The sequence below is a fragment of the Rousettus aegyptiacus genome, unplaced genomic scaffold (genome assembly GCF_014176215.1).
Source record: "Rousettus aegyptiacus isolate mRouAeg1 unplaced genomic scaffold, mRouAeg1.p scaffold_m13_p_17, whole genome shotgun sequence".
Lineage (NCBI taxonomy): Eukaryota > Metazoa > Chordata > Mammalia > Chiroptera > Pteropodidae > Rousettus > Rousettus aegyptiacus.
This window is the reverse complement of record NW_023416292.1, coordinates 30,283,125-30,745,619: the sequence shown is the minus strand read 5'-3', so window position 1 is coordinate 30,745,619 and position 462,495 is coordinate 30,283,125. Positions and strand designations below refer to the sequence as shown.

The following is a 462,495-nucleotide window of genomic DNA, read 5'->3' as shown; positions in this document are numbered from 1 at the left end:
CCGCGGCACTCTCTGTGCCTCAGTTTCCTCGTCTGATATATGGGGAAGTAGTCCGTACTTAATAGGGCTGTGTGAGATGTCCATGATACACTTGTAAAACATTTAGAATGGTGCCTGCCACATCTTCAGGACTCAGTTAAATGCAAGCTATAATTATTTTATGAGGAGCAATCGCATCCAGGCAAGTGCTTTCTTATTCAGTCAATGCTTATCCAGCACAAAGGTGCCGGATAGGCACAGTCACAAGGAGACCAAGGCAGAGTAGGGCAAACCCGCCCTCCCGACCTTGCAGTCAGGAGGGAGGACAGTATAACAGGCATGGCAAGAAAAGAACGGAGCGTTGAGGCAGCGCTGGCGAGGACCCTGGCCGGGTGTTGGGGACCCTGGCCTGGTGTTGGGGAGAAGCGGCATGAGGAAGAGGGGCTACATCAGCCAGGAAGGCTCCTCAGAGGAAGCAACAAGGAGGAAGAATCAAAGAATGAGGAGACAACAGAGGAAGAGGGAAGAGGGAGGGAGTCACCGGCCCTGGAATGAGCTCCCAGAGGGGAGAGAGAGTGGCCCATTAGAGGACCAGAAAGCTCTGTTAGGCCCAAACTAGGCTGTAAGAAAATGGCAAGAAACGAGCAGAGAGGAAATCGGGTGCCAGAACCTAGAAGGCTTTGTATGGTGAGTTAAGGAGTTTGGACTTAAGCCCAGACAGGGCCTCGGCGAAGCGCCTGCAGGTTTTGATAAAACAGTACTGCTATCAGAAGCCCATTTTGGGAAGACCGCTCTGGCCTAGGTGTGGAGGATGGATGGGAGGGGAGTTCTACAGGAGGCTGGGGGTGTTGCTGAAACTCCTGCCAACAGGAGCCGGTAACCGGGCCCACAGAAGAGGCTACGGGGAGGGAGAGGAGTGAGCAGGCATCCTCCACGTGGGGAGGGAGGCTCCGTGCAATGCGGATTGAGGGTGAGAAATGGGCCAGAAAAACCAGTTCGACCTCAACGGCTGAGATCACAATACCAAGCATAAGGTTGGGTGGACTGAGTTTGAGATGCCCAAGGGGCATGCAAGTGAAGATGTCCAAAAAGCCGTCTGGGTGGGGGCGGGGTGGAGTTCAGAACTCAGAAGGGGACTCTGGGTTTGTGAGACATTTTTGACCCTACTGGACAATATGACAGTGAAAGGAGTTAGTGAAAGAATAGACTGATAATTCACTTATACAAAAATGTGTGTGTGTGTGTGTGTGTGTGTGTGTGTGTGTGTGTGTACCACCAGAATGCAGGGCAATGAAGATACAAAAATAACTGAAGGGACTTATTTGCCCCCACGCCTCTCCCTTGGCTGTAAATTTCTTGCTAGCAGGATTTGCCCTTAAATCATCGTTTATTCCAAGTAACTCTTGGTATTGTGATATAGTAATTGCACTGTAAATACTTCAACTAAATCGAGTTGGATTAAGTATTTATCACGTATGCCAAGTATTACATCAAAATCTCCTCTTGTGTGTTAAATATTACCTCTTCCCCTCAAGACAACCCTGACTCTGACATCTCTCCCTCCTTTCTATTTGCTGGACTCATTCGTTTATTGACCATCTACTATGCCAAGAAAAGTCTCTGCTGTCATGGCACTCGCATTCTAGCGGGAAACAGACAACAAAATGGATAAACCTATAACATAACGTGGCATGTGGTCTGAGGAAATTGGGATGAGGGAATCGTGTGTGTATGTGCTTGGGGTGGGGAGGAGGATTCTGTTCTAGGCGTGGTGGTAACGGGAAGGCCTCTCCCAGGCAGTGACGTTGGAGCAGAGACCTGATTAGAGGGAGGGAAGGAGTCTTGGGGGGAGGGCGGGTTTCTAGAGGAAGGGCATTCCAAGTGCAAAACCCCTTAATATACTCAGCAAGTAAAAGGCACGGTAGTGTGCCCGAAAGAGCCTGAGAGAGAAGGAGAGGAAGGACTGTTTTCAAAGAGGTCACGGAAGCCAAATGCTATAGGACCTTACAGGCCACGGGCGCAGTGTGGATGGCTCTAGCTGCAGAGGAAGGGTGGAGCGCGGGTGGGTGGGAGCGGGCGAGGGGCACTAAGGAGGAGGCTCCTGTCGTCCCTGGTGAGAGGTGACCAGGGCTAGGACGAAGGCGGTGGAGATGCAGGTTATCAGAAAGGTGTGGGATCCAGAAGCATTCAGAGAGTACATTCCATGGAATTTTCTGGAGAATTGGATAAGGAGGGAGAGACACGTGACGCCTCGGCCCGCTGTGGAGCTCTCCGGCCCCGTGAGGCCGCCTACCCTCTCCTCCAAGACCAAACTTTCTAGGTGCTAACTGCACCCCGCCCCCACAACCCCTCCCCACCACCTGCCCTCCATGCTCGAACCCTGTGCTCAGTTATACCTTCTCGGTTCTTTCTCCTCAACTTCCCCGACCTTCTACCACCTTGGCTTCTTGCCTCCTTCTGGATGGTCTGTCAACCCTTGACTTCCATCACCACCCCGCATATGTAATGGTCCCCAGCGCGGCATCTTTCTAATTTCCACATTGATGGAACATCTAAGATATTCACAGGACTGTGCTAACCATAGGGCAGGGACAGTAAAGCTCAATTAAGATAATGCCTCTGCCCTCCACACGCGGAAACAATTAAACGAAGTAAGTGCTGAACAGCAGCATGACAGTGGCCCTTTCGGGAGGTCATCTGCAGGCAGAGAAAGAGCCTTCGGAGAAGGAGACACGTCAAAGGAGAGAGTCCCCAGTCAGCCGATGTCTGGTGAATTTCACAAATGCATCGTCCCATCCGCTCTGCTCAAGTTGACTTTTGATTTTGATTGATATGTGTGGTGCCCGGGTTGAATATCAGTAGCTTGCTTCACAATATTGTTGGAATGCCGAAGCCTCTCCTGGACTGGCCTGAAATCAGGCAGCTAGGCTATCTGGGATGTTTCAGAAGACTCCTTAATCTTCTCCCCCAGGGAGTTAAACTCAGAAGCCTACAGAAGCCAGGCTGATGCACAGCTTCAGCAAACGGTGGCCGTTGGGAATAAAGGTCCAGTATTGCCTGATCTTACTTTTCAAGAAAAACAGGAAATTCAGATGTTCATTGAATTCATCCTAATTCCCCCCGACCTCCCCCCCACCCTATTGGAAACTAGTGTTTAAAAACACATGAAACCCTATGGGGAATAACAACACAAAATTTATTTGTGGTCTACGGCCATGCCACCCTGAACACACCCTATCTCATCTGATCTCAGAAGCTAAGCGGGGTCAGGCCTGGTTAGTACTTGGATGGGAGACCACCTAGGAAGACCAGGTGCTGCAGGCGTTAAAAAAAAAAAATTGTTTGTGGATGAGGTATGTCCAGTGGTTCTATCAGTTTGAGATCTCCAGTCCTACTGTACCTGTATTTGAAGGCTAATTTAAAACCACGAATGACATGAAGTTACCAAAAAAAAGGCGGGGGGGGGGGTGGTCTTAGCCAAGTTCTCGGGAAGAAAGCCAGGGCAAGGCGTTTTGGGTGGAGCCAGCCTGACGCTTGGTGCTCAGCAGCACGGATGTTAATTGCTCTTACTGCACTTAGAAATGCCAAGTGGAAAGAGCAAAGCTCCCCACCTTGCAAAACAGCCGCTACACAATTCTCCTGACAGCAAGCTTCCTTCCCGATGACTACGCTCCTACACAGGCGAGGATCCCCAGAGCCGAAGCCTACGAATAGCTTACAAAGGATACCATCTGTCTTAAAAAAAAAAAAAAAAAAAAAAAATCTAATTGACTATTACATCTTGAGATCAGGGTGGAGATGGGGTAGGTGCCTAGGCTTTCCCCACAGGAGGGTGCTCAGAACCTGAGGGGCGCCCTCTAGCCTTGGATTTGCCTCCCACCCCCCACCGTGGACCTAGGAAGACTCTTAATCCAGAGAGAGAAATAAGATTCTATTTAGCTACCACTCTGCTTCCCACACAACCCCCCGGAGCTGTGCTGGCTTATTCTCTGGCTGACGGAAAACAGAAGGATGCCTGGGTTTGAGTCCCAGTGACACATAACTCTGGTCAAGGTACGTCACCTCTCTCATCCTTGGATCCTCATTTGTTAACAGTAGCACCTGCCTCGCAGTGAGGTGGTAAGGGTTAAATGAGCCGATCTAAAGAAAGAACTTAGCAAAACGCCTAAACGTACTAACATGAACCTCGTGCTATCTGAGGAGCAGGGAGGGAAATTCTGGCTTTCGGTCCAGGCTCTGCTGCTTCTGCTGACTTTTGACCTCTCTGGACCCAATTTTCTTCTGTAAAATGACTGCGGTTTGACTAGCCAGAAGGTCCCAAACTGGCCATATGCGAATTAATCCAGAAATGTTAAAAATGCAGATTCCCACGCCCTGTCTGGAAGTTCCCGTTTCCGCACATCGGTGTGGCACTGGACAAAGGGGGGCTCTTCCGGCTCAAAATTTTATGGTGGGTTTTCACAAATTCATGATCTCATCTGCTCTGTTCAAGCCGACTTTTGATTTTGATGGATAGGTCCCTCGACTATACGGCTTGTCACCTGGATCAAAAGATTTAGAAGAACGCCTCTTTTGCACCAATATTCCATTCTGAAGTTAGTCCCGACCGTGGTCAAGAGGCCCCGCCATCCTGCCCGCTCCAGCCCTGAGCCTTGGATTGCTCTCCGTTCCCCTTTTCCAAAACCTCAGCACATTTCTTTTTTTTTTTTTTGACCCAACAGCAGACTTAGAACCTCCTCCGACACCCAGCTCTGGCTCACCGCCTGTGCTCTTCCGTCCATGTGCCCCTCGTGTTTGCTAAAGAATGGGCATGACCCAGAGCCTGTGGGCAGGCAGGGATTTTGAGCTCGGGCCGAACGCCATGACGCCTGTCGTGTTGGACTGGCTTCTGTGAGTTAGCTTGGCCAACCCCCAAACTCTCTCTCTCTCTCTCTCTCTCTCGCTCTCTCCCCTCCTCTCTCTCAATGTCCCAGGGCAGCTTTCAACCTGTTGTCCAGGTGGAGGACTCTTAAGAATTTGGCTTGGCCTCTCTGGTGAAAAAGAAAAACAGGCTAGTTTGATCCTAGAGCCTCCGTCCTCACACAGGAAAAGGCGTGTTGCCATAGATCTGAGATTCTAAGAATTCAAACGACCACGAGCTTCTAGCAAAACAGAGCCTTCTGGATGAGAGCGTGCTCTTTCTGAGACATCTGCTCCCCCACTGATTGCCAGGGCTGTCTGGCCGGATCCGGCTGGCACGAGGCCTCTTTCCATGAAAGTGTGCAAAGACGTTGGCAACTGTCGCCCAAACGTACGTGAACCCGGCTGATGGTTTCCACAAGTTCACTTAGAAGTTAATTATTTGGAACTCAGAACATATTTTCCCATAACAGTAATATAATAAATGGGGATCATGTTTCCAGGCTGACACACAAGTCTGCTTAACCCTTAATGTGCTCAAAATGCTACATATTTTAAGAGGGAAACAGCAGTAAACCAACAATACAGTTGAAACACTAGTGATTAAATTATGCTGAAACATGACATTGGGGCAAGAATTTTTTTCTTAAAAAAAAAAAAAAGAAACTTAACAGATATTCAGTGAGCATAAAGCCTTGTTCTACATCCTGAGGTGCTAAAGAAAGCCAGCAAGCTTCCTCTCCTCACGGAGTTCACATTCTGCATCTCTTTTTCTGTCTATTGTCTGCCTTCCCCATGGGAACGTAAGCAGACTGTGGGCCGGAACCTGGTCTGCCTTGTTCTCTAGTGTCTACCCCACGCCTACAGAATGCCTAGCATTTGGGACGTGCTCAGTACACATTGGATGAGCAAATAAATTGGGCAGACAGACAATAAAACAAGTAAGCAAGCAATTACGCCGCCCAATTTCGGAGGGCGGTAAGTCTGATGAAGAGCGGAGCGCGGCTCACAGGGATGCTGTTTTCGACGGGGCGGTCGTGGAAGGAATGACACTTGCACCAAGATCCGCATGAGGAGTTGAGCCACGGAAGAAATGGAGGGAGAAGGACGGCTGCTTTCGGCCACCTCGGACCAGGAAATTTGGGCCCACGTCCCCATCGTCAACTGAAATACCAACGAGGGTAATGATGCTTACTGTGCTCGAAGAAATAAAATTCGAACTTGAAAATTTTGTCAGAGAAATTGAAACTGCGCAACGATCTTGGGGAAGAGCCATTCCGGGCTCAGAGGAAAAAGCGTGCGAAGGCCCCGAGGCACGTTTGAGAGGCAGAACGTCGGTGTGGCGGGAGCGGAGAGCGGGAGAGACACCGGTCGAGGGCGGGTTCAGAAAGCAAGGCGAAGGCCAGATCCTTTGGATCTTATGAGGATTCGAGTTTTATTCCGAAACGCATGGGAGTCGAAGGAAGCCACGGGATGGCTTAGAGCACCAAAGTGGCGGGACTTGAACTATATTCGTAAAAGGCCGATCTGACCGCCGTATAGGAAATAGGCTCCAGGGGAGCAAACACAGAAGCAAGGCCTAGGTGAGAGGTCGGGGAGACGTGGGCTCGGGTGGCGGTGATGGAGGCGGTGAGAAGTGAACTCAGGGCATCCTTTGGAGAGGGAGCTAGAGTGCTTCCTGTCGGACTAGCCATGGGGGGTAAGGGACAGGTCGGGATATCTCCCCGCCCCAGTGTACTCTGTGTGGCCCCCTTCTCCCCAGCCCGACGTGGTCCCTACTTCCCTCTCAGCAGACATTTCCTTAACCGGCCCTTTCGGCCCAGTTCTTTTTTTTGAGTTTGACACCTATGAAGCCAACCGCCTCTTGAAATGCCACCAGACCTCAGGTCGAACATGCCCAAAACTCAGCTCCATATCTTTCTCTCTAACCTCCTTTTTCCTCCTCAGTTTCCTGTCTTGGCTGACGGTATCACTTGGCCCTCCATCCTGGAAGCCGGAGCCTTCGGACTCATCCTGTACTCCTCACTCTCCACATCCGGCCGGTAACTGGGACTTGCCGATTCTGCCTCCGCAACGTCTTCGGGCGCTGTCGGTCCCTTTCTGTTTTCGTGGCCCTGCCGGAGCTCAGGCTCCGTTACCTCCTTCCAGGCTGCTGGCGTGGTTTCTCGCCGGCTCCCCCAGGAGGCGGGCTCCCTCCCTTTCCATCTGCCCTTCTGAAGTATACTCTCCAGAGCAAACGTGACCCCTGTGGGGCGCCAGTGGCTTACAGAAGACTCGAACTCCTTCCGGGGATCAAAAGCACCCCCCGCCGCGTTACTCTCGCTGTTTCTCCAGCGCTCGAGGCCCTTGATTCTTCTTCCCGCCCCGATCGGTCCCGTCCAGCTGCCCGCGGCGCCCTGAACACGCCTTCATACACGCCGCTCTCCCGCCAGGCCCGCCTTTCCGCCTTGACTCACCCGTGGACCTGGCGGACTCCCACCCTCCTCGTGGGAACGACCGGCCGAAGCATCAGCTTTCCGCTTCTCCCTCCCCCGCCCGCCGCCTCTGGCCATCAAGCTAATCACCTGTGAAAGCTCTGTACTTAGACCTCTAGGGTGGTGCTTCCTCACTGACTCGGGTAATTTGTTTACGTGGAGGTTTTACCTGGTGAGTTCCCCGAGGTCAGACTGCCTGATGCAGCCGCCTTCCGCTCCCTGCTCTGTGCCTGCTGCCGAGCGGGCACGCCGCTGAAGCGTGATGGAGCGAACGAAGGTGCGGTTAAGTGAACAGACACCTGGGCTGCACCCTCAGGCCCACAGACTGCACCCCAGGCCCTGGGCTCTGGAAGCTGCAGCAGCCAGGGGGCGTGGGCGTTTCATGAGCCCCCTGTGGGTGACTGAGTCCTCGGCATAGCAGACTCTGAACCGTCCTGGACAGATGCTCTATACAAACAAGCAGGAAGTCCATTTTTTTTTGTTTCTACTCGTATCCAAGAGCCGTCATTACTGACCACTCTCTTTCATTCCATCTGCAAAGGCCCCTGGTGAAGGACATCTTCTCTCTACCCCCATTACCCATCTCCTTAGGACCCCCAAATCCCACCCCTACCCAGACCTCCTGGCCCTTGGAACCTAATCAGGGGCGGCATCTCTGCTGAAGCTTTATAGTAAATTTGGCAGTTTTAAGGCGCTCACGCGTCTGCCTTAAGTTTACAACACAAATGATTACCCATGGACATTAACTAGCTTCTTTCTTAATCACTCGTCATTTCTATGACCCCTCCGCCTTCATCTTTCCCTTCTCTTCCTCACTTACAATTTTCCATTTATGAAAGAAGGAGTCAGGGAGAACAGAAAGGGAAAAAGAAGAAGTAGGAAAAGAGAGATCGAGCAGGAAAAGAAGAAAAAATTGGGAAGAGGAAGGAAAGAGAGAAAGGGAGAGAGAGAGAGAGAGAGAGAGAGAGAGAGAGAGAGAGAGAGGAGAGGGAAGAAAGAAAGAAAGAAAGAAAGAAAGAAAGAAAGAAAGAAAGAGAGAAAGAGAGAAAGAAAGAAAGAAAAAGAAGGAAAGAAAGAGGGAAGGGAGGGAGGAAGGAAGGAAAGAAGAAGGAGGGAAGGAAGGTAGGAAAAGAAGGAAGGAAGAGAGGGAGAGAGAAAGAAATCCTTACATTACGCAACCACACATGTGGCTGTGAAATATATCTGAAGTATTTCCACTTAAACCACAGGGACCTCGTGGCAGATATTAAATACTTAATTGACTGGAGAAGCCAATCATAGAACAAAGCCCCTGTTCTTTGTGAGCTATCATATGATAACGCGAACACAGTAGTTGCTATTTTCCTCCGGACCCTGTTAACCACAGCCATCTATCTTGGTCCTAGACTGTTGGAAAGAAAAAAAAAAAAAAACTTAAAAAAAAAACCCGTGCATGCGTGTATCAGTCACAGGACCGGAGTAGCCTACACCGCAGCAAGGGCCGGCCGGTGGGATCCGCCGGGGCCTCCCCCGGCCCAGGCCTGGCTGCCAGATGTCGGACAGTCGGCACTTCCCTTTCGTCCTCGCCCACCGCAGAGCCACGCCGCCCTGTGCAGCGGCGGGGATTCACCCCCGTTTCTGAACCCCACCCGAGATCTGAGTGAGGCCCGCTGCCGGAGCGGATGAGCAAAGCCGCCCGGGAACGGGTTCGGGGGGTTAGAATTGTTCTCCAATGTTTGCTGCTCATTTCCAGCCTGGGAAACCGGTCGTCACCATGAGGGGAAAAAAGAGGACAGACCTAACACCAGGGTTTGAAAGGAGCACCGCGACCGGCAGGGGGTCGGGGAGGGGGACACACGTGACCTCCCCCCACGGGGGCGTGAATCTGAAAACAAAAGCCGAAGTGAGAGGCAACAAGCATTTGCCGGAGATCCGAAAGAGCAGGGGTTCTGGAAGCGCTGATACAGGCCGAAACCTGGAGAACATCCCTATCAGGGGCCAAAGGCAAGGGGTGTTTGTGAGCAAGGGAAGGGGAGCGGTCCCGTCCGTCGAAGGAAGGCGTTTCCCTGGGTGGGTGCAGAGCAGCTACTGCGGCGAGTCTGAAGACAGCTTTGAACTTCCGGTCCAGTAGCCATCACACCTGCCATCCGGCTCCTCCCCGCAAAGAGCTGTTTGGACCACAGTGCCGCTGCAGGCTCGCCCGGCCCAAAGGCCATTTTGCCCAGTTTTAACAGTCCAAAGGTTTGAGGAGTGAGACCTCTGACTCATTTTAAAGTGCCCCTGTTAGTGTTTTGTTTTTTTTTTGTTTTTTTTTTTGGTCAGGTGCTTTCCCGGTGGTCCTGTATTCCTCCTGCCCTAGTCCCAGGAGGCAGCTGGCTGACCCCACCACCGCCACCACCTCCTCCGTCTCGCTCTTGCCCAACACATTCTTCTCTTCCTCCTCCTCCTCCTCCTTTTCTTTCATAACCGTGGATTTGGACCAGCAGTGGAACTCCACCAAGGCGGTCAAAAGTCTCGCCACACAAAGATCTTGGTCGCAGGGCCACCCAGCTGCCAGCCCCACCTCTGGGGACACGAGGGACCACAGGGAAGGCAAACGGGGTTTGGCCTGCGAGTTAACAGCTCGAACTCCATACTTCCGCCTTCTCTGGCTACGTGACCTTGGATGATTTAAGCAACCACCTTGGTTTGTTCCCCTACACAATGAAGATCACAGCACCTGCTTTTACTCAGAGAATATTGTAGCGCTTTTTTTTTTTTTTTTAAGGTGGGTTAGCATGAGGAATACAGGGTCAACAATACACTGGGTGAAATACTTAGCACATAGTAGGTGCTCAACAAATTCGGTCGTTTAACAAATATGATTAAACACCGACTCGACGCCGGGCTCTATTCCAGGTGCTGGGTGAACGAAACAGATAAACAGAAATCCTGCTCTCGAGGAGTTAACCAGACAGTAAACAGGTAAATAAGTAAGATCCAAGGTACGTCCAGTGATGAAAGGCGCTGCGAGGAAACTTAAACCGGAAGGGGAATGAAGCCGCACCGGAGCAGGAGGGGTCGCAATTTTAAACAGAACAATCGGAAACTCCCTGCGGAAGTGGCACTTGAGTAAAGACTGGACCGGGGTGAAGGAACCCAGCCTGCCGACGTCCAGGGAGGAACGAGGAACGCTCTGGGCGAGGGCAAAGACCCGCGGCCAGGAATGCGCCAGGTCCACCTGAGAAACACCCAGGAGGCCGGCGTGGCCGGAGCCAAGCCAGGGAGGGCAGGGGCTGGAAACGAGGTCAGAGAGGTCATGGCGTGGTGTGCGGGAGGGCGGGGGTGGCGCCGGGGAGCACGATCCTGTACGCACTCGCTGGCCATCGTGAAAGCTTTGGAGGGTTTTAGGGAGAGGAGTGACACGATCTGAGGAACGTTTTGACGTGACCGCTTAGGCTGATGTGCTGAGAACAGACTGGGGACCCGGGGCAGGAGCAGAGGAACCAGTCAGAGGCCCGAGCAGCAGCCCAGGTGGGAGACGGCGGATGCCGCGAGCGGGAGGCGGAAGACGAGGTGGTGAGAACTGGCTGGATGTGTTTTTTAAGAAAGAGCTGACAGAATTCGATGATGGATTTGATGAGGTGTGTGAAAGCTACAGAGGAATTCTAGAATGTCGCTGGGGTTTTTGGCCAGAGCAACTGAAAGGATGGAATGGCCGTTGACCGAGATGGGAAAGCCTGCAGGTGGAGCAGTGTGGGATGGGGGTAGTAGATACGACGAATCCTGTTTTGGACGTCATGAGAGATTACCTGAATCGCCCCCATGAGTCACGCACTGGGGCTTGCGTATTGGGGCTTGCCTTCTTAGAATGCTGCCTCAGCCTTGTAAGAAACCCCATTATCTTGCTGGGGAATATACAGAGGACAACGAAAGTGTCCTGGTCAGCAGCTCCAGCCAATGAATGGCCGGACCTGTAAGTGAGGGCACCTTAAACCATCCAGTCCCCGTAAAGCCCCCAGAGAGCTTCAGCTGCAGGAGTGACCTCGAGCGAGACTGGCAGGTGAGTCACCCAGCCGAGCCCAGATCGAATTGTCACGAAGCTTTAGGATTTGTCATGCAGCAATAGGTAACCAGTACGATCATGTTAAGTGGAAGATGCCTTCTGGATGGGAATGAGCTAGTGAAGAGAGCAAGGCCGAGTGATGCAGGAGATAGAGAGGAGGTTTGCTAGATGATGTCCTTGAATAGACAAGTGGGAATGGGGCCCGGGGGACCAGTGGAGGCATTGGCCTGAGCTGGGTGCAAGGACGGATCATATGCACTGCGGGAGGAAAGGCAGAATATGTGGGCGCTGATGTAAGTCGGTGGGTAGATGCAGGTAGAAGAACATGGAATTTCTTTGCTTATGTTTTCCCAGCGATGTCATTGGCTGAGCCCAAGGATGGGGGAGGTGGTGTTAGAAGGCGAAGATAAAAGTCAATGGTAGCCATTGTCATCTCCCTGCAGGAGGTGAGGGTTCTCATCCTACCTGTCACTATCCTAGGGCTCAGGGCGCCTGTTCTGGAAGGCCCAGGCTTGGTACAGCCTGTAATACAGAGTGACTTTGGCTGGCACTACTGCCATTTCCTCCTTGACAGGGGCCAGTTTTGTTCAGATATGTGGTAGCCATGCGCGTAGGGGAGTCTGAGAGTCTTGGCCAAGGCTGTGGATCCTGATTAGTCTGAGCCAATCAAGATAATTCTGTTCCCTTTGCCAGCAACTGCAATCTGCATGGACGCATGTTACAGTTCTGATCAATAATATGCGACAGGAGATTTGCGGACTATCTCTTATAAAAGATATTTATTTTTATGATAAATAAAGAATCATCTAAAGGGCGATCCCTTTGCTTTGCTGCCCAGTGTTGTGTCTGTGTGTAGAACGTGGGTCTGTAGCAGCCGTGTTGTGACCAGGTCTGAGGGTGGCCTGCGCGCTGGAGAAGCCCAGTTAATGACATCACAGAACCAGGGACTTCAGCCCCGGAGTCCCCCTACCTCCAAACGCCTTAGTGCACGAGATATTGTCGTACGTTTTCCTTATTGACCATGCATTTTGTGTTCGTCCATCTGAGATTGCAAACTGGAAGAATCCTGATATACAGAATATAAGTAAAATAGATGCAGAATTCAGCTTGGCCTTACTGGGGCCTTATTCAATTCAAAGAAATGAGAACAATGTGCCAGGCATGGTATTAGACGCAGATGAACCCAACTCCTTACCATGAATGCCTTCCCAACAAATCTGTGTGTGTCTGTATTGTGGACTGGGGATGATAAACTATAGAAAGCGGAATCTATTACGTGCCCTGAAAGAAACATAGGAGGTCAAAGAAGTCAGTGATCACGTCCATTTGGGGGAATTAAGGGTAGTCTCCAAGAAAGAAGTGGACTGTAAGCTAGGTCTTGAAAAGCAGAGAGAGTTTTTGGAGATAGAGATGGAGCGAAGGACTGCTCATATCTAGAGAACAGGGAACTAACTGAACCAGCGAAGGCAGAGGCCAGAAAGCATGCTGGTCTGGAAAGCCACGTGTGACGTTCTGCTGGCTTACGAGGTGTGCGTAGAGGAGAAATGAAACTAACATCGGAAAGTGACGTTGGGTCAGGGTTTGAGAAGCCTTAAATACCAAACCCAGGAATAAGGGTTTGCTGAGACTGGGAACGGTGGCCTCTGGAGATTTTCTCTACGAGCGACACCCTCAGACCTGACCGTGGGAGGATTCGTTTTTAGCAGAGGGACAGAAGATGTTTCTCCTTTGCCCAATAGTAACTAATCGTGTTAGTTATTTGCCGGGCCCTCGATATGCACAGATATTAACGGAGAACAAGAACGAACAAGACCCGAGCAATGGGAGAGAGGACAACGCACACCTCATTTGCCTCGGTCTCTTACGAACCTCTCCAACCCTTCTTCCTGGAACCCGCTCCTTTCTTTTGGGCTCCCTGCCACAGAAGAGAGCCCCCATTCCATTTCAAAGCTGCCCCCCGGAACCGAAATTACACTGGCATTGTGGTTCTCCGTGCTCGCATCTCTAACGTTCGTGTACAGTGGAGTTTCTACTCGTCGTGGGCCCCTTTGCCGAGCACCATGAAAAACGGATAAATTTAAGTTCGAAATTCAGCCTATGATTTAGCACAGAATTACATATTTAGTTACTGTATGTGTAAGTCGCTTAGAAATGTTAAACCTAATTAAATTTATAGACACCGCCATACAATATAAAACCACAACCATAAGCCCAAACACCTGTCCATAAGGGGGAAAAAAAAAAAAAAAAAAACCCAAGCTGTCAAGCTAAGCACTATGTCTGGGTCCATTAATATTCATTTGCTATTTGCTAATTCTTCCTGTCATCTGCTAGCACTGGCCAGTGCACAAGCAATAACAGGTGCCAGAGATTTAATAAACATGTAGAGAGAAAAAGACTGAAAGCTGGAGAAATTCAATCCATTAACTCAATTTTTCTGGGAATTAGTATATTTCTTCATTCATTCAACGAAGATTGATTGAGCAAGTCCCGTGTGCCAGGCACTGTGCCAAGTGGGGGAGACACAACTTCCTTCCAGAAGATGGCCAGCAGGGGGGACAAACGGGGGAACGCTCACAGGACAGGAGGGCGCGGGCTCTCCAGCACGGGGCCCTACGAGCCGAGGGCCTGGGGCCAGAGAGGGCTCCCTGAGGGATGAACTCTGAGAGCAAGTCGTGGAAATGGCCCCCAGTGATCCGGGCCCCTGCTCGTCAGAGTGTGGGGCGTCACACCGCAGCGCAGCGGTCACAGAGCTGGGGGAGGGGCAGGACCGACAGTCACCCACCAACTTTCACATGTGGTGAAACGATGGTCATTCCGAATATCACCTGCCATTACCACAATTTTACGGACAGAAGGGCATTTTAGTACCAAAAGGAAAGAAAAAGACATAAGAAGTACATAAATCCAGAAGGAAATAATAAAAAAAAAGAACTGTCCTTTAACTGGTGTAAATTTAGCTTCGTGAAACACTCAGCACTTGACTTGCCTGCGGGTTCGGGGAACCACGAGCCATAGAACTGTAGTGGGGAGAGACAGCGGGCAGGTGTCTTAGCAGAGGAAAGGCACAGGACAGGCTGCTGAGGCACCTGGGGCTGCTTCTCCCCGGGGAGCCCGGGGCCCGGGCCGGGGACGGGACCGAGTGGAGCCAGGCAGGCTGCAGGGCTGTGTCTCCGTCCTCCAAGGCCCAGGTTTTCCTTGGAGGGCAGGAGGCAGGGCTTCCTCTATAAAAAATATTACCAGTTACATTTTATGTCTGTGTCGGTATAAAAAAAGAATATAATCTTTGACCCTAAAAGTTCTTTTTTTTTTTTTTTTTTTCTGATGTTAAAAGAAATTAAAACAATTTCGTGGGTCCCTAAAAGTATCGCGAGCCTATGGGGACGCTTCATCCAACGCACCTGACGGGTAAGTCAGGGCCGACCATCCTGCAGTTTGGGCAACATCCATTGAGGTGGGCCCCCCGGGGCTCCCTGGTCATCCAAATCCGCTCACCGGCTCTGCCCGTGGAGAGGGCTGGCCCTGCTCGTGGGCTGTAGCACAGGAAAGCTGAGGACCGAAGTCACAAGCCAGACGCCACAGAGGTGTGTGGCTCTCGCAACTAGCACGGACAGGGCTGAATACTCAGAGGGCAAAGGGCCGCTCACCAATGGCCCACGACAGGACAGGATGGCCTCTTCTGACTTCAGGGACAAGCAGCAGCAGGGACCTGCCCTTTCTAAACACTCTGCCAGATGGCCTAGCGACCTGGGCTGGGCCTGACCGACAGACGCTTCAAGTGGCCGGGGCGAGACCAAGTCTTTCACAATTTATAACTCTCCCTTCACCAACACCCTGTCCACATACCGCCTCTGTTGTCGATCTGATAAACTGAAGCTAAATTTTAGTCCCTCTGCGCTTTTTTGTCAGCCTCTGGTGTGTGTTTATGGGAGGCGGGGATTGGGGGCTGTGACTGGCGCTTTGCTTCCTTGCTCCTTTGCAAAGGGAGCCTTATCTAGGATCCTGCCAGGCTGGAGGACAGGGAACAAGGTCATTCAAGCGCCTGGGGCACTTGGGAAGATGAGAGAGGGGAGAAAAGAAGAAAGAGAGAGAGGCGGGGAGGGAAGAGGCACAGAAGGAACGCACGGCGGGAGGGAGCTCAGTTCGCGCTTTTGGGAGAAGGACGCCTCTTTACAAACGCGGAGACTCTGCTAGGTTACCTTGATTTTTCTAACTTAGCCTAGGTGAAAGAAATCCGAAGACGAACGCGTAATAAAAACTGAGAGAAGCCACATGGACGAAATATTAAATTCTAACTGGAACAGTGTCTAAATGAGTAAATAGGGTTTTCATGCTCTCTGCTAATGTCTTTGCCCCCGATAGTTTATAGTGAAACAATTCAAAGCTACAGAAGACTCGAAAGAATAGTGCGACAGATACTTGAGCACCCCGCCCCTAGCTTCACTAGCTGGCATTTTGCTACGTGAGCTTTTTCTCTCCGTATATGTGTGTGGCGTGTGTTTACTTGGGTGCATTTCTATGTGTATATTTTACTCGTAAAACCATTTCAAAATAAGTTTCAGACGTAATGACACTTCGCTATGTAACTACTAAGAATAAAGACACTCTCCTAAAATATCATTATCCCACTGAAGAAGTTCAACATCAATGCAATAGCGTTATCCATTACGTAGTCCAAATTATCTTTCTTTGACATGCATTTTAAAAAAATCCAGTATCGTAATCCAGTATCCGGTTGTTTACTCATTGCCATTTGCTCGTTATTTATTCTCAGAATTCATTAATCCGGAAGAGTCTCCTGCCTTTCGACTCAATGACATTGACAGCAGGGAGCTCGCCTTGTCCTGTCGAATGCCCCACGGCCTGGGTTTTGCTAACTGCCTCCTCGTGACAGTAGTCGGGCTGCGCGTTTGGAGCGACACAACTGCGCAGGTGGTATTTTGGGGTCCCTGCTGCTCGTGTCGCGAGGCGTAAGCAGCCTCACTGCTCGTGGAGCCCAGTTATTTGGCTAGGGGGATCTCCATCAGATCTCTTCACAGTATAGACACATTTTGAACTTTGTAATTAATAATTACACTGTGAGTGTTTAAAAATGCTATTTGGGGGGGGGGACCGTAATCTACTTTTCTTGGAAAAACCACATCTCTCTCATGTTCTGATCAAAAACCCCACTGCTGTTACGGCGCGTCCAGAAGCTCACACCGGCCTCCGAGGGCCTCTCCGACAGCAAGAAGCCTCGAGTGCAATGGTTAATAATCACAACACTTCCTAATGTTCTTGTAGCATCTTACAGTTTACAGAACATTTTCACACACATTACGGTTTTACGTTCTCCCCAGATTTCCTTTTCCTTCTATAGGAAGTGAGACCGCTCAGTGTCATTCACTCATTCACTCGCCCATCCATTCGCCGGGACCACACGCCAGGCGCCGCGCTAGAGGCAGGGAGGGCATCAGATCTCCACGAGGCGACAAACACGAAGTATGATACAGTGTAACGAGCACTGCCTCAGAGGCCTCGCTCTAGTACGGAGAACTTGGGGACGAAAGGAGATCGCCCCGAGTGAGAGAACCATGGGCCCCACGCATCATCGTGGGGGGAAATAGATTCCCTCCTTTTAAAGCATTGTGGGCTGGGCTTTCCATCACCGCAGCCCGCAGCATGCCACCCCACCTCACGGTGTCCTCAACCTGCGATGAGGGAATTAAGTCCCCAGAAACAAAATAATTTCGCTAAGTAAGTGCCTGGGGCGATTCTCGACCCGAGTGCCTGATCCCAGTCCCGCACTGGCCGCTGCGGCCTCTGCTGGCCTCGGCGGGGCAGACGAGGCGAGCCGCTCTGGCCTGAGCCTGGGCGCACCCCCCGGCTTCGCTCTTCCCCACGGCACAGATGGCTGGACAGGAACGAGATGTACAGCGACCCTGACACAGGCGGCGGGAGGCAGCCGAGTGATCCGTAGTTCAGAATATGGAGCAGTTTCGCAATTTCCCTACGTCCAGCACTGTGCACAGGGACAGGTAGGGGGTGTTCGCAGTTAATCGGCTCTAACAGGTGGACATATTTCCGAAGGCCGCAGATGCCCGTGGATAATTCCCTGTAAATATGGATCCAATGCCCAATTTTCAGTGAGACTGATCGAGGGTGTGAAAGGCTGGACGACTCAGAGAACCGGAGTTAATGGGTGGGAGGGATCTTTGAGAGTCGAGGCCAGCGAGTAGGCTCAGCGTAGGGAAGAGCCAGGCTCACTGGCCTGCTGAGAATTTGAAGTATGGAGGCAATTAGGCATGAGCTATTTGCAGACAGAAGAAAAAAAGGTGAGCTAAGTGCTCAGTTCCACGTATGAGCTTGATGCTGAAGCTGTCACCTTCGATGGAGGCTATAAAATGACACAGAGGGTCATCCTTGCAGAGGGCAGGGCCCGGAGTCAGAAACACTTAAGCACACCTTCATTCAAAAAGACATCATGTATACAAACATGAAGGTCAAGAATTCTAAACCCTTAGCTGCTAATTGCTCCATTACACCTAAAGTAATTTTGCTAGAGAATGTGATGCAGTGTGTGTGTGTGTGTGCGCGCGCGCGTGTGTGTGTGTGTGTGCAGGGGAGGTAGTTGGGGGAGTGGAATGTGGCATTTTTGCCAGCATCTGCTTTTTTTTTTTCGGTCTTCCCCCCCCCCCCCCCCCCCCGCTGTTCCCCACCCCTACAATAAGCTGAGGCAGTGTAAGTTACAATTTATTAGCTGGTTGCTATGGGTTACACCAGTGCTCCACAGATATTCCCCTCAGAAATAGTAACATTTAATGTAATGTAAAACAGAACTACTGTATCACCACTCAGTTGGCTTCTGCTGGCTTGCAATATTATATCCTTCCCCTGCTGAGATTGAAGCCTGGGGAAATTAGCTGGTGCCGTTATTTTATTATGACGATGGGTGTCTGCCATACCCCTGGTTTCACGAAAAAAGAGAGCTTGCAAACCAAGGGTGTCTGCGGGATCTGGGGTGCCAACTTGCAGTGCCCCGCGGTGCCCAGAGACCAAATGTTGATTTCATCTTTCTGTGCGCTGTTTAAAGCAGTCCTCTCGAAGCTGTGTCCCGATGAGCCCGAGGCCAGTTATCATTTCAGAGAGGCTAGTTGTAACTACAGACGGGTTTTATTTATTTCACTGTCTGTTTGATATTAGTAGCAGGCTGGTTAACAAAAATCCGTGGGCTGATAAATTTTTAGGATCGTATTTGGCCGTAAGGATGACTTAAAAGGAAATGGTGAGATGACAGCCCTGAGTACAGTCATTCAGCTTAAAATAAGCGTAGTATGCGAGAGATTGGTATTTTCAGGTCACCTACATTCTCTGTTTTCTGCCCGCTGTCTCCGTCAACCACGCACCTCCCCACTGCCCCGCCTGGAGCACACCTGCTCCCCACTGTCTGCTCTCCCTCTTTTCTTCTGCTTAGAGAGCTGTGCCTTCTTCCACATGAAGGACATTGGGTCAGTTGACGAGTATGTACGTCCCGAACGGGGTCCACTTCTGTGGGAGGGGTGCCAGGGTGGCCGGAGAAACCCAGGCTCTGCAGCCAGATGGTCCGCGTTCAAAGCCTGGCTCTGCCGCTTTCCGGCTGTGTGACCTTGGGCGAGTCACGACTGTTTGGAGCTTGGCCGCCATATTGTAAAATGGGACGACAGTGTTCGCCTTGTACACATATCCCGAAGATGAGTGAAGCAAAATACATGTCACAGCACCTAGCACAGTGCCTGGCCGACTGCAGGTGCTGGAAAAGTGGTCCGGCTTACTTTCTTACCTCTCGGGAACGCGCGATGCCGTTCCCTCTGCCTCAGAGACTCTTGGCCGGGCCGTCCATCTGCGACGCTCGTGCTTGTTTACGGAGACTTGGGTCAGATCGGCCTCTTTCGCGAAACCTGCGCAGTTGCTCGCTGCTCGCCGCCTTCCGGCACGTTTTGCTCCCGCTGTCAGCTCCGCCCGGGCACCTTACGTGCCCGTCTGTTGTTCCGGATGCAGCCGGATGGTCCGTCTCTGTGCACGGTCGTCCTCCCACGGGCTCGGGCCCCGGGCGCCAGGGCAAGGGCCTTGCCTTGCCCATCTCTCTAGCGCAGGGCCTGCTGCACGGAGGTTCACTGAGGTTTGTTGGACGTGTGGACGAAGTAGAGAAGTAACTATAGTTCATCGATCCATGTTTACCTGGCGCTTTACCCAGGGAATAAAAGCCGAGGCCCCAGTCCACAGGCCCGTGGCAGCCAGGAGGACTAAGGGACAGTATATGCCATGATCTCTGTGGTTCGAATGCCTTCGGTGGCAAATAGCATAAGAGATGCAGCTCGCGATGGCTCGATGACGAGAGCCGTCGTGTTTACGACATCGTATTCAGATCAGACAGCAGTGCCCGCTTCTCCTTCTGTGACAGGGAGGAACTCAGAACCCCCACACCCAGTGGACCCGTGCTCACGGTTCTGCCGGAGTTACGTCACGAGCCCTTTCTGAAACCAGTTACTGGCACGGGAAGGGGAAACCGTGAACGCTCGGTGAAAACATGGTCCCGGGTCGGACGGGTTGCCGGACACAATCTGGGGTCCTGGTAGCGGGGAGGGGCGTGGGGGTGAGGTGATTTGGAAAGGCAACCACACGGCCTGCAGCAGCAGCATTCGTCCGCTCGTTCATTTACTCGACGGGTACTTGAGAAGAGCCTACTATGCACCACGCATTGGGCTAGGAGCTGGGGGCAGTGCTGAAGGAGAAGGAAAGCACCCCTCCCCGAAAGGAGCCAACTTTCCAGTGCGGAGCGAGGCAGCGGACATGTAAACGGATGAACAAGGTCACCGAAGAGCGCCGTAAACAAGAAAGGAGCAGGGCGGTGGAGCAGGAAGTACGCAGGGGCCGCAGTAGCCTGGTGGTCAGGGAAGGCTTCTCTGAGGAGGTGACATTTGCTGGAGGAAGGAGCACAAGTCAGGTGAGGATTGGAAGGAAGGGCTTTCCAGGTAGAGGGAGCAGCAAGTACAAAGGCCCTGCGGCAGGAGGGAGGCGACTGTGTGGCTGGAGCCAAGTCTGTACTTAGTGACTTGATCAACTGTTGCTCCTGGAACCCAGCCTGGCTCCTGCCCCAAGCTGGAAATGGATCACCAGCAAGCATTCTAGCTTCCCGGAGCCGCTCCTGCTCAGACTTGCAGCCCCGCCCAGGTCAGAGGCGCGGCTGCAGAGGCCGCAGGACGACGGGCTTGGCTATGAGCTCAGCCCTGTCAAGACAGGAGCGGCTGACAAAGAACTCAGGAGAGAGGTCACTGCCTAATTTCTGTAGCAGGATTTTGCTCAGTTGCTTCTACTGCAGGTACAAAAAGACAGGAGCGAGGTAACCAGCGGAACTGCTTTCTGCGTCCCCCATGGCTCAGGGTCCCCCCACTGCGGCGGGGCGGGGGGGCGGAGCAGCTGTTCCTGCTTCTTGCGGAATCCGGGCGATGCCACCGCTGTGTGTGGCAGCCGTGCCGAGGCCTGCGGAGGCCGGGACTGGCTGGTGTTCGGCCTGGCGGGGTACTGACGCCTCCCACCTTTCTGCAGCCGACGCTCTGGTGGGCACAAGGACTGACTGATGGATGGGGTCCCCGAATCTCATTCCATCTCTGTGCCTGGTCGCTCCCCTTCTGTCCTCCTTTGCCCACAGCGAAAGCCTCTCCCAGGACGTTCGCCTGCTCCTATTAAACGAGCCGAGCCCATCACAGCCTGGCCTGGGGGGAGAGCCCGAGGTCTCCCCCCACCGCCCCCCACCCCCCAGCTGTGACATCGGGCACAGCTGGGCTCGCTGGGCTCCCTCTGGGAACCGGTCACTTTTCCTCCCTCTTCCAAGCAGCCACTTCCCCAGGATATGGTCACCTGATCCATGTTAAGTCTTGGTTTCCTTTAAAGCTTTGGGGAAAACCAGCGTAGGCTCGTGGCCTGTCCAAACGAAGCCACATTAACATCGGAGCCTTGTCCCCTGCTCACCGCTCCAGGATGCCTACCTGCTCACACCCTCAGCTTCTCCGGAAGGCACTGAGGGAGAGCTCACCCATCCCCGCCTGGGCCTCTGGCTCTTGGCAGTCTGCTTGGGAGTAGAAGGAGGAGAACATTCCATCTCTCAGTGTGACAATACTACAGGGCCCAAGAGCAGGGTCGCCCAGCCTCTGGGGGGGCGGGGGTGCTGGGGAGGTTGGCGAGATGCCCCGGCTGTCTGCTCGCCTCCGGGGCGGACGGTTGTGGAAGGGACGACCACACCACACCTGGACCGCTGCTTCCCCTCACCTAATGCTGAGCTGCCGAGTCGACCAGGCTCTTTTCTCCGTGAGGTGGAACCATCTCTCAGGGCTGCACGTTTGACCCTTGTCACCAACCTCCCCACCTCCCCGGCGCAGGTCCTGCAGACGACCCTGTTGTGGGCACCGCGGGGTTCTTTCTCTGGAGCTCCGGAATGCCAGGGGCCTTCTGGGAAGAGGTCCCCCCACCATCCAGACGTATGGAAATCACGGCTGTAGCCCCGCCTGCCGCAGGGCACGGGCATGATGAGTTTGGAGGTCGCAGAGACTGATGGACTCATTTTGCAAATGAGAAAACAGAGCGACAGGAAGGTACACGGCTTGGACTCAGGCCACGGACCACGGAGCTCGCGGCAGAGCCGGCCTGACCTTCACCGGGGCCTCTGCTCTCTGGCCCTTCTGCCCCGCTCCCCTTCGGGGTTTTATAAGCGGCTCTTTAGATTTGAGGACCTCGGCCCTTGGTGCCACCCCCCCACCCCCCGCCCAAACACACACACCTTGTATAACATCGGATAAGGGGCCAAGGCCGTGAGTGGCCTCCTGGGTGGTCTTGAGGGTAAAGGCCACCTTCGGGCCTCTCTCTTCCAGCCCGTAAAGGGAACTCAACACACATCGAATCTGAGAGGGGCATCATTCTCCGTTTCTACCTCTTCGATAGCATACTAACGGGTGCCGTGAAAACAAAGAGCACATTTTCTGCTCAATTAAGTTAAACTTAGGTTGTCGTTTTTACAGGACAACGGGCTGCAGAGTGCAGTGGCCAGGCCAGCGGATAGGACCCTATGGTAACCTGCACATTGCTATCTGCACCACACAGAGACTCTGAGGCTTCCCGGCTTCCCCATCGGGGCCCCTGGTCCTGGGGACAGCGAAAACCCCATTCCCTGGGGAAGCTGCCTCTCCTGGTGGCCCCACGCAGCCTCAGGGCTGCTGTAGGGCAGGGCGGAGCCCGGAGCACCCCGTTAGTGCACAGGGGCTTCTGGAGAGGCTGAGATGCTTACAATCTCTACTCCCCAGGAGCAGAGTGTAGGAAGCTGGCCCAGGTTTGGCCCACGAGACCAGACATGAAGCAAATCCTGTCTTCTGATGGGCATTCTTCTGGCTTTTCCTTCAAGGGGGATTTCGTCGGCAGAATTGGGTTTAAACATTGAATTTCAAATTTGTGTACACACACACACACACACACACACACACACACACACACCCCCCAAGAGGCCCCCGGGGCGATCAGGCCGTTTGAAATGAACACCAGCCTAAGTCCTCTACCTGCCAAGTGTTCGATTAAGCTGCTTGGGTCTGTTTCCACCATCCTGTCCTTCAAATATTTATGTGGCAGATTATAGGCAAGCTTCAAAGGCAAGGAAATGCAAATCTGCTCTATAAATCATAGAATAACACAGCTGCCGTCTTCCTCGAGTGACAGCTTACGAATGACAGCGCGTCTGTCTGCGGGAGGGCGGGTGGGAGGTGGGCTTTTTGCTCTCAGCCAGGCCTGGGGTTGTGTGTGTGTGTGTGTGTGTGTGTGAGAGAGAGAGAGAGAGAGAGAGAGAGAGAGAGAGAGAGAGAGAGAGAGAGAGAGAGAGAGAGAGAGAGAGAGAGAGAAGTGGGGGAGGGAGTGGGAAGTTCTAACACTATTTGCCTTTTTTTTCCCCCCAAATGTTGCAGCAGTTAAGAAGTTAATGTTCCAGCAGTTAAGAAGTTAACTTATTCTGCTAATCCCAACAAACTGGAGAGCTAGGCCCTGTCCAGGGATCTGAGGCTTCCAGGGAGTGGCTTTCGGTTTGGCAGGAATGTCCCTAGAATGCGAAGCAGGGCAGGGTGGGAGACAGGGAGCAGAGCAGCAACTCTGAGAACTCCAAAATGAATTTAATTCAGTCTCACCGAGTGAAAAGGAAATCGTGCATTGCGAATAGTTAAGCTCTGCCCGGAGAGTCTTAAGATCTGCCCGCGGAGGCCCCAGCGCGCTGAAGATTAGACTCGTGTGGGGCCGTTGCCATGAGCACGTGGATTCGGTGCACTGGTGTTCAGGGACGTGAACATCCACCAAGACCAATGCCGGGCTTTATGGTCCTTGTCCGGCAGCTGTTTCCCGCCTGGTGTGTCACCCCACGGAAGTACCTGGGGAGGGCTACCGGGTGCAGAGGCCCAAGGGAAGTGGAGCATGAGAGGAGAGGAGGGGAAAGGTTTGCTGGGGATTAGGATTCTGCTGCAAGGGACTCAACCTCACCTAGGCAACAGGGGAATTTTCTGGGCCATAGAAGGGAGCGTTAAATAACCACATCACGGGACAGGAAGAGATGCAGTTGGACTAGGGCGCAGCCAGAACGCACGGGGACGCTGCCCGGGCTCAGCTCCATCACCTGTCTTTAACGCTTCTCTGTGCTGGCTTCTAAGCCGACTGGTAACAATCTGCAGATTTTGTACCTAACACCTTTGATGACCATTCCAGAGACTCTTCTGTACCGAACGACTTTTGCACTATCGAGTCCTATTTTGAATCATCCCAGGGACAAACTGAGATCGGCCCAGGTGGGACCAGGTGTCTATGCCTACGACCCAAAAACCATCTCCGACAGCCAAGAGGGGGCTGGAAAAGTTAGAGCAAATAAAGCAAAAGGGGCCAGAAAAGATGGCGCGATGAACGAGTTACCCGTTGGAATTCCACTGACCTCCTCCTTGACCCTCAGTATGCTATAAGAGTTCTTAGTGGCACTAAATTCTGGTTCTCCTTTTTTTTTTTTTTCTGACAGTTCTGATTCTTCCGCCTTGATTGCCCCAGATCCTCGACTTCTCTACACCAAGGATCTCAAGATGGCAGCCCCTTCGCTGGCTTGCCTCTAAAGAAGCCCAGTGGACTCCTTCCTTTCAGATGCACGAAAAGTGCCCCCCGGCAGGACCCTCCCCTGTCTTCCAGAAGAAGTCTACACCTGAACTTCCATTAGTCACTTTTCATACCTTGGTACTCAAAAGTGTAGTCCCTGAATGAGCCGCATCAGAATCACCTGGGAACATTTCGGAACTGCAGAAACTTGGGACTCGTCCCAAAATTACTGAATTCATCTACATTCTAACAAGATGACCAGGTAAGTTCATTAATTCGAAATGCCTTGCTCTGAGCAGTTACAAATTGAGCTCTTTCTGCTCTCTTAGCCTAAAGAAATATTTCTTCACAATTCATCAGGTAAAAAGCAACTACATCTAAAAACCCTTAAAATTACTTTTTCAATGCCTTCTTGTCTTCATTACCTATATCCAATCCATCACCAATTTGTGCCAATTAACTCCACGTCCACTGGTCTACTTCTCCTAGCCACACCTTTATCACCTATAGCAGGCTCTAATAGATTTGCTGGTCAGCTTCCTCATTTATAAAATAGGTCGAAGAAAAAATATGCATGATTTATAGATTTACATACTATGCAAATTGAATGTGTAATTATTTTCATACCAGTAGGAGGGGTTTTTAACCATGGCTTTTGTGAGCAATTGTAAAGGATATTGCAAACAATGTATTATTAATTATAAAGTGTCATAATTTATGAACAACTTATATATTTAAATATATTAGGAGGGATTACAAATTATTTCTAAAATTATGTCCACTTACCTGCATTCTAACATGCTATAATGAGTAGCCTTTCCACTCTGTATGTCAGTACCTGCCTTTTAACAGATGATTTCAGTTATAAAGTTGATAAAGTTAACTGTTTATTTGTCCATGTATTTTTTTCCTTCTATCTTTCCCTTCTTTTGGACTGAAAACTTTTTAGCATTTCTCTTTTTTTCCACTCTTGTCTTATTAGCTATTATTTGTTCCGGAGTTTGCTCCCAGGTTTATAGAATGTATCTTTCATTTATCATAGTTTACCGTTAAATAGCTTATCACTTTATGATGTCAAAATCTATTTCCTTCCCCTCCTGTGTGGCTTTTGTTGAGTTTATTCTGCTTGGGGTTTATTGAATTTCTTGGATCTGTAAGTTTAAAATTTTTATCAACTTTGGAAGATCGTGGTCTTTCTTTCTTAAAATATTTTTTTTCTGTACCACCCTTTTTCTCCTTGCCTCCTAGGAATTCTGTCTTACAGGTCACTGAGGTTCTGTTCATTTATTTTTTCAGGCTTTCCCTCCTATGTGCTTTAATCTAGATATTTTCTATTTCACTTTTTCCAAGCTCACTGATCTTTTCTTCTATAATGTATAATCAAGTTAATAAGCTTGCCGAGTAGACTTTTCATTTCAGATATTGGGGTTTTGTTTTTTTTTTAAGATTTAGAAGATCTATTTGTCTATTTTTCTAATTCCCATTTGCTTTTCATTTTCTTTGCATTTTGCCTTAATTGCTAGAACATATTTACCATAGTTGTTTTAAAGTCCTTGTTTGTTAATTTGATCTTTGTCATTTCTAAATCTGCCTTCTGTCAACTGACTTTCCCTTCATAATGGGTTGCATTTTGCTGTTTTTGGCACGTCTAGTAATTTTGATTAGAAGCTAGCTATTGTGACTATGACTGTTACATTCCCTCCTAATATATTTGTGTGTATGTGTTCCTTTAAAGAGTACTCAGTTTAGTTCTGGTGAGAAATTAATTTAATTTCCAATCAATTTTATCCTTTTGAAGCTTTTTTAGGTTGAGTCTAGAGTAGCCTTTGCTTGAAGACTAGTTTAACCCTACTAGTAAGACGGATTCTTTCTGGGGACTCACCTGACTGCGCAGGTATTCAACAAGGTCTTTGCATTCTGGCTGATTTAAAGTAAAATATCTCCCAACCCTTTGTGAGCTCCTGCGTTTCTTCAGCTTATACAGCTGTGTTTCCTTGATAGTTGTCGTTTGCCCGGCTTTGTGGAGTTTCCCTCCAAACACGGGAGTCTTATTATTCAGCCGAAGACTCACGGGGGTCCTCTGCAGACTTCTCCGTGTTGCCCTTCCACTCTGGCACTTTCTGCCCCACGCGGCCCAGCTGCCTCGGCCTTCCTGCCCCTGCAGCTCGGCGGGACTGCCATGCGCCCTGCGGCTTCCTCTTTCCTGCGCCCTGGCCCAGAAGACACGTGAAGGCAAAAGGCCGGGGTTAAGGTAAGGCTCACCCCACTTGCTTCTTCTCTTCTTTCAGAAATTACAGTCCTGAAGTGCCTGACATTCGAGATCTGAAAATACCTATTTCAGATGTTTTGTGTAGTTTTCTCCTTGTTTACACTTGGTGGGCTAGTTGTGTACCAGGTACTCCATTATGCCCAGAAACAGCCCTAGTTGAATTTAATTTTATGCTTTCCTACAAACACTATTCCAGCTAACTTTAAACGATTCCATCTATACAATTTGATGTTCTTCCAGGTCTTCAGACTTGACGTGCCCTTCTACAGTGTATCTCCCACCCCCCCTTTTTTTGGTCTTACCTCTCATGAAAGCTATCTCGAGACTTACCCTTTCCAGAAAACGTCCTGTGATTTATCCGTCCACATCCTTAGTTGCCAACCCTTTGTTGTGATTTGTAAGTGATTTCTACTACATTAAATGGCACTTATGGCCACGGAGTTTTGTAAAAACATTTTAATAGTTATTATATATGTGACTCCTTTTCCGATGATTATCAGCAGGACCTTATAAATGAGAAAAGCCCGTCTCCTGTTTATTTCTTTCGTTGCAAACCCACCTAAGCCAGTTTGGCTGTCCCCAGCTGGGCAAATCTGGGTGGCCTTCAATAGTCTGGTGCAGAGGCAACGAGCCATCAAACAAATGAAGCTAAACATGAGTGCTCTCGTTTGCAGGTCTCTCCCAAGGCCCTGGGAGGGTCCCTGGCAATCTGTCTACATAGTAGATGTTTTTATAAATTTTGCAAAGAACAGATATTTGAACCACATTCAATTAAGGAACTCTCTCTTTTCTTTCTGACTTCCTTTCAGAGAATTCCCCCTCTTCTCAGATGGTGTCTAGCGGTTATAGGCATTTGGGGGATCAAGCTAAGGAAAGTTGAGTTGGTAACAAATTTAGTTTGGGTTTGGTGGGATGTAGCGGTGTGGTTTGAAGACAGTTTCATGTATAGTTAACTTATTTCTGCCTACCCTATGCAGAAATATTTTTAGCGCCCACTAGGCAAACTTACACGTTGATGTGATGGAAAGATCCAAGACAAGAAAGCCTGCTGGATGGGAACATGTTCTGTGGCACCCAGCCCTGGATATCTGTAGGGAGAGGAAGAGAAACAAGGTTTTAATTGTGCAAAGTCAGAAGCTAATCTGTGGAATTTTTTTTTTTTTTAGTGTTAATTCTTTTTAATAAGATAATGGTTTAAAACAGTGGGTTTCCTAAGCACGACACAGAAACAAATAATAAAAATTTGTCACCTCATTCACCTTCAGCCCCTTTCTTCCCATTAGCTCTAGACCCTGTGTGGAAAATTCTTCCAATCAAGACACATAAAATTGTAACTGGAGGATTCAGTCCTCATTAATTCTTGGCAAAGGAAACTGTCAGGAATATACTGTATATACAGTGCATGCAATTATAAACACTCCATGCTTTTTTTTTTTTGGAAGAGACTATGTAAAATCAAAGCGATCAGAATTCCCCTATTTATAGGGTACAAATCCTGTGGAAGACGTACAGTGAATATGTCTGTCGAAGTTGCATATTTTATGAATTTAAAAAATTAATAACACAAAAAATTTTTGATCAACCAAGTTAGAAGATTGACTGAATTATGTTATTCACTCTATAGAAAATCATACAGATAGTTGTCACGTGAAGAGGTCATAGAAGAGTATGTGGCCCAAAATTGTAGGAATATATATTATAGAGCTGTATCAGCTGTTAAGTAATTAAATTATAATGCACTCTGAATTTCTGTGGGATTTACTTTTTAAAATTCAAAATGCGTTATAAGTTCTTTTCTTGTTCTGCATAAATATTTACTTTGGTACCTAATTTTGTATTTGTTGTTTCTAACGCTTTTTCCCAAAGAAGGCCCTCGAAATCTATACGCCTCAGGCCTCACAAAAGTTGGATCCAGCCTTAGATAGGTGAAGATGTTCGTTCTTCTCCTTCGTAATCTTGCTACTAGATTGCAACAGAGGCAAATGCCAGATTAAATTCTGCTTAAAATGACAAACATGTATGATCAAGCAGACAGAGGACCCATCACAAAACTCGTTCTGTAATCTCAGTGGAGATCGAGCTTGGTGTCCTTTGAGGTGCCCTGGCAGGTCCCATAATGGAAGGCTTATGTGAAGCCAACAATAATACTGCAAAGGTCAAGTTCTGCTAACCATTTAGCTGGGGTCAGGCAAACAGGAACCCTCTGAGTTAGCACCTTCGCCCAGGGTCGTTCAGGAATTGAGGCCAGGTGAAAGGTAAGCACCTTCTGGCTTCAGGAGTCCTGTTCTTACAAGGAGGGGCACATCTCCGTCTTATTTTACTTAACCTTCTTCTTTGACCACCACTCATGTCACCAACAAAATGCATTTCTATTATCCCTTATGCTAATTAGCAAGCCTCGATGATCGCTAGAGATGATGATGGCTGAAGAACTTAGAGTTCCTGCCTCCAGAATGTGGTTTTTTGGGTAAACATTAGCCAGCCACCCCAGGGGGTGCATTCGCAATCAGAGCAAGTGACCCCCATTGGGGGCAGATTAAATCTAAATCACACCCACAAGTCACCTTGTCAACGCTGCAGAATTTCAAAGGATATTGCAGAGAAGGCAACTCTCTCTGCTATTGCAGCTGCTGTTCATCGTTCATCGGCCCCGAGGAACCCAGCTTCCTGTGGAAGATGGCCCAAGGGAAGCCCCGAAGCCCTGTCGGGAGCCGCTCCGCCCTCGCCTGCTCTCCATGTTGGGCTTCTGCATGCGGTTTCCTTTCACTAAATAAAGGGGGATCCCCTGCGTTTGAAACTTTGAAAACCACTGCCTGGCACTAAACACCTCCTCTGTGCCCAGCGCCACTCGTTGGCGTGATGACGGTCAAAGTGGTGTTTGAGCCGGTTTACGCCAGTGAAAATGTTGCTGGAGACTTGGTCTCGGTCGGCCGAGCTGGGTATAAAAACGATGAAGTCATCTGATCGTCTTCCCTCTTCTCTACCCCCATCGCCCTTGTTTCCAATATGTGCTTCCACCACGTTTTACCCCCCACACGCTTTTTGTACTGGTGTCCCAAGTGCCAAGTGTGATGGTTAATTTTATGTGTCGGCTTGACTGGGCCTCACGGTACCCGGATATGTAGCTAAACATTATGTCTCAGTGTGTCCGTGAGGGTGTTTCTGGAAGAGATTAGCATTCGAATCAGTAAAGCAGATGGTTCCCCACAACGTGTGCGGGGCGTCATCTAATCCCCCGAGGTCCTGACTAGAAAAAGGTGGAGCCAGCAGTTCTCCTCCTCTCTGCTTGACTGCTGAGCTGGGCGTCGGTCCTCTGCCCTCGGATGCCGCTCTCCTGGTTCCCAGGCCTTCGGACTCGGATTCGGATGCCACCACTGACTCCTGAGTCTTCAGCTTATGGATGACACATCATGAGACTTATCGGCCTCCGTCATTCTGAGCCAGGTCCTTAGAGTAAATCTCTGTCTAAAAAGAAAAACCTATCTATCTGTCTGCCTGGCTATCTATCTGTCTGTCTATCTATCCATCCATCCATCCATCTCCTGTTCATTCTGTTTCTCTGGAGAACCCTGACTAATACACTGTGGCAAAAAGACTTCTGGACTAGAAGACTTCTCTCAACTTTGGGGAGAGGGCTCAGAGGGGAAACAAATGTGGGGTGAGCAGAGGCAAGATGTGTTTAAACTTGGTCAGTTTTGCCCTTGGCCTCAGGGCCGATGCAGTCACTCAAGACAACAACCTGGTGTTTCCAAGGGTTTTGAACCGAGAATCAAGTCTTTTCCTGCCCCGTGGCAAAACTTGGACTAGGTGCGCCTGGAGCTGCTGCAGCCCTTGCTTCCAGGGAAGCCAGTTGGCAGGCATAACTCTGTCCCTGGCGAGCTGGAAACAGGGCCAAGGTGCATCCTGGGAGCACCAGGATCCAGTTCTAGGCATCGCTGATGCCCGGCCCATCTCGGGTGAGGTCCATCACCTCTCTATCATCTGAGCTGGTGAGGGTCGAATTTCTGTCATTTTTTTTTTTAAACCAAAAATGTTTTAAACAAAGCACAAGGCAGCACAAGTATGGAGTTTGACGAAATAATAGACATGGACACAAGTAACCTGGAGGAAACGTCCGGAACTGAATGACGAAGGACAACAAGGTTTGTAGTCTCGGAAGTCTGCACTTCAAGGTACGGAGTGTAGGGTACTGAAAAAAAAAAGGGGGCCCTTGGGATTTCTAGCTCAGGGAGACAAATGTGAATGTGACAGTTTCCTTAGCCTTAGAGATGAGATAAGACGGCGGCCATGCGTTTCTTTCTCAACGCAGAGCTGGTAGGAAGCAGAGAAAAGCGAAGCCACGTGTTAAGATGAGAGCACCTGTGTGGGAATCCACCGGCCATGAGAGGGGGAGCAGGGGGAGGGGAGTGACCGGATGCCCTCTCGGTCGCACAGGCAGAGATAAGGAAAGGATGGCATGCTCCTGAGAACTGTCACAGCCTGCCCACTGGGCGGGGGCGGAGGGGCGCGTCCGGCCGCTGGGAGCAAGGATCGGGGACTCGAAAGCACAGCGAGCCAGGCCCGGAAGCGGCAGCCAGCACGGGCACGCTGGGAGCCCGCACTATGTGAGATGCAGACAAATGCAAGCTCAAGGTCAATCCAAGGGCAGAAGCCCGGAGGCACGAGGGAGTCAAATCTGTAGATTCCGGAAGAGCCAGACACGGGCAGAGGGAGGAACCCAGGAGCGGAGGCCAAAGACCAGACTCGGATCAGCTGCGGGGTGTGGACCGGACGAGGGGGTGGCGCCTGCAGGCACAAAGGCTCACGTGGAATTCCACCAGATGGCCGGCTGCTGCTGAGCTGTCGCTTTCACAACGGCTCGTCCACATGCAGGTGGCGCTGCCCTCAGGGCTCAAAGACATCAACGGACCTTCTGATGGCTCATGTGACAATGCTGGCATGGCAGCCAGAGTGAGTGGGCAGGGCCAGGAATCTCATTCTACTAGACACAGGGTGCCTGGTAAATTCTCCTGGCGCCTCCGACGGTTTCGTCCTTCGTAATTTAAGGAAAGAAACGAGAACTGCTCCCCTGAACCTCACTCTGAGCAACCTGCTCGGCAGAAGCGGAAATGGCAGGGACCCCACAAGGCGCCGGCCTTCGCAAAGCCGGCGACATCCAGGGCCCGGCAAGATGAGGGGCCATGAACCCGTTGAGAAAGCAGGTTTTAGAAATGTCCAGAGAAGGGAAAGGTAGGTCTCTGAGCGAGACTCGCCATGAGCGGACAGCTCGGGAGGGCAGGGAGGCTAAGTGGGGCTAACTGTACTCTGCGAACAGATGACGACGAGAAGCAGAGCTCCTCCGATCGTACCTTCCTGCCCAGCTCTCAGTCAAGAAGACTGATGTTCGGCCTGGAAAAGGCAGGATTAATGCTGGTTAGAGGGCGCGAAGCCGCATGTAATTGCCGCGAGCAGATGTCGCATCCCCATTAAGTACCTAATGGCCCCAGCGGGATTTCGCCCCATCCAAGTATTTCTCAGATATTTCTGAGATGCCCAGGGTGCCGGGCTCCAAATGTTTGTCCACCACCCCAAGTCTGCCCCAGCTGCTAACGACACTCAAGAGACCCTCCCTCGGCAGCCCTCAGCCGGGAGGGTCCACTGCCGCTACCCCAGGCCAGACTTGGGGTGAGCGATGCCGGCTCCCGTCTGCCTTCCATCCCAAGCACAGGGCACAGCATTCTCTAAACCCCCAGAGCACAGCTGAGACCAGCCAACCCTCCCTCTGAAAACGGAAGCTGCACCAGGGCAGGGGTTTTGTCTGTCCCCCTGGCCTGGGGCTCAGGACAGGGCCCGACGGTCTGCGAGAGCCCCGTTCATCTGTAACTCTCAGCAGGTCCTTACGAAACATTCCCAAATAAAAGACGAATGAGGCAGGGGATACCTAACAACGAAGGCTCATTTGGGGGTCCTCAGGCCTGGATGTAGGAATCCCTCTTTGCAGATTGCGAAAATTACCTCCCTGGAACTTTACGTGTAGGTGATGCGTTTGCGAGAAGTAAGGGGCTCCTTGCGCTGACAAAATAGAAAAAGTTCACCGCCACCCGCCACCCTGAGATATATGATGGGAGAAGACCCCACTGGGTGGGCAGGGGCCTTGGCGGGTAGGTGGCACCTTTGTAGGAAGACGAAGGTTCCCTTGCTCACGGCAGGGGCAGCCGCCAGGGTGGACGGGGTCCTGTTCTCGGCCGGGCGGCGTGGCGCTACTCCGGGGCCAGGCGCCTTCGTCCCGTGCACAGGCCACACTGTCTCTCTGTGGGACTTCCATCCTGCCGACGCCTGGCACGAGCCAGCACGACTGCACGTCCGCAGGGCCCTGGAGTCGGAGTCAGGCCGGCTCTGGCTGGAACTCCTGCCCCTCCCGTGCCCCACGGGGCTCCACAAGGGCGGGGGGCTCTGGGGCCCCCCTCCCGGCACTCGTTTCCTGTCCCGGCACCCGCTCTCCTCTGGCGACGGCCGATGGGCATCCGGTCCTCCGGGAAACCCAGGCCTGTGATCTTACGGTGGCCAGTAGCACAGTCCCATGAGAACGCGGTCGTTCCAAAGGGCTTTGAGCTCATCAGTCTTCAACGATGCCACGTGAGGACAGACGGCGTCCACCGGAGTGGCGCTGCTCCACGTGACCTTCATTGTCCTTCGCAGTCTGCCTGCTGGGGAGAGGTGGGTGCATACCCTGCCCGAACGGCCCCTGCAGTCCCCTGGGCTCTCAGCCGCTGCAAACGATGGCTCAGGCAAAAAATACTCTCAACTCTGCAAGAATAAGCAAACCCTGTCACTCACTACATTCTAACAGAGGTGAGAAATATTTCTCCCCTTCTCTGGAAGCAAGGAAATCGTAGAGACTTAGCTTGGGCTCGATCATATAGGAAAACATGCATTACCAACACAAAACATTTACCATCCAAGCCTATGATCACCGTGCAGATCAATGATGGCTTCCTAATAATTGCTCCCAGGAGCACACGCTGGGCACTTGCTTCCCAGGTGTGTATGTACAATGACCCACGATGGTGGGGTCCCCTCACCATCTTCTCGCTGGACAAAGATCTGGGCAGGTGTGAACGGCAGTTTTCTCACGGTCCACCCAGGTGGTTCGCAAAGCAGACGGGAGGCGCCCGCATCCCTCCGCCCAGGGCCCACCCGCCACAGGGAGGCGACTGAGCTGCTCTCCCTTGGTGGCCATGTCTGGTTTCTCAGCCTGAAACCACTTAACCCTTGCGTGTGAGGAGATCTTGCGGCTCACGGGAAGTTAGGGCAGAGGAACCATCTTTCTCTTTGCGAGGGCAGGTCTAAGCTCAGGGGATTCTGAGGCAGCGTCTGTGTGCAGAAGGACAGCAAGGCCGTTCTCGCCACCTCTGACCCCGTAAATTAGAGGTTATACATCGGCGGCCTGCGGTTCCCTGAGTTTTGTTCGGCTCTGCCCAGCATTTACGACGCTCTGGATCCCGTTGCCAACATTTAAAAAGAGGGTGCGTGGCAGAGCTCATTCTCGCCCTGGGGATCCTCTGCCCCCCGCCAGCAGCCACGTGGGCAGCATGTGTCCCCAGGGGAGGTGGGGGACGTTCACCCTCCCCCCGCCCGCTCTCAGCCTCAGCCAGGGGGCCAGGGCTGAGCTTTGGCTGATGGGGTGGGAGCAGAGGTGACCGCGCTGCCTGGGAGCAGACGCCTGACGAAGCATCGCGAGGTCAGCGTGTCCTCCCTTCTCTCTGCCACAAGAGGGCACATCAGAGTGGGGTCTGCGCTCAGCCTGGATCCACAAAGGGAAGACAACAGAGCAGAGCCCCTGCCCCCCACACGCAACAGGGACAGAAACGAGCCTTCGCGATGATAAGCCTCCGATGTTTGGGGCTGGTTACTACAGCCCAAGCTGAAAAAGGACGGATAGAGGAGACACCCCACGGCGTCTGGGGCTTCCACTGCCCTTAAAGGACCAGATCGATAACACTGGCCCCCAGGACTCTGACCGGTGGCCGGAGATGAAGGGATGCCCCCTTTGGACAGAGACCAGTCTCCGCCTGCCCACTTTATCCACCTGCATGGCTTGCTAGGCCTTCTGGGCCCCTAACTCAAACCCCCACGTGTAATGAGAGCTGCAAACAGCCAGCCGAAGCCCGTCGTGGGCAGTGTCCCCTCCGCTTCCGGCCTCACCCACTCGCCCGCCACTAGCACCCCTCAGTCCAGCCTTGAAACTCCCTAAGCTCCCTGAATGCAGGCGGTTCTCCCACAGCATAAACCAGTTGAGAACTAAGGGCTGTCCTAATGCTCTCCCAGCCATCGCGACTGATGACCGGAAGCCAGACCCCTACGGGTCGCCCGCAGTCCAGCTCCAAGTGCTGTCTGTAGCCCTGGGAGACCCCACTTCGCCCTCCTTTCACGAAAATCCTCAGCGGGGCTCCATTGCTGGGTGAGCCTGGGAGGTGACGGAAGTGAAAGTATCGAGAGTTCTGCTGTGTGGACGCTGTCACATGGAAGCCACCGTGTCTGGGAGCAAAGTAAGAGCCTCGGATCTACCACTCACGTTTGGGTGCCCACGGCGCCCCCTCGCTGACAACTCCACGTCTTCCTCAGCCCCTTCTAACCGGGGAACGCCAACCCCACTCATCGGAAATGCAGCCGCAGGGGCTACACACCCTAAATGTCCCCTCTCTTGGGACCCCTCAGGTGCCAAGACCCTAAACACTGAGGTCACAACACAACAGACCTGAGCACCTGGGCCTGCCCATATCGTCCCTTTAGCTGGACTCGAAGGCCCTTGGCATAGCCGAAGGCATCGGCGAGTGGCGGTGACCCGTCGGGGCACGCCACCCCTGGGGGCTGCTGCTGGACAGAGCGAAGGCGGAATGCAGAGCTTGGGGAGGATTCAGAGACGCCACTGCCTTCTCTCGGGGCCCACGGTTTCACGCAGCTAGACCCAGATGGCACCGGCCCCTCGCCTGGCTCAGGGAGGAAGACAGTGGAAAACGCTTCCCGGGCCCGCACTGGCCAGGCCGGGCCATGAGGAGCATGTGGTCAGCCAGCAGTCAGGCGCTGGGGCCCTGGACCAGCCCCGGGGCATCTCGGCCATTTGCCTCTCCTGGCCTCGAATCCCCTGCCCTGCCAACCCCGTTTCCAGGCTGCTGCCAGACAGGGCCTCACAAAATGATGACGCTGTCCTCCCACTCAGCCCCCGCTGGCCTGGTGCCCACCGCTTTCAGGATGCAGTGCAAGCTCCTTACATAACGAGCAGGTCTGTTCATGCGCTGGCCCCACGGGCCTTCCTGCCCTCCCCGCCCCGCGCCCCGCCCGGCCTGAGTTCATGCGCATCGAGCTGCTCAGGGCTCCTCACACCCCAGGCTGCGGCGTGTCCCCCGGACTGCCTCATGCCAGGAGCGCTGCTTCGGGCTGCTTCTAGGTGCTGCGTCCCCTGGCAGGCGCCCCTGAGCCCTCGGGCCAGTTTCGAGGCCCGTCCCCTGAGCTTCCGAGCGCCCCACGCTCCCTGCGACACAGTCGTTCTTACAGTGTACGGACCCAATGTTAAAAATCGCAAAAGGAATCATCCCACCGTTCCATTCTTTCCTCCCCTCCCCCACCGTCTACCCCAAACCTTATTATCCCCACCCCCCACATTAATCCTCGTGTAACGAATCAGGAAGACGCTCCTCCCGATGGTTCATCTGTTCATTCATCCGTTCGCCAAACTTGTACGGAGCCTCCGCTCCGAGGCAGGCACTGTGCTAAGCGGCGGGGTCGCGTGGGACCTTACATTCCGGTGGGGTGAGAAAGACGGCAGACGACTCCGGCCCTGTGCGGTAAGCGAGGAAGCAAAGACGGTGGCCGGTGGCGTGCGCGATGCGGGGAAACGCAGCGGTCCGGGGCACGCGGGGCACGCGAGGCGCTCTCCTACGCAGGGTCGTCGGGAAAGCCTGTCGGGCGAGGCGGCATCTGGGCAGACGCCGGGAGGGAGTGAAAAGGTGTGCGGGTAGGTGGGGGAGAGGAATCCAGGCAGCGGGAACAGCAGGTGCGAAGGCCCCGAGCCACTCGGGGCGACGCTACGTGTTGCGCAGACAAACCCCCAAACTTCGCAGTAAGTGTTCACTTCCTGCCCATGCTCTCGTCCAATGTTGCGTTGCCGGTCGACAGGCTGCATCCTGCGTTTGGGTCCGGAGACTCGCGCGCCGTCTGTCTTGTGGCGTTCCCATTTTCCCGGGCCTCGAAGACCTCCCCGGTGAGTGGGCCGACGGAGGCACCGACGGTCCTTAAGGCTCGCACTCCCGGCCGGAAGTGGCGAGCACTACTTCCTGTTATGTCCGGTTGGTGAGAGCCAGTCACAAGGCCACGCCTGAACGCCAGGGGTCGGATCGGGCGGCTGCCGCCCGGCGCCGAGGCTGCACTGTGGGCGAGCATTTTAGGGGGCCGGCCAGCCACCTCCGCCTGTGCGTGGAGACAGCGCCTGGAGGTTCAGAGAGCGCCAAGCGGGCCGAACAGTTCAGAGAGGTGACGAGGATTGGTGGGCAGATGATGTCAGGGCCACGGTCACTGTCGGACTCCGGATTTTCCTCTTTTTGAATTGGAAGCTCTTGGAGGGCTTTGAGCAAGGCGGTGCCATAAAATGGCTATGTGGCAAGGGGCACTGTGGCTGCAGTGTGGAGAACAGTCTGCTGGCGGACAAGGAGGGACACGGGTACAGGTAGGCAGGAAGAAGGCTAGAACAGCCGCGCGGGATGAGAAGGCAGCGTCCTGGACCCTCCCTGTGAGGTTCTGGGATGGGACAGGCCAGAGCAGGGGATGGCAGAGGGCCAGGTAGTGTTCCAGGCTTTACACGCCATATCATGTCTGTTGCAACTGCTCAACTCTGCCATTGCAGCTGGAAACAGCCACAAACAATGTGCTAACGAATGAGCATGGCCGAGTTCCAATAAAGCTTTATTTACAAAAATACGGTCAGCCTGCGAAGTTTGCCGACCCTGACAAACCAGGCCACAAACAGTCCCGGTCTTCTCTCGTCACACATTTCTAGTAGGGGCCTACGCGGTGGTCGCAGAACGTGGCTGAGAACTCTGTCGCCGCTCAAAGTTCATGTGGCGGCCACTCCCAAGGAACCGAATTTCTTGTAGCAACACTCGCTACTGAATCATGGCTCCCCACTGTCTGCGAGCAAGTTCTCTCTTGACAGGGGAAACGGCTTTTGGCAAGACCTTTTTATCACGGCGCAGGCTCATCAGCTATTCTTCTATAACTAAATACCTGTATTATGTGTAATTGAGGCGGCAGCTGAGAAAAGATGCAAATGTGTTCTCGAAAGTCTGACTTCGCAGCAGCTGGGAGCTTCTTTTAAAAGAGCAGGTTGAAACCGAAACACATTTGGCATGTGCCAAGGTGGGAAAAGGAGAGAATGTGAGCTAAAGAAAGGAATTAAGAGATAAAGCGCCTGCGGCGTAGTGTTCGGGAATTCGCCATAGTCTGGGGCTCACCCCGTGAGCGGAGCTGACTGCGCACCGCACCGCAGGGAGCGTCCTCCCCGCCAAAGCAGCTCCGCCCCCCGCAAGGGGTCCCCTGCCCCGAAGTGAAGTATGAGGCAGCGGAAACACCACGCCGCTTTTTCAACGTTCATGGGTTTTTTCTTTCTCAGAACGTCTTCCATCTCTTTGCACGGCTGGGCTGTGTGGTGTAACAAGACGGGGCCACTGAGAACCCAGACAAAAGGCTGGAAAGAGGAAGAGAAATATCTCACGAACTCATTTGCCATGAGAAACGATCCATTCCTCTAGCACAGTACTGTCCGATAGAACTTTCTGTGATGTCGGAAACACTCTGTATTGTCACCATCCGACATGGTAGCTGTCAGCCCCACGCGGCCACCGAGCACTTGGAATGAGGCTAGTGAGACTGAGAACTGCGTTTTTTAATGTAATTCCGTTTTAATTAATTTAAATCAAAATGCACACAGCTCCCCGGCGCCAGCGACCACAATATGGGACAGAGCAGCTGCCGCGAGTTGTTCAAGGACGGAGGCTCGCGAGCCAGACAGACCCAGTTTTCGATCCTGGCTTCCCGCTGACTAACCGTGATCAGGCAAGGTACCTACGGCCACTCAGCCTTGCTTACACCATTTGCAGGCCGGGTACAATTGTGCCTACCACAGGGAGTGGTTGGGAGAATGAGGGTGAGGTCGGCGAGGGGACTTACAGCACTTCGCACAGTGCCTGGCAGAAGGTCAACATGCGACAAATGTTCGCTGTTTCGTTATTCTCCAGGAAGGCCCTGGAAGGACCCGCAACCCCCTTCCAGATGTTTCGGAAAGGTGGCTCCTCGGGCACTGGTCTCTCCCACCGAGGCTTCCGTGGTCTTACATGATACCACGTAAAGTCAACTGCGGGAAGAGAAATGACGGCCACTTAACCAGACCTCTGACTTCCTCTGGTCGCCTCTGAGACCTCCCCGGGGAGACAAAGACTGCTAGCTGCCCACTCGACATTTGGGTGACTATGCGCCCAGCTAAAAGCCCGTATTTCCCAGGCTGCACTTGCAGGTGGTCAGTAGGATGTAAGCAGACACTGTTAACTGCAACGTCCAGGGAGTCGTAGGAGCGATCGGACGGTATGTAAGTGCCCCTGTGCCCTTCGCCCTCTCACCGTTCCTCCTGCTTCTTATCTGGAATGCAGACAAGACGGCTGGAACTCCAGCAGCCTTGAGGAAGTGTCGTTGCGGGGGAAAGTCCTGAACCACCACGGAAGGCAGAGCGAAAAGAAGAGAGGCCTGGGTTCCTGAACGCTGTGAGACCACCAGACCAGCCCGGGGCTGCCCGCCTCCAGATTTTGCCTGTGGAAAAGAACACTTCATACTAACTATGCGTATGTCATTATTACTTTTGTTTTATGTGCAGCAGGACATAACATAACCCGTGGATAGTTATTCCCGAGCGGTGATTAATTCGATCGGCGCAGGTTTTTATGGCATGAATCTGATGAAAGAAAGATCTTAAGGAAATCAGTCCAGCGCTTGTTCTCCAACCCTGCCAGGGGGCACCTGAGCCTGGCAGTGACATTAGAAATCATCTCTGGTCAGTTTTTTTTTTTTTTAATCATTAAGCCTTGTTCATTTTTTTTTTCTTCCATGGATCTTATATTTCAAAATAAGTTTCGCCACCATCAATTAACCATAGCGGGCAACTGTCATTTGGTGGCTGTCTAGCATCTGATCCTCTTTCTATATTTGGGGAATTCTCCTGACAGAATAGAGTCTCCGAAGACATGATACTAACAACTGCCCAGCGAGCGTCCCTGTCTTCCGGCAGCCGGATGAGAGCACAGAAAGCGTAGGATTAGCCGACTGGATGATCTCGCCTGGGACTTTGTGTCTGGAGTGAGCCGCGCGAGGCAGCAGCCACGATTTGGGGCTCATTCCGCTGGGCAGCAGCACCCTGTATCCCAGAGCGGTGGTTCCCATGGGTCAGCGTCTGCTGTCCAGTGGCACCCCAACCAGGCTGCTCTGGTGGCCAAGCACCGCACCGCTCGGCGAGCTTATTTTTTGCTGAAGTCCTTCAGACTTGGTTTCTACTCCTTGCAGCCAAGAGTCCTGCCGGATACATGTGCCAATCAACACGGTTTAACCTGTGATACCGCACAGAACTGTCGTCGTGCAACCAGACGAGCAAACAGCGTTCATATTGGGTGGTGAAGCCTTAGTTGGGTAAATGCACACTTTCTTTTGACCTTTTAAAAACATTCAGAATATTTTTCTCCATTTCTCCACTTCTCCCACTGCGGATCCCTAAGGACAAGGAACTCCAGCCTGAAAAACTCCGATGTCATTGTATTTCCTCATTTTACAGGTAACAAACGAAATCCCAGAGAGCTGAAGTGACTCGTTCCCCAGGTCAGGCTGCAGAAGGAACTCGCCAGTGAAGGTTGCTAGCCATTCAATCATGCGCCGTGCTTGGCCCGTGGACATGGCCTCTCAAGGGATTCAAAGTCAGGAGAGATGAGTGATTTGAGAGGATGCAAAATCCCACTCGTCTGGAGAAGAGCTTTGGGGAAACGAAAATGACCCAAATAACATGAAGAGAGGCAGGTAAAGATACTCGGAGGGAGTAAATGATAGTGAGAACAGAAAGAACGCGACTTCGGCCTCGAGGACGCGGGCATTGTGGGTAAAAGCAGGGACTTGACAAAACGGCCAGGAGCGGTGCAGATACTGACCTCCGTTATGGACCAGATGAGATGGTTGGTCCAGTTCAGGGTGTGGTTCCGGAGGGCAGAACCCAAGAAGAGGTTTAGCAGAAAACTTCCAAAGTCAGAGAGCAAACTCAAACATGCTGTGTCCTGCTTTAAGAATGTGCGATTAGAAGTATCTAAATTTGCAAAATAGAGTTTTGAGATTACTTGCTTATAAAAATCATTCTTTAAAGAGAGGAAGATAGAGCTATTTCGTAGGTTGCAGAAACCGGCTTTGCCTATGTATTTTCTACAATATTTTGAGGCGATATTATTATCCCCACTGCATGGATTAAAAACAAGGGCTCGTGGAGATTAAATAACCCCTCGAGGTCACACAACTTGTAAGAAGCAGACCCCGATGTGGGATGTGGGTGGCATCGCATTCGGGCTGCAAAGGCCCAGTGTCTCCCACTCTACCGGGGTCGCCTCCCACAGAGCACCTTTAAATGAAGACACTCAAAACGCATTCCGAAGGCACTTCTAATTGAAGAGACTCAATAATTCGCAAAGATGAGATCCGCACACCGTTTTTGAGAACGCGTCCATCACACAAAGCATTATGCAACAACGTAAGAACAAATCAGGATCCCATACAAAAAAGAAGAGGGGGATGATAGAGGAAGCGTGGTTAATTAATGCAGCAGGAAGTGAAACGCTACAGGAGCGGAACACGGGCTCCCGGAATATGATACGAGAAGCGGCTTCATCAGGAAGACAATGCGTGTGCTTGGAGAGAGAATGGCGAGGGAGAGGCAAACGCGAAAACAAATTAGCCGACGAGAAAACACTGATTCGAAAGTATTATATAATGATCGACTCACAAGAAATCTCTCTGCAGTGAACATCCGTGGAGCCCTGGCTTTTAAGATTAAAAAAAAAAAAAGAAAAAAAGTAGGTGCGCTTCTCTGGGTTGGACGGGTTTAGGTGTCATTTTCCTCTTTGGAGAAAGAAACCAGTTGGGTATTTTCAAAAGTTCCCTTTTGGTTTATGATCCTAAGGTTCCGCTCGCGGGCACTTTCTATGACCGTCATTTTTTAAAGCTGGTTAACTCAGTGGCTTTATTTTTTTCCCCTGCCTCTAAATTCCCCCACAGGGCTTTGACTTAATGAGACCACATCTGGAGTCGGTGCCACTTGCTGGGCTCCACACTTGAAAAGGGACGTTGACCTGCTCTGCCGCCAGAGAATGGAACCGAGACACATGGGTGGAAGCTGCCCCGCGATGAATTCTGACTCAATCCGAGAAAACCTTACTATCGCCTGCTATCAGAGCCTGCGGACAATGGAGCCGGCTGCTTTTTGAGACAGTTTGCTGCCAGGGATTGGAAACGCCGAAGCAGGGGGTGTTTTAACAGCTGCCAAAGTTGCTCTGGAGGATGTGTGTGTGTGTGTGTGTGTGTGTGTGTGTGTGTGTGTGTGTGTTTGGAAGTTCCCTTTCAATTCCAACACCGTATGATTGATTGATCACATAACCCTTTGTTTTCCAGGCAATAGCTCCTTGCAAGTTCTTTCGTCTTCATCGTCATGAGCCTCTTCCCTTCCCGCAAAAAGAAAGTTGGCAAAAACAACATAGAATGGCAACAGTGACCACCACCTAGGTCTCACCGCTGTCCGATCGTGTCACGCTCCCGCCACTGGATTATCTGTCGATCATCCAGATTGGGGTATGGAGGCCAATCAGGGTGATGGGGACAGTGCCGGCACCTCCGGATGGCCCCCGGGCAGGTCCGTGAGCAAGAACAGAGGGAGCGGAGGCTGAGCGAGGCCATGCGCGCTCTTCCTGGGTCCCTGCCTTGGCGAACGGCACCTCTGCCCATCCAGATGTGTGGCCCCTCCCTCTCCACACCCTCGCCCACACCACCGTTTTCTTAGCCCCACGACTCCCAAATCGCTATAACCACCAGGTCGGAAAGTCTATTTCTTGCTTAAACGCCGTCTTCACATTTTAGTCTTCCCGATAGTGCAATTAAGGTAGGCGAGGGTGTCTCTAACACTTGAGTTTAGCCAGCAGCTCAATCTACTCCTTAATCTTTTTGTCTAGCAAGACATACTTGAGTTCCGAGGGAACATCAGGCAGCCGGAGGATGGAAAGATTTAGAAAGGGAAGAGAACGACTTGTGTGCTGGATGCCACGCGCTGTCAGGGCCTCACACACGGGGTCCCTGCTGTCTGAAAAATACTCCTTTGCCACTTGTCAAAATCCTAGAGGCACTCATCGGAAGCCAGGCACACGAGCCCTTTAGAAGCCTTCGCTGGTCTCCCTGAGCAGAGCTGCTTCCTCCTCCTCTGAGCCGTTGGGGTGCCTTGTCCACGTGTCCGCCATTATTGCTTTGATCACACGACATGGCAAAGATTCGCTTCTGTGATGTCTCCCTCACCGCGCCATGAGCTCTCCGAGAATAACACCTTTGTATCCCCAGTGCCCGTCGTGATACCTGGCTGTGTTAGTCAGGACTTTTGGTTGCACATTATAGAAATCAACTGGATCTCTTCACTCAAGCCAAAAAGGACAAACCACGTGTTCACTCATGGTACTTCCTCCCAGTTCTCAAAAACAGGGCAATCTTGTGCGTGGACTCTGCAGGGAATAAGCCAAGAGCTGTGCACTAAACCTTGGGGAGTAAGCGTGGAGGAGGGGAGGGGAGAGGAAGGGAGGGCCGGAAGAATGGGGGGGGGGTGGCGATGCCGAAGCCCAGCTGACCTTCCTCACAGCTTGGTTTGGGGCCACTCTAATGGTTACAAACTCATCACCGGCACCGATCAGAATGCCGGGCCTGGGGTCTCCTCTCCCATTTCCCCCTCCTCACGCTCCTCGTCTTTCCTCAGCTCTGTCAATCCATTAACCTCGGGAAACTGAGTCCACGCCAGGCTCGCCGGCCCAAGGGGGCCGTGGGGCTGGGCTGCCACGGGCACCCTGCTGCGTCGCATCCTGGAAAGTGCCTGCGGAGCTGAGGACCAGGGCAGCAGACGCCTCCTCCCCGCCAGCGTCGGCTTCGCTCTTCTCTCACGTTTTAATCGTTCAATCTCTCTTCTTTGTTTTCCTAGTTGAAAGCGAACAGAGAGCGAGTCGGGTATTCCAGCCGATTGTGGTCAGCATTAATTTCACGGTCCTCTGCATTTATTACGTCTTATTTCCTCTCCATAATCTCCTTTTCCCTGATATTTGTAAAAGCGCATCTTATTTTCCTTGATTGCTTTGGCTGGTGTGATCTCATTCTGATTTTTTTGCCACTCTTATCTTTTCTCGAGAAGCTTTAACTGATGCAGCATACTCTTCGTTAATTCCCTCCCTTTTCTCTGCAGACAGGTGTGTCTTTTTCTCTCTGAAGCTCTCTTATCATTCTGGGGGGGTGGGGCAGTTTCCCCAGCTACATTTTGCTTCTCCTTTAGAAGGAGTGCCAGCTGGGCTTTAATCATGGGGGGGCCCCCCTCCTCCACATGCTACTGCCCTGAAAACCATCCGGGTTTTCTGGTCTTCCGTCTGCTGCCGAACAACATGCTCGTTGCCCCTCGACTGCAGGTGATTCTTCCCCTGGCTGCTGCGTGGCTTGAGCAGAAGGCTGCGCCTGGGGCAAGAAGGAAGAGGGAAACTGCGCAGGCAGACGGGCTACCTATTAGCAGCTCGGGGACACACGCTGGTGGCGAAGCTGACAGCGACAAAGACGCTCCACACCTAGCGGGGTCAGCGGCAGGGTAATTAAGCGCTCGTCATCAATGACAGTGGAACTCAGCTCCCGGTCCATTGAGAGCCAGAGCTGAACATCCACCTGACGGCTGTCTGTCACTCCATCTCGGACCTGCAGGCACCACAGCGGTCGCTCCCCCTGTGTATTTTGCTTACGTTTCTCTTTTAACATCCATTTCGTTTCACTTCGACTTGTGGTTAGTCATTTATGGGTCTCTCTCTCTCTCTCACGGGCCCAAAACCTAAGGCATTGTCTCACCTCTTTGCAACCTCAACATGCTTTAGATCTCAAGGTCCTCATTCCTATTAACATCATATTGCCTAAATTATTCTAGAAATGTCTCTGGCTCTCCCTTCTCCCTCAGCCTGCACACACCGTAGTTCACCGATTTGCATCTCCGACATGTACCCCTTTTCATTCACACCGGGTGCTCTATTAGACTTTCCCCGGTCGCAGAACACATTACCACGGCCAACTCACATCCACCCCTTTCGCTCGGTAACCACTCTCGCTTTCCTTTCCATTACCTACATCCTCCCACCTGCTGAAAGAGAGCCAGCTCTACCCATCACTCCAGGAACGGAGCACGTGGCTTAGGTCTAACCCGGTCAATGGGACGCATCCCGCGGCTGTTCTCATTGGGTCACGGCGAGCACATGACCCTGTTTAAGCCAATGAGATCAGAGCGGACACTTCTCGAAGGCTTTTGGCAGAAAAGCTTCCTTGCTCTTCTGAGAGAGCTTCCCGACGCGGGTCGCGAGGTGGCGACGGCCCTCTTTACCAGCCTGTGGGAGAGCCACCTGAAAAGGAAGCCGACCCAGAAGACAGCGGAGCCAAGCGGCGTAGGAAGACAGAGTTCTGACTTTAGTGTTTGAGCTCATGGATCCAGCTGCGCCCGGACCGCTCCCAGACCTTCGCCGCCCGCCTGCCCCTCACAGCCGCCCCATCAGCAAAGCCCAGCAGCCCTGCCTTTGAGATGCATCCGAAACACGACCCCTTCCTGTGTGTCTGCTGCCCGCTGCCCGGCCCGCTGGCTCAAACCGCTACACGGGCTGCCTCCGCTCTCGTCACTGACGGACCGCTCTCCACGGGAAAGCCAGGGGGTCCTTTTAAAACCACAGGTCAGATAATACCACCGCTCTGCTCAGGGCCTCTAAAAGCTCTCCGTTGGACCCCAAAACCCTTACCTTGACTCTTAGGCCCTGCGTGTCCTGCCTGCCCACCCCCCACCCCCACCTCATCTCTTGCCCCTCCCACCCCAGTTCAGCCCACTCCATCCCCACTGGCCTTGTAGCTCCTGTGTCGAGGCCTCCGTTCTCGCCGCGCCCCGCCCTGGACCGCGCACCGCCAGCGTGTACCCCTTCGCAGTCACGCGGGATGCCCTTTGCTTCCTCCTTCCTTCCGGGCTCTGTTCAAGTGCCACCTCTTCAGTAAAGCCAGCCCTGGCCGTTCCTCCCTAAAGCGGCGCTTCCTTGTCACCCTGTATCCCCTTACCTTGCCTAAGTTTTTGAGAGCATTTATCACCACCTGAACGGTTACATATTTATGTGGCTATTATTACCTGTATCTCCCTGTTATTATGAGAAACTCGGGCTGTGTTTTTGCAGCTTGTATTTAATCCTTAGAACAGTAACCGGCACGTAGCAGGTATTCAATAAAGTTGCCGATTGAATGAATGAATGAATGAACGAATCCCTTCCCTAGTTTGAGTAAGGTATTTTCAGTTGGCTTTATGCCACTTGCAGACAAAGTACCCTAATACGACGTTCAACTAATATTTCCTTAAAAAATAGATAAATACCTTCACTATGGTCAGATTGTAAGTGACATCCTCATATATAATAACCACACCTGGCCTGCGACCACCCCGTTTGAGTCCCAAGGCAACAACATACAGCGTCCCCCTAGACACTCACATTGTTTTTGACAGGTAAATGGGGCAGGTCGCGCCCTCCCCCAATGACAGGAGGAAAGCGCGGTTCGGAGGAGGACGGGGGGGGGGGGGGGGCACAGCCCGCGCTTCCTGGTCACCGGCTCACAGCTCCCCCACTTCTCAGTTTCGAGGGTCTGTCCCCAGATCTGCAGCCTCGCAGCTGCAGCCCCGGAGGAGCGCTCTGAAATTCTGGCCCATGTGGTTTCTATTTAGCTAACGTTTCCAATTCCCTCTTCTCCGAAAGCCAATGAAACCCTGAATTTTTCCCACATGAGACTGCGAGCTTTCCGAGGAAAAGAAAAGCAAGCATATGGCTCAGGAAACCAAATCTGCCTCGTGAGATAACATTGTTTCCCCGTGTTAAGTCAGCACCGAATAACATTCTTTGCAGCTGCGTTTTTCATGCGGGGGCCGTGGACAGGAGACTTGTGTTTCTGCCTCGAGTGGCCGCGAGACATGGCAAACGCGATCCTCCCGCAGCCCTTCTACGCCGGGGAGGTTTCTCCTTCCCCGGCCGTTCCCCGCGGATGGCATTAGCTCCCTTTTTCATTCCTTTCCCCTCGCCGCACACTCTGGGGTTGCTCACCAACCCTCAGTGGACGCGTGGAGACTTACTCGGTTTCACATGTCATAGATAGAACAGCAGGGTCTTCTCAACGGAAAATGTTTTCCAGGCGGCAAGAGGCAGCAGAAAACCGCAAGCTGCCAACGTGGCTCAGAGTTTGTTAAGACACATTTGGCACGAGTTTGGCACCGGGTGCTGCCCCCGTCTCCCACAGGGAGGGAGGGGGCATTAGTTCTATGTGTACAGACAAAACCACCGTGGAAAGGAGGGAGGGTCCAGGGAGGAGGCCACCAGAGGACCAGAGAACCCCCTTTCTAGGCTCCTTCTGGGAGCCCGTTTGTCTTTTTAGTATTATTATTTTTTGTTTTTTAGAGTATTGATATATATACAAAGAACTGCCCATACTTAGTATATACAATTTGATCAGTTTGAAAACACATGCATGTCCATCACCATAATCAAGGCAATAGATGTCCCCAACCCTTTCTAAAGTTTCCTTGTGTCCCTTTGCTTGCTTTCTGTCACAGGAACACTCGGCATGATGGTACAGCTGTTATGGAAACAGTATGGAGGCTCCTCAAAAAATTAAAAATAGAACTACCACGTGATGCAGCAATTCTGCTTTGGGGAGCATCTCCAAAAGAAATAAAATCTCTGTCTCGAGGAGAGATCTGCACCCCATGTTCACTGCAGCATTATTTACAAGAGTCAAGACATGGAAACAACTGACCTAAGTGTCCATGAATGAATGGATGAAGAAGACGTGATGTGTGTGTGTGTGTGTGTGTGTGTGTGTGTGTGTGTGTGTGTACACAACGGAACACAGTTCAGCTTTCCTTCGTTCACTTCGTTCTCTCCTGAGTCCCTGAGACACACAGGCAGGAGACCTCATGGGAGCTGGCGGTAAAAGTGGCTCGGGGCTCCTGCTAATTAAACGTCCATGTCCACAGTAACTGGACTTGCCCCGAGGCACATCAGGGTGATGTTTTAAAAGGCTGCTGATTCTCTGACACTCTGCTCAACAAGAGGTGGGGTCCAGACCCCTCCTCTGCGATCTGGGCACTGAGACTCCTTCGGCCAGGTGAGCCGGTGGGCGCGGCACTGCAGGGCTCCCAGACCAGCTCCTAGGAGACAAGGCGGCTGTGCCTGTGCCTCTCAGGATGCAGGTTGTCTGGTGGCCTCCTCCCTGGACCCGCCCTCTCGGAAGGAGGCCCCACACTGCAGGAGCCCAGTGCCACAGAGAGGCCTCGTGGGGGGTCCAGCTGGCAGTCCCCCGGCCATCCCACTGCAGGCATCGGGCCTCGAGAGAAGGCCTCGTCTCGGACTGGCACCTTCCAGGCCCGGCTCTCCCGCAGCCAGCATGTCCCCAGACGCTGCGCCTTCTCGGGGTTGGGGGCTGGGGAGGGGGCTGCAGACAAGGCAGGGCAGGGCAGGGCCACGCCCACAGCGTCTGAGAGCATAATAACGTGGTGGTCGTTTTTTGCTGCTAAGTTGGGGCCTTCCAAGAGCTGGGCCTCCCAGGAGGCCTCCGGCCTAACCTCCCCACACCTCAGTCAAATGCGTAGTCAGACTACAGAAAAAACTCTACACTTTGCAGGAGAACAAAAAACAAAACACACCAGACTCCACAGCAGTCAGCACTGAGCTGTCGGTCCTCCCGCTGAACAGCGCCTCGGATGACGTCCTCCCTGACCCACCTGTCCCTCCTGCCCACGGCCCAACCTGTTCTCCTCTGCCACTGACTCCTCTGTCCCCAGACACAGCACACAGGGTCCCGCCTCGGGGCCTTGACTCATGCCGCGCCCCTGCCTGGAGTGCCCTCCCCGCCCCCCCGTAATTGCCTGACTCCCCCTCAGTCCCTTCGGGCCTTTCCCTAGGGCCATGTCCTCGCTGGGACCCCAGCACCCATCCTCCCCCACAGCACCACCCGCCCACCTTGCACTTCCCCTTCCCACCTTGTTTTTCTTCCGAATGTTCCCAATCTGTCATTTACTTAGGTCGCCTCTGATCCGTGTCCCCACGACGGTGTAAGCCCAGTGCGGGCGGGGACCCGTCCCAGGTCCCAGGAGAGCTGCTGGGAAACCAGTCGCTGAAGAAGCGAGTGAATACTGTGCAGGAGAAGTTTAGGTGCTGCTAGCGTCCTGGGAAGCAAACAGAACATGTGCCTGCGACGGTACATGTTTGCTAAATGAGTGAGCGGAAGGCAGGGAGCGGGGACGGCCCTTAAGAACCGGGACGAATCTCACCCTCCTCACCCCCCGGTGCAGCTCCGCTGCCGGCCTCTGTCCCCCGCTGGGCAGGAGGGCGCCTGCGGCCGAGCACCCCTCCTGCCAGGCGCTCCCCCAGGGGTGTCCTTCATCTCCTTCCTGATAAACTCGCATCCTCTCGGTCTTTTCAGGTCCGGCATCACCTGCCTCTCCTAGCTGGAGCCGTTCCCTACCTCCCGTGAATTCCACCTGAACCTGGTGCGGTGCTTCTCATGGGTGGGGCAGTCTCAGTGCCAGGCCCACCTTCCCCGTTGCTCTGAGACCCCTGGGGTCTTGCTCATCCTCCACCCTTGCCCTCGGGGTATAGGGTATGGGGAGGCAGCGGTAGATCGTGAGCAGTACCCTAGAAGCTGTAGAACTAACCGACACAGCCCTGCGCTCACAGAAAGAAACACCGATCTCGGAATCAGAGGGTCTGGGTCGATCTCCTGACTAAGTCTCCACAGAAATCCATTTACATTCTCCAAGCTTCAGCTACAAAAATGCTTATACTGCATGGATCGTGTGTGGAAGAAAGAATATCATAATTTGGGGGGATGGAGTGCAAACGGAGAATGCTACGTAAATACGATTTGTATACAAAGGTTCTAACCACCTGCAAGTGAACTTAGCAAGAGTGTAGGTCAGGTCGTGGCCAGAGGGTGGCAGCAGCAGGCAGGGGCTCGCCCCCAAGGTTCCTTGAAATAAAGCAGCCCTTAGAAGATGCCAGAAGGCGATAGATTTGCTGGGTTGACAACAGGGATCCTTGTGATCATTCTTTTTGCCCAGCTCACCGGACCCTGAAGGGACCGCCCTCTCTCTCGGTGTGGGCTCTGCACGGGGCTGAGCCAAATCCCAGACGCCTGCCCTCGACGGTTTCGACATTCTCCACAGCCACTCTCACCATCGCGGCACTGTCCCGAAATTTCCAGTGCACAGTTTAGGGTTTTCATGGGTGCCCGTATCTAGCCCTCACCACAACTTTTTTGAGCGAAACCGAGAGCGCCGAACTACTGCCCCTCCCCCGCCGCACCGCTTCAGACATGAAGGAAATGAGGTTCAAGGAGACACTTGCAGATCACACAGCTAACGAGTGGGACAAACTAGAATTCACACCTTGGGCCTGGGCCTTCTCGCCTCTGTTCTGTCCCAGCGCCGCTTCCGCCGCCCGCTCGGTGCTGCTGTGCATGCAGCCAGCGTTTAACGGGCCCTTGCTGTGTGTCGGAGAGCTGCGCGGACTACTGGCCACGGGAGCCCCTGTGGGCCCCTCCGCGGGCCAGGCCAGCTGGCTGCTCCGTCCTGCTCTCCGCCCCCGCCCTGCCGGGGACCCCAGTCTATTTTCCTCTACTCTGGGCAGCGGGCACCATCCCTTCCTGTCCCGGCTGGTCCCCAAGCCCAGCAGCTGAGAAGCGTTCTGCTTCCCTGCGTCCCGGCATCACACCTTAGATCACAAACGCACAGGTCCTGCGGGCATCCTAGCTAAGGAATCCTGAGGAAGCTGCCAAAAAAAAAAAAAAAAAAAAAAAAAAGCAGAGGAAAGTAATACACGCCTAAGAAATCGTATTCGGTGCCCTGGTTCTCGTCGAGCTCAAGTCCCCGACTTTCCTGCTGAAAAGTGTTCTGTTCAGAGGCCCTGAGAGCCTCCAGCTTCACTGGCTTTCCGATTATGTCCCCCCTGCCCCATTCTCTTGTGTACTCTTCTACTTATAAAATAAACGTTTGCTGTGAAACAGCATGTCGTGTTACGCGGGCAGCAGCCTCGCGCATCCACGTTGACCGAGTCTCTCGATCGCATCGCCTTCTCTGGTGTTTGACTTGATCGCGTGTTGTTTGGTAAGTTTAGTGTAGCCCAAGTGTACAGTGTTTCCAAAGTCTTCACGCCCCGGGCCTTCGCGGTCACTCCCCACTCACTCACAGACTCCCCCGGGGCAACTTCCAGCCCTGCAAGCTCCCTGCGTGGCAAACGCCCTGTGCGGATGCACCATTTTTATCTTTTATGCGGTATTTTTCTATGTCCGTTTTCTCTATGTTTGGATGTGTTTAGACGCACAAATACTCACTATCGTGTCACAGTTGCCTGCGGTATTCAGTAAGGTAGTGCACTGTACAGCCTCTCAGCCTAGGAGCGGGAGGCTGTGCCACGCGGCCTAGGTGTGCAGCACGCTGTAGCACCCGGGTCTGTGCAAGTGCACTCGACGACGTTCGCACAATGACACAATCGCCCAGCGACACGTTTCTTAGAACGTGTCCCCGTCGTTAGGTGACGCGTGACTATAGTGGCCAAAGGGAAGATAGCTGATGTTTATCGAGGGCCTCCTAGGGCTCAGCCACTGCCCTAGACGCTGGACACACGTCACCTCTTGTGACTCTCACAGTAAGCTTGAGCATGAAGCTTTTGTCCTCTTTGATGAGTGTGGAAACTGAGTCGCAAAGACCGCATACTGCCATCCACATGGCCAGTACGTGGCGTGGCGGGGCCAGCTGTTTGGCTCAAAGCTCTCTTCTCGACAATCATGTGACTACACAGCTCGTGGCAGACAGTCCCTACCCCTTCTTACTGCAGATGTACTCGCCCCCAGGGGACTTCCAGGCTGGGTGACTCTCATCTCAGGAACCCAGACTTCACATAGGAGCCACTTCCGTGGGTTAATTCTGTCTGCTGTGTGGGTGGGAAAACCGACAGGAAAAGAAAACCCAACCTTTGCCCTAGAGGAGATAACATCTGGAAGAGGAAGGGGCTCTCGGACGCGAGGGTCTCCCGCCGCGGAATGTGCAGCCGGTGGCTGATGGAGGCCTCCTCCGTGAGAACACTTCTCCCGTTGCCGGGCAGTGAAAATGGCTGCAGGTCCTGCTGACGTCGACACCGATGCGCCCGTCCAGACGCGACCAAGCGGAACGCCAAGGGGACCGGGCGGCAGGCAGCCGCGCGGCGCGGCCTTCCCCGGAGCCATGGCGCACTCGGCCTTTAGTGTGAGTGCTTCACGCTTGCCTCCTGTTTCACGTCTCTCACTGGGGCTCGCGGGAGGAGACGGTTGTCGTGCAGGAAGACGAGGCTGGACTTGGTGATTCCTGAGCTGAGCGGGGCGTTCCAGGTGTGGGAGGCAGGACGACCGGGAGGTCTCAGGAGGAAGCACACCGTGCCCGAGTTGGCAGCACAGGCCCCAGAGGCTGGAGAGGAATCGGGCCGCTGACTCGGATGAGCGGAACAGACACACCCCAGAAGCTCCCCGGGCTCGGGACTCTCAACTGAGAAGTGGAGAGGAGACCAAATTCCTTCCTGGCTTTTTTTTTCCTGCTCTAAAATCCAACACTTCAAGACATTCGATTGGGCGCGAATTGCCGCAGTGTTCACAGACCTGATTCTTGCTAGTACGTTACTTTGACACAGAGAGAGGAAGGTGGGAGTCAGCACTGAAGGCATTTCACTAGGCAGGGATTAGAACTGGTCCCCGGGCACGGCATCTGAGAATGTCCTCCGTCTCCTCCTCTGCTTCTTACCTTTAGTCTACTTCCCCAGGAATGTGAGTTTGGGTAAGAAAAAGAGTCCATGAGGCAACCCCTGGGCCTGCAGGAAGGCTGGTGAGGGACAAAATGCAATGAGTCATCGACCAGATTCTCCCGGAATCTCACGCGCACCCACCCTCGGCGCAGGGAGCTTCCCGCTAAGCAGGAGGCCCACTTAGAATTAAAGAGAAATCAATTGACAAGCAACATATGTTCAATTTAGAAATATTAGAATAGCAACCACAACCAAGGACGACAGAACAATAGCCATTGTCCTGACACACAGGGCCAACGCCCTGGTGGGCACCCTTCCGAAAGACATACACCCAACAAACACTTTTGGAGAAACAAAATAATGGGATTACATTGTTCGTTGTAATCCTTTTTCCCATGTTCAGTTTGGCATATCGTGATTTACTTAACCAGTTTCCTCCTCTTGGACGTTTAAGCTGTTTCGCATTTTGACTTGTAAGACTGGAAGTTTGTAAACGTAGAGCCGAGGCTTACACGTCCTTCATTACTTCTTCTGGGTGAATTCATTGTTTTTAAGTTGTTAGGTCAAATGATAAATATTTTTGATGCTTCCGAGTCACACTGACAAATTGTCCACCAGACACTCTAGACCTGTTTGCATTTCGACTGGCCAGCGGGTTGGCCGCTCACAAGCAGGGATGCTCGATGCTGATGGGTTCTTAGGGCCTACATTTACTTTTGAAAAAACAGGTGTGTCCTCAGTGCCCTATATCAAAAAATTACATGCGCTCATTACCAAAATTTCCAACTTCACGTAAGTTGATAAAGTAAAAAGTGAAAGTTTTCTTTCAGCCTCCTCAAAATGTAAGGCCTGAAGGGGAAATCCTGTTGAAAGTTCAGCATGAATCCTTCCAGACTTTTTTTCATGCATACACGAATTATAATATAATATAATATGGTATAATATAATAGATATACGATACAGTATATTCTTACAGTTATACAACATTTCATAATAATGGATATACCATAATTGCAGTCGTTTGCAATTTTTTATTCCAACAAACATTCAAATAGAATTTTCGCACATTTACACAGATATCTGTGTAGGATAGATTTCTCGAATTAAAATTATTATGTCAAAAAATATATTTTAAAGTTTGGTGGAAATTGTCAAATTTCGCCCCTCAGGACTTATGGATTTACAATCTCTCTAGTATTGCATGAAGGGCCTTATTTCTCCCTACATTCTTGTCAATAATGTAAATTATTATTTTTCATAATTCTGACAATCTAATGGTAAAAATGGTATTTTGTGGCTATTATATATATATATGTATGTATTTTTGGTGACTTTAGATGTCTTCTCATATATTTGTTTCTCTTATACAGTATTTCTTCTACAAACTGCTCATGTGTATCTTTCGCCCATTTTAAAAACTGAATTTTCTTTTTCTTATTGATTAATAGCAATAATTTACGTCTCAGATATTAATAATTTTTCATATATTATAACTATTTCCTGTCATGTCTTTCATTTTGCTCATTATCTCTCTGCCTATACATAAATGTTATATTTTTATATAGTCAACTGTGTCCATATTTTCTGTATTACTTTTGGATTACACAGTAAATGCAGATGGGCCTTCCATACTCAAAGATATGAAAATGTCTGTCTATGTTTTTTTAACACTAATATAGGTTTTTTTACTCTTAAAATTTTAATCCAATTGTAGTTTCTTCTTGCGGATGATGTGAGTTAGGAATTTTTCACACAATCCTGAGATAAATATTCTATTCGGGCTTCTTTTTTGCCCAGTGGTCGAGATCCATTGCGTGACTCATTAATTTCATTTCCTGGGCAACTTTTTGAGCGATAATATGTATATCTGTACCTAAAGTGGAAACAGACAAAAAGCACAATCTTTTAAGATTTTTATTCACTTTATCCTAAAGAATCACAAAATCGGAAATTTCCTTCGGAACTCTGCCTCGGGGCGACCCTTTTTTCTGGGACGGCATCTCTCTGCGCACCTTCTCCTGCGCGCATTCATTAACGCATCACTGTTTCTCTTCCTGCATCGCAAATTTACTTTTTCTTCCTGTTTCTCGTCCTCTCTTCCCTATGTCTCCTTATCGGTTCCTGAACCATCTAGAGCGGTAAACACCTTAAATGTTTTTTGAATTATTTGTTCTGGTTGTTTAACAGCGTTTCACAGTCTCTATGCATTTTTGTTTGTTTCAGAACAAGTTTTTATTTACTTAACCGAATTTCAATAGAGTTGTAAGAATGTGTGCTAACCATAGGATTTGGGTATTTCAACCATTTACAGCTGCGAGTCAATTTACATTTGTTTCTTTTTATCACAAAAACAATTTTAGAACCTTAAATACACCTTTTGAGAAAGAGAAGAAATTCACTTTTATAATGATTTCATATGCATTCATTTTCCAATGTTTATAATCATAGGTTCAATAGTCGTATTCCGCTGCTCACTTATGAATATTTACCTATATTTCTGTGTGGTCTTCTTAGAGGCATTACAGCAGAATGGATAGAAGACAGGCTCTATGGCTGAACTGGGCTCCTTTGTTAACTAACGGGTGCTCACCAGCAATTTACCCAGCCTCTCAGCTTTTGTCTCTTCAATGGGGATAATAAAACTCACCCAGCATTGTTGTGAGAATTAAAATGTGATCAGAAAACACACTCATACGTACACCTGCTTTGGCAAAGGAGTGCATCTGCAGGTTGGTGTGCTGAGTATGTGTGTGTGCGCGAGCGTGTGCGCCTGCACACTTTCTGTCACTTTAAAAAAAGCAAAAAGGGAGAGGCACGTGGGTAAGCCCTCGGGGGTGGATTCTACCGTCTTACTTTAGTTCCTTCTGCCAGAGCTCAGAATCACAATAAGGAAACTAACCTCAAAGATGAGCTTTACGTGGAAGGTCTTAGCCGGCTTCCTTCTGATTTTCATCTTTTCTACCAAAGGTAAGTTGATGTGTGTGGGTCTCCCCCAGGCCCATGAGAAGCTTTTTTTGGAGACCATGAAGTAAGTGAGCGTAGAGTCAAAAAGGTCACAGCCCAGCTTTTCCTGGCGGTGAATCTCAAGGCCTCAAGAACTGTCTTCCTTTTTCATAGGTGCAGCTCCAAAGCACATCCCTGTCCAGGGCGCCCTGGATCACGACTTTGACCTGAGCGTCCCTGGTTATCAAATGAACAAATCCATAAACCACATACAATGGAACAAAAATGGAACGAGGATTATACAGTACCAAAACAGCAAGGTACGTGACAAGAAAAAGGAGTCATACGAACTATTCCCGAATGGGACTCTGAAAATCAAACATCTGGACAGAAGTGACGAAGGTACCTACAAGGTCATTATGTATAACGAGGATGGGAAAAATGTGTTGGAGAAAACATTTGTTTTGAGGATTCTAGGTAAGTCTTTGTTCCCTAATTCCTGCTTCCAATATGGGTACTATTTAGCAAGTTGGGAAATAGCATTTATGGCATGTCTCCGGCCCTGACCTTGGCCTTGGGGGAGTCGGAAAGGAAATCTAATGCATCCCTCTTGCCTCGAGAGAGGCTCCCGTCCTGTGGGAAAGACGGAAGCCTGCCTGGACACACAGCTGACAGACCCTCAAGCTAATATACCTGAAGCTGTCTCTTCAGTGGGAAACTGTCTCTTTATGGGAAAGTGGGGTTGAGCGAAGAACCTGGATTAAGGCGGCATTAATCAGGAGGAGGGGAACAGGTGGGCAAAAGAAAAAGGTGGGCGTTCCAGGTGGATGATGAAGGTGCGAACTAGGTGTGGAGCAGGGCAGGCAAGGCTGACGCGAGAGCAGCAGGTCTCCCACCTGGAGGCATGATTTCAAGCCCGGGTGCCCCAAAGGAGCGGGAAAAAACTGAAAGTAATGAATTTAAGTATGAACAGCCCTTGTTTCTTCCGACCTGCTCCGTAACAGAGCGCTCTCAGGTAGAAGATGATTTTTGCTCATCTCTGTCGAGAATACACAAGGTGTGCCTTTGTACATCTGTGTGCGCTCGTGCCAGGAGGGGCAGGAGTGTATACTGAAGACAGAGGCAAGAAGACCAGCCAGGAAGCTGCTACTACAAACCCAGCGAAGTAGACCGGGGCTGGCTTGTGGTTCTTAACCCCGGTTGCACGTTAGAATCAACCGAGGTGCTATTAAAAGTGAGCAGTGCCTGGGTTCCGACCCAGACCCATTAAGTTGGGATTTTTTTAGGATGGGACCTGGGCTTCAGGAGGGTCTCAGGTTCCCCAAGTGGCTCTAATGAGCAGTCAAGGCTGATAAGCACTGGCCTTGACTAAAGTGTGCCTGTAAAATGAGGAAACGTGACTATACGGAGCATCATATGGGGAGCGAGGATAGGCAGGATGGCATGGGTTGGGGAGAGAGGGAAGAGAAAGTAGAATTGAAATGACACTAAAGTTGAAAGTTCAGGGGCTGCTTGGCACGGACGGAGTGATAGGAAGCGAGAAGAGGAAGCCGCACTTGGCCTGGGGAGGGAGATGGGAGGCCCAGCGTGAGCATGACCCAGCGATCCAGGGAGCAAATAAACATTTCTGTGTTTCGCACAGTAAATGTCACCGGCAGCAGGGCTGCTGCCTTCTACCTGGGCTCTCCCCCTCCAGCCCTGTTCTCAACATGCGGACCAGGCAGCTGCCTCTCTCCAACAATCCCAGACATTGCCAGCTCCCTGCAAATGACAACCCTTCACACCTTAGTCCTCAGCCTTGAATGGAGAGCACATTCCAGAAACGGGGTGGGCCTGTGAATGGAGCCAGAGCACCTTCTACATATGTGCTCTGGGAGCCTGGCTCTCGACTCCTGCCAGCATGTGCTCGAGTGCCCTGCCTGGACAGGAGCCTCACATTCACGTCTTCTTCAATACCGCAGCGATAATCGTGGCCGCCAGCCGGGCGGGTGTCAGGTGCTTTGCTCGCATGGTCTTATTCCAAGTCCCCTTCTTTTCTCTAAGGAAACCACAGAAGTGACCTGTCCAAAGTCTCACGATTTGAGGGGTGCAAAGTCGGGATCCAAACCCAGGGCTTTTGTAAGCAATGATAGTGACATTCCCCACCCCCCCCCCCAAAAAAAAGCTTTATTGAGATACAATTCACATACCATAAAATTTACCCATTTAAAGTGAACAATTCAATGGCTTCTGTTGTATTCACAGAGTTGTGCAAAAATCACCACGATCAATTTTAGAACATTCTGACTACCCCCCAAATAAGCCCCGCACTCCTTTGCCAAAAGACAAAGATCTCCCCAGGACACAATGGGCACCTTGCTCTGTGTGGGTGCGTGCGTGCATGTGTGCATGTGTGTGACACAGCATCTTGACTCAGTTCGTGGTCCGGTCACCATTGTTCGATTGCTTGCCGCATGGCCTTGGACATGTCCTCTACCTGCGCCGAGCCCGATTCTGATCATGATAATTGCACGAGGCAGGCCATGCGACGCGGCTTCCACGAGACGACTACACGACGGTGCCCGGGGACTCAGAGCTTGCTTGCTCAATGCCATGCCCCTTGCCATTGCTTCTCCGTGCTTCTTGGAGCTGCGGCCTTGGCGTCCACGCCACCTCGACGAGCGGGCTGCCGCCGCTGGCCGGAAAGGCAGCGGGAAGCCCCGTAAAAGCAGGTGTTAGTGGAGACGCGGTTAATCCTTGCAAGCTAGAATTGAGGAGGTCCCATCTATGAGACATGCCCCGGCTTGATCTGGCCACTCATCTTCCAGAAAGTTGTCTCGCAGAGAGGGCATGTACTAACACACGACTTCGAAAGACTGCTCGTCATGGTGTGGTTTATATTATTGAAATATTGGAAAGGATGGATTTAAAAGACCCCAGCATTAGAAACTTATCCATTAAAGGAAGAACACATCTTTAAAAAGATAGTGGAGATGTATGTTTATTGATTTTTTTAAGGGAAAGAATTTCTTAATAGATCAGTAAAGGAAAGAAGGCACACTACAAAGTCATATGACATAGTTTTAGTTCTTAAAGAATTATAGATGTGTATGTGTGGATGCGTAAAAAAAAACAGCTGCTAAAGACATACGTCGAATTATTAATAATTACTGATTCTGGGTAGTGAAATTACAAGTGATTTTTAATCTTCTCGAAACATTTTAAATCAATTTTTATAACCGGATATTGCTCTTATAAATAGAAAAAAGAATATTTCCATTTTGAAGTGACAAGTAAACGCCTCGAGTCACCCCCCAGACGGGGCACCGCCCTGTCGTGTTGTACGATAATGTTGCTCTGTCCTCCTCCGTCTTGGTCACATGGAAACCCGGGATGGGGAGAAAACGTAATGTCTGCATGCCTGTGCGCCGGGACAGAGATGAGATCGGGTGGGAGCGTTCAGGGGCACGATATCGCTGCCTGGGAGTCAGGGCGGGGGCGTCGTTGAAAAAGCAGCCCTCTGTCTGCGTAACGAAGGCAGAGAAACCGAGGGGGAGAAAGGTGGCGCCTCTGGGGCAAGGCAGGAGAGAGAGAACGGGAACAGGAGCAGAAGAACGGGAGGTGCTCCGGCAGCTAGACGCAGGGGCACCGGATGGGGACCTGTGACGCCAAGGCCAGGCCCTGTGCCTTTACGATGCGGCCCTCACATCTGATGGTGTCAGGAGAGGACGGGCAAGGAGTTCATGACTCCAAATGCGGCATCTACCACCAGCGAGGGCAGCACCTGACACTCGGCCCAGGGCTGTGTCGCAGGTTGTCCCTGTCGCCGCAGGGTGGGGTGTGTCTTTCTCAACCTGCTCTCAGAGATGAGGTCCCGTGAGGCACAGTGCGTGGCCTCGCAGGGTCGGGCAAGAACCTGCCCCCTTAACCTCTCAGAGCCTGGGGCATTTTCTCTGTAAATGGGAAGGACAATATCAGCCTCTCTGTTAGGATTCGGTGATGTCATGTATGTGAAAACATTTTAAGGTATAAAACAGCGCCTAAACCTTGGCTGTATTTTTACTGACATAAGGTATCTGTGAACTTTATCAGAAATAAGTTTGTTTTGAATGTGCTGTATAAACACAACAACATGAAAATGATTTTCAAAAACAGCCGGGGGTTCCTAAAATTGTCCCCTGGTCCCGAACTGACTCTGTCCCCCCCCCCAATAAATAGGTATATCTATTAATCATATCATGATCACAAAGTCCCATATGAATTCGATATTTCTCTTCTTTTCAGAGAAGGTCTCGAAACCCGTGATTTTCTGGAGTTGTATCAACAGAACCCTGACCTGTGAGGTAACGAAAGGAACCGACTTTAAATTAAGACTGTATCACAATGGACGCAATGTCAGAGAAGGACAAACGGTCGTCACATACAGGTGGGACGCCAAGCCGAACGGACCATTCACGTGCGTGGCAAACAACAGCGTCAGCGAGGAAACCAGCAAGGCAGTCGTCGAGTGTCCAGGTGCGTGGCGGGCCCCAGTCCGACCGACATCCCCAGCTCACCTCACAAACACAGCGCGCCAGGCCCACGGCAGGGGCCGGCTCCACGGCCGGGGGCCCTGGGCCGGGAGGCAGCCTCGACTCTAAATGAGAACGGAACATGCCTCTTGCCCTCGAAACCTTCCAGGGGAGCCTAGGGGCACGAGGAGGTGGTGTTTTGTCGTTACCTATCTCAGTCATCCTCTCGCAGAGCATGACACGACCTCAGGCAGTTAAAGAGACCTTCTGGGAGAAAGAATTGCCAAGTCGAAGATACAGAAGGAGCTATGGAGCCTATCTCGTGCAACCCTCCACTTCCCAGAAAGACACACCTACCTGCCCAAGGTCCCTCAGCTAGTCAGTGACTACAAAGGTGACTCCCCTGGTAATGATGGAGAGGGAGATGGCCCGCACTGCCTATCAGAGACCAGGGTAGAAGGGCCGTAGGGAAACCACAGGTAATCACCCGGGTTGAAGGGCTGGAGGCCAGGGAGGACCAGGAACCCAGAGAGGCCACACCCCTCCCTGCGTTGCTGCCAGCGCCCGGAAGTCCTGAAGCTCTAAGACTCTAAGCTATTTCCTGTCACCCCAGCATGACATCACTCCCAGAACTGAGTCCCGAGAGGCAGCCTACTGTAGTGCTCAGTTCCGGGGACCAGTGGGCTAGACTCTAGGCTGTGTCTGTCCAGATGTAGCGGGATGACCTCAGCCTCCTGGTCCGCAAAGAAAATGACCCCCTGATCCCCAAGAGTCTACTCATCTGACGCCCTTTGATTATCTTTCCAGTGCTGTCTGGTCCATCTGCCTGAGGGCAACTGAGCACAAAAATAGTTACTTGGCCAGATGTCCTGAGTTTCAACAGTAACTATGGTGGGTCAGTGACCCTAAGATGCAGTCCTGGGTTGAAGTGAAGTCAGAAGTAAGGAGTTTTTTTGTTTTCAGTTTTATTTTTAAATATATATATTATGTAATATTAATAATATATGTAACTTTTGAATTAGTTATCTGCTGCTGCATAACAAATTACCTTCCATTTAGTGGTTTAAAACAACGAGCAGTTTATTCTCGCGCAGATTCTGTGAGTCATGAATCTGGGGGAACTTAGTGGTTCTGGCTCAGAGTCTTTCACGGAGCTGTGATCGGGATGGTGGCAGGGACTGCCCTCGTGTCAATCACGCCCAGGCTCTACAGGGGACCCGCCTCCAGGCCCATTCATGCGGGCCTTTGGGCTGCTTCACAATATGGCAGCCAGCTCCTTCCCCCTCTACCCGCCCCCCCACTCAACCCCAGCAATCCAAGCAAGAGCAAGAACACATTCTCGAGACAAAAGCTAGGATCTTTCTGCAACTTTATGTCAGGGGTGACAGATATCCCATTACTTCTGCGGTATTCCAGTGATTCGAAGCCACCAACGAGTCCAGCCCACATTCAGTTAGAGGGGGTTACACAGAGGTGGGCACACCGGGAGGCAGGGAGCTTTGGGGTCACCTTAGCCTCAGCCAGCCGCACACTTAGACCAGTATCGCCACAGCCCCCACCCCGGGCCCTGGCGAATGGAGCACCCCGTCCCCGACGTCACGGCCTCTTTTCCCCTCTCAAGGGCCCTCGATTAGAGCTGCCAGAATTAGCACACCAAAAGACAGTAGTATAAATATGTTCCAAATGTGGCATGGGACACACACTAAAAATTATTCATTGTTTAACTCAGCTTCAACCGGGCACCCTGGGCTTTATCGGACGATCGACCTTGTGTTTATTTTAACTAGATCTCACCATTGTAACGGGGTGTGTGTGTGTGTGTGTGTGTGTGTGTGTGTGTGTGTTAGGGAGGGAGGAGGAGGGACTTGGGAGAGGCCGAGGTTCAAAGACTGGAACTTCTGTGTCCCAAACACCATGGCGGAGAACAGGGGCCAGTCTGGGAAGGCCACTAAGGAGATGAGAGGAACCCCCAGGGGAGGCCGGGGAGGAGGAGGCTGTTCTGGAAGAGGCTAAAATGGTCTGGACATTTCACCCTGAAAGGCTTAGGCAGGGAAGAGTGACGATAGGACTAATCATTTGGCTCAGAAGGGGCGGGTGTGTACTTCAAACAGAAACGCTGGAGCAGCGAGCAGGTTTAGATATGCAAGAAAGATTGTGCCACGTAAATTTGGGGACGTGTTAGAGGGTGTGCAGGAAAGACTCTGGTTGGCTGTAGAGACTGTGAGGACATAGTTTTGAATGATAAAGCCACAGCTGCCTCTGAGACAAGCTGGAATGTCCCCCAGGGAGAGCACCCCCAGGCGCCCAGAGGGCCGTGCTGGACAAACCCACGAGCAGACTCTGCAACTCATTCCTACGTTCTTCAGTGTGCCCAAGATAAGGATGTGGCCACCCGTGTGAGGACTCTGAGGGAAAGGACTCTGAGCTGGTGGCTGCACAGCTGAGCCCCATGCGCCCCAACTGGTGCCGGTCCTGCCCTGGTCCACCCAGCTCAGACTGAGGGACACCCCAGGAGGCCCAGCCCTGCCTTCCTGCTAGCGAAACCTGAGGAAGCCCGATACCCCTGTCGGCCCTGTTTCTCAGTAATGCAGGATTACACCTGCTCTTCTAGTAGAAGCCCCTTCATGCGCAGAGCAAGAGGTTGTGCAAAGGAGGGTCAGGGAGACGGAGAGAGAGCACGGATCCACAGACCGCTGCGGTCTGTCGGTTCGGTTTCTGGGCCCGCGGCCGGCTCGTGGGCCCGTCCTGGGCTCCCTGTCTGAGCATCCTCCCGGGAATGTTTGGCCGGAGGTTTTCTTTGTGATACTGGGCTGAGCTCCAGTTTGTTCTCCAGATGTTCCAGTCCCCTGACCCTTGGCCCCAGCTGCTGCCTCTCGAGCTGCCTTTGACTCACAAAGGGCAGATGGCCCAGCAGCTCTCCCAGGAAACGGCCCCCAGAAACACCGGCGCTCAGAGCTCCACTAAGAGCGACCTCGCCTCTGTGTGTTGTTTTACAGGTTATAAAGCGCTTTCATAGCTATTATCTGATTGACTTTTAACAGCCGCTCTGTGATGTCAGTTTCATTATTTCCATTTTACAAAGAAAGGAACAGGCTCAGCGAGGTGGAGCAACCTGCCCAAAGTCACACAGCTCTTGCCTAGAAGAGCTTAGAACTCAAAACGCTTCTCTCTTAACACCGAGTCATTGTCATCCTCATTGCATTACAGCAGCCGAAGGTCTGGGAGCTGAAGATCAAGTCCAACTCACCGCGTGTCTGAGTTTCTCTCACAGGCCAAAGAGGTCGGGGGGGCTGGGCTGGACAAGTGACCCTTAGTCTTTGGAAACTGTCTGGTCAACAGGATGAGGGAAGGAAAAAAAAAAAAAAAAAAACCATGGTAAAGGGCGGCCAGAGGTGAAATTGGGTAAACAGTGCAGGAACTTTGAGACAAGGGGCTGCTCGAAGGAACCACGCAGGGGCAGAGACCGTGTGGCCTCGGGCGACTCATCCTCCCTCTCTGGGCCTTGTCCGTGAAACTAGAGGGAACCTTAGATGGTCTATAAACTCCTTGTCAGTTATGAACTTCCGGGACGTCCCCCTTGGTGGGAGGCAGCGGACAGCGCCCTGGCACACAGAGAATTGGGCACGCCAGTCCAGGGGCACCGTTCCTCAGGGAGCCTTCTGAGGGGCTGGGCCTGGGCCCTGTGCTCTTTCGGGGATCGACACACTCCCCTGCCCTCCATGAGCTTGGCCTTCGTGGAGCTGGGAAGTCCCATCAGGCTCTATCGTCTGCTTAACGCGGCAGGCAGGGGTCCTCGGCCAGCGCGATGCTGGCCCCTCCGCCCGGACCCCTGCCCTCTGTCCAACCCCTGTTCCTCTTGCAGGGGAAGGTCTGGATAACATCCTCATCCTTAGCATCTGTGGAGGAGGCCTCACGTTCCTCATCTTTGTGGCACTGCTCATTGTCTACATCAGCAAGAGGAACAAGCAGCACCGAGGGAGAAGTGGTAAGCTCCCTCCTCCACGCCGCCGCGGGGCCGGGCCAAGTCCCCGTGGAAACAACTCGCGGGGATGACGTTTTGAGTCTGGCAAGAAGATAATGGAGACAGGTAGTTTCAGAATGTCAGGGTTGTAACCGGCGGTTACAGTTTGTTCCATTTTGTGGTTAGCTTGATTTCTGAAAAACAAATTCTCAGCGGTGACAACGAGGGAGGTTTAAGAAGCAGAATCCAGGTTGGCCCCACTGGAATCCACCGCCTGAGGCTGACTCGGGGTAAGGCCGTGTGGACGTATTTTGGATAAGCCACACATTTCTAAGTGGGTAGAAAGATTCACTTCGAAACGCCATTTCCTTGAACAAACATCTTGCCCTCTCCCGAGCGGCTGCCCACGGCATGGTCAGGACCAAGCTTCTAGCACCATGGGTAAGATTCCGGGGCATCGGGCACTCACGGGCTTGTTCCAAAGCTGGGCGTTGATGCTCTTTCCCAGTTCACTGCTCAGAGGGGTTGTGTTGGGACTGGGAGCGTTTCTTCCTCAAATCAGGCCTGTCCGACGACCCACCAAGAATAAAAGGGTCATGCTCCTAAGTGGGGAGTTGGCTCAAGGAGCATCCAGGCCACCCCAGGCAGTGTGTACAGACACAGCAGTCCCCCCTTATCTGCACGGGAGACATGCCAGGACCCCCGGCAGATGTCTGAGACCAGAGATAGTACCAAACCTTATATACGCTACACTTTCGCTATATATACACGCCTTCGATAAAGTTTAGTCTATAAATCGAGCACAGTAAGAGATTCATAACAGTAACTAATAATAAAACTGAGCAATTATAGCACTATACTCAAATAGGAGTTGTGTGGATGGCTTCAGGGTCATTATTAAGTGGAATAAGGGTGACTTGACACAGCAGCCTGGGACCCGACGATCTGATAACCTGGACGGCTCCTAAGCGACCAGCAGGCAGGGAGCACCTGCAGCGCGGACGCACCGGACACAGGGGTGAGCGGGATGGAGCGGGGGGATGCGAGAGCTCATCCCGCTACCCGGAATGACATGCCATGGAACACTTACGCATCTGGAATCTCCCACTTACTACTTTCGGACTTTGGTTGACCGCGGGTAACGGAAACTGTGGAAAGCGAAATCGTGGATGGGGGCGGGGGGCCACCACGATGGCACCCCGGGCGTCTCCGTGGGTGCCCGGAAGGGACGGCTAGGCCCCCATGCCGCAGGCGTGTCCAGCGGGGGGTGTCCAGCCATCGGCAGGCCCCTCGGGTGCCGCGCGAGCTCACACTCCCAGCGGGACGGGGCCCCTCACCCTGGGTCTCTCCCGAGAGGGTGCAATGCACCCCCGTGGAAGGGCCTGGTCCGAACCTCCCTAGGAAGTGGTGGCCTTCGGATTTGGCTTCCTTACTTCAGACTTCTCCCCTCAGTCCTCCTCCAGGCCACCGGCCCTTGGTCCTTGGTCCTGCCACAGAGCTGCGCCCGGCACGTCCCCATGCCTCCACCGCCAGCCTCCACCGCCAGCCTCCACCGCCAGCCTCCACACCCCCTCAGGCCCCGCAGAGCCCGCTCAGGCGGCTCTCCGCTCCCCCTCCCTGCTGCGAAGGCCCTTTCTCCATCACCTGGGGGTCAAAGGTCACGTGTTTTCCCAAGTGGACCCCACAGGCGACCCGATGACGAGGCCATCTCTGCTTTCACCAGGCTGAAAGGGCCAGCGTGGTGGTCACCTCATGGTGATGAAGCAGTTGCCTGTGCAGGCACCTGCTCTGTGATCCGCTTTATACTCATTTTCTTCCCCGACGTACCGAGGGATCTTATCAAATACAGACGAGGAGACTTAAGCTCAGTGAGGTTAAACGATTTGCCCCACATCCTGTGGCCAGCAGGCTGAGTCAGGTCAAGGGCAAGGCAAGCGAGGAGCTCAGGGGACACAATTTAAAGAGACCCTCACCCTCAGGGTCGACCCTGCTCTACACAACCCCGAGAGCGAGGGCCCAGGTGACTTGCGTATCCTGACCTTGGGGGATGAAAGGGGGTGCAGGACACTGAGCCTGGGAGAATTCCTGGGGGCAGGTTTGGGGCAAGGCCGCCCCGCTCTGAGGCGGGCTGCAGAAAGCCTCGGGCGCCCCCGCCCCCCAGCCTCAGCCGCAAGCCACGCCCCACTCCTCCTCCGGGAACTCACGGGGCTCTGGGTCTCCACCCCTCTGGGGGCCCCGGGCTCCTGCCGGAGACCGACCCAGAGAGGACAGTGTTTGTGTCGGAGCCGTCACTGCCCCTTCGCGATGGCGTCTAACGCCTGGCAGAGGGGGAGTCAGTGCTCGAATGGCCACGCCAAGCCTGACACGCCGGGGAGGAGGATAGACCCCCCGCTGTCCCGTGCTGGGAGTGGGGTCAGTCAAGGGTCAGAGTCGCTGGCCCGGCCTCCGGGGCATGGCCGTGGGCGCCCAGGTTGTCACTGAGGATGTGTTTTTCCTCTTCCGCACCCTTGTCTTTACGTGCTTGGAGCACAGCGGCCTCTCACATGTCCAAACCATGTCACCCGCTTGGAGTCCACACTGGACGCCACCCGAGACCTGGATTCCCAGCAGCGGGAGGAAGGTGTCTGGATGGGCGTGATCACTCCAAGTCATAGAGTGACGCTCGGAGAGGGCCTGTGCTTGCCGAGCCCCGCCCCCCTGTGACAGCGGGAGAGGCCCTTCGCCCACCCCAGGCAGACGTCCCCTTGCCTGCCTCGGGACAGCTGCGAGGGTGGCCTTGGCCGCGGGGACGGGGCACCTGCTCACAGCCCGGAGGAGGCCGGCAGGGCCCACGGGGTCCTCCAGCTCTGTAGCAGCTGAGCCTCCTCTCAGACCTTCAGAGTAAGTTTAAAACAGTAAAGGAAAATCTACATTACTGAATTGTGCGCCTGTCTTCATGGATGACAGTCCCACAAAGCAGAAGGTTTCAGAGGAGGAATTCTTTTTCCTCTAAGCCCAAGAGGATGGAGCGTGGCTAAGCATTTCTGAGGAACTATTTTCTGAGGACTGCAACGGCCCTCACGTACCCTCCAACCTTTGCCGGGATGCGGGCTGCAGAACTGGGTGACAGGCTGATCAGGGAAGGCCGTTTCTAATGTCCCCTCTGCTCTAACTGTGAGGCACCCTCGGGGGCCGTCTCCGGGGCGACAGACGTCGGCTGTGGGGTTTGAGCGTCCTCCGTGCTTCTGGGGGACCCAGGTACAAAGCCCACCACCTACCTCCTTGCCTCTGGCTCCCCGAGTTCTCAGAAGCCCTGGGCTCTCCCTCTCCCTTGCTGGTGGGCGTTTCTGTCCCCCCTACCAGACTAGAAATGCTTAGAGGGTAGCGGCGGCTCCTGCGTCCTCATCACATCCCCAGAGCAGCCAGCATGACACCTTGTGCACAGGACGTACACTCAATACATTGTCGCGTTGACCATATCTTGCCAAGTTGAACCTGTCAGAGGTTTTGTTGTTGCAGATGAGGAACTGGAGGTCAGAGCACACAGAAAAACCTCCGAAGAAGGGGGCCGGAAGTTCCACCAAGTCCCAGGCTCAGCTCCTCAAAATCCAGCTGCGTCCCAACCTCCTCCACCTCCTGGTCATCGTCCCCAGGTGTCTGGTCATCGTCCCCCACCTTCTGGCCACCGTGTCCAACAGCAGCACAAGAACCAGAAGCAGAGGAGGCCTCTTCCGTCCCCGGGCACACAAGTCCACCAGCAGAAAGGCCCTCCCCTCCCCAGGCCTCGAGTTCAACCAAAATTTCCCCGTGGGGTCACAGAAAACTCCTAACTGTCTCCTGGCACAGTCGTCCCCTGTCCCAGAAAGTCACCGTGGGATTCCTGCACTCCGGTGTGCGTGCCCGCGCTTGCGTCGAGTGCGTCCTACAGGTAGAGCGTGTGGAACATTATCGTGTCCCGAGCGCGTGGGCCACGGCCACACCTGCACACCTATCTCAGCCGCGTGGTCTCACACCTGGAGTCCCTGGCCTCCTCCTCGAGCCCCGCCACCCCGGGAAGGGGGAGACAGTACACGTGCAATTGTTAGGGTGACGGGAGACCTAGGTGTCTTCGTCCCCCGTGCGACATCCGGCCGTTGCTGTGCCCGTGCTCGCCGCAAGCCGCCTGCCTGCTCAAGACATTCTTGGGTGTCTTGCGTGCCTGGTGGACGCTGCCCCCCACCGTGGGAGGAGATCTTAAATAAAAGCTTGACCTGACCCCAGTGTCTACTCATTGTAGAAAGCAGCCCAGTATCACGCGGCCACAAGGGAGTCTAGTTGGTGTGGCAGCAGGGTCAGATCTGGTCCCTGTGATTCACCTGGGCCACCTGTATTCCCACCAGGACCACCAAAACGCACCGCACGGGTCTCAGCTGCATGGCTGGCCCGCCAACCTACTTGTAGAATTGTCTAGCGAATTGAAACCTCTGTGCACGAACTTTGGCGGGAGGCACCCGAAAGCGTAACTGTCCGGGTCTCCCTTCCTTGACTGTTCAGACAGGGTCACAAGGATCTGTAGAGCCATCCCGGAAAAGAGAGGGACCGTGAACACCGGAGGTGCCGTGGGCTTGTCCGACGACATAGAAAAGGGCTGGCTGAGAGACAACTGGGCAGAATCAAATCCCGAGTGTGTTCAATGATTGCTGTTGAAAAGTCAGACCCCGTCCCCAGCTAGATTCATGCCAGCTGTACTTTGGGGGAAGTGGGAGGAAAAAAACCAGTTTTCAGTTAAGGTTCTAAAGCAATAGGCGGTGAGAAGGTGCCTGCTTTGAAATACTGGTGCCACATTTGTGGTCCCTTCTGCCACCTTCTCCCGGCTTCTTAGACCTGCTAAACTTTATCGGGCTCTGGCAGGAAGTTCTGAGGTCTCGACCACAATGTCTGTGTATATTCAAAACTTCCTGTGAGAGCTCGCCGAGGGTTGAACTGCTTATGCCTCCCAATCTATTGCTTTAGCATCAGTATTAAAGATAACAATGAATGAAACCCCACAGCCTCCTGGAATTCGAACACGAGATCCACCCAAGTAACGCTCGTCACAGGATCTACCCGGCAGGAGAGGCGGATACGGGTCTGAGCACTGGTCCTTCCTCATTCCTCATTTCAGTCCTGAGCCATTCATCCCATTGGCCATCCAACCAGAATGGCCCCCATCCTCTTCCCTTCATGAAGCTGTCCCTGCCGTTCCCAGCCCCGTGCTCTGCCTTTCTTTTGAAATCCTGTGGTATTGCCTATGGTACCGAACATACATTGCCTGGAACTGACCAATCCTTCATCACTCATTCATTCAACGTATTGAACTTCTACTACATCCCAGGCTCTGTGTTACAGAGGTGCGCAATCGCATCTTTGCTTTCAAGGAGCTCACGATCTAGCTGGGGAACGGGAGGACTAATTACAGGACAAATATAACATAGCGTGGTAAGTGTTGGCCAGAGGCAAATACAGAAGGCCAGAAGGAGGACATGGAATCCAGGCTGGGTAGTAGGATCGGGGTGACACCTGAAGGATGTGGCATGGAGACTGCCACGGTGTAAATGACTCACTCACTCCATTCAATCTGCGAAAGACAAGGTGTCTCCAGGAGGAGGAGTGGCGAAGAGGCTAACGCAGGAAGACCGCTTAGAGGTCTGCGTAAGCAGCAGTTAGATCCCAGATTCTGTCTCGATGCCATGCGGGTCAGTCACTGCCCGGCACAGGCCTGCAGATGACTGCCCAGAGGCTGGTAAAACAGAGGGTGTCTCGATTGGGGAATGCCACACACGGCTGATACAAGGCGACTACATCAAAAACAGAGAAAGTAAATAAAATTTTTCCACTGAATGTCAGGACTGAGCTTCTACCCCACCCAGCGTATGGAAATCAGGCAGAATACTTGTGATTTTTTTAAGGCATTAGAAAGGACTTATCAGCTTGAAAAAAAAAAAAAAGATTGTATCAGCTCAAGGGGAAAAAAATCTACTCACACTGACATTCAGGGTTTCCCAAAGAAACCGCCAAGCTAGATGACCTTAGAGCGAAAGCTATAAGCCCCTCCTACCTGTGTGAGGGTTTCAGTCTTTTTCTTTTTCTTGTTTTATGGTAACTAGTTAATGAAATCCAGTAAGTTTCCGGTGTTCGATTCAACAGTAAGGCATGTATATATTGCATATGTGTTCACCTCCCACGGTTAGATTTCTTTCTGTTACCACACATTGGACCCCTTTTATCCCGCCTACCTCCCCCTTTCCCCCCAAACCTCTGGTAACCAATAGTCCATTGTCCATGTCCATGAGTCTCTGTTTGTTTGTCCTTTTCGTTTGTTGCTTTTAGGTTTATATCCCACATATAAGTGATATCATGTGGTTTTCAACTTTTCCTGTCTGGCTTATTTCACTTAGCATGATTATCTCAAGGTCCATGCGTGTTATCACAAATGGCAGTATTTCATCTCTTCTTATGGCTGAGTAATATTCCATTGTATATATGTACCACAGCTTCTTTATCTAATCATCTATCATAGGATACTTCAGTTGCTTACATGTCCTGGTCACTGTGAATAATGCTGCTATGAACATCAGTGTGCAAATATCTTCTTGGATATATTTTTTCAAGTCTCTGGAGTAAATACCCAGTAGAGGGATTGCTGAATCATATGATAGATCAATTCTCAGTGTTTGATGAACCTCCAAACTGTTTTCCATAGTGCCTGTACCAATCTGCAGTCCCACCAGCAGTGTATGAGGGCTCCTTTTTTTTCCTGCATCCTCTCCAATACTTGTTATTACCTATTCTGTTGATAACAGCTATTCTAACAGGTTGAGATGGTATCTCATTGTGGTTTTGACTTGCATTTCCCTAATAGCTAACGATGTGGAGTACCTTCTCATATGTTTGTTGGCTATTTGTATGTCTTCTTGGGAGAAGTGTCTGTTCAGGTCCTCTGCCCATTTTTTAAGTGGATCATTTATTTATTTTTTTGTCATTGAGCTGTGTGAGCTCTTTGTATATCTTGGATAATAGGCCCTTGTTGGAGGCATTGCTTGCAAATATCTTCTCACATTCAGATGGTTGTCTCTTTACCTTGTTGAAGGTTTCTTTTGTTATGCAAAAGATTTTTAGTTTGATGTAGTCCCATTCATTGATTCTTGCTTTTACTTCCCTTGCCTTTGAGGTCAAATTCATAAAATCCTCTTTAAGTCCCAGGTCCATGAGTTCAGTTCCTATGTTTTTTCTATGCAGTTTATTGTTTCTATGCAGTTTATTGTCTTATATTCATGTCCTTTATCCATTTTGAGTTAATTTTGGTGTGTAGTAACAGACAAAAGTCTAGTTTCATTCTTTTGCAGGTGGCTTTCCAGTTTTCCCAGCATCATTTATTGAGGAAGCTTTCCTTTCTCCACCGTATGTTTTTGGCTTTTTTGTAAAAAATTATTTGCCCATCTAAACATGGGTTTACTTCTGGATTCTTGATTCTGTTCCACTGATCTGTGTGTCTGTTTTGCTGCCAATAGCATGCTGTTTTGATTATTGTCACTTTGTAGTATAATTTCAAGTCGGGCAGAGAGATGCCTCCAACCTCTTTCTTTTTTTCTCAGGATGCCTTTGGCAATTCAGGGTCTTTTGTGCTTCCGCACAGATCTGATGAATTTTGTTCGATTTCTTTAAAAAATGTCGATGGGATTTTGATGGGGATTGCATCAAATCTGTGTAATGCTTTAGGTAATAAGAAAATTTTAACTATGTTGATTCTTCCAATCCAAGAACATGGAATATCTTTCCATTTCTTTGTATCTTTTTTGATTTCTTTTAATAGAGTAGGGTCTTATTGTTTTCATCATATAGGTCTTTCACATGCTTCATTAGGTTTATTCTTAGGTATTTTATTCTTTCGTTGCAATTACAAAAGGAATTATTTTTTTCTGCTTCTTTTTCTGACACTTCATTATTAGAATATAGGAATGTGACAGATTTTTGAACATTGATAGTGTCCAGAAACTTTACTATATTTGCTTACTGCTTCTAGTAGTGTTCTTGTGGAGTCTTTAGGGCTTTCTATACAGAGAATCGTGTCCTCCGCAAATAGTGACAGTTTGACTTTTCCATTTCCTATTCGGATGCCTTTTGTATCGGGGTTTCAGTCTTTGCTGCTCCTCTTTTCAACATGAGCAGTCGAGGGTCTCCACGGAAGTGAGGAAAGCCTCTCATACGAAAGAAAGGGACTCAAACAAACAGACATAAGCATCAGCAGCAAACATGAAAGCACGCTCCCCTTAATGGGCTCAACGGGGTGAGAAAATATTGCATCCACGAACGAAGAGCAGAATGCTATGAAAAGGAACATTGGAGAACAAAGAGTGTTCTTGAAAAATACAACTATAATAGCAGAAATGGAAAACTCAACTAAAGGGCTTGAAGGATAATGCTGAGGAAATTTCTCAGACAGGACAAGAAGGAGGAGGAGAAGGGTAATAAGAAGAGTTTAAAATTAGAGAACAGGTCCACTAAGTCCAAAATCTAAGTAATGGGAATTCCAGAAAGAGAACAGTGGAAGCAGAAGGCAGTTTACCATGCATGAAATAATTCCGGAATGTTTCCAAAATGGAAGAACACAGTTTTCATATTTAAAATGTTCATTAAGGACACACACACACACACACACACACACTATATATATATATATATATATATATATATATATATATAATTTTAGATCATTGGGACAAAAAGGGGGAAGCTGGTAGGAAAAGGATGAGGGAGGGGGCAGAGAGAACATCAAAGACCAAGAATGAGAACGAATTGGAATGACGCTGGACTTCTCAACAACGGCAGCAGAAGCTAGAGACAACAGAGCACTGCCTTCAAATTCTGAGGAATTTCCAGCCTCCTATTCCAAGGCAAACTACCAACTAGGTGTGAGGGTGGCATAAGGGCATTATCGGACATGTGTACTGCTCTAAAGAGATGTACCTCTAAGTTACTCCGCTCTACGGGAAGCTACTACAGGAATGTGCTTGGCCAAAATGAAGGTCGAGGCCAAGAGGTAAGGTCTAGAACACCGCACGGCAAGCTTAGAGGGGTCAACCAGTCCTGACTGGAACGGGAAAAGGGACTAGGAGAGAACTATTCAAGAAGATAAAATTGATAAAAGATCTGATGTGTTTAAGCATATTAAGAAAAGATTTACATATCTGAGGGAGAGTTTGGTAATAAATTAGGGATAAGTACAGAGAACATTATTCAACAAACAATTAACTGTAGCAAAAATAATAATCTGTTCAAGAAAGCAAATTGTTGTATACCATGTCACTTAGCAGTGTATATAATTTACATGACCATTATTTCTATAAACACTGAGTACCGAGCATCCAAAGTTTTAAGATTACTTATTGGGAGGATTTCAGGTGGGAAGTCTATGCGTAATGCCTGAAATGGAAAAAATTAAGAAGTGACTATATAATCATGTTATCTAGAGGCAAGGATATAAATACCAAAAGAATCAGTTTAAAACTTAGAGGGTGGGATAAAATAGTCAACGTGGAGAATCACCTGCCGTGCAGCCGATCATAACACATCACGTCTAATAATATAAAGAAGGAGCCTCATGGAAGCTGGCAGGAGGGGCAAATCACAAATGGGGCTGGACCCGCACCCACGGGTGGTGGAGGAACGCTGGGAGGGAGAGCGAGGCTGCAGAGGCTCTCCTGAGGGAGGAGGAGTCCTCCCCAGCCTAAGGTCCCAGCCCAGGGAAGAAGATCTTCCAATAACTCTGAGAGTAAACACCGGAGGGGATTCTGGCCATCTGGGTGAGACGAAGGAGGCCAAAACCGTAGACGACCCACACACAGGACCTCTGACCTGCAGACACTCACCCGGGACACCAGCGGTGGGTCAGAGGCTCGCACAAGATTCACACAGGGGAAGACCTGGCTCCAGAACAAGAGCTGGACGGGCAGCCACCATCGTGCCTTGGTCGGGCCCCTTACAGGGCAATCACCAGACAGTGTCTGCTGGACTGTGCAGACCCCTCCCACAGGGCCACTAGGAAGCGCTGGCCTGCGGAGATCGGCCTGAGCCACCCAACCTGCAGGTTGCCCGGGGCTTTTGTTGCTGGGTACCTGCCATGCCCAGCACCAGCGCAGGGCCTAACGTTCATAGCTGGCAGGTAACGCTGTGAGCGCGCGTTTAGGAGACAGTTTCAGGCAGATCACTGCTGCCAACGTGAACTTGGGCGCATCTCGGGGATCCGTGGCCCAGTCCCAGACAGAAGCTGGTCTTGCTGTGATCTGGGATTTTCATGGGAACGCTTGAACATTTACCAAAGTTGAGACTATATTGACCTGAACTGAAGGCCATTGTCTCCCTGAGACCCCACCCCACCCAACCCACAAATTGTCCCAGGTGGCTCACTGACAACAGCCACCACCCCACCCTGTCCCCCTAACCCCAGTCTCCCAACCCACACAGACAAATAAACTTTGGCTAGCACAGGGCAGGCACTGCAGGGAAGTCAGTCACAGGCGACCTCTGCTTCCTGCGAGAGCCGCAATATCATGTCAGGGGATCCAGAGGTCTGTGGGACCGCCCCAGATGGCAGCTGGTCTCACTGTGATCTGTGACTACAGCAGGAAGCCCCAGGCACAGAAGTTGCAGCAACACTGAGGTTGTGTTGCCCTGACGGCCCTTGCCTGCATGGGCTCTTGCTTCATTCAAGCCACAGAGTGCCTGAGCACATTGCCGGGCAGCCCCCCGTGCCCTCCTTTTCTCTGGGGCTGTGCAGCCTGCGCAGGCAACAGACTTTGGCTAATGCAGTGAGCGCTTTTCGGGGAAAACGGTTGTGGGCAGACCGTTCCGGCCTGTACAGGCTGCAATATCTCTTGAGGGGATCACAGGGGTTTGTGGGACCATGCTAGCATGAGATACAGTATTGTTTGGGAGAATCTCAGGGGATTTGTGGGCCCATCACAGACAACGGCAGGTCACACAATGGTATCTGACTTTGGTGAGAGCCTACAGTCCCAGAGCGGGTAGCAAATCCGGTACTGCGTAGGCCTGATGCTCCATGCCTCACTGAGACGATGTCTCACCTAACCCACAAATTACCTGTGGCAAGCCCGCTACTAGGCAACCCAGTCCCATCCTGTGCTTTCCTTGGGTCACAAATTAAACAGCAAACCACAGCACTCAGTACATGCAGCCCACGCAAAGCCATTCATCCAGGAGAAATATTTGGTGGCAGGTCAGAAACACACTCATGAGCTTCAGTAAGTCTTAAACAGAGCTTGGGTGTTTACAGGCCTGAGGTGGGCAGCAGCTGACCTTGTTACGACTGAAAACTTGTACAGGGAGCTACAGAGACAGTGCTGGCATGTAAACAGTGCGGTGGCAAGGTGAAATGGACTCCACAGATCCAGGATACGCCTGGGGTCCCCATAGCGCCCAACATGTATATCACCTAGAGGCTCTTCAAATTTCTGAGACTTATGGGCAACTGACAGGCAGTGTCAGGCCTTGAGGAGCAATGGTTCCTCTGCGAAACTGCCCTAGGGACAGGGGTAACTACCTACAGTGTTGTCTCTTCTACTTACCTATAGATTCAGCAGAAGCAACAACCACCTGTGGATTGCTTTGGAGCTTTTACCAGGTAGCCGTGAGCGATCAAAGGCAGTGGCTGACCTTGGCCTACTGGGCAACCCTAAACATGTCACGAATGAAATGACAGGAGAAAACTCCAGAAAATAAGCTAAATGAAATGGAGGCAAGCAACCTGCCAAAGACAGAGTTCAAAATAATGGTTATAAAGATGCTCAATAAACTTAGGGGGAGGATGGATGAGCACAGTGAGAACCTGAACAGGGAGACAGGAAGCATAAAAAAAAAAAGAAGAAGAAGAAATAGAAACTGTAAAAAAGAACCAGATAGGAACGAAGAACTCAATAACTGAAATGAAGAATACACTAGAAGGATTCAACAGTGGATTGGAAGAATCGGTGAATTGGAAGACAAGGTAGCAAAATATACCCAATCAGAACAACAAATAGAAAAAAAGAATTAAAAAAAAATGAAGGTAGTTTAAGAGACCTCTGGGACAACAATATCCAGATCATAGGAGTACCCCAAATGTAACAATATCCAGATCATAGGAGTACCCCAAAGAGAAGAGAGAAAGCAAGAGACTGTGAATCTATTTAAAGAAGTAACTACAGAAAACTTCCCTAACCTGGCAAAGGAATTAGACATACAAATTCAGAAAACACGAAGAGCCCTAAACAAGAGGAATTCAAAAAGACTCACACCAAGATACATCATAATTAAAATGCCAAAGATTAAAGACAAAGAGAGAATCCTAAAAGCAGCAAGAGAAAGCCAGCTAGTTACTCACAAGGGTACCCCCATAAGAATGTCTGCTGATTTTTCAAAGGAACTTTGCAGGCCAGAAGGGACTGGCAAGAAATATTCAACATTATGAAAGACAAGAATCTACAATCACAAATAATATTCAGAAGTCAGTGGCATTTTCATACACCAATGACGAACTTTCAGAAAGAGAAATTTTTTTAAAAAATCCCATTTACAATTGCATTGAAAACAATAAAATACCTGGGGATCAAATTAACCAAGGAGGTAAAAGACCTGTTCTCAGAAAATTGTAAGTCATTGAAAAAAGAAATCGAAGAAGATATAAATAAATGGAAGCGTATACCGTGCTCACAGGTAGGAGAATCATTAAAATGGCCATACTACCCAAAGCAATCTATAAATTCAGTGTAATCCCTATCAAAATACCAATGTCATTTTTCAGGGAGCTAGAACAAATAATCCTAAAATTTATATGGAACCATAAAAGACCCCAAATAGCCAAGGCAATCTTGAGAAAGAAGAACAAAGTTGGAGGTATCACACTACCTGATATCAAACTATACTATAAGGCCACAATAATCAAAACAGCATGGTACTGGCATAAACGGATACATTGACCAATGGAACAGAATAGAGAGCCCAGAAAAAGACCACATCTACATGCTCATTTAATATATGACAGAGGAGGTAAGAATATACAATAGGGTAAAGACAGTCTCTTCAATAAAGGGTGCTGAGAAAATTAGACAGATACATGCAAAAAAAGAAACTGGACCACCTTCTTACACCGTATACAAAAATACACTCAAAATGGATTAAAGACTTAAGTGTAAGACCCAGAACCATAAAACTTCTAGAAGAAAACATAGGCAGTAAACTCTCTGATATTGCTAACAGGAATTTCTTTTCAGATATATCTCCTTGAAACAAAAGAAAAAATAAACAAATGGGACTATATCAAACTAAGAAGTTTTGTTCAGCAAAAGAAACTATCAACAAAACAAAAAAACAACTGAATTTGCTTATGATACATCTGATATGAGGTTACTATTGCAAAATCTATAAAGAACTCACACAATCGAACAACTAAAATCAAACAATCCAATTAAAAAATGGGCAGAAGACACAAACATATTTCTCCAAAGAGGAAACACAGATGGCCAATAGACATATGAAAGATGCTCAAGGTCACTAATCATCAGAGAAACGTAAATTTAAAACCATAACGAGATATTACCTGACACCTGTCAGAATTGCTATCATCAATAAAATCAAAGAACAACAAGTGTTGGCAAGGATGTAGAGAAAAGGGAACCCTCATACACTGTTGGTAGGATTGCACACTAGTACAGCCACTATGGAAAACAGTCTGGAGGTTTCTCAAGACATTAAAAATGGATATAACTTTGACCCAGCAATTGTACTTCTGGGTATTTGGCCAAAGAAAACCAAAACAATAATCCATAAAGATCTATGCACCCCTATATTCATGGCAGCACAATTTACAATAGCTAAGATATAGACACAACCTAAATGCCTATCAACGGAGGATTGGATAAAGAAGTTATGGTTCATATATACAATGGAATATTACTCAGCCATTGAAAAAATGAAATCCAGCCATTTGCAATGACATGGATGGACCTAGAGGTTATTATGCTCAGTGAAATAAGTCAGACAGAAAGATAAATACCATATGATTTCATTTACATGAGGAATCTAAGGAACAAAAAGAACAAACTAATCAAAAACAGACTCACAAATACAGAGGAAAATCTGGTGACGGCTAGAGGGGAGGGAGGTTGGGGGGGGGCTGGAGAATGCAGTGAAGGGTTAAAGAAGTACAAACTAGTAGCTGATAGATGGTTACGGGGATGGGGCATTAATGTAACAGGCGGAGAGCCAAAGGAGAGGAAGAGAAATTAGGGGGCTCGTTTAATAAACTATATAAATGTCTAACCAATGTACTGTATATTCGAAACTTATACAATTTTTTAAAAATTAAAAATAAAATAAAAATTTGAGGGTGGTTCTCTGGAGAATGAGAAATGTGGGGTGAAGGGGGGGAGATCAGGAATAATATTATTACTCTTTTTGGTAACAAGCCTTGTGGAACGTCTTGATTCTTTAAACTATACGCATATTAAACCTTGATACAAATTAATCTACCAAAGAAAAGATGAAAAAAAAAAGATTAAGGCCAATTTTTTAAAAAGCATAGAAAGCTGATGGAATATATCGACTTGAACCGAAGAGGACCTCAAGCTGGGGAAAGTGGAGTCTATCAGAATAGAGGCAAGACGGAGTGGAAATTTAACGGGGCTTCGGGAAGTAGCACGGGCTTTCAGAGGTCGACCCCGGAACGCTCCCCCCCCCCGGAACCAGCGCCGTGGCGAGAGCAAGGTGCTGCAAGGGTTCACGGCGAGAAGGCTGTGGCTGGCACAGGGGTGCAGAGTTTCAAACGAGCCGGGCCAGGGCGGTGGAACCCGTCTCCGTTTCCTCTCTGCGGTTCCTCTTTTGTGCTTTTCGTGGGTGATTTCATAGCTTAAAATGGCCCCCAAGCCTAGCGTCAGTATTATTTGTCAGCTCGAGCCGTCCTGCCACGACGAGGAGGCTTACACCACAGAAATGATTTTCTCACAGACTCTGGAGGCTGGAAATCCAAGGTCCGGGCACGAGCAAGGCCGACTCCTGGTGAGGTCTCTTCCTGGCTTGCGGACGGCCGCCTTCCCCATGCGACCGCACAAAGCCTTTTCTCTGGGCATTAGTCCTCCTGGGATCGCTTCCTCTTCTTATAGGGACATCAGCACCACTGGATCAGGGCCCCACTCTCGTGACCTCATGTGATCTCTGTCAAGGCCCTGTCTTCGATACATGCACATTAGCGATTAGAGCTTCGGCGCACAAATTTTTGGTGGGCACAACTGAGTTCTGAGTGCTGCCGAAGTGCTGTTTAGTGTTTCTAAGGGGCAAGAAGGCTCTGATGTGCCTTGTGGAGGAAATTCACGTGGGAGACAAACCTAACTGAGGCGCGAGTTACAGCGCTGTTGGCCACGAGTTCAACGTTAACACATCAGCGATGTGTCTCAAATACAGTATCTTTAAACAGAAACACACATAAAGCAAGGTTATGTATTGATCAGTTGATGAAAATAGTGTGGCCAGAGGCTCCCAGGAACCTAACCCTGAATTTCCCCTAGAATCAGTATTTGCTAATTCGATGTTCGTGGCGACTTTATAGAACATAATTGCTATGAATAATGAAAATGGAATAGCTGTATACTTGTTTCTTCTTTATTTTTGCTCTGTCTTCGGATTAGGTCCCCTTGCCCTCTCTCTGCCACCAGCCAGCTGACCAGACAGTTGCCAATGATTGCTGTGGTGATGAGACAAACAACAGACTGAGGCAGGGAGGGAAGGGCAAGGCCAGAGTTTACAAGGTCGCCCCTGACCGCCCCTTCTCTGCCCAAGGGTGTGGACATCCATCCCCTGGTGTCGCCTGGCTCACACTCCAGCTCAAAAGAGCCTTCTCAGCCTTCTCGGGGGTTCTCAGTTTCACGTTAGTTGGTTGCTTTTTTTTCTCTTCTGGAGTTCTGCAGTTTGCCAAGCGTTAATTTTGGAGGACAGGACCAAAATGAACCTGCATAAGCTGGTTCACTGGTTTGTCAGAAACTTGATCGGTAAGACTATTAGTAATATCGTGTAAGAACAATCAAGTGGAAATATCAAACATGAAAAGTGTAACGGTTGAAACAAAAGACGTAACAGCTAGGACAAGCAGCAGGATAGACTCAACAGAAGAATAAATTAAAGAACTGCAAGATCATCCCGGAGACTTATTCCAGAAAGCAGTGGAACGTAAAAAGAGATTTTTTAAAAATAAAAGAAATGGTCAGAGATACGAGGGATAGAAGTATCAACATGTAGTTAAGAGGGATTTCACAAGAGAAAAAGAAAGCATAGAGCAAAAAATGGAGCCTAAGACACAGAGCCAAACAGAAGAGATAGAAAATCCCACAGACATATTACTATGAATTAATATCATTGAAGACTAAGAGAAAATTCCAAAATGTTTCGGAGAAAAAAATCAGCTTACCTACAAAAAAACAAGCATCAGATTTACATCACACTTCTCAGTAGCAAGAAGATAAAGTATTTTTAAAGTGTACGTAGAATTTTATATCCAGCCCAAATGACATTGAACTGTAGGGATATAATACAAAATGTTCTGGCTATAACAATTATATTTTCTGATGTTAAAAAAGAAAACCTCAGAAACTGTGCTATACAAAGACTTATTTTGAAAACCTTGAAAGAAATTTTTTAAGAAGTGGAAAATAAATCTAACAGATGCTACAGAGAAATATGAAGTCAAGGTAATCAAATAGCCTATCGAAAATGATTGTTTTTTAAAAATGCAAAAGTTAAAAAAATCAGGAAAAACTACATTCATACAAATCCAAAATTAAATTTGAGTTAGACTGTATCAATGGTGGGTGTGTGTGTGTGTGTGTGTGTGTGTGTGTGTGGTGGCGGCAGCGTAGGCATTGTTGTGTGTATTGGGGTAGTAGAGGGGAAGCAGAGTCCAAAGAGGTGAGAGAACATGCTAAACTATTTGTTGGAGGGAGGAAATAGTTATTGATAAGTTTAATAAGGCAGGATAAATAAATAAAAGAATATGCGTCTTAAAATAAGAGCAACTACCATAAGAACAAAAAGAAAATATGTCCTTTTAAACTAGCAGAAGAAAATCACATCTACTCAGTGAAGAGTAAGGTTAAAACAGAAGAAAAAAACATCGGTAATGAACAATACGAAATACGATGGCAGAAATATGTCCTAATGTAAAGTGATTATAATAAATGTAAATGAGTCAAGTAACCAACCAAAAGACAGAGCATTTCAAATTGGACATTCGAAAAGATCTAACAATATATTATTCATAGAGGATATATTTACAACAAAAGAAAAAGCCCGAAAATTAAAAAATATCAAGCAAATATGATCCAAAAGAAAGCTAAGGCAGCAATCTTGATGTTTTAAAAAATACATCATGATCAAGTAGAGCTTACCTAAGAAATGTAGACAATGTCAACATAAAAATAATCTATCAATAAAAGTGCAACAATAACCAAAAGGAGATAAAATTATGGTAATATTAACACATATTTAAAAAGCACAGTTAGCATGATAGCAATAAACGATCTGGCTGTGATTCCTAACTGGTCCCTTCGCATGATAAAAGTCCATCTGGACACACGCCTGCCAAACTAAAGACTGTATTTCCCATTCACTCTTGCTACTAGATTTGGCCAAGTGTTTAGGCTGTGGTCAAAGTGCTATGTTCTGAGCCATCTGGCAATGCTGAGTCAAGTCAAAAAGTAGCAACACTACTTGACTTGACAAATCCACCTCTGGGTGTATATCCCATAGAGACATGCTGCACAGGACCATTATGGCTGCTCTTGCAAAGCATTATGGGTAATCTGCATGGTAACCAGGAGAGTGGATAAGAAAAATATGGTACTTATGTAGAACGGTTCAGTACCTTCATTGTGGCAGTTATGTACATCTACACATGGACCCAAATTGCATAGGCTTACCCCCCCCAACACACACACACACACACACACACACACACACACACACACACGCTTCATGTGAAAGCCAAAAAAAGTCTGCAATTTAGTTAACAGCATTATACCAATATCTATTGCCTGGTTTAGATATTACTATACTGTTACATAAGACATCACCATTGGAGGACTCTAGGTACTATTTTTGAAACTTCTCAAGAATCTGCAATTTAAAAGAACTAGAAGAAAAACTGAGTGGCTAAATCTATTGACTATTGCAGAACAATGAGACGTTTTTGCAGACAATTAGAAGTCGAAAGGAAAACCACAAGTCGAGCCAGCAAAACCATCCATGTAAATACTGCACAATCAGAGTCTGGAAATTGCAGAACTAGGGGCAGAGATGTGAAGGGTGTCATGAGAAACAACACTTAGACCTTCGTCCTCCTGCTGCAACCTTATTTCCTAAAGGCATTCGAAAGTGACTGCTGGTTACACCATGGAAGCGCGTTTCCGTAAGAATGCGCAGCGGCACAAGCGGCCGCAGAAAGTCCTGCTGCTCAGGGAGCAGTTCTGTCACCGGGGTGTCAGACCACCCACCTCTCTGCAATGGGGGTCTTCTGTGGAGCCTTAGGAAGATGGAGGAAAGTCTGCTGTGCTTCACAGAGATGGTGCCTCAGGGCCAGGACCAAGCAGAACCCACAGGTGCGATTTCTGAGAGGCCCAGAAGCCCCTCTGCTCCCCAGATGGCTCTCGTCCCACTGGCTGATCACTCGGATTCCACGAGTAAAGCTTCGTGTTTTTCAGCACGGAGCAGCGACAGCTAAGCGAGGACTGAGAGCTACGCGCAAGCTCCAGCAGACCGGCTGGAGATCTCAGGATGAACGTTCAGACACCAGCTTCCTAGTGATCTCAGAGCTGTGCCAGCTTCCTCGCTGACACTCTGTTAATCGGTAAAGGAGATATTCTGGGTACCGAGGCTATCTATTGTTTTTTGTTTGCATTCTCATTTCGATGGGAAGCAAACAGGGCCTGGACGCACTTTACCTTTCCTGAGTACGAAGAAGGCTACTAACCTCTGGCTCGAGGGTTTGAGCCTTGTTTGAAGGCAAGGCCTCCCAGAAGATAGCAGCCTTTCTTGTGTGCAAAGAAGAGCATTTGGACACTTGGGTGCTGAAGGTAGAAAAATGGTAGAATGAGAACAGGGGACGGAGTGTGTAGTTTTAGGGGTAGGTGAGTAATGTGGGGAGGGGGTTGGGGCAACATTTCTCCCCTCGGAAATGTCCCGAGGCCAGCCCTGCTCAGGGCCCAGAGCAGAAGGACTGAGGCTGCGGCAAGCAGGGCCGCTGGTCCGGGGCTCTCCCGGGCGAGGGCCGTGCGGCCCTACCTGCTCTCTGCCTGGAAGATGAAAGAGAAACCGTCCTCCTCTAGGTCAGAAAGTCCCCTGTTCTAGGGGAGAGAATCTCCCCTAGAATCTCCCCTACCTCAAGCAGGAGCCCAGGGGAGAATCTGTGGGAAAGAGATCAAAGCAGCCTTGCTCAGTGGAAGCCACCTTGGAGGGGAGCTCTTCTCAGGGGGAACTCCCCTCAGTGGGAGCACTTCCCCCAGGAGCAGTCCTCTGGGGACACGTCTTGGAGGGGGAAGTCCTCGTGGGGAGCAGTCCTCAGGGGACAGCATATTCACACGAGGTGGGGAGAGGTTGGTCCCCAGGGAGAAGTTTCTTTGCCCTCTAGCCTTCCCCCTCAGTGTGGACCCTGGCAGTCTCTCAGAGCCAGACTCTGATCCTGCTTCCTACCAGTTCAGGATCAGACAACACGGTTCTCACCCTCTCTGAAGATGCTGTCACTCATAGCAATGCTTCCCCTCACCAGCCCATGGGCGACTTATGGAGAGACCCGGTGTCCTCGAGGAACTTCAGCAAGTGTGTAAGGAGCATGGCAAGACCACCCGAGAGCCCTTCTCCTTGTACCTCAAGCCACACGATGCTTGCGGCCGGTCCTGGAGTGTAAGGTCTGATTAGGGCTCCTGATCAGGAGCGGGGGGCGTAACGAGCCCTCTCCTGCCTGCTGCCGTGGGGCGGGGAGCGCCTGGCTGGGAGCCCTGCGCATGGAACCGTTACAACCCCAGCCCGGGGACCTGAGACCCGAGCTGGCAGGAGCTCTCGGGGACACCCGCCGTGTGTTACATGCTGTCGCCACGGGTGCTATGAAGTGAGCTCATGGAAACAGGCCGGGCGGGAAGGTGCTGAAAAGTCAGAAAACTCAGCTGAATGATAAAAAACAAGTACAATGTAAGAGCTTGTTTTTAGTGGAAAATAACTCTTCACATGCCTCCTGTATGCTCTCCTCTGTACCAGCCGGGGTGCTGGCAGGAAGCAGAATTCCCCTCAGATGGCTCAACTACAGACGCTCCAGGGAAGGGACCCCTTAAAATGCGTGGGCAAGGCCAAGGGAGCCTACGGGGCGCTGAGGTTCCCAGAGGCCAGGACCTGGAGGAAGCTGTTACTCCCTGGCCCAGAAGGGACAAGCGGCCCAGTGAGAGCTGGAGCTGTGGAGGAGAGGTCGGCAGGAGGGAGCAGTAGTCATGGAAGGTCACGGCTGCAGCCAGGGACACAGCGCCAGAGCAGGGAAGGACCGGGGAAGAAGCCCAGCCCTGTCTCCCTGTCTTGCTGCTGCCGTCCAGCGGCCAGCCCCCTCCCCCCAGCAGCCAAGTGCTAGGAGCGCCCAGGTGACGCAGCCCACAGGGGTCGACTTCCTGATACACAGAAAGGCAGAGGAGGGCGGCGAGTCGATTCTGGAGTCGGGGGGGGGGGGGGCCAGGTGGAGAACAGCCAGTACATTCGTTGTTGTGTTGGGTGTATATAATCTTTAGGCAAGGCTCGATTAAAAAACATGTTCCAGAGGAGAATTCCCTGCATTTTCACCCTTTATGGCCCCACCTCCCCCACCTCACAAATACTTCCTTAGAACCATACTTATCTTCACGAATCATGAAGGCTACCTTGACCCTGACACACGTACGGGAGACAGACTTGCCTTCATCCTGTCCACAGAGGTTGGCCAGGAAGCGGATGAGGAAGGGAGGGCTGCAAGGGGATTGGAGAGAGTCCGTGTCTCTCTCCCCCTCAGACCCGCACCCGGCCCCCTTCTACCGGAGAATGCCTCCTTGCAGGCCTCAAAGGCAGCAGGGAGACCTAGGACCACGGGACCATGACCAGCCCTTGACCTACGGGGCAGGGGAGCAACACGGGGCCATGCTGAAGTTTCGTTGGCATCAACGAGCTTGTACAGCATCTCTTAGAAAGTTTAGGAAATGGCTTGGGCCCCTTCGAGAGCTCCCCTGCCTCCTTTTACTTCAACTTTATTGTCGTTTGCTTTTCAGTTCAGAGGACCAGGAAAATGTAGGCCGGCTATTCATTCAGTCATTCATCCATCCATCCACTCCTTCGGTCATTTTTTTATGGTAAATGTCTATCATGCCAGGCACTGTATTAGGTAGGCACTGGGATTAGAAGGATGAAAAATATTATCTTTTCATCCAGTTGAGGTGGACACGCATCTGTTTGCCCTGTCTCATCAGCCTTAGGGGTAAGCGAGGGTGTGAGTGGCAAGCACAGTGGTATTTGACTCGGAGTTCCCGGAGCTAGGGTCAAACTCCAAGCCCGGCTCTGAGTCCCATACACAAATACTCCCTGGAGCGACGGTCCCCACCCACCCCCACATCATTACCTCCACATCCCCTGCCCTGCCCCTGCTGCCAGCGCCACCGCCGCCGCCGTGGGCGGGGCTTTGCGTGGGCTCCACCGAACCTCGTGTCCATCGAGATTTTCAGGCTCACAGATAAAGCCCTGTTGCCCTGGAATCTCCCTCCGTCTGGGCTGTTGCTCTTACATGACAGCTCGAAGGCACCATCTACAATTTTCTGAATCATCTAGCCGTCATCTCACCTGAAGCAATTTTAGTCAAAATACATGTAACATCAGACCCGTTCCTGTTCTGCGAGCAAATCGAGAGTAGGAAAGAGCTAACTGGGGTAGAAGGCGAGGGAAGATTCCTGGGGGGCGAGGGGGGTGGATCCAAAAGGGGAACAGGGAAGCCAAAGCTAAACTTCCTCACACCACACCCTGGCCAGGGCCGGGCTTGCTGGGCTGCGGAAGACAAAGGCTGTGGGCACTTCGCATCTTATTAGGCAATAGAGCGCACCTCGGGGGGTATAAAGGTCTTTCTTGGTGATCTGAGTCATGCCAGAATCTACCTGTCCTTAAAAAAAAAAAAAGGCCCAGTCATTCTAAGACAAGATGGACAATCAAACATCATTAACATGAAATTTTCTCTGCTAGATTAGCTCCATAGTCTATCCATCCATCAAACAGAATTCGCTGATGGACTCGGTGCAAGGACTGAGAAATGTGTAAGACACAGCCCATTCTCTCAAATGCTTATTTTCTAGCCCGAGAGGCGATGTAGGGGAGAACGGTGTTTCCCTTTTCCTCACTAACCCTCCCCTTCCCAGAGAGTAAACCTCCAAGGTTACAATAACAGAGGAGCTTGTTTTTGTGGCTGTCGTGAGACCCAGGTCTTGGAAAGAGACAGGTTTTCATATACTAAGATACAGGAGATATTCAAATAGAAGGTTAAGATTTGCCTTCTGAGAGATCTTATATTAATTTTAAATATTCCACCTGATAGCCAGCTTCTAAAATTCTCCTTCTCCCTCATCCAAGAGCCGACAGGGATGAAGCAGAGAGCAACCGACAAGACATCCAGAAGTTTCGACGCAAGAAGAGGCTTGAGGGTGGTGCTAACGGGTGGACGGAAAGGGTTAAAATAACTCTCTGGGAAGGAAGAGAGGGCAGCATCAGGGACATGCAGGAATGCACCCTGCCGCAGGTGGCAGTCACTCTGTTTTGGACCCTAAGTTTGAACAAAGAGTCCTGTGCCCGTGAACTGAAGTGGGAGCAAATTAAGAGACAGGTAAACTAAGCGCTGGGACCGTGAATGCTTTGCATTACAAGCCCTGAGATGGCAATGAAGAGCCGGGTTTCCATTCTATGTGGTTCCATTTGTGTGTCTGACTGTGTGAGACCCGTATCAATGCCCCCCTTCCATCCCCACCCTTCCTTCCCCAGCACCTTCTTGGATGACAGAAGACGGGAACGTGAAGATAACCACTCCTGGAAACGACTGGCCAACAACTAAAAGGCCATTCTTGTTTAGTTCTGCCACATTCCACAATAAGATATCGGTGCTCGGGTCACAGACGTATACACAAATATTAAGCGGAACTCACAAAGCGCTTTAGGAATTTAGAGAAGAGATGCTAATTCCTTCCGCTGAGATAAAAGGAAGGTCTGATGGAGGAAGCAGCGTTAACAGGGAGCTTTAAAGGACAATTGTAATCGTGGAGAGGAAGGGGAGGAAACCCCGAGCCAGAGAGTGGGGGTGAAATGGGAACGGAGATGAGATGCCGGCCGCGTCTTTACTTACCAGGGGTGTCGTGAGGCATCATGTGGAAAATGATTGCGATTATTTATCTCCATGACGCTGACCTCTCTGCGTCTTTGTCGTAATAACCTTGGCAGGAACTTACATAAAACCCCAACTGGAACCAAATATTCCTTTCTTATTTTTAACTAAACCACAGATCAAACCAAACTTGAAACATGTATGCACGCGTGCGTGAGCACGCACGCACACACACACACACGCACGCACGCACGCAACCCACATTTACCCTTAAGTTTTAACCAGACTAGAATTCTGCATACTTTAAAAGGCCATTGAACTAAAACTGTTGATAAGAAAGGTATATTTTTAAATTCTAAGTTATTTTTCTTTTCTAAATATAATATCAAATTTATTCTGGTAACCTGAGTTTGCAAACCTCTTTATTAGCACACAGAATTCAGCAAGGCAGCACTATACAGAATCATATTGATTTCTGCATGTAGCTTGCCGAATAAGTCTTAGTAATTAAACCTCTGTACGTTGCTAGATCCACAGGCTATCTGTTGGGGTCCTTAATTGAAAACGCCATCACCCGCTTAGCTAGTTTAAGCAGGAAGGGAATTTATTAAAGGCTCTTAGGTATCATGCAGACTGTCTGAGAGGGCCAGAGGGTTGGGCTTGGAAGCTACGTGACCGAGTATGTGACTCCTCACAGGACTGTGTCAGAAAAACCACTCAGGGCAGCACTTCAGGGCCCACTGGTGATGCCAGGCCCTGAACGGCAGAAGCTCTGCTACTACCCGCCCCCCCCCCCCCAAAAGCAGATACTCTGTTGTTCTTCTGCCCGGAATACCCCCATGCGCTCTTGCTCCTCATATTGCTTTCCTAGATCTAATTCTTATGCTGGGGCATCGGATAGGCAGAGTCGAGATAGCCTGGCTGCCCCCCGTGTCTGCACGGGGAGAGGGAGAAATAAGCTCTGACTTTCACCTTAGGAAGTGCAAGTCTACCATACGGGGAGTTCCCCAAACGTAGGAAGATGTCAAAATAACATGGGGCGGTCACAGAGCATGGAAGAAGGCCACTAAACGTGGTGTTGCTTCACGTGCCACAGTACCATGTCCGTCAATCTTATTCAATTTGCTTAGCATCCTGGAGATTTCTGTTTCTGCCGATGCTGTGAACAAAATAGACTGAGAAGACATCTCGCTAGGAGACAGCTAGAAATTCCAGATAAAATATACATATCAAATCTCTTCTAAAAGGCATTGCTGATCTTGACCAAAAAAAAAAAAAAAGTAGTGAAATATGTACCAAAATGAAGCCGAAACTGGAAAACCTGGCGATGAGCTGACTCTGAAGCTATAGCTACCCCTTGGAGAACTGCTGGTTTCTATAACCCAGAGTTCCGAGTTTAATAGTGGTGTAAGGACTGAGGTTAAGGCTTTGGGGTCATCCCTAGGTGCGATTTTGAACAGAGACTCCCGTCTAATGTTGACCTCGTCAGAGAGCCTCGCTGAAAAGGTGGGCGCGGGAAAGCCACTCAAAACCAAAGGGTGTCGCTGAGAGTTTTTCAGCCCGCGCAGAAGCTGCCTAGGGAAAAGGTTTCTTCTAAGACTTTGAGTTTGGGCCTTGACTGTGCGTTACCTGTGCAGCCCAAGAAGACACATGCTAAGAAACCTAGTGAAACGCCTCCAGGTTTGTAGCACACCTGGCGACAAGTGGAAGTGAACACTAATTGCCTCTGGAAGACACAGCCTTAGTTCAGGCCTCTCGGGATCACCCCAAATACAGTCCAGTCAAGCACAAGACTGCATCGAGGAGCTATAGACGATACAAGGGAACAAGCCACTGCGAGCAAGAGCCACTACGAATGACAGTTAAATTACATCATCTAGGATTTCAGACACTAGAATTAGGGTATGGTCTAAAATGCTAAAAGAAAGGGAGAAAAAGAGATTGGCGACAGAAGCGAGGGAAACGGTGTCATCAGAAGATGACGGGTCACACAACAGATTACGCGCAGCCGAGGAGAGAATTCGTGAACTGAAAGAAATCACCCAGAATGGAAAAAGAGTACGACGGCAAGATGGGAAACACGAAAGGAAAGTTAAGAGACATGGGAAACAGAATGAGGTCTAACATACGGTTACCTAGAACGCCAGAATAATAAAAGGACTCGAAGACATTGGGGTTTAGGAGGAAGGCCCGTGAATGACACCCCACTCTCCACTGTGTTTGGAACCGATTCAAAAATGGGCATTGGATTCAGGCTAATGGAGATAAAAAGACCAGATTTATATTACTAATGGAGCGGACGGATAAATACGTGTTAATGACAGTCTTTCTGCTGCTGCATTTCGGAATTAAGCAAACCCACCTCGCCACGGGCAGCGCTGGACAGTCGAAGCCCACCGTCCACATTTTCTGCCCTCTGCACTAAGCAACAGAAAGGAATGTTTACTCTCCGCAGCCAGCTCTCAAACGGAAAGAGCGAAACGAGCTCTCAGCCCGGCCTCACCAGTTGGCTAAGTCATCTTCCCACTTAGGGGAAGAGAAAGAGAGAAGACGGTGAGAGCTCAAGAGAGCTGCTTTCAAAGACCCTCCTCCTGCCACAGGACGGGCTTTATTCGAAGAGCTGCTTCGTAAGGATCTTTCAGAACGGATGCCTCCTTGGATCAGGAAAACCCAATAAATGCTGAGTAAGATACATGAAAACCAACCTACACTTAGACACACCGTGGTGAAAATGCAGAACACCAAAGACAAAGGAAATGTTAAAGCAATTAGAAGACAAAGACAGATTGCCTACTAAGGCCTATCGGAAGATTTATCGGCAGCAAGAAGTAAACCAGAAGATCTTCAAATGGCTAAGAGAAAATAACCGTCGAATTAGTAATGCACCCAGCAAAACCACTTACCAAGAACAAGGGTAAAATAAAGATATTTCCAGCCCCCAACTGCCCCCCAAAAGAAGAAAACCCACGCAGTGAGCTCCTTACTAGAGAAACACCCCCACTGTGTTCATTCCAGGAAGAAGCGGAAAATGCACGAGACGAGAAGTCAGACATGCAGGACGAACTCGGAGCCTCTTCAACGTTTCACGTTTCACCTCGTGAAGGGTCCATGGTCTGATTTTGTGAATTCGTTGTCTAGACTGTGGAGCGAAGTCTGCGGCTCCTCATCAGCCCAGATTCCCTGTCGAGCCTACGCAAGGGCCCACGTGCTTGGGAAGGTGCAAGCCCGCATTGTGAGGGTGAAGAGAAGGGGCAGGAGGGGAGGGACAGGTGCAGACACCTGACGCAACGCGTTCCCGAGGCGGCCGTGTCTTCCCGGGGAGCTGGGAAGGCAACACTGCGCAGGCGGCATTTCCTCCGGAAACGCTGCAAAACTCCACGCCTGTGCGGAAGGGAGAGCTTTAACGCCTTCGCTCCTGCCGTCTCCTGCTCCCCACTGGTCAGGGTTTTACCCCGGGGCAGAATTCACCTCCTTGCACTTTTGGGTAACATCACTTGACTGCTCAGGAAGCCAGAGCCCACGCTTTATAGTGTCTCATCTCGCTCATGTGCCAGATGCAGAAGTGACATAATGCAAATATGGTTTGGCGTATGAGACGGGAGAACGCTGCCGCCCTTAACGGAGTCTCCAGACAGCTCGGAAACGCCGGCAGGATGCCAGCAGGTAGGCGACCGTGAGGGTACGGTTGGGGACGCGAGCAGTGCCTTTGGAAGCAAGGAGCCAATTGAGAGACTTCGAGAAGGTAGACGGTTTGAATCTCATAGACTCCTAAAGCAGTTTTTCTCTCCAAGAATTTACCTGACCTGCATGGAGGTTAAATCTGCGTCTTTGTCCTTATTAGACGTCTTCTCTAACCAATGAGCTAACTAAGCCAGATTCAACATTTTTTAAACTGAAAATTAAAGGGAAAATCAAACACTGTTCTAATCAGAATAGGATAAACTATGCTGGGACAACAAAACCTTAAAATCTCATGAGGTAACAGCAAAGGTTTATTTCTCATTCCTGCAGCATCCCTTGAGATGCCAAGTGACTCTTCAGGACAGCCGTCTTCCATGAGATGTCTCGGGGATCCAGGCTGATTAGAGGCTCCGCCATACTCCGCTACTCCATCTGAGTTTGTGACCTCCTTGGTGAGTGTGGCAGGGGAAAAAAAGCATGGAGAATCGCACACCTGCTCTTCAAAGCTTCCTCCAAAGAGTGATACACGTCACGTTGGTTGACAGCACTGTTCAAAGCTAATCCCGTGGCTCTGCCTAACTTCAAAGGAATGGGTAGCTGTAATCTTCCATGTGTCCGGAAGGAGAGGTGGCCCCTTAGACAACACAAGTAATATCTGCCACAAGCACTTTTTAAAAAACAGGATTTATGTTGAGAAGATCATTTTAATCAGTAAAGTATCATCTCCCTCATTCTTATGTTCCCTCGTAATCCTATTCTATTCATTTAACTGTACTTAGTTTATGTATAAATTTTAAGAAGATTTACATTTATTTTCCGTGATAATTCCATCGTCTCCAGAACTATCCTAACAAGAAGTTCTGTATTCGATCTTTCTTAGAGAAAGTTGATGGTCGGTAGAACTGACATTGGCCTAGAACAGGTAGATTTAGAACTGAAAAGGACTTTAGAATCTCACGAAGATATTTTTTTGGAGGATTGGCAGAAGTCTCTATCAAAATAAGAATTTGATTCTCATGTCAGTCAATACCCGCGCTGGCACTTCTGCATTATCATCCGTCAGTCCTCGTCTCCTGTCTCAATCTTAATGGAGACTCATCTTCACTGCAGTACCAGTGAATTGCATCCTGATGGTCTGTCTGACTTCCCAGGCCCCAGGCAACCCATATCTCATGCTGAGGCCACAGGACTGATCCTGACACTCATCTAGAATCAGTATATGGTATTAAATGTCAGACACCATCTCCAGGATTTTCTCATTATTTCCTAAGTTTGTTTCGTTTCTCTGGCGAAACTGAAAGCTCTCAAGGAATAGAACCATTTCAAACACTGTGGCACGTTTTCTTCCATCCTTATTTCCTGCCTTTTCCAGCATCTGGCCCCGAACACTGTGTGTTCACAGTGCACTCAATAAATACCAGTTGAATCGGATTCTCTAAACCGTACTAATTATTCATTCAGCTCCAGTCTTGGCGTCTACGTAGAATGATGGATATCCAAACACCAGGACTGAGGGTCAATTCAAACCTCTCGAGGGCCTATTGGGTTCGGAGTCGCACAGCACCTTCCCCTCTCCCCGCTGGTAAATAGAGGGCGCAGCATGACACCGCCCAGGATTTCCAGGCAGCTGCTGCGCATTTCATGCCCTAGAATTAGTCCTAGTGGCGGCCATGAAAATAAAACTACTTTTCCCCCCTCTAAATTCTGTACACAAAAGAGCCAATGAATGTCAAATTCATGACTCATTGAAAGTCTACTGCATCCTGTTTCTCTGACTTCTTGGAGGAAGTAAACCCCAAGATTTCCGAGAACACTCTTAGCAATTTCTCCACTAAACACTCCTTTCAGATGTTAACAAGAGTGACAGTGTGTCCATTACTATAAGCCTAAGTCTCTCAAAGACATTCTGGTGTGTGATATTTAAACGTTGTCATGGTTGGTTTCTAGTTGAGTGGACGGGTTTAACTCTGCATGTCTCACGTTTTTGCTCAGGCAGGCGCAAACAGGAAAGATTTCTTACAAGACAGGAGAAGACACACCTAATTGTGGGGATCAGTTTTACTACTCTATCAAATAAACTTGCAAAAACGGTGGTGCTATATGTCCTGAGAGCAGAAAAGTAAGAGGAACACTTCACAAGTCACAGCGAACAACAAATGCCACCCCCGGAATGTGCTCAATGAACCACGACGTATCACAGAGACATGCAGGAACCTCTAAAAAGATGCCAGAATCTTCCCGGTGTTGGCTAATTCCACACAAAAGGTCTGACCCGATTAAGGTACGTTCTTCAAACTGTGGATTTTCAAAATAGCCTTGTTGCTTGCAAGCTGTGGACAGAGAGCACTAAATTTTAGTTTTCAATAATGAAGTTTGAGACAGGATGTTTGTATGAATAATTAAAATGAGACAAGACATTACTTTGGGGGAAACTGATAAAGAGATTCCATTAGCAATTTATCTGCAATATAACATGTTTGTACAAGCTTGCCGTCTTACCAACATTTTTACTAAATTCAGTAAAAGCATTGTGGCAGTACACAGTAACAATGTCACTGGGCTTACAAGTACAAAAAGTGTCAGAGATGAAACTTAAACACGTGTGACATCAATATGAGAAAAATTAGATTTACTGTCTTGAAGCAGAATGCACTAAGTTACAGAAAACGTTGTAAAAGGTCATGGATCAAAATATCATAATATCAAACGTTACCATAAAATTAAAATGTATTTTTTCCAAATAGTGGAGACGTATCATCTGAGTAGCCCATCTTTTCATGCTCTACACAAAGAATAATGGCCAATTAAAGAATGACGGCACTTACGAGATATTGTTAAAGATTTGACTCTGAAACAGTCACAGGATACTCTATTCCCTTCTCGATCACTTCTAGAACAGTTAATTAAAGAGCATTATTAGACTTATGACAAGCTACTGTTCAATAACTTGTGGTTTGTGATTTCTGTTCTGTGTAACTGGGATTTTCTCAAAGTTAAGCCTTCAAAAGAAGCCATGGAATCAACTGGCTAACATGAGATTCAAACCATTGTCCACAACTTCTGATTCGAAGTTATTACATTCGAAGTTAAAATAGCCTCGTTTTTTTTTTTACTAATTTAATAATAAGCAAATAGTATACATTTAAAGGGAATACCATTTAAATCAAGAAAATATAAGGGATTCTGACCAAAAATTTAAATTTGATAAAAAGTATTTATCGCTAATAAAAATATTTTTTAAATGGTATAAACTTTAGCTATGAAGTCTTCGGGGTTGTAGGACCCTAACTATATTATATTATATTATATTATATTATATTATATTATATTATATTATATTATATTATATTATATTATATTGGAGCACTTTATGTGTAAATAATCGTCATTTAATGGGTAGCTCTACAGAATTCTGAAAATGCACGATAAAATGACATTCGTGATTCGTGTAACATTTTACATTTGCCAGGACACTTTCATGTTTGTTATCCCATGTGTTCTTCAGAACGATCCTATGATATAGAAAATAGCCTTCTAGGGCTAGGTGGACAGTGGGCAGTGTGTAACGGGACCAAGGATTTGTGTCACGGTTCTTCAGGGCCAGGGATCAGAATATCCGAACAGTTGGGGAGGCAAATGGAGAGTGGACCGTGCTCACGGAGTCAGCAGACCCCCTGACTTTTGTACACGATCATTCCTTGAGGGCCGCAACGTGGGCACAGTAAGGAAAGGTGAAACTAAGGGACCTACTCTTCATCTTTCAGCCCTGGAGGGAGTCGCTGCGAATGAAAGCAAACTAGAGATAACGGAGGAAAGCCACCGGGAGTCACCCATCGGGGAACCCACTCAAAGCTGGTCACACTGATGTGGTTTCTCTCGGTACAGGGACCCACCAAAGGGCTTTACCTAGAGCTGGGGAGGCTGCATGGCCTCGTGCCAATAAGCACATATGAAGAGCATACCAGGAATTTCTATGTAATTAAGACAAACTGTGTGAAGGAAATGCTGAAGAATTCCTTGATGTTGAGCACATTTATTTTAATGTAAAGCAGTACAAAGGAGTCTGAGTGAGAAGAAAAGTTTAAAGTCTAAAAGGGAGAAAACTCGGTAGGCAAAATCACAGAATTTTAAACAATCAGCATTTCCTGACCACACGTTTTTGAGTGTAATATCCTTCAAACTTTCCATTAGCCCTATGGAAAAAGCAAGCAGTTTCTCAAGTCTCAGTTTCTCTCTCAGCATCGCATGTCCACCAGAATGCCCCGCATGAGATTTGAACTCGGATTTTATGACTAACTGCACGTCCTGGCAGGGGTCTTTCCAGTTCTCTCAGCACTTTTCTGATACATTCTAAGAACATTTGCAGAGAATGTCAATGCCCGTGCAGAAACGAATTGCCATATAGCAGCCTGAGACTAGTATCCTTGGAAAAACCTGCTTTGTGACATTGGCCGTTGGAATTTGAAAGATAAACAGTTCCCTAGACTGATATAAAACTTTCCCTAAATGGTAAGAATGGCTCCCGTGCCTGAACTGTTTGTGTCAACAATGTGGATTGTGCCGAACACCTGCTTTCCTTCTGGGAATCTGGAATGTTGCTATATGCTAGGCAGAGGGTTGTCGACATGAGCAGCTCCCAGGGACAACATCTCGAACAGAGTCTCCCGTGAGCTCTCCTGGCAGATAACATCTCTGAAGCATCGTCAAAGCCCCTGCCGGAAGAATTAAATGTGTTTTTCGTGTGATTCAACTGGGAGGGCACCCCAAGAAGTTTGCGCCTTGTTTCCTCTGGACTTTGCCTTGCGTTCCTTTTCCCCTTTGTTCAGGTTACTTTGCATCCTTTAGCTGTAACGAAGCCCAGCCATGAGTATGGCTGTATGCTGCCCACCGTGAGACATCCTAGCAAACCACCAAATGTAGGGGTGCTCTGGCGACCACCGACATGATGCCTCAAAAATAGCAAAAATGACAGTGATGGGTTTCAAATCCCTGAAGTTTTGTTTTTCGTATATAATTACTGACCTAATGTTAATAATTACAGAGTATTAAATTTCAACAAGTACTAAAGTACTAAAGAAGATTAGTCTCCTGCTCACCTCTTCCTGATATCCTCAAAATTTTATTCCCTAAGGGAACCATTTCCAATTCCTTCAGACATTTCTCCTGGTATTTATATCCATTTCGATATATATGTTTATGTTTAATATTTTTTGATATTTTTCAGTTTAGGTATTATCTATTGCCTTCCTACTATGGAGAATGAGAACTTAACTATCTGATAACCACCACCACCCCCAACACACCCACACAACCTTTTAGTATGTTATTTTTTTAGCATGACTTTTGATAAAAAAAAAAACTAATCGGTATTTGTATTATTATTGACTACCTATTATTCATAGCTAAACCATAAACTGGGCTGTGATTAATTTCCTTTTTTAAATACCTTTTAAAAATGTCCTGGAGACAATTACTTTATATTTTAAGTTGCTCTATCAATATCTCTTCCTCTAAATTCTCTGTCGAAATTTCAAAACTCCTCTCAGAAAGGAAATATATACGATAATCAATTTTCTTTTCCTTCCTTCCTTCCTTCTGCCCTTCCTTCCTTCCTTCCTTCCTTCCTTCTGCCCTTCCTTCCTTCCTTCCTTCCTTCCTTCTGCCCTTCCTTCCTTCCTTCCTTCCTTCCTTTTTTGATTGAGATATCCCTTTATGGTTCTCTGCTCTCTTCTGCTGTAAGTGTATCATCTGAGAATTCTTTTTGCTTCTCTCCTATGTTGGATGCCCTGTTTCACGGTCTAATATTTGCCTGTTTCTAGGTTTGATAAGACACATACTCCAGTAGCCTCCTGGAAATGGCATAATGGAGTAAAATGTTTGAGACTTTCATGTCTGGAATGTGTTTTTTTCTACCCGCATACCTGATTGATAGTTTCGCTGGGTATAGAATTCCAAGTTGGTAACCATTTTTCCTCAGAATTGTGAAGGTGTTCCTCTGCTGTATTCTGGTTTCTAGTGTTGCTGATGAGAAATCTACTGGCTTTCTGATTTTAGGACCTTATCTTTGACCCAGTTGTCTAAACTTTCACAATTATGTGTCTCCACGTTATTGTTCTGGGAGCTCAGAGGGCCCTTTTCAGTAGGAAAACTTGTCCCTTTCAGGCCCAAGAGATTTTCTTGTATTACTTTCTTAAAATTTTTTTAATTTCATTTTCTCTGGTGTTTCTTTCTAGCATGCCTACTAGTATAATTATATTTCTTGGATTGATGTTCTAATTTTTGTATTTTTCCATATCTTTGTTTTTGGGATTAATTTCTAGGGGGTATCCTCCATTTTGTCTTTCAATCTTCTGTTGAACTTTTAATTTGATTATCCTATTTTTAATTTCTAAGAGCTCTTTTCTGTTTTCCAAAATGCTCATTTTATAATTCTTTTTTCTTTTATGGATGCAATATCTCATGCCTCAGGTGATATTAAATCCAGAATATTTCCTTTACTTTCCTGCTTCTTTATTACTAAACTTTTGCTACTAAAACTATCTTTCATGGTGAAAATTTTCCTCAGAATCCTGCTGATTCTTAGCTATTTATTCATATTTCTGAGCAAGGAACAAAAAGCCTGTTACATCCATAGGTGGAACTTGCTGACCAAGGGGCTTCACTGCAGGACTGTCAGGTGGGGGTCTGACCAGCGTGTTGTAGTGTCAATGTTGTAGCTCCTTCCTTTGTGTCAGTCAGTTTCTCCGTGGTGCGACCTTCCTGCCTGAGGGACATAGCCCTGCATGCTAGTATTCTGAGAATCAAAGGAAGGAAGGAAACTAGATCTCACCTTCAGATATGAGGAGCCTCGCTTAATCTCCATTTTCAATTGCTTGCGTTGTATCAAAAGCTAGAAACCACACTAGTAGTTTGAACAGAGGGAAATTTAATAGAAGTGTTAACTAGTAAAAAGTAGTCAACAACTAAAGACAAGGCCTCTAACATCTAGACAAGAAACAAAGAAGTAGGAGGAGGAGGAGAAAGAGAAAGTAAAAAGGAGAAGGAGAAGAAGAAATTGCCTACAGACTGTTTAGACGGGAGAGCAGGCAATAAAGGAAACGGGACGAGGAACCGGGAGAAGCGCGCCATGCCCCGTGCCCCTTCCTCCCTCCGCCAAGGCTGACATTAGAGCTCCTCAAAACCAGCACAGCTACGACAGAAGCACATAGCCCACCTGCGGCAGAGAGCTGCCGGAGGACACCTGCCAGAGAGGACCTGTAGAAGTGACAAACCACTACAGAGCGTGTGATGGGCCGAATGGCCTTCGGGTGGGGAGAGTCACCTGTGGGCTTAGCGGGAGCTGCCATGGACAGCAGAGAAGACGAAGCCCGGGCTGAGTGTGGCTTGAGCTGGTCTAGGAGGTCACGGCAGTGAGCACGGCAGGCCTTCCTCATCGATGGATGGGCTGCCTCACCGAATAAAATGGCAAGAGGAACAGAACCGGGGGAGGAAGCACTTTCCTGCTGCTATCGCCTTGTGGCATCACTCTAGAACCATCTATTGACAAAGCCTAATATCCAGCCTGTCATCAAAGAAGAAATGCTCACGGGGTCCAGTCCCAGTTTACAATCGGGGCAAAGAAGGGTGGGTTTAGAAGTGGGAGGCGATACACTGATCATCGGCACACTCGCCCTTCAGTGCCTGGCTCCTCTCAGACCCTCCTTGTCCATTACTAGAGTGTAAATCTTCCATCTGCTGGTAGCGCAGCAAGGGGACCCGCGGTCTGACTGCCACTTACAGAGACCGCCAGGCGATGCTCCCCTTGCCAGCCCCGCGCCTCACCCCCGACTCCAGAGGTCTCTGGTACCTCTGCCCTCCAAGCCTCTGTGAGGTCCACGTGAGCAGACTGGCTTCTCATTCTCCCGTCCCCACTGCACACGGAGATCTCTGCTTCCTCCACGCTGTCATGTCATTTACCACGTGTCTATCCACTCGCGACTCCCAAGATTTTGTTGACATCTCTCTTCCAGCGCCATCTTTCTTCTTGTTCTTCTTGGTTGCTGTGGATTTATGACTTTCACAGACATTTACTTACTGTCCTTTGTAGTAGAATTTCAGGAGGGGATGAAGAGAGTTATGTTTTCCAACAACCTACGTTTAACCTATCAATCTTTTTTGTGAACGTTTAAATATTTATTAATAAATTAAAGAAAACGAGTTAGATGAAGCGGCGATTAATAACAAATCATTTTTAGTTTGGACAGTATTTAACTAACACCCATGGGTGCGCACAGGCAGACCTCGCCTTACTGCTCTTCGCTTTCTCGTCCTTCACGGACGTCGCGTTTTTCACGAATTAAAGGCCAGACCCCAAGACAGTAATCACGACTCGCCTCGCTGTGCTACGTGCTTTACTGCGGGGCTCTGGAGCCAAGCCTGCAGTATCTCTGAGGTCTGTCTGAACTTCTTCGAACTTTACGGCTGTCAAAATTGGTCCCAGAAACACAAGCATGAAAATTAATTTATTTGTTGGAAAAAAAAAAAAAAGCACGTTCTTGAGCCCACCCTGGAGTTTATGGATCAGACCCTGGCGCTGAGCCAACTCGTCTGCATTTTAAACATGTTTCTCAGATGATTAACAACTCTAAAAATTGAGGAGACCTGTTCTATTTTATATTATTAATCAGCGACAGAATACTTTGATTTGGCATTTTGGCAAAAAGCTACATTTTATTAGGTAAAAGATCACAAAAAATGACTCACATGAGTAATGTCTTTGCTTGCTTTCTAGCCACACGTGGTACAGCCTCGCTGCTTGGCCTAAACAGCCATGAACACAAGCATCCTCATTCACTTGTCTGTTTGCTGCCTGACGTCGAAGAAGAGCCTAAGAATCCATAGATCCCCATGGACCAGTCCAGATTCAGACACACAGAGGTGACAGCAAATGTCACGGCCTCCATTAGACTATGAATGCATGTTCCAAGGCCTTAACGAGCTACATCAATTATACAAAGTGAAACTCTACATTCGTTTTTTGTTCCATTCCTGATCTCTAGCTGACTGTGAAGTGGGAAATCAACCTAGAGCAGTTCCAGGAAGGCCCAGAACAGGTCGCCAAGCAACCTCCACCCCACCTTCTCTAGGCCTGAGACACACAGGGGCAGGTTTTTACCCTGTAGCAAGGTGTTTTCTACTAAAGATGATTTCCTCTTCTTTCAAAACAATAATAGCGATGTTCTCTCTGCTTATGAAAATAATATATGCCAAATGAAGGAAAATTAGAGCACTGAGAAAAATCGAGAAGAAAATAAAATTTACCATAACCCCAGAGATAACAAGTATTAACATGTGTGTATATTTCTGCCTAGTCTTTTCTCTGCGCATTTGCATTTTACATGGTTGAGATAAGGCCTTTTAGCTGGTCATAAACTTTGCTCATTTTCACTTAACATTGTAAGCATAGCTCCGCATAATTAAAATCCTTCATAAACACTTTAAAAGTTTGTGTAACACTAATTGTATAGCTACATATTCATTTAGCTGCTCCCCAATTGCTGGATCTTTATATTGTTTCCAACTTTTTGCTGTTACAAATACCATGATATGAGACCTTGTATATAAATTTTGGCCCACTACCTTCTTCCTAAGGACACCTTGCTATAGGTTATAAATATTTTAAGGCTTTTGATAGTTGTCACCCTATTTTCCCAAGAAGTTGTCTCAAAACATACTTCTACTTGCAAGGAATGAGAGTGTACCTCTTACTAAAGTTTTAACAGGTCTGGATATTGTATTTTTTTAATCAAAATAACATGTGCATATTGTTTTAAAAATAAATATCATCAAAGGACATGATACAAACACTAGTTCCCTGACCCACTGTGCTCTGTCTGCCCCTCAGTTCACAGCCCAGGGGCGACTCACCTTAACTTTTTTAGCTATCGTTTTAGACGCTTACTGCTAACAATATGTTTATCCTATAATCTTAAAAATTCAGACATTATCTATTCACTTACTGCTGCGACTGATTAGATTTGGCTCATTTACACCGACTTCCCCCTCCCCACTTTTTATTCTCACATCTTCCCAATAAACTTCTGTAGCTGTGTTTAGTTTAGCCTACGATAAATCCACAATTAATTATTAAGCAATATAATAATATCTCATTGCGATCATTATTAATATATTTATTAATAATTATGTTATGATTACTATAATAAATTATTATAACTACATAAATACTATTCAGCACAGACTCACGCTGTGGATTAATATTGCATTTGCTTTCCTGTCCCTTTTTGCTTGGGCTGGCATGTCTAGTTGTCCCTTTCCTCGTGCGTTGCTTTCTTTTGCCATTGTTCGCATTTTTTAAGAGTGCACCATTGTATCGGGTGTTGTGTCGAGTCCCCCTTTTTCCTGAAATCTCTTTGCCAAAGTTCATCATATCCCCGAGTCAGGATGGATGAGGAATCAAATTGTTCTCTAAAGGGACTTCTAATTTATCCTCTCGTGTTTAATTCTCCAAGTCTCTTCTGCCCTTTTCGGTGCTGGGAGTTTCTAAGCTGAGCGGTGCGGCAGGGCTAGCCAAGCGCTCCCCTGCTCGGCATCCTGTGGTGGCTCTGTGGGCACCGTAAGCCACGGCTCCCTCCAGTCGGCCCCATCAAACACCACTCTTCAAGAATTTTGTTGAGATTCCTCGCCCTCAAATGCTCTGCCCCAGCCCTTATTCCGGTCGTCCTCGGTGATCCCCACAGGGAACATTTGTCAATATCTGCAGACGGTTTGGGTTGTCCCAACTAGGGAGGGGGTTGCTATGGCATCTAGTGGGTAGAGACCAAGAATATGCTGCTAACACCCTACGATGCACAGGACAGCTCCCACAGCAAAGGATGATTTATCATTTTAGTAGCACCTCGGGAAAGAGTGAAAGACATCAATACATATTGGCATCTTTATGTCACACGGTCTTGTGGACACTTGGGTTCTACACTCATAAAATGGAACTGATATTTGGGACTATTTTTGAAATATTAGGACTAAATGAGAATTTGTACAAATAGGGTTCGAAGCACGAAAATTCTTCAAAACTAGTTAGAAGTTATAATTTTTTAAAATTGCTGATAGTTTGACAGGTTTTAAAATGCTATCTTGTTTAAATTTACATTTCTTTGTACTGATGAGTCCGAAATATTTTCATAAGGTAATTTTGCCATTTGCCTTCATTCTGCTGTGATTGGTCCATTTAAATCCTTTACTAAAATTTATTGGCATTCTAGGTTTACTGTACCACGAGTGCTTTGGCCCCTACCAGCTCGTGACTGTAAAACAAAGTCCCATTTACTTTAATACTCAAATTGTCACTCTGAGTCAGTACATCCCAAATTAATAAGAAATTTCAACTATTTTCCAGGGTTGCTCTTCCCAGGTATTACCAAAGCCCCGAGTGATTTGTATGCCTGTCCTCATCACTTGCTGCCCCCTGCTGGTGGAGCAGGAAACCTGCGTTCGCGCAACCGCAGAGGGGGCGGGCGTTGTGGTTCGGAGTCGCTGTTGTCTCCGCACACTCTCCCCGAGGCCCCGCCTGCTGATCTCACACGCCTCCCCCGCCCCCATTCCGCCCCTGGTGGTGGTCTGTGACGAGCCGGACAACGTGAAGAAGCCGGACTGGCCTGCAAGGGTGGAGCCCAGCTGGGCACCTCCCTGCCTCACCTATCCTAGGATCTTCTTGTTTCCATCGCCTCTGGAGCAGGATTTCGCCCGCCCTCCCAGGTGGAGATGAGCCTCAGGGTCTGAGTCCGTGTACCACCGGGAAAGTCTGAGAGGCCAAGCAAGCCAGCTCTCTAGTGATGTATCTCTGCTTAGTGATCTGATATATAACATGACTGAATCCTCAACAGGCAGCAGATACGGTGCTCAGTACTTCACATGGACTATTTCATACCGATGCCTCACAATAATTTAGGAGTTGGGCACATTATTATTATAATTCCCATTAATAGACGAGGCTTAGACAAAGAAAGGTCTAAGCCAATCTGTCAAAAGACACAGAACCACAAATCAAACTTAGAACTGTTAGTCCTCTCTGCCTACATTCTGCATAGCTAATTAAGTTACTGCAGGCCGAGGCAGAGGAGGGGGCATCTGGGTGCAGACCCTCTCGTCCCTGAAGGTATATTTACCCTCAGAAGCCACCATAGTTCATCCCTTCACTGTGGCCTCAACCAGAGCCTCTCAAGTCCATCCACGCATGTGTCTATTTTTGAACTTCGGAGTGGGGTGGGGAGGAGGGAGGGATCACCGTCGTAACCATCTCCTCCCGGAAGAAGGCTCTCCCACACGCAACGGACCCCGTGCCAAAGTGACGAGGACTCGCCACCTCATCCCCACTGCCTCTGCCTTTCCCAGGTCCTCACAGCCGGGTGCACCCATGTGGGCGCCCACGTCGCCACCTGCCAACCCTTTCTGCCCTGAGCCAGTTCCCGACTGCGGTCCCGTGTGTCCGAGACCGCAGCACCGTCTGCCGCCTGAGCAGGTCCTCAGGGAACGACCTTCTCAGACCTCGTCTCAGGAGCGGGCCCTGGCTCCAGTGCTCTTCCCCACCTCCGCCCAGCGTCCCCCCCAAATCTTCTTGAGTGCATGCCAGCAGCCAGGAGCCCCCCAAAGCCGTCGCCGCACTGAGACCAGGCCTGAGCTCTCACTGCCGCTGAGGAGGGCGTCTCGCCCCACACGGGTCCACCTCCCCACGTCCCCACCGCGTGGAAACTCAGGGAAGAGGACTGGTCTGCATTCTTGGGAGCCGGTTCTCAGATCTGGCCGGTTCCGCCTCCTGCTGTCCTGATCCTGGTCCAGAAGGAAAACTTACTGTTGTCATCTGGGCCTGGACCCTGGGCCTCCTGTCCGTGAAAGCTCAGACCTCTGGCTGTCACCCGCCCATCTTACTGACCCTGACGGTTGACCACTGCGGCATCTCTGGTCTAGCTGCCCCATCCTCCTGGTGGAAATTCTATTTCCTGGTCATGCCTGAACTCACCCCACCCTTCGGGCACTTTCTTGTTTACTTACTTGCCCTGTGGCCAGGCCACTTCCTCTGCCCTGGTACCAGGTTCCGGCCTCTCCCCTGCTCTGTCCCATGCCCCTCCAGTTGCCCTTCTCGAAGGAGCCTCAAGTGCTGAACAAACAGTTCAATAAAGATGACCGCAAGGGGCTGGAGTGACCAGGCCCAGAGAGGATGCCATACCAGACTGACGTGAGAGTTTTGGGTCTTCTTCATCTTTGTAACCTGGGTCTTTTGTGCATTCACGGGATAAATTAATATTTATTTGATGAGTGGGCATAAAAACAATGAACAAGCAAACCTGAGGGAGCTCCCCACAGAAGTTCGCTGGGCTCCCTCTCCTTGCCCCTGTCCAGGTCAATGTTTTTGTCAGTGTCTGCGTGTTGCAGATACCCAATAAATGGTGCTATAAAGGATATCATTATGAAATTGCGAATGACAGAATGTGGGAGTTTATTAGTATCATATTTCACTAATTCTAAAATGTACGTTTTGACACGTCTAGAAAAGCAGATGCATCACACAATCAATTGCACGTCATAATTTCAACGGCAGTATTTCTTTCCCCTCGTGGTAATTTTGTTTTTAATGGTGCATCTCACAATGCAAAGAGTCTTGTATTGGATGAAATACGGTGTATTGGTTGATGTAATCCAAATCAGACTATCAACGGGATGGAAAAAATGAGAGTGACTCTAACAAGATGGAATTTTGTAGTGATAAACAGTGTAGTCCTGCACTTAAGTTCCAAAAATCAATTGCACGAGTAAAAGATGAAGACGACTTGGCTTCAATTCAGTTCCTGTCACAATGGCAGCAATAGGTTTTGAGTAGACTTCTAACAAAGTCAATAGCAAAGTCTCTGCCCAAAAAGCTAATGCAATTATAGGCCGCGTTAATAGAAATATAGTGTCCCAAAACAGGCGGAAATGTCTCGTCGTAATTTTCTCTGCTCAGGTTGAGTCTGAAATATTTTATTGCTGCATTTTAAGAGGCGCGTTAACAAATTGGAGTGCATGCTTTTATTGAAATTGCGCTTTGCTGTTAAGACCTAGCTCTGCACAGAGAGATGACCTCACAAGAGGCAGCTTGAGTAAGTGTGTTATTGGATTCATCGTAAGAGCATTGTTGGGTACACTCTTTTTTTAGGAGGACTCGGAAAGTTGCCTTTCATTTCCAGATCCAGGAATAGCCGTTTCCTGTTTGCTTTCACGGACACTGAAGTTTAGAGCTGCCCGTATCTTGCTTTTTGCCTTGGTTGCCAGTAAGTTCGGAAGGCAAACTTAGGGCCCGAGTCTAGGCAAGGCCAGAGAAATGTATGCATATGCCTGTGTCCTACCTTTACCTCGGGCTAATAGTTTCTGCATTTATTTCCCCTTTGCTAACATTTCTCCCAATGCTTTTATAAACCGGCCGTAGTGTTTGTGCTTTGCAAGCTCCTTCAAGTCTCTTTTGGAATGAATTGAAACTATGAATGAATAAACACCAAAATAACTACGTGAAACATGGACGCATATTCAGAGGAGAGCAACTGAGAAGGCGCGTGATGAGGAGAATTGTTCCCCAGTGATAGGAGAGAAGGAACCGAAACTATTTGGAAAGCAGAAGACTTATTAGAAAATAAGAGCAGTCCTAAAAGTGTTTACAGGCCTATCATGTTGGGAAGTGATCTAATTTATTCTGGGTGACTCGAAAAGAGTAAAATCAGTGGAAGTTAGAGAGAGATAGATTTCTTTTTCTCAACATAAGAAAAAAACTCACTGAAAACTCAAGCTTCCCCAAATGCTAATGGCTGCCTTGTGAGGTAACGTGCTCCCTGTGTTTGGAAATGCTCAAGTCAAGGCTGAACGGCCACCTGTCAAGGGCGCGAGAGACAGGATTCCCAAAGGATCTCGGAAGTCCCATCTGCCGGTGAGTCAGCGTTTTGTGAAATGGAAGCCGAGGTGAGGAGGTGGCAGCCAGCTGTCCAGGGGCAAGGCTCACCCAGGAACCTCGTGCTCGTGCTGGGGTGGGGGGGGCGGGGCTGGGGTTCGGGAAGGCACTGGCCATAGGGAGAGAGGCCACTTCCCAGGGAGGGCCGTCTGGGGCCGCAGCGGGACACCCTTCCCGGCACACTGAAAACTGCACAAAGGGAAATTCAGAACACAAATGGTAGCGCTGAGCCGCACAGGCCTCCAGCTGGCCTTGCTCTCCCTCTCCGGCGGGTACAAGGATGTGGCACTCGCAATTCCCCAGGGGTCTTTTCTGCCCCCTTTCCTCCGTTCAAGTTCCATCCTTCACTCTGGTTGGCCGACAATGACCTCACTGTTCCCCCACTTGTTAGGAAACGCATCTGCCCTCTCCGCCCCTCCCTCCTTCCCCAATTGCTCTGGCTCCAGAATGACAGAGAGTATTTTCCTGGCTGGGTCTTCCTCCCCTCAAGCTCACAGCTCGCCATTGTGCGCGACCTGCCGTCCCAGGGCTCCCAGCGGGCTCAGCGCTGACTTCGTTGGTCATGCAGATTTATGCGCTGCTCTCTCGGCCCCTCCGGGCTCCCTCCCGCGCCAGGCTGACACTCAGTGTTTCCCTTCCCTCCGCTCTGTTTCTCGCGGATCCGATTCCAAACTGCCTCAGACCTTCTCTCCCAGCTTGGCGGGGTTCACCGAATGGGGTCAGTCCTGTGGACTGAGGGAGCTGGCCAAGGAGACAGGAGAGTCCACCCCCCTGGGCCAGCTGCTGAGATTCTGAGCTTAGAGTAGGAGGGGGAAGGATGAGACAGCCCCACCGGCAGAGACTGAAACAGACCTGGCCACCCCGGAGGTTCCAGAGAGTACGACTCTCTTCCTCCCTCCTCCGTCCCGGATCGGCCATCGCTCCCAACAGCTGAACCGTGGTCACAGCGCCCTGTGCGGCTTCTGTTCCCATCAAGGCCACTCAGGATGTTCATCTTAATTTGATTTTGACAGACATGAAAGAGAGGGGGAGGAGGGAGCCCACGGCGCGATGTATCCTCCCCCTGCCCACCTCCGAGGGCGGCCTGGGCCTGGCCAGCATGAGCTACAGCCCTGGGATAATTTATAGCCTGAGACTTCAGAAGACTGGAACCAAGCCAAGGCCATAAACTTTGTTCCAAGTGCCACTGGATGGTTTACGGTGAAGGGCAGACGCTGCCTCCTGGCCCTGGGCCTGCCCGTCATCACAGGGCAGCCCCGTCTGACACAACGTCCGCAGGCGTGTGGTGCTGAGCACCAAAGGGCAAGCAGACGTGGCTCCTGTGCCCTCACACACCCAGGTCCTCATTTACCCAGGCGCTCACACTCCCGGATCCCTGCTCGCCTGGGTCCTTACATGCCAGGCTGTTGGGCACAAACACAGAAGATAGGTCACAGAGTGGGCACCTAGAGCTGGGCTATCAGGAAGAAGCAAGGGGCCTCCCCTGAACCCCATTTTATCTACTGGGGAAATGGTAAGCAAATGAATTTCAAGAACAGCTTTTGGGGGAAAAGACCACAAAATAACGAAGGGTGGGATGGGGAGGGGGAGACAGGCATTTGTGGTGGATGGATCATTGTACGCTAGGGTAAGAAGAGAATAAGTCCTCTGCCAGCATTCATCTCAACAAAAATGGCACATTTCTATTTTAAAACAAGTTATGAACCTATTTCAACCCCTTTGACTACAAGAAACTTGCCCCTATCCCCACCTGCCCTCCTTGAATTACTGGGAGCCCCTCAGGAATTCTCCCCTGGTCGGCCCAGCTGCCTTGGCCAGCTCCCTGCCTCCAGCCGTGGTTGTCCCGGGATCATGGACTCCACAGGGATCCTTACTGGATGCCACCCCGCCCAACTTCCAGCCTGACTCACTCAGGAAGAAGCCAGCCCTTCTTCTCCCCTACATCTGAGCCTCAAAGTCACTTACAGCCTACCTCCAGCCTGTCACCCCATCACCCTTCACAAAGCTTTGGGGGTGATCCTAAATATATAGCATTCTGGAAAAGGCGAGACTGTAGACATTCAAAAGGCAGGGGGTTGTCAGGGATTGGAGGGGAGAGGAGGATGAGCACAGAGGACTCTGAAGGCAGCGAAACTATTCCGTGGGATGCCACAGCGGTGGATGCCCGTCACTGCACACTGTTCGGACTCACAGAACGGAGGCCACCAAGAGCGAGCCCTGATGCAAACTGTGGACTTCGGGGGACAGTTCGGCGTTGCTGTAGCTTCGCCATTTGTAACGAATGCACCCCTCTGGTGGGGGCTGTCGGTAATGGGGGAGGCTGCCCTTTGGGGGTTGAGCAGAGGGAATACGGGAAATCTCCGTCCTCTCTCCTATTTGCAGTGATAAAACATCAAGCACGTGTTTTTCAATCCTAACTAAGTTCCCGTCCTTCCGTTCCACCTGCTCAGTGCCCTCTCGGCTGCGACTCTTTGATGACGCAGGGACCGGCACGTCTCAGTCTTCGCCACCCTCCAGCGTGCGCCCCGCGGCCCAAACCCATTAACGCCCCGTCCCCGGCCTCCTCCTTCCTTTCTCTCCCGGCAAAGCTCTCGCTCTGACTGATCTCCACAGCGGCTTTCTCTCCGCCTCTGCCCAAGTCGCTAAATATTTCTGGAGAAAATCTCGCCCGTGCGCAGTGTCAGCGCACGAGCACGAGCCTGACTCGGGGCGCCGATGGCCGCCCCCCTACGGGCGCGCGCGCACGTCCCCCTGCCCAGGGCCACGACCTCGTCTCCGCGTCCTCCCTCCCACCTCGCCCGCTTCCTGCCCCTGCGTCCTCCTCGCGGGATCGGCTCACCTCACACTGCGTTTCCATCCGAAGCTTCCAGACTGAACCGTGCGCGTCCTCCCAGCACCGCCCTGGAGCCCCACCCACCTCCCCCCCTTGTCTTTGGGCCAGTGAAGGGGGTCGAGTGTCCTTCTCCAATGGAAGCCAATCCCTGGGCTTGAGGCGTAGACCTCATGCCCCCTCTTCTCTTCACGTGTTTGGCTCTTGCGGCATCCTGGGGTACTTCCCACATCACCAAGTTGTCTCCTTGCTAGGCCATTGGTGTCGCTCTAAGAACATACTCTTGTTTGGCCCATACTTAAAAGGAAACGACACATAAGATGCTCAATATCAGTAGCCATCAGGGAAACCACACTGAGACACCACCCCACACCTGCTGGGATGGCTACAATCAAAACGGCAGGTAATGACCAGTGTTGGTGAGGCCGGGGAGGAACTGGAGCCCTCTCATGCTGCAGGTGGCGACGTGAAATGCGGCAGCCACTCTGGAAAACGGTCTGGCATTCCTCAAAAAAAGCTAAAAAGAGAGTTATCATATGACCCAGAAATTTTCTTCTAGGTATATCCCCAAGAGAAATGAAAAGGGATGTCCACACAAAAACTGGTACATGACTTTCTTAGCAGCTCTATGCACAGTCGCCAAAATGGAGAAACAACCCAAATGTCTATCAAGTGAGGGGCGGACAGCCACGATGCGGTCTATCAGTGCAGCGAATACTACCCGGCGGAAGAAATGGACCGCGGTCGCATGCGGCAGCATGGGCGCACCTTGAACACTCCGCTGGGCGACGGGGGCCGACTCGGAGGGCCGGGGATCATACGGCTCCATCTACACGAAATGTGCAAATGGGCAAATCCACAGAGAAAGGAAGTAGATGCATGGCCACCCAGGGATGAGGGAGCTGGGGAAACGGGCAGTGGATGCTAACGAGAACGGGATCTCCTTTCGGGGTCGTGAGAATGCTCTAAAACCGACTGGGGACTGATGTTGCACAAGTCTGTGAAGATCCTAAAAAACACCGAATCGTACGTAAATAAACGAACGGTGTGGTAGGTATGAATTATATCTCAATAAGGCTATTATTTAAAAAGAAAATCCTTGAACCCTCATTCCCTCCACCTACTACCCCATTTTTTGTTCCCCTCCATAGCGAAGCGTTTAAGTAGAGTTGTTTTTATCCACTATCTCTGCTTTCTCACTTCCGTTCATCATTTATCATCATCATCATCATCATCATCATCATCATCATCATCGCCATCATTGTTACTATGTATCGTTCTTATTGTTATAAAATTTCTATTTGCTTATTTCGGGGCCACAGAGGCAAGGAGCTGCATTACTCCCGCGCCTCGACTGCGACTGTCATTGTTAGTGTGAATCCACCATGCGCACACACACTCAACCGCGTTTTGCCTAAGTCCCTGAACATGCATTATCTTTCAAAAACAATGGCTTTCTTGTGCGTGTGTGTGTGGCATGTACGCAAGCGGTAGGGTACCGTAGCAGCCTCACTCTGGGACGGCGAGTGCACTGCCAAGCACCTCGCCACTAACCAGGCGACTTTACACGAGTTACCGGATCCTTGGTGCTCCTGCCCCGTGACCGTGAAGCGAGGTCTCACTCATTAAACATCCACTGAGGGCATTCCGGGTGCCAGGCACTGTTTCCAGCACAAAAACCCCTGCCTTCGTGATGTTTCTATCTAGACCTGCCGGAGGAGGAAGTAAACCGGAACGTGGAAAATCTTATTTGTACTATGTTTTCCTTTTGGTTTTTTACTCCACATCACATTTTAAAGTATCCCTATGTTGTTGTATGTATCTCCGTCTTTCTGATAATGACTAGTAAGGCTCCAAGGTTTACATCCACCACATCTGTCAGAGAATTGGTGGTGCTGGAAAACATACACACACACACACACACACACACACACACACACACACACAATGAATTGGGTGTAGAATTCTTAACAGTGGGAAGAGGTATCTGAAACACAAATGATTGGCAAAGGGCACAAATTCAGAGTATTTAAATGCCTACAAGTCAACAAGAAAAAAAAGTAATAGATAAAAGTACAAAACACTTGATTAAGTGCCTCCTCCCCCTCCCCGCCCCAATAAAAGAAAATCAAATAGCTCAAACCATATGAAAAAGATGTTTGTATCTGACTGGATGTCCTTTGTTCGCTCCAGATTCCTGGCATATCCTCTCCCTGTGAAGAGTCCCCTCAGGAGTCCAGAGAAAGGAGGAGCGGGAGGGCAGGGTCCTCATCTCCTGGATTCTGCCCTTAGACCCCTTGCCTTGGACTAGCTAGTCTTCACAGGTCAGTGCACCTCTGAAGCTGGCCTACTCGATGGGACTCTAGCTCCATCTTTTTGGCCTAAGACTAGTAACAGTTTCTCCAAGCTAGCCCTGAATCTCTCTGTATTACCTCCAGTATTGCCCACACCTCTACTACCTCCTGTACACACACACACACACACACACACACACACACACATATTTAAGTTGAGTATGCTGAGTGTGCCATCTTTTCCTCTTGGGGCTCTGTCTTCTACACAGCTCAATCTCATCATTGAAAAGTAAAATGCATAGAACTATTATTGGGTCCAGCATTTCCACAATTCTACTTCTGGGTATTTACCCCCCCAAAATAAAACATTACTTTGAAAAGATATACGAACTCCTATGTTCATTGCAGCATTATTTACAATAATCAAAATATGAAAGCAACACAAGTGTCCATCTTTAGATGAATGGATAAAAAAAGTGTGATATATATATATATATAATGAAATATTACTCGGTCATGAAAAAGCATGAAATCCAACCATTTGTAACAACATAGATGGACTTAGAAGGTATTATGCAAAGTGATATAAGTCAGACAGAGAAAGACAAATATCATATGATTTCACTTATATGTGGAATCTAAAAAACAAAACAAACTAAACAAAAGAGAAACAGACTTATAGAGAAACAAACTGGTGAGTTTGAGGGATGGGTGAAATAGGTGAAAAGAATTAAGAGGCACAAACTTTTAGTTACAAAATTAACAGGTCACAGGGATGTAATGTGGAGCACAGGGAATATAGTCAGTAATATTGTAATAACTGTATACGCTGACAGACGGCAACTAGACTTATTGTGATGATCATTTTGTAACGTACGCAAATATCAAATCACTATGTTCTGTACCTGAAACTCATAGGATATTACGTGCGAATCATACGTCGTTAAAACTTTTTTAATTAAAAAGAAAAAAGAAAAGTGAAATGCAAATTAAAGCTATAACAAAGTACTGTACTTTGAGAACCACCACCCTCGAAAAAAAGCGTGCACATGTGCATCAGGAAACATGTACAAGAAAGCCCATAACGCTAGTGTCTTAATCACAACAACAAATATAGAAACGACCCAAATGCCCACCAACTGTAAATTGGGTGAATAAACTGGTGTACGGAACAGTAATCAGCTCCACGAAAGACACCAACATGGATGACTCACGAGTGAAAACAGCCAATCAAAGAAGGATACATAGGATATGATTCAATTTAATTCAAGTTCACAAACAAGCAGAACTAAAAAAAGGGTCTTTAGGGACACAGATGTTAAAACTATAGAGACAAACAATGGAACGATAATCACAAAATCATCATGGTGTTTCTGTAAGGGAAGAGCTGTTACTGGAAAACAGACAGGGTGCTTGACCTTGAAATCAGTGTTCTCTTCCGATGGGTGATTGATTACATAGAGGTGTGTTTTATAATTACTCTTTAAACTGAATATATCTATCTTTGGATCAGGCTCTGAGCTTCTACTACCCTAGAGCTTCCAAATGGATCTGTCGAAAGCAAAACATTCGACACCAGTACTTTCCCCATGTCTGATTTCCTCATTCCTGGAAAGTGAGCGGGATATAAATAGTCTCAGCTGGGTCTCCAGCCCAAGGTAGAAGCAGGCTGGCCGGGCCCCATGGCAACTGCTGAGCGAGAACACACATTCAGGCCTCTGCAAGGACAAGTCATAATATTTAAACAGTGCGTGAAGTCCAGACCTGCATTTAGGAAGGAAACATTTTTCTCCCAGAAACGCAATTAGTAGAGATGAAACTTTTCCTACAAAAAATGAAAAATATTTTTCATTATTATGCAAAGCAGTTCGGCCCCTGAGAGCCAGGCTCTCAAATCTGTCGTTCTAGAAAAGGGTCATTGCTCTATATTTGCATAACCAAACGTTCTTTAGAGATTATTTTTCCCCAAGAACAATGAAGCAGTCTGCTTCAAAATTAACCCGAGGCAGAAAACTACCTCCAACCCTCACACGACACCAGAATATGTTGCTGCTTCTGTTTTTTTGTTTTTTCTTCTGTGCCTCCCCTTTCTTCCTTTGAATCGGCTATAACTCCCTTCTTCACACCAGAGTCACTTCCATTCGTGGATGCCCTTGCTCTGCTAGAACGTTCTTTCTTGACTGAAATATTTCTCACCCGGAGCATTTAGCCAGCTGGTTCTGTTTCTGCCTCTTGGGGCCAGAGTATAAATCTATTACCTCTTCAACATGACAGCCTTTCAAATAGATTAGGACAGTTACCACGTCACCCCTGAATTTTTTCCGCTCTCAGTCCCCAGGCCATCTCTCATAGAGCAGTTTTGAACCCTTTCTTTATCTTGGCTGATGTGTTATGAGGCTCTCCGTGGTCTCTTCTCCAACATAAAGAGGGGAGCCCAGACCCAAAGGCAATTTCCAGTTGCAGTGGGGGAGAAACTGTCCTCTCCCTATATTATCGACATTGGTAGGGGCCCTGCAAAGTAGACTGAGAAAAGACAGATTACCAAGAAAAAAACAAACAGGAGTTTATTAATATGTGCATCATGCATGCATATGGTGGGGCGGGGTGCTCAGAGGAGTGGTTAGAACTCAGGCTTACAAGGCTTCTTAATGAAGGAGCAACATATTTTTAGAGAAATGACAAGACAAAGGAAAACAACTTTGGGTTTCTAGGGTAGCAAATTGCAGAAAGGCAAATATACGGTAGATAAGGGCTAGTTTTAGCCAAGTTTGTTATGTAGGGTCCTTTGGTGTTGGTCCCTGAACTGATAAGGGTCTGGGGTTGTCTCCTACGATTAACTTCTACCTTTTCTGGTGAAGAGGGGAGAAAGGACACTTTCATAGATTTACATCCCGGTTTTAGGGAGAAGGCCAGAGCTTTTCTTCTATCTGCTTCCTCCCAATTGCTTCAGCTCAAAGTAACCAGAACGTGCCTTCGCGGCTGACATACGCCCCGTCTAGACTGCAGCAGGCTCAGCCCCCTCGTGCCAGATATTACACGCCGGTGACGCCGCAGTTTTAAGGGTGATAACGTGCACGGTATCGGAAGCCATTTGTAACTGATGCCGAGTGTAGGTACTTGAGGAGAAAAAGGGTAGAAAGCAAGGTTTTCTTCTGAAAAGCAAAAGCTATTACGACCATTTTTGTGAAATGTTTATTACCACTGATGCCTACTTGTCATGCGGCACAATAACAGCTGAAGTCAAACCTGAAGAGTCGCCAGGCAAATAAGAGATTTGTCAGATTAGATTTGCCATGCATTGAATTCAACAACAGCAGTTGACTCTAGATAAGGGCCTCAGTCTCCTCGCTGTAGAGCTCATTGTATTAGTAACAGATAAACCCTGAAGGCTCAGTGACTTAACACAATAGAAGTTTATTTCTTGTCTGTTTACATTCAAGGTGGGGCTCCTGGGAGGGTGGCTCTCTCCTGGCAGGACTTCAGGGATCCGGCCTCCTTCTCCGCGCTGTCAACAGGCTGTTCCCAAGACTGTCCCCCAGCAGGGAAGCCTGTTTCATTCCAGCCAGCCAGAGGAGGAAAGAACATGGGTGGCCACCCATGGTCACCCTTTGGGCCAAGCGTGGGAACGGAGGGCATCGCTTCCGCCTGTAACCTACAGGCTAGAACTTGGTCAAGGGCCAACCCAACCACAGGGAGGCTGGGAAATATAGTCTAGGTATGCACCTAGGAAGAACCTATTTCTTGTCTCTTAACAATCCAAAGTAGGAGTTCTTCAAGTATTAAGACAAATAACATCTTATTATCATATGTTAAAGTTCTACCGAACTCGTGGCCCCTGAAATGGTCTCAGGGTCCTCCGGCGGTCCCCAGCCCACACTTTGAGATGACTGCCCTGGATGACCCTTGGGTGAGCTGATTTCACAGCTCCACAGTAATCTTTTGCCTTCCTGAACATTTCATATCCAGAGTTAAAATGTCCTTCACTTTTCTGCCTTCCCAGGGTCAACTGCAAGAGACTGAGCTAACGGCCTCTCCCCGCCCCCTTCCCCATCACCCCCAATAGGGGCCCCTGCCACTGGTTGTGACTTCCAGTCCTGGATTATCTTAATGTAGGGAGGAGGCGAGAAAATAAAAAATGTTAATCAAGCTTCTTTGAGAGACTGCAGTATGCTGATCAGCCCTGCAGCCAGGCCAGGAGGACATCTGCAGAACAAAGGAAGGTTTCTGCAGGGATCCGGAGCAACCCATTCCCCCGCACCTGCGAAGGGGAAACAGGAACCAACAACAGCCGTTCCCTACGGCTAACTCCACGGGGAAGCTGTGGATTAAGGGCTGGGCAGGGCCAGCCGGCCTCTCACTCTACAGATTCTCACCTTTTCCCACTATACACTGGTCTCCTTCCTCGCTGTGTGTCCCTATCAAAGGAAATAGAAACTAAAGAATGATATATAAACTGAATTCCCTGAGCACTCCCTGACCCTCTCAGTGCCTTTCCTCTCTCTCTATTGTCACCGTCCTCTCCGTGTGCCCCTCGCTCTCTGCCTCTGAGAGGAGACCACACTGTCTGTGGAGTGTTATCCCTTTCCTAGCAAACTTTCCTTTTGACTCTGACTTGGGTGTGTGCGTCGAATGCTTTCTGCACTTCCCGCCAGAGGCCCCTCTTCTCTCGGTGCAGGTTTTGGGCTCCCCGGCCCCTACCTGGGGAAATCTGCTCTGTCCTGCACCAAGCTCAGTGCTGTGCTCCGTGGCTGTGGCTTATGACCTCTTCCCATCTGTTTCCTTCAGTTCAGACGACATATGGCCCTTCCTAGGGCAGATCTTGGCAGCCTGTCCCTGCTGACTTGGTTCCCGCTTCTCTCCCTTGAAAATGCCTGACAGAGGGGCAGCCATGCGCCACCTCTGACACTCAACAGGAAGTCCACCCCACGCCCCGTAGACCAGCATCCGTTCCCCTGGGCCTGGCAAGCCTGCCCCCCCCCCCTCAGCCCAGACAACCTGGGCTGGTCCCCTCCCTCCCACTCAGCAGCCTGGGCTGCCTCATGCCCCAGCAGCCCACGGAAGCTTCTCTCCCCCGTCCTTGCACCCACCTGGCCCAGGCACACCCGTGCACCCCCCAGTACTCCAGACAGGAGGCTCCGCAGGCTGCAAGGCCTTTCTGCTTTAGACTCTCTCCCTCCAGCTCCTTCTGGTGGGGCATGAAGACGGGGCAGACCTTATAGCTCCTGCACTGCTGTTGGAACTTCCAGAATTCTCTCTCCCCTCCTCTCCTGCCAGGGATCTTCCTGAGGGGGTGCGTCCGGGGTGGGTAGGGCACTCTGGACAAAATCCCGTTTTGCCTATTTGTGCTTCATTTCAAGTCTCTCAGTCCCCCTGGAGATGGTGTATGTCGCAGACCCCAGCAGGTGGGGCCCTTCTCAGAGGGGCCCTTCCCTCCTCCCCTCCCCCAGGCAAATGGTGGCCTCATTCCTCAATGAGCAAAGGCCAGCGGGGGTGGAGAAGGGACACCAAACACCGCAGTGAAAGTCTCCAGTCATTAGTCTGCTGCGGACCAACTCAGTATAGGTGGGTAAATGGTTCCCGGGCAATGGTTGGACTTGCAGGCACTTCTGATAGAGAACGAAGCCTTACCCCGCAGGCACGACTTTAGAGTGAGCACTCTGGGTTGTGTCGTACCAGCCTGCTGGCTGCCCGTGGGGCCCGGGGCGGGGTGTTTGGAGAAGCCGAGGGAAGGAGTAAGCGGTCACTCTGAAAATGCTCTGTGTGGGGAGGTGAGAAGAGCTAAGCGCCCTCCGGGCCATTTTTCTCCCAGTCTGAGCTCCTCCCTCAGCTCCCCGTTCAGCCAAAGCCCCAGCGGGCCGGAGCTGGGGCCTGCTCTCCTCAGCCCTTGCTCCTATGTTCCCCCTGAGCCTTGACGGGGGCACGTCATGGGGCGGAGGAAACCCAGGGAGCAGGAAATGCTGAGACGACTCGACCAGCACTGCTCCGTCCTCGTATCCGGCTGGGGCTGAGGCCCGAGGCCCGTGGCCCTGGTCCACACGCTGCCACAACACCCGGATTCCTGGACGCCGGGCGGCTCCCGCTCTCTGACAAAGACTCTCTCCCTGACCTACTCTGGTTAGGCTCCTCTCAACTCTTTTCTCAACGAGGCCCTGACTTTCAGACTTCTGTGGTTGTCTCCACATTGTCCAATTTTAGCAAGAATCCTGCAAAATAGATCTAGCAAGAATCCCCGCCCTCAATATCTGATCAGGTTTGTCACCCTTCACCATCCCCAAGGGATCTCTGGTTAACCTGACCTGCCCTCAGCAAGAATCCTGACACATTTCCCTTGGCACAATGTCCTCTAGGCCCATCCTTGTTGTCACGAGGGGCAAGATTTCATCCTTTTTTATGGCTGAGTAATAGTCCGTTGTGTATATGTACCACAATTTCTTTACACAATTGTCAATCGAAGGACATTTAGCTTGCTTCCTTATCTTGGCTACTAAAAATAATGCTGAAATGAACATAGGGATGCATACATCTTTTCAAATAAGTGTTTTAGATTTCTTCAAATAAATACCCAGAAGTGGAATTGCTGGGTCAATACCCAGAAGTGGAATTGCTGGGTCATACGGTAGTTTTATTTTTAATTATGCTAAGTGAAATAAATCAGACAGAGAAAGACAAATACCATATGATTTCACTTATTTGTGGAATCTAAAAACAAAATAAATGAACAAACAAAACAGAAACAGACTCATAGATTCAGGGAACAAACTAAGAGTTGCCAGGTGGGAAAGGGGGTTGGAAACCTGGGTGAAGAAGGTGAAGGGATCAAGAAGAACAAACGGGGACGTAAAGCACAGCACGGGGAAGGTGGTCGATAATATCGTAATTGCTGCGTATGATGTCAGATGGGGCGTTAGACTTACCAAGGCGATCACTAAGCAACTTATAGAAATGTCTAATCATTGTGTCGTACACCTGAAACTAATGTAACATTGAATGTCAACTGTGATTAAATAATTCTTAAACATAGTAACAAAGAATCCTGGTGTGTCGGTTTAGTCAGAATCCTCCCTTCCTTCTGACGTTTCCTCGCAGCCGCTTCTCCCCCTGCTCCCACCTGCTCCTTGGCTATGAAGTCCCTCTTTCCCTTGCACTCAGCGTCAAGCCCAATCCCCTCCCCCACCGAGACACCCCACTGTAACAGTCCCTGTAGCCAGCGATATGGCCCCCTGAATAAGGTGTGTCTTACTGTGCTTCGACGAGTGTCCTGGTCAGCTCTTCCTTTGAGAGTTAGGATCATGTTTTTCTTTAACATCTCATACCCAAGAGCTTACATGCAAGCACACCAAAGCCCAGAGGCTCCCGCGACTCCCAGGGAACATGCAGATAGATGAGCTCAGAATAAGTCCACCCTGAGGAGCCAGCCACTGATGCTTGTTTTCCCAAGTCTTAGATAGCTTCGTCGTGCCCAGCAGGAGAAACCTCAACCCTGTCCACTGGGAAGACGCCAGCACCGCCTTCCCAGCTCATGGACCCGTGAGGAGCAGAGCCCCAGGAGAGAGCCTGACCCCACGGGGAGGGGGAGGCTGGAGGGACGATCGAGGCAAAGCAGGGACAGAGTCAACCCTGTGGACATGACTGCCGTGTGGCCTACTAAAAACAGTAGACCTGGGATTTCGACGCGGACGCCACAAACACCGGGGTACCACATGCCTTCCACAGCTGCGCCACCAAATACAGAGGTATGTGCACAGTTTGGTTCTGATACAACCGACCACGAGGTCTGTAACAACGACGCTACACTGGAAGGCAGGTCGGGCTGAGGAGGAAGTGGGACGTGGAGTAGAGTCTCATGAGTACAGTTTGCCGCAAAAAGAGGCAGAGGGCGAGGCCGCGGTGGAGACGGTCCCCCTGTTCACCGGGGCAGCAGAGCAGGTTGCCTCCCAAGGCGAGGAGCGTCCAGCCAGGGCAGGAGACAGCTGTACTCAAACAGTGACCCAAGGTTAAAGGACGTCAAAGGACCAGGGGGGACCATGTGCACAGTACACACACCCTAGTGTTTAAAAGTGTGCCGGGGCGCCGACTCGCGCTTCACAGAAACGACGGGACGGCAGAGGCTGCCGCGACCCTCGCCGGGCAACCTGCACCTTCATGGAGCGCTCCATATTCCGGGGCACTTTTCTGAATGACTGAAGAATTTTTAATAAATACATAATAGTTCTATTTTTCCCAAACAACCAAGTAGTTAAAAAAAAAAGACTAAAAGTAAGCAAATCAAGATGTTAATGATGATGATTCCCAATTGCAAGAACATGAATGGTTGTTCTTTGCTTGTACTTTCTATATTTATAAATTTTCTATAAGTGCAATAAAAAGGCATAAAAATAGTCAAAGTACATGAATGAATCTGGACTTGAAACCAAGTCTTTTGACCCTAGATTCCATGCTCCCTTCTTCGACTTGTCACTTCCTTTCGAGGACAGTGAACTCCTCAAATGGTTAAAACAATAGGACCCATCAGAAGGAAAACCACTGGCCGTCACCAGCCATTCCCCAGAATGAGTGACAGCTGCCAGCTCCTGTGAGTGACCAGGAAAGCGTGCTGTTCCTACCCGACGGGGAGACAGGCGATTCAGGAGACACGATGGCCACTGCGGAAGGATCAGGTCTTACCCCTGGCCTCAAGGAAACCTGACGTCACAGCTTACAAGGAGACCCCTACCTCTTAAATCTCCTCTGCAGAATACCTATAATTCATAGGCCAGCACACAATCTAGATTTGTCACCTGTGCAGAAAAGGCCTTCAAGGCCTTTATTTCAGTTACCACCTTTGAGTCACACACTACTCCAAAACTTGGCCCCGTAAAACAACCGTATTATTTAACTTATGATTTTGGGGGCTCAAAAATTCAGGAAAGGCATGGCTGGGCAGTTCTCACTTGGGGTCTCTCTTCTGGCTCCCGTTAGCTGGAGCTGTGGTGTCTGAAGGCTCAACTGGGCCAAACGATCAAAATAACTTATTCACATGACGGGCGTTGATGTTGGCTGAACAGGCCGTTACGTAGACAGCCCACACATGGCGTCCCCAGTACAGCCAACTCAGTGTAGTTGGATCTCACACCTGGTGTCTACAGTCCCCCAGAACAAGCATCCCAAAGGACCAGGCAGTAGCCGCACGGCCTTTTCTGATCTAGCCTCAGAAGCGCTGCTGGACCACTGCCGAGCACCTACCGGCAACACGTGAATCATTAGACAGACTGGAATCGGGTGGGGAATTAGGGTCCACCTCTCGATGGACGCACGGCAAGATCACATTGTAAAGGAGCACGTACGGTGAGAGGTTGTTTCAGCCCCCTCTGGAACATACAATCTGCCTCAGTCATTGAATCCAATGTTTCTCAACCTTTGTCACCTCACGGCGCACAGAGAAAGAATTAATATGTGTGCAGCTCGTGACGTACCAGTTGGGAAGTTCACGGGCTAACCACTTGTAATGAACAAAGCTTCCTTTCCTTACCGGACGGCTGGTGTGCATTCGAAGGCGAGACTTCCCACGGGCTTCACGGTGATTTCAAGCCCACAGGAAAGAGACTCCCCAGCTCCGATTCCCCTGTGCTATAGGCACCTCTGCTACGAGGATTTCTGTGCCCAAAAGCTTTGAGATCGTTTTTCATCTTATCCCCCATCAACATTAAACGTGTACGTAGCGCGTCGGTTTGAAATACGTGCCGCCGGTCAACAGGAATAACGGCGGCAGCGGGTCGAGCGCTTCACGCGCGTTAAAATTCATGACTTCGGAACGATTTCAAAGCAACAGCGACAACAGTGGAAATCATGATGGCGCTCTTGAGAGGTTTCCAGGACACTAACTCATTCAGAAAACTGGACGATACAGAGAAAAGAGCCAGCGTTTATCCCGCCTCACCTACGTGAACTGTATTTTCACGGCACGTGAGATGTCAGCACACGTCAGCTCCCGTCCTTCTTGGCCCTGCATTGTGCTGCTGGTGCTGGACCCTGTAAGTGCCTCTCCCATGGCCCGTGGCGTGGGTTAAGCTTTTGTCGGCAGAGGATGCCGGAAGGACATTGCAGGAGGAAAGGAGCCTCGCTTTCTGGGCCCAGTGTGCGTTCCCGCCTGCTCCTGCGGTACACGGCGGCGGAGAGGGCGGATGGAGGCCTCCCCGGGGGGTTTTAGCAGCATGACCAACCGTATGCAGCTTTCTAGTGATCTCTGTCAACCCTCCAGTGGACGGTTTCCCGCTCCCCATCCCGAGCCTACAGCACTTCGGGAAACCTCCCCACTCTCCACTGCCATACTCTCTCCAGCCTTGGGCATGGGAAGACCCTCTTCCAGCCTGTCACTCTCTTGGGTGCTCTGAGTCAGCTCCAGAGGTATAGAGGTATAGCTAATTCTTTGTATCTGCAATTCCCATATTCTTTAGAGTTTCTAACTTCCTATCGGTTAACCCTATGTTACTATTAAATAATTTCTTATATTAAAATTTTTCTGTTCAAATCATTGTATGGTTCCATCGCTTGTCTGGACCCTGACTGAGATTCAAACAGCTGAGAAGAGAAGGTCCTTCTATATACGAGAAAACCAGTTCATAAAAGTGCAAGGAATGATAGAATTGTAATATTTTACAGTGAAAAAACTAGATCTAAGTGATGATCATCAATGGATGCTACAGTCATTCTGCGAAAGGCTGATGGACAGCCCAGTAACGAATGGATCAGGCAGATTTTACTGAAATCTAGAGGCAGATTTATGGTGAGCTGAAACAGTGTAAGCTTCAGCACCCCTCACTCACACGGTCCCCTTCTAAGTCCTAGAACCTAATTTTATATTTGTAATTTTGATTTCTTTCTCTTAAAGAAAACTCCTCAGATTTGAAACTTCATCCTCTACATACCTGGATCACTGAGTGAACTCACCGATCAACCTTAAGTTCACGAAAAGAGAAACAACCAAACACAAGACACCTCCTGGTGTGGTGCAGTAAGAAACGGCACCATCCATGAAACACTTTTGAAAAAAGTCGAATCTAGAATGGATCGAGTCTCCAGATCGAATCATTAATTTATACATACATAAAAGAACATGTTAAAGACACCAAATCCTAAATTTGGAAGATTTTATAGGACAAATTACCCATTTTTTTAAAAAACAAATAAATAGCAATTCAAAAAAAAGTTGGGGCAGGAAGGGAGATTCCTGTAGATTTTAAAAGACTTTTGGAGAAATGTCACCCAAAGCAGTGTGTGTACCTTGTTTGCATCCTGATTTGGATCAAATAACCAGTTATGAGATCATCAAAATTTCTATGCCAGCTGGATCTTAGATGGTATTAAGGAATCATTTTTAACATCTTTTAGATGTGGTAATGGTATTGCGGATATATTTTTAAAAGAGTCCTTATGTCTTAGAGATATTTATTTCCATGTTTTTGAATGAAGTGATATAAAGTGCGGGATTGTTTTAAAAAATAATCTAACAAAGAGATGGATAGCAGAAGTTATAGATAAAGAGCAATTGATCTTATATTGATAAATGATGAAGCGGGGTGATGAGCGCGTGGAGGTTCATTATAAATATATTCACGATATTCAAACATACTTTGGTGCATCTTTCAAAATGCCATCATAGGAAGTTTAATGAAATAAAATATATGCTACCGCGGGGGGCGTATTATTTGTGTATTAATAATAACCAAATTAATATTATCTATTACAGTTCACAGAGCACTTTTCATACATAATGCAATGTAATCTTAACCTCAGGCCTACAAAACAGGTTCTACTGTCTTCATTTCACAAGGAACAATTTCAGAGTGGTTAAGTCAAGGGCTCAGAGGCCTGGGGTGAGGAGGAGGCAGAAATGAGATTCAAAACCAGGTCCTTGATGTCCAGATTTCATCCTCCGCCTGGCGAGGCAGAGGAAGAGCTGGATGCCCCTGGTTACGTCACTTCTCAGCCTTAGGAGAACGAGAACAATGAGACTTAGCCTGTCTTCCTCTTAGCTGGTGGGATTTCCAGAAACATGCTCTGTAAATTGTAATGTACCTTATAAATTTAGAACGTTGTGTGCAGACTAGTTTTCTTGCAGAGGCCTCTACGAAAATGGAAGACAGGAGAGAACTCTCAGGGCTGGTCTCGAGCAAGGAAAGCGTGCTCCTGGCGACCTCCCGTGTCCCCTCTCTGTGGGGCCCCTCACATTCCCAGTCCATCCCTTCCATCAGTGCTAACTGGTAACGGCTAAGATGATTTTCCTCGTGGCGCATCTGAGTGCTTGTCATTTTCCCCGGTGTGCTGCGTTGTTATGTAGCTTGTGGGAACAGAGGCTCCACAACAGCTGTTTGTAACTGAACGGTTTTATGGCTTGTTTTTAGGCTAATAAAATAAGTATGGGACGGCATGGCATTTTCTGCTGTTGTCCAGAATTCTCTGTTAGATTATTTACACTAAGTCACTGTTACCCATGAATTTTCATCCAGCAACCCTGGAAAACAAGTGAGACCCTTTCAACTGACCAGGGCTGGGGGGGAGAGGGAAATTGGGTTAAAATGGTTGATATTAAACAATGGCAACAACTACAGAAACAAACAAACAAAAAAACCTCTTTGGGGACTCAGTTTAGACATCTTTCTAAACAGCCATGTCGAAATGGAAGACAGCATCCAAACAACCACTTCAAAACATCTTGTTCTAAAGCACACATTCAATGATGGCAATGTAATTCTGCCAGCGAATTGTTTATATAGCAACAAGAGTACTTAAGTATAACTATTTTAAAAAATATATTAGATAAGCTATTTCGTTGGTAATTATTCCTTTTACAGTAATAGTTTTAGCTATAAATAACTTTGGAAGTCCCGTCACCTCTCTGGGTCTCAATTTACTTGGACATAAGGTAGGAACAATTGTACTATTTATCTCACGGGTTAAAGTTAAATGAGATGATATGTGTGAAAGTACCTTGTTCCTTGCTCAGGGCCTGGCACAAAGCAGGTGCTAAATGTTAGCGTCTCTTTGAATATAATTACTTCTACACTGTGCGCGTCAGCCTCTAACTGCCTTAGTTGCTCAGGGAAGGAGAAGTTTGTGGATACCGTGGTACCGCCGTGTGGTTGCCCTTTCCTGTCCCTTTGTCGGCTTCTTGTTCTTTTCCCACCTCTGGAATGTTACCTTTCTCCAAGCTTCCGGCTTCCTCCTGCTTCCTTTCCACCGTACACACACTCCCCCTGTGAATTCATCTCCTCGTCGGAGACCAGTTACCTTTGAATGACCGCTCACTATGTTCTAGACACTCTGCTAGGCATTCCAAATGGTTGTTATAACCCTGTGAGGTCAAGGTTGTTATCCCCAAGTTTACAACTGAGGTCACAGATGGTCTTGCTTAATGTCTTACCACCAGTAAGTGATGGAGTTGGGATGTGATGCCGGAGCTAGTCCTCTCCAGTGTTCCAGCTGTTTCTGCTGCTTACCTTGCCTTGTCCTCCTTGCCAGGGAGAGAATCCCGAGTCTGTCTCACCACCCCAGGCCTCTGCCCTTGCCTCTAAACCCACATACCTGATTCTGCAATAGAAATGTCTACCTGGACATCTGCGGGAACCTCAAATGCAACAGGCCCCCCGAAGAACCTGCCCTTCCAGTGGTCCCTTTGATGGTGAATGGGGTCTTTCAGCCTCCCAGCCTCAGCCAATCAGTCACCGAGTCCCAGAGAAACAGCTTAGACCTCTGAACTCTTCTCTCCTTCCCCCTGCTGACCCTTAGCTCAGGACCGTGTAATTTCTTGCCCAGAATGTCACACGCTTCCTATGCTATTTTCCCTGCCGTCAGGCTCTGTGCATTCTAATTTATCCCCGACTCTGCTGCCAGAGGTAGCTCCTCCAATGAGCATGATAATCCGTAAATAATGCTAATGCTCTTTATTTTATAAGGCTCTTATGAAAACTAAGTGAAATAATCTATGTAAAATGTATAGCTCACACTAATTCCTCAATAAATATTAGGTCTCCTACCTTCCTCTTAAAGAGTAAAGCCGGGAATATGAATCCCTTTGGCCCACGTGAGAAAGTTTAAAGGCCCAGCGGCTTCCAGGAGACTGGCCCACCGCCCCGACTCCGGCCCCGCGCCCTCTGCTCGGCAACCAAACTCTTCACTTCCCTTGTCCCTTAACCTCCGCATAGACTGTCTGCCTTGCTCGGAACTCCCTTCCCCACACTTACTCCAGGAGCGAGCTTTGATCCTCAAGCATCTAGCCCAGTCGGCCCTTCCCCTGAGCTCTTCCGGTCAGGCTCCCGGGCCCCTCCCCTGTGCTATGACTTGTCTACCTGCCTGTCTCGGCAACAAGGCTGAGAACAAGGGCTGGTTCTCATCCGTCTTTATGTCCTCTGTGGGTGGTACCCAGGAGGGGCTTTAATAATGTGTGCTGAATTAACATTCCCGTGTGTTAAGAAGTACCCATCGTCCCCTCCCCTCTCCTGGAGCTAGAGTTATGGAGAGAAGGAATGAAAGTAAGGCAGCATCAGGGGAGTTCGCTGCAGGCGGAGGCCCAGGCTCCGCTTCTAAGTGCCTGCCCCGAGGCATGGAGCAGGCCGGTGGAGTCACGTAAACCCTTTGAACCCACACTTTAGAGCTGCGTAGCCAGCTTTGGCAGTCTCCCCGACAGCTAAGAAGGTCAAAGACCGTAACAGAGAGAAGGCTGAACACGGTCAAGACACAAGCCGATTAGAATCGATGGCCAAAGCTAGCGAGGGAAATGACATGACGCCTGGAAGGAACGCAGCCAGGTAACCGTCAATCGACTGTGTTGACTTGTGGTCACAAATTAACCCAGAAACACCATCAGCTTATCACAGTAAAGGGCCTGTGTCACTTACAGTCCACGTCTCCCGCCAGGACGGGCGCCTTTTCTTCTCAGTCCTGGGGACCCACAGTGACGGTGCGCGGCAGGTTAGGGCCCCCACAAGGCAGACTCTGAAAGGAAATTAACAGAGGGAGCTGTTAGGGAGTGAACCTGGGAAGGAGCCAAGAAGAAGAGCAGAAGGGACGGGGATGGAGCAGACGGGAGAGGGGAGCCACGGGGCAGGGCCGACGGCGCCGGGCCCAACCTGCGGGGCTCCGCGGCCGGGTAGCCCTTCCGGCTGGCCCGGGTTCGCCCAGGCACCTGCCTCCTCAGGCCTCAGCGCCGGTCAGTGGTGGACCACGGCGAGGCGGCTCTGTGCGGCCGAGGCAGTCCCCACAGGGCAGCGTCTGCAAACGGCACGGCCACCCCCCAGGAGAACAAGTCTTACAGGAAAGGGGCCGTGAGCAACGCGGGACAGGGTCCTCCGTGCAGAGGGTTAGCACGTGCCGAGGTGTCTCTGCCGGGATGCTCTCCCAGAGGCCGCCCCTCGCGCTGGGACGTGAGTGCAAGCGGCTTCTCAGGGACCGTGGAAGTGACACAGGGAAGGAAAGGAAATCGATACAGATGGCTCTAACGAACAGGATGCCGCTGGGGACCGTGAGGTGGGACAGAACGTGCCGGCAGTCGTCCCTCCCAGGGACTTTGCCCACCACTTCCCGCGTGCCATTACTCAAGGCCACTCCTGGAGGCAGGCACCCCCTGGCAGTTCCAACCTGCCTGGCCCGCCTGAGCAGAGTCACGGGGTGACTGTAGGGAGAAGCCACTGTGAACAAGGACAGTGAGCACCGGGGGGTGTGGGTCGAGCACCGGCAGCGTCCGCCACACAAGGGGCGAGTCTCACACGTCGGTGGACAGAGCTAGCCGTGCACCCCAGGAGACGGGGCTGGGGCCAGGAGCCGGCCTTGCTCCCAGGGAGGCGAGGAGGAGTGGATATTGCGGAGCCTTGGTGACGTCTACCACGCCGCCCCGCCCACCTACCAGAGCTGTGTTACTGAGACTCTGCTGTACCTTTCTGAGCGCAATCTACGAATCTGTAAAGTGGGGAGAATGATAACTATGTCGTAGACGTGTGAGAAATGAAACTAACGCACGCAGAGAATCTACCACAATGCAACAGTTCCGGAGACATTCTGGTTCTCATCTTGAGTCACATGATAGGTTCGTTTTATTCATTTTGTTATAGTTTATAACACAAATACATTACCTGTGTTCTTTTTATGTAACAAATATACCATTAAAATGACACTTACTTGACACTCCGTATTGTTGAAATCCTGAGACTAATTTCAAAAATATAAACATTTTTATACATGTATACATTTATAGTCTGTCACAGTTTCTGGTACCTAGCTGGTAATTAGTAAATGGAAACTACTATTACTTGAGAAGTATTGACGATCAGTCTTATTAGATCACAGGCAAATAATGGCTTTGGAGTGTGAGTTACCCAGATAAATAATCAGCTCAAGGGTCTACTTGGAGAGGAGAGGTGACCTATGCCTGTTGACTCACCATGTAAACACAAGTCATGGTCGTTTACTAATGGCCAGACCTATTTCCTGCTGAGCATTCCGGCCCCGGCTCCAGGGCTAGACACAGAGGGAGAGGTCAGATGTACTCGCATGGAACCTTCCCATAAACTTCTGAGCGATTAGGCAGTTGCTTGTTGCAATGTCATCAAAATGAGACACGGAAATTCCTCACCGGCCATAAGCCAGACAGGGCTTTTGAGATGCAAACCATATACATGCTCAGAGGAGAGGAATCAAACTGAAGAGAAAGTCACTTTCAAAGAAACACCTCCTCCTGCCTTCCCCCTCCACAGACGTGCGGAGCACACAGAGCTTTAGCAATCTGCTGTGAAGACGGAATTTTAAAATAAACCCTCGTCTGCGCTCTCAAATCAGAATTTAGAGGCGATGGATTTCTGTAAGGTGAATTTGTTCTCCCGAATGAGTTTCATTCACTCACACCCACACCCACACATCCACACATGCAGGCACGTCCACGAAATCCAGCCTTCATTAATAGGCCAAATATAGAATGAGCAAGTTCACCCTCAGCAGGAAAGAATCATTTGATAATTTTGAGGACAGGCTTGAAGCCGCACAAAAAGAAAAACTCGTAGGAGCCAGCAGATGGCACTTAATCATAATTTTTCCTATGATTTCTTTTGATTGATAAATATTTTTCATTCTGTCTTCCCAAAAGGATGAATGACATGCTATCGTGGCACAGTAAGCAATGTTTACCCTCGGCTATATTAAATGGGCTTGTTACATAAAATTTCCCCACCCACATAACTGGCCCAAGACCCACGTTTCTCTTGCGTGTGTCTGTCGCGCCTCAGCACACACATGCACGCCCCGTGGATCTGCATGCTTCCGAGCGTGCGGCACATGTGATAAATGCACGGGGTGACAGCTAACACCTTCCGTTATCTCCAAAAGCAAATCTGAATCAAGGAACTGTTGTTCCTGAAACAGTCGCATAAAACCATTTCCGCCACGTTGTCTGCCAGAAATAGAAATGTAGGAATACTTCGGGGAGGCCACTTGGGCAACCTCCTTCCAGGCTTCTGTGACAGGCATTAACAGGGCCAGCGACCCCTCCTGGGTTGCTCCGCTCACCTGCCTCATCCTCAACTTCCTCCCCGCCCCCCTGACCCCCCCCCCCCACACTGCGACTCCCCGTCCTTCTCCCCACACTTCCGCAATGCTTCGCCTCGTCTGCTGCTGGATCCCTCCCTTTGTTCTGCTTCTCCGGCTTTCTTTCCTCTCTCCTTGTCCCCCTGAAGCCCTGGAGTGGGTCTGGAGGGACAGATGCAGCACCAGTCAGGGTTCTGGGTTTCTGACACCAGAAGTTGACTCTGTTAAGTCAAACAACAAAAAATGTTGGAAAGCAATCAAGCAGTTCACAGACTCGATGGGAAGCCTGGAGAATCTGGCTTGGCCAACAGGCGAGAACCAGAGGAGATTGGCAGCCGAGAAGACAGCCAAGGTCACAACACTGAAAACTACTCAATTGGGACAGTGCCACGGCACCACGGCCACCAGCCGCTCATGGCCACCGCTCCCACTTTATTCTACTGAGAAGGCGTGCCCTGGCTCCGAGGGTTCGCTTCGTTCCCTCCAGATCCCCAGTCCAGGGCGGAGGGCCCAGTGCCAAAGCCAGAGGGGCAGGCTCACGGGTCACTCTGCAAGAGCAGAGCCATGCTCCTGGCTCAGACCGAAGGAGCGGGAGGGGGCAAAGCTGGGGAACTGAGCAGCCCACGGAGAAAGCGGGTCCCAAGAAACACTCGAGATGAGGAAATATGACGTGTCTCAGACACCACTCGCTTTAAACCCACCTTATCCCTGGTGCACAGATGGGGAGGTCTGTACTTCCAAGCCGAGTGGGAGTCACTTTAGAGAGAGAAGAGCTGTTGGGGAGCATACGGATCAATTATGCCAGCTCTGGACAGGCAAACTGCAAAGGGACGTTTAGCCGATGCGGTAGCTCCGTACTTGCTCTAGGTACTTTGTCCTAGGCGAATCTAGGAGCTGCGCCTGCTCCTCGTGTGAACACCCTTTGCTTTCAGGTTCTGTTTAGTGAATTTGAATTCCAGCTCCTCCACAGTATTTCTTTGACCTCCCACATCTTAACCCTTCACGGGACAAGACGAGCTCCTTTCTAGGGATGAAATTTGTAACACGATTCCTGGCTCGGTGCAGGGGCCTCTGGCCTCATCCTGCCAGCTGGTCCCAATTACGAGCCGGGCTGGGTAACTTGAGCGAGTGGAGGGCGTTTGTGCGGTGGGGGATTTTTTCTAAGCCCTTCACTTCCCTTAGGATCCCAAGCCCAACGAGAACTAATGGATCCTTGGATATTCTGAATTATGAGGTGATTTTCACTGGTTTTCCCAAAAAAGGAAATAAAGTACATAAATAACATGGCTTTGGTGGCGTGCCTGATCACCCCTGCCGAAGCCGAGTGAGAAACGAAGGCAGCTGTCCGTGTCATTCGGGCACAGCTCCCACTCGGCCTCTGGACCTCGGGCACTCGCCTTGATCCTCCTGGGTTTTAGCAGAGTGGGCCTGAGGTGCTGCGGGCTTTCCTTGCGACGGGGGACCCCTAACCGCGTCTCGTGGGGGGAGCCGACGTTCAGCTTTAAAGGGCCACGTGCCTAACCTGAGTTCAAGGTTATGGTTTTTCAATTTCATGTTTTTTGAGCAGCTATTCCACCAAGGCTCTGCAAATTCTCGGAACTGAAAGCTGGGTAAAGCTCACTACCTAGGAAGATGGATCTCATCTGGCTAGGGGCATTCTCCAGCGGCAGAGAACAGGAGCCGGCCCTTGGTCACTGACATCATTCAGAGTCACCGATGTGCATGGAGGTAATACAAACCAGATGGCTTTTAGTTATTATTATTATTTTTTAACTCTCTCTATTGCCTACACCTAGGCCGACTTCTCCAACTGGTATCCTCAACCCTACTCCTCTGTTCCCAATGGCTCCCCATGCTCAGGCCATCGTAGGCACTGAGTAGGCGCAGAGAAAAGAATTACACTTGAAGATGTAAACGTCCCAGAAGACAAGTGCCCGTAGCTGAGTGGGTTTGAGGTCCGCAGACAGGTTAATGCCAACCTTAGACGGTTAGACCTGACCTCGTGGGGCCTGCCTGAGGCCCTCTCTTCACTCTCGCCCCCATTATCGGCTTTTACAAGCCAGATCCTTTTCCTCGCTGTCATTCTTTCCTGTCCTTGAGCTCAATCGTCCTCATGCATAGAGTGTGGATGCGCATAGTCCTTCCTAGAAGAATCACTTTAAAGAGTAAGTGGGAAAACACATGTAAAGCACCTGGCACATGGCAAGCACTCAATAAATGGTTGCCGTTATTTTATCATTTTTCTATTAAAAGATATTATACCGTGGTGCTTGTAGAACCTTTCCACAAAATTTCGTTCAAGCTCATACACTAGAAAGATCAGAAGTGATAAAGAAAGAGACGGAGCCCAGGAAGTGGACAGAGGTGTGCACCCGGGTCGGCCAGATCAACGCAGGTGTAGATCTGAGGACCCCTTACCTAAGCACCGCTACCCGCATTGATCCGCGAACGCCCAGGAGTCGAGGAGGAGCGGGAGTGCTTTACCCATATTCACCATCACCCATTGATGTTTCTTGCCTAAATTATTACACTGTTGATTGCCAAACAGTGACTTTCTAATACCATTCTTTTTTTCTGCATCTATTAGTTAATTTTCTACCACAAGAAATAATTTTCTTCGCATTTTTTTTGTTTAGATGACTATATCCGTATGGACTCATAGGTTTCCATTTTATTCAGTGGGTTGCCATGATTTATTTTTATCCTCAAAGTGTCCCAGATTTAGTCACAGAAACCCCTCCAAGACAGTTTCTTATCCTTTAGATACATCCTTATCATTCTGGGAGAAATTCTTTACATTTTGGTACAATAAAATGTTTCAGGCTCATCTTGTTCTTCCCATCTCGGTCATATAACTGGCCATTTGTTCAAGCAAGCCAAGGTTCCTTGCAGGCGACAGTGGTGCTGGGAACCGAGATCTGAGCACTGAGTGTACTTGCTGCTGCTTAGGCTGGCAGTTCCCCTAGCTCGTTTCACTGGGCAGAGCTCGAAAATACATGTGCACGTGTATACACACACATCTCTTTTCACTTCTCTATCTGTATGTATATCCATCCACCCATCCATCTATCTATCAATCTATCCATCCATCCATCCATCCATCCATCCATCCACCCACCCACCCATCCATCCATCCATCCACCTACCTACCTATCTACCTACCTACCTACCTCTCTGTCCCTCCATCCATTCATCTATCCATCCCCCTATCCATCTCTATCTAAACAATAGCTTACACTGATAGCTCCAGTTTCAAGTCAACAGAATGAAGTTTATTTTCACTTCTCCCTTGGCATATTTGTGCCTCCTACCATCAACACTGGTAAACCGGGCTCCCGTGATCTCAGTCTACCTGTATATAGCCGATCTCCTGACACCACTGGGTCACGCCCACTGGCTCACTCCTCCTTGGGCTCGCATCCTCTTACTGGGCCGCCTACCCCGTCCAGATGTATTGATGAAGGAAGAAAGCAGGACAACAACCAATGTATTTCAAAGACAAAAAGGGAAAAGAAGGGAATGGAAAAGAAGGGGAGGAAAGGAGAAGAGAGTTGGGTTACCTTTGATTTGTAAACTCTGGCGAATTTACAAATTCTATGGAGCAGAATTGAATGGGGAAAAGAGTAGATTCTCCTCTCACTCATCTTGGCATTCCTAGCCCTTGGTAGGATGCTTTAAGAAAGGTTCTATATCAATGTTTAGAGAAGGAAGGAAGGGTGAGGGTTCGAGGGAGAAGACACGAAGGAAGGAAAGAGGGGGACCAGAGGGTTCCCCAGAGGCGTACGCCATAGATTAAACGTGCCTCTCTCTATAGTCAAGGACAGACAAAATCCCCCTGACGTGTGTCTTCCTCGTTCTGCGAAGAACCTCTTAAGTGGCTCCCTGCAGTCGCTCACATAAACGTAGTGGTGTTGGACCCGTCGTCCTATAACAGAGTAAGTCATCATGCTAGTCCTTACTCAGCAACAAGTCCCTCACAATCTCTTTCAGTTACATAAACGCAGGGCAAGTCGGCGTTTTGTCCTGAGACAGCTTGTAACAGGATTTTTCCCCTGCCCCCCCCCTCCCTAGTGACAACCTTTCCCATCTTCCGTAAGCAGCCCTGGTGTTCTGGAAGTGGGCGACCTGTTTGCCTGAGAGCCCAGTGCCTCCTGGGAGGGAAAGGATTAAAGTGCAAGTCCCTGGTCTCCCTGGTTCAAAGTCAGGAGCAGATAGCGCGGCGGCATGATTCCCAGGCTGGACGATAAAGCTCCCAGGAGGCTAGGGAGCGGCTGGCATTCCTCACCCTCAGTCTCGAGATTGACCAGATGGCTGGATCTTCCTTAAAACAGAGGGGTCCACCATGTGTCAAAGGCCAGCACCAGAGAAGTGGCTGTGTGCACGTGGACAAAAGAGGTGTAAACCAGTGGCGTTGTGGCTTGCAAGAACTGATTGTAAAGTTTTCAGGAGTTTTATGAGCCAGTTGTTACATACAGCCATTAAATATTATATTATGTAAACGTTCAATTAAAAAAATGTTTTAAAAACACAGGCAATACATGCTTAAAACTCACCATGTACTAATTATTTTACAGTAGTTTACTATCGTCTATGCTTTTGGGCTTATGTACGCCCGTTAGAGCTACATGGTGGAGACTCGCGCGTAATGGTGAGCTGCCCTGTGTTCCTGGCTCTGTCGCAGTGATGATGGGAGCCTGAAATCAGTCACGGAGAGAGTGTCTATACCACAGGAGTTGGCCAACTCTAGTAACCAGAGTTTAACCCTTCCAGCCCCCCGCCCCACTTGCTAAACATTCAACAGCACGCCCCTGACTGTAACCACAGAGACTCATTCCCCCGTTCGGCCTTCACTGGCGGAGACCAGCCAGGCTGTGAGGTCTTTGCCACTGAGCACACACCAGAGGAACCAGAGCCCTGGACTAAGGTTCTGCCTCTATGCTCCCGGCTCGAAGGATTCTGGAATTGCCTCAACTTACCAACATGCTTACCTTACACCATAAAGACTCAACCACTGGATTTCGGACCCAACTTTTTCTTCTACCAAAGTTCTAAGTCACCTTGAGACAAAATTGCCCCTCAGCCCAAATCTTTGCGGCTGTGCCCAGAAGGTGTCTAACACCCCTTGGGGAAGCAACAGAACTAAGGGACCCCAGGACCCTTCTTCTGGGCAGTTCTGGCCATTGGGTTTAGAGCATTCAACATTAAGCATAACTCTGATGAGTGGGCCAAACTTCAGAAAGATGCTGTCATAAGACAGGAAGGTCACCCTAGCGCTTGTGGCTGTTACAAGAAGAGGAAACTTTGCACAATGTCCACATTTCGAACATGACCCATATTGGCTCAACAAGCATCTCTCTGCCCAGTAAGCAGAGTCATAGAGTGCCAAATAGGGCTGGACCGTCGTTTGCACTCTGGGATACCTGGACATAAAATGCTGGTTACGGATTTGTAGGGTGAAAACCTGGCTTCTCCCTTTGGACTTCCTGCTATTACCAACATACGGGGTCCTGAATGATGTCCACTGAAAACCAAATGGCACCTTATTTGCATTTTCCACTGGGTAGAGAGACGTCCCACTTCAATAGGCAGGCAGGCAGGCAGGCAGGCAGGCAAGGGAGGAAGGGAGGAAGGAAGAAGTTAAGGAAGAAAAAAGAAAGAAATTTAAAAAAAAAAAGACATTAGGAAATTAGAAAGGAATACCCAATATTTTGCCTCAGAGTGCTCTTCCACAGTGCCCTTCATCTCCTCTTCATTTTCCAGTGGCTCAGATCTTGACATCTTTCTAGACTCGTCTCTCTCCCAACCCAAATTCAGTCCATCATCCCCTCCACTGTCCAAATAAACCCAGACTTCAACCTCTTCCTCACCGTTCTCCACGCCACCTCCCAGATCCCAGCCACCATTATCTCTGGCCAGCAGGGTCACAAGAGCTCGTTTGTGCCTTTACCTTCTCTGTTTTTGACACAGCAGCTGACGGATCTTGTTGAGACTCAGGCCAAAAGACATCGCTCCTCATCTCAAGGCCTCCCAGTGGCTCCCATCCCATCCAGAAAGAAGGCCGGAGTCTGACCTGCAGGGCCTTGTCGACGGGCACCCCCGCCCTCTCTGACCCCCTCGCCAGCTGCTTCCTGCTCGGGCTCTCTGTCCGGCTGTGCTTGCCTCTGCGTTCTTGGCTCCCCTGGACGTGCTCCCACTTCCCCGCTCCCCCAGGACGCCCCTCCCCAGGGGGCCGCTGGCTAACTCCCCACTGCTTTTAGTTCTGGATTCGAAACTGGTCTTCTCGGTGAGCCTCCCCTGGCAAGCCTGGCCGAAGCTTCCCCCTCCTCCCTCACTCCCCGTTCCTACTTTATTTTCTCTCCTTGGCTTCAGTTCCATTTGTGGTTTTGTTGTTGCTGCTGCTGTTTTATTGACAGTCTCTTCCACTAGCCTGTGAGTTCATGAGGGCACCGATTTTTTTTTTTTTTTTGCGTCGGGCACTCTCCAGAGACCAGAACTATGTTTTGTGGGTGGGAGGAAGTCAGGACGGGAGAGGAGGTGGTGGGAGGAAAGGAATTGGAAACTTTAGAAAGAAGAAAATGAGACAGGGAAGGAGGGAGGAGAAAAGGAGGAAGAGAGGGAGAAACGGAACAGGGTGATGGTAACATGAGGACCCTGGACTAAAACCCACGCTTCTCCTGCCTGACTCTGCTCCCCAGCTCCCTTGGGGTGCGCTGGGACCTGGCTTGGAAGGAGAAATTCATCGAACACTGCGTATCAGAACTGGAGGACTCTTGGCAGACTCTTTTACAATTTATACCCCAAGTTCCAATTTGAGCCAAGGCATATTTCCAAGAGAAAAACAACACAGCACTTTATCTTGATGTAGCTCTTTCCCCTTGGTAATTTCAAAGCAGTTTTATAAACAAGCACTATCATTGTACACGAGAGGAAACAGGAGAAAACTCGTGATATTTAGGTGGCCAACAGCAAACTCATTGAATCGATGCGACAGTGAGGTGGAACAGGTGATTGAGAAATGGCGTAAATCAGAAGCAGGCTTCGGCTGCATCAGGTTAATAAGATATAATTTGGAAGAAATAGAATATAAAAATTTCCACATAAAAACTGAAGTCAAGGGAGATACAAGGAGTTAAGAAGTAAAAATAGATTTCTACTGAACTAGATGAAACACAATTTAAACAGTTGTTGGGATATTAAGAATAGATTTATTTTTTAAAGAGTTTGGAAGAGTTTAGTCATTTTCCAGAACCACGGCTATTCTGCGCCAGGTAGGCGATTTTTCCTAAACCAGCCTGGCAGACAGTTGTCTAACATGGGGGCTTTGGAGACGAGCTCCCCAGCTAAAACCCAGAGAAGTAAAGGAATTTGGGTTTCCGATGCTCCAGTGTCTCCATACAAAGGCATAGGGACCGGCGTTTCCTAGAGACACAGATGATGATATAAATTGTGGTAAAAACAGAGTGTGAATTCCCTGAGCACAGGATTGTCTTCTAATTTATGTATCATGGGACAGAGTAGCATCACATTTACCTCGATTCATGGCCTCTCTGAATGGCTTTTGGTCTTCAGCCTCCAAAATATGCCAATTTCAGGGAAATTGGGAAAACTCAAGAAGGTAATTTTTCACGTATCAGTTAGAACTAGGTTTGGTAGCAAGAGGTTGAGCTCTCATGACCCTCGCCAAAAAACGAACCAAAACAAAGCACGATGGCTTAAATAACATAGAAGTTCATTTCTCTTTCATATGAACCTGGTTGTAAACAGAGAGCAAAGTGCTCCACAGTACCAGGGGGTCAGTCTCCTCTGCCTTAATGTTCTGCATCCAGTTCCCAAATCATCTCACGATCCAGAATGGCTCCTTCAGCTCCAGCCCTCACATTACCATTCCAGCTAGAAGTTTCTCACACTGCTACTTCCATCCGCGTGACCAGACCATAGTCACATGACCGTTCCTGACTGAAAGGGAGTCAGAAACACTGGGAACGGTGGGGTCTTTCCAGCAGCATGTGCCTGGCTAGACAGGAAGGGTACGCACGCTATGGAATAGAGAGAACACTAATATTCTGGAACAATTAAGTGGTCTCTGCCACAGCTTGCCCCTCTGACCTCCCAAAGATATATGTGCACCCACCCTTCTACCTCCATGGAGAACACACTCGCTCCACACAGGAAGACACCCCAAAATCTTATCAAGCGACTGCCTCCAGCTCAAATCGAGGTCCCAGCTCAAATCAAGATCCCTAGGGGATGTGGAATCCCCCTTTTTGAGTCTACATTGAGTCCACGATCTTGCAAATCACAAACTAAAAGACTAGTTATCTGCCCCCAAGTTACACACACAGCGATGGAGTAAGAATAGGAAAACCACAATGAAAACTGCCATTCGGAAAATGGGAAGCCCCCGGAAGTCACACAGTTCACAGCAGTTATCAAATGCTGCTGAGTGAGAATAGAGGAGGCCTTCTTCTTAGGCAGAAGCAGTCAGCCAGCTGTCCTCTGGGAGGTTCTTCTGCATCCATTGTCCTGCGAGGCGGCCGCTGAGGCAGGAAGTGGCAAGTATGCCCAGCGTTCACAGCCCATTTCCTGCGGATGCAGGTTTGGAGGCACGAGAGTTGCTTTAGACGGTGAAGGGCCATGGGCTTGTGCGGGTTCGGCTCATGGTTTCCTCAGCGACGCCGTGGGCACCTCTTCCCTTCTGTCCGTCCCGTGCACAAGCAGCAACGGCCAAGGATCTTGTCTAAGAAGAGTTTTTAAACGTGAAGACTCAGGTCTTCCACTTGTAGATTTTTGCCTGGTGCCCACCCCTCCCCTTAATTTAATGGCAGCTTGTTGAGGCTATCTGAAACAATAAATTCTGGAAGGAAAGCATCTTTAATTGGATAATAGCTAAGCTGTCACCCATCGTCCAGCAGAGAGCTTTTAATGGCACTCAGCTGAATGAAACTCACTGCAGCTCTGGAGCCGCTGCCTAGGAATATATCATCTGGGGGTCGGGACATTTATCTTTTTCACTTTTAAGTTCCCAAACCACTGGACTGCTAGTCGATTTCGATGACAGGCTGAAGACAGACAGCATATCCCTTACTGCTTTTCCTAACGTCTTAAAAATTGAGTAGGTTCAGCTTTAGTTTCCTACTCCTCCTGTCGCTCAAGGACTATAGGATTTTAAAACGACACTCGCCTACCCCCACCCCCAATCCTGGTACCAATTTACGTTGTAGCTAAGGTAGCAGAATTGCAACCAAAAATAGACCCGAGAATTTAATTATGCAAATACAAAAGCAATGTATTTTCCTTTCACACAACTGCCCACACTGGGTGCTCCTCACACTCAAGGACCCAGACCACCTGAGGCGGTGTCTTCCTAAAGAAAGCCGCCCTACGAGCGAAGGGGCTGAGGCCCCTATCCTAAGGTAGGTGTTGATGGAGCCCACCTGCAATCGACGCAGCAGGAAAGTACACTTGGCTAGACTGTCAAAACTCAGAGTTTTCAACTCATAGAGTTTTGTGCGTGTGGCAATAAGGCAGGCACATCTAATATGGATGCCCATTCGCTAATTGAGACCTAGGCTTCCCTCCATCCCCCAATCAATCTGAACCCGCAGGTCCGGGGAGCTACTATGAGCTTTGCACAAACGTGAATTCAAATATCCCCTCTCCCATTATTTACTACCTATGTGACTTTGGGCAAATTACTTAACTGTAGAATACAGACTGAGAAATAAAACTATCTATGATTTTAAGTATAGGACATGGTTTTATTTATACATACTTGTTAGATATTTATTTTTATTTGTATATCTTTACCAATATTTGAAAATTTATATATGTGTACATATATAATGTTTGGCATTTAGTAAGTGTTTAATAAATGGTAGCTCTACTTATCTGAGGTGTATGCAGTTAGGATGTTAGAAATTAGATTTGCATTTGGACAGGTCTGTGTTTGATCCTCCTTCTACCCCCTGCTAGTTTCGTGACCAGGGGCAAACTCGCTCCTTGTCCGGTTCCTCACTAGTTCTATGGGCATCAAAATCCATATCTCAGAGTGTGGTTGCGGGGCCTATATACAAAGGAGGGATTAGCACTTAGCATGGTAATTAGTTCATAATAGTCAGTCCACACGAGGTTAGCATCTCTTTGCTTTCTGACTGCGCCGAAGATCCCAGGCTGGCCGCGCCACAGCTTTTCTTTCATCTCCGTTTGACAGGCATTAAAAGCCTCAACTAAGTTTGGAAAGTACAGAAAGTGAGGAAGGAGAATTCAAAACCCGACGGGACGCCCGTTACCCAGAATCGCACTGTCGGCCTCGGCTCCAGACGGTTTCATCACCGTCTTCCGTTTCTATCGGGGCGTTATGTTCAAGGCCGTGGCCCACGGGGTGCCCTTTGATGCCACACAAAGGAAATGCCCCCACTCTGCTGTAAACGGAAAGCCAGAAGTCTCTACCAGTCTGAAAATAGAAACAAAAGGGCCCACTCAGGATACACGGAGTTTCAGGGGAGGAGAGGGCAGCTCTTCCTAAATTAGTCTAGATTTGCTGCCACGTTGGACCAAACTGAACCCCTGGGAACAAGAGGCTCTGGGACGATCCAGGGGCGTGGGCGAGTCCAGGGCTACTGGAGATGTTGGGCCAGTTCACAGTCTCGCCTCAGGCGAGTCCCTGCTGGGGACCGTCCAAGTGCTCGCTCCAGTCACGAGGGGTGTTCTGGTCACAGCAGGGCTGTGAGATTTGGCACAGAGCACAAAGCAAGAAATGAAGACAGAAACACTCGAAACCTGCAACCCGGCACACGGCAGAATTGAAACCGAAAACTCTGGATCCACACATTCTGACGTACCCGGGAAAACTGGAACAAAGATCAAAGACTTAAATTGGACGGCTACTGTCAGGATTTATTGCTTCCCAATGAGCTGTGTAGAATCGGCACTCAAGGCCTTTTTTTTTTTAATAATAATCATTGATAATCTGATAACAGAATAACAGACCAGTTTGTCATTTTTAATTTCTATGCCCCACCCCTTAACATCATCACTGCCTAGACATTTGGCGTTAGTCTTTAAAATGTAAATTTACCCAAAGCTATTCATTCTGCCTATTCTAATGCCTGTCAAACAGAGATGAAAGAAAGCTGTACCAACCAAGGCAAGTCTGAGATCTTCGTCTCAATCAGTAAAATCTTCGGTGGAACCTTGCACTACTCAAGGAAGACAGATCTGAGCTCTTGATACAGTCAGAAAATGTGACCTACTTTAAAACCCAGCAGTGTGTGTGATGAAATGAAAGTGAATTGTTTTGCTGAAATCTGACACTAAAAATAGGGCACCGGATCCTTCTCCTGCCGGAAAAAAAAAAAAAAAAAAAAGCATTAAAATGAGTGTGTGTCTGTATGTCTGGGAATACGTCTCCATAGCAACCATTGTCCCACCTCCCCTATCAACAGCATTACCCCTCTCTACAGAAAGAGGTCATATGAACGCCTTTCCCAGCACCCCTCCCAATCCTTTACTCCATGAAATCTAATTAAAGAGTGAAATGAATTTTAGCGATGGTTCTAGAGGCTGGGAGAAGTCCAAGGTGGGGGGGAGTGCTGGGAGGATGGCCCGTTGGGGGCTGAGGGGAGGGACAGGGAGACCTGCCCTTCCACATTGGAACAGCAGAACACAACTCTGTTCTCATTTTTTCGAAAGAGCCACAGCTCCCACGCTGAGGAGCTGCAAGGGAGTGATAAACCTGCCATGCTACGATGTTATTACTTTAATGGATACAGGACTGGTTGAACACTTTATTTCCACCAGGGCTTTTTACGTTGTATCTTCTTCCCTTTACAAAACATTCAGTTTTCCTCAGACATCCCCCCGCCCCCTTTATTAAGGAATGTGTCCCCATTTCTAATCCCACTGGGGTGACGGGGAAATAAAGCATTACTTGAGGTAATCGGTCTGTCTCTGGAATGAGGTGTGTGAGACAATCACACGTGTGAACCACCACCACTCCCAACCTTAAACACTCCTTTTTCGTATAAATTAAAAGCTAGGGAAGAATGGGGGGGATGGGGTGGTAGGGGTTGAGGAAGACACTCTGGGGAGGTTGAAGTGATTTGTGCAAAAGAGCTTCAGGAATTTTTTCTTTTCTTTTCTTTTCTTTTAGCATCTGCTGGGAGCCTCCCTTCTTCCTCTCCAGCAGCTGCGGCCCCTCCTCCCGCCTTCGTGTCCGGCCAGCAGCGGCCTCAGGCGCCCCCTCTGCCTCCGCTCCGGCCATGCCTGCCCTCGGCCGCCTGGGCATCTGTGCTTTAGTCCTGCATCCCAATGCTTCCTCCAGCTTGGCCGTCAGTCTGGCTTTGTGCCGCATGGGGTCCCAGCTGGAGCAGCGCTGTCTCCACGTGAGGATGTAGTTAGGCCTGGGCTTGTCCTCCTGCAAGCAGGAGGTGGGTGGCAGGAAGGCCTGCGAGGCCTCCTGGGGAGGAGGGGAGAGTCTGTCACACAGTTGTCAACCCATGCACTGGCTCAGTGGCAGAGAGGAGGGGCCGTGTGTCATTCAGGCTCGTCTCTGTCCTAATGGACTGGCCGTGAGGGGGCTGCACACACTTGAAGGTGACAGCCACACTTCACCAGGACAGGGTGGCAGGGCACAGAGTAGACTGGCAGGAGGCGCCCGGCATGTGACTCTGGGCACCCGCAGGAGACAGCACCAGCTGTGGCATCTGCAGTTGCTGCCGCGTCGACCACCAGCCCTGCAGCACCCGCGGCAGGTGTCTCCCTGCGCAGGGGGAGAGAACCGGCCTCCCCGTGGGGGCCGCGGGCCTCCACCCAGCGTGGCGAGGGCTTCCCTCTTGCCAGCCCCTGAGGCGGCGAGGCCCCCAGGCTTGCCAAATACTCCCGAAGCCTCTTGGAAAAAATCAGGGAAGACCTACAAGAATGGGTCTCGGCCAGGCCCGAGAAATTCCTGACTTAAGTTTTTTCCCAGGCTGATGTGGCTTAGGGCAGCGGTCCCCAACCTTTTTGGCACCGGGGACCAGTGCTCATATGAGAATCTAATGCCTGATGATCTGAGGTGGAGCTGAGGCGGTGATGCTGGCGCTGGGGAGCGGCTGCAAATGTAGATGAAGCCCACCTGCTGCTCACCTCCTGCTGTGCAGCCCAGTTCCTAACAGGCCATGGATCGGTACCGGTCCATGACCCGGGGGTTGGGGACCACTGGCTTAGGGCAGATGGCGTATCCACAATATCTTCATGAAAACTAATATTTACTGAGTGCTCACTCTAGGCCAGGAATTTTTCTAAACACGACACATACACTAACTCTCCTGGACTTACAATCGCTTATGAAGTAGACACCATTCTTGTGTCCACCTGACAGGTGAGAGAAGGATATGCTCGAGGTGCTACGGCTAGAAGTGGGGGCCTCGGCCCGGACAGGCAGAGGCCAGAAGCCACACTCCAGCCTCTCAGAGTGGGACCTGCGCATTCGCTGCATGGCACGCATCTCTAGTCTTTGTCGCATCATCTTCCTTTGTTCAAGGTGCTTAGAACTTTTTTGAACACCAATATTATTATAAAAATAATATCACTGAGAGCATTTTTAAGTGAGAAGAAAAAAAAAGTCACTGCTAAACCCACCATCCCGACGCAACCAACTTCCCATAGGCCTGTTTCATGCAGTGAACACACGGTTCTGTATTCTGGGTGCTTTTTAGTGTAACATTACATTATAAGAGTTAGTTTCTGACCTAGCATGCCTTTAAGTTGATGTACCATAACTGACTTGGCCAGTCCCCTATTTTGGACACTTGGATTATTTCCAGCTAGTTTCCATTTCAAAAAGGAAAAAAAAAAAATTTTGTGCCCATTTTTTCCTTTAACTGACTACTTTGACTGTGTCTAGAGGACCACCATTAACCTGTGCACCTGGAGTCGTTTTGATAACCTCTGGCCTGCACTCCAGGTTTGCTCCAAGCTTAGAGCGGGTGAGCTGGAAGGATTTCATTAGGTGCCATTCATTATTGAAAGACTTGGCAGGAATGAAAAGGCGAACAGAATTCCCCGGAAGCAACGGCTGCCCATGTGCAAGGAATGGTGTGTGTGACAGACACAAACCCGGCAGGCCGAGGGGCAGACTTGCAGAAGCAGCATTTTGAGCTTGGTAACAGATGGCCCAATGGTCAGAGCTCCAAAGGCCAGGGCTCCTTAAACCAAGAGAACACGAACCTACGATCCGAATGCCCTCAACAGGCGGAGAAGCCTCCGCTGACCACTTGCCAAGAGCCATGATGACACGTGTGAATATGCGAGACACGTGGATTACTTCTCCTGCCCTGACCTCTACCATCTCATTTTCCTAGTCTCAGAGACCATTACCTCTGACTCATCACCGACTGCACTCCCTACTCCATCCTGGGCTCGGGCCCTCTGGACGAACAGGAGAAAAAAAAAACACCCTCAGAATCTGGCGTATGCTTAGACCAGATGGGATTCTGCTTAAACCCTGGTAAAAATGATCCATCTCCCTATATAAGCTCAACGGTGGGTGGGCGCTAAGTCAGGCGGGAGAGGAAAAGGGGCCCCTGTAGCCGGGCGGGTTTTCCGGAGCCATCGCTCTCAGGTACTGACTCGGAGACAGAGGCCTCCTTAAGCCTGGTGCCCTGGGCACCCCGCTTGCCTCGTCCTAGTCCCGACCTTGCCCTCGAGTCACAGCAAGGCTCTAGCTCGGGTATTGCTGCTCTTCTTAAGCTCACCTTCCCACTAGTTAAACCCAGGCTCCCAACATTGGCAGGTAAAAAACAAACAAACAAACAAAGCCGCATCCGCTAACAGGTGGCAGTGATAGAAGGGGATAAACTGACAGCCTTTCCGTGACCAGTTTGGAAGTGTGAGCTCTTGTAGGCCAGTCAACTGCCTCCCGGGCTTTTTGACAAACGAGAAGGCCAGACAACCCGAACCATGGCTTCAGCATGGACTGGCACTTGGGTTTTTAAGCCTGCTGGGAGGATTAACATTCGACAGCTGTGCGTATTCACACTGCCGGGTGCGTATTACACAATATTACCAGGCGTTCTCCTACGCGGAGCAGGCGTCTTGGCCCACTGGGTGATTCGCGAGGATCCAACACATGAGCAGGGGAGCTAGCAAGACTCTGGCGACGAGAGAAATCGTGTGTAGCACATGGTAACAGAGGAAGACAGACCGGATGTTTTTCCAGGCTGGATCAAGAAAAAGCTTTGACAGAATGAGACACGGGATTTGGGGGGAGGATTTTGTTTTTGTTTTTGTTTTTGTTTTGAGGTGTTGCAGGTCTACAGAGCTTGGTGCAATTTGTTCAGTATATGGAACAAATATTCCAACTCTGAAAAGTTGGGGAAGAAGAGCGATGTGAGAAATGAGCAGGGAGCCGGGTGAGTTCACATTTGAATAATAGCTTCTCTTGGTCACAGAACCGCAGAGAGGGCTGGGGCGGGTCCAGGTCTAGAGATAACAAGCACCTCCTCCTTGGGTCTCCGCCAGCTGAGACTTTCTCACACGCCACCTTGACCGTCCCTCTCCCGGGAGTAAAACCCTTCAAAGCTTTCCCATAGTCTGACCCCGTGGCCTCCAGCACAGGGGGTGTGTGCACCGACCTACTGGGGCACAGAAAAAACATTAGAATCGTCTTTGGTAATTACTTGGCCTCTGCCTTAATTCTATTCTTGAAAAGGTATTACAAAGTACATCAGATATTTGTACAGCAGTGATGAGTGTTCATTTCAACCAAGAATGCTCAGAAAATGTACTAATGTGTTGCCCGATCAAAAATGTCTGGAAGTCGCCGGTTTAAGTAAGAAGATGAAATCCCTTAGCCTGGTGTTCAAGGTCCTCTGCGTTTACCTGTTCAACCTCCTCTCTCACAATTTCACTTCTCAGAGTGCGTTGAATCTGGTCATCCAGAAATTCCTAGGTGTTTTTTATTTTTTCTTCCACTCTCTTGCTTCTGGATCTCAGTTCATTGAATACCAGCAAATGAAATTGCGTTTACCCAGATCCACTGAGCCTCCAACCACAGGAGGAGCAGAAATTCCAGTCCTTTCCAGGACACCCCTTCCTAATTAAGCTCCCCAAGGGGTCAGTACCATGTTCACACTTCTCAATGATACACAGCCTGCTGCAGTCTGCCGGGGAGACAGGTGACTCGGACGTAATCAGCCCTCCTGGACAAACACTACGGTCACTGGCTCCCTCTTCACAGCTATCACTGCTCAGTGGACCCGAGTCCCTCAGCATCATGGGAATGAATCACTACTACTGGTGTACCCGACACGTCGGCCTTGGTCGTGAGACCTTGGCCTCGCAAAGTAAAAATGACCCCAGGAGGTACAGTCTGGCGACCCAGAAAACACTTCCTCCCTCTGTATATCACGCAGGCAGGGATTTCCCGGAGGGAAACCGCTGGGGCACGTGCTTCTGCCCCACCTGCACTGAGCGGTGGTGCCCACCCGGGCGATGGATTCAGCCTTCGACCTACTGCCTTTCCCAGGGTACTGGCCGGCAGCCTGCATCTTCCAAACACGGCGGCCAGAGCATCTCGCATCCATCGTGCTCTCCGACAACATGACACTGATGCTCCTTCCACACAGTGGTAAGGTCGAAGTCGCCTCCCTTTGAACGTGGGTAGATGTTGGTAACTGCTTCGGCCCACAGAGTATGGCAGAAATGATGGTGTGCAGCTTCTGAGGCTAGGTCATAAAAATGCCACGCATGTCTGCAGAAATCCTCCCCAACACATCTTTGTTACCTGTGGCACCTACCACAGCAGGTGCCGGATGAGCCGTGTGACTGGGCAAACTGCCTAAGTTCTTGGAAACTCAATATCCTCATCCATAGAATAGGGACGATATTAACGCCGACTTTGTAAGGATTAGATAAGGTAACCCGTGCGAGCGCCAGTGTGATGCCTGGCGTATAGCAAGCACGTGTGGTTGGCAGTCACCACCACCACCTGGCATAGTGTGGGTGGCCAAAACACATTCGTCCATTGATTAATCAAAGTGCACTGCACAGAGACTAAAAGAAGACAAAGACCCAGTTCTTACCCAAGACACGGGAGGCTCTCGGTGTCCTGGCTCTGTCCTGTGCACACCGGCCTGTGACACCCCTCCCCACACCACGCGCCCCAAGCCCCACGCTCCTCTGCATTTTCCCTCAAACTCCACATTGCCTCTCGGTATTTACTCTTGCGGTTCCCTCTTCCCAAAGCATCACCTTCGACTCCCCAAGCTCCTTCAACAGATTGTTTTTACTGATGCTCCAGCTCTCAGGAAGCCTTTCCTGACCCCAGATTAGGTAAAGTCCCCTCTCTGCTCACCCTATCAGAGCAGTAGCTCACCACGTGGCTAATTCTTCAGTCTCCCCCATCACCCAGGAGCTATGGGAAGGCAATATTGATGCTCTGTTCACCGCTGTATTCCCAGTGGTTAAGCCTGTCTAACCAACAATAGTTACTTAAAAAAAAAAAAAAAAACCCACTGTTGAACAAATGGCTACAAATGAACAGTAACTCTAAACATTAAAGAACGGCTACATAATATTCAGCCTCATCGCTTTAAGAAAGCAGAGTGCTGTGTTGCACACTTTGAAAAGATTTCCACCAAAACAGTTTCAAATAAAATCTTGGCACTTAATGGACGAAGCTTCAGTTATCTGGAAAAACAATTTGCCTGCAATGCTTTAACAGAAGACAGTAACGGAATGAGAATGCTATCCTCCCGTTTTTTTCACTGGCTTCTCAAACTGATACGCTCTTGGGAGCACGAGGAGTGAGTGGGAAGAAGAGACCACGTAACTTCCACAGTGCTGGCGATGGAGCCTTGAACACTGAGCTGTGCGATGCATATTCGATGACAGACTTGTAGAAATTTTGAGCTGAAAGGGACCTTGATTGTGTGATTGAAAACCGAACTGTTTGCATCCCTGGGGAGTGGTCCACGAAGCAGCTGTCGCTGGCCGGGAGAAGGGAATACCTCTGCTGGCCCCCGGGTCTGGCCCCGGCATCCACACCCAGTGGCTCTCCAGGAAACCCCGCAGTCCCCGCCAAGGCTGCATTTTCTGGTTTAACCACTGAGGCTTTCTGTGTAAAACGAGGAGATCCCAGCAATATCTTCTAGTGCAAACGTGATTAGCACGGTGTTCTCTGTCGTTCCTTCCCGAGGAAAACGCCCCTCCTAAACCCGGGAAAACGCTCAAAATGTCCGTTGTGATGGGATTCACCAGGGTGTGGCTAACTGATTTCTAGCATGACTGAGGCCACTTTGATTTCCCACAGAAGAGTTTCTACCACTCGAGCCTCCACCTTGGCCTGTGTGGCCGGAACCTGCTGGAGTGCGTGCCACAACCTGTGCTTCTCCGTGCAGCGTGTCTATCATCGAACCAAGGCCATGACGTAATGGCAGTGCCCTTCGGAATGCCAAGTGGGTCTCCTCCCTGCCTGGGAAAGCCTTCTTCTCGACAGGACATGACATGCTGGTCTGGGAAGTCTCAGGTGAAATTCTTTTCTGCTGCTACCCAGGGTAACACAGAGATAGGTATGTACCACTCGCAGACTACACCCATTGTCTCTAAACCTCCCTTAGGTTCTTTCCCCCGAGAAAAGGCCCCTCCGCCCCAACGGTCCTGACCGATGAGGTCTAGAACAGGTGATTCTAACGCATCATCAAGTTTTAGTGCAACACGAAGAAATGCGGGGCTCCGGAGACGCTGAGCTGCTGTGCTGCACAGGGAACGCTGTTCACACACAGCTTTTCTGCCAACAGCCTCCAGCCGGCTCTCACACTGGTGCTGAGCTCTTGGCACAAATGCAAAACCTCCAACATTGGGTTCCTAGGTGCCCCTCGGCTTAGTCTACAGCCCCTTCTCCTAGGCCGTGACCCTGGAGGTTGACATTTCTTTTGGTTGATAACGATACCTACTTTCATCGATCGCTAACGCAACACTTTTGAGTACTTACTAACACGTGAAACTTGATGCTTTTGTGAAGGAGGTAGGTACGTCTTACCCTGTTTTTACAAATGAGGCCAGCGAAATGCCAACGGTCACCCAGACTAGCTTCACCTCCTTCCTAGACCCGGTAAGAAAATCCATAGACGGAAACCCATCTATTTCTGTGGGACGTGTCCCTCCCTTCCTCACTCTTTCTCTTCTTTCTTTCCTTTCTCTTCATTCCCTCCACGTAGTCTCTTTCTGCCCTGTGCTTAACCACGTCTCTATGTACCTCCATTAACACTATAACACATTATGATGCAGTTGCTGGCCCATATGTCCATCTCCTCTTCGAGACTCTGGTTTACCCGGCTCACCCCACCCTTGACCCTGATGCCAGGAAGGCAGGGCTGTGTTAGTGGGTCAGGTGGAGAATGTGAGATAGAGCCTTGCTACGCCAAGTGCGGTCTGAGGACCTGCAGCATCAGCATCATCTGAAAGCTTATTCGCAATGCAGACGCTCAGACCCCATCCCAAATCTATTTAAGCAGAATCTGCATTTTGATAAGATTCCCAGGTGATCTGACTGCACATTCCAATTTAAGAAGGCTACTACAGGTGGATGGTGAGTGTTTGTGTATGTGCGTGCGTGTGTTCACATGCTTTTTATGGGGTCTGGTCACCCCCGAAGGAGGCTGTAATTGGTAGCCTCTGGAAGCCTCCCCACCAATCACTCAATCTGGCTCTCATCTCACCCACAACTTTCAAACAGTGGCCGGACTGGGCTTGTGTGAGAAGCAGAGGAAAATGAGCTGCAGCAGAGGGACACCAGCCTGCCTGGGCTGGGGCTCCACTTGGCACAAGGGAACAGTTGCTACTTCTTTGGATCAGATCTAATCACCACAGCAATACTGGCGTGGCCAACTCCCTCACATAGTAAAGGCTTCTGCATTCCAGGAAGACATATCGGCCAGTCCGTATGCTTGTTGGTGAAGACCAGGTTTGGCATTGGATGGAAACTGCTGATTGGGAAAACCCCGAAAGGTCTCTAGAAATAAATACAGCAGGAAGACCAATCCACTGCCATACCGTATGATCAGACTCTGGCCGTGGTTAAGCGACCTAATTCGGCAATTCCTGAGGCTTTCCCAAAGCCTGCTGATTGGAGCGAAATTCTAGTTTACACAAGTCTGATGAACCTGTTCACCACTATTATGATCAACTTCAGATTGTTTTCAAAGAAAATTCTGGTTTTCCTGCAGATGTTAATTCCACTTGAGTAGCTTTCAACTCTGCGTTTATTATCAGGCTGAACTGAGACCTCACTCTTTTAGCTAAAACGGACCAGGATGGAATGAGAGACTGCGTCCACTTTTCATCAGTCAGCTTGCTCACACCCTAGATGAGCCATCTGAAAGAAAAAGCACTAAAAGTCTTAATTCTCAACTCTGGCAAATGAAGGCCCCTCTCCAAAACCCAAACCTCCTGGTTCCTGCCGTCATCATCCTTCGGCCTCCCGAGGAGCCCTTCTGATGTCCTCCTAATGCCCAATGAGTGGGCTCCAAGGAGCTGCAGGGGCTCTTCCCAATCCCCCCCTCTTAATCTGCGCTGAGAAACCACTCTCCAGACTGGGAACGAAGCTCCCTATGTCCTTATGGACGCGAGTGCCTTCCCAGAATCAACCAATACCCCATGAGTAAAGCCCATGATGGAAGGTTACGTGACTTAGGGCCTCGGTATCTCCTGCTCTAGTCCCTATTTTACCCGTGAGGAAGCCCAAAGGCCAATGGTAAAGGTTTGTCCAGGACCTCTGAGCCACAGACAACATCGTTACCCAGTGACCCCCTGTTGTTCCTAACCCTTACTCACTACCCACATCCATCCCAGCTGAAAGTAAATTCTTCACCGTAGCTGATTTATGCAGCGCGATCTGTAGCATCCCAGTTGACGAAGCTAGTCAATACCTTTTTGCCTTCTACGATATGTGGAACGACTCGCTCTTGGCTCTCCCTTTCAAGTCTCCTCACGGGAAGACAGCATCCACTTGCTAAAGCGTTTAGCCTTTAAGGGAAATAAGGCAGCCAAGGATAATTTGCAGTTTGCCCAAACCCAAGTTCATTATTTAGGGCAACTGATATCAGAACAAGGGCTGTATATAGATCCAGATAGGGTTTATAGTGTCCTAAGTTTCCCCAAGCCCAAAACAAAGCATTGACTGAGAGGTTTTCTTGGGCTAGTTAGTTATTGACGACGAAATTAGATCTCGAAGTTCTCCATTACGGCCAATTTCTTTATGCTTTACTAAATAACAACAACCCTGAACCAACTTTATGGGAAGAATAGCACAGAGCCCTTTACAGCTGTAAAGGAGCAGTCAGGAAACCCACCTGCCCTTGGGCATTCCAAACACCAGATTCTCTTATTCTTTTTTGTCTATGAATGGGAATGCCCTTGGGATACTCACTCTAAAAACACTGGACCAAGACCCATAGGGTGTCACAGCCAGCAACTGGACCCTGTGGCACAGGAATGTCCCCTCTTGCCTTAGAGCCATTAAGTGCCACTGCCCTTTTGGTCATGGCCACTAAGGAAATTGTGGGATTCTCTTCAACCATCTCTGTATGCCATGCAACAGAAGTCCTCCTGAATTCTCACCGCAGTCCACATTTTTCAGTCAGCCGCCTCACCTCCTAAGACATCCTTTTGTCAACTGCTCCTCACATAACTCTTTCACACTATAACTACCGTACCCCTGCCACTCTCCTCTCCATGACTGACGAAGGCCTGATGACAGCTGACCACTGACGGATCACGTCCTGACCCCTCCCGATGGTCTGCAGGAAACGGGGACTTCTCATGGTTCCCCGAATGTTCTTATTTAAAAGGTGACAATGGCAAATATCGGCTGAATGTGCAATAACAACGTGCTTTGATGTAGTCGAAATGGCGCATTTGCCTCGGGGCCTGAACCCTAGCCAGGGGCAAAGCTGCTGACGTTTGTACTGAGAGTAGATATGCTTTTGTAGTAGCCCATGATTTCAGAATGTGGAAGCCATGTGCCTTCTCTTACTTGCAGCAGAAATAAAATTTAAAACGGCCAGTATGTTCAGGAATTATTGGATGCTCTCTTTTTACCTGAAGCTTCAGCTATGATTAAGATCCCTGGGCGCCTCAACTTGACTCGCTGGCAGCTGAGGAAAATCACCGAGCTGACACTTCACGAGGAATGCTACCCTAAGTGGAGCCGAGAGCAGCCCGAGCTTTGCCATGGTCTAAAGGGATATTTCCCAAGTGATGACTTTGAAAAACTGTCCAGCGCAGCCCAACAGCTGGCCTCAGAGAAAGAAAAACAGTGCAAATTCAACAATTGTTGGTTTGATTTTTTAAAAAAAGAAAAAAGAAAAAAGAAAGCTCTGGTTTGGGCCAAATAACAACGCAGTCCTACTGGAGGCAAAAACCTTACTCCTAATGACTGCACGCCCATCAAACCATTGACTCACAGACAAAACGATGACATTCATCAATCAGTGTTGGTGGGGAAATATTAATCAGGATGCCGAAGGTGCCTGCCTCGCCTGCGCCACTCGACTGAAGCACAACCCAGGAAGCCCGTGCTCCCTGCCCCCTGACACTTCACGTTGCTTAAGGGACCATTCGAATTTCGGCGGATGGATTCCATGCAGGTTCCCCCATCTCGTGGATGTAAACGTGTTTTAGTCACGGTCTGTATGTGTCCTTGCTGGACTGAAGCTTTCTCTTGTAGACAGGCGACTGCCTCTTCTGCATCCTTTTGGGAAAGATTATCCTCACGCAGGGAACCCCCCCTCTCAAAGCCCGTAGGGACTGGGGAACTCATTTTACCAGTCGGGTTCTTCAACAAGTCTGTGCTATTTGGCCAGTTTTACAACACTTTCATTGTGTTTACCACTCAACCGATAAAGATTCAAAGAGACTCTCCAAATACCTTGGCCCAAAGCACTGCCACTGGTCCTTCTAAATCTCAGATCCGCCCTTTTGGAACTCATGAACTCTCACCTTTGAGACAGTCACAGGGGACCCAATGCACCCAGCCCCTGCCTCTTTTGATCTGCAGCTGGTATATTTCAATTGATATACTTCAGTGTCTCCTTGGAAAGATGTCTGTCAAGATTAACCATGTACCTACACAGCGATCTTGTACAGCACTCCAGGGACGGAAGACTTTACGCAACACCCTTGCTGCCCGGACACTTCATCTCTCGGAAGAGACCCCTCCGGAAAGACTCTTCGACCTCACCCGGAAAGGCCCCAATCAGGTCCTGCTAACCAGCCCTCATGCCACCACACCCCAGGGAACAGACTCCTGGATTCTCACAACATGTGTACAGAAAGCACCTCATCCTGACTGGACTTGCACACCATCTGGTGACTCGAAGGTGACGATTTCCCAAAATTGAAGCAGATGACACCTGGTGAGACAGCTTTCCCCAAACGTTCAGACCAGGACAGTGAGGAGGTGGAAACCCCACGGACGTCTACCAGCCAGATTATTAACTCTCTCCGGGTTTTCATCCAAATTCATAGTCTATATTATTGATAAGACACTTTGTTCCAAACAGCTTCTTCTGAGATAACAATACTGTTTAATTGCTTCACGTTTTATCCCTGCTTTGTGTCTTCCCAAAGCACTTAATTCTTTCAGTTCGGAGTGTACCTTTGCTATACTCACTGTTCTAAGGTACGCACCTTAGATGAGAAATGCCTGAGAGAGCTCCCCCGTACCCCTTCTGGTTTACTCAAATGGGATCACAATAGGTTTTCAATCTGTTCACTTTCCCTCCGATGGGGGACACGACCCTCGAGAAAGGTCCTTCCCGGCATCGAGGGACGAAAGGCCACTGACTCTGGAAACCTGACTCTCGATCAGAATGCTTCTGGGAAACGATCTCGATCAAAAGGGGGGAAATGTGACAAATAATCAACAAAACCTCATTTAAAACGGAGTTGGGAGGCTAGAAGAGAGAACTCTGACGCACCTGTCACTTCATGCACACTCCTGATCCTGACAGGAAGAGGCGCGCCTTGCATCTTGACAGAAGGGGAGACTACACTGCAGTCTCTGCAGGAGGAAAGGGTTCCTCCTTGACCAATAACAGCTCAGCCAACGGGAGACGGCCATGACTCGGCCAGTGAAAACTCAGTAGACTTTGAACTTTCAGTTTCCGCCAATGGACTCCTTGTTTACATCAGGCCCTCCTAAGTTCATAAAACAGCATTTCTCTTCTTCGTTGCTCCGGACTTTCCATTAGACTGCATGTTCCGAATTGCAATTCTTTGTCGTTCCCAAATGAGCCCATTTTGCTGGAGAAATATCTGGTGGTCAACACATTGCATTTAATTTAAATTAAAAAAATAATGATGTCGTATAGGAGATAAGTTTCAGCGTCCACGTTCCCCTTGCTGGGAGAAAGGGGGAGTGACCTTTAAATCTGGTGATTCATAAAATCAGTTAGGCTTGCTGAACCTCCCGTAAGATGTCGTGAAGGTGAAGCCAGAAGGTGGGCTACGAATCACATCATTTCATGTACGGGGGATGGACCACGTGGCAAGGGGACTGTCGAGCCTTTGCATTTCTTGACTGATCAGCCTCGGCCTTTGAGGAAGTGTCTCTGCCCACCTCCCAGCTGCAGAGAAGAGAGGGGGTCCCAAGGCGGTGCTGTGAGACTTTCTCTCACGGGAGAGCCCAGGGAAAGCGAAGCCAGCAAAGCTCCTCACGCCAAAGGCAGGATGGTTTCTACACCTGGTGACCCTGACAGTAACATTTTCCAGGCAGCGGATTTAACCTAGAGATGGCCAAATCCTGGGGAGCACAGGCTGCCCCAACGCAGAGTGCTCTGAGGGTGTGGCCAAGGCGAACTCCAGGGAGGGGCTGGCCCAGCAGCTGGTGGTCATTAAAATGTGGCACAGGCTTCCTTCTTTGTCCTCAGGATCAGTTTAAAGTCCTACCGGCCCCGCGGGAAGGGAGTTGAATTCCAGGATCAGGGACCTGGGACTCTCCAGACGAGTCCTGACTCTCAAACACAGGATGTCATTTTTAAAAAGCTGTTTATTGAAATAACAGACTTTTGAAAAATCATCCACAATTCCACCCTCCTCCCGAAGCAAATTCACGGTTTTCATTTTTCCGTGTTCTCCTCCATAGCTAATGCAATTTTTATTGCTCCTTTTACTCAATCAGTCATGCCTAGATTTCTCTTGTCTCTTCCCCACTTCTGATGGCAGTTTTATCCAAATTATTGTCATTTTCAGTTTTCTGGGATTGGTGGAGGAGAGGAGCGAGCCTCCTTGATTCTCTGTGTCTCTTTGGTCACCCCCAACACACTCTCGCACACTTTCCCTCCAAGGGCCCTCCTTTCTGTGGGTTATGTGTGTTCCCTGACTCACCGAGTCACCCCAGGTTATTGCCCAACTTCAATGGGAAAGACACCAGTGGGAACAGTAATGTGCTCTTTCAGCTCATGCCTGTTCTTGTCTTGAGTCTGCCTGGAGTCCATCACTGCGGAAGGACGTGTGAGTGCAGCTGATCTCCTGGAGCCCGGCTCTGGGCTGGCTGCCCTGCGTGGGCGCGGCCCCTCTCCTGCGATCTCGATCTCGTTCTCGTTCGTTCTCTCATTCTCTCTCTCTCTCTCTCTCTCTCTCTCTCTCTCTCTCTCTCTCTCTCCCCCCCTCCCTCCCCACTGGTAATAGCTCTTAGAAATGTCACTTACACTAAGTGAAAAAGGGAAGGGTTTCCTAAAGGATTTGTCTTGCTTGCACACCACCACAATGCACTCTATTTTTTATTTTTTATTTTATTTTTTTACAATTCTCAAAGTCTTAAAACTATGACTTTGGCATTCCTGTCAGGGACGGGGTAAGATTTAGGGACTGTGGCTCTTTCCAGCATCTGACAGTAAGTGAGACGGTACACATGAAACTCTTAGCGTATTGCCTAGGTTGCTCACAGCACTCTATATTTTAAAAATAACTTAATAACGATTACTGAGCATTTACTATTTTATTAGTAGACTAATTTGTACTAAGTAGCATTAATTAGAATACTTTTAATGTTAAATAACAAAACTCCAACCCAACTGGGTTAAAAATTAAGAAAAAAAAAAAACCTTTTTTTACATAGCCATTGGTCTCAAAGTGGTGGGGGAGGGGCTCCAGAGTTGATGAGCTCAGTGGATCAACAATGTCAAGGAGGATCCAGGTAATTTTCATCCTTGTTCCCTGCCATTTTTGTCATATCGGCTTTGTCTGCAGACTGTCTCTCCTCGTGTCTATGACTTGGCTCACACACAATTATCATTACAACCAAGTACAACAGCATCAAATGAAGAAGATGCCATGTGTGTATGTGGGTTGCTTATTTTTAAGATAAAAGAGACTTTTCCATTTCTGGCCATGAAACTGTAACTTATATTGGGGTTGTCTTCCTGCCATAAAGAACTATAGAACTGGACAAAATACATTAAAAACAAAACAAACACCTGTTTCCCACCATGAACACAAGCAGTACAGGGTTATCTGTGAGAGAAGCAGAAAAAAAATACAAAATAGATGAGCCCTACCATTTCCCTGGCTTCCTTCCTGGGCACCCTTCTAGATCACAGAGCAGGAGAGGGATGCGAGCAGAACAGGGCAGCCTCTCTGAGTTAGGAAGACACAGATCAGATTTTGAGGATGTGGAATTTGAAATGGGGGGCTGGGGCGAGTACTGGAGAGACAAAAGCTACACAGAGGGAAAAAAAAAACACCCAGCAGTCTGCTTAAGGGGAAACTCGGAGTCTTTTGTTAAATATTAAGCTGCGTAAACTCAGAGTAAAACTGCACAAGGCTGGGCAAGAAAACGAACTCTTGAAACTGCGCAATTCCCAGTGTTCACCCAGGAATGGCAGCTGTTCGTATGTGAGTCGGCCAGAGCGGTGAGTGTTCGCTCCATCCCTGGGCATTTAGCAGAGACTCCAGAGGGTCACACCTTAGTAGTCAGGCTAAACTCACCCTAGAGTAAAGGCTAACCCCCTTAACGAAGGTTTAAAAAAATCCTCGAAAGAATCAAGTTGTTTTTATTTTTAATATAAGTATGTGTCGTGTAATATTTATACATACTCGTACTAAAAAATGGCTCATTGTTTGAGGTTCAAGATTAACTGCGTGTTCTGTGTTTTTATTTGCTAAATCTGGCAACTGTAGATAAATGTACCATGGTTACAGAAGATGATAATATTCAAGAAAAGCTGGGTGGAGGATACACAGGAACTCTGCTACCTTTGCAACTGTTGTAAGTCTAAAATCGCTTCAAAATAGGCTAAAAATTTTGTCTATAAAAGATTTTTAATGGCCTAAGAAAATGTTGTTATATGAAAAAAAAAGCAAGAAACAGAACTGTGTATTCGTTATGATATCTCTATGTATTTTTTAAATAAAATTATCCTTAAGGGTAAAAAACAATAAAAGGATATATATAAATATCGACAGTAGTTATTGGAGGATGACTATATTCTATTTTATTTTATTTTTTATACTTTTCAAATTTCCAATTTTTGTACACTAAGCATAAACTGCTTTTAATAATAAACAATTGTTAAATAGTTTTTTAAAAAGAATCAAGTTGATGTGTAGGTTTATTAATTGCCTGCCTATATAAAGCCTATCACTCTTTAAAGGAAGACAACAGAATCCAGATACTCAACAGTATAATCCCCCAATGCCTCGTGCCTAACAGCTACTGAATAAGCAAAGAAGAAGAGAAATGTGATTCTTAACCAGGAGAAAAATCAGTGCACAGAAACAGACTTAAAAGTGACTGATAATCATGGTGAAATGTTCCAAAAAGGAATTTAAACAGCTATTATAAATAAATGCAAGCATTCAAGGTAAAACATGAAGATGATGAAGACATGAACGACAACTACAGAAATAATAAAATGGAACTTCCAGAGCTGAAAATACGATATATGAAATAACAAAAATTAACCAGATCGGTTTACCAGCATAATCAACACTACAGAAGAAAAGATCAATAAACCTGAAGACATAGCAATAAAAGCTATCTAAATTGAAGCACAGACAGAAAAAAGTTGTTCAAACAATGGGAAGATCCACGGTGACCTATGGATCATATCGAGTGACTAACATACATATATAATTGGAGGTCGGAAAGACAAAAAAAGGGTAGTTGGACAAAAATATGCTTGCGGCAATAGTGGCCGAAATTTTTTGAAATTCAATGAAAACCGAAAACTACAGATCTGAAAATTTTAATAAATCCCCAAGAGAATAAACACAAAGAAAATCACAGTAAAACACATCATAATAAAATCACTGAAACCCATGATAAAGATGAAACCTTAAAAGTAGCCAGAAAGAGAGATACAGAGTATACAGAACAAAGGAAAGAGTAACGGCAGGCTTCTTGTCAAAAACACTGTAAGCCAGAAGATAAAATGATATCTTTAAAGTGCCAAAAGAAAAAGAAAACTTACAACCTAGAATTCTATATCCAGGGGAAATAGGATCCTTCAAAAATATAGACAAAATAAAAACATTTTAGGCAAACAAAAGCTGGGAAATTTATCACCAGCAGAAGCACACTACAAGAAATGTTAAGGAGGTTTTTCAAGTGGAAGGAAAACACTACCCAAGGGAAATGAGACCACACAAGGAGATGAAGAACTCTGGGAGTGTAAGCATGTGGGTTACTGCGAGACATCTTTTTTCTTCTTTTAAAATTTCTTTGAAAGATATTTGACTGTTTAAAGCAAAAATAACAATACTGCAGGCTGAGATTCAGAGCACATGCAGAGGAGGATTAATGAAAACAACAGCCCGAAGGAGGAGAAGGGGAAATAGGAAGGGTTGTCGAGCTGTTATGTTTGCACGAGGCAGACCACGGCAAGTGAAAGATGCCGGCTGTAAACACAGAAACCACTTTTAAAAGGAATAGCAAAGTGGTATTGCTAAAAGCCACAGACAGAGAGAAAATGGAATGCCAATAAATAAATAAATCTATATCCAAATAAAGGCAGAAAAAGAACCGATGAGACAAATAGAAGACAATGGAATCACAGACTGAAACATAACCATACCAAAACTGCATTAAACGTTAATGTTTCAGGCATCCCAATTACGAGGCAGAGATTGTCAGAATGGATTAGAAAGTAAAACCCAAGTATATATTGTCTACTAAAATTGCGCTTAAAATGTAAGGTCACAGATAGGTAAAGCCAAAAGGATGGAAAAAGATACACCATGCAAACATGAATCTGATAAAGGACTTATATTCAAAATATATAATGAACTCTTGTAACTCATTAAAAAGCAGAAAAACAACTCAGTTAAAAATGGGGAAAATATTCGAATTGACATTTCACCAAAGAAGACATACAGACAGCAAATGAGCACGTAAAAAGATATTCCACATGCCTGGTCACCAGCGAAATGCGGAGTGAAACAGTGGGATTCTATTATCGATCCACGGAAATAGCTTAACTTAAAAATGTCTGACAATACCAAGTACTGACAAATAAGTACGGGAACTAGAACTTCTGTGTTTTGAGTAATAATGACAAATAAGACTTTTCAAAATGTTACTCTAGAAAACAGTTTGGCAGCGTCTTGTATATGTAAATGTAAACCTGCCACATGATCCAGTAACACTCCTTCTATGTATTTTCCCAAGAGAAATGAAAATATACATCCACACAAATGTGAGCCTTCTTGCAAACGCTCGTCGTGCTTTTATTCATGGTGAACCCGAATGACGAACGGATAAACAAATTGTATCGTACTTGTATAATGAAATACTGACCAGCAATAAAGAGGAACAAACTGCAGGTACAACAGTATGGATGAGTCTCAAAAGCATTACGCTACGTGAAATAAGCCAGACACGTGAGGCTATATCTGTATGGTTCATTTTATGTAAAATCTTAGAAAAGGCAAAACTAGAGGGGTAGAAAGGACAGGTGTTGCTTCGGACTGGATGTGGAGGGAGGCAAGGGATTGCAGAGGGGCATGAGGAACTTTTTTTGAGGAGACAAATATTCTTCATGACGATTGCAGTATTGGTTATGTAACTGTCCAGATTTGCAAAAACTCATCCGACTGTATACTTAAATTGGTGAATTTTATTATGTGTAAGTGACACTCTAATGAAGCTTGAAAGTAATAATAAATAGAAAACAAAAACAAGATGAAAAGGGTAATCACAAGAAAACTGTATTAACACAAGACAAAGATGACTTTTCCAAGGAGCCTTCCGAGACTTCCCCTCCCCTCCCATTGGCCAGGGTTTCTTCGTGTGTTCATTTGTACTTAAACCAGTCACTCACAAGGGGAGGAAACTTATGTGTCATTTGAGTTTTGAGCTTTGACGAGCTCACACCGCAGAAGTCAGGTGTTACTCGCTGGAAGTGGGCATGGAGCCAGCCACCTGCGAGGCATAGGGCTCAACAGAGGTGTGCGGTCTCCTTGGCCACAGTGAGTTTCTACTGTGAGGTAACTGTAGCAGCTGTAACAAGTAAGCCCGCACATTTCAGTACCTTAACACCATTAAATTTTATTTCTCCCTAGCATGACAGACCAGTGCAGGCATTCCTGGGTCGGGGCAGCTTCCTCCATGTAGAGACACCATGCCAGGGTCTCCTGCTTATTCCCCATCTTTGGCCTCCACTTCCTCCAGCAAACAAGGGAAGAGACGCTGAAGAAGCCACATAACTTTTTCTTCACCTGCTCCCCTCAAATACATGCAATTTCTGCTCACACCCACTGGCAAGACCTAGTCACGTAGCCACATGGAGGGAGCTAGAAATGCAGTCCCCACAGCAGGGCTGATTCCTGGTGATAATTCCATGCTGGGAAATGGGACACACATTTTGATGGGCAGCTTATTGTCTGCCACGGTGGAGGCAGACGTAGGGACACACTGGTGAGTGACAAACCAACAGCTTCTACCACAGAGGTGCATGATTCACTCTTTCCCAATGATCCCCCAAACAGTGCTTTGCCATAGATATTATTATTGTCCCCATGTTACAGATGTGGAAACTGAGACCCAGAGAGATTAAACAACATGTACTAGGTCAGAAAGCTTTTGAAAGTGGCAGACCCTGAATGTTTTCACTTGGGCCGTGGGCGTCCTCACCAGGCCCGCTTAACCTTTATTCTAAATCGCCTGAAAGAAAACATCACCACTTCCTTCTTCACCATTTGACTTTTGGAGCCTCTGGCTCAGGTGAGTGCCAGAAAGAGAATTTCTGAGAATGGGCCACACAGGTGGCGAGCAGCTGTCTGTCCGCCTTACATTCACCAAGTTGTTTTGTCACAGTATCACGGACTGTGGAAACACTACACCGGCCCTTTTTTCTAGGGTAATGTTGACCCATGTCTGGGCAAATAAGAAAAGTTTAGTATAAGTGTGTCTGTTCAAGTAAATCCTAACTCCCTCATTCTACAGGAATGACTAGTTCCCATGACTCATGTGACACCCTCCCCCTAAAATAAAGTGTCTCACTGGTTTTTTTATACTAGCACGCAGTAAGGGGTGGTAAACTGTTATTTCTCTAGGTTTTCACCATCATCTTGGACCATTCTTGGTATTCTGTATATCATGCATGTGCCCAAGACCAGCAGAGGGATGGTCTAGAGGTCAGAAGGGTGAGAGGAAAAGGGGAGGACTGCAGAGGGCTGTTCCAATGTATTAAGATAATAGTACCACCCACACCTCAGTTTTCATTAAAACAACGCTAGCCTCCCTATAACTACCACTGCTTGATGAACAGTTCAGAGAAAGAGAATGCTACGTAAATTTATTCTGATTCGGAGTCCTCGGTATATTACCTGAAAATGTATGTACAGAGGGTGAATTTCTTCTGGAAGAGAGAGCCTCATTCAAGGCACTCACCTCTTTAATCAGAGCTCAGGAACTTTCCATCTATTTTAAGCAATTTTCTGCTGGAAACGCAGCACAGAGGTGGTCATACCCTCCATTTCAAGTGCTAATAACTCACATTATAACTCCAGTTGGCTCCCTGGTCTGTACTTTGCATGCTTTGTGGAATCATTTTAATATTCAATAATCACTTTAATATACTGTGTAATCTTGGACAAGTTACTTAGGCTCTCTGGACACCTCATCTGTAAAATGAGGGGGTTGGACAAGGTAAATGATTTTAAATTGCCTTTTTCCAAATAAAATTCAATACAGAAGAGAGATAAAACTACACTAGTTAGATCTGAAGCATCTATTGAGCAGACCTGTTTGTCTAGTGTTATGCCAGGATTCAAAGTTGAGCAGACCACTGCCTCCGATCTCATTCTAGCGGGGGATACGGACACATAACTACAGGACGGTTATGTAACTGCAAGACAAACTAGAGATACGCACAGGGCACTGGGGGGCACCAGCCCAGGGAAATAGAGAGGGCTCTCGACAGAGTGATGAGCAGATGCTCCGTATCATGTCACATCCCTTGGCTCCTCTTGGAGTCTCCACCGAGCTGTGGAGGGCAGTTCCATGCAGGCTGCCAGTGGGCCACCTGAAGCACCTGCATCAGGACGCTAGGCTAGGACAGGTGCACGCCAGAGGCACGGGGGAGTTAACGCCCCTGCTGGCTGACCTCAGCTGAGAGAGAATCAGGGAGCAAATGCTGGAGACTCCTGTTCCCGGGGGACCGTTCTGACGCACGTTCTACACAGCTGGCCCACGTGGCACCACTACCTCCACCCTGGTAGCACACGCTTTATTGACTTTCTCTCAATCCCTGACTTATCCCCACTGCTCCTTTGCTGATGCTTTCTGAGATCTCTTCCCAAATAAACGACTCACTCCCAAGTCGATGTGTCAGGTTTGCTCCCAAGGGAACCTCACCTAAAGGAACAGACACATGAACAACGGCGAAAGGCGTCTCAGAGGGAGGCGTGGCGGCAGCGAATGCTCCAAAGTGAGAACCAGCAGATTGAGGGGAACGCGAAGCAGTTCAGTGTTGGCTGGACCGTCACGTCCGAGCTGTCGCCTACGTAGCATCAAGGTAAATTACCATCCTCTGCCCAGGATGCTCTCAGACCCCTGCAAACCACCACCCTTCGTGTGTGCAGAGAGAACAGGCTGCTTCTAACGTTTGCTGACCAGCGCAGACTCATCGACAGCACGCTTTCCGAGGGTTTGGGGAGGAGAGGCAGGGCTGCTGCTATTGGAAACCATGTCCTTCTCCGGCTCTCCTGTGACTCTGATGGGTCACAGTGCCCTCTCTCATTACGCGGGGCCTCGAGTTCAAGGGCAGCTGACACAGACTAATCACATTCCAGCCTTTCCCTGGAAGCGGAATTCACTGTGATTATTACCTCATAGTACTTAATTTGCAAATGAGGAGTTAGAATTTAAAATGTCTCTTGAAGGGCAGGAGGTGTGGAAGAGAATTTTACAGTGGGGAGGACAGAAAACCCGTTCCTACACCCTGCAACTGTGTGAACATAATAAAAGAAAGGAAAATGAAAAGAGTAAAATGAGAAGGAGGGAAATTAATAGGGGCAAGGTAAAGAGGGGCTGGAAGGCAGGTTATTCAAAATACATGCCTCGAATCCTATTCATTTGCCTGAGGGGGGACGCAGATTTGACCTAAGCTCTCTAATCACTGCCACGAAAAGAAAAACACCGCCAGTTTCAACATTTACAGAGTCCATCAGGTAAAAAGAAACCAGTCGCTAAGGAAAAGCACAACGATTAGCAGTACTGAGACCAGAGTAAAATCTCTCCACGGGTCCCGAGTCGAGTGGCTATAAACCTGTCCTTCCAGGAAACACAGTGACGAAAGGCAGAGGACTGTTTCCTAGGACACTCCTCAGTATAGGCTGATGGCATCGTGACAAAATGCAATTCAGTAAAAGCAACTTTATTGGGTGCCAATATGACATAGCCCGATATCAAGCTTACTGATGGTCTACTTAATTCATAATTCAGGGAGGGATCTTAGGAATGCTCAGAGAGTGTACCGACTGCATTTACGTCCGGTAATCTCCCATAAATATTGTTTCTCTCGGCTGAGTTTTAAAAAATATTGAGGAGCAGTAGGTTTGCAGCATCATCAGGATGCTCCAAGTGGCCGGTTAAGCGCAAAACCACCTGCTCTGCTCATCACCCAGCCCAATTGGGGCAGGTCCGACATCCTCTTGGGAAGATGCTGGGGCCACACCTGTCGTCCCATGTGTCTCCAAAGCGGGTCTCCAATGTTTGCACGGGCGGAGTGCCCAAGATTTTCCTCAGAAAGTAACTCTGCATTTCTCCTAACTCAGAGGCAAATGGGTGACCAAGATCCCATTAGCTTTATCACAGCAACTTTAATCCAGAAAAGAAATATTAAAGCAGGGGCTACAAACCTGCTTTCACCAGGAGGGAAGCAAAGCCATTTGGTAAAGTACAGCATTTCCCTCTCATCCGCGGGGCAGACAGTCCAAGACCCCCAGAGGATGCCCGAAACCGCGGATAGTACCAAACCCTGTACGTACTATGTTTTTCTCCTATGCGTACACACCTATGATAGTATAATTTATACATTAGGCACAGTAAGAGATTAACAACAGTAACTAATAATAAAATAGAACGATGATAACAACATACTATCATAAAAGTTACGTGAAGGTGGTCTCTCAAAATATCTTATCGTACTGTACTCACCATTCTTTCTGATGATACAGTGTCCCCATGAAGAGTTGAAGCCAGGTGAATGTCGCAGGCACTGTGACCTAGCAGCAGGCTACTAAGAGGGTCACTTGAACACAGCACCCGGATACCGCTGCAGCCCAGGCCATAACCAAGATGGTTGCTAAGTGACTAACCTCGGCAGCATCACGCGCGTCTACAGCGCGCAAACGCCACATCTCGCGGGATGTGGCAAGCATCGTGAGATTTCATCAGGCTTCTCGGAAACGCAGCAATTTAAAACTTATGAATTATTTCTGAAATTTTCCATTTAGACCCTGATTGATCACGTGTAACTGTGACCTTGGAAAGCAAAACCACAGATAAAAGGACTACTGCACCCCTAAAGGGGGTAGTTGGCAAAATGCCACTTCCCAAGTACCTTTCAAAATAGACAAAGTTGCAAACTGTACCCTTCTGCTAAATAATTTGCTGAAGGGAATAATGAGCTACAAAGTAAATAAAAATGGAGAGATGTCTACCAAAAAGGTCTACTGAAAAGGATGACGTGGTTTTAGAATAATTAATTGATCTATGTGTCCTCTCCAGTAGAGAGTAGGTAGGTAGCAGGGGTGGTAATCCTAATTTTCCAGAATAAAGCTGTGGCTTGTGCAGATGCGCTTGCTCTGTTCTCTAACTCTGCAGGTCACACATCCAGCTTGGCCCACAGGGGTAGAAGTTGGAGAAAAGGGAGGAGCAGCAGAGAGACAAAGACTTCACTTTGGAAGAGGTTGGGAAGGACTTCCTTGGAGGTCAGCTTGTCTGAGACCCCACCTAATGCAGGAATTCCCTTATAGCTGCCCTGACAAGTAGATATTGAACCGGTATAGTTGCTCTTTAGAGAGGAGAGACTACCACCGTCCTCGTTGAGCTGACTCTGGTTATGACACACCAGGCCAGTTCTGTCTCCTGGCAATTTTTACCCAGTGACTCAATACAACACCTCAAGCAAGTCTAATTCTTCCTCTGAAATGAAAAACTTCAAAATAATCTGAAGATAACTACTCAGAGCTTCCTGTTATCTTCTCCAAATCTTCCAGAAGACCCTAATTCCATATATAAAAATAACGCCTCTCTGGAAGATCAGATAGATTTAGCAAATAAAAAACAAATATAGGCTGCCCAGCTGAATTTGAGTTTCAGATGAACAAAGATTGATCTTAGTATAAGTATGCTTGCTCCCTGTAATATTTGGGACATACTTATACTAAAAAAGTATTCCTCATTTATCTGAAATTCAAATTTAACCAGGCATCCTATATTTTAGCTAGCAACCCTACTCTGGATGCATTTTGTTCCTTAAATGTAGTGCCTAGTTGAACCCAGAAGCAGAGCTCATCAGGTGGGTGAGAAAGGCTTTGAAAAAGGAAAGAAAGAGGACATGGCCCACCCATGCTTCTGTGCCAAGGGTAGGGTGAGATGTCTTCCTGGAGGGCATAAGGCCCCCTCCCCCAGCTCAGTGTAGAGCAGCTCTGGATACCACCTATGCTGGTAGCTCTGGTCTTACATAAAGAATCTCTTCCAACATCTCCAAGCCCCCCTCCGGCTATTTCTAACTTCCTGGGATGTGCCAGCACTGCTTTCTCATAATCAATTTTACTGTCCCTATTCATTGTAGGAGGCTATTTTCATCCTAGTTGACAGCATATTTGCAGAATGCCACACACAATGGCTTGAGCCTCTCCTATCTGCTTAACTCCCTTTAAATTTTGTTTGCTCTTCTGGCATTCGTCCTTTGAATCTCCTTGCAGCATTACAGATCTTTCGATACGTTAAACTAGAGAACGTACGTTCCTGTAGGGCAAAGGCCACCACTACGTCGTTCGCGCAGTAATGATGCCTCGCTTTTGTAGAGGGCTCGTATTGCAAGAGTCTTGTCTCGCTCCATTTTCTTACTTTCTCTGCACTCCCTTCCCCACTCATGTCTCTGAAGGAGTGAGTACATGCCCCAGGGTGGGTGCTGGGGGAACTGGACGCTCTGGCCTGGCAGAAGTGAATTCGAGGCGGATGGGAGGGGGCAGTTCTAGTCATTTAAGAACACTTTCTCCACTGTCTCCTATTTTAGACTTTTAAGGCCTGCGGTCACAGAGCACAGCCCAAGCTTAACCCATTCGAACAGAGGAGACCCCTTGGGGTTTTTGAAGCTCTGACAGTGGGCATTCTACGACTCCCCCCCAGGCCTCATCAGTATTGAATAACTCTCACTCATCAGGAAGTGAAGGCTTCCTCTCCCCACCCTGCCCTTTTTAACTCTTAATTCCATCCCCTCCTTCTATGATTAAATCTTACATTTCTTTCTGATTAGTAATCCTCTGTTTGAGTTTGATAGGTAGAACAAGGCACTTAACAAAACAAGGACCATTTGAATGAGAAGGAGTAGCAGAACGAAATGTCGCCACAGAAAATGCTCCTTCTCCTGCCCCTCTGCTGAGTGAAGCAGGGTCAGGGGTATCTGGAAACTGTGTGGATTGGCCAGTGGAGGTGGCAAAGCTACCTCGCCAAGTCTGGGCGAATCAGGGCAAATCGGTGAATTCAGTCATTGGGAACTTTGACATTTCCATCCTCAACTTTAAATAATGAGGTGATTTTATTGATTTCAGTAGGAAAGCCAGTGAGGGGTGTGGTAGTGAGGACCCTTACCAGGTTTCGGGGCGGGCGGGAATGCCTACAATAAGACACCTGTACCGAAGAGGAAGTAATGGCTGTCTGTTATGACCTCAGCCTCTGAGGGTCACTGCAATCTGGCCTAGGGAACCTGTGGTGGGACTCACCTCATTGGGGATGGGATGGGAGCAGATGGGAGTTTTTGGAGAGCGAGTCTTCCGCTCCAGGCAGACCCACAGACTAACCGAACTGAGAACAACCAATTGGGGCCAAAGCCTCACCTGTGTAGGAGGTCACTCACCTACTCTGGCATATAAATATCTTTTACAATAAAAGCATCGTGAATTAACAGAGTGTGCGGGGCTGCTGCAGGTGCTGTTTCTTTAGTCAGAGACGTATTTTATCTTTTGGTGGTCAGGGCATCCAGCAGGCGGAGTGGTTATGACCAACTGTCTGGAGTTATTAACTTACGCTCATTTTCTGCTACGAAAAAGGCTGTCTCGGGCTGACTCTCATGACACAGGTGACTGCCCACCACCAGCAGGCTATCCACTTTGGCCCTCATTCCACTCGCCCTGCCTGAACAGTCTCATTTATTCTCTCTATTTCAACTACCAACCACTGGGGTTTCCCCCCCCCCCCATGATTGTAAGATGCACCATTAATTTAATAACACCTGGGGCAGGGAGGGGGATAAGAATCCCCATCATATTAAATATACAACATCTACTGCCGGCTCATCCCTACACCTCATAGCTAAAGACCTGCTGATCCTTCAAGACCTGCTTTGCAGTCATCCTCTCGGAGACGTCTTTACAGCCTTCCCCAGGACGGACCTCTCCCTCGTGTCACACCTGTAGTCACGATGCACAGGCTGCGAGCCCTCTATCGTACTCGTCTCCGCATCCCAGGGTCTATCCCCGTGCCTGGCATTAGTTTGCTCTACAAATACTTATTGAGGACCTATCATGTGCCAGGCACACACCCAGGCTTGCGCCTGTTTGTTAAACAGAGGAGTTTTTAACAAACATCCACTCTGCAGTAACATGGGAGATATCTTATAAGATGAGACAGTCTTTTTGTCTGGCTCTTCCATCCTTAAACCGAAATGGGAACAGTAGGTGTGTCGCGCTGTCCTAGTCTGTTCCGGCTGCTATGACACATGCTACAGACTGGGCGGCTCAAACAAAATTTATTTCTCACAGTTCTGGAGGCTGGGAAGTCCAAGATCAAGGCATTGGCCAATGTCTTTCCCAGTAAGACACTTCCTGGTTTGCAGACGGCACGTCCTTGCTGTAGCCTTACATGGCGGAGAGATCATCTCTCTCATGTGTCTTATAAGGGCATTGATTCCATTCACGAGGGCTCCAACCTCAGGATCTAATCCTCCCCCCGGCCCACACACCCCAAGGCCCCATCTCCAAATAGCACTGGGGATTAGGAATTCGGTACGTGAATCTGGGGACATACAAACATGCAGTCCATAGCACGTGCTAAAATGAATGCAATCAAGGGCCTACATGTGTGTTTCCACTATGGAAAGGATCGATCTGAGCTTCTGGAGGGGCCAGGCCTTACTCTTCTCTGCAGCTCCGGAATCTTTCAAGGCCTCACATGAGGCTTGCACTGAGAGATGACTCAATAAAACTGAAAAGCTTCCCAGGGAGATTCTAGAGGATTCTATGGGGTGGAAAGCAACATGGAATTGCAGGAAGGGTAAATAGCATGAAAAGAGGCTCGGTGGCCGGGGTGAATTAAAAAAAATTTTTTTTGTATCGTTTTAAGATATAGATAACATAGAATTTACCCTTTTAGCCATTTTTAATTGTACAGTTCAGTGGCATTAAGTACGTTCACATTGTTGGGCCGCCAGGGATGAATTTTTACGAGTGTGTTTCAGAAAGGTTCATACCTGCTGTAGCGGAAGTAAGATACACTTGTTAGGAAATAAGGACACAGCAGAGTTAAAAGCAGAGTCCGGGGCCCCAGCTCGGGCAGTTTCCCTGCTCACCTCTGCTTTGTTGCATGTATTAATGAGAGGCTGCCGTTTTGGGGGGCGGGGGCCTCCAGTGGGGTTTCCTGTAAGTTTGAATCATCCTTGTGAAGTTTTAAACAATGAACACTGGAAGTTTCCCCAATACTGGGCCTTTTGTATTCAAAGCAAAAGCATAAAACCCTATTGTGGGGTGGGGGTGGTGGTGGGGGGAAGGATATTGGCAACCCGTCGTGTCCTCATGAAGGGATAAATGTAAAGTCTTATGAGCATATTCCATCTGAAGTCCTGTCCCTATTAATACACTTGAGAGGTTTTTTTTTAAGGGTTTGTTCGTGGGAAGCGTTCTAACCAGTGCCATAGGCACCCTGGAGAGGAGAGGAGGTGGGCGGGGGGAAGGTGAGGCCCACCCAGCCACCGGGCGCTGAGCAGAGCCTGTGAGATCTGGGTTCTGGTTTTGCCCCTTCGCCGTGAATCCTTGGGCAGGACAAGTCGCCTAAACCCATAAGGCCTCTGTACCGTGAAGAGGCCACGGCTTTTCAAGTCCTTCCACCTCTTCCAGTCCGATCTGAATAATATCTGGCAAGGGCCAAGCCGCTGGCCGGTGGGTGCTCGGCCTGGGACCGGTGGGTGCGCGTGCGGGCGTCCAGCCCAAGGAGCAGAGGACAAGCGTGGGTGCCTCCAGAGCGGTGGAACGCGGGGTGTCGGGGGAAGGAGCTAAGCGATGGGATTTCCAGACCAGCCCTTCCACAGCCAACTTTTAAAGGTCGGAGGAAAGTTTGTCGTGGGGCTGGGGCCCGAGGGGAGAGCCGGGTGGGCTGCGCCGCCGCCTCCCCTTTAAGCGGGCGGTCCCGGCGCTCGCTCCGTTACCTGGAGCGGGGAGGGGCTTGGGAAAGTTTGTGTTTGTTGCTGGCAGCGCGCCCGATGGGAGGCGCGGGCGGGCGCGCGCCGCGGTCCTTCCCTCCGGCTTTCGGGAAGCGGCCGGGGCTGCACGTTGGCGCGGCGGGGCGGCTCCGGCGCCCGCTCCCGGCTCGCGGGGCCCGGCCGGCGCGAGGAGGGCGGGGAGGAGGCGGGCGGGCGCGCGGGAGCGGGGGGCGCACGTCCGCCCAGGCGGGGACCGCGCGGCTGGCGAGGGAGCGGAGCGGGCGCGCGGCCCGGGCGGAGGAGCGCGGAGTCCGGAGCAGCCGGCGCTGGCGGCGGCGGCGGCGGCGCGGAGGCGGCGGGGAAGGAGGCGGAGGCGGGGGGCCGCTCCCGCGCGGCGAGCATGGGGCGCCCGGCGCCCAGGCCGCTGCTGCTGCTGCTGCTGCTGTTGCTGGGTGAGTGCGCGCGGGGCTCGGCAGGGCGCGGGGGGCGGGCGGGCCCCGGGGGGTGGGGGGCGGCGCGGCGGGGCGCGGCCTGGGGCGCCGAGGGTGCCGGGGCCGCTCCCCGGGGGGGTCTGGCTGCGCTGCGCGGGCCCCCGGCGCGGCGGGGAACCCCCGCGGGGCCTCCCGGAGCAGGGCGAGAACCCGGCCGGGCCGCGCGCCCGGAGCCGGTCGCCGCTCCGCCAGGCCGAGCCTCGCCCCGGCACGTGCGGGGGGGAGTGGCCCGTGCCCCGCCGCCCCCAGCCCGCCCTACCTGTTGGCCGCCGGGAGCCCGGCTCACCTTGAACTCCCGGCCCGGAAGGTGCCTGCGGCCCCCCGACCAGGGTCCCCAGCTCGCGATCGGAAATGTGCGCCTTTGATCTGCCCGGCCATGGGCGAGACCCGCGGACTCGCCGCGCGCACGAACCCAGGCTGAGCTGCCTTTCTAGGGAACGCAGGGGATCCACCAACTTCCTCCTCCGAAGGTCACGGGGTGGCCCGAAGCGCTGCCATAAAAATCGGTGTGCCAGACCTGCCCGTCGTGCTCGCCGTGACGAGAGCTTCTGCCCCAGCCTCTTGCTTTTTTTCCTCCTTGAAGCTGCCAAGATCCACATTCACACACAAAGCCCTGGAGTCTTAGCTCCTCCAACTTTTCCTACCTGTTACTTGCCCCCCTTTCGCTGTCCCCTGGCTTCCACGCTCCCCAAACCTTGGTGCCTCCTGATAATTTGGCCCAGCGCCCTCCCCCCCAACCCAAGGAATCTTTGGTAGGTTTTTTTCTCTCTCCATTTTCCTTTTACTTGAAATACACAGACACCATCTTCATGTAGGTACATGCGGTTATCTTAATGTGGCTATATGAACATAGCTGTGTCCTTATCAGATGCAGAAATACATCTGTTTATTAAGCACCCCCCGTAGTTCCCCAGGGCAGACCCTTAAATGCTTAGATGTTTTTGAATCCTTTTGGCCCTTGTCAACCAGAGCAGAATGAATCCTGCCACCCGACCACGGGCTTCCGTCCCAGCCCCTGGGGGAGGCAGATCAGGATCTTTTGTGGAGGGCCCCAGCTGCACGCGGGGTAAATGACTGCTCTGCACTTATGGTCAGAGGGTCCCAGTGGAGCCTTCCACAGCCACTGCCGTCCTGCCCGCTCCGGGGCTCACACTGCCCCCGCCCCCATGACTCCTGGCTCTGGTGGGCCAGCCTTTCTATCTGCTGCTGCTGCTGCTGCTGTTGCTGTGTCCTCTTCACCTCCAAGGGGGTTTCTGGAACTCGCTCCCCAACAGACCTCTCCAGCCACATTGCTTTAGCTACAGCCACGAGCAGAAAGCTTTCACTTAGTTTTGTAGCATTCTTCCAGGGTCTTGGACCCCAGTGCATTTCCTCTCTCCCTTTCCCTCTGGAACCCTCGCGCTCCTGGTGATTATCCATAACCGTTAATTGGCTAACAGGTTTGGGGTAAACAGGGCCATGGCCGGTCATCATGGCCAGTTGTTGCAGAGGTGTGCCCTGCACAAGGCTAGGAGCTGCTGTTCACTTCATAGCCTGAGAATGACCCCCCACCTCGAGCTGTGCAGGTCACAACCTGTGTGCCAGCAGAGGCAGTGGGGTCAGACGTTTGGAAAAAAGGGTCTATGACTTGACAAGGGAGAGAAGGAGAGGTGGGGGGCAAAGGGAAACTAGCAAAAGTACAAGTGGGGACAGCGCAGCTTCCGGACGCCTTGGTCGTCACGCGGAGTAACCTGCGCTGACCGGGCCCCTCATGTTAACTACACACAGGAAGGTCTGTGTCTCCAGCCAGTGCCCTTCGCCCCAACAGTTCCCCGAACTTGAACCTGCTCACTGCCCCGCGGAATCTCGCTCTGTGTGGCTTCAGCCTGACCTCTGAGAAGCCCTCGCTGTTGGCTCCCTCCAGCCCTGTACCGAGTCCTGAAACTCAATACGTTGACCAGCAAGGTCACCCTTCCTCTTGTGTTGCGACCTGGGCACGACTTCACCGGCACTTTCTTTGACCTCCGCGTGCGTGCATGCCGCCCCTCCGCTCTAGGCCTTTCCCGTAACTCGGGCTGCGGCTTCTTCCTGTCCCTCCTGTGTCTGCGGCTGCCCAGGCGGTGATCGTTCCCTACAGTTAACTTGCAACATGGTTGACTTTCCCCTCCCTTCTAAGTTCATCATTTTCCTAAAGCATCCGTTTTGGGGGTCCTGCCTTGGAGCATTGCTTCTTCACGACTTTCCTCCAAAGAGGTGTTCCCCCTCTGTTCTCTCCCTCCTAGTCTTCTCTCTGATTCAGACACTTCGTTCTAAGTAACCTGTTTGCTGTCTTTTTCGTGGGCCGTATGTAAACCCTCTGGCATTTCCATTTCTCCTGGCCTTGGAATGCCTCTGCTGCTCCTCTCTTGCCTGTGTAGTCTCTTTTCCCATAAAACTCACTTCCTCCATGGAGCTTTCTTCAGTAATCCTCCCATCGCCATCACATCAGAAGCCGCTCAGCTTCAGAGAGCACTTTTTCACGTCTATTGCCTGCATCTGACTTATCTTGTTTATCCGTTCAGCACAGCCCATTTCAAGTGTCCGTAGGAGTCCATAGAATGTCCCAGACAAACGCCTCACTGGGGGTGGTTGGAGGTGGGACGGGTGGACAGATAATAAAACAGCTAACTGCAAGACAGAATGAAATACCTGACTTAGCAACCAAGTAGGAAGCAAGGAAGAGGATGATTTTGGTTTGACTTCAGGTTGGGGTTGATTTTGCTAAAGAGGTGACGTTGAGCTGAGCCTTGAGGATAATTAGAATTTTGAAAGAAAGGCTGGAAGAGCATTCCAGGCTCTGGGGAACGGCGCCGAGCGTGGATGAGTGAAGGTACATGACTCCTTCAGGAATGACGTGGAAGTTCGCTCCAAGTGTAGGTGGGAGGAGGAGCAGACTGGAAAGGTGGGTTTGGGGGGGATTCCGGAGGCTTCTCGTGCTGGGCTGAGAGGTCTGAACTGTGAGGGGTGGGCTCGTTGGCCTGTGGGTGCTGCCAAGCAGCCTGTGCTGCTTCGATCATCGTGCTTATACCCCTCGGGGGCAGGGCCGTGTTGGTCTTGTTCACTATAGGATGCCTGTCACTAATAGGGTGCCTGCACATAGCAGGTGTGCAGTAAATATTGTCTGGGAATACTTGTCTGTATCCTTTGATCGGTGGCTGATGGGTAGCCATTGAAAGTTCACAGGGTGAGGTTAACACAGCACACTGATCTCTTTGAGGAGGGTAAGTCCTTGCTAGTGTGCCCCATGAATTGGAGAGAGGCAGGTGTGAAGATTGTGGAGTGATTACTACCTTTTCTCTAAATTTGTGCTTTTTAAAAATTTGCATATCCATCGAGGTAGTTTTTAAATGACAAAAGCATTATGTGTCTATTTCAGCATTCACTGTAGCATAGAAGGGTATCATGTTAATTAGGCAGGACGAACTGCTTTAACAGACTCGAAGCGTGGTGGTGGTTCGGACCATAGCCCTGCCCTTCCTCACAGTCCCTTAGAGGATGCTTCGATGGAGAGGTTGGTGGGGTCCATGCTCCACGCAGTCGTCTGGCTCCCAGACTGATGGCACTTCCGCCGTCTTCAACCTGTGGTTTCTGAGGTCACTTTGGTTGTCACCATTGCCCTTCCTGCCCCCGTAAAGGGTGAAGGAGTATGGAGGAGATGTGTGGAGGCTTTGCGGCCAGACCTGGAAGTGGCACACATCATTTCTGTGCACGTTCTGTTCGAGAGAAGTCGGTCCACGCCACACTAGCTGCAAGGGAAGCTGAGGACTGCGGAGTAGCCTGGCAGCCACGCGCCACCTGCTATGGGAGATGAGAAGACCAAATCTGGGGACAGGTGACAGCCTCTCTGTCAGCTATAAGGGACATGAGGTTTTTACAAAAAAACAAACATGGCCCCCCTTCCTAGGCACAGCGCTCAGATCTGATGGACGTGCATCTGTATCCGAATAATTTATTTATTCTTTTCTGTACAAGGCTCTGCACCTAACAGGTGCCGAGTAAAAATAACAGCTCTACAGAGGGCATGCAGATCACGCATCAGGCTCTTTATGGGTATTATTTAATGCTCACAACAGCACTTTGAGGAAGGTGCCGCTGTTTCCTTCATATTTCAGGCGAGGAAACCAACACCCAGAAAAGTTAAGCGACTTGTCCAGAGTCATTTAGCTGCTCTGTGGCAGAGCCGTGTTTGCTCCCAGGACTCCGTTCTGCTTCTATTGAGGAAAAGTTGGCGCATGGTCGCCATAACCTAACTGCTTGAGGTTAAGTTTAGGTGAAAAGGGGTGATTCAAGTGGTTTGAAAGCAAAAGTGCGGTTAATTAAGAGGGGCTGTGCCAGGACGCACCTCACAGATGTGGCAGCCGCGTCCCCTAGCAGGGCACGAAGCCTCCGAGGACAGGGACTGACATTCACCTTCCTCCAGAAAACAGTGAAGCAGGAAGGGAAGCCTGGCAGCAGGAACCCTCGTGAGTTCACCCAGCCCAGCGGGCTTCGAAGTGCTGCGGCCTCAGGGATTCCTTGGCACTCATTTTAGCCTTGTTAACAATTCCTGTATCTGCCAGGCTGATTAATGCCTGCCCTGGCTATAATTATTCTTATTAGCCTGCTGAATAGGAACCTCGTTGTCGGTGCCCATTCCTTACAAGGCAGTCGGGCCAGTCGGCATTTATATGGCTGTTTGGTTTGAATGACGAGTCCTGAGCGGATTTTTACCCCATAGATCGAATGTCTGTTTTCATACTGGCGCTGCGTCTGGCAGTTAAATAAGGTGTGTGCTCGTCTGTCGGTGTGCGACTGCGTCTCACCTTATCGAATGGAGTTGGGGGGAAGCTGTCAGGGCAGTTCGTAGCTATTCAGTTTGATCGTATTGGTTTCTTAAAGGCAGGCTAGCGAGCAAGGCCATTCAACTCTCTGCTTTGGGAAAATAACTTGAACTGGCAAAAATTCTTCATGATTTATCTGCTGCAAGGGCCTAGTGCTGCAGTTGGCACAGTTAGTGGTTTTTTAGATCTTGGAACATTTCCCCCCCGACACCAACTGTAGTCTTTGTGAAGCAACAGACTGAGACCCAGTAGTTAAAACGCTGTCCCGGCCAGCAGCGCGGTGTTCTGTAGACCAGGGGTGGTGGCGCTGTGTGCCCATTTGTGTTCTCCGGATACTGGGTTCTCCACAACGCCCGCTAAGTGTGTGTGTGTGTGAGATTATGGAGTCGCTAGGCAGCATGGTTCAAGTTTAAGTGTGACGTTCTGGGACCTTAATTGCATCCTGCTTCGCACCTTTACAAGCAGCTGAAACACGGAAGTGTTTGCATCACTCAACGACATTTCAGGGGAATGGAGAAACACTGGCGAGTGTTGCTCTGTCTAGGATGACTGCGGCTTAGAACCGTGCACAAAGGTTCACGGCGCATTTCGGAACGGGTGCTACCTTTGAATCCTAATAAGGTAGAGGAGAATGTGCCGACAGAGGGGTTACTCCTCGGACCTTCGAAGTGACAACAAGCCAAGAACATCCCCGAAATGGCTCTTCCTTGTTCTTATTTAAAGCCGGACTGGGCCAGAACGTCCAAGCTTGCTGGCCGTGGTAAGGGACCCACGTGGGTTTGAAGTGGGCTGTAGGCTTGTCACGATATTGATGCTCTCAGCCCCGGAGCCCACAGGTCACAGATGTCTCCAAACCAGAAGCCATGTTTGCCCTGAGATCCTTACAGATGCGATCGCTTCCCATGTGTCCTGTGATTTGAGGGAGGTTGGCAGTTACCTCTTTTACCTGGTGAACCTGAGTCTTTAGCCCCACCCTGGCCTTCGGATGAACTGATTGAGGATGGAAGTTGAGAAGCTGGGGACATGATGAGAAGCTCATTTGTTCATTCAGCAAATATTAAGGGAGTGCTTACTGCCCCAGGCTGGGCATTGTTCTGAGTGCTGGGAATTCTGCAGTGATTAGAGCTGACTTAGATCTGCTCTCCAAGGGTGGGGCTGGATGCAGCAGCCCGATGATTGGTGGTGTCACCAGAAGGTGCTGCACCACCTGGATGATTGAGGTGAAGGTCAAGGGCAGGTTCTGGGAATGCCTGCAGTTAGGGGACAGGAAACGGAAGAGAGAGTTCTGGAGGGAGCGGACAGAGGGGTGGCCATGGAACCAGGACAGCACCCTGCCGGAAGCCAAGCCGAGATGGGTGCGAATGGAGTCGTTAAAGAGGGATTGGTCCAATGCTGCCGGAAAGCCAGGAAGGTAGCGATTAGCCGTGGCGTTGGAGACCGAACAGGAGGGTGGCGAGCGGCGGAGGCGGAGCGTGCGGGGAGCAGTGTGGTCTGGGGGGCGCGCCGCCTGCCTTGCTCGCCACCGCAGCCCCGAGCGCGGCCACAGAGTCTCCAGACGTGCCAGTTACAGGAGGTGTGTGTGCGCCCTTTTTCCTCTGCGCAAATGGGGCGGTTTGCCCGTGTTCCAAGGGACGTCCACTTCCGTGTTGATTGGTGGCATGAACCTGCTCCCTGCAAGCTGCACTCAGGCCTGGAGCTGTTGGCATCTCTGGCACAGGGACTTTGTGGCGGTTCTGTGACCCATCTTTCTCCCGTCTCCCTCCGCTAAGGTTACAGCAGTTTCGTGTTGTAAGTAAACCATGACGTGTGTGTATCCAAACCATTTCTGCTCTCGTGAGTGACTCGTGCAGAGAAGGAATAGGGCACAGGCGCTGGATCCATCCTCCGTTTGAGCCCTGCCCTCTAGCGCTGTGAAACTCGGACAGGCTTCTTAGCCTCTCTGAGCCTCAGTCTCTACACCCGTAAAATGGAGCAAAGACCTCTCGTGCAAGTTTGTCGCGAAGACTGAAAACAGTCTAGAAAAATGGACACATTAAACTTCATGTATGTAAATCCCTAGAGCTTTGCTACTTGGGGTGGGGTCTGGGGACCAGCTGCATTGGCAGCGCCTGGGAGAACCACGTGGCCCTGTCCCGCACAGCAGCTGGATCCCCAGGGGATGTGAAGGCATGCCGAAGTTCGAGACGCCCTGGTTTGCAAGAGCACTTGACACACTGATTCTTTAGTAGCCCAGGCTTCCTGGGTGGACTGAGGCAAGGGCCACGGTCAGAGTCAGAGTGAGAGGCGCGCGGGTCCGTGGGAATGGGGCAGGCGTCCAGTTAGCCATGAAGGCCTGTGGTGGAGACAGTCTGCCTCTGTTTCCTGACTTTGTGCCACCAGGTGTGGCAGCCTGGGAGCACCGATAGGACTCTGTGTGACCTCTGCTTGTGGTGAGAGCGGAAGGATGAGGGATGCGGGAGTCTGTGAGGAGCTGAGACAGCGTCACAGCCACTGGCCAAGAAGTCCGGGTGGGAGGGACAGGTGAGTGAGGCTGGAAGGCCTGATGAGTCGCAGAAGGTTCGAGGGACCGGAGGATGTGATGAGGGCTAAAAAGCAGATTCAGAGGCCCAAGGGAGGGTGTGGGCGGGGAAGGTAAGAGGTCAGGATCGTGAGAGGTAACTTCTGTGTGCAGGGTCTTGGAAGTGGAAACGTGAAGGGTAGCGGGCTGGGTGGGCCGTGGCCAATATAAACACAGTTTTTACCTCTCGTGTCATTTTGGCCAGTTTACCTCTGGATTGGGCCCGAACGGATTAGGACAGTGGTCTGCAACCTTTTTTGGCTTCAGGGACCGGTGCTCCTATGAGAACCTAATGCCTGATGATCTGAGGTGGAGCCGGGGTGGTGATGCTGGTGCTGGGGAGCGGCTGCAGATGCAGGTGAAGCTTCGGTTCGCTTGCCAGCTGCTCACTGCTTGCGGTGCAGCCTGGTTCCTAGCAGGCCATGGACCGGTACCAGTCTGCGGCCCAGGGGTTGGGGACCCCTGGATCAGGAGACAGCAGAGTGATCGTTTAGAAGCATTAGTCCCAGGTAGGGAAAAGGCAGTAAGTTCCCTGTGACTAAGATGAATTGCGGGTTGGAGGAGCAGGTGTGCTGGGGAGGAAGCAACATGAGGATTATTTCCTCCCTAAGGAATTGCTTCCTACCTCTTAAATAGCAGTGATTTTGTGCCAACCACTGCACTTTCCACATATTAACTCATTTAGTAGGCTTCACATAACTCCACGACGCGAGTAATAGTTTACCCCCGTTTGATAGATGAGGAAACTGAGTCACGGAGAGGTACAGTAACCTGCTCAAGGTCAGGTAGTCACCGGCCGAGCTGCTGGAATTCACACCCAGGTGGCCGGGCTCCAGAGTCTGGCCTCGTAACCGCAGTACTCTGTCCTGCCTCTCTGTGTTAGTCTGATAGCCAAACATGTTTGAAAACATAGAAAGGAATTGATACAATTAGCTAAAATGTGATACCGTTTGTTTCCTCGTCTTCTGAAACACCAGGCTGGTATTCTGGCCTTTGATCTTCCACTCAGTAGTTTTCTGACCTTGGACAAGTTGCTGACTATCTTTAGCCTCCTTAATGTGAGGGGGCTGGTTAGCTGATCCCAAAGGCCCCCTTCCGTCTCTAGAACTCTTTGAGTCCACGCTGCCCCCTGCTGTGGGCCATATGGGCTGCTTGGTCCAGCCCTGGCTCCCCGCCCGTCTTCCCAGCATTCCTCCTGTCCGCAGCCTGTGTCTCTTACCTCTCACCTGCCTGGCACCTTTCCATGACAGGGCAGTAGGGGCCTCGGAGGGCTCTGGGAATTGTTTGTCTTTCTGTCACTGTATCAGCAGCGACTTCCTCCTCCCGGCCCATTTCCTGTGCTGTGCAGCTGGCATCTTTCCCCTTGGTTCACTAGGTGGTGGAGGTGCCCCCACCGCCAGGCTAGCTGCGCTCTCAGACGGACTTCTAGGAAAAGTCACAGAAACGATAGAACCGTTGAGGTGTTTCTAGGTGACAGGCTGCTGCTCATTACTGATTTGGTGCCAGTTTTGTCGAGGACGTCAGCCGCGAGCAAGCGGGGTCGAGTAGTCAAGGCTCCGCCCTCAAGTCTAGGGGAGAGCCTGGCAGACGGCGATGCCACACGGGTTCTCCTTTTCTGAACACCCCAGGCCACAGCAGGAAGAGACACAGGCATCTTCAGCTGTGTCTGGACGTTGCCGGCACTTTGGATTTTGCACCTTCCCAAAGGGTAAGGGAGTCGAAATTCAGACGTCTCCCCTCAGTCGCCTTCATTGGCTGAGAAATGGTGTTCTCAGCGTTTGGGGACTTCGTTCCTTTTAATTCTGTCAGTCTGGAAGGGGAAGGTTCAGAATGAAGCCGGACGCAATGCCAGCTTATAGGCCGAGGCTTGGAAAACCGCCATGGGACTAAGAACCTGTGTTTATGGCCTTGGCCTTCACTGCATCCTGGCTGCTTCTGAGGTGCAACCCCGGCTGCTGACCCAGCGATGTTCTCTCGCTCGTCTTGGATGCGGGCGTTGTTGAGTCTCATCAAGAACCGGCTAAGGGAATTCTTGACTGTGTGACGTGGCCTGCTGTCCTTTGCCGTTCTGGAAGTAAAGGGATGGGCAGTGCTTTCTCCACGCGCTGCCCCCTTAGGATGTCCTAAGGACGGAATATTGGCCGATTTGGTGTCTGTCCAGTGTGCCCCCACTTTGCTTACGCTGCAGGGAGGAGTTAAACAAACAAACAAAAAAACAAGCAGCAGACAAAACCGCTTTGGCATAGCTCTTCATTTTTCCATTTTCTCAAGGCTGGCACATTCTAGTGCCTTCTTCTTAGAAGGCATTCTAGTCCATCTTTCCTGAGCAATCCACATGATAAATTCCAAGTGAAGACCACGTCTAGTGCCTAGTGCCGAGCCTGGCACATGGTGGGCGCCCAGTCATGTTGGTCCGAGTCCCAAATGGGTGCCCAACTTTGAACCCACACTGCAGTACAAGGCATTTCCGCTTTTCCTTGTGGTCTTATCTTTTTAGTACTTCTGCAGCATCTAGGTAGTATTCGCCACGTTTCTGACTCTGTGGGTGGTTACGAAGGAATTAGGGAATGGGGTCCGACATGAACACGGAACCAGCTGTAACCGAACAGTAGAATGGATCGCTGGTGCTTTTTAAACACCTGGCGGATGAATGGTTTGATAGCCATGATTATGGAGATCAAACGGGGGGGCCCGGAGCTGTTGCTGTGGAAGGTCCTTCACGGAGCAGGTGGGACTGGAAGGTGGGGTGAGCCGGGAGCAGGAGAAGCATTTCAGGTGTGAGTATGGCCAGTGCGGTTTCTTTTCTCCGAGGTGGGGGCGGATCAGCGTGTGGGGGTCGGTGTCCCGTTTGGGGATTCGCTGACTTAAGCTGGACGAGGAAGAGAGACCTCAGGGGATGTGGATATTAAACTCCGCGGAGGGGAGGTTGGCAGAGAGGGAGAAGGCGAGCAAAGTCACCCCAAGAGGTGTGGGCAGCGCTGTGAGAGCCGCCGAGAGCCCACGTGCACGATGAGGCTGGCGAGCTCTGCGGGGCTTACAGGAAGCTAGTCCGCTAAATGAAGGTGATACGTCAGGCCATAATCCTATTTTTGGTGGTTTCTTACAAGGAAAATGGCTCATAAAACAATTACCAATGTTCCCCTTAGGTGGTTTATCGGAGCATTTCTTCAAAGGACTATCACCTGATAAGAGACTCAGATAGGTTTTAGCGGAAGGATGGGGAATCGTAGATGGTTTTTCTATGGAAACAAGCTTCGTGCAGTCGTGTGGTCTATTCATCAGAGTCCCACTTTCTTAACAGTTCACCCCACCGGCAGGTTTCATCTGAAACATCAGGAGGAGCCCCAGAAAGCTTCCTGCCGTTCCTGGCCCGTAAGTGCCTGGGAAGGAACCGCTGTTCCCACACCTCTGGAGGGTCACCGTCCAGCTGCCCCCTGGGGGACCCGCAGGCCTCATGGACGTAACCACACGCTGCCGCGGTGACGAGGCCGGGTCTCTGTTCTGCCTGTGCTCAGTGTTGAAGGCTCAGTGTTGAAGGCACTTGGCCTCCAACAGAGAAGTGTGACCGCTGAACACACAGCCACATTTCGGGGGCTCCCCTGGAAGTTTTCCCAGGTACCCCTCACTCTGCACCCCTGCACACGCTGTCTGGTCTCTGCCCACGTGGCCTCGCTCCTGTTCTTACATTGTCTGGGAATGATTTCCATCTGGGGCTGAAGGTCAGGCCTCACTTTCCCAGGATTTGGGAATGGGGGACACGCATTCTGGCCTGGGGAGCTGCGGCCTGTGGCACGGGCCTGCCCGTGGCAGCTCCCATGGCGTGGGTTTGTCATCGAGCCTCATGCCTTCAGAGCGCAGCCGTCTGTCTCACGGTCCGATCGTTGGGGTGAGTGTGGGTCTTTCTCACCCCCGATGGTAAGCACCATGAAAGCAGGATTATGTCTATTTTTGCTTGTCCCAGTGCCCCAAAATTCTCGTCTTTGAATGAATTAACTTCTGTGTCTTGACAACGCCATTACCTCGTACATAGACAGACATCTGTGGTATAGACACTGTATGACACAGGAAACACACATATAAAATGGGTTTTGTGGCCCGCGGGTCCTAAAGGGGGCAGAGGTTAGCCGTGTGTCCTTACTCTCTTTGGTATGTGTCTTTAGTTTCTTTTTTTTTTTTTTGGTTATCACTATAGTATTTCCACAAGAATTGCTTGTGATTTTGTTTCTAAGACAGAGGTTTCTGGGATAGGATAGGAGAAAATGGGAGTCTGCCCGTGAGAAAGAAGGGGTGAGATAGTCTCCAGCCTTCCTCGTGTGATTTTTCTCAGTTTTTTCCTCGGCGGCTTCCGTGGAAGACAAGTGACGCGTGTGTGGGTCCTTCCTCGTCTCTCCCCCCCACCCCGACCCCTTCCTCCCTTTGTGGGGTCGATACATCCTTCCCCGTCCCGACGGGCATCTGCCCCCGCCCTGGGCCTCCACTGGGCTGTGCACAGCGTGGAGAAGCAGAACTGCAGTTCCAGGGCCGCGCGTCCAGCGCCTCGTGGCCGGGTCAGTCCCAGCCGCACGCCGCCTGCTCATCACCACTGTCGTGACACGCCGCCGGCCCCGGCCCCGGCCCCGGCCCCGGCGTGGGAAGGGGCGGCGGAGCCGCTGCCTGCAGCACGCGCCCCGTCTCACCGTCTGCCTGGTTTGTAACTTCTGCTGATCATCTTGTGCCCTGAGCTGGGCATCATTCCAGAGCTGTAGAACAGACAGCGTCCCTCAGCTCCTGAAGCGGCCCGTCCAGGTGTGGAGGCGTGACGTGGACACGGGAAGAGAGGTGGCAAGGCAGAAGTACCCAGGGGTTGTGAGAAAAAAACGCCGCAAGTTTAGAGAAAAGCAGGAACATTCCGGGCCAGTTTAGACGGGTGGGCGCTCTTGCAGGAAAGATGAGAGAGCTGACAGAGCCCTCCGTACCTGTTTGTATCACTACCTGTATCTCCTCTCTACCTGCATATACATTTTTAGGCTTTAGCAACGTGATTGGATTGGGCACCTTTTGTAAGGACCCGAAGCATCTGGGTCATTGGCTTCTCTGAAAGCCCTAAACAAGAGTAATGATAAAACCGATGTGGCAAAATTTCAGGTTTGGAATTGTAGCACTTTCTGGGGCGCTGAAGACTGGTCTCTAGACTGATGAGTGTGATGGCCGCTCACCACATGCTCTTTACTTTCTGTGTTGAGCTTTGGAAAGAGCTTTTTGAAAATTCATTGATGAGGGGCCGTTTCTGATACAAGTGAGATTAAGTTACTCCTGCGCACCCACACAGGTGATGCTCCCAAGATCAGTTCTGGCTCCAAAACTCCAGTTTGCAGGAACTCATCGAGTAGGAGTGATTGCGGGTACGGGATCCCCAGGTACGTTGCCGGGCTGGGACTGCGATGGTGAGCCCTGCCCCTTCAGGGGGCTCGCAGTCCAGCGAGGGTGGCAGGCAAGCTCGGGGCGATCGTGGTAGGCCTGCTCAGTGGACCCTCAGCAGGCATGTTCTGAGCTCTGCCTGGGGCTGGGGACCGAGCCTGGGGGAGGACCGGGAAAAACTTCTGCAAGGTGGCTGCGTCAGAGCTCATTAAATCATGACGATCAGTAGGTCTTGGTCTAGCGGGTTGTTTCATGCAGAGGGAAGAACATAGGTAAAGAAATACACCTGTTGGTCTTGCATGAAGAAGACTTTTTTGTGTGGCTGGAGTCGGGGGTTGAGTTCTAGGTTGTTCAGAGGGAAAGTTGTAAGATTGTGAAGAGCCTCAAATGTCACCTGAGAGAATTTGAGTATGATGTTGCGGGTGAGTTTGTCTGTCATTTTGTCATCCCTAGGATGCTCTTAAATCCCTCGTGTCCATTATTTACTTGATGTTTTAGAAGATTCCCATTGTCGGAGGACTCATTCTTCCCACCTTTTCTGCAGAGCTGCCAAAATGTTCCGTCTTCTGTGACTCTGACACGTGGCTGGGTGGTGGCCCATCAACTTGCCTGATGATGTAGTTCCACACACAGTAGGTGTGCAGTAAAGAACTGCCAAATGAAGGAATGAGCTATCAGATCGATAAGAGTTAGTCTTTTCCTTAAAGGACATGTGAACCCAGAGCCTTTTACTGATCAAGCTAGACTACCACCCTGCTCTCCTTCCCAGAAGTGGGGTGTAGACCCCCGTACCACCCATGGCATCTGTAAACGTCAAGGGCAGGCTTAAGGCCTTGTTGGGAGGAGGGGTGAACAAGCCGAAAGAAGGGAAAGAAATGGGCATAAGAAACAGTAAAACAGGAGAGAGGACAGAGCTGCCTAAGGTAAGGAGCTGGGCAGGGGCTTCACCACCAGTTAACTCGGGTGCTTTTCATGTCCAGATGCAAGTTTAAATCCTCTGCGAATCCCCCTTTCTCTTGAAACTGGAGGCTAAAGGGAGGGCCAGGTGTTCACACAGAACTTGGCAGACAGGCTGGCCGGTTCGAACGTGGAGGGGATTGAAAATGGCTGAGTGCTGAGGGATGCCGGGCGGTACTTGGGCCTCTAGCAGCTGTTAATTTTATAATTTTATAGAATGCTCAAAATCATCCTTGCGGGTAGATTATGCCGCAGTCTTTTCTGTCTCTGGTCCCTAGGCAGAGAATTCTTTAAATCATTTCATGTTTATTGACTTGTTTGGGTTACCGATTAGTTCAGATTGCCTCAAAATGTTTTTGCATTTCTTTTCTTTGTTCTTTGGTCACCTGACATCTCAGCACCTCAGTTTCCGTATTTAAACCCTTCAAGGTCGAATATTAAATGCTGAGAACAGGATTTGCAAACTGTAAAGCAGTGCTGTAAATGTGAGGTGGTTTTTGTCAGTTACCACGTCCTTGAGGGTAAAGCTATCTTTTCAGTACTGGGCTTACGCTGTCAGTTAGAGTTCATCAGAGAAGCGGAGCCTCTATAAATGTTACGGAATGAGGCACTTATTAGGGGAATTGGGCATTACAGAATGGTGGGAGGAGCAGAGGGAAGTGCATGCAGGAGACGGGGAGTTGGAGGGTCAGGGCGAAGCCACGCATCAGGCTCCCCAAAGCACTGGTGCAGGTGGACGTCGCCGCTGTTAACCACGGCGGCCACCAGAGCATCGTGGCCGCTGCTTCCCTTCCCCCTCCAGATCTCAGGTGCACGGCTCTCCTGTCCAACTCAGGCCCAGAACTGCACAGCGAAGAGGATCCTGGGAAATGTAGTTCCCACTTAGCCACGTCGACCCAGAGCAAAACCCCACAGTTTCATAATGTGGAATGAAAAGATTTTGCATTGCTCTGGCTTCCCAGTGTCTCTCGAAGGCCACGGAACTGGAACCAGTCGTGGCTGTGCGATCTAGTGATGCGCTGGTAAGAAGTCCCGTTTGTTCATGATCCAGTCTTTGAGAAGTGACTTGCCCTTGTCCTCGGTGGCTGGTGGAGCCGGATGTCCTCCTGTCTCCCTTGCCTTTCCTGTTCGTAGTGCCAGGAGCGATGGTCGTCTCGGCAGCAGAAGCTAAGTAAAGTCGCGTTGACCTTGAAGAGCCGGTCAGTTCTGCTGGAGCGCAAAATCTTTCTTTCACCCAGTTCTTGTCTGGCCTGGGAGACCAGGTGCTCACTCCTTCTCCTCACGCTGCGTGAAGGCTAAAAGCTTCCTGGATGTGAATGGCTACAGGCTAGAGCCAGAAACTGTCGTGTAAATTTAAGTGGGAACAAGGTTTAGACCTCTGTTCCCATGATCCGTTGGTTCCCACTGCCCTTAACTCATGCTTCCGCAGCCAGCTGGGGCCAGTGAGGCCTCGGGGAGTGCCTTCTCCGGTAATCTTGGCCCCCGGGGAAATAGCACACTTCCTGAGATTTAGCGGCCACACCTGGACTTTGTCGTCATTCTGAATTCCGACACCTTTTTGCTTGTCCACTCTTGTATTTCCCTGTGTGACCATAACCTATTCCCTTTACCCTTTTAGTATTCCCTCGTGTCTGTTGTACCTACTCCCCATCCTCACTGTGACCGTGACCCCCCCCTCGCCCCAGTCTCGAGCATTCCTTCCTTCCGGTCCCCGAGGCCGCTCTCACTCTTCCCGGGCTTCCCGGGCTTCCCGGTGGTCAGCATTTCAGCAGTGTGCTTGTGAACACCCTAGGAAACCCCCGCCGTATTTCTTTGCCAGTCCTCATGTCGTGTTTGAGCGATCCACTCCAACCACAGTCTCTCAGCCTACTAAGCCTTATCTTGCTGTGGGAAATCTCAAAACCTGCTCACCTGAGTTTCCTGCAAAGTCAGGGATCTTTACTCTGCCTCGGCCCCTCCTTTCTGCTCCTTTTGTGATGGTTTCCTGTAATATTCCTTCTGAGGCGTGTCCTGAACCGTTCTCGCCATCTCCAGGATCTAAACCCCTCTCTTACTACTGAGACGAGGGAGACCAATCTTTCTCAAGCTTTTTACCTCAAATTTTTTCTGTATCTTTACCCATTCTTTTCTCCTAAATTCTGAAAAAAAAAGTAAGGGCTCTATCTTTGGCTCTTTGTTCTTCTTTATGTATATACTGTCCCTACGTGACCCCTGCGATCTGTGGCTTTAAATACCTCCCATGTGCCGATGACTCTTCAGCGACTGCCTGTGCTTGGACCTCGCCTCTGGGCTCTGGACATGGGGGCCTGCTGCCTGCTCCTCTGCACCCCCACTCGCGTGTCTCACAGGCATGGCAAACATCGATGGCCAGAGAAGAACCCCAGCTTCGCCTGGTGCAGACCACTTCCCCATCTCAGTAAATGGCTTCCCCGTGCACCCGGATGCCCAAGCCAGAGCCTAGGTCGTCCCGATCCTTCTCTTCCTCGCTCTCCCCGTTCAGCGTGTCCTGAATCTGACTACTCCCGAGGGTCCCTGTCACTCTGACCCGAGGCCACGTGCCCATCCTCTTTCAGCTGGTCTCCTGTGACTTCTCCCGCCCTGGCGTCCTCGCTTCCACCGTGGGCTCCCCCTCCAGTCCGGCCTTCACACAGCAGCCAGGGTGAGCCTTCTGCAAATAAAGCAGCTCCATCGTTCATGAGTTCGCGAGCTTTCCGTTTCCACCCGAGTCCAAGGCCCCCACCTCATTTATTATTATTATTATTTTTATTTTTAATTTATCTTTTTTCTGTCCTTTGAACTCACCAGGCTTGTGCTGTCTTAGTGCTTTTATGTTTTGCATTCTCTCTGCCCCGAGCATTCTTGCCCCAGAGTTCATCCCCTGCCTCCTCCTCAGTCTGGTCTGAACTCAAAGTGATCTTGTCTGAGTGTGGTTCCTGACCACACTGGCTAAAAGCAGCCCTGCGCCTGCCCACCAGTCACTATCATATACTCATATTTTATCTTGATAGCATATATCAGCACCCCGGACTCCTTTCCTCGCTCTGTCCTTTCTAGAACACAAGCCTCTTGTAAGCAGGGACTCTTGGCTGCCCGTCTCCACTGCTTAGGGGACTGACCGGCTAACTTTCCAGGATAAACTTCCTGCTCGTGCCCTTCGGTATACCTGTGTTGGGAAGGAACAAACCAAATTCCTTTGGCTGGTCTAATAATCATAGACATGAGACATTTTTCAAAGGCTCAATTTAAATGTTAACAGTCAGGAAGCTTCTCACTAACCTTTTTGGATAGACACACTCACTTTTGAACTCCATGGTACTTATCAGTACCTCTCTGGTCACTTAGATTCTTATAATCTTTATGTTCACCTTTTGACCTTTAGCATATCATACATTAAGTCCCTTAAAAAAAGATCCAGAGGCTGATTTACCTTTCTCTCTCCTATATGGTCCGGCCCTAGAGCTTCTACCATAGTAGTTGTTAAATGAGTAACATTATATTTGTCTGGTGTATCTCAATGAGGCATTAGCTGAATATCTATCTATCTATCTATCCATTCATTCATTCATTCATTCATTCGTTATGATTAAGGCTCTAGTAGAGCCTTCTTTGCGTTCAGATGGGATTTTGAAGTACTGCCACGTGTGACTTCATTACGCATCCTCTGCTTGCTGTAACTCGTTTCATGCGTGCATTGCTGCATTTTCGTTGCTTAGGGACTGTCTTCATGAAAGCTGGCACAGCCTTTTCCTGCTAGGTCTCTCGGTGGCAGACATGAAGAGACAAAGGTTTTTCATTTGTTGAGTCAGATACTCCAATAAAGGCGCTCTTAAGAGTTTACAAGTTTGACCTTCTCTGTGGTCATTTCTGGCTCATGTGTGGGCTGGGAACTCCATGAGAAGCTTCACAGGTCCCCAGTCCTTCTTTAAGGGGACTTAGGTGTCCTTTTATAAAGCAAACTAAAATACCAAAAGCTCTTTAGTTTCAGTATTTCAGCTCCACTTGTACCACTGGATCCCAAACAGCCAATCCTTATCTTCCAAATGGCCCTGACTGGAAATTCAGGCTGTTTGCTTCTAGGCAGCTCAATGAGATGATAAAAGAAGCAATAATAGAAACAATTGCAAGAATCCTTTGCTGTACTCTGTAGGTCTTGATTTAGAATAATACTGATGATACCCAAGAAATAAAATCTCTTTCCCATGGATATCATGAGGGGGCGGAAGAAGGTAGATAAATACAGTTTAGTCTTCGTTTGCTTTTCTCTCTTAATGATTCCTCACGGTTGCAGTAGTGCTTGTTGAAATAAGCATTGAAGGAATAGCTGACCTTGAAAAACTTGCCTGATGTCTTATGTATGTTTCATCCACTCTGTATGACAGACGAATGTTGAAGGCATTTAATTTTTTGCTTGAGTGCTTCAAAGGTAGGCAAATTGTAGTCAGGAAACAGTTACCTCTTGCTTGTTAATTATCTGTATTGCTGACAAGCCAGAGTAATGGGTTTCAAAAGTCCTTCCTATCTGATTTTAGAATAAAGTTCTCTTTACCTTTTTTTGAATACGAAAGTGGGAGATGTTGCAGTTAGTATCATTTAAAATAATGAAAGTAGCAAGTCAAAAAAAAGTGTTGAAGAAACGGGAAGGTTATTTTCAGCAAACTCATTTTTCTATTTCGTCTACTTCATATTGAGAATATATATGTTTCCTTTTAGTAACTCACTACTGTTACTTTATTCTGCCTATCTGGTTCACATTGCCCCTGGAGAATATGAAGTGTTTTATAGAGAATTTCAAGCTTGCTTCTTCCTACTCAGAGCAAAGACAAAATCAACAGAAGGTGGTAATATCAACACCACAGTTGAAGGCAAACCAACCCAGCCCCTCTCTGTGTTGACTGGGCAGTGTATAGGGCAGATAGATACCTGAGTTTGCGGCCCTCACTTAATAGCTGTTCTGACCTTTTGCAAGTTATTTACTTCTAGGATTCTCAGTCCTGATTCCTCAGTTCTATGATGGAGGTGGGAGTATCTACTTTCTGGTTCTGTTCTGCAAGTTAATTAAGAAGAAATTTGAGTAGTGCCCTCAGTGCATGACATATAAGGGAGACGCAGTATATTATTATTTCCTCCTCTTTCTGTAACTGATTCTCGTTGTTGACAGACACACATGATGATGAATCGAAGTGAACACAGAACAACAGAAATGCTTATATTATTTTAGCTGAAATTATAGATTTTTTTGATTGATCAAGTCTTATTTATTCCCTTCTCCCCCCGCCCCCATTAGTTTATTTGTTATCCATTCTTTCATTTTCGTGGGTATTCTAGAGATTAGAACATACATTGTTGATTTGGTGTCCGCTGGTGGTCCTTATATCAATTCTGGGACAATGTAAGACCTTAGAACATTCAAGCTCCATTGATTCCACTTTTTCCCTCACTTTTTGTACTGTCGATGTCACATACTTTAATTTCGCATATGTTCTAAGTTCTAGAAGACATTACTAATGTCGTAGGATACCTATCATCAGTACTCAGTGGACTGACTTTCCCACAGTTACTCTTTCTTTTACTCTTTATGCCTTTCTACCTTTCCAGAACTCCCTCTAGCATTTCTTTTTATTAATTCTCTGTCCTTTGTCGAGAGTCGGCTGAAAGCATATTCATTTAGCCTTTTTTTTTTTTTAAAGGATTTCTCTCTGTGTAGAATTGCAGGTTGGCGTTTGTTTTCTTTCGTCGCTTTAAAGATGGCATTCCATCGTCCTGTGGCAGACAATGGAATGTTTTCTGTTCAAAGTCGGCTGTCGGTTGTTTCATTGTTCCCTTCTCTGTCTGTTAGCAGTTTCGCCATGATGTACCGAGGTGTGGTTTTCTTTGTATTCATACCGACTGTGATACGTAGTACTTCTTGAATCCTTCTTGAATCCGTGGCAAGACGTCTTTTGTTGGTGTAAGAAACATCTTAGCTCTTATCTCGTCAAAAATTAATCCTGCCTAATTTGACCACATTCTTCCTGCTCCTGGGACTCTTACACATTTTAAGCTTTTAATGCTTCTCACGTGTCATTTGAATTCTTTTCTGTATCTTTCATCTTTTTTTTTTACACCTTGGGCTTCAGTTCGGATACGTTACACCTACTTTATTTCTGCTGCCTCGAATCTGCTATCAAATCCATTTATTAAACTCTTAATTTTGGATATTGTATATGTCTTTTAGTTCTAGAATTTCAATTTCTTTATTTTAGTAGATTTCAATTAAGAGGCAAAACCCCGTTGTCTATTTCCTAAAGTCCATCTCTGATAACACCAATATCTGGATCCCTGTAGGTGTGTTTCTGTTGTCTGTTTCTTTCTCTTTTGTTTTCAGTCATTTGGTCCTGTCCTATGGAACGCCCGGTGACTTGATAGAATACTGAAAAAATTACAGCTGTTCTAAAGTCCATCTCTGATAACACCAATATCTGGATCCCTGTAGGTGTGTTTCTGTTGTCTGTTTCTTTCTCTTTTGTTTTCAGTCATTTGGTCCTGTCCTATGGAATGCCCGGTGACTTGATAGAATACTGAAAAAATTACGGAGGCTCTGTGTGATGTTATCTTCTTCCCAAGAAGATTTACTTTTTTTTCTCTTTGAGGAGGCTTTTAGAAGTAAGGGAAGCTCATTATAATCCAATGAAGAATTGAGATGCTTTGAGACTGGGTTTCACTATTGAGAGCTCCCTGTTTTTTCAGCTTTACACTTCCTCCGAGGAGGCGCAGCCCCTTCCAGGGTTGCAACTGAAAGTCTGGGGTGTTTACTGCAGTCTGCCTTCCTTTGTGAACTCTGAATTCTAGCTGTTGTTTCCCTAGTACTGTGAGATAGTAGAACACTTTGCTTAACTGTCTAGCCTCTTAGTATTTACTTTGTGCCTAGCTTCTCAGCCCTCCCCTCTCCCCCCGCCCATCCCCCCTCACTACTGCCCAACCCAAAGCAGCTTTCATTATGTCATTTACTTTGAGGGAAAAGCAGTGTACCTACTTCTCTGTTGTTGCCTTTTTTCCCTAGGATCTTGGCTTTTCCAACTATAACGTTCTTGGTGAGCCTAAACTTCAGTCATTGTCTTCCTGGCGGTGCTGAGTTACTAACTTTACTTAGTCTGTGGCCTGTACCTCTTGGAAATGGCAAATAGCTCAAGAGAAAGAGCAGAGGACATTGCCAGGTCCACCTCGGGGCATTTCTGTGATCTTGGCCCCTTGATCCTGGATCACCTGGATTGCTCCGAATGCACTCAATGATCTGTTTCTTATATTTTACTCATCTTTTATAGTTGTTCTCAGGGAAGGAATTGATAGAAGTTACTCTATTATGGCAAAAAGCGAACATCTCCTGGAAGTGGAAATCTCAATTATTGGTCTTTTAGAATTCATACTGTACTCACCTCCCCTCCTCCCCAAAAAGCGTTTGAGGCAATTTGCAATGAGATACACATATATATGCAGTAAAAACCTTAAAATAAGGGTAAAAAAGGTCAAAAGCTCAAGGTCAGAATGGAAGGCAGAGGAAGGTGTAGAGACAGAGGGAGGAGCTAATTATTAGGAATTTAAACTATGGGTGGTTCAAAGCTGAAGTACAAAAGGACACGTTACATACACTGGGAAAAACAGGACAGAAGTCGGAAGGGAGAAGCAAGATGAAATTAGCAGTAACAACTGTAGGTTTTTTGGTGGGTTTGGTTTGGTTTGTTTAGGTTTTTGTAGGCCGAGGCACATTTTCTGAAAACAGAAGTTAGGAGGCAATGGAGGCTCTGAAACTTTCCCGAGAGGGCCTGACGTAATCAGGGCGTTTCACGGGCTGGTCCACTTAATAATTGGGTTTGCTGACGGTTTGGCCCAGAAGCCCTCACACCACTGCACATACCGCGTGAGAGTAAAGTGCCCTTGTCTTGAGCATCGAAGTTTCTCTGGGACTGATAACTGGTTTGAGTGGTGAGGGATACCCACGTTGTTCTTGTTTTCTAGAGAAAGAATGTACAGTGGTCTAACAATAGTTGTTGTTGTTGTTTTTTCCTGGTACTAAATTCTAGAGGAATTTTATCATATGGATTCTCGTGTCATTGAACACACAATATTGTCCTCGGTAGTACTTATAAAGATGATAAAGAAATGCTTTTCATATGGAGGCTTCTTATGATGACTCCTAAAAACAATTGAAACCATACTTAATTAAATTGTTACCGAGTAAAGACATTTTTATGGAGAACTAGACTAATAACAGTGTTTGAGACTCTTAAATTTGAAATACTGCTAGAATTGAGAAAACCGGAGGAAGATTTTATTTTTTTTCTCCTTAGTTATCAACTGTTACAAAAGATTTTGACAGAAATTGGCTATGTGTGGCTATGCAGATATTCTTTTTGATTTGAAAAGAGCCATATGCTTTATTTGTTGCAAATTGTATTTATTTAAAAATATTATTAGCTGTTATTTAACAGTATTAAAGGAAATCTGTGCTAAATACCAGATTGCTTGCAACAAGTTGGAATTCTGTTACCAAAATTTAGAATCTGATGCGCGTGGATGAGGTGACAGCTCAGTTCTGCATGCAAGACACAGCTTGGGTTTATGTCTTTTTAGATTAGAATTTGATCTTTCAAGCATCTGTTCCTATCTGCTTTACTTTTCCCAGCGGCACGATAACATAGCCAGCGTTCGAAGGTACTTTCTCAGGTCGAGTTGGAAACATGGAGGCCAGAGTGCCTGAGTGATCCCGGGGGAGATGAGGAAGGCTTCACAGAGGAGGTGGTACTGGAGCTGCTGCTTGCAAGAGGATGAGGAGACCGCCGGGAGGGTGTCCCGCGTGAAGGAGGCACAGAAACAGAGCCTGTGGGGCCCCAGCGAATCCGGCATTTCCAGAAAATGAGGGGCCGTTGTTTTGTTGGAGCGTAACCATTATGGGATGGGAGGATGGGAGGAGAAGCAGCTGGAGTGTAGGGATCCTTTATGTCTTTTATTCAGTCACTCATTTAGCAAACGTCTATTGAGCAGCTACTATGTACCGAGCCTCGTGCTGGACACCGGCACTCAGTAGTAAATGAGACAGACAGACAAGCCACCGCGCATGTGGAATGTGGATGCTAGTGGGAAGAGACAGACAATAAATAATAGTTACAAAATTACATAAACACACATAAAGTATATTAGTGATACATGACAAGAAAATTTGGCAGAAGCCAGGAGGGGGGGGGGTGGTGATAGAGTTGGTCAGGAAAGCCGGGTGGGGAAGGCCTCACGGCGAAGGCGAGGCGACCTTGGAATAAAGATCTGAAGCTGGTGAAGGAGCTGGGGGTGGGGGGTGCGAGGCGGGGGTGCCGGGCAAGTCCCAGAATGCTCTGGACTGAGGAAGCCTGCGAAGCCCTGAGACTGCTGCAGGTCTGGTTCCTTCAGGAAACTTTAGGAGGAAAGCGTGGCCGACGTTCAGGGGACGGAGCCAGTGGGAGAGCAGCAGGAAGTTCCAGAAACGGCCAGAGCCTGTGAGGTCTTCATGGCCTCTGTGAGGAGTTCTTATTGGCTTTTCTCTGAGTGAGATGGGGTGTGATGGGAGTGAGTTGGAGAGTTTGACCTAATGCAGCTTAGGTTTTTCAAAGGTCATTTTTCTCTGTTGAGAGCAGGGGTCAAGTGTGGAAGTCAGGAGGCCAGCTGGGAGGTGGTCGTGCAGTAATTCAGGTGAGAGAGATGGGGGTGTGAACCAGGGCGCTGGCCGTGGGGCCGTCCGCAGGAGAGATTGTATCCTGCAGGTGGAAAGGAGCGGTTAAGGCTTTGGACTAGAGAAAGTGAGATAGGATTTGTGTGTTTAAAAGATGATTTTTTGGCAACCAGGACTGGAGAGCTAAGATGAGGAGCCGGATCAGTTTCCCAAAGCTCCAATCACTAAGAATAAAAGACAGAGACCTGCGAAGGACGTACTCTTGTGCCGAGGGCCCTGCTGGGCACTTGTCAACCTGGTCAACTTCTTGACAAGGGTTAACAATTAAAAACATTTACACGTTAGCAAACTCCTTTGCCGAACCTTGCCAAGGAAGTAAAGTCAATGGCTGTGAGCAGAGGCGGCCTGCAAAGCAGATATCCACATACCCTTCTATGAAGTAGGGCCCTGTCTTCAGTGATAGGGCGTAATCCTAAGGGAGTGGTAACTACTGTCTCCATTTCAGAGATGAGGAAATGGGCACGAGGTTAAGCATGAGGCCCCGTTGCTTCTTCAGGGCCCTTCACCTTGACACTTCCTTCTGAAAGATTTCTTAGGGAGATTCAGAGTTGCCTAAATCTTCAAACTTCAATGTAAGAAGGAGATCACGGTCTATTTCCCTTGTGAACTGTGGTGGTGGGGGCTTCGCTGCTGGGCGGGTTATGTATTATTTCAACACCCTGAGTTGCCAGTGACAGAAATTAGCTTAAGGAACATAACTGGGGTGAGTGGAGAAACTGCCAAGTGGTGTGTGTGTGTGTGTGTGTGTGTGTGTGTGTGTGTCCGTGTCCATGTCCATGTGTCTGTGTGTCTGTGAGTGTATACTTGTGCATGTGTAGATCTGGGTGAGTGTGGAACGATTTAGAAGGTGTGGCTGGGTCCAGTGGCCCAGACGATGCCATCAGGTGACGAGGGCGCATTCTCTCTAGCTCTCTGGTCCCGGTGTTTGTTGGCCTGGGTCTCTTCTGCTGGAGACAGCCCCCTCACCAGCTCAGGGGGGCTGTCCACGTGCTGCTTCCGAGCAAATCGTCTTTATGGTACCCTGTTCCCAAAGGAAGTGAAAATATCTTCCTGAAAAGCTTCAGCAGAAGGGAGCCAGGAGGCTTCCGTTTTACCTGGTTTCAGCTCCAGTGGCCATGTCAGGGGCTTGAGGGGGCACAGGGTCAGCCCACCTGAGGGGCAGTTGAATGCTGGACCAAACCCCCGGATAAGCGCTGGTCAGAAATGCTAGGGTGAGGCCGTGGACATCCTCCTCCAGGCACCGAGTTGCCTTGGGAAGAAAGTAACCGCATGTCCTTACCTAGCACTCCTCGAGAATATTTGGGATCGGAAGTCCTGTTCTCCGTGGGAAGAAATGTGACCCATGGCTCTGAGTTACCAGTACCTGTTTTCAGGGAGAGTGATTTAGGGTGCAGAGGCCTTGCTTAGAACTGGAGACCAGTCTGGACCTGCACTGGCCGGGCTGGGAGGGGAAGGGAGGCAGGCGGCCCCGGCTCAGGGTGCCTACCGACTCCATCACTACTTGTCTTCTGTGGATGTTTCCTTTTTTCCTTCTCAAAGCAAATGACAATAGGTGGAGAGACTGAGAGATGACTTCTAAAAAGCTTTCCTCAAAAGGATACAATGTAATTTGTATCTTTACCATGATACAAATTAAGATAAAAGGTTTTCATCATAATCTGGTTACACATACCTTTGTTTACCTAACAAAACAATGAAACCCAGTTTATGAAATGCAATGGACTCTAATATTTTCTATTCTGCTTCATATCCTTAAAAAAACATACACACATGCTAATCACAGCCACTGTAAAGTCACTTTACAACTGGCTAAATGGTGGCAGCTCAGAGTTTGAAAAACAGAAATTAAACCATTGAAAAACAAGCAACAACTGTGTGTTAGTTTGCTGGGCTCCGGTAATGAAGTCCCACGAACTGGGTGGCTTAAAACAACAGGAATTTAGCGTCTTAGTTCTGGAGACCAGGATCCTGGTGTCTGCAGGGGCCGTTCCTTCTGAGGTGGTGAGGAGACTCTGGCGCAGGCCTGTCCCCAGCTGCGGTGAGGGAGACTGGCGCAGGCCTGTCCCCTGGCTGCGGTGAGGGACACTCTGGCGTAGGCCTGTCCCCTGGCTGCGGTGAGGGACACTCTGTCGCAGGCCTGTGCCCTCGCTTCCGGCGGTTTGCTGGCGCTCTTCGGTGTTCCCTGGCATTCGTTGGCTCGTGGGCGTAGCACCCCCTCTTTTGCCTTTATCTTCACGGGGAGTGCTCCCTGTGTACATAGCGGTGCCCAGACCTCCCCCCTCTTAAAGATACCAGTCACTGATCAGGGCCCCCTTCACTCCCTTCCACCTCACCACAGCTTAAATAATGACATCTGCAATGACCCCGTGTCCAAGTGAGGTCCCGTTCTGAGGTCCCGGGGGCTAGGACATCAACATAGGAATTTGGGGGGTGGGGGAAGAGGGAGGGACACAGTTCAACTCATAAGAAAAACACGGAATTGAAAATAAATCAGAAGTTCTGATTTTATTGAGCTCTTACTGCGTAGCAGCCTGTCCGCTAGGCATTTTGTTTCAATGACTCAGCGACTCCTCCTTGCCTTGTTTCACAGTTGAGGAAGCCAAAGCTGAGAGGTGCGTCCAGTTTAAGCGGGGTGCTCCTTGATTTCAGAGCCCATGCTTTCTCCTGCGCCCCTCACTGCTCTATTTATAGACACCAAAGAGGAGCCACGCAAGTCCATTCGGTCTGTCTGAGTGGCAGTGCCCAACACAGATAGTAAATGCACTGCAGAATGGGGTTGAATTTCATGGCAGTGAACACGTCTCGAAGGCTGCACAGGGGAGGGTCCCTAGGGGCCCTACCAGAGGCACGAAAGGCATGCGCTCTAGGGGCGGGGATGTCAGCGAACTCTTGGCTTTGTCCACGGGGCTTGTCCCCAGAGAGGTGCTACATTCCTAGCAACACCCAGCCCAGCAACCAGCCAGACTAGACGCTTTCTCCCGCTGTGCATTCCGATGATCCTCGTTCTGAATTTAGAACCAGGGTGAAGAGTAGAGAGAAGGAAATGAGCCAGAAAATAGAAAATTAATACTCGGTAGAGTCGTCGTATTTTAAAATTAATTTATAGGCAATGTCAGATAATCGCAATTAAATTATTTTATCAGCAGGCTGCCTTAGGATTTAAAAATTGGCATCCATCAATGTAAATCAGGTCTCAGGAGCCCCAGGGAATGGTCTCGAGGGATGAGGGCCCATCCAAGGTGGGCAGAAGTGTAAATACTTGATTAGCTGTGTCCTTTCCTTTCACACCAAACCTAAAGCATTTCGACATCACACTGAGCGGTAATGGTGTGTTAAATAGTAACAGGAGGGAAGAAGCTATTCGGGTTTACGGCCAGCCGGATTTTAGTGCTTCTCGTCTTCCCTGTCAATCCTAGGAAACTGTTGAGTGAGAGGTACTCATTTCAGGGTTGTACTTCCGGCTCATGGGGCTGGGGGTGGGCTACACGGCCTCCCGCACAGACACAGGCAAGACCCTGCTTTCCCCAGATGTCACATTGCCACCACGTGTCTGCCAACAAGAGCACCCACAGGTTTGCTACCTGGCCTGATTGCACACTTGCCTTTCATCTCGTCTTTGCAGCTCTTTGCCGAGGGCGCGTGGTGAGAGTCCCCGCCGGGAGCCTAGTGCGGGTGGCGGGCACCGAGCTGGTCATCCCCTGCAACGTCAGTGACTACGATGGCCCCAGCGAGCAGAACTTCGACTGGAGCTTCTCGTCTTCGGGGAGCAGCTTCGTGGAGCTCGCCAGCACCTGGGAGGTGGGCTTTCCAGCCCAGCTGTACCAGGAGCGCCTGCAGAGGGGCGAGATCCTGCTGAGGAGGACGGCCAATGACGCCGTGGAGCTCCACATCAAGAACGTCCAGCCCTCGGACCAGGGCCACTACAAGTGTTCGACCCCTAGCACAGACGCCACCGTCCAGGGCAACTATGAGGATACGGTGCAAGTGAAAGGTACATCTTCACGGGATGGTCGCTGTGCCAAGGGCCAGACTTTCCTCTGCCGCTTGGCTGTGGGTGACTTTGTCGAGAAACTTACCGCCTCTGGGGCCCTGCTCCCTCCTCCGTCCAGTGAAGTCATAGTATGTCACCTGATCAAAGGCAGACGATGGGCCAGGTGGTCGGTGAGGACCCTTTCTCTCTCCTCCACTGTGATTCTGAACTGTCCCTTGGCTGATGAGAGCAGGGTGTGCCGGTCGAGAGCCCAGCTCTGAGCCACGCCGCCTGTCCCCAGGAAGCCCAGTTGCTGGTTCTGCCACTTGGCAGCTGCCACGGGCATGTTCCATCAGCGTCCTCTGCAACAGTGCGCCTCTTACAGGTGGTGAGGACAGGCGAGTTAGTGTGTCCAAATCCTCAGAACAATGCCATAGCACGCTACGTAGAGAAAGAAGGTTGTGGTCATTGCTAGCTTATGACGGGTCACTGCAAACTTTGGCCTGGCTGTGCAGGTAATCACACCTTAGATATCTGCAGTGTGTTTGGTCTGTTTTTTGTTTTTTGTTTGTTTTTCCCCATTTTCCAAGGACTGTTAGATTTACTCACACATTCCGTCTTCTGAATCCAATGAAGAAGGTAGGGAGGGATATTCCCTTAATTTGCTCACGAGGAAATGGAAGAGCATACGCTAACTACTTGCCCAAAATCACACAGCTAATTAGTAAATGAGCAAGAACAAACATTTTAATTTGGGGATAGCAAAATAGAAACATTATTATCATTTTTTATTGCTTAATTATGCATTTATTTGTGCCCTGCCGTGTTCCAAAAAGAATTTACGTCAGGGTAGGAATATATTTAAGGATCGGGGAAGTAGAAGATGTACATGATGATATAAAAAGACGGTATTGATCCAGGCATTCCTTCCCACTGTAATGATTTATTAGAATCCTTCCATAACTCGGATACTGTTCCCCTGTTTGACTCACGAGGGAATAAAGCAGCCGTGTCCATTATGTAGGTATTAAACCACCAAATCTCCCTCTTCCATGACCTCTTCCTATTCCTATAGAAAAAGCCCAAATATGTTTTTTTTAGGAAAAAGTCCCGTAAGACATTCTTGCATTACAGTGAAGTAATGTGCTGCTGTCATAGTCAGCAGACACGTTACCCCTCCGCCAGGTCAGATGCACCCTAGTTTCCCCTCGTCATTCTCATCTTGTAGTTGGAGGCAGCAGGAGGTCCCCGCCCAGCACCCAGCATCTTTCTGTTTCTCCTCTAGTCTTTGGAAGGCCGGAGCTAGGGCAGGCTATCCTCGGGTCAGGAAAGCAGATGGATGGCCCACGTAAGAGACTCTTTGGCTGCCCAGGTGGAGTATCTGGTGGCTGCCACGCATGGTCCAGAGTCCGTTTGGCCTTCAGCTTCGTGGGTCTCGAAGCAGTTCATCTGTGCCCTGAGAGATAACTGGCCTTGGGGACTGAGTCATTATTTATTCCACTTAGCTGGAATTACAGATTGGTGGAAATACTAGAAGGTCATCGATTCCTTCTGCAGTAGACTCCATAGATGAGCACACACAGCCTTTTCCGGACGGCCCTGGTAGCGTGAGGAGCCGAGGCTTCAGTCTTCTTTGACGGGCCCTTAACCTGCAGTTACTGCTGCTCACTGGTCATTGGCGGGCGGTCCCAGGCCCAGGGCACAGGCAGTGCTGGCCGTGCTCCCTCACGGCTGCTGCGGCTCTCGGAGACCCTTCGCGCCCTGTCCTCTAGCCCTGTGTCCTAACAAACGACTGTTTGTCGGGAGCAGCGAATTTTGTCGTGATCGCCAAGTACAAGCACTGTCCTTAGAACTCGGGAAACTCTCAAGTCAGCTCCCTGGAACAGATCCAGTTGTCGCCCCTTTTCAGAGAGGTGGAAACTGAGGCACCAAGGGGTAAAGTGACTTGCTTAAAGGAGGCAGAAGCACATCCCCAAGGCCCAGGTCCCAAAAGGGATTTTTCACACAGTTCTCTGAAGGAGTCTTATTAGGGCCACTTCTTTTTCTTACCTTCAAGTCAGTAAGTCAGTTGAGATCATAGATGAATCAATGGGAAAATGTGCCCATCTGGAGTTGGAACAGTGAGGAGGAGGGGGAGGAGGAGGAAGGGGAGGAGGAGGGGGAGGTGGTTGTCCCTGGTCACAGCCCTGCTCACATCAGAAGGGCTTGGGGTGGGGCTGAGGCTTGGGGTGGGGCTGGGGTGGGGGCTGGGGTACAGGGCTGGGGTGGGGGTGGGGTGGGGCCGGGACGGGGCTGGGTGGGGGCTGGGGCCGCCCGCTGACCCTCCGCCTTCCTCCCCCAGTGCTGGCCGACGCCCTGCGCGTGGCCGCCAGCCCGCCCTCCGCGGGCCTGAGCCTGCGCCAGGGCGAGCCCCTGGAGCTGCGCTGCGTCGCCTCCACCGCGTCGCCGCTGCACACGCACCTGGCGCTGCTGTGGGAGGTGCGGCACCGCTCCAGCCGGCAGAGCGTGGTCGCCCTGACGCACGAGGGCCGGCTGCGGCCGGGCGCCGCCTACGAGCAGCGCTACCACAGCGGCGACGTGCGCCTGGACACCGTGGGCAGCGACGGCTACCGCCTCTCCGTGTCCCGGGTGCTGGCCGAGGACCAGGGCACCTACCGGTGCGTCGTCAGTGAGTGGATCGAAGAGCAGGGCAGCTGGCAGGAAATTCAAGAAAAAGCCGTGGATGTGGCCACCGTGGTGATCCAGCCAACAGGTGAGCTTCTGCAAATTGGATATTTTACACGATGCAGCTTATGATTTGACCGATGACAAGTATGAAGAACTAGGCAGGAGCCTCTTCCTTTTCTGATAAACTTAGTGCTTCTCATGTGAGGCCAGGTGTTGAGTGGGGGGTGGGGGCTGTCATGGGTTTCTGCTTTCGGTAGAGGGTGGGGGTGGGGGGTCATGGATTTCTGCTTTCCGTAGAGGGTGGGGGGTGGGTCATGGATTTCTGCTTTCTGCCTCTAGTTTTGCTTTGCAGGGGCGTGACATTCGAATTCAAACCCCTGGGAAGCTGCAGGTTACATATGATGCTAAAACAATATTTCGACTGAAAGATTAAATCCCTGTAAAGTGCTAGAATGAGGTCCAGCTTGGCGTCCCAAGGCGCTTTGGGGTTTTGCTGCCCCCACCAGGCTCCCTCGCCTTTTTATCTTATTCGGATCCGCCATTCCCCACAGCTGTTGGGGGATGTGTCTCGCTCACCCCAGAACCTCTCCTGTGACATGGGTCTCTGAGCCTGCCTTTCGGGTCCCCTCAGACGCACTGTCCCCTCTAGCTGAGGACTTCTCCAGGGCTGGGCCACTTCTCCATTTCTATGTGACACATACCCAAGGAGCATCCAGCCTTGGGGGTCTACGTGCAAGAAGTTCTTTGTCCTGCCATCTGTGAATCAGTCTTTAAAAAAACAAAACAAAACAACCCGCAACTTAATTCTACTAGAGAAGCAATGAGGAAAGCACAAAACATTTTAGAAAACCCATAAAAATAAAAGAAAAACAAGAAAGAAGATGAACCGTTATTGGCTCAGTATCCAAAAAGCATCAGCGAAGAATCTGCCAGGTGATGAGCTGGGTCCTGGGTCTTGGGGTCAGAGGGACTTTGAGGATGGTGCCCAGGCCCCGTGGACCTTCTTGTGTTTGCAGAGACAGAGTGTAAGGAGAGCATCTCAGGATGCTGGCGTGGTGGGTGGATGAATGCACTTGGTTTTCTGGAAGTCTCACATCTTCAGCCCTCACGGTACTTTGCTGCCATTGCGGCTGCCTCCTGTTTTGTAAACTGGGAAGATCTTGGCTGGACCACATCCTGAGAGTAAACGTGAGAGTGTGGCTGCCCTGTTGCTCAGATGGGAAGGGAAGCGGAAACACGGGCCGTGTTTTTCCTCTGCCAGCTGCATTGTGTCCGAGGCATTTTACTCTGCGTCTAGACCACCATGCGGGAGCTATTTGCGGTAAAAGCAGGACTGAGGTCCCCAGTGGCCGTGGCGGTGGATGAGGTGGGAGGTGCTCTTGCTGAGGAGATGGACTGCCCGTCACGGTCAGTCCTGGTTCCACTGGCTGCAGAAATCACTTTCCAGATGGACTTGGGTCGTCTTCCTTTTCAGAAGTGGTCTGCCTGCAATCTGTGCTAAGAAACCTCGCCTACCCAGCTTGCATCAAACAACTGTTTTAACAGGCAGAAGGCTGAAGGGTTTCAGATTCGCAGCTATAGTTATCTTTTTATGCAGGAATTTCAGTCATAAAGGTACTTATTTTTTATTTCAAACAAGCCACAGAACCCATAACATCTGCTTACAAGACTTGAGCACCCTAAATCCCTGAGCCCGGGGATTTGTAACTTTTGTGAGCCGTGAGCTTCTTTGACAGTCTTTGGAAGCCCAAAGACCTTCCTCGGTTAACATGTTTCAGTTCATAAAGTACATACATAGGATGACAGAGGAAAACACTTATATTGAAATTGTTATCAGAATAGTTTTAAGACAGCTTTGTTAATGTAGCGACATTGTTCTACATCAGCATCGCTAATCAGCGCATTAAGCAATGAGGTGTCGGGGCAGGCCTAACACCTAGAGGGATTTCTAAGTAGTGATGAGTGTAAACGATATTTAAGATAATCTGCAGTGACTGTAATGGGATGTGATGATGTCCGTGACTTCTGCTGGGGCCCAGTCCCAGGGACAGTTAACACTACACTGGTTTGTTGCTCGATTTCATGATGAGAGGCGATGCTCTATTTCAGGTAGAGATCAGTAACAACAGAGACAACATTTTTTTTTCTCACCTGTGTCACAGGCTCTCTCAATCCTCTTTGTGGACCCCAGTTTAAGAACCACCACCCTAGAGTGCTGGTCTTTCTCGTAACACCCATACTAGCCATAGCTAGCTACTTAAATATCCTTATTGCATTCTTAGGATAAACAGCACAGAGCTCCTTAAACGATGGGACTCTCTTACGTATGTGGCCGTATTCTTCCCGCCCTCCCCCAAGTTCAGAGTGGTCTGGTGGATGCCGAGCTTGGTGCCTGTCAGTAGGAGAGAGCTTATATCAGTAGGGCAGAACCTGTGCGATTCGCTTATATCAGGAGGAGAAAGCCTGAACCACCACAGGCTTTGTCCGAGGCCCCGTCTTGCATTGGGCGTCCTTTGAACTGGTTCTTTTTTCCCTTCAGCCTGCTCCTTCCTGTTTCCCATGAGTGACCCCCTCCCCCCAACCCCCAATCCAGAACATGTGGCAACAGTGGTTAGTGATGTGATGAGATGTTTAGCCGCTTGCAGAAAGAAAATTACAAAGTGAACTGTATAGTTAGAGAGACATTTCCACCACCATTCCTCAACTTAAGACTCTGTTTTCTCTGTACACATGGTCCACAGCTGCATGCTGACCATTTCAACTCACCTCCTGAGCCTTCTTTTACCTCCAGTAGCTGGTGGCCGGCACAGAGGGCCTACAGCAGGATTCCAGGGGCTCTGAGCACGGGCATTGTATGTGGTGGGTTCAAACCACAGTCCTAGCTCAACCATTTCCATACTGACTTCTCCCAAAAGATACCCTCAGATTACTTCTGGCCCCTTTAAAAGGGTCAGAGACGTCTACGGCCATGCCACCCTGAACCCGCCCGATCCCATCTGATCTCAGAAGCTAAGCAGGGTCGGGCCTAGTTAGTACTTGGATGGGAGACCACCTAGGAAGACCAGGTGCTGTAGGCATAAAAAATAAAAAATAAGGGATTGTAAGCTGACAAGGTCCTTGCGATCTGTGAGGTCAACCAAGGGTTGCCTCGCCCGAAAAAATAAAAATAACTAACAATAAAAAAGGGTCAAAGAGAAGGAAGAACTTGGGGTGCAGGTGGAGGTGAGAAATTAGACTTTAAATTCCTTTTTCTAATTACCGCGCCCACCTCCTTTTCCTGTCTTCATCAAGGAGGGTCTTGAACTTGGCCTGAAACACCTGTTTGAAATGTTGTCAGGCTTCGACTCCAGAGGGCGTGGCTTTAGGGCTGGATCTTTTCCTGAACCGGGCACCAGCCTTCGCCACTGAGCCTGTTCAGGATGTCAGGGGAAGCCAGCGATGCTTGCTGGACGTCCAGGACTGCCTGCCGCCCCTCGAATCCGTGGGCGGCGCTGGCCACGTGTCATCGAAGCAGCTGTTCCCAGCGCGCTACCACGAGTTGAATGTTTTTCTGCTCTGATTACAGATGTTCGACTTCTTTTTAAAAACCCCCTAAATACAGTAAAACGTTTCCGTGTAAAAAGCTGTGACAGGGGAACGCCGAAACCAGACCTCGGCTCGAGACTGTGGCACCAAACAGGGCAGGGCTTCGTCTCGGTATGGTCTGCTTTTAATCGTCCACCACAAGGAGGGAGCGCAGTGGCTCTATGATCCAAAAGTCACTGTTTCAGTTTAAGAATCTACGCTTTATATTTAACTTCAAGGGGGAATCCCTAGTGGAATCAATGATGCCCTAAGTACATTGCATTTTGAAGACTTGACTCATAAGGCATGTTGTCTGGTTTCACTTTCCTGGTCCTTCTAGTTAGGACTTCCTCCTCTTTTACCTAAAAGATGGTTTCACCCTCGCCTCCTACCCTCCAGCCTCCGGACCCCACCCCTCGTCCCCAGCTAATGATACATACCAGTCAGAACTGAACTGTCCTTTCTCTGTAAAATCACCCAAGTCTTACCATGCACAAGGAGATGGCATCATTTTAGTTTGTGATGTTCAGACTTCTTTTCAAATGATACCGTATCAGTTAAGAGTGGAGTCTCTGGAGGCAGACAGCTTGGATTTAAATCCCAGCTCTGCCACGTGTTAGCTGTGTGGCTTTGGGCAAGTTACATAACTTTGTGCTTCAGTTTCCTTATCAGTAGTACAATGGAGATAATATTAGCAGGGTATTTTTGCAGACTAATATTTACAAAGCACTCAGAACAGTGCCTGGGATATAGTAAATGTATGTTAAGGGTTTGCTGCTATTATCATTTTTTTTGAAATGAGAAACGTGGCGTATTTCATTCATTTATTTCATTAATAAATACTTCTCGAACACACACAGCCGTACAGAGCCTTCTCACTTTACTGTCCTAAGAAAGGACGTAAAAGGTGATCTAAAGGGGGCTGCATGACAGGGAAAACATCACGCCGATGACCTAGGTGTGTTTGTTTTTAATTTTCAAGTCCTGCGAGCGGCGGTGAGCAGGAACGTGTCCGTGACCGAAGGGAAGGAGCTGGACCTGGCCTGCAACATCACGACAGACCGAGCGGACGACGTCCGGCCCGAGGTGACGTGGTACTTCAGCAGGACGCCTGACAGCACTTGGCCCGGCCCCCACGTGCTGGCCCGGCTGGACCGCGAGTCCCTGGCGCACAGCTCTCCTCGCGTCGCTCTGAGTCACGTGGGTGCCCGCTCCTACCACTTACTCGTTCGCGATGTCAGCAGAGAGAACTCCGGCCACTATTTCTGCCACGTGGCGCTCTGGGCACCAGGGCACAACAGGAGCTGGCACAAGGTGGCAGAGGCCATGTCTGTCCCAGCCAGTGTGGATGTGACCTGGCTAGGTGAGTGGCTTGGAGGGCGGCTCTTTAGCCTCTCTGGCTTAGTCCCTCCTCCGGGACGTCCGGAGACGTCAGAGCGGTGTGCATGTTGCATTATTTTGGCGTTCTTGGTATCAGGACAGGCGTATTTGAGCTTGGATGGGTCCCAAGCTGTGGGTGAAAGCAAAACTGGCTGAAATGGAATCTGGCAGGCCAGGGAAATGTTTAGATAATGTGGCCTCAGTCGCTTCAATACTCTGATTTGAGAGGATAGAGTTTCCTTTTGTTGTGTGAGATTTGCAGGGCCAGCCCTGCTGAATGGCTCTTTGAAATGGATCTCTGTTTGGGGGAGGCGGGGGGGGGGGCGGGGGACAACCATTCTGCCTGTGCATTTCCTAGATTATGGGTGCTCCAGCCCAGTGCAGGAAGAGAATTCCTGCACTCAGTGGAACGTGGGTGTTTCACTGAACGCCCCAGAATCCCAAAATGATTTTATTTGCAGATGCCAGTTAAATGCAAGGGCCTCCCTGCTTTCCCAGCGTTCGAGGGTGGCTCTCCACCGTTGGCACCTTGCCATCCATTTATAACAATCTGTCATATACGTGAAGATCACTGTTGTGCCCTTTCTTTTTTTTTCCAGTGTCATCTTCCCCATTTCTTATTGTCCTAAATGCTTGTCCTGCCGGGCTGACTTCCTAACTTTTGTTACCGTCTTGTAGTTAATTGTCAGTAAACTTAGGCAGGATGGGGTCGAGGAGTGTGGAGCGCCTCACTTCCCCTGGTCCCCAGCTAATGATATATATACCATTATCACCAAGCTGGAGACAGGCCTGCCGATAAAACTTCTTTTCTGAGCTTGAGCTCTCTGCTGTCCCACGACCGTGCTGAGCCCTGTCGGAGGCATTTGGCTCTGATTATCGGGCACTAACACATCTTCAAAGTCCAGGAAATCACTTCCTCCTTCATCTGATGCTGGACATCCTCCCCACTCACACTTAGTTCTTCCTTGCCTCTGCATCGAAATCTTCTCGTCGGTTAGTGGATCTGTTTTTTTCCGAGTAAGCCTTTATCTGGCAAAGATGGGGAGCCAGCACGTGGGGACAGAGGGGGCAGGAAGAAGAGGAGTAATCAGGGAGTAAGTGGGAGGCACGCCCAGTTCTGAGCGAGAGTAGGCAGGGTGTTCGTCACCCCTGGTAGCAAAGGGATTCTTTGATACCTTTGAAAGGAGCAGGGTTTATCTGGCAAGCTTTTATTCCTGCTGTCTGAACCCCACGCAGGATGCTCGCTATGAAGTACTGAACTGGAACAATGCCGGCCCAGCTAGGCTTGTCCCTAGCAACCTTCAAAATAAAACAGATGTTGTCAGCACCCAAAGATTTTTCATCTCTGGAACTGCATTTGTCTCACGGCGCTGATCCCACTGCATTGTGTGTTACTGTCAGATCTCGGCGCTGACTCTCGGCGCCCCCTCCCCCTCCAACTTAGAATCACAGCTCAAGTGGGTTTTTTTAGACACTGCCGCCTGCACTCCAATTTGAGGGCCTCTTTGAAGTACTGGTGCATTGATCCCGGCATACCCAGGGGGCCTGCAGGGCCTGGCAGAGAACAGGCGGCCGCGAGCTCTGGGAGGGAAGGGGCTCTTTTAACTGGAAGGGATGTGTTGGTGCCTGTGCTCTCCAAAGTGAGGCGCAATGGAGAGACGGAATTGTGGGGAAAGTTCCAGTTATTATCCTGAGGATCCAGCTGTTTGTTTTCCTGCAGAGCGCCAGCACCGTTGTCGTGACAGTCGTCGGCGTGCTTTTCCCTGACTGGCGCCGAGGCTCACTGAGACCCACACCTTGCTCGGCGCTTTGCACGCCCTGGGATGTCAGGGGTCCTTGGTGGGATGGATGACGAGCCAGCGGTGGAGACTTGGGTAGTGTTATTAACACATGTGTATCGGAAAACTAGGATTGCAAAGCACGCGACGACGTTCAGCCCGTGGTGTGTTCGGAGATGTTTACGCGCCCAGTAAACCTACTAACGAGCCTACTGAACACCGACTACCTTCTTCTCTTTTTTTTTCTTCCTTTTGAATCTCCTGCTTCCTTCTGCCTCTGGCTCGCACCAGTACAGAGGCTTAGACGCGAGTCAGGAAGCAGGCGGGCATGAGAATGGCAGCAGGCCTTTTTCCAGGACCTCCCCATTGGGTTCTCTGCCCAGGCCAGCATGATATGATGGGATTCTCTCTAGGTGCACGACATGTTTGTGAGTCCTGCACCACACGCAACCTGGGGCCTGTTGGAGGTGGCCAGAAAAGGCAGGGTGCAAACGATCTGCCGGGTTCTCCGTTTACATGGGTCATCTGAAGTCGCGGACTGTGGAATGTTGTCACAGAGTTCTCGAGAAATTTAGTTCCCTAAGCAGGTGTTACACAAAACTCGCTTTTGCTACTTGGCAGATTAAAAATAGTAATTACCGTTTATTGAACACTGTAACCATGTGCCAGGCACTGGGCTAAGTAAGGGTGAGGTGCTGTCTCTAGCCCCATCTGAAAACCACTGTTTTTTTTTTTTTTTTTTTTTTTAATTGCTTATGATTTTAAGGGTCAGGAATTAGGAAGGACCCGCGGGGGGTTGGTCTCTGATGTGCATGGTGACAGCTGGGCCAGCCAGGCCTGGGGATTCCCTTCCAGATGGCTTTCCCAGGCACTGTCACCGTGCTCCTGGGCCTCTCTCTCGCTCTCTCTCTCTGTGCCCACATGGCATCTCATCCTCCGGCCCTTTCCACATGGCTTGGGCTTCCCACAGCACAGGCTTCTCCTTACACGGTGGCTGGCTTCCAAGAGGCAGGAAGCGGAAGTGCCCAGCCAGTTAAAAGCTATCCCTGGGGCTGGCACAATGTCACTTGTGCTGTTTCCTGCTGGTCAAAGCCATCGCAGAATCTGCTCACATTGAAGGGGTGGAGAAAGAGACCCCCATCTCCCGACGGTAGAGTAGCACGGTCACATTGGCAAGGGACGTGTGGCCGGGAAATATCTGCAGTCATCTTTGGAAAACAGACTTGATCACCGTGGTGAACGCTCGTTTCTTTTCTTTGAAAAGGAGTGTTTAGGTTGGCGTAGAGAGCGTTACGGCCCGGGGTCAAGTCTGTCCCCAGCATTGTCATCTTAGGTGAAGTCCGTCTCAAGTGCTGTTACGGGGAGACATGTTGGGCTTTGTGAACCTAGGGCATAGAGTCCTAAAGGCTGGGTCATTCTTGTCCTTAGTGTCTTGGGGCTGGTACACTGAGTGGATTAGGGGCCGAAGCCGTTGGGAGTCTCCTGTTCCACTGTGTTAGCCAGACCGAGATCAGGACAGCGACTCAGGTACGCCTGGCCAGTCCAAGAGCACTTGTAACAGCTGGGAGCAACATGACGATTGCTTAAAGGCTAAGAAAAAGCCTCTTTTACTGAGGATTTATGTCCTACATTTGAAGGGGGGAAAAAAAAGGTTTAAGTTGACCTGAGAAATGAATCACAATTTAAAGGAGGAGACATAAAAATAAAGTAAGATCAAAAGAAGTATAAAAAAAAGCAAAGAATAGATATCGCAAGGTGGTTGGGGTGGTTTAGTTACTGCATTTGAGCACCGAATTTGGCTCTGAAGTTTCGAAAAGTCGAGGCGAAAAGAAACGTCATCATCCGGTTCTCCTCTGATGAAGGAAGGAAAACGAGTCCATCCAGGGAGACAAACTTTTTCTTGGCACCGAATTTAATCATGTGCTTTTTTTTTTTTTTTTTTTAAGGGCCATTGGATAACATAATGGACAGTGCTTTTAACTGTTTTTTACAAAAGGCCCTAAGCAATTGTTTAAATGGACGTTTCTTATATTCAGTCTCTGTAAAAGCCAAGGGAATAAATCTTAAGTGTGTGAAGGAGTTTCTGTAAAAAAAGCGGAGTTCCGGTGGAGGACAAATGTTGCTTTGTGTTGATCCAGTTTGGGATATGGCTGACGATATAGAGAACCGGGAGGAATGGCAAGTGGCCGCGTGTTAAGCCATCTCTCCTCGTCATCTGATGTCTTAAATCAGCCTTTGGCAAGCGTTGGATACTCCGTAGTTCACGGTTGAGCTCCCTGCGCGGGAGCCGCGGACTTCTGTGGCGTTAATTGGGGAGGCTTCCTCGGGCTTCAGACACCAGTGCGGGAGGAAGCAGAACCCAGTGCCGTTCAGGCTTAAGAACCTGATTTGCATGTTTCCCCACCAGAGAGAGCACTGGGCCCCTCTTGCAGCAGCCTGCCAGCCAGGAAGGTAATTATTTTTCTTGAAAAGGAGCTGTTAATCTGCTAAGTACTTGGTGGAGACTTCAGAGTTCTGGGCCATCTACAGGAGGTAAGATTTAGATCTTCAGACTTTTACAGGCGGTTCTTACTAGCTGTGTCGGTCTAGGCGTGTGTCTGGAGGCGGGAGAGCTTGTGTAAGCTATGGAATCCTGCCTCGCCGCCTCCTGGGCTGTCACCTTGGGTGTGGCTCTGAAGGTTTCTAAGGTTTGGTTGTCTTGGTTTCCTGCAATAATCCCTGTGATTATGCACATAACAGTGTTTCACAAGGTGCTTGTGCTTAAGTGCTCAGTACACTTTCATGGTGGCGATGATGATTTATTGGTGTTTGGGGGGCTCATTGTGTAACATACTGTTCCCCACCAAGGTCTTAACCAAGGAAGACATAGGAGTCTGTCTTAGGGCACAGAGGGACCCGAAAAGACCAGAAATTTGTATCCTGGAAGCACCGCTCCCAAGGAGGGGACGCTGAGCTGACCACACTCAGCCCTTTCCCGCCTCCACCCCCAATCTGGTAATTCTCTCTTCCTTCTCTGGGAGGAGTTGAGTGAGGACCAGAAAGAAAGCCGCCTCCAAAGTGTCACTCTGTGTGTGGGACTTAGTTGTCCCATTCAGACGATACTATCTTGCTCGGACGGGGCTAATGCTAAATGCAGCCTCATAATAATGATTCTACTAAGGTGGGGGTCAGGTGTCCTCCCAAAACAAGAGGTCCTCGTTTGTAGCTGTCTCGGTTTAATGTTAGAGACTATTTAATTGTTCTGTACAAATGTGATAGCAATTAATCAACTCGCTCAACTGCCTCTAAAATACCTGCCCAATTCAAAAGAATCACAGTGCATCAGCAGAGATGGTAATCTTTCTCCTGTTTCCTCAGATTCGCATATGTAGCCCATTCATCTAATTAGTTCTCCCACATTCCCTAAGCTGCAACGGGGCTATTAGAACATGGCCCTGCAATACTACCGGGTTCAGGGTTAGTGCCTCGGCCGACATCCTCACTCTGGTCCTCTGTCGGGGGTGCAGCAGGCGTTGAGGGAGCGTTAGTAACTGAGTATGTGAGGAGATCCTACAGTTTGGTCCTCCCGGAGCCAGAGCCTCACCTTGCCCTCCGCACGCGCACACACACACACAGCACAAGGCCGTAGTCTTAGTCTTGGAACTTAAGTCCTCTGAGCTTTGGTTTTTGTTTTTGTCTTCCTTTGGGCATGTACAGGAAAATAGCATCTGTCTCCTAAGGTTGTTGTGCAGATTAAGCCAGAATGCAAGGAAAGTGAGTGGAGGGCGTGGACCCAGCCCCCTGAATGCCAGTGGGTGTCACTGTCTTCAAAAGGGGACAATAATCCCTTCCTTACAGGATCCTGGACATGAAAGGAGGTAATCTGTGTGAAAAATCTACAGTTAGGTCCCTGCACACTGGAGGCACAAAATACCCGCTTTTACCAATTACCCGGTGATTCTGAGAGCTATTCGCAGTTTTGAAGTGGTAACCAAGGAGTTTCATGGTCCGTGTACGTAAAACCGGAGTCTTGCGTTTGAAGGGGGCTTCGCGCTGCTGGAGGCCGTGGCCTCAGGAGGTGGTGTGGATGTGAGCAGACGCCTCCCAGGGAGCCAGGCCCGGGGCAGACCCCTGCTTCTCAGGATCTTAGCCTGGCCTCGGCGTTCTGTGAGAGCACTCACCGTGTGGGTGCGGTTGGTGGGTTGGTTTTAACTTTTTGGAATAGGATTTACAAAGAAATTTACACAGAAGTAGAAAGACCCACCAGCTTGGACAATGATTCATATTTTCATTTCTCTCCCCCAGACAGACACACAAACACACACATGTGTGCACACACACATACACCACACACCACACACACACACACTTTTTCTCTTCTGGAAGAATTTAAAGCACATCCCAGACATCATGTCATTTACTATTAAGTACTTCAATATGCAACTTTAACTGATAAGCATTTTTTAAACATAACCACCATTACAGCCTTAGCTGATTTCTTGATGAGATCAAGCAGAATATAGCGGTAATCAGTAGTGGAATGCTTATGCCATAAATGAACATTTTTATGCAAAATACTAAATTTTGTCCAATTCAGCACATATGGTAATATCCTTTATGTACAAGGCACTGCATGCCTAGCACGTATGGGCGAATAAGGTAGGTGGTCCCTGACTCTGAAGAGTCCTATAGGAGATCAGTAAGACACACTTACGTATGATTAAAGTTCAAGGCTGTGTTCAGATAACAGTCTCAGAGAGCAGGGAGCCTGGCGGGTGGTAGGGTCTCTGTGCACCCTATGTTGAATGAGAAGCAGAGGGCCCAGGCTAGGTGAGTTCAAAGGAAGCATTCTCTGGTCAAGTCGGAGAGGCCGCACAGAGGAGGTGTGTGCTTCGCGGGCCTTGAGGACTGGGCACAGCCTCTGCAAACAGGTTTCAAAATTGTCGGACGACAATAAAGGAAAATCTCCACCTGTGCACCAAAGCAAGAAAGAAATAAGAACCCACCTGTCTCCTACCATTCCGACGTAGCGGAATCATCTTCCTAAGTCTGACTTGAGTCACAGGGCTGGTGGCTAGTTCAGATGACCTTGGAACACCCTTTAAGTCACGAGAACCCGCCCTTTGTGAGGTCACAAGCCGAGAATCCACTCGTTTTTGTTCGTCTTTGCATGACGGTCCTCCAAAGATTAGTATCAGTGGAGGTCGAGGAGACCAGCTTCTCTCTCGCTGGGCAGGGGTTCCTGTCCCTGGGTGTGTGGGTGCCGCAGCTCCCCTTTCTCTGCGTCCGGGGGCCTAGGGTGTAACAGACCCCTTAGGGGCTGGAGGATGGCGTGGGATGGGAGACTTTCTCCAGTCACTTCTTCAACACCTTGCTGAGCAGGCGTCCCAGGGGCTGAGGCGGAGGGCTCAGCAGGAAGGAAGGCAGACAGCGTGGCAGCACAGGAGGCGCCGAGGGAAGGGTGGGCCGTGTCCCGGCATGGAGTCTAGAACATACGCGAGAAGGCGGTGGGCGGTGGGGCCGGACAGAGGGGCTTGGCTCGCACTGTGGAGGGCCTTGCATACCAGGTTGGGGCACGTGCGTTTCTACCTCAGGAGGCGAGAGGAAAAGCCATAGGAGGTCCCCTGAACAGATGACCCGGTAGCAATGTCGGCCTGGAGGTGGGTGGGGCGGTTCCTATGATAGTTTTGGCTGGAGGCAAAGAGGGCCAGGCTGAGGGAGGTTTTCACTTTTATTCACAAGTATTTATAGAGGCCTACTATGTGCGAGGCCTGGGATGGAAGAAGCGGACTTCGAGGAGGTAGATCGCGTGAGACCTCGGACCCTCAGCGTGGAGAGCCAAAGATGGCTCCTCTCAGAGGTGGCCCAGAGGCTGAATGGTGGGGGCGCACCTGGAGAGTTAGGAGGGGCTGGCTGCTCGGAGTGGGGTTTTAGCTCGGCACATGTGTCTGTGTACAGATGTGTGTCTGTGCGTGTTGAACGTGTGTATATGAGTATAGTATGTGTGTGAATGTGTGCGTATGGGCATGCCTGTGTGTGTGTGAATGTGTGTGTGTTGACAGAGACACAGGTGGGGGTGAGGTGACCTAGGTTGCGAATGTGCTGTGCCGGAATGACGTGGAGAGACCGAGTCGAGAGGCCCGGGACGCAGCTCTGGGCCTGGGGCTGGGTCTGCAGCCCCGGGAGGAGTCGGGGCCAGAGCAGGGGAGCAGCTGTGTTCCAGTGTCCGGGGAGTGAGCTCTGGGGCGCGGCCGGGTCGGGGCAGAGCAGGTGGGGGAGAGAGCTGCCCGGCGGTTGGTGTCGGGACCAGTTTTGACGGCCGGCTCGTGTGTCCCAAGGTCTGACCACTGATGGGTCGGTCAGCTCACTGCTTTTCTACCGTCTTTCGTGGCAGCTTTATCGGCCTTTGTGCCCAAAGCGCCGCTCGGGGAGAGTCTGCTCCGAGGTGGAAGGAAACACAAAGGGTCGAACGGTCTCGCGTGAAGGAGCTGGCCGTCCACAAGGAGACAGAAGCGAAGTCCCCGCGGGTCGCCCCGTGGCGTTTGGCCTTGCACTGGCCAGTCGGGCCTAGGGGGTGGCCCCCGGGCCGCTGTCTTCCTGGGGCAGGGTCCCTGGGGCAGGGACTTGGCGGTGTCCTGCCAGGCGTGGCATTCCACGTGCCTGATGTGACGTCATGACTCCAGTCCGTGGTGCTCAGGAAGCCCGGAGTTGAGAAGACGGCAGTGTGGGGTCCGCACGGTGAGGGAGGACATGCCGGACGGGGGGAGGGGAGGAGGCGTTCCGGTTCCGCTCTGCCACTTTGGGGCTGTGCTACTCGTCGTTAACCTCTTAAAAGCTCTTCTTCCTCAGACGTGAGCTGGGAATTGTGACTAGCGCTTCACAGATGTACCCGTGTGCGTATAGGTATATATGTACGTGTAGATGTGTGTGTGTGTGTGTGTGTACACACGCATACACACACCAGGTACCAGTTGAAGTACTTGCAGGTCCATTTTAACTCAATCCTCAGCAGTACTGGTATGAGATCGTTGTTATTATAATCCCCATTTTTACAACCGAGGCACCAGAGAGGTCCAGTAGTCTGCCCAGGGTCACGCAGCAAGTAAGCGGCAGAGGCAGGTTTTGCGCACGGTCCGGCCCCAGGCCCCTGGCTCTTCACCACGGCTCTCTACTGCCTCACAGCTTGCTGTCCAGGCTATGGCGGTAACTCAGGGCAAGGGTCCCGACATCGTGCCGAAACGACGTGGGGGCCCCGTAAGGGACAGCCGCTCCTGCCGCTTCGTGAGGCGGCGTTTCGGGTTGGTCCTGGGGCACGAGGAGGAGTGCCCATCCTGCTGTGTGCCCAGCCCGCCCAAGTCGGCCCCTTCCGCATGCATTCAGCACACCTCGCCGTCTCTGTCCGCACTCCAGCCGCTGTGCCAACATCTGACAGGAGAAAGGGGTCCGAGCCCGCAGATGTGGGATGATTCGGGAGTAGCCCGGCTCGCGCGCGTGACGGTGTGACTGCAGTCCGTTGGCGTTTGTCCCTCGGTCAGCCGTCGCCAGAGAGGCCTTGTGGAGTGTTCGCATCCTGCCCGGGAGGCAGGAACCCCCCAGCTGTGTGACTGCGGCACACCCTCCTGGAAGATGAGCAGGCGGGGTGACGTTCCAGAAGCCCGTGGTGTTTCTCCACAGGATCTGCGTCCTGGCAGGGCCTGCTCCCCTGGGCGGGCAGGGCCGCGTTGGCTCCCCGATACGGCGCAGGGGCCAGCCCCACTGGCAATCAAATGCTTGTGAAGATGACATTTGTGGGGATTAGGAATTTGAGTTCTCTCCATTTCCTGCCCCGGTGAATCATTCTGGGAGAAGTCATGATGTTACATATTTCATTAGAAGCGTAAATCACAAAAGAACAGTTCTTTGACCTCAGCAGTTTATAACCTGAATGAGTCACAAATAAAAAACAGCATTAAATAAAACCAAACTGTTTGAGGTGATGTGAATAAAGATAGTGCTGGCAAATAGAAAGTTCTGTTTAGGTCGAGTGATTTTTCTCCCAGAAGGCCAAGTGCTACGGAAGAAAAATGTTGCTTTTTCTAAAGCCTGACCGCGAAGGCAGCAAACATTGAGTGCCTACTGCATATGAGGCTGTGGATTTGGAGCTTGGGGATGGGATCTTCAGGCAAAGGGTATAACGGTAGGATTACTGCTATACAAGAGCATGTGCACGGCTTATGGGAGCACAGAGAGGGCGTGTCACACTCTGGGGACCACAGGGAGGGGGCCCAGAGGAGGTGACATTGAAGAAAGAGTAGAAGTTTGCAGGGAACTCAAGAAGAGAGGGCCACCGCAAACGGGTCACCACAGTGGGGTGAGACTGTGGCGACCGGAGAACTCCAGGTAACTAAGCGTGACGTGCAGGGCGGTGGGGGTAGAGGGGAGGAGGTGGCGCGGGTTCCGATACGCTTCCTCGGCAAGTGTGGGCGAGGGCCTTGGGGTCAGCGAGGGCAGAAGTGCGGAACTGCAGAGAGAGATTAAACGGGTGCCGCGCACCTCCGAAGAAAGAGGGGTTCGCACACACGTGGAAAGGAACAGCGCCGTGCCAGCGGCCGCGGGGGTCCCGGGAGTGTGCCGGCCTTTCCCCGACCCCCGTCAGAGGTCATGCCTGGCAAGGAGGTCCTAAGCGCGTAGGCTTTGCCGGAGCCGGGCTCCTCGAGGTGGCAGAACCACGGGAGGGAGTTCCACGTGGGGTGAAGAGGGTGCTGCTTGGCGAGACACAGGGTGGGGTGTTTATTAGCCACCGTTTTCCGTGGGAGAAGTCAGAGGGCCAGTGGAGTGAGGGTGAGCCTCTGGGGGCACGACGACCCTAGGGCCTTGCGTTTGGGACGCTCCAAGAATGGCGGGCACCTGAGCCGGGGTAGCGTTGCTTGGCCTCACGTTTTCAGTGTCCTCCGGGATACGGGTTTCCAGGGCTGCTCCAGGGGGCGTCTCTGGGCACTGCTTGGCAGTCCAGAGAAAATCTTGGTAGAGCCGGGACCCTGAGCTTCTCAGCGACAGCAGACCCCAACCCGAAGGAAAGATCAAGACTCCGATCAGGGACATTGGGCTTCTGGCCTTGGGAGGTGTTCTCGGGGCTGCAGTGGGGGGCAGCGTTGTACAGGTTCTGCAGTCACAAGCTCTTGGGGGACCCTTCCCCTCCAACGCAGTGACTTCCGTCTCTGTCCCTGGAGGCGGTAGGGCGGGCATTTCATCATCAGGACGAGAGGACGACTTGTCTTTTCTTGTTCCTTTTGCTAATTCTCGGTTCGCTGCTGTCTGATTTTTATTTATTTATTTTTTTAATCCTGGCTCCCTTCCTTTCTCTTTCGTTCAGAACCGGACTATCAGGTGTACCTGAATGCTTCCAAGGTCCCCGAGTGTTCCGACGACCTCACGGAGCTGGAGTGCCGGATTGTGGGCGCGAAGAACGTGGAGGCGAGCGTGCGGTTCGCGGTCTCCTGGTTCTACAGGCGGAGCCAGCGCAGTGACGACGTCGCGACCAGCGAGCTCCTCGCGGCCATGGACGGGGACTGGACGCTCGGGTACGGAGAGAGGAGCAAGCAGCGGGCCCAGGATGGGGACTTCATCTTTTCTAAAGAGCACACGGACACGTTCAGTTTCCGGATCCAAAGGACTACGGAGGAAGACAGAGGTGATTACTACTGTGTCGTGTCCGCCTGGGCCAGACAGCGTAACGACAGCTGGGCGAAGAGCAAGGACGTCGTCTCGAAACCCGTGCACATATTCTGGGCCTCAGAAGGTAGGAGCTCTAGTTTATTCCTGTCCGTGAACGGTTTTGTGCCGCTGGTTTTATCCGAAGTCCTCCCGCTGTGTTTTCAGATGCACAGCCACCTGCGGGCTTTCCTTGTGTACTAGGATGAGCAGCACATGCTCAAATGACTGCTGTTAGGACCCCTGTTAGGCGGTGATGCTGGTGAAAGCTGCATCCTGGAGGGAAGGCCTGGGCTGGGCGTCGAAGGGCATCGTCTCGTAGGTGCTCACAGTGTGCATGGGGTCAGCCTTTGACACTAGTGTTGGGCTGGGTGGTCGCAAGCCAGGCCTCCCGCAGATCTCTGGGGCTGTGTCCGTGCCCCCCCCCCCAACCCCAGACAGAGCCCTCCAGAACTCAGCGACATCTGCTTCCTGAATCTCATTTCCGGATGCCCTTTCTCTTCCTGTCATTAAACATGGCCAACCTCGCTCTCCCCTGGGGAGCACTGTCCCCCCTGAGTCCTGAGGGGTTGTGCGTCTTCTTCCAGCCCTGCTCCTACAGGTGGGCCCGGGTGGGACAGCACCCTCCCTGTCTCTCACTGCGGCCTCCGAACCGTCTCTCCTCTCCCTGAAGACGTCCAGCTCCATCCAAGCTCACGTCATCAGGTCGCACCACCTCCTCGCCTTGCCCTCGCCTGGCCCCCCTAGGCCCTCCTCCCTGAACACGCTAACTCCTGTCTCCCAGCCGCTCTCCCCCTACTCCTGCCGGCTTCACCGTCGTGTCGAATGCTGGGACCCACCTGGGCTGCACAGCGAAGTCACCCGAGGATTTAAAAAAAAATACGGAACTTTGAATCCCATGGGGACTCTGCCGTCATTGGCCTGAGGGGGGGTGTGGTCCAGGCATTGGAATTTTAAAGGCCCCGGAACCGGGTCTCCCGTGCAGCCCAGGCTGAGTGTAGGTAAGCCTTTCCTCCCCGGCCCCTAGTCATCATGCCCCCGGCCCCCATCTCTTTTTGGTTATTCGCACCCCGCGCTAGACTCTCTCTCTTCTGAGGATGGAAAGATCGCCATCCTCTCAACGCCAAGCGCCCCGTGCTCTGGACACCTGTCCTGGCTTTCTGGATTGCTCTCTCTAGTCTTCGCACGGCCCGCCTTCACCCCACCAGGGCGCACAGCCCGCTGACCCTCGCCTTGCCCTTCACTCCCACCGGGTGTTCACGTCTGTGTCATGTAGAGTGACCATTTGCCCCGGGGTCGTCCAGTCTACGGACTTCCGTGGGACATAGTCCTTGGACTTCTTCAATTTAGCTTCATTCCCTCGGTGATCGCTCACCTTGCAAATACCACCTATACACGAGTGGCTCCCAAATTCGTATTTCTACCCTGGACCTCTTTCCGGAGCTCTGAGCTCTAATCACCGCGTTGACTTCCCGGCCCCTCCGCTTGTCTGAAGGGCATCTCGCACTGCTCAGTGGAGCTTCTGGTCTTCTCCCAGCCTTCTCTGGCCCCGTCGTTCCAGTTCTTCAGACGGAAACCTTCCTCCTGATGTCCTTACGCTTCCGCGTTGCTGTAGAATCCAACCCATCCAGCCCCGTCTGGCTGTGGCCGGGCCACCGTCGTCTCCGTCCTGGGCAAGGCCGCTCGCCTCCCCACCCGCCTCCCGGCTTCTGCCCCGGCACGCGGTGGCTGGAGCAATCCTGTTAACATGTGAGCCACATCACAAACTCCTCTGCGCTCGACCCTTGAGGGCTCCCCATCTCACTCAGAGCAAGACCCAGAGACCTTTCACTGGGCACCCCATACCCACTGACCCCCACTAGTGTCTAACCTCACCCCACTCTCCCCGACACCCACTCTGCTTCAGGCTCTCTGCCCCTTCCCACAGCTCCTCACCCCGCCCCGCCCCCCGTGTGCCTCTGCCCGTGGCTCTCCACTGCCTAGAATGCTGTTTCCCAGACGGGTACAGGGCTCGACCCCTCACCTCCTCAGGTCCTTACTCAGATGATGCCTTTTCGACGAGGCCATCTCTGGCCACTAAACTTGAGACCCACTCCCCGAGTCCATGCTTTTTTTCTTCTTTCCCTGCTTCGCTTTCTCTCAAACATTTATTACCGTCTGACCATACCAGACATTTTGCTTCTTTCTTTGGTTCATCTTCCTCCACTAGCATATAAAGGGAAGGATCTCTGTATGTTTTACTGGGACGTTCCCAGTGCCTAGAATAGTAATGAGTAGATGGCCAAACTCATAGGAGAACCGAGAAAGAATGTGAGGGGCTCAGTGGAACCTCGGGACGCAGTTACTCGGGAGAGACGCTGTAGCACACATGTCCCGCTAATCGAATAGGTTTGGTGGGACAACTCTTCCCAAAAAGCCCAGCGTAAAAATGTCGTTGTATAACTAGATAGATTATAGACTTCATCATCTCATGCAAGGATAAAAAGAATGTGTTTGTGTTTGATTCGTTTATTCATTCATTCAACAAACATTTACGTACTGCCTGAGTGCCTGTCCATTGAGCTAGTGTACAAGAGGCGACTTCTAATGTGTACGTGCTTAGGGGTTATTCTTAGGGACTGAGAAGCGGGGAGTAACGGACTGAGACGTAGTTAGTGTAGCCATGAGACGCTGGCTCAAAATGTCAAAGCAGCATCTCCGCGGACATGACTAGCTCTGCAAGCAGGTGCTCCCGTCGCTGTAGTGAAAATCTGTTGCATGGTGCACTATCATGTGATTAAACAGAGAGCCCGTTTCTCTCTCGTTCTGCTCCTCCAAGCGGGCTGCTTAAGCTAAGGGTACTTTTCCTACACCCAGCAGAACCTCAGGGGAAGAGAGGCAGATGTCATCACCTGGAGCCTGTCTTGTCCGGTCCACTAAGAGCGAGCTCCCCCTCACATCCTCGGGCACCAGTAGCACTCTGGGTGAAACTTCCCCAGGACTTGAAAATCCTCGAAACCAAATTTTCACCCATCATCGATTCCCTCTTCCCTCGCGCCATGAAATCACTTCAGACGGCTCCGCGTCATGCAGTGTGGTTTTCTTGCTGAGTTTCTGGATTGTCTTAAGTGCTGTCGTGTGGCAATTTGCAAATAAATCCCTATTTCCTTGACGTTGTCCTTGCAGACGCATGCTCGTTTTAACTAATCCCGTTGGAAATTGCCTGTTTCTGGTGCTTCATTGCAGATTCCGTGCTCGTGGTGAAGGCGAGGCAGCCGAAGCCTTTCTTTGCTGCAGGAAATACATTCGAGATGACTTGCAAAGTGTCTTCCAAGAATATCAAGTCACCGCGCTACTCCGTCCTCATCACTGCCGAGAAGCCTGTCGGGGACCTCTCAAGTCCCAACGAAACCAAGTACATCATCTCGCTGGACCAGGATTCCGTGGTGAAGCTGGAGAACTGGACAGACGCCTCACGGGTGGATGGCGTCGTGTTGGAGAAAGTACAGGAGGACGAATTTCGCTACCGAATGTACCAGACTCAGGTGTCGGATGCGGGGCTGTACCGCTGCTTGGTGACAGCCTGGTCTCCGGTCAGGGGCAGCCTGTGGCGAGAAGCGGCAACCAGTCTCTCCAATCCCATTGAGATAGACTTCCAGACCTCAGGTGAGCAGGGAGCCCCGCCTGTGGGAGCGGGTCGAGCCAGACGAGGCCCCGGGGTTTCGATCCGATGGTTTCATTTATTTTCACAGCTTGACCGAGATGTGATTCGTAGGCCGTACAGTGTACCCATTTGAAGCGTGTAAGCCAGTGGCTTTCAGGGTATTCACAAAGTCGTGCGACCATCACCACAGTCAATTGTAGAACGTTTTCATTCCATTCCCGAGAAACCCCACCGCACCCCTTAGCTGACACCCTTCGCTGCCACCCCCACCACCCCTGCAACCTCCTGTTGCCCAGCGACCACAGAGCTGCTTTCTCTTTCTGTAAACTTGGCTCTTCTGGACATTGCACACTAACAGGGCATACTGTGTGGTCTTCGTGCGTGGCTTCTTCCACTTCAGTGTAATGTTCTCATGGGTCATCCGTGTTACTGCGTGTGTCAGTCCGTCATCCCTTTTTATGACTGAGTAATATTCCATTGTGTGGACACACCACGTTGTGTTTATCCATTCATCAGCCGGCGGCCATCTGGGTGTTTCTAATTCTTGACTATTTTGAGTAATGACGCTATGAACATTTCCGTACAACTTTTTTGGGTGAACGAACATACTACCTCATCATTATTATTTTGCCCCTCATTTTTTTTTTAAAGGTAAATATCTATTTCAAGATCTTTAGGGAACATGGCGGAATATGATGAAAGAGAGCAGGAACTGAGCCTCCAGAGAGGTTAAATGACTTTGAGGAAGTGGAAGTTTCAGAGCTAGGACCCAATCATATCCAGCCCTGTGGCTTTCACTCTTAGAGGTCCCTAGGACTGAGGATGATGGGCAGTATCCTCGGCTCAACTTACCAGGGCGGTATTCCCATGTAAAGACTCAGTATCCTGACCTTAAGCCTGACCTTGCTTTTGGACTGGAAAAAGATGTCCTATCAGTCAAGTCACCTCCAGTAGTGTGGATGACTCCATCTGTCAGCCTGATTTGTTAGGAATAGTGGTTAGTGGTGTTCATCTATGAGAAAATTAATTAAAACAAGGGCATTTTTGTGCTGATTCGGAATTGATTTTATCTTTGATAAGTAAAATGTTTTTATACTATAAGGCAGACGGGTCCACTTTTTTTTAAATGACACAGATGCATATTCTCAAATAGAAATATTTCTTATTCATCGGTGTAATTCGTTCATCTTCTCTGACAAATCTCTGTGTACGTGTGTGTGTTTCGACAGGTAAATGATTTAAGAGTCTTTGATCCCCAATCTTATTTAGAAGATCAAGGTAAAGGATCATCATTCATGAGTGTAATACTCAGTGTTTTCCCTAAATCCGCCCTGGGTTCCAGTTAGATATTTCTGAATGCATAAATTCATACTCACCTGTAAAACTTCAGGTATTAAATGAATTAGTAAAATGAATGTAAGATATTTGTTGATTCAAATTATTACCATTTATATGAAAGGTAAACTAGACCTTAATAAAGTTTGTTTTCTAATTAATATTATTTTATGTTGTTATAACTTTTAATAGTGAAATAGTCTTCAGGCATCTTTTAATCTCAGCCTTTAGATAAATAAAGAGTGAACATCAACTCGAACCCTTGGATTTGGAAAAAGCAGCAAAGGCACAGGTCTCTCTTATCATGTCTCTGCTAGTTTTGTATTTTAATAACAGCTTTATTGAGATGTGGTTTACATACCATAAAATTCACCTATTTTAAGCATAATATTCAGTGGATTTTAGCATGTTAATAGAGTCTTACAACCATCACCACTGTATAATTCCAGAATTTATTAATCGCTCTAAAAAGGAACTCTGCATCTGTTAGGAGTAACTCCCGTCTTCCCACCCCAGCCCCTGGCAACCACTAATCTTCTTTCCATCTCTACAGATTTGCCTCTTCTGGACATTTTATATGAATTGAATCATGTTACTTTTTTTTTTTTTTTTTTATCATTGACTAGTAGAGTTTTCCATAGAATCTAGATACAAGTTTCTTAACAGAGATATAATTTAAAAATATCTTCTCCTACTTTGTGGGTAGTCTTTTCACTTTCTTAACATCCCTTGAAGTTCCTAAGTTTTTAATTTTGATGAAGTCCAATTTATTTTTGCTTTTCGTGGCTTATGGTTTCGGTGTCATAGCTAAGAAACCATTGCTTAACCCAGTATTGTGAAGCGTTATGCCCCTGTTCTCTTACAAGAGCTTTGTAAAGTTTTAGCTCTTCTTACATTAGGGCTATGATCCATTTTGAGTTCATTTTTGTGTGTAGCATGAGGAAGGGATTCGCTTCATTCTTTTGCATGGGAATACCCAGCTGTCCTAGCACTATTTGGTAAAAGTCTGCTCTTTCCCCCGTTCACTTGCACACTTGTTAAAAGTTCTTTAACCATAAACTAAAAGTTTTTTTTCTGGACTCTCGGTTCTATCTCATTGGTCTATATTTCTGTTCCTATACCAGGACCACATTGTTTGATTACTGTAGGCTTTGTGGTAAGTTTTGAATTTAGGAAGTGCGAGCCTTCTAACTTTATTCTTTTTCAAGATTGTTTTGGCTGTTCTGGGTCCCTTGCATTTCCATGTGAATTTTAAGGATTTGCCCATTGATTTCTGGAAAAAAGACAGATTTTGATAGAGATAGTGTTGAATCCGTTGGAAAGTAGAGCCATTCGATAGTATTGTATTCCAATCCATGAACATGGGATGTCTTTCTATGTATTTGGATCTTTAATTTTTGTCAATGGTGTTTTGTAGTTTTTAGTGTACAAGTCTCTGAACTTCTTTCATTAACTTTATCCTAAGTATTTTATTCTTTTTGATGCTATTGTAAATGGAATTGCTTCTTAATTTCCTTTTCAGTTTCTTCATTAAAAGTGTATAGAAACACAACTGATTTTTATATATTGTTCTTGTATCCTTCCACCTAGCTGTACTTGTTTATTAGTTCTAATAGTTTTTTTGGTTGATCCCCTGGGATTTTTAAAATATGAGATTATGTTATTTACAAATAAAGATAGTTTTACCTCTTCCTTTTCAAACTGAATACCTTCTATTTCTTCTTTTTGCCTAATTTTCCTGGCTGGAACCTCTGGCTCAGTGTGGAATAGTCGTCGCACAAGCAGACATCCTTGTCTTGTTCCTGATCTTTGGGGAAAGGTATTCAGTCTTTCACCATTGAGTGTCGTGGTAGCTGTGGGTTTTGCATAGAGGCCGTTATTGAGTTGAGGAAGTGACCTTGCATTTCTAGTTTGTTGAGTGTTTTCATCACGGAGAGGTGTTAGGGTATTTTTAAATGCTTTTTCTATGTCTGTTAAGATTTAGGTGATTATGTGTTTTTTTTCTCTTTTATGTATCTGTTCACTATCTATAGGAATTTACTCCATCCTGTTTTACATTTCTTATTTGATGATTCTTTAAAACTGTTATGAGGAAGAGGGGAAGTGCAAAATCTTTTGTATTTCTGTGTGAGGAATGGATTTTGAATTTATTTCTCAATTCTTTAAGTCTCAGCATAACAGGAAAACAAAATTACCTTCGCTTCCAGGTTGAGTAGTCTGCCGAAGGTTTTATTTTATTCAGTCCCTGAAGTTGTCACGGCCAGGTCACAGTTGAAGAGAAGCTGCCATCAAATCCAACACCCAGCACGATGCCATAGCCCTGAATAGTCCTCTGCAAGTATTGACTTAACACCAAAGAGCCATCACTTGCCACAAAGCGGCAGTGCACCGTCAGAGACATCTAGCCAAGAGGGCCTTCCTGGTGCCCAGCTTTCTGATCCCTGGTCCCTGGTCCCTGATCCTAGGACACTTGTCTCTTGTTATGAGGGCTGCGTTTCCCAAGGGAATCTACAGAGTCATGACTTTTACCATTGGGGGGAAAACTATGGTTTAAATGGGATGACGTTAAAGGTTTTGGTCTTTTAAAAAAAATAATAGTTGTTCTCTTTAATAGAGAAATTTTTGAAAATAGAGCAGAATAGAAAGAAGGAAAAGAGAGTCAACTATAAACTGGATTTGTGGTGTTTGTCTTCCTAGAATTTTTTCTCTTGTATGTTGTTTTCATGACTTCAGACCAGGCTGTGCATGCAATTTTATGACCTACTCCCTACCCGCCCCCCCCCCCGTCCCGCACACACCCCCTTTAACACTGTAAGATAAGTATTTTCCAGGTGATAGCGAATTCTGGGTAAAGACCAGGTTAAATGACCGCCTACTAGAATTCAGTTAACCAGTACTCTGTTGATAGAGATGCAGATGGTCTGCAATGTTCACTTTCACGAAAATGCTGCTGTTAGCGGCCTCTGTTTAGGGGCTGGAATTAGAATGTGGTTCGTGTCAGTGTTTGTATTTAAAAGCTAAGGGGTCCATGTACTTACTATCTGCAGACTAGGAATCGGGGGACATCTAGTAACTAGGTGTTCACTTCTCGGCGCTGTAGTCTTGTCCTTTCTGAAGTTAACCAGACAAATCCCCTTACAAAAACAGCATTACCCCAGACATTGAGCATAAAAAAAAACAAAACAAAAACAACAAAAAAACAACATTTCTAAGCCTGGGGTAATGGCCTACATTTACAGTGAATTGTGCATTTCATTAGCAGGAACCCCCTGCTGTGTCAAGTTCACGGTGAAGGTCTTTTCCCTGGTCCTTGGCTGCACGGGGAGCCAAAGCAGAAACACACTGTTGTTCCCACAGCTTCGGCCACTAGGGGAAATGAGAACTGTGCCTCGGGACCTAGAAGGCATTTGGGGGTTTTGTTTGGAAATGTAAAGAAAGAAAAGTGAAATTTGTCCAAATCAGATAAGTCTTTCTTTGCTGGTTCAAATTAAGTAAATAAAAATAAAAATCTAAATCCGTTGTGCTGTAGCAGAGCAAACCCGGAGTGGTAAGCACCTGAGGGCACCGTGGCCGAGCGCCCAGTTAATTGAAGGACGGGACATCCAGCAGGGGGTACAGTTTCTCTGTCCTCTGTGCTTTCACCCCTTTCCCCACTTCCTGCTGCTGTTGTTTTACATTTTCTATCCCCTAGAGCAGCGGCCCCCAACCTTTTTGGCACCAGGGACCGGTGCTCCTATGAGAATCTAACGCCTGATGATCCGAGGCGCAGCTGAGGTGATGCTGGCCCTGGGGAGCGGCTGCAGATGCAGGTGGAGCTTCGCTCACTCCTCCGCTGCCCACCTCCTGCTGCGCGGCCCGGTTCCTAACAGGCCACTGACCCGAACTGGTCTGCGGCCTACGGGCGGGGGCCTCTGCCTTAGAGTTAAGTCCTTTCCTGCTGCTTTCTGGCTAGTCTGAATTCTCAGCAGAACCCACCCAGGGCTACCTGACCTCCCTCGGGTTTCCATATTCTATAACTGCCCTTCACCATTATCCCAGCAAAACACAGATCACTCGCGGACTTGGTGTTAGGAGAGCGGTCTGATGAATTCACCTCACCACTGATGCTGAAATGAAAACTGCCATTTCAATTCTCTGCCTCGTTGGGTTGCATGACCTTTTTACTCTCTCATGATCATTTCTTTTAGGTGTTTAAAAAAAAGCACTTTTTTTTTTCCTGGTCATCTGATTTGAAAGGTGGTAACACCTGTATTTTTAGCTTCTAATGGGTTTCAGAATCGGTGTCCAGGGTCATCTATCTTTGCTTCACAGGAACTCCAAGGGGAATCCCATAATATTGGTATTCTGGAAACTTCTTTAGGTTTGCTTGTTCCTAGATATTAGGCATTGGGATAAGCTAAATGTTGGGTTCTTTAGGATTAGGTCGGTTTGAGGTTAGGGTGTGCCGCCGCCTAAAAGTGAGCTGCAAAGGGGTCAAAAAACACACACAGTGTCTGGCCCGCCTCCCTGGCTCTGAAGGGCATTGGAGCCACAGATAATTCTCTTCATGTGTTCAATATTTATACTTTATGTTTTGTTACTCACATGTGTGCTCATTACCTCACGACTGAACAACGTGGAGGGAGCCCCTCTGCCTTGCAGCGACAGGATGCTGTGAGGTGTCAGCATGGTTGGGGTAGAAATACCTTCTGGCTTTTGCAAGAAGGGGAGCAGCCCTTTGGAAAATGACCTGGATAGCAAAGGAGCACCCCCAGGAAGGTGTGCGAGACCAACCCCGTCTGGGTAGATTTTTAAAGGCATGTCCATGCCACCTTGATTCCCCTGGCAGGTGGCACTGTGCCTTCAGTGCTCCCGCGATTCCTGAGGGAATCGTTGTCATCGTTGGCCCTCCAGTCTCCTTACTGGGTTTCAGCCTCATTACAGCAGGGCCTCTGTCCCCAGCACCCAAAACGACGAGGCTGCTCATTCCTCTGGGACCCAGAGCGTCCCTGATCCAGGCCTGATCCTTCTGATCTTCAAGCCACCTGGCCTGGAGATGAACCACAGGGAAGCGACCCAGACCGTACCCGGGTGGGAGGTGGTGGTGGCCTTTAAATGAGACACTGCGGTTGTCATCAGAAAAGAGGTAAAGCAAAAGGCACTATAGGAATGGTAATTCTTTCACTACAGTCGTGTTTTGGTTGTAATCGTAAAATGAAGCTCATTTGAGTGTGCCCAGGGACGTGTCTCTCTCAGGAGAAGAAAAGCGACCTTCGCACACCTGTTTTCTGAGTTTCCAGCCCAGTTCCAAGGAAAGGGATCGTCGTTTAGAGCATCAAGAATGGAATGTAAGCAAAAGCGTGGGAGAGAATTAACGGGGTGACATCACTTTCTCGCAGGTCCTATATTTAATGCCTCCGTGTATTCGGACACGCCGTCAGTCATCCGGGGAGAGCTGATCAAATTGCTGTGCATCATCACCGTCGAAGGAACAGCTCTGGACCCAGGTACCCTTCTCCATCCTTTCTCCTTCCCCGCGTGGCTTTTATAACCGCTTCTTGCATCATCCCCACTGTGTGATACCAACGTGGAAGTCAGGGACCGGATTGTCCCTTCATCCCCAAAGTGCTCAGCTCAGGACTTTGTTCTCAGTACGTGTTTAATAAATACTGGTTGAACAGATGCATCTGTCGATTAGATGATTTGGTAACACGGTCAGACATTTAATCTTGAGTTGTCAAGGAGGTCAGTGGGCCACTTCCTGGGCCGATTCAAGCTGATGTGAGACCCACCGACAGAGTCCAGTTCCTTCATTTTTATCTTTCATTCTCTTCTTTGTCATTCAGATATGGATTGAGCTCCTTCTGAAGACAGGGGCTGTTCTGAATGCTGGGAGTAGAAGAGTGGAGTAAGCATTCAGAGTCTGCCCTCATGGGGCAGTTAAGGAAGCAGACAGGAAAGAAACCGCCGTATAACATCAGATGGTGATTAACGCTGTGAAGAAATACAGAGTAGAGCAAACAAGTAGCAAGTGACCAGAGGGTGATATAGTATAGTTTCAATTCTTAGGAAAGCTTTGTAAACTTTTTCTCTGCAGAAAACGTGAGCATCGTGGGCCGTGGGTCTTATGCCTTTTCTCCTTGGCCCTCTCAGGAGCCAGTCGGTGACACTCTGACTTTTTAAAAGAACGTTAAGTGTACTTTTGTGTCTTTGTTGCTGAGCAGAACTGTGCCCACCTCTGCCTCCTCCCAAAGAGCTCACGGAGAACCCGACTCACGGTCTGGGGGCCGCACGCCTCGTCTCCACTGTAGGCCTTGACCTTGGGCGTCTTCGCATCGCCCGACGCGTCGCAAGCAGAGCCGTGGCCTCTCACGGGCCATTTTCACGCCTTGAAAAGGCCAGTGGCCCAGGGTCTGTGCCAAGACCGCCAGGTGTGTGGCCCCGGCCGGGGTGGAGGCAGGAAGCAGGTTTTCGTTCCACACTAAAGGGCGGGCTGTGCGCAAAGCGAGGGCGGCCTGTAGTGAAGCCCGTGTGAACACCGTGCGCGGGACACGGAGCAGCGTGGGTGTGGAGGAGTGGCGGCCCACGTGGCCACCGCCCAAGGTCAGGCTCCTGCTGGAACACCCGTTGAAGGTTCGGGTGGCCGCTCGTTCAGAGTTGGCAAGTAAAGGACCCAGGTGGGAAGCATATTTGGCTCTGTGGGCCACATGGTCTCCGTGACAACTATTTGCCTTTGTTGTGTGGGACAGATAAATGTAAACCAGTGGGCATGGCTGTGTCCCAGTAAAACTGTTTACAAAAACAAGAGGTGGGCTGGGTGTGGCCTGCAAGCTATGGCTTATGACCCCCCCGGACTAGGTGATTGACCAAAAGCGGCTTTCTTAGGGAACGCAAACATGGTGGAGCTTTAGTGGCAGGAAGAAGAAGAATCGACGGAAGAGACAAGAGGAGGAGGAGAAGGAAACACATCCAAACCCACAGAGTCCGGTAGCTCTGTTCTGGGGGGCAGAGAGGGAGGAGCCTGGCCCGCGATGAGCCGCCGTGACAGTCACGTGCCGCTTCGTGACGGGCTCTGTGGCGTTAGGCAGTTTCGTCGCCGTGAGAACATCGCAGAGTGTGCCGACTCGCCCCTCGGGGGTGCAGCCCACGACTGTTTGCTCCAGCGTCCCCAGACGCGAGGAATGTGGCTCCCCGACCACGACGTCACTGGGCGACAGGAAGTTTTCAGCTCTCGGTCTGTGGTTGACCATGACGTCCTACGTGGCGGACATCTGTGCTGTGCCTGTGTGTGGCGGGCACAGAGGAGGCTTCAGAGGTGCAGATGAAGGCGGAAGGGGGAGGAGGCGGCCAGGGCACGGACGGGGAACTCTTTTTAAAAGCTAAAATCACATAATGCCATTTTTACCCTTAACGCTCATTCGAGATATATACAAAAATAAATCATGTAAATGCTCTTTCTCAGTTAATTAATGGGTCACCAACTGTGCCCTTAATATAAAAAGCGTTTTCCTGCACAGTAATTGCAAAAGCTATAGGTAGCTGTTATCTTGCAGATCACAATTTTCCAGAACTTTGCACTGTTGGACTGTGTGGGTGGAAGATTCTGAATAATTAAACACATGTTGTAATTTAGTTTTTCCTCACGCATCCTCTGGGCTCCGAAGGAGTTCTCTTTGGGAAAGGGCATGTCGTGTAAGTGGGCCAGGTGCCAAGGCGCTCGTGTGCCAAGGGTTGGGGGGAAGGGCGGGGCAGGGGGCCACTTCGAGGCAGTGGCTTGAGTCAGTTTCTCCAGAAGCAGAGCCTGAGACAGGTGCACCATGATTCACGGATGCTGTGCTCTCAAGAGGAAACCGTGAGGGAACGAGGGACTCCAGGGGGAGCAGGCAAAGATGTGACTTCAAAAGGAGTCCCCCATCACTCAGCCCTCGTGCACAGGCTGAACGGCTGGGGAGCGAGGGTGCTTCGTCACTGGCCAGCGGGTGTCTTCCGTCAGCTGAGGCCAGTCCTCTGGAGCACAGTCCAGGTGTGAGGAGTCAGCAGCCAGCAGCTGCGGCCGCTGGGGTCGCCGCTGCAGGCGGTGACGTCCTTCCGGTCCGCAGCACCCGTTGGTAGAGAGCAGTGTGTTCCGTGGTGGAGGTGAGCGGGTTCACGGCGACTGCCTTTTGTCGAGCACTCGCTGCGATCTGGGGACTGTTCTGAGGATTCTGTAAGACAAGTGACTTAACCATGGCGACATTGATATTTTCATCTCACAGAGGAGGAAACTAAGTCACAGTGAATTTAAGCGATTCACCCAGGTCACGTAGCCAGGCTAACGAGGGCTGGTGCTGGAGGTCTAGCTCGGGGATCCTGGCACCGCAGGACTGGGGTTAGAGTCCAGGGACGAGTAACAGAGACACAGCATGACTTCAGTAACCACGCCCCAGCACCTGTAGGTGACCGCAGCACCGAACTAGAGTTTCTGTACACGACAGGGTCATGGGTGCCTGCTCTGCTCCGGCACCATGAGGGTGTGAGGACGTTGGCGGTGTAGACAGCACTCCCTCTGCCCCAGAGAGGCGGTCTTCTTGGCAAGAGGTGGCCTAGACACAGGGGACAATCAAATTTACAGCTCACGCGCCATGGTGGGTCGATCGCAAGAAAGGAAAGGTGTTTTGGGCATCGGAGTAGAGAGCCGTCATCCCCGAGGTAGAGCTGAGATTTGGCGTGGACCTGAATATTGTTTTAGAGTGAATCGAAAAGGAATTATCATCTGGATAATTTTGTAGACATTCTCGCAAGCCTCTGAGTATAATTTCTTTGCCTCGTGATGTGCTTTTTGAGGTTGTTAGGAGTGTGTTTTTAGTGAATGAGTAAATATTGCTTTGTTTAACAAAAATGGTGTAATTCCACATTTATGTAGAAAGCCTCGTCCAGTGGATTTGAGACGCAACAGTGTTTGTGGCCTTGCAGTCCCTTCTCGTCTGCTGAGAGAGTCTCAGACCTGCCGTAGCTGGTGTCGGTTGGCAACAGTGAAAACAAGGGGGCACGGGCTCACGACGTGCGCTCCGTCCCCCCATTCTGTGAGAATCGCCACCGGTGCCGAAGCCTCCTTCCTCTCATGCCCGTGTTAACTGATTTGAGGCCGTTGGAACCTTAATTTTGCAGGGTGCTCGACGATTCAGCAGCCTTGCTCTCTGGGACTGTGACACTGCGTTCAGTTTTCTCAGCCTGACGGTTTTTTTCCTCTCGTTCTGAACTTCAGCACTTCTGCAGGGGGAAAAACACAGCGAACGATAAACCCTGAACTGTCTACAGCTCTTGAGTTTCGGGCGACTCACTTGACGCGCCTTTCCTTCCTTGTGACTCTCGTGCCCTTGCGGTCCTGGGTTCTTCTGCCCGAAACGGCAGAGGACTGCTTTCTTTGGGAGACAGAGCGTGTGATGTCACCGCGTACCAGCTTTACGTCCCGTGCTCTCTGTAGGACACAGCTTGGGGTCCGATCCTTCTTCCCGCGCACCTTAGGCCGGGCGGTATCAGTGGCGTGGTTTAGAACGTGGACTCTCGAGCCAGACTTCCTGGGTTGAGCCGCACGCGCTGCTACCCACTGGCCGTGTGACCTCGAACAAGGTATTCAGTCCCGCCGTATGGAGTGTGGAGTGTGGTAAGACCTTCACCACAGGCTTGTTGTGAGGGTTCGGCGAGACCTAAGGCAGGTAGAGCAAGCAGTCCTGGCTCATAGGTGTGCGCATTAGCCGTACGTGGTATCTCTCTCTGCCCGCGGCACTGACCCCAGGGTTTTGGTTTGCTCATCCGTAGATGACATGGCCTTCGACGTGTCCTGGTTTGCGGTGCACTCCTTCGGCCTGGACAAGGCCCCCGTCCTCCTGTCTTCCCTGGACCGGAAGGGGATTGTGCACACAGCCCCGAGGGACCGGAAGAGCGACCTCAGCCTGGAGCGGGTGGGCGAGCTGGAGTTCTTGCTGCAAGTGCACAGCTCCGAGGACCAGGACTTCGGCAACTACTACTGCTCCGTGACTCCCTGGGTGAAGTCACCGATAGGCTCCTGGCAGAAGGAGGCAGAGATCTTCTCCAAGCCCGTCTTCATCACTGTGAAGATGGATGGTAAGAACGGCGGGCAGACACTTCTCTCGGGGCTCAGGGGCTGTCTTCTCTCCGTGCAGTGTGCCGCAGCTGACAGCTCCCCGGTTCCCCCGTGGGAGGCGTGTGCCTGCTGCATGGCCTGCTGTGTCTCCAGCCCTGGTCGGGACAGGGCCCGAGCAGCCCTCGTTTGTGTATCGTGTGCTGGAGGCACCGTTGAGAAATGATGTTGAAGACCGATTGGAAAGATTTTCGATGCTTTCCGTACATTATGTGCAAACGCACTTTACCTTGTCCCAGGGCTGGCACAGGTTCTGCCGGGCAGAGGCCGAGAACCATTGAGAGAGCGTGTCCGGGTCTCCAGGCAAGACTGCGATGGGTTTCTGCCACTCTTGCCCAAATGGCGATTTCACTTCTTGGAAAGGGAGGCTCCTCCTGGTGTTCCCAGCAGGGGTGGGGTTCTTCCTGGAACCCCAAGATGGAAGGTCGAGCTCCCCGCCTTGTTGGCCCACACTGGCCACCAGGGTCAGCCTGCCTAGGTGGTCGAGGGCCCCCGTCCTACCCATTTGGTTCCTGAGCATCCCACGTGGGGGACAGTCGTTCCTTAGTTAATGAGAACTGTCTTCCCTGCAAAGATCTTTAGAGTAAACATTCCCTGAAGAAACTCCATGGAGAAAATTCAAGGCCAGGGGTCCCCAGGGGTCCATGGGAGCCTTCGAGTATGTGTGCCCTGCTGATGTGTCCGTCCGGGAGACACTGGGATTGGGGGGAGGCTCTTCCACAGGCGACAGCCTTTCCGATCCTTTGCTGCTTCTCTGGTAAAATGGGATGATAACCTTTCATAGGGCGCTCGTGGAAATTCAGTCGTATTAAATGTCAGGCACTTCCCACAGTGCCAGCATCTACACGGGGGGCTGGGGAAGGCAACACGGGGTTTGGGGTGTGGGATCTAAGCAGTGCTCATACGTTCCCGACGCACAGTCACGCGTACCCTGTTTGCATCTTAGAAATTCGTTGCTCGAAGTGACTCCATATGATAAACCCAGATCCACCCAACAAGTGAGGGAGCGATTATTCACTTCGCTAGATAATTTACTATAGTGTTACTTAAAATAGCTCCCCAGCACACATCAGTTATTCGATGCATAGAATTGATTTACGCACATTTTTTTTTTTTTTAAGGAGGCATCTGCTGACGAATATGTACTGCCCTTATCCTGACTTTTAAAAATCAGTCTCCTGCCAAAACCCTAAAAAGCAAATTGACATTCAGAGACGGCGGATGAAGCCTTTGTTCTGTTTTCCTTTTCTTCTCCCCCACGGAGCTGGGTGGGGAGAGATTTGGGGAGAGGAGGCGGTGACAGAGGGCTGAGCTGCTCCTTCCTGTCTCGGTGCTGGGTGCGGGATGAATGAGACCTGGCCCTCCGGGGAGACCTCGCTCGGGGCGGGGAGCGCGGGGCCCGGCGCTTCCCGGTGTCACTAACCCCGCCCCCCTTTGCCGTCCCCCTTCCCAGTGCTGAACGCCTTCAAGTACCCGCTGCTGATTGGCGCCGGGCTGTCCGCGGTCATCGGGCTCCTCTCCTGCCTCATCGGCTACTGCAGCTCCCGCTGGTGCTGTAAGAAGGAGATCCAGGAGACGAGGCGCGAGCGCCGGCGGCTCATGTCCATGGAGATGGACTAGGCCGGCGCCCGGGGCGGCGGCGGCGGCCAGCGGGACGATCCAGGGGCACTTTGGGCGCGAAGAGGACGGTGACCTTGTAACGAGACGCGTGTGCCGCGCAAACCTAGTCCTCTCTAATCTCAGGTGGGACCTGGCGCTCTCCTCTGCATGTCAAGCTCCGAGCGTGGACACGTTGACCAGCACACGGCTTCCCTCCCCACGGCACTGGCCGGCGACGGCCGGGCGCGTGCGTCCCCGGCTGCGGCTTTTTAATGGTTACCCTCCGCCTAATTTTTTCTCCCACTGGTCTGTAGATGTCTGACCTGTGTGTGTGTGTGTGCGTATGTGTGTGTGTGTGTGTGTGTGTGTCTTTCGTTTCGAGGGGTCGAGGTGTGAGGAAGGGGTGACGGCATTCGGAGTTCTCTGTCTCGGGTCCGCAGGTGACTGCCTGCCTGCGGGAGAGCCGGCTTCGGGCTGAGGCCGGGGTCGCCAGAGCGGCCGGCTGCCACCCTGGCTGCCACCCTGTACTCCGGCCGGAAGCGGCCACGCAGGGTGGCACCGGAGGCTCCCGTGTGGCTTCCACCACCCTGCGCCACCCCCCTATTTTCAGGGGTTTGGGACGACATTTGAAATCTAAACTTGCAGTATGTAACTTCGTAATCGAGCCCAAACGCGCATTGTTTTTTGCCCCTCTGCCCTCTGTCCGTTTCTTTGCGATTTGCTTTGAGTGAGAATGCGGAAAAGGCGGCCCTGGAATCTAGAATTTGGCTCTCCACCGAGCACCTTATCTTGCCACCTTAGCCTTAAGAATGAATATGAAGAAAAATACACAGCCACCTCTGTCCAGGGCAGTAGTGACGAAGGTCTGCAAGGGAGGGGCGGGAAGGGTCCGACACTCCGATTGTGCCGAGGCCGCAGGGCGGATCCTGAGAGCTGGGTTTCTGCAGTTCGTGCCGGGATGCTCAGGGGTGTGCCAGGCGTGGAAGACGCCACCTCCACGGCCCTCTCCTGCGTTCTGCAGGAGGCGGCGGCCTTGTGCACCAAGGGGCTGCGGGGGGCACCCACACATACCCCACGTTCTTCACGAGCTAGCTGCTTGGCCTCCTTCAGGAGAAGGAGAATCGCTGCTCGCGAGACTTTCTGACTTCACAGACTCAGAAACTGTCTGGAAGAAGCAACCGTGCGTTTTCTGGGACCTCCGTCGTCGCTCGGGCCTCTGTCAGGCCCCCTGCAGGGGGCTCGCGAGAAAGGATCGACCCTGCGGCACGTTCGCCTTCCTCTCGGGAGCAGGAGGGAGACCCGCCGTGTGTGGCCGTGAGGACAGCCGGCAGTCAGGCCCGAGAGCGCGCCACCGCGCCCGGCTGCCCGTGCCGGCAGGGGGACAGCGGACGGAGCGGAGGCCACCCCGACGTGTGTCGCCCCCGGTGCCCCCGCGGGGCTGTCTGAGGCTCACGGTGACTCATGTCACCCCGTCGCGGTCCTCTGTGCTGCCTTCCTGGCTCCGAAGACTCTAACACGGCTCTGTCTTCCAAAGGGGGAAAAAAGATACGTTTGTTTTGAGCAATAAAGTCATACGAAGTGATGGCCATTCACGTGTGGCTCTTTGTCACAAGGGGCCGGACAAGCTGTACCCCACCCCCCCACCCCGGCTCACCACCTTCCCCGCCGCCTCCTCGCTCTGCCGCCCCGTGATTCATTCTGCACTTACCAGTGAGTCACCCCCAGGTGATTCCCACCTCGGTTTTGCTTTTTGTTCTGCCCACCGAGGGGGCCGCTCGTGGAGTCAGTAGATTTCCGCGCGAACGGTGGCAGTACGGATGACTCGCGGGCCCAGCGTCTGTGGCAGGAAGACGGGCGGCCGGCCGGCGTGACTCAGCAGGGCGTAAGTGATGGAGGAGGAGGAGGAGGAGGCCTCGACGGCTGCAGAGCTGGGCCTTTTCTGCGTGTCGTTTCCTAACTGCTGTTTCGGAGGAGGCGGGTCGCAGGCGATGGTCCAAACGGGGATTCGAGAGAGGACACACCTACACGGGTGCCGCCTTGGTAGCGCCGCTGCCTTTAAGCCCTGGCAGTTGTCACACTAAAAGCAGATGCAGGATGGCGGTAGCCCAGGCCCTGCGTGGTAGACGGGACCCGTACTTAGCTTTGGACGTGACCAGGTGGCCCCAGCTGTGTGCGAGACCAGACACTCGGTAGTAGTGAAGGTGACGTGTGCTCACACGCTGTACCTTTTCCTTTCAAACCGCTGTTGCAGTTCAAGGCTGCGGTTGCTAAAGCATTGACCCCCAACCCCACCCTCTGTCCATTGGGCTGGCCAAGCTGCCGGTCGCTGGGGTGGGGGTGGGGGTGGGGAGGGAGACTGCCCAGGGCGTTGTACCAAGGATCTCACTCCTTCTGGGGACATAAGCTTTCCTGGAATGTGTGCCCTTTTAAAAGTGTAGGACACACACTTGTTGTACCAAATAGAGCCGCCACCAAGTGCTCTTCTGGAAAGAGGCTCCTCCCAGAAGCACTGAGGTGAATGCAAGGACCTGGCCGCGATTCCCATGGACGAAATTGCACTTCTTAACAAAAAGAAATGTTACGAAATGTTTGGGTCCCCCCCCAAAAAATCATAAAAGTAACCCCAGAAAGAGCTTAAGCTCTTTCAGCTAAGGAGTTTCAAAATTACTTAAAATTGTTTACTTTAGAATGTTTACACACACTTTACACTTTAAAAAAAAAAAAGTGCAAACTGACTTTGTAACCACTTTTCGGCTTTTTCACAGCGGAGCTCCGACTTCCCAACTGGGTTTAATTGCATCGTAATTTGGGGATTGGTTTATTCGTGTCTCTTCTCCCCTCCCGTCCGCACGGCCTCCCCCGAGATCCCGGCGAGGCGGGCCTCTCCCGCCTGGACCCCGCGTTGTCCTCGGCGGCTCTGGCTTCTTGCTCTGCAGGCTGCCTGCAGCCATGATTTTGTCCCTGACATCCGTGAGCCAAAGACTGAGCCTTTTCGGCAGGAATAATAAGCAATACTACACAACTTGCTACTTTCAGAAAAAAAAAAAATTTTTTTTTTTTTTTTGGCTTTGCTAACGACAGAAGAAGAAGGGAACTGGGATTGGGGTAAGTTCTCCAGTGTTTGAGCAAATCCTCAGTGGTAAATATCGTATGCAGATCCCTAGGAGAAAAAAAGTCGACTTTCTTTCTTAGCGTGGCACAGGAGGATCTGCCGAATTTTACACAGACAAAGAAAGGGTCTTGTGTATTTTTGTCCACATCCAATGTTACATGAACTAATTGTATTGTTTTATACTGTGACCACAAATATTATGCAATGCACCATTTGTTTTTTATTTCATTAAAGGACGTTTAATTTAAATCGAAGCCGTGTGAGGAGCTTGACATTGGCCTCTGTTCCCTTCTGCACGAGGGGTTCTGGCTGAATCGCACTTGTAACTTTAGCAGCCTCTGATCTCACTGAATCCTATGGAAGCATCTTAGCTTTTCACCAAAGATAAAAGAAATGGATTCAACGGGGTCGATTTTGACATTCCCACCAAGCGGAAAGGTGAGGGCCAGATGGTACGGAAGGTCCCCTGGTGTTTAGGTGAATTCTCATGACCCCGAGGTCTCCTACCAGGAAAGAGAAGTTACATGTTGTTCCTCTCTGCAGACGAGGAAACAAAACACACCAAAGGTCTGTGGCCGTATCGTGCCTGAGGCAGAGTGGCTTTTCTGACTCACGACCCAGGCCGGAGCCAAACTGAGGCAGAAGGTGCTCGCTCTGGTAACACCAAACCAGTGCTGTCCGCAGGCCGCCGGCTTCGGGGCCCCAGACCGGTGGGGGCATGGGGAGCCCCGACTTTGCAGCCGCTGGGCCTTCGCTGGCCTCCCCTAAGGACTCTGCCGTCGGCCTCATTCGTGTCCTGGGCCGGGGCCACCTCACATTGCAAGGTCTCCAGGGGCCGCGACTGTGTCCTGGTTACTATGCCCACTCAGGGACTGACCTTGTCCCAGGGCCTTCCGCGCCGTGAGAAAGAGCCCGTCACCCCATGCTGTCAATGAAGGCAGGGGCGGGGGGGAGGGGTTGGCGCTCTGCTGGCCTCCGAGCACTGACGCAGTCACAGCTGGTCTTCGGCAGTCCCCTACCTACTACTGAATCTGTTCCTGCCTCGTTCAAATTAAAGACACAACAAAAACTTGCTTGCACACCCACTGTGTGCCTAGGCATCGTGTAAGCTCAGGGAACCTGCCACTTACTCGCCCTTGGGCACACACTCTGCTTGCCTGCACCTCTTTCCACCTGTCTAACTCATGCTTCTGCTCCAGGTTCCAGGGAGCCTCTTCTGCCCCTCTGTGCGAGGTCAGGATCCTCTGAGAGAGGCTCCGATAGCCTGAAAGTGGCTTGAGGACAAGGACCATTTGCCACTGTGTCCCGGCATCTAATTGCGACAATAACTAACAGATTCTTACAATGTGCCATGCACTGGGACGAGTGCTTTGAGTCACCCCGAGGTGGCTACAACAGAGGCTGTCTTACCTGCTCCGTGGAACGGGATCTTCCAAATACCAGCCACACCCTTTCCTCTCACCCACAGATCGATGGGCGCAGCACTGTTTTAAAAATCAGGTTTCATTATCACTTAGGTATGGCAGGGCTGACAGACGGAACAGGAGGTGACTGCCACTGCAGAGATAGTTTGTTACGCTCAGACCGCAAGAGGAGGGCGCACCTCACGCCACACCATGGAGGGCCCCCCGGGGCTTCTCGTGAGGCGGAGGGAGCCAGAGAGCAGGGTGGCAACCACAGCCTTCGTTGCGGTCTCTACAGGAAAGAGCTGGTGAGGGCTCGCAGACCTACGATTGACTTCAGCTGGCTACAGGGCGTAGGGATTGTCTGGTCAACCTGTCCCTGGGGTGATGAGAGCAGAGGACAGTGGTTCTGAATGTGCAAGCCCAATGGAGGAGGAGGAGGAGGGAGGGTGGGCTCTGGATTGGTTGGTTTGCACATGAAAGGCATGCTCACAGGCGAATCATTTTTTTTTTTCTCTAAGAACTGGCTAGCCCTGGGAGGGGCAGCGTCTCCAGGATCAGCAAGACCTTAGCTGTCAGAGTATCAAAAAACAGAAAATAAAATGACATGATTAATACACTCTCTGCTGGGGGCTTGTATACTGCTCAGGTAGGCCTGGGGGGCTCAGCTCCACCCAGGGGGGTGACATTCACCTGAGTCTTCTCATTCTGTTTATTTTCCAACCTATTTGTGCCACAGTCCTGGTTACTAGAATTACATACATTCACTGAGAAATATGAATGACAAAGAAAGAGGTGTCGATAAAAGTGAGATGAATTCTCCAGAGAGACTCCGTAGAGGCAAATTGCTTTTTAAAAAATGCTATCGGTTTAGGCCCAGGCAAAACAGCTGTGAAAGATTGAGGGGGAACAAATTACAAAAACGGGGAAGGATTCTGTGGTCCATTGGGGTTTCACAAGTGGTTTTTAAGTTCTTACTCCATTTTAAAGAAATCAAACCTGCAAGTTGCAGAAAAGACGTCATAGGTTTGGGTGATGGAAGACTCCAGACGCAGACTCGCACTCAGACGGAGATCGGTGAGTGACTTACGTGTGTGTGTGGTCGAGGTGAAAATCAACAGCTCAAGATACGTAGGAGTCTTCGTGATTCCCAACTTTACCTGACGTGTCCTGTTAACCGATCGACTAACAACTCTTAATGGCGTTTCTACTGTTATGGTCCCCATTCTTATTTACAGGTAAGAAGATGGAGACTTGAAGAAATTAAGTAATCGGCTCAAGATTTGAACCCGGATCTGATTCCAAAGTCTGTAAATGTTCTAAATCACCACACCGGCCTCACAGCCCGAATGTTTTAGGTGTTCAGTATTTCTCGGTCTTGGAGGCGTGCAATTAACTCATCTTATTATATGTAATAAATAAAATTAGAGACATTCGCTGTCATAGCACAGAGGAGAGCGTGGCGAACTCTGCGTAAAGTGTCAAGAAAGGTTTCACATGGGCGACACAAACCTAGAGTTTAAATTTTTGAATGAATGGGCACTTACTGAGTAGCAATGGAGCAAGATTCTAAGCAAAGGGTGCAGCATTTTTGCAACGTTAAAGAGGAAAATGGTGATAAGACACTTTGGGAGAAATAACAGTGGTCCCTTCCTGTCACGTTACTGCTCGGTGTTCCGTACGTGTAGATGCGCGACTCGGCCCATGCGTCGTGGCAAGTCCCACGCCTGGTGGGCAGCCGTCATGCTCAGCTTCCTGCTGACCCCTTGGGGCTTTCCTTTTCCGTCCCCCAGGGATGCACCATCCCACACGCGATCCGCCTTCTGAACATTATGAGTGACAAGCCGGAAGGTAAGACAGCAAGAGCATGGAACCAAAAGTCAGCAGGCAGCCTGAGAATGCAGCCGTTTGGGAGGGGGGAGGTCGACGGGTCAAAGGGGTCAAATACTTGGTGACGGAAGGAAGTTTAACTTTGGGGTGGTGAACACACAATGCTATATATGTATGTAAGGTACGTGTGTGTGTATACATATATATATTTATATATATATGACATTGTTAAATTATACACCTGAAACTTATTTGATTTTATTAATCAATGTCGCCCCAATAATTTTAATTAGAAAAAAAGAATGCCACTATTTCCTAGCCATACAGTCGTCTTGTTAGTTAATTCCTCTGTGCCTCAATTTTCTCATCTGTAAAATGGGATTGGTAATAGTTATCGCTTGGTGCTGTGATTTATTCTATTAAACTGTCTACGTGAACATGCCTCACACAGAGCCTGGCATGTAAAAAGTCCCTGTTTAAATATTTCTTGGGCCCGAATGCTTAGGATAGGAGGTCACAATAGCTGTAATTTCTACGATTCTGTGGAATTAATATTTGGGCATGTTAAATTAGGAAGAAAAAAAAAACCCTTATTTTTTCATTTATCTTCCAGGACCTGAAACAAGATTTTTTTTTTTTTATTTAGTACATTCCTGTGTTACTTTGTCCAGGGCTAGCCCATCAAGGCTACATTTTTACATTCCTTTCAACTGATAAAATTGCAATGCAGTGATTCCCAAGGTAATAGAGTAACTGTCTCTCACTGACTCTAGTTTTTTCTTCTTTTTTTTTTTTGACAACAGAAAGCTTCTTTTTTTCCCCCTGCAGAAAAGAGGTGACATCATCCTGGGAATGTTAAATTCTGGCAGAAATGGAGCCACTAAAATGGAAACAGAGAAAAATTTTTTGGCGACAGCCAGGAACGAGAAGTCACATGGCGTGTACTTGGTTATGTGTATTTCAGGAATACGGGATCCTCTGTGTTGTTGGCAATGACCGCCTCTGTGATCAACGATGATTTCTAAAGTAATTTCCTTTTCAGTGTACTTAGTGCGATTGCACCTGCGGCCCCAGTTCTTGACCTCCCCTTTCGCCCTGTCACCTTGCAGTTCCCGTCACCAAAGAGATGGGGTCTGTTAACCCATCTCCTGCTTTGGGACTTGGCCACGCGACTTGCTTTGATCCGAGAAACGTTAGACGTCATCGTGCAAGGAGAAGCTTTTAAAAAGTACTGAAGTGTTTTCCCTAATTCTTTTGAACCCCTGGCATCACCATGAAAATATGCCCAGACTACCCTACTAGATGGATGTGAGAAGGACTCAAGCCGAGGTCATCCTAGACCATCCAGCTCCTGCCAGCACAGGCTGTGAGCAAAAGTAAATGTTTGCTGTTGCATTCCACCAAAATTTGGTGATGGCTTGTTACACAGCAATAACCAACTGATAACAGTGCATTTGCTTAAAATTTTGGTGGCTTCAACCGAAATGGTAAACAAATTCTTACACTTCAAGCCACACTTATATTGTAGTTAACAGCCTAGAGAGGTAGTTCGAAAGCTCCATTCTAGGTAAACTGCTCTTTAATCGTTTCCCAAATATAACCTGCTCATCCCCACCTCCCTGTCTCTGTAATTCATTTCTCCCTACAGGAGGGATGTCCTTCCGTCTCTTCGCTGTCTGTCTGAATCACACCGGATCTCTAAGGACCTACTTAAAACCAGCCTTTTCTGAATGACTTATGGTGCCTCTGCCTGCAGTGGTCTCTTCAGCCTGTTAACTCATAGGCTATTTCTTGCCTAAACCATAAATTGGTTACCCAACACACACAGCTTTATGTGGCTGCTATTTCTCAAGTACAGTCACTTATTAAGCTAGAGTCCACGTTCCTGGAGTGCAGGGCCCAACTTAGCCTTCTTTTACCTCCTAAGCCTCATGCTCTCTCTCTCTCTCCTTCAAATGTCCATATCTCTTTACCTGTATCCCTCCTGGGGGACTTCACCTAATTCACCTTGTGTGATAGCCAGTCCTGCTCTTAGTCCTTTCTCACTCACCTCCACTGTGCTCCACCATCTCCAACAGAAGTTCCCATGATCAGAGGCTACGCCTTAATTGTGTGTGCATCCTATACAGCGTGTGCCCCATTAAATATTTAATTACGTCTTCATCTGCCTCTGCTCTGTCTTTACGTTACATGCCCTAAGGGAGGCCCTCCTCATGGCTCATACAGAAAACTGGAGAAAAAGCTCGTAACTCACCTTGTCTCCCTGCCTCATCTCTCAACCAATTGGCAAATTCCAAACATGGAACTCAGTGTAAAGGGAAACTCTGACCAGAGCATTCTCTTGCTTTAGAGAAACAAACAAACAAACAAACAAAAACAACTCTCGATAGTTCCTTTTTTTTTTTTTTTTTTTGTATGGGGTAAAAGCCAAGCTTTTCAGCCTGGCTCACGTGGCCCAGCAAGATCTTCCGCCTCGCTAGGCCCTTATCTCTTCACTCCAACCTCAAACTTGACTCTAGCAGGAAGACACAGCTGGCTTGGCGTTCATTATTCATGCTAAACCATTTCTCCCCAGCTGTACCTATCCCTCTGCCTCCCTGGTGCTTTCCTCTGGCCTGGCCCAGCCCGTCCTGACCAGCCCTCCCACCCACCAACCTCCCCTGCTTGTTTTGGGCGCCTCGTTGGTCTTTGCGCTTTTGGCATTGCGTGGTGATGGTCTGATTCAGTGTACGTTTCTTGAGAACAAAAGCTGGGTTGTTAATATTTTCATATGTGCACAACCTACCACAGCACCCAGGTCCTAGAAGGACTAAAATATCGTGGGATGGATGGTTAGAACTGGAGATCCGCTTGTTAATGTGGCCTGAAGCCGACCTGTTGGTCACCGACCCGTCGAAACATAGGCTTGACCTAGGGAACTCGTCCTCGGCGAGCTCATCCCTTGGCTGGTTTGGTCTTCTGGGACTACAGTGGGATTAAGTTGGCCAGAGTTCAGTGCCAGCTAAGCCATTTAGTCCCCTGCCGTCTCTGGTGCCCAGGCCCACACCGGGCAGATAAAGGTGCACTTAAAATGTCGTGTGACAGCCGGTGACATTCACTGAGCACTCACCATGTCCCAGGTATTGTTCTAAGCGTTTTAAGCAAATTAGTTGATTCAATTCTCAACAGCAATCTTATGAGGTACACACTATTAGTATCTCTGTTTTATAGACGAGGGTTAGAAAAGGTTAATTAACTTTCCTAAGATCGCACAGCCATTGAAAATAAAATCTACGTGCAAACGCAGGCAGCCTGGCTCGAGAGCCTGCCGTCCTCACCATCACCTCAGGCCTCCCTGGGTTCGCCTTTTGCAGAGGTGGTTCTCTCATTTCTCAGGACCTTCCTCTCCCAAGATGGAAGGAGGCCTAAGGGCTAAGAAGAGAACCTTTTTATTTTCACTTACTCAGTTTCCTTACATTCCCTTGTGATTCCCTACTGATGCATATTTAGCCAGGACGAGGCCTGCATTTTCTTATTTTTATCGGCATAAATATATACTCACCCACGAAGACAGCTTTTTCACACACAAAGTTGAGCGATTAGCAAAGGTCCATAATGCAACCAGTGTTGTTTGTTGCAAAGCCATTTCTGGTTCTCAGTGGGCTGAAAACCACACCGTTGCTTCCTCTTTACTTTTGTAGTGAGAGCACAGCATTTGTCACTGGGCCTCTGAATAGCGTCAGTGACACCACCAGGAAAGGTCTGGGCTGGTCCAAATGGCACGCATCCCACGTGTGGCATCTTTCTTTCTCTTTCTGAGTAAGTATCAGAATTCTGCGTGTTTCTCTTGTCACAGGGACTAGGCACCTGGAGGCTGCTGGGTGGTCGAACAGGTCAATTTGGTCTCTACAAGGAAAACAATGCCACACATCTCTGGTGTTGGCAATGAGCAATGATTTTTGACTTTTGTCTGTGTTACTAGATCTGCCAGTTTGGCTGGTTCTGGCTGTACCTTTTCTTTCTGAGCTAGCTTGTCCCTGGAGGTAACACGAAGTTTGGCTCCCCAGGTGAGAGGTTTGCCTAATGTCAGAGCTTGACTAGCTCATGTGCCTTGGGGATGTGGCTGGATAGAAAGAAAGGTTATTAGAGTACTTTGTAGTTTTAGGCCAGGTGTAAAGAAGGTTCTAAATTTCACCCGTGAGCTGAAGTGGGAGTTGACTACTAAGGGACTGAGAAGGGGACAGGAAGATCCACTTGGCTCTGCTGAAGGGCACGCAGCGGGGCCTGAGCGGCATGTAAACATGCTGAAACCAGGTGGAGGAAAGGGAAATTGGAGGCGAATGAGAGAACAGATGAACTGGGCAGGGACAAAGTAGTTCCAGGTAGACAGAGTAGGTAGCAGGTACTTTTGTGCACAGTGGGTTCCTTTAGCATCTGGTAAAGCCTCTGGACTCCTTTTCCGAATAACTTCTTAAATGCATAAAATAGAATGTATAGGATTATAGGGGACTCAGTCTCATTGAAATGCAGTTATCAAAATACGTTTCAATGGATTGTGATGTAGTCATTTATTTGCTTCTTTACGCATTATGTAGTAAGATTTCAAGGCGGTCTGTTAGCTACCAAACTTCCAAGTAGTGATGCGTCTGAGCAGTATTTCAGGATACCTGCGACAACCATAATGTGATATGCAAATATCTACGGCTCGTTGTCTACATTCATTCCTGAAGGAAATATAAAATTTCCATTAAGATTAGTGAAAATAAAGGTGTAGGGTTTTTCTTTTTCACCCAAGTTCATGAACCCTTTAATCTCGTATGTGGACCCCGATTGAGAACTCCTGCTTCGGGACTGGATTGAGTTAGTGCAGGGACTTGAATGACTGGAACGACAGGGGAACTGGAAGAATTTGTAGTCAGCGTGGTCAGGGCTATGGCTAAAGCATTGAAAGGGTGCAGCATCAGCCAGGGGGTGCTTACTAAACAGTGGCTTGAGCTGAACTGGGCTCATGCCTCAAGGGACGTTAGATAGTGCAAGGCAAGGGTCCGATCTGGGGCCGGACAGGGCGAGAGGTGGCCTGCGGGGAAATATCTAGGACCAGCACTGGGTGATCAGTGCCCACTAGGCTGGCCTGGCAGGCGCTGATGACTAGGTGGACTCGTGGGAGCCTTTGCGGAATGTTGGCTGGTGTGTTCCTGTCCGTCCTGTTTAGTTATCTGAGTGTGATTCTCAAGTACAAACTCTCTCGGTGTGTCTGTCTGTCTGTCTGTTTCCCTCTCTCTGGGGAGCAGGCAGGAAGGCCTTGTGGGGTGCAGAAAGTGGTAACCAGGTTCAAAAAGGAGAAGCTAGAAGTTTTTCCTTGACTCTTTGAAACAATTACCTTAAACTGGGTTAACTACTTCTTTCTTCTACATTCTGACTCATCCTTGACACTGATTTTGTATAGAACCACAGTTTTTATGTAACAAACACATAAATCAGGAAGTAACTCGAAAAACTTTGCTATTTATCATCATAAATATGAAGGGGAAAAACAAAAGTAATGAATTAAATGATGATCAATCAATCAATTGCATTATTTAGCAAATATATACTTTATTGTACTTTATTTTTTAAATAGATAGAAAGACTGGTTAACCCTGTTAGAATATGGTGCTAGATGTGGTTAAGGCCGTGGGTAAATAAGCTCTTGGATTTAGCTCTAGGACCTCTGTGATCCGTCACCCCTCACCCTGACTAGCTGTCTTACAAATAAGAGCCATTACCAGAGGAGCCTGCAGAGGAAGGGCTATCGTTTGTCTTGCTAAGACTGTATTCATGAAAAAAAAAAAAATTACACTAATTTATGGACAGAAACCTGAGAATGTAGGTTTCTTGCATGTGCAAAGAAAGAAGTTACTTGTGTTTGATGTTCTCTGGTAGCTTTTGCATAAGGCGGACTGGTCGAAGTGGCTGTTTTTGTGTAGCAAAAAGGTCCGAATCTGGGCCATTTTATACGGTTCAACCTAATAGCTTCCATTCAAATAATACTGAAATGGCAAACTTGGCAGCCCCAGTTATAGTTTTGAAAAAAGCCAATACAGTCAAGGAATTCTTCATTTTTCCAAAGTGTGACTGCAGTGCAGTATGTTCATGCTGAGCTGTGTGCCCAGCAGTCACCGGAAATTTGAGCTGCCGTGCGAAGGTAGCTAAGCCACCGTCCATTAAAGGGGAACGTGACAGGACAGTCCTTCAAGGTGTTTTCGCTCCTCAGGAGGAGGAGAGATGTGTACGACATATCCCACAGAGGATATCTTTATAGTAAGACGCTTCGGCGTGTGATCCGAATGCATAGCCATTTGAATTAACCTCTGTCCGTCATTCTTGCTCACCTCAAGAATACATGTAAAACATCTACACAATCTCTGGTTTTTCTGAGAAAGCAGGACCATCCCAGACATGTTCTTGACCTCATGCCTCTACTAGGACCTTACCCCATTTGTCACCCTCTCTCTGGCTTTGTCCTTCTCTGCCCTCTACTGCTTCTCTGCCTGCAAACATGCAGAGGGACCTGTGGCCGCCCCGGCCCTCCCTGGTTCTCTCTACCCAGAAACTCTTTCTAGCTACCGTCTTATTCTTCCCTTTCCCTTCTACATGAAACTTCTTGAAGTCATTCACACTTCCTGCCGTGGCTTCCGACCCTTGAAACCCGCTGCTTGGGCTTGATTGAAATCTCTTCTACAGAGATCTCCGCCGACATCCTCGTCATCAAACTCAGAGGACTTGCCTCTGCCTTTAGAATCCTCAGCCTCTCAGCATTTCTCAGGCTGGCGAGCTCTTTCTTTTTTACCTCCTTTGGTTTCCAAGCCACTGTGACCTGGCTGTCCTCTTGCCTCCCCAAATCTTCCTTCTATAGGTTTTGTCCCTCATCCAATCCCCTAAATGGAGAGATTTTTCTAGTAATCTGGAGCATTTACAGGAAGCCATGAGAAGCAATGGACAAGGAGAGTCAGAGGTTGGCATTCGCAGATCTGAGTTCAAGTCTGGCTCAACCATTTACAAGTTTTGACATTGCTGAAGATGAAAATATCACAGAGTTCCTGAAGGAATTAGATTAGGATGAAGACTTGAAAGCACAAATATATATACTTAAATATTATGTCCAATTAATTTGTTGGGTATCCTTCCTGTTTATTCCGTGATACTCAGATTTAGTATTTCCAAAATGAAATGCATTCTTTTCTTCCTCATAGCGCTAACTCTTCCTGATATCTTTATTTCTGTTAACAGTACTGTTATTCTCCCAGTCACCCTCATAAAACCTGGGTGTCGTCTCTGATTTCTTCATGCCTTTCATCTCTCCATCCACCTCCACTACCTCCAAGCATCCAACACACTGAAAAACTCTATATTTTATCACCACAGGAGCTCTTAACTTGTCGTTCCTTTCTTTCCATTCCTGATGCCTTCATCACTTCTCTCCTGGGCTACTATGATTACCTGATGTCTATTTCTAATTTTCATCAGTCTACACACAATCGTCAGGTTAATTTTCCTACGTCTTTTCAGACATTCTTAGTGGATTCCTCATTGCCTAATCAATCAAGTCCAAACATTTAATCATGATAGTCAAGTCCTTCATGCTCTGGACCCACATTTCCTATTCAGTCTTACCTTCCCCTATTAATCTTCGTGCAACTCTCCCTTTAATCTAACTGATTACTCCCTATTTTCTGAACAAGTCTTTAGATTCCTATTCATGCAGTCTTGTCACGAAGTCCCCTCACCACAGAGGTCCTGTCTCCCCACTTAAATTGTCATAATCTTCCCAGTTCTCCCAAGTTCATTTCTAATACTCTCTCTCATAAACGTGACCTGTTTCCGTCCCCTCACGAATGGAATCCTCCTTCCTTCAAATTCCTCAGAGCATTTTTATCATCTCTCTCTATGAAGACTATCATTCTACTTGACTGACTTATAAAATCCAGAAGTCAGAGATTATCCCAAACCTATCTTTGTATCTTGGTTCCTGATGCATCAGAAATACCATAAGTGGTTGAATTAATATTTATCAAATTGGCCAAAAAAAAAAAAAAAAAAGAAGTGCTAGTTTCCACAGTAAAACATTTCAAAGGTGGTACCTATCTCTCTGAAAAGTTATGGAAAACGTTGAAGAAGTGTTGCCTTGCTACCAAAAATAACATGGAAACATGTCCTGATATAAACAGGTTGGTAGTACCTCAGAAACCACACTTTTATCATGAAATATAGCACCTAAGGAAAGCTAATAAAAATTAATGCACAATTTGACCAATAAGTAAAAGGTAAAAGCCATGTGATCACCACCCAGGTCAAGGAGAACATGGCCAGGACCCTACAGCACCCGTCTACCTGCCATGTGTCCCGCAGACCACAACCCTCTCTCCTGTGCGGTCATTTTCCTGATGGGCATGATCACCACTCCTAGCTTCTCTCTTTTTTAAATGTTTTTACCCCTATGTTTGCATCACTAAACAACACACTACAGTTTAGTCCATTTTAAAACTATGAAGAGTAGAATTGTTCCGTGAATAGTCAAAAAGATTAAAAAATATTTTGCACGTTCTGTTACACACAGCCATCCGTAGAATTGCAACTCACATTTCACCCACGTTCATTTCTGGATAATATTCCATTTTATGAGTGTACCAGAGTTTGTCCTCCTGTTGATGGACATATGGGTGCTCTCTAGTTTGGGGCCATGATGAACAGCGTGCTGTGGAGAGCCCCTCATGCATAGCCTGGCACAGTACATGCTTTTCTCCAAGGTCTGTGTATAAGCCTGGCCGGCGTTGCTGAACATGTTTTGAATTTCCTCTAGAGTATAATTATTTGGTAAGTAATAATTAAAATTTTTCTTGGATGGTCTAACTTCTATTCTTAGGCATAATTCAAATATATTAATTTGAATGTTTTAAATCATTACCGGAAATGCGTGTGGTTGGTCGTTCGGTTGGTTGGTTGATTTTCAGTCTGGCGTTGAACACGCACGTGCCGTTTTCATTGGCTGCATCAGGTGGCTACTCGCCCTTTCTGCCATTTTTCTTTGTCGGCCCCCTTCGATGAGAATTGTCGGTATTCCAGAATTCCTCGACTCGGACTTCGCATGGCCCCTATGATGTCATTTCCCTTTTCTCTCACTTCGTTTTTTTTTACTCCTGCTTTTTTTTTTTTTTTTTTTTTTTTTTACTCTTTGTCCCGGAGAGTCACGAAATTCAGCAGACATGCCGCTTCTTCATGCCTTCTGAACATGACTCTGCGAACCTCTCACGCTGGTGCTCACTCCCTGGCGGATTCTGCAGGTGCCTTTTTGCCTCGTTTCTGCCTCGTCTTCCCCTTCCGCGGGCCCTCGGTCCCCAGGGCGAGGTCGAGCTCACCCTGTGGCATCTCTGTCATTTTTTCATTGCTCTTTCCGTAAACACAAAATAAACTAGCCTTTAACATTAACATAATAAAGCAACGCATACATTTTCATTTCTGGAAAATGCTCCATTTTGAAAATGTGTACGGCAGAGGAAATGTTACCATTTAATAATATATTTCTTTTCCCCTTTAAATCTAATACCTGAGATTTGTCCCAACAGGAAACATTCCATAGCGTCTCAACTGAAATCTTGGGGTAAGAGAAGAACTAAAATTAATTCTGATCCCAGATCCTACTGGGCTTGACAGCCATCTTTACGATGCTTTTCCATAAAGCTGTACTGGCTCTTTAAAAAACAATTACAAAACAGAAAAACCTCTGCGGTATAGGAATGAAGACCTGGTGTCTCTCCCGGTGCTGATTTTAGCTAGCCTCGCATCAGACCTGGCCAGGCGGTTCAGATGGTTTCAACCAACCAGCAAGAAAAAGCATGGGACCGTGGGCAGCGCTGTTAACTTTGCTTCTCCGGCAGTCACTTCTATGAGAACAGGTGCCCAGGAATTTGAGGCTTGGGAAGCATGTGCTGAATTTCCCCATAAAATAATGTAAAGCGAATTATCATACAATGTATTTACTTTAAATCGGTTCCCTTAGATAAGCAGTTACGCTTCATGGCAGGGACCATGATACACTGATGAAACTAAACTTGTTTTTAAGAGACTAGAGACCACGATGGAAGTTAAAGTTATAAAAGAATAATTAACTCATCAAGCCATTCCGCTGCTCCTCAGCCTGAAGGTGTTGAACGTTTGAGTTGATTATAGCTAATAACCTGAGATCTCATTTACTCGAATTGTAATACAGGGAGCTCCATAAGGTGGCACTTTGGGAAATGGAGCACTAATCTATTTTTATTCCCTTTCTTTCTCCTACTTGCAAGCTAAGCTCAGCATTGGCCAGAGAGAAGTCACAGTTCAGAAAGGACCACTGTTTAGAGCTGAAGGTTACCCTGTCAGCATCGGCTGCAATGTAACTGGCCACAAGGGACCTTCCGAGCAGCATTTCGAGTGGTCTGTTTTCCTGCCGACAGCTCCGACCCGAGAAGTCCACATCATCAGCACTAAAGATGCCGGCTTCTCTTACATGGTGTATGCGCCGCGGGTGCAAAGCAGAGAAATCTACGTGGAGAGGGTCAAGGGCAGCGCGGTCTTTTTGCACATCTCAAAGCTCCAGATGAAAGATGCTGGCGAGTATGAGTGTTACACACCGAGCACTGATGAAAAATACTACGGGAATTACAGTGCAAAGACTACTCTGATTGGTAAGCTGATCACCCGTCTCTGCTAGCCAGCCAGAGAAGCCTGAGCCTCCATCGTGACAGCGCCCTGTATTGTGACACGGCTTTACATTGTGCTGTTTGCTTTGATGAAAGAGCCCAGGCACCCCTCTGGATATTTTGGAGATGTGTCACAAATAGGTATCTCATATTCTCCAAAACTCTCAATTCATTTTTCCAGTCAGCTTTGCCCCAGAGACTGAGATCATGTGTGGTCTTCCCAAGGCCTTGTCCACAGCTAAGCTTAGCTTGGTAATAGCAGCAGCATCAGGCAAAGCTCTGGGTTATCTCCCCATGTTAGGTCTCTTTGTGGAGGCAGAACATTAACTCGATAAGAGAGCTGGTGTTATAAGTCATTAACTTATTTTCAAACTACTGTTCTCCAGCGTATTTACCGAAAGGGGGACAGTGATCGTTCTTGCAACTCCCATTTTGTCCCTTTGCCTGGGATATCTCATCACCCCTTTTTCAGCCAAGCAAATGTACACTTCAGGACCCAGTTTAGACATTACCTCTCTGGCGAGCCCTGGCCTGACTGTTTCCGGCAGTAATCCCATCTTGGTTTTCCCTTGATGCTCGATTCATACCAGCTTATGTGGTAATTGGCTCCTTCCTCACCCTGAGTTCCAGGAGAAGAGAATGTTGATCTCAGCCCCTCACACAGCGGCCAGCACTGAGTAGCTGCTAAATAAATATTCATCCATTAAGTGTTGCTTTCACATAAGCTGAAGCTGTGTGATTTCCTTTGAGTAAAGAGAGAGTGGTAGGGTAGTCGAGTGGTTATCAAAACTTTGGTCAGGGTTGCATTTTGGCTCTGAATGATAGATCATAATGGGTGATTTCAGAACTCTGTTTTATACAGGAGCAGGTTAAGGAAGTGAAGTGACTCACTCCAGTTCATATAGTCAAATAGGGACAGATTTAGGATCAGAAACTAGGTCTTCCAGCTCCCAGCACGTTTCCCCTTTAAATAGTCTGTGTCTGAGCAGCTATCTTGGTTAAAGTCTACACTAAAAATGTAAAGTCAGGGTCAGTACATCGGTGAGCCATCGGCTTTGCTAAGTTCCAAAGACTGTATGTACATAGATGCCAGTGTCCCCGTGGGCAGTGGGGAAAGCATATAGCTGGTGGAAAAGTAACTCAAAGTAGGTGCTTTGCAGATGGTGGGTCCGGGCGCCATCTTCATCTAAGGAGACTAGTCCGACAGGTACTGGGCCAGCCAATGATCTCCATTCCTTTGCTTCCAGTTATTCCAGATACCCTCTCTGCCACCATGAGTTCCCAGACTCTCAATAAGGAGGAAGGCGAGCCATTAGAACTTACCTGTGAGGCTGCCAAAGCCACAGCTCAACATACCCACCTGTCTGTCGCCTGGTACCTAATGCGGGATGGAGAAAGAAGTCAAGGCATCGAGATTATTTCCCTCTCCAAAGATTTTGTGTTGATCCCTGGGCCCTCGTACACTGAGAGGTTTGTAGCCGGTGACGTGAGGCTTGACAAGCTCGGGGCCTCTACCTTCAGGCTGACCGTAGGGAGCCTGCGGCCCTCAGATCAAGGCCAGCTGTTCTGTGAGGCAACTGAATGGATTCAGGATCCAGATGGAACCTGGACTTTCATCACGAAAAAGCAGACAGATCAAACGACTCTGTGGATCCAGCCAGCAGGTAATTACCTTCTCAAGAAATTCATTAATATACTGGTCGTGCGTATTTATGGGATAAATTTTTGTTGTTTCCTAATCTTTCGTTGGATTCCCCCAAAAGAAGTCATTTAGAAAGCTTGAGTAAATTTTGTTTTTGTCATCTGGGAAGCATAAATTAAAGAAAGACATTAGTTTTGGCCCTGTCCACGGGAAGCTTTCTATGGGATAAGAGCTGTTGAACAGTTAGATAGCCGTGTGTGGAAATAGCTTCGTTACTGTTCTCGCCAGACTCTGCAGGGAGCCTGAGCCTCAGACATGTGAAACGCTCTGCCTAAGGTCGCCCAGCTGCTGAGAGGTGGAGCTGACATTTGAAGTCAAGTGTGTCACCACAGACACCTGGGCCTCAGAGTCACTGTCACTTCCAATGTAAAGTCTCGTCTTAGTGGAGAAATTTTCTTCCACCTGGAATGGTGTTACTCCCCTCGATCCACTGGCATTTCCATCAAAGTGAACAGAAAGCCTCTCAGCTATGATTCCCGGCCTCTCTGCATAGGCTTTGGTCCAGTAAGAGGAGGTCGCTAAAACTGTATATGTCCACCCTAACGGCAACGATCCAAGGCAGATTCCTGTAGTTCTCTCTCTCTCTCTCTCTGAGAAATTTTATTCTATTGCATTAAAAATTGTCCAGATGGCATTAAGTGTTCACGTTATACTCGGCGAGTTCAATGGGGACGTATCACGGGCGCTTTTTTCCCTTCTCTTTTAGCTCTCAATTTTTTTAATGTAAAACGATCTTTGTTTTTACTTATTTTGATGGATAAAAATTGTACATGTTTCAGGTGTACAACATGGCTTTTTTACAGCATGTTTTGATATACACATGTATTGTGAAATAATTACCACCGTCAAGCTAATTAACATATCCATCACCTTATACGGCGTGCGTGTGTGTGTGTGTGCGTGTGTGTGTGTGGTGAGAACACTTAAGATCTACTCTTTTGGCAAGTGTCAAGTGTACAACCCAGTGTTATCAGCTGTAGTCACCATGCTGTGCATTAGATCTGCATAACTACGTTTGTACCCTTTGACCAACATCTCCCCATTTCCCCACTCCCTCCAGCCCTGGCAACCACCATTCTACTCTCTGCTCCTATGAGGTCTGCATTTTTAGATTCCACATATAGGTGAGACCCTGCAGAATTTGTCTTTCATGTTTAGCTTCTTTCACTTAGCATAATGTCCTCCAGGTCGATTCATTTTGTTGAAAATGGCAGGATTCCCTTTTGTCTCCTGGCCGAATATTCCGTTGTGAACACATACACATACTACAGTTTCTTCATCTATTGACAGACACTTAGGTTGTTTCCATATCCTGCCTTTTATGGATAATGGACATGGGAGTGCAGACATCTCTTCAAGGTACTGATTTCATTTCCTTTGGCTATGTACCCAGAAGTGAGATTGCTAGATTATATGGTAGTTCTATTTTTAATTTTTGAAGAACTTCCCTGCTATACCAATTTACATTCCATAATAGCTATACCAATTTACATTTCCACTAACAGTGTGCAAGAGTTCCCTTTTCTCCACATTCTCACCAACATTTATCTTTGTTTAGTAATAGCAATTCTAATAAATGTAAGGTGATACCTCAGAGTTTTAATTTGCATTTCCCTGATGATTAGTGACATTGAGCATCTTTTCGTATACTCGTTGGCCATCTATATATGTCTTTTTCGAAGGAATGTCAATTCGGGTCTGTTGCCCAGTTTTTTTTGAATCGGGTAATTTGTTTTTTTGCTATTAAGTTGTATGAGTTCCTTGTATATTTTGGATATTAATCCCTTATCAGACATACAGTTTGCAAATATTCTCTCCCAGTTTGTAGATTGTCTCTACTCTGTTGATTGTTTTGCTGTGCAGAAGCTTTTTAGTTTGATACAATCTCACTTGTCTATTTTCGCTTTTGTTGTCTGTGATTTTAAGGGGTCAGAAAACCATTGCCTGAACTAATTTCAAGAAGCTTTTCTCTTCTCTTCTAGTAGTTTTACAGTTTCAAGTCTTATGGTTAAATCTTTACTACATTATGAGTTGATTTTTTCTATATGGCGTGAAATAAGAACCCAACTTCATTCTTCTGAACGTGACTGTGCAGTTTTCTCGGTACCATTTATTGAAGAGACTGTTTTTTCCCCATCGTGTGTTCTTGGCACTCTTAACAAAGATCCATTGACATAGATGTATGAATTTATTTCTGGACTCTCTCTGTAAGTCTATTTTTATGTCGGTATCATACTGATTTTTATTACTGTAACTTCGTAATATATTTTGAAATCAGTAAGTGTGATACCTCTAGCTTTGTTCTTGCTCAAAGTTGCTTTGGCTGTTTGTGATTTCATATGAATTTTAGGGTTGTTTTTCTATTTTGGTTAAAATGCCATTAGAATTTTGATAGAGATTGCATTGAATCTGTAGATTGCTTTGGGTGGTATGCACATTTTAACACTATTAATTCTATTTCTTAAATTAATGTTTTATAATTTTCATTATATAGATCATTCTCCACCTTGGTTAAATTTATTCCCAAATATTTTCTTCTTTTTGGTGCTATTGTAAATACCAATTTTTCTTAATTTTTTTTTTCCGAGAGCTCATTGTTAATGTATAGAAATGCAACTGATTTTTTTTTTTGTATGTTCATTTTGCATCCTGCAGTTTTACAGAAATCGTTTATTAGTTTTAATAGTTGTTTTGGTGAAGTCCGTTGGAAGTTCTACGTATAAGATCATGTTATCTGTAAACAGAGATGATTTTACTTCTTTTTTTTCTGACTTAGATGCCTTTTATTTCTTTTTTGAATAATTGCTCTGGCCACAACCTCCAGTACTCTGTTGATTAGAGGTGGTGAGCATGAGCATTCTTGTCTCATTCCTGATCTTAGAGGAAAAGCATTCAGCTTTTCACTGTGAAGAATGATGTCAGCTGTAGAATTATATATCACATGTGCTTTTAACGCAGGAAAATCCCAGTGGATAGTTTCAGCCAAAAAACAAACAAACAAACAAACAAACAGAGAAAGAAATCACAATTTCTAGTAACTCAGCATAGTATAAAATATTTTATGTTTTTCACTAAAAAAGATACTGTGCTGTATACTTTATACATCTATGTATACATCCTGCTGAATGGGATTACATTCAGAAAACATGTATGCTCTTCTTCCTGAGTGATTTAAGAAATAGTCATGGGCATTTTTGATTCTAGACGTTTGTTTTTTTTTTTTTTGGCTTACCTACTCCTCGGAACTGAAACCCACATGAAATTCAATGCCCGTACTCTCCTTACAGGGAATATCGTCTCCCTCTGTTACTGAAAGGGCAGATGCAGTGGCCTGTCTAAATACCTGCCTTGCTTTTGTTTCCTAGGGAGAGATTTTCAAGTCAACGTTACAACCGAGAGCACATTTGCTGCGGGAAAGCCCTTAGAACTGCTTTGCTTGGTAGTGGGCAGTGGCCGGGACCCTCAGCTTCAGGGCACTTGGCTCTTCAATGGGGTGGAAATGGCCAGTATTGATGCTGGTGGAGTCCTGGGCCTGAAAGAAGACTACAAAGAGAGAGCAAGGGAAGGACAACTCCAGGTTTCAAAGTTAAGCCCCAAGGCTTTCTCTCTCAAGATCTTTGCTGCAGGCCCAAAGGATGAAGGCGCCTACAGATGTGCTGTGGCAGAGGTGACAAGAGCTCAGGTGGGCTCCTGGCAGGTGCTTCAGAGAAAGCAGTCACCAGACAGCCACGTGCACCTGAGGAAGCCAGCAGGTATGTGAAGCCGGGACCAGACACCATCCGGCTGCTTTTGGATCCTCTCTTTTATGAGGACAGGGTACCATCAGGGATGCAACCGAGGTCTCTCGAAGAGTCAGGTTCCAATCACATCACTTTGAGGGGAAAGTAAAGGAAAGCACCCAAACTAGCTGAAGACCTGAGTCCCATTCTTGAGCCATTAAATGAGTCACGACCAGGGATATACCACTCTACACCTCTAAATCTCGGCTTCCTCAAATGTAAAATAATGACATATGATTAGATTTCCCTTACATCCCTTCTTCGATTCCATTTGTTGTTAGTCTTAATTTTTATACATTGGGTTTTTCTCTAAGCAGAGAACGCCTTTAGTAATGAAGCCCTCTCTCTGTCTTTTTTTCGTTGTGTGTGTGTGTGTGTGTGTGATGTGGGTCGGTTAGGAGGAAAGCGCTTCACTTTGCCTCCTTCCTGGGGAATGAACACCCACATTACACACCCACACCCTTATGACAGTCTTCAGATGCCTTGTGTCTATCCTCTGTCATCTTAACTTGATACAGGCGATGACCCTAGGTCTTAATGCTGCATCAAAGCGTGACTCAGAGCAAGGAATGAAGAAGGAAATTATATTGGGCAGACTCTTTTCTCTACATTTCTCTGTGACGTGGTGAGACTCCCGTCCACATGGGTCTGAATATCTGTAGGCATGAAACTGGAGAAGCCATTGAGCTCTCATTTAGTTTATCAAGGCTGGATGACCGGAAATATGTTGGAATAATCAGTGCTTCATGTGGGGCTAGAAAACAGACAAATCCACAACTAATACAGTCGTCTCTAGGTCTCTGCAGGGTACAGGTTTCAGGACCCAGTGTGGATGCCACAATCTGTGGATTCAAGTTCCTTATATAAAATGACACAATGTTTGCATATAACCTATGCATATCCTATATACTTTCAATCAGCTCTAGATTGCTTATAATACCTAATACAATGTAAGTGCTGCGTAAATTGTATCATTTTATTATTGTTATACTGTATCATTTCGGGAGTGATGATAAGAAAAAGAAGGCTGTGCATGTTCAGCACAAATGCGACCTTCTTAGGCCTAACTACATAGTACATCTCAGCAACCATGCAACTTCTCTCTTTTGGGGTATTTTCAGTAGGTTGGCGAATCAGTAGATGTGGAATCATGCATACGGAGGGCTGACTGTATTAGGATTTTCTGGGCTGAGTATTAAATTCAGTCTAGAAAGATCGATTTACCCAAAAGGAAAAAACAAAACAAAACAAATAAAAAATAAAGATATCCTTGTGTTACTTTCTAACTGGAAGAAGCATCTCTGAAGAGAGAGAACTTTTCCTTCCCTGCTCTTCTTCATCACCCCGTTTACTTGGAATGAAGACACGGAAGCTCTGGCCTAGAGTGGCAAGCCAGGAAGTGCGTTGGTGTTACTTTTCACACTAAATATTTGGCCTAACTTTCTAGGAATCAGGAAAAGCTATGTAGGTGGTTTACTATTCACACAGAGCTAAATCTTTGCTTTGTGCATCTTAAATCTCTCCGGGAACGTATCTATGACCTTTCTTAAACTCAGTATGTGGGAATTCGTACCAAAGGGACCTACTGATGTGTTTCATGACACGTAAGGGTTGGGGGATCATCCAGAGCTAAAAATAGCCCTTCTCGTAGGCTGGAGTCCAAACTGGGTCTAATATGTAGGAACAGAAAAGGTTATTAGCAAATTTATTAAGGATTCTCTGTGCATTCAGTTTCGAAAGTCAAATCATTACTTGAGATATGAGCAGAGTTTTATCATTCTATGAATATTTTAAACAAAAGGGGGTACATTCACTGTGAATGTGTAACTTATCCACACTTTGTAAGCTTTTTACTTCTTACCAAGAGGCAGTAATGACCACGACGAACTAAGAAAAGCTCTTTTTTTTTTTTTGAAAAAAAACTGATGTTAGTTAAAACTGATCATAATGGTTATATTAGAGTAGTAAGATTCTGAGTAACAATTTCTCTCTAATTTCTAGGCTTTAGTTATGAATCTATTTTTAACTTGAAAAAATTTAAGTATAATCATGCCTGTAATACCCAAAATTTGGAAGCAGATTTGCATATATATTATTTGTGGACATTAACCTTCATTCAGCCTTTGCAACTTACATACATAGATACATAAAACAGTAGACGACTGACCTCCTTCCTCACTCAGCAGGGAAGAACAATTTGCGTATTCATTTAGATCCTATTTAGATTGCTAATGCCAGTTCTATTTTGTTTTTCTCTTTTGTCTTTGAACTACCTCTGCATTCACTAAGTGCCTATTATTACATACTAATGCTAATAGCTGACCTTTACTGGGTGCTTACTCTGCCAGCCAGGCCAAGCCCTTTGCATGTATGTGCCTGCCATTCGTTTAGTTCTCTCAACAGTGAGATAAGGTGGGTGCTCTTACTACCTCTGTATTTACAGGAAAGAAAATTGAGGCTCAGAGAGGTCAACTATGTTGCCCGAGATAATTCTGGCCCCAAGGACCTTGGCCTTAAGCATGAAGCTGGGCTACCTCAGGTGCATAAGCACCTGAAGTATCTTTGCATTGCCCACAAAGCACTCAGGACAAAGCCTTGCACAGGAAGTGCTTGTTGAATGAATGTCTCCATTTCTACACGTCTTGAATTTCCCATCTGGGAACCAGATTTACATTTATTGTTTTACACTGTAGTTCAGATGAAAGAAGGATCTTCACTCAGCATGTATACATACATACATGCATACATACATCATACATGCATATATACATCATACACACATACATACAATTTAAAAAAAAAGAAATACGCATGCATGGCATATTTTGCCCCAAGTAATTGTTTTTAATGGTAATATTGTGAGCCGAAATCTAGTTAACGACACTCCTTATACCTGTTCGAAACACATACTAATTACGGGAGGAGAAGCGGGGAGAGGAAGGTCATTTTGAACTGTGAAAATCTGAACTCCAAAAAACTAAAAGTTTAGTAAACACACTCCATTACTTTGAGAATCATACACTCACCCTAACTCATCTAACAAAACATTGCCAGATGTTTTCCCGATTGGGTGTTCTTAAGGAAGGGCTGATTTAACAAATCACTAAAAATAAGAGCAAACTGTAAATTGTTTAAGTGTAAATAGGTTCTTTCTGCTGTCTTGTTTCTACTGTTTAAGTGTTTAGAAAGTCTTTTTTCCCCCCCTGGGGGTGGTGCAGGAGTAAACAGCCTAATTTGTCACAAATTAGTCAATTTCTAATTAATGAGCTCTTACTGTGTTTTAGAAAATTTTTCATTTACCTGAAATGCTTTTTTTCCTTCTAAATCTATAATCCACAGCAAGAAGCCTGGTCATGTCTACCGGGAACAAGCGGCCAGTGGTGTGGGAAGGGGAAGCACTAACCCTTCTCTGCAAGGCGGACGGGGCCGAAAGCCTCCTGTCTGTGACCTGGTGGCACGTCCCACAGGGCCGGACGCAGCCGCAGTTAGTGGCCGGCATGAAGCAGGATGGCACTGTGCAGCTGAGTGACTCCTACGGGGAACTCGAGAGTCACGGCAACGTGAGGCTGGAGAAGACGGACTGGGGATCTTTCCAGCTGGAGGTCCCCTCCACCAGCGTGACAGACAGCGGGACATACGAGTGCAGAGTGTCTGAGAGGACCCGGAACCAGGCCGGAGAGCAGAGCTGGACTCAGAAGATAGCGGTCACTGTGAAGTCTCTGCGTAAGTGTCAGTGAAATCCTTTTCTTAACTCGCACATCACCGGCACTGTTCTTTTGCTGTGGAATCCTTGGCATTAGATGGCGTGTCATCCCGAATCCCCTAGTTATGGTATGTGTACCCCAGGACACAGAGCATAGTCTCTGGTTACCATGTCTGTCAACGAATCTCTAAAGTCCACTCATCTTTAGGGTGTGACATGTAAGTTGTCATTCAAGGCCAAAAACAAAATCCTATGAATTGGAGTGGTCTCGTAGAAGAGATATGCTGAGTGAGGCTGAGCCTCGTACACTCAGGCTTCTGACAGCTGCAGGCCTGGGACTGCAGAGCCTCTCTAGCATGCGCGAGAGTGTATGGAAGCTGAGTGGGGGTAAGGGGAGGAGGCCGGCCGCTGGGGCTGGGGAGCGCTCCCCCGACGCGACAGCAGCTGTCCAAGTAGCAGGCCGGAGAAACACTGCCTGTTTGTTGTCACTGCTGAGCACACTCTGAGAGGAGGGTCAGCTTTGGAAAATCAAGGTCACAATTCAGGACAGACTGTACTGTGAATCGGCTGCTTTCCCCACCCCCCGATCCTTGAGACTCCCGATGTATGAATGCAGGTCCCATGAGCAGAGGTGGAGACGAGGAAAAGTCGGCAGGACTGTACTTTGGTTTGATAAACATATTAGAAATCGTGTTTCACATTTCTGCCCACAGAATCAAGTTTACAAGTCAGTCTGATGAGCCGTCAACCACAAGTGACATTAACCCACACCTTAGACCTGTCCTGCATAGTGGCGGCTGACTACGCTGACCTCAAGGTGCCACTCACCGTGACCTGGCACTTCCAGCCGGCTGGGTCTCAAGCCTTTCACCAGCTTATTCGAATCACTCACAACGGCACAATCGAATGGGGCCACTTCCCGTCCCAGTTCCAAAGGAAATCGAAGGTTTCACAGTCTTCGTTTCGTTCTCAACTTCTAATCCACGATGCCACCGAGGAGCAGGCGGGCGTGTATCAGTGTAAAGCGGAAGTTTATGACAGAAATTCCCTACACACAGGTGGCCCCATGAGGGCTTCCGCCATCTCTCACCCGCTGCAGATAGCCGTCACTTTCCCAGGTAAATCGCCGCTTGAAATTAATCCCTGCTTTAAAAAAAAAAAAAAAAAAGAATTCCTCCGACTTTAGATAAGTTATAGAATGAAGGCATAAAGTACCTTCTTCCTGTGTTTGTACCGTATAAATAAACCACATAGAAGTGACATCCAGAATCACATTAAGTTAGCATGCACAGCATGGCCATCTTTGCTGCTAAAACATTGAAATACTTACACTAAGAGTAACCACTATCCATGTTCCTCCCCCATCTTCCCAGAAGTCCCCACCAGCCAGCTACTAAAGGGACCGCGTGGCCCGGCAGGGGCCCTCTGGGGCCAGCTCCAGTGGAGGGACAGTCTTTCGGACTGATCCCTGCTCATGCCTCACCAGTCATTAGATGTTTGGGCTGTCTCCCCAGTGTGTGGATAATATAAATTCCACCAGAGTACACTTATGCACTTACTTTAATGTGTCCATGTATAAGGGAGAACTTATGATTATAGCCAAATATAATTTACCTTGTCAGTTGGTAATAGAGCATAGAGGTTAAAAGTAAGACGCAACCCGGGCAGAGTGCCACTGTGTGAAGTATCTTTTTTCGTGACTTTCACTCTCTTAGGGCAGAGTGTTCGGTAGCCTTTGAAGTCATTTGGATCTGAGAAGCACTGATAGCAGCATAGCTTGAAACAAGGCATTTAACCTGTCCAAGCCGAGTTACCTCGTCTATAAATTGCTGATGTGCAGTTTAGAGGTGGTGGCATAGATATACTGGGCCCAGTACAGTGCCTGACCCACAAAGCGGAGGCTCAGACATGCTCTGAGCTGTCATTTTTCTCTCTGCTGCTGAGCCATATTTTTGGTGATGGTCATGGCCCTTGCTGATGAACTCATGACTTAATTTATGTATCCTTTTTGTGGATTTCGAAGTTGTTGGCCCAATCCTTTCTCCTCGAAACTTCTGTTTTCCTGGGCCTCGTGATACGAGGTTTCCTTGGTTTCTGACCTAACACTCTGAGTGCTCCTTCTCATCCTCCTGCAGAATTCCCCTCCTCCACTGAGTCATCCCTTGGGGTTCCGCCCTCAGCTTGCTCCCTTCTCATTCTGTAGTCTCCTGAAGTGGCTTTATTTCTACCCATGGATTCAACCCATGTACTGGCAACTCCCAAATCCATTATCCCGAAAGCCTCCTCTTCTGATCACCAGACTCACCTGTGCAACTGCCTCCGAGACATGTCTACGCTCAATGTGTCAAACATAAATGCACCATTCTTATCCCTCCAGAGCCGCTACTCATGCATTGTTCTCTATGTCCCCATCACCCACCAGGGACCTATGTGGGACGCCCGAGTCATCCACGACTCGTGTCCAAACTCACACAGCGTGGTATGCAAGGTCCTTATTCATTCAGGACATTATGACTTTCCAGCATTATCTCCTTCTGCTTCCATCTTGAATTTGAGCTCCAGACACATTGAACTTCTTGCAGTTCCTCAAACACTCTTTGTTCTCTCTTACTTTCGAAGTCTTTGTTCAAGTCGCCTCTTTTGCGTGGAATGCCTTAACCCCTTCTCCATCAGACTAAATCCTACTAACCTGAAGACTTAGCTTAGAGACGTCTCCTCCAGGAAGCCTCCCCTGACTCCCTTGCTTTGGTTTAGTGGTCGTGGTGTGTGCTTGGATAGCCTCTTGTGCATACCTTCATCCTACTTGGGTAACACAATCCTGTAATCTCTAAGCTTCTGTCCTTGTACCGGTCTCTTCCTCTGGACTGTGAACCCACTGAGGGGAGGTATCCGCAGAGTCTGGAATAGTCTGGCATATAACATAGTATGTGCTTAATTGATGCTCATTGAAGGAAGAGCAACATCAATAAGCAGTTACAAAAGTAGACTTAGTAATGTCAGCAAGAAGTTACAATAAGATTTAGAAGCCTGGTTTTATCATTTGTCTTTCTGATGAAACAGAAAAGCTGTTGGGGTTAAAGGATAGTTGATATTCCACAGTCGAGTGGCTACAAAGAAGCTTACCATTTTAATAGTCCACGTACAACTTCCTTTTGTTTATCCATGTTTGACTGCTCACACAATGAGACTTTGGCAAATTGTGAACCGGGAGTTCTCTGGATAGTGAACACGCGGACAAAGCATTAACAGGGCCGCTTCCTCTCCATTCGATTTATAAAATGCTACAAAAGAGAAGATGTCTGTGCTGAAATACTTCTCCCCTCCCCCATCCCACTCTCCCAGGCAAGGGCAGAACGAGGACCAGTGGATGGAAGTTACGGAGAGGTAAAATTCAACTCTATATCAGAACGAATTTGCTAGTGGCCGAGCTGTCCAAAGGTAGAATGGGCCGCTTTGTCATAGAGCGAGCTGTTCAGAGGCTGAGTGAGCGGTTAGAAGGCCCGCTGGGGAGGGCCTTCCCACATCCAGCGGTGCTAGGAGGTATTGCTGTAGTTGCTCTAGTTGATTCTGGTGTCCCTACTACCTTGAAATTCTGTTTTGTAACGAAGTAACAAAAGTAATCATTTCCATTGTGTTTTTTTTTTTTTTTTTTTGTAATTTAGAGAGCAAGCTGAAAGTGAATTCAAGCAGTCAAGTCCAAGAGATCCCCATCAACTCCAACATGGACATAGAATGTAACATCTTGTCCCAGTCTGCCGGACACCTTCAGCTTGCTGTTACTTGGTACTTCTCTTCCATTTCCACTAATGCACCCTGGCGGAAGATCCTGGAAATGGACCAAACCAACGTTGTAAAGTATGGGGATGAATTTCACACTCCATGGAGAAAACAAAAATTCCACGCGGAGAAAGTTTCCCAAGATGCGTTTCAGCTACACATTCTGAACGTAGGAGACAGCGACCAGGGCAGATACCGCTGCTCCGTGAAGGAATGGCTCTTGGCTACCAATGGCGCTTGGTACCAGCTCGGAGAAGAGACGTCGGGTCTAACGGAATTGAGACTCAGGCCCACAGGTGAACCTCATGAGTGTATCCTCACGTCTTTCTGTAGGGTTGCCATCTTTTCTTGGGCAGCTGTTCTATGGAGTGATTATTTGAAGGTAAAAAGATGACCTCGAGTCCCAGGGAAAGTGTCCACCTACGCAATGACCGTAGGACCTGGTAGCCCACCAGGGGATGGGGGATCACTTAAGGTGAATCGGTCTGAGGTTTCAAGGAGATTGGACGGGGACAAGAGCCCATTGATTGGTTTGCTGATGAGCCCGGCAGCTCGGTCTCTGCAGCTACCCAGGGTATTGTATCTCCAGCTCTCTGTAATAACAAGCTGTGTCACTCCAGTGAGGCCGTATTGTAATTTGGCAGAGAAAGAGTAATACGAAGCATATTTCTCCTACTGTGAACAGAAACTGTACAACTCTACAGGGATGTGTGGAGAAATTGCTTTTCAACATTTGGCTGCCTAAACAGAAGGTGAAGAAGAGTAGTTAACCATTGGAATGGCTTACAGAGAGGGTCTCCCTTCCCTCACGAGATCTTTAAAAATGTAGTAGAGGTTCCATCCACTTGCGTTGGTCGAAGCCTGCTGAGATCTAAATGCGGCAGGGCTGAGAGGATCTCTCGGCTTTCGTTAGGTCACCTCTAATGTTGATTAAAATTAAATGAATGTCATGGCTAAGGTTTGGGAGCTGGATGAGATCCAATAGCACAATGCAGATGAGTTAGTTTGGCACTTAAAATTCTCTGTTCGATGTGACATCAAAAACATGATTGTAATGAGCCTTCCTGTGTGTCAGGCAGTTAGGAACACAAAGACAGCTCTTGCCTTAAGGAGCTCACGGTCCGCTGGGGCAGCAGGGAGCCCTCTGGTCCTCCTTTGCCACATGCTTCAGGCCCTTCTTCCTTCTGTGCTAAAGGCAGGTGTTCTCAGGGGAACCAGATCCTGGGCCCATTTTTCTTCTTAGTCTCTGTTTCCTTCAGAATGTCTCTAACATGGCCTCGGTTTCCGCCATAACCTTTGATGAAATAGCTCTAGGTCTTTATTCTTAGCCCCGATCTCCTGAGCTCAGGTCTTTCTACCCAACTGCCAGTTGGACATTCCTACCTGGAGGCCTCGGAGTCCCCATCGCTGAGGATGTCCCCGGCCGCGTTTATGCTCCCTGCCCTCCTGCGAGTCTCCTGCACACTTGCACACGCTCCATCTGTGTGGCGGGCTCCCCTTCCTCCCAGTCGTCCTCACCAGATCCCGCCAGTGCCGCGGGCACTCCGGAGCCCAAGCCAGCGCTTCTCGCTCAGAAACGGGGGCTCGGCGTTGGCCGGTCTTTTCGTGTATCAAGAAAGCGCTTGAAAATTTTCTTGGCGACATCGTTCAGTTTGAGAATGTTCACAACTAATTCAAGTTCTTTTACTGTCCCGAGGGTGTCAGATGAAACATATCCGGGTGTGGCTGGCCGCAGGTAACCTGCCAAGTGCACCAGCCAAGAGTTAAGGAATCGGCCCCAGGGAAAGACCCTGAGAAGGACCGGAGGAAGGGGCATCTGAAATTCAAAGAGGAGAAGCTTTGTAGAAGAAAATGGACTTCAGTGACAAAAACCAGAGAGAGGACAAAAAAAAAAAAAAAAAAAGACCGGAGGGTCTCTCGAGCAGGGAAATCTGGCTCTTAATGCAAACACAGGCCAAAGTGTAGTGTGGAGATTGGAAGGCTGATTGCTCTCAAGTAGGGAGTAATTTAAAGTGAGGAAGTAGATCAATATTAGTTTATCACGTAAGTTAATATTTTACATGTTCTGCTATAAAGGGAAAGGGAAAGTAAAGACGATAACTAAAAAAAAATGTAGGCTCAGACAAAGTCGTTCTTTTAAGATAAAAAAATTAATACATGTGTCTGTAGTGGAGCTGAAAATTCAGTGCATACTATAAATTCTTTATTTTGTTTGTAACTACTCTTGGCCTTCATTCTAGTCCGCACCTGCGGGTTAGCAGGGAAATTTTTTTTTTTTAAGTAAATGTCAAAATCTGTTTAGAACAAGTCAAACCCAATCGTTTAAATAGTCTCCTTGAGTGGTGGTGTTCTAACACTTGCGTAAAAACGTTCAGTCTCTTGGATAGCCTCCTCCTTCCGGGGTGCAGAGGAGGGTAATTTGCTAAAACGGAGGGGCAGTGGTGGAACACAGGACTTGAGCAGAAGGCCGGAAGTATGGAATGATCCCCCTGGGAAACCGAAGTGCGAGGGGTGCGGGGAGGGGAGCCGTAGGGCAGAGCGCCCACCAAAGCTGGGTGGTTTCCAGTGTCAGGTTCAGCAGACAAGACGTAGGGCTAAAAGAGAGAAGTGGCTGGTTTGCTTCAGAGCAGAGAATGTTCTAGCAAATATAGAAGGACAGGGGTCAAAGAAAAGTGTTAAAGATGAAGCACCTGATATAATCTAAAGATTATAAGGTTTCTCCTCGAAAAGCCCATGTTCTTCTCTAACTTTCTGCCATTTTGTTTCCTAGGAAGTAAGATACGTGTCTCCAGAGTGTCCTGGACTGAAAATGCTACCGAGCACAGAGAGGTGACCATCCACTGCGGCCTAGAGAGCCCAGGTGGCTCGGCCTCCCTGTTCTCCGTGACGTGGTACCGGAACGGAGCAAACTCTGGAAGCAAAATGCTGGTGCACCTGCAGCAGGATGGCTTGCTGGAGTACGGCGACGAGGGGCTCAGGAGTCACCTGCACTGTTACCGTTCGTCCCCGACGGACTTCGTCCTGAAGCTTCATCGGGTAGAGATGGAGGACGCCGGAACGTACTGGTGCAAGGTGGCGGAGTGGCAGCTCCACGGCACCCCCAGCCAGTGGGTCAGCCAAGCCTCAGACGCGTCTCAGCGCGTGGCGCTCACGGTGCTGCCGTCAGGTAAGCCGGGGTGAGGGAAGCGGCCGGGGCTCGCGCTCCGAACGTTTGTCTCCCCTCGCGGGCTCTTCCTCCCAGCTATGCTTTGCTCCTTCCTCAGGCCGAAAACAGTTTCAGACGCTCTAAGAAAACCTTGCCATTCCTCTCCATAGTAACGCCTTTGGGCAGACGAGATCTGCGTGAGGCGACGGCACAGACGTTGCCATGTCCGGGGCGTCTGCTCCCCGCTTCTTCTCCCAAAGAAGAAAAGCCGTCGACGTTATACCCCTGTACCCAGCCAAATAACGTTTGAAGCAGGCACCCTGACCTCTCGGCTGATTCTTGGACCTTAGGATGTTGCTCTGCGGTGGGAGAGGGAAGGAAGGAGAGGGACATGGTAACTTTACATTTGATCTGATTGAATCATTCGTGGGGGAAAAAAAAAAAGCAGCTACATCTAAATGCTCCCTGAGCCAAAAAAAAAAATGATAAAAAAGCAAACAAATGCGCAAACAAACCCTTTCTCAAAGAATGAATGCCAAGTCGCTTATCTCTCTGTGTGCTCAGCGAACCACCAGGACTTTGATACGGAGAGTCATTCGGGGTGCCTCTCCTAACTGCACCTTGAGAGGCATCAAAGGGGTACATGCGTCCTATGAACTTGTTTTCAGGCTCCAGCAAGGAGGGCGGCTCCTCGAAGCCAACGCCAAAAGGTGACCCTTCTCTGTGCCGGAAGGTCATCCTCTTCAGCTGAGTGCACGGCTTCGGGAAGGATATGGAGCAAGAGGCCGTGGAGGGGGACAGGGCGCCCTGCCAGCCAGCACGGTGCCAAGCACATCGCAGGCATTTATTAAGCATTGGTAAATGAAAGCAGAACCTTCTCCAGCCAGACCAGTAAATCTCCGCCGGCCATCAGTAAGCTGGCAGACGTTGCGGCCAGCTCATTCTCCGAGCCACTTCCTCCTGGTAGGGTTTAAGGACAAGGTGAGGGGTGAGCTCTGCACTAAACTTACAATGGAAAAGGGCCAATGGAGAGGCAGAGGTGTGGTCTTCGTTCCATACAGCAGGATGGGTAAAAGGAATCAATAAAGATAAGATTTCGAGGACTCCAGCCAGCTCTGTTGACACTCCGTAGGAGGAAGAGGAAGGAAGTCCTGCTGAGAACGTGTGGGAGCTTCTCAAATGTGGGCGTAGGTGCATCCCCGCAAAGCTTCCGGAGCGAAGGTCCTCTGACTGGTTCCCTGGGGGTCCAGCATCCTCTTCTGTCCATTCGGTACCAGAACTTTCCTTTCTGGCAGCTTTTCTTCCATTCCAACAGTTATAGGAAATCCCACACTCCAGCACATGCCGTTCACCTTTTCCCCCTGGAATTCCCAGACTCTGTAGAATTAGCAGGTTTTACAGTAGAATAAATAGATGATAACTGTAAAAAGGATATATTCCGTCACTAAAAAGCACATCTCTGAGACAGACGGGATCCTTCACGGCATGTATATACTGTTAATCTTTGTAGAATCCTTATAAAACAGGTGTAAGATTTTTAAACAGAGGAACCCTGGAAAGGAAATGTTAAAAACGGAATGGCGTTTGTGTTCTGCTCAACTGAAGAAGCCCGAAAGCCTGTGCCGTGGCGACCTGAGGGTTTTCATTGTGCTTACACTTTAGGGCTCCCAACTGAACCCTTGGAATATGGCATCTCGCTTTCTCTGCCTGGGCGTCCCTTTCCGGTAGCTGGGGAGGCAGTGTGGGGGGAATGAGACAAGCCTAGGCTCAAACTGCAGCTCTTCCGCCTACCTACTAGCTATGAAGTCAAAGCAGATAGCACAGCCGGGCACATTGTGAGTGCTCCCAATGTTAATAACCCCTTTTCCCCTTCTGCCTCCAAACGTGCTGCGCACACGCGCACACACACACACGTACAAACATACGCGCAAACGTACCTGTATGTGCATTTATGTCACAAAATATTTTAATTTGTTCAGTAAGTAACGTGTGAGCTTCTGAGGGTACACAAACACGTATTACAGAGCCTGTCCCCACAGAGCTCAGAGTCTGGTGGAGCAAGTGAGGTCCAACTTGATAAGCGTCATCAAAGAAGTAGTCTCAGGATGCTATGGCAGTAGCAGGGGCAGGGCCGGGGTGAAGGGCCGGATGGGGAGGGGATCTGGGAAGGTCCCGCAGAATATGGGGCCTAAAAAAAGGAAGAAACGCATCTTAGGAAAAGGAAAAGGTGTGCGAGATGATCGTAGAAACTGTGGTGTAATGGCAGGAAACGAGGCCGGTGAGATGAGGGAGTCCAGATCTCGAATGCGTCATGTGCATAAAGCTGAGGAAGGTGAACTTGATCATGAAAGTCATGGAGTGCCATTGAACAAGTCCAAGCAGGGGAGTGACATCATCGGATTTGCATTTCAGAAAGCTCCCCGTAAATTGAGAGGGAGGCAGACTGTGTGAAATCGATCATAGAGCCCAAGTGACACAAGAGGAAGGCCAGAATTCAGGCCGTGCCCGTGAGGGCAGAGAGGAGGACGGGAATTCAGTATTAGGGGCTGAACTCTTAAGGATTTAGAGATGATTAGACGTACGTGGGGGTGAATGAGCAGAAGGGTGAGCATCAGGTTTCTGGCGAAGGTGGATCGTGGGGACATTCACTAGACGAAGTGATACAGGACAGAGGTCGGAAGGGGAGATTAGTTCAATTCTGAATAAGTTATCAGGGAGATCTATACAATAGATCTATACAAAATACATCTATACAATAGATCTATACAAAAGAGATCTATACAATAGATCTATACAAAAGATCCAGACGAGAGCTTTGCCAGAACTGCAGGTTAGAAGTCATCGACGTGTAGCCAGTGATGACGCCCAGGGATGGCCCCCCGAGGTGCCCTACCGTTTGTTTATTTATCAGGAGAGTACAGAACAGCATCCTGTGAAGGAGAATGATGGAGACACCGAGGAGAACCAGGGTTCGTTGGTAGCACAGAAACCAGAAGTAGAGAGGGGACCAAGAGATGGGCAGGGGGGTGGAAGCCGACAGACTCAACTGGTGGTTGCAAGAGGTCAATTGAAATAAGAGTAGAAACACATCCGTTGGATGTAACAATATAGGGAGATTACAGAAAAGTAATGGGAGAAGTCAGGCTGCACGAGAAAGCGGACTCATCAAATGCAGATTCCACTTTAAGAGCTTTGGTGTAAAGGGAATGAGCTGGCCGTGATGAGTGGCAAGAGGTGGCAGTGAAACTTGCTTTGTTCAGTGTTGGTTTGAAGATGGTAGGGACCTGAGTACGTTCACATTCTGGAAGGCAAAAGGCCGGCTACCTGAGTGGCCTCGCCTTCAGACCCCAGACACAATGTCTTATTCTAGAGAATCCTCTGTGATTCATTAACAGGCGAGGTTATAGAGCTTTCTGGGGGACTGGGTTCTTTGGAGGAGTATGGTGTTTGTTACGAGTCCCCAGCTTTCATCTGGGTAAGGGTATCTTTGGGAAGTGGATTCTCAAAGGCGCTATGTGTCGCTACCACACTGAAGTTTCTGAGAGACCTTGCCATTTGTCTCTGCTACGCCGGTGCCTCCAGTGAGCCTGGCACGTGGCGCTCAGCAAATGCTCGATGAAAGATGAGAAGGCGAGTCTTCACTTGGGCAGAAACAGGGTGCTGCAGGGGTTCACTTATTCCGGCATGCATTTGTGTCAGGTTGGGTGAACCCACTTTTATTCCTTGGCCGGAGCCGGCTCTCCCACAGGGCCACACATGGCATAGTCAGTCAGTTGCCTGAGTTTGGGTTGGGATGGGGGAGGAGCTGTAGCCTCCTGATTATCTGGTCCTTTCGATCTTCTAAAGTCAGTATTTCTGAGGTGACATCATGCAGGAATGTTCCTCGTGATGTGTTTGGCTGTGGGTGGAAACGAGTTATAAACTAAACCTCGTGATGAAGTGTTCTCATTACAGTTTTGGCTCTGTCTTGCAGGTCTTGTACTCTGGGCTTTGGGCACTTGCTCGGATTAATTCAAAATGTCAAACCTTACTGGATTTGAATGTCACTAATTCTAATCCAGACACGGGTGAGAGGCAGATGGCGGGAAATGGTGACCATGGGACTCAGAGCAAATGTGTCCTTCCAGCAAGGCAATTTAGAAGTGCTGGAGCCGGCAGTTGCTAACTGTTGGCCAATTCAGCACTGCGAAGGGCACATTTTGCCATGCTTAGCTGGCACATTGCTCTGAGCAGAGCCTCCTCCTTCCCATTAAGATAGTGAAGCCCTCTGGCAGAGCCTTCATGCTGAAGGTTAGAGTCTCAGTGGCAGAGAAGCCAAGTACCAGAGTTCTTTCCACCTTCTACATGCAGCTCATGTCCCCATCATCATTCCACCCTCCTAGCAACGAAGATATGTGGGTGCTATGGACTCTCACCTCCCACGAGTGGATTAGGAAGCAGAGTCTTCTAAGTTAGCATTTGACTCTCAGCAGAATGTCACCCAGCCCTGCGACCAGAGGGCTCAGAGATTTAAGGGGGAGACTCGGCCCGTGGAAGAACATGGCCAAGCCTGCGGCTCCTGCGGGACGGACGAGCAGGTCTGGCTGTTTTCTGCCCAGTCTCTCACGAGAGAGTTGCCTGTGACCTTCCTAACTTTCTCAGAAGCATTCTAGCCAATATTTATTCTTTGCTGACTCAACAAATGCGCTAGGCACCATGTTAAATGCTTTTTTGTGCATTATCTCATCATGACTCTAGAAATTATTGCCCCCATTTAATTGATGAGGAAACTAATGATTAGCAAGAATAAGTAACTTGTCCAATGTCCACATGGCAAAGAAAAGAACCAGGATTTGAACCTGGCTCTTGTGGAGCTGCAGTAGGGGCTCGGTCACTCCTCCGGGCATGAGTCGTGAGCAGTATCAAGGTCAGTTCTCTTAGCCCCTGGTCTCTTCAGCCCCATCCTCACAGCATTGCTGTCTCTACACCTCCCTAACCTCATGCCTTCAAGTGTATTCAGATCAGACCTGGGAGAATTACTGTAGTTGAACAGCCTTAGAGGAAAGGGTCAAGTTAAGATGTGGAGAGAGGGTGGGAAAGGACCCCAAAACTGGCTTTATCATCAAAAACAAAAACCAAATTTAAGTTGGAGAATATAAATGAGACCGGAGAAAATCCAGGCGACAGACTGCTGCAGCTCCTGGCCACCAGCCCCGTTCAGAGCTGCCGGCCCTCGCGTGCAGGGATCATCGTTACCCCACGTCACGAGCTGGCAGCCGCCCGTCGGTTCCCGCGTGTGGAATTCACTCGTGCAACTGAATCGTGCATCACTCTCCATCGATGACCTGTGGACAAATTGCTGCATACAATTTTAAAAATGCATAAGGCATAGGACCTGTCCCGCAGGAGTTCACAGCGCAGGATCTGCACCGATGTTCAGAGTCTTTCTCAACTTCCAGCAGAGAGATGTTCTCCATGGCGATGCCGGAAGTGGAACCCTTGCAGCATGAGGTTGATCGAAATGACCTTGAAACCTGTTGTTTTCACCTCCAAGGGTCTATAAATGAATCCCATGGATCCTATAGCCTAACCTCTGAAGAAGAAATTGCTTATGTTATTACAATTTTATTACAGCGAAAGCACAGCTACTGTTAGCATCGGAATGTGTGGAACAGCTCTGATTTCGAATATCCTGTCGTAAGTAAGTGTAGTTGGGAGACTACATTTGGCAGTCGGTGTCTCCTTAAGCACGTGCCTTTCTGCACCCAGGGACTATAAACCCTGTTCTTGGACTGGTAACTTAGGGTGCTGTTTCCTGGAGCCTGTGGCCTTTGCAGTCCCTCACCTTTGCTTTCCTGGCTGTGTGGCCGGGACCCTGTGTGTCCGCTCCCCTGTGGACTGCACCTGCTGGGGGCGTGTCTTCAGCAAGCTTTCATATAGTATCTTCTGCCCAAGTCGACCTGATTTAATGCAGATCAGCAAAAGTTATCAAGCGCATGTGCTAGGCACTGGAGGGGATAGAGAGACAAATTGCACCATCAGACACACTCAAGTACCTGTGACGGAACAAAGGAGATGGTTAGAAGGGAACCAAAGAGGTGTGTGAGAGGAGGCTAGAAGAGAAGACCTGTGCCTGAGGTGAGGTTGGACTACCTGGCGGTGGAAGCGCGACCTGAGCGGGGCCAGAAAGACCTAGAAGATGAGGGTGCAGAGAGCGTGCCAGGGGGAGGCAGGCGTAAGGACACGGGGAAGGAGCCTAAGGGTGGGTGGCTGGGGCTGAGAGAGTCAGGAGGGGTGCTGTTTTATCAGGACGGTGCAGAGTGTGCGTGTGTGTGCGTGTGTGTGTGTGTGTGCGCACGCATGTGCGTGTTTAAGAAGCAGCAGTGGGAATAACTCAGTTAAAAATGCAGGACCGGCAGCAGAGTTGAGAACAAGGGTTGAATTATAGATATCTTTTCTGAGGAAAGAAGATTAAAGGAGAGGTTTTCTTTTTTGTTTTTCTCTCTGGCTGTTAGTTTTAAGTAGGTCATCGGAACCTCCGGTGGCTGGGAATTGCTGGGCGAGGGGGCGTCGGGCTGCAAGGGCAGCATTTCTGGGGGTTTCGTCTCCAGCGCTCTTCCCTGTGCTCCTCACGCCGGGTGTAAGGGGCCGGCTGCTATTTGGCCCCATTATTTTTACATAGGTTCGCCCGGAACAATAAATTTCAGCGGTGTCTGTAATTGATTCGTACAAATCAGTCAGAGATTAATTGTTCCGTGTTTTCTCCTTTCCATTGTAGAGCCCACGTTTCCTTCCAGGATCTGCTCGTCGGCACCTTTGGTCTATTTCATCTTCGTCTGCCCCTTCGTTATGCTCATTCTCCTGCTCATCGCCCTCCTCTGCTTATACTGCAAGGCCAGGGAGCTGTCGACGCTGAGTCTAAACGCCCGGAAAGAAAAGACTCTCTGGGTGGATTTGAAAGGGGCTGGAGACAGGTACACAAACAGGAGAGATGAAGAAGAGGAAGGTGAAGGCATCTGAATCCCCAGAGGCACCTGCGGCCCTGTGGGGAAGGTGCAGACATTGGAATTGGACTGGCGGGACGTAAATGAACCCTGGTTTTGCCCTTCTCTGTGTCTGTGGCCTCGGGTAAGTTACCAAGAGTCAGGGGACATTTCTCGAGTGTGCGTGTGATGCCAGGCACGGTTTAGTGTTTCTTTGTGTGTGACCTCGCCTCCCCCTGGCATCCCTCCCGGGAGCTAGGTGGCATCATTGCCCTGTTTTACGGATCAGCACACACACCTCCCTGAGGCTCAGGTTCCCCGTCTGTGAGGCGAGAAGTCCTGTCCCCACACAGCCTCTGGGGGTCAAACGAGAGCCTGTGGCCGAGCCTTGGGGAAGCCTCCCCTCCGCCCGCCTCCTCTCCATGTCACAGTCCCTGGAAACACCCAGCATTCCGTCACGTGAGCTCTAGGGAACCTTTTGCCTCCAGATGAGAGGCCAGGAAAGGGCCCGATGTCTGCAAAACGAAAGAAATTGAGACTCGGCCCTTCTTTCCCACCAAATCTGCCTCCAGAGAGAATGTGACTTCCTTCAGGGCCGAAATCCATTTTCCTTCCTCCATCGCCTCTGTAAATGACATTCAGGAGCACTCCGTAGTTGAGGCTTAATCGATATTGGTTCTTTGATGAAAGGATAAAGCATTTGATAGCCTGTATTTCTTTCTTTTCTCTATAAGGCTTATTAAGTCGTTGCTAAGGAAAAGCTTCTTTTTTTCTCAATTTTGCAACAGCGTGCCAGTCAGCCCCCCAAGTCCTCATATTCTCGTTCCTCCCCACACCAGAAGGTCCACCTGGCTCCTGGTTCTTAGCTAGAGCCTTGTTCTCTTTGCCCTGACAGTACTGAGTGGCAGGAAAGGGTGTCGTGGCAATTATTTGGGGGAGAAGGGGTCACCAGTGCAACCATGCCTTCCTATTCCAGCAGGAGCTGGAAGTTAAAGAGGGAGCAGTCTGGTCTCTCAGGATCCCCTATTCTCAGCCAGGGGACCAGGGATGGGAAGCATCATGGCTAAGGCTTTTAACAACTGTCCCGCAGGTTATAATGACTGTCCCCACTGGGCCTGAGGTCCCCTCACCTCTGTTTCGGGAGCTGCTGAGGCCCTGTCGTAGGCAGAAATGGAAATCAATCCGTGTCACCTAACAGCCTTGAATAACCACATCTGTTTATTCTCTATGTGACCAAAAGCATTGCTTTAACACTTGGTAATTTGCATTTCCGAGGAGAGCAATTTATTTTTAATTATTTTATCAGGCACTTGCATCCTCTCCAAACATAATTAGTTCCTCTGCAAGGGGATTATTGGTGGCTATGAGAACTCCCGGTGTAGACCTACTGGTTCCTTAAATCCATCTCCCTTTATGGCCTCGTTTGAACTATTCTAAATGTTCGCTCGAACAAGGCCACACATTTGTTTCTTCTCTCTCAGGTAAAGGAGTACATTTTTTTTCAGAGAACAGAGCTAAAGTAAGACTTCTTAGAAAGTATGATTAGCCCACTCCTCTGCCCTCACCCCCATTTTTTCCAGAAACTTGCATTTTAATTGGGATTTTGAAGGGAAAGAGCAGAACTGAGTCCAGTCAGAGGGAATCAGAGTAGATTCTGACACCGCCCCTCCCTGTCTTCGCCTCGATACCCTTTCAGCTCTTAGCTCAACCCCCACTTTTCACGTTTGAATCCACCACGGAGATGCACGGAACAGACATTCAAATATCCAACTGCTCCACGAAAGCAGGGCCTGGGAACGAGCATTTTCCAGTGAGCATCCCACGTAGGCACTGGGAGGGGTGCGAGGGATCCAGACAGGGCCCCGCCCCCTGGGGTTATCACCTTGTTTGCTCTGTTGTCATCAATAGGATCTCGATCAGATTTTCTAAGAAGCCACACTGCGTTCTTTTGGCCCACATTGAGTTTCCAGGTGACTAAAAGCCCACGGTCTTCCTTTTTTCCTTTTTGCACTTCTAGGATAAAATTTGTTTTCCCCCAATTCAGTAGACAATTCACACGAAACCTCTTCTCGCTCCAGTTATGTACGTGTTCATCTTCGTTTTTTGAAACTTAATGGAGAACTTCACTTTTACTCGTTGATTTCAGCTTTTCCTTTTTGTGTGACCACCTGGTCTTGCTCTGAGCTTCTTCTGTTTTAAGTCATCCTTGGCAACAGGACAAACCTGTCTCAGGAGCTGGCTACCTACGATGTGGTCCACCATCTGTCTTTTGAAATACCGTCGTTGGGATACGGCCACTCCCATTTGCCTACGTATTCTCTGTGGCTGCTGTCATGACAATATGAGTGGTTGGGTAGTTGCCACAGAGACTGGATGACCCCCGAAGGCCGAAATGTTTACTATCTGGCTCTTTATGGGAAAGTTTGCCAAGGCCTCCTCTCTTTTCGCGACTAATGTTCTATTATGTTCCCAGGAAACTTGATTTGACCCGTTATATCTGTATCGGTTATATATACGATTAATTTAATAAATAATCTTAGACTCTCCGTATCGGTGTCTAGTCTGAGCAGATTTGAAATTTGCACCCTCTCTTCCACGCTGCCGCTAGAGTTGGGGGATGCCACCCCATCCTCCTGAGTACTTACTCTGTGCAGGGACAAGACGACACAGAGAAGAACAAGGCATGAATAGGCTCTTTTCATTATTTTTAGTCTAGTGAGACATCTGTTGGAACAACTGATTTATGGCAGCAGATGAATGTGATGGCAGGAAGTCACGTGCCATAATAATTTCTTATGATAGTACAGGAGTTGTTCATCATCTCGGAGATTCACGCCATCCCCATGCAAAGGGATTGTTATTCCCATCCCGCAGGTAAGAAATCGAAGTTCAGAGCAGTTGGGACTTACCCAGGATCACCGAGCCATACGTAGGAGAGTGAAAACTCAAATTGAGGTCTGCCAACAATAAGTCCTGGACTCTCCATGATAAACACTGCTGAAATCCATTGTGATTGGGAAAATCTGGTGATGATAATATTGACCTCATCTGGCTATTATGAAGCCAAAATCAGATACTTACATGGTGATAAGTTTTAAACCATTTCAAGTAATAAATGAACGTCATTAGAAGCCAAGTGTTTCCTGGCCTTACCTGTCTGTGCACATATATGAAATTAAATCAGCAATAATTATCCAAATTTTACAGACTTTTGCCCCCAGTCTGCTTATACAGAGTCTTGGCCATCTAGAAAGTGTTCTTCACAGATTACAGGGGATCCCCTAGGGTTCTGGGAAGTCATATGAGCTCACAAACAAGTCCACATGCACACAGTTCTCTGCAGTTCTATTCAGCTCTATGGGCTCCCCCTGCAGTTTGGCTGCTGGAGCATATGAGATGCTGGGCAGTGCCCAGTGATAAGGCAAGGAAAAGCACCTGCCTCCCATTCAGCCCTTGCATTTCAGTCAGTTTGGATCACAAATTAATCCAAGTTTGCTTGTAAAGATCTCTTGTGAAAACAGATCCTTCAGCTTTTGCCCAATATCTCCTTTCTCTGTAGGGTCCAGACACCAACCTGTCTGGGACCAGTCTGGTGAGAGACAGACTTCATGCTGTGCTCTCCATTTCCCATTCTCAGCTCCCAGGAACCTCTGTATTAACCTCTTCATTACAGGACCCCTTACCCTCCCACAGGTGGGTCATGCACATGGGGAGGCTCCCCACTCATCAGACAGGACCAGAGAAGGTTGCATTTCCTGTAGGTTCAGCTGGGACTTCTGCTAGGCTGGCTATTAGTTTTTACTCTTAATGCAGCAAAGTGCATGGGCTTTGAGAAATCAGAGACAGCTTCACAAAGGAGGTGTCAATTCAACTGGGCTTTAAAAGTCAGGAAACATTTTGATAGAAGTGGGGTAAACAGTAGTTTGGGGGCAGAGGTAGCTCCCTGAAAGTTAATACATAGAATAGCTTTGGTTTGACTTAACTGTGAGATTTATGGAGGGGATCAATAAAGATAAACATGGAAAGGTAGTTGGAGCAAATTTCTGGGGGTGGGGAGCGGCAGGAGAACAGATCTCAAACGTGTGTAAGAACTTGGACTTCACATGGTGCACAATGGTGATTTCGTAGGGAAGAAGCAGCCGTGCATTAGGAGAATTCAAGCAGCAGCAGTGTAGATGATGGATGGGGGTTGGGTGAGGGTCGGCATAGTACCAAGGCAAACCAGGGCCGCCAACCCTGTCGACGCAGAACATACGTGACAATATTCATGAGAACGTGCGTGACGAACAGCATTTGTTCAGTGAAAGAAGCCAGAACCAAAGGCTGTGCACTACGTGATTCCATTTCTATGAAGTCCAAGAACCAGCAAAAAAAGAAGTCAGAATGCCGATTTCCTCTTTATTCTGAGTATTGCATAGGAAATAGCATGAGGGAACCTTCTGTGGCAACTGAAATGTTTCGTATCTCTGTCTAGCCGGTGGTTTCATGGGTGCATTTACATGTGAAAATTCACTGAGCTGTCTTCTCAAGATCTGAGTACTTTACTATATGTAAATAGTTTAATAGTATAGAATATTATGTAATCTATAATGCATATATATTATTGAATTATATATAATATGTAATATATAACTTAATAATGTGTAATTATATATTATATAATATGTAATTATTCTATAGTATATAATATATATTCTATATATAATATATATTCTAATATATAATATATTCTATAGTATATATTATGTATAAAATGATATATAATATTATATATAAAATAATATGTAATATATTATATGCAATACATATAATATATGATACACATTATATATGATGTAAAAAGGTGATGTATAACCTATAAATGTATAATAATATAACAAATAACTCACTATATGTAAATAAACTTGAATTTTTTACAAAAGCATTTTTCTTTCAAAGAGTACTTGAGGACCAACTAGATGACCAACACAGAGTGAGGGAGTTTAATGTGCAAGAGAAATTACAAGATTAACTTATTCCACACACGTCTTCTGATATTTAGCACGTGCCAAGGCATCCGCTAGGAGCTAAGGATGCAGAAACAACTGATGTCGTCCGTTCTCCCAGAGAGGGCAGAGTTGATGTTTACTTTATCGAGCAGCCATCAGGTGCTATGAAGGTTGAATCCTTATGACAGTCTTGAGAAGAAGCCAAGATTAAACCACAAGCCAGGATAAAGCAGTTAAGTATCGTGCCAAGGTCACCGATCATGAAGTCGCGGAGCCCGCGTGGAAGCCCAAGCACGCCGGCTCCAAAAGCAGCACTTTTTCTGTGCTGATCCCAGTTGCAAAGAGTCCGCCATCTCACCGTGAGCAGAGACCTCTGCACGCAAGGTAATGAGAGGACCGCTGCTTGTTTTGTCACTTGCTAAGTGCTGATTTACGCTAAGAAAGGGAGATGGGTTTGGACCGGAGGAGCAGGGGACCCCTTCGCACCCCTTGCCCTGGCGACCCGATTTTCCTTCAGTCCAAAGCGTGTTGACTAGATGGCTACACGGTGCCGCCTTATGCTGCTGTTCAAACAGACACACGAGAGCGTGTTTTCGCGACAGTCTCCCATGACTGAAGGCAGATGCTGTAAGTTCTTGCGTCTGTCTTGAGGGAATCTTTGTATTGTTTAATAGCCTCTCTGACGGCAGCTCTTGGTACCACCCTGCTGGCAGCAGGAAATTGTTTGAGGAATCCTCTGTTCTCAGTAGCCAAGATATAACCACATCGTCTTTATTCTCTATGTGTGGGCCAAATACCTTCCAGCCATGAATGTGACAAATGGCAGAAAGTACCACTATTGAAGCAAAACATGGAACAGTGTCATAGGGGTGTGACGTGGCCGGCCTTAGCTTCGACGTTGGATAAGGGTCCCTGGCTCAGCCCCACGTCAGCTCCTAACACACTCCTACTCATGTCTAAATTCCTCACCTGAAACTTTTTTTTCCAGATGGCGGAGAAGTAGTCAGTGTAGTATTAAGTGTGGGTCATTCAATGCAGCAAACCAGGAGACTCCCCACCTGGCAATGGAAAGCTACCTGGCCACTATGATATTCAGTCATCTCTCCACGCGAAAGAAGTAGCTAGCATTTGAGCTGAGCCCTCGTAAGAAGTCAGCTGCGGGAGAGAAAATCAGGGCTGCTCGCGACTGCCTGTCAGGCCCTTCCTCTTTGGCTTTTTGCTTCTCTTAGATGGCGTGCCCAATGAATACATCAGCAACTCGACAGTCAGGGGATGTGAGTTCTGGATTTAGACTGCTCAGGTTCAAATCCTGACATCGCTCCCTGGCCGTGTTGTCTGTGGAAGTTCATCTAGCTTTGCTCCAACTCCTTCATCCACAAAATGAGGCTAATACCCATTACTTCATAGGATTTGTGGTAAGGATTCTATGATATATATGCGTAAAGGAGTGAGAACTCAAAAGTTATGTGTCATCATTATCACCGTGGACATCAATGAAGAGCTGGCCCTTTCCATCCTTTCAACTCCTGAGAAGGAAACCAGATACCTGCATTTAACTACCTAATTTTTAATATTTTAGCAGGGAGAACAGGGCATGAGGATAAAATACAAGGACGGACTTGGCCTCAAAAGAGGATCATTGCTGGGGTCTTCAGCTCAAAAAGCTAATTTAGGGAAAAATGAGTGTAAATTTTAAGGAAAAAATTTGGATATCAAGGCCGTGTGGACAGAGGAACGTTTGGATAAAATTGTCTAAGTACTTTACAGTTAAGTGAGGAGCCAGGATAGTTTAATCTAGGAGTTCCAGGTGAAGATATATAAATATATGGGAATTAACAGGGAACGAAGCCACCAGAGACTCCTATCCTGAGGTACTTTATACCTGTATTAATTAGCTAATTCAATTTACATGTAGATCTGAGTGCAAATGGCACATTTGGAAAACAAACATTATGGAAGATAACGAACAATTAGCTTGGGAATTCGTATTCGTCTGCTCCGGCTGCCATAATAAAATACCACAGACTGGGTGGCTTAAACAAGAGAAGTGTCTTTTCTCACATTTCCAGAGGCTGGGAAGTCCTAGATCGAGGTGCCAGCTGACCGGCAAGGGCCCTACTCCCGGCTTATACGCTGCCACCTTCTCTGCGTCCTCACGTGAGGGTGGGATGGGGGTGCTGAGAGACTGTCTCCCCAGCGTCTCTCCTTCTAAGGCACTAATCCCATCATGAGGGCCCCACCCTCATGATCTTATCTGAACCTCATCACCTCCCGGAGATTCCCATCTCCAAATACCGTGACGTTGGGAAGTAGAGGTTCAACATATGAATTTGGGGTGGGGGACAGAATCGGTCCATAGCACTTGGGGAGGGGATACGACTTAAAAGCAAATCTAAGGGAGAATTTCCCACACCTAACACTTAACTGTGCCCCAGCTCTGCATCGGAAACAGGCAATTACTAAAGTGGCAGGAATGGTGTCATCAGGAAAAAAGTGAGCGGATGCCAAGGTTGCTCAAACCCGCGTGCAGAGCTCTGGACGGGAGTCCCCAGCACCCGGATGATTCCTGCTCTACGGCCGCCCTTAGTGCTGCGTTTGTCTCCTCTGGAGCAAAGGGGACTTGTTGAGGGTCGAAGGGCGGGGTTGTGGGGAAAGTGGGAAAAAAATGAGATATGGGCGACAAGAAATGGGCAGTTAGTACATGAGAGTGAGAAAGCGGAAATACAAGCCAACAAACCACAGAAAGAAAAACCTCGCACCCCGTCCCTCCCCTCCCGCCCCCTCCCCCCGCAGGCCTTCTCCTGGGTGCAGGTGGGTCTCTGATCCCCCACCCCGGGCACCTGCAGGGTCAGCAGCTTCTGAAGGAGCCCGCGGACAGGGAAGGAAGAAGACTGCGTGCTTGCGGGAAGAAACCCTTCAGACCCCGGGAGAGCCAGCAAGCTCCACAGCATGGGGCGAGGGGTCACCGACTCTGGTACGGAAGAAAGTGAGTTTCTGCCCCTGTGTGTGGAAACAGGTCTGTCAGGTTCTGCTCAGAGGAAGGTGGAAGTTCGCTCCTGGGAATGGAGGGTGAGAAAGTACAAAAGAGGAACGGAAGGGCAGAAAGAGCTAGAATGTTTAAAGGGGATGCCATGGGCCACCCAGGACGGCTGCCTCAGATCTTCATTAAAAGATTTGTTACCTCTTCTTACTGTTGCACGGGAGCAAATCCCTCACTTGGAACTTCCTAGCCTTCCTCCAAATGCGGGTAAACCTTGAGAGAGGGCCGAGAGAGGGAGATGGGGGTGGCAGATGAGAGAGGTGAGAATCGACATGTTGTGAGGCGACTCGACAAGACAGGAGATGGTGTGACTGAATGAATCAGTCGCGAAGAGCAAGACGACAGCCTTTGTCCCCAAGAACCACATCCCCGCTGCGGTTTCGAGGCTGCTTCCTGTGCCGTTCACCAAGAAAAAAAAAAAATCACCCAGGTTAATTGCATTTTCTTTTCTGCTGTGCTCTGCAGGCTGATAAATCAAGGGACAGCTATAGATAGAGCATGCAAGGGCATTTGTGTGGCCCCATGCCTGACTAAATGACCACACCCAAAGCCCAAAGCTTGATGACTAAGGTGCCATGATTACCTGGAGGAGATCTTTCCAGGCCGAGCCAACGTGCTCCGCCGTGTTCACATTTTTACTGGCAACTTGGATAAAGTCAAAGAGAGTGGGCTTGTCATGTATTCGGTTGACACGTAGTCAAGGGATAGCACTAAGCTGACAGGAACAAGATTCAAAGAGATCGAGACAGGAGAGCATGACGGATCAAAACTACCAAGTTGAAATAGAGAATCCAGAGTTAAGTTCAAGCAATTGGATGTACCCGGTGAGGGAGACTTGAGTTCCCGAGTGGAAAATGAAAGCAGTGGTTTTGATTGATCGCACACTTGATATAAATCACCCGCATGACACGTTTGTTAGAAAGAAGAGAAAAAGTTTTGCAGATTCACATCGCTCGTACAGCGTGGTCATATCTAAAATAAAGACGGTAATTATCTGCAGTATTCTTTATATTGAATTCTATTTCAGATGCATCAAATTAAGCACACATTCATCGAAAAATGCCCGTGGCGGGGTCTGCAGGGGAGAGAAGTAATTGAAGCAGTTGGAACAGTTTCTCTGAGGAATGAGAACACGTGTGGTGTGTGGGGAGGATGAGGTAGCCATATTCGAATATTCGAAAGTGACGTTGAAAAGAATTAAATGTATTATGTGTAGCTCCAGATGCGAGTAGGTGTAAGTTCCAGAAAGAAAGGTTTCCACTCAATATACATTAGAATTAACTGACAGTTCGAGAGGCCCAAGTAGAGAATTTGCTGTGACCAGAAGTTTCTATGCTGAATCCATTAGGCGTGATTTGGAAGGGATTGAGGAGGATACACTAGGTGACTTTAGGTTCCCTTCCACTCGATGGTTTAATTCATTTCACCTAGAAGATATGTGTTTAATTTCCGTGCGCCATGTATATAGTGAGTGGTGAGAAAGGCAGAAATAAGTCCCTGCTCTCTTGGGACGTATATGTTTACTCTATGGAGGAGACAAACGAGCAACAAGTAAACAGACAATGACAATCTAAATGTTATGCAGAAGGCACACAGGGTGCTGAGAGAGAGAATGACAAAGAAGAACCTCTGTAGATAAAGAAGTCAGGGGGAAGTCTCACCATGGTGACATTTAAGCTGAGATCTAAAAGATGAGATGCTCGCTTTTAAATAACTAGAAAAAGCAATCCAGGCAGAAAGAACCCCGTGCACAAAGGTCTTAAGGCCAGACAAACCTGGGCACACTGAGGATCGGAAAGCAGATCTGGGGGGTTGGAACGTCGGAGGATGGGAGCAGGATGGCAGAAGGTGAGAGAGAGGTGAGCAGGGCCAGACCATATGGGGCTCCTCATGGATCGAAGTGAGAATTTAAACATTTTTCTAAGCTTAATAGAAAGCCACTGAAGAATTATAAGCAACGAGCAAAAGGTTCCGATTTATGTTATTAAGAAGTTGAGTTCTTTAAGATCATTTTAGTAGTGAGAAATAGCAGCAGAAAGCACAGGCTGTTCTGGTTCAGCTCCTGGGTGAACTCAGAAAGAAATTATAGGGAGACCTAGCCACAACTCTGCTAGACTTTCCTCAGCCTGTAAGGTCCCAGCGTCTACGGAGGCTCGTGTCATGGCAGAAGTCTTCGGAGCCCTGGGCGGTGTATTCATTCTCAACTGGAGAACCTGGAATTTTCCCCAGTGCCATTGGTGATTGCCAGAAAACAAGTACTTAGCCACAGGAGGTCTTGAGACTAGGTTACCAGTAATTTCTAAAGAGGCAAGGATTTTAGGGAACACGTGAGAAGCGACCTTGCTCTCTAGTAATATTTGGAACTAGGATTGAGGATAAGGTTAGAATTGAGTGAAATAAGTTGCATAGAATTAAGGGAAAAGAGGAAAAGATATCTTGCTGTAAAATTTGAAATTAGATACCAAAAGAGGTGGGTGGGATGAAGAAAATAAAAAAGAAAGTGTTAATTACAGGAAGGTCAGAATTAATAGTTCAACTGAGAACTAAGTGAGTTTAAGAGGTGCCATAGGAGGTGTGGGCCCTACAACGGCTTAACTACAGGTGCTATAATAACACTGCATGTTGTATAGAAAAATGGGAAGAAAAAAAAAGCCACCAATAATCCTACCATTTTAAATAAGCATTATTATTATTTGGGTGCATTCTCTCTCATTTTTTCCTAAGCATCTGAGTTAAGGTCTTTGTCGGATTTTTTAAAACCTCGTAAAAGCAATACACTCAAATGCCCACATAGAGATGTGCACATTAATATCCATAACAAAATAATTCCTAATAACCCCAAAGGGGAAACAGTCCAAACAGCCATCAACTGGTGAATGAATACAATGGAATACTATGCAGCAGTGAAAAGGGGTGAAGTACCAATATAGACTATGACATGGAAGCATTATGCTAAGTGAAGGAAGACAGAGGCGGTCGACTGCAAATTGTTTGACTCCATTTAATGAAATGTCCAGAAAAGGCCAATTTATAAAGACAGAAGCAGATCAGTGGTTGCTTTGTGCTGAGGCTGTTAGTGGGGATTGACTACACTCAGGCTTGAGGGAAGATTTTGGGGTGACGGAAATGATCTGATGCTGGATTGTGGGTAATAGTTGCACAATTTTATAAATGTACTAAAAAAGCATTGAATTTTACACTTACCAATTTTACTTTACACTTACACTTACAAAAAAGCAATGAAGGAGGGCTGGCTTTGAATCATTTTGGGGATAATATTTTAAGTCCAGTGAAATTCGGGACCTAATACTACAAAATATTGCTACAACAAAAGAGTTGGTAAAGTCTCTCCGAGTTTTCGAATTATAACCAGATTTGTTCTTACTATAACATCATCCTGACTGTGACTATGCGGAAAGACAAGAATGACATGGTCATATATTTGAAAGGCACGAAATGAAATGAAGTTGAATCACCATTACATACCGTTAAGCAAAAAGAATGAAACCACAGCAGAGGCGGGCCTTCTGTTTGGGTTTTATGTTAATGTGCTGCTGCTACCTAGTGATCATTTATGAAATGGCAGGACTTGGTTTGTGTTCTCATCTTGGGTTCGTTGAGCCATGTCTGCATTCCGCCAATATCTGAATGCTTCGCTATGGGTAGTTAAATATATGAATGAATCAGTGACTAATTTATGTTTCATAAAAATACTGTAGAGGCAAGAACTGGATTGGGAATCTTGAAAAATGGCTTCCAGTCCCTCACCTGCTGGTGTCAGCTTTGTGACTTTGAGCCAGGAAAAGATTCGTTTATCTTGTTTCAATGTCGAAGGAGAGGCTCTGTAAGGAAGTGGTTAGGAGCAGGGCCTTGAGGCAAGCTTGTATTTACTCTAAACTTTGGTATCTTACCCTTTAAAATGAGGATCAAAGAATACCCATGTCCAGCATAGTTATGAGAACTAAGAATGAATGGTAAAGCACTTATCTCAGCACACGCCTCAGAAAAAAGTTAACAGGCCCCAGGCCAAGCAATTTCTATAATACTTAACAGGGTGCCATGTGACTTCTTTCTTGTGGCTGTTAGTCTAAACCAGTTTATTTTACCAACCTATTTTTTTTTAATTAAAGATATTTTCGAAGGGGTCTTTAATTTACCTGTATATAAATATAGGTAAATTAACCTATTTAATATATAGGTAAATTTACCTATTTAATATATATATATATGATTCCCTATAGTAATAATGTGCCTAAGAGGGAAAAATTCCCTATAGTAATAATGTGCCTAAGAGGGAAAAATTCCTTTATTAATGTTTAAAATTAGTCCCCCCCCCCCTCATTCCACTAAAAGCAGGGGTATAAGTTTGGAAAACTAAATATACTTAGATAACCGGCTATTTTGAACAACTTAATTTTTAAAATAATGAGTAAAGGTAAAGGTTGCATAGAAGTTGGAATTCTACAAATAACTTGAAACTTGGCATTGCTGATTATTTTTAATAAAGATAGTGACAGGGCCGTCATGGGGTGACTGTTCTAGCTGAGCCTCTCACCGCTGGTACCTTCTAGATGTCTGACCTGTCTACATGACGGTCAGCACAATGCTGACCAGAGAAAACAGAATTCTTTCCCAAGATAAATGAGTGTTTGAACCACTCTAGAATTCATTCTAAAGGTCAGAGGACCAGTTGAGCTACATCATTTAGTACTACTGTTTTATATCTTCACCCGTTTTAATTCCTTAGGATACCAAAATATCTTAGATGATTAATCTTAGCTCTTATTTTCCATGCAAATGTTTGGTTTATACATTGTTTTTTTTTTTTTTAATTTGTTTTGAACAGCTCGAGGGATAATTGAGACACATAGATTTTACCTATTTAATGTATAGAGTATATTTATACAGTTGTGCAGCCATTACCACAATTCAATTTTACGATAATTTCAGCACATACTTTGCATTTGACCAGCGCCATATGGAAAAAATTTATTGGATCATTTGCCTGTGAATTTAAACCACCTAGCTCTAGGACCTAGGGTAGGTAATCATTTTGAATAAATCACAAATATAGAAAAACCAACTCAAACTCCTAACTCAACTCAAAATAGAGGTCCATAAGCACATTTTCCAAAGGTCTGCATTCTGATTAAGGATATAAATTAAACATATAAATATAAATTAAAAATAAATGTTAATACATATACCCTAATTTATGGGTATATTTTGAAAAGTGTATATTGTTTAATTCGCTATAGTTTATACTGATGTTATGGTCACCTTTCACCCGATGACAAACTTAATTGTTTTTGCACTCTTATAAATATGGTTAAGTAGGATAAGCTGTCCTGAGCCTGAGCATTTTGATACAGCATACCCCAAATTTATGGAAGAAATAGTTCCCTTTTCTGCGATTCGGCTGTATACACTTTCATGGGGCTGGACCTGAGATATTGGCGGGAAACTTGCAGAGAGTTTCCTTCTGAATGGGATGTTTAAAGGCCCTGATTTTGTCTTGTTTCCAAAAGATATTATTTAAGAATTAAATTATCATGCCACTGTTCCTGCAAAACCGGCTTCATGGTCTGTTTCTCCCAATACAGCATCTATTAAATATGTACCTGAAAATCTCCCAATGCAAGAATTATAATCTGGGAATAATGCCTCTGTTTGTTTATTTGTGCCTGTCTTATCTCCAAGTTTACCTATAGGTGTTGCAGAAGGGTAGTTATGTATAAACTTAACTCCACTTTGGTTCCAGACACACCTTTATCTAGCCCTACAGTTTACTGCTAACTCCACTCATCTCGACATTGAAATATTATTTTACATTGTTATGTTGATGTTCAATATGTGCTAGTTCAGTCTCTTCCAAATACTGAGTAAGCTTCTTGTCTTTAAGTTATTATAAACTGTGTGTGTGCATAAATTTAAATTTCTCAAGCACTTAGTCCACATCAGACACAGTTAAAAAGCTACTTAATATGTACTTGTTTGACTTATAAATGATCTCGGGTTTGTATCCTCTCTTCTAGACCCCCATGACATTTACATTTATCATATAGCTCAGATTTCCTAGACATTAGATTTTGTGCTACCGCCCCCATCAAGTACAGCAGCACATGCTACACTGTGTCTGCATACGAGGTCCTCAAAAGCTGTAATATGAAGCCACCTCTATTGCAATAAGTCCGATTTCTTTTTCCCCTTTTTGTTAATGAATTTGATTATGATTTCCAAGTTTTTTAAATTAAATTTCATCCTTGATTTTTAATATTACTGAGCGTTCTAGTAGAAAGAGTTCAACCAAATGTACAAAGTAAAATTCCCTTTCACCAAATTTAATTTCTCTCTCTCCTGTTGTTTAAACTTGGACACATAATTCAGGGTTCCAACACTGATTGCCAAGAGAACATTCCGTACATACAGGAAGCAGCTGCGCTGTACCCTGGACACCTGTCCGTAGATCGCCCACTCACTAATTCAGTGACCTTGGGTGAGTCACTCCAACTTCTGTGATGCTTGGGGCCCTCTATAAAATGCTGCCTATCTCCGTAGGGTGTTGAGCCAAGAGAGACGTGTATGTGTAAATAAGCACTCTTTGGTCTGAAGCGCTATTGCAAATTTAAAGGACTGTTGTGGGGTCCTTGGAGTCTTTATGTCTGCCTAATGACAGACTTGTAGGACACCCCCATCACCCGTTTCCCACACTCCATCTCGCCCCTGCCGCTCCAGCACCACAAATTCAGCGGCTCCTCCCAGCGCGGCTGCTGCTTCAGGACCCAGCACAGCGGCAGAGCTCCCACGAGCGCCAGGCCCCGGCTCGGAGATGACTGGGAAGCTCAAGGCGCTCTCGGTCACCGAGAAAAGAAAGTTTTCTCAGCGGAGCTCTTTTACAATTTGCAACGCATGCTTCCTCTAGAGCTGCCCCCAGGTCTCAAATGGAAGCAGGAGTCCTCCCTCCCTCCCTGCTCCGCCCCTCGCCGGTCTCTGTCTCGCTCTTTCCTCTTCTAGGACCTGCAAATCGCAGCTTTCCTCGCCCCGGAAGCCCAGCCAGTTGTTAAACCAGCCTCCGGCTTCAGCCACGCCCCACAGGTCCCCACGCCTCCTAGCCTTTTTGATTTCGGCGCGCGCCAAGCCTGAGGGCGGCTTTGATTGACTGGAGGTGAGCAAACGTCCGGGGTGATTGGCTGATAATAGCTAAGGGGGTGGGGTTAAGGACACCGCGGTGAATTGTGGGGGCTGTAACTAGAGGAGGCGGGTGATGATTGGTCGCTGAGTGAGGGGGCCGGCATAAAAGGCGGAAGTAGGAGTTGGGCGGAACTCTGTGGAAGAGGCGAGAAGGAGCGCCATGGAATTAGTTAGGTGCCCAGAGCACGGTGAGGGGTCAGGGTCCTGCGGTCCCCTGGGGTCTGTCAATCTAGCGTGGCGTAATTGTTGTCGACCTTCTCTCCCCAGGGATCTTATGCTTTCTGAAGACTGGCGTCCGCGATGGCCCGAATAAAGGAAAGAGCTTCTACGTGTGCCCGGCGGACACCTGCAACTTCGTGCGGGCCACCGAGTAGGTCTCGAGCTGGGCACGGTTCCCAGCGACCACGTGGGGCCTCCCGGTTGGAGCCGCTGGCTCTCCGCTACCCGGCGTCACAGGGCCTAGGACCCGTGAGGCCCCTGGTTTGGGGAGTCAGGGCCCTTCAAGTAGTCGGTAATCCCAGCACAAAGTGGCGTGTTAGGGACACTCTCCGCTCCTGCTTGCTGTGTGACGCTAGGCTGGTTATTTACCTTCTCTGGGCCTCCGAGACCTGTATAATGGCGGTTCGGCTACATCTGGAACCTCTGGTCCTTTCCAGTTCTGGGTTTCTATTTGTCAGGCCTTGACAACTTCCTTCTCCCTCTCAGACATTACCACCCACCCCCACCATATTTAAATAAGGACGGTCAGGCACCAAAGAAAATCGGTGGTCCTCGATTTGCATGAGTTTTAGGTTTAATGGGTTTTTAAATGTTTGAGGTTAAAACACTTCGATGGTCAAAGTGTCCGTTCCTTTTTAAAACAGGATTCTCTGCATTTAAGTGCTGAGATTGATAATCCAAAGAAACAAGTTACTTCATAGATTAACGCTGAAAGAAAATCAGGTACCTGATTCAGCGCTCTGGTTTTACAGAATTGAAAGCTGAGACCCAGGAATATTAAGCATCTTTTTTAAAGTGAGAAAAGTTATTCCATAAATAATGTTAATGTTTTTACAGTATCAGGTGTCCAGTTTATAGTGAATTTCAAAACTCACATCATTAAACATGTTTCCTGCTTTTCTGAAGTTTGTAGAGAAAAATAACTTCTCCATATCATGTAACTTTTCTCCACATAATGGATATCAGTATACTTGAAATTACTAGAATTCACTTTAATTAAATACAAAATGATTTTGAGTAAAATGGTGTCACATCTTAAGATAGAAGAGACCAACCCAAAATAAGCTGTCAACAACATTATTAGGGTTTACTATTTCTAATTTTTATACAGTTTCTTAGGTTTTGTACCTAGCTTAAGTTGCATGAAACATGAAACGGTTCAGATTCATAGGAATTAAGTATTAATGGTAGCATAAGACTCAGTTTTACATGAAAAAAAACCACACCCTTATATATAGTACTATTTATATAAATGTTCTACTGTACAAACTAGTACAATAATATTTAACTTCACAATAATTTGATAAACCTGATCTATTTGGAATATGTTGTAACAAGAATATAAGTAGGGTATACAAGAGAATACTCTAGATCTTACTCAAATCTATTTACTCTCAAATATATACAAATTCTCATAATAAGAAGTTGGAAGAGAGGAGTTAAACTGATGCCAAGCACAAATTAGTGGAGTGCACTGCTAGAATAGGCATGTGAGCAACACCAAGTGACCGCGGACAGATTATCGTAAGAAAAATGATGATGGAGTAAATGGGAAAATCCCCAGCCAGCCTTAGATACCTCAGTCATTCCTGGTGGTTTCACAATGCAGAAGGTGCATAGCACAGAATAGTGTTAAATGAGTCATCAGGCAAAAGATTTGTTTTTTGTCATGCTTTGTTTGGAGGAGTGGGGAAAGGTGAAAGCCACGGACCCTTTGCCGGGGGAAGGCACACAGACATAAAAATGTGTGGGAGTTACAAACCCAGTGAAGGTCATTTCTGGACTTTTAAGTTTGAAACCCGTAAGTTGGATTTAATTTTAGGATATTGACTTCTATTTTTCGCCTCCTACAACAAAATTTTATTTATTTTTTACTCTAGCATTCCTGTTTCTCATTGTTTATTGCATGAGAACTTCGTGGTAGAGCTTCAGGGTTTACTTCCACCACAGGACACGAAAGAATATAGGTAAGTGTCCAAAAAGGAACATTTTAAGTGTATTTGCTTTTTTTTTTTTTTTTTTTCCAATTTACCTGAAAGAGTTAAAGCCAGGTACATTTTTCTAGGATTGAGTTTTTAAAAAATCAACGTGAAAAAGTAAACAGTATTTCTATATGAATTAAGCATCGTCTGAGCGATCACTTCTTCACTGCTGACCAGCTGGTTAATCCAAGAAACCTGACCTCTGGCTAATCTCAGGACAAAATGCTCTACCTTAGTTTTTCTCTCGAGTAGCCAGTAACACTGACTCAACCAAGAGTCATTAACTTGCACTAACTTGTCAGCTTTGTGATTCTTTAGTAGAGCAAAGTTATGTGTAAAAATGTCTTACATATGTTGGGTACTCAATAAATGTTAGTTTCCCTTTTTATGGGAACTCAGAAGAAGGGCAGGAAAGTCTATATATATGGCAGATGATACTTGTCACAAGTATTGAAAGATAGGTAGGAATTCACTAGAGGCAAGAATGAGGTCATATTTAACCAGTTGATACACTGTGTTAGGGTATGGGAGACATGAAGGAACGGAATTGCAAGCATTTGGTTCAGTAATAGGTCTGCATATGTTTGAGTAGTGACTTCAGAAGATAAGTCTGGCCAGGAAGGCAGGGGCCAGACGTGATGGTCTTTATATGATATTCAGTGCAGTTTGGAATTTTTTTCCAGATTTTTTTCCTTCTGAAATAGAGGTATTCAAGTACCATGTTCACAATTTTTACATACCTGATTCCTTCCTGTATTGCTGTTTTTCTTAATTGAGCTATACATGCAAAAAGATGCAAAGATCTTAAGTGTTCAATTGGTCGAGTTTTGAGAGGTGTATGCACCCATCCTTATAACCAGGACCCCAGTCAAAATATATAATATTCCGTTACCCCACTAAGGGTCACTGGATTCCCCTTCTAGTTAATTCCTCTACCCACCGTAGGCAACCACTCTTTTGATTCATACTGTATGTTTTCTTTTGTGTCTGGCTTCTTTTATGTAGCAGTATTTGAAATTCATCCATTTGATTGTCTGTTTTGGGATTGTTACCTTTGCTTAAACGTCCAGGTAAAGTAATGGCCTCGAGAGATTCATTTTCAACTTGGACTCAGACTGTTATGAGTCATGTTGTATATCACAGGACTAATTTAAGAAGAAAAAGAATAGGAAATTAAACTTGAAAGAAGGCAGAAGGAGGAATTAATATAGGTAAAAATGGAATTTAATGAGTTAGGAAACAGCAAAAAGAGAACAAATAAGGTTCAGAAGCTAAATGATCAAGAAAATGAGAGAAAGCACTAATACACAGTATGAGAAATAAGGAATTACCCTACAGATATATTCAAACACATGTGAAATGCTATATGCCTTAGGTATTCATTGTGGCATTGGTTTTAAGAGTGAAGGTTTGAAAACACGCACACTGTTCATCAAGAGGGGTCTGGTTAAGTAAATGATGGGACGTCCATGTAGTGGAAAACTGTAGCTGTGTAAAAAATTATGCAGCTGTAAAATATGTAAAGTGTAGATAGAGTATGGTGAGAGGAGTGCTTTTCACTGCCAGTTTATAATTTTTGATTAAATATACTATCTACTTAAACAAATAAATATGTATCTAAAACACATATTTAACCGATTACAAGTTTTTGAGGAGTTATTTTAGGTAAAGAAAAAATCAATTGGTTCTATTTAATTCAGCAATAATTAACTATAATGTACAAAAGGCAAGGCATAGTTAGGACTGAAGAGATCATATATAATTATTGCCTTCCACTTGCTGAAAATGTAGTCAGGCAGACAGGGAGGTACAAATGTAATACAACTAAATACAGCAGAGATACAGCAGCAGTAGTACAGTGGATGAATGGGGAAGGGGATGTGGGAAAACCTTCCAAAAGACGTATGACTTTTGAATTGGACATCGAGGGGCCTGTAGGACTTGAACAGCTGGAGGTGGCGAAGAAGGTGGGCAAACGGGGATCAAGAAGACGTCTTTTGGATGGAGAGTGCATGGCTCAGCTTGGGGATGGGACAGTGTAGCGGGAGTGTAAGCTGCGTGGATGGGGACTGTCTTGTACTGGGATGTAAGTTTGTATTCAGTCTTTTTTTTAAAACAGAAGATTGCAAATATATACAAAAGTAGATAGGATGGAATAATGGGACACGTGAGCTTCAAACATTACCAGCGTATGGCTATTCTTGTTTCATACCTACCTTCCCTCTTCACCCCCAGCTGCCGTATTTTGAGACAGATCCCAGATAACGTAATATCTTCTGTAGATATTTTAGTACGCATCTCTAAAAGATGTGAACTGTTCTTTTATTTCTCAGCTCTTATAAATATCTTTGTAGTAGAGAATTTTTAAAGGTACATGTAAGAGTATTTGATTTCAAGTGACCTTTCAAAACTGATGTCAAATAGTTGTAAAATAGTTTCTGGGATTAAAAGCAAGCGTATTTCTTGTTTTAATGGGAGCTTCGAGGCTCTGATTATTTGCATTTCTACTTCACTAGGTTGTTCTTCCGATGCATCAGAAGTAAGGCCAAGGGGAAGCAATGGTGTGGAACTGTCCCGTGGCAGGTAGGAATTATTCACTGGTGTTTAAACCTGCTAAGACTGTTACATTCGTGGCATCACATGAAAAGTCCTTGAAGTCCAGTGCAAACTGGTTGTTCTTCATCGTATTATCTCTGACAGGTGGTCGGTTGACCCTGTTGAGACTTGCAATTCGAAGCACTGGTTATAGTCTAGATTTAATTATTTGCTTCCTATGTCACTGACTTTAAATATTTTTGAAGGTCTTAATTATAGTTGACATTCTCCTATTTAGGGGAAAATTTAGATGTACTTCAGCATCTTTCTGTAATCTGATACTACCTTGGTATCGGTATAAGTGGAGCGTAATTCATAAACTTCTAGCATGTGAGAACTAGGTTGACCCTGCAGATATCCAGTATGTGAGGAACTGGACCCAGAGAGGTGACAGCACTTGTTTTGGTTGTGGGATAGCTGTCGATGCTGACTGCCACCGTGGAACCTTCCAACAGCCAAAATCAAAGCAAGCACAGGACTTTGTTTAGGTTTGGGGGAAAGTTCATCTTGAGAGAATATTTTTTCTTGAAAGTGTATTGTTGAGGCTTTTGCTATTGTTAAAGCACTTTCATTTGGTTACTTCCTTTCCTTGGGTCCTAGAAACGTAGTGATCCTGGACAGAGGAGGAACCAAGCATTTCAAGTACTGTAGAGAAACTAATACTTTATGAGTTTGGCACACTGTTTCCTAGAGGCAGAAATGATCCCAGGCGTGTTCGGAAATATTGGACTGTTTTTACTGTTTCCTCTAAAGAAAGTCATTGAAAATACGGAGGTTGCATTAACATTTATATTAAAATTATTTTCTTTATCTTTTAGGATTCTAACTGCAAAGACCAGTCTGTAACCAGTAAGTCTCAGCATGCATCTGAGCCACTTCATTATCCTTCTAGTCAGAGAAACCCGTTCAAGGTACTTGACAAGAATCAAGAACCATCTCTCTGGAAACAACAGTTCATCAAAGGTGAAGAGAAGGAAAAGATGGCAGATAAGAAGCAAAGGGAAAAGGGAGATTCACTCTTGGATCAAAAGAAGGAAAGGAAGCTCGGATCTAAGTGCTGGGTGGAGACAAGCCTCTCATCTGGCCCGGTGGAAAAGGGCAAAGAACTCGCAGTTCTCCAGAAGCAGCGAGGGGAGAACACAGAGCTTCAGCGCGAAGCAAAGGAGACTGAAGGGACACACGGCAGAGGCGATTGTGAGATTCAGTCCGAACAGCGCCAGGAGAATGAGCTGAGAAAACCTGCGTCTCTGCAGGCGACATCAGGTGGCAAGAGTCATGTCCGAAATGCATCAGAACCTCTGAGGGAAAAGGAAGTCAAGCCTTTGCCTCAAACTGTTCACAGTCAGAACCCAAAAAGCCAGCCCCGAGAAGGGGAACGCCTCGGCAAGGACAGCTCAGGCACGCGGGCCACCGAGAAGAGGCTGCTCCAGGGTTGCCAGGTGCAGCCGGAGGCCCGTGATGTGCCTGCTCTGACAGGATCGGCCACACAGGCCGCACCACCGCCCACAGGGCGTCCCCTGGGAGAGAGGCGAGAAGCCAACACAAGCAGTAGTGACAGTGAGGAAGACGAGGCTGTGTTTGTTTCCCGTCAGCCAGGAAGCCCCTTACTCTTTGACGTGAGTCCGGACTTAGAAAAGGAGAACCGTAAATTGCCTAGTCAGAGTGTGCAGAGAACAGTGCCTCCTGCCCCGGGTGTTTCTGGGAGGGAAGAACCGTCAGACCCAGCAGCCCAGCGTGTGTACCTCACAACACAGTTGAAGCAGAAGAAGGTAACTCTTGGCTTCTGTTTCGTTTTTAAGGTCAGGGCATCGCTTGCTACGGGCAGATATGGGACCCGCAAGTGAGTTAAAGATGTTAATATGCGAAAGGTTTTATAGGTGGATGTTTAGTTTCTACGTTTTCCTATGCCTATGTTATGATTTCAGGATTGGTAAGTCAGCTGGGTTTAAACAAATGTTTGGGTTTTCACACCTAGAGTTAAAAGATCGTCATTTCAGAGTTTTAGCATTTTAGGTATTTTAATCTGAAGCTATCTTTCTAACAACCTGAGAGAAGAGATCTATTTTAGTGGACCTGTTTTTCAGAGCACACTGGCATCGGTGAACATCCAGGTTCTTCCAGACAAGGGTCAGAAGTTGCTCAAGCAAATTCAGGAGTTGGAGGAAGCCCTCGGCACCCTCGCTCTCTGCCCAGCGCAAGGTAAAATGGGTTCTGCCCCAGAACTTGGGGTTTGCATCAACTTTCAAGAGACGTTTGGGAAGCCATCTTGATAAAGAATATGTTGATTCATTCACCTTTCCATTTTATTATCTGCTTCTGAGCTTCCTTTAAATTGTACCTATGATTTGTAAAAACTTTCCTCTTTCCTATGGACTCAACTCTTTTTCCCATTCTTTTATGCAGCTTTTTAAATTCGACACTCTAGGATGCCTTCTCCAGCTCGTCGGAATGGTGGTCATGCCACCCTCCCTCGCCCTCACCTCACACATATAATTCCTTCACTCTTCTGAACTTTCATCTCTCTTCCCCTTGGTTTTTCAGCAGGTACTAACAAGGAGAATAACACTCAAGTACCACAACAGAGGAACTTCGCCAAACCTACCACCGACCCTCCCCACTTGATACCGCCCCTGCCCCTGGGTTCTCTAGGACCAAAGGTCACTGCTGGACAGTCCAATCAGTGCAGCGGAGGTAAGATCCAAGGGCCCAGTCCTGTCATGAATAGCTCCACCGGTAAGGTAAATGGTGCCTTTGTGCCCATGTGAAGGGAGACGCCATTCCTGAGTTCCAAGTTCCCCATATAAGAAAGATCATTCCATGATCATGATGGTGACGGAGTCACCTTGAGGAAGATTAAACTATGTTGGATTATTAAGGTCAGAAAGTATGTAACATGTTTGGGAAAGAATTCCATTAAAATAGTCTTTCAGTTAAAAACAGTTTAACATTTAAATAGTTAATATTTATTGGTTTAGAAACCTTATTTGACTATTTCATCTCTATAATTGCAACCAGCTGAGATGCTTGCATTTGTCAACTAACTTCAGTAGAAGTTCTCTGTGTAGACCGAGCGGGCTACCAGCACTGAAGCACTGAGCTTCCGAGGTGCCCTCAGGGGCAGGTCGCGCCCTCAGGGGCTGGTCTCGCCCTGCCTGCCTGCACTTTGCCCAGCTTGGCCTTTTCTGTTGCTGACTTCTTGGCCACCAGCAACCTGGGGACCTTTTCCTCCTAAAACACTGGTGGCATTACTTTTTTCTCTGCCACCTTGTCAAAGCTGGAAAAACCCTACAAAAATATGATAGGTTATCTTATTTTTTTTATTTGACTTTCTTCGATTTTGCTCATTATAATAATTTTTATGTGATTAAAAAAAACACAAACAGAATGGGCATAGAAGAGCCTGTGAGACTAGGAGAATCTGGAGGCAAGAAATTTTAGTCCAATATTGTATGTCGACTACAATTAAAAATACATTTTTTAAAAAAGTAATTTTTAGTTCATACAGAGCCATCATTTGGCAAATAACAAATTGCCGTTTTGAAGCTATACTAGGCCATAATACTTGTGACACGCTGAGGTAACACCTGTCTGCGTGCAGGCCCCACGAACCAAGATCGCCTTCACGCCGTGTGGAAAGTCACCAGTGAAGCCATTGATGAGCTGCATCGATCGCTCGAGTCGTGTCCTGGCGAGACAGCGGTGGCAGAGGATCCGGCTGGGTTGAAGGTGAGCCAGGAGGACTCACGGAGCAGTGTCCTGTAACAGTGTCCCAGCACCACGGAGAGGGCGACCTCCGTGAGATTGCCCGGCACGGTGCCGTTCTGACGTGTCTTTCCCGTTGGTAACGCTGTAGTGGCTTCCTTTGCAGTGTTTTCTCCTTTTCTGTTCAGCAGTGAAAAAAAAAACCCAACACATTATACAGTTGACCCTGAACAGTGTGGGTGTGAACTGCGTGAGTCCTCTTGTACTTAAAACCTGCGCGTAAGTGGGTCCGCGCAGTTCAGGAGTCAGCTGTGTTTTTGATCTGTGTTGGGAATCGGTATGTGGAGGGCCGAGTAGTTGCAGGTGGAGGTTTGACTGCGGGCATCAGTGCTCCTCGTCCCGCCCCCCGCCCCACCCTCCGCATTGTTTAAGTGTCACCGTCTCCGTCTGCAGCAGTAGTGGAGTCATTCACTGACCTTCGGTAGGAGCCACAGGGGCACAGGGATCGCTGCTCTGAATGCATTGGCCGGGGTAAATGTAAACATGCAACATACATAGGACTGTTAGAAAGTGACTGGAAGACAAAGATGAAATGTGCGTTGTCATGTACCAAAGACTGTACAGAGTGCAAAATGGAATCAAAAGAAAGGAAAAGTCACGCTAAGTCAGTGATTTTTTGTCGCCTGCCTGCTTTGTGCTTGAAGCAGTAGGCCTAAAGGTGGCAGGGAGGGTAGACCCTAAACCCTCCACTTAGAGGGAGTGGTGGTTAGAGGGGAGATAAGTTATGACAGGGTGACATTAGTACCTGAGCTGGGAGCAGCAGGTGACGTTACTGAGCAGGAGGACTCACTTGCTGTGGGGCCTGGTGTTGGCGAAGGAACATGCATTGGATTAACTCAAGAGATATGGAATTTTGAGCAGAGGTGTTCTGTGAAGATTGTTTTTGTCATGGAGTACAAGATAAACCAGAGTAAGAAAAGACTAGAAGGATGCCAGTTAAAGGGCTGTTGAAAATTATGGGTAACAATGCAGATGGGATGTTGGCTACAGAGAGGAGAGTGAAATTTAAGAAATAAATAAGGAAGAGCCAACAGAATGGCTGGGGAAAGTTGGGTAACCAGTCAGAGGTCTTGGCTGCCAGCAGTAGAAACTAACTTTAGCTGATGAAGCAGAGAAACCAGGACTCACGTGAGGGTGAGAGAAGGGGCTCTTGCTAGGCAAGGCTGGACAACAGGTGTAAGTCACTACTGTCCTGGGCAGATCAGGACATGTGGTTACCCCAGGTGAGGATGGAGTCATGGACTTCAAGGCGAAGCAGGTGGCTTATGCGACTGGAATACTGGGAGGACCACTTAGAAAAAATAGCAGGGTGTGGAGTCTGCAGCCAGGGTCCAGCAGAGCCTCTCATGAAGATTTTAGACTTAACTCTCGGTCATTACTTTCGTTAGGTCCCTTTACTGCTGCACCAGAAGCAAGCATTAGCCTGGTTACTATGGCGAGAAAGTCAAAAGCCACAAGGAGGAATTCTGGGTAAGTCTGGTATAATGGTAAGAGCCAACAAATGCATTGTTTTATTTGATCTCAACAACTATGAGGCAACTCTCTTGTTGCCCCCTTTGACAGATGAGGAAACTGAGGTATAGAATGATTAAACAACACGCTCAAGAGTACACAGCTGTAGGATCAGTCACAGGCTGAGTCTGGCCGAGTAAGCAGAGGCAATTTATTCCGTGGTAGCCCACAGGTGTCTGGGAGATGTGGAGAGCCAGGCTGGAGGCCAGACTTGTCCGAGCAGTGGCCAAAGACAAGTGATAAACTGAGTGTCCATGGGAGACTGCCATGGTGGCTTTGCTCCATCGGGCACTAGGGGAAAGCACTGCCACCCCAAAGTTGGACGCGCTGTCTTCACCCCTTCTTGCAGAAGGCTTTCTCAGGGAGCCTCTTTTCCCGTGTCGCTTGCATCTGGACCGTAGTCATTTGTGAGGACATGTGGCCTGTGGAGCCAGGTCATGCTGCCGCAGGGGAGCCTGCAAAGCCAGTTTTTCTGGTGTGCTCTGGGACTCATCAAACTAAAATTTCCTAAGGTGTTCAACTTCTAGAAAACATGACAGTGTCCAGTAAGTGGCTTCCTCAAGACCACCCCCAGGATTGATGATTTGCAAGGGGGGCACACAGTATATAGTCATATTCATGGCTATAATTTATTACCAAGTTAAGAAATAATAAAATTATTTTGATTTAATGCGAATCGATTTCAGCAAAGGGAAAAAGCAGATGGGGCAAAGGCCAAAAGAAGCAGGCTCAAGCTCCCAGGGGCTTTCCCCATGGCCTCACACAGGGCATACGTGTTTCTCCCAGCAGCGAGATGTGACAACACATGTAAAGTGTTGCCCACCAGGGACGTTTGTTAGAGATTCAGTGTCTGAGGTTTTTCTGGGAGGCTGGTCACATAGGCAGCTTCAGCCTTTTACATACGTAACCTCTGTACTTCTGGAAGGTGTTTAGCTTAAATCATATTGTTTGTATAAACAGGTTAGGTAGAGCGAACCACTCTTAGCAGTTTGGAGAACGGCGGGAACCTTCCTTAACCCTTTTCTCATTTGCCACAAGAATGCTTGCCCGCAGTGCTTGCGGCTACAGCGTTTACCCTGAGATAACTCACAGGTTGCAGTCCTAACCTTACCCCCCAAATTTGCCATGAAATGTCTTGCTTTTATCATTATTTTTGTATTGCTCTAGTTTATCAGTAGTCTTTGGAAACAAATGACGTCATTCTTTTTATAGCATTCTGTTTTTAGTAGTTCGATCGCTAAAGATGTCCATCCTAGAAAACGTAGCATTCCTATTCGTGACGTTTAGTGAATGCTTGCAGCAAGCTGCACTTTTTTTTGCTAAACGAGAAAAGGGTTAAATCCGAGTTCCCAGACATCAGGCAGGGCTTTCAAAGGGTAGTAGTCAGGCCTGTCGTGTCTACTCTTTTTCTGCATAGTGGCAGAGCCAGAATTCGAACTAGAATTTGAACTCATGCTGGGGCATTTTTCTTCTGCTTATGCCAGAATGATTACCTGTTAAAATGAGGATGATGCCGTATAGAGTATAACTTGTAAATTAGATAAGTTTGGTAACTGGCACAATGAGCGTGCCCAAGACATGTTAATTTATGCCCCTCTCTGATGAATGCGTTAAGGGAGTCGAGGGCTGTTCGAGTTCATTTTAACTCCAGAAATGTGGAAGCACCAGTGAAGGGTAGTGGGATATATCTACTGGCCTGGCTGCTTTTGGCGGGTAACGTCTTCAAACCGAGATAGATATCAGTGAGCATATTAGAAAAGTAACTGTAGAACCAGAATAAAGTCTAAATAAGTTTTCAGTTTTACAAAAGTCACAATAAATTCTTTTGATCTAGATCTCAATAAATATTAAGAGCTAGAGCTCGTTTAAATAAGAAAAATGAAGGCTTCCTTAGGGTAGGCAAAGAATAGTGCCAGCAATGGCACTGACAGCAAAGGGGGCCTGGGGTAAGTGTCTGCCGGTGGTTTCTTCTCTTGAATCTGAGTTGATTCTTTGCCCTGTGTAATTAACTCTTGTTTTTGTTTTTATTTTCAGCGGATGATATGGGCCTAGGAAAAACCCTGACAATGATTGCACTCATCCTGACCCAAAAGAATCAAGAGAAAAACCAAGAAAAGGACAAAAACACGGCCTTGACTTGGCTTTCCAAAGATGGTATTTAAGTGCCTTTGTAGCCTGCCATTTGCTAAATCATTTGAGACAGGAGAGAGTGGAAACTTAAGCTATGAAAGGCCATTTTTGGTCCTATTTAATCTATTTAATTAGAAATCACATATTGAACTGCTTTTTATGGTATTTCTGATGCTGAATATGCCAATTATAAGTGATCATTTATCCCTTTTAATATAAACTTAGCTTAATCTTTGATTAGAATTTTTTTATGGAAAAAGCTGAGGCTCTAGAAGACTTAAACATGAGTAATGATTATTTTTGTTATTGTTGAGGATAATACTACCGGGTGGATCCAAATTAATTAATATATTATTTTTTTAAGGAAGATCTGTTTTGAATTCAGATTTCAACCACCATAGCAGAAGCTGTTTTCCATGTTTCTGAAATTCCAGAAGTTTCTAGATTCTAGACAACTGCTATCGTATTTCAGCCTGTTTTAAAAATGTAATAACTGTATAGGTACTTGAAGGTCCAATGTATTGTGTATAGACAACACCACATGTAAGTTGCCATGTACACAACTACATTTCTCAGTTGGCTACATAGTTAAAAAAAATCTGTGACTGTGCTGTCAGGACCCCTGATGACCACTGTGGCAGCTGGATCCCATGTCCCTATGTGGAGTGGCAGCATGTGCGTGCACACACACATGCACACACACACACACACACCCAAGGGTGAGGGGCAGTGTACAAATCCTCCATCACTAACTGGTTCCAAAGTAAAGTTTATTTATCTTAGAGGTTTTAACTTCTTTTTAATGCAGGTGTAATTAAGTTAAGCTTTTCTGGGAAAAAAAAAAAAATTCCCTATAATGAATCAGCTCAGGACGAGTTGGGAAATGTTCCAGCTCTTAACTTCTGGCCACTGCGAAAGTGCACTGCTTTGTTTTTTAGATTGAGGTCATGTACCAACCACTTTTCCCTCTTTAGTCAGTCTGACATTTTTCTAGGGGAAAATCAAGAAGTAATTAGGTGTTTTGAGCTAAAAGACCATCTCTCTCATTTCCTGTTCTACTGTAAGAGCAGCAGTTGTTAAAAATACTGATTGAAGGACTACAGAACAGAGAAGTATTGCTTTTAAAAAGTTAAAAGCTCTTTAATGAGTTTAACTAGATGTTGATTTTTTTCCCCCTTTGAAGACACCACTGAATTTATTTCCCACGGAACACTTATCATCTGTCCTGCTTCCCTGATCCATCATTGGAAAAAGGAGGTGGAGAAACGTGTGAGCTCCAACAAACTAAGAGTCTGTCTCTATCATGGGCCAAGCCGGGATCAGCGTGCAGGAGTGTAAGTGCACAGATAACCGCGGCCAGTAGGAGGCACCCGCTCTCTAGGCTTCAGAGGCCGTAGTGGCCATACCTGCATCCCAGAGATGTAATTTAGTCAGGACTAACGATACTGTGAAGACCAAAGGCACCGTCACACCGTCATCACCAAACGGCCGTCACCTGTAGAAGACATACTCCAAGAGAATAAAGTATTCGTTCGCTATACCTTTGTCCCTATCCCCACCAAAAGCTGCTGGGTGAGGAGGCCTGAGATGTCAGCTGGTGGCAGCAGCATTCCCCTGGTGAAAGGGGATATGCCACAATCATTCCATGAGTGCTGACGCCAGATTCACATTCTTTTTCTGTTAGTGTAAAGGAACCAGCTCAGTCCTACAGAGTATCTTGATATGAGACTAATGATTAGTTGATCTAGGCTAGTCATATTTTTATGACTATTTTTCATATATGAACAATCTAAGAAGTTTTAAATTCAAGAGTTTAGGATTAGACCTAACCAAAGAGGGATGGTTAAGAAGGAGAAAAGAAAATGTTTCCCCAGATGGTAACTTTAGTCCTAGTCTTTTGTCTTTTGGATTTAAAGGAATTATTTTTTCCTAATTGTGATGTGATGGTTTGGGTTGACTATTTGCTGATCTAGTGAAAAACAGAATTGTTTCTGCTTCTAAGAAATCTCTCTCCCCAATTTCTGATACTAGAAATTTTATCTCCTAGAGAACAGGGCAATAGTCTTTCAGGGGTAAATTGCTAGATTAGTGACCCTTCAGGCATAGAGTACTGTAAGTGGCCTGCCTTTGTTCTGGATTCTTATTTAGAAATAAATTATACCTCATTTGATTTGCACTTTGATCATACCTGGTTTGGTATTCAGTGGGCTGGACTAGGTGACAGTCACACTTCTTTATACGATGCTAAGATGGCCACACAGGGACATGGCTGCCCGACTGAATTAGGCCCATTATTTTTATCAAAAGTATTTTTTGGAGTTCTCTCAGGTGCACAATATTAAGCTTCATTGGAAAAAGATTTGTGCCTTTTGGTGAGAATCTTTGCATGTAAAGATTGTAGGCAAGGTAAACTGAAAGTTGACAGCATGTTTGTACCCAAGTGTCAAAGCTAGATGAATGGGTTTTTACAAATCCATTATAGAATAAAGAGGAGCAAGCATCATTGAGGAAAGGCCAACAGTTCTTTGAGTTTCTTACTTCCCTGGGACTTATATCATTGTCTATGTCACATCATTACTAAATGTTAATTCCCATCCCTTCCCTGCATTCCGTTCTGGCCTGATCATATCAAAGTTAATAGGACCCCAGCTGATTTTCCTATCCGACTCATTGGATGGGAAGAGGGAGGCCATTCTAGCTGTGGTGAGTAGACTGTGAAAATTATCAGAGTTAGATAAGGAAGCCAAGTTTGCCTTTCCAAAATCATGTGTGTGGACCCAGGACATAGGTTAATGAATTCTGTCCTTCCGGCCATAAGCATTTTTGTAAAGCGAGCAACCCTGCTTCTCCCTGTCAGTCACAAAGAGATCCTTTACCATTTGCATTGTGTTGCATCTACACAGCCTCTCTACATACGACATCGTCATCACCACCTACAGCCTTCTGGCCAAGGAGATCCCCACGAAGAAGCACGAGGGAGAGGTCCCAGCCTCAAACCTCAGTGAGGAGGTGAGGCAGACGGCTGCCGGGGACGGAGAGGGAGAGCCACATGTCTTTTAACAGGAGTCCTGTCACAGCATCAGAGAAAGCGATGCTACCCTCCTATGGGGGCGGGAATGTCCTAAACGTGTGAAAATGAAGTGTTCCCTCCTCTGTTCCTTCTCTTAGTTTTAGATCACCTCCTTGGTGACAAAGGTCAAGGTTTGGCACAGTATTTAGCTGTTCTTTAGAGCTAATAACTACATTGAAATTTTGTTGGTAATCACATGATTGTTGCAGTTTTTATTTTAGTCTTGGTGGTATAATCTCAGGATGTGTTTTATATTTAGTGTGAAGACTAGTATTTTAGTATTAGTATTTTGGTGTTAAGCCATCATTCCCTGCCTCCCTTTACCTCCCAGGAAAAGGGGTTGAAATAATAAGGCAACAGATGAGCCAGAGGCTAAATGATAACCAGGGAAAACCCCGAATGTTTGCCGTGCACCCAGAGAAGGCTAATTTGTCTGGGGTAGAGGCTGTATTGCACAGTGGCTGGGGGGCTTTGCTTTCCCGCAACTGCTGCGTTGTTCCAGGAACTCATCCTTTGCATATGTTTTTATTTTGGGTACAGTAAGATATTCACAGGTTATATGGAGAGATCTCCAACTCTGACTTCTTGCAGGTGGTTAACTTTGCAGATCCGTTAGTGGATCCTTTCAGGATAAAACCTTAATTTTTTTTTACATGATCTATTAGGCTTTTTATGACCTTGCCCTACTTGCTCATCCCTCCTCACCTACACCCCAGTCCCTCAGGCTCAGCTGTACCACGGGGTATGTACTGCTCCACCACGCTGTGCCGTGCTGTCGTGCCTTTGTTCTTCCTCTAAAGGGGATGCCTGCCTCCCCGTTTGGTTAAATACGTCTCCTAGCACCTTGTGCTGACTCATGTCACAGCAGTGCATTTATTGAACTAATATTGAGCATCTACCACGTGCCAGATCCCTTTCCGATATTAAGGAGACAGCACTGGACCTGACTGACGGGATTCCTACTGTCATGTACTGAGCTATCCCGTGGCACTTACTATATATATACTGTTTGAAGTTATCTTGTTTTTCTCCCCTGTTAGACTGCGAGCTTCTTGGGGGTAGAAACTGTCCCTGGTGTCTGGCATAGTATCTTACATATAAAAGTAGACTCTTAGTGAATCCTTGTAAATTTCGTTAACATTTAGTAAATATTTTATTGAACAAGTGAATTTGCAGGCTCGACACCTACTGTAGTCTTGACCCATGGCCATTGCTTGAAAGTGGGTTGAGAGAATAAATTGAAAACTCAAATTAGAAAACATTTTATTCTTAAGCATCTTAAGCTTAAATGTTGGGACTCTCAGTGACTTGTTGATTGAGAGTTTCCAGTCTTGGTTTCTTAAGCTTAACGCTTGTTTCAGTGTACTCTCTCAAGCTTGAAGCTAAGAGTGTCCTCAATGCTTGTTATTTCTCCTATCTCCTCGAAGATGTGTACATTTTCTCCTGCCGCTGTTGGATTTTACTGGCGTTTCTTCCAGGGTATCTCGACACCTTTGCTTCAAATAGTCTGGGCTAGGATCATACTGGACGAAGCCCACAACATTAAGAACCCCCGAGTGCAGACGTCCATGGCCGTGTGTAAGCTGCAGGCCCGTGCCCGTTGGGCTGTGACTGGAACCCCCATTCAGAACAACCTGTTGGACATGTACTCGCTGCTGAAGTGAGTAAACTCTGTGCGATTATGTAAATGTGATTCCTGTCAGTAACTTTTCGTAATTATTTCATATCTCATGATGAAGCTCCAGTGTGTGCCAGATTATCTCATGTAGCAGATGGCAAGCCCGTCACCCTTTAAAGGGCAAAAGAATTAATATTGATGAGAAAAAAGCCTTTGATTGATGGGCTGATAATAGGACTTTGATTACATTCAGTCACTATATATGGAAAAATACAGGACAGATTAACTTGATGAAAACAAAGTTATCTTTCTTCAGCCCAGAGAATATTTTGGGCTACTTCTGCTTTAAAACATGTGGCCTGGAGTCAGAACTACAATTTATTTGCAGCGAACAGAAAAGAATGCTGATTTTTAAAACACTTGCTTTTATTAAAGTCAACCCATGAGAAGACACATTTCTTTGCAAGCCTTTTGAAGCTTTAGGAATAAATGCTAGCTATTAGTTAATGTCCTATTGTGATGGTGCAGACATTGTGAACAGGAAACATTCATATTTTTATATGTGTTTTTTTGTTATTGACTTAGATCCTTTTGATCTGTCCAGCAGAGCTTTGCTATGAAATTCACTTTTAAAAATGATTGGATGACAGTGTAACAGATAATCTGATTTGTTTTATCATCTTCTGTCTTTCTTTGAACCGTACTCCGTCCCCCCATACCTCTCCTTTCCTACTCTCTGTCCTTCCCCAACCAAAAAGATTTCTCCGTTGTTCTCCATTTGATGATTTCAATCTGTGGAAGAGCCAGGTTGACAATGGTTCAAAGAAAGGAGGAGAACGATTAAGTATTTTAACCAAGAGCCTTTTGCTGAGGAGAACGAAGGAGCAGCTGGACTCCTCTGGCAAGCCCCTGGTAACGTCGTTCATGTGTGTCTGAGGGGAGGCTGGGGAGGCGGCGGCCATGCTCTGTCTTGGGTTGGATGGCTTTCCACTTTGCTTCAGGAGCCTCCGAGTCTCCCGTCTTCTTATGAGGAGGTGCTAGGCTCGCTGTCCATCGCCTTATGGCACAGCGGTCCTGTTGGGCTGTGGTAGAGTTGTCCTGTCTTTAGGGAAGAGTGGAAGCTGCCATCCAGGTGTGACTAGGTTTCCAGCGTCAACTCTCGAGAATTTGCTCTGTAATATCCAGTTAATTTTATAACTTAATCCCAGCTGCTTTTTCCTTTTCCTCTTCCAGGTGATACTGCCCCAGCGTAAATATCAGTTGCATCATTTAAAGCTTTCTGAAGATGAAGAGACTGTGTACAGTGTCCTTTTTGCAAGGTCAAGGTGTGTGCAGTGAAGAAGCACCTTCTCACATGTGTTGTATTCCCGTCCTTGCTTGGGAGTGAGTCGAGGGCCGAGTTTTCTCAAACCACATTTACGGTGGCATTGATAAGTTGGATATCAGTGTTCCATTTTTATAATCTCTCTTTCTCGTTCCTTCCCCCCTCCCTGCTCACCTTTGTCCGCTAGACACATTGCAGGCTTTCGAGCCTGTTCTTCACTGGCTTCCTTATATGGAAGTTCTAGGGTGTAGTCCCTGAGCACCGGTCTGTCTGGTCCTCACAAGGCCATGTGGGAAATTATATCTCTGACCTTTGAACTTTATCCAGCATCTCCTTGGAACTTAAAAAAAACCGCTCTGGAATCTTTTTTTGTCATCCGTTCTTTCCGCTTTCTCTCAAACTCTTCTCCTTCCCTGAGCTCCAGATTCCTTCTCTCCCACATGGTACCTCTCACTTCTAACGCGAATGTTTTTCCTCTTCGTATACCTCATGTTTATTATTTATCAAATAATAAAAATATACTTACCATAAATCAACATGCTAGTATGTTGTATATTAATATTAAGTATATTTTATGTTAGTATGTTAATTTGTTATTTAATAATGATTTTTTTTTAAATAATTACTTTGCATTACTTTTGGCCAGTGCTTGCTAAGAGCTTGATGTCATTTAACAAGGCCACTTTTATAATTTTTGAAGGTCCTACTACAAGCACAGTTAAGCAATGACTGTTGTAAACTTATTTGGTCATAGCAAACATTATATGTACGTTTTCTTTTTTGATCTGAGGCAGGTCAGCTCTGCAGTCCTATCTAAACAGACAGGAAAGTGGGGGTAACAAATCTGGACGAAACTCCGATGATCCTTTCAGCAGAGGTGAGCAGTGGGATGCGCATAAATACTGGTGAAAATGTGCGTTCAGATTTATGGAATCACAGCAATGGGATGCCGTGCATTCTTGGTATTGGAGACCCGACCTTACAGCTAGGAACCTTAGACCAAAGTAAAATATACTGATCTGCAAGCTCCAGACTTGGTGACCTAAATTTCTTTTCAATGATTTTGGAAATCTCTATTAAATGCAATAGGTCTATAAAGAAAACCAGTATTTCATTTGGCTTAATTGACGTAGAAGTGAGCTATTATAACTTTGTTATTGAATCTCAAATTATAGGAGTGTAAAATAGCACCATTTAGTTCCTGACTCATCCTCATATTCTCAGTTTTAAACCCTGTACTGTTTCTTGTGGTTTGTTTTCCTTCTTGGAAGTGGCGCTGGAGTTTGGGGCAAGCGGGCCCGTGGCAGCCGACTCCCCGAGATCCAGCACCGTCCACATATTGTCACAGTTGCTGAGACTCCGCCAGTGTTGCTGTCATCTCTCTTTGCTGAAGTCGGTAAGAAAAGCCTTTGGCTTGGTCCCCTAGAGCAGTGGTCCCCAACCTTTTTGGCACCAGGGATGGGTGCTCCTATGAGAATGTAATGCCTGATGATCTCGGGTGGAGCTGAGGCGGTGATGCTGGTGCTGGGGAGCGGCTGCAGATACAGATGAAGCTTTGCTCACTCTCCCACCGCTCACCTCCTGCTGTGTGGCCTGGTTCCTAACAGGCCACAGTGTGATACCGGTCCATAGCCTGGGGGTTGGGGACCCCTGCCCTAGAGGGGTTGCCGGGGAAGTCCATTTCATTCTCCTGCAACTGGGCTCCAGTTTGATCAGAGAAGATGGGATTTGGGTTGTTTGGGGTTTTGGTGGGTCAGGAAAGGGAGGGCTTTTTAATTTTACTTTATTTTATATTAATCTTTATTGATCTTGATAATTTCCTTGGTGTTGAGAATAGTTTTTGTTGTTTTGCTTTAAATAAGATTTTTTTTTTTTGAATGGAAATGGCATTTTGTTAAAAAGGAAACCATTTATAAGCAATTTCGTATTTTAAAATATCATAAAGCTAATTTAGTTACTTTTTTTTCTGCCTTTAGGCAGTGTTGGGGCTTTTAAATCTAGTTAGAAAATCTCCAGTATTTATGCAACTGGAAAAGTCGCCTTCACATGGGAGGGAGGCACATCCATTAAGGGGAGCATGTTTGTCTCTTACGGGGTCATAGTGATGTGTCTTGATTATCAGTAGCTTACTTACCTGTGCTCCTCCAGTGGGGAAAAGGAACAGTCATCTGTCTGGCAAGTCCCTAAAAATGTTCCATCATTTGATTCATCTTTAATCTGGTGAAAAAACTTGCAAGATTCTATTTCAATCAGGGCTTCTGTGAGGAGATACCGATGACAAATTAGAAGACGTTTTGCTGTGTGGCGTGTTAAACAGTCAGCACTTCACGAGCAGGTGATGCGGCTGGCTGCCTGCTCTGGGGCCCCAGCTCCCGACCCCTCTCTGTCTCCTGCTCAGGCCCTGGATCCGACAGAACTGAGGAGCCAAGGTCTGCTGCTGTCCCTGGAGGAGCAGCTCGGGGCCTTGACCTTGTCCGAACTCCAGAACTCAGAGCCGTCGTCCACTGTTTGCCTCAATGGCGAATGCTTCAAGGCGGAGCTTTTTGAAGACACGAGAGAGAGCACCAAGGTACTTTTGTCACCTCTATTCTAGCAGAATGACTCGGACTCCTCACACATTTCTCAGCGCGAGGGCGCCATGTTTGTACAAGTGGGCACGGCCATTTGGTGGCAGAGCTGGAACCATTTGATATTAGCTGGTCAGGTTCTCTCTCCAGTCTTAAGTTCTTATTTTATCTCATGATGAAAAGTAAAGGTCTTCCATTAAAACTCCGTGAGGCTGACAAGTCCCGTTGCAGGGTGGCCGAGATGCACTATAACTGGAGTCCTGCCTTCTATCTTAAGCCTGTTCCCAGCCTCAGGCGCTCCCTTCAAAGGCTTTTAAAAAAAGTGTAACTGGAAAGGGGTCACTGCCAAGGAGATGGTGCTACCTAAGAGTTACTTTTAGTTAATTTTTGAAGCATTTACCTAGGTCTTTACCGCCTCCCGAGAGAAACACAAGAAGAGCTCCTCACGTGGCCGGAGGCCTGTCCTGCGCCTCCCGTCAGCAGCTGGGTTAAAACTTAGACTCCGAGGAATTCGTAGTTTTGTCTAGCACTTGGGAAATATTTATTCACAAGGCTTCTTAATGCAAGTCCATTCATAGCAGCTCACACCACTTAGAGTTTCATGTAGGGAGGGGAGTTTTCTTTCTCTTCATTTTTTAAAAATGTCTCTTTTTCTACTAGAGTCGACGGTCAATATTATTTTATATTAGTTTCAGGTGTACATCGTAGAAGTTACACATTTACATAACTTACGAAGTGATCCCCATGGTTAGTCTCATACCCACCTGGCACTGTAGTTATTACCAAGTTATTGACTATATTCTCTATGCTGCACATCACATTTGTAATTACCAATTTGTACTTAATCCCTTCACCCTTCGCACCCAGCCCCCAAACCCCCTCCCATCTAGCAACCAACAGTTTGTTCTCTGTATCTATGAATCTGTTTCATTTTGTTTGTTCATTTATTTTGTTCTTTAGATTCCATGTATAAGTGAGATCATGTGCTATTTGTCTTTGTCTGACTTATTTCACTTAGTATGATACTCTCTAGACCCATTCATGTTATCGCAAGTGGCAGGATTTCATCCTTTTTTATGGCTGAGTACTATTCCATCATGTATCTCTACCACCTCTTCTGTATCCATTCATCTATAGATGGGGGGAGTTTTCTTTGCTAATGTAAACCTGAGCTTGTGGGGCATGTTACTGGAATTTGACCCCAGCTTAGGGACTGTGGATCCTGTTGTCCCACTACAGTTTTTTCAAAATACCTATTACCAGCTTTTTCTTTTTCTTCCTTTTCTTTTTTGGATTTCTTCATCACCAGCTCTTTCATGTGGCAGCCAGAGCCCTTTCCACACTCCAGTGGCCAAGACACCACATACCTCATGTACCCGCTTTTTTTCTTTCTACTAACTTAAAATGGTACAGGCCTGTGACTCACTTCCTGTCCAGGCATCAGCATGTTTGTTAGGATTGGAAAGCAGCCTTGTGTGTGGGGGCCTCGCAGCGTAGAATGTGGGTGCCGAGGCTGCCTCAGAGTTCATCTATGCAGCCCTTTTTCACTGACGAGGAATCCGAGCTCGTAACTGGAACTGGAGTGATCCAGTCCTGTGGTGGCAGAGTGAGAACTGTCATCATCCGCTGATTCCTGGTCTAGTTTCCTGCCTCCTGACCAGTCTGGGGATGAACTCTGAGGCGGCCTGGGGCTGGACACCTAGAGCAGCCTGGAGCATTGTAAGGAGCTAGGGCTCTGCCCTCAGTGGGAGGCCACTTGAGGGCTTCTGCAGTGGAGGAGTGACAAACTGACGTTCTAGAGTTCTCTGGCTGCCATGGAGCGGAGAAGGGTAAGACCAGGAGCAGAGACCGCTGTAGTAATTCAGGTGAGGGATAATGCAGAAAAGGGCTTAAACCTACTGATGTCAGTACAACCTTTTTTCAGATTTCATCCCTGTTAGCAGAATTGGAGGCAATCCGAAGAAATTCAGGGTCCCAAAAGAGGTAAATGTGTTATTTCATTATCCAAGTATTGCTTGTAATTAATTAAGAAAATGTGATATTGGTGATAGTTACAAATCAAGCTCAAGGACCTTGAGTCATGCTCAGCAGAAAGCACTGGGTTATAGCACAAATTCCCTAGGATTTCTAGCTAAAATATTTGCGGCACTGATTGAAGAAATATTTAAAAGTAGAGAAGTATCTAAAGAAAAGCAAGGGAGTAACAGATGCAAAACAGAGAGAGGAGAGTGAGCAGACAGGGAGCCCCACAGTTCTAGGGGTGCACGGATATAAGGAGGTCTGTTTGTTGTTTATTACAACTTACATGTGTGGTATAAATATGCCTTTGCAAATATGAAATCTTTTGCTCTACAAACTTAAAGCTCTAATTAAAACATAGCTTGTGGAGGTGTTTGTGGGGAAGAAGTAGAGAAGTCCTAGCAGCTCGCTGTTCTGACTGGCAAGGGGAGGGTGGACTGTGTCCCCTTTCTGCAGGATCACAGCGTCCCCTGAATGAACCCGAGGCCCCCAAACAGTAGGCCTCATTCCTTGCTGTAGTCGGCCACCACTCTGTCCTGACTTCATTTAGCACAAGGTGAATTATAGACTGGATCTGGAAATGACTGGAACTGCCATAATCTTTTTTTAAAATGTCAATTTAGTCACATTATAATCTTAAAACATGGCCTAAGTGCGTGCCTTTCCCCCTCAGGTGACAGTAGGCCTTTCCTCGTCCACGTTTGCTAACGGAAGCTTAAAAATAGCAGTGGCATTAGAGCCCCGGGGATGAGTTTCTTTAACCTGCCTGGGGGGGTTGGTTGGTTGTTTTCTCCTTCCTTCCAGCGTCATTGTCTCTCAGTGGACCAGCATGCTGAAAGTTGTAGCGCTGCACTTGAGGAGGCACAGACTGACTTATGCCACCATCGATGGCTCTGTCAACCCCAAACAGAGAATGGACTTGGTAGAGGCATTTAACAACGCCGGGGGCCCTCAGGTACGAGCTGGTCACGTCAGCGTTCTATAATTAAGAGCAAATTGTTCTTAGTTATACAGAGAGAATTCTAATAAGGCAGCTCGGTTTAAATATATTCATAGCTTTGATCCCTCCAGGTGTTTTTAATTTATTGGACATTTATGGGGGTACGTATCAAAGTATGCACATACTCTAAAGAGAATAAAATATGAGGGCTAAAAGAGTAAGAGTAGAGCTGGTTAGGACCAAGAAAATCTTTGTGGAGGCGGCAGGCCTGCAGGATAGGTGGGGTTTTGATATGAGGAGGCGTAGAGGGAAGTGGAAGGACAAAGGCAGCTAATCACGGGTAATGCGTATTTGGAAAGCGTTGATTGAGTGATAGGAGACTCGCAGCAGTGGTGGGCGGGGCGCAGGTCCAGGGACTGATGGCATAGACGGAATCCGGTTGCAGGGAGGTTATTGTGCTAACCACCGGCGGTGCCCTAAATTGTAGTGCTCATATATTTTGGCAGGCACACAATTAACGTTTTGAGGTTGACTCACCAAAAAACGTGAAGTGAGGATTTTCTCAGAGGGGAGGCACGGGAGATAGTATCTCAGAGTTTCAAAACAGTGCATTTGTGACAGCAGAAGGAAATTTGATAGGAACACGTTGCTTATCTGTATTGATCTTGGGCTTGAACCTGAGACAAGAGGAGAAACTTATCATGTATGGGACCAAATCTGTATCAAATTAATGGTTTTCTTTCTTCTGAAGGTGATGCTGATTTCTCTCTTGGCCGGAGGTGTTGGTCTAAACCTGACTGGAGGAAACCATCTTTTTCTTCTGGATATGCACTGGTAAAGACTCTGGATTTCCCTTGAGTTGTCCCAGTGCAGCAGGAGCACCAGCAGGCTCTGCTCTGTCTGTGCTGTGGGCGTGCTGCTGTGCACACATGCATCTAGAGACAGATCTGCACGCTCGCTGACAGCCCTGCATTCCTGAGCAGGCTGGGCTTCAAACGACTACTTAAAATAGTCCATTCACTTTGTTGTTAATCTCACATCTGTTTCCATGGAAACTGAGAGCAGGGCTTTTCCTCATGGCTAAGAGCTACATTGCTCAATTCTATCTACCTCTTCAGAATACCATATTTCAGGTATATTCGTTGATATCCAAGGAACTCTCAACCCTGGAAAAGAGGAGGAAGCGTTACTCCAAAAGGAAAGAGAAAGGAATGTTCCGATTGTGTTAGGAATACACTTAACACGCAGCCCCGGCCTCACGTGCGGTGTCAACACCGGAAGTGTAGTAGCATCTTTCCTGGAAATGAGATAAATGAGTTAGTGTGCTGTTAGGAGAAAGGGTCAGAGTTTGTCCCAGTTTGGGGTTTTCCAGTTTTGCCAGTCAGGGAGTGCTGCACGTTGGTCTGATTCTCCAGGCAGCCCAGATGGGTCCAGACTGGCCAACCCGTCATCTTCCTGGTGGATGTGTTTAGGTCTTACTTGGGACTCCTCTATATGTGCTGTTTTCTGAAGTGGAGAAATGTTACATAAGATTTTAATGAGGTAAGAAGAGAAACTAGTTTGGAATTGATAATGAGAACCTGTAAAGAAGGAAACAAATTGTCTCCTTAGTTGAATCACAGAATATGTAATTTGAAAAGGTATTTGTTTCCAGGTAGCACTTTGAAGCATAGATACATTGTCCAAGGTCATCCAGCTAGTTAGTGACCAAATTTGAGTGTTGGTTCTGACGGCAGGTTGGGGAAGATTCCCTCCCTGAGTTGGGGGTGAATTCAAGCCCTGAACTGAGAGGGAGGGAGGGAGCGTTCTGTGCTGAGCATGAGAAAGAATTTTTCACACCAGAGTTAGAGTCTAAAAGAAGGTTTATTAGAGAATGGTTACGCTCCATAGACAGAGTGTGGTCTCCTTTCAGAGGCAGAGATTGAGAGAGCCTGAGAGAGACTCAGAGAGGGACATAGAGACACAGCGACAGTGAGGGGACCCTGAGTGTTCGGCAATTCAGTTTATATATTATCCTTAGTTTCTATGAATTACAGTTTTAAGACTATTCACTTATTTCCATTGATGGTGCGGGCATACAGTGAGAAGGATAAGAATGTAGCGTGAAAGGCCTGCCGGCGGGTCCCAGCCTTCCATCTGTAGGTTTCTCGCGGTTTTAGCCATGGGGAATGAGTGATTTTGTCTTGCATAGAGTGTGGCCTGAAGATTCTGTTTCCCTCTCTTCCTTTCACAGATGGGGAAGGGGCCGTGAGCGACCCCGTCAGACCGCTCCCTTTGTTCTGCAGATTCCCTCGTGGGCTGGCTGCAGGGCCGATCAGCACACTGCAGTCTCTGAATATAGCTGGATTTAGTATTAGTTCCCTTGCCTCCTCCGTATATTAGTTTCACCTTTGCTACTTATAGTTATCAAGTGGTAATAGTGCTGAGTTATTATTAGCAATCTCACCGTCTTTGCCTTGACACTAGCCTTTCCGAGGCCAGTATAGCCTAGGACAGGGATCGACAAACTTTTTCTGTAAAAATTTTAGTTCAGATAGTAAATATTTTAGGCTTCGCAGGCTACAAAGTTTTCTGTCACATATTTTTCGTTTGGTTGTTTTTATAATGCTTTAAAAATGTAACAGTCCTTTTTAGCTCAAGAGCCATATAAAAACAGGCCGTGGGCTGGGTTTGCCTATTCGATTTGGCCCCCCCTCGCCTGGGATGTCAGTGCCTTTGAGCTTTCCCCGTCTCCCACCAGGAATCCGTCGCTGGAAGATCAAGCTTGTGACCGAATTTACCGAGTAGGGCAGCAGAAAGATGTTGTCATCCACAGGTAAGTAGCGGCGTCCCGGGACTAGGACCTCTCCCAGCTTCTGCTCTTGTGCACGTCTTTCTTGGGTAGCATTTTAACAGGGTGCAGAGTATTTGATGATCATTTTACTGCCGATGCTTCTGAGGCACGTCCTCCCCGGTGCTCACAGTCTGGAAGGGAACTCAGGCATTTTGGGGGTCGCCTTGGAGATGAGCCAGCCTGTGTATGGTGGTGAGCGACATTCTCTTACATAACTACAATAAAATTATCAAAATCAGGACGTTAACGGTGACATAATACTGTTATCTGAGCTGTGGGCCTTATTCTGTTTGCTCAGTTGTCTGAATAGTGTCCTTCACGGCAAAAGAAAATCCTAGATCCTGTGTAGCATTCAGTTGTCATGACTTTTTGTCTCCTTTTATCTGGACCAATACCTCCACTGACATTTTCGAGAGCGCAAGCTATTAATTTTGTAGAATGTTCCCTCTTTTGGGGACCCACCTCTCTTTAAAAAACAACCAAACCTGCCTTAATGGTACCCTCCACTCTAGCTGTGGACCTCTTTTTCTCCTCCCTTTTCAGGGTCGAGGTTCCTGAAGAATTGGAAACACCGACAGTCTCTCCTTGCCTACCTCCCATTTATCCCTCAGCCTTTACACACTGGCTTCCCCGCTGTGGCTCCATGGAAATTGCTCTCCTTAAGGGCACCGGTGAATCCCCAGACTCGCCAAGTGCAGCAGTTGTGTTAGTTTTCCTGTCTTTACCTCACTTCATATGCCCCTCCTTAAAAATCCTTCCCACTCCCATCTTCCAACACCTGCATCTTCAGTTCCGCGGGCCCCTAAACTTCACACCTATCCAAAACCCTGCTTAGTATTTGAACGGACTGTCCACGCACTCACCAGTAGTCGTTCATTCATCTCATTCAACTCATAAACTAATACCTACTGAGCACTCACTGTATAGCAGGGACTCAGAGTGTCACAGGCTGAAATCATTTTCCTGCCACCTCTGATCTGCTTATTCTTCCGTATTCCTTGTCTCTGTGTAAATGGTATCACTGTTCATCTAGTCACAGAGCCAGAAAGAAGGCTCCTCCGTCTTTCTCGCTTTTTTACCTACCAACTCTATTCATTTTCTTTTCTAAATGTTTCCTGTAACTCCTTTCTCAGCCCTGCTGCCACTTCCCTCTTTCAAAGCTAGACTTCTTAGCATGACCTGCAGAGCCGCTCGTGATCCATCCCGCCAGCGTCCTGAGCCTCTGCCCGTGTAGTACAGCACGGTCGTCCTTTTGATTTTTGCCCTGGGGAGGCCGGATGAATTGATCTTCAGCGTACCATGTTCTAAAACTCAGCCCAGGTTTCCCACACATTCTCGTTCCGCCCACTCTGCCGTCCGCCAACCCTTGCTCGTCCTCCAGTTCACACATTAAGCGTGAACGCCGCAGTGGAGTTCTCCCTGAGTACCCCAGACAGAATTCCTCCTGCTCCATTTCTATACTGGGCGTATATCCATTGTAGCCCTTTCTAGGTCGTGTTATTGTTGCCGTTTATTTTCATGTCTCTGGTGTTCTTTTGGAGAGCAGAACTGTATTCATCTCTCCATACCTATACCTAGCACAGCCCGTGGCGGGCGGTGAATGTTTGGTCAGTACTTAGTGAACGAGTGGGTGAAAGAAAACAACGATATCTTCTCGGTTGGTAAAACTTGTTCTTACTGTGAGTTAGCCAAGTTAGCCAAGAAGTAAAACACTCTGTCCTTAACACCAGCTCGCATATACCTAGCAGGAGCTGATAAGCTTCAAGGCCTTATCTGGATAAAGCATTTGGTGTGAAAGACTGATCTCTACACTTCTCTGGATAGGGTTATCTTCTGCTGATTTTGGCATTCAGAAATAAAGAGAAAGTCAATTTGCGTCACATCATTTTAATTGGACATATATTTACTTGGATCGCCTAAACTTAAGAGTTCTTAACCAAACCTAAGGAAGCTTAGATAAAGGAAGAAATCTCATTTAAAAACTAAAGCATAAATATAGACGTTTTAACCTGTGATTAGATATACTGCTTTCGGTTTCTGATTGTTTGCTTGTCTGTTTTGTAGATTTGTTTGTGAAGGAACAGTGGAAGAGAAGATCTTGCAGCTCCAAGAAAAAAAGAAAGATTTGGCCAAACAAGTTCTGTCAGGATCTGGAGAATCTGTCACCAAGCTCACCTTGGCTGACCTTAAAGTCCTTTTTGGCATCTAGCTCCCTGTTTACAGTGCCACCTTCAGTCTTTCTGAGGGTCTAGGGAGAACCGGGCTGTCCTTGGCATTCCATCTCACCGTCAGGCCCTCTGCCGCTCTTATCCCCTGAATTGAAGATCAATCATCATGTTAAACAGTCGGTTAATCCATCACGTTAATCAGTCAACTTGTTTAGTGAATGACATACAAGCCAATAAATGGTCTCAGATAAAAGCAGCAGCTTTCATGTTAGATAATTTTGGGAAACAGTTCTGGGAGAGTTATACACACGCCTCCGTAAAAGCTCAGAAAGCCTTCTGGTGCCTTTCTCTTCTCAGCTCATGGGGACCCAGCGTCGTTTCGTTTTCCAGCACAGGCTCCCTCCCAACTCTTCACCTCCCCTGCCAATGAGGCTGCTCCTATGACCATCTCTTTCCGGGCGGAGCGGAGCGGGGGACCCCTATGGCCACTTCTCTGCAGGTGTCTCAGGCCAGAGAGTTCTTCCTCTCAGGTGTCAGAGCAGGAGGTGCTTTGTACATAAACGGATGTTTCGGATGTGTATCCTTGTATCATTTAGTAGTTGGTACCGTATCATTTAGTGTTACCATAAAATTTCATATTGCTATTTTGTGTAGTATTTGTATCATAGTTTAATATTTGTATCACTTTTACAGTATTCTTACAAATTTACAGTATTTATGTCACATAGTATTGTTTCATTTAGTATTGCATCACTTAGTATTTGTACCATTGTGTCACTTAGCATGGATATATCATTGGTAAAACCCAATAAATACGTGTTTGACGGTGTAACACTGGTAATGCTATGTATCCACTAGACACCATTTCCTTTTCCTCCTGGGCACCCAGAGAGACGACGTTTCTGTCTTCACTGCAGGTACGTGGGTCATATTCCCGAGTTATCAGTGGGATGAGGAGAGAAGGGATGTAAGTCATTTTTTAAATCTCTCCTCCAAAACTTTGCAGATGGTCCTTTATGCTGTTTCTTCCCTCACTGGCCACTGGATACAGAGGTCCTGGGAGAGGACTGGAGGGCCCTAGAGAATCGTCCAGCCTCTAGATCAGGGATTCTTAACCTGTGTTTTTGGCAGTAGACCCTTTTGGTAGACTAGTAAGCCGCAGTTCCTGAATGACTGGAACGAAGCCTTCCCCATATGTGTCTCCCTTCTCACCCCTCACCCACATTGGGCTGTGTAACATGATGAAGAAATAATTTTTTTAAGCCACTGAGATTTGGGGGTTATTTATATGATAGTACCCTGACTAATACAAACTCCTGAGACTTTTGTACTTTAGAAAACCATTCAGATTTCCTTCTTCCCATTAGCAGTCATTTCTAGAGGGCACTTTCTCTGCCAATTTCTGCTAGAAAGAATTGTCGTTCTTGCTAGGTAGAAGGTGCTGCCCTCCTTTGAGTTAGGAGTAGGAGACAAAACCCTATGTTAACCCAGTCACAGTACAGCTGGGGTGCTGGAGCCTGTTTAAGCAAAGATGCCCTCCAAGGCCAAGGTCTAAGGCCTGCAAAGGGAAGACGGTTTGGCCTGGTGGCAGGAGCTCTGGTGTAGAACTAAGACTTAGCTCTAATTCCAGGTTCACCTTATCTGGGGATGTAACCTTGAAAAAACGAACTTCTGTGCATTTTGGTTTCCGCATTTGTAAGGTGGGCATTGTTTTCAGAACTCAGCAGCTACAGTGAGATCCCTGATGAAATCAGGAAATGAAAGAAGGAAGATTACCCTTTGGGGGTTATGTTATAAGATCAACATACCAGGGCAAAGATAAGTGTCACTTGAGAAGTGGTGGCTCCCAGGCCAGCAGGAATGTACAAACTCTGCCTCTGCTGATGATCTGATACTAGGCTAGTTACAGGTACCCTGATCCTCTCCGTTCTTTTATCTGTAAGACGTGTGGGTTAGCAGATACCTCACTGTGCTCCACTGGGAATTCGGTAACAAGTATACATGCTACAGGCCATTTGACTGGGAATAGAGATGGGCCCTGTCAGAAGGCGTATTCGGGCTAGAGAGTTCCGTTGCAAGCTCTGTTCGGGAGGGGCAACGTTAACTTTGTATTCTTGCTTTTAGTGTGGATGCGGATGCGAGGATTATAACCTAGTCTTCAGATATCCAGAGCGCATTGACCGCTGTAATCTGCTGTGAGATTCCTTCTGGTTTCTGAAACAGCTTCTCCAGTGTGCCTTGTTCCGATTACGTCTTGAGTAGGCGTTCCTGTCGTACTGAGAGGCTGCAGATGTGAGGTGGGTGCAGCAAAAGTTGGAATCACTGTACCAAACATGCATCCTTAAATCCTAGCCTTGGGGTGGAAATTTCTCCTGGATTAATCTAAGGGGCATTCTGGTGGCCGCCTCAGGCTCACGTTCATTTTAGTTACTGTGAGTTTCTGAAGGTCTGGGCGTGACAAGTGGGTCTTTGCACCCTCCAGCGATGAGCACCATCCCAAAATGTTGTGCTCGAATTGAGGAGCTGGCCTGTGAGTTCTGCCAGTGTCAACCAGCCTTCTTCTATGTGACAGCACAACTGCCAGATTTTCCTTTTCGGTCTGCTGCCTACCTCAGCAGACTTAGGCCAGGACGACATGAGGTGATACAAGCCACGGAGTGCCGTTCAAGTACTGGTGGTACTGCTGTGGGACCAGGCCTGGGAACGTGAGAATGGAACAGTTGCGTGGGTACAGCTGAGAGCGCCAGATGGTGCACATCTGTCACCAGAGTGCGGCGTTGCCAAGCACCCAGTTTACTAGGTCTTTCTGATATGAGAGAATTGCCTGCACGGAAGGTTTATAGCTTGACTTCTCTTTAGCAGTGTTGATCAAAAAAGAGCATTCGCTGTGCACGCCATGGCTGGCCGAGGTCCTGGGCCCTTCTAAGAACCCTGTCAAGGACTCCTGCTGTCACATGGTCGTCATGAACTGTGATAGGCAGGATGGTGTCTTTGTGGGACGTCACCCTTTCCTGTAGCAGTTACAATTAGAATGGCTCTAGAATATCGGGTTGTTTTCTCCGATTGTCTCTTTGCCCAAGGAAGGGGCTTTCAGCAGCACTCACGGAGGAAGCCAGATTGTCCTGTACTAATAGGATGACCATGGGGACGCCAGTGCTCAGTGTGGCCTCTTCTGGTTGTCTGCAATCCTGCTGTCTAGCAGAATGCCTTGAGAGAATCAGGTTTACAAAGTGGGGTACTGTACTATTTGCTATGAAGCATCTAGCCCTAGGAAAAGGCAGAAAGAATGAAAACGCATACCTGCGGGCACAAAAAGAATTATAATAGGAATTTAGAATTCCTGGTCCTATAACCTAAATTAAAATGTTTTCATAAACAAAAATGAATTTAGGGCTGGTACAAAGTTCCACAGAGGTCAGTAGCTAGGATGGAAATGGAAATGAAAGAACAGCCTAACTCCTAGGGGGGAAACGGGGCAGACAGACCCGCAGCCATACCATGTCTTTGCTAGCTTGAGTCCTTACCCAGAATCCTTGGCTGAATCTTAGTGTAGGAAGAGATTATATATGAAAGGGAAGATGGGGAGAATACTTTTACTGCCCGATTATTTATACATTAGTTCAAAAATATGTACTACCTGTGCCAGGCATTGCTGGGCACTGAAAATATGAGGGGTAAGCAAAACCGAACACCATTCCCATCCTCCTGAGGCTTACAGTCCAGGAGGGGAGACAGGCGTTAATCGAGTCACGTGTATGACCATGACGTGGCGGTGGTGATGGCTACTGCAATGGAGAGGCACGTGTAGCTTGGAGGGCTAAGACGAGGGATTTGACCTAGTTAGAGAAGACTTTGAAGAAGTGACGAAGGAATCGAAATCAATATGTAGAGGCTAACAAGGCCAAGAGTGAAATTCATCTCCCTATATTCTTTTAATTAGCATTCAACTTCGCATAACCACCTCTTAACTGAGACAAACCTAACACACAGGTGTATGGCCTCTGGAGTAAAGCCGAGTGACTGGTATGTGCTAGAGATTAGAGAATGGGTGGGCCGACAGGTGTATGTGTATGTTTGTTATCCAAGACAGCCAAGGTGTTTATCCTGTTACAACATCCCAGAGGACAGAGGCTGTAATTGTGGTTCTTTTTTCTTACCTGTTAGCACCAGAGATAGAACTTACATCATAATAATGCATTGTGTTGATGCTTCGGTGCTCACAACTCAGGTGGTTTCTCAAGCACTTCGTTACCCTGGGGACAGTTTCTACATCCTCAAACTTTTCCTCTCACTTTGGTGTCTCGGGCTCTGCAGATTACTCTTACTTTGCCGGGTCCTTCAGCTGGCAAAGCAATTGCGTTAAACTGAACTTAGACTCCACTGTAGTGCAGGCCAAGGGACAGGGCTGACCCCCTACCGCCTGCACAAACTTTCTTAGTATTCGTAAGGGAATCGTTACCATTAATATTGCTTAAAGGCTAAGGCATTTGCCAAAAGCTACACGTCTTACAGAAGTTTTCTGTTGTAATGTAGTAATGTTATCCAACTTCCAAAAACCTTTTTCCAACTGAAACAAATGATAAGCTTTTTATCCTCAGTTCTGAAATCTGAGTCATTAAAAGACACGTGGGGAAAATGATGTAATACAACAAGCTTCTTCATGGCAAGCAATTCCCCAGATAGCTGAGGTAATTGGAAAGTTCAAGGCTGGTCCCAAAGGTGCATTTAATTTATCCAGCAGGTTTGAGAGAAGGCCAAGATTTTTTCCAAGTGGTATTTGGGGAAAGGGAAGTCTGGCTTGTAGAAACAGATACCAAGGAGATCCAAACTAAAAATTCTGCCAATTAGATCTTTATTCATTTAACAAAATACATGCTAGGAACACAGGGGCCATATAGTAGTTAATAAATGTCAAATCTGCGCCTTCCTGGAGCTTAGTCTGTATGAGAGGACAGACAACAAGTGGAATGTGTTTGGTGGTCGGTGATGAAGCTGAGTGAGGGTGATGTGGAGTCCTGGGGAGGTTTGCTACTTTATACGGGGTACTTAGGGACCTCTCCAGTAAGATATCTAACCTGGGAGCAGAAACCTGAGGAAAATGAGGGAGTGAATCATGTAGGTACCTATGAGAAGACCACAGTAGATGGAGGCCGTAAGACAAGAGTATGTGGGGAGTTTGAGGAGCCCCAGGCAGGCCAGTTTGGCTAGGGTAGAGTGCTAGAGGGGGGAAGGGTGGGAAATGAGAGGAGAGCAGGGATCCATGTCGCGCAGGGTCTGACATGCTGCTGTAAAGACTAGCTTTGTTCTGCGTAAGATGGGAGGCCATCGGAAGGGCGACGTCATCTGAGCTGTTTCATAGGACCTGACTGAGAACAGACCACGGGATGGAGAGTAAGGGTGGATGGAAGCAGAGACGAGTCGGAAGGCCAGCTCCAGGTGAGACCTCGGCATCCTTGGATGGTAGCCATGGAGGTGGAGGGTGGTGCTCAGCAGAGGTATTTTGAGGGACAGCTGATCGGACTTGCCAGCGGACTAGATATAGTGCATGAGGGCAGAGTCAGGCCCTCAACCCCACCACCTGTAAGAAGGGGTTTGAACTTCGCTTTTAGGGAAATGGAGAAGGCTGTGGGAGACGCTGTTCAGTGGAACTGGCAGGTGGAAAGTGAGAACTGGAAGCTGGGAGATCTGTTGGGACATTTTAAATTGGAGGTGCCTGTGCCACAGGCAAGTGGAGATGTTAAGTAAGGTACTGGATATAATCCTTTGGCGTTTGGAGCTGGGCTAAATTTGGGAGTCGTAAGTGTATACATGGTACTTAGAGTCAAAAGGAGGAGCTCATCTAGGGAGTGGGAGGACAAATGCAAGAACCGATCCCTGGGGCTCTCCGATGTACGGACGCTGGAGACAGAAGGCGGAACTAGCAAAGAAGACTGAGAAGGAAAAGGCAGTGAGACAGGAAGGAGAATTAGGAAGAGTGACGCCACAGAAACCAAAACAAGGAAACGTTTCGTGGAGGGGAACGTGATCAGCTATGTACTTTCTCCCCCGAGAATTCCCTTTAGACGCTGAGAGCCAAGCAGGCTCCGGGGGTCAGGGCCTCTAGCTGACTTCCTAGGTGTACAGACAGACGTGACGACTGCTCTGGAAACCGGAGAGCGTGACAGGTGTGAGGATGGCGGCATCTCGATCACCTGGCGTGAGCAGAACTGCTGTAAATTTCTGAGGTTCTACTTCAACACCATTCCCCTTTATTTACTTATGGCTTGTGTGCACTTAGCAAATAGTAATCTCCATGGCAGAGGGGGGGACCTCCACCTAAACAGCAAGATCATATCCTAATCCATTTAAAGTATGTTAGTGAAAAGTGGAGACGATAAAAGGAGGTTTTTATTTCTGAGGGAAATAGATAAATATGCAGCCTAGGTTAAAATAAAAAAGGTTAATTATCAAAAAGGAAGGAACCACACTCCCCCCATGAATAAGTTCCAGTGACACAGATACCTCAAAACCTGCACAAAACCGAAGGCAGCCTCCCTCGGTGGAGAAAACGCCACCAGCCCATCATTAGGAGACACAGTGCCGGTCTCCTGTGCTCAACCGCCTGCACGTGCAATCAGTGAGTAACTCGCAGAAAGGACTTGAACTCAAGAGCTCAGCTAAGGCACTTTGTTTTTAATTCTATCAGTTTCTTCATATTAATCAAGGATTGGGCTGCTCTGGTGGGGGGTCTGAAGCCGGCCGGCTGCAGCTTTAACCGGCCGACCCGGGAAACCGTCAGAGGGCCACGGTCCTCAGGACGCTCCTTGCTGTGCTTTGCCCACCTGTCCACGTACATTCTGCCTTCTCGGTAAACTTCCCGCAGCATGACCAGTGGGGACGACCTGGGTGGCCTCTGTGTCCATGGCCACAGCCTAAGTACCCACCTGCACGGTACAAAAGGAAGGGTAAACACCGTTAGAGTGAAGTCCAGCAGTTGTCCTGGCAGCATTCTGACTCACGGATGTGAAAACCTCGACTAAAATCCTCGCGAGAGGAACAAGCGGTGGGACGCCTCTGCAGCGAGGACTCGCAGGCCGATGACAGCCAATCAATTAAGGTTAGCCGAAGTTCTAAGAGGAGTGTGACTTCAACACTCTGCTAGCCCAAGGAGATCAAACTGGTTTGGATTTTAACTGAAATAACTTGAAAGGAAAGGGTGGAGTGGTGGGAATGAAAAAGTAGATCCTGAAGTGTTCATAGCAAAGGGTGGCAAGCCTATCTTGGCACCACTAGAGTAAGGACACGACAGAGCACTTTAAAAAAATCATTCCATCTCTTCCCTGAAAAGAGCTAGAATGGATTCCGCTGGTTTAACCATCCACAACCCCGTCCCTGCCTTGGTTGGAATTTCTTTAACGTTTTGTTTGTTTGTGTATTTGTTTATTTATTTATTATTTATGCCTACAGCACCTGGTCTTTCTAGGTGGCCTCCCATCCAAGTACTAATCAGGCCCGACCCTCCTTAGCTTCCGAGATCAGACATTGGGCTTGTTCAGGGTAGCATGGCCGTAGACCATGGACTGTGGCTCTGCTGGGGTGTGAACCCAGGACCTTCTGCGTGTAAAGCAGACATGTAATGTTTTAAAAGGAACTGGATGCGTTAACATTTTTATACTGCCAGGATGCTGGAAAACGCAGAGATGGGAACCAAGCACAGGAATGGTGGCTTTTAAGGTTGCTATTGCGATTTTCAGAACAAGAAGCTTTAAACGAAACGTTCAGAACTGTGGTCTTTGTATGCACAGACCTTATTCCTAGAAACAAAGCCGAAGTTTGAATTTCCCAAACCCGGTGGCCACGTGGTAGCCGATCCCCACTGCTGGAGACAGGCCCAGAGGGGCAGGACCCTCGAGCGCGCCTGGTCCTACCTGGCATGGTGCCTCCGCAGGCGCAGCGAGCAGTTTTCTGGCCACCACTGGAGCAGAATGTGCAGCAGTGAAACACGCCTGGGTGCGAGCGGTGCCTCTTCCTCACAGTTACAGTGAACGGCGAGCCCTTCGGCGTTCAGACCAAGAGCAAAGAACAGCACCTCATGAGCCAACAGGCATGTGCTGAGCATCACACGTGCTAAACAGAGTGTAAGTCACAGGGCCTGCCCTTAGATAAGGACAGCAGGAGAGAAGAGAGTGACGAGCCGGGTGCCCAGCTGGACCGGGCCAGACATGCAGCGACAGAGTCGAGCAGCCTGTGCTGCCCTTCTGGCATGTGGGCCACGTGACCCACTAGTAAACCCAGCCCGCGCTTTCGTGTCACTGACTCAGCTCCATCTTCTCCATTCTTGAGGAATTGAGGGGGTAATTAGCAGCCTCGTGCCTCAGCCACAAGGCTAGGACTTCCTGTGGTCCTCACTCCAGTTTCTCAGCCACACACCTCCTTCCCTTCCACGCCCCCATCCGGGGCGTATCTGTTTACCTATCCACTTGCTCTGGGACAGTGAAGAGGTACGCAAGGGAGAGAGGTTAAGAGTGTGGTTAATAATTATCAAATTAGAAACGCTCCTACTTGTCCCCTTCAAGGATAACTTCCATTCTCCAATTCCTAGCCTATGCTGAACAATCAACGTTAAGGGTTGCTATGTGCCTATCCCTATGTGAGAACCACAGTGTGCAAAAGTGGAGTCTGGCACCTTAGAAACCTTTCAAATGTTAAATCTCTCTTCCTTTGAAGAGTTTATAGGCTATTTTAAAAACAACTTGGGAGTTCAAAGAAATGGAGTCTAAGTCTGATTTTGCTATGCAGGGGCAGTGTGTTTTGGAAAGTTTGGTTTCTCTAACTGGGTGATGATCCTTATGTCTGAATGGTCTGGAAGGATGAATAACGTGTGCGAAAGCACCTGGCCCCCTCCAGTACAGCGTAATCAGGCCAATGGTAAGTGGCTATTGACTGAGTCTTCCCAGTGCACATGCCGTAAACCTGACCGATCATGACACTGTATAGCATTTTGTTGTCCCCATTGGTGTTGATTTCCAGTTGCAGGAGACCTCTGACTACTGAGAAGGAGTAGTCAGCATGGTGACAGATAAGCACATATCTCAACAGCAGAGAATTATGTGGGCAGACGGTTGGGCGGACCGGGCCGTGGAGAGGGGTGGAAGTCCCCCAGTCATGTTCTAGTAAGTCCACAACTGGTCATAGGAAAATCCTGAGCTAGACCGTATTTTTTGAATGTGGATTCTTGTCTGCTGGTAGGTTGCCCCTGTAATTAACGCATCTCTCTCAAATCAAGAATTCCAACAAGCCAAATGGGGGAATGATACAATACACGCAGAACCACCAGGAGGGGTATAAGGCTAGAGAATTCTCATGGTCACCAGCCTCCTCTAGTAAGAATAACAGTCGCAAAATCTAGGCCATTTCTATAGTGAAGAGAAATGAGAAAGAAGAGAATCCTAGTCAGTTCCTCTGGACAGCTGATCCTATGAGGAATGCCTCCGCATTCTCAGGGGACGGAGCCCAGGGACAGGGTGAAGCGGCTCGGGGAAGCGCACAGGTCTTACCTGCACGTGCTGCTCTTTGACACAGACCAACACAGTATAGATGCCAGGCTCCCTGGGGGTATAGGACACGTAGTACGTCCCGTCCTTGTTATCCTGCACCGTTGTTCTGACTGGACTGCATGGAGATCTGGGTTCAGAAAAGCCACTCTCACAAACCTGCTGCAGTTAGTTGTCCACTATTTTAGGATGTAAATTCTACACCATGAAATTCAATCTTAATTTTAAATGTCCCTCAGGCAGGATGATTTTCCTTGTCTCAAAAATTAATTTTACACCAAAAGAGAAGCAGCAAGTGCTAATTTAGTGTGACGTACAGATGAATTCCTTGAAAATGGGACTGTGCTCTCTTCGACCCTCCTCCTCTGTGTCCTCCCTTCCCCCTCCTCCAATTCCAGAGTCATAACTCTGCTCCCAGCACAGCGTAGCAGCCAAGTGGGACTGAATTTTGAGAAGAGCACCATTCAGTCTAATGGAGAATAGTTTTCGTCTATTCGAAGCTCGGGATGAAGACGATCTGAGGGGCAGATCACATCTTCGGGAGAGAATTGACTATAAGCATAAAACCCACACAAGAAAACACATCTGGTCCACTTGGTCCTATCACGCTTTTAATAGCATCACGGGGAGGCGGGAGGTAACTCCTGCAGTTACAGCTCCACTATTGCAGAGGACCTCAAGTTCCCAGTTTCATCACCGCTCTTTACCCATGTCACCCGACTGTGCAGTACAAACCTGTCTTTCTTATCTCTGGGGACAACTACGACTTGAACGTTGTCTCCTCCCCTGTCCATGCTCTCTCCCGCTGCATCCTTACATAACACGGTGAAGGAGACTGTCTGTTTCTCCCGGGCTCTGTGGAGATCTGCAGAAGGTAAACACTCAGTCCTCACCTCGAAGGCCAGCCACAGTGACTGCACCCCCAGATCAGACGCCATCTTGCTTTTTCTCTTTAGAGCAAAAGGTCGTGCTTCCTCCTGTCCATCTCTCAGACTGAGCACACCTCTTGGGGGTCAGTCCCTCCTCGTGAGCCTGGTTCTCTCTCAGCCAGCAGCTGCTGCTGGTCACACAGGATCCTGACCTTACTTCTGCCCTAAGGAAGCTTTGAAAATACTCAGGATTGACTTGAGTATTTAGAGAAGAAAATGCTCTAGCTAGCCCCTGTGAGAGAGGCCCCAAATTACCCTCCGCGGGCGGCAGGTCCAGCTGGACCTGGCAGGGAGTACAGGTGACCAGCTGGGACTCGGTGCAGTGAGATCCTTCACAATGGGGTGGCCCTGCGAAGATGCCTGAGGGACATTCAGTAGCTACAGCCCCTGGTCCAGTAGATGAACAGGCTTCTTAAACAGCTCAGGGGCATCCCAACTACTATGAGGTCTACAGAGAAGCACAGGAAGGGTCTAAGAATCTGAAATTTTATGGCTAAGACAGTGGTTTTCCCTGGGGAATCTGTGACCTCCAGACAGTTACCAGTTCCTGTGCCAGAGTCGGGATGACTGCAGGATACAATCCTGGCAGGGCTGGTCTATGGAATCTATGTTTGAATAACACGTTTCCTGTAGGAACAGAACACTGTGGTCAAGAGGAACTGGATCCCCTCTACTGAATGAAATGCCTGCCACATGCTTTTAAATGCCAGTGGAGTGTGGCTTCCATGAGCCAAACAGCATAGGAGAAAGTAGGCCGTTCTCTCCCCTTCCTGAGCCCTCTGAAACTCTTCAGAACGCATCCGAGCCACTCCTCTGGGAGCTCGGGGTTTCACACTGGCTTCGAGTCCACACCAATACCGCCTCTGGGTGCTGTCTGCCCCGACAGTGACAGCGTGGTCCTTGAGTTCCCTGGTAGCTACTAATTTCTCAACTGGAAAAGGACCTGGCCTCCCCCCTGTAAGGGATATTAGCTGTACCCTGACCAGAGCAAATCAGAAAAGGGCAAGGGCGGGGTCACTCTCGTGGAGGTCGATGTCTCTGTCCTTTGGTAAATGGGTCAGTAGGGAGCTCTTCCTGGCCAAGAAGCCACACACCTGTAAACACCATACCCCTGTCCGCTGCGCCCCCACTGCCACGGGCAGGGCCTTCCTACCTTCTCCTTGCAGCACGCATTTGGCTGGATCGACCTCTTTGGTTTTGATGACCCCGTACACCTCGTAGCCACGGCACCGGCCTGCTTTCTCCTGAGGGGAGAAGCATATCCTCTCGCTGACTCCGGGCCGGGCGTTGTACGCGACGCGGTTCAGCGTGGTGAGCCGCTCCACAACCACCCCCTTGGTGATGAGGATCTCCAGGTCCGAGCCGCTGGTCAGCAAGTGCTCGGTGAAGTCCACGCCGGTCCGCATGTCGGCCAGCAGCTGCTCCAGCTGCGCCTTCTGCAGCTGCAGGGAGTTCTCCTTCTGGACCCGTATGTCTTCCAGCTGCTTCAGCAGCTTGTCCCGATGCTCCTCGATGGCCTTGATGTAGCCCTCCGAGAATGTTCGGACGTCGGCTGCCACAGCCTCCACTTGCTCCTGGAGGGCACTGTTCATCTCTCTGACCTGGGCCAGGGCGTCCTCCAGGGCACCCACGTGGGGCTGCGTGCCCCTGAGGAGCTCCCGCACCGAGTCCCCGTGCTTGTGGATAACGTTGCTGGCGAAGTCATAGGGGTGCTCCCGGTGCTCCCCCACCACGCAGTCCCGGCACACGGGCCGGTCACACAGCTCACAGAACAGCCTCAGCTCCTCCGCGGGGTGAGCAGGACACAGGATGGCTTTCGCAATCCGGCTGTAGCCCTTCAAGTCCTTTAGGTCCACCATGGTATGGTGAGTGGTCTTCTTCTGCCGCCTAGGGCAAGCAGAACAGGAAATCAGGGAACCACTGCAGTGCGGAAACGGCCAGTTGCTGGAGCAGGGGCTCTGCAGTCAGACAAACCTGGGTCCGGTTCCTGGCTCGAACCCCTTACTAACTACATGATCCTCTGACTCCAGTCCCTCACTTGTATACTGGGGACGCCACCCACCTGGAAGGGCTGTTGGACAGAATAAGTGACAGTGGACTATGGCTCCCTGGCTTAGCACATGACTTTGCAAAAGGTTGCAACACTGAGGCTACATCCTAGAACTTTCCCCTAAGAGTTAACTTGGCAAGTTTGGACAAGGGCCACAGCCTACTCCTCCAGCAAGCTAGAGCTCAGAGCAAGGTGAACACCCGGCACCAAGAGACAAACTGACAGGTGGCCCAGCAGTTAAGAGCAGCAGCTAGCTGGCCCTGACAAAAAGTCTCCCACAGCAAAGATTTGGGTGGGGCGTTCCCTGTGACAAGTGCCTACATCACCCAAAGCAGCAAGCTAGACTCTTCCTCATTAAGTCATCAACATTATTAGAGTGAAATCAGTGGTCAGTACAATCAAAGCTCTTTTAATTCCTCTTTACTGTAGTCCTCTAGAGCTTTGGAGAAATCCCTAGGGAACAGTGTGACTCACAGCAACCTGAAGCTTACGTGCCTGTTCTGGCACCAGAAGAGTGGCTGCAGGGAACACAGGGCCAGCCGTTTAGCTGGCAGCAAGGCAGTCACAATTACAACTTAAAAACAGACCATAAAGACTCCTAGGTCGTTCTGTTGGGGAGGCTGGAGAATATACGGAAGGCAGAACTTAAAAACTACTTCAGGCTAAAACCTTGGCCATTTTATATTCTGATGTCCTGGAATGGGGGCGGGGGGTTGAGAAGGGACAAAGATTCCTATGACGAACCTTTCACCAAATGCCATAAAAGACAATCTGCACCTCAGTAAGCACCTATCAGCCCACCTTATCAAGCTCCCGAGTAACTACGGTACAAAGCAAAGGCTGAGGTGGGGCCCTGCCAATCAGGACCTCACTCTGGGAAGGCAGCGTGGATAAGCAGAACGCAGAATACAGTTAGATCTGGATATAAAATTCAATTATACACTACTTACCAGTTGTGGGACTTCAGAAAATCATATCATCGATCTTATATCAAATAATTAGAGGCGAAAAGTGCCTGCGTTTTTATAAAAGGTACAAGGATCAAATGAGATCGAGGCAAGGGCTATGCTATTCTATTCGTTCTGTTTCTCCAGCACCCAGTCCAATTACTAACTATACAGGTGACTGACCAACCAAGAACACTGAATGTGCTTTGTAAACTGAAAAGGACTACGCAAACCTTTGGTGCAGTTATTACTGTGGGCATTATATAAGGCTCCAGGAGTTTACTGTTCTAGAGCATTTGCTATCATATCGTAGACTGCTCTTGGGCATTGCATGGCTTTTGAGAAAGCTTTCCTTTCCATCTGCTCGACGAGGGATTTATCTATCTCAACACCTCTTTGTACTCTGCTCATAATCCACACCGGGTGGGGTATCCCATTTTTACCTATGAGCCTGGCAGCAGAAGTGGCAGAGATTGGCTTTGCAGGTCTGACACCTCTTCTCCACTTCCCTGTCGCTGCACAGGTCACACACCAGGCCCTGGCCTTCCCCACGCAGACTCTCCAGCATCACATCATTCATGGCCAGGTGGTCTATGGTTAAAGCCTTCACTCCACCCATGGGTAGGTCCACCTGAGCATCACATACTGGACAGAGGATGCCGATCTGCGGCTGCAGGCTGCGTGGCTTGAGTTCCTGAAATACCGCCCCCTCAGAACTCGTGTCAGAGTCTCCCCCTCGGATGTCCACTACTGAGAAGGGTTCCAGCTGCTCCAGACACGTGGTGCAAACCGTGTGCAAGCAAGGCAAGAGCCTGGGGGCTTTGAAAAGCCCCATGCACAAAGGGCAGTGAGTCTTGCCTGGGTTCCCAAGAGCAGTCCCACTGGGGAGTTTGCCCACGAAGCCCAGCAGCGGCGTCCTCTTTTCTGACATATTCCCCACGTTTGTGCCTAGTAGCAGACCAGGCCCTCGGCAGCACTATAATGAAGCAGTAGGTGATTATGCCCAACCAAAGGGAAAGTTTCCAGAACTTGGACAGAGACCATGGGGTGTCTGTCTTCGGCAAATCAAAGGGCAAAAGGGAAGAAGACTCCTCAAAGGAACCACCGGCAGGTCTGCTCAGGAGGGCCGGCTCCTTCCCAGGGCATCCCATACCAGACTCGTCAACACCCTCCTCTGCCCCCCGAGTCCTCCTCCCCGGAAGCGCTTCCAGGTCCAGGTGTCTAGCTAGTCTGCGGCCACCTCCTGGACCCCCGCACTTCCCACGCTCTCCCCGACCACCCCCCTCCCCACCCCCCACCGCCCGCCACACTGGTCCGGCTCCCGCACGCGACAAGCGCCGCCCTCGCCCCCGCGTGATGAGGTAGGGGGCGCCTTCTCTCGATCCGACCCTTCGGGGAGCGTGCGCGACAGGTTAGGACGCCGCGGGTCCCCGCCGGATCCTCTGCTGCCACCGCCTCCCCACGTCTCGGCCCTGTCCTCTCGTCGCACCAACCCGAGCCCGGGTCTACAGACCAGTCCAATCACTGTCCAAGAAGGGCGGCCCTTGCCGCAGGGGCCCCGCCACCCTCCAGAGTGACACCACCGACATCCAATAAGCGTTGAAAGTCTCACATCTTCGCCGTCCACTCAGGCGGGAGGGGACGGACCAAACCAAGGGCTGGAGGCGGGGTGGTGGGAGTTCTCTGACTTCGGTGGGAGGAAAGGAGCAGGGCGGGGAGTGAGCGGCATAGTTTAGCCAGCGTCACCATTTCACGGGGACGGGCCCTCTCCTTATCTCTGTGGCGGCCAGAGAGGCCAGAGGACCACTTCTAGAGCCTCGTTGATCTGCCTCGGGGGACGACCTCCTTCCCGCCCTGGGATTGGCTCCAGGAGCCCAGACGGGGTCCTCCCATTGGTGGGCGGCGCTGTCAGTTGGCACCGAGCTCAGCCCGCGGCATGCTGGGAGTGTCTCCCAGTTCATTTAAGTTCTGGAGCGCCGCGGACCCCGCGGCCTCGTCATGAGAGCGTGTGTGTGAGTGCCAGGCTTCGGGCGTTTTCCCGGGCGAAGGCCCCACTGGACCTCGGGCCAACGTGGAGGCCCTCGTTCGGCCAGAGCCGGGGAGGTCCCCTTTCCCTGGGGCTGGAGAAGCCGCTGTTTCACCCAGCGGGGCAGGGGTGCAGATGACCTAGTGGTTACCTGTCACCCAGCATTCTACAGTTGTGCGTGACAGAAACGGAGCAGGTTTGTCCCGCTGTTTTTATCAGTCAATCAAGGAGGGCCCGTGACTGGTCACAATGGGATGGTGCAGGGTGTTAAGGGAGGGATAAGCCCTTTGTGGGCTCACAAAACAATCGGGAAGATGAACACATCGGGCACTTTACAAATTTTCTTTGTCTCCTTTTTAAGTGACCTTACCGGGAGTCGCCCGGTTCGGCCTGAGGGGGCTTTGCCATACCTGGGATCTGGGACCCGTATCCGCAATTAGAGAACTGGTAACGCTAGCTCCTTACCCGCCACTATTCTCGTTATTTCCAGCCGCTTAAGCCTGTCCAGTATGCTTGCTTTCCTCCCTGCTTTGAACCCTGCTTGATTTGGATCCAATGGACAGCTGTTTCATTGATGCCTTTGTTATCTATTTCGTACTGTAGGCAGAGTGCCTAAGCTTTACAAAATTAGGAAATCTGGAAAAAAAAAAAAAAACTTGTCAACTCCGAAGTGTGAAAATAAAACTCTTTAAAAAATTGAAACGTTTAGCCATTTCCAAAATACATATAACACGTCAATGAGTCAAATGCCACTTTTCTAGGAAAATTACATGTGATTTACAAAAGTAAGCATGCCTACAAAGGTCTTAAAATAGTCCTTACCGAGATTTCTTCAGCTTCTCGCCCTCTCTGCCACACCTACCCTGACTCAGGATCTGCCCTCTCCACTCCAGTGTGCTGGAGTAAGTCACAGAAACTGCAGACTTGGGTTTGCTATATATTCTTGCTCTGGACTTCGCCTCAACCCTCCCCGGTGCTTGGTGACGCGCCCTTCATCTCTTGTTCATGCGCTATCATGTTTCCCATGGTAGGTGTTTCAAACTTCTCTTGTTTAAAAAGCGCTTTATCATTTACATGTGCGTTTTCTCATTTAACCTTTTAACAACTCTGTGAGGAAAGCCTCAAAGACCAGCCCAAGGTAATACATGTGAGACTCGAACTCAGTCTTATGATGCCATGTTTAAGATTCTACCCCTAGCCCCCTCCACCTTTCCCTTTTCTAGCCTCTTAAGCATCTCAGCAGGTTATTTTTGTGAGGGAAAAAAAAAAAGTTTTGTTTGTTTGTTTCGAGATAAAGCATCTCAGCCTTTGAGTAAGAAAAGCAAGGCTATCTGGAGAACTCTCTACTTAAAAGTCTGATTCATCACGTCTCCTCTCATACCCCTCCTGACTCCCTTTCTTCTATTCCAAGGTTAACCCCTCAAGACCTTTGCTCTCCTGCCTCCACAAAACTTTGCTGCTTCTGCGTTTTCATCCAGTCCTTTACTAGCATGTTCTGCCAAGCATTAGGATCAAGTCCTCAAGAGAGAAACAAATCCTCCATCAACCCGCCACCCGTCAACTTCCCTTTGTGACTCTCAGCACTACAAGAGTAGTCTTGCTCTGGGCTTTCATCATCGTCTTCCCATTATCTCCATCACCACCCATTCCTCCCCTCCTCCCACCCATATGCACTAACTGGACTCCTCTTTAATATTGAACCTTCTTTCGTAGATTGCAAGCCACATGGTCTCTTCAGTAGTCACCATTGTTAAGTACTTCCTCAGTCTTAAAACTTGTTTCTTTCTTGACTTCTGAAATACTGTATGTACCCTCCTGGTTGTCTTTAGGGCTGCTTCTCACACTCTCCCCCCTCACTGGTTCCTCTTCCTCCACTTGATCCCCTACCTTTTCTCTCTCCATTCCCTTTTATGCAGATGGTTCTCAGGTCCACACTTTTTCTTGTATTGACCTCCGCCCTGAGCTTTGGTCACAACCATCTACTATAAATCTGTACCCAAATGTGTCCCCATCACCTTAAGCCCCACAAGTCTTAAACTTCATTGAACTTTTCTGCTCACTACACCGTGCTGTCCGAGCTTTATTCCCTTAAGGACGTCCTCATTCTCCCTTCCCTCCAACTCGAAACCTTATAGTGCTCCTGGCCTCCTTTCTCTTTTTCCATATCCAAGCCACGTTCCGATTTCTTTCCGTCCCCACTGCCAACGGCTTACTGTATAGAGTTTTAGGATTGTACGGACTTTATCAACCTCACTCAAGTATTACAATAGTCTCTGAGTTATCTCTGCCCTTCGTTTTTTCCCAATTGATCCTACAAAGTTTTTCCAAATTAATTGTAAAAATATGGTACAAGTCAGCTTTCATTTTAAAAGCTTCTGTGGCTACCTATCTTTATAGGACAAAATCTGAATTCCTTAATGTGTCCACAAAACTGGTCTTTAGTTATTCCTTAAATATTGCCATGCACACTTCTTGTTCTTTGCCAGTATTGTCTGCACAATTCATTCACCTTTGTTATTTAAACCTAGCCTTCCTTTTATGTCAGGCTTGTTTCAAGGTACCTCCTTGACACTTTCTCTGTTTCTTCAAGCCTCCAGATTTGAGCTCCAAATGCTCCTGCCTAAACTTTTCAGTTTTCAGTTTGTGTTCCATTGTAGTATTGTTTTTATTGTATATATGTGTGCGTGTGCATGTATATATGTATACATATGTTTGCACATACACATGTATACACACACACATATTCTCTATTTCTTTATTAAGATGAAACACCGTTGGCAACCAACCTAGCGTCTACACAGTAGACATCTAATAAAGACTTATCGATGAGTCAGGGAATGATGATCGCAAATAAAGGAGAACAATCATAACTACATGCAGCCAAAGGTTTATTGAGTTGTGCAAACCATAAGTGATATTGCGGTGAGATCATGGGAGAGGATTAAGGATTCTCCCTTCCCGAAATTAGTTCCTTGTTTTATTCCATGTTCACCTACAGCTTCATCCTTCTGGGGTCCCCAGGCAGCAGATGGTTACAGGGAAGTACAAAAGTCATGAGGTCAGAGGCACAGGACTGATGAAAATGATCTGGGCCATCAATGTGTCTAAAGGATTTCAGCCCACTCCTGCAGCCCAAGACAGAGAAAGCACCTATGGGAGGAAGGCCAGGAAGGGAGGATAACCCACCAGGAAATCAGGTCTGGATTGATCAGCATCTCCAGAGACCGAGTGAATATAGAGATGGTCAACCAGAGAGCTATGTCAGATTTATATTTCACCATTACTCCATCACTCACTGCCCCTCCTCCTTCCTTTTTTCAAAGGCAGGAGGATCCTCTCTCCTACGATCCGTGCTCCGAAGCCCATCCTCATCTGTCTCCTCTGTCTTCACGGTCTCTGTTCTTTAAGCTCATACCCACGCACAGGTCTCCTACCCAATGCCCCTTTCTAGCTCCTGACTTCTCTCTACCTCTTAAAAAGAAGAGTCTACACTTGCTTCTCCGATTCCCTTCTCATTTTACTCCCAAACACAGTACACTTTGGCTTTTGCTCACCATTCCTCTGAAATTGCTTTTTGCCGAAGTCCCTGATTACTTCCTACTTTTCGGTTATTATCTGACAGAATTTGCTATAGCTTTATCATAGACAAGTTTCTTGAATCTTCATCCTCCCTTGGTTGCCTATTCTTAATTTTCCTTCCACTGCTTGCCTCTGTAACCACTCTTTTTTCTTCTGCCCTGCATTGCACTGCTTCTTAAAATCAAAGGCCTCTTCGTTCTCCCTTGACTGTTGTAGGGTTTGGAGGTGAAGTCTACACGGCATCAGCCCGCGTTTTATGCAAAGGCTCATTTTATTATTATTGTTATTTCCCACATCAAATCTCTGATTTAGTCCCCCGCTTCCATCCACACTATTCCTGCTTCGGTTCAAGTTCCTACACTTTGTTGGGATTACTAATTAGTGTCCCTATTTCCATTCCAGTCTCTATAATCCTGTTAGAGAGCTTTCTGAAATTCCAATTCGATGATGAGCTTCTGTGTGCCTACTCAGTACCTTCACTGACTCATCAAATAACCTTTTAACACCCAGACATGTTTTCCAAAATGTCTTCATGACTCTCTCCCTGCTAGAATCGTAAGTTCCATGAAGGCAAGGACTTTCGACTGTGTGCCAGGATCTATATTGTGTAGAACAAGCAAAACTACCTGCTCTCATGGAAATTACCTTCTGGTAGAGACCGCCCTTGACCCTCTCTCTGCCAGCCCAGCCGACCCCATTTCTTGCACTGCCCTACCCAGACGCCGGCATGCCCCCTGAGCTTCAGCCTCCTTTATGACTGTACAAGCCACTTGCTCTGCGTAGGACACCCTGCCCACTCTCCTTTGCCGAAGTAATCTCTACCTGTTCTTCAAAGCTCCTTTTTCAGACACCACCCTTTCTGTGAATCTTCCGTCTGTTCATCACCACATAGTCCTCATTAGGCGCCCATCGGATGGTACCAGGTGGTACTCTGTGCGGCCTCTGTTAAGTCTTTACAATTCCGCACTTAATTTTACACTCACTTGTCTGAGTCTGCCCTCTGCTCTCACTGTGCCTCCCCATCCACACTGAGAACTCCTAAGGATAAGAAACCATGTTTTATTCCCACACCCCTAACGTTGCACTCAGGATCCGAAACAGTATGGTTTAATATAATAAACATTTGATGAGTAAATAAACTGAGATTTGTGTCTGATTTCCAAGAAACTGATTATAATGATGACAGGTGGCTGGAGAAATTTATCGTTTATTTCAGATAGATTATATTTTCCTTCTGATTTTTGAGTCTTGATTCCTAAATCACAGTCTCTAGCGCCATCTGGTGGAAGTAGCTACAATGAAAAGCTATGTTACTAATAAAGCTTGGACAATGCACATCTCTGTTCTGCTCTGTTTCTTTTGAACTGAGAGAAGGGAGATTTTGGTTGTATTGCATTATGGGTGCTTTGATTTTTATCTAGAAATTCACTGTACTCTGAGATGATTCTGATCGTGAGATCTAACAAGTAGAACTAGTCCCTTATAACTGATATTTTGTGATAAGGGGGCAATTCTTCAGCTTTGAGAAGGTGTGGGGTGAAATGGCTAGAAGGGTCTAAACTTGGCTAGACCCTTGGCTAGAAGGGTCGGACCGTCGTATAACTGCTTTTAGGTCAGACTGGAGCTGAATGAGACATAAATTCTATTACTACCTGCCCTTTCAGAAAGGATTCTTTGCTGTCTTCTCCAGGATCTTCTAGCTCTTCTCACTTGACTCCTGGTCGTCTGACCAAATGCCCTGCCATGACCCCAGACATTCTCTAGCCGAGGTGGTCAGGAAGCTGCACCCAGTCTCAATCGACTTGATAAATATGAGCTATTCTTAGACTGTTTACTGTTATTGTACTTAGACTGTTATTGTACACTGTTCTCATCTCTGGAAATTCCCTTTTTTATGTTTATCTAGTAACAAAGCTCATTACAATTTTTTTTGAAATAAATATTTTAAGAAGCACCTGAGACATTATATTAATGTATTTATTTTTACAAGTTAACATGGACAAATGCATTGCGATTACTTTGTCTTTTCTAGAAATTTAACTTCCATATAAAATATACATAGTTAAGTAAAATGGGTAATAAAATAAAGAAAATGGCACATTGGGAGATTGGATTTTGTGCTGCACATGGTGATAATTCTCGTGATTGAAAGCGGAATGGCGGTTTGGAGGGCTCACGCTGTTGCATTGGAGAAAGGATCATTAAAGGCGTGCTTTGCACTTCATAACACCGCATTATCATTTAGCATGTGCTATTTTTTTCCCCCTCTTAGGATTCTTCCTTTATTTATATTTAATGAACATGTCAACTTGCAAGATTAATCGTGAAAATTCCGATTTGGAAGAGACCGTCTGTCTGGAATACTTTCGCCTCGGTATCTTCATGCCTTGCTCCTTGTCAGCATGGTGAGTCTTTGAGGCAAGAGCTATTGTCTGTTGAATTCGCTGTGTATCTACAGTATCTGGATGCATGCCTGGCCCTTAATTGGAGCCCAGTAAATATTTGTTAGCTGGATATGTGAGGGAATAGAGGCACAGCTAAGTTAAGACATTGGCTTAAGGTCACACATGACATTATTGGCAGAATTGGGGCAAGAACTGAGTCCCACGCTGTTGAGTGGTTTAATATGATGCCTCGTCTCTGATCCGTACTGTTTTTAGTCCAGGTACCTGGGTCCCCTGCCCTCAGCCCTTTGCTTTAAAAGGACTTACCCTGGCCCTTTTCTGGTCACGTTCCTCCCCAGGGGCTAAGGAATTCTAAGAACATCTCCCCAGTCCATCCCCTCCATCCCACATCCAACACACATTTCAGACTAGGTTCTTGCTGCCAGGGACCCTTGAAATTCCCTGACATATATCCGGAAGCCTACCCTCAGGGCCTGTGCAGGCTTTCTTCGGGTGTGGACAGGTAAGTATGTGCACACCTAGGCCTCAGGAGTGGTCAGAGGGCTGGTGGAGCTTGATCAAGCTTGTTGGGGTAGCCACACACGTGGGTGAGGCCCCTCTGTTTGGAAGGAGAGCAGGCAATGGACTAGATGCCTGTTTCTCCTCTCGCCCATGACCCCTGAAATGTTAGGGGCGGCTTACCTGCATCATAAATCTGGTTCTCCCCACTGTTAAATGTCATTTAATGCAACACTAAATGGATACTTGTATTGTGCCAGGTATATTCAAATGTATTTTCTCTTTTAAATGTTATCCTTGCTTAAGGAGGCTCAGAAGTAATTTTTTTAAGGAGCCACAACAAATAAGGTGCAGATATAAATGCAATAACCAGTATCTCAGGAAGAGTTAAGTCTCTACATTTACCAAAACACTAATATGTATGTAATATATGTGTGTGTGTGTGTGTACATACATATATACATACATATGTGTGTATACTTTTTATTAAGAAAATAATGTTTGGTAAAACGTGAACAATTTTAAAGAGCGTAACTAAATAGTATTAAATTTCTCATGCCAGCCTCTGAGTCAGAAACAGCCAGTTAATTTTTTTTGTTAAAGATACCTCTATATTTTACAACTTATCACCAATAATTTTGGAACGTTCTCATTTGAAAACCTTTAGAATAAGCTATATACATGTGGAGAGAAAAATCTAATGAAACCCCAAGTAGCCGTCACTCACCTTCACCAGTTAACAGCATTCCATCATTCTTGTTTCGTGTATTTGCCTAACTTTTATTATACTTTTCCTCTGTTGGGGTATTTAAAATCAAATCCCAGATATCATATTTTATCAAATTATACTGAGATTATATAAGTTACTTATTTGAAAGGTTTAAATGTAATGATGGGAAATATTTTAACTTTTCATGTAGACATCTCAGTTTAGGAATGCCACATATAGCTAATACAGATTTTATTTATTTTATTTTTTAATTTCCTCCTTGATTTCAGAGATGACTCAGATGGGAGGCAGGCATTTAATAATGATTTTTGTGACTATAAATAAAACTTACATACATGCATTCTGCTTTACGTCATGCTGTTTTCTTTGTAGAATTCTGTGGGACTGCATCTTTCTATTCTTTTTTGCTATAGTCAGTCCACTTTCTATTTTTTCCCTTTCTTTTCTTTTGGAAGAGCTGTTAGAAATGGTGAGTAAATTAATGCCTTTTTTCCCCTCTCTTCTCTGAGTGATAGAACCTGAAAATGATGACTATAACAAGGCAGACTATGATTAAACATAGTGCCTTTTCTTTCAAATGACAGCAGCTTTTCTGAGCCAAAGTGCACTCACATCTTCGTAATAGTGTTTAGAGCATGAGTAGATTATCATATATCATGGCATGCAGTCATTCCAGAATCGTTGCTGGGAAATATAAATAATGTTCCTCGTTGCAAGGAAATATAAATAATTCCTACGAACTGAGGCAAGCCTAATTATTTCTGTATTGACAGCAACTATTTTTTCCTAAGTATCTATTTTCTGGGTAGTGTTTAAATCTGCACTGCATTTTAATAAATTCTTCTTCTTTCTTTTTTTTTTTGCACAATGTGCAGGACCTAAAAGCTTTTTCTCCTATTATTAATGAGGAAGATACGTGGCATTTTCAGGAAACTCTGGTGTGATAAATCCCTTCTGTTCCTTGGCGTTCCATGTCTCTCTTAGACAGATAATCTGAGGAGTGATACTGGGTGAGGGCTGGCCTGGGCAGGGGGCTCACAGGGAGGATGCTCCTGAATGAGACGGGCCGAGAGGCAGCGATCTGGGAGGAAGGAAGGTCCAGAGACTTGTTTGGAAGCTGCGCTTGCATAGAAAAAACCACTTTTGCCTCAAGCAGGTGTCCACTGTGGCTCAGGGCCGCCCCTGCTCTGTGGCTTACGCTGTCCTGTATGGGCGCCACCAGCCACCTGTGGCTTTCGAACACTTGAAATGTGGTTAATACGAATTAGAAATGATGTAAGTGTGAAGGACATGCTGGTTTTTCAAAGATTTATTATGAGAAATGAATATAAAATATCTTGATAATGTTTTATATTGATTGCATATGGAGATTATAGATATTATAAATTTTTTTTTTTTTAAATATAGACTCTATTTTTTGGAGAAGTTTTAAATTCAAAGCAAAACTGAGCAGCAAGTGCAGAGTTCTCACACACCCCCTCTCCCCAGCAGGCGCAGCCTCTTCCATCATCAACACCCTGCACCAGGCACTGCATTTTAATCAGTCAACCACCCTCAACACGTCGCTGTCACCCACAGTCCGTAGTTGACATTAGGGTTCACTCTTGATGTTGCACATTCTATGGGTTTTGACAAATGTATAACGACTTTATTGTATCATACGGAATGCGTTCACTGCTCTAAAACTCCCCTGTACTTCACGTGTGTGTGTGTGTGTGCGCGTGTGTGTGTGTGTGTGTGTGTGTGTGTACACACAGTATATGTACAAAACCGGATATATGTGTATCTGTATATTAAAGTTTCCTGAGGGAGACAAATAAAAAAATATATATCTGAAATGCTACTAGGGGGTTGGTCATGAGAAAAGAGGTTGAGAAACGCTGTTTTATCTGGACTGGATATTCCCAGGGTGTGCACATAACACAGAATATTTTTATGACTAATTAATCTCCAAGTTTCTAAGGAGGGAGAGGAGGGAAAAATAGAGGAGAGATAAAGATTTTCTACGGGTATGGGGAGAGGGAGCATCTAAAGGGTGTTAGGATCTCTACTGCCATTTGATCACCAGTTGTTAACATTTTGTCTCATTCATTCATTCATTCATTCATATTTTCCCTCTGTCTATCCCCCCTAATTATCTAGGTGAAGAGTATATAGATATTTATTTCAACACTTTTTTTCAAGTGTTTTCTGGGTGTGAATATTCACAAAATAAAAGTTAGGGTAAGATGCTGTTCTTCTGCATACCATATTTCTCTATGCTCCTGTACCCCAAAACTACATTGGGGTGTTATTGAGCCAGTTTCTTGGTAGCGTGTTTTCTATCACTGCTGATATTTTGCATATATTGATCCCTCTGCTTGGACATATGTCTGGCTTCCACTTCTTCCTTCTTGATTACCCTTTGCCTGGATAACTCCCAGAAGTCTTTTAAAGTTTCACTTCCTCCAGGAAGCCTTCCATGATCACCCAGCCCCACTTAAGTCTAGCTTAAGAGTTCTGCATATGTTTCCTTTATTGTGATTGTCCTTATTATTGCCCTTGTCATATAATATTATTCTTGCACATTAAACTTGTCTGTCTTCACTGGACTATGAGCTCCTATGAGCTCCAAGAGTTATGACTTATTTTATTCAATTTTTTTCTGCCCTTTGCTGTTACCACAGAGCCTCACACAATATTTATTAAATAAAGCAACAGTAAATTTTTCCGAGATGCATATTTGTTTTATATACTTCTATTGAAAAGGAAAAAAAAACAAACAAGAAAACCTTGATATTTTATTTAGCTTGTAAAGCTTTACTGCTAATAACAGTATAATTTCAGGTTAGACTTTGATAAATATTAAAAATAACTCCCAGATCCCTGTGATTACGCCTGTAAAACTCTCAATGAGATATTCCTGACAATCCCAGGAGAAATCAGTTGGTCGTTTCTCCAGCTCCAACACAGCCGTCTCCGCCGCTGTCAGAACAGCCTGCGGAGCCGAGTGCTCGCACCGTGATGGGAAGCAGGAGCACGGAGTTCAGTAGGAAACACAGACTCGCGAGCCACGCTAACCGTTTTCCTTACCTTCCTATCATTTCTTAATAGTTTACAGTGCAATTTCATGTAATTTATTCCCCACAAAAGCCCTGGGAAGTAGACATTACTGATCCCATTTAAAGGATGCAGCTAATAAGAGTCAGAATGTGCTATGCTGGTCAGAGGGTCTCTTATTTTCTTTCTAGACATTAGGCATTTTCTCCATATCTGGGTTCCACCAATTTAAGATGTGCGGCACCGTACCCAATGTGACACCTTTCCCTTTATGTAAAATCGTGTAGGTACGACCTGGCTGCAACGTCACCCTTCACCTACGGGAGCTGCTCCTGATGAATGTGCTCCCCACGGAAAATTCCTCACAGAAAAAGCGTGAGATAAGGTAAGGCCAGTTATTTTTCCAACCTAGCAAAACTTTAGGTATATCATTCTGTGTGTTTACCTGAGCAAAGGCTATGGCTGCAGCCCTGTGAAATGGGGGTGCAGGGGCCTAAGCCTGGAAGGGTGCGCGTGGACACGGTGAGCGTTATTAGGGTCGTGGACTTAGGAGCAGTTGTTTTCCCCTTGAATTAAAAATTGTCATTTTTAGAGTGCGTACACACCCAGGTTCTGTTGCACATTAATTAAGGAAAGCTAAGGGTCACCTATCTTGTGTCCTAGTAGTTTCTTGGTTAATTTATCCTACTAGTTGAGTAGCCATTTTCTTTCTGTCTTTCCATCAAGAAACTCTCCTTTTCATTTTCCTTTTAAATTCATGCATGAAACTCTGCCAGAATCATTTGATCTAAATATAGCATCATGCCTCATTGACCGGGAGGGACTTGTTCCTCTATATCTCAACTTTGTCACTTTTCTGTTGTGAATCAGGCCTAATGAGTTCTAGCTTTTCCCCTACTGAAGCAAATTACTTTGTTCGGAAGAGGTCAAAGTTATACTCCCACTGTGCCTCAAGGGGCTCATGGTTCTTGGATCAAAAATTTAAAAATCAAAATGAAACTGGAGGCAGGAAGGTGAGTATAGAGGCCGGGTAATTGTTCATTTCGGAGAACATGCTGAATTAGGGCAGGAACCATAAAGGTGAAGAGGAGTGGACAGATTATAGAGTCACTTAGGCAGTGCAATGGATAAGAATTGATGACCAGTTAATTAGGACTCATGAGGGGTCAGAGATGACCCTGAGAGCTCCAGCTTGGACGACTTAAGTAGATGCTACAACTCATAAAAATGAGTTTGTTTCGGGTGTGTTTGGAATGAGGTAACTTCAGATGGAGGGCCCTGGTCAGTATTTGGGAGCATGTCTGAATCAGGAGAGTGATGAAAACTGGAGATAAAAATTTGAGAATCATCAGATTTTTTTTTTTTTTATAACTACTAAAAATGTATGTGATCTTTCTCCCCTAGTGTAATAAACAGCTAGACACAATCAGGATAGAGATACGTGTGTCAGGAAAATGCTTGACTCTGTTTAATCCCGTCCCCCCCCCCCCATCATGCATTTATGAGCCGGGTGTTCTCTCCTTAACCTCCTTTAGCATCAGGTCTGAAACGACCCCTGCTGTGGGCAAAAATTGTATCAGAAGTACCTGTCTCCATAACACCCGCCTCATTTGGTAACCATGACCATTAAGGAGCTCGTTCATAAAAAGTAGTGATGACATTGCCTGACCTCAGTAGTGTGCTAGGACGAGACACCATTGATTGGGGGGCTCAAACAACAGAAATTTGTCTTCTCACTCTTCTGGGGCTGGAAATCCAAGATGAAAGTGTCAGCGTGTTTGGTTTCTCCCGAGGCCTCTCTCCTTGGCTTCCAGATGGCCACCTTCTTGCCATGTCCTCACATGGCCTTTTCTCTGTGCACATGCACCCCTGTACCCCTCTTCTTAGAAGGAGGCCAGTCGTATTGGATGAGGGCCCACCCCTATTACTTCATTTACCCTTAATAACCTCTTTAAAGGCCGTATCTCCAAATACAGTAGCATTCTGAGACATACCGGGGGTGGGGGTGGGGTTGGGACTTCATCATTTGAATTTCAGGGGATACATTTCAGTCCATAACACTGACATATATGAAGGAACTAATACAAATTAGCTATAAATTATTAAGTACATATGTTGAGCAGGGCAAATGAACATCAAGGCCACCGTACAGAAAAGACGAAATGACTTTGCTTCCTCCCCACCCCCATTTTACCAAGAATGTTTAATGTTGCAGCAGTTGGGACACAGCTGAAAGCCTTGTCCTAATAGCTACTGATTCAAACCAGGTCAGAGGACACTTGAAAACGAGACGCAGTGGCTCAGTAGGTGGACGTCATTTAGGGAGCCGAATTGGCTAATGGCCTCCGCAAACTGCAGGTTACTATTTTAAAAGTTATAAAAGACCATGGGGCATGAAAGATGGAAACTAAAGCCAGCGTGGGTCCAATCTTCAAAGGAGGAGAACTGAGCGAGAGGGGCAGTTTGGCTCTCTGTGACTACACTAAATTGCCAAGTACTAAGGGTTTTGAGGCCAGAGGTAGATCACTGCCTTTTCTGTCCTGGAGCTCTCAGGATAAAAAAATAGCTCCCCCCCACCCTTTTCGTTTCTTCCCACTAAAATCCCTTCTGTTGTCCTTGAAGACTGAAAACATTGACCTGTTGGCCAAAGTCATGCAAAAGGGTCACGAACACAGCCCTGGCGCTAAATAACGTAAACATAAGAGAGCTTATCTGGGGGCGGACCCCCAGCAGAGCTGAAGGAGCAGAGCAACCCCCGAGCTCCTGTGACCGCAGCGTGCTGCGGACAGGCCGAGCTGCGCTGCATGCATTAGGGCCAGGCGATCAGGTGGGGAGCAGTCACCTGTCCCTGTCACAGCAGAGTGACCCTTCCCCACACTAATGCTCTGAGTATGTGTAGAGAAGAGTAGAAAACTATGAGGCTATGGGAGCCCCCCAATGAGAAACTGGCAAACTTCCAAAGGCTGCCTGAGCCCCATCCTTATTTCGTCGTCATCTTTAAGGGAGACCAAGTATACGGCAATGGAGAACAGCAGAGAAAACTGTGATTTTGTGCTAACTTGCGTGACTAGACGAAAGAAGAGAGTGAAATCATGGTGCATAGGACCAATCAGAGAGCATTATGAGGAGAGAAGAATTTTTGCTTGAGGGTAGGTAGAAAAGAGATCATAGCTCAGGTTCTGTTTTTGTGACTTAGTTTTCATTCATGGCCGCCATCCAGAAACTCCTGGAGGCGATCGATGTGAAAGAAGACATAAGACAAGGTTAAAAGGTGCGAGGGGCTCAGGCACATAGTGAGATGGTGCGAATTAGACCGCCAGTTGGGTGTGTGGAGACTTCGCGAGCTGTAAGGGGACTGGGAATTACAAGTTTCGTCAGTGGAACCCGAGCACACCACAGAGGCCCTGGGGCAGCAGCACCCCGCACACCCCGACCCGCAATTCACAGCGCCCGGATCACGGTCACTGTGCATTCCAACAATTTACACAGCCTGCATGTAGCTGGCGGGCGATGCCTCAGCTTGAGGTTTGACTTAGTTGTTCCCTCAAGCGTGTTGATACTTCTGAAGTGTTTTAGTGCTTGGCATCTAGAGCCGAGCCTCCCCAGGTGTTCGCGGTGTCGCCACGTCCTGGCCCCTGCGCTCCGGCCCACACGGCGCGTCTGTTGCTGGACGCATCCGCTGCGCGCTCTCGGCCAGGCCCCGAGGGGCGAGCTGGGGTGCGAGCGTCTGCGCTGTCACCGACCGCTTTCTTGGTTTGGTTCCACGTTGCTCTCCTTGCGAAAGGCGTGTGGGGAACAAGCTGGGGAAGCAGCAGGGAAGAGTTGATCCAAAAGCCCCCTGGGGATTCGGAAATCAAATTTTCTGTGCATTTTGTCCTTCCATCGACTACCAGTGTGATTTTTGGCAAGTTGCATAATCTGAAGATAGCCAGTTACCCACACTTCCCCTCTGGGTCTTTGTCTGAAAAGCGGAAGGACTAGGAAAGATGATTTGGAGGTTCTTCTACCTCTAAGATTTGAGCATTTGATAATTCCTGAGTAGCAAGAGTCAGATCTTTTGACACTAGAGCGATGGGTCTGGCCACCTCGATGTGTTCAAGTCCACTGTCACCACTTATCCTCCCAGATGGAGATGGGCCAGCTTGGTAAAGCCTAGTGGAGTTTCCTTAAGAAGCCAGACCCAGCTCCCTGGCCACGCTCACGGGCTCCTCGCTTTCCCTCCCACTCATTTCCCCATTCATTCAACAAACACTCGCTGAAGGCCCGTTATGTGCTGGGTACTAATCTTCAGATCCCGGCCTGTGGCTTTTTAATCCATCTTTCCTGACAGTCACTTTCTTTGGCAAACCAGGCAGACGACAGTACAGGAAATGTGTATTTAATCATTCTCTTAAATGGTCAGAACTCCAGAACAAAGTTCTCTCTACCAAAATGTAGTACAGTCGTGGCGGAATGTAATACGGAGGGCCAGGGGTACAGTGGTCAGCACGTGACCGGCGTGGCCAGGGCGCCGGAAGCAAGACACACTTTCCTCAGGGTCTCGTTTCAAAGGTTCATCGTCCCTGCTTTCAGAAGCCTCTGTGTCTCGAGGCAGGTACGTGTTTCTGTCGCGGTCACCTGCGCTTTGACTAGGCTCGGTCCTGAGATCTGAATTTAGAATGAGGGAACTTGACATGGAAGCCAAGCTGCTCTCTCACGCAACTGGAGTTTCAGGGGAAAACGAAGGGAAAGGGACTTTTAGATCGGTCATCGGCAGACACTGCCATCGGGAGGGCTCAGTTGCTCCAAGCTGAGTTCTGGCTCTCTGGGCCGAGGCAGCAGCCGGAGAGACAGAGGCTGGAGCCCAGTTTAAGGAGCAAACGGACTTGTTGGCTCCCTTTTTCTAGATCCCTTTCTGCTCTACTTCGGGGGTGCCTAACCTCAGCAAGATAGACGTTGGGCTGGGTAATTCTTCGTTGTGGGCGGATGTGCTGTCCTCTCTGGGATGTTGAGCAGCATCCCGGGGTTCTCTTCACTAGATGCCAGTAGCAGCCCTGCCCCCTAAATCGTGATGACTAAAATTGTCTCCAAACATTTCTCAATGTCCCCGGGGGGGCAGGTTGCAAAATCACCCCGGTTGAGTGAGTCCCACCGCCATAGATGCTGTTGAAAGCTGAGGTCATCGCTGTTCATGCAGGATAGGAAGTAGCAGCCTCAAACCTGAGATGACATGATGTCACCTACGGTCAGGATGAAAGGCCTTTCCCAGACCACTCAAGGATGTACATCATCTGAGTAATAAAATGGCATTTGTGTGTTTCAAAAAAAGAAGGTGCTTGGAAAATTTAGAAAATCAGTGTCACCCAACTATGTTTTTTTTTTTATGTTACAATTATGATCATTTTCCACATTTCCTTGGCATCGGTCGGGTGGGAGGAGATGCCAAGGCGCTTTTGAAAGCAACGTGGTGAAAAGTGGATCATTCGCTCCATCACCGAGATGCAGCCACCGCTGGACTGTGAAGCAGCAGCTGATTAGCGGCTTCTTGCCGTGTCCACCGCGGCTTCATTTGTGGACGAAAACACGGGTGTATTGCAACCCGAACTTTCTAGGAACTGCCTAGAGCAACATTACAGCAATAGAACTACAGATTCAAAGACGAGGGAGATGGAACACCCATTCTGCCACTCCCCAAGTAAGGATGGGTAGGGCGAGGTCCCCAAGATACTGGGATACACTCGTCTCCACATGCATTTTACTTAGCAGTCTTAACACACTTCTTTAGTTCAGGTGGATTGTTTTTCCAACTTTTAATACATGATTTTGAAGATAGATTCATCTCGTTCATCTTGGAGTCCTCTGTGGGTTGCTTTTGGCTGCTTTCTGCTTCTTGATCTTATATGTTCACTCCAGACTTCTAGATGTGAATTCATTTCCCCCAAGAAATATAAAACTAGGTCATATCTTGTAGCAAGATAGTTCTGCAGATTCCTGGGATTCTGAAAATAACAGCAATAAGATACAATTACAACCATTCAGCAAATATTTATTGAGAACTGGAAGTCTCCCTGCCACCATATGAGTGTATCTCTTATTCAGAAATGGGCTTGTTTTTCGGGATTTTTATGATGTTCTCTCGAGGCCACATGGTACCGTGGGCTGCTGGGGGAAAGGAGATGGCTTGAGTCTCTCCCTACGGAGGGGTCTGTCCTTGGAGCAGATGCTAGCGGGCTGTTCGACTCTCGTTAGGAACACAGGCACATACAGAACTGACCCCCACACCATTCATGATTCACCTCACCTGTCACAGCAATGACTTTGCATGCTTCCGTGTGGCCAAGGCTCATCATTTTAGCATCAGGTAAGAGGAGAGAGACAGGAGTACCCAGCCGACGGCAAAGAAAGAAGAGACACGCAGGGAAGCCTTTGAGTCCAGCAGCTCTAGGTGACTCTGCCTTTTAATCTCAGAGTCTGTGAGGGAAGAGAACAAGTTCAGGGTCATAGACAAAAAGCTGGATGTCTTCTTCTTCACATGGCTCGTTAGCAAAGAACAGTACCCGAAAAACAGGACAAGCTATTCCTACCTAAGACAACTTGTTCGCCAATTTAAGGGCAATTTTGTACCCCATTTTTCTATAACTGGCTTAAAAGCAGAGCTTTTCTTTACTTCAAAGGAAGTCTGGTTCTGTGGTCCACCTCAGTCGCACTCAGCCAAACGGAAAACTACACCAACAGAGAGATCGTTACTGGTTACCAAATAAAGAATGGGCCGAACAAACAGCTGCAGCCAGCCCTTGGTCCAGACACATTTTTTCCCTCCAGGCAGCAAACCTTACAGGTTCTGTGTTATTCATTTTCTTCACACCACTACAAAGCGCTGAGAAAGTGTTGTTCTCATTTTGAAGTAGAGAAAGGTAGAAATGAAGAAATTAAATTGCTCTTTACTCTGTTTTCTCCCTAGACAGTCCAATCTCATTTAGTTCACTTCAGCTCTGACACTTAACTGGCCGTGTGACTTTAGGCAAGTTACTCAATCCGTATGTGTTTCAGTTTCTTCATCTATACAACAGGACTTAAATAATAATAATCTGCTTCCTAGGGTGCTTTTGGAGGTTGACGAGTTAACACGTGTGAAGCACTTAGAACAGCGCCTGGCAAAGTGTGAGCACTCAGTGTTAGCCGTAAAGACAACAGCACTGGGAACCCCACTTTAGCTTCATTAGCTGATCATTTCCAATTCCACCTCTTCACCTGAACGCTGCTCTGAGTTCCACACCTGGATCCATAGTTGCTACAGTTTCTGCTCTATGTGTCAGTTATAACCATAATTATTCAGTGAATGTTTTTGAGCACCTGTTTTGGGGCTTCAAAGGAGTCCAATAAGTAAAATCCTCTTTCCAGCTGAGTTATAAATCAATCGAAGAATAGGACAAAAAGAGGAAGATGGAAAAAAGCACCTTTATTTCTGAGAAACCTGATAAGGGCTGAAGCTTTGGCTGCAGGGAGGTGAGCTGCAGCCCAGAGTCCTCCAGTGACAGATAGCACCAGACTGGGGCGGGCTTCCTCCTGGGAGGGCGGGTTCTACCGCTGAACAGCTGATGGCTTGGGGGAGCAGAGAAGAAATTACGGTTCCTGAGGGTTAGCTAGAGAGTTAAAATGCGAAAGGAGCTGAGCTTCTAACAAACTCACCGCTCAGATAAATTGGTAAGTCCCCTTCTCTGGTGAGGTGTGAAAGAGGGGAGCAGAGAGAGGCTAGAAGGGTTACGTTGATGGGGTCCCTTCTCATGGCAGGAAGTGTGTGCAGCAGGGATGAAGCGTTCTCCCCCAGACCCATCTTATGCGGGACAAAGTGCTCGGCATCGGATGTCTCTGCCTGGGTCGCCAGCGGGGACTTTCGACTCAACGTCTCTAAAACCCTCATCTTTCTTCCAAACGTGTTGCTTCTCCTGTGCATTAATTTTCTGCTGATGGCATTTCTAACCTCCTAAGCAACCTGGGTAGAAACGTGAGAACGCTGTCACTTGCTCACCCCTTCGTCCTTCGCCTTCGCGTCGCTAAGGCCTGTAGGTTGTTTTCTTCATTAACTTTCGGTTCTTTCCCGTTTCCTTCCCTCTGCCACTGCCCCAGTTAGGGCCCTCATCCTTCCTCCCCGGGACACTGACATCGGCTCCTGACTCCGTGCCTTCCTCGTCTATCAAAGCCATTCTTTTTCTTTAAACCCGGCTTCAACTCTGCCTCATCCGCTGAGCTGCGACAGTCATAATTAGCAGTGCTCTCCCGTAGGCATCATAGCTACGCTCTGATTAATTGCTCGTAGGACAGTTGTGTCATTCAGCTCAGTATTTATTAGCACTTAAATATTGCTTGGTATGTATTTCACACATAATAGACGCTTGTTGGATGAATGACGTGACTTAGCAGAATAGTCAGAGAGCACAGGATGTCAACCCCGCGGCCTCATTCGGTTGTTTAAAAGCGGGTGTGGGTTTGGAGACTTCTGACTGTGTGCATGGCAAGCAGGAGTGATGTCATTTTTTTACCTTTGCGTTTCGCTATGCTACCGAAAGTGGTGCTTAGTCTCAGCACTGATACGTGGCGCCCCCGTTCTGATGTAGCCAGTGAACATGTGCGGAACGAGAGGCTGCTCGCTGAATGAAAGCTGCTCGGTTCCGGTGGTTTGTTTGGTTAGTGCCCTTCCCGCGAGAAAGCCCGAGTTAGACCGTCTGGAGCTCTTTATTGGGATGTCGTGACACCGCTGTTAATTCCCCGCTGTTTCAAACGCTCCCCGCTTCATTCCCCCATTCTCTTTTGGGAAGGCCTCCCTCAGCTTCTGCCCACCAATCCGAGTGGGGGTGGCTAACCCCAAGCCTTCCTGAGAATGTAGACTAGGATGGAGGGATTGAGGTTCAGTCTGGTCACTCTCCTGAGTGAAAGAGACTTGTAAGTCTAGAAGCTCTTGGCAATCACGTCTGCTCTATAGACTAAAACAAGAGAGTAAATTAGAGAGTAAAGAGAGAATAAAGTAGAAATGAGAGATGAAGAATCCCGAAGGAATTTAAGTTCCTGCTTCCAGTTGTTCCTGAAGCCATATTGCAGTACTGTCCCTAGTTCTATGAGACATCCTAATACCTTTTTTGCTTAGACTTACTTGGGTCGGTTTTCTGTCATAGGTGCCTAAGAGCGTTCTAACCAGTAGAGTCACCAGTTTGTTCCATGGAATAGTGGAAGAGCTCTCTCATATATAATTTTTTTATTAGATACTTTTTTATTGTGGTAAAAAACACGTAACATAAAATTTGCTATCTTAATCATTTTTAAGTGTGCTGTTCAGTAGTGTCAAGTAGATTCACATTGCTACGAAACAGATTTCCTAAACTTTTTTTTGTCTTGCAAACTGAAACTCTACATCCATTAAATAACAACTCCTGGTAACCTTCATTCTACTTTCTGTTTCTATGACTCTGACTCCTTTAGATACCTTATGTAAGCGGAATCATATAGTGTTTATTTTCCTGTGATGGGCGTATTTCACTTAGCATAATGTCCTGAAAATGCATACATGTTGTAGCATATGAAAGGATTTCCTTCCTTTTTAAGGCTGCATCGTATTCAGTTGTAGTTAGACACCACATTTTGTTTATCCCTTCGTCTGCCGATGGACATTTGGGGTTGCTTCCCCGCTTGGCTACTGTGAATAATGCTGCTGTGATGGGTGTGCAAATATCTCTTCAAGACCCTTCTTTCAATTCTTTTGGATATACACAGAGAAATGGGATTGTTGGATCACACGGTAGTTCTATTTTTAATTGTTTAGGAACCTTTATACTGTTTAGTGTTTGCACCATTTTGCAATCTTGCCAACATGCACAAGTGTTCCAGATTTTCCTCATTCTCACCAACCTTGTCATTTTCTGTTTTGTTTTGTTTCATTTTTTTAATAGTTGCCATCCTAATGGCTATGAAGTGCATTGTGGTTTCCATTGGCATTTCTCTGATGGTTAGTGATGTTGAGCATCTTTTTGTATGCTGTTAGCCATTTGTGTATCTTCTTTGGAGAAATGTCTATACAAGCCCCTTGCCCATTTTTTAATCTGAATATTCGATTTTTCATTGTTGGGTTGTAGGTGTTATTTTTGTATTCTGAATATGAACCATTTGTTAGAGACAAGACTTACAAATATCTTCTCCCATTCCGTAGATTTCCTTTTCATATATGTAATTTTATAAATACGCTGATGAAAATGATTTGTCCAGGTAAATTCAGCAAACATTTATAAGGAGCTTACAATGCGCCAGGTATTCTGTGCGGCACTCTGCTAAATCGAAGAAAGCAGTTCTGCTGATATGTTCTTTCCATTGCAGCTTACATTGAGTTTTGCCCCCCCAGGAGGGGTGGTCTTCAAAGTCATAGTTTAGTCTCTGCATTTCCTTGGTACCAACTCAACTCTAGGTGTGTATGCACTAGAACACGCAGGGGGCCTGGAGAGCTGGGCCTCCCAGGGTCCTGGTCTTCCCAGCCTGGGAGGCCAGTTCAAATGAGAGCTTTCTGATTCATCCTGGGCCAGTATTCGTAGGGTCAGAGTCAGTCCCAGAAGGGCTGAATAAGAAGACTAAGGTAGACTCCAAGACCTTTCTTCTTCCGACCAAAAGCCTTCTTCCCAAAGGCAGGCTAGAACTAAACCGGTGTTGGGGACTCGCGATACAGATCGCTAGCTGAAGATAGCAAAGGTGTCAAGTAATAGTCACTTCCCCTCAGCTTCACCAGAGCAGTCCCACTGGGTTAGACAGGGCCTCTCAAGCCTGAACACTGTTCTCCAGGCAGTAAGAAGGCTTACAATGTGGAGCCTAATCGCCGTCTTTGACCTACATGCCATAATATTGGTTTTGTGTTAGTTTTCTTCTAATGTAATGCAATCCTAACTGGAATTGGGATCCAGGTCTCAGGGAAGAGAACGCTAGAGCTTTCTGTGCCCTAGTACATAACATATCTGCTCTAGAAATTAGATTTTAATCAAGATTTGATCCTCACCCCAATAAACCCATACAAAAAGAATGAAGGAACCTACCTGTCACTTTGATATCCCCTGTAGCTTTGGCAAGGTTGTTCTCAATCATACAGGAGTATGTGTTGTTGATCGTGACATTGTAGAGTATGGATATCACCTTCATGGTCACATTCTCAGAGTTCAGCTCAAAGCTGGTGTCGGAGACTTGTGAGAAGTTGGCTCTCTGGTCAGCTTGGGATGTCCAGACCACTGTAGGCTGGGGGAACCATCGGGGAGCCTCACATCGAAAGCTCTCTGAGCTGGCATTATAGTCCACATCCATCTCTGGGATGCTGAAGGCTGCAGGTTTGAAGGTCATAAAGGGCAGATGTCAAGGTCAGACAGGTAAGACAATATAGCCTTTGAAGTGCTAGTAAAAACACAGTCATTTCCACCACTGACATGACTCAGTGCTTCTCCAGTAGGCTGTGTACAGCCCACCGTAAGCTGCAAACAATGATTTGCTCATAGTATTGCTATATATCACAACTCTTTGGCCAATCTCACAAACTCCAAGGACCTAAGTTCTAGGTATGATCGTTACAATAGCTAAGTTTCTCCACGAGGCATTTTAATGATCGCAAAAAAGTTTATTTATTAGGGAAATTGGATAGTTTACTAGGCACCTTTGAAGCCTCCTGAACTTTATGTATTTTTCTGCCTGGAGAAAATAGTTTGGGTGGGGAGGGAGAGGAAGAGGAAGGGAAAAAAACAGCATTCACTTGTCACCCAAAGAGATGCCGTGCACAGGCCTCGTGCTCATGGGGATTTGGAGTTTTCTTGAGGTGAGACTGTCCTTCCTGCTGTGGTATCCGGGGATAGAGAGAGGCATTTGTTTTCTTCTAAGATAATTCTCCTCACTGGAGAGAAAAATGCATTTTGAAATTAGGACCAGCTTCCTCCATTATCCAGGCAGAGAGACACGTGTGGAAAATCTTAAGGCCTGGACTTCTGACTGTAAAATACTTATTACGCCAAAATGGCAAGATACGATCCATTAATTTATTTAGCAGCTTCCTTCGCCCAGGCCCGTGCTGGTGCTGAGCGAGCAGCGAAAGGCAGCCCTTGCTTTGCCTTGAAAGACTCTGGGTTCTACCAGCGTTTCCACTGCTGTCCCCTTTCTGCCCCGGACCCCATCCAGCACGCCACACCGCATTTATTTGTCATGTCTTCTCAGGCTCCTCTGGTTCCTGACGGTTTCTTGGTCTTCCCGTGCTTTTCGCGATCTTGACAGCTTTGAGGTGTGCCGGTCACGCATTCCGTAGGACGCCCTTCTCTTGGCATTCGTCTGGTGTTTTCTCATGATTAGACGTATCGTCGATGGTGTTGGCTGTGATCTGCTGACTGGGACAGTGTCTGCCAGGTGTACTTGGAAGCTAGCTGGTCTTAACTAAGTCAGACTCGCCCTGAGAGTATTGGGGGGCAGGGAAGTACTAAGCTCCATCTCCTGATGGGGGATACATCTAAGTATGTTATTTGGAATTTATCTGTAAAGAAGATTTAAATTTATGTAAGTATGGACTCACCTGTATTTATTTCATAATGATGATGAGTGATAATTTAAGACTCTGTTGTCTATTTGGTTGCTTGAGCTGTTCCAGCTTTGCCATTGGAGGCCCTTTCAGTTGGCCTCAGTATCCCTGTGACGTGACCATATTAATTCCCATTTAAGATACAGAAGCTGAGACTCAGTGAAGTTGCTCTGCCCAGGCTGCTGTACTTGCCCAGGTCTGGCTCTATCTAGATCTGTGATTGAACCCATTGCGTACACTGTTATGAGGTATCCGAGGATGGCCCGTGGACACTCGCTGAGGCTATGAGTCCACAGGACACTTCCTGCGTATCCATCCAGACTCCCCTCAAACGCGACATTCTCCCCATGGGGGGCTTTCCTGTCCCTTTCCCCCGATGCATCTAGATACGATCTCTCTCTTCATCCGAATCCCCAAATCACCCCATTTATATGTCTCTTAAAGCCTTCGAGACACTCTACCAATTATTTTTCTTATCTCTGCCCCAAACCTCAACTATATAAGCTCTGTACTAAGCGCTCTGTGGGAGAAGGGACAATCGTCTTTGTTTCTTTGATCATCTTTTTTACTGTTTACAGTATCTATCTGAGTCTCTTGTGCATAAATTCAGAAAACATGTTAAATTTAGTTGGAAGGAAGGGTGGATTTCATTGGAGGAGGATGCTCAAATTTATAGGACAATATTGTCTTGTTTAATTGCCTTTGAAATTTACCTACAATGAGTTCCACTGTCGTAAGTCCCTGAAAGTACCAATTTCACACTTGGGCTATGGCCTATTTAGCACTGAAGTCTCAGGCCAGACTATAGGTACCAGAGGCTACAATAAAAGAGGCTATATTTATTCTGGCAAAATATTTCAGGGAGTATTTGTGAAAATTCAGAGGAGGTTGGAGCCAAAACAAAAGATTTTAAGACCTAATATTATAGTGTGCTACCTTTAGAGTTGGTGTGGGTCTTGAACAGTAAGGCTGGCTACCGGCAAGATTCTAGGGTCTTATTTGATATTAGTCACCTGTGAGCATAACAACATGATATTTCATCTGCAAACCATGCTTTTTAGCCTCAAGTATCTTGGCATGTCTCTCCAAAACGAACTCACCTCCAGTTTTGTACTCGAGGCCAGCATTCCCCTTGCCGTTAGCAGTGAGGACGTGACACTTGTAAGTGCCAGCATCTGTGAGTCGCACATCTTTCAGCCTCAGAGAGGCGTTGCCGACTCTCACTTGATCAGCAAACACTGCCGTCCGGCCTCTGAACATCTCATTCTGGTCTGACAGGTCATCTTTGCCTTCTTTGAACTCATGGACCAAGCCCGTAACACCTTCCTTTAGCCACTGGATCACGATGCCAGAAAGTTTGATGTCAGGTTCAAAGGTGCAGCTCAGGATGCCATCGTCCCCGATGTTCCCCGCTGAGGAGAGAGCAGTGACGGTGATGGAATGTGTCCCTGCAACGCGGGGGGCAAAGGTCAATGCCACGGGGAGCCTGGGAACCCCCGCAACCACAGCCTTCATGACTAAACGCCCAGCAGAGGCTGCTGCGATGAACCAGAGGTCCAGAAGACCAGCAGAGGTATGGGAAAGAAGGCATGAGAGGAATAGAGAGAGCAGGAAGGTGATGGTCTCGATGTCGACAGCAGATCTACCATAACAAGTAGCTTTTCGAGGCCCAGTAACCCAAACCGTGCGAGCCAACAGGGGGAGAGCCTATTGGAATTGGGTTTCAAAGATGAGAATTCAAGTCCTGGCTTTGTCACTTAACATCTGTATGATCTTCAATGAGTCATGTGACCTCTCTGGGTCTCAGAGCAATGGAGGTCATGATATCTGTCTTACCCATCTCTAAGAGTTCTTGTGAGGATCAAATCGAATGGATGTGAACTTGATTTGCAAACTATAATTATACCTTTAAGATATTGTTGTTCTTACTTAACCAGACGTGGCTCAGAAGCGAAGCCTTATATTACTAAATGTGACTAGTAATTCTGAAGAATGCTAAATTCTGAAGCCCTGTTACTTTTATTTCCATTTGAATGATGAAGAAACTAAGACGTAGAGAAGATAAGTGGCTTGATCAATGGTATAGTGCCAGCTATGGTCCTAACGAAGAATGGTACTTAATCAAATTGTTTTTTGGCTTAGATGGAAGACGCTCCCTCCTCTCCAAACATAGTACCAGTAGAATCTTAATGATGGCACCAGCGCACACACCGCCTCTCCCACACTTGCCCGGCCGATGGTCCACTCAGTCAGTGAAGGGTTGGCGGGCTGTTCTTTCTGCACCGGGGGCTGCTGACTGAGGACACCTACGGGAGTGATTTATTAACTGAATCTTCTCGAGGGGCTCCCATGGTTTGGCTGTGACGCTAAGGAGAGGATGCGTCTTTGAGCACAAGAGGAAAGTGGATCAGACACAGAAAAGTGTGCAGGAGAGGCCACAAGAGAGAGAGAGAGAGATGAAGAGAGCCCCCCCGTCCCCAGAGCTGTCTTATCTTAGGTCCTGGGGGTTTTCAGGTCGCGTTCCTGTCCCCATCTCTGAGTACCCTTTGAACAAACACCTTGTGTTAAAAGGGTCTGCGCTGACCTCTCTACAGCCAGAAAAGGCCACGCGATGGGGGCTGTGACCACTTCTCAGCTGGGTTTCTCAGCTTCCTTTTTGGTACTCCTCCTCCCGATCCATTTCACGTGCATTCTTCTTACAGGCAGGCCTTAAACTGCAACCCGGACACGTTAGTTTTCTAATTACTAATCTTCGATGGCTCCCGACGGCTATGGAGCCAAGTTCGGTCGACCCGGCTTAGCGTTCAAACCTGAGTGCTGCCTGGCACGGAGGAAGTGCCCGTAGATGCTGGCTCTTACTGCTACCTTTCCAGCCGCATTTCCCATACACTCCCTCAGTCTGTACTGTTTATTCACACCAAGTGATGTACTGGTTTTCTGCTTTCGATGGAAAAATCCATAAGCAAAGCATACTAGGTATTTTTCAACTGTGAGAGGTAAAACACTGTGATACCCTCCCTCACTTCTCCCAGCCAGCAAGGGGTTGGGATTATCTGATTGGCTGCTAGGCCTTTATAAGGCAAGTGAAGGTCGCGGAAGGGGGACAGACCTGGAGAAGCTAAGCTAGATGGGTTCACCTTAGAACAGAGAGCTACTGAGGGAAGGAAAACTGTAAGTAAAAAAGAGGCAGAGGACACACGCGAGCACAGGCTGGGCTGGGGGGTGTTTGGAGGCTCTAGACCGGAAGCGGAGTGGGAGGTTTGAGAAAGGAATTATGAAACAGTGCGAGTTCTGCTGTGTAACGTGAATGCAACACACCTCACGTCCTGCTCGGGCATTTTCTTTGAACGCTACTTTAAAGATTTAATTTGTTTTTCAATTATTTTTACGTGACAGGCTGATATCAGGACATGCCAGGCTGGCTGGTACTGGTCATACAATTGCACCGTGCATTTTCACAGCCTTGTTCACCTTGCACCTACAATTTATAGGCCTCTCCTCTCCTTTATCACCAGTCATCCAAATTCCAATTATATTCAAGGCTGTTCAGATGGCAGCCCTTGCATGGAAGTCTCTTGATCCACCAAGACAAAATTAATAGATTCCCTCTCTACTCTCCCTTGACACTTTCCTTAGTCTTCATGATGGCCGCTGTCTCCCTCTACCTTATCCCGAGTCTGTCTCTGGCACTAATTCGTAAGCTTTTCAAGGGCATAAACTGTTTAAATAATATTTGTAATTCCTATAATGCTGCAATGATTAAGTTTATGTGTCAACTTTCCTGGGCCACAGGGTACCCAGACATTTTGTCAGAAGTCTTGGGTGTGCCTGTGAGGATGTTTGCAGATGAGGTTAGTATTTGAATCAGTGAATGGTGTCAAGCAGATCACTCTCCCTAATGTGGGCGGGCCTCACCCAGTCAGCTGAAGACCTGATTAGAACAACAGCAACAAAACAGCGAGTGAAAGGGAGCTCTTGCTGACTGCCCGCTGGCTTTGAGCTGGGACATCTGTCTTTTCCTGCCTTGGACTCACCCTGAGACGCTGTCCCTGGGGTCATGAGTCTTCCGGCTTTCGGACTGGAACTGCACCAGTGTCTCTCCTGGTTCTCAAGCCTTCAGACTCAGAGTGGAACTAAACCCTTTGGGTCTCCAGGTTGCTCACTGCAGATCTTGGCGCTTCTCGGCCTCCGTAATCATGTAGCCAGTGCTTTCTAAATCTCTGTCTCTCTGTCTCTGTCTCTCTGTCTCGGTCTCTGTCTCTCTGTCTCTCTCTCTCTCTCTGTCTCTCTCTCTCTCTCTCTCCACATACACACATGCGCACACATGTACGCATACACATATCCTATTGGTTCTGTTTCTCAGGAGAACCCTGATGAATACAAATTTTGGTACCAAAAAGGGGGGTACTGCTGTAATAAATATCTAGGCATGTCTCCACATGCTTTGGAACTGGGTAATGGGTGAAGGCTGGAAGAGTTTTGACATGCCTGCTAGAAGTATGGATGTTAAGGGCCATCTGGTGCGATCTCATGTGAAAATGAAGAATATGTGATTGGAAACTGGAGGAAAGGCAATTATCATTATAAAGTAGCAAAGAACTCGGCTGAACTGTGCTCTAGTGTTTCACGGAAGGTTGAATTCGTGAGTAATAAAATGGCATATTTAGCCAAGGAGATTTATAAGCAAAGTGTTGAAAAAGCAGCATGGTTACTCTCGACTCTGTATAGTAAAATATGGGAAAGGAGAGAGATTAATTGAAGAAAGAATTGTTAAACAAAAAGGAACCATAACTTGAAGATTTTGAAGATTCTCAGCCTATCTAGAAGGCAAAAAATGAGAAAGCTGTTCTGGAGCACTAGGCTGGAGCCAAGCGGCCATTCGATGAGGAGACTAAGTACCTCTCATGGGCTGAATCGGCCACCTCAGCTGAAGTCATGAATAGAGATGGGACCGTACCAGCGGAAACAGTGCCGGCTGGGGACAGGAAAACTAAGAAGGTAGAAAAAGACAAAATTAAGGAAGGCTGTCAGGCTTCCTAGGTCCGATAGGACTGGACCAGGGAGCTATTCAGCTGTGAACATGTGCTGTTCTTCCAGAAAAGAGAAGAAAATCCTGAAGGTGACTCAGATCGTTGGGGCTGCCTCTTTGGTTTCAAAGGGTGATGTCCTCGCCTCTGTTTCAACAGGTCAGAGGACCTTTGATGGAAGCCTTAGAGGTGAGGCGTCCTGGGACCTGGGGCACCTCCTGGCCTCTAGAACTGTCTTCCTGTGGCTTAAGCCACCCAGTCTGTGGTATTTTCTTATGGCAGTTGAGCAAACTAAGACAGGTGCCTAGTGCTGTGTCTCTACAGAGGAAAATAATATTTGTTGAATGAATGAATGGCAATCGGTAGAAATCAAGGCACTGTTTAGGACAATGGTGCCATTCAAAATGATCATAGGCGTAAGGTGCATTTGGCGGGATCACCGCGTCTGAATCTGGGGGAAACGTGAGCCAGTGAAAAAGAAGGCAGTGAAAACGCACGCGGGTCCTCAGGAAAATCATGGAGCAAATGTAGCTACTTCAGAGCCAGGGTAGATTTGATTGTAGTTTATAAAGCACCATTAAAGTTGAATTGAAAAATTACTTTTCAGAAAAAATATGTAATTAGCACCGTTTATGGAGAGAATGAAACAGTAATGACATATTTTAGTTTGGTAATTGTGCTACTGAATTAATTTTAATGTGTTGGCCTTGAGCCCACAGGTAGGGAATTTGTTGAAATATCTCTTAGAGAACTTAATGATTAAAAGCAGGCTGCTGCGGAGTGCCCCAGGGACCCGCTGCAGGCTCCAGCTCATTTAAAGTTGCATTAAAGATGTGGCAGATGGAATGAGCATCATGTTGATTAAATCCCATCCTCCTCATATCAAATCAAGAGGAGGAATAAAGGCCAGTGAGAACTTAAAAAGCCATGAGGACCTAGCCATTTCTTGGCACCCAGAAAGCAATCAATGAATACTTATTTGTTAGGCAAATGAATGATGCTTAAAAGCGATAAAATGAAATTTAATTTGTTAGCAACAGCGTATAAATATTGCTTCTCACCCAAAGAAATCTATCCAAACTTGCAAACAAATATTGGCTCAGGGAGCTACATTCTGGGAAACACGGTTGGGCCTGACATGATTCTGCAGGTCTCTTAACCGCCAGGGGCTCTCACGTGAGTTGGTGGGCCGGGGACTCTAGCCGGTGGGTTAGGGGCAGCTGTCTAGTAATACAGAATTATGTTCATTTAAACGGGCAGTGATTTTAATGATTTCATTGGCCTCTAAAAGTCCATCAAGCTTCTTTAAAGCTGGAAGACCCAGTCACTGACTGAAAATGGCTTCCCCAGCTTGTGAGAGCTAATTACTGTCACAGCCCTGGTCTGCATGGGCACAGAGGAGCTAGCTGTGACAGCGGACAGGCTAAATCTGAGCCGCCTGTGTTGACATGGGGCTATTGCCCTCTGCCACAGGAGCAGGAATCTCTTGGAAAGCGGGGTTACAGGTCACACAAGGCAAGGATTCTTTACAAAAATTATGGTTCCAACACCACTGGGTAAAACATGGAAAGTGAACTGTTCTTTGAAATGACTCAGTAAGACAAGTTCTGTAGATTCCAGTGGCATAGAGAGCATCCTAGAAGCCGTCAGCAGATGGTTAGCATCTGCGGGAACCCAGATGGGCACCGTAGCACATGGCTTAAAGGTGGAAACACACAGGTGCAGCCTGCACCAGTGGAGCCTGGGGCGGCACACGCGAGTGCCATGCTTGCCAGAGAAGGGGCAGGGTTGGTGGTGGCAGTTGCTCGTATGAGAAGAAATGACAGAGGCTGCTGGGCCAGGCCAGATCAAGGGACGGTGCAGGGAACAGCAGCAGAGCATGGCGTCTGAGAACATGGCACAGGTCTCGGGCTGTCGGGGTTCAGGTCCCACTCTGCCACTTCCTGGACATGTGTGTGACCTTAGGCCAGTTGTCTAACTTCTTTATTCTGTAGCTTTTTCATCTGTAAAATGAGGATGCTGATAACCGTAGTTCCCCCAGAGGGTCCCTGAGAGGTCTAAATGGCAGGTAAAGAGATTAATACAGTGCCTGACTCGCCACATGTAGAACCTTAAGTCAATGATATCGATAACCATTATGAACTAGAATCATTCGGAAAGATTGCACCAGGAGGTCAGAGCACCAGGAGGAAAGAAACAATTTACTAAATGCTTTATTTACAGTGACTCATTTTAAGCCCGGTAACAGCCAGGAGAGGTAAAATTATCATCCTACTCATTTTATAAATGAGGGTGAAGAGGCTGCGTGGGATTCGATGGCTTGCTGGAAGCTGTGCCTAGCGAGCTGTGGAGCCGGTATCAAACCCAGTCTTGGCCGCCGCTAAGCCTGTGCCCTTTTGATCCCATTTTGCTGACGTCCAGGGCCAGACTGAGATATGTAAAGAGCCTGCCCACTAAAATGCTATCTTCACATTCTGTAAAAATACAGACAACTAAAAACCATAAAAAAAGGGTAAGAAAGGCCCAAACCTGTTTATTTTCTCAGGTGACTAAAATTCCTAAAGAACCCAACTATTTTTAAACAGTTTGTTTAGTGCTCCTGTTTGGGTGGTGTGAGCACATGCCTGATCGGCTTAGTGAGGACACTGTACCTTTTATCCGTTGGCCACAGATGGAGCATTTATTAGGAGGGAGAACCCCCACCCCCCACCCCGTCCTGCCCTGGCCTCCCTAACCTCACAGCAGGCCTGCCCGGGGGTGGCCAGGAAAGCACGCACGTTTCAGGAGGTGTTGTATGAGTGCTTTAACGATAGCCAAATATTATTAACACTGATGGCATCAATAAATAACACTGGCAGCCACTTATTACACATGCGTCAGGCACTTTACAAACACTTCGTCATGTAATTCCCACAAAGACTCTGACTATTTCCGGAAAGTGAAGTAATATCCCAACAGACACATAGTTAGTGTCAGACCAGAAATTCGAAAATCTCTGATTCCTAAACTCTTCCACTGCACAGAGCTGTTTGCAGCCACCCAGAGAGTGGACGACAGCACCGGGACTGGGCTAAGTAGGGTCAGGGGCCTGTCCGTTGCACCTCCCTCCTCTCAAAGGGTCATCCATGAAGACCGTCCTGTAACCAGGGGTGAACAGCTGCCCCTTAATCTCTCTTGCAAACGGCCTACCTCAAATGCGTTTTATAGTTTATGGGTTCCATATTTAGAATTTATAGAGGAGGTGGCGTATACAGCCTCACAAGAGTTAGAAAGAAATGGAATTCTTTCTGTATTTCGGCATATCTTTACATCTTTAAAAGCTGCCATCTCAGGAATAATGCCTGTGAGGCAAACCCTCTTCTCCACGCTGTGCGCGAATGTCCCCATCAGGGCAGGGTGGCGGGTAAGGGTGCGGGTTCCGGAAGCCACCTACCAGGGCTTGAAACCCAACCGTGCCCACTTGCTGACCGCGTGCAACCCGAGGCAAGTTTTTTATCAGGACATAGTAATAATATTTGCCTCCTAGTTGTCTTGAGTAGCGAATTAGATGATCTATGCAAAGTTATTTAGTACAGTGAACTGTATGTAGAAAGGATACAGAAGATATCACCATCATCTGCTTAATGCTGTTTGCTTATTTTCACTGTCTTGTGTATTAAGCCAGCTAACGTTTTATTGAATTTATGTAAAGTGTGATAATATGATGCTCTTAGGTAAAGGTTATGCTCCTTTTAATAGAGGTGTTTGAGAAAAATCCAACTAGCGTTAAACTAATAAACAGACTAGTGTTTCACCTTGTGAAATAGGAAGGAGGCAGAAACCTCTCTGTTGGTGGTAGGGTTTTAATATTGTTGGATTGAGCAGACTGTAACTTTTAACCAGGTATTCGCCCCTCCATCCATTCATTCCCTTGTCAGTTCAACAAGCACCTGCGGGGCCCCTCTCCTCTGTAGTCGAGGCTGAGCGCAGCACTTGAGGCCGCCATAGCTGTGCAGCCGGAAAAGGTTTAAGTAGCAAAGTGTTGACTGTCACAGGGAAGCTGCAAAATGTGAAAATTCTTGCTAGTGTAGTTAAAGCCACTAACAATCGAAAGGTAACTGCGGAGGGGGTCTGATGACAAGCCATTTAGTCCTAGGCCGAAAATCGCTGGTCACCAAGATGTAGAGGAAAGGACAAGCAAGCATTAGTGAGGAAGGTACCAAAATTGTGCGGGGATGTTTTTTAAAGTTAGTCCAGAGTATTTACCAGTTGGTATTTTATTTCCACACACACACACACACACACACACACACACACACACACACACACACACCATATGTACTTCTGTGCATGTATTGTATAACATACATACATAAAAATGGACACATTGCGACTGAGTAGTTTGAAGAATTATCACAGCTTCGTCCCATGTAACTACCATCCGCACCAAGAACTAGAACGCCGCTGCCTCCAGATCGCCCCCCGTGCCCCCTCCCAACGGCCACACGGACCCTCTTGCCAGGGCACTGACCACGACTCTGCCTTCTTACGACACAGACTCCTTGGCCTGTTTTTGAGCTTTACACACATGGAATTAAACAGAATGTACGGCTCTGTTTTGGGCTCTGTCACTCAGCGTTATGTTTCTTACGTGAAAATACACTCAGTCTCCTCAGTGACCAGTAAATGGAAATGAAAACCACAGCAAGATTCCACAGTGCCCGGCGCTGGGTCCCTCACACACTTCCGGGGAAGGGCGCTTGGTAAACACTTTGGGAAGCCGAGTGGCAGTCACTACTGAAGAGCTGTTTATTGGCTTTCTGGGCATACTGTTTTATGAAGTGCTTGTTTTAAGATATAAAAAGAATTTAAAACTAGGAAAACAAAGCAGAAAGAGGGACATTAGCAAAGATAAAAGCCAAAATTAATTGAATAGGTAAACAATCAAGGAAAGTAAAACTAAAACTAAAACCCGATTCTCTCAGAACTACCACAACACCCATGACACCTTGTAAATCTGTTTTAAGACAAGACAGACAGACAGACAGACAAACAAAAATGCCCAGGATTAGGAATAGGAAAGGAGAAAAAATAACATGAAGAGAAAAAAAGATAGTAAAAGAGTATTAGAGTGAAACAGGCTGGTGAGTTCAGAAACAGAGCCATACACATTTGGATACTTGATTTATGACAAAAATGGCGCTGGTGAGCAGTGGGGGAAGGACAGTGCTTTCAATAAATGGCGTCAGAGATCTTGCAATACATATAACCAAACTGCATCTAGAATAAATAAAGAGGACATGGTTCCATAGTGTAGTGGTTAGCACGTCTGCTTTACACGCAGAAGGTCCTGGGTTCATGCCCCAGTGGAGCCACGGTCCATGGTCTATGGCCATGCCACCCTGAACAAGCCCGATGTCTGATCTCGGAAGCTAAGCAGGGTTGGGCATGGTTAGTACTTGGGTGGGAGACCACCTAGGAAGACCAGGTGCTGTATGCATAAATAATAATAAAATAATAATAAAAATAAAAAGAATAAATAATTCCTACAAATCAAAAAGGAAAAAAGATCATCCAATAGAGAAATGGATGAAAGACAAGTATACATTTTTGATGATAAAGGAAGTGAGAAAGGCGCCGTGTGACATCTTTTCTAGGCAAACATATCTACACTGAGTTTTCTTCGTTCAGGCCTGGTACCACTATTTGGTGGCAGCACACCCCCACTGGAGGACAGTGACAGAGAGAGAAGGCAGCTGAAACTATTAAACTAAACTTATGAAGTGACAGCTTTGGCCACAAACTAAGTTAAAATAAATATGTTGGCCTGAGTCAGGCAGCTTAAGGGAAATAGCAAAAAGCTTGCCTTGGAGGAGACAGCTGTCAGCCTAACTCGCTCAGCGTCTTAATGAACGTGGTATCCATAATCGCTGCTTCCGAGACCTGGTCTACCCCGAGGAGGAGAGAGAAGACCTTTCCTGCCATGGACGTACATTAACCAAACTCGCCAGCCTTGCCACGATGGCATCTGCTTCCCACGCGGAACAGCGGTCATGGCCAGTGTCCTCTTTACCTAAGACCTTTGTACAAAAACTCGATAGTCTTCAACATTTTAGGCGAAGCTTCATCTAAAGGACTCATCTACCCAGGTCCATCATTGAAAGAATGGCTCAGCCACAGTACTTGACCTCCGAGGCCAGAGTGATGTCTTCAGCAAGGGCTGGTAGATAGAGCACCCTGATAAACATCCCATTTGATCCTCTCAACTGCCTGGCACTGTGGGCATTATTTCCTCTACTCTGTAAATGAGGAAGCTGGGGCCCAGGGAGGTAAATGACTAATGCGAGGAGAACACAGTCAATAAATAGAGAACGAGGTCTATACTCTGAGGCTTCCTGGGTCCTAGACCTGTGCCCTTTTATCCCGCCACACTGAGGGATTGGGGCCCAGTGGCGAGGGGTGAATGGATGGCAGTAATGCAAGAATTCACATACCTGAAATACCAAAACCGATGATAAGTGCAATCGCTCCAGCCAGAATGATGATGCTGCTGATGATGCTGTGGAGAGACAGAGAAACAGGAAATTGCTTCCTCCCACGTGACATGCTGGGCTCACATCTGTCATTTGGAAGAGGTGCTACTACATGAAGCATCTTGAGTTTTCCCTCGACAGAAACCCCTTCCTGGAAGTAGGCACTGTAGAAAGGTGCCCCCAATCCTGCCCCCGGCCCCCAGGGCGCGGGGCTGGGTTAGAGGAGTGGCCCTTTTACCTGGCTGTGTATTTCGTCTTGCTTCCCCGTTTCCAGATCAGGGAAGACCGTGCGCAATGAACGCTGGGCAAAACCAAGGGCGTCTCTGAGGGGGGCGGGATCCGCCCTGCGCCCCCTGCGCATTGCTGCCTATCCCTCTTATATCATCAATTTACCTGTTTCGTCTCTTTCCATAGACTTTAAACTCCACTAAGGACGAGGGTCACGTCTTCGCTTTGTACCCTCTCATCCCTAGTTCAGTGCGCCCCTTAGATCCTCGATGGGGGCTTATTTTCCCTTATTAAAAAAGTAATCCATATTTACTACTGGAAGTTTAGAAAAGACAAATAAACAAATATGCCACCATCCAGATGTAACCACTGTTAACTTTTTATACGTATCCTGCCAGTTTCAACGAACCGATCAACAAATGGCATTTGGGAAATAAACAAGAAAGGACTTGCTTCCATTGGCCGAGTGCTAGAGTTATGTGGCAGACGCATGTTAGGCACCGTTTAAGGCCTGTGTCCTTTATCCATGTGATAACCTTACGAGGTAGACAAATTTATCATCTCCGTTTTACAGACGAGGAAAGGACTGGGAGGCTGAACACCCCGAATTCACGCAGTGGGTAAGAGGCAGAGCCGGGATTAGAATCGATCCCTGGAATCTGCCCACACTGCCTCCCAAGGGCGGGGCTCACGCATGGGCTGTGCCTCTCCTGTCTGCCGAGGGGACCCAGGGACGGCAGCCTTCGCTGGCGAGCGTGGCTGAGGCAGAGCGGAGAGCTGTGTGTTGGCGGAGCCATTCCTGGGAAGCCTGCCCACGGCTCCCTGCCCTGGTGCTAAGTCATCAGGCAGGTGTGCTCGCCGCGCGCTCTCACTGCCGAGGATTCACACGCTCCCCATGCCCACGCTCAGCAGGCCGGACAAAGCAAGGCACAGCGCGGCGAAGAATGGCGCTGTGGAGAGAAAGGGAAGCTCGGGGCATTCCGCTCTCTGCCCTGAGCAGCCTCATCGTGCCCAGCTCCTCTCGGCTCTGGGCCCACCGGAGAGAAACAACAGACTGACGAGAAATAATCTGAGTGAACAGGTCTTCTGGAAGTCAAGCCCTCACGAGGTGCAGCCGTACGGCCAGCCACTGAACGAGCGCCCCGATCACAAACATGGCCTCAGAAGGCTGGGCATCATGGAGAGAGGAGCAGGGCCAGGCCCGGGGGCAGGAACTAGAACGGGGGAGGCGTGACGAGGACCCAGCAGGCTCGCTCCCCTCTGAGGAGGGCGTGTTTCCACTAATGCCTTTGCCCCATTGGCCAGGGATCTGGGCCTCAGGCAGATGGATGGCCCAGACTCTAGACTACCTTGGCAGTGTCTTAAAGCCACAGTGACTACTTGACTTTTCAGCCTTTTCCTGCCTTCGGTAAACCCGTGCTGTCACTGAAGAGATTTAGAAAGAGATTTAGAGGACAAGGCTTGGGCTGTGTCCTCTCAGAAAGGCTAGCCTGGGACCAGTTCATTGCGTGTTCACTGATAAAGCTGGAAACACATCCGTTACCCTCAGAGCTTTTCTCTAGCGAAGCGCATGTACCTGTCTCAGGCAGTCCGATGCCTCCGCGTTCTGAAATGGGATACAGCGTCATATTTGTACGCTCCAAGGCTTCTGTCATTCGCTTTTTATTTCGGTAACACCAGAAAATCTGCCCCGTGAAAAGCAGACCGCCGCATCTGGACATCAGTAGGGATATGTCATAGTCTTCCAAAAGCCCCACCCGGAGTTCCACGGCAAAGCCTCACCTTCTGGGACCCACGTCCTCGTCCCATAGATGTGGGCACGATTCTGCGGCTGTTAAGGCTTCTGAGGACAAGGTGTGGGAATTAGACCCGTCTCTCCAGGGCATGGCTCCCCCAAGCCCCACTCATCAGCCACAGACCCTGGGGCTGTCCTGTGCGCATGAAAAGCCTTGGCCGCCCACACCAAGGGTGGCTCTGAAACCCAGGGCCGGAGAGACACCGCTTGCCCTAGGGTCTTCAGTCATCCTTGAGCTGAACTCTGTGGACCTGTCTATCCCTAACAGACACAGAGGAGGTTCCCGGGCCGTCCACGCTGGAATGCACACCCCGCCTCTGCCCTGGAGTGGCCTTGAGCCCAGGGCCGTCCTGCGATTTCAGACCCTGTTGCTTGGTCTTTTCCCTCGGTCCAGCCTGAGTTCTGAGACCCTGGTCTCAACTTTCTCCTGGAGAGTCATGGTTGCCGCATACCCCCTGGTGGGGAGGCCCAGCCCCACACTTGATGCAGGAAGGTCCTTCCGTGCTTCCTGTCCCCACCCCGACTCCCGTCCTGGAAACCTCGTGGGCCACCCTAACCCACTGTGGCCAGGGCCCAGCACTACGCGGGATTGGTTACATGGCTACTGTTAAACACGAGATTCCTGCTTTATCTTCTGATTAAGACTTCTATGTATTCAGATACCATATTTTAGTAAAAGCTTAAGATTTAAATCCAACGTATCAATTCAAGCATGAAAAGTACAGAATGCATGCTAATTCAGTACAGAAAAGTTTACATAAATTTCTAACTACTTTATCCCATTTCTGCCTCCACCGCCCCCATCATGCTCCATCTATTTTAACCTATTTTGGGCTCCTAAATATATCAGGCTGTTTCTTGCCTTTATGCTTTGTTTGTTATGTTTTTCCAGTTCTTGCAACATGATAGGAACTTGATAAATGTTTTTGAGTAAAGGCTCCACTTTAGAGAGTGCTTCCCTCAGGGCGTCTGGCATATAGTATTTAAAACTTGGTGAATTAATGAATGACTTAAATATCCATACTGTGTTGCTAACTTTCCAGCAGCCATTTCTGGGAGCAGTTATCATTTGTCTTCCTCTCTAAAGGAAGATAATCTTTTATAAAATTGTGATGTGCGAAATCTTGTGGATGCTACACATTATTACAGAATGCCTTGGAGGGTTAGAGACAGGAGACAACCGAGCTGGCTGGGGTCAGGAAGGGACCCTGGGGAGGGAATTGATTGACAGCAGGGGTGCTTGATACCTCGCCAAACCGCGGTCCCATCAGTCATTTCTCTTCACAAATGACTTAGAAAATAGAGGCGTATCTCTCCAAAAGAAAAAAGGGAACTTGCTGGCAATGAAAATATAAATTTCCAGCAGTAGTGCAGATGTAAATATCCTTAAAATAAATAACAATCTTGCTAAAAAATGCTTAAAATGCTGAACAAAACAAAACGAAACCGCACACACATTTTTGAACACTTGGTTTTGCCAGCAAGAAAAATAAGAGATTTTCACAAAGGCTGAAAATGAAGCAAAGACGTGAATCCAAATAGGGAGGAGAGTGCCGGACGCAGAGGCTCTCTGTCATTCTCGTGACAAAAGCTTCCGGCTTAAGAGCCACGCAGAATACCGAAGATGAAGCCGAGGGACCTCGTGAGCTGGGGGCTCCAATTTGAGACTCACATAAGTGACGCCCGCCCCCCTAAGGACAGCAGCCTCATTTGGTCTCGGTTCTGGGCGAAGGGGAAACATTCCCCATGACTGAGCATGGGCCAGTCATTGTGCAGCTCGTTGTCCCAAAGGACTCTAAGCCAAATATTAAATTTAAAGGGTTTCTAGTCGGTAAAGTTCCAACACCTCATAGAAGCAAAAGCAAGCGTTCTCTGAAAAAAATGCGCTCTCAACCCAGGCTTCACATAATTTCAGCAGATAAAACTCCCCAAAATATAAGCTCATAATTACTGTGTGCACAAGGAAAAATTACCGTGAACAGGAAAAGACTTCAGATATTGAAACAGTTATATACAGAATACAAAAGAAGCCTTTTTAATGTATTAAAATAAATGAATGAGGGATTAGAAATCCTAAGTTAATACAAAAACAAAAGAAAAAACAAAAACTGACCAGATGAAGATTTGAAAAAGAACTTAACAGAACATCTAGAAAAGAAAAATAATTGAAATTTAAAACTCTGAGGACACATTAAATAGTAGATCGGGTATAACTGGAAGAGAGAATTAGTTGAACAGAGAGTTGAAGAATTACACATGATTCAGTACAGAGAAACGAAGTGGTTAAAAATATAAAAGGGTAAGACACACGAAAACCAAAAGGAGAACACACACACACACACACTCACACACACACACACACTCACACACACACACTCAGAGATTTAGAAAGAAAGAATGGAGAGTGAGAGGCAATAAATGAAGAGAACTTTTTAGTATTTATGAAAGATCCCAATTTTGAGATTCGGGAAGCTCAGTGAATCTCAAGTAGAGTAAAAGAAAACTATAAGACATTTCACAGTGAAGCTGAAGAAGAATAAAGACCAAAAAGATCTTAAAAGCAGAAAGACATAAAAGACGGATTACCTAGAATACAATTAGACTAATGGCTTACTTTTCCAAATAACAAGGGAAGCCAGAAAAATGATGGAATTATGTCTTCAAAGGGCTAAGAGAAAAGGAGACGGGCGATGCGGAACGGGTCCATCGCGCCCAGCGGGCGTTATCGGCACCAGGGTGATCAGGAGAGACTGTGACCCCGCCGTTGAGGCTTCATGCCCACTAGAGAAACTCCCAGATGGTGCTACGAGAACTTAAAAGACGTAAAAAGTCACTGCAGGGTAGAATCAGCCTTGACGGTCATCCAAAGAATGTGTTTCAGGCGTATTAAACGTCTCGGAGAAAGAAACAAGTCACAGACAAAGCTTTGCTGTCCGGGGGTCCAAGCTATCAGGAACTACAAGAGATGAACCAAAATAAGCTTTCCTGGCCAGCATCGGGCAACCAGAATCCCAGGCGGCACTGGGCGGTTCACTGGGCCGACTCAGTTTGACCTACGGCATTAGAAAAGCAGGGATGAAACCTGCCCTTCCCACCCCTGACCAACACGCTCACGGGGCCAGAAATTAAAATGAACATTCGATGAACTTATCTAGAAATTTGCAATCAGGAAAACTAGAAGGAAGAGTTTTCTATTTTGACTTGTGTTTGTGTTTTTTTGTTTTATAGTTTCATATTCTCTGTACTTTGAATTACACGCTGGCCGGTGGGGGTATTGGCGGGCACTGTTACCATCTTTTTAATGCTTAGGGCGTTATTGCTGAGCTCAAGGTCAAATATGTGAAGGCCAGGGCGGGAGCAACCTTCTTTACTCGGCACCTCTTTCACGATATGTGTAATTTCCGTAGCACAGTGGCTGGTAAATGCACTGAAAATGGTCGCTCCCTTTCCCGCTGCCAAGAGACTGAGGCCCACGTCAAGAACCAGGCTGACCACCGCCGTGAAGCCTGCGTGTTTCAGGGCCGAGGGGGCGGAGGGCAGCCTTAGGGGAAGAAGGTCTGGTCCAGAGGCGCTTCCAGGCAGATCCCGTTAAGAACTGGGGCCAGTGCCCCACACCCTCTGCCCCCTGATTGTCCCTTGGCCTCCCGCTCACCCGGGCGGAGGTGAGAACAGGGGGCGGCAGCCTGTGCCCTCACCCCTGCACCGGCCAAGTCGGGTCTCGGCTCATTTAAGAAGCTAGGATGGGAATCCAGCTGTGCGGCCTCAGTGCTCACGGCGTTTCTCGGTCTCGTCCGCCTTCCTACACACACCTGACCCAGACCAAGGGCAGAAACAATTCTTCACATTTCAGTCAAATACACCAGAGAAACCCAGGAAAGACCACGAGGTTGCGGCAGCGCAGACAGAGGAGGAGGCCCGGAAGGAGAGAGGCAGGAGTGGCGGGGGCATCGGCCCTCTGGGGTGTCTTCCTCTGGGGTGTCGGTCCTCTGGGGTGTCGTCCTCTGGGGGTGACAGTCCTCTGGGGCTGTTGGCCCTCTGGGGTGATGGTCCTCTGGGGGTGGCGGTCCTCTGAGGTGATAGCCCTCTGGGGGTGGCAGTCCTCTGGGGGTGGCGGTCCTCTTCCATCCGGGCACCTAACTTTCCTGCCCCCCAGGGAGAGCAGCCACGTCCTCCCGCACGGGGTTTCTGAAGGCTGCCGTCAGAGTCAGAATCCGGGGTCTGGGAGTGGCTGGGGCGCGGCCAGCGTGGCATTTCCCACCTGCCGTGGGGCTCCCGGCTCCGCCAGGGTCTCTGGCTGTGGGAGCGCTCTCCCCCAGAGCGGGAAGTGTGGCCCAGGAGCCTCACGTGCGTGCTTCCGGGGCAAGCAGTCTGAAAGGCGTGGTATGGGCTCCTTGTGTCTTGGACTTTCTGGGATCCGTCAATGGCTTGGTGAGACGGTGGAATGACTGTGATTAGAGCAGTCCTGTGACTCCGAGGCACGCAGCCCTGGGGTGCTTCTCCGCCGTGAAGCGGGTTTGTTTGGACAGCAGATGGGGCGTCCCTAGGGTCCTGGCCTCAGCAGCACAGACTTGAGTTGAGGCCCTAACTGGTCATGGCTTTTCTCCTGACCTGCCTCAGCAGCGTTCGAGGGGCAAGCTCACTCTTACACTGCTTCGGTACTTTCCTTGCAGTTGTACAGTGCCATGTTTTAAGTTGGGATTGGGGGCTTGGGAGCAGAAAAGAAGGCGTTGGATAGGAGACAGAATACGGGGAGTGAGAGGGCGGGCGTCGAGGGCGGGGCCCCTTGCCCTCCCTCTGCGCTCCTGACAGCTGGGGCCCTGCCTGTCACACGTCCTCTCTGCATCACTGCTGCCATGGAGCCGGGAGCTCGGCGGCGAGACCCGGCAGCGAAACCCCGCCGAGCGCCGAGCGGTCCAGGCCCCAGAGCGGCCCTGTCCGCAGCGCCTCAAGGCAGACTCGGAGAGGGCTACCGTTTCCACATTCGGCTGCCAAGATTTCTGGGCCTCCCTCAAGCTCTTAAAAGAGGATCCTCATCCTATGCACTTTAACCAATCATGCAGCATTACCAAGAACCGATCATTTAATCATCCCTCTGGGCACCTGAGTGACTGGGGAACAAATCAGTGGCATATCTTCTGAAGCTCGAAGTCCCCAAGAAGATACCACGTTCTTTCAGCTCCTACACAGGGTCCTTATTCTCTCATGCAGGACCTTCCCCTAGACAAGTTTTGAGGGAAAATAGTGACCGTCTGTGTCAGAAGCTGTCTCTCTGCCCTCATTGTCCCCTGGGCATTTCTCTGTCCAGGTGCTTGTCATGTCGTACTGAAATGATCCGTTTACACATCTGTGTCTCTTTTAGTCTCTTCTAAATTTCTCAAAAACAGAGACAGTAACTTTTTATTTTTGTAAAATATGATGTTAAATTTAAAGTTTCAACTTAAGTTCCAAGGTACAATAGATGCTCTATACCTTTAAGGTGAGATACTGCATCACTATGCAGAGCTTAAAAGGAATTTTGACATGCAGTTCCATAATTCTTAGCCACCTCCATCAGATGAAAGATGTAAAAAGGGCTCAAAATAGTGAGAGTTTCGTGAAGCTATGTCTTTGGAGAAAAAAAAAATTTCTATGCTATGAGGACATGCTCCTTCTCCTCCCCAATACACACCGTTGGGTGTGGTGGGGACATCATGGAATAGAGCCTGAATCGTAGTTGAGGCATTTAACGTGGTCTAGAATAGGTCAGTATGAGAGAGAGAGAGAGAGAGAGAGAGAGAGAACAGAGCTGGATTTAGGGGTCACTACTCTTTCATGAGGACAGGAATATGTGAGCTTGTCCCTCAGGCCAGATATCCCAGAGCCGTGGTGAGTCCTAACCAAGAGGAGGGACCTGAGCATTGGGAGTCATGTGTGAAGAGGACCTTCCGTGACCCAGGGGCTAAGGGGACATCAGCCAGCTGAAGGAGAGGCCAAGTTTTCATCAGAGGCTTCAGAAGTTTCATCATGCATTTCCCTACTAAATGCACTTTAAAAGCTTAGAGGGAGATAAAAATAAAATTTCACTGTGATTATAAGCTATTGGTCATGCTGGATCAATGTATCAGTCACATTTATTCCCCTACATGTCAGACATGTGCCTGACCCGTCCTGGGCATTTGATAAATTACACACTGAGCTCATCCGATTTGGGGTCATATATATTCCTGAAGGAGCCCAGCTGAATGGCAGTTCACATTTTTATTTCAAGGTTCTGTCTCCTTAAATTACACATTGGGAAAGATTTTATGTGAACAATTAAAATTGGCAACTAAATATAATACACATTTAGAAATTAGCTCTTAATTATTGCCGTAAGTAGCATCTGGCTCCAGAGACATGACTATTGTGCCCTCTATAAAGCCTAAACATCTTGTGGTACAGTTTGTGACAATATCACAGTTAAAGAAATATCAATCGGACAGAAAAGTTTAATTGAAACCAGTGGACATCTGGAAAACATCGACGGCATTAATTACGTGGATAATGCACAGCAAAACAACAAAACAAGACAAAAATCCTCTTTTCAACTCTTATTCTTCTAATTAGCTCCCCAAACTTTTCCTTCTTGAAATTTCCTGTAAATTCTCTGAAACCCACTCCCAAGTTTCTTCTCTCTCACAGCCTCAAATCTATTTTCTTCTCTCTCACCAGCAAGTCTCTTTTTTCTCTTACACCTGTGAGTCTTTGCATGGCTTACTCCACCATACTTGTAATAGTGAGCTGGAAGGCAGCGAGACTTAGCAGAAACCACCAGGATCTTCCCGACGAGTTGTGTAGAGAGAGAAGAGCCGCGAATATTTTGCTCCTTCCCTGCCCCTGGCCTCTGCTTTACCACCTCGCAGGCTGCCCCCCCCCCCCACAATAACTCTCCTCGTCAGCTTGATAATGAAGTGAAACTCTATAAATTAGAAATTCATTCCTTTGATTTCGTTCCCAATTAAAATGTATAGTATAATATTTTATCTCATTAGTCATCGATACCTAGGGATAAATGAGTAATAAGGTACTTTACTGAGAGTAGTGTTAGAGAGTAAATTAAGAAGAAAGAGGCTAAGACTTGAGAAATGAAATCTCAAAAAATGGGGAAAAGTGAGAAGATCAGATACGAACTCTGCCATTTTCTTTATCGAAATCTTGGCGGGAGTTAGCACTGGTCCTGGAAAAAGGCTTATGCAGAAGCGACTACTCTGGAGAGTCTAGCTGGTTGGGAGGGGTGCGAGCTGGTGCAGCTCTAAGGTGGGGACAGGGGAGGTGGGCCTGTGGTGGCACCTGGCATCCTGTACTGTAACCGTGTGTTTATTTATCCGCTGCCCCATTCTAGTCCGCTTTCTAAGTGATGGTAGGCCCGATACCGTGTATGTGATTATAATCCTAATTTCTCTGGTGCCGGGTAGGCAGAAGATGTGTAATTTATATTTGTTAAATGAATTAATACCATATACAGAACTCATAGAGTGTGCTTGCACCCAGGAGGAAACCCAACGTTGGGGGCCCTCATTATGAGGTTGTGGGACTGTGAAGTGACCCCACAAGAAGGCCAACCCCAGAACTGACATAAGCTGTTAGCCGAGAGATCCCAAATGTCAGTCTACGTCCCTGACGTAGACAGACACCCTGGAAGCTGAACCTAAGGGGAACTGAACAACGGGACATGGATGACCTTGGCTTTTAATACTTCTGCCTATTGGAAAGTCCAGGCTGTATGGGTCTTGGTGCTTTTGTAAAGCTGCCTTATTCCAGTGGGCAAGGCAGCTTCTTAGTGAGAGCCACGGACATGTCAGGTGATGCGAGAGAGCTCTGTGTGGCCATTGATGTCACTGTCGTGATCATCTTTTGTACCTTATCACCTTCGATCCTCAGGGCATTCTGGGAGTTCCATTTATTGCCATTACATAACAAGAGAAAGCATGTGACTGGCGTAGGATCCCATGCAGTAAATTTGGAAAGGGAAGTCACATCAGGCCCCTCTGGCTCCAAGTCTGTCACGCAGCTGGAGAGAGGTGGCAGTGTTCACGCCTCCTCGCCTGCCACTGCTCTCGGGCCCTTACTGCATCATGAAGATCGTCTGACTTTTATGGGTAGAAGACAAACGAGAAGTGAGGACCCGAAACATGACATGAGCTGCGCGAGGCTTGTCCCTGTTTGCTCTTTCGGTGAGCCCGAGCCAGAGGCTTCATTTCCACTTACGTCATGAGAAATCAAAAAGCCTAGTTCCCACCCTTCCTGCTAATTGCGTGTTTGTTGCGATGAGTGTGACAGGCCGAGTTTCTCTTGTAGCACACTTACTCTGAGCAGCGCCTTCCACAAGACCGTCAGGGTCCCACTGAATGTCACTGAAACTCTACCCAGCTACCACGAGCAACTTTAATTAAATTAACTCTACCTGTTTGACTCTCATCTTCCACTTCCCCGGAGTATTAGATAATTCCTACCCACGCCGAACACCTGCTAGTTGGCCAGATACGCCGAGTGCTGTCAAGACGCCTAGCCACTCCTCAGAGAGTCAGTTCTACTGCGAGGTCACCGATGGTAGCATGTGCATGACACACAGCCCTGGTGAAGGCTCTCTCAGGGGAGAAGTCTGGACAGCGGGGCAGGGCAGAGGGTCTGCGGGGGCGTAGGAGCCCTGGGGGTTAGTCCCGGCCCAGCCGCTGCCTCGCTGTGCGCTACCTGAACTTAACCTGTCCGGCCATTCCACTCCCTGCCTTGGACATTTGGCTCTGGTGCCTGGAGAACGACAAACGCAGATCTGGCTGTGAGCCCACATTCTTTGCAGAGCCTGTGAGATGCTTCCCGAGGCGCCGGCAGCCAGGGCGGGGCTCCTCCCTGCTCCCAGATCCGCCTGACCCACGTCACGGTCCTAAGCAAATTAGAGGAGCACCTATGAACTGGGATGATCATATTGCCCGGGAAAGATGAAGTAATTAATAATTATAATCATGAGAGGGCTGTCAGAATAACACCCGTGTTCATTTAGTGTCTGTCATTTGAGGAACATGGGGTGAGCCATGGATGTCACCGCAGACATCCTCCCTCTACTTTTACGAGGGAGGAAAGGGCAGGGGGTCATTACAAAAATGCCCATTTGGAGGAGGGTTAATCACGGAAGGATGACTGTGGAAGGGGAAGCTCTGAAAGGCTCGACGACTTTGGAGATCGGAGAGGGGAGGGCACCCCGGGAAGGAGGGCGCCCGCCGCCCCGGCGTTTCTTTGCTCAGCCCTTGCTGCGCTTCGGGCTCCCACATTAATGCCCTTTTCCGCTGTTCGTGACTTCCGTTGCTTTGCAATGACTCCAGCCCCTAGTTTCCCAAAGTGTGTCCTGAGGTACGTTAATAAGTATTGTTTTAAAGGGGGTTACATTTCGATAACGTTGGGTCAATCACAATCAAACAGATTTCTTTAACGTTGGGACTTCGATATGCTAATTGCATAGCGAATGTCCCGGAGGAGCATATATCAGCTTCGAGCCATCTGAAATCATCATCTTTGCAGCTCAAAATCAATTGAACTTCGGCAGTTTCCTAGGGTCCCATCTGACACTGCTCAGCACTTCCGACCTGGCTCGACTACAGAGCTCTCCCGGGGGACTTGGTCACAGGGCCCGTGTCCTCAGAACTCACTTTGGGAAATGCCACCTCAGGTGTTCGGGCATGGACCATTAGGTGCTAAGCTCACTCATGGTGCCTGGACCTCGCGGTGCACATCTGCCCAGGTGCGACAGGACAGGGGGTCGGGCAGCATGGGAGGCGGGCAGCTGGGAATCCCGCCGGGCCGTGGGGCTGAGATCGGGAAGGGTGGCCCAGGGTGGTGTCGCCCGACCCAGCAAGCATGGACATGCACATCGTGTGCAGAGTTACAACGGCGGCCGTGTTAAGGTGCAAGGATTTTCTTTTAGCTCTAAAATTGCTTTAAAATATTTAGTTTTAGTGTATCTAGGTTCAATGGAAGAAGCAGGATGTAAAAACATAAACATTCTATTAATAACTGTGTACAAATTTTCTGCATTTGGATTTGAAAAGCAAAAAAGAAAACAGTCATGATGATAGAACCATGGATGACTTTTCGTTTCCTTTTTTCAAAATATCCTTAAAGGTCATTGTGCTGCTACACAGTGCAAAGAAACACACACACACACACACACATGCACGCACACGCACACACGTGCACACACCAGTTATTCCAGAAGCTGAGTTCATACCAGAACATCCTCTGGGACGATGCCAACGTGCCCCTCCCCCATTCTTCCCAGGTGGGAGAGTTATGTCACAGAGAAGATGACCTTCCAGCCAGGACTTTGGCAAATTATGGCCCTCTGGCCACCAAGAGCTGGTGGAGCCAAATACCTAAGACATGGGTGAAACGTCACCCCTCGGACGTTCGCCCCGCCTGCCGTCCAGGGGACGGACCGGCGCCCACCCACGCAGATCCCCAGGTCCGTGGAGATCCCCAGCACCCAGGGGCTCCTTTCTCACGCCTGTGTTTAAGTTGGTCATGTGACATTTTGAACAGGATCCTATAGCCACACTATTCATAAATGACCACTAGTTTCTCAGCAAAGCCTCAAAAACCTGTTCAATCCTAACGTTTCTGAAATACTGTATGTTTGTAACAGGAAAGGAAAAGAGCCGAAAACTTTGCTAGCACAGGCACACAATTACAGCTAGAGGGGAGTACGTGGACTTTACCAGCTAACTCGGGACTCTAGCTCTCGTTTACAGAGCTGCGTCCTTGGGAGAGTGTCTTCCTGGTCTTGCTGGTCTCCCCAGCAGCCCTGAGCAGCCTGTAGAGGGCGAGCTGGTCATTGCAGGGAAGTCCTCTGTCTGCTGACCTGCTCTCCCCAGGCTTGGTGGGAACCCCATGATGGAAGGGACATTGTGGAGTCCTGCTTCCTGGTCCCCTGCTCCACTCCCAAATCGGCCTCGTCCCTAGGCTGTGGGTCAGCGGTGCTGTGTGTGCCCAGCCCTGGCATTCACTGCATGCTGTCCCGAAGGAGCTGCTCCGAATGAGCCCCGAGAGGCAGGGCCCCTCTGCAGGAAAGCGCCACAGAGCAGCCCGAGGCAGAGGTGGCCACAGCAGGGGGCTCGAAACATGACCGGCTTTTGCTGCATTGCCACGACCTTCTATTAAGGTCTTTGGACAGAGACCCCCTGACCCAAGGCCACCAGGACGACACAACTTCCCCATCAACTCTGGCTTCTTTCTTAGCTGCAAAGAGAATCACAAAGACTTGAATTCTCTCCAAAAAAGGGAAGACAGATGGAAGAGGATGGGAAACAGGTTCCCTGGACAGGTGGAAGCCGAGGTCATGATCACCTCAATCAAAGGTGTTATTATGAATTAAGGAAACTATGGCAAGAAGGTTCGTTAGGGGGGGAGGGCGGACACCAGCTTCCCCTAGGTGGCTCCCCCTGCTTCCCACCGGCCCGGCCCGGCCCACTGACCCTGTGCCCTGCAGCCCCTTTGCACAGAGGACCCGCTGCCCTTGTGGCCTCCACTGCCTTTGCAGCTGTAGAGCGAGCATAGCTAAGCCGGGCTAAAAAGAGGAGTCTCCGTTGATCCCAGTGGATCTCTTAAGGGTAGGGAACCCTCATTTTGAACATCCACCTCCTGCTAATCCTCCCGTAAAACCAGTCGGGCTGGTTGCAATGTGTTATTAGAAAGCCCACATACCCTTCCTTGGAACAACAGAGCTACTTGTTTCCTGAGGAGTGTTTCACACTGTGGAACTGAGATTGGGGGGTGGGGGGTGGCGGAGGGCTGGGATGGGCAGGGTGGCGGGGGCGGGGGGGTTTGGGGGGTTGCATGTCACAGCACAGAGAGCTGGGTTTCAGTAAGGCAGCCAGGTGTAAGTGCTGCTCCGCCTCTTACAAACCTTGTGGACTTGAGCACATGACTTAGCTTCTCTGGGGTGACAATTAACCCTCACAGGTGAGGAGTGAAGGACGCTCTGCATGTCACCTAGCCCAGGGCATGGAGATAGAAGGTTCTGGCAAAACACTAGTTCCCCCGACGTAAGTGCTTTTGGGGACATTTTCTCAGGGCAGAAAAGTCCCAACAGGAGCCACCCCGCCACCACTGCCTGCTGCTTTTCTAGGGAGCAGAGTGTCCTTGTGGGACACAGGAAGGAAGTGCTACCCAACAGCCCCGCCAGTGGCGCCAAGTCCCCCAGCCGCCGCCGCAGGGCTGGCCATTTCAGGTGGCAGGAGTGACAGCTGACATTTGCAAACGTTTCCCTGTTAATCTCAGATTTCCTTTCCCTTCTCTCCCTTTGCCCTTTCACTGGAAAAGACACAGACACCCCTAGAACCAACAAGCCCCGGTCTTCCCAAACACTCTCAGGAGTGTGACCACACTGAACCATCTCCCGCGGGTTCAGGAAAACCCTTCACTTTCCATTTCTTTCCTTCCAGCAAGGTAAGTGATGTCCCTAGGGAAAGAGAGGCTCCTAGAGTCAGCTTAGAAGAACAATGGATAAGGGAAGGGGGCCTCCTTCTCCCTCCCCCTCTGGGGAGGTGGCCAGTCCCATGACCCCCCCCCCCCACACACACACTCAGCTCAGCATTTACGCGGCGGCCGACTCGCTCCTCCTCTCCTGTCGTTCCTTTATATGCCCTTCTGAGCCCCCACTCCAGCACCTAGGGTGGGCTGGCTCCTGCTGGCAGCAAAGGTCTCTCTCTTCTCCAGGCAGCCCTGCCCCCCAGACTAGGGACCCCCTTCTGGAGCTGGGGTGTGGAGGACGGTGTTGGTGTGACTTACTCAGCAGCACTCAGACCTCACACCCACAGCGGGAGTCCAAGCACGTCCACCTCCTCCGTCCTGGGGACTACACAGTGCAGCGGTCCCCATCCTTTCTGGCACCAGGGACCGGTGCTTCCATGAGAATCTAATGCTCGGAGGTGGAGCTGAGGCTGCCGGCCGCTCACCTCCTGCTGGGCGGCCCGGAGCGGCCGCTTCCTTAAGGCGGGGACTGGTACTGGTCTGCTGGTCTGCGGCCTGGGGGCCGGGGACTCCTGATGTAGAGGGCCCACCGGCACCCCACTCGTCGTCAGCCATCCATTCCCTTCCACAGCAAGCGGCCCATGCCGCCCTGCTTGGTGCCCCCACAAGAGCCTCGACGCCTCAGCAGAGCCCCCAGCCGGGCACACGTGCTCCTCGGTCCAGAGCTGCCCCAGCAGGTGTCAGCCCTTGGCGGAAAACACACCTAACCCTGGCCAGGTGCCCCGAGTGGCTGCGGTATGAGGTTGAGTCGAGTTCAGTTAGGTGTCGTCTGGCCAGGTTCCCACAAGCCCCATGCTCAATCAGATGAGGGTACAGGTGGCACAGCCTGGCAGCCTGCAGCACCCCAAAGACACGCCCCTGTACCTTTACCCGTAGGGACAGGAAAGAGCTCGCTACCTCCAGAAGACGATCTGCCCCAGGGTCGCCATGGCGAGGGGAGGGGTCCCTTCCCGCAGTGAGCGCGCGCCGGGGTGAGTGGAGCTGCCGCCGTCCTCCCGGGGACTCCCAGGCGGCGCGGGCTGGCGGCGGCCTTAAGTAGCGAGCGCGGCCGGGAGCGGGGTGCGCGGCTCGCAGCGAGGCTCAGCTATGAGGAAGCGGCGCTGCTGTGCGCACGTCCTGCAGGCCCGCGGCTGCTGGCTCCCCGCCAGCCGGGCAGCCAGGTGCGCACGGCCACCCGTCCCGGCCCCGGCCATGCACGGCCACCAGTCCGGGCCCTGACCCGGTGGGCGGGCCAGACGCAAAAGCCTCCAGGCCCCCTTGTCTGCTCCTCCGACTCTGTGGAGGGGATCCCCGGGTGCCGCTTCAATCTCCCAACGGGAGAGGATGGGAACGGCGGGAAGTGTCAGCCCGCGAAGTGCCAGCCGGCCAGGAAGCCGGGAGGCCGGGCGCTCAGGCAGGGGCCGCAGTCTGGCATGGAGGGGATCCCCGCTGACGGCCCTCGGAAAGGCCGCGAGTCAGTGCCAGCAGTGCCTAGCGTGTCTCCCAAGACTGAGCTCGCCTGGGGTGCTGGGACTGCGTGGCTGGGTGGGCTCATCCCTCCGGCTTCATCTCAGTGAGAGGGTGACAGGGCCCGCCCTGCGCAGTTCACAGCTGTCAAGACTCCAAAGACCCCAATGCGCCTGACGTAGAAGCTATCGCGGCGGGCGAGCGGCTTGGAAACGCTGTTAGGACGTTTCGTCGGGCACTCAGATTTCCAGCCAGACAGGACCTGCCTATGGCTCTGTGTCCTGGTTCCCTCCGCGGCCTGGAGTGGGGGGACCTGGGTCGTAGACACCACGGCCTGGCAGGCTGGCTCACAGGCGACGGGCTGGCCCGGGGACTCTCGTGGGGTAAGGTGCACAGACTGCAGCAGGGCGACTGAGACTTGGTGCCTTCCCGGGGGCTGGGGGAAGCATGGGGGACAGCCGGGAAGGGAGCGGCCCGGGCCCGGGGAGGAGCCAGCGCAGGAGAGGGCAGGATCTTCAGCGTCAGCCGGAGCCGGGTCCGAATCCAGGGCTCCCTCGTGTTTCCCGGCATCGTGCCTTTCCTCACGGCGTCTCTTCCTGCGTTGGGGTGGGAGTAGGTGAGGGGGTCCCTGCGCCTTCCCTTTCCCCGGAGTAAGTCGACGGGTGACGCCTGAAACCTGCAAAGTGCCGGTGCTGCCTGGACCCGTCCCGGCCGGGCTGGCTGGGAAGGGAGGGCGGACTTTGATAATTCCTGGCCGTCTTGACCCCACCCCATAGGCCAGGGTCTCGGCCCAGCTCCTCAGGGAGCCTTACAAAGAGCAGCCACCTCAGACACCCCGGAGCAGTGTCAGTGGGTCTCTCCCCTCTGGCCACCCATTGTCATCATGGGATGGGTGAAAGAGGGCCCTGGAGGGAAAACAAGACATCTCACCGAGACCAGCCCCGCCCAACATGGGCAGCTTCTGTCAGGAGGCAAAGCTCCCCCTCCACGAAGGCCGGCTCCATCGGGCAGGACGGAGCCGAAGCGTCCCGCCGACGCGAGGGACAGAGACATTGCTCTGGTTCTGCCCCCAGAGTCCGAAGAGCAGTGCACGTAGAAATCCTGGAGAAATCATTACAGAGCAGCCGACCAGTGCCGCAGAATGGTAGCAAAACAGCAACGTGTGTGCGCACGGGTGTGTGTGTGTGCTGAGTAAGAGGGGGGGAGAGAGACTTTGAGACACCCACCTCTCCAGGATTCGACAGCCTCTCTTTACACGTTCGTCTCTGAAAACCGCCAGATGCCTCCCGCCGTGTGCTGTGCCAGATCGTCCTCCCCGTTGGGTCCTCCCCCTCGGGTCCGTCCCTTCTCACAGCTCGCAGGGCCCCGCCGGCCTCGGCCCCCGTGTCCGAAGACTGCACGTCCAGCTGCTTGGTGGACATCTCCACTCGCTGTTCTACCGGGGCCAAAACTGAGCACGTGCAGGCTGGAACGCACCCCTGCTCCCCCGGGCCATAGCTCGGAACGTGGCTATGCAGCAGCCGAGATCGCCCGAGTCGGAAAGCGAACGCCCCCTCTGCCCTCGCTCCCCCTCGTCCCCTACATCCTCGTTCCCCAGCCTTCTGCTCCTTCCTCCTGTCTTAGTTTCTCTGGTTCCGGTGACAGAGTATCACGCACTGCGGGCTTAAACAACAGAAATTTGTTTTCTCACAAGTCCGGAGGCCGCAAGTCCCAGGTCACAGTATCAGCAGGGATGGTTTCCTCTGGGGCCTCTCTCCTTGGCTCGCAGGTGGCCATCTTTCTCCTCTTCTTCTGCATGGCTCTGTTTCCAAATCTTACAAGCACAGCAGCCGTAGGATTAAAGTCCACCCTAATGACCTTTGACTTCACCTCTTCAGAGACCCTGTCTCCAAATATTGTCACATTCTGTGGTCCTGGGGGCGAGGACATCAATGTAAGACTTTTTTTCAGAGGACGCAATTCAACTCCTTTTTGTCTCCCAAATCCACCCCCTTTTCTCTCTCTCTCCAACAATATCACCTCAATGCAATCCCTCGTCATCTCCCATTGGAAGCGAATCACCCAACAGTCTCTTATGTCCTTGGCCTGCTCTCAGTCTGCCCCTGTATGTGCCAGTCTGCCCACTTCTTCTAGAATGATCTTTCTAAAATTCACATCTTACCAGACCACTTCCCAGCACCCGGGGTCTGGGCTCCGCCTCCCCCTCCAGATTTCGGTCTCCCCGCTTCTCGCTCTGTGTCCCAGGCGAGCCCACCTGCCTTGGGCTTCTCCAACATGTCACGCTCTTCTGAGCCACTCTGCCTTTGCACACATCGCTCGGCCTGCCTGGAATCCATCCCTCGCCTTTCCCTTGTTTCGTGTAAATCCCGTGGGAAACTCTCTGTAGCTACGTCCGCCGGACAGGCACCGTGCTCTGGCCTCCCCGTGCGTATTTCTCGCCTACTTCTGTGTTCCTAAAGTGCGATTGCTGACTTTTCCGACTCCTTCACTATATGCTCCTGAAAAACAGAACAGGCGTCTTATTCATTTTTGTATTTCACACCAGCATAAGACACGCCCAGAGTCAGGGATCATTACATCTCTGTTGAATAAATGCGCATCTTTCTTTCATAGCACACAGCGATAGAACTACTTCCTGTTTCTGCGTCTATCTCCTCACTAGTGTGTGAGCTCCTAGAGGGTAAAAACTGTACCTCATTCATCTCTGTGTCACCAGGCCCTAGCACCATGCCGGATACATAGAAATGACTTGGGGATATTTGATGGATGGGTGAGCAGAGATCATCTTGAAGTGTAATCCATCAAACGCTTTCTAGAGGAGACATTTTATAAGCTGGATCGAGGCTATTAGAAGCAGGAGAGAACAGGTTGCATTTGAGATAGAGAAACAATTTAGAGTTAGAACAAAAAGTAAAACAGATGTGTGAAACAAATACACATCTGTCTTTTCCTTGTTGGTGTTGGTGGGTGGAGTGGGGGGGCAGAGAGAGAGAGCACCTGAACCCTAGAGAGACCAAACCAACTTAATGTATCTGGAACCGAAAGATCTTCTCATGAATTTTTTTTAAAAAAATACTTAAACAGCCCCCTCACCAGGGCTCTGGTCTCTCATGAGTATCCGTACATTTCCCTGTGCACCAGCTTCGTTTCCCTCCTGGCCCATCCCGGCTGGTAGAAGACAGTCCGTTTGTGTGTGGAGCTTTGCACTTTTCACAAAAGGCTAGGAGCCTATAGGAGCCTATGTGATCCTTACCATAACCCGGCGGGGTGGGGGGGGGGGGAGGCGGATCTTAGAAATGGGAAACGGAGTCTCAGCGATTAAGGGGGATTTGTTCGAGATTAAATCGTTTGCGTTTCCCCAGGCCTACTTGCCTGCACGTATAGGTGGGATCATGGTAATGAAAATAACAGAGATTTCACCAGCTCCTGAACCTACCTTCTATTGGCTGAGCCTCCAGCTGTCTGCAAGTTCTTCCTTTGAGAGTCTCAGTTACAGAGGTTCTCAGAAAAGCACACTGGAAGATTCTTACACTGCAAGGCCCCAAGGAATCATGCCCATTGCGAAGCTAAGCCTTTGTGCAGTCGCCTCCCACCCAGGCTCTGGGCTTGGCTGTTGGGGCGTCAGCAAGTGCGGTGCAGCCAGAGGCCTGATGGGTGCGCGTGCGTTTGAGCTTGCCCCCTCTGGCCGCTGCTGACTCTCCCGCCACCTTGTGATAAAGTCTGTGGAACCGAGATGAGTCCTCCCGGCTGAGATCCCTGTGTCACCCAGGCCCTAGGCACCCTGCCAGCTGACTGTCCACATGAGTGACCTCAGGGGTCACATGAAGAGAAGACTCACCCAGCTGAGCCCAGCTCAGGTTACTGAGCCACGCAATCATGAGCAAATAAAATGGTTTTTGTTTTAAGCCCCTACTTTTGGGGTGTCTGTTACACAAACAATAGATGCACTGTCCCTTTATTTTACTCTGTTCCATGTTTGTTTCTGATGGTCAATGCTTCTGAAGTCACTTCAGATGACGGGTCACCACTGCTACAACTGCTGGGGGCCTCCTAAGTTAACTCTAATATTTATAGCAAAAGTTCTGTCTTGCTTCCAAATTGAAATGGTGTTCCATGCAGCACCCAGTATTTACACACATACACACACACCCCTCAGAGTTTAAAGTAAGGTTAGTTATGGAATCTGCCTGCAGGAAGGAAATAAAGAGGTGCCCTCACCCGCCCAAGGCAGCTACTACACCCACACCTTGATCTTTTCATCGGTATTTCAGGCTTTCTCCCACAGACTAGAGCACGCGGAGACCTGCTCTGAGAAATATCTTGTAGCGAGCAGGGCTTTGGGATTTTGTGATTCTCTGCTGGAGGCAAAGAGATCTCCTAAGACTCAGCAGAGCTGGGAAGAGCAGACCTTGTGGTCTTAGTATAGCAAACTTCAAAAGCCTAATCGGAAGGGATGCTGACATCTAGTAAAATATTAAGGAGCCACCATTCTGTGTGAGACTTTGAGTTTCTTTTGCTCGCTGCTGGCGCTCTGTCATCAGGGAAGGGCTGATCGCTTCATCCCGGGCCGGGCGGGGGACCGACATCCGGGCAGATTCCCTCCTTGCTCTCCATTCCTTCCCCCTCATCCTTCAGCGAAGCTCTTAGGCGTGGATTCCTGGGCACCAGTTCACAAGTTTGTGTGAGCCCTCGCCATCATCACTAAGGCACAAGATGCTGGGACCTGTGTGCATTCTCTGATCCGCTGACTGCCAGTTCAGTACTGCTCTGCGGCCCGCATTTATGGAAGCCCTTGCCAGTCAGTCATGGGTCTCTAACCTGCTACTTTGGCCTGGCTCCAGAAACTCTTCCAAATAGCGTCCAGGCCCTAGGAAGCAACTGGAGACGCTCCCTGAATTAGTTTGCTTGGGCTGCCGTAGCAAAGCACCACGAACCGGGCGGCTTCAATGCCAGGCATTTGTTGTCTCGCAGTTCTAGAAGCTGGAAGTCTGAAATCGGGGTGTCGGCAGGGTTGGCCTCTTTTGAGGGCTGTGAGGGAAGGGCCCGCTCCAGGCCTCCCTGCTCGGCTTGGTCATGCCTTTCTTTTCCCTGTGTCTTCAAATGTCTTTGGCCAAATCTCCTCTTTTTTTTGTAAGGATGACAGTCATAATTGGATTAGGATTCATCCTAATGGCCTCATTTTAACTTGATTATCTCTGTAATGACCCCGCATCTGAATCAGATAACATTCTGAGGTAGCGGGGTTAGGGCTATAATATGTCTTTTGGGAGAGACACAGTTTAACCCTTGCGTAATGGTCTCTAGATGAAGCGTATCTTTCCTCCCTTTCTGTTCTCTGCTAGTTGACTCGAGGTCATTAAAAACGGGCGAGGCACTACTCTGGTGTAGTATGAGCTGCGCTATTGTAAGTCTGCACACAAGGTCTTCAAAAACAGGTGGCAAAAAATGGAAGGAGGGAAGGAGAGAAGGAAGAAGAGAGGGAGGAGAGGAAGGGAGGGAGAAAGTTGTTCATGCTCCTGCCATTCGCTGGCACAAATCTATATCCCCGTGGATATACACGCTACTTCCTCTTAACAGACACCGCTCTCATGACCCAACCCCCCACAGATGTGTGAGCACAAACACCCAAACACACGCACTCACACGCACATCCCTGTAAGAGATCGAAAAGGAATCATCGAGCACGTGAGCACCCTGGGCGAAGCTCCCCCTTCCTGTGTGGTCTGCGCCGGCTCAGCCTCCCAGGGTTCCGTCTCCACTGCTGACGTTCCTAGTGGTCTCTCCACGCTGTCATCCTCTGGCCCTGTGGCGTTGTCTGTGTCCCTCACCTGGTTAATACGGCCCGCCTCCACCTCACCTCCCTGACACCTCTAATCACGCCATCTGATGACCTTTTCCAGCCCTCGGTGTCTTAGCTGCTCTGCGTCCTTCCACAGTTCGCCCACGAGATGTTCGTTAGGAGCATCCTGGGTGCCATCGTGGTTCAGGTCACGAGGAATCCCAAGACAAACAAGTCCCCAAAACGCTCTTCCTCAGTCCCCACTGTGGGGGAGTGAAATTTCCCCCTCTTTCTCCTCTCTGTGGGGCTGGCCTAGGAATTAAATCGACGTGAGACAGATTAACAGGAGAAAATAACCAAATTTATTCTGTATGTATGCGAATAGGGGGTTCCCTAAGAATAAGGGACCCTGAGGACACATTGGGCATTCGAGGCTTATGCGCCATCTTGAGCTAAGGAGAAAGGCGGGTAGTGGTTTAGACTTCAAAGGGGAGGAAGGCGATTCACAGGTAGATGAAAAAGAGCGAACAGTGATGAACAAACTCTTGCTGGGCCACGCACAGAGCGGACCCTAACAAATAGGCGGTGCTAGATTGTCCCCTGTCTGCCCCATTTAATTCACATGTGCCAAGGTGAATGTGCTACAGTGACTAGGCCAGGGTGACTAGCTAACGTGAATGACTCCCATTCTGTAGGCACGTTTTTCTCTCTGAATTCCTTTAGGCAGGTAAGGGGGTGGGTCAAAGATTCTGAGTCTTTTGTTCCTTAAAAATAACCAGCTTAAAATAATCAGTATCTCGAAAGGCGTATTTTGGGTGGCAGACTCGTGTCCTCTCCCTGTTCACGCCAGTCTCACGTGGCTTACGCATGTCGATCCCGTCTGCATCGCTGTCATCTCTACTGAGCTAGTGTCTGCCTGCTTCCTACGCCCCTCAGCGAAGCCCCGCCACTTCCTCTTTCTGAAACCGGCAGTGGTTTTCCGGTCCTTCCCATCGCGTATTAGATCCTGCCTCTCTGACAGGGATCAGTGTATGCGCCAGTTTCCCCACGAAGCTTCTCTGGTCTCGGCTGCATGCCTGCTCCGCCTCCTTTGCTGCTCGGAGATCTCTGTCATCTCCTACAGAACTCGGTCGTTTTACCTTTAGTAGAGTTATTTTATTTATCTGTGTTTTTTTCTTGTAATCCATAAGTTCCGCAAGTGCAGGAAATGTGATTTATTCATCTTTGCGCACTCCATGAGATTCAACCCAATAAATGGTACTATTCACTGAATGATCGTGCTCATGTTTGGTTCAAAATACGCTTTATCATTCCGTGTGGGGTCTTCCCCCCCCTTCCAGTATTTTTAAAAGAAACCCACAAGATATTAATTCATTTCTGCTAAAAGAAAAACACTGGCAGCCAAATACTGACATCTATTTGTGATAATGATCAATTCAGATATTATAATGAAATTCAAAAACATTTATTATAATTGAGGAACATAAAGCCATTTACTAATTATAACAAGGAGCAAAAAAGCCTTCGAGTCCTCAATCATGATCACAAACCAGGATTCTCAATTAATGGAAGGATAAGCTGTCTGTCATGCATATCAATTTATAGAATAATTAAACACAGGCATGGAAAGAGTTGACATTCAGAACTCCGCCTTTCGCCGTAGCTTTTCCTTGTTCCCTAGTTTGGAACAATTTTGCCTTCTCTTAGGCAGACGTTAAATTTGGATGAATCAAGGGTGGCTGGAGCCTCTGCCCACAATTGTCCCAACCCCCGCAGGTCTGTGTCTCCTGCCGGCCTGAGGGAGATGTGTCCATAGTATTACAGCAGGAAACACAAAATAGATTTTTAAGAAAAAATGGTTCTATAAATGAGGCTAAATATATCAAAACAAAGCTCTTAATGGTCCTCTTATGTTATATTTTGGGTTAAATGGCTTTTGGAATCTAGCCTGGTAACCTAACCGTAAAACCTTAATGTTTGGGGCAAATGCATTTTGAATTCCTAGCAGCAGACCAATTTTTGAAACACCCTTTCTCTGTACATTTTTAACAGCTGGGAAAAGCCCTCTCCTTTCTCGCTTGGTCCTCTTGACCTTGAGACACGGCTCTAGGTCCTGTGGCCTCTGTGCTGGGGGTATGGAAGGTTTCCCAAGTAGACATACCATTTTGCTGAATCACACTTGAAACCTCATGCAAGTGGCATTTCTTAGAAAGTATGAAAAATAATACAAAGATGAAACTGTACATGTAATGAGGCATTGAAGGTAATTTTCGAAATGTTCTGAGATTTATTGCCATTAGATGCTATTCATTTGTAGAAAGAACAATTTATTTCGCACACAATTCACCAAAAACCTATGCTGCTGTTGTCATCTGCCCAGAAATCATAAACGCGCAAGGTTGGAGAAGCCCTTGGGGATCGTCTGGTCCAGTGCCCTCATTTTTCCTACAAACACAGTGAAATTGCTTCAGTTTTATCTTTATCATAAATTCCACATGTCGCAAATGTCATGAACACTTCCTTCGGGTTCCACATGTAGCTGCCTGGGTTTTATATTGAACCAGCTACGTTTATAACACCGCCGGGAGGATTAATACGTGGTGACTCCTTGGATAATAATACAAGACAGGAAAGGATATCGGAATCCGTCCTGTAAAGTGAAACTCTGGAAATAAGAGACCACAGACTCGAAATTTTCAATTAAGGCTCTACGTGAAGGAAGAGTAAACAGGAGAAGCGCCCAGTGGCAGGGGCCGAACTGCAAGCCTCTTTGGCACGTCGGAGAGACGCTTTTTCTTTCATCGAACTTTTTGGAAACTAGCTGAGTGATTTGAGTAAGTAGCCAGAGGCCTCTTGATTAGGGACCATCTTTGTGGTTAAGGATCTCTTTGTCTATAAACAACATTTCCCCCCACATTTGGGAATTTCTTAAGACCCCGGAAAGCTGTGAGCAGGGGCACCTATAAAACAGAGGAGTTGTCTTTTTGTGTCTTTCGTGGTCCAGGAGAGTTATGGATACTTCTAGAGAGTGTGAGTGGAGTCTTTATCGAGTGGTGAAGAAGATGAGGATGGAGAAGAAGGTGGGAGCAAAGAAAATCTCTTCAACGTGGATGCAAACAGAAAGAGAATTATTGACAACCAGACGACAGAATAACCTCTGGCTCGAACTCATTTACTCTTCAACCAAATCAGTTTTCCTTTCATCTAAATTATATACTGAGGTTCCTTGTAACATTTTCTCTTCAAAGAGAGTTGTATTAAGGGGTGTTCAAAAAGGCTTAAAAATCATTGGTCTATTTTGATTCCCTCAATTTAAATCAATGAAAAGACATTAATTAGGCACCTGCTACACTTTGTGAATTATGTTGGTTTCTGTATGAGGGTGAATAAGACACACACGTCCTGCTATTCAGAAGTTTATCGTCTTATGGGAAAGACAGGCTCATCTCATCTATCACCTCAACAGAAATGTGAAGAGCTAGGGGAACACAGATGAAGGAGCAATTAAATTCAGCCTGGGAGAGCCAGGTAAAGCTATAAAAAGGGAACATCTGAGTTAGCTTTAAATACGTTAGAAGTTTGTAAGGTAGACATGCATGTTAGAAGTTTGTCGGGTACGGTTAAGGGCAAATGCGCCTGGTGAGGTTGGAGTTAGATGCCTGTCTGGCTGGCAGGAGATGCTGGAGGTTCTCCGGAGAGGGTCGCTGGGGCCAGGCTGGGGGGTGCGGTGGGCGACAGGTAAGTGGTCACCAGTTGTTGATATCGTTGCTTTAAGAAGGGGGATGAAAGGATCAGACCTGTGCTTTAAATATGCAACTTTGGAAGCAACGTGAAGGGTGGGAGGCGGAGGACAGCCCAGTCGAGAGGCCCGAAAAGAGTCTCCACGGCGGAGGATGGGAGCCCGGGCTCTCAGCGGGCCTGGATGGGAGAGAAGTGCAAGAAACTCGGCGGGTACAACTGGTTGCACTTGGTGACAGACTGGATACGAGAGGCAAGGAAGCACAGGGGCCAGAGGGGATCTTAGGGTCATGTCTTGGGAAGGAGATGGATAGGTTTCCATTATTCTCGAAGGTGAGGACCTCAGCTTGGGCAAAGTGGTAGATATATTGCCCTGAGGATCTAAGTTTGGGGTAAGAAACTGCAGATGCGGCTGGGCGCCCAGAGCAAGAGAACAAGACACTGTCTAAAGTCATCGTCTCCCTCGTGTTCCCTCCTCCCAGACAAGCGCGTCTCATTTCTGCTTCTCTCTGTGTTACCCGCCCCCCCCCCCGCCCCCCACATCTGGTTTTAAAAAACCCAAACAGCTTCATTGAGGTATCACTGACATGAGATGAACTGTACGTATTCCAAGTGTACAATTTGGTGTTTTGAATATGTAGACACCAGTGGAACGTCACATAATCAAAATCGTGAACGTGTCATCACACCCAGATTTTCCCTGTGCCTCTCAGCGACTCCCCCTTAGTGCTGAGTCCATCACTCTGCCTTTTCTCCGTTGGTTCCGTTCTTTCATTGCTGCCTGGCTCTCACGTGTGGAAGGAAGTCCAGTTCATGGATGTACCACGGGTTACCTTTCACGGCACCTCCACTAAGAACTGTTTCTCGTTCTGATCCCAAGTTCGGAAATTCCTGGTAAGGGTTCTGATTGACCTGCGGTGGGTCAGATCCTCGCCTCTGCGCCAAAGGACTGTGTTCGGGTGGGCAGGGACCCATGAAACACACGGCAAAGCCATGAGGACCTTCCGAATGTGTTTGATTCCACCCCTTAGTCCACTGAGGACACCCTTCTGACCTTGCCCACTCTTCAGATTCACATTGAAATTGTGAGGCGCATTGTTCTAGGATCCATTCCAAATGAATCAAATATTAAATGTAAAAACATAAATCCTAAGAGGAAAGTTCCTCTAGAAATTCAGAGTAGAAAAGACTTTTCTGACTGTGATACAAAATCTAGAAGACATAAAGTTAAAGATTCAAAAATTAAATCCCATAAAAATCAAAATCTTTGCTTGGCAAAAACTCCTCGAGCAAAGTAAAAAGACAAATGGCAGATTGGGAATAAATTGTTTGCAACTCATCTCACATACAAAATTTAATGTCCTTAATATTTTAAGAGCTCTTAGAGGTCACTGAGAAAAAGATCAATTACCCAGAGAAAAATTTGGCAAAAATGTAGAGACAGTTTATAGAAAAAGGAAATATGGACAGCTCTTACATACACGAATACTCAACCTCCCTCGTATTAAGACAGAAACAAATTCCAACTACAGCGAGATACCATTTTCACTCTCAAATTAGTAAAATCCTAAGTGTACGTGGATGCGCAGTGTTGGTAAGGAAGGGAGAAATGGGTGTCCTCCGACACCGCTTTGCAAGTGTCCGTCGCTGCCCCCGTAGGTGAACAGTTTAGCAATAATCATAGGAATTGGTTATCCATGGCAAAATTGGTCACCTGTGGCAGGAAGCTGGCAACAACCCAAATGTCCTCCAACAGAGAACTGGTGAAGAACGCCACGGTGCCTCCTCGCAGCGGAACGCTGTGGGCTCGTGCAAGGAGCGTGAGTGCGTTTCGTGTGGCTTGATATTGAGAGATTTCCAAGATGGATTATGAAGTGAAAAAATAAAATAAGTAAGATAACGGAATACTATACACAGCATGCTCTCGCTTGTACAGAAAGGAAGGTATCGCAGTGGAAATTTTATTTGCTCGTGTAGGCGTTTAATGTCTGGGGAAGGATTCATGGGAAATATTCACACAGTCACCAGTTTGGGAAGGTGAAGTGGAAGTGAACGCATGGAGAACGGGAGCAGGAAACAGGCAGCCGTATTTATTTATTTGGTTTGGAATCATGTAAATATGTTATGTAATTTTAAATTAAGTGACTTAAAAATTCTATTGCTCGTCTTAAATTGAACCAAGCCATTTTCTTCTAAGTTTTGATGCAAGAAAAGCTTGACTTTCAGATTTGCTTTCAGCAAACCAGCCTGTTTCTTTTCGGTTTGGCTACACAATTTTGGTTTACGTTTCCGGTGCCTACATACCTAGGTCACGCCAGTATACACATCCACGTGCACACTGGGGTGAACACTACACCTAGCCGTGTGTAGACGCTCATCTAGGTCAGCACGAGATCTCCACAGAGGATGAAGGATTTCCAGACCTCAAACACGGAGCTGAGAGGGTGGGCGTCCCTGTGGAGGAAGAATGCTGGGTCTGAGGACGTGACCTGAGGGGAAGGAGAAGGTGCATGGGGGTGGAGAACGGAGTCACCGGAAAGAGAGTTCAGTCCCCTCATGTCTCTTGCTGCAGTGGCCACAAGTCCCGCCGTGGAGGCAGTCGCCTCGGACTCAGCAGATCTCAGAGCTGCGCCGCCTTGTCCTGCAGCGTCTGGGGCATCCCAGGTGCCCCCGCTGGCCCCGCCCCTTCGGCTGCTGCTCTACGCTCTCTTTAAGACACGCCCAGCAGAGCTCCGAGGACAGCCAGGAGCCTCGCAGGGCTCCTCGCCCTTTGTTCCCAGTAACCGGAGATAAGACCAGAGACAACGTCCACTTCAGCGTCCCCATTTAGGGAGGCGAAGGGATCACTGTGTCACCGTGCCAGGTGCAGATGGCACCCTCCCTTGGGAGGGAAGGGTTTGCTGGCTTTAAGGCTGCTCGGGCTAGAATTTTCTTTCCCGGCTCAGGTACAGCATGTGTCTTCTTGCCCAAATCGTACCACCCTTATGTCACCACTGGAGAATGTCCTCAGCCAGGCGCTCTGCCGGCACCGGAGTGTGATCTCAGCTCGGCTCTGGAATGCTGCCAGCCGACGTGAACAACTGATGCACTGAGCTCTGAGTCCGAGGCTCCTCATGGCGGAGCTGCTAGTAGGAGAAATAGGGGCAGAATTCATTGAGAACATTTATTGAGCACTTACTATGTGCTAAACGACATATACCTATTACTTAATCTTCACGACTACATACCTTACGGACTGGTGCCATCCCATTTTACAGATGCCGACCCTGAGGGTAAAGGTTAACCACCTTCCCATGCTTGCAAAGTCGGTGAGGAGGGAGCCAGGATTTGAAGTCAGATCTGTGTGAGCCCAGGGTTTGACAGCGCTTCACCCCAAAACATGCGCGCGAAGACGGTACTTTGCATAGTTCTGCATCCATTATTTCTTGTTGTTCATACAGAACATGATAATAGCAGTTATTGAGTGCTTACGACGTGACAAATGCTTCACATATGTTAGCCCATTTCATCTTAACAATCACCCTTTGAATAGATCACTGTCCATATGAGGTTTTCTTGTCCAGGGCAACACAGCCGATGAGCTGTGAACACTGACCGTTTGACACCAATGCCTCCGCTACACTGCGCCATCCTCCCAGAGCCTCCAAGGTTTGCGAAGAATCATTCGACGAGGTGTTGCTGTCTCTGAATGGAAACACACTGAGGGTCACAGTATTCCGGGCAGCTCAGGACTTCAGCGCTCACACAGACCCACTTTGAGAAAGATACAATGAGTGACCCGGACTTCGTGCAGGCAGCTTCCTGACTCCCCCGTGGTTCTGGGTGTCAGTCTGGGTGCTCTGCGCCCTTTCTGTCGAGACCGAGAAGGATCGAGTAGCCCGCACAATTGTTGATTTAAGGTTTTCTCTCCCTTCACCCTCCACCAGGTAGGTCATTTGTGTCATTAAACAGGTCGACATGACTTTTTTGCGCGGTTTCCTTCTGACTTCCCGTGGAAGAGTGCTTATCTGTGAACCTACCTCAACCCGACGCTGCACAGATAAACCAACCCCAGGAAACAACTTTCAATGTCCTATGGAAGTGATTCTATTTTGTTCCCTGTGTCCCACTAAAATTCAGTTTCAACATGAATAAGCCCACAACATTCCTCGTGAATAATCTTTAAGATTTAAAAAAAGAGAAAGATACTGCTTTTCTTTCACTTCAAATTTACAGAATTCTTCTATTCTAAAGACCCAGTGCCAACATAGCGTGCACATCTCTGGCTCAACTGTAAACTTCTCGAGGACGGGGACTGTTTTAGCGTCACCCGTATCTCCACAGTGCTTTGCACACAGCACACGCTTAGCAATCCATTTGCTGAACAAATGTTATCGTAGATTTAGAAAGCACTGTTTCAGTCAAGGAGCGTTTCTTTTTCTTAGGACTTCCTCTGTGCCATCCCAATTTCCGTGCTGCTCCGACGGTGCTGATAGCCTGTCCTGTAGAAAGCTCCCACTATGTGCCAGGCACTCTGCTAGATGCTGAGGATACAAATGGGATGAAGCCTGCTCCCGGAACTCACGGTCTGTGCCTCAGTCCTTTTCCCAGAGGGGAGAGTCCCATCAGTCCCTGGAGGAAGAGAGATGCGTCTGGAGTACAGAATTCTTTCCTACATTTCCAGGGCCCCAGATTTAAGCGCAAGTTGCAAAACCAGGCAGCCTGGAAAAACACAAGCCGGCCAGTCACGCTTGTGCTCACAACATCCTTGATTTTGTTCCGGGCGGAAGACAGAAGACAGAAGAGCAGAAAAACGGCAGACGAAGGCTTTTAATTTGCTGGCAATTAATTCTTTGACTTACTTTAAATTAAGATGTTCAGCCTTTCCCAGTCACTCACCAACAACTGTAAACATCAGTGTCTTTTCGGCCTGTGGAAGGCTCTGAGTGTAAACAGCCCATTACCTCGCAATGGAAGATAAATTGTGGAACCTTGATTAAGCAGAATCCTCTGGGAATGAGCTTTACTGGTTCATTGATTCTTCTACTGACTGGAGATTTAGCCAGAAAACTCTTTTTAAACTTCAGCATTTACTAATTCATTTGTTCATTGCAGCAATTAATCCACACAGCATGGTACAGTGGTCCAGAGTAAGTCTCTGGGAGCAGGCCTGGACGCAGTCTCGCCTCCATCACTTTGGTACCTTGGGCAGCTTGCTCACCCTCTCTTGTTTCTGTCTCCTGATCTGTAAAATTGAGATGATAATAGGACCTATTTCATAGCATGTGCATGAAAAGTTAGATTAACAAACATAAAGTGCAAAGGACAGTGCCCACCCAGCACGTGGCAGGTGCTTCGTAGCTGTCACTATTCTAATTGTCGATTGCCCCCGTGTGCCATCTGAGAAAGGTCGATGAGAAAGGGCACTGCCTTGGGGTGAATTCCTGCAGCTAGAAAAGCATTCCAACAGTGTAGAATCATCCAGGATGAAATGCGGAAACCTACCCCATTGCCCCGAATTCTCAGAGGTAACCGTCGTTAGTAACTTCACGTGCATCCTTCCAGACTATTTTTCCAGGAATATGAAAATATGTACATAAACACTAGTTGTTCATATTTGTGAAAAGTGTATTCATTTTGCTAAAAATAGATTACGTACATTTTCGCAGGGCGGTCCACACAGACCTATCTCTTTTGGAGTGGCTGACATGGCAAGCCATAGCATTTTAGCATTGTTTCATAAAGTGGATATTCCATAATAGAAAAGTCTCCACTTTGACAAAGCAGGAATGAAACAGGGTTGGAAAGGTAGCCGCAGAGCCATTATGACAAACACCCATCCTATCATACCAGCCTGTGGAAAGTGGCCAGTTGGGTTGAAACAGCTTATTTGGTTGCAGTTTTTTTCCTCACTAATAGAGAGCTGTGATTAACAAAGTCCCAGGTGGTTAAGGCTTTCATCTTCACTTCAGAATCTCATTCACGTCCTCTTTCCTCGCCCTCTCTCAAAGCATCGTGACCGTGACTCCATGACTTCCTCTCTGAACAATGAAAGAAGGGGCAGGTGAGCAGAGAAAGAGGGGAGGAAGAGTTTAAAAACATGGCAGCCAGAGCGGTTCGTGATATATTTAAACTGAGAAATTACTCAAGAGAAACCTCATGCGGTACCTATGCATAGAATATGACAAAGACAAGCCAAAAGGTGGACCCTGGATATGGGAGTTAGGGTACAGGCTTAACTGTCCTGGAAAGAGACCAAAAAATACAGTGGCTCAAGCTTCATTCCCCTTCGTGGGAGGGTAGGCTGGGTCCAGAGCAGACATGCAGTGCTGTTCTCTAAACTCGTCCAGGGACACTGGCCCTGGGGCTGCTCTTCCATCTTCAGTGCTGGCTCCTGTCTTTGGTCCAAGGTGGATCCTGCAGTTGCTGCCATTTCTCACGTAGAAGGAAGTAGGAAATGGAGCACAAAGCCTTTTCTCTTTAAATAAAGTGGTGCTGACGTCGTTCCCATCACTTCTGCCCACATTCCAACAGCAGGAATTTAGTCACATGTGCCTCCAAGCTGCCATAAGAAAACACCAAAACCGAGTGGCTTAAAAATAACAAAAATTTATTGTCTCACCGTTCTGGAGGCTCGAGTTCAAAATCAAGGCGTCGGCAGTGCCGCGGGCCCTCCGAACCACATCGAAAAGAATCCTCCTTTGTCTCGTATAAGCTTCTTTTTGGTTTTGGCCATCTTTGGCATTCCTTGGCTTCTAGAGGCATCACTCCAATCTCTGCCACCACCATCACCCTGTCTTCTCCCTATGCATCTCTATGTCTTTGCACGGTCATCTTCTTATAAGGACACTTGTCTCATTGGACTAGGGCCCACCTGATGACTTTATCTTAACTTGATTAAATCCACAAAGACCCTATTTCTAAGTAATGCCACATTCGTAGGCATTGGAAATAAGGACATCAAACATATCTTTGAGTAGGGACATCATTTAACCCATAACAAAAGTATAGGCAGTGGCTTTTAAACTCCGGCATGAACCAGAATAACCTCGAGGATCTGTAAGAATGCAGAATGACTCAGTAGATCTGGGGTGGAAACTTGTTATTTCTCACACGTTCCCAGCTGATGCTGTAGCTGCTGGTATTGGTGGGACATGTTAAGAACCACTAGCCTAGGACCTGGCAACTCAAAATGCAGTCCATGGACCAGCAGCATCAGCATTATCAGGAAGCCTGTTAGAAATGCAGACGGTCTTTTGGCCCACACCCCAGATCTACCGAATCAAAACCTGCATTCAGCAGGTGATGTGTGTGCACGTTCAAGTTTGAGGAGACTCGTTGCTCCAGCACAAGCTGGAAAGTCAGCGAGCCCCAGATACAGAGGCAAATTTCTATAAGGTCAAGCCAGGAGGCTCAGTCCAGGTGCAGGTGGCTTCCTTACAGAGGCCTCTAAGAACTTCAGTTGCTATCTAGCTCTCAGAAAAAGCCATATGACTTCTATAGGTTCCCACGCTCGCCCTCAAACCTGCCCAAGCTTGGGGCATAATACTAGGAGGTCATACCTGAGATCAGGTTTCCAGACAAGCAACTGAACTTCAGGTTGTACATTCCACTTTTTCAAAGAGAAAATAGGGCTTACTCTAAGAAGCCCATGAAACTTACACTCACAGAAGGTGGGAGGCCACAGGGAATTACGAGACCCACAGATAGACGAAAGAGCATGTAAGAAAAACGCATTGTGAGGGTGTTTTCTTGGACCCATGCCTGATCTCTTGACTTATCTGGATTTTCTTTAGCGCAGCCTTTTGGATAACTATTTATTTTCGTGGCTACTCTAATTTGAGAAACAGGTTCACTTTGTTGTGATAAGGTTCATGCTTTAAAGAGAGAGTAGAAAACAATGCAGTTCTGTGAGTTCCCCTGAATGCATTCAGACATTGTGAAATTCTCTCTAATATAGTTCCCAGTGATATTGTTTGTGGTGAGATGTTTGCTCTGGCAAGAAATGTTCTCAGTGGTTATTATTATGCTTTTCTAAATAAGGAACCGAGTCCGACCCGATCCTGTACTAATGTAAAGGAATGCGTCTGAAACCGGTCAGAGACTAGAGACTCAGGCCGCACCTCACTGGGCTGGGTCTGTGGCCTCTCAGCTGCTCTGAACTTGAGCCAGCCAAAGTCGCTTGCCCCTTACCCATTCATTTGTACCCACTGAAGGCAATTTACAGGGACTTGTCCACCTCTGGAAGATATGCTCCCAAAGTCAGTCCCTCTCATGTGAAAATCTGACCTACAGGTGGTAGTGTAGAAGAGTTTTAGGGCTGACATATTGGCCTTATAACTCATCACCTTCGCTCTCTCCCTTATGGAGGTGCGGAGAAGAAAGGTGACTCATCCTGGCTCACACAACTAGCCCGAGGCAGAACCTGGAGTAAATTCCAGGTCCACAGTCCCTCTCCAGCACTTTCAATGCCACCCCTTCCCCCGCCGTTCCCCTTAGAGATGACCTGACTTTACCTGCGTGTTTATCCAAACCATCACCAGCCTACGCTCATGCTCTCTGCTCCTAACCAACCAGGGACATGAGTGTCAGCCCAGCATTCTGTTCCCAGGGCAGTACAAGGTCAGGGACATGCCCGCCACCCCGAAGCCATGAAAGAGAGGGCTGTGTAGTAGGACTGGGCAATGCAGGGGCACACGGGAGTCCTGCAGGTATGTGAGCAGAACCAGTCTGCCGCACTAGGTTCTAGAGCACTGAGGGGCTCCAGCCCCATCTAACAAGGCGGCTCATACCTTGAGCGGACAAGAGCCTCTGGGACTGAGGATCCTGTGATGCCAGACATATCCGTTTTCTAAGAGATACTAGAATTTTGTATGTGTTTATTAGTGAAATCTCTTGCATTTTAAATACTGGCTTACATTTTTAAATGTCCTTTAAAACACCGGCAGGCTAAGCACAGTCCAGCCCATGGACTGCCGGCGTAGCCTCTGCAGCATGGCAGTGGGTCAAGGGTGGACGCTAAAGCCAGACAGACCAGTGCGAATCCCGGCTCAGCCCCTCTGTGACCTTGGGCAAGGCAGCTCTCTAACTTTCGGTCCTCTCATCCGTAAAATGAGGATTACATTGGTCCTATCTCATAGCATTCTTGGGGAGATTAAGTGACATATTGTAGGTGAAGCGTTTAGAATGCTGCCAGGCATGTAACCAATACTCAGTAAAAGTTAGTGTGGCATGGAATCATGAAGACCTGGAGGTTTTTAGTCAGAGCTCCACCCGGAAGGCTCTCTAAAGCCGAGCCAGCGCTGACCACCCCTCGCGGCCCGACTCTGGAACAGTGTCCTCTATGGCCCCGCGGTCCCCACGGAGCCGTCTGCATTAGCAGAGCGCAGCAGCCTGGCATGGAGCTCCTTGTGGGCCGGACGGATGGAAGGAGCAAACGTGGCCCAGGCTTGGAGGCCTCCAGGGCCCAGCTGGGGGCTGTGAGTGTTGCAGAGGAATGCATGGCTGCAGTCCTGAGGCCTGGGGTGTCCGGTCTACCCGGATGAACACCCTTAGGGAGCAGCTCAGGTTATCTGATAGCAGAATGTGGCCTGTGACCTGAGGCTTTTGTTCTGTTCTTTTTCAGCCAGTCAGGTGCTGAGATCGCAATCTGGCCTGCAGTGCCCCTGATGGGACACCTGAGTGTTTAAATGTGGAAAACTCTTTGGAATGCTGCCGACTAGTGCTTTAGGGTGTCACTTAAATTCCCAGCAGGGATGGAAAGGAATTGAGAACGAGAGATGCTAACCTGACCATGGATGGAGCTTGGCGGAAGGGGACTTAGTGCCCTTGTGGAAATGCAGGCACTTCTGCTTTGCCTACTGAGGTCAGAGATGGATTTCTTCAGAGATGGATACGGCAGCCGCTGGTGAAGACAGGGCTTCAAAGGGCATAGCCCAGGGTGGGCAGGCTTAGGATGGGGGAACAGTGCAGGGCTCAGGCAGGAGGGACCAAAAAGTGTTTTGCTTAATACCGTCTGAATAAACCACCGAGGCTGCTGAAATTACAAACAGCCCACCTACCTTTTGGGCAACAGATAAGATCTATTTTTCTGTGGATCCTGCTGAATATTTTATAAATTCTGTGTTTGAATATTGGGAAATGATTCTTATTCTATTTTCAGTTCTTTTCCTGGACATGGAAGAAAATAGACCAACAGGAAGGATTTAATATTTACGCAATGCCCGGTGTCCCTTTTTTTCCTAGAAAATATAGCATTCCCCCTCCCATTCTTTTTTAGGCAAAGCCAGATCTCTTCTTAGTGCTACAAATGAGTCAGTTGATTTACAGGAATTACAGAGAAGCATGCTGTGGCATAGTTTTAAGAGGCGGTAGTGTATGGTTGTTAGTTAGCCAGTTCGTTCAAGTCAGACATAACTGAATTTCAAATTTTACCCCACTACTTCCTAGATGTAAACTTGGGAAAATCACTTAATCTTTCTAAGCTTCGTTTCTCACAGCTGTAAAATGAAACTAACATTAGTATCTACCTCAGAAGATCGTTCTGAGAATCAAATGAGCTAATGGATATAAAGCACTTAGTAGGACCTGGCACATATTAAGTACTAAATTAGCAGTAGCTTTTGCTAAAGTTTCTTTCCAATGGAACTCCTTAAAAAAAAAAAATCCACCTTTCCAAATACAGTGTTTCCTTAAAGTGAGGTGCACCTAGACTGAATGAGACGTGCTTATGTTTCTGGAGAAAGAACAATGAAGAAATAAATAGTTCCTATTATTCTAGCAGCTCGCAGGCACGCCCTTAGGGTGGCTAGCCTGCCCCGGACTGGCCTCCAGGGTCTCCTGAGTTGGAACGAAATGACAAGACCTTTATGTCCTCCTCTGATCAGTCGCTGGGTGCAGGCCACCCCGAAACAGAGGCTGACCTGGGTGGGGAGGCTCCCTGCGTTGGCGGCAGCCGAGGGTCACCTGCCAGCATCCCCCAGGACATCTGGTACCAGATCGCAGTTTTCGGTGCAGCTCAGTTGTGCTGTTCTGTCTTTTTCTTTTTTCTTCTAACCGCTTTTTTCTTCCAAACATCTCCCAACACTTCACGAACTAGCACATTTTCCTCATCCCTTCACAGAAGGTCTTGAGAAGTGACGTACCTGTCCCCCCGCTCCCCAGCCATGTGCACGCCCGATGTTCACTTCACAAAAAGGGACACGTGGCAAGTCGGTGACAGTGACAGGGACCCACACACGGGTCCTCCGCTGTTCAGCCAGGGTCCTGCTGCTACCACATCGCCGCCTTCTTACTTTGCTATGTCCGGACACCGTGGAGCCAAACCAGAACGCTGTGTTCGGTGTCGTTTCATGAGATGCACAACACACATCGCATCATACACAATACACACCATGGCTTCTCAGGGCTCTGCCCCGTCACGGGAGCATCAAGAACTTTCTGGAGTGTCTTCCACCCCCACGCCTCAGTGCGACTAGTGTCAGGTGGGCGTGGACCAGGGTGTCTCAAACCACTGCCAACCAAACTAAGCGAGGGAGTCAGGGAACCGGCACCTTCTGCCTGGCGCCGGGGGTATTCCCACACCTCGCCTCTTACCCTGCTCCTTCGCAGTGTTTAGGAGCTTGCCTGGTTATCTCACGTCGTGGTCAATGCCAGGGGCATCTCCACAAGAGGGTCAGTTATGTAGTCCAGGGTGAGTCCCAGCTGCAGCCACTTTGGAGACCATCCTGATGTTTGGGCTCTGTAGGACATTTCTAAGCTGGTTGGTGGGTATGCAGTTTCGGGCTCTAGTGAAGTTACAATTTCAACACTCCTGGAAGACTTACCAATATATTTATTCATTCATTCTCATTCTCATTCTCATTCTCTCTCTCTCTCTCTCTCTCTCTCTCTCTCTCTCTCTCTCTCTTCCCTTCCCTCCCCTATCAGAGCAGCATTTTAAATACACAATACACATTGCACTAAATCCCATGGGAATTCAGCTGGCCCTTGGGATTGGCCCTCGGAATTGGCCCTCGAGATATCATTTTAACCTTTTGTTGCACATCAGGAGCCATCTGGGCTCTGGAGGTCCCAGATTCTCTCTTCAACACAAAGCAGAAAGAATGGCTGGGGGCCGCTTATTTCGGACAAATAGAATTCATGTCAAAAAGCATTAAATGGATCAAAGAAAAACATTTTATACTGAACAAAGGAACAATCCACAATCAAGATCTAACAGCTGGAACTTTCTGTGACAATAACAAAGTATGTTAGAAATGTAAGGAAAAGAATGCTTGATATATATTTGTGAGAGACGTTTAAACACACATATCTCAAACTTTGACAGGCAAAATAAACAAAAGTTGTCAAAAACATGGAAAATCTGAATCATAGAATTCTTCTTTTATAAAGAGAAAATATGTCATCTTTTTCAGCTTCTGTGGAACACTTTTAAAAAGGTATAAATAAGATGCAAAGATGAACTCTTAAGTTTTAAAGCATAACATTTATATGAACCATTCTCATATCAGAAAGTGAGAAAACTGGAAATTAAAAAAACAAATAAACACCACTTGAGGTGAAGGGCAAACTTCTAAATAGTTGTTCTGACAAATATGGGCTATTTTTAAAATATTGAAACTGAGAACACTTTTCATGCATTCTTGTGATAAACACTTATCAAAGACCTGGGAAAAGAACAATCCAGCAGAGGTGACCTATTCTGTGTGTCAAAGTTACAGAACTGGACGCACGTGTGCAAAAATTAATAACTCCATATTTTCTCATTATCGAAGAATGAAAATAATCATGATTCATATGCACATTAAAGTTTGAGAAGTGGTAATCTAAAAAAATTTTCTTAAAAAGAAGTTTGAATAAAGATAAAAAATTATTTAAAAAGAAGAAAGGAAAAATAAAGATAACCCAAATAAATAAATGCATTTAAAAAAAGGAGAGAGAACAGGATTGATATGAAAATTCAGATTTAGTTGTTTTAGAAGTAAAGTATAAGAGATAAACGTCTAATCAAGAAATTTTTATAAACACATATAAACCTAAAAATAAATGTAGAAGGCAATCCAGTTTCTTAACAGAACTAAGACAGCTATAATACCAAATATGACAAAACAAGACAAGACAAGACAAAATAAAATAAAAACTGAGAGGGTACAGAAAAGCAATCTTCAAACCCATCTTATTTATGCATCTGGAATCATAAACCTACTAAATTGAATTTACAGTATATTAAATAACTCATGATTCACAAGAAAACTTTATACCAGAAATGCAAGAATAACTTAAAATTCAACCAAAAAAAGTAACACGATATAAGACCTATTTTATAATCACAATGAATGAATAAAGACTTTTGATAAAATTCAACTTTTATCAAACTTTTTCTGATTCAGAGTTACTCTGGCAACTTGGAAGAAAAAACGAACTTGGACCCCTTGCTTCACTCAACCGAGAAATGGTAGAATATACATGATACTATTTAAATAATAGCTGTGTTCCCAAGAAAGAAAGAAAATGCTAGTTACAAAAACAACAAAGGAACTTGAAACCAGAATTAAAAGCTGATATAGTGATGACTTAGGGAATGGGAGTAGGGATATCAAATCCCGATAAGGGCTCTAATGGCCCCAAATCAAAAATATATAGTTTGGGGCCTGCATAAGGTAGGAGGATGTGACTAAGATTATTAAAGAAGTACAATAATATTTATAATAAATATATAACTCAAAGAGTGCTCCCCAATGAATTTGGAACAAGAACCACTCCATTCCATGGACCAGAAAAAAGATAAGAAACTTTGAATCATCTTAGAACTCTGATTAGACAATAATTCTGCCTTGAGAAACCCAAACCCCAAGCCTGTTTGTATGAGTGTGGTACCCAGTTGTCCACTACCCTGGTGGTGTAAGCATCCCCAAGTCAAAAACTTAGTGTAAAACTGGTTTGGAGCTAGCAAATCTCTGGGACCCTCAGCAGACAGAAGCACACGCTTCTGACATCAAGAGCAGAAGTTGGCAAATGTCGTTCCATAGTGTAGAGGTTAGCATGTCTGCTTTACATGCACAAGGTCCTGGGTTTGTGTCCCAGTAGAGCCACGGTCCATGGTCTATGGCCAAGCCATCCTGAAAAAGCCCGATGTCTGATTTCGGTAGCTAAGCAGTGTCGGGCCTGGTTAGTACTTGGGTGGGAGACCACCTAGGAAGACCAGGTGCTGTAGGCATAAGTAATAATAAAGAAAAAAAAATTAAAAAAAAAAAAAAGAAAAGAAAGAGCAGGAGTTGGCAAACTATGGCCAGGGGTCAAAATAATGTCCGTGGCCTATTTTGTATGACTTGTATTAGGGATGTTTTTTACATTTTCAAAGGGTGGTAGAAGAAGGAGAAGGAGAGAATAATAATAAAGAGAGAGACTGGATGACTGCATGTCGCCTGCAAAAACTAAAATATTTACTATCTGGCTTTTAGAGAAAGAGAAGCTTGCCAACCTGTGATCCAGAATACAAACAAAGCCCAAAGGAGGAAAACATCCCCCACTGAAGATCACCTTACAATAAAATATTACTGTGACAAAGCCATCCGCCATTTAGGGAAGTCATTAGACTCAACAAATAGTGGGATAAGAAGCATTGCAAATTTTAGACTAGTGCAATCTGAAGAGACTATAACAATAAGTATTTTTTTTAATGATTAAGAGATAAAAGGAGGTAGATTTTTTAAAAGATGAAAATTAAAAATCAAAGGAAAAATTAAATAGATGCAAACACAATTTAAGAAGGTAAATCCAAGACTATGAACTAGAATGTAACACCAAGTGTAAAGGGATAAAAACTATGAAAAAAATTAAGAGTCAGGAATAGATAGACTGAGATGAAGCAAATAGCTGTAGTTCCAAAAAAAAAAACTTAGATTCGAGAAGCACACTAAGTCTTCAGAAGGATTAAAAAAAAGTCTACAACTAGATACCCTATGGCAACTTATGAAACACAAAGTAAAAAGAGAGGAAAAAAAATAAAAGTAAGCAGAAAGAAGAACAAATTAACACTCTGGCAAAGGTTGCTATGTGATCACGTAAATATTTAAATCTTCTGGAAAAACAGTTATAATTGGGTATATAGATGCTAGCGATTGAATTCTATAAATAAAGCATACTTTCTAGATTTGACTTTATGTAATATTTTAATAATTATGAAAAAAATTAAAAATTAAAAAGCAATTTCTAAAAGTAAAAAGAAACGATCCCATGTCATATTTGAATGGTGGCACAACCACACGGAAATAAACTAGTTAAAGTGACTTTAAAACCTGTCAATTTGACTGTATCTCTAGTATCATATACCCTAAGGACCAAATTATTTACATAGAAAAATCTTAAAACCATTTACAGTGATCATATTAATGGTAGCAATAGTACTATTGTGTGTGCATCATGGGGTAAAGCAAATGAGTAATTGTGGTACTGTGTTAGTTTGCTTGGGCAGCCATAACAAAATGACACAGACTGGGTGACTTAACAACGGGAATTTGTTTTCTCACAGTTTTGGAGCCTAGAAATCCAATATTAAAGTGCCATTAAGGTTGGTTTCTGGTGAGGCACCTCTCCCAGGCTTGTGGACAGCTGCCACCTTGCTGGGCCCTACGTGGCCTGTCCATCACATTTGCATACACACACATACACATACCCACTCACACATGGACACACACATACACACACATACAGACACACGCACACACCCCTCATGCCTCTTACTCTTCTTGTAAGGACACCTGATTTTACAAGATTAGGGTGCCTCTCTTATGGCTTTGTTTAGCCTTAATTACCTCTCTAAAGCTTCTGTCTTCAAATACATTGGGGTTAGGGCTTTAACATAGGAATTTGGGGCAGGCACATCTGAGCCCATAACAAGTATTTTTGAGAATTGAGATTTCTAATATGGGAGAAAGGAAGTATAGATGTAAGATGAATAAAGGCTAAGTGGAAATTCGGTCGTCCTAGAATTTGAATAGAAAATGTTACTATGAGTTTATGATGTATTTTATATCAATATTAATTTACCTTATAATTAATATTAATGAAACACAAAATGAAATATATATTATACACAAAGTGACCACTGGGGCCCAGATTATAGTCTCTATGTACTGTTTTGTGTTAAAATGGACCAGAGCTCCTTACAGAATCTGTGCTCCCAGACCTGAGGAGGAAAATGTACAAGCCGGGCTCAGGATGTCTTTCTAGGCAGCGCAGAGGTTATCCAAATGATTGTTTCAAAGGACCCTGAAGGAACTTGAGTAGTCTGCCCCTAACCGAAGGTGGATGGTTTGATTTTTGGAACTGATTATTGACTAGAGAGTATCCGAGCCTGGTCGCCCACTCTTACTATCAATTCTGTGAATTATCTGCTATCCTTTACATAAGTTCCGCCTCTGCTTTAAATAGGTCAGAATTGTTTTCGTTACTTACAACTCAGAAACCCAACAGATATTCTGGAAAACTTGCCCAGAGCAATGTAGGCCATAAGAGATGTTCAGTAAATGTTGGTTTTCTTCCTAGGAGTCAAAAATCTATTATGATTTCTTTTCGGGTTTGAACAACGGCAACAGGAAATTTCTTCTCTATGCATAAGAGAGATTCTGCCTCTGTTCATACCCCCTGTGCGCCCTCCCTTCACTCCCCCGCCCCCCTGCAACTCAAGAGAGAAAAGTCCAAACAGATTGGTCTCAGCCTCAAGGTGTGACTAGATCCCAGGTACCAGCGGGCAGGGGCCCTATGCTGAAAGGCCCTCTTCCCTTGCAGCTTCCACTTCCTGTATCCCCGTGATCAGCAGACATAAGATAAGATGTCTCATCTCTTCCTCAGCCGAGCGCTAGGAAGGTGAGCGAATTAAGATCTCATTCTTAGGGCCTGGATTTCTCGCTCCGCCAACGTGCCTAAGACTTCCTTCCGTTAGAAGAGAGGTAAACAGTCCCACCAGAGCCACCAAGAGACAGAGAGCAGAAAGTACGAGAGAACACAGCGTGGGCGCCCACATTTCAACACGGCGACCCTCGTTTGTTGTCAGGGGCTCTGACAGGTGGCAACAGGATAGAAAGGGGGGAGGAGGCGAGTGGGAGGAGGAGGGAGGAGGAAGAAAACGGCCTCCTCTGTGGCCCCCCCCCCCCCCGCTGTCCTCACCTCGCTCTCCACGCCCATCCGTTCCTGCCCACACAGCCAGGGAAGGGGGCGATGAGAAGGGTGTGCAGGTCTCGGGAGTGTCTCTCCTGCACCCCGGGTGTGCTGAGCGGGGGAGGGGGATTGGGTGGGGGGCTGCAGGCCGCAGCTCACGCCATCTCGGAGCCAGATCTCTGCGAGGAACGCACCTCCCCCCCCCCCCCCCGGCATGCGTGGGTTCATCTTTTCTTGCCATCAGAACGTTAAAAGATAGAAGTCCCCCAAAGAGGTATGAACGTAGGGGAAAAGGTGCCAAGGAGGTTACTTTGTCCACTTACAATGTTGGGTTTTGCCTTTAGAGTAAGAAACAGAGTCCTTCAGTGGTCACTCGTGTTTGAGGCCAAAACACCGCAATAAAACGCATGCGCTCGTTTGGCCCCGTCCTCGGAGCGCGGTGTCTGTCTTGTGGACCCCGTGGGTGAGGGCATGGCTCTGGCGAGAGTGGGTTTGGTGTTTCAGAATCTTGGGCCCAAGCCTGATACTACCCCCAAAGAATCCATGTCACCCCCCAACAAGCGACCCAGGCGATGATCGGTGTGCCATTTTAAGACCACTGTGGCTGATGCCTCGGCATGTGACTGCTCCGCTCTGAGCCCAGCTGAGCGGTGGCTGCTCGTGGGGATCGGAGGGACCGAACTCACAGCTGTGAGGATGCCTCAGCCCTGACAGTCATTGCCACGGCTCCCAGGTGCGCCCCTTTGCTGGCCGCACCTGTTTCCTGCTGTCTCCTTCGGTCTCTTCCTGGTTGATTTCCTGGTGCTCCCCAACTTTAAGGAAGCCCGTTCCCTATGGACGCGCTGGCAAATGCGTGCAGGTGTGAGATGAGGGCCCCCAGCAACGGGACCTCACCTTCTGCAGACGACGTGGTGGAAATGCGAATGGGGCGCCCTGCGCTGAGGCAACCCTTTCAAGACGAGCCCCTAGACCTTGCCGCCTTCGCTTAGGTCTGTGCCCAAGCTGCGACAGGGGTGCCATCCCAGATCCTCTGCTTCCCTCTTCTGGTCAGTCGAAGAGAATCTTTGTAGCCATTTAGAGTTCAGGGAGAGGAGCAGCATGATGCGGCGTAGTAGCAATGAAACCCCAGCCGTAATCTCCAAACGGTCACTTCTCAGTTCACGGGAAGCAGGACAACGAAAGAGAACGTTATTGCATTTTAAACACACCCGGACGAAGGCAGTCGTGACGCCTACACGGCTGTAGAGACTTTGGGGAAAGGCGTTAAATTTGCAGTCCCCAAACGGGGCGTCGACTTGCACGTTTGCCGAAAGAGAGTCCCGTGACCAAACAGGTTTGGAAAATCCTAGGGTAACGTAAGTTATGCAAGTTTTTTGTTTACTCCAAAACTTCTCGCAGCCTTTAATTGCCAGCGTGCATTGTGAATCCCCGAGTGGGATAGAACCTACAGCTTTTGGTCAATGAAGCATGTCGAGGGCTCGTGTTCCGTCCTGCAGAACTCCTGGGGGGGACGTGCCGCGCTAGATGTCGAAGAGGTGGGCTAAGAAAGAGAGCGGCCCACTGTGAAGTCGCAGGTGCTGTGCCAGCTGACGCCGAGGCCAACGGAGCGAACGACCACCGCTGCCTCTTGAGTTCATGTCGGACTCAGCGCCAGGTGCCAAGCTCGGAGTTGGAAAGGGCCCTAAAGGCCCTGCAGGTCCCTTGTAGAAATGGTGACTGAGACCCAGAGAGCTGTAAAGTATAGTCTCAAAAACTAATGAAGAAATATAACCATACTGTCCATTGCGGGGGCCCAGGACACATGACCATTTTGCCCAGAAGGACTACCGCAAAGAGCCTGTGTTCATCAAGGCTAACGGTCTCCCGGAATCCCCGCCGTGGGGCGGATACATAGCTCCACAGAGTCATAGCTGGTGAAGCAGAAGCTCAAGCAGTGGATGGATGGAGAGAGCCAGCCACCGGAGCCTCCGGCGCGGGCACGCCCCCTCCTCCCAGCACGGCCCTGCTTCGCTGCTCCCCGAGCCGGTGCCGTGCGCCCCAGCTGCGACAGACGTACCAGCCGGAGCCTCAGTCACTCGCGCCCCGCGCCGCCGCCTTCCACACCCCCTCTTCGACCCTCCCTCTCTTCCCCGCAGCTCTCGCACTCCGGGGGTGCGGGGGTCTGTGGGTTGGTTTGCTTCTGGCTCGGATGAGAAAGTCCCTATCACAAACACGCCGCCCACATCGTCCCCATGACGTTTAGTCCATGGACTCTCCCCGTCCCACACTGCCCTTCCTGCCGTCATCCCCAGTACCAGCAGCAGAGGCGCCTGGGAAGATGGCGGAGTCTGGAAAAGAGAGAGATCAAGCGAGGTGTCAAAGTATCCAGTGAAGCCGAGGTCGTCGTCGGGCAGCGCCAGCGAAGCGTGGAGGGGAGGGAACGTAGCCACGTGGGGCGGACGCGGTGGTTCTGGGCCGGAAGCAGCGTGGGGACCTGGGACAGCACTCGCCTCCCATCTTCTTGCTCGTTGGTTCATGGGACTAAGAAGAATTCTCAGCCTCCGTTCAGCAGGCCGTCGGAGCCACTGTGTAGTCAGGGAGGACGGGACTTCGCGCCGGATCAGGAAGTGGAAGAAACATGCACGGAAGTTGAGAGAGTCTTTATCGTGAAGGTAGTTCTGCTTGAACATGAAGAACTCGCAACAGTTGCCTGCTCTTGGCTGCCCGAGCTCCATCCACCCCTTGCGGTCTGGATGCCAGTGTCGTGGGCGCAGTCACCCTTCGTCCTCCGGGAACAGATGACTCTCCTCTCTCCCTCTGTCCGATGACTTTTCCTGTCCCCTGGGTATCTAGTAACTCTGCATTCTTGTTATTCCCAATCTTTTTCTCAATCTAAACATTTTCCTCCTTTAGCCCCAAACTTTAGATTCCTTTTGGATTTTTTTTGTTATCTTCTCAAGCCAAATCTAGTTTTTCTCTCTTGGGAGAGACTAAGGTATATTCTGTTGACTTATAAACGCGTCCACTACACGGCTACTCCTTCAGCAGTCTGTCCCCGACTCGCGGGAGGACTGGAATTCTGGACTGGTCCGCGAGAGTACTGCCGACTGTGAGGGCCCCCCCTCTCCCAGGCATGCTCTGTGTGCTATGACCGTCGTGCTCAGAGGGGCTGTGCTCATGAGACGTATCCTTCATGGGAGCAGGACTCGATGGGTGGGCGTGCGGGAGGAATGTGAATCATCGTTCCCGTCCTGGCTTTGATTTCATCCTCCACATTCTGAGCAAGAGAAGAATAACCCCGAACCACCTGCCTGCTTCCTCTTCTACTCGGTTACCTCAGTCTTTCCCCATTCCTTCTTTTGGGGCTCACACCACTAGGTGGCACAAGGTCAAGTGAGAATTCAGAGAGTCGGAACATGGGAAAAGCCTGGGACGGTGTCCGACATGCAACGCGAGTGGGTTGTCTTTATCCAGAAGCGGAAAATCTGCCATACGGTCCTGCCCAGTAGGTCCACACAGGCTTGTCTTTTAGATTTTGGGGCTTTGTTTCCATTGAAGGTTTGAGTCAATTACAGGAGCATTTATAAGACACTTATCATGCGTACACAGCAACGTGGGAAATAGAAGAAGCGTGTGTAATAAGCTGAATAATGTCCCCCAAAGATGTCAGATCCTAATCCCTGGGACCTGTCATACTACCTTACTTGGAAAAGGGGTCTTTGCAGATATGGTTAAATTAAGGATCCTGAGAGGAAGAGATTATCCTGGATTGTCGGCTGGGCCCTAAATGCGATTGTATGTGTCCTTATACATGTTCATCCTTGTACAAGGAGGATGAGGGAGATTAGACACACAGAGGAGAAGGCAGTGTGAAGACATAGCACAGACAGACTTGAAGATGCTGGCCTCGAAAACGGGAGTGACGCAGCCACAAGCAGCCGCCAGAAGCTGGGGGAGGTAAGGGACAGATTCTTCCCTAGAGCCTCAAGAGGGAGTGTGGCCCTGCTGACTCCTTGGTTTTGGAAAGGAGGCGAGAATCAGGTTGTACTGACTTAATCGTTCATACACACCAGAATCAAACAGGCAATGCGGGGTGACGGGCCGAAATCCAGCACTGAAGGCCACGCCATCCAGCAGCAGCGTCTCGTGGTGAAGACGGCTTAGCTTGTGTGGCATCGTTGGTGGTCATCTGACGCCTCTCACTCAGCGCTTGCTTGCGGGCTCAGCTGTGACCCCCCTTGTGGCGACAAGGCCCGGCACAAGGACCAAGCGGAACCTCAAGCTCAGCAGAGACAAGAGTTGCATTAGGCCTCGGGAAGGAAGTCGTTCTCAGAAATATTGCTGGGGCCGCAGCACGTGCTGGGGGTGAACAGAAAAGGAATAAAGCTGACTTCTTGTTCGAGCAGCCCAGCTGGACAACGCGCGGGTCCGGAGGCCGGGATCTCATTGATTCGCTGGCCTTGGACAGAACCGGAGGTGACCCAGCAGTGGAGAGGCAAGAGGGTGACTTGGGGACCGAGGAATCCTGTGACTGCTGGCAGGTCACAGACTCCAGGATATAGTTCCATCAGAGCCCCGAGGATGGCGATGATTTGTTTCCTCTTTAGGAGGTAAATATTATTTCATCGCAGAAAGGAAAGAGCGCATTTAATTTCATTGGCCCTGTCAGTAAGAATGTGAGAAATGCTACGCTAGGCCATGAGAACGAATGAATCCTCCGAGCGTCAGGCCGAGATGGCTGAGGGAGGTACAGTGGGCTCTGCGGGAGGACACTCTTAAAAGGTGGCGAATAAGTGTTTTCCCCAGAACGCCTCAGACTCCCCTAATGTATGATCCGTTACCACCGTTAGCACGCATTCGTCTTGTGATCCTTTGATTTGAGGATTTAGGGCAAGGACGCTGGCCATTCTATCTCCTGCTCAGATGTTGGAGAAACCAAGGCGTCCATTCATAATTAAGACTGGTCAGTGGGGTCTTCACAAGGTACTTACCAAGCAGCCCGTGGTGAGGTCCCTGTCAGCTCAGGCGTAGTCCAGGCGCCAGCTTATTTCCTGTTGCCCTCCGCCAGCGAGGACACCGTGAGGTCTCCCAGTGACCGGTACGTTGTGCCGCCTCCGACTGCGATGGCGCAGCCTGAATGAACCTCCCTGCGGTTTAGAAGCCGATGGGCCCGTGTGGCGTGGCGGGTGTGGCTCTTCCTCTTCTCCGCCGGGCGCAGGGGAGGGCCGTGGCAGTTCCTACACGGAGCGCTTGCCTGTCATTCGACTGAAGCTTCAGGAGGAAGGGACTTCGGCGATGTCATTTCTTCCTCCATTTCTCAGTCTAGGGAAACTGGCAGCAGAGCCAGGCACGCTCCAGCATGATTCATGTTTCCGTCCTTCACAGACGGTGTAAGTAGAGCACGGAAGTTTTGACATGCATCGTAACCCTGGGGTCAGAGGAATTCTCAGAAGACGCATCTCGTGGAAACCAGTTGGCCAAGAGGAGCTGGACCCGCAGATGCACCTCTAGGCCAGTGTGCGTCAGAGTGCCGTTCTGGTGGCTGCCCCCGTCCGCATCCAGCCAGCGGGTAAGGGAGAGGAGGGCCTTCTCCCTCTTGCGGCTGGCGTGAGTGTGGGCACTGCAGGGCGAGTTCACGCCTCACCCTATGGGTCTCTGGCAAGGGAGCCGCAGTGCGCGTCAGACCCACGGGAAACGAGAGCTCCGTCTCCAGGGCGCTGCCGCGTTATTCTGTCCTAAAGCCCATTTCACGTCCGCCGGTGTCCGTAAGTCAAGTCTGTAGAAGGCAGGAGATTGGTCGGGCCAGCTTTCCCACAGTGGCTTTTAGGTCACAGCACCCTGGATTAGACAGAGCCGCATGATTCCATTTAATTCTCCTCGTCCAACCATTAAACCAATAAAAGATATTTACTGAAATAGTAAGACATCAGAAAGAATCTAGACATCCAATAACGAGAGATGGGTGAAGTAAACTCGAGAACATTTGTGCAGGGAGACGTCAAGGTGAGTGGGGCAGGCGAGGGGCTGGACATAAAGGGCCACTGCTGTGAAAGGGACAGCGAAGAGCTGCCCAGAGGCCGCCACCGGCCCCCGTGAGAGGCGTTGGCTGGCACGTGCTGGCCTGAGATGACTTCAAAACACATAAAAGGCAAAAAGCGAGGGGCACGAAGTGTGTGTAATAGGAAGACGTTACAGACATTCAAAATATGTGAATCTATATGTGTGTATGTATATGCTAGTACATTCATACGAATCTTTTTTAGGGTGTTCAAAAAAGTGTGAAAAGTGGATGCTTTTATGGAGACAGAGATTTTACGTTTTACTTCTTCCCATATATATTTTTTCCTGCTAAGTATGTGTTGCTCTTAATTTTATTTTTATAACATTTTCCCAAAGTTTCCCCGTCCGTCCCTCGAGGATCTCTCCTGGTGCTTCCCCTTGACCCTGGGGCGACCTTTTCAGACTGTGCAGACAGTGCCCTGAGCACCCAGCTCAGGGGACGAGTGGGGGCTGAGGCCCGGCCTCAGCCGCGCTTGCCTAGCCCTGGCCTCCGGCGCCAGGTCGTGACCACACAGAGCACGTCCTCGCCTAAGCCCTCGAACGCTGCCACGCGGGCCAGTGGCGGCCTCTGGGCAGCTCTTTGCTGTCCCTTTCACAGCAGTGGCCCTTTATGTCCAGCCCCTCGCCTGCCCCGCTCACCCTGCCTCTTCAGACCGCCCTTCTCGGCCCCCACCCCTAGACTCGGGCTCAAACTCCGGACCCGTCCACCGCCACGTCCAGCCCAGGCCTGAACTCAGGCCACCGGCTTGACTTGCCAAAAGTGAAGCCGGGCTCACTTATTCACATCGCCCTGACTTCTGCACGTCTACGTGCCAGGATTTCTCATGCGTAATTTGTGGACAGTCAGCTCTCAAGTATCCACACAAATGGCAGTGAACATTGGCACATTATTATTCAAAAGAGCAGCTGATCGCAAAGTGAGGGCTTTGGATAGTTGTCCTTGGAATATAATCGATGATCCTTTTTAATATAGATTTTTTTTCCACAATAGATTTGCTTGAATTAAGATAAGTTGTATTCCCCATCTCACCTCTACTGAATGTAGCAGGACCGAAGGAAGGTACAGTAAATCTACCGGAGGTTAAATCAATCCGAGATTAAAGGTTTGTTCTGAATGATCTGCTTAGAGGAGCTGAGTTCACAATATTTAAAACCATACCTGGTTTTCTATCATACCACAGCTGTCTTTCTGCAAAACCAAGTATTCAGCCTGAGGCCAAATTAGCCTTTCTTCACAATGGTTTATCTGTATTGAAATTATTTTGTGTGCGTGTGTGCGGTATTAGTGAATTTGATTTTATAAAGCATCCACAATCTTATTTTAGAGTAATCACTTGAATCTTTAAGTCAGTTGCAACCCACTTTCTCTGGTCTAATCTTCAGAAGAAAGCATCGCCAGCTTATGAAAACCTAGGATTTGGCACACCATACCATTTAGAAAGGCTTGCCACATTGTCATAATCAAACATAAGTGGAATTTTGCATCGTGGCTATTGACTCTCAGGATTAGAGCACCAGGAGAATAGGATTTTACTATATTCTGTGCAGAAGCCGTGTGTGAGTGTCTGTGTTTGCTCATCTTTTGTGATGGTCGTGCCCGATCTAGAATATTGGCACATTTTATCAGAGTCACAGATATCCACACAGCAGTTCCGCTCCCCATGTGACAGAATGAAGTTCATATATTCATGAACGGGCCTGTCCGTATTACCCTTCCTCTGAGAAGTACGAGGCGGATCATTGTTTTCCACTCCTGGAGCACTGAGAAGCAGTAAGTTTTTCTCTTCATGTTTATTTTTGTGAGTCCTTCACTGCCCCGCACCTGGGAGTCTGTATAGTACAGGTGGCCCCAGAGATTACACTTGAGGAGGGGACGGGCAGAATCGGCCTCGTGTGTATACACGCATGTGAGTCCCACAGCAAACTGCCGCTTGTGGCTCACCAAATAAGCGTGTCAGGATAGAAATGTCCATTTGAGCAGATGTGTTTTCTGTTTTTATAATATGATTTAGAGAGATGGAATGGTTGTCATCGTGTAGGAGTTTCAGTGAGAGTTTTAGATTCAATAGAGAAGGGAGCGGGAAGTACGTACCCAAGCGAGGAATGAGAAGGAGATTTCGTGCTTTAGCAAGAAACTGGCGCTGCCCCCTCGTCCTTCATTGGGAAGATTTTGCAACAGCAGGGATGAGAGCTGGGATCGCTAACGGCGATGCCATGCAGAGGCGACCGGAGCTGTTTTATCCTCGGAGGCGCCTGGCGCGGAACCAGCTTACTGCCTCAGACTTGAGAATACGGGAGGCCACGTCAGTCCTGGCTGGTTTTGGAGCCAGGACCTGTCACTCACTGACGGCGCGACCTTGGACGAGAGACCCGTTTCCTTAGCTCTAAAATGGGGTTGATAATAGTGTCCATCTAATAAAGCGACTAAGAGGATTACGGATCATACATATAAAGGGTTTGGCACAGTGCCTAGCATATAGTAAGAGCTCAGTAAAACTTTACTTATCATTATGCTTACGAATTTGAAAACAGTATGTTCTCCTTAGCAGGCTAATCATCCACCTTGAATATTTTTCAAATGCGCTCTTCATAGATGTACACAAACAATCAAGCTAGGTAGAATGATCATCAATTCCAAATGAGCGGGTGGCTTGCAGAAATGCAGCGTGGCCGTTTCTATTGCCTGCGTTAATACTCCCCTCCCTGTGTATAGATAATTGAGAGTGGGAGGTAGTTGAAATAAAATGCTAAAGCTGTAATGCCCAAGTGGAACTTATTTAAGGAGCGATAATGACTAGAAAATGGTCTGTAAAAATAGCTCGCAGCGTCCGTACATCACACCCTTGTTCCCAGCGGCACTTTCAAGGCTTCCTGACGAACAGGCTGCCCTCCTGCAGACCCAGGATCCTGTTCTGCCTCGCACGTCCCCAGCACGGCCGCCAGCTGAGTTCTAATTGCAGAATCTTCATTACCAGGGATGATTGAGACTATAAAAAGAACCCAGCTGAATTTTTCGCGTCCTGCTGGGTGAGCACAAGGACCAGCTCTCCTGTGCCTGCCCCCTCCACCTCTCGGCGATTATCCTTGGCACACATGCGGCCCAGCTTCTGCAGGGAGCCGAGCAGTGGGTAGATGTTACCTCCTTCTCCTCTGATCCTCTCCCCTCGGGGCGGGGGTGGGGTGGGCCGATGACCATGACAGGCATGACATACACCCCCCTTCACAGCTGCAGAGGCAGGAGCTTCATTCCTTAGTCTCCCCACCTAAGCGTCTGCCTAAAGTCATCTGGAAGTGTGGGACCAGAGAGAGGAGAAAGGCATTTCTCCTGGCCCCTTGGGCCTTTGTGACAATCTGTTGGTAAGGATAGCTGCAGATTGGCCTTTTCCAGTTAAATCCTTTGTATTTCAGCCCATCAAGAAGCATTTATAAAGCACCTGCTAAGTGCTCAGTGCTGAGTTCACTAGTGAAGGGAGAGGCCACCAAGGAATGTAAAATCTAACTGGAAGGCAGAACTCTCCTGGTTCTGTAGCTGTTAACGTTAAGAATCAAGGGAGTGACTTATGCAAATTTTATGTAAAATTTATGCAAAACCTTTGTGTGTGTGAAAGAGAGAGACAGAGAGAGAGAGAGAGAGAGAGAGCACATGTACTTGTGTATCTAAAAACAGAATGAAAGAAAAGAAGTGTCTAGAAGTATGTTCGCAAAAAAGTTAATGGTCCCTGAGACCTGCGTAGCAAAATGATCGAGAGCGTAGTCTCTGAAGACGCAGTGAATGTGGGTTTAAAATCCCAATTCTGCCATTGCCTATGTCACCTTCTCCGAGTTATATTTAGTCTCGAGTTTCACTTTTCTTACACTGTAACTGTAGTATCTCATAGGATTCTCACCAGGACCAATCTAGGATGCTGTAGGTAGAGTACTTTGCAGGGCTCGGCATTTAGACATAAGTGCTCAATGAATGTAGCTGTTTACAGTGATGAAGGAAAGGCCTGGAGAAGGTGAGACTGGTACTGGTCCTTGGGGCTGGAGAGGATGTGGAGCCGGAGGGGAAGGCTGGAGGCGAATGGGTTGTGGAAACGTTCTGAGCAGAGGCAGGAAGGAGCCTCATTTGTTCTCCCGGCCGTGAGAAACGAGGCCGCAGAAGGGGAGGGCCTCAGGGATTTCCAATGAATGTATTTGAGTGAGAAAGAATCTTATCAGTCTAATTAGTGTGTCAGAAAATTGCCCTGTTGATGACATTTAACAACAACAAAAAAGTGGAGCTAGGAGGGGAATAGAGGCAAGACAGTGGCCGTGGTGGTGTGATTTTTCATCTTCCTGACTCCACCCAACAAAAATAGAAACAGCAACAGTGATCGCAACACCAGCAAACAAGAAGGAAGCCACCGGGCTGGAAGGCAGCAGAGGCAGGCAGAGCATGTGACAGTTCTAAGGGCCAGAGAATTTGGAGATTACGGATGAGGATTCGCCCTCAAACGTGCTGGAGCTTAACAGACCCCACTGGGCCTGCGAGGGGTCTACTCAGGCTCCAGATGGTGGCTTGTGGTGGCACGTGTCCAGCTCCCCTTCGGAGAGAGAGCCAGAGCGAGGAAAAATTTCTTGAAGCTTTAAAAAGGGAAGTGCCCTGGATGGATCATTTGCCTGTCCTGGCATCATCGAGAGACAGGAAAGCAGAATCCCAGGTCAGCAGAGGGTGGGTGTGTGGATATCAGACGAGTCTAGAAGCCTGCCGTGAGGGGGAGTGAATGAAGGGACAGCAAAGGTTATGCCGGGGTGTCCCTTCTTCCTGCTCTCTGTCAAAGAGAGTAAAGCCCGTAAAAAGAAAAGCAGCACCAAGGACCGAAGCCGAGAGGACGAGGCCGCTCTCTCCGTGAGGTCTTTTGTCCCCAGGGAGGCTAGACGCAGGCTTCCTCTGCGTTCTCAGAGTGTGCACCAGCGCTCACGGAGTCTCTGCTTGCTTGAGGTTCACTGATGTTAACGGTAGTCAAAATCAGTCACGTGATCACATGTGCACCGCCCGCCTGCCCTCCCCCCCCACCGCCAAAAGTGCATGTGCTTAACACGCCTCTGCTTGCTTCATGTTTATTGATGCCTCATCGGTCAAAGTACGGCACATGATCAAGCTCAGCGTCAACACGAGAGGGGACCGACTCTACCCTGTGCGAGATGTCATTCACGGGGGGCCGATCACATCTCCGTCCTTTAACCTTTCCTTCCGTGACGCCTATGATACAAACGTTAAACTTCCTACCTCTGGCTTTCACTACTTTTACCTTTTCCAAAACATGTTTCTTCGCTTCGCGTCTTCCCAATGCCTCGTGCAATTGTTCGTCCACCTAATCTTTCATTCGCTAATTAAAATTTATCTGTATCTATTCTCTTTCTTATCTCTTCAGTTGAGTTCCCTGATTAAACTCTTCTATTTTTCCTACCTAGTAGTTTTACTTGATCTTTTAAAAATTATTAGTCTCTTCCTGTTAACAATGTCCCATGTCCCTCTTTGATAAGGAATATGAGACTTATTTCAATTTTTAAAATCCACCTCTCCTACACAGTGTGAGCAGCTCAGCGCGCTCCCTTTCTTTTATTAGCAGTCGCATCCCTCAGCCACCTGGGTACCTGTCTGTCTAATTTTTCTTTGCCCTATAGATGTCGGCTGTTTGGTTGCTCATGTGCCCTTGTTGGGGAGAAGTCTGAACTCAGCCTCCCGTTTGCGTCATTCCTGCTGATTTGAAGGGAGATGGGGAAGGCACCCCAGGGAAAAGAATCAGTGGATCGGAGTCTGAGTCTGACCGCCCCTGGTGGCTGCTTTCTCGTAGGGCGATCTCGTCCCCATAGCAATTAGAAGTGTGGGTCTGGAACTTAAGAGAGAGGTTCGGCAGAGGATGGAGAACTGAGGCTCACCAGAGTTTGGGAAAGTAATTGCAGCCATGGATATGCCTAAGATTTCACAGACAGTGCACATGGAAGGTAAATGTCAAGGGATCATGTCCCCCAAGAGTCCGTGGTCCAACGGTAGAATCCAGTTCTGCCTGTTAGAGACACAGGAATGCTGGGAACAGTGAGAGCCACGTTTGGTAACTGTCAGATTACATCTGCTTCCTGTGGCGTGGCTTCCTCCCTGACAGACCATCAGCATACATAAATATATATAACACATCAAACAGACAAATCCACTCTGCACAGATCTGCCTAAATATTTAGACATAACCGAGCAGTGACAGAAATTATTAAGAAATTGAAATTCCGATCACTAATGGCGATCGGTAAAAGAAAACAGCTCTCATTCCAGCCCGGCTCTCATCCTCAGACTGTGGTTGATCTGTCGCTTCCGGAACGGGGCAAGGGCAGCTCAAGTCAGTGGAGGCTTCTCTCTCTGAGCGCGTGCACCTTATCCCTAATTCTCCTTCGCTGAATTTTCTCATGGTGTCCCGCCATGGCGGGGGAGCCTGGGGTAGCAAAGCAAGGGCAGGGTTTGCACAGAGTTGGAAGAGCATGAGATCTGGCACCAGAAGACTGAGTCGGAGTTGCAGCTCCACAAGTCACTGCTACCTGTGCGACGCAGCCTCCCCGCACCTGTTCTCATCTGTAAAGTAAGGATGTCCCTCCCTGACCTGCCCACCCACAGGGCGTGTGAGAGTCGAGCGCTGAGGGAAGTCAGTGGTTTCGGAATCATGTTCCTGCACAGCTGTCCCTCCCTCCGGAGCAGCCACGGGAGGAGGGAGGGTGGGGGTGGCCCCGGGGTGGGGCTCTGTGCCCCCACCCACCACGCCTGGCCCCACCAGAGCAGCTCCACGTTTATCTGCTTTACCTACTGCAGTTCCAAAGGAGATTTGAAACCATCTCTCTGCTGGTAAAAACATCCTTGAAAACTGCTGATGCGTGTGGAAGGACCATGCATAAACATGGAGTTTTATTACCAAGACGTAACTGACATATGTAACAAGTTATATGACATATTAACGTTTCAGGTGTACAACATAATGATTCAACATTTGTATACCCTGCAAAACGGTCCCCACAGTAAGTCTAGTTACCCTCCGTCACCACACCTAGTTAATAAAGTTTATGTTCTCGTGATGACGAACACGAATTATTATCATTAGAGGGTAAATTTTCTGTCCTGGATAAATGTTGGATGAAAAAGAACATATATCTAAAATGAGCATGTTGGATTATCTGTGCTCTGCAATTTCTGGTGTCCTTGCATGAATTGTGTTATCACATAATTAGGAATTCACTGTGTGAGAATTTCTATTATAATAATTATAACTTGGCACTAAGTACTGCACTGAATCACATCTCCTGTAAGACCACAGACTTGCTTGTCTTGATTACACCTACGGACGGGGGGCCGAGCAAACTGGGGGGGACTCTGCCATCTGCCACCGTTCCCGCTTTGCTCACCATTCCCCACCCTGCACCCCAGTGGGGTTGCTGGGAAGGGGCAGTGTTCTCACTGCAGAGACACCATTCAGGAGAGTGAATGGCTCCCTCAGCCCAGAGGACCTGTGGGAGAACTGTTTCCCTCCAAGTTTCGGCTCCCCATTTCGCAGCACTAAACAAGGCCCCATCGGGATGGAGGATACCGGGGCCGAGGGGCCAAGCTTAGGTTATCTGCAGGCCGATTGTTAATGACCTTGATCTGGCCTTAGGATTCCCAGGAGCTCAGGATCCAACTGGTCTGTAGTGTTGACCCTCCGGGAGAAGGGAAACGGGTCAACAAAGGAGGAATTTCAAACCTCTCTGGTTCTTCCGAGTTCCATGGAAGCGGGGGTAGTTCATTATGATTCACGTGTACAAATGTCATGAGGTAGCCACAAGTCCCTCTTCAGCCATAATGCACAAGAAATGCCAGTCAGAGATGGAGGGAACATTCGATTTAACAAAGCTCTTAAATTCTCAATTAGCTAAGCCCCTCAGGGTGTAGGCCTTTCAATCGACAGCTCTCCAGGCCGTAGCTTCCGTGGTCCGCTTACTTTTTCCAAAGCGCGGTTCCACCTTCTCAGGGATGCGCCGCACGGCAGCTTGTCTCTCTTGGAGCGTTGTTTTCTCCCGCGCCACCTGGTCGTCCAGCCAGGGCACTGGGGGAAGCACTACAGATTTTTTTTTTCCATTTCAACTCAACTGGGGAGAAGGGAGAATTGGAATAGTGTTTCCTAAAGCCGCGTTAAGGCCTAGGCAACCTCTATCACGATAGGAAAATGAGAAAAGTTTGGGGTCTCTAAGTGACAAGCAACCCAATCTTAAGTAGGTGCTAACAGGAAATCCCAGAATCCTTCGCTTGCCCCGAGCTGGAGTAGGAAGGAGCATGTCGGAGGAGGGCCCAAAGAACAGGGTTCATACTGGCAGACCTCGCTTGGAAACTTCCAGAACCTCACCAAGGACCCCTAGTTTCCTCCTCAGATACTTAAGAATACAAGAATTGGCACGTGAATCCCTGTCGTGAAAACCCTGGAGATGTGTCACGGGAGGGCACCCTGTCCCCAAAGCCTCACATCCCAGATTTCGTGGTGTCTGGCAGGAGTATCTCCGAGAGAAAAGTCCTCAAATTTGGAAGAGCTCTTCTGCGGCATGGCCCGAGGAGAAGAAAAGGAAGTTAGAAAGAAAAGTAGTATTCGTGGAAAATCGATTTTGTACACGGCCCTGTAGTAGGTGCTGTTACGCTGAGCACTTTTAAGCACGTTGAGCCTATGAATCAGGGTTATTACTGCCCATTCTCCAAGTGAGGAAACAGAATTGGAAAGGTCAGGCTCCACACCCAAGGGCACATCACGAATCTGGAATGATCGGAGTGTCTCTCTCGCACCCGTTAATTTCATTAACTAATTGCCAAATCAGTTATTGGTGCTGTGTCTTTCTAAAAATTAATTAATTAATTAATGTTCCTTTTTTTAGGCATGGCAACCCTTGGTTGACCTCACAGTTTGCAAGGACCTTGTCAGTTTACAATCCCTTATTATTTTTTATTTTTTATGCCTACAGCACCTGGGCTTCCTAAGTGGTCTCCCATCCAAGTACTAAACAGGCCCGACCCTGCTTAGCTTCTGAGATCAGACGGGATCGGGGTTGTTCAGGGTGGCATGGCCATAGACAGTTCTGTGTCTTAAATGAGTCTCAAATGGGTCTCCTCTTTGCTAGTCTTATTACCATGACTCCAGTTCAGACCGGACCGTTGTGGCGATTGCTTCGCTGGTCTCCCTACTTGTCTCCGTGCCCCTGCTCCCACGTTATAACCCCACCCCGCCCCCTGTTCCCCCAGTACACCATCCTCCACGTTGGCCACACCTTCCCATCTTAAACACAGAACTGATCTTTTTACACTGCTGCTTAGAAACCTTCCCGGGCTGTGACATCTACAGGATAGAGACCAAACTCCTCCGTGGCACTTTTTGGCCCTCCAGGCTGGTCCTGCCAGCTCCTCCAGTCTCTTCTGAGGCCGCGCTCGGTCTGGCTTTATACTCTACACGTGCTGCACCCTCTTACCAATGTGACTTGCTGTTTTATGTCTTGGGACATCCTGTTCCCCTGGACCATGATGCCCTTACCACCTGCTATAGAGTCTTGGCAAAGTCTCTCTTCTCCTTTACCTCACAGCTTAGAACATCATCCCCTCTGTGACATTGCCTCGAGACTCATGGGCTTAGAAGCAGCTCCCCAGAGCCATACCTTGTAAACAGACCCTTACAGCGCGGGTGACATTATAGCATAGTTGGCTCTTTAAGGGTGTGTCTGTACCCTCAGCAGACTCAGCGTTTTGTGGACAGGGATTGCGTCTCTTTTCATTATTTCACCCCTTGCACTCAACACAGTGTGTTGCCAAAAGTAGGGACTCGGTAAGAACTTGTCGAATAAAATTAATGAACGAATTGGGTAAAATTAAAAAAAACAAAAAAAAAAAAACAAAAAAAACCAACCTATTGAATGAAAGGAATTAATAAAAGAAATTTAAAAAATAGATATCTCTGATTCAAAAGCTGCCCTAATAAAAGAATCTTAAATCATTATTAGTTAGAGAGTTCTCTTGTAAACACAAAAAGAACAAAAAAATAACTATAGGAGAAACTTGATATGTAAAATTTAAATTTAAAACAGATAAGGTAATATTATTACTCATTTCGGTTTGCAAAAAGTACACACAGAACTATGATAAGTTGTATTTACATAATATTTCATAGTTTTCAAAGGACACTTGTATACTCCATTTCATTTGAACTTAACAACAACCCAGAGGAGGTATTTATTATCCCCATTTTTCAGATGAGAAAACTAAGGCTCAGAGAGGTTAGAGTGTCAGAGAGGCAGAGAGAGAACAAAACCTAAGAATTCTGAGGGCATTCAGCATTCTTTCCTCACTACCAGGCGACCTCCGAGGGCAGGCTTTGATCGTCTGACTGACAATGAAAAGTGCTATGATTTTCTTGTTTACCACTCTGATAGACTTCTCCACTTCCTTCCTGGAAATGGGGTCCCAGGCACCTCAAGACTCAAGGCTGGTAAACTCGACTCTACTCCCTTAGTCTTCCTAGCAGACAGGTGACACTGTGATTGATTCAGCTGCTCTATTGTCCTAAGCTTTAGAGTCACCTTTCCAAAGACTGGCCAGACAGGGCAGGCAAGGCAAGGTGGGAACAGAGAGGTGGTGGAGGGAGGTAGAAAGAAGCAGACAGACTTAGGGTCAAATTCTAGCTCTCTGTCATGTGCATATCCTGTCGTTCCCGTACCACTTGTATGAAACACTTTTCTTTCCCATTGGATTGTTTTGGTACCTTTGTTGCATATATAAATGGCCTTTTTTGGGCGCGCTATTCAGTTCCACTGATTTATTTGTCCCTCCTAACACTGCACGATCTTGATAGTGCAGCTTCCTAGTAAGTCTCGAGGCCAATTTAAATTCTTCAACTCTGTTATTTCTCACCATTTCTTTGGGCATTCTAGGTTCTTTGCGTATAAGTACGAGAGTTAGTTTGAGAATTTTTACCAAGAACTCTAGTGGGATTACGACTGGAATTGCTTGGCGTCTATAGGTCAATATGGGGAGAATAGACATTTTAATAATACTGAGTCTCCCAATTTACAAACATTGTATACATACCCATTTATTTAGGTCTTTTAAGTTTTCTCTTAGGAATGGTCTGTAATTTCCAGCGTAGAGGTCTTACATATCTTCTGTTAAATTTACTCCAGAGTATCACATGTTTTTGCTGTTATTGGAAATGGAGTTATAGTTTTAAAATTATTTTCATTTTCCAATTCTATCTACTAACTGCAAACATAAATTTACCTTGGAGTTAATAAAGCCCAAGCTTCAGAGCCCTCCTTTGCAAAGACCCTTTACAAGACCTTTTGAGGTACCCTAGCAGCTTTGTAATCATAATTTTGTGTTATTTTTTTCTTAAATAGGGATCCCTAAATCATACAAAATTTAGATCACACAAAACTTAGACCCATCCATCTGATCGCAGCGTGCTCGATCTCTCTTAGAGCCTCAGTCTTCTTATATGTAAAGCGACTTACCTCCTAGGATTATATATTTTTCATTATGATAAAACACACATAACAAAATTTACCATTTTAATCATTTTGAAATTACAGTTCCGTGACATTAAGTACCTGATGTTGTGCAGCCATTACCACTATCCCGTTCTAGGACTTTTCATCACCCCAAAGGGGACCCCTGTGCCCAATAAGCAGTTCCCACCCCCCACCCCCACCCCCACATCCTCCCCTCCTCCGAGACACTGGAAACCATGGATCAGCTCTCTGTCTCTATGGATTTGCCTGCCCTGGATTTTCATATAAATGGAATCATGCAGTCTGTGGCCTTTTATGTCTGGCTCCTTTTGCTTGGCGCAATGTTTTCAAGGTTTATCCATGTTGTAGAATATACCAATCCTTCTTTCCTTCCATGATTGAGTGATAGTTCATTGTAATATATCACATATTATTTACTTGTTCATCTGTTAATGTATAATTGGGTGGTCTCCATCGTTTAGCTATTGTAAATTGTGTTGCTATGATCATCGGTGTACAAGCTTTCGTTTAAACACCCGTTTCCAATTTTCTGGGGTATATACCTGTGAGCGAAGTTACTGGGTCATATGGTAATTCCAGGTTTAACAGTCAAGTGCCAAACTGTTTTCCCTCATCAGGTTATTTTCTTAATCAGATGCGCCAACACATTTGTAAAGCTTTTAGTGTAGTGCCTGGCACACAGGACCCAATAAATCATTGCTAAAAGATAAAGTTCAAATTGCTTACAAATTATTGGCAGCAGAGGACATCTGTTGTAAAATATGTCATAGTTGAAGGGAACAATTAGTCCCTGCTCTTCATCAGAGTAGGTTTCCAAGACTCTCATTCCATCCCTTTTCTTTCCCCTTTCAGGAAAAGAAGGGTGACTTTCTAACTGGAAGGCCGAACTAGGCGTGGCTATGGCAGCCCATTTCCGTCTTCCCAGGGGATCTGCGTGCCTGCGAAGAGCATGTACTCGGGCTCCCGTACCTGCCTGCCATGCCACTGAGTTTTAAGGGTCGGGCCCTCGTAGCAGAGGTCTGAGGCCGCTCAGCTCTGACTGAGGCTGCCACAGCGGGGAGCGGGGTGAACGTAAGCTGAGCCGGGCCACCAGCAAGCACACTCGCTACCGGATCTAAAACATAGCCGCGTATGTCAAACATAGGTGGACGTAGCCATGCCAGCCTGGTCTTCCCGTTAGAAGGTGTCTTCGTGAGTTACTAAGGTCGTATTTTGGATTTACATCTGCCTGACACCTGTGCGCCTCATATAATTGGTTCTGCCAGTGGAAAGGACAGGGATAGGATATGTCTATTGCCTGTCCTCCTTTTCCCCCCGCGAAAGGTCCTAAACACATCCAGAAAATTTAAGAAGCCTGCTTCTAATTTCCAAGTTCTCCTGCCTCAAAGAGAAGTAGGCTAAAAGAAAAACTTTAAATTGAGATCAAATGTAATGAGCGGCTATTTGTATTTTTCAGAGAGTATTTTGTTCTTTGATCTCGGAAAAGCTGAAATGAAATTAGAAAGCCTTCAGGCTTTTCCGTGATATTGTCATAGTAAGCCTCGATATAGAAAACGTGTGGTAAGCAATTCTCCATTGCAGATAGGCTTCACTTCAGAGTCCCCAAATTCTTAAATTACCAACTTTGAGATGGCATTTGTTTTCATTTTTGTACTTAATAGAGCATAACATCACATTCACGCTTTTCTCTCCTGGGATGAGTGTAGAACTGATAAGCAGCGAATGTTTTCTTTCTAGTTTAATTCGATAAACATTTATTGAGCACTTGCTACGTCCCGGGCACCGTGCCTGGCACGCTAGAGAGGACCCAGACGCGTAACCTTCAGTGTCGTGTGCCGGGAGCTTCTAGTCCACGGGTAAATGAAGGAAGGTCCTTACAGAAGCAGATACACAGTGAAATTGAGCTGATCTGGTTTTAAATGGGTTTTAGCCATTTGGTTTAGATGATTAAAATCTCATACATCTATCTCACCCCAGGAAATTGGATTCAGAATTTTGATTTCATTACAATTCCCATGTCGGTTCTCCTCCCTCCTGTCCTGCTTAATTCCTCTCTCCCTTCGGGAAGCCACGTGTTTCCTGAGCTGCCAACATATCACGGCCTGTCCAACGAATAGTGTATTTCATCATCATGAGCTAATCCTTTCAGGAGCTTAATTGTTTAGTTTAGTTTTTTTTTTTTTCCCCCTGCTATGTCTTAAGTAGGTAGCAGACAACATCAGGCTGATGAATGAACAAACTAACGAATAAATAGAATCCTGGAATTTTAATTTCATCTCGGCTTAGAGAATCTTAGACCTTAAAAAGTCCTTTCTCCAAACCACTTCTCAGGGTCTCAGGTCATACTGTCTAAATCTGCATGACGGGTAGATAGAAAGGAGTAGGAAAAAAAAAAAACATCTGTAGCATCTGTGTGCATGCAAACCTAGGTGCGAACATGTTCCGAAGGACAGATCCAGGTACGTTCAGGGCCAGGCAGGTTCGTCACGAGTTAATGTTCGCATGCCTGCGGACCGGTTCCTCACACGTGGGAGGACTCCGTCCCGTCCGCTGAGACACAGCCACGCGTGTGGAGCCGGAGGGACGGACACAGAGCCCCCGCGGGACACCAAGGGGGAGAACGGGGTGGGACGGAGTAAAACGAAAGGCTAAGGTAGAGTGAGGAGAGGAACGGAAGACGGAAATGAATGTGAACGAGGCACATGACTGGCTCAGACGAGGCGGTGACCCCGCTGCGGAGCGAGGGCCGGGAGGGCTGGGACCCTTCTGCTTCCCGTTCCGGGTGACCGTGCATGACACGGAGCATCGGGGTTGAGTACTGGAGTCGCCACCGAACATCTGTGGGACCTCGGGGGTATCACTCAGCCCCTCTGGGCGTTAGCTTCAAATGCCCCACAGGGACGCTGGTATCCCCACCTTGTAGGTACCACGGGGTCGGGGAGCGTGTGTTTACGTCGGGAGGTCTCCAGATACCAGTTTGTGTGCAAAAGCACTTTATGAACGTCGAAGGGACCCACCCCCCACATATTAGGGATTTCTGTGGCTTTAACATTTATCTGCCGTTTTTCACTTAGATGGCGATATGGCCTAAGCATTTTTCTTTTTCTCCTCATCCAACTGATTTTCGAAACGCATCGAGAATCTCGGTCAGTGGAGAGATTTCCGAGCTTCTCCCTCTCCCCTCCGCGGGCCGACTTCCCAGTTAATTCTCTCCCTTCAGACGGCTGGAAAAGCAACAACTGCTGCCAGAACGGCGCTAATCAAAATATTTTAGCACTTCTGCGTCTGGTCCTGGCCACGAAATGGAAGTGAGGAAACACTTATGTGAAGCTTTCGGAGCCGCGAAGGCGAAACGAGAGCTCTTATCTTATTGGTTCTGGTCCCCACATCTCCAGGACAGGAAGGAAAAAATAACTTAAAGCCATTAAACCGAAAGGCATTCGGTGCAAGACACTTAAAGAGACGGCGCGAGAAGCAGCGACTCAGACAAACGGGAGAGGGAGAAAGAGCGAATGTCGGTCAGTTCAGTGACTTGTCCCCCCACCCCGGGCTCTGTTCGCTCCGCTCCGTGGACGGAGGAAACCGACGAGCTGGGCCGTGGGGAGCTGACAAACTCGCTGTCCACGCGGTCCCTGCCACCCCCGCCCAACTGCCGCTGCGCTGGCCACCCCCCACCCCCGCCACGCCAGAGGGTCTCCCAAGCCGCCTCCTGTCCTTTTCGTCCACAGCCCCATTGTTTCTGTCCCAGCCCTTCTCGTGATCGAACAGGAACTGGGTAAGAGACACAGCGCTCGTTCAGTATACACTGGGCACCCACCACGGTCCAGACACTGAGCTAGGATCTGGGTGTGAAGATAAATAAGACAAAAGCCCGCCACTTAAGGACATCTCCGAGTGATGGGGACCGGGCATGGACTCACACGGGGGAATGCCCTTGGGAGCAAGATGAGGGGCTGTCAGTCTCCGAGGTCCGATTTCTTACATCCGTTGTCTCACATTGTCCTTGTGAGGTCCCTTACGAGGGAGGCATTATTTTTTTTTTAATACTTTACAGATTAGGAAACTGAGGCTCAACGTAATCAAGTAACCGACTCAAAGTCACAAGTGACTGAAGTTAAATCTGCCCGCGAAGCTTCCGTTCTTTCCAGCAGCTCTGCGCCGTCGGCATCAGGCCGGAAGATGAGGGTCATCGGCAGGAAACCAGACGTGGAGTCGTGGGTGATGCGTGGCAGACAGGGAGGGTCACTGAGAAAAACAGAGGCGCGAAGGCTGAGATCCTGGGGAGAAGGAGCGAGGGCAGCAGTGCCGCGCTGGAACCCGCCGTCGCTGACTCTCGTTTTCAGGAATTTTCTAGCTGGTTGTCAGACGGACCATTTGTAGCTCAATCTGCCATGGCGGGAGAATTTATAGAACAGAAGTTGCCCAAAGTGATAGATCAGCCCCCACCTCCCCCCAAAGCCAGTTTACCAGCCCGGCCCTGGGAGAAGGCATGGGAGAGGGTGGATAGTCACTAAAGCATTTGCGATGGTTAACTTAGGTGGGGGTGGGGGGAGGAGCGGGGTGGGGGCGGAAGTGTCCCTGCTGCACATCCCGTCCCGCCACATACCCCTGTTTCTCGTGCTGACAGAGAGGTCCGTGTGGAGACCTTCTGCGCCAGCGTTAAAGGTTTTCCTTTTCCTCTTTAACACGCTGTCGTCCTCGGACGTCTTTGCATTGCGAGTGACAGAAGCCAAACTCTGATTCCGGTGAGCACAAGGGGACATTTCTTTGATCAGACACTCTAGCCAGGAAGTGTGGGCGGGAGCTGGCCCCGGGGATCCTTGTGAGTCAGAAAGTGCTGTCAGGTGCCAGCTCCAGGTCGCCTCTGTCTTTATTACTCACCTTTATTCTGGGCGTTCGCCTCGTTCTCTCCGACTGCACAAGGGGTTTCTGTGCAGAGGAGGTGGCAGTGAGCGGGTCTCGAGTGGGAAAGGGAGGAAATGACACAGGTATTGTCGGACTTGCATCATCCCACCTGGGCGACCCCAGAGGAAAGAGACGGCTTCTCCCTTCCAGTATCCAGCTCAATCCCAGGGAACAGCTGTGACAATCCCAGCCAAGTCCTACAGCCACGTCTTGGCCAATCACTGTGGTTGGAAGAATAGGAAACTCTGATTGGCTAGACCTAGGTGACTTGCGTACCCCTGAGGCCAGGAAGAACAAGGTTCTGTTTGGTTGACCCACCTGGTTTGGAGTAGGTCAAGCGGGTACAGTTACCAGAAGAGAGGGAAAAGGTGAATTAAGTGGACCAAACCAAGAGACGTCACCTATATCTGCGACTCTTATTTTCGGAAGCATTAGCAATCTTTAGAGCATTTAAGTGAATCACTTATGCTACCAGGGGTAAGGACACAACCATTGACTTTGGAGTAATTTCCCTGTCAAAGCTGAGTTTCCACTGCACTAAGAATGAAATCCAAAACCCTTGTAAGGCCCACGAGATCTGGTCCCCTGGCTGCACCTGCTTCTCTGACCTCCTTTCCTCTCACTCCCTGGCCACCCCAATCTGCCCTTCATTGCCTCCACTCCAGTAACACTGGCGTTCTTCCTCTCACTAGAGGTCAAGTTCATTTCCATCTCCCAGGTCTGCAGCTGCTGTTCGCTCTGCAGAAATGTTCATCCTCTGGGTATTTTCGTGGTTGACGCCCTCTCATAACTCATCTTAAATATTGCCTTTCAGAAGGACTTTCCTCAACTACCATACGTAAACTAGCTCCCTATCATCTCAGATTTTCTTTATCACTGGTGATTTTTATTATTATTAATTAATATTATCCTGGCTGACCATGCGATGTAGAGATGGGCTAGTTTTTCTTTTTCTCCTTTGCAGAGAGTGGTGCACTCAGGTATTAATGCCCCTCTCCATGGAGCACTTTAATTTGGAAGTTAAAAAATTTTTTTTTATTGTAGACACCCTACGTGCTCAATAAATATGTCGTGAATGAAAAGGTGAATTTCTCAAAGTTCTCTCACATCTTCTCGGCTCATTTCTAACCTCTATCCACATGTGGACGCATCTCTCTATTTTTCGCCAATAGTCACTGACCTCTTCAGAAGCGAAGACACTTGCTCATAGTCACATTTTTATTTTATTTATTTTTTATTTCCATCCTCCATCCCACTCCCCTTTGGCAAAAATATCAGCTTGTTCTCTATATCTGTGGGTCTGCTTCAGTTTTGTTTTGTTTTGTTTTGTTTGTTTGTTTAGATTTCACATATAAAGTGAGATCATACAGTATGTGTCTTTCTCCCTCTGACTTAGTTCACTTAGCATAATGCCCTCTAGGTCCATCCATTTTGTTGCAAATGGCAAGATTTTATTCTTTTTTATTGCTGAATAATATTTCAGTGTCTGTGTATCCATTCATCTACTGAGGGACGTCTAGATTGCTTCCATATCTTGGCTATTACTAGCAATGCTATAACAAACATAGGGGCGCATATATCTTCAAATTAGTATTTTTGTTTTCTTTGGATAAATACCCAGAAGTGGAATTGCTGGATCATGTGGCAGCTCTACTTTTAATTTTTTGAGGAATCTTCATACTGACTTCTATAGCGGCTTCACGAATTTATAATCCCACCAACAGTGAATAAAGGTTCCTTTTTCTCCACATTTATTTTTTGAAGATTGTTGAATTCTTTGGCATATATTTGTTCCTAGTATTCTTTAATGATTCTTTGTATTTCTGTGGCGTTGGTTGTAACTTCTCTTTCATTTAGGATTTTGTTTATTTGGGCTCTCTCTTATTTTCTTGATGAGTTGGGCTAATGGTTGGTCAAATCTGTTTATCTTTCCCAAGAACCAGTTCTTAGTTTTATTATCTTTTCTATTTTTTTTAAAAAATTTCTATTTGTTTCTTTCTGCTCTGATCTTGTCTATTTCCTTCCTTCTGTTTATTTTGAGTTTTGTTTGTTTTCCTTTTTCTAGTTCCTTGAGCTGTAGCATCAGATGGTTTATTTGGGATCTTTCTAGTTTCTTGAGGTAGGCCTGCGGAGCCAGGCGGTTCCCTTTTAGAACTGCTTTTGCCGCATCCTACAGATTTTGAAAACTTATGTTTTCATTTCCACTTGTTTCGAGATAGTTTCTGATTTCTTGTTTGACTCCCTCTTCGATCCATTCGTTGTTTAGTACCAGGCAGTTCAGTCTCCACGTCCTTGTGTTTTTTCCAGTTTTCTTTCTGTAGCTGATTTCTAGTTTCATGCCATTGTGGTCGGAAAAGGTACTTAATATGATTTTAATCTTCTTGAATTTAATAAGGCTTGTACTGTGGCCTAATTATGGTCTATCCTGGAAAATGTTCCATGTGCCCTTGGAAAAAACTGGTTATTCTGCGGTTTTTTGGATGAAACATCTTATAAATGTTTATTAAGTCGATCTGGTCTGATGTGACATTTAAGGCCGTTATTTCTTTATTAATTCTGTCTTAATGATCTATCCATCGATGTGAGTGGGATATTAAAATCCACCACTATTATTGAATTATTGTGGATTTCTCCCTTTATGTCCATTAATAGTTGCTTTATACATTTAGGTTCTCCTATGTCGGGTGTGTAGATGTTTACAATTGCTATATTCTCTTCTTGGATGGGGCCCTTTATAATTATGTCATGTTTTACTTTGTATTTTTTTTACATTTTTTTTTTTTTTTGTCGTAAAGTCTATTTTGTCTGATGTTAGTATTGCTACCCCAGCTTTCTTTCCGTTTCTCTTTTCAGAGTATCCTTTTCCATCTCCTCCCTTCCCGTCTCTATGTGTCTTTTGATTCAAAGCGAGTCTCTCGTAAGCAGCGTATAGATGGGTCATGTTTTTTAACCCATTCAGCCACCCTATATCTTTTTATTGGAGCAATTAATCCATTTACATTTAAAGTAATTATTGATAAGTATGTACTTATTGCCATTTTTAAATTGTTTTTTGGTTGCTTTTATAGTTCTCTGTTCCTTTCTTCTCTCGATCTCTTTACTTGGGGTGGGCTGTTTTTCTTTAGTGTTTTATTAAGATTCCTTTTCTTTGTATATCTTACGTAAGTTTTCAATTTATGCTTACCATGAGATTTATGTATATCATTCTATATCTATACCATGATAGATATCTGTATATAGATATATAGATATCTCTCATGCTAATAGTTGTCTAAGTTTGAATACATTCTATGAAGAATAGATTTTTTACTCCCCCCTCCACGCTTTATGTGATTAATGTATGTTCTAGATCCTTTTGTGTTGTGCATCTCCTAACTACTTATTGTAGTTTGAGTTTAGTTCGATACTCTTTTCTTTAGACCTTGAGAGTAGACTTTTAGATGTCTGATTTGCTGTATTTATTAAATATTTGGCTTTTTACCTGTGAGATTTTTTTCCTTCCTCAAACGTTCTTATTTCTGGTTATGAGATTTCCTTTTCTGCTTAAAGAAGATCCTTTAACATTTCTTATAAAGCTGGTTTAATGATGATGAATTCTTTTAATTTTCACTTATCCAGGAAACTCTTTATCTCCCCTTCCATTCTGAATGATAACCTTGCCGGGTAAATTTTCTCAGGCTGTGGATTCCTTTCTTTCAGCACTTTAAAGACGTCTTGCTACTTCCTCTGGCCTATGAATTTGTTGCTGAGAAATCAATCAGCTGATACCCTTATGGGGTTTCCTTTTTATATAACTCATTGTTCTCCTCTTGCTTCCTTCAAAATTGTCTCTTTATCTTTAACTTTTGCCATTTTAATTAAAATATGTCTCGATGTGGGTCTCTTTGGGTTCACCTTGTTTGGAACTCTCTGTGCTTCCTGGACCCGGGTGTCTGTTTCCTTCCCCGGGTGAGGAAAGTTTTCAGCCATTATTTCTTTCAATAGAATTTCTGTTCCTTTCTCTCTTTCTTCTTCTTCTAGGATCCCTATACTGTGAATGTTTGAAAGCTTAATGTTATTCCACAGGTCCCTTAAGCAAGCCCCACCTTTAAAAATTCGTTCTTATTTTTGCTGTCCTGTGTTTGATTGCCACTACTCTGTCTTCTAAGTCACTGACCTGTTCTTCTGTACTAGCTGATCTGTTGTTGATTCCTTCTAATGTATTTTTCATTTCAGTTATTGTGTTCTTCAGGTCTGCTTGATCCCTTATTATACTTTCTCTTTGTTGAAGTTCTCCCTAAGTTCCTCTATTATACTCTCAAGTTTCATGAGTGTCCTTGTGACTGTTTCTTTGAATTCTTTATCAGGCATATTATCTACATTTCCTTAGGAGTTTTTTTTTCCCACCTTGGGGATTTTCTTTGTTTCTTCATTTGAGAAATATTCTTGTCTTTTCATTTTGTTTGACTTTCTATGTTTGTTTATATGAATCAGACAAAATAGCTATCTCTTCCAATCTTAAAAAAGTGGCCTTATGTGGAAGAGGCCTCTGCACAGGCTGGGTGTGCTGGGTGGCGTGGGCAGGCTGGCAGGAGCTGGGCAGGTGTCTAAGGCATCTGATGCACCGGCCCTTCAATCTGGAGTGGCTCCAGGTGGAGAGGCAGCATGTGTGTGGCAATGCCTCGCTGATCCTGCTTGCTCCCTTTCTTAGAAGTGGAGCTCAGGTGATGAGTTCAGAAATATGCTGCCCCCTGCCCACCCTATGAGGGTGAAAAGGGATGTAAACAGTGGCACTCATTGGTCTCTCTGACCCCAGAGAATTGCTACAGTCGCTGGAGAGCTCCCATGGCTCCTCAGCCTTCTCCATAGAGTCTCTCTGTTGTTTGTCGTATAAAAAGAGTCTTGTGTGGAAGTGACCTCTGTCCTGTCTTCATGTGTGGGTGGTTTAAGGGAAGCCAGTTGGAGCCAGGAAGACACGTCAGTGCCTGGGGCTCTGGCCCGGCTGGAGCTGCTGGGCAGGAAGGCCAGGTACATGTGGGGGTGCCTTGTTTTTCCTGCTTGCTCCCTTTGTTCGGAGACAAAAGGCTGTAGGCAGTGCAGCTGTGATCTTGCAGGTAGGCCCTAGGGAAGTGGGGAGGGCCGTGAACAGTGGCGCTCACCGGCTCCTCTGGCTCTGAAAGTTCCCGCAGCTCCCGGGGGGCTCCCTCGGCTTCTCAGCCTCCTCCCTTTAGTCTCCTACTCGCCGCTCAGAAGCTGTTCATTCGGCCCCCTAAGTCGTCTTTCAGCAATAGTTGCATTCTATGTGCGTGTGCATTTGAGTTTGCTCACGGAGAGGACAAGTTCGGCATCGCCCTGTGCCACCGCCATCTGGGATCTCCTGATGATCTGTTTTCTTAATAATCGACTGTCTCTTTCTACCAGAGTCTAAGCTTAATCAGGGCAGGACCACATCCGTCTCATTCATTGCCGTGTTCCCCTGCCCTGGCACAGTGCTCATGCAGAATAGCGCTAAAAAAATACCTACAGAACGAGGAGGATGGGTGCAATCGCATTTATTATGTTACTCTAATCAGCAAACTAAATTTGGGGCAAGAGAGGAGGTTCGGCTTTAGGTGGTGTTAACTCGATTTCCTTGGTAGAACCCCTACCTCCTACCCCCGTCTTCTGTGCTCATTTCTGCTCCACTTAAACTGCTCAGAAGTGGATAACGCTCACTTTCCGGCCAGATCTAATGATGTCTCTCTGACTCACTTTATCCTGATCTTCCTGCTGGCTTTGGCATTATTTTCCAACTACTCACTCAATTTTTCTCTGTCTTATTTCAAGTTCCATAACTCTATGTTACCTTCCTTCCCCTACCTATCTCTCCTGCCCTTCCTCATCACTTCTTTTACTGGCTCCAAGTTTTCCCATTAATCATGACATCCGTCAACTCTCAGTATGTTTTATTTGCATATTTATCATCATGTGAACACAGTTCTGCCCAAAAGAAAACTTCTAGAAGCCAAAAGATTTACAGGAACCAAAGCTAGTAAACCTTAGCCAAGAGTAGAAATCAGAATTCACCTGTGTTGTTGACATATGCCTACGACAATTTTTTCAGGAACTTTAATAACTAACTCATTATATACTGACTAGAATAGAGTTGATATTTTCCAAGGAAGTATCAATCTATTCACAACATTAGATGTCAGAGACATGACCTTAATGCACAGAAAAAAAAAATCAGAGATGAGGACAAATATTTATGCTTATAGTTCTTCATCAGAATCTTATTCATAATAGAAAAACACTTACGAGGAAGCCAGTATTCCATAAAAGAGAAAAAAATAAAGATGCCTTTAAAAATCATGATCATTTAAAATAATTGTGATATACCATTGAGTGAAAAATGAAGGACACAGAAATTTAAATATGTATACATATTTTAATAGATATTTAAAAAATATATCTAGAGAGAGAACAACAAAGGATAGGTTTATTTGTGGGTGATTTTCAATTACGTTATTAGATGTTTTTACACTTATAAAATATATTTCAAACCATCTACAATAAACAAGCATGATTTTATGATACCATTAATTTTTGGAAGTACATCTGACTTTGCTTTACTACAATACCTTTTATACATTTTTTGGCATATATTATATATTTCACAATGTAATTTTAAAAACATGACTTCGGATTATGTGCAGGGACTTTTTTTTTTTTTGGTAACTTAAAAAAAAATAATAAGGTATACATAAAGTTTTGGAGAATTGTCCCTACCCCAGAGGTCAGGGGTCGTCAGCCCTCCTAAACGGAGTGGAATAACTTCAACTACATCAAGGCATCGTGTGTCGCATGTCCAGGGTATAGGAGGAAGTGGCAGGGTAAAATATGGAATCCACTCTTTGTGTCTCTGTCAGTGAGGCTTGGCTTTGTTTAATTAATGAAGGAGATGGTTTGTCAGAAGTGGTTTCCTGAGTGTTCCAGGCAAGCCTCATGATGAGAAAACTACTGAAATTAGATGAATATTTAATCGACAAGAAGAGCCGACATGTCGAAAATAGGATGCTGATTCATAAGTCGAAATACATAATTTAATTATTAAGGTAATCAGTAAATCTTTACGTCCGCTAATGGAATAAAATACAGATTACATAGTCAGCACAATTGAGGACATACAAGCAATGAGGAAAATACAAAACAATAAAGAACAGCAATTAAGTCAGCTGACCATTTCCCATTTTATTAACTGAAGAACCACATGGCAATCATTTAAATTGGAAAGAGCTGTATTTTGCGGATAATTCATTTACCATTCCAGATACCATCTTTGATAACATATTATTTTCATCCTGTTATCAGATTATTTCTATTATTGGGACTTTTAATATTAAAAGCCTAAGCAGTAGATAACACTCTGGGCCTTCATTTTTTCATCTGTAAAATAAGGGTGTCAAAATGCTGGTTCTAATGCTTCATTCTATGGTAGCGGGGCTACAGGAGTTCACAAATGTTTTATCCCATTTTATGGAAGCTGATATTGACATGAATGTGATTATCATCCACCTCCTTGGAGTTCCAGTTTGTCTTAATCATATGGCCTTAATGGTTATATTAATAAGCGTTATAACATGCAAACATTATACAGTTACACTTATAAAATAAATTTACTCTAATGTTTTAAAAATTGTTTTATTTATTGGGTAGAGTCTGCACATGACATTTTGCTGGGAGAAACATGATGTTACTACTTAAACAACAATAAAAGTTTGAAAACTATTGTGCTAGAGGAGTTTCAAGGTTGTGCTCAGTTCTTGGACTGAGATTATACACACACACACACACACACAGGAGCAGCATGTCCAAGCTTGTCATTCCAAGAAGCATTAGATCCAGGCCTTGCCCTAACCTACCTCATCACCTTGAACTAATACCCTCAAAGGACCGAGGCCCATTCCCTACACTACTTCTCACTTTTGAAAAATCACTCGAAAGATCTAATGGTCTCTTTGCACTTTTAAAATTGTCGCACAAGGGAAGAAGTTCATGCTATATCAATAAAATTTTTTTAAGAGGCTCAAAGATATATGAATACTTTTCCCTCACTTTATAAAAATATATAGCTGGATCTAGCCAGATAAATGCTAGATAGATATAGACAATATTATGTTTATAGGTCTCACTATGCACCATTACTATCTGAAGCACTTGGTCTATATTAACTCATGTTTTGCCCCAGTTACTCTATGAGGTAGACAACATTATTATTATCTTCATTTTACAGATGAGGGAACTGATGCACAGCAATTAATTCCCTAACTTACCTGAGGTTATACAAATGCATAACATAAATTTATGCCAGTATTTGTTCCAAACGACGGTGGGTAATGTTTGTTGTTTTGACTGTGCATTATTTCAAAAGAAGAATCTGTATTACTTAGGTAGCAAAATGAAGGGGGAGGCTGTCGGAGTCCCCATGCCCATTTTTCCTGAAGAGGGTCCCTTTCAGAGTGTGGGCGAGGAGACCCCGGATCATAGACCCTGCTCTATTTGGGAATGGAGCAGTGGTCTGTTAGGATTTGTAGAGGGTTTTTGCATGATGTGGGACAGGAGCAATTTTTATTCAGTTGGAGGAAAGAAATGGTTATGCTAAAACGTCCTGGGAAAGAACCCTCGCCCTTATAGGAAGCCTCCCTTTTACGAAGGGTGAGTCTTCAACCTGTTCTGCCAGGCTGTCAGCGCCCAGCCCCAGATGAGCGAGGCTTGCAGGAATGATGTCTGCATCCACTCGGCAGTGTGGTGCGCCTTAGCTGTCCGATCTGGATCCTTCCCCGCAGAGGCAGGGCCGCATCTCTGTGACCTCTGGCCTCTACCTATAGCTAACACTTACTATGGCACCTTGCAAAGTGCTTTAACTCCTCCTTGCCTTCCTTCCTTCATTCATTCGCTACTAACCTAATAAATGGCAGCTGCACACCAGGCGCTATTCTAGCACTGGGGACTTTGTGGTTAGTAAGGCAAGGGTCTTGTCCTTCTGGAGCCTGCGTTCCTAGCAAGACCCTGTGATGTATGATAGTGCTCCCTCCTCAGGAACGGCCACATATTCAATAAGTGGCAGAACTGGAATTCAGATTCATATGATGCCTCTTGTCCCTCACACCACGCCCTGCAGAAATATTTGTGGATCTGAAAAGGAGAGAGGAGAACAATTATGTGTCACTGTTTAAAAAGCTGTGACGCCCTTTGCCACCTCTATGTGCTCAGGAAGTAAATAGAGAAACTAAGTCTTTCACCCAAATTGGATGTCTATTCCGAGGGCCCATGTCGCTTTATCACAGAAAACTGAACAGAAAGCAGCTCACATTTATCGAGGTAGACACATCTGCACACTTTACTTTTTAAAAATCTTCACAAGAACACTGCAAGGTAGATAGAGTTGTCTCCATTTTTGTACAAAACATACCTGGGGGAGGGTTCTAAACAACTGTCCACACAGGATTTCTCACCTCATGTTTTAAATAGAGCTTTTTATCAACGCATATGCAGAACTTGTGCACCTTGAAACATATTTAAAATATACATGGAAAAGTTTCTATTTAAAGGACTCCTATAAAAGGTAGATTATTCAACAAATGGTAATTAGATTTACTGATTTGCCATTTGTGGTGGGGGGGAGACAAGTAAAAACTGGATTCTTATCTCACTTCCTATACCAAAATAAGTTCCAGATGGATCAAAAATTTACATGTAAAACATGAAATCACAGACATCCTAGAAGAACACATGGATGCATATTTTTATAATCCTAGAATGGGCAAGACTTATAAAAATATAACACAAAATCCAGAAGTCATTAAGGAAAAAATTGATACATTTGATTACATAAAAAGTAGAGTTTTGTATAGCAAACTTCAACCTCTTAAAAATAAAAGGGAAAAGTTAGACCTCGCCAAAGGACTGCACTGGGGTTTAGAGTGAAATCCTTGCTTATAATACAGGACTGTCTGGCCGGTTTGCAAGAAAATCTCAAGTGATAGTTGACAGCCGTTCAACATCAGGATTCGGCTCAGTATTCAATATCCTGGATTATTTGTTTCCTCCTGTCTCCAGTTATAACCAATTCACACCTCCCTACACGGGGACTTTAATGTAGGGAAATACACAATGCGCTCCTGGGGCTTTAAAATGGGAAGAACGGGTGTGGAACTGAAACGTGTGGCCTGTTTGACAGTCGGGGCCGATTTGGTGGATCTGAGTGACCAGATCTCCAGAATCCGAGTCACTCCTTGAAGCTGGGTGTCAGTCGTAGAAGTATCAAGCAAAGGAAAAACAAACAAGGCAGGTGAAATCTCTTGGTTCCTGGTGGAGCTGGATTTTCTGTGCAAGGTATTACTTTGCTCTTTTTAAAGGACATTCAGTTGAAGGGAAGCTGTGATTGAATTTACGTGACTTCTCTTGGAAAGGTTATGGAATGTGTCAGTTTAGAAAACTTAGGAACTGGGTTACAGGTCTGAATGTCTGTATATTTGTGTTACATTTAAATTTGCCAAGTACATATTTTCTATTAAGCCATTTGTTAGGCAAAAATGAGAATGAGCAATAAGCATTTTCGTTTTGTATAGCTGTGCTTTATTCTCCATAGTCATTTAAGTTATTTTCTAATGAGGCTTTTCTGAATAATGCCAAAGCTTCACAATAGGAAGTTAGGTATTTAGGAAGGCTGTTGATCTGTCACAGTCTAGTCATTTTTGCCTTGTGATGGAACCTCAGCATTTGGGGTGTGTGTGTGTGTGTGTGTGTGTGTGTGTGTGAGAGAGAGAGAGAGAGAGAGACTACAATCAAAGAACTATGGCACTTTGGGGCCCAGACGGCTTCGTTTTGACCCTGGGAAGACGGCCAAGGAAATCTCTTCCTCCTCACTTCAGAAAAGATTATTTAGCTGTCACAGAACCCTGAGTGTGAGACATGAGGCAAGGAGGCAGCAGTGAGAAGAACAAGGTGATCACCACACCTGGAACCTTGAATAAGTGGGAAAGGGGGAGAGTCCCAAGCACACATCGTCAGGATCTGCAGTTACAGAGTGCCGGCCTCGATAGTAAGCTGGAGAGGAAGTCTGCACACACTCACAGGAATTCATGGAAACAGTGGAACCCAGGAAAGACTAGACTTAATGGCAAATCGGCCAGGAGAGGGGGCAAGGGTAGTAAGGGTGTGTCCAGAGCCGGGGCAATTTGAGTATAAATGCCCATGAGGCCTCATAGGCTGGTGAGGTCTGGATATTGTTACATTTTAGGGTGCCTTCCATGATTTTTGTGAATCCAAATGCTGTATACATCGGTAGCAAGGACTGATGACTGCCTTTAAGAATTATAGTCCATTGGTGTTTGGAAATGGCAGTGATATTGTAGGAAGCCTAATGCATGGAAATGGATGTGGATTCTCAGTTTGTTTGTGAGTGCCAGTGAATAATGAAGAACCCGAAATTAAAAACACCCGACAGGCTTCTTTGTAGACCTTGGAAAGTGGATAAAGTGCTTCGCAAGTTTTTCAGGAAGGAAGAGGAAGCAAATGCAGCCTTACTGGAGCTTAATTGCTTTCATTCCTGATGAGGTTAAGTGGTTGAAAAGTCGTCTTCCAGCCCTGCTTCCTCTGCCTTAAATACTGAATTTCTGTAGAGACCGAACCTCTTCCTACATCAAGACAGGCAACGAATGCCAGACATGACTAGAGTCTCTGGGTAACAGATCGCTCACCCACGGGGTTTAAACCCAGGCAGGCAATCTGCCATGTGCACACTGCTCGCGGTCTAGGACAGAATGGCGGGAGCCGTGGGGCTCAGAGGCAAAAGCTGGCATGTTCCTCACGAATATGATCGCAGTCCTGGGGAAAAACACCTTTTGACTCTGGCCAAAGAAAACCACTTACACACTGCGAAAGAGCAGGTACCAGGAATGAAGTAATAACAGCACCAAACACGACCGTTTGAATAGCTCACACTTCCTGATTGCTTACTGGGTGTGAGGCATTGTGCAAAGCACTTTGCAAGCATTATCTCATTTAGGAAAGTGTTGGAGGTTAATGCAGAGCTTTCGAGGCTTGACCTTTGAGGTCACATATACCCTAAGTCAAGTGATACTTCAGGAAAAGTGGCTAAATGTTTGAGAACATTCGAGCAGGTATTTGGGCGTGTTTTCGGTGGGCTGGAAACAAAACGAAGAGCTTATTTATTAAAACTGGATCCAGTGATGGCAAGGAAGAAGGTCTAGATCAGGCTGTCTGTGAACAGGCAATTATCCGGGCGCCTTGAGCAGAATACTTTAATCAAAACTCCAGCTGCCAGTCTAAGAACAGGCTGCTAATTCCTTCCAGCTGCCCAGACTAGAGACAGGAAGCAGGGTGTCGCTCAAACCGCTGGGACAGCCACCGTACTGCTGGGAAGGCAGGGGCCTGACCTCAGATCTGGGGCTTCTCAGAAGACCTACATGTGGCCTCTTTCTAGACCCAAGGCTCCATCTTTCAAAAAAACATGTAGAGAGTGGTGCCCAGACGACTATGAAAAAAAACAAACAAACTGCCCTTTAATTGGTTATCCGTATAGGGAGCAAGGCTACACGCAGAAAGTCTGCGATCAGGAAGAATCCCCATCTCTAACATTCCCAAGGCAACAGCATCACGGGGAGGCAGACATGGTGTTACCAAACACAAAGAGTTCGTCCATCCGGCACCCGCCGGCAGAGCCAAACACTAAACACGGGGAATCGCAGCGGAGAAAGACTGGCTATTTTATTATGAATGGTACAACCCAGGAGAACGGGGAAGGGAAGCTAGTGCTCAAAAGCCGGAACTCCCTGATTCAGCGTTTGGGGCAGGGTTTTAAGGGTCTAGGGGAAGAGGTAGGTGTACAGCGGTGCTGGAGCGGCGAGTTTTATTTTATTTGTCAATTATAGCTGGCACTCAATATTATTTACATTAGTTTCGGGTGTGCGGCTAGTGGCTGGTAATTTACGAAGGGATCCCCTGATAAGTCTAGTGCCCACCTGGCGCCATACGTAATTTACGGCATTATTGACTCTATTTCCTGTGCCGTACTTTATATCCCTGTGACTATAGCTAACTACCAATTTGTACTTCTTAATCTTTTTTCCTTTTTCACCCCAGTCCCCCTCCCATCTGGCAACTTACCAGTTTGTCCTCTGTATCTATGAGTCTGTTTCTGTGTTGTTTGTTTATTTTATTTAGATTCCACATATAAACGAAATCATAAAGTATTTGTCTTTCTCTGTCTTATTTATGTCACTTAGCATAATACCCTTTAGGTCCATCCATGTTGTCACAAATATAAAATTTCATTCTTTTTTATGGCTGAGCAGTAGTCCATTGTGTATATGTATCACTTCTTTATCCGGTTGTCTATTGATGGGTGCTTAGTTTGCTTCCATATCTTGACTACTATAAATAATGCTGCAATAAACATAGGGGTGCATATATCTTTTTCAATTAGTGTTTTGGATTTTTCAAGTAAATACCCAGAAGTAGAAGTGCTGGGTCATAAGATAATTCTATTTTTAATTTTTTTGGGACACTCCATACTGTTTTCTGTAGTGGCTGCACCAATTTGCAGTCCCATCAACAGTATATAGGGGTTCCTTTTTCTTCACATCCTCAACAACACTTGTTATTTGTTGATTTATTGATGATAGACCTTCTGACAGGTGTGAGCTAATATCTCATTGTGGTTTTAATAGGCCGTTTTACTGATTAGTGACATCGAGCATCTTTTCATATGTCTATTGGCCATCTTTATGTTCTCTTTGGAGAAATGTCTATTCAGGTCCTCTGCCCATTTTTTAATTGGATTGTGTGTGTGTGGGGGGGGGTGTTTGTTAAATTGTATGAATTCTTTATAAATTTTAAATATTAACTCCTTATTGGATATATCATTGATGAATATCTTCTCCCATTTAATTGGTTGTCTTTTCATTTGTTGATGGTTTCCTTTGCTGTGAAAAAGCTTTTTAGTTCGATGTAATATTATTTGTTTATTTGTTTCCTTTGCCTGAGGAAATATATAAGAAAAAATATCACTGAGAGCAATGTCAGAGTTTACTGCCTATGTTTTCTTCCAGGAGTTTATGGTTTCGGGTCTTTCCACTCTGATCTTTATTATTTCCTTCCTTCTATTCACTTCGGGCTTTGTTGGTAGTTTCTTTAGATGCCATATTATATGGTTTATTTGAGATTTTTCTTGTTTCTTTAGGCAGGCCTGTATGGCTATGAACTTTCCTCCTAGGACTTTCACTGTGTCCCATAGATTTGGGGTTGTATTTTCATTTTTATTCGTCCAAAGGTGTCTTTTGATTTCTCCCTTGATATCGTTGTCAACCCATTCCTTGTTTAATAGCATGTTATTTAGCCTCCATGTGTTTGTTCATTTTTCAGTTCTTGTCATTGATTTCTAGTTTCATACCATTGTGGTTAGAAAAGATGCTTGATACGATTTCAGTCTTTTTAAATTTATTGAGATGCTTTGTGGCCTAATATGTGATCTATCTTGGAAAATGTTTCATGTACGCTTGAACAGAATGTATGTAGTACTACTTTGGGGTGAAATGCTCTAAAAATATCAATCAAATCCATCTGGTCTAACATGTCATTGAAGGCCGCTGTCTCCTTGTTGATTTTCTGTCTGGAAGATGTGTCCACTGATGTTATAATCCCCTGCTATGACGGAATTACTGTCAATCTCTCCCTTCCTGTCCATCAATATTCATTTTATAAAGTTAAGTGCTCTTGGGTGCATAAATGTGTACAAGGGTTGTATCCTCTTGTTGGATTGATCTCTTTATCATGAAATGTCCTTTATCTTTTGTTTTAAAGTCTGTTTCGTCTGATATAAGTACTGTTACTCCAGCTTTTTTTTTTTATTTCTATTTACACGAAATATCTTTTTCCATCCCTTTACTTTCTGTCCTGTGTGTCTTTCAATCTGAAGTGGGTCTCTTGTAGACAGCATATGTGTGGGTCTTGTTTTCTTATCCATTTAGCTACCCTATGTCTTTTGATTAATCCACTTATGTTGAAAGCGATTATTAATAAGTACATAGTTATTACCATTTTATTATTCATATTTATGTTCTTTCCCCCACCTTCTTCTTCTTAAAGAAGTCCTTTTAATATTTCTTATAATATTGGTTAGGTGGCGATGAGCTCCTTTAGCTTTTTTCTGTCCGGGAAGCTCTTTATGCCTCTTTCAGTTCTAAATGATAGCCTCGTTGGGTGGGGTAGTCTTGGCTTTGAGTCCTTGCTTTTCATCACTTTGAATACTTAGTGCCGATCCTGGCCTGCAAAGTTTCTGTTGGGAAATCAGCTGTTGGTCTTATGGGAGCCCCCTGGTAGGTCTCTAACTGCTTTTCTCTTTCACTTTTTAAGATTCCCTCTTTGTCTTTAACTTTTGCCCTTTTGATTATGATGTGTCTTGGGGTGAGCTTCTTTGTGTTAGTCTTGTTTGGAACTCCGCACTTCCTGGACTTGTGTGTCTATTTCCTTCACTGGGTCAAGGAAGTTTTCAGTCATTATTCTTCGAATAGGTTCTCAATCCCTTGCTCTCTCTCCTCCTTCAGGTACCTCTGTGATGTGAATGTGGTTACGTTCGATTTTGTCCCAGAGGTTTCCTAAACTACCTATCTATATATATTTGCTGTTCTGATTAGATGTTTTCTGCTACCTTATCTTTCAAATTGCTGATTTGATCCTCTGCTTCATGTAAGCTGCTATCGACTCCTTCTAGTGTATTCTTTATTTCAGTTATTGAATACTTCACTTCTGAATGGTTCTTTTTTATGGGTTCTGTGTCCTTTTTAATGCTTATTATCTCTTTATCAAAGTTCTCACTAAGTTCCTTGAGCATCCTTAATGTTTGACTCTGTATCTGGTAAATTGCTCGCCTCTATTTTGTTTAGTTCTTTTTCTGGAATTTTCTCCTGTTCTGTTATTTGGGACATATTTCTTTGTATCCTCATTTTGGCTCCCTCCCTGTGTTTGTTTCTATGCATTAGGTAGATCTGTTACATCTCACAGTCTTGGCAGAGTGGCTATATGTAGTAGGTATCCTCTGGGGCCCAGTGGCACAGTCTCCCTGGTCCCCTGAGCTGGAGGCACTAGGTGTGCCCTTTGTGTGGGTTATGTGTGCCCTCCTATTATAGGTGAGCCGTGATTGCTTTTGGCATATCAGTGGGTTCAGTATAGTTGGCACCTCGGGCTGACAGGCCATGAGGACTGGCTCCGACCACAGCCTACGAGGTGCTGTGTGGGGTCTGACCCCATGGTGTGGGATTTGCCCCAGCTGGGCTCTGGTGTCTGCCGAGACTGCCTTTTGGGTGTGCTGCTCATGGGGCTGATGGGTGGTGCTCTGTTGTGGTCTGAAGCTAGCCACCAGATGTGTCATTTGGTTCTGGGGCCTCTTGTGCTGGTCAAGGTCAGCTGCTGCTTGTGACCAGCCCGGGGCTACTGGGTAGGACTTACAAAGTGATCTGAGGTTGGTCACTGCCTGTGCTGGACCTGAAGGTGTGTGGGAAAGGCCACACTGCTAACCGAGGCCAGCTGCCCCCAGTACTCGGCCTGGGGCAGCTCACAAAAAGGCACAGGACACACTGAGGCCAGCTGCTGCACGCCTCGGGTGTGCTGACATTTGACAGTTTTTAAGAAAGACTGCAGTGTGTAGCCAGGCTAGCTGCCCGCTGCCAAAAGAGCCTCTGGCAGTGTGTGTTTAGGGCGGGGAACAAGTTGTAATCAGTGACCTTGGAACTTGGCCCTTTATGGTAAGGGATGTCAATACAGGATCTTCCTGAACAGTGGTCCCTCTGCTTCTGAAAGAGTTTGGTGTTCAAGTTCCAGTTACTCACAGTCCTTTGGTTCTGTGTGTGTGTGTTGGGGGTGGGGTGGGATGCGGTGGGGGCTTCGGTTCCAGATGGAGGTCAAGGTTCTCGCCTCTGCTCAGGCTTTGGCTGCACGACTTGCAGTTCTGCTCTGTCATCTCTGAAAAACAGCTCGGTTTCTCATTAAACAGGATGGGACCGTTTTGAGCTGGTTCCGCGGTGACAGTGGCAAAGCAGCCCAAGGCCTGAACTGGCGCGTCCCTCCGGACTGCGGTCACGAGGTGTGCAGAGCGGAGACGGAAGGAATGAGCAGGGGTTCGGTGCACAGTGACGCAGGCCCGTGGGTCACGGCGCTTACTGCTCCTGACCCCTCCTTGTGCAAGGGTGGATGAGGGTCATGTGACCTTAGCAGAAAGGTTTTACCCCTACCTGCTTTGGAACCGCTGGTGCAGGGCTGGAGGTTCCCTGCAACAAGGAGGAGGTAGACGTGGACATCAGTGGCCATGTGGCTGAAACAAGAGGCAGGACCGAGGCGGAGCCCTACGCGCGAGAACCTGTGCGGGTTTTATTCTAGAGCCCGAGCCACCCTGTGGGCAGCAGCTGGAGCAGAGATCTGGGGTCGTCCCTCCCCGCTCCTACACACACGCATGCGCAGACTGAAGCTGGAAGGAGCCAAAGGCTTCTGCTGTTGAGGATGTTCCAGCTGGATCCCCAAGAATAAATTTGGAAAGCTTGGGGAATACCACTGGGTGAAAAGAGAGGTTAAGGAGAACGTGATCCCTAAAACCAAATTTCCTCTTTCTCTGAAGGGGACCCAGTGGCCTCCAAGGAAAGAAGCCGAAGAAGAGCTGCCTGGCCCTCGTCTCTTCAGCGAAAAGTTTACAAAGACTTCATGGTTTGGGATGAACGAGATCACCTTGAAGAATGGCCAATTAATAAATGTCAAAATCTCGAAGTCCCATGGCCTAGATGCCTCTTTATGGCAAAGGTGGGGAAATGGGGTAAATAAAAGAGGTATAAATTTGATACTTCGAATAGATTAGTTTAACCCGACTACTGTACGCAATGCTTGCCCCAGTCTGTCTGCTGGGACTTCAGTAATTTTGAGTGTCTGAGGAGTGGATCGTCAAAACCCTATGACCGAAAGAAATAAAAGGAGACCATGAAATAATCTGCGTAAAATTTCAGTGGGAGGAGTAGAAGTGGAATGACCTGTGCTTAGGCCTAGATGTTATTAACGAATGTACTTTGAAAACTCACATATAATGGTGTAAAGTAATAAGAAAATAACAGTGGTCGATGGATGGTTCTGGCACTTCCCTACCTTGAGTCATCCCCATGCCACCGCCCTCCATATTTCGGCCACTTCTTTTTACCTATGTCGCTTGATATTTTTCTTTAAACTGATGTGCACTTTAAACTCATATTTATCCTTTTAGAGGAGGAAACTTTATATCACGACTCTAAAAAGAAACCCGCATCACTTGGCGTAAACAGGAGGTAACAATAAAAACAAATCTTTACGTAGTAAAAGCCAAAACGAGGTTATAATACTCCAGCTCGATGATATTACATTCCAAAGGCTCTCAGCCCGAGGCGGCTCTCTCTTTCAAAAAGGGGGATTGGCAAGTGATAGACGTAGGAGGACCAATGGAAACGTTTTCCTTGAAATCATCAGCAGGACTGAGAGAGAACTAGAAAGGGAATAGCTCTCTCATTCTGTGATTCGGTGCCCGTTAGTGGCAGCGTCTGGGCACCATCAGAAATCGTCTCCAGCGCCCCCGATGCTCAAATCACAGTTTGCGTGCTGTATACAACGGGAAACACAGTTCTCGACCAGCCTAGGAGATGTAAACCTCATCTACCCCGAATGGAGTAGAAATAAGAGAGGGGATCAGAGAAAGAAGGTATGAAAAAGTCTAAAAGGCAGATTAGGAAAATTATGAAGCAGAAACAAAGTGGGAGCAAAACCTAAAAGAAGCCGAGAGGGTGAACTTAGGTCGGAATGTGAACAGAGGTCCCTCATAAAAGGAAGAGGCAAAGCTCTTTAGAGACTGAAAGTGGCTACGAAGGGACATTGCCTCCAGCCGAGACCAGCATCGGGGGAAATTTAGAAAGTTATCCAAATAAGCGTGCAGGCGAAGTCCGCAGGCAAAAGCCGCTGCTCTGCGTGGAGAGAGACTGGAGGAGGCGGAAGGGTGGGCGATGGCCCACAGACAGCTCTGATGGCCCACTCTAGGCAGCTGAGGTCACAGGACCTACTGCTGTGTCGGGTATTTCGGCCACTTTAAAACAAACACAGTCTTCATCCTTGCCCCCACCCCCACCCAGAGGAGAAAAAAGAGAATTCGTCCCGCTGAATTTTACTTCTCAGATAGCTGTTTTGCATGTGGACTGTCAACTGCTTATCATTTAATTTGTTTTTCTAGAAGGAAATAAAAGGTAATTTATAACTGGTAGGTTCAGTGACCAATAAGAGTGATCAAATTTCATACCCAAAGCATTGGTATTCAGTGTCTTTAGCTGTTCTACCATATAATCTAGTTTACAGCAAAGCAAAGATGGGTCACTTGAGGCTCCTATAGTTGCCATTTATACCTCCAAAAATAATTTCTAATGATTGGAACAGGGTAAATAAATATAAGGCCAATAAAGTTCAAGGCAAAAGCTATGTTTAGATCGCATCAGAAGCTACACATGTGTTAACTATCATAAAACAGTGTTTTGTTGCTTAAAAAATTCTACCATCTGGGTTATAACAGTGACTCAATGTAATAAACATAGGCATGTAATAATATATTTAATTTATACATAATATGAAATATGTAAGTGTGTGTGTGTGTTCTGTGCGTGCACGTGTGTGTGCATGTGTGTATTTCTCAAGCACTATTTCAAATGTGATTTTCTGAATTTTCAAAGCCCCTTCCAATTTTGGTTTGTTCTCACCATTGACAGATGAAGCAGAATGATAAACTCCCTAGATTTTAATGTAAAGTTTTAAAAATAATAGTTCACATCCGTATAGTGCATTGCGATCTAGAGAGTATTTTCCCATATGGAACTTATCCCCAGTGCTCTTGACCATGACCCAGTAAGGCGAATGGGTTTACCGAGGTGCTAACTGGCTCAACGAGACTAAACGACTTTCTCGAGCCCACATAGCCAGTAAATCAAGTCGATATTCAAAATGAGCGTGGGTTGAAGCCCGTGTGGTGCCAGGGGAGGAGAGATGGCTGTCTCCCCAGAGACCTTGTAGGTGGCCTTACTCCACTGAGTTGCCAGATTGCGAGATCTGTCCTTAACTTGCCAATGTCCCAGAATTTTGCTCTCAAAGCCAGCCGAAGTACCCCAACCAAACCCATAAGGGACCGGGCCTTACACCAGAAGGCTGGCTTCTTTGTTGTGAGAAATATTACAACCACGTGAACCAGGTAGAATGCAGTGGCTGGCGACCACAGCGCCGCCTTCCTGTGGGCGGAATGACGTGGGGTGACAAGTTACCATCCTGAGACTGAGGCATCAGCACGAGGAGGCAGGTGTTGAGGCGCGGGCAAGGAGGAAGTGGCATGTGTTGACATTCCCAGTGTACCTGTCATCATTATTATCAATTCCATTATTACCAGTACCTATGATCATCTGCCCCATTCTAGAAAGGAGGAGATTTAGACACAAAAAAGATTAATTAACTTGCCCAAAGCCACACGATAAGTGTGAAGGACAAGATTCAAACCCATGTCTATCTGCTCTTGAGGCGTTTGGACTTTCTAGAGGGAGCGGAGTCGTGATGGTGGAGGAGGCAGAAGAAGGAGATAGAGGAATGAGGAAGGAGAAGGCGAGCGGGGAGATAAAGGGGGAGGAGGAGAAGTAGGACAAAGACTGGGAGAGAGAGGGAGGGAGAGGGAGAGGGAGGGAATCCATGCGAGAAAGAAAGGAATGGGGAAGGGGGAGAGGCAGAGGGAAGGAGAGGGAGGGCCAGGACATAGCTTCTAACTGAAGTAAATCTCAACACTTTCCAGGGGCCCTCACACTGCCTCACGGTGAGCAGGGCAGGGCAGGGTCAAGGTCATTCTTCTCGGCCTGGTCTGTGCTAGCCTGGGGGGCAAGGCTGTTCTCTGGGGGCAGGAGCGGAAGTGGGGCGAGGGCGCAGGGCAGAGCCAGGCAGGCATTGCTGCAGCGTGTGCCTGCGTGCAGACCTTCTTCCCATTTGTGACTGGGCTAATCTGTCATTTGGGGGATTTGTAGAACAGCCGATTACAGGAAGCCAAGCCTGGCCCATGTCACTCAGGAGCGACTGCACTGCGTCACTAGAACGCTCTCCTGGGATCCTGGCCTCACTGTTTTCTAACTTGAACACATCATTTCTTAAACTCTCTGAGCCTCAGTTTCCCCCTCTGTAAAATAGAACTAAAACTATTCACCCTACTTTCCTTACAATTAATATTTTGTAAACACCAGGTACCTGCACTATGCCCAGCGCTCTCTGTAGGCACCGTTGTTTTTAATACTTAAAACAATCTTGTGATTTATAAAATAGATTATGGTTATGCTGGTTTTATAAGCGATTAAAATGAGGCTTAGTGAGGCTAAGTATCTTGTCCGAAGAGTACCTTCGTTATAAAAATCTCAAAGATTGAGCCTAAAATTTTTTCGACAAAGTAAATAACTTTAAAAAAAAAAAAATCCTAGCCCACGGGACCACTGGAACCTCATGAGAAGCAAAGCATTTGTTCTGTCTCATTTCTAGGTGCTGCTTCCTGAGATGGTATTCTCACACCTGAGCCAGACGGAACTTGCTCTGAATTCCAGCAGAAACAAGGTGGGTTGAGGGCGTTGGAGCTTGCAAGGTGTAGACCTGGCTGAAGGGCCCGGCCCACGCCGTTTGCGTCTCGGCTCCTGACCGGCAGAGTCAGTGAATTTACTTAGTCAAACATTTCATATGAAGCTGAAGACGTTTAAATGATGCCCCGAGATGGGGCCCTCTCTCGAGGTGCCCTTTGGCAGTGGAGCAGGCCTGCCAGACAAGAAGCCATTCAAGGACTGGGTTTAAAGTTTTCACAAAACGTGACATAAAGAGTGACATAAATATCCTATTACGAACATATAATTTGATGAGCAGTGACAGGGGGCCCTTATCCCTTATCCCTCCTCCTTTTGTAATTTTATAGCTTTCTCATTATTTTTTAGATGTTTAAATATAACCTCTCTTTAGGACCCTGTAGATTTTAATTACCAAAGCGGTTATGTCAGTTTCTACCAAAAGCAGAGTGACCTTATTTTATAACTGAAATGAAGCCCGAAGCTTGTTCCCAGCAGCAGCAGGTAGTTAATAGGTCATTGCATAAAGATTTATATACACTCTGTGGACAGAGAAGAATTTCAAATAGGTAAATCAAACCATGAACTCACTTATCTTTAATCACTTTAGGCAAGTTAGGATTTACTTCAATTAGAGGCTGTATCCTGGCTAAATGAAGTTTGTTTTTATGAAGATGGTGAAAAACACTGCCATTAAGCAATTTAAAAAATAGAAAATTCAGCAACTAATTTGAATATACCTGCAGGGGAAACAAAACAAAAAACAAAAAACAATTAGATTTTCTTTTGTTTTCGTGTGAGGGTAGCTTCATGGTGGACCTAGAGAAGCAGTGTTTCATAATTGCATTTATACACCTGACATATGAAAATGTTATTTCAAAATAAAAGCAAACTCTTGGACAGAAATAGCTGGGTGTTGGAGGAAGGAGGCAACGAGTGTGGGAGAGGGTGAGGGGCCTTCTATTATTTCTTAGATTTAGCTACAGCAATATTGACCCATCTTCTAGCCTGCTTTGCCCCTGAAATTCTTGAGAAAAAAAATCTGCAATTAAAATTAAAATTCTCCATCTCTGTATTTCTATTCCCACACCCACTATCCTCTTTCTTCAAAAAAAAAAAAAAAAAAAAAAAAAAAGAATCTGTCGCCAGTGCCTTTGCTGTGATCCTTTCTTGTGGGGTTTTCTCTCCGGAATAGCTGCGGAATCAGGAAAAGGTCTTGACCACAGCTCACTGCTCCTGCGAGCGCCTTGAGGCCAGCTGGGGACCGACAGGCGCTGACTACGGCCAGTTTGCCACAGATGCAATTGCTTTGAAAAGCAGGTTCTCAAGTCACTGCTAACCTCATGCAGAAAGATGAAAATGGGAAACACAGTGATATTTTATTCAGTTTTCTCTTCCTCATTCTAGAAAATAGAACCAAGGCAACATATGATTGGAATGAAACAAGGTTATTCTTAGCAAATAAACATTCCACATGCAGAATTAGTACAAAATGAGGTTTAGAGAGTATTCTAAAAAACATTCAATGGCCCTCCATCTTCCTCTCAGTGAGGGCCCGATGGGGCGAGGAGAGGGCTGGGTCAGAATGGTTGACATGGAGGATTGGCCTCATTATTCTTGTTTTTGAAAATAGCATTAAAATGTAGATCGGCTTTATACATTATGGTTTCGTCATTACAGATAGGAGTATCCTTTAAGCATATTTTGGATGAGATATGAGGAAATGTGTTTTTTTATGATATTTTGAGAACTCTTAATAAGACTATTAGGATTTTCTGCAGCATAGGGCATCCTTCATCTGCAGGATGAAGCCCTGAGCACCTTTCATTGTGGGGAGGGAGGGTGGGAAGGGCGGGGCCTCGAAGTGAGAAAGACACCGAGCGCAATGGAATGGAAGTGGCAGCTTGCCACCAAGCACGATCCATGTCTCTTAGCCCTGGCACAGTGAATACATGTCCCTAACAACCTGCCTTATTCCTGGCTCCTTTTCTCCCCCAGAGTTCACACTGTCAGTTCATTGTCTCCTGCATCCGCCTGAGTGTCTGTGTCCCTCAGCTGGGGAGCTCGCTGGGGCCTGCATGCCTACGTGAGCGGAGAGGTGAGTTACCTTCGTGTCATGTAATCCTGCCAAGAAATCACAGCATTCTCTTCACTCTGGGGTTGTGGCGGGGAGGCCAGGCTCCTACAGTTCAGACAGTAAGTGTCACCCAGCTTCCTCAGACTAAGAGATGCTGCTTCGCTCAGAGACCAAGTGAGCTCAGCCTCAGAGAACCAGCCTTCAGAACGAGATGATGTCAGGGTGGGGGCCAGAGCTGCCGGGCCAGCGGGAGAGAAGCCTGGCGTCTTCGGAGGCAGTTCAGTGCCATGGCCATGGTCATGGGGCCCGGCTGTGGGGTCAGACAGGCTGCTTCCTGTTAACCGATTGATCCTGGGCACATTTCTAAACCTCTATGGTTTCAATGGCAGCACTGTGTTTCCTTATTTCTAAAACGGGAATAATTATGTTCTGACAAGTACGAGGGACAGTGTGTACAAACTGGCATGTAGTAAGCTCTCAATAAATGTTAGATGTTATTATCAAAAGCAAAACAGATTCACAACGTATGTTAAGTCAAACCATTATGCTGTATGCCTTACGCTTAAACAGCGATGTGTGTCAATTACATCTCAATCAGTCTGGAAAAAAATGAATAAAAATAAATCACAATACTTTTTTATTAAAAAAAAAGCAAAATAGATAAATAGACACAGATTTTTCAAGTGGCATCTGATGTGTGACTGATGATTTTTTTGTCCCTCAGCCCAGGTTCTTGAAGGGGCAAGTAGAGGAAAGCATTTAGCTGGGGTTTAAATTATGTTTTTAACTTCGGTTCTGCAAATGTTGATTTTGTGTTGGATTAATTTCTGTGCGGAGGAGCTGGCATGAAAGTAGGCTGAGCTCTCAATTGGCTGTTTTCCCTTTATGCTCTACCTGGTCTCTACAAAGTCATCTAATGAATATTAATGAAGCAGTATTAATAAATGTCTACCTGAGAGAATTGCAGAGCGGTAACCTCTGACCTTTCATCCTGCCTCTCCTGCTTTCTGGGGTTTTGAGAGCGACAATTATGGTTGTAACATTGATTTTTATTAAATAAGGAAAGAGACAAAATTAGGAAAAGGAAAGGCTTGTGTGCAGTTGGCCTTGCTGCTTTTTAAAATGTGCATTAACCGTCCGCTTTGTTCTGGGCGCTGTGCCAGCTGCTTTTCTCGCGCTCCAGCCTTTCATCATGGCAAGAAGCTACGGGAAGGTAACTTGAGCTCTGCTGAGGATCAGAGAAGTCAAGGAGCCAGCCCCAAGCGACCCAGTGGCACGTGGCAGAGTCCTGATCCGTCAGGAGCTAGATCTACCTATCCGTTTGCTCCCGGAGTATTTTTGGCATGGCTGCTGTGTGTTATTCACCGTTCCTGGTACCGAGGACATAATGGTGAGCTGGACGGGCCCAATACTGGTCCCCTCGCCGAGCTTCAGCCTCCTGAGGAGTGGTAAAGGCCTTCCAAGCAGGAAAACAGCCTCAGCTGGGGCCCAGGGACAAAAAAAAAAAAAAAAAAAAAAGAGGCGCTTTTGGGGACCCGTAAGGAATTCACTAAAGGGTTGAGCATCATATGATACTAAAGGCAGGCAGGGGACTGCAGGCTCTTGTGGCAAGGGGCCACCATCTCTGCCGGGGGAGAGGCAGGCTGACTGGGAGTTTACCTGACAAATTGTGCTGTCGGACTCTGACGTCTTCCAAAGCAGTAATGACAGGTTCTAAGGATAATTATGTTTCATTATTTCTCTGATTACAATTGTTAAAAAAAAAAAAAAAAAAGGGACTCAAGGTTTCTCCAGGGTCGTTCCGCGACCCTATGCCTGAACCGGACAGAGCAGCAGCTCCCCCTGGGTCACAGCACATCGTGTTCACCAAAGAAGCTACCAAGACAACACGCGTGCGTGTGTGGACCCAGCACCAGGTCCTGATGTCCCAGAGGGCCGAAGCATCTCTCCTGGTGACGTTGGTTGACCCTGACCACCGAACACTCTGTGGCAGGCTGTGCTCTCGAGGTGAACACGTACTGACTCAGCAAGTCTTCGTGACAGCACTAAGAAGTGGGAGCGATTACTCGTCGTGCTTCCGATGAGAAATCGAGGCCGCGAGAGCTGGAATGAACAAGGCACCGGGGCTCACACGACGAGCCGCCGCCTGAGCCCGTGTGTAGCCCGGGGCAGCTCGGCCCCGGAGTCTGCGCCCTGCCGCCTCCCAGTCCTGGACCCTCCGGCTGCTGGAGGTACATCCCCATTGCCAGAAGTTCACGAATTCATCTATTTAAGTTACGGAAGATAAGCCGGAGTTCCACCTTCTGGCAGTTCGTGAATTAAAGCCATTTATGGACGCCCTCGTGGGTACATCTACCACCTCCCACACTCGCCTCACTGCCGTTGACTCATCACCTGGGCGCCTTTGCCAAACGCCCAGTTCCTGTAAAGCTCGCTGCTGGCAGCGGAGCCGGGTGAGCAAAGGCATCGCGTGTGAACCCGGCCCGTGTGAACCCGGCCTCCCCGGAAGTGGAGTGTCTGCCCGAAGGTGGGTGGGTGCGTTTTCCCTCCGGCCTGAACCCTCCTCGCTCCTCCTCGGGGAGCTTCAGAAAGGCTCAGCCTAAGGTGGGTGGTGGTGATCCTGGGGCAGCCTTTTGTTCCCAGCGAAGCAACTAAGGGTTCATTATATATGGTCATGTCCCCACCCTAGGAGATTCTAATTTAGTGGCTCGGGGAAGAAAAAGTTTTATGGGTAATTATGATATATGGCTGAAATCGAGAACCTCTAGATCTGGTCAGTCATATGGGGGCGAATCTGCCCGGTTAATGGAGAAAGGTAAGGGACGCCTGGCACCGGTAATAATGGCGTGACGATGGTGATGATGATGATAATGATAAATTAGTTGAAAGAAGGAATAAAGTAATGCTTCCACAAAGCCTCGGGATTTAAATGCTCCCAGACCGTTGGGCTACTTCATTAGAAGCAAACACAGTTCGCTGCCTTCGCTGTGCCAAAGTCTTGTCAAGAGACCCATCTCTCATGGACCTGGGGCCTCTTCGTCCCTCACCCCGATTCGACTCGCGGCTCTGTGCCTCTCGGCCCATCTTCCCTCCAGGTTTCATTCAGGTTGTTCCCTGCTGTTCTTTCTTTCTATATTTACGCAGTGCTTACCTTGGGGTCAGTGGTTACTCCCCAGCTCTGCTTTTATCTGTATAAGGAATTTCTGCCTCTCTTGTTACATTAGCCTAAGTCAGTCTGATGCCCAGGAGATGCTGTGACCATCATGTTCCTCACTGCCTAGAGGAACCACTGGTAGAGAAGTTAAGGCAGGAAAGAAGTTTAGTTTAGATGCAGAGAACAACTTTGCATGAAACAGCAAGACAGACATGAAACGGTCTTCATATTTCCGAAATTCATAGAAGTAAGATAGCCAACATCTTCTGAGGACACTGTGGATATTTTGCTGGAAAATGAGAGAAAGCACTAAAGACCATTCCGAGTTCCTTGTTATTACATTATTATAATGATTAACAATTGTTACTGTGAAAATGATACAGTTATTTTTTTTCCTGTCGGGTGCTGATTTAAACCTTGATGGATCTCTGTGCAGTGTGTGTAAATCTTGAGCATTATTCACATCCGATTGTGTCTTAGTTCTCTCCCTCCCTCCTTCCTCCCCTCCTTCCTTCCACGTATATATATTTCCAGGAAATACAAGATTTGAAATAAAAATTACCACCAGCACAAAAACAAACAAAAAACCCCCTCAACTTTAATACATATCTGGTTCAACTGGAAATACAAAGAACTATAATTTTATTGCTGTGGCCTAATTTTTTTCTATGCCATTTAAAACCAACAAGTTATAATTTTGAAAAATATCAGAAGAGCAAAGTACATCAGCTCTTTCATCTTATGTTAAAGGTAAGAAGACACACACAACCACACACAACATAATGATAGCAGAACCTCTGTGATTCCAGCATTTCTTCGGTTCGGTTGTACAATATGTACGCTGCTCCCAACTTGAGTCAATGCAAAAATCAGTGTTCTCTGAAGGATGAACACACGTCATAAACTCAAATATTAGTTTAAAGTAATTAATAACAACCAGGAAGAGAAAAAGAGTTGTATGTCATGAAATCTGTGACCCTCTGAGAACTCACAGGTCAACAGGTTGAATTTACCTGTTCGTAATACCGGCTGTGCACTAAGGACAGTTGTGACTATTACTTCAGTAGCTAGGAAATAGGTGTGTTCGAAATCCATTATATAGAGAGAAAAGCATGAAAATATGCAATAAAAGTACAAATCATCTTAAAGGACTATTATGATGTGGGAAATGATTATTTAAGATATACACACATTTTCAGCTATTATTAAAGTGTAATTTCCCCCCAGGTTATCGAAACATCCCCTAAGCGCCGAAAGTTTGAAATAGAATTTTTTGAGTGTTCATTTTGTTGAACTTTTTGATAGATCTTCTTTTAAAATTGATTTACATACTCCTGTGCATTGAATGTAATTGAACATTTTAATGAACCAGTTCGCGTGTCAGAATTGAGGGGCCGAGAGGGAAGCGGTGTAATCAGAAACAAGGAAGCAGTATCTTCTCCCTCCCCAAGCCCTGCTCTTTGTCCTCTTTGGCGTGCATCAGGCTCTCTAGGGCGGGAATTTGGATGCTGTCTTTGGTCCCCTCCCCTGCCAATCAACTCTGCTATGTGGAGGCCTCTTCAAACGCCTGCTCGTTTTCTTCTCCAACAACACCACTGTAGTTCCGGTCATTAATATCTCTTGGCTAGATGGTAGAAAGAGTTGTTTTGTTTATTTATTTTTAAAACTGGTGTCCCTACCTTTATGTAGTCTGACCACCCTAAAGTTCATTCTCCATTGTATATCCATTTTACAGCCAGAGCGATCCTTCTAAAAATGTACTTCCATCTGATCTAACCATTCCTCTGCTTGAAAACCCTTCAATGACTTCCTATTGCTCTCAGAATAAAACCCAGTTCCTTAATGTGGCCTCCTTACAGACCCTTCATGATTTAATCTCTTGGCCTTTTTCTTTTTTTTTTTGTCTGCTTGATCTAGCTGTGTCTAATAGATTGTTAAAATCTCCCACTCAGATGGTAGGCTTGTCAATTTCTCTTTGTAATTCTGATGGCTTTGCTTTCCGTAATTGAAAGCGATGTTATTAGGTACCTTCAGCTTCTTGGTAGTGACCCTTTTTATTTCTATTAATACATTTGGCTTAAATGACTATTTTTGTCTGATAAAATTATAATGCTTCATTAGCTTTTTGTTAATATTTTGATAGTTTATCTTTTTTTATCCCCTTATGTCCGGTATTTCCAGGATTTAGTCTTGTGTCTTTTGCTAGCATTATATACCTGAATATTACTTTAAATGAATCTGATAATCTTTCTTTTAATAAGTAATTTAAATCCTATTTAGTGATGTGCTCGCTGGTATATTTGGACTTAGTTCTACTATTCCATTTTGTGTGTGTGCTGTGTTCGATATCAAATCTCCCCAACCCTTGGCCACATGGTTCTTTCTGCAGGTTTAGAAGCTCTACATTAGCTTTTAATTAATATAAATTTCTTACAAAGTATCCAGACAAAGTCGTTATTGCTTTACCTCTCCCAAAAGTGACAAAGGCCTTAGCATGCTTTAACTCCCACTGTGTACTTCCTTTCTTCCTGTTATCTTTTTTTTTTTAACACTAGAGTAGTTATTTTTAATTCTCCCATCACATTTTATTAATTTCTTCCCTCACCAGTATGTCTTATATCCTGTGTTTTCCCTCTGGACTTATTTTTCTTATTGAGGGAGGTACAATCTTCAGTAGTGCTTTTAGTGTAGGTCTGTGATTGTTAAACTCTTAGTCTTTTATGATTGAAATGTCTGTGTTTTGCCCTATCTCTTAAATGACAGTTTATCTGGAAATCAAAATTCTTGGTTGATAGTGTTCCTTTCAATGCTTCTAAGATATTCAATTGTCTTATATCTGTTGCCGCTTCTGAGAACTCTAGTTATAGTCCCTTTATGTATAATCAATGTTTTTGGTAACTTGAGATTTTATCTTTTTCCTTATTGCTCTGTGGTTTCACTATAATGTGACAGAAGTGTTAGTTCATTTTTATTTTTCCTGCTCAGGACACATGGTGTTCTGATGTTTTGATTAGAAATCTTTCAGTCATTTCTTTCTCCTCGCCCCCCCCAGTATAGCTTCTCCACTCTTCAAGTTTTACTTTTTCCTTCTGGAACTTTTATTAGACATATGTTGGCACCACCCAATAGAACCCCATGGATCTTAACTTTTTTTTTCTCACATTTTTTATATCTATTATTCTATACTGTGTTCTGGGTGAATTCTTCAATACTTTGCCTTTTCAACTTTGGCTAGATCCAGAGTTAATACCACTTATTGACTTTCTCATTGTAATGATCACGTTTTTATTTTCAAGATTTCTATTAGTTCTTTTTCATATTTACCTGCTCTTAATTTAGCTCGTTATCTGTTCCTTAATTTCTTGTCATTTATCACTTTGAGAATGCAAAAAAAAATTTTTTTTTTAAACTTTGTCAAGCAGTTCCATAGAGTTCATGTTATCTGGAGTAATTCATGTTCTGATTGTTCATTTTGTCGGCCTTCTTTCTTAGTATTAGATATCCGTATGTGTTTGGAACTTGGTGGTCAGGCTCATGTTGAATGGGGAGTTTTTATTTGCTTTTTTCTGTTTTGTTTTAGTTTCGTGGTGTGTTTTTCCTCTGTGCTCACCCCTCCGTATTCAGGGATCTTTGCCTCTACCTGCCTCCCCGGACCTCCATTCTATAATTGGGTCTAACGTTGGCATTTTGATGCTCCTACCCCACAGTGAT

The 462,495-nt window shown here is 48.0% G+C and overlaps 6 protein-coding genes, 2 long non-coding RNA genes, 2 other non-coding genes and 4 pseudogenes across 21 annotated transcripts; 10 read left to right on the top strand and 4 right to left on the bottom strand.

Annotated features, from left to right (window-relative positions):
- The first annotated feature begins 3,184 nt into the window (after positions 1-3,184).
- On the top strand, positions 3,185-3,303 carry LOC118613244 (annotated as a pseudogene).
- A 24,247-nt stretch (positions 3,304-27,550) lies between these two features.
- On the bottom strand, positions 27,551-163,772 carry LOC118612907. 2 transcript variants are annotated; one of them, XR_004955251.1, is made up of 3 exons: positions 163,672-163,772; positions 126,356-126,452; positions 27,551-27,849 (listed from the first exon to the last, which is right to left on the bottom strand). It is a non-coding gene; the product is annotated as an uncharacterized LOC118612907 (long non-coding RNA). The 2 variants fall into 2 exon arrangements; XR_004955250.1 differs by lacking the exon at positions 163,672-163,772 and adding an exon at positions 134,977-135,175.
- Positions 55,762-68,543, top strand: CD2 (CD2 molecule). The gene is made up of 5 exons (XM_016124390.2): positions 55,762-55,887; positions 56,038-56,340; positions 60,127-60,357; positions 64,216-64,338; positions 67,813-68,543. Exons 1-5 carry the CDS (start codon positions 55,827-55,829, stop codon positions 68,121-68,123), a joined length of 1,029 nt encoding a protein of 342 aa, XP_015979876.2. The 5' UTR covers positions 55,762-55,826; the 3' UTR covers positions 68,124-68,543.
- A 5,607-nt stretch (positions 163,773-169,379) lies between the features above and the next one.
- On the top strand, positions 169,380-236,223 carry PTGFRN (prostaglandin F2 receptor inhibitor). Of its 3 annotated transcripts, XM_036235032.1 has the most exons (9): positions 169,434-169,608; positions 196,755-197,123; positions 199,444-199,854; positions 204,316-204,696; positions 215,823-216,248; positions 219,386-219,805; positions 226,517-226,624; positions 230,916-231,221; positions 232,712-236,223. In XM_036235032.1, exons 1-9 carry the CDS (start codon positions 169,557-169,559, stop codon positions 232,876-232,878), a joined length of 2,640 nt encoding a protein of 879 aa, XP_036090925.1. In that variant the 5' UTR covers positions 169,434-169,556; the 3' UTR covers positions 232,879-236,223. The 3 variants fall into 3 exon arrangements, with proteins under 3 accessions (XP_036090926.1, XP_036090925.1, XP_015979886.2); XM_036235033.1 differs by lacking the exons at positions 230,916-231,221; positions 232,712-236,223 and adding an exon at positions 228,202-228,571 and having other exon boundaries at positions 169,380-169,608; XM_016124400.2 differs by lacking the exon at positions 169,434-169,608 and having other exon boundaries at positions 196,646-197,123.
- LOC118613230 lies at positions 202,728-202,846 on the top strand. Its single transcript, XR_004955358.1, has one exon. It is a non-coding gene; the product is annotated as a 5S ribosomal RNA (ribosomal RNA).
- A 6,287-nt stretch (positions 236,224-242,510) lies between the features above and the next one.
- On the top strand, positions 242,511-275,562 carry CD101 (CD101 molecule). Of its 4 annotated transcripts, none has more exons than XM_016124421.2 (9): positions 242,511-243,000; positions 249,504-249,884; positions 251,147-251,563; positions 254,967-255,353; positions 258,720-259,103; positions 259,797-260,201; positions 262,746-263,156; positions 265,631-266,026; positions 272,763-275,562. In XM_016124421.2, exons 1-9 carry the CDS (start codon positions 242,958-242,960, stop codon positions 273,002-273,004), a joined length of 3,066 nt encoding a protein of 1,021 aa, XP_015979907.2. In that variant the 5' UTR covers positions 242,511-242,957; the 3' UTR covers positions 273,005-275,562. The 4 variants fall into 4 exon arrangements, with proteins under 4 accessions (XP_015979907.2, XP_015979908.2, XP_015979909.2 ...); XM_016124422.2 differs by lacking the exon at positions 272,763-275,562 and adding an exon at positions 266,176-266,449; XM_016124423.2 differs by lacking the exon at positions 272,763-275,562 and adding an exon at positions 266,124-266,293.
- Positions 275,563-288,281: 12,719 nt separating this feature from the next.
- Positions 288,282-317,757, top strand: TTF2 (transcription termination factor 2). 2 transcript variants are annotated; one of them, XM_016160895.2, is made up of 23 exons: positions 288,282-288,374; positions 288,454-288,556; positions 290,286-290,372; positions 292,904-292,970; positions 293,801-294,751; positions 295,067-295,181; positions 295,527-295,673; positions 296,581-296,708; positions 298,133-298,214; positions 300,291-300,410; positions 301,570-301,720; positions 303,290-303,395; positions 304,935-305,116; positions 305,833-305,986; positions 306,308-306,399; positions 307,193-307,275; positions 307,670-307,794; positions 308,797-308,967; positions 310,890-310,948; positions 311,789-311,939; positions 312,676-312,758; positions 314,665-314,739; positions 316,822-317,757. In XM_016160895.2, exons 1-23 carry the CDS (start codon positions 288,347-288,349, stop codon positions 316,964-316,966), a joined length of 3,405 nt encoding a protein of 1,134 aa, XP_016016381.2. In that variant the 5' UTR covers positions 288,282-288,346; the 3' UTR covers positions 316,967-317,757. The 2 variants fall into 2 exon arrangements, with proteins under 2 accessions (XP_016016381.2, XP_016016380.2); XM_016160894.2 differs by having other exon boundaries at positions 295,524-295,673.
- A 5,537-nt stretch (positions 317,758-323,294) lies between these two features.
- On the bottom strand, positions 323,295-331,661 carry TRIM45 (tripartite motif containing 45). Of its 2 annotated transcripts, none has more exons than XM_016160896.2 (6): positions 330,828-331,661; positions 328,541-329,274; positions 327,194-327,323; positions 326,462-326,588; positions 324,833-324,959; positions 323,295-323,848 (listed from the first exon to the last, which is right to left on the bottom strand). In XM_016160896.2, exons 1-6 carry the CDS (start codon positions 331,313-331,315, stop codon positions 323,700-323,702), a joined length of 1,755 nt encoding a protein of 584 aa, XP_016016382.1. In that variant the 5' UTR covers positions 331,316-331,661; the 3' UTR covers positions 323,295-323,699. The 2 variants fall into 2 exon arrangements, with proteins under 2 accessions (XP_016016382.1, XP_016016383.1); XM_016160897.2 differs by having other exon boundaries at positions 326,462-326,576.
- Positions 331,662-332,114: 453 nt separating this feature from the next.
- LOC107518836 lies at positions 332,115-365,280 on the top strand. Of its 4 annotated transcripts, none has more exons than XR_001598956.2 (5): positions 332,115-332,606; positions 332,772-332,857; positions 338,262-338,394; positions 342,949-343,046; positions 356,496-365,280. It is a non-coding gene; the product is annotated as an uncharacterized LOC107518836 (long non-coding RNA). The 4 variants fall into 4 exon arrangements; XR_004955249.1 differs by lacking the exon at positions 332,772-332,857 and having other exon boundaries at positions 332,120-332,606; positions 356,496-356,790; positions 357,360-365,280; XR_004955248.1 differs by lacking the exon at positions 332,772-332,857 and having other exon boundaries at positions 332,120-332,606; positions 354,863-365,280.
- On the bottom strand, positions 347,207-366,877 carry VTCN1 (V-set domain containing T cell activation inhibitor 1). The gene is made up of 5 exons (XM_016160886.2): positions 366,718-366,877; positions 356,318-356,665; positions 353,707-353,985; positions 348,942-349,111; positions 347,207-348,639 (listed from the first exon to the last, which is right to left on the bottom strand). The coding sequence occupies exons 1-4, from the start codon at positions 366,875-366,877 to the stop codon at positions 348,987-348,989; spliced, it is 912 nt and encodes a 303-aa protein (XP_016016372.2). The 3' UTR covers positions 347,207-348,639; positions 348,942-348,986.
- On the top strand, positions 365,526-365,598 carry TRNAV-UAC. The gene has a single exon. It is a non-coding gene; the product is annotated as a tRNA-Val (tRNA).
- On the top strand, positions 365,608-365,723 carry LOC118613069 (annotated as a pseudogene).
- Positions 366,878-406,360: 39,483 nt separating the features above from the next.
- On the top strand, positions 406,361-406,476 carry LOC118613150 (annotated as a pseudogene).
- Positions 406,477-424,433: 17,957 nt separating this feature from the next.
- LOC118613112 lies at positions 424,434-424,552 on the bottom strand (annotated as a pseudogene).
- Positions 424,553-462,495: the final 37,943 nt, after the last annotated feature.

Excerpts from the sequence above, each read along its gene's own strand:
- CD2 (XM_016124390.2), top strand. The coding sequence starts at position 55,827 with ATGAGCTTTACGTGGAAGGTCTTAGCCGGCTTCCTTCTGATTTTCATC. Across the intron at positions 55,888-56,037 it reads TTTCATCTTTTCTACCAAAG|GTGCAGCTCCAAAGCACATC; the intron begins GTAAGTTGATGT and ends CCTTTTTCATAG. Across the intron at positions 64,339-67,812 it reads GCAGCACCGAGGGAGAAGTG|ATGAGGAACTGGAGGTCAGA; the intron begins GTAAGCTCCCTC and ends TTGTTGTTGCAG.
- PTGFRN (XM_016124400.2), top strand. The coding sequence starts at position 196,661 with ATGTCACATTGCCACCACGTGTCTGCCAACAAGAGCACCCACAGGTTT. Across the intron at positions 216,249-219,385 it reads CATATTCTGGGCCTCAGAAG|ATTCCGTGCTCGTGGTGAAG; the intron begins GTAGGAGCTCTA and ends GCTTCATTGCAG. Across the intron at positions 231,222-232,711 it reads CATCACTGTGAAGATGGATG|TGCTGAACGCCTTCAAGTAC; the intron begins GTAAGAACGGCG and ends CCCCCTTCCCAG.
- CD101 (XM_016124421.2), top strand. The coding sequence starts at position 242,958 with ATGGCACGCATCCCACGTGTGGCATCTTTCTTTCTCTTTCTGA. Across the intron at positions 255,354-258,719 it reads GCACCTGAGGAAGCCAGCAG|CAAGAAGCCTGGTCATGTCT; the intron begins GTATGTGAAGCC and ends TATAATCCACAG. Across the intron at positions 260,202-262,745 it reads GATAGCCGTCACTTTCCCAG|AGAGCAAGCTGAAAGTGAAT; the intron begins GTAAATCGCCGC and ends TTTGTAATTTAG.
- TTF2 (XM_016160894.2), top strand. The coding sequence starts at position 288,347 with ATGGAATTAGTTAGGTGCCCAGAGCACG. Across the intron at positions 295,674-296,580 it reads GTCCAATCAGTGCAGCGGAG|GCCCCACGAACCAAGATCGC; the intron begins GTAAGATCCAAG and ends GTCTGCGTGCAG. Across the intron at positions 306,400-307,192 it reads GTCCTTTTTGCAAGGTCAAG|GTCAGCTCTGCAGTCCTATC; the intron begins GTGTGTGCAGTG and ends GATCTGAGGCAG.
- TRIM45 (XM_016160896.2), bottom strand. The coding sequence starts at position 331,315 with ATGTCAGAAAAGAGGACGCCGCTGCTGGGCTTCGTGGGCAAACTCCCC. Across the intron at positions 327,324-328,540 it reads ATGCGTGCTGCAAGGAGAAG|ATCTCCACAGAGCCCGGGAG; the intron begins GTAGGAAGGCCC and ends TACCTTCTGCAG. Across the intron at positions 323,849-324,832 it reads CTGCGGAGGCACCATGCCAG|GTGGGTACTTAGGCTGTGGC; the intron begins GTAGGACCAGGC and ends TGTACCGTGCAG.
- VTCN1 (XM_016160886.2), bottom strand. The coding sequence starts at position 366,877 with ATGCTTCATGTAGTAGCACCTCTTCCAAATGACAGATGTGAGCCCAGC. Across the intron at positions 353,986-356,317 it reads CCTCGAGTACAAAACTGGAG|CCTTCAGCATCCCAGAGATG; the intron begins GTGAGTTCGTTT and ends TCAAACCTGCAG. Across the intron at positions 349,112-353,706 it reads AGGGGATATCAAAGTGACAG|ACTCTGAGATTAAAAGGCAG; the intron begins GTAGGTTCCTTC and ends CTTCCCTCACAG.